General features: G+C 48.0%; 3 protein-coding genes, 5 long non-coding RNA genes and 1 other non-coding gene across 30 annotated transcripts; 3 read left to right on the top strand and 6 right to left on the bottom strand.

Moving 5' to 3' along the window:
- Positions 1-152157: 152157 nt before the first annotated feature.
- On the bottom strand, positions 152158-170656 carry GALR1 (galanin receptor 1). Of its 3 annotated transcripts, XM_037007414.2 has the most exons (5): positions 169140-170656; positions 165664-165729; positions 156725-160196; positions 154115-156257; positions 152158-153487 (listed from the first exon to the last, which is right to left on the bottom strand). In XM_037007414.2, the coding sequence occupies exons 1-3, from the start codon at positions 169800-169802 to the stop codon at positions 159879-159881; spliced, it is 1047 nt and encodes a 348-aa protein (XP_036863309.2). In that variant the 5' UTR covers positions 169803-170656; the 3' UTR covers positions 152158-153487; positions 154115-156257; positions 156725-159878. The 3 variants fall into 3 exon arrangements, with proteins under 3 accessions (XP_036863309.2, XP_036863308.2, XP_073069351.1); XM_037007413.2 differs by having other exon boundaries at positions 154115-160196; XM_073213250.1 differs by lacking the exons at positions 152158-153487; positions 154115-156257; positions 156725-160196 and adding an exon at positions 165408-165574.
- A 39788-nt stretch (positions 170657-210444) lies between these two features.
- Positions 210445-302998, top strand: MBP (myelin basic protein). Of its 7 annotated transcripts, none has more exons than XM_037007409.2 (10): positions 210445-210583; positions 228778-228853; positions 243635-243722; positions 273074-273510; positions 279892-279969; positions 294056-294160; positions 295246-295281; positions 295760-295792; positions 299200-299322; positions 301900-302998. In XM_037007409.2, the coding sequence occupies exons 2-10, from the start codon at positions 228803-228805 to the stop codon at positions 301942-301944; spliced, it is 996 nt and encodes a 331-aa protein (XP_036863304.1). In that variant the 5' UTR covers positions 210445-210583; positions 228778-228802; the 3' UTR covers positions 301945-302998. The 7 variants fall into 7 exon arrangements, with proteins under 7 accessions (XP_036863304.1, XP_036863301.2, XP_036863306.1 ...); XM_037007406.2 differs by lacking the exon at positions 301900-302998 and adding an exon at positions 299617-301889; XM_037007411.2 differs by lacking the exon at positions 279892-279969.
- A 228-nt stretch (positions 302999-303226) lies between these two features.
- On the bottom strand, positions 303227-420695 carry ZNF236 (zinc finger protein 236). 11 transcript variants are annotated; one of them, XR_012121284.1, is made up of 32 exons: positions 418797-419750; positions 392379-392521; positions 391015-391179; positions 380941-381119; positions 378234-378358; positions 377766-377938; positions 375673-375816; positions 372849-373052; positions 371670-371895; positions 362951-363223; positions 361515-361718; positions 351712-351853; positions 350802-351062; positions 347992-348245; positions 347073-347174; positions 346482-346633; positions 344888-344991; positions 342538-342689; positions 340832-341044; positions 339649-339931; positions 337374-337477; positions 335279-335644; positions 334386-334531; positions 334054-334294; positions 333469-333648; positions 323862-324049; positions 318346-318474; positions 315003-315200; positions 312811-312940; positions 310984-311160; positions 309693-310032; positions 303227-308630 (listed from the first exon to the last, which is right to left on the bottom strand). XR_012121284.1 is itself a non-coding variant. In XM_073213246.1 (31 exons), exons 2-31 carry the CDS (start codon positions 392403-392405, stop codon positions 309908-309910), a joined length of 5367 nt encoding a protein of 1788 aa, XP_073069347.1. In that variant the 5' UTR covers positions 392406-392521; positions 420555-420695; the 3' UTR covers positions 308669-309907. The 11 variants fall into 11 exon arrangements, 10 of the variants coding, with proteins under 10 accessions (XP_073069347.1, XP_036863294.2, XP_036863295.2 ...); XM_073213246.1 differs by lacking the exons at positions 303227-308630; positions 418797-419750 and adding an exon at positions 420555-420695 and having other exon boundaries at positions 308669-310032; XM_037007399.2 differs by lacking the exons at positions 303227-308630; positions 418797-419750 and adding an exon at positions 419890-420544 and having other exon boundaries at positions 308669-310032.
- Positions 311167-323867, top strand: LOC118970411 (uncharacterized). 3 transcript variants are annotated; one of them, XR_005058329.2, is made up of 8 exons: positions 311167-311377; positions 314116-314311; positions 314902-315008; positions 318353-318448; positions 322270-322414; positions 322590-322756; positions 322876-323170; positions 323733-323867. It is a non-coding gene; the product is annotated as an uncharacterized lncRNA (long non-coding RNA). The 3 variants fall into 3 exon arrangements; XR_005058326.2 differs by having other exon boundaries at positions 322239-322414; XR_005058327.2 differs by lacking the exon at positions 311167-311377 and adding an exon at positions 312951-313705 and having other exon boundaries at positions 322239-322414.
- On the top strand, positions 324995-337365 carry LOC118970412 (uncharacterized). The gene is made up of 3 exons (XR_005058330.2): positions 324995-325103; positions 330055-330237; positions 336375-337365. It is a non-coding gene; the product is annotated as an uncharacterized lncRNA (long non-coding RNA).
- Positions 420696-426470: 5775 nt separating the features above from the next.
- LOC118970501 (U6 spliceosomal RNA) lies at positions 426471-426576 on the bottom strand. The gene has a single exon (XR_005058550.2). It is a non-coding gene; the product is annotated as a U6 spliceosomal RNA (small nuclear RNA).
- Positions 426577-427806: 1230 nt separating this feature from the next.
- On the bottom strand, positions 427807-430638 carry LOC108404736 (uncharacterized). Its single transcript, XR_001854996.3, has 2 exons — positions 430442-430638; positions 427807-429517 (listed from the first exon to the last, which is right to left on the bottom strand). It is a non-coding gene; the product is annotated as an uncharacterized lncRNA (long non-coding RNA).
- A 7832-nt stretch (positions 430639-438470) lies between these two features.
- Positions 438471-465998, bottom strand: LOC108404739 (uncharacterized). 2 transcript variants are annotated; one of them, XR_001854997.3, is made up of 3 exons: positions 465864-465998; positions 448652-448809; positions 438471-441069 (listed from the first exon to the last, which is right to left on the bottom strand). It is a non-coding gene; the product is annotated as an uncharacterized lncRNA (long non-coding RNA). The 2 variants fall into 2 exon arrangements; XR_012121415.1 differs by lacking the exon at positions 465864-465998 and adding an exon at positions 463834-465102.
- Positions 465999-472720: 6722 nt separating this feature from the next.
- LOC140843561 (uncharacterized) lies at positions 472721-509172 on the bottom strand. Its single transcript, XR_012121414.1, has 3 exons — positions 509108-509172; positions 474092-474520; positions 472721-473318 (listed from the first exon to the last, which is right to left on the bottom strand). It is a non-coding gene; the product is annotated as an uncharacterized lncRNA (long non-coding RNA).
- Positions 509173-576716: the final 67544 nt, after the last annotated feature.

The following is a 576716-nucleotide window of genomic DNA, read 5'->3' as shown; positions in this document are numbered from 1 at the left end:
AGGCTGACAGACACGGCCGGGACACATTCTGAGGCAAGCTGGGAGCCCGGCGCGCATGGGGCGCGTCACGCCTGTGATGGCGGCTGACACTCTTCAGAGGACTTGGTCAGGAGAGACAGACTCATCATGACATGTTAACTGATTTCACTTAGGTTTTTCAATATATGTGTGCCTAAGCATAATGTATTACATTAAAAATCTGTCCAAATAGGTGGAAGTGAGCTCTTCTGAGAAATAAGCAAACTAACAATTTATGATTTCAATCAACAAAAACTCCAGTATTTTCTAATTGTATTTTACTTCAGTTTCCAGCATCTCACTCCTTTCTCCCCTGTGTTGTGTTTGCCCCTTGAGCCTTGCAAGGGCTGCATCTAATTTTGCTGTGATCATTTACTGCATATTTGTGCTCAAGGGGCTTGTCAAGAGCAGGACCACATACTCCGTAGGTGCTCAGATGTTTGAGTGAGTGATCAGATGAGACGCTGGGGCAAACTGGCAGAGCAGACCATACGGGTCTCAGTACAGCTGCCCCTGGGAGCGTGAAACAGTGCAGCCGCTACAGAGGCGATATGGAGGTTCCTCAAAAAATTTAAAATTGAACTGCATTATGATCCAGCAATTCCACTTCTGGGTATTTATCCAAGGAAATTAATCCCGATCTTGAAGAGATATCTGCACCCCCATGATCATCGCACCATTATTTACTGTAGCCCAGACATGGAAATAACCTGTGTCCATCAGTGGATGAATAGGTAAAGAAAATGCATAGATAGATGATAGATAGATAGATAGATAGATAGATAGATAGATAGATAGATAGATAATAGGTAGATCTAATGGAATACTATTCAGTCATTCAAAAAAAGGAAATTTCTGCCATCTTTGACAATGTGGGTAAAACTTGAGGGTATTATATTAAGTAAAACAAGCCATGTAGAGAAAGACAAATAGTGTGTGATCTCATTTATGTGGAATCTAAAAAAAACTGAATTACAAAATAGAGTTGATCAGTGGTTGAAAAAGGCAGGAAGTGAGTGGTGAGGAAATGGGTGAAGGTGGTCAAAAGGTGTAAACTTGCCGTTAAAAGAGGAATAAGTCCTGGGGACATGGTGTACAGCATGGTGACTATGATTAGTAATTGTTTATTATATATTTATAAGTTGCTTAGAGAGCAAATCTTAAAAGTTCTTATCACAAGAAAAAATATTTTAACTGTGAGTTGATTGATTTTTAAGTAAACTTATTGGGGCAATCATTCCACAGTATATACATACAGCAGATCATGTTACACACAAACTAATACAATGTTGTGTGTCAATTGTATCTCAATAAAACTTGTAACAAATTCAGAAACACTATGCAAGTCCAGTTCAATCAAACAGATGTCCTTTTTATTTACATACTAGTCTATTTTTCACTTAGTTAAGTTTCATCACCAGAAAGAAAAGTCCCTACGTATGTTCTTCAGCACCAGGTTGTAAGAGTTCATTACCGTAAGAGTGGCCGCTATCTCCTTGCTGAAGTCATCACATCTGAAGGCTGAAGCCCTGCGGCTGAGGCTCTTCCCTGAAAGGGTGTGTTCGCCTTCCATCAGAGCAAGGACATTTTCAAAAAGGAGTGTTTAGAATTAAAAAAATAAAAATAAAAAACTTTCTCTTTCAAAACACAATCTCTTCTGAACACCTTTGAATCACATCTTCCTGAATAAAGAACTCAAGAGTTTGATATCAGACTTCAGGAGGAAAAAACATTTTTAACCTAATAGTTGTAATAAACAAGGACAGTGAAAGTTTTACCAGGAAAAAGGGAATGCAAGTGACGAAATGCAGGAATGAAATCCACACCAAGCACAGATAACAGGCTTGAAAGTGGCCATCCTTTAAAGGCCTATTTATAAATAATTCATGACGAACTAATTAATAGTGAATTCTGTGTCTCTTATAATTACTAACATTGGTTAAACTGAACCCTAATAAATATCACATTAGATATTGAAAAGTTCATTTTAGTCAGTATCACTAATCCTGCCCTCAAACATCCCTGGATAAATTATTTTTCTGAAGCTGAGAGATTCTTGCTCTTTTCTCCTTTAAAAAGAGTTGGCGGGGGGTGGAGATCGATTGGCTCTTAGAGTCAAATAGTTTCTACATGTTTTAATAAATAACACACAATAATTTTCAATATTTAAAGTCAAATAGTTTAGTTATAATCATATGAATCAAAATTATACTAAGCAAATTTTTTAAATGACACATCAAATTCAGAAGAAAATTTGTACTGTATCGCAATATCATCTTATAAAAATAATAAATAGGAAACATCTTTCCTTTGAGCTGAAGTTTAAATTAACTTGGAGGTAACATTATAATATCAATCATTTACTTGCTGCCTATTTTTTTTAGGAGATTTTGTATTTATATCACAAACCGGTATTTCTAGGTTCTGATAAATTTTACCTAGGAAACTAATTCCAATAGTGCACAGTTAAGAATTTCACATATATGTGGCATTTCTGCCTATTCAAAACCCTCATTAAGATCTACAGATTCAATGCTTTTATAAGACGAAGTAGAATAACATTGCATGTGCTTAAAATAGATCTAAAACCAAATCATTGTTCAGAAAGTAATGCTAGGACTCTATAAAATAATAAAAACTTATCTTTACTGTTTTGTCTTTGATGATTTGTGATCAGATCACTTCTTTTGAGTAGTTCAGAACCGTAATAGGGATAATCTGGTTAATACTGTCTGATGGTGGTAACCGTGGTTTTGCCCTTATAATATTTTGAAAAAAAAATGTGTTTTATAAATGAGCTCACAAAAGGAATATTGATTCACAATATTGATGAAATATTCTGAAGACTTTTCAGATGCTACCAAAGTTGTTTGGGGCTATTTTTTCATCCATTATGCAACTATTTCAACTTATTAATAATTAAAATGGCAACACATTAATAATTAGGATCTCCATTTCAAATCTGACCTTTAATCGAATTCTATAGGAAGAGACTAAAAAATGAGCCTCTTGATTTATGCCAAGAATAAAGGTTAAACACCATTTTCCGCATCAGTCTAATTTTTCTTATTCTTGCTAAACCGAAACATTGAAGGAAGATGTTTCTCCAGGCATGTTTTCTGCCCATTATGCTCCATTTTTACTAATGAGCTAAGCAACAGTTCAGAATCTAGAAGCATATTCAGGGCATGTTCTACCCTCCCACTTTTCCAGAACATTCTGGGAAGCCAAACCTTTCCAAAGGTTTAAAAAACAAAACGATACCGGTTGTGCCTGCACAGAGCTCTCAGTGAGGCATTTAAATGAGTTCAGTCAATTCACACACAGGCCTGGGGAATCCAATCAATCAGTTTGACTGCGTTTTTTTCTCATTTAATTAGTCACTGAAGCACAGTAACTGACCTTCCCCTTGTAGAGACACGGCTCTTACTGCGTCCAAAATCACACACGGGCAGACCCCACGGAAGGGCCACTGTCCAGTTAGCTGGGCTGCCTACTGTGCAGGTGGCACTGGGGCCTTCTGTCGACAAGGACCCCGGGGCCATGTACTGAAGGACACGGGTCCTGGATGCGGAGCATTCCGGGGCACCGCTGACCGTCGCCTTGCCTGCCCTTCTGCACAGGCGGTCACCACAAACAGGCTTTCTGCTGACAGTCACGTTTGGAGGCTTGGATGAGGACTTCCCAGAAGTGGGAAAACAGTGATGTCCTTATCAATCACGCGAACAGAAGTGCGTTTGCTCGAGAAGCAGCGCCTGCAGAGGAGGCGGAGGGGTCCTGCAGACCGGACTGAGGGTGCCCAGGATCACGCCTCCTGGCCTCTCAGATGGACACCATGCTCCAGGGAGTGGGCACCCAGCCCGGTGAGGCGGTTCCGGCAGATTCTCCACGACGGGGCCACTGGGCAAGTCCCTTGGTGCAGCTCTGCGTTCACGTGCAGGTTTCCGTGGGACAGAGACCCCAGCTCTGTGACCGAAAGCCCACAGGGCCGAGGGCGCGTGCGCTCGCTGCCTCCACGCTGGGAAGGAGGAAGGAAAAGGTTTGAACCTGTCAGCTCACAAATGGGCTTTCTTTGGCCTGAATAGGAACATGTATTTTTTTTTTAATTAATCACCAATGTTTAGGTATCAAGATGACATGATCAGGGTCACTTTAAAATATTTTTGGGGTTTTTTTTTTTTACTTTTAATCTAAAGTTGACAGTGAATTAATTACACAGCACACTACAGTATTCGAGAATATGGCTTTGACTATATATTTACCATTTCCAGTGAGTGTCACACATTCCTGTGTTTTTCTGATGTTAATTATCATACTTATGTTTCTTCTTTAAGAATCCTTTTAATCCAGCAACTTCCCCTCTGGGTGTTTGTCCAAAGGCAGTGAGATCAGGATGTCAGAGAGATATTGGTACCCGGTGTTCACTGAGGCATTATTCACACTGGAAAGATGTGGAAACAACCTAAGTGTCCATGATGCATGAATGAATAGAGAAAATGTGCTATTTATGTACATTATATAAGTATGGAATATTGTCCAGGCATAAAAAAAAATTACCATTTATGACAATGTGAATAAAACTTGAGGGTGTGATGATAAGTAATCTTACCGTATGATCTCATGTACAGGTGGAATCTAAAAAGGCTGAACTCCTCGGAACAGATGGACCGGTAGTTGCCACAGGTGGGAAATGGGATAAGGTGAGGGGGTCAACAAGTATAAACTTCCATTCACAAGAAAAGTAAGTTCTGGGGATGTGGTGTACAGCATGGTGACTATAGTGGATAGCTTTGTATTGACTATTTGAAAGTTGCTAAGAGTAGATTTTAAACAGTCTCACCACACACATAAAAAATTGTAAGTATGTGAAGTGACAAGGGTGTTAACTCACTTTACGTGGTGATCCTTTGCAACGCATACATGTATAAAGCCACGTCTGCACCTTAAATTATGTAATGTTGTGTGCCGATTCTATGTCAATAAAGCTAGAAAAGAATCTAGAGAGAGATTTACACAGTATGATTTAGATTTCTGCATTCTCTGAAAAGAATCAGGTGATACAGCGACGTTCAACCCTTGTCTCAGCATGTGGGAACTGACTGAAGTGGAGCTGCGGCAGGTCCCAAAGAAGACGCCCAACATGCCTGCGTCTCGTTTTGTCTGTCTGCCTTCCTTAGGCACTCGGCTGTGAGTGTACAGTGCCTTCTCCGGGCTCTCCAGTCCACGGGCAGTCAGGCCCACCCTGACGCGGCCACCACAGCTTTTGAGACCTGCTCTTCATCAGCTCGGGGCCAGCCGCGCTCTGTGTCCTTCCCCAAATCATGTGGTGGCCTCGGAGAGCTAATCGGACACGATTGGCATCACTTCCTTGAAAGTACTACACTAGATTGAATTCTAGGAAGTGCAACGAACTAGGAATTTTCCATGTCCTTGGATGCAAAGCTAGAAAGATGACTAAAGAAAACAGTGCCTACTAATGCCAGCTCTGACCTCGCTCAAGGACATAGTACCGGCATCCGCTTAACACGTTGCTTGTTGACATATTGTGAAGGCGATAAGGAGAGTATAAGGCTCGGCTGTCACTTCCTTTCTTGTTCCTTCTCCATACAATTCCCATTAGCATTGGGCTTAGTCTCAAAGAATTCTCCATTCTTGTCAGAGATAATTTAAAAATGGATGTTTCCTAGCTTTGCACACATTCTATGAATACTTCCTTATTATAAAGCTATTAATATTAATGTGATACTTATTGCACACAATCAGCTTTGGACAAGGCCACTTTATCCATCATCCCAGAAAGAATAATAGTTTGTGTTGAACAAGCAGATAAGACTGGTCATTTAGTTAAATAAAGGGTTCTCACCGGTGTTACTCCCCAAGGAGAGACCAGATCACAGCAACACCTGAGTTGCATCCTCTGGCATGTTTTACCCACCTTTTTCTACCAAAGTGGGGCGGCGACCAACTGGATCACACAGCATGGGCGACAGAGTGGATGACTTGCAGGCAGTTCGTCCCTGTTTTTGAGTTCTCTGCAAGGCCCCCCTTTATTCCTGTGCCACTCACCTGCTGCACTGACCACCTCTGCTGTGGGCGCGGGGTCCTGTACAGTCAGAAGGAACCGGGTGCCAGGCAGCAGCCGGCACTGGGGTGCGTGGGGCATGTGGTGCAGGGGCCTGGACCTCTGTGAGAGCCGCCTCACCTTCCTCCCTAGGTGATATGTGAAATGGCACGATTTGTGCCCCAGACCTGAATGACAGGAGGTGACGTCTGTGGAAATGCTGTGGGCTCTGCAGATTGGGTCTTTACAGCAGTTGCCAGGATAAAACCTGGGTCTGTGTGCCCAGCCATGCGCTGTGCCTCCTGCCAGGCCGGGCCCCTCCTCCTCCTCTGCCCAGAGGGGCGACCTGGCAGATGCCGTCCTCGGCCGGGGGCCCTGGCTGCCCGCAGGGAGATACCCGGCGTGCCCTTCTGTGGGCAGCTGGCCTCCGCTGGCCGTGGCAGCACCGGCCTGGTCCACCCAGCCTGGAGGGCAAGCGGCGGGGCCGGGCTGCCTGGCACTGTCTCAGGGTCTCTTGCACAACCTCCCATGCCCAGATACCAACTCTGGCATCACACTCCCTCTTGGGAGGAGTCATGCTTCTTTTACTGATGGACCGAGGGACACTGCTGTGGGCTTGCAGATGACCGCGGACTCCTGGCCCTGCCACCTCAGGGAAGGTTCCGGCACTGGGGTTCTAGTCTTTCTCCCACAGGCACCCATTACAACCACGGACCTGGGACCAGAGAAGGCTGGCTGGTGGCAGGTGCCCCGGCCCCACCTGGTCCCACAGCACCACCTCCCCTCAAGCTGTAACTTCCAAATTCTGGAGGGTCGGTGACTTCTCAGACCCGCGGAAAGGTCTCCCAAGTACATCACCAACCACACATTCCACTGGATGGGGGGCAGGCCGCGTCACGAAGCTGGACCTCTGCAGGGTCAGAGTTCGCGGCCACCCAGGGTCGTCATTTAGGACAGGCCTGTGAAAGCCCCGTCCCCCACTTTATTTTCTGCAGGTTGAAGTCCCATAAAAAAAGAAGGTAATAGTTCGTGTTCTGGTGAAACTGAGGGGTGGCTTGAAGCCGCCACACGCGGGGTCTGTCGGGCTTTCCAGGATGAGGACAGGAGCATCCCTGAAACCAGCCAGGACCCCGGCAAAGAGCACGCGGGAAGGGGCGACGGCGTCCGACCTGCAGGCATCGGAGCCGGTCCGTCCTGGGCTCTGCCAGCCCCAGAGAGCCCAGCTTCCCACCGTGAGGAGCACGGGGCCCGGGGCTGCCCGCGGGCACCGCGAGGGGGGCCGCGCTGCCCCACCCAGGCCCCTGTCCAGGCCGCCCCCGCCGGGCCGCTCTCCAGGCTCGTGGGCAGAGGGCACCTCCCACCTTCCGGACTCCCAAGGCTGCTGCCACCAGGGACTTCAGGCTTCAGGTCTGCTGAGGGTCCAGGCCCCAGACAGGGCTCGGGCTCTCGGACCTGCCGGGGTCCCATCAGGACGCGCACACCCTCCCGTGCTTCATGCCAGACCATCGCTGAAGCGCCTCAAAAGGAAAGACACATTGTAAACCAAAACATTATGCAATGATCTACAAAATACTTTTAAACCATGTGAAGGATTTTTTTATCATATATGGAATTTGCCTTTTATCCAATTTGAACTACCTTTTGTTTAAATTTATAATAAAAAATGCAAGAGTTATAATTTAAACAGAGAAGTCATGTAATCGTATAAAAGATTTAGTATTTGAACTTTATTATCAAAGATACTGAAAATAATTTGGAGTCATTTTTCCCCAAACTCCCTAATATCTGGGAAGCTGAAGTTTGTTTATGTAACTAAAAATAATACCTAGATTTAAGAAATTGATTATAATACTCTAGAATATCCAATCTAAGAAAAAACTCAAACTTTGATATCTAATGCAAATACAGAAAAGAAAATGTAGTAATGTCACGAAAAATTATTCCTGCTGACAATGTTTAAATATCAAGTTACAAAAATATCAATCAGTATTTATCTCCTAAATGCAACTCCTTTTCCTTTCAATGCTTAAGAAAATTATTACTTACTATTTCCATAAAAAAGAAAAGTTGTTATGGTTACTACACAATAAAAATTAGTGTTATTGTTGAAGTGTACAAGCTAAGGTGGTTTCCTCTAGGGTTTTGGTTATACTTTGAAAATATCTGACACCAATTAAAGCCATTGTGTTTGAAAAGTTACTAACCCACCATGTCAATAAACACTTTAAATTGCACACTCTATTTTTTTCCAAACGATTATCTTAGTGGGCTAATTATATCTTTTTACCTATAAAATTATTGTGAGTTTCTATATCAATGGATTATTCCAGATTCCAATTTCAGATGTATTTCTTTTGTGGAATGATACAAGTTAGTATTTTGATGAAGCTTTATTTCTCAACTCAGTGATGAGTGTCTAGTCTGAATATCACAGAAAGTGGGTGCATTGCTAGGTGAGCAGGCACCAGACAGCTCGAGAGAACATTTGCCTGTCGAGAAAACAGCCATCCGAGAACAGTCAGGTGGATGAGCTGCCATACAAAATTTATGAGAAAACACATGGACAGTGTTCTCAACATGGCCCCTCAGTGTTCTGATTTTAGTTTTCATAAAGGGTCACAAGAACCAGAATGTAAAGAGGAAACCAAAACTGGAAAGAGAAAACCAGTTGAATTCCCGGAGTCCAGGGAGGGCAATTAATCTTCAAAAGGAATCTAGGAGGCTCCCTTGACATCCTGGTAGCCGATCTACCAGGGAATTCAAGGGGCAAGCGCTCAAACATAAACAGATTTTGGATTTCAGCCTCTGCTTTCCATGGGTTCGAGGACTTGGTCACAGCTATTTCTCAGCAGGAGGGGCCCCAGTGCTCAGGCAGCCCTGCTCTGGTGGGGAACCTGGCTTCCCTCGCCGAGCTCTAGGAAGCACGCCGCGGTTCCCTGGAAGCGTCAGACTCAGCGTCCGCTGTCTGCTGAAGATGCTCTGGAGGATCTCCCTGGAGGGCTGAGCACAGCCTTAGCAGGAGCGCAGAGGAAGGAAGACCCTTGTGCTCCCCAGAATGCAAAAAATAACAAGCAGGTGTGAGAACATGATTTTGGATCCTTTTAAAATGCGAGCAGTGTGTGTGTGTGTGTGTGTGTGTGTGTGTGTGTGTGTGTGTGTGTGTGTGTGTCTGTGTGTGTGTGTGTCTGTGTGTGTGTGTCTGTGTGTGTGTGTGTCTGTGTATGTGTGTCTGTGTGTGTGTCTGTGTGTGTGTGTGTGTTTGTCTGTGTGCGTGTGTGTGTGGAGCTGTTCAACAGTCTATGGACAGCTGACCCGGTGATGAAAGCCCCAAGGTTTTGTGATCTTAGCAAGTGACTTCAGCCCTGTCCCAGTCCCTCCAAAACAGGGTGTCAGCAGTGTCACTCAGGCCAGGGGAGAGCTGCCCATGGGACAGCCCTGGTACGTGGTGGACACCCAAGGTCAGTGAGTTTTTGCTTAGATTAAATGTTGAGAGAGACTTGAACATGTGTTTCTTAAGATCAAACCAACTACATGGTTCAACTGGACTTGTACAGGAAATGCGTATGAGCACACGCACGCGTGCACACACACACACACACACAGGCCAGTAGACCAGAACCATTATTATCCCAATTTTAAACAAAACATCACCCACAGTTAGTAAGTGGCAGAGGGGATATGAACCCATACAGTGTAAAGTCTGCACTGAAATTCTTTAATGTCATCTCTAAATAAGATATCTTCTATAAATAAGAAAACACCAATGATTACTAATACCAGCACTTATTTTTTTTAAATAATTTAAATTTGTAAGAGAGACAATGCTTTTCATTTTCTTTAGCATGCCTTCAAAATCGTTATCTTACTTGAGATGGCTGACAAAATAATATAGATGTTTTGAAATAATTTGAGATTCAGATGGTGTAACTAACTACAAATAAAGTCACAGGGTCCAAAAGTAAGTTCTCTGAATTATGCTTAGTGGCTTCTGCTCTTTCTTTCACTGTTTACCCTTGAGCCAATTCATTTGGCAGAGGAAAGATAAAGAAAGAAGTGTAGGGAAAACTTCAGATTTTATATGGCAGAGTTAGTCATTCATCCTTTAAGCAAACTCGGTCTCTTCCTCTGTGGTCGTTCTTTGCATACCCACTGTGTTCAGGACACATCACTGAATGTCTGCATTTCCAAGCGAAGAAGGTCTTCCAGTTCTGATGTTTCTCCTTATGACAGTCACCATATTTCTTTATAAGAGTTATTTTTTATTTATTTTATTTTATTTTATTTTTTTAAGTATTGATCACTTTCTTTGCACGTCTTCTGAGCACTTGAGGAAACGTTTTTGGAAACAATGTAATTGGCTTCTTACAAGAGGACTCCTGATATACTAACAGATGGGCTCTGGGAATAGCAGCCGCCTGCAGGCAGACCGTGGCTTCTTGCTCCCGGGATTCTTGGACCCCCCAGAGAGTGGCCAGTGGTCATGGGGCCTCGGGACACATTTGGGCTCAGCACGTGTGGTCTGCGGCGGGTGAGCTCCTTGCTGCCCTTGCTCTCTGGCTCGGCATTTGCCTGCCCATGCCCCCAGCCTGCACTGACTCCCCTCCGCAGGCCCAGGGTGACGGTCTGTCCCCTCCAGGGGCACCGCTCACTCTGAACACCATGTCGTACCCACCATGTGCGAAGACAGATCTCTCCTTCTCTGTTGTTTGCTAATTCGGGTTCATTTTTTTTATTAAGGTATGATTGATATACACTCTTATGAAGGTTTCACATGAGAAAACACTGTGGTTACTGCATTTACCCACATTATCAAGTCCCCCCCCCATACCCCAATGCAGACACTGTCCATCAGTGCAGCAAGATGTCACAGATTCACTGTTTGCCTTCTGTGTGCTACACTGTTCTCCCCGTGACCCCCCACACCATGTGTACTAAACATAATGCCCCTCAGTCCCCTTCTCCCTCCCTCCCCACCCGCCCTCCCACACCCCTCCCCTTTGGTAACCACTAGTTCATTCTTGGAGTCTCCAAGTCCGCTGCTATTTTGTTCCTTCAGTTTTGCTTCATTGTTAACTCCACAAATGAGGGAAATCATTTGGCATTTGTCTCTCTCCACCTGGCTTGTTTCACTGAGCATAATGTCCTCCAGCTCCATCCATGTTGCTGCAAATGGTAGGATTTGTTTTCTTCTTATGGCTGAAAGTATTCCATTGTGTATATGTACCACATCCTCTTCATCCATTCATCTACTGATGGACACTTAGGTTGCTTCCATTTCTTGGCTATTGTAAATAGTGCTGCGATAAACATAGGGGTGCATCTGTCTTTTTGAATCTGAGAACTTGTATTCTTTGGTTAAATTCCAAGGAGTGGGATTCCCAGGTCAAATGGTATTTCTATTTGTAGTTTTTTGAGGAACCTCCATACTGCTTTCCACAATGGTTGAACTAGCTTACATCCCCACCAGCAGTGTAGGAGGGGTTCCCCTTTCTCCGCATCAGCATTTGCTGTTGTTGGTCTTTTCGATGCTGGCATCCTTACTGGTGTGAGGTGATATCTCACAGTGGTTTTAATTTGCATTTCCCTGATGACTAGTGATGTGGAGCATCTTCTCATGTGCCTGTTGGCCGTCTGAATTTCTTCTTTGGAGAACTGTCTCTTCATATCCTCTGCCCATTTGTTAATTGGGTTATTAATTTGGGTTCATTTTTATCTCCTGTGGGCAACTGTCCCTTATAGACTGTGCTTTGGTGTTTTGATAATTTTCTAGTCTCAATAAAAGATAAGATTTTATTTTCCTAATAAAGTTAGAGTAGTTAATGTGAATTGTGGCTAGGGAGAATGAAAAACCATTCTCTTTAAGCAAAATGTACATACCACACGACTTTTAATATTAGTGAAAAAAATCATAAGTTGTTATAATTTTTAAAAATGTAATGTGAAATGTTGAAGTATTTTAAACAGTGCTAAGATAAGATGGGAAACTGTTCCATATTCTGTATTTTGATAGATGTAGGTATTGAGAAATGGGAGCAGATGTCAAGGGAATGTCAGGACGCCATGGTTAATTTTTTTCTCTCTCAACATTTAATCTAAGCAACATTTAATCAGATATCAAAGGATGTCAGGACACATTTAGTCTCAAGTCCCAATCTCCTGAGATTAATGAAGATTACAGCCTGTTCTAAATAGGTGTTTAGTGCCAACAGAAAAGTGTGTGCACATATATTAATATCTCATGTATCCCCCAAACCCAAAATATAATCAAATTTTTAATCTCAGTGGTAACTGAAGTCATAAATGACATCTGAAGAGGTGTTGTTTCTTTTAATCCCTTCTCACCACAGTTATGAAAGCTGTTTTATGTGTTGTCTGTTTGAGAAATAAAATTGCAAGCCATCTGACTGGGATCTGGCATCGGGAGAGCGGCAAATGTCTGTTCCTTTTCTTTACAAAGTTGATTTTGTTTTTTCAAAAAGTAGGGGAATACTGAATACTTTCTAGGGAATATATTACATTTAAGTAGACACCAGAGTTCAATAACTTTGAATAATAGTATTTGTCATGGAAAAGTATTACATGTGCCAAGAGAGGACCCTATGATCCTACGGTGGTTAGGCCAAATCAGGCATCGCAGCACCAGCACGCTAGTCCGAGGAAGGCGGACTGGGAGGGCGGACGAGAATGACACGCACGTGCAGGTTGATGACACGCTCACAACCGCAAATGCTGCAAAGGTCCTGAGTCGGCGGGTGTGTCAGAGGAAGAGCTGCCACTGGGAGAGTGATAGATGTTTCCTATACGGAACTGAGTAAATGTTAAATCTTTGATTTAGTTCTTTTATATATTCTTATTCCTCCATTTTTAATCCTAAATACAGATGGCTATAGCTATAGACACAGATCATTCGAGAAATAGATAAGAATTTCAATAGCCTTTTTCAAAACATTGTAACACTTTTTCTACCTTCTCTAGGGAGATTTTTATCAAAAAAACACTTCAGTGATACGTAGTGTTGCTATTTATTATCAATGAAAATAATAGGGACTGAGCCAAAGGGCTTCTTTATGACGTAGTGGGGGATGGGCAGTGGGAAGTTTGCTACCCCTAATAAATGAGATCAAACAGAACTAGATTCTCTTCTATTTTAATATTAAAATTATAAGCATTATTTGAAGAAGTATTTCTTTAGAGGCATAATTCCTATACAAAATGTGAAACCCTACACTTCTGCTAGCGATATGAGCAGTGTACAGTGTGTGTTAAGTTATAACTTGGAAAAAGCAAATTTGGTCATTTTTCTACTTTGATCTATCAATTTCACTAAGCTCTGTAGCAGAGAGAATGCAAAATAATATTTTAAGGAAATTTGATTCTTGAAGCTGTTGTGTTTCCTGATACATAAATTACCTTTAAACCACTGTGGTTATTGAAATAAAAAAATCCATTTCTCTCCCGCTGACAGTGCCTTTGGGGGCGGGGGAGTTCCCTTCACCACGTAGAGAAGCGAGATTGGCTGCGACACCAATGTGATTATTACAGTTGTGCTTTTTATTTTTAATATTTTCCTCTTGACAGATTTATTTCTTTTCAAATCAAGAATATTTCTTCTTAGGAAAAAATATATAGCTCCCTTATATTTTCTGATACTGAAAATTACCAGATGCCAAGCTGTGAACATAAGGAAATTGAAAACCTTGAGGGTGACCTTGAGAACCACAGAGGTGGAGAATCGTGATATAGCGGTTTAGGCAATTTCAATGTAGCCGCTTGGTTCGTGAAAAATGAGAAATAGGTTTTCTATTACTAAATATAATGAATTTCCTTTCTATCCTGTCACAAATTGTCAAACTTCATTAAATGGAAGAAAAATCTGGGCCAAACATTTATAGAGGGTGGTACCATACCCTTGCTGTACAGTGGATAAAAGCTATGGAATTTTAGATCTACTACATTTTGGCCTGAAATTTTAAACCAATGCAGCTCATGAAAGAGACCATACTGGACAAGCTTTGACCTATACATAGAATATTTTTAATTGTCATGTGTTAAAGTTGTATGCAGATATTATGTCGCATGTATTAAATACCACATCCAAGTGATATCACACCCCAGGAAGAGGTTAATCATTTTCTAAGCAACCAAAGGGGTTTCGTTGGGTAGCTGTCGTGAAACAACACCAATCTCATGGGTAACTGCATGCTGTCCAGTGACCTGTGACACGGCAAGGAAGGCAGAAGTGACACTAGGTACCTGGTCACTGGATGACACAGGCCGTGTCACTTAAAGGTCAATAATGTCCAGTGAGTGGAAATATTTGTATAATCTTTGTGTTGCATATTCTCTAAAGAATTGTATTTGGCCTCAGTAAAAATATGCCTTTATATTTACTTGGTCCTTCCCTACGTCAGAAATGTTGCATTTTCCTGTGAAGTTACCCCCTCCTACCTGACGGCTCCAGGCGAGCTGCCGAGATTCTCGGAGCCCAGTCTCCTCCTCTAAAATAGACGAAATGACAGTAACTTCTTCACCCTTCAGTGAAAGATGAAATACTGGTAAAAAGTGTCCACAAAATTTCTAGCACAGGAGAAACATTCAGATATTTGCTGGACATATACTGAAATCTGAAGGGTTGGAAGAATAATACACAAAACAGTAAGAAAAACTGCTTTAATGAAACAGTTATAATCAGTAATTCTCAGAAAACAGTAACACAGGAGGCAATTATTCCTCTTGAACAAACAACAAAAAGTGTTTGGTTATGTGATAAAAGAGGCTTGGAAGAAACTGACTGTCCCCCAGTCATTGGCTGCAACGAATATAGCCTGTAATACGGGGGGAGGATATATGTGAATATTCAACTCCCCTAAAGCCAGGTGGTTAAAAAGTCCAGAGAAAATATTGGGTTGGTTCCATGTCCAGAGGCTCTGCAAGAGAGGACGGCCTGCGAAAGAGAGAGAGACTAGGACAGGAAGGAGAGAGAGAGAAAGGTCACAAAAATCGGTGTTAGGACACAAACACGAAAGAACGCAAAGGGAGAGCCCCGGGTCCAGAGAAATCAGCACGCCATCGAGGGACACTGCTGTCCGCTTCATACACACACCTAGACTCATATTTCATGAACATTTTCCGTCTCCCCCACAAGTGAGTGACGGCTATTTTCAGCCAAGGCCACAGAGATTCAGAGACTGAAGTCACCCGAAGGCGCACGGAGACGGGACCGGAGCGCGCCCGGCTGATGCCGGACCCCGCAGCCGACAGCGTGTTCTCTCCAAATTTGAAAAAGAAGGCATAAAAATGGTCACAAAATTTAAAATACTTTCTGAATTTTGACAGTAACATATACACCAGTCGCACCATCCATATAGTTAAACATCCAGTAAATTCTAGAAACTGTAACTGTCAGTTTAGGAGCGATTCCAGGACCAGAACCGTATTTGGATCCCAGTGTTTAAGGACCTTCATGAATATTCCAGTCCCTGGAATAGAGGCAATTCCTTAGATTTTTTAAAGCTTATTTATTTTTCTCTAATTTTATGTTACCTCCTTCTCCTAGTGGACACTGGAACATTCTCCTCGAATCACAGGCTCAGGCCCGGGCCCTGTGGCCCCGAACCCCGTTCCTGCCTCTTCTCCCTCATTCTACCAATTGTCCATTTTCAAAGCTCCTAATGTCTTTCTCTGCTCAGCTTTGGTGGCTGACTTGGTAAAATGAGTTTGGAAGAGTTCCTCTTTTTTGATTTTTTGGGAGAATTTGAAAAGGATTGTCATTATTTCTTCATTAAATGTTTGGTAGAATTCCTGTAATGCCCCCTGATCTTGGGCTTTGCTTATTTGGGAGGTTTTTGAATACTGATCCCATCTCCTTGTTACTGATATGGTCATATTTTCTATTTCTTCATGATTGAGTCTCAGTAGGTTGTGCATTTGTAGGAGTGTATCCATTTCTTCTAGGTTGTTGAGGTTGTTAGCATATAATTGTTCATGGTAGTCTCTTATGATCCTGTATATTTTTATGGTATCAGTTGTAATGTTTCTTTCATTTATAATTTTATTTATTTAAGTTCTCTCTTTTTTTCCTGGTAAGCCAAGCTAAAGGTTTGTCAGTTTTGTTTATCTTTTCAAAAAATCAACTCTGTTTCATTAGTCCTTTCTATGGTTTTCCTATCTTCTATTTCATTTATTTCTGCTCAATTTTTGTTATTTCCTTTCTTCTGCTAATTTTGGCTTTCTTTTTTCCTCTTTTTCTAGTTCCTTGAGATTTAAAGTTAGGTTATTTATTGAGATTTTCCTTTTTTCTTAATATAGGTGTGGATGGCCGCGATCTTCCCTCTTAGAGCTCATTTGCTGCATCCCCTGGGCTTTGGTGTACTTTGTCTGCATTATCACATATTTCAAGGTATTTTCTGATTTCCCTTTTGATTTCATCTTGTCACTCTGGTTATTCAGGAGTGTGTTGCTTAATTTCCATGTATTTGTGAATTTTACAGTTTTCTTCCTGTTATTGATTTCTAGTTTCATACCACTGCAAGTCAGAGAAAGTAACTGATACAATTTTGTCTTCTTAAATTTATTAAGATTTGTTTTGTGATCTATGTTCTCTCCTGGAGAATGTTCCGTGTGCACATGAGAAGAATATGTATTTGCTGCTATGAGATGTCGATTCTGTATATGTCCGTTAAGTGCATCTGGTGTATAGTTCAAGTCTAAAATTTCCATATTGATTTTCTCTCTGAATGGCCTATCTGTTGTTGGAAGTGGGGAATTGAAGTCACCAGCTCTTAATGTATTGTCTATTTCTCCCTTTAGATCTGTTAGTATTTGCTTAATATATTTAAGCATTCTGATGTTGGGTGCATATATATTCACAATCATTATAGCCTCTGATGCACTGACCTCTTCATTATTATATAATAATCTTTATTGTCTCTGGTTACAGTTTTTTTTACTTAAAGTCTATTTTCTCTGGTATAAATATAGCCACCCCTGCTCTCTTTTGGTGCCTCACAAGTTATGTATTTTTATATTGTGTCTCGCTTAACAAAATCATTGTGGCTATAGTTATTTTTAATACTGCTGCCCTTTAACTTTTATACTAGGATAAATGATTAACAGAGTATTGGAGTATCCTGTCTTTGGTGGTGGACTTGTTTTTACCTGTGTGTTTTATATTTAACGTGTTTTCATGTTACCAGTGTCCTTTCATTTCAGTTTGAAGAATTCCTTTCCGCACTCCTTGTGAGGCAGGTCAAGTGGTGATGAACTCCCTCAGCTTTTGTTTCTCTGGGAAACCCTGCATCTCCCCTTAATTTCTGAAGTATAACTTTGCCAGATAAGTATGAGTGTTTTTTTTTCTTTTAGCACATTGAATACATCATCCCTTTCTCTCCTGCCATGCAACTTTTCTGCTAAGAAACACACTCATAGTCACATGGGGGTTCCCTTGTACATGAGAAATTTATTTTTCTCTTGCTTCTTTTAAGATTATTTCTTTGCCTTTGATTTTATATGGCTTTATTATAGTGTTTTAGAGAAGATCTTTTTGGTTTGAAACTTTCTGAGATCCTATAAGCTTCATGAACTTGGATGTCCAAGTCTCTCCCCATATTTAGGGCATGCTCAGCCATTATTTCTTTACATAAGCTTTCTGCCCCCTTCATCCCCTCTTCTCCTTCTGGAATTCCAAAAATAAGTAGATTGTTTCTTTCAAAAATGACATCCTATCATACATGTTGGGTTTCTTCTCTCCTTTTCATTTTGTCCTTGTTTGTTCCTCTGCCTGGATAATTTCAAACGAGCTGTCTTTGATTTCACGGTTTCTCTCTTTCGGTTGGTCAAGCCCAAAGTTCTCTGTTAAACCCTTCAGCTCAGTCACTGTAGTCTTCAGCTCAGGATTTCTGACTGGTTCCTCTTCCAGCATTTTCCAGAAGTTGTGAGGGGCTGCTGACCTGATTCCCTGCCTTTCAGGCCATAAGATGTTCTCTGCAGCTTCCCGGCCTCTGCAGCCAGGCTTCCTGGAAGGGTGGGGATGGAAGCTAAGCTGAGCAGTCGGACAGGACCAGTGACTTGCTTCCCTGTCTGAATTCCACAGCCTGGATGGACCACTGCCTAGAGATGCAAATTAGGCAGAACTGCCTCCTGAGATCGCTGGCCAGATGGGGCCACTGGCTCTGCTCCACCCATGAGCACAGCGTCTGGTTAGGGTTTCTGTGTGGGAGGCACTGCCAGCAGGAACAGGGATTCCAAGGTCCAGGCACGCATCACCGTGAGCCCCACACTCCCTCCAGCTGACGGCCCCAGGGACCTGCTGAGGCAGCGCCTCCTGGATAACCAGCTGGGCATCTCCTTTTCTGGCTGGAGAATCTCTAGGTGTCGGCCGCCCTCGGGTGGCCTGGAGCCAGCCTAGGGGGAGCGTGGTGTGGTCAGCGGGAAACTGCTCCTTTTACCCATCTGAAATCTAGTTTTTTTCTGTTTTTCATGGCCAAAGAGGGTATTTCAGCCTCAGTCCTCAGTTCAGGATCTTGGCAAAGACTTCTTATCCTTGGACAGTTTCTGGCTTCTCTTCCTAGGAAGGGGCCGAGGTCAGGGACCCCCGTTCTGCCGCCCCCCCATCTGTTATTTCCTTACTTCTAGTGATTCCGGTATGAAGTCATCTCCTGATCCAGCCGGGCTCCCTGTGGGTGACGAGTCATTTTTCTTTTGCTTCTTTCTAGCTTTTCTCTTGGTGTTTGACATTCATGGTTTTACTGATGTGTCTGTGTGCAGTGCATTTGGAGTCCTGAAATATGCAGGGGAATACTCTTCATGAGGTTTGGGAAGTTCTTGGCCGTCGTCTGGACATTTTCCTGGTCTCCCTCCTGCCCTCCCTGCCCTCCTCCTACATCCACGTGGCAAACGGTGCCCCACATTCTCTGAGGCTCTGTTCATTCAGCCTCTCTCTCCTTTGGATTATGTGATAACTATTGATCCATCTTTAAGTTTTCTGATTCCTTCTTTTTCTAACTCAAATCTACCACTGAACCGCTAGTGAACTTTTTAGTTCAGGCACTGTTCTTCTGAAATCCGGCTTTTCCACTTGTCTTTATATAATTCTGATCTCTTTATGGTGATATTCCCCGTTAGATTGTCGTCATACTCTTTTTTTACTTCTTTAAGCACAGATTCCTTTAGTTTTTGAACATTTACAAGTTCTGCTTTGATGTCTTTGTCTCTTAAATCTGCAATCAGGTCCCTCTCATAGGCAGTCTATCTTTTTTCTTGTGTCTAGTTTACATTTCCCTGGGTTTATTTTTTCTTTTGCTATTTTTGTATGTTTCATACTTCAGTTATTGAAAACTTGATGATTTTTATAATATATTGACCCTGGATCCTGATTCACCCTTCCCCTTCTACAAAGCTGGTAACAACTATACCTGAAAGTTAAAATTCTTGATGGTTTCAAATGCAGGGATGGATATAAGGGTGTGCTGACATTCACGTGAAAGATCATTACCTTGATGGCGAATCGCACTCCACCTCTGCCAGAGGAGAGGTCAGTACTGGATTCTGTCTTAGTGAGTACGGATCCCAGCTAAGAATTCATGTCCTTTTTTATTACAATAATGCTGGTAATGTTTTTCAAAGTAACCTTGGGTTAATATTAAGTTATGAGAGTTGAATTTTGAATTATCAACAAGACCACTGGCACATCATGCAATTTCATGTCCAGAAATAATTAGTGCTGATTATAACTTATAATTAAGGAAAAAACAGATACTACTATACTATAAACATTTGTCAGAGCAACTATTGACAATGAATCAATCAAAAAAAGAATGTCTGAAAATATTGATATTACACTGCATCTTAGCTCCATAAAAATAAGAAGTTACCTGTGTGTATCAAACCAAAGTTACCAAGAATTACAGTTAGTAAAATGTCATTTGAAATCACTTCAAAAGCCACTTCAAGAATTTTCTCTTACCCACAGGGCCCTCTAGTGGAAGAAAGGTCATCAAAACCAAGTCTGCAGAAAAAATAAACATGCTTCGGAAGACCCCGTTTCGATTCCCAGAAATATAAAATCAGGGCTTGAGAGGAGAAGTGACCAGCTTCTGGTTTCAGCACTTTCACTTTCAACAGTGTATTTGCTTAGCCAAAAAACAAAAAACAAGAAGCCAATTTGAGTAAAAGATATGGAAATAGATTTGTTTTTTAAAGATACTGTAGATATAACACATGAACATATAAACATGTAGTGACAATGAACTTTTTCAAAAGCTATTTTACATCCTCAGTTTTCCTATAAATCTTCAAGTTGTAAGTAGTCTTTTGACGAGTTTTTGTTTGTTTTATTTTTAAAGGATATTAGTGGCATGGAGCACATGCGAACTATGCTTCTACATCACTAGCTGATAAATATGTTGACCCTTTAAAAATTATTTAATATTTGAATTTCCTGCTAAAGGTGTCCCCCTAATTTTCTTCATGTACTGATTTTATCTACTAAAGTGGAAAACTTCCAACATCTACAAAGTCAACCTGAATTCCATGTGCGTATGACCCAGCCTCAAGAATGCCGCGCTCACAGGTGAGCCCGCTCCGTCTCTGCTTCCGTCCTCGCCGCCGCCCCACTGATCTGGAGTCCTTCTGGAGCTCCTCGTCACCTAGCAAGTGAGAAAGACCACCTCTCCCGATACCCCGTCCTCTGCTGCCTACAAGGCAGACTGCCCTGATGTCAGACCCCCGCCTCCCCAAGAGCCTCGGGGGCCCAGCTGTCACTCACTGCGTGCATCCCCGGACTGCAGCCAGCATCCCACCTTTACTGGGACCGTTTCTGTAAATGTTCTTCCAGTTGACACGCTGAATGACAGAGGTGGTGGGTGCCCTATGATGCCCTCCTCGCCCCCTGCCTACTGATGTCCAGAGATATGGGGTGTACGACAAACTACAGGAGCAAACTGACCTCTTTGCTTCCAGGATCCCTTAAAAGGTGTTTCTCAGCCAGCTTTAGAGCATCTATGTATCAGCTCAAAACAAAGCTCTTTTCTCTCTTGAATTCATTTAGGGAGCAACACTTGAAGGCAAGCAGGGTCTCACATGCTCCTTTTCTCACTACAGCAATGAGCTCACTGAATGCAGCACAGGGGTGCACACCTGTCAGTGAGAACACAGGTACCGGCCCACAGGCAGTGAGCTACAGGGTACCACAACTTTGCCGTCTGCTTATGGCACATTAGAAGCAATGTTCTGGGGGGAAAACATGCATAAGCAAAGAATGCACAATTGCCCTGAGGCAAACTGCCCTTAAGTGACAGCAAGTCTCCTTGCACAGGCGGGGTGGGGGTGGGAGTAAGTGCGCGGTGGCTCTGGACTGTTCTCGAGGCCACCCCCACTCACCGCCAGCTCTCCACTGAGAAGGCACCGCACACCTACCTCCGGCCGCTACTTGCACCTCCCAGGCTCATGCTGACCCTAGAATTACAATGACAGCTCTCAGCTCAGGTAAATGTGAGACACACAGGGTCCTCACTTCAGAATTCTCATTAAAGGGGCTCATTTCTCTATCAACCAAGGACTACCACCACCTGGCACATAGGTGTGTATGTACGTAGCTTGCTCAAACAGTTCATGTGTGCAGAAAGAGCTGGCTATCCAACAAAATGCTTATTGTGATGTGGATGGCAGGCATCTTGGCCTCTGGAAGGGCAACGGGCACCCACCAGATGGGTTTCTCACCCGGGGCATGTAAGTGGGTAGATGGGAGGCGCCTTCTGGCTGCCTGCTATGCATCTTCCGGTTCCCTCCTTCCTTCCAGCGTGGGGACCAGATGCTGGGGTAAACTAGCTGAACTACACCCACAGTGATCATGGCCAAGGGCCGGGCTCCCAGGCTCCAGTGCACCGCAGGTCACCTGGGGTGCCCACCACAAACACCGAGTGCCATGTCATCTGTGCAGCAGGCCTGGAGCTGGGGACAGCTAACCTCTCCAGCTAGTTCCCAGCGCTGCCCCCCCTTTAAGACTCGCTGGCCTAGTCCCAGTGGGAGATCGTTAGAAACACAGATTCCCCCATGTGATGAATCTGCCTCTGCATTTTAAGGGGAAGGTCACGTGCTTTTTAAGGATGTGTATGCACATGGAGACACTGCCAGAATCATGTTCCTACTGTGACTGGGGCACCTCCCTGGTTATGGCTAATGCCCCTCCCTCCACAGCCCTCGTTATAAGTTACAGACATCCCGGCATTAAATATGAGGCACTTCATGAGTGGTTCCTGCCAATTCTCCAAATGTAGTTAGTATTTCCCTAAAGAAATACAAACCGCAGCACAGATCATTTGTAGTTTGAAGCCTTGTTGCAGAGGGTACTGGGGTGACACCTTGGGAGGCACCTGCATTCCGGAATAGCCACAGGACCAGCACTGCCCTGGCATTGATTGGCATCCTGGCAGTGGGTGGCTGCGCCAGGGGACCCCTTGTGCATTAGCCTCTCTGTCCTCGGGGCCCTCCCCAGGCTTCGCCAGCCTAGCTTTCCCCTAACCACTGCAACAGGGTCCAAGATCCAGTAGTACTACCACTGGTATAAATAAAATTCAGGTACCGGATTTTAGAAATATTTTGCCATGAGTTTCTAGAACTAAATTATTTTTTCAACTCTCACATGAAGCAATAGAGAGAAGGAATATTGACCACTGAGTGTCCAGTAACTAGCGGCCATGGCTGATGGCCCAGTCAGTGGGGAGAGAAGGCAGAGTGAAGCTGGTTTTGCAAGATCCACCCAGGAGGTCTCACCAGCTCACCATGTTCTCCCCAAACACGCTTCTCTTCTGTATTCCATTTCCACTCAGCTGCATTATCAAATATGAGTCAGTAAAGGGGGTGACTGGCCATTACGTGGACCTCTCTACCTCCCTCACTTTCTACCAGCAGTCACCAAATCCTGTTTCATTTCCCCAAATCCTTTCCAAACCAAACCCACTGGCACTGTCTTGGCTGAAGCCTTGGTGACGCGTGTGTGGCCTCTCAGCTCTGCTGTACTTACCCCGTGCCCGCGCTGGGATTATTCTCTGGCCAGAAGCTGCCATCCCCCAGTCAAAACGCTGCAAGGCTCCTTCTGCCCTCACGGGGCTTCCCTCTCCCTCTGCGGCCTCGCTGCGCGGCTCTGAGCCTGTGAGGCTTCCTGTCGTCCGGCCACCCCTTCAAATCCCGTTCAGGCCCCACAGCCAGTCGGGCGTCCCTGCCAAGTGCTGCTTTGTGTTTCTGATAGCATCATAGGTGCCCCTCCATACCCTGAAGGCTTTGTACAAGTTATTCCAACTGTCCAAATAAGCCCTGACCTTGCCTTGGAAGTTTCTGGAAGCCTGAACTCTGGGGGTGGTTTCCAGGCTCCTCTTCATATTTGCAACTCGCCTTTGCAACTCACCTACGGTTGGTCGCCAACAGCGTCCCGGCCTGCGCCCAGGCTTTGAGCAACCTGAGGCCCCTCTGCCACCTGCCCTCCAGTCTGCCTCTGCTTTCTCCCGGGGGGACCCCGGTGCCCTGCCTCCATGCCCATCTCTGACACCACGGTCTCAGGAGCCCTTTTGGGCACCATCGGGATGCACCTTCCTTCCCTGACAACGAGGAATGGGCTGCATCTGAGTCCTTCTACGTTTCACAACAGTTACCATGACATTTAAAACATATTAAATGCTCAATAAGCACAATACTTTATATTAAAGAATCTCAATACATTGCATCAAATGTCACTTTCTTATAAGAGGTTCCACTCTGTCTAATGATAACAGTTCCACAATGACGCCCTTGAATCTGCTGAAAGATAATGAAGTACCTTCTCAATCATCAGTAAATTGCAGTTTAGTAAATATACATGTTTTCCAGTATGTTTTCTGATACAATATATGTTTATATTCATAAAAAAATTAAGGTCCCACATTTGGAACTGTAATTAGATTTTTCTGGAAGCTAAATAAAACCTCAAAGTGCGTTTCAAAGTTGCCCTGAGCCAGCAGATGGCAGCAGGTTCATATGATTTGGAAGCAAAGGCCGCCGTTAATGCTCGTGGTCAGAGCTGAGCTGAAGCTGCCTTTTACCAGAAAGCTTCCATGTTACTTTACTGCAATTAATTTTCCTAATGTGATTGTTAGCAATAAATTATAGACAAGCAGCAGCCACATGACATGGTGGTTTGTTACTTAGTCAATTTCCATTATCTGGGAACAAAATTAAATGATTAAAACCCACTTAGCTCCAGACTTTGCAATATTCACCATTAGTATCTGCATAAAATCATAGTATCTATATCAAAATAAGCAATGGGCCTGTACAGTGTGTACCAGAGTTGTTTCCAAATTCATCATTCTGCTAAGACAGCTAGTGATTCAGTTGAATGTTATGTAAAATTTGGGGAGATACTCATTAAAAAAAAAATATGTCCTGAGCATTTCAAGAGATCTAAATAGCCTTTGGTCCTGGTAATGACATCTTACTCCCCGAGTTATCTTGACCAAACGTAAGATGTACTGTCATGGAGAAGTTACTATATATTCTAAAACCGTGTAGTAATAACAGCAATGCTGCTTTCTTAAAGAAGTTGCCTTATTATAGTCAAGGAATCACAAAATCAGAGTGCTGCCTAGTCCTTTATGACAGACACTGTATTTTCCCTAAATGGTGCTATTTCTGCCCAGGTCGTCACTCTTCCTCAGCCGCCTAGAAGACCACCACTTACTTCCTAAGCACCGACACTTATAAACCTTTCATTCTAAGCATTATTTTCTTCTCATCTATGTGCCGTTCTGGGTAGATTTTATTTACTCCTCTATCTTGGTCACCAGCTTAACTTGAAATTTTTTTTATATTTTCTTATATCATTTCCAGCAAATGGAGGCATTTTTATGCTGATTGTCTTAAGTTTACATTTCTTTATCCATATAGGACGGTAACCTCTTCCCTGTGCTACTGAGCACAGACTGTTCAGTGCACGAACATGTGAATGTATCTTTGTCACGTTGACATTAAAACATAATCAATGGATGGTGAAGCCGAACAGATAGGAAGTGAATTAGAAGACAAATCTGAGTACATTTCAAAGACTACAAAACAAAAGAAAATAAATGTGGGGGAGGAATATAAAATTGAAGCCCAAGGATACAGAGGGTAGAGTAGAAGGTCCAGCACGTATCTATTCAAAGTTACCATGGGAGCTAGAGGGGAAAATGGCAGAGAGGTAACATGTGAACACAGGATGTTGAGACTATTCCAGATTTCATAAAAATATCAATTTTCAGATTTACCCAAGATACCACCTATCCTGACAAAGGGAAAGGAATCTACCACTGAGACACCGGATGAAATTTCGGAGATCACCAAACACAACGTACAGATGCTTGAAAGAAAAGACAATTTTTCCTAAAACAGAAGGTGTGACAGCTGACTCCTCCATACCAGTTAGGGAAGTGAGGTCACAGTGCCATTGTGTCTATAAACCACTGAGTTACAATAACCATCAGCCTATAATTCTAAACTCAGAGAGAAAGGATCCCAGGGCAAGCCTGAAATAAACATGTTCTTAGGTGACAAAGGTGGACGAAGTGTGCCGCCATACAACACTGGAGATTTTAAGTGTTGTCCTCTGGGAAAAGGAAAAACATGAGCCCAGACAGAAGTTCTGAGACAGAAGCAAAGGTAAGCAGACGTGGAACAGCTGGACAAGAAAGAGCAGCTGCAGATGTGTGACGACACTTGTAATCCATCACACTGACTACAAAGCCCTATTGACAGTTAAGTGCCCTGTGTTTGAAACGTTAATGTCTGCAAGGAAAGAGAGAATTCTAGACAGTGAGTTGTCTGGCTCCCTACCGCAAATAATGCCACCACTAAAGTCACTCATCCCAGCAAACCGGCCTGAACAAAACAGACACCATGACAGTTAATTAGTGAGATAAGGGCAAAGCCAGCATGAGACTGAAAAGCGTGTCTATCGGGGAGCTGACTTATTTGAAGCTCTTCAGGGTCTCTGTTTGGGAGAGAGAAAAGGTACTCTACCACGGCGGACAAGTCCTACACTGGGTTTGCTGCATCCCGTCCCCTACCAGGTTCTAAGCTCGGTCCTGCCAAAGAGACGCAGCCCCATGAGCCTGGGAACTAGTGTGAGTGAGATGCTTTTTCTTTAATTACTATGCCATTCATTTTTATTTCAGCAAATCCGTGTCCTTATGTCTTCGCTATGTATTACCTCAACAATAGGAAAGGTGTTTTCTAGATGAGTGTGTGTGGTTTAATTAAATTGTACAAAGTGGTTTGGTGATCCTTTCTAATTCATCTTTTCGCTGAATGTGGACTTGTTTCTAGGTTAGTATGTCAAGCTTTAGATTCGTCCCATTTTGCTTCCTTTATGCTCATTGTTTGCCTTTTTGAGTTGATTAGTTATCTTATTCCTCTTTCTATCCTTCAGGCTGGAAAGTTACATACTACATTTGTTTTATTTGACAGATAGACTATGCCATTCACCATGTATGATATTCTATAATCAGTCATCATTCACTTCCTGAACACAAAGCAAGCCTCCTCCTAACTCACTCATTGTCATCCGTACTTCAGTCTCTCCTCTTAAAAAATAACATTACAGAGCATCGTTATTTAACACAGGGAACGGTGGTTTACTATCCATTTACTAATTTCCTGCATGTCTTCTTGTTTTTCAGGTCATTTTAGAACCACCAGCTTCTTTCTTTTTTAAGTATTTTCTTTAGAAACTGCTTTAGAAAAGATTTCTTTTCATAAGCTTAGTTTTTGTTCAGCTCAAACTGCTTTTTATGAACTATTCAGCCTCTGGCTTCCACTTATGTCTGTCACCAAGTTGGCCATCGATTTAACTGTCACGCTTTCGTAGGTGTCCTGTTTCATCTCTAGTTGGTGCCGTGTTATGGTTTCATTTTTGGTAACATGAAACTTCCTAAAATATGTAAAGATTTGGATCGATTGTATCTTTACCTGGTATCAACTGTGCTCTCCGTGCTTGAGCAGCTCTGACACATCTCAGGCACCGTCCCTGCACATACTGTCACCGCCCCCCCAGCTCTTTAACACTGACTAGGTTTTTGCTGGGTCTTTCCACTCACCTCCCTGTCACATGACCTCGCATGCCTTTCCCAGCGGGTTACATGTCTGTGCTACACGTTAACGTTGGGTGGGCTGCTTAGACCTTTCCTCGTCCTCCACCCGTTTCTCTCTTTTCTAGAAACGTTGCTGAAAGTGTTTTCACTGTGTTTTTAATTTCAGTCAGTGTATAATGTAAAAACAGTGTCCATCGATTTTAAAATCTTGCTTCATTTTTTTTCTGATCTAAGTTCTCTTTTTGTCACTCATGTCATAGATTCCATCTTTTATTTCTTTGGGTATTCTATATCACCTACATCCTCTAACTGAAGTTTTTGGAGGATAAATTTGACATTTGCTGTTTCTTCTTTAATTCTGACGGCACTGTTCTATTGCTGTTTGATGATCTCTTATTCATGTTTGCCATGGAGCCCCTTTGGGATGCTCCCCTCCAGCGTGGGTTGGGGGTGCTTCTACTGGACGCACAGGCAGTAGTGACCCCACGGGTGCTCTGGTCCCAAGGGTCCGGTTAGCGGGGTTTCCATCCCAGCGCCTCCAGGGTCGGCCTCACACAAGCCCCTGTGCTGCGCTGCGGGCAGCTGTGGGAGGGGCTCCTGTTCCTTCTGTAGGCCCAGCATTGCACCCAATGTGTTCATTTCTGACACCCGTTGTCCTTCCTGTGAAATAAAGTGAGGCTCTGGCTGCCCGTGTCCCCAGCTCTTCCACGTCAGCTTTAAAACATGCTTGTGGGTTCGGTTTTCTTCTTTCTGAAGTTTATCCTTTAATAATTCCTCACTAAGCATCTCTGTATGATAAAATGCTTCAATATATATCTGGAAAGGCCTTGTTTTACCCTCAAAATAAGAAAAAAATACTTTGAATAAACTTTTTTCTAGAATACGAGTTGCTTTTTTACAAGCATCAGAACATAATTGTCCCATTTTCTTGTGGCTTCATTGTTGCACTGAAGCCCTGTCGCTCTGTCATTCGCTTGTGATTATGTGTCCTTTCTCACTGTGTGTCACCTGAGTGGTGGTTTATTTTTGTTCCTATCCCTTGGTTTTCATTAAGCTTTCTGGGTTGTGCATATCACATCTTCCATCAATTCTAGGGAATCCTCAGGACCATCTGCCACATTCCACCTCTACTTCCTTCTGGTTCTCACCTTACATTGGTCGGGACCTGTCCTGCGTGGCCACGATTGCCCCTAAACTCTCTTGCATACGTGTTTATAGTCACATGCTGCCCTCTGGCTTGTCTCGGTCAGCTCAGGCTGCTGTAACAAAATACCACAGACTGAGAGGTTTAGACCTCAGACATTCATTCCTCACGGTCCTGGGGGCCGGGCGTCCAAGGTCAAGGGTGGGCCAGTCGGTTTCTGGTGAGGGCTCTCTGCCTGGCGAGAGTGGCCATCCTCAGGAGAGTGTCTTCACGTGCCCGTCGGAGGTGTGGGCGCGTGGAGACGTCTCCTGTCTCTCCTGCAAGGGCACTAACCCCATGGAGATGGCCGCGGCCTCATCCAAACCTAATTACTTCCCCAGGCCCGATCTCCTAGCAACACCACACTGGGGGCCGGGCTTCCGCCTGTGAGCCCGGGGGCCCGACTCCGTCCACAGCACGGGCATTTGCTCGCTGTTCCCTTCTAACTGTTGTTAACCTGCCCATTAGCTTTCCATCCAGTGACTGTACCTCTTTCTATTTCTAGGTTTTCTTTTAGGAGCGTGTGTGTGTGTGTGTGTGTGTGTGATGCACAAGAGACAGTTTTCCTCACACAAGGTCTAGTTTTATTCTTCCTGTCGACGGGCAGTGTTTTCTTTCTATTCTACACTTGAACCCCAAGTTTACAGGCAGGGGTGCAGAACTTCTGGTTCCAACTCAGTTCTCGTTTCTGCAGCCGCACAGGCTCCAGTCCTGAGCTGTCAGGATGGGAGGGTCTACACAACGTGGGCCGTGAGCTGACCACGTCTGAAATGGCTGCCCCTGCTGACTTGCGTGCCACCGCCATGCCTGTGGCCTCGCGGGACAGTCCACACAGAGCCGCTCTGTGGCTTCCAGGGCCCGTTTACTTACCTGTGTGCTAAGATATGTGCTTAAAGTCACATTAATATCTATAACAGAAAGTGACAAATGACACTGGATTTGATGCTTTGACCTTGCTCTATAATAAGAAACACATACAGGACATGGGTGCGCGCGCACACACACACACACACACACACACACACACACACACAGTGTGGTGCGTTGTGACATTTTATAGTTTCTTCTCTTTCATTTCTAATAACATGGTTGCTGCCAATCAAGCTGGTTTTATGACCCATTAGTTGTTCTTGATCCACAGACTGAAAAGCACTGAGCTCCTATTCTGTTTTGCTGGTGTTGTTCTTTGTACTCAGAGTCTGTTTCCCGCAGAACAGCTGCCGTCCCAGGCACCGTGGGAGATGGCAGTGAGGAAGCACCGATCGGCATGGGGACAGACAGACAGAAGAGTGGACGGAAATCCTGGCTCTGAAGACCCTGCTGCCGTTGGCCAGGCTGGGAGGCAAAGGGAGTCCAGCTCTCGGGTGTCAGGCCAGCGAGGCCTCAGGCCCTGGGGCTCCGATCCTCGCACTTCATGCCTCCGGTGGTCAGACTTTGGTCTTGACTCGGATTTAGGAAATAAAGTGTGAAGAAACATGCAATTCTGACCAGATCTTCCTGTTTAACAGGGAGGACATAACACAGACTCTTAGTTGACTCAGACACACTGTTATCTTGGCAGGTGATAACACGCATGTGTCCACCAGGGCCACAGGATGTCCATTCAGTAAGTGGTGAACATCTGAAACAAGCCATGTTATCTTAGAAACTATCAGGAAAAAATAAGCAAGCAGTTAGAGAGAGCAAGTCAGCCTGTGGTGGCAGTAGAATAGCTCTATGTAAAATGTCACTGTGGAACCAGTAGGAGACCCCAGAATTGCACCATGACTTCTGGGCATGGGGTCAGGTCTCCTGCAAAATGCAAGGGCAGGACCCAGCCATGGTGTTCCAATCCATCATGAGCTGAGAAAACATCCAAGGCCATTTACATGGATGAAAAGGATGGAGCACATGCCCAGAAATAAGGCTGGGCTCCTGGGTACTTGGCGTCAGCTGCCGTAGCATCTCCTAAGGCTCCTGGGCGAATCTGTGGTCACCAGTCCCTCTGCATCTCTGGGACGACAGGGGCAGAAGAAACAGTGGCTCGTGGCATAGCACCCCTTCAGCTATGGTGGCCATCGCCAGCCACATCTTCTCCACAGTTTTGTAATCACCTACAGTAATGGAGGTGAGCTGATTGGTTGCCTTTATAAAGAACCATGTTCTACAGCTTTGCAAGGACTTTCACAAGGATAGTGGGGCTTGTTGACTCAAGTGAGGGGCAAGGGGCCCTGGGTGTGTGGGGCTCAGAGCAGCTCTGCAAAGGGCAGGTGAGCCTGGCATCCGCCAGGTGAGTGTGTCCACCCATCACACCTAAAAGGCAGAAGGGAAGCAATGCTATATTTACATATTCCATTTTCCACAACCTTTGCCAGCTTGATAATTCAGGGTGGAAGCAACGAAGTCAGCAATCCTAACAAGGCATAGCTGCAATGAGAGTTCAAAGTTTTGTTATTTTGTTTAGAATGGTTGTCCGTTTCCCTTCAGTGCTTCAGGCTGCTTCATACAGTGGTGCCTTCCAGTCACTTGTGCCTGAATGTGAGGGACTATGGCATTCCCATTTTACGGATGAAAAATTCATGATAAAAAAAAACATAACTTGCCTGAGGTCACAAACAGAGCCAGAACTGGAGCCCAAAGGTGCTCATCCGCACTCCGTGTCCTTGTGGAGAACATGCATCAGAGCTCCTTGAACTGACTCCAGAACATGCCCAGATTCCCACGCACTGTCGAATCCGGGGCCTGGGGGAGGGGTGGGGGGGGCGCCGGCCTGCAGGGCTCTGTCAGGGGGCTCTGAGTCTGGGCCTCGTTTCCTCCCAATATTGTTCTTCTACAAGTTGACTGGCTACTCGTTTTTGTGCTTTAGTTTAATCATCTCACAATGTTCTTCATTCAGGAAAGAATTTAAAGTTTTGAGGAGAAAAATTATTACAACGACTAATGCTTTGGAAACCTTCAGTCTCCCTTTCAAAATGCAGCAAAACTGCAGTGCTGATACCATGGAACTAGAGACAGGTTGAGACTCTGTTATCACAACAGTCCTCGTTCAGTGATCCGTCCCTGCTGGAGAGATCACTCTCCGTGCATTAAAATGACCATGTATTTGGAGCCCAAGTGTGTCCTCCTCCAGAGCTCTAAGGCCATCCTAGCTGACCCCTGACGTCCCAGTCAGCTCGTGCTGTGTATACATCAGTGCTACATGGCCAGTGTGCCCAAATCAAGTTCCAATTTCTTTGTGTTTGCACCTGACACCAGCAGAGAGTGTGATAGTCAAGAGCCAAGGAGGATGTTGTGAGCAGGATGAAGTCATGAGCAACTGGCCACCAGAATTTTGAGTTTTGTGTGTGTGTTTGGCATGTTCTAAGCACAGGAAACCTTTTTTTTATATTTGGGCAACAACTTCAAAACTTCTGTTATCTTGTACATTTAGGCTTAATAAGCTTAAAATAATTTCCAAACACTTTTAGTAAAATAAAAAGTGTGTATCACATCCTTATATTCTCCATTACAAACCAAAGAGTGGGTAAAGTCTCAGTATTCTCAGAATGTCTCCCCTGGCCTTAGTGCATCTCCATATTGATAGGTGATGACAGGGAGTGGGAAGGGGGCGCATATCTGGACTGGAGAGGGTGGGGGGGTCCCTGGGGGAGTCCCTGAGTGGGGGTGGAATCCCTGGGGGTGGGTCCCTTTGGCAGCTGGGTCATGAGAGACACGGATGAGCAGAAGTAGACAACTGCTTGTCAGCAATAAACGGGTTTCTCCCCTTTATTTCTCCCTTTGACTGATTTCAGCTTCAAAGGTTATTTGCCCTGGGCTGGGAACTTATTTTCCTCCTAGAGTTGCACAAAGCTAATAAAATGAATAATAGCCTGTTTACCTGAGTGTTTGTGAGCATTTATTCAAGTGTCCCCAAGATCTTAAAGGCTTTGAGAGATGTGTTTGTTACAAAAAACAAACAGAATGTAAATACAGGTTAGAAATTACTCTTTTCCCATTTGTTCTAGTCTAAGACAATGTCGGCTTTTTGACAGAAATAGTATATCCTCACTCCTCTGAAACCCTTGGAGAACCATATATTCATTCACTTTGAATCTCAAAATCTGAAGAAGTAAATGCTTGAATTCATGAGGAAGTGTTTGAACACTGATTATCCACAGATATCATTCTCACTTATCTGTCCCAGAGTCTAATCTCTGTACAGTTCTGGGATGTTTGTCCCACATTTTATATCCAGTCAGGAAATCTCGCCACTCTGCCTTCAAAGAGTACGAGGCCTGTCACCACCGCGTCACCACGGCTGCAGGTCACCCTGGTTCTGCAAAGCCCCCGTGAGTCCCCTGCTTCCATGCGGCTCTCCTAATGTCTCTTCTCAAAAGAGCAGCCAGAAAGACCGCTGTAAAATGAAAACAGAGCGATGGCAGCCCTGTTCTCCACCTCAGAAGAAAAGCACATGCACATTCACACGGTCCGGTGACTTCTGCCCCCTGAACTTTCACCTCTTCTCCTGCCTCCTCTCCCCCCACCTTCTCCACGAAAACACTGCTCTTCCATTTCTCAGACGCCACCTCTGGTCCCACTTCACATGCTCCCTCTGAGGACTTCCTTCTGCTGAGACACTCGTTGCTCAAATATTTGTTTGGGTAACGCCTACTCTTAAGCTTTTGCTTACATGTCATGTTCCGGGCCAAGAACCTGTCCTGCTTAACTCACTGGTGTATTATAAGGCCGTAGAACAATGTAAGTACCCAAGAAATATGTAAGAGGGGAATGGAATACACGTTAGAGGAGTTAGTTAAAAAACGTCAATAGCTTTGGTAAAAGCAAACCAGATTTTAAGACATAAGCTTCTACATATTTGCTAAAGCTTAGAGCATTTATTTCTAAAGAGCATTTTGAGGTAGAACCCCAACAGAAAAGACTGAGAGATGTAGTGAGATAAGGCATTACCCCTCCCCACCAGACAAATGTGGAAATGCCTTTCCTGGTTTCTCTGGAATGCTCTCAAATGAAAGCTTAGTCCAAAACAGCAAAAAAACAAAAAAAAATGTTAACCTATAACTGACTTACGCAAAAGCCTATTTACTTTTTTTTACTGTTGCAAAGGATTAGAAACAATCCAGATGTCCATCAATGGGGGACAATAAAACACAAACAGCTATTTATATCTATGTCACATTTATCACCCAAAATAATTACCTAATAAATAGGGAGATCAAGAGAGAACTCTGTTTATCTACAATAGTTATATATTTGTTTGCGTTTGACTAAAATAAGCTTTAGGAAGAGAAACCAAAACTCTACAAAAGTTTGCCAAGAGCAGAAATAGTGGACAAGAATAGAAACCTGTATGTAGATTTTGATATTAGAACCACATGCATGATTTACATATTAAAACTATCATTAAACCCAAATGAATATGAACAGATCCCCAAATCTGAAAGTAAACCTCCACAAAACCAGCCCATCAACAGCAACAGTAGAGGAGCATTTCCAGTGACTTTAGGACATGGTGTTCTGAGTGTCCCCCCAGAAGAATATGCTCCAAAGTCAGATGGAGTCACAAATAAGCTTAAGCTTCACTTAGTAGTTCTTATCATTTGTAGTAATGTGGTATTATATTTCAGAACTGTTGTACACATTTTGAGCAAGAAAACTAATATGAAATTACTGCAATACATTGTGTTAGGAACCAAGACATTTTTCGTAAAGTACAGATTTCAACTGCAAAATGGAAGAGCTGCCATTAAAACTTGCGTCTTGACATTGACCCTGTCGACAACTCTTGCGACTTCGTGAAACCCTTGACTCTCCTTGCCCTTCACAAGCATGCACCTGTATAGCTTACCTGTCTCTCCCAAGCCACGATTTGGGCTTTTTTATTTTGTCAAAGAATTTTTTTCCATTCTTCTGCAGTACTCCCATCAGTACTTTGAAAGACTAGAAATTTAGGTAATTATGTATGTTGGGTTTTCTGCCTTATTCATGACAGAGCCTCCATCACACTGAAAGGCAGTCAGCACATCAAAATGGTCCCGGGCCTTCTGCAGCCTCTCCTGCTCATTAGCAAGCCCTCCTCTCCGCTCCAGGGAGAAACTCCAGGATTTCCACAGGCACATTACTTTTCTCCCTGTTGGCCTTACTTTCAAATTTTATATGCTTAAATGGCTCTCCTCCTAACCAGACAGGTTCAAACGCACTTACAGTTTACAAAGCTACACAAGTTATATAATACAGGTTCCCTAACATGCAGTGTGGAGCCATTGCATCCGTTAGTCAGTCTGAGCTAAGGAAGCCAGTATCTCTAAGAGACACTGGGTCACAGTCAGCGGTTATTATGGAAGCTGACTGTGAATTACAGCTGAAGCCTGCCTGAAACCCTTGGCAAGTTCTTAGGAACGTAAGGAATGTTTGCTCGATTAAATTAATATCATGTATCATAAGGAAATTAAATTCTAAAATTATGAATTATCTTCAAGGCCTTGAGACCTGAATAAAAACCACTTAAGATATAATGAGCATTTTAAGAAATCATCATATTACAAAACGCTTTGTTAAAATATCTGAAAGACATCCCAGATCATTTTTTTTGTAGTTTTTCAGTCCTGCTACATTTTATGACAATTTGTAAGCACATCTGTGAATATGCCCCTCTTTTCAGGAGGAGCTAAAAATTTATTTTTGCCATTTCCTAAACAAAATTGAATTGGAAGAAGTGTTCTCAGGAGAACTGAAGTGACGCTGTGTCAGAATTAAATACACATTTTCAGTGGTGCTAGGAAAATTACCAAGCTGGAAGCAAAGTCAGGTGTCGACATTCTCCAACTAAACAAATTCAGCTACAAATCTAAATTGACCGGAGCTGTGCGTGAAGCTCTCTAGAATCACCCACTTGGACACATTACTCCTGGCAGAGGTGGCAGCTCCCAAGGGCAGCCTTACACGAAGCACCTTCACCCTGAGCTGTGGTGGGACGGGACATGCAGCCCCAGCAAACATCTCAATTTCCTCCAGCAAAGTAAAGTTCAGGAGTGAGTGTTAAATTGGTACAGAAAGATGCCCTCCAGGCCTAGCTCACCTTTATTACTCTTTACAGAAATCTGCTCCATGGAAAGCTGGGTTAATCATCCTCTCTCTTCTAAGCAGGCCCAGAGCAGCTGTGAACCTGTCCTTATTTTCTTTTCATTTACCTTCTAAGTGACATTGGGCCTTTTGCTTTTGTAGACATGTCACCAAGCAAAGACTAGATTAACCTTGTCTGATGTGGGTAAAAGTCTTGCATTCTTGACATGCTAACATCAAGTACAGAACCTTCCGGCAAATGCATCCATAAAACTCTTTAAAAATGTAGCACAATTGAAGTATCTGAAGGACACATACAAATTCAGGGTGTTGAGGAATATTCATGTTGGTATTTCACTGAATAGCTTTAAAATGTATCTGTGCCAAGAACAATGTTCTGTTGTTGAAGGCATATTTGAAGTTATACAAAAATCCTTTTTATGAATAATATTTTCTGTTAAAATAAGTATATGCTTACTTCAGAAGATTTAGAAAAATTAGAAAAGCATAAAGAAAAATACATGGCCAAAAATTTACTACCAATTAGTAACCATTATTAACATTTTTATTTTCTTCCAGTCTCCTTTTTTGTGTGCTAGTAAGTACCTATTTTAATGTTATTTTGATTTTAAGATACAATAGTGAATCATGTTTTTCACTTGGTATATCATGAATGTTTTATATGGTTACTAGAAAGCATTTTTAAATGACTGTTCAATTTCTTAGTGTAAGATAAAAGAGTTGCTTATTTCATTTTGTTAGGTTCAAAGATGGTGTGGTAAATCAACTTTAAAAGTTCTTATTTATTAGAGGTGCATATGGAGAAATACTTAGGGGTGAAATGACCTGAGGGTTTTGCTTGAAAACCCATAGTAAACAGGCGGGAGGCTAGATGGACAAGCCGGCCAGAATGTCCGTGGTTGTTGGCGACCCCTTCTGTGCTGGTCTCTGATTTTCACAGCATGCATGTGAAATGGGGATCCAACTGCATCCTAAAACATCACCATTACACTCATGCTTTTAAAAACAAAATTTAATTTTCCCACGTCTCTGTCTCTCTAATCATGCACTAAATCCTTGTTATGTATTCCAAAGAAAATTCCTGACGCTCTGGCTCCACTGAACTGCTTATGTTTGCATGAGTACTGTGCTCCTTAATGTCAGAATTAAATAAGGTTAATCTGAGGACAGTAAGCCCCTTTGTCAACCTCACTTTCTCCGCAAAACACCTGGTCTCCCCTCCCAGCCTGCCGGGGTGCCATACTAACTCTGGTGGGCACTCCACCCATGTGACCCGTCTCCGGCCCCAGGTTTCCTTCTGAGCCTGTAGGATGCATTGCTTTCTCTTTTCAGCTGTGATACTGGTTAAATGTCACTGGTTTTCAGCTTGCTTGTAACTGAGCAAAGAGGGCTGTCCTCATGCCCAGGGTGGGGTGCTCCGATACCGAGGTATGGAGCCACCTGTTTGTGCCTTTCATTGGCAGGCCACTGGCTTGAGATGCTCCCCAACTAAACCTACAATGACAGCCTTTTATAGCGACTCTTCTGGACAGAGAAGAGACAGTCCCTCGTTCCCACTCCTGGGTCATCATCACTCCAGAGTCTGGGATGTCTGGGAAATAGCGAATCCCCTGAGCCCAGTACTCTGGCCCTCTGCAGCCTGGCCCTGTTTGAGGTGGTGATTTTCCACAGGTAAAAAACATCTGGGCCACTGCCCTCACCCCCTCTTACCTCCTGGGCATTGCAGCCTTCAGTGGGGTTGTATTCATTTCCTGTGCTGTGTGACGTTATCTCCTTGGGCAGTCCGCAGCAGCACCCATCAGAGAGCTCACAGTCCGTGGGGTGTGCATCGCGCTGCCATGTCCAGCCAGTGTCTCCAAACTGGCTGCAGGTCTCCAAACTCATTCTTGTTGAAGAATTCATTTTTTGCGGTTGTGGGACTAACGCCTTATGTCCTTGCTGGCTGTCTGCCACATGGCCCCTCTGTCTTCAAGCCAGGCACTTGGATCGTCCCCACTCATGGCATCTCTGTAACCAGCCAGAGAAAACTCTTCTCCTCCCGGCCTCCTGCGCAAAGGGCAAGCCACCCAGACAATCCCATTTTACTGTCAATTATGCCTTCCAGTAGAACCTGACCACGGTGTGACATCCATGCACACCCCGGCCCCAGCAGCTCTGTGCAGAATGTGTGTCCCACGGGCCAGAAAACCTTGGGAAATGTCTTAGAACTTGCCTGTAACAGGGATGTAGAAAAAAAGGTTGTGACAGGGTGCTGCCGAGTCAATGGCTATTATTACGGATTCTATTTTTCTAACATCTTCACAAAGAGAGAGGAGCTAGAGAGTAGGTACAAATGTAAGCTATGCAAGGAATTTTTTAAAACTCTTCTTATTTTGACATTACTGCAGATTCACATGCAGTTATAAGAAGTAATTCAGGGAGGCAGGCCCACCCCCCAACACACCTACACCAAGGTATTGTCTTACAAATCTAATCAATAACACCCCAAGATACTGACGTTCCTACAGCTAACAGCCAGGACATCTGCATCCCCAAAAGCATGTCCTTTCATAGCCCACCTGCTTTTCTTCCACCCTACACCCCCAGAGCGGCCGACAACTGCCCATCTGTCTCTGTGTCTATGACTTGGTCATTTCAAGACATGCAAATGCAATTGCACAGTGTGTCGGCTTGGCGCTTGGTTTTTCTCATTCAGCATATTTCTCTGGAGATTCATCCAGGTTACTGAGTAGAGCAATCATTTGCTCCTGTTTTATTGCTGAGCAGTATGCAATAAATATTTATTTTTCTAAGTCACAATATTTTTCACTCAAATGCCAGCGTCCACCACACTGGCCATAAAGCCCACACTGTGCGCTCACAGTCCCAGAGACGCCTGCATCTCCTGCTCACTTCTGACCAAGGAATCTGTTTATGAACTTGAGTCGCCTTCATCTTGGGCCAGCCCTGTGGAGGACAAATGACAAATCCTTGCTATTTCTGTCTTGAAACCCACCATGCACTTACCTGGGCAAGGAACGCAAAGCCCAAGTAAACAGAATGGGCACAAGGTGGGGAGAAAAGGCGAAAATCAGGAGAGAAATGTATCCAAAACAAGACCTTGCCCCTGTTGTATCCGGGTGGCTTGTTAAGGGTCAGCTGAACCCCTAAACGTCAGGCACATGTCAGGCTGCAGGGTGACATGGGAACCGGTGGTGTTCACGCTGCTCGTGAGCCGCCCCGGATCCCATTGGCGCCGGCTGCTCAGAGAAGGGGTTGGGATCGCTGCTTTAGGAGGATGTGTTTCTACATCATCACACTAAGGCTCGGCCACACAGCATCTTATTTGAAACTCCCAATCATCCTTTGCGAGAGAGCATGAGGTCATTTTTCTCATTTTAAAGATGATAAAAATTTGATTCAGTGATTTCCCTTGTAAGTTTGTGTGAGACAAGACATAGAATAATATAGAAAAATAGATAAATTTTCTGCTGTTTAGCTCAGTATTTATTTTTCCATTGCAACTAATCTACCAAAACATGTTATTGTCCTCTAATAGTCTGAGAGCAAGTAAATGTCTTTTCTGGAGAAAATCAAAGGAAAATGACTAGATGTGGCATTTTGAATGGAAAAGAAACAGTTCTTTGGGATTAAAAAAAAAAGAAAAGAAAAAGGACTCACTCAATATAAACACTCCAGTTCACCCCATGAGGGTAGGGACCTCTGTCTTTTTCCCACTGCAATATCCCCAGGACGCTGGACAGTGTATGGCCAGGCATATGGATGGGTGCATGTCCATACATGGACATGGTGTGAGTGTGAAAGAAATAAAAAGTTTGGGAATAAATTATTACAGCTACGTATTCAAGATGTAATTAAAATGCCAGGTGAGTGCATAGAATTTTCTCATTAAGACATATGAGTGCTTAACAATACTTTCCCACAGTTCTCATGCAGAATTTCAGTGTTTTTATTAAGTGAATAAAATCCAATGTAAAAAGTGCATAAAGGATCTTGTCATTTTCAAATCTTACATATTAAGGAAAGAGCTTATTCTTTTATAATTTTTGTTGGTCCTTGAGACCCAAAGTTCAATAAATATTTAATCATTAATTATTTTAACATGTGGACTTAGAGCCATAAAACTAGGCCCTCCTGCTTGAACTGTGTCTCCCCCTGAATGTGTATTGACTGGCCTCCCCAGTCTGGTCATGTCAGACTGCTTCACAACGGGTATTGATCACCACTGGCTCAGCTAGCGGGAAGAGCTGGACTCTTAGGGGCCACTCATTTGGGGCTTATAGAAATGACCTTCAAACAAAGCAGGAAAATGACAAGTGACCACTTAGAATTACCATTCTTCAGAAGAATTCAAGGATGCACCTCCGTCAGTTCCCATGGAAACAGCCATGTAGTTTTTCTTTCAGAATAACTTGCTGTCCACTTCCTTTCCATCACACACACTACAGGTAAAAGCTCAATACAGTTTATTGTTTTCATAACTGTAGAACACACACCGTTGTAAATATATATAAGCATTTCCTTCTGACATTCAGTAAATGCATCTATCTCTTTACCTTTACCTAACTCATGTTTTACTAGTGCTTAGACATTTGTAAATGCCTGGCAAATGGCATATTTAAGAGAGGCAAAATGACAGAGAAAATACTGACAGCAAAGCAATTAAAACACAGATTACTTGGGATTGATTTTCTTCTCAAGAATCCTGCCAATGACAGAAAGTATCTGTGCTTCCATCAAAGGCTGCGAAGCAGTAATCTGTTTTCAGTGGTCACAACCACAGCCCATGCAAAATAAATGCAGAGTAAAAAGTGTCCCATGACTCATCATGCAATCTTACTTAACTGATATAATATTTCTCAGCTCAGTCATAACGAATTCTTGAAGATATCTGAGCTTGTCCAAAGAAAGCAATGCCCTGGGCTAAGCAGGTGGAGTATTTATTTACTTACCCTGATTTGTTAGACTGTGTTATGTACTCACTGCACGGCTGTGGCTGAGACAGACCCTGACCTGAGAGGCAGAGACCTTGGGAAGGAACGGGGTGAGTGACAAGGGACACCCACAATAAGCCAGTCAGCAAAGGGACGCATCCTGCGGAGCGTGTCAGGGGCTGTGAGAGGACCGCGGGGGTGGCGGGCGTGTCATTTTACACTGTGTGGCCGACGCCTTCCCTTCTGGGGAGAAAAGGCTGAGCGAAAGCTCAGGGTGGCAGCAGGAAGGGTGACCCCCAGCGGAGCCGCGGGCAGAGGAGGGGACCCACCGCTGCCGGCAGGTGGAGCCCGGGGCGCCCAGGGCGGTGACGGCCGGGCAGTGGTCAGTGGGGCAGGTTCGGGCTTGGAGCCGGGGGCAGGGGCCACCTCTCTGGGCCGGAGGTGTGAATAGCCTGGGCTTTAACTCTAACCGTGGTGGGTCCTGCAGGGACTCCGGGGGCTTCTAAGAGGACCGACGGCAGGGCTCTGCTGCCCAAGGCCCCTGCTCGGGGGGCAGGTGGCCCCACGGGTGGAGGAGGCCACGGTGGCACATCCTGGCTTTGATCCCTCTGGGGCACAGAGCTTGGGAGAAATGGCTGGTGGTGGCACGCGTGGGGTGACGGAAGGGGAGGCTCCGACTGCTCGCGTCCCCGTGACGACAGGAGAGGGTGACGGCGCCATGGGGAGCCCCGAAAGCCAGGCAGGCTGCCTGACCGCAGGGCCGCCCTGGTGTCCCCCTGCAGGGGAGGAGCTGACCGGCCAGCCATGCTCTGGGTGAGCCCTGGGCCGTCCCCGCCGGTTTCCAGCCAAGGCGCGGGTTCCACCCCACCCGTGAGAGCCCAGCTCCCTGTGGGTGGCGGGCGCACCTGGGGCCAGGTGACAGTAGCCACCATTAAAGCCCCCGAGCTGCTGGGGGAAGTAACTGAACCCGCCCTTCCTGCCGAGCAGAGAGCCCAGCCGGGTGGATGGGAGGCCGGGCTGATGGGGACTTGGTTTTCCTACGTGGGCACCTTCCCCAGAGCACTCCCAGGTCACTTGGAAGCCTGACCCACACCTTTCTGCCAATGACAGAAGCAGACATGTTAATAAACAGGGCAAACACTATTTTTTCCCCATGTATGGCCTCCAGAAAATACTTTCAGATTTAAGGGACTTGAGTATCAGTAACTTTCAAAAGTTAAAATTACATCTCCCAACTGGCAGAGGCGTTTCAGATGAGACCCTAATAAGGACCCCAGGGCCCACATGACAGCGCGAGCTCATGCCCGGCCCCACAGGGCCTCCACCTGCCTGGCAGCCACGCAGGGGGCCCAGCAGGCGCATTCGGCTGCCCCTGCCCTGCCGGGAGGAGCCGGGCCCCACCCAGGGCACCGCAGCCCTCGACTCTGGCATTCCCCCAGCTCAGCGGTCTTAGAACAAACTTCACAGCACCTCTCTCGTTCTCTGCATCACTTCTAGTCCCTTGGAGGGACAGAGGGACATTTTAAGGAGAAAGTGATAATCAAGGAGCTTCTAACGCATATGCCTTTACGGCTCGATGGCCATTCTGGAGAAACTATTAACTCTCACTAGAGCCATTTTCCTTTTTCCTCTCATAAGATTTGGGGAGGACATGGAAAACTCTCCCGGGTCCACAGATGGCCAGCACCTCACAGGTATGGGGAAAACTCAGAGTTGCAAACAATCTTTCTGTCCCCAAGGAAGGGGTCCATGTCAACCACACTCCCCAGGGAGGGGAGAGGGCAGACATGTCCTGCAAATCCCGCTGACATGGCAGCACCTGAGGGACAGGAGGGTCAAGGCCCATGCAGGGGCCTGAGGCTCTGGGCCCGGGTGCCCGCAGGCCTCATGGAAGTGCGTCTGTGGCGACATAGCTCCAGTCCCGTCCTGTGGACCTGCATCGAGCATCCCGACCCTCCTTTCTCTGCGATTCCTGGCTGCACCTGCCTCTGATGGCTCACGTTTGTCAAACTGAAATTCTAACCCAGGGTGGACGGTCTTCCCCGATCTGTTACCTTAAGGGTCGGAAATGCCTTCGCTGCTCATACGAGATTCCTGTGGCCACCATCCCCAGTCACCGTGAGCCGGGTAGCTGGACACAGCAGTCGTGGAGGCCCGAGTCTTGCTGGGAAGCAGCCCTGGGGCGGGTCACTCCTGCCTCTCCCAGCTCCCGGCAGCTGCCGGCATGCCTCGGAGGCCCTTGGCTTGCAGACCCATCTCCAGTCTGCACCGTGGCCACGTGGGCTTCTCTTCGTGTCCATGTCTCCATCCCAAGACTTTGGGGTACAGCAGCTCTTGCCTCAGTGCCCACCCTATTCCAGCTGATTGCTTCTGCAGAGGCCCCCCTCCCCGTAAGCTCACACTCACAGGCCCAGGGGCTAGAGGCAGATGTATTCTTCTTACCTATTCATCTCCATCTACAGTCAAAGCTTTGCTGGGCAGCTCAACATAGTGCAAAGTTGTGGGTTTTGAAGTCACTAAACCAGCCAATACTTCTATGAAACCGGAAGAGCTTACCTCATAGCATCCAAGCTTTTGAAAGAGAAAAAGGTACCCCTAAAAGTTCCAAAGAGAGAAGATGCAAGCCACGACTGCCCCAGGCAAACAGGACACATAGTCATTGTAGCCAAGAAAACAGTGTTGGTTCTTCCCAGGAAGGTCTTCTTATATAGCTAAAATGTTTTATTAGTTTGTGAGAAAGTTTCCCCCAGCCATGCTCAGTCACTCACATGCTGAGAAAAACTGCACAAGGCTGTCCTGGGGTTTGGTTGCTGTGTAACAAACATCTCCACACTTAGTGACGTACAGCGCCGTCCTCTCATGGTTCCAGGGCGGGTCTGGGCTCAGCACGCGGCCTCCCTCAGGGGTCTCACATGCTCTGACATGGCTGAGCAGGGGTCACCTCCACGGCTGCCACGCTCACCCATTCAGAGCCGGCCAGGGAGGCCCAAAGAGCCAGGGCTGCAGAGCAGGGTCCTGGGCATTGCTCCACCTCTGACTCTGTCTCTCTGTCTCTGTTTCTCTCTCCCTCCCCTTCCTCCTCATTCTTCTCCCAAACAATTCATGAAAGAAGTAATAAACAAAAGATAGTAAGTAATACACACATGGAATGAAGCCCACATAGCCCCTAACTAGACTGCCCATTGGCAGTGAGGTCGCGGGGTTCACAGTGATGTTTACTGGCCTGCAGCGTTCATGCGGGTGTGAGGCAGTCATCCATGCCAGCCTCTTGGCAGAACGTATGTATCATGATGAACGTGTGTGGGGGCGGCACAGAGTTTAGTCAGGGCAGGTTCTGTGTCATGAACATGCTTCGCCAGATCTCAGAGGCTAACTAAACCCAGTTAGGACTCCCAGCTCACATCCAGTCTGGTTGAGGGGGTGGCAGGGGGCACAGGAGGACCACTGTCCCGCGGCCTCTGGGCTCCACCACGGGGTACCTGCCACCCCCTGGGATTCTTTGCACCCAGCCAGTAAGGAGGGGAGAAGCACCAAGGACCCAGAGGGAGGTTCCAGCAGCCTGGGGCCAAGCTGGGGCAGGGTGCGTTCAGCATCCAGAACCCGGCCCGGCCCTGTCCCCGTGGGGCCGTGGGGCTCCTGCTCCGTGACCCAGTTAACCGGGAGGGAGGCTCGGAAAGCACAGTGTGATCTCAGCCACATCGTGAAGGTTCATTAGTGCACCGCCCTTTCCGGGGCCTTGATTTGACGCCTAATGTGTGCAGAGCGCTGTCCTGACAGGCAAGGTGCCTCTCTCAACTGCGACTCATCATGCCGTCAAAAGAACAGCCCTTCCCACTCATGGCCGTCCACGCATGAGGGCCCTGCCTCATTCTTCAAGGCCGCCTCCTGCCACCCTTCCCCCTTCACTGCCTTCCAGCCTCCCCTTCATCCTCTGAGCACCGCAGGTGGGCCTGTCTAGGATCTCGTCCAGCAGCTGCCCATGGCATGTCCCTCAGGGCCAGTGTGTCTGTCCACAGAACCGATCTCCCCAGTCATGCTATTAGAGTGGCCTCTGCCTTCAGCTGGCGCACAGAACCACTCACTAGCCAGGTCTTTCATCTAATTATTTAAATACACTACCATGACGAGCATTTCTCATCATTCATCACTTTGTCCACACACCTGGGCTGCAAGGCTTACTGCTCATAGGACTCCCTCCAAATAACACGTCTTACCTGGGAAGTTTTCTTGATACACACAGCTCTTTCCTTCACACTACTTCCATTTTAGGGAATAAAAGAGTTTCTCACTTTGATCATTCATTCCTTTGACCCACCTACCTGGTTTCTTCTCTTTCTGTTCCATATGATGAACATTATAGGGACACAAGTGAAGGACACTTTTTGATTAATGATTTATTGAAGAAATATGAGACAGAAGATTAAATTTATGAGTCAAGAGACCAAATGTCAATTCATTCTATAGAGTAAGTCTTTAAAAGTGAAGAATTTTTGTTGGCTAGTTTATTAAATTGTCTTAAAAATAAGAATTTTAGGAAAAAGTGATAAAAAAAAAACACTTAAAAATGACATTTAAAAATCACCTGAGAAAATATACATATTAACCAGAGAGTATTATGTACATGGTCCATGTCTCTTCTCTTAAAGATGAACTAATCTCTGTGGTTATAAATATCGTTAAGTCACTTCTAGTGCCGCTGATTAGAGGAGATTATTTATAATGCAGCTATTTAAGGGTGGTAATTGAAAAGCTGATTGGATTTATCACTGTCCTCCAGGTAATAGCTTGTCTGAGAGTTTAGGGAATGCTGAAATAGGGGCATCCTTCCTCTTTTTCTCGGGTATTAATGGAGTTGCGGCTGTGTACGGAAGGGTTTCTCCTGAAACTTTGTACGGATGGGGAGTAGACAGGAAGATAGAGTTTAAAGAATGTGACCCTGAATGCTCAATTATTGTGCCTGATAAAACAGATGGATAATCATGGGGCACATCATTCTGACGTACACAGGAGGCCGTTACAAGTTTCTTCGGAGCACAGTGTGTGGTCATACCGACCGGTCATGAAGAAAAACAGAACATGAACTGACACGACTTTCTGTTTACTTTCAGAAGTGATGTGCTGCATCCTCTCTTAGTTTATCTATAGCATGTCACCCTCTTTGTAATTAGAAAGTGCCCCGGGCTTAGTCTTCTAGAGTGGCCCCCAGAGTGCCGCGAGGTGGCAAGGGAGGCCCCTATTCCGTCCATCCACGAGGCGGCGAGGAAGGCCCCCAGTTGAGCACATGCAGGGTGTTTACTCAGGGTGTTTGATTTTCACTGTGCAGTCTTCATGCACTAACTTTTGTCTATTATCTAGGATTTAGCAGTAATTTGTGGCCGGGAGAATTGTTCAGTGCTGGTATGAGCCAGATACTTTCAGGTGCCTTCCATGCTGCCTAAAAAATGTCAACATTTTAGTTATTATTATCACCATTGACAAAGGACAAAAACTAGGATTAGAGGGATGAGGTAATTCAATCTGTCGTTCGGCCAGCGAGCTCCCTGGGCAAGCGTACTCTGCATGCAGCTGCCTCTGTCCTTTGCCGACAGTCACATGGCCACAATCAGGCCCAGGACCAGCAGGAAAGCAAGGGGACACATGTCCTGTTCCTTTAGTGGCGGGACGGAGGCTGCACAGTGGTTTTGCTTGTTCCCAGTTGGGAGCAATCTAGTCCCAGGACCACTCTGGGCAGTAATCCTGGGCTGACAGATCACTAGCCTGGGGTGAATGCTGTTTACATGAAGAATAAGAGAATGGACATTAAAATGCATTCATTTCTGCAACACACAGGGATATGCCAGTAAAGCTGATACTGCCTCTGGAAACCCTCTATCTTGTGGGACCTCAGTGGGTGAGTTCAGTCCATGCCAGCAGGCCATACAGTCTCTGTCCCGACTCCTCAGCTCTGCCCATCATGAAAGCGCCATTGACAACATGTAAACAAACAATGGTGGCTGTGCTCCAATAAAACTTTATGCACAAAGGCCAGCGGTGGCAGAATGTAGCTCCAGGCTGCAGTGAGCTGATTTACCTCTAGTGTGGAAGTCCAGTTTCATGAGATTCTGGGACATATTTGACCCCATATATGTATGCAGTGCGGAAGCATCACCCATCTAGGTAATTAGCACCCCATCACCTCACATACTTACCTTTCTTGGGGGTGAGATGATTTAAGATCTGTATTAGCACATTTCAGTTCTACAAGACAGCACCGTCATCTGCAGTTACCATGTTTGCATCAGTAACACCTCAGAAAGGTTTGAAAAAGGGAAAGAACATGACCACTGTGAAGAGAGAGAGAGAGATGGAGAGACGGGACCTCGTCAATAGCTGAGAATGATGATCAAGCCTCAGACAGCCTCACAGGTTCCGTGAGCTCCTGGGAAGAAAGACCTGAGTCCCCCAGCCTGTCTGCCTAGAATTATGTCTTGTACCCAAATTCACATTGTGGGAATCTATGGGTGAGGGATGATACACTATCTGGACCATAGTGGACAAGAAGCTTGGAATTTCCTCAAAGGAAACAGTTGGATACTGAGAATGCATCAATTGTTCCTCAAATAGAATTTGTGGGGCATCACTACTAGTTCGTCCAACACTGAAGGGTCCTGAGAATGTTCATTCTATATGAGGAAGCATTGAAAATAGGCTTCATAAAAAATATTGGAATGAAATTATTATTAATATCTTCATGACTAAATTCACTTCTGCCTTATTTCCCTTCATCATTTTATTTTACATTGTTAGAATCTTATTACATATATCTAATTCTGTGCTTCTGTTTCACTAAAAATATACCAATGGCACTTACCATGTGGTAAAATAATCCCAACAAACATCGGTTTAATGGCTTCATAATGTTCTCCTGTGCTCTACTGAATGGAGTTAAATATTATTATGTCCAATTTACTAAGGAGGAATCTCAAGAGGTCACTCTGCTGGTCAAAGGTCACTCGCCAGACCGTGACTGGTCGGGATCCTCCTGTCCCAGAGCTGGGCTCTTTGCCCTGTTCTAGTGCCCCCGACTTCTGTGGACTGGGGTGATCACGCACAGCCTTTCTCAAGGCCTCTCTCAGTAGCATCTTGTGTGAGACGCTTTAAGGGTCAATCAGTCTGGACATGGCATCTCCCACCCATGCTCCTGCTGGTACCTACTCAGAGGAAAACATTCACCAGCTACTCTTAGAAAGCTGATTTCTGTCCTTATTCTGAGACCCATCCATAACCCGGAGGTCATGCTTAGGCAGCAAGTAGGTTTATTAATTGTATAAATAATAGGGATGTGCTGATTTTCGGGCAGCTGCCCGCCTCACAGCGTGCCGCGTGTTCGGGTCCCGCGGTGCATCAGGGCATGAGGTGCTCTGACACCTCCTCCAGCCAGGCCGCTCTTGGCCTCTGCAGACAGAAGCTGAGACACGCATCGACTTCAGTTATTGTTACTTTTTTACCTTATTCTGCATTTCCCAGACCACAGTGTCCCACGAAACCTGGCGAAAAGGTGCTGTCTGTGTCCCTAGTTGCAGCACTGAGGCCCCCAGCCCCCGATGCAGCTGCCCTGGGGACAGACGGAGCAGAGCCGGGAAGGTGGCCTCCGCAGGCTGGGGAGCGCACAGTGCACACCCTGGCCTGGCCAGGAGACGCTGCGTGAACTCTCCGCTGAGCACGCTGATAAGGGGTCGTAGCTACCCCATCCTGGTCGCGGGTCATGTCCAGGCCGTTCGCCTGCCTGATCTCATTTGACCCCCACACCATCCCTCCCAGGGAGGCGTCCCTGCTATTGTCTCTGTTTCACAGAAGGGGAAACAAATGTCTTCTCTGAAGGGGACAGCGGCGGCGAGACCGGGCAGGGGCGCCGGGTGCCAAGCCCTGCTCCCAACCAAGGCATCATATAGTGCTTCTTGCAACTAATTCCTACATAAATTTTTTTTTAACTGAAAAGGAAAGAAAAATGAAACACAAGTCGAAGTCATTTTAAATATTCCTTAATAAAAAGCAAAAAAATGTCTCAAATCCCCACTCTTGTCTACAATTTTCACGATAAATCACCAAGAAAGATCCGAGGTTCCAGTTCCTCCGGCAGCGTGAGCACCAGCCTGGACCCAGGGGAGCTTCCCGGAAGTCAGCAGCAGAGGGCAGAGCTGACCCGGGGACCAGACGCCAGCCCGGCACCTCTGGGGCTTCCTCGGGCGCTGAGCCGGCCCCCCTGCCTGTCTGATGCGGCCGGTGGTGATCTTACCGCCAATGACTGGAAACCAGAGCGTGCCGGCTCATTGGCCAAAACAGTTTCTGTGCACGTGAACAGAGAGAGACTGAAGATGCACATCTCCAGGTACATATGCTGCATGTGTACCCATGTGCATGTCTTTCTATGCATACAGGTAAGGATAAATGTACATAGATCCATAATAGAATTGTCACTAAATTGAGGGGGGGTGTTTAAGACTACTCTTAGATATGGTCATTTAAATCAACGTTTTAGATCAATAAAGGAACTTTTGAGTTGTGTCTCACGCTAATTTTCATCAATGCATCTTTTCCTTCCTTCTCAATGAAACTCTCATGAAAACACAGGAAGGAATGTAAAAACACAATCCTGGAAATCAGCAACATCAGTTAGCAATTGTCCAGGCCCATGGGGCAGCTGCACCCACCAGAGCTATGGTAACACGGGGGACAGAAATCAGGGCAGAGAGAGAAACCCTGCGACTGCCCCCACCTGCCCCCTGCTTGAGGAGCTATGGTGTGCTCAGCGCTGCCGGGACAGGGGACAGAGGTCATGAAAAGCCAAGCCCAATGCCCACGGACCTGACATTAGACAGGGCACTGCCTGTCTCTCTCTCCCTATCTTACCCATCTGTGCTATCCATCTCTCTATCTGTGTGTCTCTCTCTCTGGTCTGGCTACAGGAAGCCTCGTAGCAGCCAGCCGTTCACACTGGGAGGCACGGGCCTGTACTTCAGAGGCGCCCAGAGTAACAGCAATAGGGGAACAGGCAGGACCTGTGCGAGTCTGTCTGTCGCACTGTGTGAGCCCCCAGGGGCCTGTCCCGAGGCCGCCCTTGTCAGGGGGAGTGTCCCTGAACTTGGGACGTGTCTCAGAAGCCCACAGTTGAGCTGTGGCTGCTGGGTCTGGAGAGAAGGAGACTTGGCCCCAGAGAGCCGCCTACATTGTCCTGCGCCACCCGTCAGAGAGGAGATTAGTACCCCTAGCCACTCAAAACTGGCTCTGATGCCCCCAGGATGGGGCTGTGGCGGTCCCCTGGCTCAGCGCACGGGGCAGGCCTGGGGCAGCTCACATCAGGTGTGTGAGACTGCAGCATCCCAGGGAGCAGCAGGCCTCCTGGGGGCTGCGCCGGTGCAGCGGGCTGGGGGAGGCATGGGGTCCAAAAGCCCAAAGCCCACGCCACAGATGGATCCATCTCTTTAACAGATGCAGGGAGAAGTTACTCCTTTCCAGGGGATAAAAAGGTGTGCATTGTTTCATCAAAGAGCCCACCCAACAAATTGCTCAAAGCCAACCTTAAGGCTAAAAAATAAGTTTAAAATAGATCAAGTCTAGTGTACCAGGAGTATTTGTGGCCTCAGAATTAACTAAACAGAGCAAACAATGGAAATAAACATTGTAACTGATTATAAGACAAATAAATGTGTTCACCAAAAGGAGAAATTCAGCACAGACATAGTAATTCAATCATTACACTCGGCTCTCAAATCCAAGATTTATACCAACAAATAGAATTGTGTAGAGAAGGAAGAACATGTTAATTTTTCATCAAGTGTAGAGGGAGGGAATAGCCTCACCTTGATTCTAGAGCTGATCATTAGAAACACATACCTGAAGTATGTGAGCTGCTCCTAAAAACGGTGGGGGGAGCGTTCTGGTCTCCAGCTTCTATTCCCCCAGCCAGGCGGGAATGTTTCCAGACAGCAGGCCAGTGTCCTGGGGGTTAGAGCAGAGACGCCCCCACTCCGTGGGATTTTTTTCCTGCCTCAAAGTGTTTAGAGGACTTTGTGGTAATAATACAAATGTAAATTTGGTGAAGGACAGTGTTATGGAAAAAAACAATATTCTTGCTAAACTGTCAACCTAGAGATCAGAATTCACTTGAAATGGCTGTGGGACAGACCATTCAAAAATGTGACGAGGCCAGGGGCAGGTGTCAGAACTCACGCACAAGGGGCCAAGCGTGCAGCCACGGCTCCCAGGATTGCTACGGCGAGGGGGACACTGACCCTAAAGGGACACTTCAGCCTGCACTGCACTTCTTCCCTTTGCTGAGTATCTTTCCAGACGAATTTTAGAAATGTGTGAGCTTCTGAAGAATCTACTTTGCCAGTCAGTCCAAGGAGCCTGCAGTGATTTTATAAATGAGTCCCTGAAGTGTCGCTGTCATTTTGTTCAAACTGGCTGGAAACCTCCAGCCATGGTTTCCAGAAATGACATACGCCAAAAGGTGTCTCCGGAACTGGGAATGAATGAGGCGTGTCCCTGCAGCAACCGCGGAGAATCCAAACACGGACCGCCCGGCTCTGGGCGGGCTCCAGGGTGGGGCTCCGTGGCTGTGTCTGGTGCAAGACCAACGTGGAAATACTCTTTCTTTAGGGTACCTGCTTTTAATTGGAAAAGTTAAATGTAGCAGGTGACTATTCTGTACTAAATGGAATAAAACTGAAAAGGCCTATGATTTTGCAACACCTAAATTTAATGCGACATTGAAAAGATGACAACAAGGGACAAGTTATTTGATGTATTTTGCCTTGTAGAAATCAGTACCAGAAAAGGTACTTTTAACGGGGCAAAGTATACGGCCACCGGATATTCAGGCTGACCTGTGTACACACATCAAAATGAAACGATGCCGAATTGAAGTCCTGCGAAGGTACGTGCTGGCTCTAAGCAGGTGTGGCATGGCAGCACCCACGGTACGAAAAATCTTTTTTTAAATTACAGCCTGTTTCAAGTATGAAAATGCCAGAATGTGTAACCATAATATATAACTTGGAAAAGGAATCTGGTATTTTATGAACAAAAAAATTATAAGATAAAATTATAAAAAGCATGATTTTTTAGCAAATGTGAATAACAACACTAGTATGGATACAGTCAAGAACTTTTAAAATTAAGTGAATATGTAACAAGAATATTAATTCTGCTTAGGTGTTTTTAATATTTGATAATAAGGTAAAGAATACTTTGTTATGTTACATGAATACATAATATTTTTGTTTCTTGAACAAATACTTCAAGTTCTATAACTTAATAATTTAAGCACTTTCTTTTATTCTTGGTCTGCTTGGTTAATAAATTACAGTTACCTTGGTTACAGACGTCAGTCCAGCAACAAATGAAGTGGTGGAGGGCTTTGGTTTTCGGATTTCCACCCTCAGGTTGAGGCAGGTCCTGGGCTGAGGCCCCACAGACACCCCTGGTGCTTCAGCCACAGTTTTCTGAGCAACCCCAATTCTTAATGGATAGAAGTGCAATATTAAAAAGAAAACATAGAAAGAAATGAGGGGGATTTCCCTCCTGGGAAGATGGCATAGACGAGCTGTTCCCTCTTCCTCCCACTCAGCACCTCTAACAACCTTGAGTGTAAGTGACGCAAGTGGAAGAAGGCCTGGAAGAGGGGAGGCCAGCTGGGGGCCTCTGCACCCACGGACGGCACCCGGGTGCTCCATGCTGTCTGGGCTGGGGGCACAAAGATGCAAAGATGGGTGACCCAGGAGGGCCAAGGAGGCGTCAACAGCAGCCACCCACCCCCATCAAAGGGCCAGGGGAGGGTCATCCGCCAAGACAGAGCCCTGTAGATGGTAAGCGCTTGCCCGGCCGCAGCGCACAGGAGGCTTGTGCCCCTCCTAGCAGTTCCAAGGCAGCAGCCCCTTCCACTGCCAACTGGTATCAGAGAAGCCAGTTGAAACACGTTAAATAAGATCAATAAGACTCAGAATCTTGTAACAATGCCAAAATCTCCAGCTTGTCACCAATAGTCACTTACCAAAGCTAGCGGCAAAAAGACCTCAAAGTGAATGAAAAGAGACTCCAGCAGATGCCGACACCAAGAAAGGAGGTGCTAGAATCACCTGGTCATGAAGCAGCCAGAAACACGACTGAGACGATGGAAAACACAGAAAACCTCAGCAAATACATGAAAGTCCTCAGGGAAGAAAGAGAAGGTATAAGGAGCCATATGGAAACTTTGTAAGGAAAAAATGGAAAAGAAGGCAAGTTCGGTCTTTGCGTGGGCAATGCCATGAGCCGAGGCGTCTGGCTGACCAGTTCTGTGCTACCAGGGTCCAAAAGAAGAAACCAATAAATAGGCCACTCACTTTTGAATTCCATAAAAATAAAAGTATTTTTAAATCTCCACACTGGGGAACACTTTTTAAGATTCTCCTCCCTATGAGAAGTGTGTTTTTTGGTAGAATTGGACCAGGCCTGCTGGTGCCTGCTGAGGTTACATTCCGTGTTGTGCACATGGCAGAATGCATATACACATAATCAGAAGTCTCCCAAACTGTTTTCACACTTACCTAATGCTAATATTTCACCCACATAACTTCATTTCCACACCTTTGATTCTCGCAATAACACATTTGGTGCTTGTGAGCGTACGTTGTCAGGGAGAAAAAGATCTTTGCATCCCTCCGAGAGTTACTGGATAATAGCTTCCTGACCCCATCTGCCTTTCCAAAGAAATCCACTCCTACATGCCCAGCACCGATGTGGACATGAAATTCCTGTTAAATATCACTGATGTCTCAGTCTCCATATGATAAATGCTTTACATGCTTTAGCAGTTTTTGATTTTTAAATCATTTTTCATGGATCTTGACTCATTTCGGAGTGGCATATGCTGACAGGATGGGTAAGTCCATAGGTATTTTCAGATTCACACTGTCGGGTGAAGATCCTGAGACTAAAACTATGTATGCACCCCTGCTTCACCACGTGCCTAATCAATGTCAGATCCAGTCCAGACAGTCATTCTCTTTCTAAATTTCCACACTTTCTTCCAGTTCCCTAGACAAGCAAAGCAGCTAGCCTATGTCTGCACCTCCCTTCATCTGCTGGCCTTATGCCTGATCCCAAAGGGGTTTACCTTCTGCCCTACAGATTCTCCCTCGTCTTTCTCTTCTCTACCAATGTACATGGGCCGGGTCCTTTCCTGGAATGCTTTGCTGCCTTCTATCTCCTTAAACTCTTGTCTCCCCAAAATCTAGTTGGAACCCCACTTCCTTCATAAAGCCTTCCAGAGCCCCCATATGAACAGCTGGAGTGAATAATGTCACAGGAATTAACTTGGCAGTGAATTTTAAAAAGGGCATTGAGGTTTTTTGTTATTTCATTCATCATGTATTTATATCTTGTTTCTTTGACTCAATTCGAAGCTTTTTCTCAGAAAGTATGTTCTTGAATTTTCTTTGAATTTTCATAAGGACTGCAATATATAATAAATTCAGTGAAGGTGTTCAATAAATCTCTGTTGACTTTATTTGACATGAGAATGAGATTTTCTCACTGGAAATACAATTTCTTAATAAAATGTTATATGCTTTGATTTAAAAAAATATGTCTCTTCTAAAACTTTCTGAGGATAGATGACAAATTGATGCAATTTTTTAGAAGAGTAAAAAATTTCCTTTCCAAAGCATAATAATTTAAAATGTAGTTATCAGTTAATCTGTGCACCCAAAATGCCACTATTAGAAATTGAGCCATAGATAATCTTACACACAGTTGTTGTGCATTGGAAGTTTCCAGTAAATGGTTCTTAGCAAATGGAGAAATAAGGCAAAATGTTATCTTTATGATTTTATTACAGATAGAGGATACCAGGGGGAGGGGGTGCTTAAGCAGAGGGCGGTGGGAGTCGCTGAACCTGTCAGAATCCTCCAGCAGCTGCAGGCACTCCCGTGCGCTTCTTTACAGTGGTCCCACAAACTGAGCAAATAACACATATTATAGTCATTGTTTCAGGGAAGGAGAGAAAACAGCATGAGCAGAACATCCGTGTCGGCCTCCCTCACATCTTCCGTTTCTGTCGACATCACCTCTGCACAGGAAAATCACTTCTGGGAGTCTGAAGCATTGGCCAACACTGCTCGGGCCGCCAACAGGCAATCCGCAGGCCTGCAGTGACCAGGGAGCCAGAAGCCTTGGCAGGAGTTAGACGGGGCTCCTGCTGGTCTGCGAGAGGTCTGGGGACGGGCTTAGTGGAGACCTGCGTGTCAATCAGCGTTAGATAGACGATTTCTGTTCAGAAAGAGAATTCCTCTGGAAGCCACACTCAGTGGGGACTTTCTCTTTTAGATATAGTTGATATTTAATTCCTTTTAATAAAAAGGAAAAATTCTTCATAAATATATGTCCCACCGTGCGACCCACATAGGACTGAAAACCATTCATGCAAGTCCCACCAACTCCACCCACCAGCTGGGCAGCCACATCAAGCTGTCTGGACTGACAGCCAGAGTTTGCAGGGACCGGCCTGCGTGGGGAAGTGGGCCTCATGCCATTCTACCCATGAACATTTTCTGGGGTCCAGTAAGCGCCTCACAGGTGAGGAAGGGCATCGTTGTGTTAGAGCGACAGGCAGGGGCGGTGGCAGCCGCTCTCAGGAGCGGGCACCGGGGAAAGCCTGGCCGCCTGCGTCCTTCGCGTCTTGTGCAGAACCCTCCGCCCTGAAGCCGTCTCGGGCTGTCCTCTGCGTCTTCTCTCAGCTGTGCCGATGCACTTACAGGATGCGTGTGGTTCTTGTACATGCATGTGCAATGAAATGCACTTGAGCAAACGTGTCAAGTTTAACATAAAGAGAATCGGAATTGAGGACACAATATAAGAAATCATGAGAGGTTGTCTTGGGCATTTGAGGTGAACATCCCCAGATTAAAAATGAGAAAGAAAACAAAACAAAATCTTATCACAGGTAGGGACAATGTGTGTGCTCCGTCCGTGAAGGGAAACCAAAGCCACGATGCCTGTTTTGGTCCCGCACCCCATTCCCACGCCGCGCTCATGGCAGAAGCCCAGAGGAGGAAGGAAGGGCTCGCTGCAGAATTCCTGAGTGTACCCCCCGCTTACGGGGGTCTCTGGAGGTAATGCAGATAAGAGGAGGTACGGATGTAAAATGGGAACCCACTACTGGAGCTACTCTACGCGATCAGCGCCGTTAGCTCTGCCCGTTACTGCCAGGGTCAGGCATCGCGCATCCTTCATACTCCGAGGCATTTCACCGGGTGAGTCGGCGTCGGCGAGGTCCGGAGATACCAGCCGGGCTCGGGGTGAAGGCCGATGTGTTTCGGGTTCCAGCCCAGCCACGTACCAGCTGTGAACATGGTGGCTGCGCAGGTCAGAGCAGCGGCTGCCCGCGTGACCCGAGCACCGCCGGGGACACGCCCGCAACTACTGTGCCCCGAGCTCAGGAGCCCGACACCCGACGGGCGCCCACGCGCAGTGCCAGCTCTTCTGGGCGGGGATTCAAGCAGCGCCTCGGCCTCTCCCCTCCCCCTTCAGGAAGCTGCCCGGTTCTCTCCTGCGGGCAAAGGCGAGCGGCACCGTGAAACCCGGTGCAGGGCCCCCTCGACGCCCCTTCCCAGCGAGAGAGGGAACCGCGCGCCCTCAGTGGGACCAGCCGCGAGCAGCACGTGTGTGGGGGCCTGGCTCGGGGGCGGGGACCCCCGGGGGCACTGCTGGGTGGGCCGGCCCAGAGCAGGCACAAGGCGGGAAGGGTCCCCCGGGCTCACTTCACTTTCCTGGCGCCCAGGCGCGGGCGGTATTCCTGCATCTCCCGTTTTTCCAGGGGAAGCGCTTCCCAGACGGGCGGGCCTGCGTCTGGGTGCGGGTCCGCCTGGGGGCAGCTCCACCCTCCTCTCCCGGTGTGCATGCCGGCCACGGGCACCCAGGAACTGCAGGCCGCCCTGGGCGCAGACCGACTGTGGCGAGGTGGCCACCAGCCCCCCGCTGGCCCTCGGTGGACCCCTGCGCAGCGCCTCCCCGGGCTGCACCCTCCTGCTGAGCGCCCAGGGGCACCGCGGCACGGGGCTTCAGGTCCTGCCCAGCCCGTGAGGATGAGCGTTAGGGGACCGCTCTGCCCCCGCCCCTTGCGCTGCTCGCCTAGTGTGGTTCCAGACCTGCAGAACCTTAAACCCGATCCACGGAGACACGTGACAACCGCAGTCGCCATGGGCACACCGACACCAGAGGCTGGTGCCCACGGCCCCCCAGCCTGCCCAGCAGGGGCCCACTTCTCACCGGCTGAGGCTGCACCGAGGCCCCAGTGACTGCCTGGCCGGTGCCCTCCTGAACTGCGTGCAGCACCGGGTGCTTTACTCCAACATATTCTCAGCCTGATTCACGCCTCTCTCACTATCCGGGACCTCCAGCCCCAGCTGATCCCTCATCTGCAAATGACCCTTGAACTTCCCAAGTAATGGCTCTTGAATGCGGAAGAGCAGGCCTACAAATCCCGTCTTCTCTTGTTGCTGATACGGATTGCCAAAAAACGTGGTTATTTTCTCTTCATGGAGCTACCACGCCTTCACTAGTGTGAGACGCTCCCTCATCTGGAACCAGGAGGCTGCCTCCAATCACTGCTGATGCCGAGGTGCGTGGCACTGGTGTTGGTAAGGGCTGGGGTGCTGACGGGACCCCCAAGCTGCCTGCAAACAGGTGACAGAGCTGAACTCGGAGTGCTGGGAGCATAGCAGAGCCCCGAGCCTCTTCACACCATGGAGCCCTTGAAGGTCTGGAGAAACCTCTGCACTTCCTAGCAATAATGTTTTTAAATATATAAAATAAAATCCACAGGGTTGTACAAGAAGCTGACCACATGGAAATCCTGCTGTCTAAACATAAAGAAAAACACAGTAATAGAGGTGCTTCATGATTAGCACTTAATAATAATGTTAATATTACCTGAGAAGATCTAGCAGTAAGTCTTAATCTATCTACCATGACTTTGGAGCAGCCATGAGCACAAACTTTATTTTAATATATCTACAGCAATTGCAGTGGGACAGAAAGGCATCTGATTTCCATCAGGAACAAAGGAATAGATGCTGCTTAAATACTGGGGTTTGTTTCTTATGGTCACAATAGCAATGCTAAATTTCAGGTTGGAATTTGTAAAAATAAGGATATAATTTTTTCCCCTCCAGGTTTACAGTGTGATGGGCATTTTGAGCAGAAACCTTTCCTCCCAGAGTCCTGGCTTTCCCCAGGGTATGCGTGCCAAGCATTTCTCCTGTGATGCCTGGAGCCATGCTTCTGGGCCCAGCCATGTGCCTGCCCAGCACTGGGCATGAACCTCTGGGGAGCTGCCTCAATACAAATGTGTGATGCGTGCCTTGCTTGGTCCTCCAGATATGCCCAGATATCTTATTCCCATGGAGAGTGAGTCCAAGCTGGAAGAAGGGCTATAAACATCGAAGTCACAACAGAAAATGGATGGAAACTTTGTGAGAAAGGGAAGGCAGGGTGTTGGCTCAGGATTAGTTCCCTGGTGGTGTGCGGGAGGGGACTGGGAGCGCAGCTGTCCATGAGCGGGAGACGTTTCAGCCTTGACTATGTGCCACCTCAACCAGACAGCACACACCGCAGCGGGAATCCGGCCCATGGGGTGTCCCATTCTAACACATGAGCCCCACCTCCCCGAAACGTGTAGACTCAGAAGGCGTGGATTTTAGTACCTTTACTGAAATATACACCTATGTCTAAAGTCATTGTAAAGTCAAATGCTAATGCTAAGCAAAGGTACAATACAAACTCAGCAATCACTCCACTCTACCTGTAAAGCAATCCCAGTCAACACAGAGGCTTCGTGCTCTTACTTCACATTAAACCCGTCAACTGAAAAATCCCGGTGCCTTGTGTGATTAAAAGAAACAGTCAGGTAGAATTTTTACAGAAAAAAACCAATATGTGTCATTATAAATGGTTTTTCAGTTACAGGAGATGGTCTAAGGTGTTTATTCATAATGCATTTTATGAAATAATGTTCGATAACATGGCATTGTGTTTTCTAATCAATCACCCTAACTGAGTGCCCTGGATTAATATTTCACGCTGTCAGACATGTCTTCCCAACTGTCCTGCTCAATTTGCTTTATAGCGTCACATTAGATGCAGCACCGCGATGAACTGGACTCCAAAGACCCTTGGTTTATGAAACCCAGTAATTAAGGAGAGAGGACGGCATATTCTGAAGTAGTTTGTCATTGAAAACAGCTTGGTATTGACTAGTTCATCTACTTGGATGCCAAGCATCATGCCATGCTGATGTATCATGCCAGCAAGTTATTTTCTTGAGCAATAGACTAGGAGATAGTAATTTTTCACTGTTAAACTAGCACAACATATATGAAAGGTGTTGGTATAACCAGAAGACAAAAATCTTACTGATATAAAGAATAATTTTTAGGATATTTTAAATCAAAACTAAACTTCTGTGGCAATAATATGAGTAACTACATACTCAGTCATATAAATGATGCTCTTTATGAGAAAATAAGCAAAACTGTGTTACTAGGAGGAGGTCTGGAAGGAGCAACATACACTCAGACTGTGCCTCTATCTGTTTCGAATTTAAGCAAGGGTTGTTCAGATCTCAGGGAAATGCATTTATGCAGTTCCTCCCCTTGGCCGGGCCAGGGTCCAGTGTCTAAATGAGTGAATTGAAAGTGGCTGTGAGAAGCACACAAAAAAATACATGTACAAACAATTAGGAAAACAGACAAAAATTTGGCAGGTGCATTTTACATTACTTCCCCATACTTTGCAGAGAACGATGCCTTTCGTGTTCTTTAGTAAGCTGAAATTCTTCATGAAAATTAAATGATCTTTCTCAAATCAAAATGAGGAATGATGTTAAGATTTCTCTACTGGATTAATTTTATACTAATTTATGACTGATATATTTTTCCTAGAGAAAAGTCTTTTAAATCCATTGAGCAAAAATTTGGTGTTCTATCTCTATCCATAGCCCACACGCCTAGGAGCTTGAGCAAAGCTCTGTGATACCAGCCCAGACTTCCTCTCCTCTGTGTCTCCTGGGCCGCTGCCCTGGCACCTGCCGCTGCTCTGACCCCACACACCTGCGGGCAGAACGGCCAGCACCAACCCCTCTGTCCTCCTCTGCCTCCTAACCAGCCAGAATGATCTCTTGCAGGACACGATGAATGTGATCTTGGATCTTTCACACACATTCTGGTTCAGTTCAGACCGTGGCCTTGCGGCCCTCTCCTCTCAGCACACAGGACCTGCTCAGTGGGTCCACCTGGCATGTTCCTCTCCCTGCCACGTGTCATAGAGTCTTTCCTCCGCCTGGAAGCCTCTGCTCCCCTTTGTGTCCAGGTAACTCATCATCCTTTGGAGCCCAGTTCCCACTTTCTGCTTGGCAGGCCTCCCCAGTCCGTCCACTGTCCTCAGGAATCCAACATCCTCCCAAGTGCTCTGTGCTTCTGCACGTGGAGATTTCTACACTTATAACGGCATACATTTTTTTTTAACATTTAATTAAAATATTTGCATGACTAGCAATCTGGATGGATTGCAAGGTTGCTCCTGGGTCCATCTCAACTCACAGACTCACCCTGCAGAGCTAGCCCCCTGCAGACACTCAGCAAACATAGGCATGAGTTTTCTGACTGTGGAAAGTTAAAAACTAAAGCAAACTAAACTTCTAGTGAAGTGTAAAATGCATGTTTTCAGATGAAAGAGATAATTAATTATAAGCAAAATTTGGTTTTCTAAGGATCAGTGAGGCAAAAGTAAAAACAAATAAAAACCAGAAAGTGTATTGTCCCCCCATATCCATGGCCCGGCCCTGTCATCTGCACACTGTGTTCCTTCCCGCCTCCTCGGGCCTGTGTGCTGCATGTCCGGCAGCACCAAGGGCCCCTCACACTGGGTGACCATCACTTAACGTGGCCTGCACAGCTCTGCCTACAGTCTGCAGGTCCCCCACCTCCTGTCTGTCTCAGGACTCATGCAGTCCCTGTAGAAGCCACATCTGAAGGACACCTGCCCCGGCTCATCCCACAGGGGGCGAAGCACCGTACCCAGGCTAGGGCACAGGACCAACAAAAGGCAGAGAGGAGACATTGTGGACCCCCACCCAGGCACAAGGAAGTCCAGCAGACCAGCTTCAGCCGCCAGGGCAGCATGTGTAGACTGGCCCAGGCTCTGACTTAGCTTCCTTCAACGACATGGTTAAAGCGCAGATAGATGCCAAAGAGGCAGCTCTTCCAATAGCATTAAACTGTTTTTAAGGGAAGAAAACCTCATGCATCTACCTATTAAAAGTATTTCCCTCTTGAGTTCATTTTAAATTACAAAATAACAGAGTCAAAGAATCTGTAAGAAAATTGAAATGTATTTACACCAATGGCTGCAGGTTCCAGAGAGCATCTTATGCCAGGTACATTCTGTGCAAAGAACTGGTCTCAACCGTTTCCTGCCCCCAGTGGAATGCTCGTCTCCTCCAGTATCTTTGACTCTCTGGCAAGGACCCTTGAGGTCAGGACAGGGCTTGTGGTCTGGTGGGGTGGAGACAGCCTGCTGAGGATGCACTAGAACTTCCCAGTGCTGGAATTCCTCTTGTCTTTAAGCAGCAGATGCTGACAACACAAAGTAAAGCCACATTGCTTTTACTCGGTGTAGAGTCAGAAATCTAGACAAATACCAAAGCCGGCAATTAAACTGTTTTTTAAAGCCGGCAATGCTCGGTTGTCATTTTTTTCTCTATATTGTTGTTTGTGAAATAAATCATTCTATGGAATTTTTATTGGTCAAAAGGCATGGAAGAAAGATGACCATCACCCCCAACCCTGCCCAGTTCAAGAACAGGTTAAATGCTCGAGGACCCTGATGACATCAGTTTAATCCTTATTTAAATCCTGATTTGCAAAACAGAAACAGGAAGTCACCTAAATTAGTTTACAAAGAGCTCTGGTTCTCAGCCTCTGAAGTACAATACAACTTATCAGAGATGCTGCCAGGAAAGAGCTGGAGGTTAAGTCCGAACCCAGGGATGAGGCTTAAAACAAGTCATAAGTAGGGACTCGCTGCTGGTGTCACAGACCAAACTTTGCAGGCAGCAGAATTTGCAGGGAAAGCTCCGTGGGAGTCTTTCTCACAAATGAATGGTGTCCCACGATGAGTAGACCTTCTACAACCAATCTTTCCACCAGAGTTTGTATAAAAATCTTCAATTCGAGAGACACCGCACTGCAGACCTTCTGGGCAAGGCGTTTATCCCACAGTACGTATTATGTACTCATGGATGTATGAATGATGAACGGCAACTCTCATGGAGCTGCCAGGTGCATGTATGTGAACATCTGGTCTTTCCCCTGCACTTGCCTTGGAGAAGGGCTCCGGGACGCCTCTTCCTTCTCAAAAAGAAAATCCACTCTACAAGGCTTTACTGGAAATGATTATTTTACTATAATTCTTTAGGGGAGATCAAAACAGAGCAGATTTTACTGTGGAGCACACAGCAGTCCCTAGTTCTGTCTGACGCACGTCTTCTCCCCAGCTCTCCCCGTGGAAGCTCCCTGTGGCCCATGGGGCTCTGCTTGAGCCGGTGGGGGGGCCCCATCAGGAGGGAGCCGGGATCATGAGAAGCCACTCTCCCCAGACGGCAGGAGGGAAAACGCAGAGGCCTTATCAAGGTGAATCCCTTTTTTTGTTCCACAATTAATGGTACAAATCAAAATGTATGTGGGAACAAATCTATGTTTATAAAGCTAAGCTAAGTCATGTGTTCCTTCAGAATAGGCCAGCATCTTTTTCATTTTTACCATCCTAGCACAGTGTTCCACACACACTCGGGCCTCAAGTAATGTTGGATTTAACTCCATTGAGAAAAGTGTTTCTTCTCTTTGGGCAGATGCACAAATATATGCTGGGAGCCTCACGTGTGTGCCCAGAAACTGGAAGTCTGTCCCCAGCATCAGTACAGTGCCAGTTTTCACAGTCAGCAAAATTGCAACGTTCATGCTTAGAACCATGAAACCGGGATGCCTCCCACCAACAATCCCGGGGGTCGGCTGCCTGGCCCTCCACTCGGGTACGTGTCCCGTCTGAACTCTGCCGTGACCCTCTGGTCTCCCGTTTGCCAGGAATCCCTGCTCCTTCTCTGGAAGTGCCTCTGGGCTTCCTCCAGCCCCTCATCCGGTGCAACAGGAGCCCCGAGCAGACGGCCCTGAGGCTGTGAGAGCAGCTTGCCGACATGCACCCACCTCTCCCGCCAGCCCCCGGCCGTGCTCTTTCGGCCTCCGCATCATGGGCAGCACATCATCGCTGAGAAAGGGAAGCAGGACTGGAAGTATTCTTACCACCATGGCATACGGTTCTGGACTTACGGCTTTATTTATTCTATGATTACCTATGGAATATGCCTTATGTTTCTTCTTAAGAAAAGCATAAATATAACTTTCCAGGCCCATAATAAAAAATACAAAGACATAAGCCCAGAAGAGGTATAAAAACAATGTTTCAGGCATCCAGAGACATTACCGAGTTAGACTCCCCACAGGACAGACTGGGCCACCTTTATCTTGTATCAGTACCCAGGTGGTTGCTATCTCTGGAAGTCTGGGAAACATTGAACTAGACAGTATTTTCCAGTTTGCCAAGTCCCAAGAGGAAAATGCATTAAATCAGCAAATACTCCTCATTTCATTTGCACTGGTTTTTATAAATAATCTAATAGTTGATTTTTTAAATGTCTTCTCAGCAGTAAAGTTTCCCCAAATTCAGTGCATTCAACAACAAAAGAATCTTTAAGGATGAGTCTACAAATTGCTTTGGCAAGTGTCGGCCAGACACAGGCGAGCAGCCAGCTCTGCCACCATGGCATCTCACTACTTCACAACCTGCCTTCCCCACCCCCACCCCCTTGGCATTTCAGCCCACAGGAGCCCTGCCAGAGAAACATCAAGGGCAGAAGCAGTGTCACACGACAACCACAGTCACGAGGGGCCCACAGTGCGCACGCCCCTCTGCGCCTGTGGAAGGCCCGTCCCTGACCCGCGTCCTGGGGGGACTCCGCCAGGTGCCTGAGTGTGCTGACGGGCAGTGGGCACCGGAGAGGGAGAGGGGCCAGTAAGGGCCGCACCAGGCAAGCACAGCTACTCTCACACCTGGAAGGAGTGGATTCAAGCCCAGCTTCCTACTTGTTCCTAAGGATTTGATCCATCAGGTGTGTGTGTGTGTGTGTGTGAAAGTGCCACGTGGATGCTACAGGACTTCTAGAGCACGAACCCTCAATGGCTGAGAAATAATGCCGGTCTGTATGGGGACAATCATGGCTGGCTCAGGGCAGGCAATGAGAAATAAATATTTTTGAATGAGTGACTGTTTTGGCTGATTCTCTGTCCCTTCCGTTAGAACAGGAGCTCCTTAAGGTCAAGCCCCATGTCTTCTTCATTTCTAGGTCCGAGCAGCATGGATTCTGAGGGCAGGCCAGGAGCCCAAGTCTAAGACACCCCTGGTGGTGCTGGTGCCCCCTAAGCTCAGTGCCCTGCTGGTCCTGCCCTCTTACAGCAGTGGGAACTGCCCTACCATCTGTGTGCACTCCCTCCCCTCAACCCTGCCAGTGCAGCCCCGTGGGCCGCTGCAGCCGAGTCACTGCTGCGGCCGAGTCACTGCTGCGGCCGAGTCACTGCTGCGGCCGAGTCACTGCTGCGGCTCTGAGTCACCACTGCAGAGTCTCCTGACGTGAAGGGGGGGTCAGCTAAGCCTCAGCCGCCAGACTGGCGGAAACTGATCCCCAACAGCTGTACTTCAACATGAGAAATGAATGCTCCTAGCTGTGAAACTGACTCACTTCTTACTATTTCATCTAAAAAAAGTATTTTCTGTTTCCTGTAATAGTGGGAAATCAGGTTTTCACTTTTTTTATGTGATAAAAATTGCCAACATGTCTTATGAAACATCATGTAAGGTCTGTCCAATGCACCAAAGTGAATTTTAATTAAATTTAATTGGAGTTAGGACCCGTGGAAGCACTGGGAAATCTGGGGAAATCTTGGAGCTCTGCTTTCATCAGATCCACTGTATAATGTGGTGGTCCTCACCAAGGAATCATCTGTGCCATATAAAAAGGAGCAAAATCCTCATCTCTGCCTCCCAAAGACACAGAGTGAGGCCCTGTGAGTGCAGCACCGATTCTGATGAAATCCTGCCCCTTGTGGGGGACACTTGGCCCCAGAATTAATTGCAAATTTGAAGTCATCACTACTATAAGCTTAAAATGGTATTTGTCTTCTCAGCTGGCTTAAAGTATTCAAAGGTGGACATGGAGTTGAGTTTGTTACCCAACGCTGTGGAAGTCTGAGGGGAAAACACAAGTCCCTATGGCCAGGATCCTCCCCACCTGATGATGTAAGCAGCCTACTGCCAGGCTAATGCTCCCACACCCAAAGGCGATGAGCTATTATGACTGAGTCAGTGTTCTGGGAGGAGGCAGAGACAGAGGCGGATGACGGACCTGCAGGCTGCTGGGTGCAGATGTGAGCCTAGGGCTCAACCTGCCTCTGGAAGAGAAAAGCCGGGTGTAAACCCTTTCACCCCAAGAACATTCCATCGTCATTCCTCGGTCTCACTTAATCCATAGTGAACCTGCCCAGGGCTGAAGCCGTCAGGCAAGACAAATCCCAGTGAGTTAAGGATTCTCTAGGAAAACATTAAAGTCAGTAATCTTGATAGCAACATTATAATGCTGAAATTTAAAACATGCCATGAAGTACATGCAGTTTACAAAATGAGAGTATATTGCGTGTCATAGAATTTTCCAAACATGAAAGTCGGCTGCTGCTTATTTTTAAAGGAATGGACCAATATGAAAATGCCATGCAGTCCCCCATCTCCATCATGATTTAATGTGTCACTTAACTACTATTCTCCAAAACGCTCAAACACATAAGGTACGCCTCTTCTGAGAGACTGATACATGAAGGTCGTTGCAACAGAAATAAACATTAAATAACATTGTTGCATTTTTGGAATAAATTGCCATCAGACCATATATGATTTTTGGTATATTTCAAAAGTAATTATTAAATGAATTTTTCAAAGCCAAAATCAAAGTGAGAAAGAAGACTCAGTGTTAGAAGTTTGAAAGAACTTCTAAGTAGTCACCTAAAATATTTCCAGTTTCTCTGATCAACTTTTTTGATAGTAGCAACCTTAATCAGGATAGTCTTTGGAGACAAAAAAGCTATTGAACAAATCAGCCAGGAAAGTTTTGGATGAGATTTTTCCATTCTGCAGTAAGAAAATCACCTGTCAACAGTTCTACGTCAAATTATTTCCCACCAAATCTCACCTGAATTTGGGCACATTGCTCCAAATGCTGCTCCTGGGCCAGGAGTCCGGGTGTGTGGTAGCTGGGCCCTGCGCAGGGTCTGACCAGGCTGGACTCAGGGGATTGGCCAGGAAGCCAGTCCCATCTGACCCAGAAGTGGGCAGAGCTCCCGTGTGTGCGGCTATAGGATGGAGCTTCCAGTTTCCTTGCTGGCTGCTGGCTAGGTCACCCTCAGGGTCTGGAGGAGGACCTCAGGCACGCACCACGCAGCTGTCCACAGCAGGAGACCCGTGGTTGTTTCTCAAGACCTCCAGGGAAATCTCCCTGCAGCCTTCCCCACAGTAGCTTGGTCTCAGGGGGACAAACCCATCAAGGTCAGGGGATCTGCCTGTGCTCAGGGCATGGGACCCCGCCAGGCACTTCCACTAGAGCTCAGATGTCTGGGTGCCACCTCGGGACCCTGCCCACCACATCTCTGTTCTTGAGTGTCACCTGCATCTCAGGCTCCAAGGAGGGAGATATGGGGGAGCTGCAGCCCCAAGAGGATCCCCTTGACTCTCTAGTTCAGGGCCCAGGAATCTTTCACCTTAAGCAATATTTTATTCTAACAATTCAAGTGATGCTGATATTAAGCTTGAAAGTAATTTTATTTGTGGGTTTTTACGACATATTACACCAATTTTCATTGAATTGGTGGTGGCCTCCAAAAGGAGAAGGGTCATATTCATGAACTTAAATACAAGCAGAGCTACCTATTTTAAATAACACACTTGCAAAATTACACACACGCCACAGGGGAAGCAGTTCAACCTTAATCGCTTGTATTTAATCCAGAGCAGAAATGTGACTCTTCCCACCTAGTTTCGGAAGTGTGTACAGCCCCTCAGAGAATCGCTATGCTAAGAAAGGAGGCCATTAAGCAGGCCCTAGCCAGGGAGCCGTACGTGCGCCAGCTGAGAGTTAGAAATCGCGGGAGGAAGTGTGTGAAGTCACTCGGCCGCCTGACTCACGCGGCCCAGTTGCACGAGTCGCCTCTTTAAGAAGAACCATTACATCTGGTATTATTTTGCATCCTGCTGAAATCCCAGTGACAGTATCAATTCCACTGAGATGCTCATAAAAAGAGAGAAATTGAAAGTTGCAAACGTAATATTTTCAGTAGAGCCTGGTAATGGATCCAGATTCATTTGATGCCAGAGATTATTGTGCCCACAAAACATAAGATAATAATTGATCCATTAAATTTAACCCTGTAAATAGCCACCAATTTCATTTGTGCTACAACATAAAAGGTGTTTGTTTTGTTCCCGCCTCCCACATTTACATCTATCAGCCTCCAGATCACACGCGGATCAGGCATCGCCCTCCGACCCCATCCTGTGCTTGCGTGCTCCCCTCTCACCTCCTTGGGGTGTGTGTTATGTGTGTATTCCTCTCCCCTGTTAGACCGTGAATTTATAAAGGAAATTAGCTGTCTTGTCTATGTTCAATACTGTAAAAAGTGAGGTACACTTCACGTAATAGGCATTTAACAAATGCTTGTAAATGAAGGAACAAGCTCATAAGTGAGTAAATAAATATCAATATCGGTAAATAACAAATATTTGTAATGTAAAGACAAATATCCCTTGGCAGGAAATGTTAACACTCACTTAAGTGTGCATTGATCCAGCTAAGGGGAAGTGACTCTGTCACTCGGTCAGCACCATGGCCCGTTATTGCAATGGCACAGTTCCTGTGATAAAGCAGCGGGTCCTGCGTCTGGACTCCTCTCTCAGACCAGCGCGAACCGCTCCGACATGAGCCTGCTCCTCTCCGTATCCCCCGTGTTCTCAGCTTCCGTGGGTTCTAAGTTTCTTTAGGCTTTTATTACTGAATTCATATTCCTGGTTCCTGGGTAAAGTGTTTTTGTGATCATTTATGGATTTCATTAAGAGGGACTTCCCGCCCCTCAGGTTTAAAGAGTCTGAGCTGAGACCTTCATGAACAAGTCCCCTACTTTGTCCTGAATTTCTGTATAATCACTGTTCTGTATATTGTGTCTCCTTCCTGCCTCTTTCATGTAAGTGAATAGACCCCATGTCCCCTTCTCATACACGCAAACAGATCTTGCCAAAATCATGACCTTGTGAACATGATATTTTTTGATGTTTGTTATTATGTTGACAATTTCTGAAAGTTTACAGAAATTTCAAGTTCAGGGCATTGGGTCATGACTGAAAAAAAAATAAAGCTAAATGTCCACTTGGCAAGAAAATAAGTTACTCACCCCAAACATTTGGTTCAATTGAGAGGAAACCAGGGACTCTGGCCCCAGGATCCGTGGGGACAGCAGGCTGTGGGGCTGGATGCTGGCCAGCAGGAGGTGTCGCTTCTCTGGGTCACAGCTTCAGTCAGTTTCATGCTTGGCTTCCCGTTTCGTCTTTCCTGTTACCCTGAAACCAGCCGACCAAGGCCTGCCCTGATTGTCCCACCTTCTGTAGGATGTCACATCTGCTGTTGACTGAATTGTCCCCAAATCCATATGTTTAAGCTCTAACCCCTAAGTGACTGTACAGCTGACCCTTGAACAACAGTTTGAAAAACTTTTCAGATGACCTTTGTAGCCTAGAAGTTTCAAAAAACATAGGAAAAATGTAGGTCATGATTGTATAAGATATATGTAGATACTAAGCTATTTTATCAATTACTACCATAAAATCAACAGTTGACTATTAGTAGTTTAAGTTTCTAGAGAGTTAAAACTTGTAAACCTTGTTTTTTCAACATATTTACCTCCAACTTGTCATAAAATATTAAAGTTAAGTAATAAAATAAGACATAGATCAGGCCATTCATTCCTTAATGGCAGGAACCAAGTCCTATTATTGAGCGCAATTCACCATGTGTAGCCAACACTCAAAACCCTTCACTGAGCAAAACGCTGAAAGCTACAGGTGAGCAAATCATTCACAGTTTCTAACGAGAGATGGGAACTCAGCAAACACCCCTTAAACTCATGACCGAATGGCCGCCAGGGAGCATTTGGGGAGGCACAGAAAGCTCACAGGGCATTTGAAAGCGGTGAATCTATTTGGCTGTCTTAGAATGTATTGAGCTGCTCCACTGCAAAACTTTTCATAAAATTCTATTTGTGTTTATACAGACTTCAAAATTTGGATGAAAAAGGCGAGCAAGATAGCCTGTTTATGGAAGTTTGCCCAGCACGTTACTATCCCTGCTTCTTTTCCTCTTAGAGAGTTCAGGCAGAGGCATGTTAATGTTTATCTTCAACATTCGTCCATTACCCCTCCTGTCTGGCTTGTTTTGGCTCCAAGGGCATCACAGATCAAGAACAACTGTACTTATCAATATGACTCAGTCCAAAGAATTTCAGATTTATTCAATTTTTCTCCCTAAATAAGTTAGAGTCGTTCATTCAGGCGTAATTAGAGTCTCACATTTTTTACTGGCTCTTAGGAGCACATAAAATCATAAGAAATAAGCAATTTCCTTTGGGTATGGCCTTCTTAGGGCGAGGGGAGCTGTGCCATGCAGGGGAAGGGGCCTGCAGTGTGGTGGTCCCGGTGGCAGAATGGGGCCGCCCCGTGCACCTCCCTGACCGACAAGGATAAGCCGGACAAGAGGGGTGGTGGATCTAAGTTGTTCCTATTGCATCTCTCTTTCCCCGGCCTGGGGGAGGGTGGCGACAGGCTGTTTCCACTGAGGCCACCTCCCTGCTGGGACGCCCAGCTGCCCCTGTGACCTGCCGCTGTCCACACCCGACTCTCTCTGCCCTGCTCTCTCCTGCTCGGCCGTGGACACCGGGGCTCTGCACGCTGGCTCTTCGTCCTGGGCTTGCACACTCTGCTCAGCAAGGCCCTTTATCTTCCAACGCAGATCCACTGATGTCATTTCTCTGCTTCACGTGTCCCTGGGTGCAGGCTTCCTGTGGATGGAAGGCCCAGACCTCAGCAGGCTTTCCGGCTTGTCCGGGTAGGCTCCCTGCCACCTCTCCAGCTGCTGCCCAGGGCGGCCCTCCCTCCAGGCGCCCTCTGTGGCCTTCCCTGCCTCCCCGCAGGACTGGCAGCACCCTGGTCTCCTCGAACCCCTCCCTGGGTTCCCATTCATGCCCTGCTGCTCACATCACCCTCGGCGGGAGAAGGCCCAGTGCCCTGAGTCACCCCAGCACCACATCATCTTCCTGCAGGCGCGGTTCTGTTTTTCATGTGCTCGTCGGTCTAACACCTCTCACCCCCATATTACAGGGGAGACGTTCCCGGCCCACCCGTGGGGCTGACCATGTCTCAGCCACCCGCAGGGGGCTGGGCCCCTTGATGGCAGTCGGACATTTGTTGAATGAGTGAAAAAAAGAAAGAAGTGTTTTTCACAGGTTTAAGTGTGTGGGTCAGAGTGGGTTTTCCATCAGATGCTGTGGGCACAGAAGGGCGGGTCTGAGCTGCTCTAGCGAATCACGCTGATTACTGAAGGTCACCAGCAACCGCGCCTCAGAGCAGGAAACATCAGGACAGGACTGGGACCCAGCTCACGGACCCCCGTGTTCTCCTGATGCAAAAGGCAATGTGTTTCTTCCAACTTGAAGGGCAAATGATGCAAAATTCCAAGAACTTTCCATTTTAAATTTGATGAAGTCTTTTACTAGTTAAGTACTAAAAAATTAGGGTTTACAGTATTTGCTGTTTATATTTAAAATGACCACTTTGCTAGAATTTACAGACATCTTACTAAGTACTTTCCTAAGAAATGGAGGCTCCGAGGCCCCCTGAATGCCATCAGCCTCCCCCAGAGTGTCGGCATCATGCAGGTGTCCCCCTGTTCTCCCACAGGATGTGTTACAGAAGTCATTTCCTTATCAGCATCATCTTAGCTGGTCAAGGAATTTCCAGTTTTTCACATGGAATGATCGCTTCTTTTACCTCATCGTCATCAAGTCAGTCTGTTGAGTGGTGTTTACTGAACTGGGGAGGGCATCTAGCTGGGTATTATATCCATAGTACCTTGATTCCTAACTGAGTATTTTGACTCATAAAATTATTACACATATAGCTGTGCTTACATGCAATCATCCATTCTCCAAAGGCTAAAACTCATGCAGGCCTCACCAAGCCCCACTTTCTTCTTACTTCTAAAGTGAGAATTGATTATCACTGACTTACTTTCCAGTTTAGAATGGAACTGGGATGCGGAAGCCATGGGCTTTTCTACCTTGCTTTTAATGTTCATTATCTAAGGAAATAAGTAACGTTTGCAAACCGCAGCCCCCCTCACCTAGCATTACTGCTTTCAGGATCAGTTAGCATGATGCTCGCTGTCATTACTAAACCAGAATCATGGATAAAAATGTCAAGTATGAATAATCTCTTCACAATTCAACAAGGGTGTTGGTACGCATGTTGCGTTCCGCTACATAAAAAGATGGCTAGGGTGAAGTTATGCTATTTGTAAAGAGACAAAATAGGATGCGAGAAAGTAAAAAACTGAAATGCTATGAAGGTGATGCATCATAAATACCAGAGAATATTTGCTCTCCTGGTGTGTTGGTGGTGGTGGTGGTTGGTCCTTGTGAGGTTTAGAGTTGGCTGAGGAGCAGCGTTTCACAGCAGAGTGTAGATAGGCGTCCGCATTGGATTGGGAGGCATTACATTTGCTGAAGCCAGCTGCAGGCAAAACTCTAGAACAATTCTTCAAAGTAACACCAACAAAGCAGAAACCACAACTGTAACTGGGGACTTTTCAAAAGCAAATTGATAAGCAACTCAAGGCTGTATGTGATGAGAGAAGATGTAAGTGTGCATTTCAAAATTCAAGCACTGCAAGTATCCGCTGGGAGGTCACAAAGCAAACGTAAATCACGGACCTAAAAATCATCCCCTAGTGTCAGTACAGCTACAATTACTCTGAAAAGACCACAGGAAAAGAACAATGTCAGGAAGCCAAGTTAATCGCTCCTTGTCTACCTGTCCACCTTGGCTCCTGTACAAATAAGCCACAAATGGAAATTAATCAGAATAATCAGATGAGAGCGATTGCTATATAAATGAATATAAACAGTGGGTGTTAATTTGAAAATGTTTATGCTGATATGTCTGTCACCTTTCTTTCATTTCCAAGTGATTTCTTGTATGAAATATCAAACTATTGCGTTAATGCGCACAACTGTTCTCAGAGACCCAAAGAAATCTACTTGAAACCAACCCAACAACAGAGACGTGGAGCGTATGAAGCAAGTGGAATCCACAGGGTCATTTGAACTGCGGGCAACAGTAAATGCACCAGATTCCTCCTCAACGGCAAAGCAGGGCTGGCTGCTGGGACACGCAGGGACATCCAGGGCAGCACACTGAAGCCCCAAGCAGAGACAAGGAAGCTGCAGCTGGGAAGGAGAGGCCAGGGCCACCGTCCTTTCCAAGCCAGGCAGGGCCATGGGCGGTCAGCAGACACTATTATTTCATTCTGGCATGAACAACATTCAGCCCGATGGCTTAATCCTTTGTGTTCCTGGAGCCCCAGCCGCTGCTGTGTCCACGGTCAGGACCACAGCCCTGTGGCCCACAGGTGGCCCTGCCAGCCACAGCTCAGTGCAGGGTCATGCCCTGTGCAGGGCAGGAACACAGGACAGACCCGCACCCCGCCAGCATCTGAGGGCAGGTGGGCCGCATCCTTGAGGAGGAGCCCACCCTGCCACCCCCTTCACTGATGCCCATTCTGAGCCCAAGGTCCCATCCTTGTCACCGCCTGTCTCTCTGTCCCTGTCACCTGCTGTCACCTGCTGGGCATCTGCTGGGCATCACCACCGTCACTGCACTCCCGCACCACATCTTAATTGTTCCTTTTCTTTCTTGTTTTTCCAAGACTCCTCTCTACCCCAGCCCCAGCACGAGCCTTCTGAAATGCAGCTCTGCCCTCACCCCTCCCCTGAGTAATGTCAGAACATCCCGGTGCCCCTGGGTTGAGACCCAAACCCCTCAGCACGATGTACTCATCCTGTTATGATTCAGTCTGCACCTGTGTATTTATCTCCACAACCAGTATGAAAATATAATGAAATAAAATTTTAGAAATTTAGAAAATAAAATTACACCAACCCACTAACCACAGACAGTCAGCTAATATTTTCACATTCATCCTACTGTCTTTTCCTGGGCAATGAATTTACTGTTTGTTAACTTGAATCACACATGTATGTATTGCTTTGTAAATAGTTTCATCACTAGACTATATTGTATCAGTGTCTCCTTCAAATACACTTGCTTTGAATAATGAGTAAACAAATTTTGCCCAAGTTGACATCATTCTGTTAACCCTGAATTATCTAGCAATACACACATGTGTATATACTTAAGTAGCATACATATACTTAGATACGTGTATATTTATATAAATATACATATATGTATATATTTGTGTATGCACACTCACCCGATTTTAGTGCTAAGAATTATTTTTAAACATCTTCGTGATTATCAAGCCTGCACACAGAGCACAAGAGGAGGCCCAGGTCAGATGTCAGCTTCAGTTTCAAACCCTGACGCCCAGTTCATAAAGCGCCTGATGGGCCAGTAAGTTGAGACAAGGTGTCGGGGCGCAGAAAGCGACTTTATTCGTAAAGCCAGCAGGCCCAGAGGTGGACGGAGGACCTCAAGCACCATCTTGACTCTGAGCTGATTTCAAGCCTCTTTCTTGCTGGGGAAGGGGGCCCAGGCGGGAGGCAGGCCAGGGCTGAGCTCAGGCGGTGAGGGCAGCTGCAGGCGTCTGGGCTCCGGCGAGGGTCCCGCAAGAGCTGAGCAACTGTGTCCCTGGCTGCCAGTTACTGCTAGCCAGCAGGTTCCCTGGAAAAAATCTGAGGCACTTATAAAGATAAAAGGTGGCTAAGTTAGTTTACTAATCTTTAGGAAAACTTCATAATTAATTGCTTGATACGTGAAGATACACAGGTGTTTGAATATAAGCGTTGGTTCATCCAGATGACACATCCTTGGTCACATGCATAGGGAAAGAGATTTCAGTCTTTACAGAAGATTCTCAGCAATCTCCCCTGGGTGACCTCACAGCACCCGTCTCCTCATGGCGGCCTCTGGGGCCCACTCGGCGCTGTGGATGGCCTGCACCTGGTCAGGGGGCTGCAGAAGGAAACTTGGCAGCGTGACCATCTCTCGCCGCTCAGCTGTGGCCTTTCCACCTTTCATTTCTGCAGATCACCTGCAATCTTCATTTATCAAGGACAGTCATGTTTCAAGCAATGAGGGCTTTTTGAAATTTAAAAACATTCACGTATTGTAGAAGAGAGAAAAAATGAAGTGTGAAATATTTCCCTCTAAAATGTCCTTATAAAAAGTTGCTAATGGGAACTCATGACTTTTCAGAGTTTGGGGCGGTCGGAACAATTTTCTTTTTAGCACCAGAAAACTAGAATCTCTACATCTGAAAGGAGTTTCAAATAAACCATGACATACATTAATCTGTTAAAAATGAAGATTCTGAAAACGTGTAGCACCAAATGACGAGAACAGTAAGTCAGTTTGAGCAGCTCACTACTGGAGAAGAAAGCGTGTCGGGGAGGCCCTTGGAAGACGTGTGTTTCATTAGGTGATAACAGGAAAAGCCACTGCATTGTGTCACAAAATACTCCTTATAAACAGATAATTTAATGTGAAAAATATTTTAGAAACTCTTGGAAAGCTACAAAAAAATCTGACTTACTACCTAGTAAAATTTTTAAATAGCCAATTTCAGGTTGGATTTTACAATATCACTGAGACTATATGAGAACATCATATTTAAAGAATATTAAGTTAGCATTTCTATTTTATCACAATCAATTTTCTTAAACTCCTACTAAGAAATGCCCTTGCATACAGCAGCCTTATCTTTATAATGCAAAAAGGCAAAATTTGAACATATACCTTTTTAGAGCAGCATAATTGAGATAGAATTTATGGACCACAAAGTTCATTCATTTAAAGTGTCCAGTTCTACGGGTGTTAGTATATTTAAAAGAAATTACATTTATAGAATATCACCATAATCTAATTTCAGGAACTTCCATCATATCATCCCCAAAGTAGACAAAGTTGATGTTAAGTGAAGGAAGTGTATTGATAGAAACGTTTACGAGTTTGTCTTCATTAAAGTACTTCACTGATAACGGACTTCCTGTCTTGTCTCCCATTAATTGCAGCTCTAATGAGCCGTCATGGAGTCATGATCTTGAGTTTACGAGGCCCAGGTGGGCTCACGGAGGGACTTGGAAGGCCCTTGGGAATGAAAGATGTCGTTTTAATTGAGCATTTGTATGATTTCATCTGATATCTTTCCTCCTTGCCCTAAGAACCCGGCAACACTCTGAAGTACTAATTGTTTTAGCTAATGTATGCATATATTTCTTTCTAGGATCTCTACTTGTTTCTTTACTCTAGTGTTTATGTCTTGATGACCTGTTCTTATTTTGTGGAATCTTTCCTTTATCTGAAACTCCTCAAACATTTCAAGCATGTCATCTCGGAGGCATCGTCCCGACTGCCGGTGTATCATCTCTGCCGTCCTCTGGCTTTGACCTTTCTCATGTGCCTTTCAGTTCTTTCGTCTGTGAGCTCACCTTGGGGGATTTCCATGAGCGTAGGGACCGGTTTTTCCCTTTGCAGGGGTTTTCCAGAATTTGCCGTTCTAAGTAAGTAAGTGTTAATGCTGCTCTACTGGCTGTGGGCTTGTCAGTACACCTGCCAAGCAGGAAATACTGAAAGTTCTTTAGAGAGAAGGGAAATACTATAGTCAGAAGTTCAGGTCTACAGAAGGAAGACCATTGAAAAAGGAATAAGTCAAGGTAAAACAAACACATATTTTTCTCATTTGTAACTGATTTAACACAAAAATTTACTCAAAATAATATCAATAATGTACTCAATCATGTGTTTATATATATATGTATATGTATTATATGTATATGTAATGTGTGTGCTTATATATAAGCCATGTGAATGACAGAAATGATACAAGGGATGGAGGGAGGATTAGGATTATTTGGTTTTTTAAATGTATTCACACTACCCGTGAAGTGGTGGAGTGTTATTTGAAGGTGAGCTTGGCTAAATTGCAAATGTATACCGCGAACTCTAGGGCAAGCACGAAAAAAAACTTAAGTATAACCAGATGCTGAGAAGAGAGAAAATGGAGTCCTAGAAAATGCTCAGTTAAAACTACAAAAGGCAAAAAAAAAGAAAGGAAGACAAAAATAACAAGGGAAAAACAAGCAATAGTGAGAAATATGGTTGATTTTAATTCAACTGTGTTAATATCACTTTGAATGTCAATAGTCTAAATGCACCAAATAAAATACAGAGATGGTCAGAGTGGATTAAAAAAAGGGCCTACTTATATGCTGTCTACAAGAAATCCACTTCACATTTTAAGACACACGGATTAAAAGGAAGTAGATGGAGAAAAATATATTGCGCTGACACTCATCAACCGAAAGCAAAACAAAGGCTCTATTAATTTCAGACTGAGGCCACTTCAAGGAAAACCATCGGGATAAGGAAGGGACGCTACGAATGCTGAAGGGGGTCGGCTCTCTAAGACACAACGATCCCTGCCGTGCACGCGCCTGACAACAGAGCATGAAACGCCAGAGGCAAAAAATGGCAGAAAGGCAAGGAAAAATAGATAAATCCACTATCTTAGCTGGAGATTTCCATGCTCTTCTATCAGAAATGGACAAACCTGGCAGACAGAAAATCAGAAAGGACTCGACCTCCACACCACCAAATCAACTGGGTGTAATTGACATCTGCAGCCTCCTTTCCCAGCCACAGCAGAATACATGTTCTTCTCAAGCTCACATGGAACGTTCACCAAGACAGACCACACTCAGAGCCATAAAAATTTTCACATATTTAAAACAATGCAAATCATACAGCATCTGCTTTTAAACCACAATGGAATTAAACTAAAAATAATTAACAGAAAAGTAACCAGAAAAACCCAAAATACATGGAACGTTAACAACACACTTCTAAATAACACGAGTCAAAGAAAAAAATCTCAAGAAAAATTAAATATATTTTGAGGTACATGAAAATGAAAAACTATGAAAATTTATGGACTGTAGTGAAAGCAGTGCTCAGAGGAGAATATATAGCATTGAATGCACATGTTAGAAAAGAAGAAAGACCTAAAATCAGTCATTTGAGTTTCTACCTTGAGAAACTAGAAAAAGAACAGCAAATTAAATCCAATGGAAGTAGAAGAAAAATAATAGTAAGAGTAGAGCAAAAATCAATGGATGAGAACAGGAAATTAATAGAGAAAAATCAACGAAACCAAAAGCTGGTTCTTCAAAAAAAATCAATAGTATCAATAAGCCTCTAGTCAGGCTAAGAAAGAGAAAAAGGGGACATAAACTGGCTGTGGACATTCAGCTAGTACTTGAGGATCTCAAGTCTACCCTCTAACTGCCATGCATTCAGCAAAAGCACAATGCAAAATATTATAGCAGGTTTAATTTCTGCTTACAGAAAGCTTAAATCTCAGCTCTCCTCAGCATTCTGAATAGAATTCTAATTTCACTCTTGAGATTTGGGGATTGATACACCAAGCTAATGAGGGAATTGATTGAGTTCATTTGCAATATTTGTAGAGAACAGAATACATACACATGAACTGATTCATTTATAGATCTGAGTTTCAGTTTTCAGTCTTTGTCTCTTTCATTTCTGCTTTGCCATCAGAACCATTTATTGAGCACTTTACATGGAAAATACAGAGCTGATTGTCATGCGGGAAATTCCAATCATTATGATCTCAAAATCCTAGAAACTTGTAATCTTCTCCAGAAGGAAAGAGTATTATAACTTGTGAAAACTAAGCTAATGTGATCATCTGTTTGGATTTTTGGTGTATTCTATACAGAGATGTTTGAAAGTACAAAAAATCAGGCCAGGTTATTAAAAAAAGGGACTGTTATAACCTTACTAGTAGCTATGCTCTATAAATATATGACGCACATACGCAATGTGGAGAACACCGTTCTAGGAGCTGGGCATTAAAGGAAGGACACAGAACATTCCAGGCATATCTGTGTGTTGCGTGAGTTGAATTATTGGCTTTGACTCAAATATCATCTTCAAGAGTTCAGAGGAGAATGTGATCATCATGGATATTTTTCTATGAAAAAAATATATAATAAAAGTAAGACAAAATCAATTTTCTCTTTAGAAAAATAGCAGTAACTTAATCATGAGGCAGCCAATGCAGCCATTAGACCGAATAGTTCCACCAGTAAAGAAGGCAAAGATCTCTGAAATTCTACTCTTTCTTGTTTTAATCTCAACTTGCATCCAAATAAAAACAAAAAGATAAATAGCATCTACCTTTCAACCTAAAAAAGAAATGTTTCTACAGCAGCTTTCGTCAGCTGTGAAATGAGAAAAGTGAAATAGAAGTGATTTTAAGTTTTCTACGAGCATTCAAATGACTAAATACTAAATCACTGTGAAAAGTGTCTGAACCCAGGGCTCGTATGTCACTAATGTTTATTTACTCGTATTGCAGATGGGCTTCAGAAAAAGCTTCCTGCGGGCTGCAGTGACCCGTCAGCAGCAGGAAGGCGGCAGCCGCCAACACTACTGTAACCTCGTCAGCCTTCTCCCTTCCGAGGCGTGAGAGGCCAGAACTGGCCTGAGTGAATTGTGTAAGGGGGTGTCAGGCTGCCTGCTGAGCCTGAATTCTGTTCTCACACCCCCTGGTGGTCCTGGACCCAGGGTGGCTTAGTGCTTTGCTCCAGCCGCACAGGAGTCTCAGAGTTGGGGTCGGCACCCCACACCTCTTCTGCTCCTGGGTCGTCTTAGGTTATGATAGAGACAACTGAGAAATAGTGTGTTTCCCTGGCACTTTCCCTTCTTGTTGTGTCCTCACCTGGTGGAAGGGGCAGCAGCTCCCTGGGGTGTCTTGTAAGGACACTAATCCCCACCCATCGTGGGGCCTCCACACCCACGACCTCCTCACCTCTCAAAGGGCCCACCTGCCTGTCTCCTGACATCACCATGCAGGGGTTGGGCCTTCAACACGGGAGTCTGGGGGACACCAACAGGCAGTCTGCAATGACTCAGTGAGTGGCGTGATTCTGACCTGGACCCTTAGCTGCCAAGGACAGTGCTGAGACAGTAGGAAAGGCCTGAGAGCGGTTTGAGGTGGATAGTGGTCTGGGGCGGGAGGGGGTCTGAGGCGGGAGGTGATCTGAGGTAGGAGGTGGTCTGGGGCGGAGGGTAGTCTGCAGTGAGAGGTGGTCTGGGGTAGGACATGGTCTGGGGCAGGAGGTGGTCTGGGGAGGGAGGTGGTCTGGGTTAGAAGGTGTTCTGGGGCAGGAGGTGTTCTGGGGTGGGAGGTGTTCTGGGGTGGGAGGTGGGCTGGGATGGGAGGTGTTCTGGGGTGGGAGGTGGTCTGGGGTGGGAGGTGGTCTCGGGTGGGAGGTGGTCTCGGGTGGGAGGTGGTCTGGGGCGGGAGGTGTTCTGGGGCGGGAGGTGGTCTGGGGCAGATGGTGATGAGCATTCACGCTCATTTCCTGATTTCAGTAGCTATGTCCTGGTTGTGCAGAAGACAGCCTTACCTTTAGGATCCCACACAGATATACTGGGGGGATAAGGTGTCAATCTGTTTACTTATTCTCAAATGATTTGGGAAAAACACTGGGCTGTAGGCATAACTTTTCTATAAGTTTCAAACTGTTTTAAAATGTAAAAACAATTTATATCACTGAAAACATAATGAGAACAAAGAGATATTTCTTAAGAACTAAACTCTGAGAGCTTATCAAAAGACCCTTACAAAAGGAACCTCTGAAAGATGTACTTCAGGGAATAGGACACTCTGAGTTGGCAGAAGTAATCGTAAGGAAGGAAGTCGGTGAGCACGTGAATGAAGCTGTGCTCACCCCCCTGCATACAACAGTATAAAATATACTTAATTTGGAGGTAAGAAAACAAGTTAGAGTTAAAATTTCAGACAGATTAACGTATAGAGTAGAAAGAGTGTGGCTGGGTTAAAACGGTCTTAAGTTCTTTTAATACTCAAGAGGAGATTTGAGATATTAAAGTTAAACTGTGTTACATATGGTGTTAAATTTTGAGAGTAACTGACAAAAGTAGAAAATCACCAATGGATTAAACTTCCATTAAACTGGGGTTTATTAAACTGACACATGGTTGTGTTCCAGGATTTCCATGAGTACCTTAGTAATATTGGTGAAATGTATATATTGTTGCATTTACATTTTGGGGAAAATAATGTTCATTCATTAAGATTCCATGGAGTCAGGGACCACTCACTAGACTAAGTTCTATAAGAGAAGGTCATGACCAATTTTATTCTCCCTCTTGTATTATCATCTGTTTTTGAATGCCTTAATAAGTAAATTTATCTGGGATATTGTTCATCTATAATAATATTTATGTACTTCTATCAGGTAGAGTTGTTAGCCCATCTCTGGTAGTGAGGAAGTGACACAAGAGAGTCTCACCACAGAGAGAATAGAGACTGACCCGTCCCACTGTCCCACACAAGCCTAGGAGTAAGGTCAGTTCATGGAAGCAATGCATTTGCCTCCCGGAAGCCCCGACTCACAGCTCTCACCCCACAGTGACCAGGACCCTGGCCTTGGGCTCTTTCCCTCAAGCTGTTTCCATGGACATCCTACCCGGACACCTGCTGGCCGGCTTCACTTACTGTTTGCTCCTTCATCCATTCTTTTTTCCTGCTCAGTTTTCCAGCAGCCCTACTATGTCTTCACGACTCTGCCACCTGGTTCCATTCCCAGCTTCCAAGGGTCCAAGCCACAGGCACTTTCCACTGAAATCCCCACTCCAGCCTGCCCAGACATGGCTATTTGCTTGCTAAAACACCTATTTTGTCCAAGATTATCTCTATTTGTCCACTCTTTCAAGATGTGAGGCAAAAATTAAATTTGTTTTGTAACTAATAAAGCTCATATGAAGTTCCCCTCTAATGACACTCAGGATAAAGCACATGAAAAACATGTTTTGCCCTAGAGCATTATGTATTTCCTAATTTACATTCAAAAGGTGAATCCGTAGGCTAGAAGAATCCTAGGGCTGAAGTGCTGGTAACTTCGGGAAATTAAGACCTGCATCTATTAATCACTCCTTACTCCTTCAATATAAAAAATAAAATCATCATGAACATTTCTCTGCCCCTTTTCTTTCTTTAATGTATAAATTCTGAAGGCTAGATTGTGGATCCTTCCTTTGAAGTGGTCCTTGTATCTCTCTTAAAGTTCAATAGACTAGAAACAATGAATGTAAACAGTATCGGCTCACCTACAATGGATGCTTAAGTCATCATCGTTGTTTCATTCGGCACTATTGTTGCTGGTGCTGTGAATCCTTCACGCTCCTTCTTCATCTCCTAGTTATTTGCTATCTGTCCTCTTTTCTTTAGTTATCCTCTCAAAAATTACAGACAACAATAATAGCAAAGCTCATCAGTTCAAATTATTCATACTCATATTAAGATTTCATGTCCACTTGCTAGCTGAAACAGTTTCTGATAAAAAAAAAAAACATGTTTTTATATGCCTGCAGTTCATATAATTGATATGCCACATTTTTCTATTGTCCCCAACTCCCAGGCTCGTCCTCACAGTTCTCCGCACAGAAGGGCCGCTGTCATGGATTTGTATAACCTGCTGTCCTTACTACCCTCATATTATGCACAAATAACTGAAGAGTTGTATGTTTATGCACATATGCATATGAAAATAAAATTAACAGGAAAGCACTCCAGAACATCATGGTGGTCTTTGCATCAGTGCGGTAGCAATGCATCTTGAGGCGGTTTATAAAGCAGTGGGAAATGCACAGGGAAATCAGCACCTTATCTGCAGTCGAATTTCTTGCCGATGTGTGGTAGTGCTGCCTGGCAGCTGCAGCTGGGGAGGTTTCTCCCTGCTCACCAGGTAAAACTTCAGCCTGGATCAGGGAGGATGCCTGACTCTGAATGAGAAAGACATTCTTGAGCAGGTGGGACAAGTGTAGGTAAGGAAGGAGTTCATTAAAGCGAGAGCAGCAGGGAATGGCAGCGGCCCTGCAGGCAGCAGGGAGCGAGGAAGGGCAGAGGGAGGGGAGGGCAGCTCCTGAACTCCCGCTCGGCACAGGGCAGAACTCCTGAAGCCAGCACCACCTGGCGTCCAGCGTCCGCTTGGATCTGCACGGCGTGGGAACTGAGCCCCCACCACCCCAGGATCTGGGGGAGCCACAGAGCACTGCATGGAGCGAGATGATGTTCTGGGAACTTCCAGGCAAAGAAAGGACATGTTCAGGCAGGCTACCGAAGAGCATGATCGCGTAGCTGCAGTCCTGGAGGGTCACCCAGGCAACGGGAACTTGCAAGCTCAAATCGGAGCTCTCTGTACTCCCCCCCTGCTTAGCTGAAGTAGGCAGAGATAGAGTGAAGGCTTGAGCTTATGTCTGGGGGACAGAATGAAATAGCAAAGTAACAAAGACACTTACCCTGGAAGAGCGCAGAGACAAAACCTTCTACGTTGAGTGGTGAGAAGGCTTTATTTTAAAAAGCACACACTTCAAGAAAGAGGAGTGCGGGCACTCTCAGAGAGGAGGCGCGCTTAAGGGTTTGGGGTGTGGAGCTTTATAGGACCTTTTGGGTAGGGGTCAGCATGAGGCATCATGTATACAGGTGACTCATATTCTTCTCAAGTTTTGTCTCAGGAATAGGGTTATTTAGGTGACCATATTGGTGTGTCATCAGTTAGAGATCTCAGATGAGATCACCCTAGATTCAGGGTGGTCCTGAGCCCAGTGGTGGCATGCTTACCAGAGGTGGAGAGGAGACAGAGGGACGGATGCAAGGAGGAGATGGCCAAGTGCAGGCAGAGGTGAGCTGCGGTCACAGCCACGGAGCCAGAGGCACGAAGCTGGGAGAAGCAGGAAGGATCCCCTCCCCCAGCACCTTCAGAAGGAGCAGGGCATGACCTACCCGGTGATTTTGGATGTCTGGCCTCCAGATGGGGAGCGAGCACACTCCTGCTTCTCCAGCCACCAGGTTTGTGGTGACTGGCCTTGGCAACCCTGGGACGCTAATGCAGTTAAGAAGCGACTCCATGAAATTTCAAAAGCAAGGCTGAGGAGGCCAGCGGAAGGTCTCTCTGCCTGGAAGCCTCTGCCTCCGGGAGCTGAGCTCATGGAGACACAAGTGGAAACAGGGAGGTCTGAAAAATGCCATCAAAACAGGAGCCGGGGAGGTGGAAACAAAATAAAGACCCAAGAGGGTGACGCTGGGAGGATCGTCCGGCAGGAAGCATGGCCCGTGAGGCAAGAGCAGGAAAACGTGGGGAAATGGAGATTCCGGGCAGGAATGGACGGATGGCAGAGGGAGGGTGGGAGGGTGGGAGCCCCAGGAGGGTGGGAGCCCCTGTCCTACTTTCTCTTGGGGAAGGTGGCAAAGAAGAGGATGTGGGTTAGTTGCCAGTCCGGCTAAAAACACACTGCTGATGCAATTGTTAGTGTTGGTGGAATTGGGCTCTCACTTGGAGGTGACTTTGTGATTCCAAACACATGTCTGTAGTGAATACACCCGAGAGCATCTGGCCTCCTGCCTGCTCAGGTGGCCCCTGGCTGTTCCCTCCCCTCATCCGGGGATCTTCTGCACAGCACGTGGAGCGGCTCCTGGCTTAACGTGTCACTCGGGCTGCGGAGCATGATTTGGGGAACAGTCAGTCTCCTGGCAGCCAGCAGGTCTTGTTTCCACACCCAGTAATCGCCCTGCCCACTGTGACCTTCAGAAAGCCAATCCTGTCTCAGACTTAGGCTTGTTGTCAACTGTAATATGAAAGCTTTACAGAAGGCGAGCTCCCCTCTGGGCTTCTTTCAAGTTTAAAAATGTAAACTTTGTGCACCGCGGATTTCAGGAGTCTCTGTCTCTCACGTAGGAAACATGGCTTCCTGCACTTTCATAACCTTCACATTTTCTTGGTGGCATGGAATTATCATGAGAGCCATCAGACCCTTCGCTGTCTTGTAATAAAATGTACGTGATTCGTTCACGGTGCCCAAAGCCACCGACAGCCTGCTCAGTGGTAAACGTGGAAATGCGGGGCAGGCTCTGATCCAAGTGCCGACTTCTGGGGCAATTCTGGGTAAAGCCACTTTGCCTGTCAGTTTGTTTCTGGGTCCGTGATGATCAGACGAGCTCTTGGAGGTGTCCGGTGAGTTGAAAGGTATCACTGGGAAAGGAACTGGTACAGTGCATTCTAGGAGGGTCCCAAATCTGCTGTGATATTTCATGCATACATGATAGGTGTCAGATGCGACATCTGCAGAAATTGTCTGGGACTCGCAGCAAGGAGGTTTACACCCAGGATGCACGTAAGCAAAAGATAAGGTTGACGTTGCATTATTAAATACGATTAAAATTTGTGACAAGAATTAAAGCCGAATAGTTTTTAGTTTCTTATGTGCATGCTGTGTATACTTTTCTCTGAATAGCACAGGCAGAATAAATACTTTATTGATGGGCAGACAGAAAGAGGAAAGGTTGAGGGTCACCTGACTTTTCCTCTTTCATTCAAAGCCAGTTTTATAGAAGCTGCCAAGCACAGTTCCATCAGGTCTAAATGGATCCATGGAATCCAACCGCAGCACTCCAAAGTTGACAGAGACGATCAGCTGGAGTCATCCAAGTGGTCATCAGGGAGGAAGCTGCCATCAGCCAGGGGTCACCTCTGTTGCGTTTCTTAAAAACCGAGCCAGCACCACAAAACCCCGCCAGAGACAGGAGTCCACTGCAAACCGGAGCTGGGTGATTCGCATCAACTCTGTCTGCGAGCATCATTTCCTCCACACCCTACCCAGCTCCCAAAGCTTTGTCTCCTCTGGATTTTCTCTGGCTGATAAAAGAGATTTACAGCCAGTGACCCCTGCTTCATTCTCAACGTATCCGAGCATTCTCTGAAACACTAGTAAAAGAAAAAAAATCATTCTACATATGATCTGAAATGATGCTACTTTCTAGAAAACGATTAGTAAGAAGACGGGCCAGCTTTGCCAGACATTAAACTGCAGTTTAAAGCTACAGTCTTTGCAGCTTTGGGAAGTTCTAGTTTAAGCACAGACGGGTGGATTCACGGAATACAACAGGAAGCTAAGAAACAGAACATATATTTTAAAACATTTATAACTCTCCTGGATATGGTAAAGGCAGCATTTCAAATCAGTGGGAAAGGATGCATGATTGGTAAGTTGAGAATTATCTAAAATGTAATACGACACCAAAACACATGTCTGACTTCTTACCAACAGTTAAGTGTGAATTAAGGAGAAAAGAGATTTTTCCACACCCTCCTTATGTCACCTTGTGGGAAGTTCAAGATTTGGGCTTTTACCACGATATTAAGAGCAACACAGCCTGTTTGTTGGTGTGCTGGGAATGAGGAGGGGTCCGCAGGAGGCAGCGGAGCCAGTCATTGTCCCCCAAGCCACCCGGCCAGCCTCCCCGGGCACCTGCTCAGCAGGGGAAGGGAGGCTGTGCCGGGGGCCTCCGCGTGCAGCAGGACGGCTGGGCCCGGCCACCGCTCTCACAGGCCGGCTGGCGTCGGACCGAGGTCGGGGGCTCCGGCCATTGTCCCAGGCTCACGTGACCGGGAGGACATGCTCCCCCACCCCCCGTTTCCTCCTCCTGACCAGCACCTGGTCCGCTCTGACCCTCCTGGGAGAACAGCCCCTCGGGGGCCAGCGTCACCAGGTGGTTTTATTACAAGTTTAAAATCCTCATGTGTTTTGGTCCCCAGACTCACTTGGCGTTTTCACCATGGCTGAGCATAGTGGTTTTCTGCACCTGTTGCATCTTGTTTAGGAAAACCCAGTTTAGCACTCAAAGAATGCTAACATGGTCGCTAGCTAGCTAATTTTTTTTCATAATATTTGAAATTTAAAAAGGTGGCCCACATGTCTACACCTCTCCTAAGGGACTGCAAAGAGTAGCTTTTCCTCGTCTCACACACCCAAAGCCTCAGACTCAAGTAAGAGTAAAGAAACACGGGAAATAGGATTATCACATTATCAGTGAAACACTGGAATCCAGAGAAGTGAAGGGATTAACCAAAGTTCTGAAGCTGTGCTGGAGAGAAACCAGAATTAGGACAATTATGCCCGATGCCCAATGCATGGTCTCCACCCGACAGTATGTGTGGCAAAGGGAAATAAATACCATTTATGATTTAGAAAAATAATTCCCTGTTCTTTTTTGCTTCAAGTGTTTTTACATAGATCAATAAACATTCACGCATTAATAAATCAGAAAATGATAAGATTTTTGAAGCTCAACTGTTTAGAAAATGTAATATAAAAATCAGGATGTAGGAGACAAGGAAATAGCTTGACAGTTTGGTCAAACGATCGCCATTTTTAATAAACCAGGAGTCCCAAATGGAAGGAGGGAGGAGAAAGTGCATTCCACGCCTGTCCGAACTCTTCATCAGAAGCGGGGCTGTTTCAGCTGATGTCGGCCACGGCCATGCGGTGTTAATTGGAGATGCAAGTAACTTAATAACTAGGGCGGCCTCTCAACGTGGATCCCATAGCAACCAAGTCATGCCTAGCAACCCGGCTTCACTTCCTTGGTGATAAATGCATCAAAATATGTTTTATTTTTATGGCATGGCTGGTTCAGTGGGGAAGTCACATTGCTTTGTGAAGGAAAGGGAACCCCAAGGGAAGGGGGAGCTCTGATGCGCTGTCGGCCTCCATGGTGACACCTCGGAAGTGCCTGTGCTCGTCTCTGGAGTCAGCAGACAGGAGGGCTTCTCTGGGGACCGCCGCTCCCCGCTCCCAGGATGCCCCACCTGCCCCGTCTCCATCACCGCCCTCTGTGGGAAGGTCGGTGGGTCCCACCTCCTCATTTCTCATCCCTGAAGCATAATTTAAATGCCCACTTAAGTGTTAAAGTGTCCAAACACTTTAGTAAAGAAAGAAAAAGAAAAAGAAGTTAGAGGCAGATTGTTTTGAGGGAAAACATTTCTTTTTCTCCAAGGTTATCTTAGATGTGGCTCCGTTTCCTTCCACTTAATATAAGCTTCTGTATTTTTTTTTCAATCAGAAGCAAAGAAATATCTTATTTTACCTCTTTTCCTGTAGGTATTCTATTCGCCTAGAGGGCCTCGGTCACTTTTGCGAGACCCCACATAAACAAAATAAGTTCGGGATCCTCAGTCATGTTTAAGGGCGACAGGGGTCCTGAACCCAAAGGTTGAAAGCCAGCACTCTAGATTATCACCAGTTACCAGAGCAGGCGTCTCCTGACTCAGGCAGTCAGACACACATGGACGCTCAGCTCAGATCCCTCCCTGGAGCGTTTTCTGGAGTCACTGCAGCCCAGGGAGTCACTCCCTCAGGGTCTGCATAGGGTATCGCCATGGCCATGGCGGGGCGCCCCTCGGAACTCTCTTAATCTTGCTGCAAATTTAATGAGAGCCTTTCCCCACGTTCACTTTTTCCAGGGTCAGATTCCAGCAACTAGTTAGCTAGAGCGCTGCCTTTGAGCTAACCCAGTCTGCCAGAATATTCCCTTGACGGCCAATGTCTTCTTATGCGTAAGTTCCTTCTATTTTACGTAAGAGAATGAGGACCAGAGGCGCCCGCTGTGCGCGCAGTGCCAGTGCATGCACACGGAGGCGACTGGTGAACGCTTTCCACTAAGCTGGCGAATCATCCCCCACCCCCACCTACAAGGTCGGCGTTCGAGGAGCTCGCCTCTTAACATAACTACCCTTCCTCTTTCCCTCTCTTGTGTGGGAACCTAACTGGGGTCTGAATGTCAGGCAACCAACTCAACCTCCTAGAAACTTCAAAAGGGCACGTCTTCATGGGTTGCTAAGACAGCCTGGTTAACACAACCTAGAGCGCTTTCAGCCAAACGGCTCCCTTAAAAGGATGTGGGCTGTCTCCACGGCTGCCCGTGCTTGCCTTCTTCACAAAGAGGAAGAAAGCCGTCCTTCCCAGTTCACCGAGATTTTCTCCTACTCATTTCATTTTTTGGCCGCTCTTTGATTAAAAGAGCATAATGACGCCACACTGAATTCACTGTGAGCGTGGTCACCGCGTGGCTTCTTTTCAGAGTTCCTCTGAAGCAGAAACTTGGCCGGCTTTTCTCTCACAGCAAAGCAGGAGCGAACAATTGCTCGTGGCTGAAATAGAATTAATGAATTAATGGTCACAGCATCTGTCCTTCACAAGGAGCCCCTTCCTTTTGGTGACACGGACTGCATCACATGTAGGTCACTCAAAAGGGTACAGATGCCTGTTGCCAGGGAAACCTAGTGCGGCCAAGCATGCATCACAGACCTCTGCTGCGTGCTAGTTAGCACCTGATTTTATGGATGGAGTTTCTTGACTCATAAGACAAATGAAAGACCTCCAGAGGGTTCAAACATGAGATACAGGGAAAGTGCCTTCACTGGGGGACTTCTGGGAATCTGCTATCTTGAAATTAAATTTTAAACAACTGTGAAGAGTTTGACACCTTTGAAAAACAAGTGGCAAAGAGACCTCCACTGGTTTTATGGCCAAACTGTAAAAGTTCAGTTTTTCCTGCCCAGTAGAGGTTCACATCACCTAGAAGGGACAGAAATAAATAACAGTAAAACCTGGAAAATGCTATTATGAAGTTTCCTGCATGCATTTACTAAAATCTTTGTGTTCTCTGTGCAGAGACACGTGATGGCTTATTGGAGCACCTCCGAGGTGCTGGCCTAACTCCCAGCAGCGCTCTTACACTCATTTAATTCACTCTCTGCACTTGAACTTTCTGGACGTCTCCGTGACATGCACACAGATGGGATGTGGACTCAGGCGACAACAGTGTGTGAAGTGATGGGGGATCTGCCACGCATTTTAAAATCTGGGTGCTGGCTGTCCCTCTTCTTGGGGACAGCATTCCTACAGTTGCTGCTGGTATGGTTTTCCTGGCGGGATGGCGAGCGGACTGGGAGGAGAGGTCCTCTGGTGCAGGGCCCGGAGCTGGCAGACTCCCCCCCGGTCTGCCTCCACAGCAAACAAAACCCTTGCCCCTGAAGGAGTCATTTCCATGGGCGTCTGCACCTTATTCTGCACATGGTCCTATAAGAGAACAGGAAGCCGATGTCCAGGAGGTGAGGGAAGGGCAGTTTTTATGAGTAGCTAACCCGCCAGGGGCTGGCCATACCGCTGGGCTATTGGCGCCCCGCAGCTGCAGGGGATCCGGTCCCCAGGTGATCCCGAGGAAAGGACCCGGGAATGCTGGAAAGGAATCCGAGCTGCGCAGGCGCTGAGAGGCTGCCGCTCTGTGGTGTGCGGCTTTCTTTTACAGTAGGTTCTTGCAGTTAATTTTCCCATGGAGAAAAGCATGTCAAAATTTACACTAATGTTGGAAATAAGGAGAGTGAACTTAGAAGCAGCAGCCAGAACAGATGGGGAACGTCTATGCCAGGCCCTCTGCAGGCCAAGCTGGGGACCGGGCACCATGGAGGCGAGAGGTGCCCGGCCCCGGGAGCCCCACTCAGATGCAGGTGCGAGCGTATCCCTGGACAGCCACCTCAACCCCATCCAGGGCCACAAGGCCACGCCGGTCACCAGCTTATCAAGGCGCTCTTCCATGGACACACGTCAACTACACACATTTTATTCCAAACAGTAACAACCTATTTATGAAAAGGAACCTTACTTTTTGTGCCTGAGAGAGAGGAGAGTGGGGAGCAAGCCCCTTACTAAATTATAATTGTCTACAGAGTCCCAAGTGCACAAAATGCACAGATTGAGCAAGAAAAACCAAAAGACAAATGAACACACCCTTTGGATTAAAGATGAGTAATTATTCCAAACTGTATCATTCAAACAATAAAATCATATTTTTCTCAATTATACAGAAAGGTAATTAGAAAATGATGGGAACATGCTAATAATTTTTATAAGAAAATTATGGTCCATTATAAACAAAACAATTTGCAATGTTATAATTTTGAACAACTGATGGATGGTTAGGCAGAAAAGGAGAGAAGGAGAGGGAGGGGGAAATAGAGAATCCATTTGGCCTGAACACTGGAACCCTCTGGAATGACTCTAGTCTGTTGAGGTTTAATTGCAGTTTTCTTCAAGGCTCCAGTGACATTAAGTTACTATCAGTCAAGAGTAAAACACTTTTACATGTTCCTAACAGTGTTTTTGCCATTTTCGATTTTCTATTTTATAAGTAATTTGTATCCAAGCACAAAATTACTAGAAAAATTTAAATTTTAAGATACAGATAACTTTTTAAAAAGGACACAAATAATAGATGTTATATAAGGACAAGGGAGACTAGGTAAAGAATAAAGTAAGGGGCACTAATTTTTTTATTTAGTGAATATTGAATGTTACTGATACTTTCAGTAAAGTCAGAAATACTGATAAGTATATCACATCATAAATGGACGCTGACATTGGTGAACCACATTCGTCATCTTTTATAGTAAATCATCACATAAGACCTGAAGGCAAGAAACAAAGTCCGTAAGTCTGGCAGTCACACCAGCAGTGGAACCTCACAGAGAACCTAAAGAGAAGGATTAAAGGTAGATTCATTGGAGAAATAGATTAGGTATGAAGACCAGAATATTTTATATTCTATATAATACCTTTCTGTAATTCTCTAGCTATTCAAGCCATACGTATGTATTACAGTTACTACATTACTTGGGGATCATATGTTTCAGAATCAAGAGTTTATTTCATATCATAAAACATCCCAGCAGGGTCTGAATAGTGCCTCAGAACCAAACGCCCTGCAGGTGGGGTACAGGCACGGCTAGCCCCCCAGTGGCTCAGGACAGGCTTGGCTGTAAGAGGCTCATAGAAACTTCACTGCTCGGAGCCTTGGGGACAACGGAGCTCAGGCAGGGCCCTGCAGACCTACCTCTGGCCAGGAGAGCAAACACACACTCGGGTTCTCAGGCAGCATCCAAGCGAGACTCACCGTCCGCCAACCTTTCCAGCTTCTGTGTCCCTTCTCATTTGGAGCCAGCGCTGCAATGAAGTGCAAGAAAGATGCTGGCCAAGGGCATGTCCTCTGGAAATAACAGAGCACACGTATTCACAGGGCAACGAGGACAGGCTGAAACGCTAGAGCAGTTCTTGAGGAACGTGCGGTGGAGGGCATGAGCGAGGCTCCGCTTGGACCCTTAGTCTGGCCGAGAGCGCAGAGGAGCAGCCCGACTGAGACGTGCAGCCCAAGCAACGAGGACCCGAGGCCTCCGCAACGCACAGACCTTTCCCCGCTGCCCTGTCGCTCAGAGTTAATTTATTCTTACTTTTCCACTAAGGATTATGATTTTTATGTCCAGGAAGGAAAAGAAAAGCTACCACGCAGATGGACAACACAGAGAGGGGTAGCAGATGGTGCAATTCGGTGAAACCGCAGGGGACTCGGTGTGCAGGTGTACACTGCCAGTGAGAGTGGAGAACAGGATGCCCACCAGAGACGAGGGTGACAGAGCCGTCGAGCCAAGAGCTCCGGGAGGCACGTCCATGACGGTGACAGCGTCCATGAGTGCAGAGCCGTCGCGTCAGCAAGTATCACCGGTGTGCTTTGTGGGAGCTCGGCAGGACCCCGACGCCACAGGGGAGGCAGCACGGGCCTCCGGGGCCCACAGCTTGGCCAAGGGAGTGGCGACCGAGCAGCAGAACCGATGGTCTGAGCACCGAAACTCAGAGCCTGGCACGGTGAGCACCAGTGGGAGACTCCAAGGGTGGCTGTGAGCAGGATTGATAAGAGTTAGAGCATATTTACATGTCAGGACTTGATCTGAATCTTAAAAATGGGCACGGTGGAGGTTGTTGGTTTGAGGAAGTCCCATCCGCCCTCACAGCCCCGCCACAGGGCAGACCCGGAGTTGGTCTGGTCACTGTGATATCCAAGCCTCAGAGCCTCCGTAACGTTTCATTTGACCCTGAAGGTCATCCTTGAGGACGGAGGGTCCAGGGTCTGTGCTGAGGAGCCGTCGGCTCTGCAGCCCTGCTGCTCCCAGCTCTGCGGGCATCCTGGCTGTGAGGATGGCCGTGGGGGCCAGAGGGCGAAGGAAGTGCAGCGGACACATGCAGGGGCAGCCGCCGTGCACTAGTCCGCGGCCGCGTGGTTTGGAAGGGCGCTGAGGTCACGCGGTCTCCCTTCTGAAAAGAGGAGAGAAAGGTACCATGTGGACTGGATTGTGACCAGACTGGGGGCACCATGCAGGGGTGGGTGAGGAGTTTGGAAATTACTCTGTAAGGGACAACGATTGGTCAGTGGTACCAGCAATAGATTGGAGATTCACAGGAAGCAGATTTCAGGAAAAAGGATTCGTTGACAGTGTGCAAATTGGATGAGCAGAATAAAAACATTGTGCACATAAATCACGGTTTAACCATCAAAAGGGGAAGGGCTGGTCAGCCTAAAATGGCATGTTGGGTACGTCCGTCTCAGTGACAGTAAACAAGCTTTCCTGGAACTGGGACGCCGTGACCAGGGTACGGCTGGCTGGGGTTGAGGCGGGAGCCCCACGCAGGGCTTGAGAGGTTAGGTTTGGGGGCAGGGCCTCGACAGACAACGGGTTGGACGAGGACACCTTCTTTTGGATTTTAAGTATGAGGCTACATGCGCCAAGTGTTCAAAGGAACGCCTAACAGGCGTGAGAGGCCAGGGCGTGCATCACGAGGACCAGGCACAGACGGGGGAAGCCGGGAACGGGAAAAACCGCCGAGGAGGATGGCAAAGAAGCCCCGCACTGAGTGTGTGGCGCGTGCAGGGTGTGGAAGAGGGAAAGGAATCAGCATAGAAGGGAGATTTTCCGCACACAAGGTGTTATCCCTGCCTCTGATTCCTTCCTTTTCTAGAAAATTCTTCCATTTTGTATTGATTTCAACCCAATAGGAAAGAGCAAAGAATGAATCTCTCATGCGTAAGTAGTGTTTGCATCACCCAGAGGTCACGGAAGCTGAGAGGAAGCAAGCAGAGGCAAGGACAGCTGACGTCGTTTTCATTGACCTTTTGCCAGACTTCTTGTTTTAGCAACGATCTGTGAGGAAAACACCTATGTTCTCATTTGCTACATTGTTTAAAGCATTGCTCCTAAAAGTGTCATGGTGCCACATGACTTCATATCCACCCACGATGCAGTACAAAATCCTATTATATTAGTTTATATCCTACGTCCCTGAAGCCCACCTTTATTCTTCCAGAATATTTTGTACCCACCTGTGTTATTTCACTCGTGAGATTCCACTGCAGCTCCTGTTTGCAGGGATGCAAAACCCCTGATGAGCAGTCTTAGCACAGCCGGGCAAGTTCCAAGGGCAAAGTCACTGTCGGGGGTTCAGAGCCCCAGGTGTTAGCAAAACAAAAACACAACTTCTAGGGCAAAACTCTGCAATTACAGTAAAACCACAGCAAAGCAGATCAGAGACAATACAGAAAGGTCTAGATAAAAGGAAGGAAGAGAAAGCTCAGAAATTATGAGTCCATACCTTATACCGTGCCTTGAAACCCACATAAAAAGGCAAAGAAAAACAAAGGCTCCTATAGCTGTGAACTAGAAACATATCCTGGTTCAATTATCCCTCAAAAAAAAAGAAACCCATTTCACTTAGAAGTAATCAAAAGAAAAACTCTCAGTTGATTCCCCTAAAAATCATTGTAAGAAAAATAATTAAGAACAAATAATGTCTCTACAGACAATAAAAGCATTACAGAAGGCTTTTTTACAAAACAGTTGTACCAAAAACAAAAAGAGAGACCAGTCCGTCTAAGAAATAAAATATTAACAGTCACAGAGTCACAACACATTAAAATGAAGCTCCCCGTGAGCAGGGAAGGTTATTCTAGGCACGCAAGGGTGGTGCAGGCACAGAGAGTCCATTAACAAGACTCATCAGAGTAATGGAGGTAAAGAAAAATCATCTAGTTTTCCTAGATGTATAAAAGATTTTTGACAAATTCATCACTCATTCATCTTAAAAATATTTAACAAACAGAAATTAATGACTTTTTTAATATGCTAAATGCATGTATACATGTATATGTGCACTTATCCAAAGTATCCAAAGATGGCATCTTCTTAATAGGACAACTCCTGAGGCTTCCACAGAAGTTAGAGACATGGCAATTGGAAAAGAAAAAGCAATCCGAGACATAGCAAATAAGCTAATGTGAATTTCTGACAGAAACACCATAACAAAGCATAAGAGTATTTAGTAAAATAGCAGACTTTAAAGTTAATATAGAGAAATAAATAGCCTTCATATATACAAACAAAAATAAAAGGTTATAAAGAGATGAATGCATTAATAACAGCAAAAAATAAAAGAAAATGCCTATGTGTATTTAACAACAAAACTATTCAAATATTCATCTAATAAAAATTATAACTTGAGATTTTAAAACATTCCATTTATAGCAGCACCAAAAAATGGAGCACTAAGGCATAAAGATCACAAAATATGTGTAGGCTCTATAGGTGGAAAAACCACAAACCTCTGATGAAAGAAAGAAACGTCTAAATGAATAGACAGCTAGTCCGTGCTCACAGACCAGAAGACTTGATATTAAGATGTCAAGTGTTCCATATAGAGGAATTTCCAACAAATTATGTAGACATTTCTCCCTCAAGGAGGTGGAACATGATTATCCATTTCTGCAATGTGACAATTTCCTCCCAAAGAATACAAAACAGAATTGGGAGGAAAAAGGGTAAACCTGCTGGGAAAGTACCAGAAACGCTGACCCTGTGATGTAGCCAGGCAGCCCCATCAGTGAAAGTCATACTTGATCTGCTATGTTGTGATAACTGATGGAAAAGACAGAGCGGTTTCCATGGCAGACCCTGAAATCTGCTGTGATGTGGAAGCAGGAAATAATGAAGCAATATAAATAGATAGCGTGTGCCATGTCCAGTATGAGCTCCAAGTGCACATATACGTGTATACATGCATAAAAAAGGTTTGCAGTGATTATTCTCTAAAATTCAACAAATCAGAGTCTTGTTCTTATAAATTAAAACTAAGAAAAGATAATTTAAAGTTTCTGTATGACCAGTGACAGCTTAAAATGAAGAATAAGCAACAGGCTTTTAATAGATGTTTATAGTTCAATAAATAGACCCTATAATGAAAGCTGTACAAATTAGACTTAAAGACAATTAATATATTTTTAGGTTCAACACCCCAAATGATCAGAGAAAATGAAATTCAGTTTGAAGTCATTGGCAGTATCGACTGCTGCATACCGTGGGTGTGGGGAAACAGCAGTTCTCAAATTCTCACCCCCCTAGTGCCAGTTCAAGCTTTGGGAGCAGTTTGCAGAGCGCCTCTCCGGTGCTTCTCTGCCGTCCTCACTCCACGAGGAAAAGGATCCCAGGCTGTGAAGAGGGTCAGAGGTACATGGAGAACAGCGGCCAAGGCCGCCCCTTCCTGAGTTTTGACAGGACACCAGCGCCTACAGGCTGCCCAAGACAACAAAAATGCCGACAGCACCTTCTGGGGATGGCCTCGCCTGCATTCCACTTTGATCGGTACTTATCATAAGAATTTATAGAGCAACAGAAATAAATGCTCGCTTGCTCTTTCTTCTCTCTACTCCAGTGCTCACAAAGACTAAAGAACCTCTCCTCCTGGGTGGCAGTCGGGGCTGGAGAACAGGCGGAACTCTGGGGAAGGGCCGGCCCAGATCTCACTCAGGGCGCACGCAAGCCCTTCACTCACACCCAGCAGTTACTCAGGGCCACTTCCTCCCTACATCTTCCGTAAGCCTTTCTAAAGTCAGAATCAGAATCCCCAGCCAAGCCCCCAGTACACGCTGAAACCACCACTGAGTGGCTTGAACTAGGTCTCCAAAAAGATATGTTCGAGTGTACCCCTGGCACCTGCAGATGTGCCCTTCTTCGGGAAAGGGTCTTTGCAGCAGCAATCAAGTTAAAATGAGGACCTACCAGATATAGCTGGGCCACAGGTCCAATGACTGGTGTCCTTATGAGGACAGGAGGATTGGAGACACACAGACACACAGGTGGGAACAAGGCCATGTGACAGTGAGGCGGATCTCACACGCACAAGCTGTGGATTCCCAGGATCCCCCGATGCTGGAAGAGGTGGGAAGGATTCTTCCCGAGAGCCATCGGAGGGGGTGTGGCCCTGAGGAACCCTGACCGGGCTTGTGGCCCGGGGCTTCTGGTCCCTGGGGCAGGGTGATTTCTTAGAGCAGCCACGGTGTTACACAACCACTAATGGCACTTTTATCCCAAACCACAGTAGCCAGTGTTTCTCTACAGAGCTTTAATCTCTTTCTCACAAGTTCTGTAAGATGCCTGTTCTGAAAACCCTTGTCCTCTCGTGCACTTGCTAAGGCCTGAAGCGCAGGTGGGTGAGCCTGGCTCGGGGCTTTCATTCCATAACTGGAGAGGGCTGACGTCATGGCAGTGTAAGAAATAACACGTCATTGAAATCAATGCCATGAAAAGCCAAGAAATCCTTCCCAGGAAGCAAACCCCAGTAGGAACCTAGTGCAGGAGATGGCACGGGCGCTCCCTGCGGCCACCTGGAAGGGACGCACATGGAAATTAAAGATGGAAGACGCTGACAGTAACGTCCCCAACTTCCTCTGTGGGCTATTGTTCACTTTAAATTTTGCCATGTTCAGACTCACTACTCCCTAATCAAACCTACCTTTACCAGGTATTTTAGCAATAGATAGAAACTACAAAAGTATAAAATCCATTTAGCTAAAAACCCTCGAGCAATTTTCTTTTGAATGTTCTCAGTTGTGTTTTTATGTCTCAGATAGATGAATGATGCAGTGAACATTCCTCACAGTAGTATGGGAGCCCACACCCGTGTTTGAGTGACTGTTTTTCTTTCCTAGGATTCTTTTTGGCTTTCAAAAAACTACCGTTCCTATGGAAACAATAATAATACCACTTTGCCCTGAGAGCAGTGGGAAAAAAAATCACAAGAAAAAAAATGATTGTATATAAAAAGTGCCATTTGGTTTTGTGCTCTTCTATCCCCAAAATATCTAAAAATATGTATCTATTATTCTCCCCAATCTCAAAAATTGGGGGGAGGGGGTAATCCCAAGTAAAACTATTCCTTAAAGTGGACTCAAATATTTTTCAAAAAATTTTTTCTTAGTGAAATAGAAATATTGATCTTTATTTCATTTGTTTGCTCATTCAACCATTCAACAAATATTTACTAAATGCCTACTCTTTGGCAAAGATACAGGAAGACTTTACCACAGTGCACTTATCTTTCATTAGATACGATGACACTTTGACAAGAAACATTATTTGCCTCATAATTCTTTTGTCCTTTAAGGAATTAGAATGACAAAAGCACCTTTTTACATTTTCAGAAAGATTATTTAAAAAGCTTATTGCAAAAAAAAGAAATTATTATTAAAGTAAAATTCAGTTGCTTAGTTTTGTCAGTTGCTGTAGTGTCTCATTACATTCTTGTTAGTTAATAATTTTTAGTCTCCAGAGCTGAAATTCAAACAACCCTAAAAGAGCCAACAAAAAAAGGCATTAATTCTGAGGTGCTCAGAGCAGACTGATTGCTGATAATGTATTAAGAATGTTACAGATAGTTTAGGAGGAATAAAGCAATATATATGTTTCATTCTCCAGATAATGTAAATCCTAAGTCAGTTTGATTTATTTGGAATTTACAAAAATGTTTCAGGTAAAAAAATGACTTAACTTCACAGGGTTAGCTTCTTTGTTTTTCACATTCAAATAATTTGCATTTATCTTAATAAAAAGCTGTAATTCAGAGCAAAGGAAAGGCACTCATTAAATGCTGACCTTCTTCCAGTCGGATGCCTATCCATTCTAATTGGATGCCAAAGAATGTGCTCCTTAACATGGCATAACCATTCCTTAAGCAGAGACCTACAATTTAATTTGCAGAGGAAATAGGGAAGAAACCAGGAAAGTGGCTTGAGGAGAAGTTTTAATATCAATCTTTAGTTTGAATAAAGTGCACATTAAACATAACAGTTGATCATCATGTGGTAAAATTGTGCTGCGCTGATGAGCTGGTGAATCTGACAACTAGTTCAGGAGTCCCTCCCCTACCTGAAGGGGACCACGTCCCGCTTTAGGCCCCCACTGCCTGTTGGCATCGCTAGTACAGCATCCTAAGCATCTCATCTTACGTGCTCAGTTCCGGGGAGGACAGAGTGGCCTGCAGGGACCCTGAGCTCCGGGAGGGCTGAGGGCACGTCCTGCTCCCTCCAACCAGGGACAGAATCAGCCCCTGCTGACTCTCAGCTCTGATGGGTGGGGAGCAGGGGCGACTGGAGTTCCGTGTCCCGAGAACAGATGATGTAAAAACGTATGGATGGAGCCCACCCTGACTCCCTTCTTCTCTTCTGGCGCCTTCAGGCTGGGAAAGAAGGGCCATCAGGGAAAGGCAAGCAGAGCCTTTCCTCAAGAAAATTAAGGACATCAGGGAAAAATCTAACTTGATTTCTCAAAAACCAGTTTTTGCTTTCCTATTCAAAATGTAATAAAAGAACTTTTAAATAAATAGCTAAAACCCAATGCAGTTAATGCAAGTGGAAAATACAGAGGAGAGGCTGCGTGGTGACAGTGTGGCCGTGCATGCACTGACACCGGCCGGTTTCGGGGCGCCTGCTGCCGGCACACAAGCAGGAGGGACCCACTCACCAACCCTCGCTCCACGCCAAGGGAAGGCCCTCCGTGGCGGGTCTAGTTCTGGCCTCTCTGCTTGGCCCGCAGGAGTGACTGTCCGGCCTCCGCCCCCCACCGCCCGTGGTGCTGAGTCGGTAGGAACATGGGAGGTTCTGCCCCACACTGACGTGTGGGTGACTTCTGCACCTTTCTTTTCTTCAAGAACGCTTCAAAAACGAGTTTAAAACTCCTGGAGGATAACAGAGGGGAACACCTAGGTCTCCTCGGATTTGTGATGACGTTTTAGACACCACACCAAAGGCAAATGAAATGACTGGTGTGCTGGACTTCACCAAAGTTAAAGATCCTGCTCCTTGAACGACAGCGTCCTCCACAGTCAGCGACGCGGGCCAAGAGCCTCTCTGCGGCGTGAGCATAGGCGACCCGTTTATCTGGTCCTCTACGACTTATTGGCCACCATAGGAAGGAAATGCCCGGCCAAAAATCATGACCTAGGAAGGTTGAATCTTCCTACAAATGGCCCCAAAGCAATTGGACAGGACAGCCAAAAAGAAAAAATAAGAACCTCAACTTAATCCTCACACTTTACACCAATTAACTCTAAACCAATCATAGATTTACATACAAAATATAAATTATAAGGCTATTAGAAAAAATAGGATAAACTCTTTGGGATATAAGACTGCCTGCCCTTTGGGATATAAGACTGGGCACCAAGTTCTCAGACTTGACACCAAAAACACAGCCCATCAAGGAAAAAGTGAAAAATGAGACCTCATGAAAAACTTTCAAATTTTGTATTTTTAAGACTATGTGAAGAGAATGGAAAGCCAAGGTAAAGACAGGGATACGATATACGTAAGGCACACACCACATCCAATAAAGGACTGGTACCTAGAATATACAAGGGACTCTCCAAACTCAGTAAAAAGAGCAAACAATTCAATTAGAAAGAAATAGGGGCAAAGACGTGAACAGACAGTTCATTAGAAATAATGTGAATAGGGCAAATAATTACATGAAAAGGCCTTTAACTTCATCAGCCTTCAGGGAAATGCAGATAGAAACCCCCATGAGACATCACTACATATCTTCATCTCAGTGTAACCCTAAGAATCCCCAGGCAGGACGCTTTGGCAACTGTTAGCTGTTCAATTAATATGCTTTGAATAAATAAATCAATTTGCACTGTTTTGATGCTAAAATCTTTAAACCATTTCGAAATTCTCTGGCTGCAAGAAAGAGCCTTACATTTCTAGGAGTGACATAAAATTGCAGATTATGTCTGTAGCCAGATTTTAGAAAGGAAAACAGATTCTCAATAAAACTCTGAGTTTCTTTATTGAAATGTGAGTGGAAAACAATGCTGGAAATCTGTTAATAAAAACAAACAGATTAAATGAAAACAATCAGCATAAAGAAAAGTTGATTTTTCATATTGAAGCATTTGGAATTGCAGGACAAATCCATGCACAATAAACACAAATACCATCATTTTCTAGAAGAATTGTTTAATGCCTGAGTTTGAACATGTCTGCACAAGATAATTTTCTTATACTGCAGATTTTTAAAGTGATAAGTAAAAGAATAAACTTAAAAATAAAGACATCAAGCTAGCTCATAATTAACTATCATCATCCCATTCCCACATGAAACCCATTACTTTGTTCCTATTTTATCTCATGAAAGATAGAAGGTCTGACCACATTGCATGCAATAATTTCTTGTTCACTTCTTCTGAAAATGGAAGAACTAGAGCAAACAGGCTTTCAGACTTAGATGAACTTGTTTTTGATGCTGAATAAGCCCAAGGAGTCATTTAGTTCTTACGGATCTAATCTCATCCCACACAGTCCTTATGTGCCGTGACTGAAAAGCCCTCCCAGGTCCGTAACAGATGCTTAATAATCCCATCTTTCCCCACCCACCGTCCCTACACACACAATTGTTGCTAAGCAATATTTTTCAGATTATATCGTCATGTACAATATCATTGTCTCTGTTCAGTCTACTGTGCATCCAGTCGGTATGCTATTTACTCTCTGTTACTCGTTTGCACTCTTACACCACCAATCTTACCCCCCACCCTTCATCCTTCGGTCACCACCATTTTACTCTCTTTTTCTTTTCAGATTTTCCTTTTTTAGATTCTACAAGGGAGTGAGATCATACAGGACCTGTCTCTGACTGATGAACCCTGCCTGGCCTCACGTGCTCAAGGCCCGTCCCTGTCCCTGCAGATGGCAGGACGTCCTCCTTTCTCGGGGCCGAGTAACACTATGCTGTGCTTGTGCAGCTCCTCGGCTCCATCCATTCAGCCACTGACGGGCACTGGAGCTGCTTCCGAACCTTGGCTATTGTGAATGTTGCTGCGATAAACACGGGAGGGAAGATCTCTCACGGAAATCCTGTTTTTAGGAACTCCACTTTTACTGTCCAGGTTCATGTCCGTGGAGACACACCAAGAACTGAGACACCTCACTCAGCTGTTCCCAGTGACTGCTAGCCATGCACACCTTCCCTCCCTCACTCTTTCCCTGAGCCTGGAGGAAACTCTTTCTGAGGGAAAGACGCCCCTTTTCATGAGGCTCTGACACTCCCCGCCATGCCTGGGAGACTCTCCTTCTAAGGAGTGTTATGTTTTGTACAAGCCACGCACAGAGCTCCACTGAAGCCATGACGATGAGAGCAGGGATGATCGGCAGGCCAGCCAGACCAGCGGCGATGGTCAGCTGCCACCAGCTGAAAGACACTTCCAAATGTTAAGAATCTTAAAATGTGAAAAAAGGGAACATAGTAAAATAGATGAAATATGGTAATGATTAACCCCGAGCACTTACTACACGCCAGGCACTTTTGCACATCTGTTATGTATATTAACTTATTTAATCATAATAACATATAAACATGCATCAGAGATGGTATAATTATCTCTATTTTATAAACAAGGAACAGAACTATTCAAATAACACAAGGCATTTTATGTGCAGTGGTCAGTCGGACATTTTCCCAGCACTGCCCAGCCCTCGCCGAACTCAGCGTGATACTAGTGATACTACTGAGAAAAGAATAAGCCTCCGAATAGTCCAAAAGTAAAAATGATAATAATAACAATAGTCTTTCAATACAACTTTCCACTATGGTTGCCAGGTAAGATACAAATAACCCAATAAAATTTGAATCTCAGAAATGCAGTGAATAATTTTTCATATAAGCACATCCCAAATAGAACATGGGACATACATGTACTTACACAAACTCATTATTTTCTGCAATTGAAATGTAACTGGTCATCCTGCGTTTTCACTTCTCCATCTGTCAAGCCTGCCTCCCGTGCACGAGCCACACGATTCTTTCCACATCCTTTACAAAACCTCGATTCCCTTCCAGAACAGAGGGAGAAGCCCCAACATTTTGAGGCTGTGTGGCACATTGCACATTTTCACAAGAGTGTATACAGCCTAGCCATGTGCCAGATGCCTCATGTTTGTTGGTGAGGGTCCTCAAAACAGCCTGCCAAGGACGGTATTTGCCAGCCACATGTTACACTGACGAGAAAGGAGGCTGAATGGTATCTTAAAGGCTTCACAGAAAATAGGTGGTGAATCGACAGCACAGACTTCTGTCTGGCTGCAGAGACCATGCCTTCTGCTGTGGAAACCACGGCTTTGCACTGTGTTTTCCATTTTGACTTTTGAACCATTTTTTCCAAGTGGGCATTAATGTTCCTGCTCCAGTTCATCAAAAGCAGTGGGGGATTTTTACCAAACTGGGGGAGCAACTGTGTGTGCTTCTCTGCTCCTGCACTTCTCTGCTCTGCAGTGACCTGGGACCACACACCCCGCCCCCCCGGGCCTGATCCATGCCTCCCTCAAACATCAACCAACTGTAAACAAGAAATCCATGCTCGTTTCATGTTCTAATGGAAAGCCAGGTGCTCCAGTCAGTAGGGCGTGTGTCCTCCACATTGACTAGGGATAAATCTATCAAGCAGAAACATTCACTTTCAGATGACAGAAAAGGAATAGAAAGATTTTTTGCCCCAAGTCGTCGACCTACAGCCAGATGTGATGAACAGTGACCCAAGCGTGATAGCTCAGGCTACATGCGTACGATCTTGGAGAGAATTTGGCATTTCAAAATTATTTTGTTTGCTTCAATATTTATTGTTTTGAGGGTTAAAATTAAAATGAATTATTTTTATTATACTTTATTTTAGCTGAGAGTTTTCATGAAGCAATTGGGCCATGTTTTTTCAACAATGTTTTAAAATCAACATTAAAGGAAAAATGTTCTTTCTGGGGAAAAACTGTATTTTTAATTCTGATATTTGGCATTGGGCTTTATTTAATTTGATCCTGTGATCACTTGTTTTGCCATAAAGTTACTATTTTGTCCTTGATAACTACCAAATGGGAGGAAGATGCTTTTAGACTATGTAGATAGGTTTTCTTCCCTGTGCTTGTGCAATGATTTTGACAACCCTTGAAGATTCTTCCTAGAGCATTTTCACTATGATAGCTGTCAACATTTCACTTCCATCACCTCCTCTGCCTTTATTACATTCCCTCTGTAAGGTGGGCTCCCCGCCTCTCCTCCTTATTCTTCATTTATCTGTTTGTGAGCTACATCTCTGCACGACACCTTGTCTATTTTTCAAGTGAATGAACTTCTCCCCATTTCCTTGTCCTGGTAACATTTCTTTTTCCTCTATTCCCTCAGCATTTATTGCAGACTAAATGGTGGTCTAATGATCTGTCAACCTATTAAAACTCCCCATATTCACACGGAAGTCCTCTGTTCACATCTGTATGCATCAGTGCAGTCTTGTTTTAATATCTCTCAAATGCACTCGCCCCAAAGGGGCATCTTTGCCACCACCTAACAGGCATATCCATCTTTGCCACCACTACAGGGAGAATCTGTCATCCAAATCTGATTAGGTTATTCTGAGTTAAAACACATCTGAGATAGAAGTCGAATGACTTAGCGGGACAGAGAAGTACTTTCATCCCAGAGCCCTGACCTCCCCTCCCAGTCCTAGGATTCCTATGGATCCTGATTCCAGCCTCACAGCTGGGCTGACCCCCCCTTCATGTAGTGCTCCTTCCTCTGCTCAGGGTGCCCCTCCCTTCCTGGACAAACGCCAACCAGCTCACCCCTGGGTTGGTCAGATCAAGTAAACTCATGGGTGGGAGGCTTGTCCTTGTCCTTGAACGCTCAGCATGAAGCTGCCTGTCCTAAAATCTACCTCAACCTGTCCTCAAATAAGCGTGTACCCTCATTATGATGTCTGCTGGGCTACAGTGGGTTCACTTTCCTCTCTCTCTCCCCCCACTATGTGCCTTCCCTGCAGGCCAGGGAAACAGCATTAATTATGTTTATATTTCCAGTGTGGGCACATAGCAAATACATGAGAAAATTACTCAATTAACAACCCAAGGGTAAGATTAGTGTATTTTTCAGAACTGAATTGCACTGAAATGAAATGAGGAGGATGCTTTTCCCGGAAGTCATGCTTCTCTCCTCTGCATCATTTATCAAAATGACCCTGGAGTTTTCCTGCAGTTTATTCAGTTTTCCAATTTAAAATTCAGGACCACATATTTTAAAATTTAAAAGTTTATCAGAAAAAGATACTTAGAATAACAAACTAAGATCTGGCATAGACTGAAAAATCTCCGTTAAATTTAGTTTTGGATGATTTTAGGGGTCATTTCATCAAATCAGAATATTGTGTGATTTTTTTTTGTAAGGTTATTATCAATAAATTCAGGTTTAAAGATTAACTTCAAGAGCAACATTGGATTTATGTTTTGGAGAATCGGAAACATTTCCCATTCCGTTTATGAGGCTATTATCATCCCAAAAGCAAATTAAACACGACTTAAAGAATTCCGAAGCTCCAACGTTCACTCCCATCCTTACAGCAAGACACCCTGGGCTCACCGACAAGCACCGCTCGCCTTGGGCGCAGAAGAGGCGAGGCCCAGGTGAACCCCAGCAGGTGTGCAGAGGGCCGGGGCATCCAGAGTCGCAGCGGATGCGCCGGCCTGGAGCCCAGGCCGCTGAGCCTCAACCGCAGGTGCCCAAAGGTGTCCCTCTGGTGAGTTACTGGCGGGAGAGTGTGCCCGGGGCAAGAATAAGAAACCCTGGGGTCTGCACACTAGGGGCCCCCCTACTTCTGCGCTTGTGTTTCCAGAACCCACAGTGTTTCCCCTCTGGAGCAGGAGGGTAAGAGCAGGCCTGCCGAGGCCCAGGACCTTCCGCACAGGAGCCCGCCCCAGGGTCCCGTGAGAGAGAAGATGTCCCCAGGTGGTCAACACCGGAGACAGGAGGAAGGGGCCTGCAGCCCAGGACTCGGGGCCGGGGGAGAGGGAGCACCACCAGGCCGCAGCCCGCAGGCAGGACTGCGGTGGGGGGCACGCTGCCCTCCTGCAGCCCGCGGGGTGGAGGCAGGCTCGGTCCGCCCCGCACTGCAGACGGACAGACGGGCACATGCTGATCTCCTTGTCACATCAGCATGAACCCCACACCGAGGCCTGCTTCCCTCACTGGATACGCACAGGGTCCCAGTGGAAGGGTGGATGTGAGTAGAGAATCGTTGTAAAGTGTCCAGACATTTCCCCTGCTGAGCAGACAACCCTACAGGTGCGCAGACGGCCGGGGGGCCCCGACCCTGCGCTGTTCCAGCTCCACCTTCAGCGTGCGGAGCCCTAGGTCTTATGCCTGAGCACACGGGCAGGGAACACTCCTCCTGCCAGGACCGGGGGACAGCGGCAGAGCATCTGTGCCTCTGTCTGAGTTAGAATCTCAGGCTCTTCATGCAGCACCTCGTCATTACATATTCCAAATGGGGCTGTGCATTGCACCGCGTCACAAGTCTGTGCCCTATTTCCCCAAGACCCTCCTTCTGTTTTGCATGTGCCTGCGATGCAGGGCCTTAAACGCAGGTCCAAGCACGGGATACAAACCACAGCAGATACTCAAGTAGCTGGTTTCAGCTTCACTGTAGAGGTCAGCCCGTTGAGGAAAGCTGAGAATTGAAAGGATCTCTATCCACGTGACCCCAGAATGTCTGCACAAACTGTCTAAACCTGGTTGGCTGAGTCTCTGTGATGAAGACCTCATATTCAGAGACACTTAGGGCCTCTACTGAGCCTGAAGATTATTTTCTAATGTCAGTCGGGAGGTGGGGTCACCACAGCTGATAAACACATGGTTTAAGTGAGCACGCCTTGCTACTTTTTACATACTGATTGAAATGCTACAAGTGAGCAGTTATTCAAATGCATGAAGACGAGTGGCCCCTGGGGATGCTGGCAATTAGTGAGAAGGTGACATGCTCCAGTCAAACAATCCAGGCTCGCAGGAGCTGGGCCCACCCCTGCTCTTCTGGTCTGGGAGTTCCCTGCAAGGACATGCCAGCATCTCAGGTCTAAAAAAATGTGTACCCGTGTGGAAAGCAATTAAATACAGAAACAAACATCAATTTCCTGCTGTCCCCATGACAGAAGTCAAAGTAGTGATAATATGAAAATTTAGTCATGCTTATTCTCATGCACTGACATGCCTAGTGGGAGAGGCTTAGTTACAGCAAGTCCGCTGACAGCCACGCTCCTGTCACTCATCTAAACCAGCACAGGACGAGCTCAGCGTCCCTCAAGTCCTCTCACCCGCAAGGCGGCTGGGCACCCATGTTCTGCTGTGTGGGCACCTCTGTGGGCTTCTGGGGCAAAGCTCCCCATTGTCCCAGATGCACATTCTTGGGCTGGAATGACACAGCCCGTTTTCCTGTCAACAGGGAGTGAAGCCTCGAAGTAAGGCTTCCGCAGGGGATGCAGTCCTTGGCCACGGGAGAGGCAAACATGGGGAAAGGAAGAGCAGCGGGAAAGGAGGGACCGAAACACTGTCATCACACTGCGCCCTCAGCAGACGCGGCACAAGGACCCCTTGTTTATGACGTCACTGTCAGCAACATAAACACATTAGCTTTCTGTGACCCTCCTAAGTGAATGTAGATGCTACAAATTTTTTTCATTTCCTTCAAACCTGAATTAACTCTAGTCTTCTTAGATCCTGAAAACAGATTTTTAAAAAATCTGATTAAAATGTTTAAATAAGAATACTGTCCTCAAAGAAGACACTATTATACCAAATGCATATGCCAGTTAGTTTGTGAATCTAAGTCACAGGCAAGCTTCTCTCTCAGTAAAACATGAGGTAGCCACGCACACAGACACGCAGGTGCCCAAGTACGTAGGAACCTGTAAGTTTCTCCAGGAGACGCAAAATGCCTTAGTCAGCTCATGTTGTTGCTGAGATTTGCATCTTAAAGCTGGCATTACTGTAGCACATGTAAAAGCCACCTCTTTAATCACTGAGAACCGCTATTAGAAAATGTAGATTATTTAAACATTTTTAGTGAGTTTAACTGTTCATATTTGAAAAATTTGGGTTACTTGAAGTCATTAAAATTTTTAATTGACCACAATCCTGAGTCAACAATTACCTATTTTTCTAAAAAATTTAATTATAGAATCATCCAATTGAATGTTTTTTTTTCCCATTAACAATCACACTGGAGATTGTGAAAGCTATTTGCTATCAAAAGCTATCACAGATATTATTAATACCTGTGGCTAAGGTGAGTAGCTAAGTTAAGTAAGTAAATTTTAGAAAAGAAAAGTATCTTGATCCTGTTAAAAATATTGGAATTTAACAAACACGCACTTTGTAGACTTACTTGTCTCGTTAACAGGGGTACCATGTTCAAAGCTGGGCAAGAGACAGTGAATGAGAATTTTACTTCAAGTTTTATATAATTATCTCTTCGTGCTACAAAAAGGAAAAGGAACCAAAAGAAAGAAAAATAAATACCATCTTCTTTTCTTCATCCCTGTCCTCCTAAACTCTATTCAAAACACAGTTTGAATCTTGATGAATTTAATACAAAATCCCTACAAATAAACCATGCAGAAAACACAAAGAAGGAGACGTCCCCCTTGTCTAATGAGGCAGGTTGCAAGGAGGTACTCCGAACCCTCAGCAGGGACATGCTGGTAATGACAGGCCAGCTTGTACACGTCTGCCCACATGCACAGGTAGGAATCAAACAAGAGGGGGCACTCAGCCCTGGCAGGGATGACCCGGGGCAGCCTTCTGAGCCTACCCTGCACATTGTGGCCAGTGTGAATGGCGTTGCTGCTCAAGCCCCAGGCATGTGTCAGGAATACAACTTACATGTTCTCACAGCCAAGGGAAAATCCAGTCCTCTTCCAAATTATACCAAAACAGATTTTTGAGTCACGAATAGAAGAAGAGATATTGTTTTTTAAAAAAGCCATAGTAGCAGAATTGGCAGGTTTCATGAGGGGCATGAGTTGGGGACAGGAGTGCAGAGAGGTGTCCGGAGGTGGACACGAAGCAGGTCTGGCTGAGCAATGTGGACACCGGGGAAGAGGACGCGTGTTACGTGTTTTGATTCAGAAGGAGCTGAGCACGTAAGTGTGCGGCTTTGTCTGGTCAGAGAAGGAGCCCCCACCGGCCCCCACCACAGGGCCGGGCCCACAGGCCCCACGGTCCCCCCAGCCCCCTCACTGGTGTGAAGGAGGAAGGCCTGGAGTGCCTGGGTGCCTGGAGGAGGGCACCCCACACAGGCCCAGCCACCCAGGGGCCTCACCCAGAAGATCCTCACATCCCTAACCCTCAGGGCAGCAAGGGGACGGGACAGGAGACCCACCGACCCAGTGTTTGTGAAAGTGAGAGAAAAAGATCCTAAATCCCAGTGAAGTGCCACCAGGGCAGAGCCCACGCTCAGCTGGTAGACTCCCAGGGGAGGCCCAGCTCCCGAACGGGACCAGGGGTCTCAGATACGGCTAAGCCCAGATGCGCCCAGGGGAGACAGGACCCCTTCACAGGGGAAGGTGGAGCCAGGCCTGGGGACCTGGCATATATCAGGAAGCAGCCATAAAAATGCACCTTCTGAAGATCTGGGACTCTGCAGGGAGGGCAGGAGCCTCCCAAGCCCCACTGGAACCTGAGGGCGGAGGAGGCCGACGGCCGCCCCTCACTGGTGAGGCACAGACGGGCGCCCTGGGCCAGCCCTGCAACGCTGCTGTGCACATGCCCGCGCCCACAGGAGCCCTGCAGGGTGGGCAAACCTCATGCCCAGGAAAGAAGATGTCACCCCTAGGGAGCCTGCACTCTAGGGTGCCTGCAGCATCTCCGTTTAGCTCTAAGAACAAAGAGCCATACGACCATCTCTGTAGAGGCTGAAAAGCCCTTGACCAAACCCAGTCATTCTCGATTCAAAAGAATTAAATATAAAGACACTATTGGATTCCACTTCTGCATTTACAACAACCTAAAAGCCAAACACTTACTGTAAAATCAAAGGAAATATTTCCACTCAGCTCAGGAAAAAGGACCAGGTAGCCACTATCACTGTTAATACTTAACGCAGGTATTTATCAGCAACTGGGCAAAGAAGGAGCATGTAACACAGAGGGACAACATCAGAAAACAAGACGTGAACCTCTTTGCAGATGATAATTCTCCATATGTGACTCAAAAGAATCCATTGAAAAACAACTACAAAGAAAAAGAACCATAGCAGTGGCAGGACGAAGAATAAATGCAGAATCGGTGGTAGCTTCCACTTACCAAGCAGCTCGTGACCAATTAGAAGAGCGTTCAAGGCACAAGGCGAGAAAAGAGGCTCCCACGAAAGAGCAGGAAAGAAGATGAAGAAGAGATGATGGACTCAAAATAATCCCAAAAAAAACTGTGGGGGAAAAGCACACATAAATAAAACTTTCAAAAAACCAGAAAGACAGCAAAGTAGATTTGAACACAAAGAACAACTCTGTCCTCAAATGTGAAGACTCGACGTGAATAAACATTCATTCCTCCTGTATAGATGGATGGACACACCTGACATCCTAATACATGTACCTGTGGGTTTTTCTTTTCAATTTCTGATCCCAGGGTTTATGTAGAGAAATAAAGCAAACATAGGGGAACTCAGGCGCTAAGGCGGGGGCAATTTCTAAATGTTGCCATGGAGTATGAAGGCTTCATTGAAGGAAACTCTGGTACAATACAAACAGGTGCCCGAAGGAGCTGAGGAGAAAACCGTCAAAGGTCATGTATTTGGAAATACATCAAGGAACTTAGTGTATGATGAAGAGTGCATCTGAGATAAAATACAAGACATCAAGTTAAATTTAGTGGGGGGGTGCCACGATTTCCACATCACCCAGGGTGGTGCTGTCTTCTAAGGATGTGACGGCAGCCATACATGCTTGATTCTAATGGGCAGTAGAATTGTCTTTGGCAACTATCTCTTTTTATTGCCAGAAAATTCCTCCAGCTCAGTGCAATAGACCAGCTCCAGCCACCCACTAGCCCAGGACCTGACACTATGGAGTGGCGGCCACACTGAATTCTTCCAGTTCAGTCTTAACCCAAATTAGACCTTGACCCAGAAGATGCTCATTGAATGCCCCCTCTGTGGGCAGCCGGGCAAATGCTGTGCCCTTGAGAGCTCAGAGTCCATTAGAGACAGACACATACACCAGTCATTTCTGAGGGATTTAGTGAGGTAGGAGGTGTGCGTGAAGGTGGTGGGGAACCACAGGGAAGGGGCCCAAACACCAGCACAGAAGGGCCAAAAGATCACAGAAAGTCAAAAGCTCTCGAAGAATGAGATGGTGAACTAAGACACAGTTAGGAGAGGGGACGGTGGGGGAAGGGCATCTACAGGTGCCAGGGCCCTTGGGGAGAAGGCTTTTACTTCTTAGGGACAGAGAGGCCCTGGAGACATTCGAGCGAGTGGAGGCAGGGGCCAGTCAGCTGTTCCGTGGATGGCTCTGGCACCCCAGAGGACAGTCACGCTGCGGAGTGCTCAGGAGGGACTCCAAATGAGAGGCTGTTTACCTACTCATTAGACAGTGATTGATTGCCTGCTTCGTGATGGGATGGATAGAGTTTTTGTTGGTACATAAGAGCAGGAAGCAGGACAGACACATTCCCCAGGCCTCGTTTCCATGGATGGTCATAAATTCTACAAAGGAGAAGCACCCGTTGTTCCAAGACCATAAACAGAGGGACGCTGCTCAGGAAACATCCCCTGAAGAAATCATATTTAACCTGATTCCTGCAGCTGTGAGGTCAGCCCATGGCTGGGGGTGGCAAGGGGCTGGTCGCTAGAGGAGGGGAGGGGTCCCAGATTCCTTGCAGAATGAACAGCACATGCACACACACGGGGGCACCTGCTGGCGCCGTACCTAAGGGGCAGCTGGAGAAATGCAGCAAAGGACGGAGGACTGCCCAGGGCATGTAATTGAGCTGATAACTCTGCAAGGAACAAAGGTACTTCAGTCAGGGGCCTCTGCCCAGCCAGGAGCCAGCACCTCAGCCTGAGCCCCGAGGCCACTCTCTGCAGCTGTCTGTGTCCACTGGTTCAGAGCTGCCCCCAGGAATTGTTCCTAGCACTACAGGCTTACAATCCACCAGCAGGGCTGTGAGGGCTCCTGGGGCATGGCCAGCGCCACACAGCCCTGGGTGCCCAGGGGCCTGGAGGGTGCAGTGGGGTGAGGGCTCAGCTATTCCCCTGAGCATGCCATGGGGGACGCTGCCCGTGGGTCATCTGACTTGACAGCTGAGCAGGTGTGCACCGCGTGCTGATATGTGATGGGGGCCACTTGTTGGGCAGCACGACTCCCCAGTTTATTTTTCCTCAGTTATTCTGCCTTTTCACCTCGCTCCTGTCTACAGAGTGGCAACGTTCCTCAGAAACAGGCAGAGCGTGGGCTCCAGGAAATCAGAGCTAAAGTGTTTTCATTTTCCAGGCTTGGACTGACATTTTCATAGCGTCAACTTTAACAACATAAACAATTAAATGCTCAACCTGAGTCCCCTTGGTTACCTGGAACTCTCCAGTAATGCTTTTTATGTTCAAACAGATGGAATGTTTACTAGGAGAAGTAGAGCACAATTATTTTATTGTTACAATTCAGAATCTGGAGGGCTTACACATAACTGACCCCACTCATTAAAGGCGCAAAACAGAACACTTTTGAACCATTATGTTGACAACACAGAAAGTCATGCTTCCAGGATGTCTATCAATGCTCAACACTACAGACCTATAGAAGATACTACACATTGGTTAACTCTTCTAGTCTTTAAGTTTTTAATTTTTTTGGTAAAGAATATGATATGAGAAACCTTGATGATTAAAAGATAAAGAATACCTTCAATTTCACGGACTAAGGTAGATTTTATGTTAAATTATAACTTCCACAAACACTTGATGTACTATTATTCATCACGTCATCAAACATTGATGATGATCTTTATTTCAAAAGTAGCAAGGTTTTGTTATATTTTAAAATGAACATAATTTTTAAAGAGTTCAGTTTTCAATGAGTTACACTGTCACATTTAATACTTTGCTTTCTGTACTCATTTTTGAGCACCTGAAAGGATTTCTGTGGACAGTGTAACAACTTGTGAATCCAGAAGAGTAACAGGAAAGCCTCGCTATTCACTGAAAGAAGCTCCTTGCACTTCATGGGCTGGTCTCCTTGCTGCCAGGTTTGAGCATGAGGAAAATGCTATGCTGTGGATTTTCAGAGGATCTGGGGTTAGCTCATTTTGTCAGTTCGTTTTTAAACATACACAGTTAAACTTAGTTTAACTCACTATTATATTCAAGACTTTTAGTACCATTATTTATTCATAATACACAAAAGAATATATGTAATGGCCTGAAAAGTCTCCATCATCAACAACTATTTTAGAATTGGTCTTAAACTGAAAACATTGAAGTCCAGCTACAAGATCAGTGATTTATTTATATGTTATGTTATGTTGTTATTTTATGGAACACACAATAAATACCTCTTCTGGGCAATACATTTCCATAGATTCTGTTTTATATTCTTCTCGTGGGTTATTCTACTTAATACAGCTTTTGCGATACTTGTTAAGAGATAAGGCAAGTAATTCACACAAACAGAGCCTTCCTGGTATCTGCTCGTTGTTGCCATGCATTTAATGGGCTCTGTCCAAGTAGCTGTTCCCTGTTCACCCCTCTGTACATTAATTACTTGGGTCTGATTTATCTGTTATTTTTTTCTTTGTAAGCACAGAAAAAAACAAATGTAAATAAAAATTATGTTGTTGCTTGTTTGCTGGCAAATTATTGCCTTGGTTATGTCACTACAAAAATTGAAAACAAAACTTCCCTGTATCCCACACAAAATTTCCTTGTATCCCATATATTCTGAGTTTTCCTTAGAAGAGATGGAGCATTAAAGATTCAGAAACAACATTCAATGATTTTTCCATTTAGATTGCTGAAATAACTTTAAATTGTGAAACTATTTTTTAATTTTTTAATATTTTTAATATAAAAGTTTCACGATTCTGGTTCCCCCAAGGCAGAGAACACCCAGCACAGACGATCGCTACCACAAATCACAGCTAAAACTACGCACAAAACGCAAACGCTGCCGCTGGCGCACGCGCAGACAGCGGCAGGTGCGGGACACAGGTGACAGTGGAGCAGTGGGGGGCAGGCCCGCCGGGGAGCAAGTGGCCGCGGAGTGAGGAGCCCCACAGGCGACGCCCATTTTCTCTCTTTCCCTCCATTGCCCCACCTGAAGGCAGCCCCGGCGCCCAGGTGGTGAGACTGCTTCCCGCTGCAGGACCAGGAAGGGGGTCCCTGCAGGTCAGGAAGAATGGGGAGACCTCACGACGGGAAGGGCAGACAGGGGACCCCTGCCTCCCCGCAGGGAATGACTGAGTCCCCAGCCGCTGAGCTGCCCGCGGTCGCAGTGGCCCCGGAGGAGGGCGGAGGCTCCAGCCACTGAACGGGGGGCCTGGGGGTGCTGAGCCCACGTGGCCGCTGAATGGGGGGCCTGGGGGGCCGCTGAGCCCACGTGGCCGCTGAATGGGGGGCCTGGGTGGCCGCTGAGCCCACGTGGCCACTGAATGGGGGCCTCGGGGGGCCGCTGAGCCCACGTGGCCGCTGAATAGGGGCCTCGGGGGGCCGCTGAGCCCACGTGGCCGCTGAATGGGGGCCTCGGGGGGCCGCTGAGCCCACGTGGCCGCTGAATGGGGGCCTCGGGGGGCCGCTGAGCCCACGTGGCCGCTGAATAGGGGCCTCGGGGGGCCGCTGAGCCCACGTGGCTGTGGCGGGAGCCCGAGCAGCACATCTAGGGCCCCAAACAGAGCCGGCGCTGGAAACCACCCACAAAGCCCAATTTTAACCTGCCTGGGTTGATGACCGATCAAAATAGACAAGCCAACACTCCCCAGACTCCAAAGGCCTCGAAAGCCTCACGGTTACGTTAAACGTCCAAGTTAACGATCCAAAGAACCGGGAGGCCGGAGGCGGTGAGGTTCTGAACGGTTCCTGCAGGAAAACGGGAAAACGCAGCGGCGAGATGGCCCGGGCGCGGGGACGGTCACGGTCACAGGCCCAAAGCAGCGGCTGGAGCCGCGGCCGCGAGGAGGAGACAAACAGCCTTGCAGTGACTAGAAATACAGAAATGCTCAACCGAGAAATCGAAATTCAGGAAGAAAAAAACGTAAATTTTAAAACTGAAAAGCCATAGGAACCGAAAAATGAATCATTCAATGGACGGGTTCAGCAGGACGGTGTGGAGGCCGCGGGGCATGAAGGCAGCATCGAGTCTGAGCAACAGAGAAGAAAACGGCTGAGAACAAAATGAGCAGCGCCTCCGGTCACTGCAGGGCGCTGGCAAAGGTTCTGGCACTCATGTCACCGGCCCCCTGAGAGGGGAGAAAGGGCCGGGACAGAAAAACATGTGTGGAGAAGGAGCGGCTGATAACTTTGTGAAAAATATAAGATTTTCGGATTCAAGATAAGCAAAGCACAGGCAACATAAACCCAGAGAGAAACATGCACAGACGTGTCAGAAATGAAATCATGAAACTAAAGATAGACAAGGAATCTAGAATTAGCCAGGGGGGGAGCAGCATGTCACCCAGGAGGGGACGATTCCCAGGACCTCCGACAACGCAAGGAAGAGGTGCCCACCTGGGATCCCCAGCAAGAAACGCGTCCTCCTGCTCTGACCCGGTGCCAGGGGGATTCTTCAGTCAGCTGTGAAATGATCCCAGGGGGAAAGCCAGACCTTGGGAATAAAGGAGTAACAATAGAAATGGCAAATGTCCAGATAGTTCTTCTTACAAGTAGTAGATATTTCTTCCTAAGAGTTCTTTAAAATATTTAAGAGCTAGAACAAAACAATATAACATTGGATGAAGTGGGAGTTTCAATGGGAGTATGCAATACCTGTGACAGCTGCACAGGGTACCAGTGACATCCTTATTATTAGGAGCTGTAAGCCTTCTGTGTTCCATATGAAATGGTAAAATATTGAGACTAAGTACACTGTGAAAATTTAGATATATACAGTAAATTCCTCAGAGCAACCCCAAAATATGCAAAGAGATATAATAAAAAAATCCAATAGAGAAATAAAAATGAAAAATTTTAAATATTCAAATAATAAAGAATAAAACAAGAAAGTAAATCATATAAATTATCTCCATAACACCTCGAGCAAAAACTGACATAGAAAAGACCCTATAAATAAAAAGTTACACATAGTAAAATTCTTTGGAAAACAAGGTCAAATAAATGTACTGTCAAAAGATTTTTTTAATCAAAATTAGTTAAGTGAGTGATGTTTAAAAGGATACTTTATAGAGAATTCAGTTTTCTGTGTACGTGTGTGTATGGAAGAGAAAGATGCTTCAAAGTCTACAATTAGCTTATATTTGGCTGATTTTTTTAATATTTGGCTAAGTTTTTTTAAACTTATTCACAAGTTTTCTTATGTAAGAAAACTCAGCACTAACAAGCTTCAAAATGCTCAAGGATTTGAATAAGTAGTTGTAAAGATGTATAATGTTAAATATACATGCAGCTATTTGAACATTGGAGAAATTTAACAGGGATACTGTGGGTAAAATTGCAGTATTTCCAGAATCTCTTGCCAGGTCTCAGTCCATCTCCATATCAATAGGTGTTTACAAGGGGGATGGAAGAGAGAGTGGGCGCGTGGACCAGAGGAATATTTTTTGGGTTTTCTTCCAACAGCCAGGATGTAGTAGATGACTTCTTGTAAGCAATAAACAGGTTTCTTTTATTTTATTTTTCCCTTTGACTGATTTCAGCTTCAAAGGTTTATTTGCCCCGGGCTGGGAACATATTGTCCCCCTGGAATTATAGATACAAATTGCTTGTCTAAATATCAAATACTTCCAAAGGTGCAAAATAAGGGAGAGAGTATGTGCACATTTATTAAGGACGAGTAAATACCAGGTGAGCATCCTTGGCTGGATGTGTCCCCCAGGACGGGCCTGGCCACATCATTCAGCACCTGTTCACTTAATAAAGACTGAGTGTCTGTCTAAGCTTGGAGGGGACATTTGGACTGTCCATGATCTAAAATATCATGGAACAGCAAACAGAATAAGGCACAAAAAACTGCAACCTGACATCTTGTCCTGAATCTACTGCTGGAAACCAGAGCAGTTACATTCCTAGAGTCAGAACCAAAGGTATTTTTATGTAACCAGACAAGAAATAAGAGCTCCAGTAGGGACACCAAGGGTGACCCTCAGAGACAGCACCACATCCCTTCTGGCCTTGCATCTCGCCTGAGTCATGGTCAGCTTCTGGACCATGTGACATGGTATCAAAAATTAATAAAAAAGAATTGAATCATTAAGAATCATAAAACATAAAATCAAAGGAATCTAATCACTTCAAATTATAAAATATAAAAGGTAAATCAATTGAAAACAGAGGACTAACATAAGAAATTGAGAAAGTTATGGAAGTTTACCAAAGCATTAGGAGACTGGGCCCAATATTGATGAATTCAACTCAAGAAAAAATAATTCTGATGTTACCTAGTGTTCACCATCAAAAAAAATCAGTCACATAGCATATTTTATGAGTTAAATATTGGCCATTATCAAAAACCCAATGAGAAGTCAAGTAAATGGAAAACATAAGCCATTACAAATTATTATAATAGAAAATATGTATCATCTAGATAATTTCAAACTTAATTCAAAACAGTGCTAGGATTTCAGTTCTCAGTTAATTTGTTTCAGTACTATTATTATAGCCATTATTTGAAGACTAAGTGTCACAAATTCAAGTAGTTACTTTTTCAGTATTTTGAAAGAAATTTTTCAGAATGAATACCATGTACCTAATGTTCTAGACTCTCTGCATGAATGTGAATCTAAAATTACGTTTTTAATGATGGTGAAATCACTTTCATGTTGTAACCTAAGATAATAGAGAAACCCTGAGAAATCAGGACTGGAGGCTCTTGAGAGAGTTTCGGCATCTTGTACTCAGCACTCGCTTTATCTCACAGTCACCATGACTTCCTTCAAATCCTACTGAATGCCTGCTCCTAAACCCTTCGATGCTGATCTTACAGCTAACATCCTGCTCTGCTCCGGGCACATAGAACGGGCAACATAAATTCTGATTCAAACTCTGATTCCAAGCGATTTCAGTGTTCAGCCTCTGCAGAAGAATGCAACAGCCCGTGGACTCTCAGCAAGCCTGGTTGCGTAACAGTGAGAAGCTGAAATGGCTTCTATGTTTAGAAGCAGCTTTCCATTGAGAGTGAGGCTATTGAAACCCTTGTTGATCATGTGAGCCCATTGCAAACAAATATGGTGACATTTTGGTTTTATATAACAATCCCATAAGCTTGATTAAATTATGCCTGCCACCAAAAAATGGGAGTGCTCTTGCGTGTTAACCAAGCAGAGCCCAGCTCAGGGTGAATTGAGGATGCTGAACGCCTCCCCAGGAGCCCTTTCGGAGGCCAGTCTAAAAGCTCTTCCCCGAGATGTGGTCACCCGCATCTCCCAGCTCCCGGGTCACCTGCATTATGACTCTGTTTACACAGATTCAGGGTGTGTTCTGAGGAGGCCGCTTAGTGCTTCCCACGAATGTTTTCCTTCCTGCTCACATTAAGCTCTGGTGCCAGGGTGTGTACCCTGGTGTTCAGTGGCCCAGAAGGAACAGCTTGATCACATTCACTTTTATGCAGGAAAAACAAGACCCTTTGCAAATTACAGTCATTGGTGATTTTTAAAATAGCAGTAATTGTATATTAGCAAGAGCGCTGTAGTGAGTTGGTTCCCTTTACTCACCAAAGAGGAACTATAGAAAATGTAAGATCTCTGCCTCAGTCATCTTTATGTGAGTCACCAAAGTCACGACAGTCACACTGCTGACGTAACAGAGGACAGCCCTTCGCTGCCTGCTCGGTGGGAGACAGTGTCATGGAAGGGCAGGGTCCCAGGTCTTCAGCCTCCTGGCAAGACAGCGTTAGCAAGGTGCTCTCCAGTGACTGGGCCCTGCACACACCATTAGGTGTGAATGAGCTTTCATCACTCAAGGTCGCTGTGAGGCCTGAGGTAGCACTGGATCTCCTTGACCCTAAGGACGTATTCAGCTTTACTGATGGAATTTTCCCTTTCCTCTTTCCCTCTCCCATGCAGGACTCAGTTTTATCTGAGTCTCCATGTGAAACAGCCTCTGCTTTCTAGCACCTGTAGAAAAGTCCATTTCCCCCAGATTCTACTGAGAATTAGCAGAAGCCTGTGCAGGTGGGCCCTGTTGGAAGCTGACCTCGAGGTGAAGGGCAGCATGCAGGGCAGCTCAGGGGGCCTGGCAGGCAGGGCTGGCGCAGAGCGGCATCGGCAGCTGGGTTGAGAGATGTGCTCAGAGCACCGGAGTCAGGAGGAGGGACCCGGATGTGATTCACCCCAGCCCTAGTGGAGACGCCCTGGGAAGGCACTGACCCTGGAGGGCATGGGGAAGAGGGCTGTCCGGAGGATCGTGAGGAATGAGTCTGTTTGTTATTATTTTTTATGCATTCAGCAAATAGTTCTTCCACACCTATAATATGCCAGACTTTCTTGTAAGAGTGTAACCACAGAACCTGTGACTGGCTCATTTCACTTGAAATAACATCTCCAAGTTCATCCAAATAGGCATGGTTCACTACATGTGAGGCACCTGGAGTAGCCAAGTCCACGGGAGCAGCCAGTACAGTGGTGGCCGCAGGGGCTGGGGGAGGCAGAGCGGCAGAAGACCCAGAGCAGCCCACACAACCACTGAAGAAGGACAAAGAGGGGGACCGGCCCACCCAACTTTAAGATTCACTGTAAGCCTACAGTAATCAAGGCAAGTGGTGGGAGCAAAGAAGGGACAGATAGGTCAGGGAACAGAGTAGACAGCCCAGAAGCAGACCCCAAAAGTAGAGTGAACCGGTCATTGACAAATGGTGAAAGGGTAGTCGTTTCAACTAGTAGGTCTGGAATGACGTGACATCCACATTTAAAAAAAATGAACATGGAAACAGACTATATATCCTTCACAAAGTTAACTCAAATTGGATCATAGACTTAAATGTAAAACACAAAACTATAAAACTCCTAGATGATAACAGACAGGAAACTCAGGCATCCTTGGAGTCGGCCATGACGTTTTAGACATAAAGCCAATATAATATAAACCAATATAATAATAGGGCAAACTATGGGGGGAGGGACTCTATGGGGACGCTGAACTTATTGCACAATTTTTCTGTAAACCTGAAACTGCTCTAAAAAATAAAGTCCATGATTTTTTTGAAATTTAAATATAAGGTTAAAGAGAGAAAAAAAAAGACAAAAATTTTGAGGCTGCATTTCAGGTTCTGGCAAAAGTTTTGACTTGCATTTTGATGGCTCTATGGAAATCAGGACACAGCAGAGTAAAGAGGAGGAGAGAAAACACATTTATTTTGTTTTGGAAGCATTAAGGCTGGTCTCTATCAGACCAGGCAAAGCCGGCTACAGTCATGGTTTAACTACCATTACGTTTCACACGTCCAGCCATTCTCTCTCATCAAGGCCCCAGTGTGACTCAGCAGAATGGTACCGCAGGAGCCCCACCCTATTTCATTGAAGGAGCCAATAAGGGCTAAGCAAAGGGAATCCGTTTATCACAAAAATTATAAATTATATATGAACCAGATTTTATGGCATCTATAACTGAGCTAGATGGCTCACAAAAGTCCCTGGATATTTTAAAAATAAGATCTACTGGGCTGGCATTTAAAATTGTCCCACAGTCACTGAATTATTATGCAGACATCATCTTTGCCTCGCCAATCTGGGGAGCCAGATTTATGGGTGAAGCCTTGCAGAGTTTTGAATTTTCACCAAATAATTGAATGAAGCTGAGCCAAGGCCAATATTGAAAGCTTATTTAAGGAGATTTTTAAGCATAGCATGCCTATAAGAGGGGAAAGGAACTCTTTCTTTTTTTGTTGTTTCGTTTTTTTAAAGAGATACACTGTTCTGGATAAATGGCACCGTTAACTCCAGCAGAAAGGAAAAGCATTATGCTCCTGTCTGCATTGCATCCATGCACAGAAATGCACTTTCTAGCTAATGCAGGTGCAGATTAAAAGACTTAACGGCTGTTCGGCTCATAAGCGTTGCTTAGGTGATTTATGATGTCTCTGGGTATCACAGAACCCCACAAAGACTCAGGCGCCCTAAATCATCAAGCCACCTTTCCGCCTCTGCCACAACTCCGTGTTCATTTTGGCTACTTTACCAGGAGACAGCTTGTGGTCTGTAAAGGCGATTACTTCTCAGATTAATCATTTTTTCAGTGAAGAGCTAAATCTAATTAACTAGAACATTTTATGAAGTAAGACCTTGCTCGGTTATGAGTGATTAAAATCTTATTAACTACGACTTGTAACTTCTCTTGTGCCTCTTGCCTCTTGGCGGTGGCCTGACGCGGAATCTGGCGTTTTCAAAGACAGGGGTGATATGAGAGGCTGGTCATTGAAATGATGAGCACACTGCTGTTAAACAAAGCCAGCAGGCGTGGCTCCCTGGGCCGGGTTGACAGTCTCGTGGCCCAGGCCCAGAGGGTCTGCAAGCGCAGACTGAGCACTTGGGACCACGGGGCCCCTGGGAGGCGGTGGCCACGGCTGTGGCTGACTGCAGCAGTGCCACTCTGCCTGCGGCATGGGAGCAGGTAGAAACCAAGAACCACTTACCGAGCTAGGCTCCACGTAGAGGGGAATCTCATATTATGTACAATATTATGTATGTTGTTATTTAGTTAGGAATATCTTATTCCTATGTCAAGGTTGTGGTTCTTAGCCAGGATTACAGAGGAAGATAGGAACTGAAGCCCTAAGGTATTTGTACACATCAAGATGTAAGTAAAGTGCTGCAACAGATTTGATTTGATGCTGACATTTCTTTTAACTACAGTATTGCACTCTGCCCCCTGCCCCTCCCCAAAAGAGTTATTATATAAAGAATGTGTGCTTGGAGCATAAGGTAGTTTCTCACCCTCAGCACGTCAGACATTTTGAGCTGGATGGGCGTATGCCTCGGGACTGGTCCCATCATTGTAGTGTTGAGCCCCAGCCCGGGAAACAAATTTCCCTTATGATATCTACATATTATGGGCATGTGGCTATTAGTAAGAGGATGTTTCCATGGTTATATGTTGCAGGACAAGGGTAAAGACTGAAATTTTTAGGTTAATACTTGTTATTTTATTTAGATTATATGTTTTTATTATATAGCAAACTCTAAGGGGATTAGTTGAATAAAACAGCTGAGTATCATTTGAAATGGAAAATATAACAGTGATTCACTTCTTAGCTTGGACTATAATAATTTTGAGAACATACAAAATTGGGGTGATGTCCTAGGAAGGAGAGTCTTTGAAACAAAATCAAATATATATTTATGTTCTGTGTCCTATAATGTTCTTCTGGAACTACCCGCTTACTGACAACAATTAGAAGCTCTGGGAAGCATTTTTAAAGTGCAATTGCATGTAGATCCTAGAGGGTTACAAAATATAGGGACATAATAAAATGGGGGGGACCAGACTGGGCACAACTCACATGCATGCCCACAGGCTCTGCAGAATGGCACATGAGATCAGAAATGTGAGACAGAACTACTAGAAATGGACCAAGAAAAGGTTCCAGGATGGTAGAGATATATGCTGATTGGGGTGTTGTGTACAAAGACCCGTAAATTTGTTGAACTTTTAAAAATATACACATAACATCATGATTTTTATTGTCTTTAAATTTTGCTCCAATAAGCAGATAAAATCCCATCCGTGCTTTGCAAGAGAAAGCAGTTCCTTTAGATAAGGCAAGTCATAAGCACCTGGGAAGCTGAACAGCCAATGGCTGACGTGCTGCCCTAGAAGGATGCGGGGCAAGGCTTGGAAAAACCACCACACAAAGGTTCAAGCTGAACTGGGGTTTTTAAAATAGCTTTATTGAGACACAACTCCATTGCAACAATTCTCCCGCTTAAAGTGTACACTTCAGTGGTTTTTAGCATATTCACAGATATGTGCAACCATCCCCACAATCAACTTCAGAACATTTCATCGCCTCACAAAGAGACCGCCACCCAGACTTTTCCATCATGCAGAACCCCCACCCCAGAGGATGGCAGAAATGCCCCAACCTCACCCTCACACCCCTCACGGAGCAAACCACCCTGGGTGTCCCTCAAGAAGGGGGCCTTCCCAGGCTCTGCCATCCTGCTACCCTCCTCCGGATGCTTTCTGTGCCCTGCCTGAGCCAGATGTCGACCTTCATCTCGTCCATATCATCGTTGCTCTTTCCTTCCTATTTTTTTTCTCCTATACCCACCGTAGAGTTTATCCTCCCTAATGCACTTGCAATCTCTGGTCATTCAAACCAAATCTCTGATCAAAGTATATATTTGATCTTTAATTTATGCCATGCTGTAGAATAGTCATTGCATTTGAATTTTAAAAATTACTGGGTCTCGTTTCTTAAAACAGTAAGGGCAGCCAGCAGCTGGTGGCTATGGTGACCCAGGGGATGTGGCAAAGCCTCCACCCCTCCCCGGCCCGGCCTGGTGCTGTGTTCCCTTTCCCACTGCATGGTCCCCGATGTATCCTAAGGACAGTCATAGGTGCACCAGCGAGTGACTGAGCGCCCCCAGCTCGGGCGGGGGTGGGGACATCTGCCTGGAAGGGCTGCAGCAGCCTTGCAGAGGGGAGGGGAATGTCTCTTGCTGAGATGCACTAGTCTCACTGCTTCAGCCCTTAGGAGGAAATAGTCCACCTGCCCATTGATCCAAAGGCGTTTCCACAAAAAAAGAATTAAAGTTAAATCATTCTATTTAACTCCACTAAATAAAGTGAATGCTCTCTAGTAATGTGCTGTGTTTACCCTGTGGCATTGTGCCAACTTCCTCCAGGAGGGCCCGTTCCCCCATTTGAGAAGCAGTTGTCTTCTAGGGGTGGGTATGGCAGGGGGCAAAACACCCACAGGTAAGACCTTTGGCGCTGAAGGAATGTTTAATGTGAACTCTGCCATCCAGCCGGCATGCCAGTCCTGGGAACTGAACCCAGCCAAGGGTCAGAAGAGCAGCCAGAGAGAAAATAATAGTGTTTTCCTCTAGGTCTGTCTCTGTGTGTGGATCTCATTCAAGAATCAGGGGTGTGACAACAGCAAAGACAGCAAACAACTCATTGAGAATTTAAGGTAAGTGTTCCGACCACCTCTCCAGGAGTCTCTACTCCAGGGTGACTCACAAGTATCGATATGATTAACAAATACCCAAACACATTTTTAACACCAGCCTCATATTATACAAATGATTTGGTTCTGAATCCAGTTTAATGACCGTGCCATACTTCAGGTACATCAGGGTAAAAGGGATATTGTTGGCAAGCCCAGAGATGAACCAGTATCATTTTCCATTGAGAAAACACGACCACACAACTTTTAGAACCCATCTCATTTGAAAATCATGAGCTGCCAGTAATTACCTGGAAATTGTAAGCTAAAAAGTGCTTCAAATTTAGCAAAAATTATGTGCAGATGTTTGTTGTAATTAGGAAGGTAACAGCTTAGAAAATCTGCATGTAAAATGCAGTAAAATAATTTAGGTTTGAGTGACAAGGGAATAAACATAGTTCAAATATAATGCTCATTTTAAAAAGTCCTTGGAAAAATGGGGTGGGGAGCCTCATTGATTAAACTATCTGCTTTACTGTAATAGTAAGACAATATATATATATATGCATCTGTACCATGCTAAGGTAAAATTGTCTTCCTGGAAAGGAAAGTTGAGATAAAAGTAAGTCATTTTACCCATTTATGTCAAATTTATTGAACCTACAAGGCTATTTTACCCTTAAGCTAATATATCACACCATTATGAAGAACTACTCCATCATTTACTTACTGAATAACCACAAAATGAATTGACATTTTCATTAAGGAAATAAATGTAGATTATTATATACCCGTGACATTCATCTGATAAATATATTTTAATGACCTTTTGTATGTGAAAGTCCATGATATTTTACACTTTTTGCTTATCTAGAAATCTCAGAAATGGAAAGCTAATAAAAATGGATCTTAAGACCCAAAATTTGAAACACTTACTGAGAAGTCTGTGTGTCAAAGACCTATGAAATGAAGAACTTGAGTACTTTGAGATACTGATGTATATGCATGAATTTCAAAATCTTAAAATATGGTTCTTTAACACTTCTAATGTGGGGCCACTGATTCGTTAGAGAGAAGTGATATGCCGTAAGACTTTCGCTTCTGCTTGAGACGTGAAAGAGGTGGCTGAGGCTGCCTGGTGCTTAGAGGGGGTCAGAGCCCTGGAGAGTTTCACAGGGTCCCCTCCACCTGCAGTGTCAGCAGACCCTGGGCTCTAACACAGGTGGGGTCTTTCCTCAGACCCTTGGTCCTCAGCAAAGGCCACTGTCATTCATCACCAGCACTAAGACCGCAGGGAGAGCAGAAGCAGGGTGGTCCCACTGCTCCTCCAGGCAGGTCAGTGACAGGCGACCCTGGCCCCCAGCCCAGAGGGCTGGGCCTCCTCAGCGCTCCTGCTGTTTCCCTGAAGCAGACAAACTGTCTTAGATTTCCGGTGAGTGGAAACAGAAAAGGGTTTCCTGCTTCCCTCCCAAGTGGAGACAACTGAGGAAAGAATCAGTGACTTGAAGCTAGGTTAATAAAAGTTACATAGACTAAAATACAAAGAGAAACAAGAGTGAGAGAAGAAAAAGAGGAATCCAAATCCAGAAGGATACCACAAATGATCTAACATGTGTATAATTGGAACCCCAGTAGGAAAAGTGAGAAAGGACAGAACAGGAGATTAATATAATGCAAGGGGAAATAATTGTCAGAAAGAATTCGAAACTCAGAGAACACTTCTTGCAAAGAAAAGGTGAGATAAACTATCAGAGCAGAGGCTGTTGTCCATGGCGTGAGGGGTGTACCCCGTGCTGGTGTAAGAGAGGGGAGTAAGCTCACTATGCATGATGGACAATTCGACTGGTGCAGAAGCAGGGCCATGTGCTACTTATTGCAAATATAGACTCATTTTTTTCTCAATAAATACGTTTTCAGTGATAAAAGTTCTACATTTAATTAACACACCTGAGTTGCGTGTTACCTCACTGATGGTTCTCCTGGGAGATGATGTATTTCTGTGCATCCTCCAAGCCAATCACAAATCATAAACTCACCCAACCCTGGAAGATGGTTCTGATGGTGAAAATGCAATCATTCCCATGCCAGGGGGAGTTTGTAAAGTCGAATCCACAGCTATACCTTAATGACCCCCTTATCACATATGTGATCAGCTATCTTTGAAATCTAACCATGAAGCAGTCAACCCATTTGGCGCATTCTTTTATAAGGGAAAAAAAATATTTCAACTAGGTATACCCTGTACTGGAAATATTAAATTAATCTCTTGAGGAATATACGTAAACATAGCCTAAGTCTGAACCAGTACGTTTTACAGAATTAAAAAAGTCTAATCTTTCACCTCCACTAATGATTAGATTATGGTATATCAATGCTATTGCCAATTCAATTCCAAGAACTTTGTTAAACTTTGTTTCATGCAATTTAATGTACATATTCTGAAATGCACTAGTAGGAAAGAAACTTTTTAAGGGAAAAATTTACCAAGAATTTAGTAAAGGGATGTTTTTCCTGGTCTTTTGTTTTCCTTTTTCAAATATATTTAAAATATTTTTATAAAAATATTCTAGGAATTTAATATTGTGTACTTACAGTTTAGACAGTCTCTGAGATCTGCTATTATAGGATTTCTAAATATAATAAAATCATAGGACTTTTGAAAGAACTCCAAATTAGTCAATCTGAATGTCTCCCAGCAGACATTATTCAGAGAAGTGAATGTCTGATTTCTTTAGAAAATGAGACTCTTCTTTAATCCAATCAGAGTGATCACAAACTATAGGAAATGCATAGGGCCAGTCTGTGATATAAAACAGCACTATACAACCATCAAGTAGGAGAGAATTGCGTAAACTGGGACGTGTGAGGAGAGAGTCGTTGTGAACGCCAATAGCCTTCAATAGAAACAAAAGAAAGGGTAGGACTATTTTACGGGTTTGGGGATAGGCCAGCAGCTGCCATGTCTTCTTTACTCTTTTGCCCCAGCATTCGAGAATCCACCGTTAGGTAGTAATGTTTTTGATTAGGGCATTACTTTCTCCTGGATTGTTATTCAAAATGCAATAGTCACTAACTATTATGACATTAACACATTGGGTGAATTATGCAATTTGATCAATTCTTTCCAGGAATGAATGGGGGCTATTTAAGGAATTCCTTGGAATTATCAGCCTTCAAGGACACTGGAAGTTGGGTCAAAATATGTGGGTGCCAGGGGAGTGGGAACGGGCATCCACCAGGCACTTACAGTGCAGAGAATAAAATACAGTCCTTGGCCTTAGAGGCCTAGGCTAAGGAGAACACAGGCTATGCACGTATCTTATCAAAAAAAATTCTTATCGTGCTCTGTGTCCATGACTGACACAAATGCTCCTCAGAGAAGAGAAAAGTAAAATAATGATGTTGAGAGCTCCAAGGACAAGTGGTGATTGGGAAGAGCCAGGGGAGGCGAGGCCAGGGAGTAATCAGGTTCTCAGAGCTTAAAAATAACTTTAACAGAGACTGACCACAGCTGCCTGTGCCCTAAGGCACTGTCCCTACCTGGGGTTACCTGTGTGCTTGAGCATCTCTGCTCAAGAAACTTACTTCTTCAAACAGCTCATTCCAACTCGGGTTAGAAAGGTCTTCCTACCTTGATTCCAAACGTACCTCCTTCTGCATTTCACCCAGGGATCGCAGTTACCTTTGGGAGCCACAAATATGTGAGAGTCTTGCTCCCACCTGACACCTTTCCACTTGTTAAAGAAGCTGGCAATGTCCTCAGAATCTTCTCCTTCTAGGCTAAACACACCGAACATCTACCATTTTTCCCTTGAGATGATTCTGGATTTATCACCATCGCAAAGGTGCTCCAAAACATGGAACAAAAAATGTGTGACCTTGTCTTCTTCTGTTTAGAGACTATGATTCATGCCGAGCAGAGCTCGGAAAAAGTTTGCAAAGGTTGGTAAGAGCCAGATCGTGGAGGCTCCCGAATGGTTTAGCTAAGAAGTTTGTACTTTGCCGTAGGCAGGGGAAGGCACTAACTCCTCACAGGTGGAAAGTGACTTTCATAATGTGACCCAGAGGTCACCTACGCACCCTCCTGTTTGAGTTTGGCTCCAGAGCTATTCCTCACGTGAAGACTCACCTCCCGGAACTGAGAAGGAGGGATTGCCCAGCGTTTCCTCCTCATACCTGAGCTGACATAATAGATGCAAACCACTGTTCAACACATTCTTTCCTTGTTGTGCCTCTTGTCATCTCAGGTGTCACAAGGGTCCCTTGCCACATCTTCCCCACAGAGCCTCTGTCATGCAGGCACTTGAGAGTGTGGCCGACTTTCCGAGTGTGATGTCCCGGGCTCTCCTCCACTCTGTGGCCCCGGCCACTTGTCTCCCCCGTCAGCTGCAGCTCCTGCAGGCTCCCCCAGTCAGCCCATTACCCTCAGCCGAGGAGCCCGCTTCAGGTTCCCACAGAGCTCCGGACTCTCCTCTGCACGTCCAGCCTCTGGTCATGGCCTCACTCCAGACTGTGCCTGTTTGCAGGACCAAATGCTGTCAGGCACTTCAACCGTCCCAATGTCCCTTCTCCCTCCCATTTAGCTGGGTGAGAGAAAATAGCATGACCACTTGCCTGCTGGTATGATTTCTTCCTCTCAAAATGAACAGCTGCATGTAGCTGTGGTTTACACATGATGTTCTTCTTCATCTCTTCTGCAGAAAGACCAACCCCATAGTGTTTTTATAGATGATGTGGGAAAAAAAGAAACTGGAAAACATCAGAGCACTTAGCAGGGTATTAAAATAGCCCAGATGTAAATGACATCAAATTATACGTGGAAAATTCCAATAGATGTGAGTGATTCGAGAGAATTTAGAGAAGGAAAATCAGATGAATACATCTTAATGAAAATAAAACATGAGTCAGCTGACCTTGGGTTTTCCACTAGGGCAGCTGAGAGCATTCGTTCTGTCACTTGATAGACACTCAACTGAGTGCTGGACAGGGGTGAGGCATGGCTCTGGGTGCAGGGACACAGGATGCATAGAAGGCAAGCCCCCACTTACCTTCTAATGGGAGAAATAGAGCACAAATAAATGACAGAACAGCTTCAGACAGTAGCAAGTTCTGTGAGGCTGTGGCTGGGGCAGGGGAGGCATGAACTGCTGGAGGTCAGGACATGAAGCCAGGTTCCCCCGTGGAGCTGGTAACGAGACAGAAATCCAGACAGCGGCAGATGCTGACGGCAGAATATTGCAGGGGACGGACCAGCAAGCGAGACCGGCTTGAGAACCAGGTCAGCATAACAGGGAAAGGTCAGTGGGGTGAAGCCCTGTGTGAGGAGGAGTGGAGTGGGCGTGGGGAGGGCGGCCATGGGGAGGCAGGCAGGGGTGAGGAATGCCGGCCCCTCCATGTGCCCTTAGGCAACGTGCATCACAGAATAGTTTCTTGTCACTGAAGTTAAATATATTCACAATGAAATCGCATTTTCAAGGGTGTCTTCCACTTGATCTACAAACATCCATTTGAATAACACACAGGGAAAAAATGGATTTTTGTTTCTTTGTTTATAAAAGAAAACTAAAAACAAAAAAAATTGCCTAGCTGTCTGGATTTCTTGGAATGATTTTAAAGTCTTCATAAGGAAAAATAGAAATCCTTATTGGAACTATGACAGGCAGGATTTGGACCCGGTTATCTATCTATTGATCATGTGAAAAAGTGCAGCGAAGGTCGAAACCCAGGCCTCTGGAATGAACAGGTCGTTGTGCTTGCAGTTTGGGCCACAGCAGATCCAGCGCCCTGGTCCGCCGGTTCATCGGCGAGTAGGAGAGGGGGCCGCCTCCACCGCGCCCCTGGAGAGTGAGCCACAGCACCGGCTCCGCCAGTAGGGTTTCACGGTGGCTGGTCAAGGGCACTCAGCAAGCTGAAAGCTGCAACAGGGCAAGAACATACCTAAAGCTCCAATTTCTTATGGTCCCTCCTGACATGTCTTCTATGATGAAAACATCTCACTACTAATTTCAAGGCTTTCAAATGCAAATGGCCTTTCCTCTCATTGTCTAGATTTAACAGTAATAGTCATGGTAATAGTTCACAGATAGGACAGAAAGTCTATCTTCAAATATCTCTTCTAGGCTATTTTTATAACGTTAAAAGCTTGGATGATTACAACAGAAACAATGGCTAAATCGGGGCTCACTGGTACAGATTTCAGTCTTTTCCTGTAGTGCAGCAAGGGTACTTCTCCCTTGCATTTTCTCATTTTTCAAGAGCCAGCAGGAAGAGATGCAGAATGTATGAAATTATGACCAGAAATGGAAGGCTCCATCTTGCAGTGGACAGTCCATGGCTGCCTCCCCCCGTCAGTCTCCCTCTGCAGGGGCAGCAGAGCGCAGAGTGGGTGCAGCCAGCCCGGCCCGCCTTCTGCAGTGCAGCATGACTGATAATAAAATTGAGTCAATCAGATTTTCTTTCCCAGTAACTTAAAATTTAGAATAAAGAGACTCAGAGACAGAGAGTCACAGGGGGCTCATTACATTAGTGGCTTCGTCTTGGAGATCAATTAAAATGGATTGAAGAACTCAATGTACAAGATGCAAAACAAACTGCAGAAGTGCTGGGGCGAACAGCACAGAAAAGATGGGCAGATTCAACCATATAAAAATGTAAAGCTTCCCTACTACAAAAGCTGGCTCCAAAATTACAACGTGAGGGATAGAATGGGTAGAAACATTTAATATCCAAGAACAGGTCCATGTAAAAACATGGAAAGACAACCTATAAATCCATATAGATTCACACTGAAGATGGTCAACGGGGGGAGCTGGCCGCTCCCGGGACACGGATCATGAACAGCGAGAACAGACGGCGCAGCAGCAGACATGTGGTTGCCGAGGTCCAGGTGTCGCGGCTGGGAGCGGGCGGAGGGCAGGGAGGGAGAGCGGTGGGCGGGCCGGGGCGACACTTCAGAGAGGAGCCGATGGGAGCTGGGGGGTGGCACCTACAGGGAAAGGGTCCCGGCTGGGATGACGGGCAGGTCAGCCTGAGAAGCTGGCAGCAGGGGCAGCGTGTCCCGGGAACACCGGCAGGGAGGCACCGTGAGCCTGGCCGGGTCGCTGCGGTTTATCCTCGGATACTTAAGCAGAGAGACGGAGTGATGACTGTGTGCCAGGCTCAGTGTTGGTCTGCACGCCCTGGAAGTGCCAGCCTATGTTCGAGTCACTGGAGCCGGGAATGCACCCTCAGGAGGGTGGCGGAGCTCCTACAGACCCCAAAACGGCTTTCCCAGCACCAGGGGCTGTCAATCACCATAATACACGTGAGAAGTGACTTTTCCCGGGCGAGGTCAGAGGGCTTCGTTTTGGAGGCCTGGAGAGACGCGCCAGGCCGCCCAGCCCTGGCAGCTGTGCCCCGCATGGCTCCCTGGCCCACAGGGGTCCTTGCAGGCCCATCCAGGCCCCTCATAGAAAACTCACTCGTGTGGCTGCGACCAGGAGGCTCGCGCCATTCTGCCCGCCGCGTGGCTGCATCTGTGCAGCACGCCTGCCCCTAAGGCCCTCGCCGGCGAGGCCAGGGAATGGCGGAGAGCAGGGGGCCCCCACGCGCAGGCTGGCTGAGCCCTGCGACCCGCCACCTCTGTGATCAGAGGGCAGTGAGAGCGCGCCCAGGGCCCCTGGGACCCGCGGCTCCACGTGGCAGGCCCACTCCGGCGACTGGGGGCGGGGACACAGCCCGGCCCCGGGGCGCCACCCAGGGGACGAGGGCGCGGGAGGAAAGGCTGAGGACTCGGGTCCTGAGATGCTCGGACCTACAGGAGGGAGCCGGGGGCGGCTATGGAAGCGCCGCCGTTGGGCCGCGCCGGGGGCCGCGGAAGGCTGCGGAGCCAGCGGAAGAGACGCATTCGTTTGTCAGCCGGCTGGATGAATGAATCGTGCCAAAGTGTTTACGATTAAAGACCAACTTCTCATGTCAAAAAAGGAAAGATGAAATGAATTGCATTGCATGCCATGGCAAAAAAATATCTTCAGGATATTTGGAAACACATGATGTAAGGGATGGCCTGATATCAACCACATGAAAAAATAACTGACCAAACTGATGTTTGCAGGCCTGTTTCAGGTTTTAATGTGCCAACTGCATAGAGAAGTGAACCGGCGGGAGTGCACACGCCAGACTGCAGAGGTAATGACTTCCGGGCAGAGGGTGGGCCTTGGAGGCTGTGTGATTTAAAAGCACATGTAATTTTTTAAAATAAGCCTTATGTATATTCCCTGAAGAAAATGATTAAATAACCATAAATAAGAGATTAAAGTCATCCATAATCCCATAGCCTAGAGATAATGGTGGCTAACATTTCTTATGTTTTACATAGCTTTTTAAAAATGCTTCTTTTTTCATAGATAATTGAATCATACTGTTTGTGCAACTTTTTTTCCTTTTCGAACTCAATTTTTTCATAAGCATTTTCTTCTTTTAAATAATTTCTTTCATTGGTTATGAATATTCCTTTGTGAGGATATCCACAAATGTATTAACTAGTCTCTACATTACCTATATCACCTACAATTTTTCAATATACTTAATATCACCGGAATAAAAATGTTCATCCATAAGTTATTGTCTGCATCTCAAAAATTTCCTTAGGATATGTTTTTGGAGGTGCCGTTATTGAATCATAGGATATGACTATCTCTGTGTGTCTTGGCAATATTGTAAAACCACTTTAGGAAAGAGTCACAGCATTTATTCTTCCTCCAGCAATGTAAGGAATGGCTGTATCGCTGCACCCTGATTGGGGCTATTAGCCTAGCTTTTCCTCTCTGTCAGTTTACAGTGGACCAGTATTGCTTTTGGTATCATTAAAGAAAGTCTTACTGGTCACTTATTACACATTTCCACTTCCTGTGAATCACTGATGTAGAACCTTTCCTGAAAAGTTACATACACCTGTTGTTTAAGGTTGTGAACCCAGTGTCCGTTACATTTCTGGAAATTTTCTCTAGCTTGTTTGGTGTTTTGTTTTGTTTGTAAAATTTTTGACAAAATCTTTTTTATGTTGTCAAATAAGCAAAAAAAGCAATAGAAAAACCACTGCCCATGCAGGTGTAACACAACCATGAATTGCCCCTGGCCTGGGTTCACTCAAAATTGACTGAGGGGAGGCCGTCCTCTGGGAAAGGGGAGGCAGTCTTCGACAGAGACACAAGGGCAGCCCAGGCAAGGAGATAGCTTCTTGAGATACTAATTTTCTTGTTCCTCCTATTTTCCCTCTTTCTCAATCCAAATAATTTGTAGGTTCTGTGCTTCCTTGCCTGGGAGAAGTTATAGTCTGAAACTGTCCAGCGTTCAGGAAGAATGAATTACTTCTGGAAAAAATACCAGAGAAACTAGTCAAGAGATTTCTGGATACAGTGTAGGAATTGTCTGTTGGCCCCCTGGGCACTGGGAGTTGAATCCACTTCTTGGAAGGTCCTGTGTAGATGACAGACATGTCTCAGGAAAGTTGACTCCAGACTCTAGATCCCAGTGTCAATTAATCAACTCATACCTCACATGAGAGGGTCACATGGGCTGGGGGCACTGGCACCTGCTCATCACATGGGCTGGGGACACTGGTACCTGCTTAGTGGACATCAGTGTGGCCAGATGACCAATGACAAGTTACATTGCATGACACTCAGCCCCTCAACTTCTTTCTGGCAGAGCCCCAAGAATGGGCCAGGAGTGACTCCTGCCTGCTGAGTAGGGTTGGACCAGAGCTGGGAGGGGGCCAGCACCAATTAAGTTGACATGAAAAAGCCGATCTTACATATCATGTGCACTTAGGTTTATAGGCCAGAGCTTACCACAAGGAGCCATCGAAAGCCATATTAAGGAATCGGGACTTTGAGTCCAGAACCATCAACCAGCGACAACCTCTTAGAAGCTCAAACTGGGGCAGGGTGGTGTGACAGGAGTGAGGCTGCCTTCACGGAGTTTGAGTCAGAACCATCTGAGAAACAACATCCAGGGGGAAAAGCGGGTTGGGATCAGTCAGTTCACGCAACTAATAATGAATCATAAGGCCTGAGCAGCATTAATCTTCCAGCACGATTCAACAATCCAGAGATTACAACCAGAAGCTTTGAAATTGAGGGGGACACAGGCTTGAAGAGCGTTGCCAGAGGAGCAAAGCAGACACTGGTGCGTGAGGACCACCCGCACACACAGATGCCTGTGCACAAGGCAGCGAATGGCAGTGTACTGCTTCCTAGTCCAGTGCGGGAGGCGGGTCCCCGTGACCGCACAGAGCTCTGACCTGTGAGGGCTGGGGGTGCTCCAGGGAATCTGCACTTTCTTCGTTATTCACTCCAAGTCTGGGTGAGACACTGGAGCACAGCCTGGAGGAAGACGGACTAGAAATGGTAAGAAACAGGCTGGGAAGGGATCGACCGTGCACAGAAACAGAGAAAGGATTAAGAGCATCATTTTTATTAAAGAAAGCAGAGTGTGCACCAAGGTGAGACAGCAGCGGCGGCTTGGACGTCCCCCTCTGCAGCCCGGCCCAGGGGAGTGCCCTGCACCGCCAGCTGGGGCCTGGAGTCCTGGGCCAACGCCCTGAATGTCTGCGGCTGCCCGGATGTCCTCGTCCACCGAACCTGGCCTCCCAGCTGCAGGCCTAGAGCATGACTGACATGATTGACAGGGACATGTCAGAGCCAAAGAGACACCAGCCCTCAGCCATATGCCCCACAAATGCCGAGTGTGGCAGGGAACGTGTGAAAGCCATCCCCGGGCGGCAGGGTCCTGCTGGCACAGAGCACGGGGCAGACAGCCACGGGGAGCCGCTCCCTGGTGACGCTCTGCAGCCCGTCTCTGCTCTCTGCAGCCTCTCCATAGGCGGGCACACGCAGGCGCATGCTTGCTGCTTCCCGGGGGGCAGAGCTGAGGCCGGGGTGCAGGACAGACCCAGAGGGGCCTGGCCCAAGGACCGCAGCAGCCTGCGGGGGAGGCGCGCTGGGCTGGGAGCAGGAAGGCACAGGGGCTTGCAGGCATTTCCTTTCTGCTTCGCTCTGTTTTCATGGTTGAGTCACTTGATGTCTCTGAATCTCAGCCTCCTTATCTAAAGAGAAAGATAATATCCTGTCTTCTTCGTCCACAGGGTATGGAGAAGTTCACATTCCACGCAAACACGCCGAGCAGACAGGGCCACGCACTCAGGAGGTCCTGAAGGAGGGCGGGAAGGCCCGCTGCTGTGCCTCCTGGGCACTGTGCCCTGTGGACCTCTGTCCGGGAGAGCCGCCAGGCCCAGACCCCTTGCTGGGCTGGACCTCCGGGGCCTGGACGCCTTGGGAACTGGTGCCTCGGCAGTCCTCCCAGCACCAGAATTCAGTTCTGGTCAGTGATGCGTGGGGCGGGCAGTAGGTGACTTCACCGTTGTTACTGCTGTATGGTGGCAGGCAGTCTGGACTTCTGGGGTGGAGCAGACACCCCCACCAGGCCCTGCCACGCCCTGTGTGGGGCTGGGGTCCTGCACTGTCAGCACCTCAGTGGGAAGCCTGTGAAGTCCAGACACCTCAGGATGCAGGGGGCTGTGGGGGGCAGGGTCACCCAGCAGGATCGCCCCCACCTGCCCCCAGTCAGTGCTGTCACGGCGGCCACAGTCACGGCAGGCCAGAGCAGGGTCTGCGCTTTCCCATGGGCACAGCGGTGGCCTCTGCCCTGGAGCTGCTGACTGCTCCCTGCTGGAGATGACAGTTCCCTGGCAGCCACGTGCCTGCACCCTGGTGCCCCCCACTGCTCTCAGCCCTTCCACCCTGGAGACCCACTTTGCACAGTCTCCTCCAACCCCAGACCCCCTCCAGGCCAGAGCCCCATCCAGACCCGGGCCAGGCAGAGGAAACGCTGGGGTGCGGGGTCGGGGCTCCCAGCGGGACACGATCCTCCTGGGCTTCATGAAGAGCTCACACCCTGGGCGCAGGCCCATCCTGCTCCCACCCTGCAGCAGCCCTTCCTGCAATCAGACACAGAGTTCCTGCAGGTTCCCAGTTCTGAGGCCTGGTTCTGAGCTCCTTGCACACCTGCTCTGCTCTTTCTAGAAGGTCCCCAAAGGACCCCTCGCCCAGGACAGCCGTGCGTGGCCCCCAGTGACTTAGCAGGTCCTGCCACACCATCTCCTCACTGAGCAATGGGGAAGCGTGCCCTCCCGTGTGCATATGCTGCAGTGCGAGACCCCCTAGGCAGACCTGTGTGGTGCAGGACCGAAGGTTCCTCCCATGCCTCTGCTGCAAGCTCCACATCAGATGCGGAGCCCCCAAGGCTGGCCCAGAAGCAACTCCTGCCCATCCCCCACAAGCCTCTGCCCTCCCACCACATCCCCTGCCCCTCGGCGCCCCAAGGGTCCAGCTTCCCCTCAGACATCCTTTCCTGTCCCTGCCCATCCCTGCAGGAGCTGCACCTCGGAGGAAGACCCCTCCCTTCCCAGACCAGAAGGTGCATCTCGCTTCTGAGGGCGGTTCACCCGGCCAGGCGGGTCTCCTTTTGGAAGGAAGCAAAGTGCAGAGGCTCTGTGCTCCCTGTCAGGTACTGATCTTTTACACATGTCCTTGGCAGTATTTAAAAGCTAAACAGCACCTTGCGTTTCATTTTCTAAGCATTTCACGCACTTTCCGCAGTTTGGTGCTTGTTATTTCCTTTTGTTCTTTTATGGAAATAAAATTCCTGTCCCAGACTTTCATGGCAATTTTTTTTTGTGTATATTTGGATACACTTGCAGTTTGCCTCGTGTCTGTGGTCAAGCCACAGCATTTACCAAAGAGTTTATTTAATCACATTTGTCTGCAAAGGATAGACATTCCCACTGAGTAGATAAAAAGGGTTTATCACCACTTGTCAAACAATCAGACTTTCCCCTAATAAAACACTGCGCACTGATCTATGATGTCTCTCCATCGTCAAGGACAATGGGTAACGGACTGCATATTGTTTTAAGTCATGGAAATATCTGCACCTTCCCTCATTAGAAATCAGCATGTAATCAAAGGAGGCGGCTGGCATTCTGCCAGGCATAGTGGTTTAATAAATACGTATTGGTTGAGATTCAAGCAAAATACATTGAGGACTGTTTTAAGCACCCTGCTCGCCTTCCAGTGGGCATGTCGTGAGTAACGGTTGTGGTTTTTCTTCAGAGGTTTTATCTGAGCCCAGCAGAAAGACTTCATGTGAAGCATGCACCCTTCTGGAAACACAAAAAACTTCAAATGTCAGCTCTTATGGTGAAGTGCAAGCCAGATTTTCTGTGAACTTGAACATTGAGCTGTCGGTATCTCACTGACAAGGTCCCTCTGCTCTGTGATGAACAATCTTCCAAACCAATAAAGGGAAGAAGAAAGAAGAGACAAGAGCTCAGGTCGAGCACATGAGCCACCTGCTCCCTGCACTGTTGGGGTGAGACCAGGAAGGGTCCACCACCTGCAGCCTGTCCCAGTGAAGCTGGCCCCAGAACACAGAGATACTTGCTGTGGGCACAGTGCAGAAGTGTCCCTGCCTGGTTGATGTCTCCTGTTTCACCTACAAGAAATGATGCAAATCTTCTCTCCACAGTGCGGGAGTGTTGTAACGGTGGTCAGGCTCAGCCCCACCCCTGCCTCCAGAAAACCTTGGAACAAAGCCGTCAGATAGCTGACCCACAAGGCCACTCACGAAACGGTAACATTGATGGCATGTCGGACTAACACCTAATTAGTGAACAGGGTGGTGTCCTTGATGTTGTTTACAAGCACCAAGAAATGCTTCACTACGGGATAGGGTCATTAGGATGTCAGTGGCCTGGAGCTTGGGGACAGAGTCATTCATGGCTGCGGTGACGGTCTCCCCAAACACAACAGCTTAAGCAGCACAGGTCTGTTCTCTTACAGCGGGGGAGGCCCAAAGTCCTAGATCAGATGCACTGCACTGAAGCCACATGCCAGCTGCCCTGCTCCCCAGCTTCCCGGGGCTGCAGTGGACTGTCACCTGGCACGGTGCTCAGAGGCTGCCTGCATCAGGTTCAGGGATCCCAGTGTCAGGGCCAAACTCATAACTGCAGCTCTGACTCCAGATGCAAAATTCTTTCCATTGTGCCCCCAGTGAGAAAGGAAAGGGACCTGGCACACGGGTATGTAGTGAAATTCATCAAATTGAGTTGCTATGGTACATGGGTGTATGTAAGCTTAGACACAAAATGATTATTGCTAAGAATCCATGAGTGTCATGACTGAGACATTGTTAGAGCTTCTTTATTTAGAAATGAGCAATATCCTCCTTCGCCTATTCTCAAAACCATTAGGATTTCACTAGAATTCTCAGAACTCACAATGGTCAGTTGAGACTCTTACTTTTTAAAGGTTAATGTCACATTCTAGAGTCACATGTCAGTAGAAAAGGAGAGATGTGAGAATCAAGAAAGAAATATAAAACAAAATACATTAATATTAAATATACATAAATGTGAGCCCATTGCTTCTTTATTTTCCCTAAGGTGAAAAGCAAGCATTTGATCAAAGATTTAGTTGGAGCTCATGTCACTGTAGTTTTGTTTACAAAAAAAATCTAGATAGGAAGGAATTGACTGCGTTAACTATGGTAAACCAGTCTGAAGGGACACCACAGTATGCATGCACTAAAGACATAGCAATATGATAAAAAAAAAATTCTGCTAACTAGAAAAGCAGACCAAAAAGCACTGATAATATAACTAAGGACAGTTTTCAATTTTCCTATTTAATTGTCCCTACCTATAATTGTCTTACTTCAATGATTACATGACAGCCATTCATACGTTTAATGAAGTCACCAGAAATAATCGCAGGAGAAAATAACATGATCTAATATCAGCGCATAGAACAGAAATGCACTGTCTTTGAACAGCATGTTTTCTTACTTGTACAACTACGGAATCTTTGAGAGTGAAAACCATTTACTTTGAGTGCTGTTTCAACATAATATGACTTAGGTTCCAAATACGGTCTTGATGCTAAAAATGTTCCCAGCCGCAAAGAAAGCAATGTTGCATCTAATATGATGTGGCACTTTCTCGGGACACCGAAGATGGTTTACTCTGAGGAGTAAGTTGAGGTCAGTCCGAAGCACCAGTGCCTGGGGCCTCGCTGGGGCTGGCTGCCCGGAGCCGTCGGACCCCTCCGTGCAGCGTTCTGTGGGCAGACGGCTGGGACACGCCAGCCTATCCTGGTGTCTTCACTGCAGCGTCTCAGAATCCCAACAGACCAAGCACCTACCCTGTGCACCTTTGAGACGCTTCAGGTTTCAGGTGTACCTTTCAGGTTGTGCTTCGTTTTGGTTGTGCTTCATTTCCTATGAACCAACTAGCAGTTCATGTTCCGGCAAACCTGCTCGGGCAAACTCACCACTAAACAAACCACGCCGGCTTTGACAAACGCAAAAGGGTTTCTGGCAAGCCGGCCACGGGGAGTCCCTGGGTTTTAGAAGCCCCACGCGCCCCTTCCAATCGTGACGGGACAGGCCTGTCGTGACGGAGGGAACAGCACCCGGCGTGCACAGCTGGGAGAAGTCCCTCGGGGGCCGCGGAGGACGTCAGGACCCTGAATCCTTCGCTTTCCTCCTTTCCCTTCTCCGCAGGGCCTCAGACCCGCTCTGCTGGAGCTCCTGGGGGCCCAGCCAGGGCCACAGCAGCGCCCTCAGTATGGGCCAACCCTGAGCTTCCCAGGGGACAGTGAACCGTGGAGCCAGAGGACTCAGCAGTGACACAGACAGCAAAGAAAAAATAACTCTCTAAAAATGAAGGAAAACACTCTAAAAATCTGCTGGGGACAAATTGATACTTTATTCACAATCGCTTTTGTAATTGATTGTCACCCTGGTTATTGTATTATTGTACACAAAATAGAGCTAATATGTTGCAATATGCAAAACCTTGAGGAATACGGAATACAGAAATTGAATATTCACCCAAAGCAACTGTAGAAACTTAAAATGTAAAAAATAATTGGTAAAATATGTTAGAATTTCATAATTATGCAAACTAATGTATCCGAGGGGGTCTAGCTACAGTTTATTTACATCTTAACTTAGTTTTTATTCATAAAGTAATCATGTGGGCATATGCCTTATGGCAAGAAAGAAGCTCTTAGATGAATAAGGGTATAATAAAAAATAGAGATACTCAACAGGGGCTGCTACCAGATCTTTTGAAATCTAATAATATTGGTCTTTCTGAGTCCTGGACCATCAAATCATGATTCATGTTATTAGAGCAAAATTAAATGCTCAAGTGTATTTGTCAAAAAGTGAGTAACAAAATAAAGCCATATTCAGGGCACCTCTCTTCTGAGAATTTTATTCATATTCCAGTAAATAAATCATAAAGTCCTACAATTTTCAAGCTGGGGAGAATTTGGGGATTGCATCCTTACTCCTCAAGTGTGTGAAGCCCTGAGATGCCAAGTGACTGGCCTGTATCCCACGGGGAGTTGGCGTCAGGGACCGGCCTGCCCCCCTAGGTCCCCCAGAGAGTCCCAAGAGGAGCTGGTGGCTTGCTCATGTCCTGGCCCTCTGGAGGGGAGCCTCTGGACTCAGTGGGGTCGACTCTCCCCAGGAATCTGTTACCTGTCAGCTTTGTCATTGCCCGTCACAGGCTTCAGATTCAAGAAGTTCTTATGGAACTGTCCATCCTTCCACGTCACAGCAAGGCACATTGCTAAAAGAATAGAATCTTATTACATTCAACTTAGAAAATGAACTTGTGGTAGAAGCTGCTTTGTTAAATTAACGGAGTTAAAAGTATATTTTAAAGGGTGGCCCTACAATAATACCAGGCTTCTCAGCACTCTGTGCCCCGACTCTCCACGAGGCAGGCTTGAGTGTGGAATCCAAGTGATACTAGATGCACCTTGTGTCTGAGGTAAGCTGGGAAACTGAGTCAGGCTCGAGGTCCAGGGCCCAACAGATGCTTCATTCTTTGTTCTTTGGAACTTAATATAAATTTCCATTATTTTTTAAATCAAAAAAATTTGCTATTTTTGTAGGTGTCAGTTTCTTTTTATTGATATTTCCTGGAATACAGAAAACCCATTTAATTCTAAGGTTTCCTCTAGATCAAAAATTTGTCTTCCATTAATTCTTGGATAATTGTTTCTGTTCTTTTTGTCATCGTTTCTCCTAGGGGAAGACCCTTAGATTTCTACACTTGGATCTCCACTCTTAGCATTTGGCTCTCACAGTTTTTAACTCTTTATTATTTTATGAGAGTTTCTCAAATTTCTTTCCACATCCAATTTCCAGAGCATTACATGTACCCAATAGTATTTTAATTCTTGTGACAGCATTTTAGTTTTCTTCTATTCCTTTGTCACTTCCATCTCCCTCTGTAGCTTATAGTATTGTCTTTTTAATTTAGTCACCTATTTCTAATGCTTTTCTCCTATAGAAAAGGTCTTCTGACATTCTATTAAGGCTTCTAGTTTCTCAGAATTTTTGAGAAAAGGACTTGTGATTTTCTCCTTTTGTCCCATCCGGTTGTTTTCTTGGATTTATTATCTCTGAAAGGGTATAGAGGGTTGTATAACCTCCGTCGGCGACAGAAGAACATCCTGCTAAGAATGCCCGTCCTCCAGCCCACGAAAGCCCTGGGGGTCAGGGGAGGCCGCGCCTCACCCCAGTCATCAGACAGGGCCTGCTTCACACGGTGAAACCGAACAATGCAATGAATGAAGGCCTCCTTGCATTTCTATCAAGCTAGTCGTTTGTAGCAAATAAAGGTTCCTCCTGGACCTGGACACCAGGATGTCTATTAGCTTTTAGTAGCATTTCAAATGTCCAGCTTTTTCTGTGAAATAATAGTTATTTTACAGAGAAATGAGAGAACTCACAATCAGAATTGAATCAAGCCAGTAATTCTACTTCATAAATTGTCCAATTTACATGATTTGGTGCAATATATTGTACCGCAGATAATTTTAAATATTTGAAGACGTCATCTAAAAACCAAGAACGCTCAGTTGAAGAAGGACTTAATAACATTCCAACTCTACTAATGGTTTTGGAAAGGCCAGTGTTGTAATAATGAACAAATAAATTGAGGGTGAACATGATAGCAGTGAGGAAAGCGGTTTTCCCTTCCATCGGTAGGCTTTGGCGAGCTTTCACCCAAAACACTCCATGGAGAGACAGCGCAGGAGGGGAGTCCTGGCCGCGCCTATGAGCCGCACGCCTACGTGGCCCTGGGCGACTTCCTTGACCTCCGAAAGCCCTATTTCCTTCATCTTAAAACTTGAAAATCTTTAACTCTATGGCCTCTAAAGTCTTATTTGGCTAACCTTCCATGATTTTTCCCCACACTTCTCTCATTATTTTATTTCTTCAAATGAATCAGATACCAGGAATGAGCAGCCTCTGCTGCAAAAGTAGGAACAGTCTCACTTCTATTCTGTTTTAATGTGAAGCTACGCAAGAGAATGTTTTTATTTTTCAGGAAAACAGCCTTTGATTGAAAGGCTTTGATGGTCGCTTCCAGTTTCATCAAAAGCAGTGCTGTTTGGATGTAGCTGGGGCAACTTCAAAGAAAACTAGTTCCTGCTGACAGCTGTTCCTCACCTGCCTTCACCGGGTGGGGACCTGGCGAGCTTGTGCTTGGGGTCCCGGGAGGGTGTCGGGGTCCTGGGAGGGTGTCGGGGTCCCGGAAGGGTGTTGGGGTCCCACACAGCACTTCACCGAGCCTGGACCAGGGGGACCTATCTGCCCGAGGAGATGCTTAAGGAGGGTGGTGGTAATTTTTCCTTAATATTTTAAAATATGTCTAACACCCAACCTTCCTCACGTTGAGTGTTCATGGGGCCATGTTACTGGTGCTGTACGCGCGCTGAGTGAGCCCCGCAGTACTTGGAAGGTTTCAAACCTTGTTTTCCAGTTAACTCTGGAAGAGAGAAATTCACACAAGGGAAGTAGCAAAGTTTTACTAAAGTAATAAAGAAAATGTTTCCAGACATTCCAGTTGGAATTATAAAATTCTACCAACACCTTGTGAAAAATCACCCTTGAGAACCGAAGTGGAGTGCTCAAGAAGAGGATGACCTCATTCCCACCAATTCTTAAAAATGACGGTGGTGAGACTGCTCCGACCCTTCAGCTCCAGTAACACCGGTCATGTGTGCACTGTCTGTGTACATGTCTGTTCATCACAAAGACACAAACCTGGGCCCCACCTGTCCTCGTCCCTCTGGTGACTGTCTCCACTTCTAGAAATTAGTAAGTGTCCAGCAAGTTACTGACTGGATAAATGAATGCAAAGTATCAGGAAAAGCTCCCCAGGAAATAACCTGGAGTTTTGCCTAGATGATCTTTCATGTTTGCAAAAGAACAGGGTTACAGCTGCAATGTTTTCTTGAGTGTACACTTACCCCAGAGGAGCTCTGTGGACATGACAGCGAGCAAAGGTAGCAGCCAACTGCAGAGGCAGGGGTTGGACTGGAATATTCCAGTCATGTCAAAGTTACGGCCAATTGACAAAGTTCAAGTGATCACGGTCATAGTCATACTCATTTCTGTCTGTTCTTGCTAATTCCTTCTATAAAACTCCTTAACTACAGGGAGGCTGACAAGCAAAAACAACACAAATGATTATATATTTGGAGAGCTGGTGAAGTAGAACAAATACATCTGAAAAGTTAATTGGAAAAATCCAAAATGACTTATAAATGCCCAACCTGGGACCCAGACCATGAAAGGAGTCCTGGCAAGCGAGACACAGGTCGGGCTGAAACTGCAGGCAGATGCTGATCGCAGAAGGGATGGAGCCTACGCCTGTCCCACACCCTGACGAGTCAGAACTATGCGATACTTTTCTCTTCATTTAAAGCGCTCATCCAAACCTCCAGTCTCGAAATATGTGATCTGATTATAAAGGGAAGATTATGACTGTTGTGTACGTGAGCATCTTCAATGTCAAAGAACCAGGAAATTTAAAGAAGTGGATGTTTCATTACAAATCACTAGTGGTAGAATGTTCAATAAATAATGTTAAGATAATAATTTTTTTTTAATTACTAAGTTACATTACTACATCTCGTTATTAAACAAAATGTGGTGTGTAAAATTCTGGAGAATAACTGAGCAATATATCCTTATTGAAGATCTTTGAGTTTTGTCTACCAATGATCAGTGATTTCACTTCTAGAAAGTCATCCCAAAAGCTTGGAGTATATGCTCAGTGCATTTCTGCTGTGTTAATGAAAACTTGGAACCAACATAAATGTGTACCAAAAGGAATTAAGGAATTTAAATGTACTGTAGCCTAGAAAATCATGGGAACCTAGGTAACCTTTAAAATGAGGTTACAGAATTAAAATCTTTCAAAGAACTTTCCAAAATTATTCTGGTTCCAGATGAATTCAAGGGCCCAGGCAGTAGCTTTGTCGGCCTTATCATCTGCCAGCATTATTTTTAGCACAGAGCCTGAAACATAACAGGTGCTCAGCAAACCTGTCTCAGCCCCGTGAACCGATGACCCACTCAGCAGGTCAACGTTCCCAGCCTGAGGGGGGGATGTTTGTACAGGTGAGTTGGGAAGGAAAGACCTGGCCCTGGTCTGTGATGCATCCTTCCTTCTCTATCCACACCTGCAGAGAAACAACCTGCCCACATGTCCTCGTAAACATGCCAACTGGACTTCCTGGTTGTATTTACTCACGGAGAGACTCCCTACCTGTGGGACACTCTCAGCAGGATGCGCCTCCTGGTACAGACAGAATCGTGCCCCATCCAGTCCATTTGTTGAGACCCTAACTCCCAAGGTGACTGTGTTTGGGGATAAGTCCTTAAGTGGGAGATTCAGATTAAATAGGGTCATAGTGCGGGGTCCTGACCCCATAGACTGGTGTCCTTATAACAAAACGAAGAGACCGCACAGCTCTCTCTCCCACGCACTCAGAGGAAAGGTCATGTGAGGACAGTGAGTAGGCGGCGGTCTGCAGGCCGGGGAGAGAGGCCTCAGTGGAAACCCACCCTGCCGACCCCTTGATACAGAATATACAGAATGGGATTGTTTTGTTTTGCTGTTTTAAAGAAATGGGAGCCATCTACATATGGTTTGAATAAAAACTCAAATCTACAAGAATCTTCCTCAATATCCTAGAAATCTGAAAATATATTCTATTGCCATTTTAAAATTCCAACAGTTTCAAGACTTATTTTAAAATATAGTTTGTTTCCCTTCAGACCAGTGAAAATCATCTCCAAAGAATGGAAATTTCTACAACTCATTATAACGTGAGAATGAAGAGGGGAATCTGATTAAATATCCACATGAATCCAATCTCTAACTTATTTTCTCCTGCCTGTTATAAATTCCTTCTTAGAAATACTTTTCATGAAAGTAAATATGAAGACAAAGGAGTATTCATTCTTGACCTTCTCACAGGGAACACTGTAATTGTGAAAATAATCATCTGTCCTCCCATGTACTTTGAGCAGCTAAAGATGAAAACAGCAGGAGAGTGTTACAAGCTGTCATCATAAATACGGTGCTCGATGTCCGTCACAGTCGATGGGTGAGCAAGCACTGATATATTCGTGCCACATCATTTGGTACAAGGAAGAAAGCAATTCCTGGTGCACAATTTACCAGCTTCCATGAGAAATCTAGTTGCCATGGACCATGTTGTAATTCTCGAAGTTTCAGTGAATACTTTGCTTCGTGGTGAAAATATATTTCTCAGTAAGCTCCACATCACTGGAACTGTCCCAGTTACATATATCATGTCCCCAGGCTCTGCTGCCGGCTCCCCACCGGTGCCGTCCCATCTCGTCCTCCAGAGCGGGACCCAGTCTGGCCCTGCCTCCATCTCATGTCTCTGTTAAGCAGTGTCTTCCTTCCTGGGCATGAAACCTGGGCGCCACCCAAACATTTCTTCCATGCTGCAGGCGACTTAGGAAATGTTCCCGGTAAAGCATGTTTCCCTCCAGCTAAGCCACTGCGCACTGGAAAAATGGTTACTGAAGCGGCAGCGAATGCCCCCAGTGTCTGGTGGCAGCCCAACAAGGCATTATCCTCACTCTTGCTCCAGACCCCCCTTTCCGGCAATGCAGCAAATCTGGGTCATTTCCTGCTTGAAGAAATCAGGGCCTCGAGTGTCATTTCGGTTTGGGATAGGCAGGTTCCCGTCCTGGCGAGCATGCCTTAGGCAGCGCAGCCCCAACACCCCTTGTGGCTGTGCCCCAGAGACCCCTGCCCTGTCCTCAGGGCCACTGCTTCGGCCGCTTTGCTTCCAGCCCTTACATCCGTCCCTTTCCCCTTCCTGTCTGACTCACAGGAGACAGACCATGCTGCCTGGCTTCTGCAGGAAGCCTTAGTCTGGCATCTGTCATGGACCCTGAGCCCTGAGCTGCTCTGGTGAACAGGGCTTGCTGGTCTCATCTTTGCCCAGGAACAATTTGATCAGTTGGAAGATTCGACTGGCTGCCTGTGCTGCAAAGCCTGTCTCAGTCTAATATATCATTCGGGAGCCAGAGCAGTTGGTTCTTCCAAACTTGAAGGCGCAGAATGAAGGGCATCTCTCTCTGTCCTTTAATTCTGTTTGCAAACTGAAAACGCCATGTCTTCCATGTAACATCTTCACAAACAGGCACAACAAACAATTCTCTCCCGGGAGCCATGTGTTTATCTGATGCACAAGCTGCCTCCCAAGGGCTCCTCAGCCGGGGCTCCCAGAACCTCTTGCCAGCCACCAACGAGTTTCCTGCACCCCCCACCAGCCCCCAGACCAGTGCCAGATGTGTGGGGGCCATGTGAGTGGCACAGGTACAGTATGTGGTGTCTGTGAGTATGTCTGTAGACATGGTAAATGATGTGTGTGTTTGCACTTGGTTGTGCGTGTGGGGCGGTGGGGGGGGTGTCAGGCTGCCTGACTCACACTCCTGGATCTGCAGGGCAGGAAGGGTATGAAAAGCCACACAAGCAGCTTTCATTTTGTTTTAAATTATATATTAACGTTAATTGTTCGCAGACATGGATTTTTTTCCTTTGAAATTAAGTGTTTTTCTTTGAGATTTAATGACATGCCAGCCGCCGAAGCCCATCCGATGTGGAGACAGATGTCAGTCCAACTGGAGGAGGGCGGCATGACCTGAGTCCCTGTAGCAGGTGGGTGTCAGGCAGTGAGTCGGACGGAGGTCTGGACGCAAAGTCTGATTCAGTGACTTAGGAGAGGATCTGCCATTTCCCGAACAACAGGCCTGTGCGGTGCCACTGCTGAAAAAGCGTGCGCCTCCAGACCTCCCACACCTATACTTCTCTGACGTCCTCCTTCTGGAAGCTGTCATAGGAGACAGTCATTGTAACGACCAGAATCACTCCAGTGAACTCACGAACGTACACAGCATATGTCCACATGCACGTATATTCACAAGCTTGCTGATAATAAAGATGCTCCATGCTCAGGTGTAGAGACAGACATCATGGACGACAGCAGCCAGCGGGCGTCCTCCAGGCTGTGCTGACGTCACAGCCGCTGCCACTTGGCCACAGACGCTGTCATTAGCCCCGCTGGAAGATGAGAAGTGAAGGCCGCAGAGGCCCAGGGGCCAGCTAAGGTCACATGGCTGAACGCACACTGCGGGGCAAGTCACACCTCACAGGTCAGATGCTAACTACGACCCCATTCATGCCAGAATAAAGCACACGGCAGAAACAGACACGGCGATGTGTGCTTAGAAAATCGAGATTTTGTGTGAGGAGCCAGGTGTGCAAGGCTTCTGACTTGTTTTGAAATCATTGTTTTCGAAAACAGCTAAAAATATCTGATGGTGCTCAGAGAGGAGCAAAACTGAACAAATGAAAACAAATTTCTCTGGTCTTTCCTGGCAGGTTTCTTTTTCACGTGAAATCGTGTTTCGAGATGCTCAAGACCTCTGCAGAAGGCACCCTCACAGGCACAGGGCTTCGGCGGGGTGAGAACCAGCACCCTGCTCACCGGGGGACGGGGGGACGGCGAGGTGTGTGCAGGCTGTGCGCGGCCGTCTAGCAGAGGGCACCCCACCGCGGAGGCCCTGCCTCCCTCTCTGAATCACCATCCTGGCCGGCGCTCCGGGCTAACGAGGAAGCTGGAGAAGAGAGTCTCCTGACCCACCGGGGCAGGAGTCTGAGCACCCGGGCACGTGCACCGCGGGTTCGCTCCAGGGGGGCCCCTGCTCGCCCCACACCAACCTGTCCATCGCGGTCTGTTCTCCGACATACCTTCCGGTGGGCAGGGGCTGCCATCCCCCCCCAGGCCTCCCCAGCCCTCTCCCAGTCACACTGCCAGCCTGACTCCCTGCACTTCTGTCTTCAGCCAGCCGCTCTCATGTTCAAGAGACCTTGGTGGCTTTTGTTGACTGCAAATTAAATACACATGAGGCGCTCTGCTCTGCCCCGGCACCGCCAGATGCCACGGACATGCAAACACAGGCCAGCCCGGGCCAGCCGGGGGACCCGGTGACAGGGAGCAGCACGCTGCCCCCAGGCGTCAGGAGGCATTGCTGCATCGTACAGACTGATTCCGACCTGCTCCTGTCCCTCATTTCTGCGCCACAGGCATGTCACCGTATCTCTGTGAACCTCCGTTTCCTCCACTGCAAAATGGAGCAATGGTCCTTATTCCACGGTCTCTTAGGCTGGAAACGATTCATGTAAAGAATCCTGCACAATGACTGCCTTGGGTATTTGCAGTGGTTAACTTCATGTGTGGGCGTGACCTGGCCACGGGACGCCCAGGCACTTGACTAAGCATTTTCCTGGGTGTGTCTGGGTCAGACTGACATTGAATCAGTGGGCTGAGTAAATCAGACTGCCACCCGGGTGCTGCCTTATCCAGTCACCGAGGGGCTGAGGAGAGCAAGAAGGCGGGTCAGAGAGAGTGCCCCCCTCTCCCCGACGCCTTTGGGCTGGCACAGAGGGCTCTGCCTGGGACTCACGCCGTCTGCACTTCTGGGGCTCAGGCCCGGGACTCAGGCTGGAGCCCTGCCCCCGGCTCCCCCGGGGTCAGGGCTTCTCAGCCTCCGTGACCTCGCCAGCTGAGCACTCATAGTAATCCCTTCATGCGCGTGCACAGCTCCGTTTCTGGGGGAGCCCTGGTGCCCGCAGCACTGTTAGGCATGCACACAGCATGGTTGGGACAGTGTTCAGTAAGTGGCAGTTCCATGGGCCACAAAGGAAAGTGGGCCGCCGTGTGGCACAGGCCGAGGCTGCAGAATATGACTTCCTGGAGTGGGGGAAATGCTGCGGCTCAAGGGACTTTAAAACCAGAGCCCCCATATCATACCGCAGAGCATCCCCACTGGCACATGCCCTATGTTTCCCTGAAAATGCTCGTAGGCACCCCTGAAACTTCCTAGGCCCCCAGATCCCTCCCACACCACCAGCCTCGTGACCCCGGGATGAGGGCTCAGTGCCCTTCCCTTTCACCCGAGGGACCCTCCTGTCCCGAAGGGCAGTTCCTGGCAGCTAGCCGCCAGTTTTTCTTTATCTGGAAATGCCTTAATTTCTCCTTCATTTTTAAAGTGCAGCCTTGCCAGATAGAGAACTGTTGGTTGACAGGGTTATTCTGAAATGTCAGCACTTTGAATATAGTGCCCCACTGCCTTCTGACTTTAATGGTTTTGTTGAGAAACCAGCTATTAATCATACTGAAGATGAGCTGTGTGTGACAAGTCACATCTCTCCTGCTGCTTAAAAGAGCCCCTCTTTGTTTTGGCTTTCCCACAGTTTGATTCTGAAAAAGCTTGATTCTGACAATTTGTGTCAGTTTTTCATTGTTTAATGGAGGGGTGAATTTTTGGATGCCCCTGCTCTGCCATTTTCACCGATGTCATGGGTGATGTCTACATAAGAGACTATAACACACATCCTATGATTAAGTTAGACCTCAGAGGCTGGGGTGGCATTGAGGTGCATTAATACTGTTCCTTCAAGTGCCCCCAAGCACTTTCTCTTCTTGAAGTTAATCCCATAAAGTCAAACATGATCAAATCACATTTTGCATATTAGCATAAAAGAACATGAGCCATGTAAGTGCACTCATGTAAGGTTTTAAAATGAGAATTTTAAACTTAGTAATAGTCCTCAGGAGCGTTCTAAGCGTAGGAAAAGGTAACCTCCTAAACTTATCTTATGAGCACGTTGTCTCTGCCCTGGCCTTCAAAAACGAGAATCCCAGCATCTCTGAACTGGAACTTTATTTATCAGGCACACGCTGTCTCTCTGTGAGGAGAACGCACCAGGACGCCAGCACTCCCACGGCAGGTGGCTCAGCACCTCCAGAAACACCCTGGGTCTACTCCTCGTCGGGGCTGCGTCCACCCCTCGTCAGCCAGTTCTATAAAAAGGCTGTGGGCATGAAAGGTAGAGAGGGAGGCAGAGTTCCCCTCTTTCCCACCCCATCCACACACCCACGAGGGGCTTAGGGGTGGTTCTGAATTTACCCAGACGTGGTGCCAGACCTCAGGCCTGAGGATGCAGGATGGAGGTGCTGGCAAATTTCACCTGCAGCAAATGCAGGGGTCTGAGCACAAAGCCATGGCGGGGCAGGGGGGCTCTCACTGCCAAGGAGGCGCCCTGGTCTGGACGTCAATGTCCCCCCAAAACTAACATGCTGAGACCTAATCCCCAAGATGACGGTCTTGGAGGTGGGGCCTTGGGGAAGCCTGAGGTCAGGAGGGCAGAGCCCCCATCAGTGGAATTAGCATCCTTACCCAGGAAGTCCCAGAGAGCCCCTTACCGCTCTGCCCTGGGGACCCTGCAAGAAGGCAGCTCTTTGTGAGCAGGAAGCGGACCCAGACACCGGATCGTCCCTGCCTGGACCTCGCAAGTCCAGCCTCCAGACCGGCGAGACATGAATGTCTGTTGCCGACAAGCCCCGTGTGCGGTGTTGTATCACAGCAGCTGAGCAGAATAGGGCAGAGAACTGATCAGAGGAACCGAGTGAAGTCCTGGGAGACATGGCTGACCCAGCCATGCAAGGAACGTGTTGGGGGCAGGAAGACGGGGCAGAGCGGCCATCGGGCAGCAACCCTTCTCTGCACGGACGCCTGCGTGCACTATTTCACCTGTTCATGTCCCATGTTTAGGGAGTCTCAGGGTACCTCTAGCACGGGAGTTTTTCATTTGTAAATGTTATTTTACTATGTCATAAAATAGCAACTATACTGAAAGGAAATATTTGTCCTGAATATCATGAAGTTTCTCTGTAATCACAACTTAATTTTGAAGACTACTCAGGCATTAGGGAGGAAAATACCTATCCTGGTGAAAATACCAGGCATCAATAATTATAAAAATCAAGTGGGCATCCATCTGAGGAAGGAAATGGTAGTTATCTAAAATCAGGTTTCCTTCAGACTTCTGCTCAGGAACACTCAGAATTCTGAGCAGGATCTGAAGATACATGATGAAAATAGAGTGCAATGAAATAATTTCACATTTAATACTTGTTTCAAATATAAAGGGAGCAAATGAATCTTCTTGAACTCCTGCACCTCAGGAATACAGTACCTTTGAGAACTTTTGGGGAGCAGAGAAATTACTTGGTGAGAATCTCAATAAAGGGCTTGTGAAAGGAGGTGAATGTTTTTCAAAAAACAGTAGCAAACAATGTACCAACTGAAATATATATAAGATTTTTAAAGGATAATTTTCTGTGAGAAAGAAAAACAGATACAGCCTAAAGCTACACCGTATTAGAGCTATAGACATACGGAGTCCAATCACCTTCACCCTGTCCTCATCGTTGTTTTTAAGCTATGCTGATCAGCTATTTAAAATTTAGCAATCCCTATTTCACTTCATTTTGGCCAATTAAATTCAAGTCGTTTTAAAGTTACTAATTTTCCTAGGATCTGAACAGATATTCTACCAAAGCAGCCCTACAGATGGCCAGCAGGCCCACGAGAAGATGCTCCACGCCACACATCATCAGAGAACTGTAAACCGAAACAATAGTGAGACGCCACCGCGCACCGGTCAGAGTGGCCGATAGCAACGAGACAAGGGATAGCAGGTGTCAGTGAGGATGTGGCAAACCGGGGCCCTGGAGCACTGCTGGCAGGAATGTGAAATGGTGCAGACGCTGTGGAAAGCAAGAGGGAGGCTTCTCACAAAATTAAAAATGGAAATACCATATGACCAGTCATTTCACTTCTGTTATTTACCCCAAGAAAACAAAACACGAATTTGAAAAGATATGTACGCCCTATGTGTATTGCAGCATTATTTACAATAGCCAAGATAATGAAACAGCATAGATGTGGTTCATATGTGCCGTGGGATATCACTCAGCCATAAAAAAGAATGAAATCTTGCCATTTGCAACATGGATGACAAAAAAAATACTATAATATTTCATTTTTATGTAGAATCTAAAAAACAAAACAAATGAACAAATAAAAAAAACAGAAAGAGACTCATAAACACAAAGAATAGGCTGGTAGTTACCCTAGGGGATGGGGTTGGAGGATGGGTGAAAAAGGTGGAGGAGATAAGGAGATACAAACTTCCAATTATAAAATAAATCACAGCGATGAAAACCACAGCACAGGGAACACAGTCAGTGGCATCGGATGGCAGCACACCTATCATGGTGGCGTGTATTACTGTCAGATCCCTGTGTTGTACACCTGAAACTATATAACATTGTATGTCAACTATACTTCAATAAAAAAAATAATAATATGCAGAGTGTGATCCAATTTTTCTAAAACTCCTTCTTCCCTCCAGACCTTGTTTCCATCCTGTTTATATTTATATCCGGTGGAAGATGTCTAGAATGGTATTTAGAATGGCTATTTTTTATTAATGAAATTCTTGATGAATCTTTTCCTCTTTATGACTTCTTGTAGTAATTTTCTGTCACTTCTACCAAAAAAGAGGAATTTATTCTTTTCAAAAATAGAGAAAAAGAAAGAAGCGTAAGAGTGAGTAGAGGAGGTGAGAGTCAGGACCCAGGCGTCAGTTCCCCCCACAACTCACCCATGTTGCCGTGACAGCTCCCATAAAAATGAAACTCACTTAATTTGATGACTCTGCATGTGTCCCCACACTTCAGAAAATGCCTTACAACACGGCGTGATTACACTCTGAAAACAGTTACTCATACATAAGAACACTTTGAGGAACATATTTAATTTCCATTTCAAGAAAACTGGTCCAAATCACAAAATGCAGCTACATTTCATGCAGAACACAGAGGTAGGATGATTTAAAATAACTACATTTGGTACTGAGTGGATTAATATAGGCTCTTAATTTTTGGTTTTTGGTCTTATAAATTTACTGGTACTCATGTTAAGTGTGTACATGATATTCATGCTGAGTTTATACAAGATGAGATAAACTGTAGAGAAACGAAGTTTACAGAACAGTTATAACAGCATCTGGTATACTGAGATCCATGCTCGGCATTATTTATACCGCAGTATCTAGATAATGATATTAGTAAAATAAAACTACAATGTACGTAAGTTGTCTTATCCATACTATTGTATCATCAGGAGATATTGAATTGGAAGGTTTAAGCACAGAGTACATTGCATTCATCTCTTGGAGATAATAATGTAGTTAAAAATCCAGTCACACAAATAAACAGGCACATGCTTAAACGTTGAGCTAAAAAATTCCTATGTGATGATTCTGAATATTTATTTACTCCTCTATATTTTGAGTGAACAAGATGAATGTGCAGGTGCTCTTTGCCACCAAGTTATTTTGTTTTATTCTTTTGAAGGAAAAATTATGATCATCTCTGAAATCCTTACATGTAAGTTATCAAACCCCTTCACAGTCTTTAAAACTTACACATTTCTGCAGCTAACAGCTAAACAGATATTTATGAATCCGCTTAATGTAAACAATGAAAATATAAATGATTTAAATCCCATATAAGCAAAAAAATTTTTCCAGAGCCACAGGCGTCTAGACTTGTTAAGGGCCGTCGACTCAACCTGAGTGTTCTCATCTCTGGCAGTGTGCTGGGAGTCCGTAAGAAAATCCAAACCAGTTAAATCGGGTAGAAGGTGTGAAAACGTGGCCCAAGGATCAACAGCATCGATATTGCCAAACAGCTTGTGAGAAGCGCAGATCTGGGGACTCCACCCAAATTGTGCCAAGTCAGAAATTCTGGAGGTGAGTCAAGCAATCTGTGTCCTAACAGGCCCATCAGGAGAGTCCCAGGCACAGCAGAGTCTGTGAACTGGGCTCCAAGTTCAGGCCGGAGCATCAGAACCTTCTGGAGAATTCCCAGCTTGCTCCGACAGGTAGGCGACAGCACCAAAGGCAGCATTTCCACCAGCCACTTAACCGCCAGAACCGGACCAGACCGCAGAGCCCATCCTGCCGTGCGCAGCTCTCCTCCTCACTGAGGTGGACACAACGCAGGAAGTTCAAGGATCGGGCCAACAATTCTCAAGAAAACTTTGGATTTCTATCCCTCAAGATCAAAACTTCAACCTCTGTGAAATAAAAGGTAGAAGACGTGATTCTTAGAAAACCCCTCTATGGAAAATAATATTTGTGTATCCATTTCTGGCTTGTAAGTACCCCTAAATTATAATCTGATTTAATTTCAAGACAATTATTAAGTTAATTCTTATCCATGCTGACCCTATTTTGAGACTATCTCAAAATGCAGGAGCCGCTCATTAACTCAGTGCCCCCTTTGTGTGGCCAGTGGGCCGATACAGGTAAATAAAGCACAAATAGCTGAAGAAACAACTGAATCACCTTATGGTAGTGCCCTGAGCTGCCTGACTGGAATGTATTTCTTCAGCTACAGTCACATACCGGCCAACAGTCTCTTTAGGAAAAAAATGACATGCTTTCCATTTTAAACAAAATTTTCTCATAGAGTTAGGTGGCCCTGACAAAATGTGCCAAAAAAACAGCATGTTTACTGGATTTCTTTTTTCTAACAGGATGAGAGGATTTCCACCCACTTCAGCTTCCCTGTATGGCTGCTGTTTCTGGATGGAGACGGTTTGCCCCCCGTTACCTACAATAGCACATTAAGTGCAAGGTACCTATTGATAATTGTGCTTCTGATTCTTTTGCAGGGTTGTTCTGTGCCCCAAAGCCCTCACCTGAATCTCTTCTTCTCTCCTGACTGACCAGGAAGCCTGGCGCAGGCATCAGGAGGCGCCCGTGCACCTGTCCAACCTCCCTGGAGAAGTGGGCGCCGTTGGTGGCTGGGGGCCTGGCAAGACGTGTCCTTCGCAGCCTGGAGCACGTCCACGAGGGCCGTCGCAGCCGCCATCAGGTCCAGCCTCATGATCCTCCGTCCCCCTAGGTGTGACCTTGCAGAAGGCACGAGGCGTGCCGGCCACTGCTGAAAAACTAGCTGGGGCACGCACGGCACCACCAGGGCCGGCACCCCATAGAGGCCCTCAGGATGCAGCATGCCGTGGGCCCCTCTACCCTGCAGATCTCTGAGGGCCTGGGTCCCTTGTGAAAGCAATCTGCTCTAAAGCTGCATTTCTGACACCTCTCTGTCCAAAGGAGAGGTATTTATAGGATGACAAGGAAAAAGTCTTTGGTCTGACCAGAAAATGAAGATGTGGGAGATGTGGAGATCAAGGATCAAGCCATTCGCAAGCAGTCAACAGTGACAAAATCTGGAAGATCTCAAGTATAGTCATGGGATGGGCCTTAAGGAAGGGGCAGGGAACAGTAAAGGACAAGCATTTGGGTACTAGAAATGGTGAATGAAGAGTGGACAGAAAATCCGACACAAACAATGGATATGTTCCACAGATCCATTTTTTTGAACTACCTTCAGTGAAATATTACATGGAAATGCAAAGGCCAACTGAAGCCGAACCCTCTGGCTGAACAGAAGGGGAGGGGCCTGGAGCTGCTCCCCAGGCTGGGCCCCGGCCTCCGTCACCGATCTGTGTCTCCGCAAGCTGGGGAACTCCGAGCAACAGGCTCTAGGCACCCAGCCAGATCATGCTCTGTGATTTTCCCATCAACTCAGTGGTGCTGTGGACGTGACAGCCCACGGCACCCGGAAGCCTTCCGGGTCCCTGCTGGCATCCACTCCAGAAGCTGAGATATCACGTATTTACTGCAAGCAGTTCTTTCTGACCTTGATGAAGCCTCACTTCACTTTCCCCACCTGCAGCACAGGCTGTGGTGCCCCGTGCCGTGTGCCCCCTGCCACACAGACACAAACGCAGCCTTCCCCACCTCCCTGGGCTTGGGCGCCCACCCTGCACTCACTCTACTGCCTGCCATGCTGTGAAGTGCAGTGGACGTGTCCACTTGGGCACAGTACATTCTTCACCAGTCCTACCAGACAACTGCCCTTTACCCGCTCTATGCCGCGTTTGTGTGACTGCCCAAAATAAGTTCACCGAACGGGGGAAGAAGAGCTTCATACATGCACACAGGCCTTCAGAACATAAATAGTTCCAGTTTTAATCATCAACAGCCAATCTTGAATTAAGGTGCTGCAGTGCATGGGGGTCACAGAAAACACATAGAACATGAAATGCAGTCCAGCTCAAAGGGCACCTTGTGCATCACCACCACTAAGAGGCTGAAGAGATGGAAAGGCGGACGCTGGACCCCATCTGCCCCAGTGCCCTTGACTTCTCTAACTGCTGAAACGGTGGAGTTATATATATCTCAAGATATCCAGAAACAATGAGGCTTCCACCCCAAAAGTAGCATCAAAACCTTTGCTAGAGGATCAGCCCTTCCTCCCATGGTCTAAAGGGCAAACTCAGCCAATATGAAAAGAGAGAGACAAAGTCCCAATGTGTCCATGTGTCCCAAAGCTCAGAGCTTACTCAGCACCTTCCCTTCCCAGCCGCCACGCACCAGGATGGCCCCTCCTGCAGACGCTGCCCCCAGGACAGAACCCGTGTCCTCAGAAGCAGGTGACCAAGGGCCAGTGGGAGTCATGGGGAGCGTGTCCTGGGGCCAGCGGAGGGCAAAGGCCCAGGGCCTGCCACCACTTCCAAAGGTCTCGCCAAATCGAAAAGATGCGCCCACCTCAGAATCCCAGGACAGCAGTCACAGTTGGCAGTGGACCTGCCGTGCTAGGGAGAGAGGCGGCCATTCAGAATCTGTGGCGTTTCACAGGTAAACAAACAGAACATCCTGCCGAATGCGTCATGACACACAGCACACGCTCCGTACAGAGCTCACCCCCAGGGGTGCAGCCCACACGCAAGGGCTGCAGGCATTTTAAGTTGTTCTTCGGGCTCAACTCTTCCACTTCTAAAAGACAAAATACCAAAATACAGTGTAAATTAAAATCAGATATAATTACCATTTTGTAATCTTTTCTTTCCAAGACAACCAGTAACTCAGCATTTTAGGCCACCTACACTTACTAATTTTCTTTTTTTTTAAATAAACATGTCATTAATATCTACTTGAAAAATAACCTAATATGCATCATTTTTTAATGGCCAAGAAGAATATGATTACCTTCAATAGAAAGTTACTTACAAATTTAAAACCTGAGGGATATTTGCAACCAGTGTAGATCAAAATTTACAAATTTTAGATGATTAAGTTTCCAAAGGAAATAGCCACCCTGATATATTTACCCACTTTACATGACTACATCGTTCATGGACATGTATTTAACAGACCCTTTTAAGCAAGAACATGGTGAAGCTGGAGAGCACATTATTTTACTCAGCAGGTAATGTTGCCTCAGCAACCATTTCGGGACTTACAGGATTCTAGGGCCTCTGTGGGAAGGAATTGGAGGCTCGGATAAATTAGCCTCTGCTGCTCAGAAGCAGGCCATCCTCGGGTTTCAGTTAACGTATTGAGATTATTGCTGCTCTGTGTCAATGTGTCTGAGACACTGAGCAAATGCAATCAGCTATAATGTCACAATTTAAAGTTGAGTCACAAGAAGCTTTTAGCCTGGCACGACTCAGGCACTTGAGCAGCCATCACCCCTCTCCACTCCACCTCATAATGCCTGAGCTGAAGGAGGACTTGCAGTGTGTAAATAGCAGAGAGAGGAACTCGGGTAAAAGCAAGTTATGATAGAGGCACAAGAGGTTGGGGGTCAGGGAGAGAAGGAAGTGATGGTTCTTCTCCCAATGTGTGCAGTAGAACAATCTCATTAAATGCAAAAACCTCATCTAAAATATTCAGAATATGGTCCCATTGCTGAGCACACCCCTAGTCACAGGAGCAGAAGGAACCGATTCAAGATCTCTCCCAGGGGACACAGACAAGGGAGACTTTCCAACCACATCACTGTATCCATCCGCACCCAGGGGGCAACTTGTCGCTTATCCGTATGAAAGAGCAAGCACTTCAGCTCCTCAAATATTCCAGAGCCTGTCTGCCTGCATGAAAGCAAAAAGCCCAGAAAAATAGCAGCTGCCTTGGGGTGCGGAGGCAGCCAAGCCTAAGGGAGAAGTCTCTTTGAAGTTAACTGAAATACATGGTGTTCAAACAGCCTGACTCCAAAAGCAAACAGTGTTTCTCCTTCATTCCGGCTGCTGGAAGAAAAAGCACGTGTCTGGGAGGCCCTCTTTGTTTGATGAAGAAGAGAAGGCACCTCTGAGTTGGCTGCGTTATTCATCTGTTAGGGAATCAGCCTCCCAGAAGACAGCTGCGTGGCCAAGCAAGGCACTCCTCAGACTTGCAGGGTGGCTGAAGCCCACTACAAGTCCTTGGGGAGCTCTTCTGCCAGGGAACTTCTTGCAGACCTTTGCGGGACATAGACGAGCATCAGTATCGGACCGGCTATAAAAGGAGACCATTGGACGGGAGCTCTGAATAAGAGGAACTGAATAAAATGACGACGGGCAGGAAGAATAGCCTCTCCAACCATCAGCCAAAGTGGTTCACATCCACGCTCAGCAAGTTTGGAGTTCCAGAGTTCTGTATGTTTTGGGGGCTATGTCTATAGCTTCCGTCAGGCCACAGCCACCGGGAGGGACCACAGGAACCCTGAGGAAGCACATCTCTACATGATTCTTAGCAAATAGCAGTATTAGCTGCTGTAGTTTGTAATACTCTCACACATGTGTGCAGGAATCAGAAAAGGAAAGCAAGGACATTAGCTGGTGCAGGACATTACTGTCACCGGTGCAGTCCCAGGCAGCCAGGAGGCACCTGCTCACACAGCCACGTAGTTCGTGCACAGCGAAGTGCTGGTGTTGGCAGTGGTAACCCCATGTCCCACAGAGCACATGAAGTGTTGTTCTCAGGATAAAATGTTTCTGCTGCTATATCCAAATAAAGTGCATAAACGTTTCCATGCAAGGGATGTGTGCTTGTCTTTAAAATACTCACATACACCTACACATACACACACCTTCTTCCCCTGCCACCAAACAGAAAAGCTCATGCCTTCCCAAACTGTCTAACAACTTTCTCCTGCTTGGTCCAGAAAGTCATTTGAACTGTTGCAAATGTAAACACTGCTTGCCAGAGGAATATGATTACTGAAAATAAATTGATGCACTGCAGAAGTTAGCATGCAAATCCTTAAATCGAGTTTGTTTTTTGAGCTAAAATTTGATAGTTCATATAGCATCTTGATGTGACCCTGGTCTACATTACATGAAATCCTTTTTCAAAAAAATTTTGCTTTTGTATCTCCCTAAAATGTATGGAAGTCTTGCAGTCTGAAATCTACTTTTCTAATATAGGATAATTTAATCTTCTCATCCCATTTTCTCATTGTAAACATGAATAAATATGAAATTGCCATGAAAACTACATTTGAAATTCAAGTCATGATGATTTTAACCTCGAATTAACATTCCCAGAGGGAGTAATATTTGGGATAAATGTGCATCTAACATGATTACAAATGTAAGGAGAAAAGCATTTGTGCAACATCTGCATGAATATCCATTTGCAAGGTGTGTCTTCTTCAAACATTATCCGAGCCAAATGCTCGATACACTTTCCCCGTGTGGCCTGACCATTACCTCATGTGACTTAACTGGGTTCTGGTGAGCCTTTGGCACCATAGAAATCACTTTCTACTCGTCATCCTCAGTGACATACAGCTAATACTTTGGCCAAGTATGTATATGACATTCTAACAGCCAGTTCATCCTCAAAACCTTGTTCTCAGCTTCCGCTACTGGGATAGTCACACTTGGAACTTTGCCCTGATTTTTTTAGTTAACAAAGCCTAAGTTCACAGAATAGATTTTAACCGGCAGTGCTAAGGGCGGCAGCCTGGAGGGACTGACACAGCACCTGTTGGCCTCCTGAGATAAACCTCATGGACCTCAGGACCACAGACAGATGCAGCACATCATCAGAAACCCTGAAATACGACCTGTGCAAATAAAATTATTTGAGAAAAGTACTATTCCCATCTGAAAGATGCGTCTCTGTATAAATGGCCACACAAAAACCAAATTCAAGTAAAATTTTCATTGTGTGCCCATTATCACACTTCAAAACATGTAGCTTTAATATTACCTCTTCTCTTAAAATCGAAGAATCAAAGCATGAATGTTTTTTCTAAATAAATTTGCTTCAAAATGTAGATCACAAATATTCCTGGCTGTATTTTGAGGATGTTCCTTATTCCTTATTCTCTGAAGAATTGAACATATCCATGGAATTCTATTACACCTTTCTTTAGAGTTATAAAACTACAAAGCATTTTCTTTTGTTTTCATAGAATTTATAAATAAAATTTAGGGATAATCTTCACCAGACATAGAGATTTCCTAAATGGATCAAAGTTCTTTTTAACACAGATGAAACTGAACCAAGATAATATGAACTGTTGCTAGGATGGCAGGTGGCAGCCTTGCTCACTATCTCATTTCCCTTTCTCGTGTCTCTGGCCCCACGTTCAGAGGCTCTGCCATCGAGCTCTCTGCTCCACCCTTTTCACACATGAGTACAGTTGGTTGATGACGGGGCATCTATTCGGCTTTTATTTCCTTTAACCTCACTAAGAGGTGATTCCCTGTGAAGGTCACACTTGAACACTTGCTTATAGGCCTTCCTGAAGTTCTCTGAGAGAAATGCGTAAATGATGGGGTTCACGGAGGAATTGCTGTATGCCAGGCAGTGCGCAGTGACTCTGAAGAGGAAGGTGGCGGGGGTCAGCGGGAAGACCCCAAACTCAGCCCAGAGGTGGATGACGTGGTGCGGCAGCCAGGAGACACCAAAGACCACGACCACCACCAGCACGGTCTGCGCCGTCTGCAGGGAGAAAGACGCCCATCAGCGACAATAGGACAACATGCAGCATCCCAGGCACGCCCGAAGCTAATATCAGCATATTCTCATGGGGTCAAAGAGACAGCACATCTGCTTCAAGCATCACCTTTACTTGGTATAATAGCTCTGTTCAAAACATCAGGACCTGCCATGACCTACTATAGGACGGATTTGATCATCACGTGAAGCGCGTGGGGATTATGGCAGGTGAATTCTGCGCTGTGGAAATAGAAATGCATAGAGATGAACGCTCTGCCCTTCACGCCTGCAGTGTGCCTGAACATGCCCTGCTTGCCCCTTGCCTGCAGGCTCAGAATCAAATAGCCTCTCTTTTTGACTCGCTCAGGTTGCAACGTTTTAAAGAGTGTGTTTGAACTGCTAGAGGGAGACGTGAAGCTGAAACCACTGGCCATTACCGCACGTCTCAGACAAGGAAAGCAAAAAGTACACATGTCCCCTTATCCGACGTGGCAATGCAGCAGGAGGTTAAGCTGCTGGCCCATCTCCCTTCCCTTCTATACAGAAATAGTCCTGGTAAAATAATGATCAGGGGAGGAACCGGGAGGAGAGAAGAGCAGAGAAGATGAGAGTGAGACAACCCCCGAGGCTCACACATCTCATGTCCACGATGCAGAGATCCGTTTACATGCAAAGCCTTCTGTGTGCAAAGCGGGGCCATCACAGAGGGCAGCCATGCCTCCACACTGCTACAGGGCCATTCCCACACCCCCAAATGACCTTTCTGTTCCTTCCCATGAATCAGATTGACTCCTAGTATTAGAGAAAACAATGTCCAGAACGCCAGCTCTTCAGGACTGATGTTAGGTAACACACCACAGCATAAGAAGACCATCAAAGAGACAGGATGGAAGGCAGGAAGCTTCTCACCAGCTGGAAGCAGAGAGGGTTGGGGTGAGGTGGGGACTGTTCAGGAGGGCCAGGACCTGAGGGTGCAGCTAGCCAACAAAAGGCACCAGGGCCAGTGCAAAAGCCCAAAACTGACAGTAACCACGGACAGGTTGTACAACCTTTGAAAAACAACACAAAGGCCCTCAACCCTGACTTCCTGGTCTGCAGAGAGGATGACCCCAAGATATGGTTCCCTGATTGCCTTGTCCATCCAAGCATGTAAAGCAAGTCAGGCATCGCCGTGGCGACAGGCTGTCATAAGGCGGTGGGGTAACATGGAGCTGCTCTGCCCACCCAAAAGCAAACAAACCACCCACTCATGTACGAGGGAAGCACCTGCCATCAACCCCTTTCTCTGCTAGCCTGTGAGATCCCATTCCCAGGTGATATATCAAAACAATCAGGACACGATTACACCTACAAATAAAACAGAAAACATCATCTTTTCTTCGAAGACAATAAGAACATCTACTTTGCAAAATGAATACCCCTGGATATTCCGTTTCATAGCGTCTGTTAGGAAAATGTTACCGAATACCAAATTTAGGGCAGAAATAGACCACAGCAGCTTACTGCCAAGCCCACAAGACCCACAGCAGTATGGGATGTTTCCTAGGTAGTATTTGCTACTATGAGTGTTTGTAGTTCATTCAAAATTTACCTTTCTATTTTTAGTGACTCTACCTGTCTCACAGCCATGAACAAGCCTCTTTTACTTGGGCTACCTGGAGCTTTGAAATGTGAATGGGTTAACAGACAGTAAAAATATCGGGAAAGAATACTTACCAGGGACTCACATGAACTACAACATTTACCTAAGGCTCTCCCCTAAGTTCCGTAGAGCACTTGTCAGCCCTGACTGTGCTGCCAGCTAAGCACCTCCCAGGATTTAGTACTTTCTCCCTGTTCATGGAGCGCACGGGCCCCCCGGTGCTGACCTTCTCTTGGTGGTTCTGCAAGTCGACGCCCTGCACACAGGCTCCGGCTTCCACTGAGTCCTGCACTGTGGGCTGACCTGGGTCAACGCGTCATGCGGGTGGCTGAAGACAGAAGCTGGCTTTTTCCTTCTGTCTCCCTTGCGCGGATGCTCCCAGGCCTCCAGGGCTGGGGAGTCAAGATGACGGGAGTTGACAGAGGAAAGAAGCCCATCCCTGGCTCAGCAGAGGCCTTGCTCACTCAAGCCTGCCTCCCACCAACACAGAGAACTGTGTACCTAGAATAAGCTGGCTCCAAGTTAAAAGATCTGGTCGAAATAATATGTTGTACAAATCCCCAACCTGGGACTGAGGCAGACCAGCACCCAGGACAGCGCTTGGCCAAACTTCATCCAGACTTCAACCCCATGGCCCCTTGCAGTTGGCCATAGTTATTAGGGGCTGATCCAGGAATCTGCCTTTCTAAAGAGCTTAACTGGTGTTGAAGAACCACTGATGAATCACCTAAAAGCCACAACAGAAGCAAATTATCTTACCCACCCCAAAATGAAGGCTAAGTGTTCTCTCAATACTGACGGTGCTCACGGCTGCACCAGGCTCTTCCCACAGACTTGGAGGAGATGTTGCCCTTTCCCGCTCCGATGCCAGAATCCCCCTTGAGATGCCCCCAAGAGAGCCCTCTGCGGAGAATGTGGCGGATTCGTTTTTCATTTCCTCTACTATTATTTGCCTCGATCGGAGATGGAGTCACCCTCAGCATCTCTACACACCCAGTGTCCCTTTGTCCACAGAATCAAATGCTATCTTTGATAGAGAAAACGTCACTGGGTAAAGTCATGCACCAGATCTCTAATTTTATAATACTTGACATTGGGTCCTTGATCAGTCTGGTTTCTTTTCATTCCTCGTGCTGAAAGCATCTGAAAAATATTCACCTCTTTCTTCCTATGAAATGCTCTTTTTCAGGTCATCTGAGATGTCTGTTCTTTCTTCAAAGAATTTTACTCACAATGTGTCTAATGGAACTTGGCTGGAAAGAAAAAGTGACTAAAGGATGAGAATAATAAGAAACATTTGTAATTTGTGTAGATGACGGCCAAAAAGCTCTGACCTGCTCTGAGCCAGAGGGGGGTGCCAAGAAGCCGCCCTGAAAGGACCCAGGGGTTGACAGGGCATCACGAGGGCCTCTCACGTGGCTTCCTCTTAGCAGTAACCCTCCAGTGTAGATGCCTATCCCACTCTGTGAAGTCTTCCAGAGTTATTTCAGCATATTGGTTTAGTATTCCACTGGCCTTGTGCCAGCATTTCTTCATGTCTAGCACAGCCTGAGTAAGGCACTCAGCCGACCGCAGGGTCTGTGCCGGTACAACTGCTTCTGCGGCGGAGATCCGGGCCTGCCGTGTTTGCCTCCAGACACACAGGCTGACCGCCCGGCACTCTCTGCACGAAGGCCTGCCTCTCTACCCATGACCGCGGTGGGCCTGACCAGGGAGTGCCCGCGTGGAGCACACAGCTCACGGAAAGAGAAAGGTTCCTGGCCAATGGGAAGAGGAGCTGGAAACAAATGAAGTTTTAATGAGCAAACTGTCAAAATCCACATCACGTCTGTCCACCACCTACCAGACTGAATACCTGTACGGGCACCACTCCTCTGTGCCAAGACCTGGGAGTGCCCGCAGTGGGCTGATCCGGGCTCTGCCCTCAGGCGTGTGCAGCCACCCTCGCTCCATCCTAGCCCCACCCCGCCCCCTGCCTCCCCAGGGCCTCCTCCCCTCCCCCGCTCCTCTCTTTAGCTGTTTCTTAGGCACAGGTGCACACACACGCCCCACCCCCAGCATCACACTTGATTTGTTCTCTGCAAACAAGGAGGCAATTAAATATATCAAAAGAGCTGTGACATCTGTTCAGTGGCCATTATGGTCAGAAGCTGTGCAAATGGAGGAAATCTTCCCTCCCCAAAATGCTAAAACCGTGTCCTATGTTAGGAAAGACTGCATGCACACAGCATGTACAACGTAACTGCCCACATATGTAATATCCATGCATATACAGATCTACATACATGTCCATACACACAGACATCTCTAAAACCAAAATTGATTAAACACTTATCTTTAGATCTTTTTACTGTAAAACAGAAGTTTTTCTAGTCATTTGCTGTAAGACCTATTTTCATTCTTTTAATTACTTTGTTATTCTCTGGGACTTTCATAAATTGTATCCAATACTTTGCAGATACAGAGATCAAACTAGCTGTTGCACACAAGTACAGCCCAGCCAGTTGAGATGTTCTATTTCATTCTTTCTTATAAACATAGACTCTTTTGCAACAATAATAAGCAGGTAACATGTGCCAGTGGCACCACCTTATGACAGTTCAGCAAGCCCCCTCCCTCCCAGGGACATTAACCTCTTCCTGCCCTGACTCCAGACGCTGGGCTCGGGGAAGAATACTTGTCTCCCCCGCCTCGCGGCAGTGCTGGCTTTCAGACGGAGCCGGGTCCTCTTAGAATCCCGTGGGTCCGCTCCGTCCTATCCCAGGGTAGGCATAAATAACTGTCCTAGGGGAAATTATAGACAACCCTTAATGGAGTTAAATGAATCATTTTCTTGGAGATGAGAAATGTGCTGTTTAACCAACTGTCTACAATTCCTTTTCACCAACTTTGGGAACAGATGTGTTTTTAGCCACTTTATTATTTATAAACAAGAGAAGTCGAGAAGAGCTGAGGTTTATTTAAGTAGAATTTTTTAAAATAAATATTAAATTATAATTTCTCCAAATAATGTGCCATTGATCATAATACCTATTTAGAAGAGAAAACAAGGTATTTTGAGATGTTGTGACTAATATCTGTGGGTAAAACATCTGGTTATAATCACCTCCTCCTTAATTCATATTATTTAATAATCTCATCTTACTTTCTAAGATCAGAAATTATATAGATATTATCTGAAAAAAGAGTTAAATAATTAATCCTGATTTGTAAAACACTTTTTCCTCAAAATGCGGAAAGGAGGAGAGATAATGCTTTTCCTCTACTCAGGAGAAGCTTGTTTAAATCAGGATTTCCCTCTGGCCAGAGACATGATTGAAATGGGGGAGAATCTCCTCCCATCTTTGATTCTGTCCCCTGGGGCCAGTGTCAGCCTAGTCCCAGAGGAAGATGGAAGGGTAGCATCTGCTCCCGGGGCTTAAGAGAGAGATAATAACAATGTTCTCCTGGAAGACAAGGAAGCCGCGGCCTTCAGGAATCATTCCAGAAGGTAAATGTAGAATAAAACGACTGCTGCTCCATGCAAACTGTGGGTGTCACAGCCCCTCACTCTCTCCCTCTCAACCTAGAGCATGCCTCCTCAAAAGGCTCAGAATCCAAAGAGTGTGTGTTTCCTCACCTCCCCAGACCTCTGTCTAGGTCTTAATGCAACTCGTGGTTACCTGAGATGCCCCCCATGAGCTGGCTCCATTTCCACCTGCTTCTACGAAGTTCATTTCAAAACTTTGCACCACCGGACCTAAAGTTTACATGCACTGGGTGAATGGGAGGACAATTAGGAATAAAAATAAGCTTGACAAATATAATATGTATATATGTGAACTTTACCTTTTTCTTGGATGCTTCTGACTTCTTTGACATGTTCTTCAACTTTTTATGCAAATGATGAAGGACCTGCAAAACACAGACTAATAAGCCAGGTGGCGAGGCCCCCGCATGCATGGTCTATATGCATTGACAATTCTGGACATTCTGAAATGGTCACAGCATTATTTCCGAACCACCCAAGTGGAAACACACATAAGCTGGTAAGGTGCCACTGACTGTGAACGGCCAGCTGAACCCAGTCTCCCCACACTGAGGGAAGCGCAGGTGTGGGGCGTGGTCACAGCACCTGTGTGCCCAGGGCTCTGGGGTTTCGTACAGAAAGCCACCCCGCTACCCTGTATGCAGCCTTGCCACTGCCCGACACCTTGGTTTCCCCCACGATTCTACTTTTTAACATTTTCCAGGTCCCCACTCTACGTCAGACAGGGTGTGAGATCCTAGAACCTTGGGGAGACTAGTGCCCCCCTCCATGCAACAGCAGGGAGAGAGCAGCTGGTGAAGACCGGAAATCCGCCTGGCCCCCTGCGGCCACCGCGCTTCCCCTTGTGCCTTCTGCTGGGCATGCAGGCTGTCTGCCCACCAGCCTCCTCCCTCTGGCCCTGCCCACTGGGCTGTGCTCTCAGACCACCAGCATCTGGGGGATTCAGCCTCACCAAGGACTGGGAGACCTTGTAGCAAGGTTTTATAACGAAGGCCCCTATCAGGAAGTCTCCTCCCAGAGACCCAGGCTCCGCTCACTAGAGAAGCAGTGTTTGTCTTTTCTCACAGTGCGACACTCAGGAGAAAGGACATGAAGCGCGCGGGTCATTTATAGGAATTTGCAGCCTAAGCTTGACTCATACAACAGAGCCAGCCCTGCACACGGGGGCTGGAGTGCCTTCTCACATCCCGTCTGAGTGAAGGTCTAAGGGCGGACTAGGCTCCAGGGGACGAGGCCTTTGGTTAAGCACAGCTTGCCCAGTGAGGCTGTCCAAGAACCGGAGGCCGCCTTCTGGACTCCTGCCTCTGTCCATCACGCAGAATGGAAGCAATGTAACCACGCTGGACTCACTGCAATGGCCTGCACTGTTCAGCTGGACACAGCTCTTCTGGAGTGACCAGTTATTCACCAAGAAGGCAGGGATGTCTTGACCAGCCCCACCAGCCGTCTGCAGGTCAGCAGCCATCACAGGAGTGTGAGCTCCTGGCTCCGAATTCCCAGCCCCCCCTGAACTACTCCCCACTCCCTGCAGTGGCTTGGCAGCCCCTTCAGGGCCAGGCCTGCACCTGTCACAGTGACACCTGGGACCCTCCCGGTACACTGTCAGTGGGTCAGTTCACTGCTCTGCCTCCAGAAGTTGAGGCACAAACACTGCATGTGAAGCAAAGAGAGGAGCTTCTGCAGAGGTAAATGAGGAAGCCTTTCAAGGCGGAAGGAAAGGGCTGGGAACAGGACCCTGCCAGGAGAAGACAGGCCTTGGCCGGGGTCCTTGGGGGCAGCCCTTCCCCAGCCACTGAGCACAAGGGACAGAAGAGCAAGGCAGAGACAGCAAACAAGAATCAGAAAGAGACACCTCACCTAGGGAGGAAGCCCACCCAGAAAAGGCGAACAGTGCCTGCCTCGTGATGCTGACCAGGAGTCTCTATGCCCTCTGCCAACAGACCCAGGGCCACATCTGAATGGCCCCAAGGGCCCAAGGAAGGTTGTTGAGTGGTCAACAGAGGAAATGCCCGCGTATATTCTTCTGAGTCAAGTTTCCCTTCTGTAGACAGTACTATGAGCACATATAGATGCACTATGATGCATATAGTGATTACAGTTAATGAGGTCTTGCCGTCCAAGGAGAAAGAACGTAAGTATCATGACAGGTTGCATTTCTTTGCAAGATGACAATGGCCTGGAGGCACTTCTCCATCCTTCTGTACACTTAGGAGTGTGTGTAGTAAAACGTAACCCTGAGCCAAACTTCTGTGAGGATGTGGAGGAATTTGTGTGTGTAGGAGGCTCATGTCAAGAGTGCATCCTCATGGCAGAGAGGGTCCAGGACAACAAGGCCCTGTCAGGGAAGAGTGTGAGGGGCCAGCCCTGCACACGAACAGCCCCACAGAGGCACAGAGGGCTCTGGGGCCGTTCTCCCTGCTTCCCCAGGGAATGTCAGATACAAATAACTGTTCCCCTAAAAACTCATAAGATTTTGGAAAGCAGAAGGTGACTCTGGAATAAAATTTCCTTGTTGAGTTTAAAAAGAAAGAACAAAATGCCAATCCATAGGTGCTGTGCAGATTAAATTAGAGAGTGCACGCATCAGCCCCCCGGGGACGTACAGCCAGCTGTGTGGTACATTTTCAGAAGAATAAATGAATAAACCAGCCACTTTCCAAAGACCTAAGCTGGTCATTGCCCAAATTCCCTATCTCTATTCTATTTCTTTACATATAATTCTTTGATTCTGGCCATGCGCTCAGATAGTATCCAACACTACTACCAACCATTCAAAGAGATATAACTGCATCGATGATATGGGAGGAGGCTTGTCTTAAACATTTTTTGCTGGGAAAAATACTGTGTGAATTGAATATAAGAAATTATTGTATTTCACCTGGTTACTCACCACCCTGTAGCCACAGCCTTATCAGAAAGAATACGAGAAACAGAGAGAGATGAAGAATAAATGGTGAAAATTTCAGAATTTGGTTACAAACATGTTTTTCTAACATGACGGAACCTGGATAAAGCATGTCATGACAATGGACTTTCCCCCACGAGTCACCATCCCATGATTATTAAGCATATACTTTTAAACATAAATCAGTTGTGTTAAAAGGTTTAGGACTTTTTGACCAGTGTAGAATCTTCAAGCCCACGTGTTGCTAGTAAAGAGAACGTGAGATGGCTGCGCTCTGTCGGGCTCTGCAGGGGAAGAAGGTGGAGGCGCAGGGCGCCGCCGGCAGGGGTGTCTGCAGAGCTGGGGGCTTAGACGTGACCCGGAATCCTTTCATACTCTTTACACAGCCTTCCTGAGAAGGACTGAAACCCATTCATCCTAAACTCTCTGCAGACTCCGGAAGGGACTGTGAAGAAATACTGCTCTACTATAAAGCTAAACTTCTGGTAAGAGCCAGGTCCCCGCAGAGCGGAAAGGCTGGCCGCGCACGGCCCCCTCCATGCCGGCCGAGCGCTGGGAGGGGCCGAGCTACCCTGAGGCCCTGGGGGCGCGCAGGGCAGAGCGCTTGGCGCGGAGGACCGGCGTGAGCCGCACTCGGGGCCGTGGGCGCAAGGGCTGCGGTGGCCAGAAGGGGACGCGGCGGACTCGCCGGGCATCTCCCCGACCCCCAGCAACTTCCTCGCGGAGCCTCACACGCGCAGGCCCAAGCGGTGGAGACGAACCGCAACACGACCCGCCCAGGACGCCGCCGGGCGCGGGCGCGGGGCCGGGCTGCTGCGGGGACCCGGGAGACGGACGCCACCGGGCCCCGCCGCCCGCGCCCGCGCCCACCTTGGCGTAGCAGAAGCAGATGAGCAGGAGCGGCAGCAGGTAGCCGAAGACGAAGGTGCACACGACGTAGGCCTTCTTGTGGCGCTCGTTGGACCACTCCTCCCAGCAGAAGGTCTCGTTGCCAACCCCCCGGTGGACGAGGCGCTGGTGGTAGGCCACGGGCGAGGCCAGGGCGATGGACAGCGCCCAGATGAAGCCCATGCCCAGCAGCGCGTTGCGGGACACCCGCAGCGAGGAGCGCCGGGAGTGCACGATGGCCACGTAGCGGTCCACCGACATCGCGGCCAGAGTGAAGATGCTGACCAGCATGGAGACCGTGAAGAAGTAGTGGATGAACTTGCAGATGAAGGCGCCCAGCACCCAGGTGGGCAGCGCGTACACCGTGGCCTGGAAGGGGATGCAGAAGAGCAGGTAGGCCAGGTCGGCGACGCTCAGGTTCAGGATGAACAGGTTGGTGGTGCTGCGCGTCTTGCCCGGCTTGCTGCGCGCCAGCACGGTGATCACCAGGCTGTTGCCCAGCACGCCGAGCGCGAAGATGAGGCCGAACACCACCAGCGTGACCAAGTTCTCGACGCCGATGCCGAGGGGCGGCCGGGGCTCCGGGGCGGGGGGCTCGGGCCCGCTCGCGTTCCCCTCGCTGAGGTTCCCGGCCGCCGGCTCCATGGCCCGCGGGGGAGCCCGGGTCGCGCTGGGAAGGGGACCTGCGGGGAAGGAGGCTGCGGGGTCGCCGGGGGTCCCCAGAGCGAGCAGCCAGAGCGCAGGCTGAAAGCCTGGGCGTCCGGGATAGGCGCGCGGGCGGGGGGCCGCGCCCCCTGGCACCGACCTGCGCGGGCTCGCCCCGAGGTGGACCTTCCCGAGCGAGGCGGCGGCCCCGAGAGCGCGGGGTCCCGCTGCGCAGCCCCCGAGCCGGGAGGAGAGACCGCCCGCCCGTGCGCCGTGCAGGCGGGGGCGCCCGCGTGCGGCTGCGGGCCCGGCCCCTGCCGGCCGGCTCGCTCGCTCGGGCTCCGACTGGCACCTGTTGCTCCGGCCGCTCCTTCCCGCCGCGCTCCCGGGCCTCCGCGGGCTTCCCAGCGGCAGCAGGGCGCGCGCTCTCCCGGCGGCGGGCGGACCGGTGCTCCGCGGCTTCTCTGTGGCAACTGAGACGTCGGGAGCGCTCCGCCCGGCTGCAATCCGCGCCCCCTGGGGGCTCCCGTCCCCCGGAAGTCCCGGCGCGCGCGCGGACTGGCCGAGCCCTAATGGGCCTGGTCGCCGCCCACCTCTTCGCGGGCAGCGAGCGCGGCGGAGCTGCCTGGGTCCCGCGAGGCGGCGGCCGCCGGACGCAGCCCGGCCCCGCGGGCGAGCCGAGCACAGCGCCGCGGAGCGCGCCCCAGAGCGCGGGGCGGGAGGCGGGCGCGCAGGCCTCCTGCCCCGGCAGCGCCGTTCGGGCTTCCCTCTGGGTGGCTGCCCGTGGGAGTGCCCCCCGCCCCGGGAATAAACCCCGGGAGCTCCTGATTGGCGCCGCTGCCTGGGGCTCTGTAAAAGCCCCCATCCCGCCCCCGCCGTGCCCGCCGCCAGGGAAGAAGTGAGCAGGGAAGGAAAACGAACGGCCTGCCCGGGGTTTGTTTGCTCAACATGAAAGGGAAGGTGTCATGTGGACATCGCCCGGGCGCAGATCAGTTTCGCCTTATCCTACTCATCCGAGTGACATCAGCCCGCGCACTGACACGAAATACTTGAAAATAAAAAGAGCACGGTTAATATGGTATCCCTGTTACAAGAATACCCCACAGGAAACTGAACGTAGTATAGTGGTGTCACTCAACATTTAGTCTAAAATTTGCCAGTTCCCACTACAGAGCTGAAGCTGAAGTTGTCATTCATTTGCATCGTTTACATGATTTATCTCTATTCATTTTCAAAAAGGGGTACATTCCCAGCATTCTCCAAATAATGAGTGAGTCCATTATGCCAGATACAGAGCTCCTGGGAAGGGTAATGCAAACGGTGCGCTGTCCCTGCGGTGCGGTGTCCCTGAGCATGGAGACAGCGCTGCCTGGAGACAGCGCAAGTGGGCAGAAGCAGGCACAAGGGGGAGCAAGGCGGGCCCGCCTGGGGGCGTGGGGGGATTGCAGCATCTCATTTCTTTTTCATTCCATCCCCTCTTTCCCTTCTGTCTCGTTTCCAGAAAGATTTTGATGCAATTCAAGGAACGCTGACTATGCAGCAAGTACTTTCCCTACACTGTTTCTTTTAACACTCACAATTCCTTGCAAGGAAATTGTTGTAGCCACACACATTTCCCAGAGGATGAAACTGAGTTTATTTGCCTGAGTATCTCACCAAATCAAGAATGCTCTTATGCTCCCTGCAAAGATACCACCAAACTTTCTTAAATATTTTGCCTCTCACGAGTGCCTTTCTTTCCAGAGGGTTCTGTGACCAGCCAGTTCATGGTATCCTGTGCTGGGCAGCTCTATTGTATTTGAAAGTTATTTGTAATAAGATTTTAGAGACAGTTTGTTTCTGTTTTTTGTTTTTTTTTTAATTTTTTATTAAGGTATGATTGATAGATCCACTATGTCCCTTCTCTGTAATACACTGTTCTCCCCGTGATCCCCCACACCATGTGGACTAAACATACTACCCCTCAGTCCCCTTCTCCCTCCCTCCCCACCCACCCTCCCACACCCCTCCCCTTTGGTAACCTCTAGTTCTTTCTTGGAGTCTCTGAGTCTACTGCCATTTTGTTCCTTCAGTTTTGCCTCATTGTTACACTCCACAAATGAGGGAAATCATTTGGCATTTGTCTTTCTCCACCTGCCTTATTTCACTGAGCATAATGTCCTCCAGCTCCATCCATGTTGTGGCAAATGGTAGGATTTGTTTCTTTCTTATGGCTGAATAGTATTCCATTGTGTATATGTACCACATCTTCCTTATCCATTCATCTACTGATGGACACTTAGGTTGCTTCCATTTCTTGGCTATTGTAAAAAGTGCTACATAAACATAGGGCTGCATATGTCTTTTTGAATCTGTGAAGTTGTATTCTTTGAGACAGTTTGTTTTTATTATAAACTATTTTTAACATGGAACAGATATGATGAGATGATGAAATTCTATTAAATGCCCATGTACCCACCACCCCACTTAGAATAATACAAAAATAATCAATAGAGTTGAAACCATCTTTATATGCTCTTCAGAGCCTCACACCCACCTGGCTCCAGGCAACCTGAATGTATTGTCTACCAGTCATTTCTTTAGACATAGCATTTGGGCATATGCACATATTCTTAAATAATATATTGTGGGTTTTTTGCTTTATTTTAATGTTACATTGTTGGTATTGGAATTACTTTTCCCTTACGGTGTGATTTGTCTGGTGTTCCTATAGATAAACCAGGGTCCATTGCCTTATATTGGCCTGCTCTATCTTTTGCAATCTTTTTATGTCCTGTGATTTAGGGGTATTTCTTAGACAAGCACATAACTGGATCATTTCAAAATCTAATTTGACAGTCTCTAGTTTCTTAATTGGTGAGCTTAGTCTGTTTACATTTATTGTTATTACTGATCTATGTGGACTTATTTTTAACATTTTATTTTAAACTTTCAATTCATCTTCTATTTCCATGTTTCCTTTAGCTTCACCTGTTTTGACATCTTTGGAGCTGCATTTTAACATGGTTTTCTTCCTAACCTAAAATGAGAGGAAGGAGTATGGTCTGTGTTTATTCTTTCACTGGTTCCCTTGAGTGACTGCGACTTGCCAAGAACTAGTTTATGTTCTGGAAATGGAAAAATGAACTAAATAAAGTCCCTTCTTTCATGCATGGTATGTTTTGTTATGGAGACAAGACATTAGAAAGGACATAAAACTGTAATATATCCTGCCCTGTGGTAACTGTTATGAAGGAGAAGAAAACAGACCAAGAGATAGAGGGTCACCGGGCGTGCAGTCCCTGGAGTGTAGGGCTGTTCTGTGTACTTGGCACCTGGGACTGATGGGCAGAGAGGCTGGAAGAGAAGGCAGCTAATCCCAGGTACCAGTCGATGCCCACCACTGACCACACTACCCTGGACCGGGCACCTACGTGCTGAGCCTTGACTTCCTCTCCTGACCAGCAGGAAGGCCGAAGCTAGGGTTGAGTTTCCCTGCGGCGGTCTGTCCTCCTGTTCCCTGACCAGCCTGAATGTTGAATGCGTATTTACAGTGATGTAAATCCTAGATGCAAGGGCTCTGTGACAGTTACATATTTCAAACTTGTTTTCCATGAGGACAAACAAATATTTTTATAGAAAGTAACATGGAATATGGAAGGAATGGCAAACTGAAACAAATAGCAAAACTACTTTTGGATTTTTAGAACATCACGGAACAGCCGAGCTGGGAGAGGTCAGCTGCTTCTCCCCTCGCCCCCCCACATGTGCCTGCGGGTGGGGGCAAGTGGTCCGGGAGAGGCAGCTACCTGTTCACGTCTAAATGCACAAGGGACACCCCTCATACTGGGTCCATGTCAAAGCAAAAAGCTCTGCCGTTGCCCCACATTGTATTTCCTGTTCTGTAGTTTGAAGTAAGAACTGCTGCCCATCAAGGTGGCTTCTGAGTGGGCTTCAAAGGTCAGGGTGCTTTTGCATCCCATAGTCAGCAAGTGGGAGAAACACTTCCAGACGGAAAGTCTCAAAAAACCTTTTAGAAGAATTTAAGCCCTAAAGTAAGTCAACTTATCTTTGTAACAATAAAAAATAAAATAATTATTTGCTTTTAAAAACACTGAAACTTGTGGGTAATAATATAAAGCCTGACTTGTCCCCAAAGTAAAGCCATGAATGTTGGGGCCTCTCCCTATTTGGCAACTATGAAGGAACACCCCAGGGTGACTACAGTCGGGGCTGATGGTGACAGAGTTTTCCCTTTCACTTTGCCCTAAACTGGGGAAGAACAGCCAGTATCCCAGTCTGGCCTGTGCATCCTTTAGGCACCTCTGGTGACAAAGGTCAAAATGTCAAGGTTCCTGAGACCCGAGGGCCTATTCCTCTGGGTCAGTAACTGCAGGCACCTCCCACTTTCCTGCAGAAAAGGCTCTGGTCTGGAGCACCTCTCTGCTCTCAGACCTCCCGCCCAGGTTAGGGACTGAAAAGCAGTTCCTTCTCTACCCCCAGCAAAAGGTTACACGCCCCTGCCCCAAACCCAGCACTCCCACAGGTGGGTTACACTTGAAACCCACCCTGGCTTACCACCTGCTCTTTTCAGCCTCAGACTGACTAGGACTTACTGCAGCAAGGCTCAGGAAGAGGGGACAGGCTCCAGGGCCCCCCAAGGCCATGGGCTCCCTGCCACCTTCCTTGCTCACGCATGCTTACGCTGAGCCCAGTTGCCCCCCAGTCATGGGTGATTTTCCAGCTGTCCTCACCAGGTAGGCTGGTATCTTTACGTGCAGTATTTTCTCAACACCATTAACCTTGACTGTAGCCAGCTTTTTGCCACATTAATCCCACACAACACAAAACATTAAAACTCAGTCTTCCTGCAGGAAGCATGCATCCCTCACCAGCTGGCCTGCTGCTCTGGGCTGGCCCTCCAGGCCCTCAGCGTAGGACCCTGCTGAGAACAACCAGGGCCTGGCCTTGCCGGGCAGAGGAGAGAAGAAGCCAGCCCTGGAAGCACAGTGAATCTGTGCGGTGTGACGTGGGTCTCGCCCGCTCGCAGCACCTGGCCGAAGTGCCACATGAACAGGCCACAGGATGGGAGCTCTGCCCAGAAGACGCCCCTCCCACAGGGGTGCAATCCCCCACAGCCCATACAGAATCTGGAAGTGACGGATGACAAAATAAGGACATCTGACTGAGAATTACTGTTTTCTTGAATCTATTGTCCATGAATGAGAAGCCCCAGGAGACAGAATTCTGAATCTCTTACTTGACACCATGACTTACTGCCTAAGGATTGATTCATTCTGGCCCTGTTTCGGGGTATCATTAAGTTCCCACAGTACGCATGGCAGCCTCGGGTGGGAGATGCAAGATAAAAAGATCAAAGCCACATGCATACCACCCTTGTGGGGCATCATGGAATCTGACCAGGAACGTGCAACCCTCTACATGCTTGCTTACAATGGTGACATGTATGGACATAGAACAACAGTGGTTGTGGACATGTAAACAGCATAACGAATCCTCCTTAGGATAAATGCCCAGAAATATGGTAATTTTATTCAGGGTGCTTAGAGCCAGTGGCAGTTATGCCCTCAAAAATTAAACTAGTTCTATTATTTTCTGCTTATTTAATATATCAAGTTATTTTATTTATTAAGGTAGTTTAACAATTTTATCAAAAGCTGTGAAGTAAATCTCTCATGGTTTATGACCTAATGCTTTAATCAGCCTGTTACAGAAAGTTCCACTTAATTAGTCATTGCATATTAATGCAGGAATGACCCCTTTCCATGATACGGTCAGTAAATTGCCTGATAAAGTACAGTATCATTGGGAATTATACAGAAAAGAGGGTTCTGAAAGAAATAGCACATCGCTTCATTTTCTGACCCAGGTATAGTCAGTGACTTTGTTCGCCGTGAGATTATGTAAAAGCACATTTGTTGCGATGATTTTAAAACATGAAAGTGTAAAGGGAATAAAAATGGCCCATGATCCCTTTGCCCTGATAAGCATCTTGACATTTTTATGACAGATGAAAGTAATACAGGCTCATGGTCAGAAAATCCACATGGTAAAGACAGGCGCAAAGCGGGCTGTGCAGGCACACTCCCCGAGATGGGACGTAGACCAGGCAGTGGGGTGGGGGGCTTCTGGACAGGGCCAGACACCCAGCTGGTGATGCCAAGAAGGCTCTGCAGATGGATGGTCATCACGGCTGCTCGGCATGGCCCATGGCTGAGTGCCACTAAACTGCACTTGAACGTGGTTCGGACAGTAACATTTATGCTACGTAACTTTAACCAAAATAAAATAAACTCAAAACATTGGCAACAAGAGGAAAAAATGGATATAGAAACCGTTTCCTCTGTCTTTGCCTTGCCCCCAAAACACCACTAAAAAGGTTTAACAAGTAACCTTTGAGGAAAAAATTACAGGCACATAGTCCTTCACATAGAGATATGCAGTATGAGCATTTTTATTTGCATGAGTAGGAATATCGCATAATACAAAGATCTGGATTTTACTTGTTTTCCACTTCATATTTCTTGAAAATCTCTCACCATGAGCAAATGAAAAGCTCTTATACTTCTTATATCCTCTGTGTTATTGCTTATTACACGAATAGTCACAGTTTTTTAACAAGGCTTCTCCAGTCCGCTGATGATGGTCTGTGAGTCAGTTCTTCCTCCAGACAGCGACAGGATTGGGACAAATGATAGATGTTTTCAAGCTGCTCTTGTGAGGGGTTTTAAATATGATGATGCCAACATTGTAATAATGCTGACATTCAATTGATGCTGTTTATGACAGCAAGAATGTCATCTCCGAAAGTGGCTATTTAGTCTTTCATGCAACGTGGTGCCGAGAAGCAGCTGATCACATTCAAGGCTTCCTCTGTTTCTGTCTCAGTCAATAGAATAAGAAGTATTGATTGTGTGCCCACAGTGTGTCTGTCTGGGTCCTAATGATCAGAACTATAGTATTTAAAAGGATGCAGTCTGGCCAGAAGGGGTTTCTATTCCAAGCGCAGGAGACAGACAGAGTATGAACAGTGACCCCAAGGGTGGATTGTGAGGATTCTGTCTCAGGTGGGAAACCGGAGAGCCTTCCTGAGGAGGTGGCGGGTGCGCTGCGACATCTCAGGGAGGAAACAGCAGTGGTACAAAGAACATTCTGGAAAGACGTGCTGCAAAAGAGAGTGAGGGCCAAGGCCCTGAGCCTCAGCTGACATACCCAAGACCCAGAATGTCTCTCCTGGAAGCGGCGTGGGAACAGGTGAAAGGAGAGAGCCGAGCAGTGAGCCCAGGTGTCTCCTGGGCTCTGAGGCGCTGGACAGGCTCCTGGTCCCCCTCTAGCTGCACAGGGATGCCTCTGTGAAGGTTGACGCTGGGGAGTAACAGAAAGAGTTTATACTTTCAAATGTATTCTTGTGATTCTGTGGACAGTGGGCTGCAGGGCAAGAATGGCTGGGCCCTGGCTCCAGGAGACACAGAACACTGGCTGGACATCAGATGAATGATATCAAGATTAACAGTGAAGAAGCTAAAATGGTGAGATTTGAGTATGTTGGAAAGAAGAGCAGGACAGTCCCTAATATTTTAGTTTATAGGATTTGGATGGTGGTGTCAGTTCCTAAAATGGAGCTGATACGGGATGAAGATTCGAAGGGGAAAGTCACTTGCTCCTACTCGGACATGGTCGGTGTCTGATGCCACTGGACATCCAGTGACGATCTCAGGCAGGTTCTCGAATCCAGTCAGAAGTCACCGCAGAGACATGGGAGGCGTTCGCCGTGGGGAGGCGCAGGGAGAGACGGGGCTGGCCGGGCCAGTCAGCAGGGGAAGAGAGGTTTGCGGGATGGGAGCAGAATTCACGGCTTCTGGACAAGAAGGTGCCTCAGGCAGGCAGACAGCCCGCCTCCAGGTCGTTTGGATTCTCCTGATCTTTGCTCCCCTGATGACTACGGACTCTCAATTAATTTAGACCAACCTCCTCTAATTTAACTTGCATTCTGCCTAATGCATCACCGCCAAGTTATACAAGATGATTGGCGGATGGGATACTGCCGATGAGATGCCTGGCAGGTGTCCTAGGAGGCTGGTCCTGTCTTGGCTCTGCACGGGCCCAGGTGTGGGGGTACCAGGTGTCCCTGCCCACGGACCCGGCGTCCCAGTGACAGGGACCAGGAGGGCAGAGCAGACGGCTGCCAGTGGGTCTCAGTGCAGACTGAAAAAGGCGGGCAGAGCACTCAGCGCCCACTCCGGGTGAGATGGGGGCTGTCGAGGATCTTCAGCAGCAGCGAAGCATGACACGGCATAGGTTTTCAGGAACAGGCCCTCTGTCGTTTTATGAAAGCACTGCGGGGGCCAAAGACAGAAGCAGCATTGTAAGAAGATGTCACCATAATCCAGGCAAAGGGTGGGTAGCTGGGACCCCAGAGGTGTTAGTCAGTGTCTGGACTAGCTTGAAGGGCAGAGCCAGGTGGATCTACTGACGGGTGAGCCATGGGGGGCCTGAAGCTCAGGGCCTCTGGACGTGCTGAGATTCTTGGCCTGAGTAACTCAGAGGACAGAGCTGCCACTTACTGAAACGGAGGAGACCCAGGGAAGAGCTGCCTCGGAGCTAACTATACAGTCAAACTATACAGTCAAAGCCAAACCCCCATAAGCAGCAGGGGTCTTCAGCCCCAAAGATAATGATCCCGTGTTACGTGAGTTCCTTGCCCCTCAGCCAGGCTGCATGTGCCCCTGTAATTCCCCCTTCACAGATTTAACAAGCCATAGCAGAGAGCAGCTAGAGTGCAGCATCTTTATTTCAGAACAAGTTCTGGTTAATAACTTAGATGAATAAACAACATGATTAATCTTGACATTCAAGATTTGTGCTCTTAGCAAAAAGCTGTTATCTTCTCAAGTATCACAGAACACGCATCTCATTGGCAGACTCGAATAAAGTCTCTCCCAAATTGCTCCGGAATGTCAAACTTTTAATATCACCAAAAATGAAGACTGGCAGCCAGAAAATATAAAAATCTTGCGGGACATGAAAATAAACATAAATCTCAACGTTTTGTGAAAACACCCTCAAAAACTTCATACTACCTGAAAGATTAAGTGGAGCTGACAGTCTTCCTAAATCCCAAGACACTGCTCCTGACATAAAGCAGTTGCAGGGGACACAAACCAGAAATCTGGGCAGGTGTCCCTCCCCTCACCTGCTGAGCAGTACTGTGCCCAAAACACCCTTCTGGCTGCTACTTCCACGCATCAGACTCCATCTCAGTGTGTTCAGACAGACCACATGTCAGACTAAAAATCCAGAGCAGAAATGGGATGGCAAGTGAGGAGAAGGCAAACGGGTGTGGTGTGTTCCAGATGGGCAGGAGGAGCCTCCAGAGGGGAGTCGGCAGGCGGGGACCAGGCTCTGAAACAACGTGTGGACAAGCAGCCTGGGATTTTTAATTGTCAAAATCTTCATACACTTAGAGTGGGAAAGACACAGACCTTAGAGTTTGGAAACGGTGCATCGCAGTAAACCACAGAGGGAAAAGCTAAGATAAATTCAGAACCGGACTGGCAGCTGTGGGGATAGAAACGTGCCCAGACCCGGTGGTGGTCAGCAAGGACCCAGGGCGCTCACACACCGGCTGAGCACGTCTCCTCTTGTTCGCGGTTGAGTAAAGAGAAAAATTGCATCACAAGATTGAGACACTGGCAATATCACAGTAAACACCCTCTACAATATCAGAGGAAAAACTATCGAGAGCAATCTATGCAGTATAAATGGGTCGTCAAAGATCATCGGACATGTAGAGAAAAGGAGGACCCTGGAAGAGAAAGATAGATAAATACTGATACAGGGAACAAAGAAATGACACAGGGATTGGTGGGAAATGAACCTTAATTAATATTTGAGGAGATTGAAGAAGATAGCATATTCACAAAATTAGTTCACTTTGAGATGAAAGGATCAGAGAATAAAAAGGCTTTTAGACATTAAAATATGACTCCAACCTTAAAAAAAATATAGCAGTATTGCAAAATAGAGTCAGGGAGGTATTCCAGAATGAAACAAAAAACAAAAGAATGGGAAGCAGGAGGGAATGTAGAGCCGAGACAAACTGTGTGTCGTCCAGCCTGAGCCCCGCAGACCTCAGCGAGCAGACAGGGAGCAGCAGCTGCAAAGGGGTGTGGGAGAGACCGGCCGGCACGCTGGAGGGGCACACGTTTCCAGGTAGAAAGGATCCCTTCAAAGACAAGTAAGATGAGTTTTTAAAGAATCATCTTTGGAAATATTCTTGACAATTCTGAGATCAGCAAGAGAAAACAGCAACCCCCAGAGAGAAAATAATGCCGAGTGTCTGTGACCAAGAAGGGGACTGGCCATGGCGGTTCCTTCGTAGCTCCCGGTCCCGTCTGAGACTCCCTACACCAGCTGCATTACCAGCCGCAGGGACAGCTAAGGCAGACACCCGTGCACGTGGAATAACTCGGAAACTGTAGCTTTTTTTTAATAAAAATGCTTGGAGATGTCATAAAGGGATCTTCCTCAGGAATCCAAGACGCAGTGCCATACATGGTATAAATGAGACACTGGGTGCATTTGAGGATATGTTAGAGGCACATGTTTCTCTTGTCAATGAGAAATAAAAAATAACTAGAAATGCACAGGAAAGAAGAAAGGCTCTATCATGACATAATTTTAAGCACCTGATGCAAAAACTTTCTCAAGGGAAAGAATTCATGACATGTTGACACTTTGAACATTATCTTCTTAGCGACACAGCTCTCCTGACATCAGCCTGCAGAGACAAGGCACGTCATGAGCACAGAGTACTTGGCCTGCTGTGATATGCTGAGAATAAAGCACGGAATCTGGGGTCCAAGCGTTTAGATTTGGCTTTTACTATTTACAGCTCTGCCCTTTACTGTTTCAAAGACCTTGAGACACTTACTTAAACTCTTATGTTGTTTTACATTCAAAAATAACATTTTATTTCAAATAAATAGACAGTTTTAATATTTTTAAAGCTACTCTTTTTATTCTTGTGAATAAGTCTTGTTGTTCCTAAGATGGATTTGCCCACATTGTTTTTTAATTCCTTACTGTAATTTTTAAAAATTAAAGGCTCTGATTTTCTCTCTCCCTCTCTTTATCATCTTGTCTTTTATAGCTTTTAGGCCTTTGCCCATTTTTCTCCACTGGATTATATAAGACTGAAATAATTTAAGAACTGTTGTACTTACTGATACTTAAGTATTAATTTTGAAAGGATATTGAGTAGAAATCCATATGTTATTCTGTTAATTTAATAGATTAAATAAATTGGTGCAAGCCAATAATGAGGAGGAGAAAATGAAATACTCATTTTATGCTCAAAAGCCTAAGGCATTCAATCTACCAAGATCCAAAGGACCTTACCTCTTTGTTCTTTTTCTTTTAACTCTTTCAGAACAAAGGGAAAAACAAAACTTTCTGGACTATTTCCACTGGACTAAGGTAGGCAATAATGGCATCTGGACACAAAAGGAAACTATAAAATGATTTTGTTGCCATTCATGTTAAATATCACTAATGGAATATGGCAAGAAAATAAATAAAATACTAAAAAACATACTGAAAAGGAGAACAAAGCTGTCATTTTTTTCTGCATATGAGTGATTATTTAAACATCTAGAGGAAACAACTAGAAATTTATTAAAACCAATTAAATAACACAGATCAACATAAGGTTAACGTGGAAAAGCAGTAAGGTCCCTATGAACTAATCAAAGAATTAGATACATTTCTCTGTGTACACAAAGTGCGTAGACACACTGTGTAAAAAGTCAATGATGAAGAACCATCAATGTCCTACCTACTCCATAGTAAATCCCCCCCAATTTAATCCATAAACTCAATGCACTTTCAGTCCAAATTGCATTACAATTGGAGAAGGGAGGGGGAGGGGGGAATTTGACAAATGCAGTTCTAAAACTCATCTGGAAGAGTAAATTATAAGAAAGGCCATGACATTTTCTGAAATAACCTCAGGGACTTAACGTGGGCTGCTTGCCTTTCAGGAACCATTCCGTAGAAATAAATGTATTTCAACAGATTCATAGAAAAAGATGCTCCTGCTGTATTTTTTAACAGCAAGAGAATTATTGATTATTTAAATGCCTGTCTACACTGTGCTGGGTGAACTAATCATGAAAACCTGTTCTACGGTCTTCCATCCATCCACCGGGGAGCGTCCTGCCTGTGAGGTGCTCTGACCGTCCTGAGCCAACATGCCTCCAAGCCTGTGCTCCCGGGGAAGGGCGGGCGGGAAGAGACGTGCTGAGGAGTGAAAAAGCACAGAACACTGGGTGTGGCCTGATCATACCTTTTAGAATCATTTTCTGCATGAACATAAATATTTCTGCACATGGACTCAGACTTGTATGTGGGTGGCAAAATATAGCAGGACCCACGCCAAACTCTGGAAAGTGAACGTGAGTGAAAATTTGAAGGGAAATCTCTCACTTTCCACTAAATACATTTTGCGTAGGTCGATTGCATTCATTGGGTGAATGTTTTGTAGATTTTTAATGATAAAATGGGAATGTTCAAGTATTCAATAATTGTAAAACATTTTCCTGTATTCAGATACAGTCACTTGCCATTTGTGGCTGTTTTGTGACTTGGTGATTCTGCCGGGTCTGACTAACAGCTGAGGCACCTCACAGCTAAAAGCCCCTGCGTCTGTGGTAGACAATGAAGCCAGCAGAGGGTAATCCTCATTTTCCAGAATACACCTGTGAGATGCCCAAACACACCAAGACCATCCTCGTGTTTTTAGATCATGGCTCTATAGCTCCCCCTTGAGTTTTTCTGAAGAAATGTCTAGAGAATGCAAGAACCCTGAAACACTTACTGAGGGCCTTGGGTGTGTCTCAAGAACTCAGACAACTGTATCCGTCAAAAATATTTATCTGAGTCATCAGGAACGGTTATTTAAATACTATTAAATTTCTTAATTGAGAAGTTTATTTTGGGGAAGAAATTGTACTTACTTATCTGTCCATCTGCCAAGAGGTTTTATGGTACCTGAGCTGTTAGGATTATAGGGAGACTTCTTGGAGATTTGGTTCAGTGCCTCTGAAGAGAGAGGACCCCCACCACTCTCCTGAGATAAAAATGTTGAGAATGAGTAAATAAAAGTATTTCCATTTTGCTCGTTTATGCCATCCTTGGTTTTTAACTTTTAAAAATGCTTTTGCTTTGCTGAAGGAACAAAATAGCAGCAGACTCACAGACTCCAAGAAGGGACTAGTGGTTACCAAAGGTGGGGGAGGGAGAAGGGGACTGAGGGGCATCATGATTGGTGCACATGGTGTGTGTGGGGTCACGGGGAAGACAGTGTAGCTCAGAGAAGGCACATAGGGACTCCGTGGCATCTTACTACAGTGTTGGGCAGTGACTGTAATGGGGTGTGGGGAGGGACTCAATAATAAGGGTGAATGTAATAACCACATTGTTTTACTTGTGAAATCTTCATAAGAGTGTATATCAGTGATACCTTAATAAAAAAAATCCTTTTGTTTCTGGGAACTGAAGAAATACGGCAAATCCTGAATAAATGTAAGCTGAACAGTACTTGGTCATACTAAAATATCTCATTAAGATCATAACCACTTTGAAAATAGGTGTCCTATGAGTGTCGTTCCGTCAGCCACCCCAGCAGTGTCACAGGAAGTCAGCTGTCTTCCGGTCAGATCGGTGCCCATTTCCTGGGGCATGGCCTTTCCTGATGCGACTGTGCTGTGGCCGGGTTTCCTCGTGCTTTTTCTTAAGAAAATGCCCTGCCGTGCGGACAGGAGTCGCCTTTGCACCCACACGCCTAGGGTGTTTCCACCTGTACGAGGCAGGGGCACCCTGGTAAGTCTCCCTTGCATCTGTGACCTGGGAATCCAGTGACCTACCAGCCATTACAGAGCTGGTACCTCAGAACACTCTGAACACCACCCTTTCACTGTGACTGTGTGGGGCACTGGCAGCCCTACCACCCTGAGATTCCCCAGCATGGTCCCCATTGCCAAACCCTCCCAAAGTTCAAACAAACATGCCCGTCATGTAGTCCATGGAGGTGAGTCTGGCCGGCCAGGCCCCAGCAGAGGTGCGAAGGATGCGGAGGGGGCCTGGTGGGGCCCTTGGAAATGCCCAGCATGACTCCCACCGGAGGGCTGCACATGAGTCTTGTGCGCTGTGATCCGTGGCTGGTAAGTGCCAGAACTAGAATGGATTACCGTGGAGTAGACTGAGTCAGGCGAGGTGATTCACTGGAGGGCGTAGCACGGTCATGAAATCGTTCCGTTTCGTTGCAGCACTGTGTACACGGGTGTGTGTGTGTATGTGTTGCGACGTAAAAATTTACTTCTTAGTGTGGGTCATGGTGACACAAATCTTGGGACCACCGCTCTGTACACTTTTTAAGACATTTATTTATTTATTTATTTATTTATTTATTTATTTATTTATTTATTTATTTATATACATACCAAGCTTTGTAAGCACTAAAATGAAAAATCTAATGAATCAGTGAATATCCACAGAAAATTATTAAGATTTCGATCAAAACATCATTTTTATTCATTCCAACCACAAATAGGCTGGAATAAGTTGAAATATAGCATACAATTGCTTTATAAAGTTTTCAAATATGCGCTGAATGACAGTTCTAATGGAAATTACAGCGCACCAAATATTCTTTTTTTTATTGATCGAGCTAGGCTTCCCTGAGCACCTTCGGCCTGCTGGCATCAGATCACTACTTTGAGGGATTCATTCTCCAGCAAAATAAAGCGGAAGCAGTGAGCTCAGGTGAATACAGGGTCAACAATTGTCTTGCGTGTATTAATAAATTAATAAATATCGGATTTTCTATAATTTTACTTGTTAAAGATCTCAGCCACTCTCTGCCATTCGAATTTAACTCCGTGCAGCATCTGCTCTAAGTTGCTCACAGTCCTCTGTTAACAGTCAACAAGCACCTTGGTGAAAATATCTTTTGGCAGTTGAAAGATAAGGTTCACCAAAGAAAGTGAAATCACAAAACACAGCAGGGCATGTCCAACTTGGGGTGCATCAAGATGCCCTGGGGGCCACTGAGGCTCCCCCCACTCTCCCCAGGGTCTGACCCAGCAGCGTGGACTTGGGCTGAGGTCTGCGTTTCTACCCGGCCCCGGCCGGCCACACCACTGCTGCTGGCCCACAGCTCATCCTCAGGGTCCCGCTGACCTGGGGGGCCATCCCATCTCATTACTTTTTTAAGGGAGTTAATCCCTTTCCAACCCTTCTACTTTATTGTCTGGCCACAGCTTACACAACTGAATCGGTGCATTAAATCTGCCTGCCACAGAAATTCTTAAGGAGTGCTGACCTATTCATTATTAATTCTAAGTTATGACTTAAGATTTCCCCACATGTACTATATTAAGACAAAATTTCCCATTTTCCATGTTCCGCTGGGGGAGGTGAAAATGCATACTATACTTATTTTTTAATTGTGAGTACTTTCTAATTGGTATTTCGTATCAAACAGTTGACCCCTTACCATCTCCACCGGTGCCCCAGTGCCACCAGCTCCCTCCGGTTAACTGCTCTTGGCTGAACCCAGACCCTGCCGCCCATGCGCTTGCAACATGCCTTCTAATTGGAGAACTAAAACTTTTGCAAGAGCTTCAACAAAAACTGCCCTGGACCAGAGCTTTCCTCGAAGGTGAGCATATAAGCAGTCTGAATAGTTCCACCTCTGGCAAGGATTCGTTTCTTCAGATTTCTTCCACAATTAATGTTTGTATAAAGTTAGTAAATTGGTATCAGCCTTATCTGTAAATAACTGCAAGGCAATGCAGAGCTCCCGGCCCAGAAGTAGCCCTCACACTGACCATCGCAGAACCGGTAACACAGCTTTGCAACCAGATCCAGTCTAATCTTCCCGCATGGCTTTGCCAGTGACATAGACTGAAATTTCACCTAAGACTGTGTTATAGATGGTTCTCTGTAAATTTTCACGATGATGCCTTCAGTTTGAATTACAGAAAGACACAATGTGAAAATCATTTTCAAACAAATTCAGTTTCATTACTGCCGAATATGCCTCTAAACTGTCTTCTCTTGCTTCCAGTTTTAGCCCTTTTCTGACCTAATTGCTCCCTTGAGGAAAGAGTGATTTTCCTAAAAGAAAATGTTTATGAAAGAAAATATTAAACATCATTTTGCACTTACCCCTCCTGTTCTCGGGATGAAGCTGAAACTCCCTGAGAAGTTGTAGCTCGCAGACCCACAGCGTCCTCGTCTCACCTCCGGGGGCTCACCTCCACCCGCCCAGCACGGGGGCGGCCCCCTCACTGTCGTTCACCCACCCCTTCCGACCCGTCCCTGCTGCGGGGCTCATGCGGCTGGTTCTGTGCCATGCCCGTTACTAGTGAGCATCAGGCCCCAGTTGGTCAAGTCCAGCTCCAGGACGCACTCAGCCCTGGTGGCCACGTTCTTCGGAGCCACTGGAGGAGGACTTCGTGGGGGGAATGGGGGTTGTGGGGTGGGGGAGTGCACAGGAGGAGGGAGGCCCTCTTAGGGTCCCAGGCTGGGTCTGAAATTAAACCGACAAAGACAGATTAACAGGAGAAAAGACAACAGGTATATTTAACATAAGTTTGACACAACACAGGAAGTTTCAAAAAGATCTGAGGCCCGGAAGAGACATACCTGAGCATTTGTGTTCCCCCGTCATGCACACTGGAAAAGCTGGAGCTGGTGGGGACCAGCGGACAGTGATTGCACTACACTTCCCAACCCCACCCCAGGGGTCCTTGTCCCACATCCAGACAGAGACCCTCGTCTTTGCCCTCATCAAAAGCCCCCAAGTACATCTGCATCCTAAACCCCCAAGCCTGTGATCGTGTCACCTTGCGGCAAAAGGGACATGGCAGATGGGACAAAGTTAAGGATCTTGAGGTGGTGTATGACCCTGGACATCAGGCCCCCCTTTGCTCCTGGGCGGTGGCAGCGGAGTCAGAAGCGTGCGTGCTTTTCCCCAGACCCCCAGTCAGCTCCTGACATATGCCCGAGGCATCCGTTAGATGCTCTACAGTGAAATGTGCACAAGTCTTGCCCTCAAGAAACTTAGAATCTAGTAAGAATAGTACCTACCTCTGTGCACCCTGAATTGTACTAAGCCCTTTTTCATATTTTCTCATATTTGTTTCTGAGACTGGCCCTGGGAGCCAGGAGGCAACCGGGATTCTTAGATGTGAAGTTTGCCTCTGGTAGTAAAGCTGAGCGTTGAACCAGCCACCCATCCTGATTCCAGGTCCCACTCATTTGCCATTAGCACGCTGCCTGAATACCCCTAAGGGTCGGGGAGTCGGGGTGTTTGCTGCAAGCGGCTAGTCATGGTGACAATGATGTTGCCTTAGGATACGACGTCCAATGACCTAGTCCTGAGAATAGGGTTTCTTACAGACTTTGCTCCCTTTGAGCTCCGGGCAGGTGGGGGCCCAGCAAGAGAGGGGAGGACAGGGGGTTGGGACCTAAGAGGTTCTCAGCCTGCAAGTCAGGAAACTGAAGGATCCTGTGATGCTCTGGAGAATACAGGACAGAACCCCTGGAGGCTAACAGCACCCCCAGCAGAGCAAGGCCCCTCAGCAAGGACACACAGTTGCATCACTGTGGCCGTGACATTCTCTGGGAATGCTACACCCCTTGAAGGAGTGAAGAAGACAGGGGGGCTCGCCTAGGGGTCAGGACTGGAGGGAGGTCAAGGAGAAGGGGCTCTGGGGAAGAGGCGAGCAGAGGTCCTAGGAATACTTCGCTGAGGTCCAAACTGGAGAGGAGAACACGCAAAGCCCCAGGAAGGCATAGAAAGAAACGGGGACAGTGAGGGTTGGGGCGGTGGCTGGACCGGAGCAGCATAGGAAGCATTGAAAAGAGAGACCCAAAGCCCCCTTGGTCCCAGAGAGAGCTTCCGGCTCAAGGTCCCAGAGACTACTGCTATGTTCTCCTGGTGGGAAGAATGTAATGTGAGCTCTACCCTCGTTACAAACACTCACGGGTGCCGTGTATCATCACCAACCATAGGTACGGTGTGGCACCGCCAGTCTCTGGACTTATTCAGCATGCTTAGCAGAACATGTGCCCTGTGCTGAGTGACTCCCCCTTCCCGCTCCCCAGCCTGGGCAGCCATCATTCCACTTCTTGTTTCTATGAATTTGACAACTTAAAGTACTTAAGTGGAATCATGCAGAGCTGGTCTTCCTGTGACTGGGATATTTCATTCAGCATAATGTCCTCCACATTCACCGATGTTACTGCATGTTATAGGATTTCTTTCCTTTTTAATGCTAATATTCCATCACACATGTAGACCACACCTTTATCCATCCATACGTCAGTCAGCACACATTCAGGCTGCTTCCACCCCTAAGCTAGTGTGGAAGGTGCTACGTGAACGTGGGAACGCTGACAGCTCTTCAATGTCCTGTTTGCAGTTCTTTGGATAAATACCGCAGCTGTTTAGCTAGCTAACTGGGAGGTGTGGGATGTCTATTCAGCTTTCCTGAGGAACCGCCACACTGTTTCTATAGAGACCGTACACAAGCGTTGCAGTTTCTGCACAGCCTCGATGTGCCCCTAGGTGGGGCTCCCGGGATGATGAGGTCTCAGGAATGAGTAAATGGGGAGAGTCACCACGCCAGGCCAGCCAGCACCGAGGAGGCAGGCACACCCGCAAAGCAGCAGCGGGGCTGTTTACGGGGGCAGATGCCCGGCAGGTGGGGAAGCTCTCTGCACCTTCTCCCTCGTGTGTAAAGAACATCAAGCTCATAAAGCTGTCCTGAGAAACTAACTGAGTGATGTGTCCAGGGTGCAGGATGAATTTTGCCACCGACTGAGGTTTGCAAAAATGAAAATATTTACTCCAAAAATTGTTCAAAGGTCTCAGGGCCTTTGGAGCGGCACTGGATGCTTGCCCACCAAGGGACCTTGTTCGCTCTTCAGATTAAAACCCTCCCTGGGCACTTGGTCAGCTGAGGTTCTCCCCCATCATCCTGTCCCCCTGTTTGGGGTACAACGCTCCTGGGAGAGGACCGTGTCTAGTCCACGGCTGCAGGCTGGGTCCCTGTCGGCTCTGCTAACGGGGCTCCAGGACACAGGCCTGACGAGCCCACCACGCGGAACCCCCCAGGGTTTGAGGGCTCTCGTTGCCTCTCTCCCTGCTCTGTGGCACAGAGGAGCACGGGGGTCCCCTGAGGTCCCTTGTCAAGACACCCCGACACGCAGGGCCATTTCCACTCTGACCTCAGGCACCACCTGCACGCAGGCCACTCCTCCAGGTCGCATAGGCTCCTAGGACGTTCCTCGGCAAGCCCGCCTCCGCCCTGGGTTGCCCCTCTTGAGGAACGGTTTTCAGTGAGGGTCCGAGAGGCAGACGCGTGCTTGCCTGCTGTGTGCCTGGGGCCAGTGCGCCGCCCGCCGTGACCTCCTCTCCTCTCCGGCGGCAGGACTCCTGCTCTGGTCACCCCACCGTGGCCCCGTCGTTGTTTATGGCAGGAATCTGTGTTCTGAATCCTCAGGACTCTCAGCCTTTTATGGCTCAAAAAAAATCCGTCTTCTCTCTCAAAAGGCCTGTGGCGGCTCATCAAAGCCTTTTAGTTCTCAAACCATCATCTCTACTATCAATTTCAAGAGTCTGTTTTTGAACCAAATGCACGTTTGACTCTGTTCCAAGCTGCATGGACCCCCTGCAAGAGGGAGCCAGCACACGGAGCAAAAGGCCACCTGGCCTGAGTGTCGGAGCCAGGAGAGGACAAGGCCCTGCCTCCCGGTCATGCGAGAGGACCCCCACCCCTGGGCAAGGGGCTGAGGGAGCAGCGCTGGCCCCCAGCCCGTCCTGCGGCAGAGGCCGGCTGGTGTGGACACCGGGTGTGCAGGGACCTGAAGCTCGGTCATGGTCCACGGTAATGGGCAGAGCACAGCACGCCGTAGACCAGGCGCAGGGCCAGGGGGAGCCCCAGATGGCCCCAGGTGCTTTCCATCAGTCCCTCTCTGTGACCGTGGGGCAGAGTCACGTGCTCCTCAGTGTCACCCACGCAGTGGCGATGGTGACGTCTTCCCAGGCGTCGTAAGTGTTGAATCTGGCAGTGAGCTGCGCTCGACAGAGAGAATGGTCGCAAACGCCAAGGGGCATACGGTGGTTTCCCCGATTCAACGTGCCCAGGTGGGAGAAGCTGAAATGGGCGCTGGGTGAGTGCTGGAGGAAACAGACCAGCCAATAGCAGAGAAAGGGGTCTGCGAGCCCAGAGTGGAGGGGCCAGGGGCAGGGAGGGCCCTCCGGTGCGGCCTCCCCCCGGGTCAGACGGCAGGCGCAACCACGGCGGGCAGGAGGCTGGGACGGGACAGGACGGTCTCCTCCCCCACCCGAGGCCCCGGCTGCCAAGATTTCACCAGCCACAGTGCAAGCAGCTGTCCAGTGCCTCAGATCCCGCTAATTCGCAGGCCCACAGGGTGCACCCAAGCTGGATGGCCTCTTTGAGAAGCTAGGAGTACACAGCGGATCTAGAACAAACCGAGGGAAAGGAAATCGGGGCTAACATGTCACGTGGCAGAGGCTGCTCACAGGTTGGGAAGGTGCACTGAAGACGGAAACCCTTACTGTCCTGTGGGGAGAGGATGGTACCTCTGAACAGATGTGGTGGGGACAAGTAAAGGCAGCACAGCGCCTCACCCCGGGACCCAGTGCCTCCCCCCCCAGAACCCAGTGCCTCCCCCCCAGAACCCAGTGCCTCCCCCCGGGACCCAGTGCCTCCCCCCCCAGAACCCAGTGCCTCCCCCACAGTACCCAGTGCCTCCCCCACAGTACCCAGTGCCTCCCCTCCAGTACCCAGTGCCTCCCCTCCGGGACCCAGTGCCTCCCCCCTGGGACCCAGTGCCTCCCCCCACAGTACCCAGTGCCTCCCCTGCAGGACCCAGTGCCTCCCCTGCAGGACCCAGTACCTCCCCCCGGGACCCAGTGCCTCCGCCCGAGGGCCCAGGTGCCATGAACGCAGGAGAGTCTCCGCCAGCCCTGACAGTGTCCTGTGAACCCTCAGAGAGCTTCCCCCTTTGGGAGCTGAGGGACACGTGGAGGAGCTCAGGAAGGGCCCAAACCGGCTCTTCGCCGTCTTTAAGGCACATCTGTGGAGCCGAGGGAGAGAGGCCCCGAGATCCTCACAGAAGTGTCATGGAGGTTACGGTAGTTGGGGATATACATCAGAAAGAGGTAAATGCATAAAAAAAGGCATAATTTCCCATTAAAACTAAAATCTGAGCAATAAAATTATGACATATAAAATTAAAATTTCCTATTATCATTCCCTTAGCAATATAAAAAGTCAACAATTTTAATATGTTTTTTCAAATTACTTTCACATTTAAACCTTGTATTCACATTCACATTCCTATAAACGCTGAGGTAATAGTTCAGGAGGGACCCAAATTTTAAATTTTAATTTTAGTTTTATAGGGACTATTCCTATAAACTCCTGGTGATAACATCATAAAGACCTTATGTTTCTGCAGTGTTTTCATTTATTTCTTACTATGGATCAAAGTAGAGATAGACACTAATTTCAATATTCTATTGATGGGGCTCAGCTAAGCAAAGATATTGAATGTAGCTACATGTTTTTGAGAAAATTCTTCTTGTTAAAGGTATCGCTTGTTGAAATCCTTGAATAGCGCAAAAAGATGCATCACAGTCTGTATTACTATGCGCAGAGTAATTGAAATGGATACTTGTACACAAATGCCCACTTGTGCCTCTGATTCTTCATGTGATGATGTCAACAGAAAATTGCATGGAAGCAATTAAGTCACAATATTTTAAAAGCATTTCTCCTAGACATTTACAGGGAGCATCTACATCCTGTCTGAGAAAAATTATTATACAACTAAAGCAATTAGCTCACAGATAAATCAGTTTCTTGGAAAAGTATTAAATTGTATTCATTTGCTTTAGAAAAATAAACATTTTTCACAAATACCAAAACCAAGTTTTGACAGTCCTAGACCTTGCACAAAAGACCCCAGGAGCCAGATCTACTCATATTCTCTAAACCAGCACACAGCCCTGGGAAGGCGACGCCACAGTTTGTTAAATGCTTTATCCTTACCTATTTACATATGTCCTCTTGCAAGAAAAAGATTTTGGGACAAGTATATAATAAGATAACAAATCAAAAATTTTAAAGCAGAAACAATGATGGATTAAAGTTGCCCCATTTTCCCTCTTCTCTCTGAATTTATTCCAATTCTTTACAGATCCTGGGGAGACGGGCAAGGCTACTGGGAGAGAGGTGGCCGTCAAGTTTTAGCTCAAAGTGACTTCAAATCAGGGGAAGTGAGTACAATGAAGGAGTTGGAAAGTGGTAGCCAGATATTGAAGAAAACTGGGAAAACCTTAAATTTGGTAAGAGCTGACAGTTTGGGTAAGGCAGCAGGAGCCGGTCCAGTTTGCAGAGGATATTAAAGCTGCTTTTCTGCAAAGAGAAAAGCCAATGAAATCCCCACCACACAGAAGAGAGTTTGCATATCCATCAGCTAACCATGATCCATGAAAAAGTAAAATGGTTCAAAGACAATGAACGAGGCCAGAATCGGGCAGGTCAGAAGGGTGTGCTGTCTACAGATGATGTACAATTTCCCACTGAAACGCACAATCTCTCTCTGCTGCCTTTGATCAAAAGTAATCTTGAAAGATTACTCTTGTGCACAGAATAAGGCTGTTCTCATTAGACTTGGCTTATTTGTTTATATAGGTGCTACCAGAATCATAATTTACCACATAGGCCTTCTTAAAATGGCTTTGCTGGAAGTTTTCATTAGGAATCTCAGACTGGATCATAAAATCCTCTTGAGGCTTGAAAAGCCAGGCCAAGAATTCACCATCAGATGTTCCCTGCAGTTCCTATTGATCTGGGTGAATTCCTCTCTTCCTGAGATCTCCAAAATGTCTTAAGTTTCGTGATTTTGCCAGGAAGTGACCGTTTTGGCCCACTTATAAGGCCAGGAGCCCTGTAAGCCAAGTACCAGACGGGTTTCCCCAAGAGGACTTTGTGAGGTCCCCAAAGCCAGCCTCGGCTCCTTGCAAGTACCTGGTCCTATGCGAGTCAATGAGGAGAGCACCGGTCCCAAACAGGACATTCCAGTCACAGTCTTGGCTGCATAACCAGAATTTCCAGGCATGTCCTCTAACCAAGGACAGACCCTTCTGGAACCTAGGAAGGTAACTGGCTGTGCGTGATCGCAAGTCCATTGGGAAGGCACAGAACAGACTAAAGGAAAGACCGAGGGGCAGGAAGGAGACCTGAGGGTCTCCTGGGGCTTCTGTGTGGGGTGTCGAGGAGTGCTGGCTGGACGAGGCTGCGCACAGCTGCCCGGGACTGGGAGCGAACCGCTCGCATGGGGTGAGGGCCAGAGGAGGCATGCATGCCAAAGCGCTGCGTGATTCACAGCTATGCTATGTGCTTTGCAAGGAGGAAAGGCTCTTGTATGGGCAGCGCCCCAAGGAAAGAAGCTTTGGCCAGAGGAGCCTGCATTCCAGCAAGATGTTTCCACCGATAAGGTGGGCCTAGGTTTGGCCGGCCCCGGGTTACCAACATACTGTAGACTCAGCGCACCGCCCGATGGAGGGGGCCATGGGGACACACGGTTCTTCTGGGACCAAAGGTTACAAGGGGCAGTGCTTGTCCCCGCAGGCCATGAACACAGGAAGATTCAGTAAAACTTTCAGAATTCTAGAGGCACCAGGTGGGGAGAATAAGGTGTCATTTTTAAATGTTCATTTCTGTTTACAGAGGCAGTCTACTAAATTGTTTTGAATACTGGATGACTTAGAGTAAAGAGAAAAGACTTCCTTGTAGATCCAGAAAATAGAACAGGGAAGCATCCATAACGCCCACAATCGTCCCTTATCAGTTGGTTCAGTTCTATGGAATTAACCCATGTTCAACTTGATCTTGAGTTAACAGGCTCAGGAACCCATCTGTTTTTTAGCTAGAGTTTTGGAAATCCGACCTCAGCCACTGGTAGGGCCCCAAGTTACTGAAATGACACAGTCGGAAGCCGGTGCCCCAAAGTTGCTGTTTGATGCTATTTCTGTGACTGTAGGACGTCCTCCTTCGGGAAGATGGAGCACTTGCTGGTAGTCAATTGCAAGCGTTTTCAGGAAAGCATCAGAGCGAAACAAAAATGCTTACAGATGACAGAAGACTTAAAATGGCGTGGTTCACCTATCACTGATAATTTGGCAAGTGAAGATCTGGTGAGTTCCTGTGTGAACGTCACCACTGCCAGGAGCTTAGTGGGTTTCATGGTTTCAACACAAGATGAAAAGTCAATTCAAATGAATTTTACACAAAATATCTATAAAAATAATGATGAGCCCCATTTTCAAAGAAGACTGAGTAAAATATACCTAATGTGTAAAACTGTATGAGCACAAAACTGACAAGAGAAAAGAGCAACAGGCCAGAGTCCCCTATTTCACTTAAAAGACGAGCTCTCCAAATGCCACTAACCATGCAGAGACCTCGAAGTGGCCTGGTAATGAGACAGGGACCCTGGGCTTGGACAGAGCAGGGTGAGGACCTCTGGAATGAACAAAGCAAGATAATCCATGTGGGATTTGCTTTGGCCTGCTGGGCCCCCCACCCCCCAGCTTTTTTTCTGACTACCCAGCCAGATGCTGCTTTTCTTCCTCCAGCCCTAAACAAATGATTTGCAACCTGGGCAAGGGAGCAGGCAAAGCCCAAAACAACATAGTAAAAACAAGAAGGATTTTATCTTGAAAATAAGATTGCATTTTAAAACCCAATTAGTTAAAAAGTTTCTTAACATACTCTTTAACAAACAGACAATAACTTAGCCCACCTTGGGAGCAAAGCAAACAGCCTTGAGTGATATGCTCCCAGACCAGGAAGCTGCTATCCTGGGAGGAAATCAGAGCAGTAAAATTCTTGTAAATAACCAGAAAGACTACCAAGAAACTTCATGTCTCTTCAAAGGTAAACATTTTGGGACCACTTAACAGGTGTTCATTCCTAGCACTTTGTCTCTCAACCACCTATAAAACCCCTGGACAATGCACCACCAGGGACTGTCTTGTCCCCTCCTGGCCAGAGCCAGGAGCTCTGTCCTCACTTTATCTCTAAATAAAAGCCTCTCACTTGCTCTCCTACCTTGAGCATTTGCGAAGTTCATTCTTCAACTCTGTGAACAAGAACCCCGGCATCAGTAACAAAAGCAGAACCATCCGGCACCCCTCCGGCACCCATAATCACGAGAATCAAGCGCAGAGCCACACCAGGCTACCAGGGGAAGGGGTAGGAGCACAGGGCCAGAAGGAAAACTCATCCCCAGCCAAGGCAGAGCACAGAGGCAGGCAGAGAAACCAGGATGCAGGACAAGTCCGACCCTCCCAGATCAGAGCACCTCGTGTGGAAATGAAAATGCACCAATGCTTAACAAGTTGCTTTTGTTTAGGCACAGAGGTGTTTCCACGAGGAAGGTTCCACACAGGGGTAGGAAACGCTGGGGTTTGTGAAACCAGAGAATTTTTGAAGAAGGCGGAGGTCGGTCTGATCCCAGAACATGTCCCACCTGCAGGGGGCTGAGGGGCTTTCGGAACCATTACTGTCACCTGGCGGAACAGGGCTGGGGAAGCTCAACATTGTCAAGGGGACTTAAGCAACGCACTGGGTGCAGCAGTTAAGTCTGTCCCCTGGTAGTGAAGGTCCAGGAGAGAGGAAGACCGAGACTGGGACTCCGGACTCAGAACCCCGGAAGTCTGCTGATTTCAGCGGGACCTGTTCTGGTGCCGAGGCCCGAGGAGAGTCTCCTGTGATTATCAACTGTGCGTAATTATTCATGAATCAACTTTTCCCTCGGCCTTTCACAGTCTAGAAACTGAGATTCTATACTGTCATGTATTTCCAATGTTTATAATGCAAAGGAATTTAATAAGTTTTTAAACAATAACCAGTATTTGTGAATAAAATTCAAGTTTTGTCTAGTCTTGTGTAAATACAAAATGAACTTGTGTCTTGAGTTTCACAGTTTTTCAAGTTGTATACTATTTACATTCCTCAATTTGTAATTACTTATTCTGGCCAAAATGCTGAGGGACCTTCAACAATTCAGCCAGCACATTATTTGAAGGCATTGTCTTGTGTCGTGCTTGTGTGGGACTTGCGTTCCATTATTTGTCTACTATTTCTAAGTGCATCCAATGCTCAAAGTGCACCCAGATCCATAACATGATTCATATTCTGCTAGTTCCTGACTTCATAAGGAGTCATAAGATTAAAGAAAAGTAACTTGGGACACTTAAATCTGCCTTTTAAAAAGGCCTGCCTGAAAAAAGGAAGCATTTTTCTTACACGGCCATAATTACACAATAAAACAGAAAGTGGTGATCACAGTGCCTTACGGTTAAACATTTCCTTGTTCAGAGTTGTAAAGTCATGTGAATTCAGAGCTGCAAAGAACCTTGCAGAGAAAATCAGGTTCAAACCTATCATTTAAATGATAGGAACTGAGGCGTAGAAAAAAAATTCAGTGACTTTTACGGCTCAAGATCACCGGATGATACTGTGAATTCCTAAAATAAATGAGCTTCTAAAAGCCTTGCATGAGCAGTCACATGACTGCGTTGTGAATACTATCCGTTTAGTTCTGGGTGTTGGGGGACTTAAGTCAGAAGTAAGTGGATGAAATTGTATCCAAGTAACATAGTAGCACAATCAGAGCTCAAGGCTCCCGCCTCCGTCCTGCCTGGGGGCTGAGTTGCGTCAGTCGGCCCCATTCAAATTCCCCACTACGTTTCCAACTCCCACTCACAAAGCCATTCTTCTAGGCACCTCAGGATGTGAAAATGTGAGAACAGATAGCTTGTAGGTGTTTGTTAGTCACAGTTTCGGGAGCACGTACAGAAGACAGAATAAAAGAACCCACAGATGGCGCAGTGTCACGTTAGGCTTCCTTAAAAAATCCGGAGATCGTCACTGGAGGACATGAGTAAACCCAGCTGCCAGCCGCCAGCAAGGCTTATACGCACGAGTATGCAGGGGCGCCATCTGTCAGTCTTCGTGCCCAAACTCTGCCTTCCTATTTGTTTTTGAGAGCCCCAGGGGTTAGAAGATAACTGATCGATGGGTCTGGGGAGGCAGCCACAGTGTCAGTGATACCTGAGGTCGGAGAGGGGACGGTGTGGAGGTCACCTCTGGAGCACGTGGCATTCAGGAAGCCGACTCACACGGGACTCAGAAGGCTGGGCGCCTGATTTTACAGGAACCCCGCTGAGCCTCAAATGCCACTAAATGTGAAAAGGAGGTGGGAAAATAAGGACAACTTGAAAAACAGATGTTAAAAAATTCAAGTGAACTTGAAGATCTAATTGGCTTTATTCAGGATTCAGGAAAGACTCAGGAATTGTACAGATGGAAGGCTTTATAAGAAGGAGGGAAGGACAAGGAAATTCTTAGCAAAAGAAAAGAGGATTGATTCAGGCCAGGTCACCCCCCCAGAGGGGAAGACCAGGGGTCTTACCGGCAGACGACCCCATCTAACGGGGTGGGCTGTGACGGATGACCTCACCTGCGCTGCCCCAGAACATGCCTGACTGCCCCTTACAGGGTCACATCCCCGTGCTGGGGAGGAAGAATCTTCCTCTGCCCTTCAAGGCTCCCAAAGCTGGTCTAAGAATCAAATTGACTGAGACAGAATAACAGGGTTAAAAAATCAAAGTTTCATTATGTACAGAGACCCAGTAATGACAGTGAGACAGAAGAAAGGACTGAGGCAGGCAGTTTTTATACATTTCAGACAACAGGACAATAAATCTGTGAGGAGTTGACAGAACAAGGCCAACTTTGGTTTAGGAGCTTCAGTTAGTAAGGAATTCTAAACAGCACATGGGTGGGCTAGACGGTGGGGGAGCCGCCAGGGGATGGGGGATGTGCACTCCCCTCCGATCCCAAGTTCTCAGCCAAAGTCATCAAGCCCAGGTACCTGCGGCAGCGAGTGCCCTGGGCGGTGACGCAGATGAGCCGAGAACCAGGACAGCATGCAGACCGACAGCCACACCTACAGAATCCAAGGACCCAAAGGATCAGTCTGGAAGGTGGTGTTTGCTTCAATCATTTATGTAAATATTTAAGAGGTTTTACTTATATCCCTGCAAATATAATCTCATATTATCCCACCCTGACTCCTTAACGTTTAGCAGTTCTCTTCAGTGTAAACCTCAGAGTCTCAACAGTGATCTGGCCTCTCCTTGTGGACCCCGTCTTATTTCAGGACACCCCTTGCCTTCTCTACAAGCTCCCCCACTTCTAGACCCTTCTACATCCTGTAGTTATTTTTTTATTCATTAGCACTTAATGGCATATAAATTACACTGAAATGCTTATTTTTGTATGTTTTTAAAAACATTTGCCATCAGGTACATTCTAGACAAAATTGGGAGGTAGGAGGTAGGCAAAAGATGGCATGCAGCCCATTTAAGCTTACAGGAAGGCTGCCTCCCCACTGACACCGGTGATCTTTGCTCCAGCCTCTAGAAATTGGATCAGGGAAAACCCAAAACGGATTCATCCAAAATGGAAATAACTGATAATCGCCATTTCATTTACCTCTCTCAGTGGCCTTTGCATTTCATCATGATTCAAAGCTTTAAAATATACCGATGTAATGTTAGAGTTTCCATCTTCAACCAGTACAAAATTGGTATTATTGAGAAGGCAGGAGAGGATGTCTCCTTTCAAATGCCTCCTAGTTCAAACTACATTCTCCCCTCCTGTAAGGCTGCACTCTTGGCGTCCTGCAAGTATATATCGCATAGATGGATAAATTGAATTTTTCATAAAACTGGCTATTATTGCAACTGCCAAAGTGGGGTTGCAGAGCCCCACAGCAACATGCGTCTCATGTAAATTTCCACAATGGTCCCGAGATGATAAAATAACTTTTGTAGAACAGCATTTGAAATTTTGCTTTTATCTGTATTTTTATAATAGTCGGGAGAGAACTGATTGCATCACTCCAAGAAAAGGATAATTTGACATTTTAAAGAAGTTCAGAGGCGCACATTAGCACAAAAAGGCCATCACGCCCCAGAGTGTCAGGCACGCATATCTTAGAGGCCTTTTCAAGCACTTTATCTTTCAGCTCTTCCAAATGCTATTTTTTAAAAGCATCCAGATGTCTATCCCAAAGGCAATTATTTCCTTAAAGCTCATAAAGAGTCAAGACAAAAGAAAAACACATTTTAACATGTGTATGTTTGTCCCCTGGCCATAGAAGTTAAGCATTAAATTGCACTGCAACTCTAAAACTTGTATGGAAAAGGGACTATGTATCATTTTAGTCAATAACAGGAAATCTATATTAGCCAAGGAAGTCTGCACAAATTTCCAGATTTTTCAGATGAAACAGTCAATGCCTCAGTGATAGGAAAATTTTATATGTCTATTTAGCTAGGCTGTACTATCCAGTTGTTCAGTCAAATGCTAATCTCGATGTTGCTGTAAAGTATTTTGTAGACATGATTAATCTCTTCAATCAGTTGACTTTAAAGAGATTACCCTTTATAATATGCTTGGAACCCATCCAATCAGTTGGAAGCCTTGAGAGCAAAATCTGAGGTTTCCTGGAGGAAACAGGAAACCTCAAGACTGCAGGACCAGCTCCCACCTGAGTCTTGCTGGCCTGCGCTGGAGATTTTAGACTTACCAGCCCCGCCATCATGAGACCCATTCCTTAAAATAAAACTCATCGTAGGTGACAGATGGATTGATAGATAGATACCTCCACCTAATGCTGTTCAGGGAAAACCCTGACTTATGTACCTTCCCATATGATAGTAATGATTAATTTACATACCATATCTGTTAATTTTTTCAAGGATAAAAGCCCTGTGAATATATTTAGATATATCGTCTTAGTGAATAGATTCTTTGTGTCAAGAATCAGTTTTTCAAACCAAAACCCTAGGGCCCTAAACAAATTGCCTGAGTGACTCCAGTGTCCTGAAGGACGGCTTCCAGAGGGTCCTCTTTTATTTCCAGGATAACTCTAAAGATCCAGTTCATTGTTACTGGTACTGCGTACAGTTCATTGTTTCTGGTACTGCGTACTTTCTCTGCAGAAGTCAGAGCCGTGCACGTGGAATCTACACTCTATAAACACAACACAAAGGCACCCAGTCAGCCTTAGGGTGCTCCAAGGTGTGGTGGGTTAGCACCTAATTCTTAGTCAGCTTGATGAGTACACGTCTCATTTCCCAGGGCGGGTCATCACAAAGTCAAGTGCACCAATGGAGGAGCCACTTCGACTCTTCAGAAGGGTTCTGCCCAAAACTTTCTCCCTCGAGCTCATGCCTGTGAACATGCCAAATGAAAAGTGGGAGCTGTGGATCGTCCCCAGGGGCATTACCCTCCATTTCCTAGAAGGTGGAGGCACCAAATACTCTCCTGTAAAGACAAACGGACCCCTGAGCCCACACCAGCCCTGTCCCCTTCATCACGTATGTGTGCGTATGCACGCTAAAAAACACTGTGATTTCTGGGTCCAAATCCATGGTACCTATGATTTTATGAAGGCAGTTTGGAATCATAAGTGGAATTATAAATAATTCATTTAAATGAATGAGGGGAACTTTCATTTCAAAAGAATCTTATGTTTTCTTTAATTCTCTGTTATTCTAGATTTTCGTTGGCTTTGCTCAAAGCAGGGAGCATGTCCATTCTAACCGAACCAGTACGTAAGCCTATTCCAGGAGCCCAGTGATTTCTAACTCAATTTACAAGAATATTCTAGCAATACTCATTCCATAATCATTGCCAAAATTACCATCAGTGCATTTACTTAGTTTTACAGTTGGTGTATCAGCTGGGACTCTTATGTAGATTAAGTAAAACAGCGCTAGACTTTTTGTCATTATTACGTAACAACAAGCATGCCATAATTCTACTGGTTCTTCAAATTGTCACTGTGTTTTCATGCACATTTTCTCATTTAATACTCCCGTCATGCCATAGGCTTACTTCACAGGTGAGGAAGTTGTGCCTTAAAGGGAACACGTGACGCGTCCTGCGGGTCCTCCCCTTTCACGCCATCTCAGGTCTCACAGCCCTGATGCCTCCCACGCTCTTCCCGCCGCTCACCTGCCGGCTCCCCGCCCGAGGCTTCTGTGTCATCTGTGCCGTGTCAGGAGAGCAGTATCTTTCTTGCCCAGGGACAGAGGAGAATGCAAACATACGACCTTATTCTGTTTGGTTCAAGGTGTTGCTCTAGTGACCAGTTTCCTCCGGGCATGTGGCGACACTGATTCAGTCTTTACCGTGTACAAGGTCCTGCTCGAGCGTCTCACACATACTGTCTCTGGGAACACCTTGAAAATCAGTCAGAATGAAGAGAGGCTGATGATGTGAAGAGCGGGGGCCTTTTCACACACATGCAAGAACGTGACCCTGCAGCAAGGCCGCCACCTGCCCGCGAGTGAGGCAGCGAACGGAAGGTGGGGACACCTGCCCCCTGGCATGGCAGGATGAGCTCATGACGCTCTACTAAGTGGAGAAAGCAGATCACAAAGTAGTAATTTCAGCTTATAAATACAGGCAGTGAGAATGTCTGAAAGTGAGCATGCCCACTTGTCCAGGCAACTGTTTATCAGCAGTGTAACCTGGAGCTTTTTATTTTAAAAGCTTTTTCTGCTTTTTCTAACTTTTTTCTGCATTTTCTAACTTTCACCAGTAAGTAGGGAGAGTTTGAGTAATGCAGTGTGCGAGAGGCAGTGCTCAGCTAGCCACTTACGGGGCAGCTCCACCCTCCCCCGGGCCTCCTGCCCCTCTCCAGCCCCGGGCACCAGCCTCCTGCCCCCTCTCCAGCCCCGGGCACCAGCCTCCTGCCCCCTCTCCAGCCCCGGGCACCAGCCTGCTGCCCCCTCTCCAGCCCCGGGCACCAGCCTCCTGCCCCTCTCCAGCCCCAGGCACCAGCCTCCTGCCCCTCTCCAGCACCGGGCTCAGGAGGGAGCAGGATGCCGTGTGACCGGGATGCTCCTTTGGGTACCATCAGGCTTCTTCCCCACTTACAAAGCTGCTCCTGGTCTGCAAGATGACTTTCTCACGAACACCTCCTAAGCTGAGAGACCACATGTTACTCAGGCTCAGCAGCCTCCAGTGGCATTACCACTGCCAAGAACTGGCCCTCAGTCCCCATCCCACAGCACAGGCCTTCAGCCCCATGTGTGAGGTAGCCTTATGAATCCACATCGGGCTATGTAGATCTATACATAGAAAAAGACAGGGTTGAGCCAGTAAACTCCCCACTGTGTGTTAAAAAATGCAGCCTCTTTTTAACCAGGGAGTGGCTTTGTCTGATCGGCCTTTTATTTGCACAAGCTCAGAGCAAGTGTGTAGGAAGAAGGACAAAGAGCTGTGAGCTCTTCCTCGAATCCCAGCCAGCAGTTTGCATCGACCCCCGGCCCGCGCCAGCTGAGGCCTGCCGCCAGCCCGGCGGGGCACGGCTCAGCTGAGGGACATCTGGGCCCCTCGTGGGGCTCTGGCCGAGAGCCAGCTCCCAGCTCTCGGGGGACAGAGGACGCTTCTCACTCACTTGAAAAGCATGTAGTTTCATGACAAGCCCCTCCGTGTCCACCAGTGCTGCCCGGGGACAGAGCCCTTGGGTGGGACGTGGGGCAGAGGGGGTAGAGCAGCCTCCCCACATTCTGGGCTCAGACCCTGCAGCTGTGTAAGATGGTTGGCTGGGTCACTAGCCCTGGGTAAGGCAGGAGCCCGGCTTGTCAGGATGCAGGGCTGCCAACGAGGCTTTGAAATGGACAGGGGTGCCGCTCAGCCCAGGCGAACACCTGGGCCCCCACCCCTCGTGGGAGAGCAGCCTCTCATGGTGGCACCAGAAGGGCCCAGGCCTGAGGGATGCCCCCCAGACAGACAGCTGGTCCGGGGGCTGGGCTGCTCTGCCGTCAGAGGTCAGGGCTAGGGGCACAGAGCCTCGTACGGCAGTGCCTGGACCCTCTTTCCACAGGGGTCTTCGGGACAGGCAATCCTTCCCTCTACCAGGCAATGGGCAGCTCAGGTCCCCAAGGCCCAGGGCAGCACCCAGGCAGGCAGAGAAGACTTCACTGCAGTGCCGCCCTGAGCAAAGGCAGCGGCCTGCCTGGGGAGAATGGGGCCACCCCGCTGTGGGAAGGGCATGGGTCCTGTGTGAGGAAGGCCCGGGGTACCTGCCCTCCCACCACTGGGGCCCGCGAGCGCCCCTTGTGCAGAGTCGTGCTTGGTCTCTTCAGCGACAGTGCCTGGTGCCCCAGGGACACTGGCCCAGGGCCTGGGCTTGGGTGGAAGCTCAAGCGAATCCAGAATCCCACCTCCCTGGCCTCAGCCAGCAGGTCAGGGTGGGCCCCAGACTGCAAAGGGTCCCAGCGACAGAGGCCCTAGATCAGCAGAGCAAAGCTGGGTGCCCAGGAGCTGTTGCAGCCCCGTGGGACGGTGCGGGGAACCCACTCTGAGGAGCTGAGTGGGATGGAGGGAGGGAGAGAGCCGCAGGGTCCTGGTCACGGGTCGGGAGCTGCAGGGACAAGCCACCCCAGATGCCCGCTGGGCACCCACACTTCCACCCATGTGGGGCTGTGCGTTCTCATTCTCCTTGAAAACTGGGCTCAGATCCCGCCTCTGCGCTCACTAGCCAAGCCACCTGGGATAGTGACTGAGCCTCTTTCCTTTTTTTAAAAAAAACTTAAAACCAAAATGTGTTCTCCCAGGGTCCGGGAGTCCAGGAGCTCACAGTCACGCCGTCAGCAGCTTGCTGCCCCTGAAGGTGCAGGGAGGCACCCCCTGGCCTCGTGCGGCTTCTGGTGGGCCCAGGGGTCCTTGGTGCCCCTCTGCTTGGGACGCACCCTCCAGTCGTCACGTGCCATGTTCCCTCTGTCTCTGTCCTCACACGGCCGTCTTCTTACAAGGACACCAGTCATTACATTGGGACCCTCTCCACTCCAGTGCCACTCATCTTAACCGACATGACTGAATTGGCCCGGGCCCGTACGTTCTGAGGTTCTAGGTGCATGCAGATTTTGTGGGGGAGGACACTGCTCAACCCTGGGCAGCACGGACGGACACTCGGGTCATTTGCATGTCTTGGCCATTGTGAGTGCTTTTGATGTGGGAAAACAGCTGTCTCTTCAAGTTCCTGATGTCATTTCCTCTGGATAAATGCCCACACATGGAATCGCTGGCTCACAGGGTAGTTCCGTGAACGTTCTGAGAACCCTCCACACTGTTTCCCAGGGGCTGCACCAGTTTACATCCCACCAGCGGGGCACAGGGGCTCCCTGTTCTCCACACCCTTGCCAACACTAGGCTTTTTGCGATTGCCTTGCTATGCCTTTATGAGCTTTGGTTGCCCGTCCACAGAGCAGGTGATAAGCAGGGTATAAAATAAAATAATAATAAAATAAAATAAATAAAATAAAATAAAATATTAAATTAAATTAAATTAAATTAAACAATAAAATAAAATGACTTATTAAATCTCAAAGAAGAGAGTGTAGGGGAGGAGCAGCCATCCACGCTACAGTGTGGGGAGAGCAGCAGCCCTGTAAAGAGAGCAGTTCAATTTCTGGGGTCCCTGGGATGGCCCCCTCCCTATGCAGAGCTCCGAAGGAAAGCAAGGTGCATGGGAATTGCCTGCAATTACTTTGAGCTGATATGGTGCTCATTCGAGTGCAACCCTGAGCCAGACTGGACCACGTGGGGCCTGGCTGTAATTCAAGGTGCCCAGCAAGGACCACCAGGTGTGTGCCCAGGGCCCACCGTGCACCAGGCACTGCTCAGGGGAGCCGGAGGGACTCAGCCCCTGCCTGTGTGGCGCACACATGCTAACGTGGGTGGGTCAGGATGGCCGGAAGTGACCAGTGAATGAGCCAGAAAATGTCACATCGTGTCATGTGTGCTTCGCAGAGTTAGAACAGTGTGATGCGCAACAGCCACTAGATGGTTGCTCCACAGAAAGGCCACCCTGCAGAGAGCCTGGCTAATGGAAACGGGGGGTAGAGGTGTGGGCCTGAGGAGCAGGGGGGAGGGCAGGGGTGCAGCACCCAACCAGGGAAGGGCACGGGGTGTGGATTTGACTCCAAAGCGTACAGGCACCACGGGAGATGTTAAGCAACGGTGTGGACCCCCCAGGAGGCCACAGCTGTGGTGGCCAGTTTCAGGGAGCTGGGCCCAGACTGAGGCCTGGAGAGGCAGGGAAGCTGAAGGTCTTGGGGGACAGTGACGGGAGCTGCTGTCCCACGAGTCAGATACTCAGGGACGTGAAGAATCCTGGGTGCTACTCATGCAGGCGCGGGCCCAAGAGCCAGTGAAGCCGTTCCCGAGATGGCCAGCAGCCGCCTGGGCAGTGGGGCTGCGGGGCCCCAGCCTCTGCTCCTGAGCTAATTAGTGATGCCAGGCCTGAGGGCACAGGTCTTAGGGAAATTAAACCTTTTTTAAAGCCTGGAGTAGAATAGACTGCTTTTCCTTTTTCTTTTTTTCTTTTTTTTTTTATTAAAGTATTATTGATACACACTCTGATGAATGTTTTGCATGAAAAACAATGTGGTTACTACATTTACCCATATTTTTGAGTCCCCACCCATACCCCGTTGCAGAGACTGCTTTTCTTGATGTAAACCTGACTGTATGTTATGTCTCCACAGAGATAAAGTCACCGATGATACCACAGAACCCAGGCTCATTGACGTGTATGTTAACAGCCTGGCTACATATCCATCTGCAAAAACAGAAGCAAATTCTATTTTCCTAACCAAAAGGAGACTCTGAAATTGAAGTTTTCGGTTTTGCCGTAAGAACAGTTATAAGACAGCCTGGCTTCCTTCGCTTTCCCCACCAAGTGGCATCAGACACCGAGAAGTCACAGGGTTCACACTTCGGGTCGCACTTGGGCTCCGCTGGTCTTGCGCAACTTGGCCAGAAGCTTCACATGCCAGACCAGTGTCCTGGTGTCACGTGGTCATTGCATCGAAGCCACTCGTGGAAGTGGTGGTGCCCCCTGAGGGCTGGTGGGATTTGCAAAGTCTTAATCACTTGGCCCACGTCACGTGCACCGGGATGAAATGAAGTCACAGAAATGCCGAACTCTTGGTCCAAGAAGGAACATCAATATTCAGCCGATGAGACACGAACAGGAGGGGCCTGGACGGGCTTGTCCATAGTGCTGTTACCCCCGGGGACTCCGGGGCGAAGCAGAAGGCTTCCGGAACCCACGGAGGTCCCGCCCGTTCTGGTGCTGCCCTGCACGCTCAGAGGCTGTGTTCTGCCTCTTAAAAAGGGCTCCCAAATGTTATGAGCTTGGGCCCCACAAAACCTGTGCCCACAAGCACAACAAGGTTAAGGGGAAGTTAATTTTAGACATTTACAGCCTTGAAGACACACTTGCAAACATGAACATAGGGGAACTCGGGACCCTTCTCTCTGGAAGATTCCCACCAGGGTTCGAATGGGCCCCCTTTCTCTCGCCCTAAAACTTGACCAGTCCTTGACCCCCTCTAGGTGCCCCATTTCCTCAAGCCCCTTGGCAGCAAGCTCCTAGAAGGAGGGTGCGCAGGCCCTGTGTCTTCCACTCCCGAGACTATTGCGGCCACCAGTCAGGCTGCCCCCAGTCCCGGTGAAGGCAACCCAGGTCCTCCCGGCTGCTTTGCCCCAAGTGCACTGCCACTTGGTGCCCACACCTCTGCTTGGGGCTCCCCATGGGACCCCGGGTGATGGCCGGCTTCTCCCTCAGGCTCCCCGTAATGCCGGGCTGGGTCCCTATAGCGCTTCTGCTCTCCAGCTGCTGCCACCCCTAAGGAGTGTCCTCCAGTCCCAAGATCCAGAATGCCACCTGTACGGCAGAAAACTTCCCCCTCTGTCTCCCACCCAGCCTAGCCCTCCAAACTAAAGCATGGCCCCAGTCTCCTCCTGGACACCTGACGGGCGAGCCCGAGCTCTTCCTTGTCGGGCAAGGCCCCCCTTCTGGTTGCTCGAGTCACCTGGCCTTTCTGCTTCCCCAGCTACCTGTGTGCTGCCAGCCCTCCCTGCCCCGCAGGTGCCAGCACCCAGCGCCAGGCACCACTTAGCACTTGCTGTGCCCCCCACACTGCCCTGGATGAGTGCAGCTGCTTCCTAACAGTCTCCATTCCTGCTTCCCCATTGCGGAACCAAAGCGGTCGTCCAGTGGGTGTATCCCCAGCCCCGAATCTCTGGTCTCCCCCTAGAGTGCCCCCTCCAGTCCTCTCTCCACCAGGCACAGTGGGCTCCCACGACGTTTTGGAAGCCCAGGCACGCACTCACCATTCACCTATCCTGCAGTGCAGCCCCCATGCACAGGGCCTGCACCTCCTTCCCATGCATGTCGGAGCACCAGCCTCCCCCCAGCATCGGCCTGCCCCCTCCTCAGTACTCCTTGGGGAGCAGCTCCCATATGCAGGCAGCCTGCGGAAGTGCCCTCCGGCTACCAGTGACCTGGCTGCTGGTGTGCCCCTTTCGTGTGCACAGCAGTCCCCTCACTGGGACGTGGGGACACCCACCTGGCCGTCAGGGACCGTTCACTGGGGAAGGAGTCCTGGGTGCTCAGCATGGGCTTTGGGCGACGAGAGGGTGTGAGAAGGCCGAGGCCACCCCAGCTGAGGTGCCCTAGCAACATGGCTATGACCCCAGTGGGCTGTCTGAGCTTCCCATGCCTGCATCCAGCCTGCCTGTGAGGAGTCCTTGTCACCCCCTCTCTCCACCAGAGCCAACCACCCTGACGTTCTCTAATTTGGCCAAATTTCACCACCACCCTGGTGGAAGCCTGAGTCTCTCAGGGAGGGTCCTTCCTGTCTCTTGTAGCTCCTGGCAGCCCGGGCGCCCCCTGACTCCGGGCTGCAGGGCTCTGATCCTGGCCTCCGCCTTCACACGGCCTCCGGTGCCTTCTCTCCCTTTCCTGTGAGAGCAGCAGTGACGTTGGGTCAGGGCCACCCTAAAGCCCCTCTTGACTTGATCACGTCACTCTGTTGGTGGAAGTAGTCACCAGAGCCCCCCAGACTCCAGGGGGCAGGACACAGACCCCCTTCTCCACAGCATCAGTGGAGGTGAAGGCAGGGCAGGGGGCCAGCTGTGGGAAATGAGACCACCACACAAACGTGATCTCACAGTATCTGCTTGGCAGCGCGGATGAGCCCAAGGAATGTAACAGGTGTACTGAAAAGTAAGCCACCCCAACGAGTTAGGGAATCTTGTTGGAAAACACAGAAATTCGGAACAGAAGTGGAATGGTATGTATCTACCACAGTATGAAACCTATTGAATTATACACGTTTTCTTCTCAAATACTGTGAACTGTTAGTTTATTTCTTTAGTTCATTATGGTAGACATTTACTTTTATTTTTAATATTTAATTTAGTATTTAATAAAATTACAGAGCTAGCATTAAGAAAAATATTATGCATATTTTATGTATATATACACATTTTGTAAAACAATTTAAAATACAATATTAACAAACTGATGACAGAAAAATATGTGTGAAAGGTATTTTGTTTTATCCCACCTAACCAGTCCTAAAGTTTTCTTTTTTTTTTCCCCTGGTGTTTCAGCAGAAGTGAGTGTGTGAGGTTGCATGTGTAGCTGTGTGTATGTATGAACATGCAGAGGTGTGTGTGGTCATGGGGGCGGGGGAGCTGTGCCCTAGAGCCCTGAAGCGTGTTCTGTGTTCACCTGTTGTGCTTCATGTTGCATGTTCGGGAGCTCAGCACCTACTTTTCTTGTATTTGTGACCTCAGCAGAGTCTGTCCCCCTGCTAACTGAAATAGTCAACCATCAACCTTGTACCGGTAGATTGTCTGCCTTGTGAATATAATATGCCAGCAAATTAATTACAGACTGGGATGAAAACAAAGTTCAGTCCTTGTCTAAGCAAGAATATAATTACAAAGGTAAGTCTCTTGATGACGAAAATAAGGATAACTCAAAATGCATGCAGTCTTGTCTACTGGAAGTTATTTAAATGAATTTCCTTCCTTTCGCTTGTGTAATTTAGAATTTAAATCTACAGACAAAAAGTTACTGAGCATGTGTCACGCACAGGACATTGTGCTATTTGCTGCAATATGACATGCTGAAGGTTCCTGCCCCCACTGTCTGAAGTGTGCGAGAGATGGAGGGAATTGCAGAGTGATTTTCTTAGAAATACTCAAGAGGCAACTAAGCTTAGATCAGTCACCCTTTTCTTGTCAAAAGACCCCTTTCAATTTGATTTAGCAAAATGAATTTCTGTTTTGAGAAAGGGTGCATGGCCGGCCACCTTGGGTGAAGTGTGACTCTCCACTAGGAGGGTCTGGCCTCCGCCGTCTGTGCCTGGGGTCTCCCTAGGTGAGAGGGACAAGGAGGGACAGGAGGTGGTGAAGACAGGACCTTCCACAGGCCCCCACTGCGTTGTTAAATACCCCCTCAGGTTCGTTTTCCTTGAGGTACCTGTGAATTTGGGAGCATTATATGCCCAAAAATACACATGGTGTGATTTCATAAATACTTTTAAAAGTTTTAACTGGCAAGCCTGAAGTCTGCAGAGAAGGCTTGTGGGCACATGTGAAGTTTCCCAAAACCACTGAAAAATCAGCAGACCTGGCGTGAGGTGGGTAGCACACTGTTGTTTCAGGGCGGCTGTGACCCCCAGTGCCAGCCTGCCTGCCATCTGCTGGGCAGGGACCCAGTCTCCTCAGCCTCCCAGTGCTGCCAGAAGGAAGCAAGGAGACATTTGTGGGGAGGCCGCGGTGTTTGTGATGCCAAAACAGGCATCCAAATGGGACCCAGTTCTGGGGGCCCCCTGGCCTGAGCTTTAATAAGTTTGGGGGGATTAAGGCCAGGGATCTGGGAGCTTTCTGGTTCCAGCCACTGCCCTGCACATCTTCAGGGTTTGTGTGGCTCCCCACCACCACCACATTTACCCACTACTGGACGTGGGTGCGAAGGCACGCGGCAGAGCAACGGCTCAGCCAGCACCCCTCTCCACGGCCCTTCCTAACTTTCCCCCTCAAACTCTGGGATCCCCATGTTCTCTCCTCCCACCCGTCTTTTCCTGCTTTTCCATCAGAAGGAGGCTGAGAACCAGGACAAAGGTCCATCTGAGGCCACCAAATATGTGTGTCCAAGTGACCGATGTCCACATGGACTTCCTTAGACCCAGAAGATGGCAGCGACCACGGCCAACAGGTGCTTCGCGGCCGCACGGACCACTTGGGCATTTTCTGGTCTGGGTTTTCTGGGCGCAGAGGACCACCTGTCGCAGGTGCTGCCGTGCACGCAAAGCCCACCACCGGCGTTCCCAAAGGCCGCAGCCGGGGGCGCGGACGCGTCCCTGGGCGAGCGCTCCTGCCGGGCCGCCGCGGGGGACGGGGACGGGGACGGGGACGGGGCGGGAGGAGATGCTGCCAGGCCCGGCCCCGCGCGGCCGAGGCGTCCGGAGGCGGCGCCCCGGGCGGCGGCAGGAGGGCGGGCTCGGCGGGCGCGCTCACCTGGCCCGCAGGAAGCCGGGCGGGGCGGGGCGCGCGCAGGGCCGGAGGAGCCGGCGCCGCCGCCAGTCCCCGCGCCGCGCGCCAGCGAGGACGAGCCTCTGGCCCCGGCGGCCCGCGTCTGCCCCCCGGACGGCGGCGCGCCGCGGGCCCGGGCGGTGGAGGGAGCCTGGACCCCGGGGCGGCCTCGGAGCAGCGAGCGCGGTGGGTGAGCCTCGCCGCGGCGGGTGGCCGGCGCTTTGTCTCCGCGCCCTCGGGGCCGGGACCGGGTGATCGGGCACCGGGGGGGCCGGGCAGGGCCGGGGCGGGCGCCGGGCGGCGGCTCAGGTGGCGGGCAGGTGGCGGCCTCCTTGCGAGGGTGGGCGCTGGGCCCCCACAGCTACCCCTGGGGCCGGGGTCTCGGCCTGAGCGCACGGCCCGGGCTTGGGCTGGGGGGGGAGGGAGTGGAGTAAAGGGGTGGGAGGTGACAGAGGTCAAAGAGGCCGCCCCGGGCGGTAGGCGATGGCTGCCTGCGGCGACCTGAAGGGCAGGCTGGGGTCCCTACCAGCTTAAAGTGCTTCCTCAATTCACACCGAGCCCAGGGACGACCCCCGCCCCAGAACAAGTGGACAAGTGGTTTCCCTTTGAGCACCGAGGGCAGTGACACGAGACTCGCCCAGCTTCCGCTTTCGCAGGGCCTGTCTGGGCTTGGCTCGCGCCTCCTGCAGCCCCCTTCGCCCCCCTGTAGGCCTCCTGCAGCTACCTGCACCCCTGTGAACCCTTCCTGGGCTCACCTGCAGCCACCTGTGCCCCCTGTAACCTGCCTGCAGCCACCTGTTCCCCTATAACCTGCCTGCAGCCACCTGTGTCCCCTGTGACCTGCCTGCAGTCACCTGCCCCTCCCTGTAACCACCTGGGCCCCAGTGCAGCCACCTGAGTGCCTGGCCCCGTGGGCCAGTCGGGCTTGGTGGACCAGAGGGTGCCGTGTTTCACTCCCTGAGCCCAGGTGGCTGGAGCTCTGGGGGAATGCTGGTGGGGCAGCAGTATCTCTTTTAGTTTAGGGTCTATTTTCACCCCCATTTTGGAAGGTGCTGTAGGGCTTGGGAAAACAGTTCTAAGTTTCTTCGGTGGTTTGGGTAAGACGGCAGGAAATCAGCGCGTTCTGGCTCCTGGCTCTGTTTTCCAGTTGTGACAAAGTGGGAATCAACACCGTGTTCTTTTTGTCTCTGAATTTTGGTGGAAGGGCTGTGAGGCAGCCGGAATGGGTTGTGAAGAGTGTAAATGTGGTTCTGGTGTGGGGCGCCCCTGGCTGTTCTGGCAACACCTGGTAAGCAGGAGAGGTTTTTGGAGGAAGGAAGCTTTAGTATGCATCCTATTTAAGACTTGCGGGTTTGGGAGATTTTAGCCTAACAAGTTCAGGGAGACATTTTACCCGCTGTGTCCCACAAGTCAGGCACCATCCTGAATGGGGCTCAGTCCTGCACCACCAGCCACCTGTCCGTGTGGTGGGGCCTCCGTAGACATCGAGGCCTCCAGTGGAGGTGGGCTGAGTGGTCGGCAAGGAGGCCAGCAGCCTCAAAGCACAGGTTTCCAACAGCCAAAAGAAAGCACCCATCGGAAGTTTTTTTTTTAAGTGGGATAAATAAAAACCAGAAGTGAAAGAGTCCAGTTAAAAACTATTGTGAAATACTGGTTAACTGTCACTCCCAAGGATTTAACTGTTCTGAGGATCCCTACTTCTATTAACTCATTGTTAAACAAAAGCTATTTGCACAAATCTACTTTGAAAATCTTTCTCAAGTATCCTCTTTCTGCCCAAAGCTAAGAAAGGTTAAGAGAAGTCCCCCGTCCTCTGATTTGGCACCGGCCGGCCGCATCGGGCTCTGGCTGGCGGCCCCGCCGTCCTCTGAGTGGGGGCGGCGCCTAGGTTCCTGGTGAAAGCGTCCCCTGAAAGTGGAACAAGAGCAGAGACCCACCTGTTTTGCGTTTTTCCTATTGCTGCCTGAAATTAAAAATGCTAATTGAAGGCTCTTCTGTTAGGTTTATATTTTCTCTCTAGATTCTTTAACCATTTGACACTCTTAGGATTAGCAACTGCCTTTTCTACCCAGATAGCATTTGTTGACCGTGTACATATTGCATTGCTAGGCTCTGTTCTAAAAGATTTATATGGAGACGAAACCACGGAACAGAGACTTCCTGGGACGCACAGGATTCTGTCCCAGGGGTCCGCCACCAGCCCTTAGCTGCTCCCCTGCACGCTTTGTGACTGGGACACTCTGCCGACCTGGCAGAGCCACCTTCCGTTTTCTCTTTTTTCTTTGAAAAATTCTAGCACCGACCAGTGACCACGCCCAGAGAACATGCTTCCTCCTCAGAATGACCTGACAGTGGGGCACCGCCGTCATGTGTCTGCCATACTCTCCTTGACTTCCTTAGTTCTCAATAAGGAGAAAAAATATTCTGATCACTTAGTATAATTTTTAATACATAGTCATTAAGCACTGAGACACTTCTTTTGGTCCATTAGAGCCACTGAAGGAAGCTGAAATTGGCCTGCATGTGGGGGCCCCAGGAGTTGGGTTAACAGAATAGGAGACATACAGGGAGACCATGATGTGCCCGCTAAGCATGGGTGCTGGACCAGCGGCTGGTCCAGGTTGCTGAGCCACTTCAAATGACCACCCAAATGTGTGGCAGCCAGGCATTAACCAGAGAAACAGAAACGGAAGGAGATACCCGTAAGTGACTTACTGCGGGAATTGGGGCTGACCAGGCAAGTCTCTCATCGGGAGGGCAGGCCTGTGGGCGGGTGGGGCGCTGGGACGCTGCGCATGAGCTGATGTCACCTTGCTGAGGATTTTGCTTCTAAGTTCATGAGCGATAACTGGTCAGTGGTTCCCATTCTTTAAGTGGTAGCCTGGGTGATATGGGCTGCATACAATGAGTTAGGAAGTTTTCTCTCCTGTACTGATTGCTGAAATAGACTAGAATTGGCATTAATTCTTCTTCATATGATTGATAGAGTTTTCTAGTGAAATCATCTGAGCCTGGAAATTTTCGGGTTGGGGGTATTTTTATCGCAAATTCAATTTCATTAGTAGTTATGAGATTATTCAGCTTATTTATTCCGTCTTCGTTGAATTTTGGTAGTTTGTGTGTTTTGAGGAACTGGCTTATTTGTTGTAGAATTCATGAGTGTAACACTGTTCATAGAGCCCCTCATTATCCTTTTAGTAGCCACAGAGTCTGTAGTGATTCCCCTAGGTTCCTTCCTGAGAGCGGTCTTCTCTTTTTTATGTGTCAGTCTTGCTAGACAACTGCCGATTTTATTTATTTTCTTCAAAGAACTAGCATTTTATTTCACTGATTTTTCGCTACTGTTTTCCTGTTTTCTTTTTTCACTGGTTTCTGCTGTTTTCTGTTTCCCTCCTTCCACTGTCTTTGGATGTATTTAGGCTTTTTCTATTTCTCAGAGTTGGAACTTAGATTGTTGACTTGAGACCTTTCCTTTGTTCTGATGTAAGAATTTAGTGCTACATATTCCCCTCTCAGCACGACTGGCACTATGCAAGTATTTTAATGAGTAAGTAAAGCTTTAGAAACCGAGAGAGAGAAACAGGCTAATTGCCCACATGCAGGGTTATGGATATATACTATGACAAAGCCACAGAAGTTAGTGAATTACCCAAAACTTCACGTAACATAGGTAAAATTCAAAGGAACTGTGTCGAGTGGAAAAGAGCAAGTTGCAAATGAATGAATCATTCTATTTACTGGAAGATTTTAGAAGAACAAAAGAACACAGTCGTGATCCCGTGCGTATATAGTGAATACAGAAATCCAGCAAAGGGGGGCTGCCTGCCGGCCCAGGGGGGCTGCATGCCGCTCTCTCGTCTGTACAGGAGGCAGAGGATTTGCTACAGCTTTGTTGCTCTATTTTTTAAAAATATTTTTGAAATTTTAGACAAGAGAATGTGTTCGTTTTTTTCAGGGAAGAGGTAAACAAATTGTGTATTACTTTCTGTACTTTTATTGCTCTAGTAATAGTTTATATTAACACTAAACAGACCAATGTAAAGTTTGGGGAGTGAGGTGACGGGAAAAGCTGGGCAGGTCAATGGCCACAAAGGAGAACCTGCAAGTAGGTGTTGGGTTTCAGTTACTAAAATTAGGTAAGAGCGAGGCAGGAAGTCCTCACTGGCTTCGCACCGGGTGTCCAGGGCCCAGCATGTCCCAGGCTGCGACTTGTCTGTCTGCAGGGGTGGCTGGCCAAGGGCAGGGACATTGAAGTAACCAGAAAAAGGGTCCTTAATTGATTTCCTTTTAAATTAATCCCCTTTCTCTGAGAGGGAGGGGGTTAACGTTCACCTCACCCATTTTCCAAGACAAAGGGAAAAATGAGGCTTTATTCACAATAAGCAATCAACCAAATTACGTATTTGGTTTTATAGTGAAGACTAATATGTAAACTATATCACAAGGCAGATGACAAAGGAGAGAGGGCATGGGAAGATGGGGCAGGTGGCAGGGGTGGGGGAGGGGCAGAAGGGGAGGCAGGCCTTCCCAGTGGCTAAGGGCCTGGGCGTTGGTCACTCCCCACACACACCCCTGACACGTGCACATCCCTGACACACCCTGACACTCACCCTGACATTCACGCATTCTGACACACGCCTCTGACACACACACCCCGCCCCTCCCCTTAAAATGTTATTTTAAGTAAGGCTTAATCCTCTGAACTTCTCACCACAGGGGTTTATTTTTATGTGACATCTTGGTTCACATATATATATTTTTTATGACATATACGATGTCATACATGAAAGACCGAACGTCCCTACTCCCTACAAACATTTATTTTCTAGAAGGACACAGGGAAGTACAGTGATGGTGTCCACACTGGACCCCAGTGAGAGCGGCCTGCTGCTTGGCCAGGGTCCAGCCACCTTCATCTCTCTGGGCCCCTCAGCGGCCGGTTCCCCAGTGGGGAAACCTGAGTCCCCAGGCCTGCAGGCCTGGGTGAGGGTGTCAGATCCTGTGCCTTCTCCACCTGGACCCTTGAGGCATGACAGCCGGCCACGCCTGCCCTGCCCTCGGGCATCCCTCCAGCCATCCTGGCCTTTACCTCCTGAGTCAGAGGCCCCTCTGGCCCCCACCAGCCCCACACAAGCATCTGGGGACCACTCAAAACCCCGGGCCTCTGCACACAGCTCGATTTGGAGAAAAGTAGATAGGAAAATGCTCACATCTTTAAAATACAGGGACATAATGGCATTCCTCTTAATGGCAGTGGAACACGGCACATCAGGACATGGTGCTTTTGAAAAGTGGTTTGTGGCTGATGGATGGAGACGGAGGGGCGCCACCTTCCAGGGAGCCAGGGGGCTCGTACAGGAACCGAGCTGCTCCTCAGAGGCCCCAGCTGTTTTTCCTGAGGGTGTAACACTTCTCCTTGGTATGGATTGTAACTGTGAAAATGCAAAAATAGAAATAGTTGCAAGAGCCATTCAGTGCGGTCCATGAACATAGGGGCGCCCACGCGTGTTGGTCAAGGGAGGAGGCGCACTGGCCTGAGATACTGTCTCCAAGCGTCAGGCAGGTTGACTCTGAGTGCCGACCACAGATCCAGGTGACACCTGATGCAGAGACATGGCTGAGTCAGCACCGCTTCCTGAAGAAACCAGCACGAGTCACGGTTCTCTAGCTGGTTTTAATGCTGGGGAGATGCCAGCCCAGTGCACGCCTTCGTGACGCAGGGCCACGGTCCTGGGGATGTGCCCGGGAATGTGCATCTTCACGGGCTCCTGAGTAAGCCCTGGGGACCCCTTGCTCTCAGGGAGGGAAGGAGAGGGAAAGCAGGCGCCGGATGTATGTCAGGGCCGGCACGTGCTTGTCTGAACACCTGGGCACACGGGCACGCACTTGAGTGAGACCCGGAAATTCTGTGCGCTTCACCGATGAACCGACCTTACCTTAGTAACAGTGACTCATGGAAAGTAAAATTCCATCCAGACAATATATTTTTATTTGCATTCCTTGTTTTTGGCACTTTCTCCTCAATTGAGAATAACAGTCCATTTCCTGCCTGCGAGTGCTGGCATCTCTGGCGAGGAATATTTATGGGTACTCATTTTCTTCTTCCGGTTTCTTGTATAGTTGGCAACTAACATTTTTGCCAAGCTTGCGATGAAAGCAAAAAAAGCCTCAGCGCTGTGTCGCAGGTCCCCACATAGAGCAGATGCATGATCAGTTTCACAGACTCGTCAGCTATGACGCACTGACTGCTCGGCGCCCGCAGGTTTACCGAGAAGGGCAGATGCGGTCCCTGTGCTCGAAGCGCCTTGTAGTGCTAAAAAGCAACTGAAGGCCCGCAAGTTTCCCAGGGTCAAACATTGGCTGCCAGCCGCAGCGTGCCCGGAGGACCACTGCCAATCTCCCGCTAGGGGCTGGGCTGGTGTAAGGGGGGCTCAGCAGCTGTGTCTAAGGGACACTGGGCTGACAGGCTGTTCCACCTTAAAGCCAGTCTCTTCCAGCCCCCTGCCTCTCCGGCTGGGCATTCTAGGGGCTCCTCCTGGGATCCCTGGCCCCTTCTCCGCTCACGCCCTCCTGGGGCTGCTCCCTCACCTTGTGTCCAGGACATCTGCCTCCTGTGCGGAGGGGTCAGCGAGAGTGGCCCCTTCTCTGGGTTTGGCAGGATCCTGCTAATAAAGGGCTTGGTGTCACACCATGCTTACATTCTGGGAAGCTCACAGTAGGTATTACTCATGCTCACGTCAGCCTCATGTGTGTGCCGTATCCACAGTGTGGAGGGTTCCTGGGGGTGGGGGGAGTCCCCTGGTCCTGGCCATCATCATGCAGTGGTCGCATGGCAGAGCCTGAACTTCCTGGAGGTAACACACCTGCATCTGTTCTTCACCAGTCGCAGCCTGTGGGACATGGTGTATTCAGCTTCCCCTGCTGCCTTCTAAGGACAAATTAAAGCAGAAGTTTAATAAAACAAAAATGATTTGTAGTCTCGGAGCTCCGGGTCTCTTAGTTTGTGGGGTGGGGGGGGTGCTTTATTTGTTTTCTGCTGGTTCTTTTGGACGTCTCCATGTGATGGCCCTGGAATGGCTGAGACCTGGGATTCAGGAAGGGTAAGCTCAGCCCCTGCTGTCTTTCCAGAAACACGAAGCGGACAGGTGGTACCTCAGCGTCAGGCCACGCATCGTTTATATCGCTGCCCACAAGGTGGTGTGGCTCTGAAAGGGGGATGGCGGCTCTTCATGCTGTCACTGTTCTCATATGTCAAGACCTATTTTTGAGGAGAGAAGGATTTCAACCAGATATTAAAAGCTAACTTATTCATTACAGACTGGCAGTTGAAAATTGTTATGTGAAGGGGAGGTAGGATCTAGAAGTGTGCAGACCTAGAAGACGACCTTTCTGAAAATGTGTGAAAGGTCATTTTTAAAGCCACGTTAGGTAATAGTCCAAACACTAAATGTATATGTTTGCACAGGATTGGTAACAGCGAACACGTGTATGCTACAGGAACTTGAAGTAAATTTTAATGTGAGAGTAGGTTCAACCCTGGACAAAATTTCACAGTTTAAAAAAAAAAAACATTTGTTCATGAAGGTAGAAGAGGCCTTAGGTGGTATTTTTATGTGGGGTAATGTGATAGTCATATCACTGAATCGTAAATCTCCTGACACTTAACTTTGTTTGCTTTCATGACACGTGTCAAAGAGGAAGTTCAGGAATGTGCCCCGGACTCTACCACAGAGACTGCCCCTGGCCTCTTCCAGAGCTTGCCACGACTCGGAGACCAGGCAGGGGCTTTTTGTCCAAACCCCAGTGTCTTCCCCATCCTTTTCTTAGATTAGTCTTCCTAGCACTTGCACAGAGCTGATGTCAGGGATTTTGTGTCTAACTGCCCACTTTGGTAGTTCTTACGGGGACCCCGGAGAGGAGGGTGTGAAAATATGCAGAGGACAGAGGTGGTATCCATACATTCCTCAAAGCAGGTGGGTACCTGACCCAAACTACCATCTGTGGGCTTCGTGACACACAGAAGGGGAAACCACGCCAAGGGCTTTGCAAGGTGCCAGCTGTGGGCTTGGCTTTCTCGGAGACGGTCCCTACTGAGACCCTATGGTAGGTAGCCTGCCTGCGCAGGTAACCAGCCTGGTAACTAGGTAACCAGGCTGACCCCCACCTGGAAGCCAGTTGCAGCCTGGTTGACCTGGTTTCCGATGTTTCCATTTTAACAGCACTTGGAGGATGCTTGTGTTAGAGCGTAATCTCTAAATCAGCACTTTGCAAAGGGTGCTTAGTTCATGTGAGGACCCTCCCCAAACCTGTTAGTGAATCATTTCTACATATTATAACCCAGACTTGTCATCACTGATCATTCGTGTGCTGAGCAGACACCTGCTATGTGACCCCAAGACCCCTGCCTCTGATGCAGCCCCTGTGTCCGTGCTGCACCCCTTGCCAGCCCGAAGAGGATCTGTGTTTGCCCTTGACCATGGCACTGGGCCCCGGCTGTGGGGTCCTAGGTTTAATGCCCAGGCGTTCAAGCCCCTCCTGGTCCCCAGGCCTTGGTGGTGTCAGCCAGAGTCAAGGAAGGCTGGTCTGTCTGCAGGCCAGGGACCGCGACACTGCCTGCAGCCCCCAGAGCTCAGTGCCCTGCTTCCAGGGGGAGTGGCCCTGCCAGCTGTGCACCCGCGGTTGGGGGAGGGGGCCGCACCAGTGCTGCATCCTGAGTTCTCCCTTCACTGAGCACTTACTGAGCACCCTCTGTTCTGTCACTGTTCCAGGTACCTGAGGGCAGCCCTTGGGAATTCTACTTCCCTGTGTATCGTCTGCCTCACTCTAGAAAGGGTTTGAGGGCAGACATGAGGATTCTCCCCCTAAGGGACATGTTGGAGAATGTGTGTTTACTTGCCCTCCTAGTGCCCTGAGAACACAGAAGGGGAACCCAGCATGTGTGCCCGTGTGTGCCCATGTGTGCATGTGTAACCTTCCCCGTGCTTACCTGTACATGTGTGCTTCTGTGTGCATGCCCGGTGGCACCCAGCCCCTGTTCTGCCCCCTCCCTTCTCTATCTGGCACCAGCACCCACTAGATGCTCCGGTAATGGGCACTATCGCGCCTCGTCTGGGATTGGCCTTTAGCGTCAGGACTCCATCTGTCAGCTGGCTGACAATTTGGGCAGCTTTGCTCAAGCCTTGCCTGGAAGCACCGGGTGTGTGAAGGTCCTGGGTGTTGCGGAGTGGGCGAGCCGAGTCTGTGCACCGCCGGGTGCTGGTGCTGACTGGTGGCCCTGAGCCGCCTGGTCCAGGCCTCTTTCCCCAGAAAGGCAGCACATGGGGCTGGCAAGGCCAACTGACGCTTCCACGGCCACCGGCCTCTTGTGGGAGATGGGACCAGAATCCGGCTTCCCGCCGAGACCCACTGCCGCCCACTCCTCATGAGCTTCCTCCTTTAAGGTGGTTCTGTGCCATGTTTAGGTGTTACCACCCTTCATCTGAGTTCTGTGATTGGGGTCAGATAAGAAATGTAATTTGGGAACATTATATATGATTAAGAGACTTCAGTATATATGTATGTTATTGCATTTAGTATATGAGATTTAAGACACTTCGGCGTGGTCGCGGTGTATCAGAGAAGCACAACATTGTGAATGTTATCAGTGGAGATTTTTTGCACTTTTCACATCACACCCTTTTGTCCTGTAAAAAGCCTTCTTGGATAATCTTGATTTTGATGGAGCCATAAAATTATATCGTCTTAACCTAGTGGTGATAAATTATTGCATTCTGAGAGGATATTGATTTTTTTTAGACCTTGAAGGTATATCTAGAAAGTAAATGGCTTGCAGAAAAAAAAAAAACACTTGAAAAGTTCAACTTCAAAATGTGAGTTGGCAGTCTTATGCTCTTAATATGTTATGCACTCTCTGTTCTTTAAATACCATTTTTTCAGTAACAGTTCTAAAAGAGACTTCATTTCATGACGTATTCCTATAACACTTCATTATTTACTGTTGCTCTGAGGTGGTTTTCATGTAAAAGGAACTGACTTGTGAAGATTTTGTGGAAGTTGTTCACATATTTTGAGTCGTCAGAAGCTGTGTTGAAGATGGAAACCTTTCAATGCAGCTCTTCTCCTTAGTAAACCCAAGGCTCAATGCATCCGAGAAGCTTCCCTTTGAAGAAAGTAAGTGCCTTGCCTCCAGCCCGTGCAGTCCACTCGTGGCCGAGCTCAAGCCCAGGCTCTGGAGGGGGGGAACCGTGCGGCCGCTACCCCACAAGGACGCGCTGCCCCCACCCTGCCAGCCACGGGTGTGTGAACTTGTGTTACCCTGTCTTTGTGAATCTCGGAGTTCCATCCTCTGTAAAATGAGGGGCACAGTAGTAGCCCCCACCACAGCCTAGGGAGGAGAGGACAAGGAAGATGGCTTCTGGCCCGCCGAACCGTGTGGGTGGCCCAGACGTGTAGTGACCCTGTCCTGCTGGCTGTCGTCAGAGGTTTCCTGAGCCGAATCCACAGCCCTTCTCATTCCCCTGGGCTCTCTTGGAATATGTCTCCCTCCCTTTCCTTCAAGTCTAATTGTCACTTGCTAGCATCCTTTAATCTTTCTGTTGTGTCTCAAGAAGTAAGGACTCACCCAGGAAATACTGCGCGCCCGTGTGAAGACATGGGGCCGAGCTATGTCTCCTGTGGACCGTGGTTGGGTTGATGACCATGCGTGGCGTTCTTTTCCCTGATTAGAATCTGGAAAGTTCTGGAAGGTTCTGGAAGGAAGCCATGCAGTAAGATAGCTCATGGCTGTGTGAAGATGAGGCGTCAATGAGGAGAGCTCTCTCCTATGGGGCTCCTCTGGGGCTGGTGATTTAAATCTGGAGATTTTAGATCAACATTTCTAGAATTCAGATGTCCTCTATGTCTTTGGAAAGATTACATTTATTTTAGTCAAGACTTAGAATATAGCCCTTTTGGTTCCAGGCCGCATGCAAACCTATGGCCTGAGTCAACACATTTCTTCCCTGCGTGTAGCTGTCGGAGCTGTCATGCCTGATGCCTAGGAATGTATGAGCTGTTCGGGAGGCGGATCAAAATACACTGAGTCAACCAAACATTGCTCTGCTCTTTGATCCCTGGCCCTGGCCACAAGCAACGCCCACGGTGGACATGCTTCTTCCCCTTGCCAAGGTCAGTGTCCCGGGTTGTGCAGCACACACCTGGCTCTCTGCTGTGGCTGAGGAGGGAGATGCCATGGAAGACAAGGCACCTGGGCCGGTCAGAAGACAAAGCCCCTCTGAGCTTTACGGCTCATCTTATGAATGGTTTGTGTCCTCAGGTGCCTGTGAAATACTGTTTTCCCACAACACCTCCGGAAGTGACACCGTCAGGGTTTACAGGTGAGGAGGAGCATGGCCCAGGGCACTCAGAGACGCAGGAGAGCGCCTCCGAGAAGGGGCATGCCCAGGCCCTGCTCCTCAGGCTCCAGGGACGTTCTCTCTGAAACCTGGCCACCTCGTGCCAGCGGCTGGGCTCCAGGCACAGCACGCTTGTTAGGGAGCCTCTCAGAAGCAGGTGGGGCCCCACACCCATTTGCCATGACTGCATTAGGCCACCTGGACTTGGAAGTCTGCAGCCCCTGCGCCCCTCAGGAGGGGTGCCCTGTGCCTGAGTGTGCTCCCTCCCTGCACCAGGAAGGCCAGTCTTCACGCTTCTGCAGGCCTGGCCTGCAGTCATTACAGAGCACGCCAGCTGCCTGTGACCTGCTGCTGTGCACCCCAAGCGGCTCCCCTAATCATACACTCATGATTGTGTTCACGAGACATTTGAGAGTCCTGCACCTGAAGTGTTAATAAGCTACTGTTTGCTTCTTTTATTTCCTTCAAGAAAATGCTTGTTGCAGTGGAGTGGCAAGACATTCCGGCCTGGCCACAGCAGGGACTCCAGAAGGTGGTCTGTGGCCCCTTCTCGTGGTGGCCTTACCTGCAGTCAGCCCATGCTGTCAGCGGTCAGCTCGAGGGACCCGTCAGGTTTCCACAAACTCCACTTTTCTGCAATTCCCTGATTTTCTTTTAAATTGATTTTGATAACTTGAAGGCACTGTTCTGTGCTGTGAATCTTACTGAAATCTGATAAGCCCAGAGAAGGCAGAGCCGGAGATAACTAGCTCCTGGGTGTCGTCTGCACGTCACAGCCCCTGTCCTGTGGGGCAGGCCTGTGCAGTCGCCCTGCTCTGCGGACGGGAGCCGAGGCTGCACCCATGTACCCCGCGCTCTCGGATAGGCAGGCAGGCCACTGAGTCTGGAGCCCACGCCGTTCCCACCTGGAGAATCAGCTTCCAACGTGAGGAAGCCACCCTCCCTTCCCGCCTCTATTTTTGTTAAGTAGCCCAAAATCCTTCCAATACTCGGGCTTGCTGGGCTACAAAGACTTCATCTTTTGGTTTGAAACAATCAGACTGGTCCTCGTGTGCTCTTGGTGAACTTAGTGAGGGGGTGTGGGGGTCACCGGAGATGAGAGGACAGCAGGCCCCTTTCTCCACCCGCTGACCTGTGCCGAGGGGTGACTCCGGCTCTCAGGGACCCTCCCCATGCTGGCCATGCAGGGCCCAGCTGGGGCCCACAGGCAGGGCTCGGAGGTCGGCTGGCCCACGTGACTGTCACTGCGGTGGTTCCCCGAGCCCCCCGCCCTTGCCCAGGTCGGGCAGGGGCCTGCCCGTGGGTCCCGTGGGTGCGTGCAGGCACACGTCCTGTTCCTGTTGTCCTGCCGGGACGCTGGAGGCTGCTCACTGTGTTCCGAACTCGGGGCCCTGCAAGAATGCTGATGACCTGAGACACAAGGACAGTGCCTCCAGAGAGCAGGCGTGCAGTGTGGGTGCCAGCGGAGGAGGCAGACCGGGGGCAGGAGCAAGGGTGAGAGAAGCCAGCACAGGTGCCCAGGGAGCACAGCCTTGCTATTTCGTCTCAGTTTTTCCTCCGGACGTCTCGTGGGTGTTTTATACTGATTTCCCTGCTCTGTTCAACTGGCTGTCTGGGTTTCCTATTAAAGGTCACAGAAGCAGAGTCATGTATGTCTGTCCTTCTGACTTCACGCTGTCACTGCGCACCTTTTGGGTGTGGGTGCCTGTTGTATCTGCAGGGACTGGGGTCCCGGCCCCTCAGAAGACCCCACCAGGAAGGGTGAGGCTGGGGTGAGTGCGGGCAGTGCACAGGGTCCGGGCCCTGGAGAATCTGGCCCTTGGCCTGCAGGGCAGGCAGAGGCCTAGGATGGTGGGTGATGGTGCTGTCCGTGGGGGGTCTGGCTGCATCTCTCCAGGAGGTTTTTCTGCCCTCATTTAGCATTGCCAAAAAGGAAAGGATGTCCCTTCAAGTTTCCGTGTTTCCTGTTTAATTACCTATATTCAGGTTATGCCTGTGCTAGGACCGCTGCCTACACTGTCAGTCTGAATTCACAGATTTCTTCTCAATATTCAACACACAATCCAGAGGTCAAAGGAGCCTTTTCTGTCACATGCAAATCCACACTAATCTTTCCCATACTTCTCATTCTTCTCGAATGTATAGTGAGGCCACCTCCAAAGTACAAGAACCCACCGGAGAGGTTGCCAGTTTTTCAGCCAATACTGAGGAGGGAGGTGATATATTTCCCCCAAGGTCCAGTCGTCCATCCTTTGAGCGTGTGCCCACCAGCATCTCCCCGGTGCCAGCACCACTGGGCTCCAGGATCTAGATGCTGAGAGCCATTGGATGCAGGATCGGTTAAGTGGGAATTGTAGTCGGGATAACAGTAAAGTGCATTTACCTTTAAAGTTTAATAAAAAGCAAAGATTCCATTAATGTAACGGCAAAGTGCATGGGATTGTGAAACCATTGCTTTAGTGATTTTAAAAGACAGAGGATGCAAAGTTACCCTCCGGTGGGATTTTAATTTCTGCTCCATGATAACCTGTTAGTCCTCCGCTTTGCTGGGAATGGCGGTGAGTGAATTCTAGTGAGTAGATCCCGGCGTTCACTGTGTGCTCAGCATGTCTGTGGCTTCTCGCCTGCTGCACCTCCGTGACCCAGCGGGGACCTCAGTCCCTGCGTCCTTCTCCCCCTGCAAGTTGCCTCCCACCATCCACACTCACGTGTGCACAAGTGGCTGCAGGACAAAGAGAAAGTCACTCTGAAATACTGCACATAAATAATTGCACCAGAGAGTGATAAAAAAGACCACCCTCTGGCTCTCTGCTGATCTTGAAGCAATGTATTTACAGAAAAAGATTTATTACAAGAATGTTGAACTTTTACAGTTGAGATACATGGAGGATCAGCCTGGGGGGGTCATAATCAATTCCTTGTTCATCTCCTCTGCCTTCTGAGCCTTACTTGAGGTGCCTGCCCTTCTCTGATGAAGGAGAGAAGGCAGCGTTACCGGTATGGTGTCAGGGCTGTGGCTTCTGAGTCTGTTATTTTAGTTAATCCCCTACAAGGCTTGAACACCACACTGCAGGCTTTATGATCTCCATTTTCACAGATGAAAACCCAAAGGCAAGAGAGGTTAGATTTGCTGAGCTCTATAGTAATTAACGATCGGCAGGTGCCGGATTAAAAATCCAGGTAATTCCCTATATGCGCTTTTCATCGGATGTCGTTGTAAGGTATTAGGTCGGGAGTTAATTAGGTAGGAAATTTGCTGTTTTCATTATAGAACCTGTGTATCTATGTACAGGTTTGCAAGGAGCAGGTGTTTGTCATTCATGTATTTCCTCAAGGTCCCTTGGTCCCGTAAGGTCTTATTTCTCTCTGCTGAGTTAATAATGTAGAGATGCTGGTGTCTCAGACCTAGTGGAATGCTTTTCACCCCATGAGACATGCCCGTCATGTAAGTGATGTCCAGTAATCCCTATTTTTAACTAAAATACATTCCTAGAGGCATTGGTATACTTGTAGCTAGACCCAGGCCTCTAAACTTTACTTTCTCAACTGTAAAATGGGGATAAAGCTACATTGTTATTCCTGTAATTACATGACATAAAAGGCTTATAGAAGTGTGAGGGGTAAAGCAAAAAAATACTGTAAAATTAATCCTGTATCTCCATGGAAACATTAATTTTAGGATTGCTTTCTTGAACAGGGACTCAAAAAATTTGGTACAGTCAACATCTTTTGAAACCAAAGTGAAAAGAACTGTAAGTCTGTAAAAATAGTACAACAGAGATCTGTTTCCTGTGACATGGACATAAAAACAACCAGCCAGGCTGATTGTAGGTCAGTCCTGCAGGGTCACACATGGGTCTTGCATCACCACAGCTGACATGTCAGCGCTCAGAGCGGACGCAGGCTTCCCCCCTTGTGGAGGGCATGGGGAATGGCTGTCTGCAGAGTCTCCTGCTCACCATGTCCCCCTCCCTCACCCCCTGCCCCAGCACAGCCTTAAGTGAGAAGCTGGGGTATCTCCGTGCTTCGTGCTGGGTTTGAGCAGGGACTATCCTTGAGGGCTTGTTGTGGGACGGCCCTTCTGGGCTCTCCGGGGGCCGCTGGTGTTTCTATCTGTTTGCCTCTCCTTGACCTTGTCCACTTAAGAGTGGATGTGCACACAGGTGGTGGCCCACGTGAGGGTCCCTGCAGTGTGCATGCAGTGGCAGGTAGCCAGAGGGTGTTTCCTCAGCCGCTCACCACCCCCCACCCCCTACTCCCACCCTGTAACGTGCACCAGGGCAGAGAAAGAGACCAGCCAGCCCCAGAGCTCCCTGACCCCTGGGGTATTGCATTCCTCCAACAGACGGGGCGAGCCTTTGTTGCTTCCATGTTACAGGCCCTGTGGCTCAGAGAGGTGGAGGAGCTGGCCCAGGCCGCCCGCAGGAGCGTGGCTGCCCCTTAGCAGGGCAGAGCTACGGGCAGGACGAGATGGACCTGCAGAAAGCTCTCGGTGAATCACACACTGGGCGGCGCTGCCCCTCACGCCCCACGCGCTCGGCCTCACGCTCTGGAGCAGCAGCCCACCCGTGGCGGGTTTTATCTGGGCCGGTTCCTTCAGGGTCTCCGCTGACCTTGTGTCGGCTGCAGTAGGAATATGTTATTAAAAATGAAATCCACTCGGTTAAGACTGGATGGCTTCCAGTAAATCTGGCTCACTCACTTGTACTCCATATGCTTAACTGTGGCCTCTAGCTAACACAAAGTGTGGATAATGGTGTAAACATTATGGAAATTTCCAATAATCCCTGTGGCTGTTTAGGAATATCTGGAATTGAATTTCAGTCTGAGGAGGATGTGAGCATCCAGCGTGGCCAAAAGGCCTTTCTTTCTCCCTGCCCGGGCCCTCCACCATCCTTTTTTTTTTTTGATTTCACAGGAAGCTTATTAAATTACCCAGAGATGCTTGAGAACCGCCTGACTTCCGTGCAGCATTCCACACAGTTACCACATTTTTCTCTTGCTCTCCCGATTTGATTAATTGCAAAAATGAAATGAAAGGAAGATGACCTCCAAACGCCCAGTGCTTTCGTCTGCAGATGTTCCCTCCGGCATATTAGGGAGACCGGGGGTGGGAGCTGGGCTCCGTCAGGGTCACGGCAGGAGACCCGTCCTCTGGGCCTCCAGCTCCTGCTGTGGTGGCGGAGGGGCAGTGAGGCTGGAAGAAACCAGCGCCAGCCGTCCGCCCCGCTCCCTGGCCCTCGCCGTACTACAAGCACACTGCAGACACCTGTGCCCAGGCCCGTGCAGAAGGGCCCCTGTGAGAAGGCCATCATATGTCAGCTGTCACTTCCTGTCTGTCTTTACCTGCTGGTATGTCTGCTGTACATTTAAGGTCAGAGCCTACCTCCTTGAAATGACACATATAATAAAATTAATTCTCTGTTAACCTGAGTGGCTGGTAAAATATAACTAATTTTGTATGCATTCAGACCTGGCGTTTCTTACAGCAGCTTATTTGGGGGTCCAGTAGTCTTGAGTTTTCTAAATACTGATTGAAATACTTCATGAACAGTTTTTCCAAGCACAGCCTAGGAGTGCCTTTGAAGTGTGGTGATGCTCGCCGGGATGAGCCGCCTGGGAAGAGGCCCTGGTGTCTCCAGGAGGGGGTGGGGCATCCGTGACTCGATTTCAGCTGTGCTTCGAAAAACCTGAGTCCAGAAACAGCTCCCCTTTTGTCCATAGCAGCCCCCAAATATTCCTACTTCCCACGCTGATACAGGTGGACACCTGGGGGGTTTGTTTTCTGGAAGGAGGGATGCTACCTGGGGTTTGCCTGGCACCAGCCAGGCGAGCAGCAGCTGGACACAGCAGGAAGTTGGGCTGGGGTCAGAGGGCCGCCAGGTGAGCTCAGAGACGGTAGCAGGGGGCTCTTCATGCCTGGGTGGGAAAACCCCGCAAGCCCACGTTGTCAGCTCCAAAGAAGAGAACTGTGGTCGGCTGTGCTTAGATTTGAATAGACCAGGGATTCTTGAATAGGGAGGGCAACCCACAGCTGTTTGATGCATTGAGTCTGTGTATTGTATACATATGGCAAGTTCCCAATATTTAGTAAAATCCTGCATGGAACCAGAGAGGTCAAACCAGAAACACAGCTACTCCACACGCAGCCATTAGGCTAGTGTCTGCAAGGCCCCCCATTCCTGACGTCTGACTCCACCTCAGACCCTAAGAGGACAAGAGCCAATCCTCTCGTTTCTTTTTGTACCATTCCTACAAAGAAGAGTACCATATGTGCCCAACCTCCATTTTCCCAGTGAGATTCCCCCATAAAGGCTTTTTTTTTGGTGCCCAATTTGAACAAATTGGGAAGGTGGATGATCTAGTGACGGTGGACACTCAAATCATCTGCAAGCTGGGCTTGCAGCGTTAAAAGCGCCCTTTACACATACTGGTTTGTGCTGTGGTCCTCAGAATGTGCATGGAATGGTTTGGCTGAATTCTTCAGTTTTGTCTTTTGGGGGGAACAATCATGAATTTGCTGATAAAGTTTGGGTTAGAAAATATAAAAATGAGGAGCACAGGCTTTTTATGCAACTTTATCTTTCTGTTTCTTTGTGCACACGACCCCTCAGCAGTGATGGGAACTTACGACCCTGCTGTTTTCAGGGGGCCTTACACCTGCATCTACCTGGGGCTGCGCGTGTCTGTATCTGTGCACAAACCACCCGAGGTCTGCTGAGATGGGCAGCCTTGCCGAGGGGGAAGCGCCTGATGCATCCGTTCAGGAATGGAATTGGGGTGGGGCAGCTGTCCTGTTTCCGTGTTTTTCTCATGAGGTTGGAAGGCAGGGGCATCACTGGCAAGGCTGTGGCGCATCTCTTGAGTTTTGGGGGCATTAATTTTCTCGCAGTGGGCAAAGCATCTCACGGGATTGTTGTTGTGATTGAAAGCAGTGCAGAAAACTCTCAGTACAAGTTGTAAGCTGGCCTTCTCTTCTTCTTTTAGCTTCTGAGCAGCTCGTCGGCCCAGGATGGGGAACCACGCGGGGAAGCGAGAGTTGGGTGTAGAAAAAGGCGGTAAGGTAAGAAGCCAGCTGCTCACAGTCCACAAAGCGTCTCTTCTGCCTCTGTGCTTAAATGCAAAACCTCTGGGTACATGCTGTGGCCACCAGGGTGTCCTGCTACACCAGTGGACTGTGACCCACTTCCCCTAGAACTTGTAGGGCGGTCCTTAGCACGCAGACGGGAACCCAGCTCCTCAGCCTGCACCCCGACCCGGGACCACCGTACTGTGACTTTGCAGCTGTGCCTGCCTTGCATCTGTCTACGCCTGACCATAGAGAACTGGAGAAACACAGATGAGCAAATGGGGAGACTGCAAATGAGAACCATCTGGATGCGTCCAGCTAGTCAGAATTAATCTTGGCGTCTCTAACACGGCACTGGTCATTCTCTACCCTATTTTACAGGCCTGGGCTTCCTGTGGTTCTGCCTCCGTTACCCTTAGTGCCCTTGGGGTGCCTCGAGATAGTGGTTCTTAGCAGTTTTCCTACTGAGCCATTCACAGTGGATGATGCTCACAAGGCCACCCAATACCAGGGGTCCTGATGGCCTCAAACGCCCACTGCTTCCTCTTTCGCTCAAGAGTCATTACAGATTATGAGGAAACAGGCCTGACATTGTGCCGAAACTTTGAAATCACCCTAAACCCTAGGTGGAAAAGAGAAATTATTCCATTTTTTTGGTAGTGCGATTCAACATTTATGTGTTATAACTCAAGGCAAATGACAGTTCACTCAAATGTCACGAGGCTAAGGATGGGATCCCGCACCTCCCCCCACACCAGCTTACACAGGGAAGTGCTTTTAAAATGCCCGCTGGATTCAACTGCATTGAATTCCAGCCTCAAGACCCCTTGACCAGGGTCTCTGCAGGAGTAGGTCCTTCTCTGATCTGTACTTGGACTCAATTTCAGTGTCAGCTAAGTGGGTGCATTTCCATAACTTGCTTTTGAATCATCCATGCATGGTAAGTGAGTGACGGCATCCTGTTCTTGCTCATATTTTATTGTAATTAAGGTTCCAGTGTTACCTAGTGCCCACCTTAGTGATTTCAGGTGAGCTAGAGGGGGTTTATGTTTTTATAATGTTACTACTGGCTTGGAGTCTTCCCCTCGCCCATGAAAGGAAAGCCCGTTTTATAAACACGTGAATGGTTCTAATAGTGTTGAAGGGGGCCTGGCTTCCCTGAAGCTCATACTTGACCTGCGTTACCCATCATTCTGTGCTCACAGCTCACAGTGATCTGCGAGCGGGTGCTACTCAGTCACCATGAAGACCAGGGATTCGGGCAGCGTCCAAACTGGACAGGTTCAGCCCTGACCAGAAATGAAAGTGGATGACACCCCCTCAAACGGCTCCGGCTTGTTAGCTCTGTGGTGTTTCAGGTCTTGTAATGACTAATTTGCGACTCCTGCTTTACAAACCTGTCTGTGGCTTGCAGTTTATTTCCTGTTGTTCGACGTTGTGAAGCACCCAAACATATTTTTGATTTGTTTAATTATACCAAAGCATGATTGTTAGGCAGCAGTAAAGCCTGCGGTTTTGTTTCTTGAAGTCTAATTTTTAACATTCTGGTGAGCTAAAGACAAATAAAAATTTGGTAATTTGAAAACAGTGGTCCCTATAGGTAGGTAGTTGTTACATGTAAGAGCTCTTTTCATTTTATTTGTTGTAATGAGAGAAAATACCTGACGCTTGGGTGCCTGGGTCTGTGCTGTGGCACAGCATTTAAACTTCAACCAAAACAGACAAAAATTCCAGAGCTCCAGGCCTCCTGTTCATCATTCTGTATGTTTCTGAGTGCAATTCTGGGAGGACTATTTTTTCCTAGGAGAGACTCTAAGGAGAGCTTTGTCTGTTCCGGGGTGCTGCCTGTGGACCTGTTAATGGGGGTTCCACAGGAGGGCAGGTCAAGCTGCCCGGGCCAGCTGGCCAACCCCACGGAGCGCCGTCTCGGGCCGGGAGAAGAGGCTCCTCAGGAAGCAGGAAGAAGGACCATGAGCTTAGGATTAGGGCACTGGGCAAAACGTTTAGGTGCTGTAAAAAGATTTGACTTTGGGCACCCAGTGTCTTGGCCCTTTCTGCCAGTCCCTGCCCCTTTTTAAGTCCTGGAGCCTCGCTGAGGGCTGCAGGCTCTGGGTGTCCCAGTGACTGGACCTCCCTGGCCCAGATCACCCCACAGACCCCCCGTGTGCACAGCGGCCGCCATGCCTGTCAGTCGAATCATACCTCTCAGGGTGGTGGCTGGGAACCGGGGTCTTCGTGATGAGTGCCCTTGCTGAGGGGGTGGCTGCAGCTCCATTGGCGTGTCCGCTGTTAACAGTGTGCGAGGGGAGTTGCCCTTCACTGACCCAGGCGTATTCCAGGCTCTGCACAGAGGTGACACTCAGCCCCGCAGGGGGGCCTGGGCCACGGGTCTCTCTCATCTGGTGGGCAGCGCAGGCTCCTTCCCTCTTGAACCTGAGGATGCCCTAAATGCCATTATTTCAGAGCAGCAATGTCCTGCAGAAAGGACTTCAGGGTGAGTTTTTGCTTTGCAGAGGAAGATCCCTCCATGGAGACTATTGCAGAGAGGCAGGAAAATCAGGCAGGCCTCGGAGGGAGGTGGTGGTCCAGGCAGGAACTGCTAGCCGCTGCGCCCACCGAACCAGCCTGTGTGCGTCTCACTGGAATAGCCCAGAGGGGGCCAATGGAAGGTTCTGGACCAGGCCTGGTTGCTGGGGAACTGCCTCCTCCCGCCTCCCAGTTCCCTGCCTATCGCGAGGGGGTGTGATTCTCGGTGCCATAACCTGTTTCCTAACACCTGAATTCATTTGCTTTGTTTTTTTTTTTGAAAACAGACTCTGTTGACAGAGGAATGAAGAAAGGTACCTTAGAATCTCATGATTTCTTTTTCTCCATGAAACTAGTGAGCTTTGCTAGTTTGCAACATTATAACTAGGAAACGTGAAAAATAAAGACAATGAGTAGGTTAGTTTTTCCCAGGAAATCCAGCCATGAGCTACGAAGGTGTGGAATCCGACAAGTAATAATAATTTTGAACACCTGCTTCCAGGTGTGGGTGGCCAGGACGAGGCCACCTCTGTGCCTTCCCTGCGTGTGTGTCTGGCTCACGGAGGTTCTAGTCTAGTAATATTTCTGAGTTTTCCTACTTAATCCACTTTATGGAAAAGATCTCCAAGAGCTTGCAAAATTTAGATTCACATCTAAATTTTGCAGTGGGGAGTAACTTAGTCTGGTTTTTCAAATTAAGCTGGTTAGCTCTTCAAAGCCACGTGCATGCCACACGGGACAGCAGGCATATGCTTGCCACCTCTCTGGGGAGCATCATGCCCCTGGAGAAGCCATTTGCATATTTAATCATCATCTAAACCCTGCTCTCTTATGAGACTCTCCAGATAATATTAGAATGGCACTCTGAGATATGGGAGATTTGGTCTGCAAGTGTACACAGAGGTGCTGACCGGTTAGCGGGTGACGGTCTTTCACATTGATGGGGAAGCAGATATCCTTTAAAGCTGCTGGCCTCCCAGCTGTGGGATGGGCTGACTTTTCCACCTGTGGGTTCATTCCTGAAGGCCATTCCTCTTGGGAATTGGGTCCTGAACATCTCAGCCCATGGGAGGACGCTGTCAGCCTACTGCCCTTGGTCAGTGAGCTCTGTTCTCGCTCGACAGTCCTCAGGAATGAGACATGTTCTGTGCAAACCATCACCTGCTGCTGCTCCATGCAGCCACCACTCTGCATGGAGATTCAGTTCAGTGAGGGCCTGACCTGTGTCCCTCTGTTGATGGGCTACTGACCTCAGCCTGTTGCCTAGTGTCCCATGTCCACTCCCTGCTGACTGCCAGCAGGCTTCACCTGAGGATGCCAGCCAGCAAGCCCAGGGCGGGGTGCTGTCCTCTGAGCCGCAAGCAGACCCGGCTGAGCTCCCGCCGGAGCATCGTGGTTTTCTCTGTGTCACGCTTCCTCCCACAGTTCCTTGTAAAACCAACCGCTGTCGCCATCGCTGTTTCACAGAGTGGGGAGCAGAATCACTAAGTCACTTCCTGCCGCTCCCCCAGCCCCTGCCTGGAGCATCGAGCCATAGGGCTGAGTGCCTTTGAGCACCCAGTTCACCCGGAAATCTCACCTTTGTGATTTGACCGCAGGGCGTTGGCTGTTGTTAAACCCATAAACATATAATTTCTATCTTATCAGGAAAGTCACAGAAGCAAAATTTTTTGAGAACTCAAATAATTCTAAAGTTAATCACACAATGTGTGTTCGAACATTGAGAGGGCTGAAAAAGAAAAGTAGAAGGCATTTCCCCACAGAGCCATGCCTGTCGAGGGTCACACTCAGGCACAGGGCAGCAGCCAGACGGCGGTTCGTGAGCATCTCAGGCAGAGGGCAGGCTGGCTTCACTGCCCTGTCTGTTCAGCAGCTTAGAGCCCATTGTCTTTATTTCTGTCTCCCACACTTGCACACACACACCCTGAAGAGTTCCTCTTGGCCTCAGTTGTGGGACACTGGACTACCTTTCACAGGTAGCGGTGCATTAGGAAGGCAGCGCAGGGGGCCAACAGATGCCCTATGATGATTACTCGCCATGTGGTTACCCTGCTGCAGTGCCAACCAGAAGCTTTTCCTGCAATAATGGAAATGTTCTGCTTATCTGTGCCCCCCAGTAGGGTAGGCATAGGACACATGTGGCTAAGAGGCATGTGAAATGGGGGTGTACAACTGAAGAACCAAATTTTGATGTTATGCATTGTAAAATTTAGATTTAAACAGCCACGTTTCCTGTAGCAGTGTGGTCTTACTGGGTGCTTGCTGTATGTCACCCTCGTTCTTAGGGCACCCAGAACCCTCCCAGATATCCATCAGCTCCTTGTATGTCCAGTCATTCTCAAAGTCACACAATTTCTTGGAAAAGTTAATATCTAGTTTAAAAGATTAAGTTCTCTGAGAAACACGTATAAGTACCAGACCTTCAAAGAATGGTGCTGGTGTGCTGGGAAGTGCACATGCGAAAATGTGAGCTCCTGCTCGCTCCCCTCGGCCTTGAAGGTCCTACAGCCACTGCTTGGCCAGTGCGTCCTCTAAAGTGTGCTGTCTACTGCAGAAGTCTGAACCATGCATTCAGAGGATGCACGTTTATATGGATGGCCTCTGGGCTCAGTGCGTACTCAGAGACCACCCTCCTGACTGTTCAGTGCTTCTGGAAGAACTTCTATGTGCTTCAAGAGAGAAATAAAATAATCTGGACGCATGACCTTTTAAAGAGGCTTTCCAAAATCTGTGAATAAGCAAAAACCTGATTAGAGTTTGGAAAAACTCAGAATACATCTGTATCTCACTTGGGAAGGAACCAAAAGAATGTAATGGGGAACATCCTGCTCTAGTTGGGTTCTGTAGCGCCGTGTCTGTGAGCCAGAGCCATCCCTGAGGAGCTGGCGTGCCGGGCAGGCTGCTGTGCCCACCAGAAACCGCCGCGGTCCCCCGGCCAGTGTTGGCAAGATGCAGCCACGCCACCTGCGGGGAGAAGGGGCTCCCTCAGCGTCTTAGAGCAGAGCTTTGCCTGTGTCAGCAGGCCTGGCCTCTGCTTTGCAAGAGGCCCAGGGAGTCTCTTCACAGCTTTGCATGGAATGTCAGTAATGCAAGTGGGTATTGTGTTTCCCTCATAAACTGGGAACACTCATACCTTTGTAAGTCAGGGACAGCAAGTCTCACAACCACAGGTGTAATTGCTAAAGGCCTAAGGTGTAATTAGCTAAAGCCACTGCTCGACAACCCTTAATAAAAATAATGGCAGGCAATCATGAAGTGGTGCCCCATGTGACCTAAAGCCAACACAGTCAACACGCCAGCACATGATTGATGGACTCGGCCGGCTGCCCCGGTGGGCCCACCTCCAGGCACCCCAACCCCCTCCCTCCGTCCTGGCCTGAGCTGGGCCACCTCTGCCCACCCCCGCCTGCCTAGCCCACTCCCCATCTTAGAGCTCGCCGCTTGTGACCCCAACATGGAGCGTTTGCTGCCTCACTCCTGCTCAGTGACATTCAGGGGGCACCCGGGGAGGCCTCAGGACCTTGAGGTTGTTGGGGTTGGGCTGAGGCTGAGAGGGGCCCACAGCCCCCGGGCTCAGGACCTCCATGGCTGTGGCCAAGGGTCCAGGGCTTGCAGGCTCAGGGCCCCGGCTGTGAGAGGCTCCTATTCTGTGCTCTTTCACTATCATGGGGTTCATTACGTTTGGGATTTAGTTGGCAAAGCTAGTTTGTATCTGAAACCACGACCCAATTTGCAAGCACCTGACTTTGGACCACAAAAGCCAATAAATACAAGTGATACATTTAACACTGGGTGTTAAGTGTAAATGACACAACAGTATAATTGTTCTCTGTGTAACTGTAGAGAAACAGGAGAGCATGCCTGCAGGGATTCTGTGTCTTCCTCACCCCACAGGCTGCACCCACACCTCCTCTCCCGCCCCGCTGCGTGTGCCCTTGGGCCTGGAGGTGGCTGATCTGTGAGACAGGCCTGTTTGTCACCTTGTTTTGCTGGGTGCACAAAGCCTCCCTCCTCGTTTCTTACTTCACTGCGTAATGTCCCTGGGACAATCACTCCGACCCTGTGTCTGTAATTGTAAATCACGTTATGCTGCTGACAGGCAGGGAGGGAAAGAGAGAGCTGGGCCCGCTGCTTACTGCTTTAAGGGGGTTTTTAAGTTGGGGAAGTAGTTGGGCTCCTGATGGACACACTGAGGTGGAAGTCTTCCAGCCCAGCTGCGGATCTGTGTTTGGCCAAGAGCAGTGCAGCTTCTTACTCAGAGCTCTTGGCCTCAATGGCGGCTGGGTTAGGTCCATGGGAGGGGAACGGGCACAAGTGCCTTCCTGCCATGGTGCCTGCCTGGGGCGGGAAGGGGTTTGGCTGGTGAGTTGTGTTCCTCCCCAAACAGTTTGCAGTCGCTGCTGCTCCGTGCATCTGCCCAGGGTCACCGGCCAGCGTTTCTCATCCATGCCAGGTGATTCCAGAAACGCCACCGTGTAATTTTATCTTTGAAGACAAGTTTATTTCAGACTCTGACAGTGTAAAAAGCATGTCCTTCTGTGTGAAAACCCTGTGCTTGTTGTACTCTTAAGAAAGAACATTTTATGTTTAACAAAACCCTCTTACAATGTTTTAAATGCAGTGAAACCTAAAAAATCCACTTTTAAAAATGGTATTTATTGGAAGCATGAGATTCATATCCTGGAATATACTTGTGAAAAATGATCTTTGTGTGTGTGTGTGAGTGTACATGTTTGTGTATGTGTGTGTATGTGTGAGCATGTTTGTGTGTATGTGTGAGCATGTTTGTGAGCATGTGTATCTGTGTATGTGTATCTGTGAACATGTATGTGAGCATGTGTATGTGTAAACAGGTGTGTCTGTGAACATGTATGTGTGTGATATTTCTTGCCTTCCACACACAAGCGTGTAGATGCTGACCAGCAGCCCACGGACACCTTATCTCAGCTCCAGCTCCACCCTTGATGACTCTAAACACATCATTCTCCCAATTGGGACTTGGTGCCTATATTAATTTAGTCATCATATAGTTAAAAGCCTGGATAAAATTCATTATTATGTTTCTGTAGCTCTTGGTACTTGCAAAACAGGCTCTGTTATTTAATGCATCCCAAATGATGCTTCAACCCAAGTCACATGTAACCAAACACAAGATGCAAGTAAATGTAGAAGGCAAGTTGGTAATCACATAAATTACACATGGTGACTTGGGATCTCTGCAACACAGATCACTCACCGACGTATGTGTGCTCACACTCTGCCATCTCGTGGGGGCATTAGGGCACTTAACAAACTACCAGCATCCTGAGATGTAAGAGGGGAAGGCTGGCGTGCATGCTGTTTGGAATGTGAGTGAGGATCCCACGTGGCCCCTGCACCCGCCCCCCACTGCCCATCCCTCCTTGGGGCCCTCGCCCCCTTGCGCCTGTCCGGGCTTCTCTGTCCCCAGTGCTCGAGCATCCCCACCTGAAGGGCCGGGCTCGCTGTGTCTCTCCGCTTGCCGGTCAGTTGGTCCCAGAAGCGGACATTGGGTCCTGCTGGGCCTGCTTGTTTCTGCTGGAAGCAGCTGTTGGGAGAGAGAATACTTCTTCAGATACATTTAAAGAAACTGTCCTCTTTTGATCAAGGGAAAATAAAAGCCAAGGGAGCCAGCTGGGCCGTGTGGAGCCTCGCCTCCCGCGCCGCCCTTCAGAGCCGGGGGCCGGGGGCCTGTCCTCGGCACAGCAGTGGAGGCGGGGCCTGCCTCGGCCAGCGATCCCTGGCCCCGCACGGGCGCACTCAGGGAGCAGCGGGCCCTGACATGGACTCAGGTGCTCACGCAGTCACACGTGTGCACCAGGGCCAGGGTGCGTGGCCGTGCAAAGGCCCTTCCCCAGCCCACCTGCGTGTGGTTGTGGAGACAGACGATCAAATTGGCATGCAAGCAACATGCTTCAGATGTGGCTGGGGTCCAGGAGGAAGGGTGGGGCTGCCAGGGAAACCACAGCCAGGAAAGCGGAGACAGGACCACGTGCTCCCTGGGGTCAGGGTGCTCCAAGCCGAGGACACAGCAAGGGCAAAAACCTGAGGCAGCCACTCCCTCTGCTGCAGAAGGCGGCCGGGAGGCCAGTGTGGGGGGCTGCAGGGGCGGAAGGCCGGGCTCCCCGGAGCCTGACAGGCTATCGTGGGGACCCGGGCCTTCTCTCTGAGGCCAGCAGGGACGCTGGAGGCTGGCTCCACACTGAGCATAGCTGTGGGGTGCGGTGGCCCCAGCCTGAGCTCAGCACGGGGAAGGAAAGAAGGAAGAAGATAGGGAGGAGCATATGCAAATGTGTGGTTTTCTTTGACAGCAAGGTGTCCATGAACCAGAGCCCATGCGCGCCCAGCGAGTTCCCGGGCTGCCTCGGCATGCGTCACTCCACATGCATCGTCCTGCCGCCTCATCTCATGAGGGACCCAGAGCACGAGGGTCCGACCTGGGTCAGGCCTGCGGGTAATGGGTGACACATGACATGTTCCTGCTTCCATTTGCAATGCAGGGTTCTGGGTATGCTTTGCACTGAAAGTCACATGGCTCAGATTTCTATTTTTGTTAAACTAATGACTGATGACACTTTTCGAATGAAATGGAAATGTGAAATCCTGTTTTGCTGATCTTTTCTACTTTGTCACCATTTTAGTTTTTTAAAAGTGATTTATTGCAATGCATTTGGGAGTAAAACAGAACATAGTATTTATAGAATATTCCAGGTGCATATAATATATTATTTGCTTTTGATGAGACATTCTCAGTACATAGACCCATCCTTTTTGTTGTTGGGATACAAACATTCAGTCACTCTGTTCAGGAACATGGCGTCTCAGGCTTATCTTGCAACTCTGATTTAAGAGAATCAGTCTTTGGTTGTATGTTTTTTTCTTGGTCACATGATCATGCTGTAAAAACTAGGAGCTGAGTGAGTTTTTTTGAAGTCACGATTCCTCTAGTACTTAGAGTATTGTTTCGTGAGTAACAGAGAAACCCATAAGATGTGCATCTTTCCCGGTGGCCGAGTTGCCACGTGACCGATGAGAATGCGCTGTCTCCTCTATAGAGGTTTTTAAAAGTGTTTTTTCTCACTTGTATATTCTCTTAACTGTGCTCTGTCTTGGTTTATTGTCAGTCATGAAACAAAAGGCCTGGCCTAAAAACTGAAATGTCTCCTGAATATATGCATTTGCAGAGACCATCGTGTTCAGACTCTTGAGGTGAGGAATTTTTCTTACTGATCTTGAGGATCGTCATCTGTCAGCAGTCGTAACTCTGAGAGTCTTGAAACGTCTTTAGTTTCTTAATAAAGTTCAGGTGACGGGTCATTTGTGCCTCATTTGTGTCCCTGGCGCTGAGGGTGAGATGGAGCAAGTTTGCTCTTCTGGGGGTTCACCCCTCCGGTCACAGGAGCACAGAACCCAGCCTGAAGAGAAGCATCTGGGGGCAGGTGCTGCCCGTTGTGCAGTCCTGCTGACTCCATTGGCCAGGGAGCCAGAGTGCGGGCGCAGGTGGAGTTCTCCCAGAAACTTCTCTTTCCCCTTACTTCTTAGTCTTATTGCACTAATATGCACTTCAAAACCTGTTTTTTAGTTAAGATTTTTACCTCCATCTTTTCTGAAGTATGGGAAACAGATGAATCATAGTAAAACAATGATGGATGTCATGGCCTCAACTCCGCTAGCCGGGGGCCAGAGCAGACCAAGCCTGTGTACCTGTGGGCTCAGCTCCTGTTCACCACCCTGCGTGGTGGGTGGCAGCGGTGCGTCCGCCTTACGTGGAAGGGGCTCATGAGAGGTCAAGGGGGTCCCAGAGCTGAGGGATATATTCAGGTGTATGCTCTGGTGTAGCAACATGTTTGTCTCTCGAGCAAAGATTCATCTTTTTCCAAATATTAGGCCTGATTGCCTTTGCCCCATATGTGCAATGTAGGAAGCAATTAAATAAACATGTACAGGCACAGGGCCATATGTTCAGGGAAATTAAGTAGGATAGGTTACTATGACATAAAATGAAGGAATGTATTCACTCTCAAATTAAGAAGATAGAATTTTCCATTGCTTTATTCTGCTTTATGCCCTTCTGAACGGGCGCCCGCACGTGAGTTACCTGGGAGGGGCTCTCATCAGACTTGCAGTTCGCTCGACTCTCAAACTCGAGGTGAAAGAGCTGCCCTGAGCAGAATCCACCTGTCTTGCCCAGCGCCTCTCTCTGTCTCTCTCTGCCTCCCCCACGCTCGCCCCACATCCTGCCCTGTGTGACTGTCCCTCTTCCTTCACTTAATAAGCAGATAGAGCAGAGGCTTCCAGGAATAAATGGCAAAGATAGAATTTTCCATTGCTTTATTCTGTGTTCCTGTGTTAAGATGTTTGTGTTCCTGAAATAGAAGCTAGTACGTCCAGCTAAATAACAGGCCTTGATAAGCAGTTTTACTCGGACACCAGCTAACACACTTTTCTTGGACTCCTAAAAGTCAGTGCTTAAATAAAATCCTGAGCTCATTTCTTTGCATTCATTATTTGAAGAACTCTGTGATCTTAATCACACTACAGAACAGTCGGGGTGAAGACTGGCTTTAAAACTATGTGCTTAGGAGGGCCATTTCATGACCTAAGATACTGGCTCCATCAGCCACCTCAAACATAAAGTTCCAAACTCCCTTTCAGTAATGCTGTGACATTTGATTTTCGTGCATGTAAATGCTGCAAACTGAGCATTTATGTCTTTAAAAAACACCTTTATTGAGATATACAGTACAATGCACCTGTTGGAGGTACACAAGGCAGTGGCTTTTAGCTTATTTATAGATATGGGGCCATCACCAGTCAATTTTAGAGCATTTTCATCGCGTTGGAAAGAAACCAGAGTTCTCAACCCAGCCTGCATGCCCCCGGCCCTAAGGAACCACTAGTGCACTTGGTCCCCAGGTCTCCCTCCTGCGGGCGTTGCACACAGGCACTCACACGCCGTGCGGCCCCTTCTGGCCCGTAGCAGATGTTTCTGGTGCTCACCAGCTATGCATGTGTCAGCGCTTCACTCTCTTCTGTGGCAAATAATATTCCATCTATGGATGGGCCGCGTTTCATGTATCCATTCACCACTTAGTCAACATTTGGATTGTTTCTACCTTTGGGCTCTTATAGATAGATAATGCTGCTGTACACAAACACTTGTGGGCAAGTTTTTGTGTGGACGTATTTTCATTTCCCTTAGCTTCTTTTCTTAGGAAAAAAACCCCTGGATTTCCATAAACTTGTGTTATCAAAAATGCTTCCTCTGTTCTCCTCTGGTACCATTAAAACAGGTCTAGAAAAGGAGTCCTGGCACTGAGATTTCACCCCACTGAAATTTCTAATGTCCTTGTACTTTCCTTCTGGGATCTGCGGTGTTAAGTAGAAAGCATTGTCTGTGCCTTTATTCATAAATCCATTTAAGTTAATCACTCTAGCCAGATGCAGAATTCACCAGCCTTGTAATTAGAGAGAAGAGTCAGTCTTCCAAAATTTTAATCCTCTGCATTTCAAATGCTGTCTGGGGTCTTGGCGCTGCCTGCCTGCAGTCCCGCTGTGACCAGCCAGCCGCTGTGAAGAGTGACCCCTCCCCCTCCACTGCCCCTCCCCCAGGCTGTGCGCCCAGCCAAGGTTCACTGGCCCCTGGCTATTGGGTACATACATGTTTGTTTGTTTTTTTCTCTTAATAGCTTTATTGATTCACATGCTATTAAATTCACTCATTTAAAAAGTATAATTCAGTATTTTTAGCATATTCACAGCATTTGCAACCATCCCCTCAAACTGGTCTTATTATGTTTTCATCACCCCTAAGAGAAGCCCCATACCCACTGTCAGCCCCGTGTCCCACCCCACTCCTCCCCGGTCCTTAGCAGCTGCTGGTGTGCTTTCAGTCCCTGTGGACTCACTTCTTGTGACTTTGTGTGGTGTGCGGTCACACCACGGGGTTTTCGGTGACTGGCTCTTGTCAAGGGTCATCCCACTGCAGCAGGTCTCAGCACTTCCTTCCTTTATATTAACGAACAACATTCCATGGTTGGAAAATGGCACATTTTATTTATCCCATCCTTAGTTGGTGGGCTTTTGGGTCATTTCCACCTTTTGGCATTCCTAATAGCGCTACTACCAACATCATGTGTGAGTTTTTGTGTGGACGTAGGTTTTCATTTCCCTTGAGTGGAATTTGTGTCATATGGTGACTCTGTGATACGGTTGAGCGAATCAAACAGTTTTCCTCAGCAGCTGCAGCATTTTACTATCAACGTGTGGGGCTTGTCAGTTCTCCACATCCTCGTCAGCGATTACGGGGCATCTGGGAGACAGAGCCCTCCCCATTCCAGGGGTAGCCCCTGAGGTTTGGGGACCACTGTGTGTGACAAAGCATCCTTCGTCCGGGACCCAGAGCCTCGTGTCCCCTGTCAGCATCCTTGAAACGGTGGCAGGCCAGCTTGTCAGTCTGCACCGAGGCAGGGCTCGGATTCCTCACTGTTCTTAGCACCCGGCAGCTGTGGTCCTCTTTATAGAAATAGATAATGTTGAAATTGCTCTTAATGAACAGATCCTCTGTACTTACCTTGTCAAACATCGTAGGCATTATAAAGATGTGAATGAATCACTGTGTAATTTTGCCTCCATAAATTTACACATTTCCTGTCATCTCAGTGATGCTAAGAGATGAGGATCATTATCCTAACTGGGGACAGTGGCAGAAAGAGGTCACCTGAAGACCCCACCTTGAATACAAGTATGGGGGCCAAACAATGGTCTGGCCCACAACGACCTGATCTTTCTGCACCAGGAGATCTTTGACCAAAGGGCCCCTTAGAGTTGGTTCCATGGTTCTAAGAAAAAATAAGGGCTTATTCGGATAGCAGAGAAAACCTGATGAGCTAGTAATCTGTGTTTTCAGTAGTTTTGTGTATTTTTGCAAAAAGTAGGCTACATTTATTGAATGCTCCCCCTCCAAGCCACGTGAGATGTGTCACGATGCTCATGTTACGGTTCAGCAAACAGGATAGAGAGCTTAAACCGTTTCCCCGCAGTGCCCATGGGTCAAGCAGGGCAGCCAGGTTCAGCCCAGGCAGTGGGCTTCAGAGCCAGAATTCTCAGCTATTGTGCAAATAACAATTTAATAGAACATTCAACTATGTCACTGATCTCAGGCCCCCAAACAATTTTCAGTGAACCTCTGGGTGGATTAAATCTACCCACTCCAGTGAATATGGCAGGACATGAAGACCATAAACAAATATTTGTCTTTTAGTAACATCCCCTCCAAAATGACCTAAGCCTCCAGGACATGTGGTACTCTGAGAAACAGCAGGCGGCAACCGGACCCACACGCGACCCTTAGATGAGGGTTATTGGGCCTGCTGGGAAACTGTGAGGCCTCTGAGCCTGTGTTCTGGAAGGCCAAGAGTCTAAAATGTGGACGAGGAATGATGTGCCTGGGAGAGGTCATAATGAAATTTCTGCTAGGTGCCTTTCTTTTAAGGTACCGTCAGTGACATGTAAGATTCCGAAGGAGCTCCCTGCTGTGAGGATGCAGGGTTCACGTCACCACTTACCTTGCTAAGCCCTGTGGGGTTGGAACAATCCCTGTGTGGTTTTCCCTCCAGGGTATCCTGCAAAAAGTACCATGTCATGTGTCCTGCACTGTTCACACGCCGCAACGTGACTGGCTCAGCCCATCTTTGTTTAGCTGATGCAGAAAGCAGGCCACGGGAGGTGCTGGGGGAGCAGGCTGTCTTCACTGTGACCCTCAGGGTGCATTTTGGATTGGATGCCAGTGCACCCCTTGGACGTCAGCATCAGTTTGCCCCAGAAAGGGCCAGTTCTCCTGCGGGCTGTGCAGCTTGGCATCTAGGTGGCCAAAGGGGGATTGAAGGAAGTTGTTCAGTGTCAGCTCCATCCCAAGCTTTCACCTGCACCCCAGCAGGGCGACTAAGGGGGCCCGCTCCTGGGACGTGCGGGATGATGTCAGCTAATGCTCTTCTCCTGGGATCACGGCTTCCTTTGCGTAACTGTGTATTCACTTCTTGCGTGCTCCGGCAGGGAAACAAGCCAGAATTCACTCAGAGTCCTCTGCCGCCCACCCCCCTGAGCCAAGGCCCAGCACCATGAGACTGTGGTTATCTGCTGCAAAATTAATAAAGAGGAAAATGCATTACAGTTATTTTGTAGATAAAACACTGTATCTTAAGAAAGGGTTTTGTTCTGTTTCATTTCCAGGAAGGTGAAACCAACAGAGGAGAATCTGAGAAAAAGAGAAAACTTCTCACCCTTTCCCAGGGGACCTCGGAAGACAACGACGTGTTTGGTATGTAACGTACAAATTAGGAGATGTGATTTCAGATCATCATTGTGTGAAAATACATTCTCCTTTGGGGAAGGTTTTTGTTTTTTAATTACCTGAATCATCTATGAATCTGTTCTCATTTTTAAAAATGTGGACTTTATAGTAACAGGGAGGCTAAGTCCCCTTAGCATCTTACAGTCTGTTCTCCCACCACCATGTGGCCACCCTGGTGACCCGGTCTGTTTGGCCCCATCTTGTTCTTGTTTTTCTTTTTATTTTGCTTGACTTTTGGGCACGCAGGCCCCAGAGCGTTCCCAGCTTTTCTTTGCCGTGAGGTGTTGTTCTTATTCCCTGTCTGATCATTCGTGTGCGGGTAATAGCCTATCAGAGCCCATAAACAGTGACTCAGGAGGAAGTGAGATTGTCCCAACGCCTAGATATGTGTGACCTGTGAAGAGTGACTCAGGAGGCGGAGTGCGATGGCCGCTCTCTGTCTGTGGAGGCCCCCCTCTTCTCAGTGCCCTGCTGGCGTGAGTTGCCATCACATGGTGCTGTTCACCCTCATTTCCGCTCCCCCGGGGAGTGAGTGGACAGCTCCCATCTGAGTCTTATGTCCTGAAATCACACGTGACGGTGGCGCTCAGCGACCTGCCCCAGGCCCCGCGGCGCAGCAGCCCGGCCTGTCCAGGGCCTTGCTCTCCCCTCCCGTCCACGCCTTCCCACGGCGGGGAGAGCCGCAGGGCTGCGCCCCGAGGCGCGGTCGTGCTGCAGTGCCAGCAAACGCAGGGATGCGAGGGCTGCCATCCTGAGCCCCCCTCAGACACAGGCAGCCCCGCTTGCTGCGTCCGACGTCCGCGCCGTGTTCCCTGGCTGGGCTCTGCCTGTGCGTGGAAAGGGTTTCTCTATGCTGCGCTCGTCAGCCAGGAACATCTACCCCGATTTTGTCCCGATTTACTTGCAGTTTTTCAAAGTCCCTTCTGTCTCTCTCATTCCAGCCTCCTTGAGCAGCACACAGAACTAAAAGTACTGCTGCCCACGTTTTCAGTGTCGTAAACTTCCCATGAAAATCAGCATGACTGACGTAAGGGCCCAAGACAGGAGGCCCTGGGGATCAGTCTGATGGAAACCGGGCGCTCAGGAGCCCCCCAGCTTCCACATGCTTCATACTGATTTTCCCGGGGATTTGCTGGGGGGCATGCCTGAGTGTCGACCGCTGCCCTCAGGAGGGGCTTCCGTTCCTCAGGGGCAGAGCAGAGGAGAGACGGACAGGACGGCAGGTCGGTGGCCTGGTGCGCGGGGTGTTTTCTTCAGAGCGCGGAGGGAAAGTTAGGGGGGAATGTCTGCGTCCGTGATTTCAGGAATAAATCCATCCGTGAACTTCTAACACAAAGGTTTCTTTAGACCATCTTTTTACTCCTTTATTCTAACTATGTATGTATAGAAACAGACGAAAGAAAATGACAGAATACCAGAGTTAAGTTTTAGGTCTTATCTATGAATAAGAGTAAGTTTTAGAATTATTTTGGCTAAGCTTACGTATTTTTAAAGCAAACGTTGTCTTTACCGTTATTCCCTTGGTCATTTGCTTTCAGGATTGTGGGTCACCAGGTCAGCCCTTGTGTGACTGTCAGATAACGTACGCTACACACACATATACGGACACACAGAACATGTGCCAGGTCTGACGTGAGAGGGGCTCCCTAACAGCTTTTCCTTCCGTTGTGCATGGGGAGTGATGCCTGACGCTCTTCCAAAGGAGCTGCTGCAGCCTGTCAAATAGTGGCACTGTTTGGAGACATTATCCAGGGATGGAGTGTGAAAACCAGTGGAAATGCACACCTTTCAGTCATACCACACGCTCAGATCTGTCTTTGCACGGGGAGAACAGCACCACACACAGGATGCTTCCGGCTTTGTTCTCCGTGACAACCCAGTCCTGGCGCGCCAGGAGGTGGCCCGGCACACGGTTGAGTGTGGCTCTCCCCCGCCACGCCCTCGGCCCATCCCAGTGACCAGGAAGCGGCTCCCTAACTGCCTGGGGCACAGCACTTGCGGCTGGCACTGGACGCAGGCTCAGTCACAGCAGAGGGGATGCTCGCCGCCTGAGGACGTGAGTGAGGGGGTCCCGGAGGCCTCCTGGGTTCCGCCCACGCTGTGCTCAGCCATCCTGAGTAACGAACACCTGGAGGGCCCTGCAGGCTGTGGGGAGTCGGCTTCTGAATGCCGTAGACCCCCACTCCTACTGCTGCCCCGTCTCAAGGTACAGAATAGGAGGGGAAAGAGGCTAAGATAATCTTGGCTGCCGGTCTTGACTGTAACCTTGCAGAGTAGGTCTGAGAACCCTTTTTAAATCCTGACGTGACGTGTGTCCGGGTGTCACTGCAGGCGAGGCAGCAGCCCCCTCCCACTCTACGGAAAGGTCTTTTCTTGACTGGACAGAAAACCCTGGGCCTGATAAGGACGCACACTTCGTGGCGTTCTGTGAGCCGCGTGTCATCGGCACTATCTGGTGATGATCTCTGAGCTCCTGGTGATCATGTTGTCCATGTGTCAGGACGGCCAGGGAGCGTGCGGGTCTGGGGAAGGCCCTTGTCCTTTACGAGACACGCTTCTGAGGGACACGTGGGCCACGGCCTCTGAACGAAGGAGAGAGAGTGTGGGCCTCAGCAGAGGAGTCCCGGGTGAGGACGGGATCAGTCCAGGACACGTGTGCGGCCAGGGGCTGAGGACGGCGCAGGCCCCACAGGCTGCTGGCTGGCACGTGGCACGCCCCCCGGGCGCACAACTAGAACCAGGCTGGCATCCTCCGTGTCTTTGTGAGGCGAGCGCTGGGCATCAACTCCGCAGTGCACCTGGGACTCTATCTGCATTGTCATTAGGGGGGAAAATCCCACCGAAGGGCTCTCTCGGATCCAGATGAGTGAGTCAGCACAGTGCCCTGGTACATCTCTTTCTGACAGCGTGTGGTCACACTTCAGGCTGCTCTGTCTGGTTACCCAAACGGGAAGAGAACATTTTTAGGCCTGGCAGTGCAGAGAGCCACATGCTGTCTGAGCTTTGGGGAAGCAGGTCATTCTGCCGGAGGCCAGTTTCTGAGTTTCCATGGAACCACCCGCCCACACACACATTGGCACACACTGTTGTTGTCATTTGAAAACCAGGCACACACGGAGACAGGACATTGTCCCCTCCACCCCGGGCCCCGCAGTGTTCACAGGTCATGGGGCTTAAACAAAGGCAGGCAAGTGGAAGCCCTGGGTCTCCCTTGTTCCGCTGAGGAAGGAGAGTGTCCATGAGAGGGCACCCCTGCTCCTCCCCAGGCACCCAGGTGGGCCCTCGGGTCGAAGGGGCAACAGGATGAGTTCCTTCACGTCGCTGGCCCTAGCTGACCCCTCCAGGGCCCTAGCTACCCCTCCCGCTGACCCCGCCCCACTGCTCGTGCACAGCACGGTACGTGGCTAAACCGTGTGCACACTGTACGTAGGGGCAAAATGCTATGAAAAGTCACTAGGAAAATGTTCACTAGCTCATTACTTAAATTATGGAGATAGAATTATCTTTTGAATGCTTAGGGAAAGCGTGTTCACATTAGAAACACTCAAGTATATATATTGTAAGCTTGATTTATATATATAGTATATATGCAGTTACACATACAGTTGTTATTATATATATATTAAGCTTGAATTGGTTACAGTAAGAAAACATGCAAGGAAACAATCAAATAGAAAAATACTCAAAGAAAAAAACATAAGAAAGGACCAAGTTGAGATGAAGGGCAGAGCGCACACGTCAGCCATTCAGCAGTGGCTGTAGGTGAACTGCGCCTGTCACCTGGAGCTCCCCAGCTCCTAAAGGGAAAGAGCCCTCGTCGGATTAAGGTTTCCCGTTTACATAGGACATAATAGAGCGCCTGCTGTGTAGCCGTGTGATTTGGGGCAATGCCACATGCCAGCTGTGATAAGCTTCCTCCAGCTCAGAGTAGCATGCCAGCCTATGACCCGGCCTTGGAGGTGCCAAACCCAGCATGCACACCCCAAGGAACTCCTGGGATGGGACGGGGGGCTCCCCTCTCGGTGGGGAGGACCTGTAAGATCGTATGCGCCTAAGATAATGCTCTATCACGTTTGGGAGACACTGTCTGCTACAGACAAATGTTTTCCCTGAGAATTTTCATGTAGCATTAAGCAAATCATTGCATTTTTTATTTCTAAGAATCCCCCATGAGGAAATCTTTCTGAGATGCCATTTCAAGTGGTATTTGTGTCGAGTATATCATGATACTAGATTAAGCTACAAAACTCGTAAGCAGCCATCACTGCTGACATAAAATGCTCTCTCAGCTCAGTGAGACAGGAAAGCCCGGGGTCCCCTCCGGACTTTCCTGTGGGCCCCCTTTACGGTCTTCGCAAGTACAGTTAGTGTCCTTCAGAAATGATTGTTGCACAATCTGTTCTGGAGAATATTTGATGCTTTGATTTATTACTCTGATTCAATTGCTGCCTGGGCCTCTGTTCATACCTGGACAAGCAGTAGAATCAGTGTTGTGTGTCTGTGCCCTTGGGGTGGGCAGAAATCACAGAATCCAAATCTCAAGTTGAGAACTTGAAGGAATGTTTAGAAGTCACCTTGTCCGACCCCTCATGGTACAGGTGAGGGTCTGGCAGCCAGACAGCTAAGACAGAAGCCCGATGTCCACAGAGGCAAGCTCGCAGCCCGGTTCTCCCGGACCTGCTCCAAACCCCAGGAAACAATGGCTTGTCCCCAGGGGCCCTCAGGGAGCAGAGGCTCCTCTCATTTCTGTGTTCGACAGATAATGTTGAACGTGAAACACCTTTTTACATGTATTTCTCTGTGCATCTGAGTGAATATCAATGGCACTTTATATCTTTACAACCTAAATACTCATTTGGTCATTCACGCTGCCCCTTACAGCACCAGGCGGCACTCGGGCACACCCCTGTCCAGCCTCCAGCAGGTGGTCTTCCCTCTGGCGCAGCCCTCCCCTCTCGGGGGGCAGCCTGGCCCCTGCCCTCACACCCACTGTGGTCTGTTGTCGGCACTGCTGTCGAGGCACCCCTGAGTTCATGCCCTCCCTGCTCAGAGCCTCTCTGGGGTACCTCCCACCCTTTCCTGCCTCCCTCACTGCACTCCCAGTGCACAGGGCCTTTGCATGGCTGTGCTGTGCAGACGTCTGCGAGGCAAGTCCAGAGCTCCCCTTCAGGTCCACTCCCAAATGTCAACTTGCAGCAAGGTCCCCCCGGCCAGCCTGCTCAGAAGGAAGCTGCCTTAGGACAGGAGGACCACGCCGACCTACCAAAGGAACTCCAAGAGCCCCAACCGGATGGCTCGACCTTCACCCACGTCTCAGCCCAGCGAGGTCAGGCTGCTGTCCTCCCAGCAGTGCTCCCCTGCATTGCGGGTTGGGGGGGCCAGAGGGTGGCACACCCTGCCAGGGAGCGGTGGTCGGCACTTCCACTGAGGCCCTGTGGGGTCCAGAAGCACTCACACGGCCCGGCACATGACCCGGTCTGGCTGCGAGGGGCCAGAGGAGGGGAGCACGGGCAGGGCGAGTGGCTGCTTGTTGTCAGCTCTCTCCGCCTACCATTGATCTGGGGGCCGTCTGCCTCTCCCACCGCCGCTGAGGGCAGGCGAGCTCTGTGAGGCAGGCGTCTAGGCACTCCCCCTCTCCCCCGAGGGCCTGGCCCCCCAGCATCTGCCTGTGACGGAGTGACCAGGGACAGCACCTCGCCCTGCAGTCCTGTCCCCTCCTTCCATGAAGACCACCTTTGCAAAATGCTGTATTCCCCAAAAATGTACATCCCGAGGCGCCAGCTCTAAACCCTGAGAAATTCTGCCTCTGAGCTCCTGCTGAGCAAGCCTTATGTAGACCCGCACGGAGCTGTGCACCAGAGCGTGTGTGTGCACGTGTGTGGGGGTGTACGCTCATTTTCACGTATTCCAAATTATAGAATATCTCTGAAATTCTGAGAGGTGCTTTTGTTCTTTGAAACTGGGAGTTGCCCAACCACTTTGATTCCAGTATTTTCATGAAAACGGTTGTTTATAGGTGGGGTTTGGAGTCAGTCTCACTGGTCTGACCCGCAGTGAGTGGGTTCAGGTGGTGGTGATGCCCAGGACTGTGCCAGCCCCTGCGGGAGCCCTGCCGGCCGACGCAGGCCTCTCGGCAGCTGCTCCGGACTGAGGAGCTGGTCCGCCTGTCCTCGCACATCCCGTGTCTGCCACGCTCTTCCGGGGCCCCTGCCGGACACCCGGGGACTGTGAGGATGGGCGGGAACGGGAGGAGTCCCTGCAGGCCAGGTCTGCAGCCCCCAGCCAGCTGGCTGCTGTCCTGTCACTCCTGAGGCCACACTGACCTGTGGCAGTGGCAGCCGGTGCTGACCACTTCCTTCAGGTCTTCTAAATTTAAGGGGCTTCTCCAGGGGGCTGGGCTCACATGTCCCAGCCCCTCCTCCATGCGTCTCCAGGTGACATCAGGTGGGGGACATGCAGTGGTCGGGGGCAGCCATGGGCACTAGGGCTGGCAGAGCCCATCCCTTGGGAGCCACAGGCCAGCCCAGGGGACTGAACCGCCACCGGCTCCCAGGCCCCGGGAGCGCTTGGGCTGTCCGGTCAGGGCCAGTGCAGGGCTTCAGATCCCAGAGGCTTGGGGTTGGCTGCCCTAGGTTTACCCCTTGGTCCTGCCCTCAATATAAAATGTGCTGCTGGGAGTCACTTGAGGCCACTGGAGCCACAATAGGGCAGCTGAGAGATTTCCAGAACAAAGAGGGAATACAGCCCCACAGTGGCACAGCAGCTGTGAAGGGCTTCGGCGGGTGGGCAGCAGCGACCAGCTCGCCCTCTCCATGCACCCACCGCCTTGTTTGCTGCGTGCGAGCCTGCAGGTCGTGGGCCCCCGTTTGAAAGCACGTGTGTGGCTCCCTTTGCACAGGGCACCTTTCCCCTCCCTGTACGCCCAGCCCAAACTTGTAATGTGCATGTGGGAGCTGTCCAGCCCAGCTTGGCGCCCCCTTCCAGCTGCCCGGATGGCCACCACCGTGCTTTTCTCTTGCCCCACTGAGGGACGCTGCCCCGTGTCTCTGCCATGAGCCCAGGGGTGCACTGCCCGCTCTCACTCCCCCAGGACATCACTAGCAACATCTTTAAACTGAAGAAATGAAGTCATTAAAAAGGGAAATAAACGCCTGGCCGTGCTCTGGTTCTAGCAGCGCTGTGGGCCACATGCACCCCCATCCCTAACCCCCAGCCGAAACCGACCCCCGTCCTCTGCACACTGCGGCCGCAACCGAGTTCCGCTTTCCAGGTCATTCTGAGTAACCAGTTTTCTCCTTGGAGGCAATAAACGTGCCATGCCCGGGGCTGGTCACTGTTTCTCATGTCTGCCCCATGTGCCGGCAGCCCCTGCCCGAGTCCCACCCTGGCTCCCTGCACACCTGTCGCCATACCCCTCGCTCCACGCTGCTGGGCCCTGAGCCTCTCCCCGTGCGGGCCAGGCAGGGACCTGGCGGCCCTGGCAGTGCAGGCTGGGCCTCACAATCCCAGGGCCGGTGGCAGTGGCAGGTGGCTCTTAACCTCGACCATGGGTGTGTTGGCAGCTCTGAGCAATCACTGGGCCGTTAGAGATGTTCATGTCGCTCAGCAGCAGGTGAAACCCGGGTGACGTGGTGCAATGTGGGCGCGTGGAATGTGAAATGCTCCATTCTGTTGACTGTCTCATCCAGGCTGTGGTCGTGTCAGGGCCCTGAGACACTCATTCTTTGAATCATGTGAATGCGCACAGGAAGGTCCCCTCTGCCTTGGCCCCCATCGCTCTGACACCGAGGGCCTTGTGGGTAACCAGCTTAGGTTGCCAGAAAGCTCACCTTTAGTTTGAACTTTTTAATTGAAATTGCTTGAAAAACTCATGTCTTAATGTTCCATTTCGTGTTCCTGGAACAACCAGTGGCCCTGTAACTGCTGTGTGACTCTTTGTCAGAATAGGACTTGCCACAGTGGGTGGGACAGGGACAGTAACGCAGCTGCCCCAGCTGCCTCGGAATGTTCCGTGAGCTCTGGGCAACCTCAGGGTTTAGTCCGCTCCAACCACAGTGAGACGCCTGCTCACATGGACGCACGAGGGCTGTCACGCTCACATGGACACATGCGGGCTGTCCGCTCACGTGGGCACATGCAGGCTGTCACGCTCACATGGAGACATGGGCTGTCACGCTCACACGTTCACACACGGGCTGTCCACTCACGTTCACATGCAGGCTGTCACACTCACACGGACACATGCGGCTGTCCACTCACACATTCACATGTAGGCTATCACGCTCACATGTTCACGCATGGGCCGTCCACTCACATGTTCACATGCAAGCTATCACGCTCACATGGACACACGGGCTGTCACGCTCACACATTCACACACAGGCTGTCATGCTCACGTTCACGCACGGGCTGTTCACTCACACGTTCACATGCAGGCTGTCACGCTCACACGTTCACACACGGGCCGTCCACTCACACGTTCACACACAGGCTGTTACGCTCACACAGACACATGCAGCTGTCCGCTCACACGGACACTACACAGACACAAGCTCTGGCCCACATGCACACATGCACACCCACAGAGGATGGGTGGCTCGCAGTGCCCTGGGTGGGCGTCGGGTGGAGGAATTGCGCAGGCTGGCGGGCGCAGCAGGGACCTCCTGCTGTTAAGGGGGCAGTGGGTGCGGTTCTGTGCCCCGTGTGATGGGCAGTTATCCAGGTGTTTCCCTGCAGGCAGTTGTTTGCCTGTAACTGAAAGTGAAAGGCTGGGGAAGTTTCACTAACAGCAAAGGCAGCTGCCTGCTGGGTGTGTGGCTGGCCCTTCAGGACAGTGCCTGGGAGGGACTCACATAGCAGGACCTGGGCTCACTCACGGTCCCCATGGGCAGCAGGTTCTGCTTCTGGCTTCTCTGCCTCATTGCTCCAGGGGAATGCTGTCTCCTCCAAGTCACTCCTGCTCATTCTCATTAAAATTGACTCAAAGAAATAAATTCCTGTACTGGGTGGGGAGCCAGGCAGGGGAGCGGGGAACAGAAAGTACAGAGGCGTCAGCCAGCGGTCACCCAGTGCCCGTGGGGAGGGAGCAGAGCCTGCCTCCTGGGGACTCAGCCCTCGGTGAGCCTGACCTCAGCTGGAGGGAAGGGTGACAGCGTGGTAGGGCCCTTTGCCACGTCTTGTTCTTAGGTCTCAATAAAGGTTCAGACAACTGGACGGTCAACTGTACTTTGACCCACTCATAAAGAGTTGTGACTTTGAAATACTGCACAAAACTGGAACAAGTTCTTCAGCAGTTGGAATCCACAAGCCATTTCACGCAGAACCTTGAATTCAGGAGCCCCTGTGAGCTCCGTAGGCAGCGGGGTTCCCGTCCTCAGGGAAGCCCTACCTTTGTGAGCAGAGAGCTGGTACCGCAGCAAGATAGACACAAAGCCTCTCTAGGGGGAAGAGTATGTAATTTGACATCTGAAATGTTAAAGGAAAGCTTATATTTTTGTTTCAGAACTCAGTTTTCAAAAATCATAAAAAATTACAGTTTTCAAATCTTTTACGACTTTTGCAATTGCTTCTCTCTTTGGCAAGACAGCTGAGCCAGGAGGGATTCCTTTGCCCTGGGTGTCTCAGTGACTCAGCAGTTCACCAGTTTGGAAACTGGTGTTTCTGCAGACCAGTAGTGACTTCTAGATATGTCACCTCATGAAGTCAGGAGGGGCCTGGGGCTGCAGAAATAGGAGTGACGGCTCTGTACTTAGCAAAAATTGAATCAGAAGTAGCTACAGAGGTGGGCTTGCCTTTGGGGAGTTTAAGGGGTCAGTGGTTACCCCAGTGATGAATACTTACTGTGTGTCTGCGGAGGACAGACCCCACAGCCTGGGAAGTGTGTAGTAACAACCAGCCCTTTCCTGCTAGTGAGCAAATCTGAGTATTGACAACCTGATGTGGGTAAAATGCTCCTTTCAAACCAAGTGAGCACAACCGCCGGGTCCGCTTTGAGCCTCCCTGATGGTTTTGCCAACCTGCAGGAACTTCAGAAGAGACAAAATAAAACTGGCCTCCGTGCTTGCAGGGTTCGAACCGAAACTGGTCTCCCGCTCACCCCGGAGATCCTACAGTCGTGACGCGTCTCACAGAGGTGCCTCTGTTGTTTTGAAATAAGCATGACTCATTCCACAAATGTTCGTCGAGCCGTTTCCACGCACCAGGCTCCATCTGGGTGCAGCGGCCCAGCCCGAAAAGGCAGGTGAAAAACGCTGCCCTCGGGGAGATTGCTTTTGACCTGGGTTCTTACCCTGCCTCTGTAGCTTCACTGGTGTGTTTCCATTTTGACCTCTTTGACCTTGCTGCTGCCGTCTATGAAATGGAGATTTGAACGCCTCCGACGCAGTGATTCGGGGCATGGGGTCAGATACCAGCAAAAGGCTTCCATTTTAATTTTAATGTCATATTAAGTTTTTCCTCCGTTCGTTCTTCCCATCAGCCCGGCACCTCTTTGTTCCACCCCCGCCTCCTCAATCACTGATCAGGAACAGCTTTCTGTGGGATGTTCCTGTCTCTTCTGTGCCCCCCGCGATCCCCAGAACCCCACCAGAGAAGGAAGCCCAGGGCAGTCCTGGGGAACAGCGTCACAAAACAGAGCCCGCGGTGCAACTTCTCACCAGATTCCCGTGCTGAGTCCCTGGGAGGGCATTTTGTGTGGAAGGGGCATGCTTCCCAGTGGAGAGTCAGGCACCTATCACACTTAAATCTTTAATTCTAAAATTGATGGTTGACATATTTCTCACCGGCATTGTTTACAGTCACATTTTAGAGAATTAATTGTTAGATTTCTAGCTTTTTAGTAGTCTTCAGTAGTACTTCAATTTTAATTTTTGCACAGACTTTTCCTCTGAAGAGTAACAGCTCTGGTTCCTTTATTGCATAAAACATACACATCCATTGAGATGTCCCTGCCATCTTAAGAAGCTGCCTGTCCCTGTGCTGAAGGACAGGCAGGCAGAGAGGGTGGAGTTCAGGAGGGGCCCCAAGACGAGGTGGCCGTGGGCAGTTGCAGGCGCGTCCCCCAGCCTTCCCCGGGGTGCGCTGAGGGCCGTTCTCCAGCACGCTAATGGAACTGGGTACCTTCCCTGGGCAGAAGTAAGTCTGCTGCTCTGAATATTCTGAAAGTGCCCCAAAGACAGCCTCACTAGAAAACATCTCTGACAGTCTAGGAGGTGAAGGGACCGCAGATGCGTGGATGCAAAATATTAGTATCTAGAGTTAACTTGCAACTTGGCCCAGCAATTTGAGTGTGTGAGATTACTAAATATTTTGTACATTCGGTTAATGACTTACATTAAGGAAATGTTTTCCCTCCTGGTGTTTCCAAAACACACACGTCACATCCGGGCACAAAGGCCCACTGGGCTGTGCTTCAGCTTTGCAGCTGGGCTTTCCAGACAGCGCGTTGGTGCCTGCAGGACGCTTACAGCCTGTGCTCAGAGGTGCTTCGCAGTTCTGAGCCATGTGCCAGGGCTCTGTCCCTTTCCCTTTGTGCTGACCATGTGATATCATGTGAGCAACTTCACTTTAATTAGCACTTTTTAATAGGAAGAAAAAGATTAATTCATCATAGCAATTTTTTTTGAGTAAAAACTTTTTTTTTCAGATGTATATTTATTATGGTATATTGATATACACTCTTATGAATGTTTCACGGTGAAGACAATGTGGTTATTACATTCACCCTTATTATGAGACCCCTGCATACCCCATTGCGGTCACTGTCCATCAGTGTAGTAAGATGCCACAGAGTCCCTGTTTGTCTTCTCTGAGCTACACTGTCTTCTCCGTGACCCCCACACACACCATGTGCACCAATCATGATACCTCACAATCCCCTTCTCCCTCTCTCCCCACCTGCCCTTCCCCACTCCTCCCCTTTGGTAACCACTAGTCCCTTCTTGAAGTCTGTGAGTCTGCTGCTATTTTGTTCCTTCAGTTTTGCTTCGTTGTCACACTCCACAAATGAGGGAAATCATTTCGTATTTGTCTTTCTCTGCCTGACTTATTTCACTGAGCACAATACCCTCTAGCTCCATCCATATTGCTGCAAATGGTAGGATTTGTTTCTTTCTTATGGCTGAATAGTATTCCATTGTGTGTATGTACAACATCTTCTTTATCCGTTCATCTACTGATGGACACTTAGGTTGCTTCCATATCTTGGCTATTGTAAATAGTGCTGCGATAAACATAGGCGTGCATATGTCTTTTTGAATCTGAGAAGTTGTTTTCTTAGGGTAAATTCCTAGGAGTGGAGTTTCCAGGTCAAATGCTATTTCTATTTTTAGTTTTTTGAGGAACCTCCATACTGGTTTCCACAATGATTGAACTAGCTTACAGTCCCACCAGCAGTGTAGGAGGGTTCCCCTTTCTCCACATCCTCACCAGCATTTGTTGTTCCTAGTCTTTTCTATGTTGGCCATCCTAACTGGTGTGAGGTGATATCTCATTGTGGTTTTAATTTGCATTTCCCTGATAATTAGCGATGTGGAGCATCTTTTCATGTGCCTATTGACCATCTGAATTTCTTCTTTGGATTAGTTTCTGTTCATATCCTCCGCCCATTTTTTTCATGATGGCAATTTTCTAACTTTGACAATGACTTTGCTACCGAAGATGGAAATTGCTGAAGCCCATGGGCCTGTGTGATGGTCCGTGGATTTCAATGGTCCCAGCCCTGCAGGCTGGCGTTCTAACCTTGAGCAGTTTTCAGAATGTACTTCAGCGGTCGGGGCGGTGGTGCAGGCCTTCGTTAGGAAATCGGTCATTTAAAGGTCTCTGGTGTAGCTGTCAGCGTTGGTCAGGTAGCACTGGGGCTGACTGTGAATCAGTCATCAGTTCTGCACCATCAGGTGGTCGGTGGCATCTGCGTGGAGCTCAGAGGATGGGCACTGCCCTCCGTCTGTTTGCTGTTCTCGCAGGCTGCCTAGTTTCCCACTTGTCATCAATTTTCTCCAGCAAATTTTCTAATGGGAAAGATTAAGCAGATTAACTCAGGGCACGTGAGCTGATTACTGAGAAAAGCAAGCCTTGGCCATAATGTATCAAGATCATAGTCATCCGTTTATCCATGTATGTGGTGTACCTTGTCAGGAAGGGCAGCCTGTAGGCACATGCACGTGACGCACACTCACACACACAGCAGAACGCAAGGAAAACCTGCAACCCTCCTAACAGCTGTTGTTATGAGAACAAACATTTCCATTTCCTAGAAGGAAATTTATTTAAAAAGAAAAGCATTACACCTCTTTTTAAGCAAGTGTTCTTCTCGGATAAGCTGAGTCATTTCGCATGGGATCTGATTGTTCACACAGCAGGTCAGATGTTTACACAGCAGGTGGCTGGGCCAGCAGGGTTGGGGCCGGGCTAATTGCCGCAGATCTGTTGAAGGGCAGGGCAGGCCTGACGCCTGGAGGGCAGCTGCGATGGGCCAGCACCCCGGGGACCTGCCCAGACTGACTGCGCCTGTATCGGCAGATCTGAGAGGACAGACCCTGGGGGCCCAGGACAAGGCTGCCGAGCTGGCAGCCAGGTGGCCGTGGGTGTGGAGAGGGTCACAGTGCAGGAGCTGGGACAGCAGGGCCAGTCCTCGGCCCCAAACAGTCCCCAGGTCATGGCCAAGCCTGTGATGCCCTCAGGCCACAGAGAACCACCCTCCCGGGATGCCCCATCCCTCACAGGTCACCGGCTGACCCTCCTGTCAGTCTGCGAGGACAGCGCCGTGGCCAGCATGGGGCTGTGTCCTGTGGTGGGCACAGGGCACACGGGGTCACCTCCTGAGTGAGTGCAGTGGGCACGTCAAGGCCAGCCCAGGCCGGCATCCCGGGAGTGGGCCATGTGCTGCAGGGGCAGGATTCGTGCGGCCACTGGGCGGAGGTGAGGAGCGGCCCAGCCAGAGATTCGGAAGGAGGGATGCGTGTGCCGTGAGCTGGGTCAGGGTCAGCAAAGACCCAGCTGGGCTGCAGGGACAGACCCCAGAGCCTGGAGAGGGGGGCGGGCTGCTGTGGTTGAGCCTCGCCGACGCTAGGGCAGGGTGGCAGTGTGGGGACAGGCTGGCGGGGTCAGCCCCCTGGGGTCTCCCCCTTCTCCCTTGGCACTGGGCACACGCAGGAAGCACGTGAGACACCGTGCCACTCAGATCACAGCCCCGAGCGGTCACTGGGGCTCTCACAGGGCAGTAGGCATGGGGATTTAAAGTTTTGACCCTGATGAGCACTTCCTGACACCAACACTGCATTTGGACGGTTGTAGAGATTCAGCCCGAAGGGAACTCGGCAGCCCACTCCCGCCCACTGTGTGGTGTGACACTGGGGGAGCCGCCGGGCCTCACAGTGACACCAACTCCTGCTCAGTGGCCTCTGCAGCCACCTGATCGCGCACGTCGTGCTATCACTTCCTTTAGATACTTGGTAACCAGGACCCCTTGGTAACTACCCAAGACTTGTAGGCAAAGATGTCCAATTGTATCTGTGATTAAAATCTTAAACGTTGCAGTGAGATTCATGATCAACCTCTCCTTGATTGTGGAGAACTCTATAATACACAATTCTTGTGAGTGTATGTATGACCTTATTTTCGTGACATGGAAATAGTGACTTTCTACTTATGATAATTCCTTATGAAATTATCAATTTATTCAAGGTTTATGCAATGAAACAAAAATATATTATTGTAAGTACCCATTGTGGTTGAGTTAGAATTTTCATATATCAGTCTTTAAAAGTATCTACCTCCACTAGATGAATAGATAGGGAATATTTTCAGTCTCCTTAACCAGATACCCTATAAAAAGCAAATAGTATCTGATTTTATGATCATAATAAATTGTCTCAAAATGATTCCCTAAAAAGAAAATACACAAATAAATAAAAACCTTATAAGCTAATGTGTGCACTTTGCGACAATATATATTTTCACTGGTACGTTAAAGAGACTTTACCAGAAACCATTTTTATAAATGACATTGAAGACTGTCTTCTTTATTCCTATTTATCTGATTGTTACATCACCTTTTCTTACTCTGAAAATTCAAGTTTTACTTCCCGAGTTTTACAAAGTTTTTCAGTGAATGTTTCCTAACAACCTGAAAGTGTCCAAGTTATTTTTATCCTTAAAAACAGCAGCAGCTAACACGAGCTGGTACCAGGCTGGCACCGCATCGGCACTTCCTGGAGCTGGAACGCCCTCTGTGAAAAGCAGACATTGTGTGAAGGGCCCCCATCTCTGCTGTGCCAGACATTTGACACCATTGTTCCTGTGGCTTCCAGGGACAGAAAGTGCTGCAGAAACAGCTCTGCAACTGTCCCCAAGAAAAGATCTAAAAATAGCTCTCATTTACTAAAACACCCAAGAGTTTTAAATATCTCGATTATTTTTCACATTGTAAGCCATGGATATCCCTGTCCTGCTAAACAGTAAATACAAAAGGTTTCCACTTCTGACAATTAACAAATAATAAAAGTATTCTGTGAATACTTACAAAATCCCTTAAACACTTTAACAGGTGTGATACTTAAACCTCAGGTTGTGTTTTTGCCGAGAGAGGGGATGCCAAACAGAACTAGTTTAGTCTCATACTCCGGCTGCCTGTTCACTTGGTGACAGCAGAGGCCAGAGCCAGGGGCCGGTGCCAGGTGTTCGAGGGAGACCGTTTCTAGAATGTGTGCCTTTGCTGAAAGGATAAGAAAGCATGCTATTTTCTGCCCGCTGCCTTCCCGTCTCTTCTTTAATTTGGAATAATTGCAGGTAAATGTTGGATATTCATGCATTCAACAAGCAAAAATTCCAGAAGGCCATAGAAGGTGATAGTCATTTCCATTTTATTGTGAAGTAGTAGTTTTTCTTTATCTCAATGCTGGGTGGCTTCAGGTTTGACTTTGACTTTTTTTTACAGTGCTGTGTTTACTAGAAATGTCACATCTTTTTGTTGGTTACGAATAGCTAACATAGGTTCCGTTGCATTAGTCTCTTGAGTTTTGTGGAGGCCTTTTATTGACAATACTTCCAAAATAGACAATCTTATGTCATCTGACCAGTTTTCAAACAAACTTTGGAATTGAAAGGGAAGAAAGAGGAAAGATAATGTAAGCATATTGTTGACATTCAGTTCTGAAGATGTGTAGGACCTATGTGTGTGGTGGGGTAGGTGCATGTTCATGTATATAACTAGTGTTTTATCATTTATATGTGGTTCTATATAAATAAATAAATTCCTCAATGATCAGAGCAATTTAACTATCCTGAGAATAGGGAGAGTAACATGTAGAGAAGTCTGTAGACTTGCAGGCAGGTGAGGCAAGCATTCCAGGCATTCTCTCAACTTGGAAGTGCTCTTTGTGAACTGTCACCTGTCAGACATTTATCCTGGTGCAGATTCCCCTCCGAGTTTCCCCGACCCTTCCCTTCCTCCGACTCCCAGGGGTAAATGATCTCTAGCCCGCTCTTCCTCCCCAGGAAGCACAGCTCCTGCCCGATCCGTGCATTTCTTCATCCAAGGAACGGCTTTCACCCGACACCCAGTCCAGTTAGATTAAGTCACACCATTGCCTTTATTCACGTTGACCCTCAGGTTTGGTCTGTGGGTCTCCAGCCTTGGGTCCCTGCAGAGTCCTTGTGAGGCCCTGGGGTGTGAAGGCGATAGAACCGTCCCAGAGGGCTGACTTTTGGCAAGCAAACACATCCGTCTTCTCATTTCAGAGTAATTGTCATTAATTTTACTCATGAACTTAAAACCAGGTATATTTTTCAAAAGCACCTTAACTGTCAAGTTTCCTTTTACCCTGGGTATTAAAAATGTATTTTTGAGTTAAATAAATTCCTGCCATCTGGGCTCACAAAAATCTCATTTCTGGAGTTATGCTGCGTTGCCTGTCTGTCGTATATCCCACTGAGGCCGCACTGACTGTTTACTCCTGTTCTCAGAGCTAACAATTGGAATATAGATCTAGATACAGAGATCAACAAACCTGTTGATAGTAAAGGGGCATATAGTGCATATTTTAGGCTCTGAGAGCCAGGAGCCTCTGTCGCTCCCGGTGCCTTGGGAGGGGAGGAAGCAGACATACATGACCTGCCAGCGAGTGAGTGTGGCTCTGTTCCAGTAACACTGTATTTATGGACATTGAAACATGAATTTCATAGACTATCCATGTGTAATGCCATACTGTTTTTTTTGCTTTTTTAACTATTTAAGAAGATAAAAAAAACATCCTTAGCTTCCAGGCTGTACAAAACAGGAGGTGGACCAGGTTTGGCCATAGGCATAGTTCACCAACAGCTTTGCATCACTGATGATGTCAGGGTCCTAACAGGTGAAACCACGTTAGTTTCTGCTTAGTACAAAATGCAAAGGAAAACTTTGCCTGCCAGTCAAAAAATTTCTTGTGCTTTCAAAATATTACATGAAAGCTAAAAGTCCCACCCATCGTATGAAAAAAGTGATGAATAACCATTTCATTAAGCAAGTGATACACATGTACATATGCATATGTGTGTGTCCCAACACACATAAACAAACATGCCCACTTTGCACACCCATGCGTGCATCCATGCATAGCAGCTACTTCATGGCAAGTCCTGGGGTGCTGGGAATATAGGAGAGACTGTCACAGATCCGGGGGCTTAGGTTTGTCTGAATCCCAGGACCAGTGACGGAGGGCCAGGAAAAAGTACACAGTGTGGCGGCGGGAAACGTGTGGGTTTGAGTTTCTGCTCCGTGTGCGACCTCTCAGTCTGATTCCCTCACACGTAAAATTAGGGCTGTGAGATCCACTCGCAGTGGGACAAAATTTGAAGATGCCTTGAGAATTCCACCATAAACTTGAGGTCCCAGGGGTGCCAGTTGTGGAGGGACCAGCCTCCCTGTGCTTCTGAGTCATTATTTCCGAATCCACCCACATTCTCTTATTTGCCAGCCCATTTCTTTTCCTTTAAACTGAGCTGGTGTCCCCATTTCCCTTAATCTAAGACTTCTGGCACGAACTCTTAATCTCCAGGAGATACTGTGCAGATTTTATTAAACCTTCAATATTGGTCCCTTGGGTGATTCATTGAACAGTCTTCTAACACGTAGTAACTGGATTAAATTATGGGCGCTGGTGGAGATGAAGCCATATTTACAAGAACGGCTTTTAACTTTGCGAGCCGTCGCAGTGTGGGGGCGGGCGGGGGGCTCCCACCGGTCAGCTTACTCTCCCTACCAAGGCTTTGTAATGGGAATAACCTGCAGGTACGGGGTATGATTTACTGCAAAACTGCGCATTTCTGTGTAACTGTCAAGACGCCCTGACGCAGGAGGCCAGCTTGGAGGCCTGTCACCCGCCTGCGTGTGGCCAGTTCCCAGCTCTCGCCAGTGCCTGGTGTCTCACCGCTGTCCCTGAGCAGCAGGGTGTCCGGGCGCCTCCTGGGCATGGAGCAGCCTCCCCAGGGCCCGCGCGCTGCCTCCCTCGCAGAGCACAGGCAGCCCTCCAGGAAGACGAGGTGTGCCCACTCTCTCGGCCCCAAACCAGTCAGCGGCACACTCGGACACCCACTGGGGGTCTGTTCTCGGCTAAGCGCTGTGTCTCCCCTGCAGAGCCCACCCCCGACCACTCCCTGGTCCTGCTCGGCGACCCTCAGCCAGGAGAGCCAGAGAACCTCACACGAACAGCCCCTGCAGCGGACTCTGGGCCTCTGGCCAGTCCCTCTCCGGGAACCTGGGTGCACTCCTGACGAGGAGCAGAGCGCCCTGCCTTTCTCTTGTCCTGGAGTATGTCCCCAGAGCTGATGTCCCTGTTGGCTTTACCAGATAGATGACAGTCGGGCAGACAGGAGGACAGAGGGTGCAGGGTGCTGGGGGCCGAGCTGTGGGGGGAGGGGATCCGCTGGCCTGGACGGCTGCCCTACCTGAATGCACGCACCCCACACCCCGAGGAACAGGAGCGGGCATCGGGGAGGAAGCTGGGGCGGGAAGCCTCCTGCTGCGCCTGTCCGGCCCCCAGGTCAGGAGGCCCAGAGGACAGGCAGCTTCCCCTGAGGGGGGCCCTGCCGAGGGGGTGGGCTCCCAGGGCTGATGCCCCAGGGCTCGGGGCACGGAGGTGAGTCTGGGGCGGCCTGAGCCGCGAGGGACAGGGGCTGGGAGCACATGGGAGACCAGAGTGGGTCAGCAGGGCTCGTCTGTCCCCCAGATCTGTCCTCTGCCGTCTCCTAACTAATAAAGGAAAACAAGCTCTGGTCAAATGACAGCATGAACTTTCCAATAGGGCACAAGTCCTTCAACAGGCTGGAAGGAGAAACAGGACCTGGCACACCCACTCTGCCTCCTGCCCCCCACACGTGCACACACACACCACACACGCATGCACACGTGTGCACAGAGTACACGGGCACATGCACACGGGAGGAACAGCAGCAGGAGAACTGGCTGACACCGACCTCTACGCCGCCTTCACGATATGCTTCTGTCTCCACCACAGCCTCCTGGCAGGTGGTTGTCTTTCCCAAATCCATGCGGCCAGGATATCTGAGGGGCGGTGGGGGGGTGAGGGGGGGCTAATGGACAATGCACAGGATCTTACCCCGTGCACAGGTATTCCCAGACCAGTTTTATAAACACCGTAATGAGAACACCAGTGATGAGAGTCCTCATGGAGCGCTCACTGCACGCCGGCACTAAAGGGACTGCCTGCCTCAAGTCCTGGTCACAGTACCATGGGGAGTGCCACCTATTCCCCTGGCATTGCAGGTGAGGGACCCAAGGCTTAAGAGCCTGAACCCCATGTCCACGACTGCACGGCAGGCAGCAGAGCCGGGGTCCCCGTCAGCAGGGTTTGCCCGCGGCAGAGCTTCAGTGCACAGTCAGCGGTGGACATAAACTTGTCGGCCTGTTTATTCCCCCCTGAAGAGGATCCCCAGTGGCCTCTGTGGGCACTTTTGTGCAGAAGTCTTGCAGCCTCTGGGGCTGCTAGGCAGTGGCAAGGAGTTACTGTGAGACTCACCGGGGCCTGCACGTGGAACGGAACCTACGTGAACAGTACGCTTTGTTTCAGTCTCGGATCTTGACGCCAGCTGCATTTGGGAAGCCAGATGCATGGACTCTCACCCCCACTTATGGGGACTCTCAGGCCCGTGAGGTGCAGACTCCCAGGGGAGCTCTGGCCCCCAGCCACCCCGGCTTCTTGCTCTGCACATGAGGCTGCCTTGCCTGTGACCCCATCCCTGCTGTGGGAGGGCCGAGGGGTGAGCTATTTAGGGAAAATAAAAACTACATGTTCTGGGTACACAAAGAAGGCATTAGTGCGAGATGGGTGGGTTGATAAGATTCGTTTATGGAGAAGTTTTAAAGTGGTCTCTGCAGGCGGCCGCATGCCTCTCATAGATGCAGATTTTCTGCCACAGCACATGCACCCGGCCGCAACCATGGGCCTTTTTGTTTCCTTTGCCCTCCCCAGTGACCCCGAGCGCTTTGTGCCAGTGCAGAAGTATTCCGCAAACAATGGGTGTCCTCCTCAGCCCTGGCCCACACTGGCAAATTCCACGCTCTGCCCGCCCAGGGCGCCTCCGGCTCATTGGCAAAGAGCGGCCAGGCCTGGCCATAAGGGGCATGCATGGGCCCCCCAGCGCCCCATCTCTGCTCGGGGTGGTCAGCCAGAGCAGTCACATGCTTTTAGCGTGCGGCTCCCCCACGACCTTTACTCCACTGGACAACACAGTCCACAGCGCCTGTTGCCACCCTTTAAGCTTGAGGCTCTGTCCAGCTACTGAGCTTTGTATGTGGTTTGGACCCGTCAATTTAAGGCAGCGCGTTGCAGGACGGGGCGCCCACCTGTCTTTATTCGCTGCTCAGGAGCCCAGTGCTCGGGCGGGAGCCCTGTCCCCAGTCGGGAGCCTCAGGCCTGCTTCCTGCAGGCACCGCCTGGCTTTCCCAGGGAGGCCCAGGCAGGCAGGAGCTCCACCTGTGTGCAGTCCGGTCCCAGCAGGGCCACACAGCTGGCAGCCAGCACAGAGCCTCCAGCCCCCACCAGGACGGACCAGGGCTTCTGGCCACGGACAGAACTGGCAGCTGCTTCCTTCTGACGCTTCTAATGTCAAATGGGACAAATCAGCCTTCTATCAGACGGCAGGCCCAGCACACAGTGCTAAGATCCTCACTTACAGAGAAGTAGGCTGGAACTTCATCCAGTTTACGGGCATCTGGCTGGGCCTCAGGTCTAAACAAATGTGACAACCTCTGCCTCCTTTTTCTTAGCTTCCTGGAATCTGGGGAAAACTGGAGCATGTTTCTGCAGAAGGAAGCTCATGTTCTGCACTCTTACTGATGGTTTATTGATGGCTTTCTGCTGTCAGGCTTGGAGGGAACCACCCAAGGCCGTGGAGGTGCTGGGGGGTCAGGAGGGGATGATGGGCAGGCAGGCGGGCATGTGCGAAGGCTCTGGGGAGCTACTTGCTTATACGCAAAGCTGCCATAGCTGCGAATCCTGTAACAGCAGACCCCCACCACCCCTACGAACTAAGAATCAGAATTCAGACAGACCTCAGGAGAGTTACAGTATCTTACTTCAGTGTAGAACTCGGAGCCTTTATATAGTTTTTTCTGGGCCGTAGGAAACGGTCTCACCTTCTCCCCATGCTTGGAAGTAGGACCTCCTATGCAATGGGCTGAATGATGGGGTCGCCTTTCTTTGGCCCTCTGCAGCCATCTCTGTGTCTCTTCACACTTTGTTGACTGTGGAGAAAGGTGTGTGACCTGAGACCCCCGCCTCCTGGCACCAGCTCACTTCCTGAGGAGGCAGGAACTTGCCCAGTCATTTTGTCCCAGGAAGAGAGGGTCAGTGGAGGTCGTCCCGATTGTATGACGGCTTTGACAGTCTTAGTAATCTTTACAATAAACCACTTGATGCAGCAGTACAGAAAAGAAGTTCAAGTTTACAGAGCGTGAGTTTAGAAACACCAAATTGGAGACCAAATTATTAAAGATTTCTTCCGTTTTGTGGACTCCACAATGTTTCTGTATCTGTTCCATGCTGCTGCTTTGAGTTAGAAACTAAGAATTAATCTGAACTATTAGAAAAAATAGGACAGCTGGTGCATCTGGATCTATGGCTGTACTTTAGGGTAATACATGCTAAAGGGACCGCAAGCCAGGAGAGCAGACCGCGAGTCACTGCAGGAGAAAACGTGCAGGGTACCAGGACAGCAGGGCACCCAGCGCCTCCGAGTCCTGCCAGTGTGTGTGTAGGTGAGCGTCACCAAGCGCCCCAGCACCTGCCTCCCCATGGCTGGGCGAATGCTCTCTCCAGCCCAGGAAGGTCACCGCTGCATTTAGGACTTTTTGCTGCAGGGTCCCTGCGTTCATCTTCTGCCTCAGGTCCCACATGACATGACAGCAGGGCTGCCAAGTGTGGAAAATAAAGGCTGGGAAGGCAGGACATCCGCGAACCACTCACAAGCCTGCTGACTGTCACCTCAGCTTTGGGAGCTCTGGTTTCTGGCTGCTTGTATTTTAACGTGAGGAATCCTTGCATGTCCTTAGACAACCATAGGTAACTAAGCAACCAGGCCACAGTTTGGGGTGGGGTCGTGTGGCGCCCCCAGACTGTGTGGGAGACCCACCAGAGGGAAGTGGACTGGAAGCTGGGAACCCCTGGTGCTGGGCCAGAAAAAGCCCTCGTTCTGGGCGAGAGTCTGGGTGATGCGGGTGACCCCTCACATCAGTTCAGCTGTGACTTTGGTTTGGGCAGTGATTTTTTTGGTAGTTTTATGGGAACTGAAAACACTCAAAACAAGCTAAAATTGTACTCTGGGTAGTCAACCTGACTGGATATGTGTTCTCAAAACAATTGTTTTTAAAACGGAGGTTAAAATACAAGTGAAACCAGTGGGTCTGATCCTTCAAAATGAGTAAGAATATTCTATTTTCTGTCAAAATATCCACTGGATGTCATGGGGAGAAATCCACTTGTGGGAGTGGTTGCGTGGAGCCCCCATGGGGGCGGCAGAAGGGGCCGTGGGCTCTTCGGAGGGGCTGGAGCCTAGGAGGAGGGCGGGGGTCCCCTCTGACCCTCAGGCCCACTGGTGGCCCGGGGCCCCCTGAGGCTTCACAGCCCCCCGCTGGCCAGGAGTCCCCCACAGGGCCGCACACGCCAATCTCCATGTAGAGCGGGCCTGGGGAGGCCCCGGACGGTCAGAAGCGGCTCCTGGCCGCAGGACCAGAGGCCACCCAGTGCGGCTGGCAGCCCTTTGCTCCGGCCCACACCTCTCCTCTTCCTTTGATAACAAAACTCCTTCCTTAGTGAGACTGTGGTCTGGTCGTGGTGGCTACTCGTTTTCTCTCAGCTGGCAAAACAGAGGCCTCTTCACGCCCTGAGGCTGCTCGTGGAGACCCACCGCCGTCCCGATCGTCACTGTTGGACTGGCCCGCGAAGCCCATCAGACGGGAGGGCGTGGGAATACGACACCCACGGTGCTGAGCCGGGGGCCGCGCCCCTGCTGCTGGTCAGACCTCCAGGGAGCCGAGCAGTGATCATTTCTCGTTTTTTCCAGTCTCATTGAACACCAGCCCTGAATATGACGTCTTATTAAACTTCCCAGTGCCTGTAGTTCCATGAGCCTTGGGTCTCTAATCATAGGAGAAACATTAAATTAATAGTAGGGAGGGACATTATCACTTACATCTTATTCATGAAAGTGTTTTGTTTTCTAGTTCAAGTTGTAGAGTGTCTTGCCTTTGTCAAGAACATTTTCCCTATTACGTTTTATTCCAGCTTGGTGAGCAACATCCATGCTCTGTGCAACTAAATAAAAGCTTTCTATTTGCGTCGACCCACGAGCCTCTGGCCAAGCTCAGAAGGAAGGGCCACAGCCGTGCTCACACCACCTCCAGCCCTGCAGCCTCAGGACACCCCATCGTGGCGAGCTGCCCTCCGGGTCCACCGGAAGGTGGGGATGGCGCGGGAGTTCGAGCCCTGCCAGCGGCAGCAGGCGCCGTCTCCGGACGGGGACACAGGCAGCCAGGGCGGTGTTGTCCAGGGTTGGGGGTGAGAAGCGCCGGACGCTGGGCAGTGAGCAGCCCCACGCACCACGACAGGCTCAAGGTCACTAGCACCTCTGAGACTGAACTTCCTCATAGCGATCGTGGGCATAGGTGGTGGGAGGGGTCTGAATGCGGGGCGCCGCAGGGCAGAGAGTGGACCCGGTTACCCGGGGAATGAAGGCCCAGCCCCTCCACCCCGGCCTGTCAAAACAGCCGAATCAGGCACCATCCCATGCATTCTGATTTACTAGGTCCAGGACGTACCTAGGGAGGACCTGCCTTTTTTTCTCATGCATACATACACACACACACACACACACACACACCGTTTTGGGGGTGAAAATTATTCATGGACTATGGTTTCCATGGGTGCAACAGAATGAAGAATAAAATTTACACTGTAGATTTAAAAAAAAGTAATATTTAAATATAGGAAAATATTCCCTTTGTCATCACATTTTATTTGAGATGATCTTGTATGAATATTTGATGGGTGGCATCTTCCAATTATAGTAAGGTGACGGGTAAGTGGCAGTTTTCTAAACAGGCGCAGAGTCACTGCGTCTTAGCTTCTGGATGTCCCTGGGCGGCACAGCTGCCTGAGCAATAGTATAGTTTTCAGGATTCCTGAGCTCAGCCTCTTTCAGTGTTTGACAGTCATTACAGGTTCGGCCAAGGCCAGCCGGTGTACCCTGTGAGTAGTGCCTGTTGGTTTGGGGGGCTGGGGCAGGGGGCAGCCCCTCCCACACCTGCAGGTCACCCGGTGCCTGAAGACCTGGTGCCACTGGGGGTCCCAGGTCTCCGCTGCCCCCGGCCGGGGCCCTGGCTGAGCCCTTAGCTCAGGGTGGGCAGCTTCCTACAGAGCCCCCCGGCTCCCCTGGCCAGTCCTCTTCGTTAAGCAGCTGTGATCCAGAAATGTTTTAGCCATCAATTTTCTGCAGTTAAATGTTGCCCTAAGAGGTAAAACCTAGTTGCAGTTCTGGTCAGTTGGGCTAGAAAGGCTGTGAGATGCGCAGACAGGGAGGCTGCCTCCAGTTTGCAGAATGTGGAGAGGCAGTGTGGACTCGGAGTCAGTATCAGTTCCTAGGAACGCCTGCCTCAGTTTCCTCACGTGGGATGTTGGTAATGTTGACCGTGCATGTGAGACGCCTAGGCGGCAGGCCAGCAGCAATGAACAGACTCCTTTCACCATGGCAGCTGCCCTTCTCGGGAAGGCGGCGTGGCTGACCGCTGAGCACCCGCATCAGAGCGGCACGGCAGGAACGGGCCTGCCCTCCGGCTTCATGGCCCCGGACCCAGCGGCAGCTCACTTGGGGCTGCTCCAGGCTGTCGGTGGCCGGTGGGGGCTTCGGTCAGCCTGTGGGGGGTCCTTCTCCGCCTGCAGGCCCGGGGCCGGGACCCAGCGATGTGCAGCTCTGCACAGCGGTGCTTTCTGCTGTGCGTGGCCCGGTTTGCTCCACGCAAACCGCAGTGCACAGGCAGACGCGGTGGCCTGGCCAGTCAGTCCGACTCAACCAGCCCAGATGCGTGAGTTCGGGCTCAGGGACCGTGAAAGAACAGAGTAGGAAGCCTAAGTCCTTTCTCCTGGCACCCCAGGGCCACGCTGACTCCCTGCACAGCCAGAAAGAATCAGATTGTAAAACTGAGACTCATTTCTAAGCCAGAATGATTTAGAGCCAGGTCAGAACCTTCCAAGATTGAAGGGAAATTCTCACTTAAAAATAAGTATATAAAAAACAAGTTAACAGCTATAATGCCAATAGCCAAGTTCTTCTAGCAAAGAGGAGCACGAGATCTGGTTTCTGTTCTTCCCTCTGTTGCGAGGGCCCAGTGAACATCACACTGCTGCGGCCAGATGGTGAGTCTTGAGTGCCTAGTGTAGACCTGGCAGTGTGCAGGACGAAGCACGGCACCAGCTCCACAGGGCCCCTGCCTCTGAGACGTCATTGCCCCCCCTGGAGGGGACAGATGGTGAAAGGGAAACTGAGGCATCACTGTGGAGCTGAGCACAGTAGAACCTGCGTACACAGAAGCGGGGTCCAGCTGCCAAGGGCAGGCCTGGTAGGGGGTGGCTAGGATACAGACAGGGGGGCAGGCCACGGTGGCCTCATCGAGATGACGGAGGCACAGGCGCAAGGGGTGGGGCACCCGTGAGGGGACGGAGAGCGGCAGGAAGCAGGCAGACGAGAATGAGGAGTGGGGACCACGGGGGCCTTGTGTGGGCATCTCAGCAGCCATGTGTCCAGGGCGTCCAGGAGGGAAGCCGAAGTGCCTGGGCTTAGCCACGAGGGCGGAGCAGGAAGACGGCGGCTGCAGTCAGTCTGGTAAGAAACCATCGTCAGGGAGGGTCCACGGGACTGCTGGGGTTGGAGCAGGTGGGGGCAGCAGATGACCTGCAGGGACGGGGCCACTGTGACCTTCAGAGCGGCCTTCCTCGGTCATGACATCTGTGAGTTGCTGTCAGTAGTGAAATGCACCCCAGACCCCCACCCTGTTTGGTGGGTGTCTCTGCAGTGCGTGGCATCTCCTCTGATGTTCTGGGAACATCCATTCCCAGGGATGTACCGGGAAGCTGACCCATGATTTCCCCACCTCCACCTCAGAGCAGCACATTCCCACCTAAGGTTTCTGGGGGTCATTCTAGCAATTAGATTGAGGCCAGGTTTCTTAAGTTTCCTTGCAAATGCCTGTGGAATTGGAGCAGTGACAGAGAGTCTGGTTAGGGCCTGCTCACACAGCATCGGGTCCTTGCCCCTCAAACTGAGGGCCAAGCGTTCTGCTCACAGTTGTAGATTAAATGAATCTCAGCCCTGGGCTTTAATCTGAGTAAAGCTGATAGCAATTGACAAATGAAAACTGCACTTGCCCTCACAAAGGTGCTCCACACCCAGAAACCAGCTTCTCCCGAAGTCCTCGTGTGCAGGGGAAGCTACTCACAGGACACAGAAGCCTTCTCGGGGCCTCACAAACAACTACATTCAGGCACACAAGGCCCAACTGTTGTAAAAATATTAGTATTCACATGCGCCTGTGTTTTCTTAATGCATTTAATTACGCACAATATAGCCCTTGTTTGCCTTTCACATTTGCATTAATTTATATTAGCTGCAGAATACAAACCCCAACTTGAAAATCAGGCCTGTAAATCGGCATTGCATCCCTGCAAAGAGCCACGGCTCTCCTGGCTTCAGCATTCTTCAGGTTGCTGTGATGCCACAAGGCATTTCACAGAGATATTACACCTATTAGTGATGGCATGAAATTGAATCTAATCTGTGAAATTCTCTGCCACAGCCCATGTGAGAGCATGTAGCATGGCTGCATCAGGCACCCAGACAAGCACACGCACTCCTAGGAGCCTGGATGTGGTCACGGTGGCCTGGGTGCCTTGGACTCTGTCACCGGCACTCATCATCTACGTTGGGAATGAGTTACCCTGCTTTCGAAACATGGGTCAGATCTGCACTGCCTGATGGGGGTCACCCGTGGGACTGTCTCTTGATCCCTGTGATTTTGTGGGGGAGTCTGTGTGAAATCATTTACCTTCTGTTACTTACATACTGTTGGACATACTTACATACTGTGCTGTAGACATGAAAACGTCCACAAGTACATATAACAGAAGGAAAATGTCCTCTGCCTCCCGTCGTCCCCTGCCAGCCACCCTGGGCCGAGGGAGCACCCCTCCCGTCCACCTTCCTCTCTGCAGAAGCACACCCACCCCGCCCCAGCCTCGCTTTATCCCGATGTCCCGCAGGGGGCCTTCCCAAGCCCCTTTTCCTGCTCTGATTCTTTCATTTCATTATCTGATATGAAATTATACATTGTGTCCCATTTCCTAGGGCTGCCCCAACAAATTACCACATTACCACACACCGTGTGATTTAGTACAACAGGAATCTCTTCTTTCCCTTCTGGAGGCCAGGGGTTTGGACTCAAGGTAGGAGCTGGGCCACACCCTGGGCCCCGGGGGAGGGCCTCTTCCGTGTCTCTTAACTTCTGTGGCCCGGCAGCCGTGGGTCCCTGACCCCACATCCCCATGGTCCCACCATCACATGGCCTCCTCCCTGTGTCTGTGGGTCTGGACCCAAATCCGCCTCTTTTCAGGACATTGGATTAGGCCCACTCTACCTTGAGTAGGACCTCATCATACCTTGATTATACCTACAAATGACCCTATTTCCAAATAAGGTCACATTCATAGGTAGTGGGGGGTTAGTAAGCAGGGATGCTATTGACCCTGAACACTCATTATCATCTTTGTTCATGAGACGAGGCCGTGCTGACGTTCACTGCAACCCGAACTGCCAGCTCAGGTCCATATTCCTCAGGTACCCAGTCGGTGGCGGGTGGCGGGTGGTGGGTGGGTGGGTGGGTGAGCGGGCCGGGGACTGGCTGGCTGGCGCTGTTCGGTAAATGTCAGTGAACAGGTGGTTGAGTGGTTGAGTGGGTGGCATTACAGGAAAGTGGTGAGTAAACCCACATTTCTTGTAGGTAGGTAAGTTTGGAAAGGAGACACACTCACTGCCATCCACTTTAACCTAACTTGTAAGTTGAGAGCAAAGGGGATGTATCACTTTTCTGGAGAGAAATGCTGTCTTTTAAAAAAAAAAAAAAGCTGAGAGATTATTACACAAGATGAAATGCTGTGTTCCCACCTCCAGCAGTCTAACCGTTGCTGCTTACAGAGGAGAAGCCGAATCAGAATGTCCTGAGTAAGCAGCTCTCTAATGCCGGAGGCCTCTTGTGGAATCTGGGAACTAAAGAATTCGAAATGCCCCACTTATTTAAGGCATGAATTACAAAAAGATGTGGGAAGTGCCATTTTTACCAAGAGCACTAAAAATACCTTTTGTCAAATGCTCCCAACACGATTAGCTTATGCACCCGTGGATAACAGATGTCCCGTAAAGGTTCGTACGGTCCTGATTCTCTGCATGCAGTAGTGGCAGCCCCCAGGGGAGATCTGGGCGCCATGGCTGCTTGCTCAGGCCTCCTGAGCAGAAGCCCCGATGCCCTGCATGTAGGGCACCAAATCTTGAGCAATGAGGGCAACTCCAGGGCCCCGGAGACATGGAACGCCAACCAGGATGCTCGGTCCAGGCTGGTCTCCGCCAAAGGCGCTCTGGGGCTGCCATGTAGTTTGACGGCACCGCCCACGTTCCGGGGGTTTCGCAGGAGGCGGCCAGTCCGCGGGCCCGGAAGAAAGCGGCATTGTGCGGGGCTCTGCTTTGCACAGCCCGCATTCACGTCTCACTGTTGTTTGCAGGAGAAGCAGATGTGAGCCCGAACAATGGGAGCCGCTCTCAGGGCACAGCGGTGACAGACTCCAAGTGCACAGTGGGCCCAAAGAACGCCTGGCCGGACGCCAACCCAGCTGACCCCGGGGGCCGCCCCCACTTGGTCCGCCTCTTCTCCCGAGATGCCCCGGGCAGGGAGGACAACACCTTCAAAGACAGGCCCTCGGAGTCAGACGAACTCCAGACCATCCAAGAAGACAGTGCAGCCCCTGCCGAGGGCCTGGATGCAATGGCGTCACAGAAGAGACCCTCCCAGAGGCACGGGTCAAAGTACCTGGCCTCCGCCAGCGCCGTGGATCACGCCAGGCATGGCTTCCTGCCCAGGCACAGAGACACGGGCATCCTGGACTCCCTCGGGCGCTTCTTTGGCGGCGACAGGGGTTCGCCCAAGCGGGGCTCAGGCAAGGTGAGCTCTGAGGAGTAGCGGCCGCACGGCTCGTGTGCCCGCTCCGGGTGCAGCAAAGGGGAAGGACAGTCGGCAGGTGAGCCAAGCCCGTGGCGGCGGCCCCGCTGCGGCCTCTTAGCTTGTAGCTGCTGCCCCGGCTGCCGGCTGGCAACGTGCGGGGCCCGGGGGCTGCTTACCTCCTTGCCACCCCCTCCTCCGGCTCTCAAGGGACTGCCACGTGGAGGTGCTCAGGCTGGCAGGGCGCCAGGCGCTGCTGCTCTGGGTGGCATGGGGACGGGGCTGCCGGGAGGGTGCCACCTTCCCAGGGCGTCTGCCTCCCGTGCTGGGGGCCTCCTGGCTGATCCGGCTTCTGCAGCCCCCGCCTCTGGGTTCAACTGTGGGTCATGCTGATTTTTTCTTGGCGTCCATGCTGTGGCTTCTGTTACTTTGCAACAATTACACGATTGAAGATTTTTTGAAGAAATCTGAAATTTTAATTCGCCTGAGCAAACTTTCTCTTTTGTCTGAGTCGCTTGAGGAAGGGGTGGAGTGTGTCTTGAATCAAACAGTATTGCTTTGTTAGTCCATTAATTTGAATGTAGAATCTGTGAGGTTTCATTATTTGAATGTTCTGTAGCTCAAAATTGTATCACAAGAAAAAACGTTCCTGTTTGGGTCCAGTTTCCGACAGTGTCGATGGGGAATAGGTCACCTGTGGCTGATGAAGAGTCAGTCCCGAGTGGCATCTGATGGCAAATACATGGCATGCATGGCCCGTGTCTTTTTAGGCTGGTGGATAGCTGGTAATTTTGGAAGGAGAGAGGTTTTCCAAAGAAGGCCCTGCTCTTGGGCCTCCTCACCAAGACCTAGGATGGGCTCTTCTGGCTGCGTTTTGTGCTTATTCTGAAAGGCCACTGCGGATGTGAGAGGTTTTGAGCAAAGGCCGAAGCCAAGGGCCGTTGCCATGGTAATAGAGGAGCGTAAAAACCCCGGGGAGACTTAGGAGGTCAGGAGTTTCTAGAAGTTGCTTTAGTCCCTGACCATGTTCCTGGAATCCCTGACAATCACGAAATGGTTGCAGACCAACATGAGTGTCAGCGTGGCCTCTTGTGAGGGTTTCAGAGAGCCTGGTTGCAGGCCCTGGGCTGCTCCAGCCGCGGTCTCTTACGTGACACTATTCAGGACTTTTTGTGACTAACACCTGCTCTAAAGAGCCAAGGGAATGCATTTGCTGGTTCGTCCCTTCTGTGTGCATTTGTAGGCTTCCGCATTTCCTGCCGGGCAGTCCTCCCTCGGCCTGGACGTGGGGACCTTGAACCTGTTTCTCAGGCTAATTTCAGTCTGAGGCGCTCTGCAAGCTCAGCCCTCAGAGCACAGGAGGCTCTAGGCCACCCCAGGGGTCTTGCTCTCGGGCTGAGCGCCCTGTGCATGTGGCATCGCCAGCTTTGAGAACTTGGGCTCTTCTACTTAACTCAAGTAACAGGAAAAATGTATTTAAACTGTGCAAAAAAGATTAAATAGCTGGATAGGACGTTATAAAACAAGCTTCATTTCAGTGGTAATGGTTTAAGTTAAAATGGTGAAAGCATTTAATCATTATGACTTTCTCAAAATAGAGACCTACATACATGTTTTTCTTCCTTCATGTAGAATTACCACCTGCTTTAAGTCTCCTGTACTCTTCAATAGATTCAAAGAAAAGAGCCTCCTAAGTATGCATCCTCTTTGCAAAATAGTGTTGCTGGATTATCAAAGATTTAGAGAAATCAAAATATTTTCCTAGCATGTTTAAAAATAAAAACAATGTTGAAATAATTGTTTTAGCATTTTTGAAGTATCAGCTCTGTTCAGTACTGAATGCCAAATAAAGATGTAAAATGAGCAGCCTCGCCCTTTGATGCCAAAGCTCTCGCTGAGTTTGCGTGTCTGTACACAGCTGCTTAGTGCCAGCAGGCCCCCGGTACATCCCTGCGGGGCCTTTGCTGATTCAGTGTTTGTTCAGTTCTCCTGGTGAAGGTGGTGTCCTTGTTTTCTTCTAAGCACTGCAGACGGGAGCTTGGTGCTCCAGGGGTACCCTGTGGTCCTGGAAGCCTGGGGCATCTGCCAGTGTGTCTGCTGAGGGCCCATTCTGGTCTGGGTTTGGGTTTTCTGTGTAAAGTACACAAGACAGTGCCACGCACACAGGCCTGAGTAGCAGCCTCTCTGCCTGGCATGCTTTTTGGGGAAAGCAGTTTCGCTGCCTATCTGTCCAGAGGAGGTTTCTCACAGTAGGATTATGCAGGACTGCATGGCTGGCCCCGGGAAGGGGACCGTTTGTCCTGGGCCCCGCCCCTGAGGTCCTGGGGGTCCCCGAGGGCCATGGGCGTTGCTGCCACCCCCAGTCCCAGGAATGCACTACCACCACCCACACTTGTGTGGCTGGGGAGCTGACATTCAAGGAAAGTGCATTAGAAATTCCTTGAGGAGGCATATTCTTTTGAGAGCCATAAATGAAAAGCGCATTCATGGACAACATGCTCCTTTGTCACAGGAGGAAAGAAAGAGGGGCTCTGTTACTGCCTTTCAGGAACGGGTTTCCAGTTCCCTGGAATGCGGGCCTTGTGAGGAATGGGCATTTAGGAGGGAGAGGAGAGGGCACTTGGTCTGCTTCCGAAGGGTGGCTCTGAGCCGCCGCTCCCCGTCTGTCCCCGGGCTGCTCCCACACCCGTGTCCGCGGCTGCTGCGGCCTAACCAGCCAGGCCGGGAGCCGGGGGAACCATTCTCATTCCTTCTTATGGAAGAAGTGATAAGGTTTTAGGAAATAACTAAGCTTGGCGCAGTGACAGAACACGGGGCAGTTCTCAGGTAATTCTCCGGGTCAGTGTAGAGTTTTTCCAAGCTGGTTTCTAGAGTGATGATTTTAACTGTTCTTCTCAATTTTCAATCAAAGCCCCATTTCTAGCCAGCTATTCTCAGCATTCTGTTATTTCTTGTTCAGTATTCCTTCCAATTTTGACTGTATGGGATAAGAACCATTTCTGTCATTCAGCGCCGTGGGGTGTAATCAATCTTACAAATGAATCACAATGTTCTGTTTCCTGATTCTTTTTTATTGCATTTCAATTTCATGTAACATTTTAGCGCTATGGTAACTCAATCCTTCATTGTTAACATGCAGTCCCAGCTTTGTAGCTGTATTCTGTCATCTGTGGGGAGTGGGAGTGCAGCGCTTGAAGCAGCTTGCAGGACGCAGCGGGCAGCTTGGAGGGGGGCATCTACCCCGCGGGGCTGTGTGGCCCGAGTCAGTGGCTGGAGGAGGCACAGAGCCCCACTTCATGCAGCAGAGGGTGCCTTTGCCCACAGTACGAGCTGTGCCCACAGGACCAAATTGAAACCCCCTGAAGTCTACACTGGCAACCATCCAGCCATTGTGCATCTGTTGGCCAAGAGTTTTGGCCAGAGATCTTTCCAGAGAAAACCCAAGTATGGTAGGTGTGCTTATTTCTGACCCAAACAAATCCTTTTTTGAGATTTCCTATAGGAATTTCTGAAGCATCCTTGCCTTTATCAGCCGCTGACAGCGCTCTCCATGGCTCAGTCCCAGCTGTTTGCTGCGTCCTCCTGCCGCCCCCAGACGCTGGGTTGTCACTGTCGTAGACAGGCAATAGTTCACTTAGGCGGCTGTGACCCTGTGTCGAGGGCCCCTTTGCTGCGTCCTCTGTACGGGGGCACGTTGTAAATCACATGATGTATTTAGTGGTGACTGTGCTCCAATCTGATTTTGTGACAAACGTTGGCTTTATATGTAGCCCCTCCTTCCCAAGTGTCGATTAAACATTCCGACAGACCGAGGCTGGTGTGCTGATTGCACGTGGATTTTCTAAGGTGCCTTTTCTGGTGTCCCTCCCTTACCTGGTGGTTTGTTAGTGGCATTTCCTGGGGCTCCTGATGCGGCAACCCAGCTGAGCCCAGGGTGCATGCCTGCCACTCCCACATGCAGGGCACATTCCTCCCTGGCCCGCTTGCACACAGAAGACATGCCACACAGGTCTCCCTGACTGGGGGTGCCCCAGGCTCTCTGCCTCGACTCTGATGGCTGCGGTGTTTCCTTCAAAGCTGTGGCCACAAATGCCGGGAGTCTGGGAGGGGTGCCTGGGACCACGGGTGCCCTCGAGACCCCTAGGGCACAGGCAGCCACCACTTCCTGAGGCTGAGGGGAGGGGCCCCGGGAAGGGCCAGCGTGGGCCCCTGACTGGCAGGGAAAGCCGACCAGGGAGTCTCAGGCCGCCTCAGCCCCCCACAGCCGGCCACCAGCAGCCCTCTGTGCTAACTCAGCCCGCGCCAGGTTTCCATCATCTCCCACCACCTTTCGGTAAAAGGTGATGCATTCTGAGGGGCTGACGGGGGCCCGGCGACCTCTGAGGGGGGTCCTCCTCCACGGGACCTGAGCCTCAGGGTTCAGCACGCCCACAGCCAGGAAGCTGCAGACCCTGCGGCCACACACCCCTGGCGTGCCCGTGGGTCTGTGCGCAGCAGGTGCCCTGAAATCAACCGCTCTGCACACGGTGGTGAGTGGGGGGACTCTAAAAAAGTGAGCCCTTCGAGGGCCCGTAACCATGAGCCTGGCCATTGCAGTTTTGGAGAGGCCCCTCCTGCAGACCCCAGCCCTTGTAGGGTAACCCTCCTGACTGAGAACACCCAGACTGTTGGGGTGACCCTCCCAACTGTAGACACCAGTCCCTATTGGGTGACCCTGCCCACTGCATGGTGCCCTCCCCACTCCTCTGCAGAGTCCCTGCCCTCTGGGGAAGGGCCAGCGTGGGGCCAGTGTGGGGAAGGGACAGGCGGCCAGCTGGTCCTCCTTGGGCTGCCTGAGGCCAGGCTGGGGCTGGGGCCTGCCAGCCGAGTGGCTCCCTGGCCGTGAGCTCAGCGCCACTCCGCCCACCCAGCCTCTGTGTACCCACACTGCACGGCCAGCACGGGGCTGTGGTGCCGAGCCCAGAGCCCTGGAGATCTCAGGTGGCCCTCTTCCATAAGAGGGGACATTGTCTTGAACAGAGGAAAAGAAATTAGAAAATTCTACTTCACCTTCTGACCAAGGGTGCAAAGGGACTCGCCAATATGCCACCATTTGAGGGGTGTGACTCCCTGTGGGGACAGCGGCCTATCGAGGCAGAGACCCCCAGAGGCCCGACCACTGAGATACTCAAAATGAATGCACGACTGTCTTGGTCTTCAAGTGCCCAACACTGTGATCACCGCCACTGGGGCTCGTTGCCGGGACAGAAATAGCCTCTAGGGTGGCCAGGATGGAGCACAGGGTGCACAGGTGGGCACCCCACAGATCTGCCTGTGGGATCCTGGTGTGTCCACTTCCAGTAATGTTTCTAGGCCACAGTGAAAACACCTCCTCCTGTGTCACAGCTACTGGTTTTGCCATGCGTGACCACTGTTCACTGTTTTTAAAAAATCTACTTCATCTGTAGGCAACGTAAGACATCCCTTGAAGTCTGTTCTATTGACTGTATCTCTTGGCCTCTGTAAGGGGCTCCCTCTCTGCCTCCCTCCTTCTCGCTCTCTCTCTCGCCATTTCCCTGTGCACAGTATAAAGGCAGGAACTTCCTGCAGGCCATTTACTTCGTCCTGTGATGATAATCTCTCACCCACATAATTGATATGGCAGGTGCCATCTTACAGTTAATAGAATAGAGAAAACACACTAAATTACGAGCAAATATTCTTCGGGAAGATTTACAACAAGGGCGCGTAGCTCAGGTCAAGGAATAATAAGTTCCTATTAAATCAAGTCCCGTGGGTCATCAAGAGCGACGAAGCACATCTGTGAGAAAGTGACTCCAGACAGTTGGCTGGAGGGATTTTGAACTCTGCCAACCATAAAATTATTTGGTTCCGTAGAAACTGAAGAGGCCCCACATGACAGCCACAGTGAACTGCCGAGCAGGAATGATGTCTACCCATAAATCCGAAACAGAAGCTAACACTTTCTATAAAAGAGAAAAACCACAAATAAAACTGAGTGTAAAATGTCTTTACCCCATTAAAGACTCGAGGAAGCCCACTTCTCCTTGGAGGAAAGATGCTCTTTCCTTTCTCTCTTAGAAATCTTACACATCTGGTGACTGATACGGTTCTAAGAAAACTTGGTCACCTAATTAGATGCAGGGCCCCGGAAGGCTCTAAAGGAAAGAATCCGTCCCTGACCTTTCTCTCTCCTTTTCGTGATGCGCGTCCACCTGCAGTCCTGGGGGCACCTGCCCACTGCCTCCTTTCCTGGGGCCCCTTGACCCCGTGGCCTCTCCCTGGCCCCTCCCCCCTCCATCCTCACGCCCGGGCTCTCACCAAGCCCTGCCAGGAGGGCATCTGCCAGGGGACTCAAACGGCCACTCTGTGTCCCTCTGGCAGGTACCCTGGCTCACGCAGAGCAGGAGCCCTCTGCCCTCTCATGCCCGCAGCAAGCCCGGGCTGTGCAACATGTACAAGGTAAGATGTGCCCCCCCCCACCCAGGTCCCTCCTGAGGCCCCGCTGTGAGCCCGAGGTCACACGGGCCACAGCCGGCCCGACGGCGTGGGGCACGGTGCAGGGCAGCTCCTGCAGGGAGGCCAGCAAGGAAAATGAGGACCAGCAAGTCCTCCAGAAGGCCACGGGCAAGCGCTTTCCGTGTGGGCTCCCACGTGGACAGCGGGCAGGCCTGGCCACGGGTCAGGGCATGGACAGTCCCCGAGTCAGCCGGCCGCGGGTGCCACGGGCACCACAGCGCAGAGAGCTGGCAGCCCTGAGGCGCTGACGGCCTGTTGCTCTCGTCTGTGATGGTCAGAGCATAGCAGATACTGAGCGCTCACCGAATCCCACCCGACTTAAACTGCACAACGCGTGCCCTTCAGAAGCCCTTGGTGGTGCCCTTGCCCTACCCCCAGCCTTGCTGAGCCTCCCTGGATGCCGTGTGAGCACTGCCACCTGTCCTGTGTTCCCCTGTGGCGGCTGTGCTCCCGGGGCAGCGGGACAGGGAGGCCGGTCCACTGGGCCACTAGGGGCAGCACGCCGCACCCCGAGTTTCTGTAGCCCCGAGCCTGTTTCTGTTGGTGCTGCATGCTATGCAAAGCCTCGTTTAGTGGCTTCTTGGCCAGAGCAAACAGCCGTCCCCGGGTGTCCTCAAGGCCCGTGCCTGCCCCAGGAGGCACAGATTCGGGGACACTCAGGAGTGGAGACACGGGCTGGGCAAAGTCACACTTCGATCCTGCAGCAAGGGATGTGTGGCGTGGTGGTGAGCAGGGCGGGCAGGGCGCCTGGTCATGGACACCTGGACTTGCTCCCGTCACCCTGAAAGCACACGGTCACCACCCTGCCCCTCCTCTGTTCCTCTGCGGACACGTTGCCATCAGAAGCAGACCCACTCTGCAGAGACCGTGCCAGAATCCTGGGATGCCAAGTAGCCTGCAGTAACTGGATGTCAGAAAGCTTTCAACAAAGCATTTGCCTTTTCTCTTTTAAAACATCGTTGGCTGAGGAAAAGCGCGGCCCTTTTCTCCACATCTTTATCCAGACTGCCCTGTGTGCTTGTGAAATCCGGGCCGAAACGGACAAGCACTCTGCATGCCACCTGTGTGCGGCTGCTGGCATTTCACCCCCAGTGGCCACATCATAGTGCACAGGACCCACAGCTGCTGCCAGTAGAGGGTTCTCTGCATTTATGATTTGTTCATTATGGAAACTCCTTCCAGTCCAGCTAGGACTGGATCGGCTTGCAGAAAACAACACTAGATAATGACAAAACCTGTGAAGAAATGCGAGGTGGGCCTGCAGAGGAGACAGAGGCCCCCGGACAGGCAGGAGCCTGAACCCGCTCACAGAGACACAGCCTGCACCGTCCGGTGCACAGCTCAGGCCCAGGACAGACTCCCTCCCCCTCAGCTCAGAAACTTCAAAGGTGTGGCTGCCTGATGCCCAGCCGACCTGCACCCTGACCTTCTGGGGCATGTGCTTCTCTGTCTCTCTCTGCAAATACCCCAGGAAGGTAAGAGACCCCCCAGCTGTGACATGAGAGGTGACACTCAAGGAGCAGAGTGGTTCCAGGGCTGCCGCTGGTCCTCAGGAACGAGACCCCCAGCCCGGAGCCGCCTGGCTCAGGAGACCGAGCATGTCCCTTAGAGCTGTCCTTCAAAGGGCGTGACCTGGCGATGGACGGTGGGAGAGGAAGGTGCTGGGACGAGAACAACATTCAACTTGGGACCCAGGGACACAGTGGAGAAGCCAGACGGCAGGGGAGGACCTGAGAAACACGCACATGGGAAGAGCACCCCGTCTTCTTGCAGTCGCAGCCACAGCCACCATGGCGCCAGCATCCCCAAGCCCACAGGGTGGGGGCAGCACAAGCACCGGTCCTGCCTGCACCGTGTCCAGGTCTCGCCCAGGCCCCAGGTCAGGCAGCAAGGGAAGTGCCCGCTCTCACCGCCCTCCCTGGTTCCTCTGCAGGGGGGTCACAGGGGCCTGGCTGCTGGAGAGCTTGGGATGCCACATGTGCCCAAACACTCCAGCTCTGACCACACCAGCCGCCCGTCCCACGGTGGGTGCACTGCAGCCCATGGAGCCCAGTCCTGCCCATTGCAGGAAGGCACAGCCAGAACCAGAGACACCCGTCCTGGGTCCAGCGCCAGCACCTCGCCCGCCGCCCTTGCCCTGCCTGTGCCCTCCCCACCTGTGGAGCAGCAGCACAGCCACCCGACCTTCCATCCTGCCGACATCGGGGCTCCCGTGCCAACCGACAGAAACACAGAGGCCCGTGTGAATCAGCCGTCGGCCCTGCCCCTCCACCCCATTCTGGGGTGACACGCGGTGCCCCGTGCAGCCCTGGAAGGCCCGGGTCTCCCATCTGCGACTCAGCAGCCCTGGCTGCAGCCACTGGCTTCTGCTCCCAGGCCTGTTTCCTCAACTGTCAAGCAAAGCATCAGGGTCAGTGGTCCCGAATGTTCCATTGAAGGTCATGACCCCTCTGCTTTCCTCTCTGCAACGACGGCGTGAATGCCCTGCACCTCCTCTGTGGGGACGGCTCTGCTTTCATGCCAAAGCCAAGCAGTGGCTGGGATCAGGCCCCTTGGCAATGACAGAATGATGCTCCGTGAATCACGGGCACAAGGCCGGTGTGTCCTTGTGGAACGGCCTGTGGTCACACAGCTCTCACCAGCCCAGGGTGGTCAGCAGAGTATCTGGGCAACTCCTTGTGCATCAGGCTGATAAGATGTTCTGCTCCCGAGAAGCCCAGCCTCAAGTGTCCAGGGCGCCGCCCACACATGAAGGCTGTCCAGAGATGGCCCTGGTCCTGCAGCTCCAGATGTTCTGAGTCATATTTCTTCATAATTTGCCAAATAAAAGGCCCTGACCAGCGTTGAGTAGTTTTGAAGGCTGCGCATTTTGGTGGGCCCTGTAGACCCAGCCGTGGGCACCCAGCGCAGACGGCGCCCCATCAGGACTGAGCTGGCTTGTGTGGGAGGCCGTCTGGCTGCCCCCGGGCCTCGCTTTCCCGGAATGGGCAGGTCTGTCCCCTGGGGCTGCTCCCTGGGCAGCTGCGCCCTGGCTCATGGCCTCCCCCTGCTGGAAAGCTTGCTGTTATTCGGCTTTTCCCTGCAAAGAAAAACTTTCCAGACCCTCCCCACCCCCACCCCTGTCCCTAAAACTGCTTGCCCACAATTTGTGCAAGGAGGCAATTCAGTTCCAAGCCAAGAAAAGGCCTCCTGGGTTTTGTGTGTGCCCTTGCCTCTATTAGGGAGTTTGCTTGGTGTCCATGCTGCAGGGCCCTACACACTTTGCACACACTGAGGCCTTTAAAAGTGGCAAAGTGAAAAAATCAGAGCGGTTAAAGTCGGCGCTCAACCCTGAGCCCCATGGTCTGGAAGGAGAGCAAGGAGCTGGGCCCCCACCAGCTCAGCAGCCCTGAGCTTGGGAAGGTGGGGGCGGCCTTCCCTGCAGGGCAGCGGTCAGGCCCCCGAGCCCTGAGCCCTCATTCCCTGAGACGAGGAGCCGATCGGCTGCTTATCTGAGAAGCAGTGGAGACACTCTGGCCACCGCAGACACACCCGCTCCTGACGCGGCCCGCAAGGCAGGCTGCACACCAGGCGCCAACCTAGGACCAGACTGAGACCTGCAGGTGGAAAGAGCATGTCTGTGAGCCTCACCCATCAGCTCTGACAGGGCCACGGGGCCCCCGCACTGCCTTCTCCTGGTCGCCTCCTCCTGCTGGGACAGAGATTTGGAAACCAGGCAGCCACAGTGCCCCTGTGAGATTAAACCCCAGGTCAGAGAAGCAGTCATCGCGGGCATCGCCGCCTGGCAGGCTCTGGGCTGGGGCCCTGCACTCCTTCTGTGCCCAAGGTGACAGTCTTGTGCCCGTGATTCACGGAGCATCATTCTGTCATTGCCAAGGGGCCTGATCCCAGCCGCTGCTTGGCCTTGGCATGAAAGCAGAGCCGTCCCCACAGAGGAGGTGCAGGGCATTCACACCGTCGTTGCAGAGAGGAAAGCAGAGGACAAGGTCCCCGCGGAGTCTTGGACAGCAGCGTCCGCCTCTCTGGCTGCAGATCCGCAGTCTGCCCACAGCAGGAACCCTCGAGCTTGGAAACCGGTCCCTCTAGTCACAGGGCAAAGTGACAGCCCCACCCGAGCAGAACCAGGGACAACGTGAAGGGCGCACAGCGCTGTGGCCTGCAGTCTCCGCACCCGCCCGTGTCCTTATCCCCCAGGATCTGAGGAGAGGCCGTTGCCGGAACAGCCACCGGGTGGCCCGGGCCTCCATCTAGATCACAAGCTGGCCTGTGACTTAATCTTTCCAGGGAAGAGCCTGCCGTTGGTGACCCACAGGTGGCTCCAGGGAAAGAAAGGCCATGTCTGTCATCATACCCACTCCGGTCGGGGACTCAGGAGCACACATACTGTCCAGCTTACAGAGGGTGAAAACACAGGGCAAACGGCACGTTCGCTCAGACAGAAAGAACCGGCCCCAGCCTGACGCCCGAGGCACATCAGAAGCTGTCTGAGCAGAAATGGCGTAAGTGCTTCCTCCGAAAAAAATTAACAAAACTAGGAGCAAGGCCGAGTGGCCGGGAGGGTGACAACGAGGGATCCCCTGGTCGAGAGGGTTCTGGGAATGGCCAGAGCATCGTCGGGGTGGGGGTGTGGGGACTGAGGATGCCACCTTGGACTCATGCCAAGCGTGCCTGGATCTGCCCTGAGAGGAACTTCAGAGCTCAGACAGCTCGCAGCAGGATGTGCCTGTTCACACCCGCGCTGCCAACCTGGGGCGCACACGCTGTGCTCGGGAATACTAATTTTACTGGCGCCTCATTCAGCGCCTGGGCCGGCCGCGCAGAGGACAGCACGGCCCTGTCCCCTGACCTTCTGGGTTTACAGGAGGGAGGGGGCCACTCATGCAGCCACCTCTCTCAGGAAGTCCTTGAGGATGAGTCCCGAAGCGAGATTTCCGAGGCATGTCAGGGATTTCCGTAAGCCACAGAAGAAGTGTGGGGCGAGAGGAAAAGGGCAGAAAGAACCTCAGTTTCCCAGTGAACCATGTTTCATGGACCTAAAGTATCAAGAACAGCATACAGAAGAAGCCTATTTGGTCTTAGTGTCACTTCCACAAGAAAGAATCACTTTATGGGTCCCAAGCCTCACTCTGTCACTCTGCCCTACGGTCGGCAGGTCAGAGAAACGACGCCTACATTCTGGGTCCAAAGAGGGTACAGAGATTAACCGCTTCGCTCTCTGAATCTGAGTTTCCTGAAAGAGCCACAAAAGCAAAGATTTCTCTGGGGAAGAAAAGTAAATTCCTTTACTCTCCCCCTCCCAGCACCTCTGGTGAAGCCACTTATATGAATAACAAAGGTCTTTATTGCCACTTGGTGGATACATGCAGAATTCTGGGGTGTTCAACCCGTAAATGAAAGGGGTACAAATCAGGTGCCTGTTGGATGGCTGGCTGATTGGTCAGTGCCAATCACATGAACAAAGCAGAGAGACGCAGGCAACCTGGTCCCCCTGTGTCGTGGGGTAACATTTCCACGGGACGTGGGGCCAGCAGCCCTCACTTTAATTACGGAGCATGCATCCTCTAAAATGATAATGAACTAGACTTGCATTTGTTGAATCTTACTATCTGTATTCACCAAAATGAGTAGGAATCGGTTTTCTAGTGAAGAACAGCCGTGCACCTCCCAAATTCTCTGGACCTTAACTGTCATTTTTGACTCCAACAATGGATGTTAATTTCTTTTTCTTATATATGAGCACATTTTTATTTCTAGTCCCTCATACCCTTGCAACTTAACATAAAAGAAGGGTACTGTCTTTGAAAAAAATAAAATAAACCCACAATCTTAAAAAGTCATTCTTCCCCCCAATACCTCCTCCTTTGTTTACACGGCCGGGCTGTGAATTTCTCCGTCAGCTGCCGAGTCTCAGGGTCGGACACCAGCCTCTGGTGCCACTGCGACTCCGCGAGAGTCTCACCTGGCTGGTGAAGCAGGCTGAAGCAGACATCGAGTCCTAAAAGTCAGGAGACCTGGCAAGCACGTCACGTGGCCCCCCGAGAAGCGGTTTCCATGTCTATAAAACAACGTGGTTGCTTCAGAGCTGTGCTGAGCCACGTCGTCAGTGCACCTGTGTCTTAAACGTGAGTAGAGCCACTTTCTTTGCTCCCTCCATGCGACCCTTTGGGGGCATGGGGACAATGTGCATTCTTACCGTGTGGATGATTCGCTTGATCTGCGGAGAAGAAAACCATCACTGGTTTCAGCCACTGCTGTTACTTTCCGGACGTATTTGAGGCAAACCAAGAGGCAGCCCTGTAACATGACGCTCTGTAGAGGCATCACGGACCCTGGTACAGAGGGCGGCAGCGGCAGGTGGCCTCCGGCGGGGTCAGGGTCCCCTCCCCGGGATGCTTGCTGCCGTCGGCGACCTGGGTGACCACCAGCTGGGAGTGCCGTGGAGGACTCTGCAGTGACCCACCTGTCTTGCCAAAGAGTTTCAGCCCCGGGCAAGTTCACTACGGATTCAAGGAGACTGAGGAAATGACAGTAGAATGTTCTTGGGGTGAAAGGGTTATACCCAACTTTATTCCCACGGTGGCAGGTCAATCACTAGAATCCCGTCCACTTAGAGCGAGTCTGCAGGCAGCAAGCTGGTCTCTGCGTCTGGGCCTCTCTGCCTGCACAACCATCTCAGTCTCTGTCCTCGGCGCTGCCAGCACTCCAGCCTCCACGCTCTGCTCTCCGGCAGCCCTGCAGCTGTGCCACCAGAGCACTGGGCGGGTCTCTTGATGTAGAGTCAACGACGTATTGCCCACACGTGTGTAGTGGGCTCACCAGCCAGGGCCAGGTGAGAATCCTGGCGGCAGGAACCTTCACTTTATCTACACCACCCCAGGCCACCTGGTGGGAGGAACGCCTGCCTTGGTGGCCTCTAGCACAGTGCTTGATTCCAAGTCTATAACAGGGCAGAGGTTTCCAAATAGCAGCTCCACACAGAGCTCATGTCTTCTCCATCAGGTAGAAAAGAAGGAGCAGATATTGCCCACACTCCTTATCAGAAACGCATTGGGTCGGAAGGACCAATTTCCCCTCAGCTAGCGCGCAGCAGAGCAGAAGCGGAGGGGCATGTGTGCTCTCTATTAACGCAGGCGATCTGAAGGGGGCCAGGGCGTGCGTGGCTGCCTGAAGATGTCCTAGCGTGCAGGGCACCCCACGACACCACATCACAAACAGTCCTTATCACTGGAGAGAGGTACAGGGGTGCAGGCTTTAGGAATTTGAGTTTAAAATACCAGAAAGACAGTTGGTCTTCTGCCAGGCTCGTGGTTGACGTCATAACTACTGTAAACAGTCTGCACTTGGGCAGCCTCCTGGGTGCATTTATTTATGCTGATGTAGCTCGTGATTCATTACATTCTCCCGGCTCCACCTTGGCACCTGTCCCATATCATTGATCTGGAAGAGAAAAAACAGGCAAACTGACATCTGGGCAGTGCCTGGTCCAACGGGGAGGGGGCGCAGCCCCGTGAGTGGGGGGCACACAGAGGCCTGGACACCCCAGAACCACAGAGTCACCAATTCATTCACTGGCATTCTGGTAGCTGATTTAGGAAAGAGTTTAACTTCCTCTGTGAGACAAGAAATAAAGGGCTGGGACTCCTTCCCCACCGCCCCCCAGCCACAAAACACCGGGCACAGCGAATATTAATTTTTTCCAGATATAGCATTTTCTTCTGAGCAGGAACAAGCTGTCCACATGTCTCCAATCATATCCAAAAGCAGGCAGTGGCACAAATGCCCCATCCTTATTTACACAGAACAGCCACTATAGACAAAGGAATGGATCTTTACCCGACCTGGTGACCTTTGATCTTCAGATGTGTCAGGTGAAAACTAATCTCCTGGTATTATAGGAAAGCTTAAGAACTTCCAACTATTTAGCCAACTGGGAAACAATTAAAATCCTCTCCTGGCATTGGCGAGGGGAAGTGAAGCTGCCCAGAAGGCAAGAGCACGAGCTCCCCCTTCTGGTGAAGGACATTATTGCGAGTGGAGGGAAAAAAAACAACTTCTACAAAAACAGGCCAATGAAACGGAGATGCAAAGAGCAACTTACCTAAAAATTAATGAACTGGTTGTCCCACAGCCCTCCTATCATGGTCTTTGAAACTTTTTCAGCATACTGTTATTTGCCATCAAGAAGGTGGTGTTTTGTTAATCAGGACGCAAAAATAGGAGTAACACAACAACAGTTGTGATGCTGCGCAAGCTGCAGCCAGGCTTCCAGGTGCCTGCCCCTCTGTGGTTCTGCAACAGCCAGGTCTGAGCATAGTTTCACCCAAAGGGAACCAAGGTCACCCCTAAGTGGGACCTTTTCTTCTGCAAACTATTTATTTAACATCTTTATATAGTTAGTATGATTTTTCACCAGTCAAAAAGCTTTCATTAAAAAAAAATTAGACTACTTTTTCACATTGACTTGTCCCAAATTTTGGGCGCCACAGACTGTGCAGGTGCTGTGAAGAGGCGCCAGCCTCGCTACAGACGAGGGCGGTGGGGTGGGCTCCCGCGTCCCGCCGCCTCCTGGGCCACTCACGGCCAGCCAGCAGGTGCTGCCTGCCATGCACCCGGTTGTTTGCCACCAGGAAGGTGTTGTTTTATCAATCAGGATGCAAGGAAAGGCACCTGACCTCAGAATTCCTCATTTGCCTTGAATCTCCTGCAGGGTTAATGAGCACGTAGCACGTGAACGTGGACAAGGAGCCGCAAGCCGTGGACAAATGTGAGCCATTTGAGCTCTTTTTTTTTTAACATTAGTGAACACAAGAGGTGCTTCATCAGAGAATTATTAAACGTGTGTCTTAAAGACTAACTGAGCAACACAAATCCTTCCTGCATTAGGCAGCCAGGTTTGGGGGCCTCGGTGAAGGCGACCTCTTCATCTAAGGCAGCAGCCGGGGGAGCGGCCCAGGCCCCCCAGGGATTCGTAGCCCCAGCTGGGCAGTGAGGCCAATAGGGCCACCTTCCTGCCCTGGGAGCCTCACCCCGTGGACAGCGAGGTGTGAGAAAATATCAAGTAATGTGCCACATGAGATGTAAAGAATCACAGGCGAGCCCAAAGCCCTCTCTCTGTCTGTGAGGCACCCTGCTGGCCTGCCAGGGGCTCCTGCTGGGCTGAAGGTGGCCCCGCGCTGACCACATGCGCAGCAGCCCTGGACGCGCTGCGGGTGTGGAGCCCACCACTTGCAAGAGGGGGAGATGCGGGCCCGCCATCTGACAGCAACAGGTGTGGGCACGCCTGGCAGAGCAGCTAGTGTAGGGCACCGGGTGTGCACCATTCCATCAAGCACTCACTGCTAGCCAGCCTGCTTCAGTCACTCAGGCTGGGGGGTGGGATTGGGGGCCTCCCTTCTGCCAGTTGTCAGGGGCCAGGGAAATGTCGTGGCCAGACCAAACCAGGCGACGCAGCACAGCCACCAGACGGTAGAAACACCCCAAATGCCCAGCAACGGACAAACCGATAAACAAGGTGTGCCATGTCCACGTGGTGGAATATTATCCAGCCTTAGAAAGGAAATACATCTGCCACTGGCCACTGCATGGGGGGCCCAGAGAACTACATGCCGAGTGAGAGAAGCCGGATGCTGCAGGCCGAGGCCTGTGATTCCATGATAGGCGGTCCTAGGCTGGACGGCCAGAGGCAGGAGGGACGGTGGTGCTTCTGGGACTGGGGCACCCTGTGGGGAGCTGTTTCATGGGGTGGTTTGGGGGCAGAAAGTTCTGCAGGTGATGGTGAGGAAGGCTGCCCGACAGCATGAATGTACCCATGGAGCTGAACTGCACGCTTTCAAATGCTTAAAGCGGCACAGTTCACGTCATGTGCGTCTTACCACAAAAGCAATCGTCCAAGGGTGACTCAGATAGGGCGCTGCCCCCATGGCATGCGGGCACCATCGTATGACAGCCGAGGTGCCGTTCCGCCTCCTTCCTGTGCTCGCAGGAGCTCCTGGGTGGCTCATGGAGGAGCAGGTGCCGCCTCAGGAAGCGCCCAGCCATGGGCCACTGAGACGCGCTGTCTGCCTCGGCTGCTGTTCGGTGGCGTCTCAGCGAAGCCCAGAGCTGGAAACTCCCCAAGTCCCGGTTGCAGCCTGACCGTTTTGCGCCGGAGGAAGCGGCGCCAAGCACGGGCACTGGCCCAGGCCTGCGGGTTTGGGGTCAGGACCAGGGCCGACCAGCTCGCAGCGGCGTGCTCTTCCCCGAGGCCACGGCCGTGAGCGGCCTCTTTCTCATTCCTTTGCCCATTTCACAGGGGCTGCTCCGCTACGTGAGGCGAACCGTCAGGAGTTCCGGGAGTCACACAGACTCTTGTCCTTCAAAATCTTCTCCTCAGAAGATTAAAATTTAGCTGAGAGGCAAGCTGCCCGTCAAGTGAGGGGTAACGGCCTAAAGGTGCCGCGTGGGTCAGAAAACAGATTTGGAAGGCGGAGACCTGCTGGCAGAGGGGGCACCCGCTCATTAGGAAGATGGGGCTTACCTGAGTAAGAGGTGGGGTGCCCGCTGACTGGCCATATCACAAGGCCTGATTTTCGTGTGTATGTTGACATGCAGTACAATTGACTGGTCTGGGTGTACCGGTGTGTGAATTTTAGCACATGTACACTTCTGTGTGGCCACCGCAGTAGAGATACTTCACCCCAAACCCACTGTCCTGCATTCGATCAGCCACACCCCACCCTTCCCCTGACAACTGCTGTCTGGCCACCCTCCCTGGGGTTTACCTTCTGATGAACATCACCTAAATGAGATCACATTACACAGAACAAAATCTTTTCAGAATAATGCACTTGGCGCACCACGCTGGGGACACCTGTGAACCGTTGCATGTGCAGAACTTCTGTCCCCTCTGCCGACTAGGCCCCTATGGTGTCCGCACACAGTCCATCCTTCTCTCACTGATGGATACTTGGTCGTTTGCGGATCAACGATTATGAAGTGAGCTGCTATAAACATACGTGTACAGCTATTTTTCATGTATGGCAGTTTTCATTTAAGATTTAAATTATTTTTCCCTCAAAAATTTGGTGACTAATCTATGCATTAGAAAAATCAGTTCCAAAAAGTATGTAAGTTCTCTTCTGTCATTCAAAGCAGGAGGTGGGATTGCTGGGTCACATGGGAAGCCTATGGTTAACTTTTAAGAGACCGCCACGGTGTTCTACAGAGTGGCCGTCCCATTCTCCATCCCTGCCAGCAATGCACACAAGCTCCAGTTGCTCCCCATCCCTGTCAACACTTCATGCTGTCAGTATTTTTTATTTTAGCCATTCTTATGGGGGTGTAGTGGTATCTCCTGATTTTGGTTTGCATCTTTCTAAAGGCTGACGATGTCTTTCCATGAACTCATTTGCCTTCTATCTGTCTTCTTGGATGACGTGTTCACTCCATGTTTTGTCCATATTTACTGGGTTGTCATTTAATCATTGAGTTTTGAGAGTGAGTTTTGAAATCATTTGGCTTCAAGTGCTTTGTCATGTATGCGATTTGCAAATACTGCCTTTCAATCTGTAGCTTGTCTTTTTATTCTCTAGACTGCATCTTTTGTAAAACAAAAGTTTAAAATTTTAGTCAAGTCCAATTTATCAATTTTTTCTTTTATGGTTCATGCTTTCCGTGTCAGAATTTATCGTTTGCTCCCAGGTCATGAAGATTTTCTTCTATGTTTCCTTCTAAAATTTTAGTTTTATATTGTAGGTAGAGATCTATGATCCATTTTGGGTTAATTTTTGTATAAGGTGTGACTGGGTTGAGTTTCATCTTTTCGGATGTGGATGTGAAATTGTTCCAACCCCTTTGCTGAAAAGCTTATCCCTTCTCCACTGAATTATCTTTGCACCTTTGTCAAAAATCCCCTGATCACACTTTTGTGGGTCTATTTCTGGGCGCACAGTGTCCCGCTGATCTTTGGGTCTGTCCCCTCCTCCGTGCCGCATCTGTCCCCCCAACCATGCCGCATGGCCTTAGTCACCGCAGCTACAGAGCGGCCTGAAAATCAAGTGATCTGATTCCTCTGACTTCTTTTTTCTGTTTCACAATTGTTTGGCTGTTTTGGTTCCTTTCCATTTCCATATAGCTTTAGAAATTAAAGGTGCATGATGTTTCTGTGACTCAATATCCCGTACACGTCATATGCAGACAAATGGTAGATAAACACCAAGGGGAAAGTAAGTTGTACTAAATTTGAGCTGCTTTAACTCTATCAGGCCACTAGGATGGTGTCTAATAAATAACTTCCCCTGGCAGACATTAGACAAATGAAGATACTTGTAAAGTAAGTACAGTTGACCCTGAACAATGTTAGCAGGGGTTGGGGCCCTGACACCCAGGGCAGTTGAAAACCAGTGTATAACTTTTGACTTAACTAAAAATACCAAAATACTTAACTATGGATTCCTACTGTTGGCTGGAAGCCTTACCAATAACATTTTCCAGTATATTCATTGGTAAAACCCCACGTACAAGTGGACCCACACAGTTCACACCCATGTTGTCCTGGCTCACCTGTTTTGCATTTTGATTCTTACTCGTACACGCACTTTCGCTGGAGACGAACATATGAGGTTGGCTGGCAGTGAATGGGTCCGACTGGTCAGTAAATTCAGAAAGGCACTGGGTGAGAGAGAGGAGGAAAAGCAGCTTATTTAGGTTCCTACAATATCAGCAGGGAGAACAAGTTAGAATAAGGACCAGGGGTCTCAACAGTCCCTGAAAGGCGCCAGCTCTCTGCCCACAGCAGCTTCTGCCTGTCTGCCATGTGCACAGCAAGACCTAGTTCCTTATGCTGCTTCTGTGTGGGCAGTTCCAATCCCACGCGCCCCCCAGGCCTGTGAGGACAGGGGGACAGCACACGGGCAGGCTGTCGGCGCCCCTCCCTGAGGGGCTTTAGAACGCAGAGCACAGAACCGGGGCTGCCCAGAGGAGCTGGAAAAGCCGGCACAGGACACACAGGCCTGAAGAGGGGCACACGGGGGAGGGGCGCCGCAGCCAGCAGGAGGCCCCAGTGCAAACGCGGGCGACAACCGGTGGTCCCCTCGATGCCCAGCGGAGCGGGCGGCAGGGGCGCGGAGGGGCTGCCAACAGCTCCTACAGCCGGTAGGACAGCGTGCGGCACTTGCTCAGGAATGCCCTCATCAGTGGGCACAGGTGGCCCCCGGCCATTTGTGGAGGGCAGGGACGGGGGCCCTCACCTGTGCTCCAGAACCTTCTGAGGAGCGCGGAGCGGCTGGGAGCGAGGCCTCGTCTCCGCCAGCACGGCGAGGAGGAGGGACTTGGACCCGGGGGCTGAGCAGGGCGCCGGGAGCCCCGGGGAGCAGGGGCCGGCCCCTGGCATGAGGCTGGGAGGGTCCCGGCAGGCGCCTTGTTCGAGGGACGGTGAGGCGGCGCCCGCCCCGGGCTGAGACAAGGGCCCAGAACGCGGGGAAAATCGGGGCAGGCAGCGTGGCGCCCCGGGCGCCCCGGCCGGAGGAGAGATGCCATCGTGCTGGGGCAGGAGCAGGGGCAGCACGCACGGGGGGGACAGCGGCGGCGGGGGCTCTGGGCCGGGGGAGGCTGGGACCCCGGGGAGGAGCGCGGCTGGGGTGTGGCTGGGGCGGCAGCCGCAGCGCCGGAGCAGAGGACGGGCAGGGGCCCCCGCCACCGCGCTGCCCACTGCCCTGGGGCCACGCCAGCAGCCTGGGGGGCACGGCCTGCCGCCCACACCTCCTTCCCGGCTCTTCGCAGACCGAGTCGCCGCCAGATGCACATCCTACCGCCAGCGTCCCACCCTGGGCCCCTGCGGCCGTGCTCCTGCCCTGTGTCCCCTGCCCTCTGCACCCCCTGCCCGCCGCGCCCCCTGCCCTCTGTGTCCCCAGCCCTCCACAGGCCTGGCAGTGCTGCATCAGTGGCTTCCTAGCACGAGGTCCAGGTCCAGGGGAGCCCAGACCCACAGAGCACCCGGGCAGCTCCCTGGGGCCACAAGCCCGTCCTGAGGAGGCTGTGCCCTGTCTTTCAGGATGGGCACCACGCGGCAAGAACCACCCACTACGGCTCCCTGCCCCAGAAGTCGCACGGCCGGCCACAAGAGGAGCACCCGGTAGTCCACTTCTTCAAGAACATCGTGAGTGCGCTGGCCGGGGGCCCGGCCGCAGGGAGGAGGGACTGGGGTTCCGAGTCCCTGGGGAGCAGGGACGCCCCTGGGTGTCAGCTGCCCCTCCCCGGGGGCAGTCGTCTCAGGGAGTTCTGTGCCCTTCCAAGGAACCTGCCCCTTTGGCTAAACTGCTATGAGATGCTCAGTTTAAAACAGGCTCCGTAAAACTACAGGTCAGTGGTCGGTCAGTGACAAGGGGCTGGGGAGGAGGATGAACAGGCAGAGCCCAGAGCATTTTCAGGGCAGGGCAGCCACTCGGCAGGTCACTGCGATGGTGGCCACACCTCACACAATGTCCAAACCCATGGGATGCGCCACACAGAGAGGGAACCCTAACGGGGCCTAAGGACATCGGTCAGTAGTGACGTATCAGTAGGTCACCAGTCCTAACAACCAAGCCACACTGATGCACAGGGAGACGGCAGGACCCGAGAGGGCGCCCTGGGAGTCCTCGGTGACTTCTCTGTGCATTTTTTCTAGAAACCTAAAACTGCTCTAAAAAATAAAGTCCAGAGACACAGAAGCAAAACCACAATCTTCTAATTAAAAACTTTCTGTGCAGCAGACACTTAAAGATGGTAGTTTCCATGTTCGTATGTGGGTTTTACAAACCACAGACCTGAGGGCATTCCTTCTGAATATCGGGGGACACTTTTCCTCCGACCTTAAAGAAGGGTGGTGGTGAGTGAAGTTCGCCGTCACCCTCGGTATCTAATGGACGAGTCAGAGGACGCACGCTGCGACGCGCAGTTCCTAGCTGTAGAGGCTTTGCTGTGCTGCCCGTCCCCGTAAGTACGGCCCGGTGCCCCGGGAGAGCTGCCGAGCACCGGACGGTTTCAGGTTCTCACCTTCTGTGTTTCCATTCAACTAGGACAGAAGTGGGGAAGCCAGGCAGTGTGCATGGCTTCCCATCTCTAATAGACAAAGACTCTGTCTGCAAACGGGGGCTAGTCAGGAACAAGGAAGGAACAAATGCGACTCAGACAAAGAGGGTCAGGGCTACTGTGGAGGGGGGGCCCGTCCCGTCCCCTCACCTTTCCCTGTGTGTCTTGTAGGTGACACCTCGCACACCTCCTCCATCGCAAGGAAAGGTAAGAGCTCTGAATCTCTTGATGAATTATCACTTTATGTCTAGATCTTCCCCGAAATCTCTAAATGTACCAAAGAGAGGGCCGGACCCATAGCTACCTGACTTCATCCCAGAATGATGAAGATAATAGTTTGCATGTTTGTACGTGGGTTTTAGAAGCCACAGACCTGAGGGCATTCCTTCTGAATATCGGGGGACACACATCCGTGTGGATCTCAGTAGAACAGGCTGAGAAGTGCATGGCGGTTGCCCCTCCTACAACCGTGCAGACAGTGCCAGTGGATCCCACACTCCTTCCCTCGAAGCCCTCCTCAGAAACATTCCCTGAGAAGCTCCGGGTGGCCGCGGCCAACCCCTGGGATATGCAGTGTGAAAATACCTGCCTGCCGTCTCAGTGCTCCATTGATTTGTTCCTTGTTTATTGTAAGAATGTTCTTTGCCTGCACTGACCTCAGTGTCATTCTCTCTTCCTCACACAGGGTCGGGGACTGTCCCTGGGCAGACTTAGCTGGGTAGGTGACAAACGCGTGCCGTGCAGCGTCCTCTCCCTTCCTGTCCTCACGGCCCCTCACCTTTACGTTCTGCTCTGTTTCCATCGCTCTGTGGCCCCACCTTTCTCTCCTGCCAAGCCAGGCTTGCCCGCAGCTCTGGGGGCTGCGTTCTCTCCCTGAGGGAGATGGGCGCTTCCCCACAGCTGGCTTCCAGCAGGGCCCAGGTCTCCAGGCCAAGCCCAGCACCCCCAAGGGCTCCCAGAGGACTGGGCCGGGCGCCTGCCTGGGGTAAGAGCAGCGCCCTGTTTCGGGAACCCCCGGCTTCCTCCCAGGGCTACGAGAGCCCAGTCCCAGCAGCCTGAGGGTGCGCCTGTCTCAACGAGCAGCCCTCCCTCCGGCGCTGGAGTTTTGTTGAGGAACAATGACACTGCTAAGGAGAGAGAAAGATGCTGAATCCAGTCATCCAGTTTATAATAACCTCATCAATCCCAAAGATGCTGGTCTTGTCTGTGTTTCAGTAATTAGTGAAGCTTAGACAGCAAGCCGCCAGGGAGACCCTTTTTGGAATATTAGGCTTTGTAATACTGAGAACAAGTGGTCAATGAAGATTTTAAATGGCCAATTTGCTCACATTCTAGATACTAGTGATTTTTGGTGTCTGAGCCAACTTAAAATGCCTCTCAGTGTATTCTAACCAAACTTATACACAGTAGCTACTAGTAAGTACTACACATGGTTCTTATATTATAAAAGTCAACATTTTTGGAAGAAAAACCACTAACCTATGGCCAGGGATTGTCTGTCTTCAGAAGCCCATCACTGTTCTCTAGGGCAACGCCTCCACGTGCACGGCTGGATTAATAAGCATCATGTGGATGGATGGATGGATGGATGGATGGATGGATGGATGGATGGATGGATGGATGGATGGATGGATGGATGGGTGGATGGAAAGAAAGAACAAGGAAGGACAAAAAAAGCAGAAAGGGAGGGAAAGGGGTCAAGAGTGCCCTCAGAGACAAGGAGACGATTCCGTAAAGGTCTTGAATTGCTCCAAAACATTATTACATGGACTTATAAACTGAGTTTTTGCTGGAACATTTTCCATACAGACATGTGAGCCCTTTTCTGACCTAACGCTTTCACAAAAGGATGATAATAACAGAAAGCTTGCATGGGAGAGTGCTCACAGCCAGTTCTTGACTTTCTGTGCTGGCAGGAGACAAAGATGATATTAAAGAATGAAATCCAGTTTTGACCCAGAAATCTTATTTTAATAACCACTTGATCTGCCTCTTAACTTCCTAGGCACCGACCCTGAGCACTGTGCAGCCCCCCAGGAGGCGCAGTGAGGGCAGGGAAAACTGCCCTCCCGCCGTCCCTGCAGGCCTCTGCGCCTGGCCGCTGACCAGGAGGACCGCTGAATGCCTTTCCACCCCTCCGTTTTGGGCCTACTAATGTTTCTTAAATTTCTCTTTCTTCAAAGCAAAGTTCTCTGTACTTCGTTCACTTGTGTGTCTGTTCTCTAGAGCTGCAGGACGGTCTTGCTGTTTGCTGTTTCTGAAAAAGTCCCCACATCCTTTTTGTAAACTATATTGTATGTTTCTGGTAAATTCTAGGTTGTCCAAAGAAACAAAGGACCAAGAATTTGAAGGAGGAAGAGTCGGGCAGACTGTCAATCTGAAAAGCAATCATTCAGTCATTTCTCAGAAGCGTTTAACTTTTGCAGGGAAGGAATAGAACATTTGGTGCTGGCACGTGGGTGTGATTTTCTACCATTGCATGTCTGCCCACACTGGGCACCGCAGCTGTTAGCTGTCCCCCCTCCCTCTGTGCCATCATAGAGCAGGTGCCTGCAAATCTCTGGACTCAGGGCAGCGCCGACCTTCCTCCGTCTCTGGTCTTAAACCTTCTCTGCCACACTCTCTGTCCCTCGCAACACTTGATGACCCTCGAAACCAAATCTTCCATGGAGGCATCCGCTCAGTCCTGACTGGCCAGTGTCTGTGTCCAAGTCCAGGCTGCATGAGAAGGAAACCGTGGAAGTAGCTTGGGGAGGGGAACCTGGTCAGATGGCCCAGCTCCTGTCCTGCCAAAACTGAGTGGCGGACTGGATGACTCTTGAAACTTCTAGACCCCATCTCCAAGGAAAGGGGTGCATTAGAAGGTTCCCAAGTTCCCTCCTGCCTGAAAACATGTTTATGAAACTTAAAAGGATTGCAGGCTTATGCAGGGGGTTCTGGGGTCTCCATCAGGGCACGGTTTGGGTTTGTTTACTAGAATTCTCAGGATAGGACCCTATGGAGAGTCTCCATTTCTTGTTGCAAAGCTAAGTGAGATCTCAGACCCTGACGTGAGGAGGGCCCGAGCCGAAAGTGCACAGCAGCTTGCCCACCTGTGGGCACCACACAATCGGCTGGGGCACCCTGCCCCCAGGTGTGGGCAGGTCCAGCACCCCGAGGCCTGTTTGCCTGCTTATAGTCAATGCTCTCATTTGAAAACCAGAACACGCTGAAAAATAAAATGGTCCTAGGGACACAAATATATTTCAGCAGGCATTTGTCACTGCTATGTGCCACAGAGCAAACTTTCTTAGCTTCCCTGCAGTGAGAAGGCTGGTTGGAGGCAGGAGCTGGCCGCAGTGCAACACCTTGCTGCCACAGTGATGGCAGGCGGGCCAGTCCCAGATGCGGGCTGCGTCCTCAGGGCACACGTCCATTGACTCACAGCGTCCACACAGCAGCTCTGTAGGGAAGAGACCATTACTGCCCCCATTCTATGGAAGAGGAAACCAAAGTCAGAGAGGTTCCAACACTTGCCCCAGGTCACATGCCAGTGGGCAGGCTGAGACGGCCCAGGTGGCTGGTGCCTGGGGTGGGCTCTGCTGTGCAGCACGGGAGCTTGGCTGGCCAGCCCTGACCTGCGCCCTTGCATCTGACCAGCTGGAGAGCCTCAGGCCCTCCCTAGGGAGCGCAGGCCCCAGGCCCACAGGGCCATGCTCCAGGTGCCCCAGCCATGGCCGGGGCTGCTGGTCATCCATGGAGAGACTCCTTGAGACCAGAGAATCAAGAATTTTGTCCTTAGGCCTTACGAAGGTCCGAGCTGGGAAATGTCACTGAGCCCCCCCTGGTGCTGCAGATGCTCAGTGGGGCCAAGCAGGCATGGACAGTCTGTGCGGACCAGGGGCGTGCGGTGCCTCCTGAGAGAGGGTGTGCCCGTTTCGGGACCCCGGGTGCTCCCCTCCTGCAGCCCACGTGGGTAAACAGTCTTCTCTTCAACCACACGGCGTGAAGGGAAGTGGCTGCTGCAGGCAGAGGTCTGGTTTAACGTGAAAGCAGCGGGCACGCATCTGGGAACACACCGGCAGCTGGGCTGGCAGCACCGGGCAGAGCTCTCCGCTCAGCCCAGCCGCCTCTGCTGTCTTACAGGGGGCCGAAGGGCAGAGGCCGGGATTCGGCTACGGAGGCCGGGCTTCCGACTACAAATCTGCTCACAAGGGGCTCAAGGGGGCCCATGACGCCCAAGGCACGCTTTCCAAGATCTTCAAACTGGTAACGTAACCCTTCTGGATATCGGGGCGCGCTGAGGCCGGGGTTGCCGGGGGCGCTGGGGCAGCCTCCTGGCCTCTCCCCGCTGCTTTCCCACAAGGCAGTGCGGCCCGCTTGCCCATGCAGCAAGAATTTCTCCAGGGCTTCCTGGGAAAGCCCTGTGCTCCATGCAGCACCCGGGGGAGCTTGCGGTGGGTGGCACCAGGCTCTGGCCGGGCCCTTTGGGAAGTGGGGGCAGCAGGGGGTACTGACCTCTTCTGGAAGGTCAGGCCAATGCAGCAGCATCTCTGCCCCCAGGGAGGGCGCAGGAGCCAGGCCGACAAAGGGCTGCCCCTGGGCAGACGCGAGGCCCCCAAGAGGGCCATCTCATCGACTAACACAGGCGTCGTCGTCACATGGACACAAGCCCACTATCTGTTAGCGCTGTGGCCTTGACCTGTGACCTGAGACGGGGTTTCCTCCTCTAAAAATAGGGTAACGTAGGACGAAAACTGTTGTGAGGGGGACGGTGGTGAGCGTGTGCACTGTGCTCAGCGAGGTGTCCTGCACAGGGACGCATAGAAATGAGCTGCACTACCACTAGTAACAGTGACGACGGCCTTGATGGTGGCTGTCCCCATGGGCAGGCCTCAGGACCAACACAGCCACAGGCTTGCCCCTGTGGGTGAGGGGCAGACTGGCCGAGTGCCCCCGGCACAGGGGCTGAGTCCAGGCTGTCTGTGTGAGGGCACCAGGGGCCAGAGGCTGCCCAGCGCGGGCAGGGCACCTGTGGGCTCTCTTTGGGTGCTGGGAGCACCTCACCCAGCCCACAGCCTTCCAAGGGGCATGTGTCCCAGTGCTGGGGTGAGGTGGTCGGGGAGGATGCAGGGCGGGAGACAGGCAGGCAGCTGCAACCCAGGGAGGGTGGCTGGGCAAGGCCTCCCTGAGCCGGTGGCATTTGGCAAAGACGTGAAGGAGAGGGGGCGCTGGCCACACTCGGGGTGGGGCGGCGTTCCGGATGAGGGATGCCAAAGGCCGGCCCCATCCAAGAGAGGGAGGTGGTGAGCAGCAGGAGGGAAGGGGCTCCCGGGGCCCTGCGACCCGCCTGAGGGCGCTGACCGTGACTGGAAGAGGGCGTCCCCGGGTGCCAGCGCTCTGGGGGTCTTGGCCATCTACGACTGTCTCCTGTTCTCAGGACACCCGCTGGGGCTGCAGCAGGAGACGCTAACATTAAAGGCTCTGCTGCGCGCGGCTTTGCTGCGTCCCCGCGTGAGGTCTGACAGCTGCATGGCGGGGCCGGGCTTCCTGCGGGCTCAGGTCACCGCGGTCAGGGCTCAGTGTCTGCCCGCAGGACGGAAGGCTCCCCAACCCCGGACACCACTGATAGGAGAGCTCGGCCCTGTGCAACTACCCTCTCACTGGCCTATTGGTCCATCACGGGTTTACAGCTCACAGTGGAACAGTTTGGTCTGTAACCCGAGTACATACGGATTCGGTCACCTAATCTTGAAGTCAGCATCAGGTCCGGGTGTGGGTGTGTCCCGTGTCTGGGCTGCACGGCGTGGACTGGGGTCCCGCCCACGGGTCTGCCTACTACACGTCGGGTAAAAGGCAGGCAGGGCCCACTCCTCACAGAAAATTCTGAGGCAAATCTGAGTGAGGAAATAAGTTCTACCCCAAACACTCAAGAGACCATCACGTTATACTTGCTTGTGCTGAGCCGTGGAGCATGATGGTAAGACAGTGAGGGTGGGGATCCCGTGGGATCCCAAGGCCCAAACCAGACCCTGCTCAGAACAGCAGTGCTTCCACCAGGGACCCGGGACCTGGGACCTGGCGCCTAGAGGTCTCCCGTGAAGCCCAGACCACTCTGTGCTCCCCGGGGCTCCCTGCACCCGCGTGTGCCAGGGCAGAGCCGGATGCCTGCAGATGTAGGTTTCCCCCTGGTCTGAGGCGTACAGACGTGCCCTACTGGGTGACTACTATGCTCCCAGCTGACGTGGTAGGGAGGCCCTGCTGACCTGGGGTCTCCCTTTAGGGAATGTGGTTTCCGGAATTTCCAAAATCCAGTAGCCATGTCAATTCATGGCTTAAGACCCCGTAAAGTCCAAGTCTGCGGACGGCCCCACTGTGGCGCTGCGCCTTGTGGGGCAGAAGCGGGGCCGAGGAAGAGGGGGGGCCCAGGGATGAGGCGCGGCTGGTTCTTTGCTGGGGGGACTGCGGTAACTGGGGGCTCATCAGCACCGAGGCCTCCCGCAGGCGCGGTTGTCACCGTCACTGTCCCGGACAGCTTCCCCAGCCGCCCTGGAGTCTGGAATCTCCAGCAGCAGAAGTAAAGCCCCCGTGCCGCATAGTAACACGGCGGTGGAGCTTCCACGCGCGGCGCGCCGTGTTCCTGCAGTGGGCATCAGCTCCCGGGGGCCCGGGGACCGAACGGAAGGGAAGGGGTCCCGTGGTCCTTGAGAACTCCGCACCTGCCGAAGGACGCTGTGGGCCTGGGCACGGCAGGGTCCGCCCCACGGGGCACGTGCCCGTCGCCGGGCGCGGAGGGCCGCCCGCGGGGCAGGGCCACGCTCACCCGCCTCTGCTTCCTTTTCTCAGGGAGGAAGAGACGGCCGCTCCGGGTCGCCCATGGCTAGACGCTGAGGCCCCGCCTCGCCACCGAGCCCCGTCCTGCGCTTCCTAACCCACCGCGCCCGATCCTAACGCGCTCGCCCCCTTCCCAGTCGCAGCAGCGACCTCGCCTAACGCCCGCGGCGCCGGCACGCGCCCCCTGCAGGCCGCTCCTGGCCCGGCGGCGGCTCGGCGCGGGCGCGGACGGAACCGGCCCCGGACCCCCGCCGCCGGGCCCGCGGGGCGTGCGGGCACCGCCGTGGAGACGCTGCCGCGGGGACGGGAGCGCGGGGGGCTGCGTCCCTCCGGCGGGCCGGTCCTGCGTGCGCGCCCCGGGAGCACGGCCCGGGGACGCGCAGGCCGGGAGGCTCGCACCGAGGCGGCTTCGGTACGTGGCGGCGGCGCGCAGCTGAGACGAGCTGGGCGCGGGGCGCGGCGGAGGCGGCGGAGGCCGGGCGGCGGCCTCGAGCGGGACACGGATCTTGGGGACGTCGGGGGCCCGGGCACCGGCGCGGCCTCGGCGACGGGCTGTGTCCCGCCGGAGCCCGGCCGACGGTGCGGGGAGACGCGGCGTCTCGGAGCGGCACGAGGAGTTTTCTGGTGGCCTCGCAGTGCACACTGGTTTTGTGGACGGCGGACAGTGGCCCGCGGCGCGTCACCACGGCGGTGCCCGTGACCTACTAACCCCCTGCCCGCCCGCTAACCATGCCCCCACGCCGCCCCCCGGTAACGTGCTGACCCCCGAGCTGCGCAGCGCGCACGGGCCGCGCGAAGAGCCCGGGCCGCCGCCCGCCTCCCGGAGCGAAGACGCGGAGCAGCCGCGCGACGCCGGAAGGCCGCTAACCCGCCTCTAACCCGACCGAGCGGCGTGCATTTAACACGGTTAACACACAACCCCAGTCCTGACGGTAAGAGGGAGAAGCAAGGAGCACATGCTTGGAAACAAAACCTCCAGGTCGCCCGGCACGCGCTCCACCACTTGGAGCCGAGCGACCGTCCGTGGCCCCGCGGGAGGGCGCGCGCTGTGGCGACGGGCCCCGGGGAGCGCACCGTCCCCGAGTGTCACAATAAAGCAAACGTTCAACGACGTCTGCGTGGCTGTCTCGTTCCCTCCTCCCGGCCGGCAGGGCGCGAGCCCGCGGGAGAGGGAGGCCACGGCCCCGGGCGAGCGGGAGTCGCCCGCAGGGCTGCCTGCGGGAAGGGGCGGCGCGCGGCTCGGGCGCTGGCGAGACAAGGGGGGCGGCGGTCCTGAGCCGTGAGCCCCCTGACTCACAAGGAAAAGGTTCGTCCGTGTGTCTTCAGGCCATGTTTCAAAGTGGATTTGCATTTTATTACCTTACCATCATGTCAACGCATCAGTTAATAGGAACTGCTGAATCTCTGAAAATTTACTTTTTGCCACCCAGAAACATCGACAGTTAGTGATTTGGGAAATTTCGGGTATAGCTGCTTTTGATTATGATTATTCTCTTTCAAGAAGATAAACCTTTTTTTGTTTTGTTTTGCTTTTAACGAAGGTTCCCTCTGCCTCAGTAGCAGCTGTCGGAAGCTGTCCGCACTTGCGGGCCCAGCCGGGGGAGCCCCGGGTGGGGGCGGGGGCGGAATGACCCAGCCTGCTCTGGGCCCCTCAGACTCCACGCCCAGGCCACTCCCTGCGTCTGCCCTTCTCCGCCCAAAGCCTTCTGAACTGAAGCAGTTGGAAAATCAAAGTTAACCACATTTTAAAAATTGCATTCTCTTGGTTGGCAAGCCTATTTTAATGTTACACATAGAGAAAATGCAGTTAGTGGTAAACCGAGGGTATATCCCGGAGTGACAGTTTGCCATGCTGATACATCATTCAGATAAACATTTTTAAGTATAACAGTGCAAAATCAGAGCTGAAGCATGGAATGCGTGCTTTCACTGAACACTTCCCTAAAGAGGTCTGCATACGTCCCCGAAGCTTGAGTGCAACATGATCTGTCAGGCTAAGCCCCGGGGCCCCACCTCGCCCTCACCTGGGGGGCTTCCCTCAGGGACCCGTTGGTAGCAGAGCTGGAGGCGCCCAGAGGGCCAATGGACCGAATGTCTCCCCATCGGAGCACAAACCACGACGGTCATGCCTCCAGGGTATCCTGTCGGTGTGCCTGGGCTCCCATGTGCCACTCAATCCCGCTGGGACTGTGAAGGTCCCCCTGGTCGCCGGGGCAGGCTGGTCCCTGGAGGGGGTGGAGGGGCTGCAAGTGGGAGGCGCCGGGCACCCAGGGAGCCGACTCTGGACAGAGGGCTGAAGTGAGGACGCAGTCTGGTGGTCAGGTGGGTGCAGTGGATGATAGTTCATAGACACTGGAGCAGCTTGCTTTGGCAGCATCTGCCTAGCAAGTGCAATCAATTCTGCACTTTCAAGAAGCACGTTGCTTTCAGCAGGCACCCTCACTGGCCCCCCGAAGGTGCAGGCGTCTGGGGTCCCACCACAGCCACCTCCGCTCGCTTGCCCCCGTGACAGGCCATCACAGGGTGGCCGGGCCGAGTTGCCCCAGGAAGGCATTTTTAGGTCAAGACCGCAAGCATTTGTACAAGAACTACCCCTGCCCCCTGTATCAGCACCGGCCAGGGCCCTCAGCTCTAAGGTCGTTTCGTTTCTGACTTCAAGCCATGAAAGCTGACTGAGAAGGGAGGGCCAGCAGGCGGAGCGCGAGGCCCCGGGGCGCTCACGGCCCCCTTGGGAAGCCGTGCTGCAGAGGCCCGGCCAGCAGGACCTCTCGTGCTCGGCAAGGGCCCCAGCACTGCTCAGCAGGCCAGCAGGCCTCTCTGCTGGGGGACGACACAGTTTCCCGGGGGCGTTCCTACCAAACAGCCGGGAAAGGCAGCGGGCAAAGGTAGTGCTTGGCTGGCAGGACTAGCAGAAGCGAGAGGCCTACGGGGAACCGTCTCCCAGCACAGCACAGCACGGCCACTGAGCACAGAACCAGGCTGCAGAGTGGGAAGGGATAAAACTCACCAGCTGACTTCAGACACAGGGCACAGGCCTAGGGAGGCAGAGTGGCCCGAGGAAGCCACTCAGCACCAGCACCGTCTGGGCCTGGGCTCCAGGGGCCCTGTCAGTAGCTGGGCCAGGGCATGAGGCAGTTTGTAAACTCACGCCTTTGGGTGTGTCTAAATGTGAACACTCTTACACCACAAGACAGTCACGTGTTCTGGAAAACTCTGGAGAAGCACTGTAAGACGTTGAGGCGATCCACTGAAGAGGGGACAAATCTTCCATCATCTACTAATTCAAAAAACCCAACCACCTCCTTCTCCACCCATCATATCTTACAAACCATTAGAGCAACATTCTTCCTACAAATAAGCAAGAATGGCAAAATAGTTTCTTACCATCCCCTCTGAGCAGAGTCTGGGGAAAAATCAAAATCATTTTAGCTATTCCAACCCCAAAATGAATGAAGTCCCCAGCTCTGAGATGGGAACAAAGTGGACTAAGAAAAAAACACCCTTAATTTCTTATTTCAAGTTGATAGTAACTCTTATCTATGAGCTTCTAAAAGTTTGAAAATGCTTTTAAAAAGGATTAGGTGCTATAATGTAAACTAACTCCACTGGTATTAGGGGGAAGTTCAATTTCCCATAAATCTTATGAACAGATAAGTGGACATTATGATTCATTTTCAAGTCACTCTCAGAGAGAAACAAGAGCGCATTAGATGCCCTCAGACACAAAGATGCCCTTACGCTGTGCAAAGGCGGGCATCTGTTTCTTGCTGTGTGAACCCACACTGAAAACGTTACCTGGTGAAAAATGTCCATCTTTTAATAGGTGTAACTCACCCCAAACTGGAATAAGTAAATATACAGGAGTTTTAAGATAATACAAAAACTATTTTTATTATTCTTAAAGCCAGTACAGTGGCTTTTGGCATTAACTCCCCATTTTGAATACAAAATTGGATTAAATAAATATCATCCAATGTATAAATAGACCATGAAACAATTTTAAAGATTAAAAAGAGTTCTTCGGTAAATTAAAAAAAAAATTAAAATTTTCTCTAGTGGTGAATCTTGAATGAATCACTTGTCATTTTAGAATTTGTCAACTAGATTACAAATCTTGATTTTAATACACAATTCTTCATGCTGTAAAGCTTTACACATAAAAAAGATTAAATAGCACAATCTTTAAGGATTACTGTCTATCGCTCCTGCCTCTTACATTGCCACTTGATCTTTATTGTTTAGTACTTTAAATATATTACTGGTCATCCGAATACACCACCAGCACCTCCATGTGAAGGAGTGTGTGTGGGCCTCTGTGGTGGTGCCACTGGGCAGGGAGGGGGTCACTTCAGAGCAACAGGGACAATGAGGCCCTCGGTTTAGGAACCTTACCAGGCAGAGAAAACGTCTTCACCAGGGATATGTTGGGCTTCTCACCCTATAAAAAGTATGCCTGTCCTCGCATTTTAAACAAAGAAGGTGTAACTAGATTGTAAAAAGCTAGTTTTCTTCAGAATAAAGTAAAGAGACCCTAAATGTGTGTGTAGTCAGGCACTTTAGAAATTCTGTTCTGAGAACTCCAATGCACATTACATGAATAGAGATTAAGTGGCAAAAAGAAGAAATCTCAATTCAGAAGGTATTAATTACATGATTTCACCTCTGCCTCACTTTATACAATAGATTTTAGAAAAGGGATAAAATAGTAATGATCAAAACTTCAGTTAACTTTTGATGAAGGGAAAATAGTCTTCCGCAAAGAGGAAAATCCATGGAAGAGAAATCTAATTCTGCTTTTTGACTCTCGCACCTGTACGACTGTGCGCATCTCTTGCACGGAATGGTAGGAGCGCGGCCGAAGTCAGGGACCCCGGGTGGGACTGTAAAGCTCAGGTCCACGTGTCCGTAACAAGCAACAGCGGGCCGGAGGGCACACGACATGGTACTAAAGGAACCTTCCCTGGTCAAATGCTGGAAACGGCTGAAAGGAAGCTGGATGCAATGATGGGATCACCTCCACACCCACCTTGCCACCGGCCAGAGGATGGGCCTACCTGGAGCTGGAGGCCGGCAGGTTGGCCTCACTCCGTGCACGATTTTCTTGCTTCCAGTCCAAGCACCCAAGTGTTAATCGGGGGAAAAGGAGGGCTTGGGGGTAGGAGCATTTGAGTTTACATTTTGAACAGATGTTATTTTAATCTATAGCTATGAAAATATGCCCACTAGTGCATCCCTAATGGCTGGATCCTGTGCGTACTGGCTGCCGCCCTATCACAGGAGTGCCCAGTTCTAAGTGCAGTATCTGTGGAAAGGGAACCCATCCTTTCCACTATTTAAGTGCTTCACAGTTTATTCTACCACAAAAGTGGGCTAACAACAGTCGTGAACATTCAGAGGGAGTTAAATTTTCAGGGTATTGTTCAGCATGGCCAATAATGAGAATGACAGTAATGACATATGTAGCTAAAAGAGATGATATGCCTGTCATTGGCCCCATCCTGATTTTTAAGGTATGAAGCTCTTCAAACAGACCCTGCAAGGGTTAAGCTTCATCATCTGGACTTCACAGAGGTCCAGAAAATATCATTTGAAGTTCTTTTCTGTTAAAAATTGTCTTGAAAATTAATTCATGTGCCAAACTAGTCTATATTAAATATTTTTAAAAATCACATTTCCTCGCTTCACTTTTTATTATTATTACAAAGCAGATACGCTATGATGAGGTATTTCTAAAAATAGTTATCTAATCCTCAGCACTCTGCTTATGCAGGAGGCCAGAAATCTCATCAGACTTTTTAATCAATGAGTGAAATACAAAGAACAATCTGTACTCCACCAAAGGTTCAAGCGAAATCATGTCTTTACAAAACCTTACACCCTCAAGAAATGTTTTGCAAAGCAGCAACTTTTATGATTAGGAAGTAAATTGAAATAATACATTAATGTCTCACGTTTGCTAATAAAGGAAGAAAACTCACAAAATGGATCACTGATTTTTTTTTCCTTTTCTTTAAACCAAAATAAAAGTTGGCTTTAGATTCACTTGGTAAGGCCTTAAACAGGCAGTCACCAATAGAGTTCACTAAACTATGCTTTCTGTACAATTAGGAATTAAATCCCTTTTAGAGACTCTCCTGAGATGATACTTAATGCTACAACCAAAATAAATAACCTAGCAAGGACAAATAATTTTTTTTTAATTCTAGTAATTTCAACTTTGGGGATATTTGTTCACCAAAATTCATCAATATTTCTAAAATTCTTTAATACAAAATTATAAAAGAAAAGTGCATTAGAAGCAGAACTTTTAAAACTCTGGCACAATTACAGTTATTCTGAACATACTGACTACAGCCAGGTATACACACTGACATTCAGAGAAAACTTCAGGATATAAAATAAATCCAGTATCACAAGAATAAGTCAAATAAGGCTTTGTTCCTTAAAAAAATATACAATACACAAAGCAGTTTGAAAAAAGAAATATTATTTAACAGTTCTCTGACTTAAATATTTTTACATAACAAGTTTTTATATCACAAATATTATTTATATACATATGCCAAAGTGAACAACAAAAATTTTGAATCCAAAGATGCCCTCTCAAAAAATAAGAGTGAAATGTCTCTTTCTTCAGGAATCCCGATGAGCTCCTCCCTTAATACACACAGTCCACATGCCGGTCACAGCACCGCCCTCTCCTGAGACCAAGGAGGCAGCCGGAGAAAATAAAGGCGATTGTTCTTCAGGAAAACAAAAAGAGAACAAAAAACAACCCAGCTTCATGTTACAATGAAAAAGATATCCATTTATTAAGAAAATGAATACAATACTGATCTGAAGCGCTCAGAGGGAGGGAGACACCGGTGCTGGCTCTGTAGCCGGGCTAGTGCTTATATTCACAAAATATACTGTTCGGCCACACAGAGGCCCATATATCTGAATATGTACACATGTATTTATATATAGAACATATAAATAATTTCAAAGGAGAAATTCACATGAAATAAAGGACTTTCCATCTTTGGAATGCTGTAGGAACACGCACACCCCGACCCAGCATGGGGTGGGGTCTGGTCTGGGACAAGTTTACTGTGGCACCACTGATGGTATCAAAGAATTCCCTGAAATAAAAAATACACCTGCTTACGCATGAAGAGAAAATCATGGGGCTTGTATGGGTTTCTCATCCTTCAACCGCGTATATAATTCCTAATCACTGGGCGGGCAGGGCCGTAGTCACTTTGTTCCTAGGAGGCAATTCTGTTCTTCCTAGTCGTAATGTATGGCTTGTGCTTTCTGAAAAAATCTAACCCAAGTACCTGAACACTGATTTCCTAAATGACGGTGGCATCGTCCAGTGCAGACAGCTGGGTCCGCACCTGTATGTCAGGGTCACAACTGCCCTTGGTTATGCCCCAGACGCTGCATTCTTGTAACTAAAGACTAGGTGATCTGCAGTGGAGAGAGAATTGGTCCAGCCATCTCTCAAGATAATTAGTTATATTAACTTATGGTAGACTAAAAAGAGTCAAGTTCTAATTTCAAAATGCACAGAGAAAAAAATGGAAAGACTTCTCTGTGTTCTAGTATTTTTTCTGAACTTCACGCACCTATCTTATGTTTGTTTTATAAGCTATGCTTCTTATAACAGAAAGCATGAAGGAAAATCTATCTTAACTTTTCCATGTTATTTTTGTCTTTGCTAATACAAAGAAATCACACTACAGTGGCCGAAGGATCCAGTCAACCTCTCTTACACCAGACACATGGCCGCAGGGCAGGAGGCCCGCCCACTGCAGTACCTGAGCTCGGATTTGCAGAGGAGACGCCGCACTGACGTCTTCCCCAGTTTTTCCTGTAGGTCTCTAAAAGACGATGATTCTTTAGATAATTTTATAGCTAAAAACTATTGTGATAACATTTTTAACACTTGAAGCTTCAAAACAGAAATTCCAAGTGCTTTGTTCTTCACAACATGTACTGCAGACACGGGGTCCCCAGGTGCCGTCAGGCAGCGTCAGAACACATTGGCCAGGGCCTGCCACTCGCCTGCCGACTCCGGCACCACCTCCTCCAGCTGAAGGGTCCGGCTCAGCTCCTCCCGTCCCTGCTCCTGGTGGCCGGCGGAGTCTTGCAAAGCTCCTGTGGTGCAGACAAGGAAATGACAGGCTGAGTCTGAGACAATCAGTGTCACAAAATTAATCACACTTAGATAAAGGCACTCTAAAGAGAGAGGGCACATTTCCCAACTGATTTGCTCACCATCCCAGTGGAAAGAGAATACTTTGAGTTGCAGGTTAAATCACTCTGTTGGTAATGACAATTACTGGTCATCTGAATTCTGAATGTGAAGGCACTTGTTGCAAAAGCTCACTCCCACGAAGGCTATGCTAACAGGTCAGCGACGAGCAATTGACAGTTAATTATATTAATAATGATACGCATGGTTTTTCTAACACATGTAAGGCAGGGAGCACTGAGGCATCTGAGTCGGACTCTGTTTTTCTTCGGCAAACCCCCAGAGCATGCAGTCTTGTGCCCCTGGACACTGACCTCACCTGCTAAGGTTCACTTGACTTCACCCTTGGCCCACAGCACTGCGACAGCACAGTGACCCTGACATGCCACCCACACACTTGGGATTCCTGTGGGGAAGCACCAAAGGCCCAGCCACTTCCACCCTTCCCAGCTCATCCCCCTTGGGTGGCTACCACCGGGGCCTAGGCCTGCCTGCATGAGGCCAGTGTGTTCCCAGGTGCTGTATGGAGGCAGTCGCAGACTGGCAGTGGCACCCTGCAGAGTCACCTGCTCTGTGGCATCCACGCCAGCAAGTCAGTATGGAGAGACTTGGCCTGTGTTGTCCAGACTTGCCCCCGCGCCTGCTCTCGGGGGTGCAGGATGCAGGCAGCTCCCCCCACCCATCCCCTAGTAGGTTGGCCTGACTCTGACCCCAGCCCCAGGCCGCAGACCGCAGGGGAGGGGCTCCCGGCAGCCAGGGAGGGGACGGGCGCTGCCTGCTCCTAGAGAGGACCGTCTAGTGAGCACGTCCCCGGGCCCCGTGGAACCGGCTCCCCGGCTGGGAGCACGTCTCACCTGCGTGGCGGTGGGCCCGCTTCACGTGGAGCCTCATGTTGCTCTTCTGCGTGAAGCCCATGGCGCAGTGGTCGCACTTGTAGGGCCGCTCCCCGGTGTGTTTCTTCATGTGCACCTGCAGGGCGCTCTTCTGGTTGAAGGCCTTCTCGCACAGGGTGCAGGGGAACGGCCGCTCACCTGGGGGAGCAGTCACGTCAGGTCCCTCCTGAGGCCGCCCTCCGGCACTTCCAGGACAGATAATCCCGGAGAACGCGTGCAAGCTCAGAAGACCACCATGGCCTTGCTGCTGCCCTCGGACGCTGACTCCCAGGAATCCTGCAAATCCCCTCCGAGGGGAGCCGCCGGAGCCCCAGGAGTCCCAGTGCCCGTGCTTTCTAGAAGCATTGGAAATAAGGTAGAGCCCATACGGTTTAAACAAAATGTTCCCAATACATTTTGGACATTGAAGCAAAAAGCCGTTAAGGACATGAGGATATCAAACCCACTTAATTACAAGTATGATTTACACAGTATTTTAAAACTATGCTATTTAACTGCTTTCAAGTTACTGTAGAAACTGAAAATGGAAGGCACGGTGCTGGGAACCTGCCTCGGTGGGCCCCACCCTGGGATCGGCCCCCAGTGCCCAGCTCCCCTCCCAGTGGGCCTCCCGGGGCCCGAGCTGTCCCACCTGCTCTCAAGGCCCTGGAGCCAAGCCACCTCCTGTCCCAGGGCTTGGCACAAGCCTCTCCTCCTGCCCTGGAGGGTTCTTCCCCACCCGCTCTGCGTAGCTGCCTCCTGGTCCCATGTCTGGTCCCTCCCCTGGGTCCCATGCCAGCACGCGGCCCCGCGATGGCTCCCGGAGCACCTGCCCTGGCCCGCGCCCAGGCAGGGCTTGATGGTGTGTGTCCACTGGCACCATGAGGCCCCCTGTGCTGGCCGGGGCCTCTGGGGGTGGCAGTGGGGGGTCCAAGGTGAGCAGTGAAATTCCTCGGAGCCAGGGCGGACAGGACACAGGTACGGGTCAGGAAGGCTTGGCGGGCCGCTGGCAGACACCTGGCTCCCTGGAGGTGCTCACATGGGAAGATGGTTCTATCTGCCTCCTGGGCTTCAGTCTGGCCGCTGTGTAAACACAGGGCTGTGGGAGCAGCAAGGGGGCCAGCACAGACTGAAGGCTGGCCCCGTGGGTCTGGGGAGACTGTGGCGCCCACAGCAGGGCAGGGCCGGGGCAGAGGAACAGAGGCAGGCTCAGAGGTAGGGGCAGCCCTCAGAATCCAGGTCTGGGGCCGGGCTGAATGCTGGGCTGACGCCTGGCCTCAGGAAGCCGGTGGCAAGGGTGTGTCTGTGGACTCAGGTGGGTCACCACAGGGATGGGCCAAGGGGCAGAGAAAGACGGGAGTCTGTTTGTTTTCTCTAAGACGAAAGACTTGAGCAGACTTAGGGGGTAACAAAGCCAATAAAGAAGAGTTTAAAGGTATAAGGGAGAGATCAGATGTGAAGTCGTCTAAGACAGGAGGAGGAGGCGCCTGGAGACGGGACCTGGGAGGGGGGCCTGGGAGATGGGGCTTCGGGGGGCGGCTGGTAGACAGGACCCAGGAGGGGGGCCTGGGAGATGCTATCAGTGTTTCCGGCCAGTGAGGCAGTCCTTAACTGGAAGGCTTCTATTTTGCATGGTCATAAGGTAAAGAGCAAAATATTGTCTTGGCAAAGTTAGCATGACATACTGATGAAAAATTAGGGAAAAAGAGGAGTACGTGGACCGTGCTTTATACGGGCGCATTGCATCATAAAGGGGCGTTCCCTGTCGCGCCCTGCCTTCTTGGCCCCGCAGTGCCCTGCCCACCGCACCTGTGTGGATGCGGCTGTGCCGCTCCAGCTGGCTCGGCTTGGCGAACGCTTTCTCACAAGTGTCACACTTGAACACCCTGGGCTTCTGAGAGCTTAAGGAAGGACCGGCTTGATGGGTCTGCATGTGCTCCTATTGAAGACAACACAGAAATGAAGACATAGTTGAGATCATAAGGGGACTTTATGGACTGTAAACAGTAAAGCAGAATCAGCTTAGAACCTCAAGTCAGCAAGGACAAAAGTCTCCCCGTTTAGTGTCCTCAGGGGTCCGTACCAGGGGTGGTGCAGCCCAGTGGCCTGGCCAGCCTGGGCTCGGCAGGGGAGCCACGCGCCCTGTGTTCTCTCAGAGCTTCCTTGTCATGGATGACCCACCTGGTTTTGGAGGACCTCCCTCAAGTGCAATTTGCCTGAAATTTTTCTTAGGATTAGCCCGAGGCCATGGGCCTGGGGAGGGGACATCATGACCCTACCCGGCACCTCAAGGATATTCACACCATGCTCCATGACTACTGGCGTGGCCCTGGGCCACCTGGCTGCTGTGATGCCTGTCAGCTTCCTCCAGTGTCCAGTTCGTCTGCCTTCTACCCTCTGCCAACATGTGCCCTCTGGCAGGGAGGGGAAGGGACTGCCTGCAGCTCACACGTCGGGGTGGGGAGGTCGCCCTCTTGGGGCACGTCTACGTAGTTTACCTGGAATCCTTCTGCCTGGGAGATCTGTCTCCTCTCTCCTCGATTTATTCAATCAACCATGCTTATGTCAGCAAGGATCTATGGATACTTATTCTGTACTGTGGGCTACAATCCCAGAGTCTTTGTTTTCTTGCTCCAAGTGTTCCAGCTGTGGCCACTGGGGGCTCTTCCACTTGGCTGCTCTGTGCCTTCGACATGTTCCCCAGGTGTGTGTGTGTGTGTGCGTGCATGTGTGTGATAAGCATTTCCTTATTTTCTGGCATAACGTGATTTTTTTAAATCCCACATTTCTTAAGGTCATCAAGAGAAGGTAGCTTAAAAGTATAAGAATCTCAGATAGTCTTTCAAACTGTGTAATACCATTTCAGAATGTTTATGGAAAAGTTACACCTTATATATAGTTATATATATTATTTAAAACATCTTAAGATATTTTATTCAACCATTTTTATTCTACTGCTTCTTTACAAGGGCTGATTCTCTATTGGACAGCCTTTTGGGTAATCTGAGTAATTTCTATCCTCCCTATTAGGAGCTAAGCACTATGAGAGCACTTTCTATTCCTCAAAATAAGCAGAAATGTAAGTACTAATAGCCTTATACCACTGTAAATTAGGAAACGGAAGCTGTCGACGTCACATGACCTGACCAGCAATGTCACAGAGATTCTCAGTGGTACAGTCGATTCAAATGGGGCCCGGCTCAGCAGCAGCATGCAGCACCCTCACAGGGGCAGCCTCTGCAAGGACAGCGTGACCCGTGTTCGGTGTCTAAAGATGAACATGGAGCCCTCTTTTCAAAGTATATAAATGGTGGGTTCCTCAGCTCAGGAAATCGGCAGACGACAGGTGAGAAGCGCCAGACCAAAGGGGGCGCTGGGATCCACAGTGCATCAGCCAGAGGGTGCTGCTGCAGTACCCAGGAAGCAGGGCACACTGGTCTGAAGGTCACGCCGCAGTGTGCACACCGCCCCCGCCCCGAGATGCCCAGTTTATTCAGCTACTGTGCACCTGTGGCATTCGGTGGTTTCCAACCCTTGGCAGTTAAAAACAATGCAGCACTGAGCAGCCGAGGTGGCTGATAACCTTGGGGGCACCACCTGAGTCCCCCCAGGAAGCTGTGCCAAGTTCCCCAGCAGTACAGGAGCCCCTACTCCCCACACCAATAGGTGCTGACAGGTTTTCTATAGCTGCCACTCCCAAAGGTGATAAATGGTATCTAAATGTTACTTTAATTTGCATTAGACACTGATCTGAACCACACACGAATATGCAATCTATTCCTCTGTCCACCCAACAGACCTATTAAAAGTAAAACACCCTCGTTAATGCATTTACCTCCATCGACATTTTCCTCAAAGAAATTGAAAAATTTGTTAACTCGGATCTTTTCTTTCCACTAGGAAGATCTGTGACCTTTACCGAATTGGAGAACCTGCTGAGTGTGTCTGACCTTGGGGAAAAAGCTGCAGCCCTGGGGGTGACGCAGCCCATGCGGGTGTACCTTGAGGTGAGTGGCGCGCTTGAAGGCCTTCCGGCACATGGGGCAGACGTGGATGCGCTCCCGGCCATGCACCTCCCTGCTGTGGTGCAAGAGCACAGCGGCCGACGAGCAGGTGCGGCCACACTCCAAGCACTGGTGCAGCCGGCCCTCCTTCTCAGGCTGGCCAGTCGGGCCCAGGCTGGTAGGGACGTCAGCTACCTGGGGAGGGTCAGAAATCCCATGTCTTTACTCAGCTGGTGCAGTTTGTGAATCGCAGATGACAAAACGATGCTAGATCCACCCAGCCCCAGTGACGTCTGCCATCCTGGGTCAGCCAGGGACCTCAGTATCGTGTTAGATGGCATGCGCCCATCACTCAGGATGCTGGAAGGGCCCTGGGCCCAGGGGTCAGAGCGCAGTACAGCCCCACAAGCGTGTGACACACGGGCGCAAGCCCAGCCCCAACACTATCGTGGCCTCTGTGCTGTGCCCTGAAGTGCTGTGTGGTGAGTGCCTCCCAATGTGGGGCTGGTGGCCGCTGATGAGCTGACAGGTGGGTGCCTGGCACACAGCAGATGCTCAGTGCTACTGAGGGTGGCATGAGGGACACTGCTGAGGACACTCTGGCTTCACCCGAGGGTCTTTCTCAGCCAATTGCACGAGAAACAATGCTTAGTAGGAAAGGTGTTTTTAGCTTTTGACTGAATTAAACCATTTTCCCCAAATTTTGGATCACAATCAATTAGTAGGTTTTCAAAATATTTTAACGGGATTCCATCAACACCCTAAAAGTAAATAAATAAAGCAGGAGGGATTTACTACTCAGCTTTCATGAACTACAGAGTTCAGTTTGCAGATGAAAATTTCTGTCATGATTTAGTGAAAGATAATCACAGACAATTAGAAAGAAAATTGATGGGATTAGTCAATATTTCTGTTATTTTCCATTTATCAAATACTCTTTTTCATAATACCAGAATATACAGAAAAAGATAAAATTTAAAGAAAAGTAACAAAAGATTTCTACAAGGTTTTTAATATTATTAATCTGTGCTATAATAAAAAGGAATGGAATGAAGAAAAGGAATAGAAAGGATCAGAAGAGCAAAGATAATGCCAATATGTCCCTTGCCAAAAGGTGGGCACTATTTTGAAACACCTGTGTCAGGTGTGTGTGTAGTTACAAGTGTCTGTGTATGAAGAAAAGGAACACAAACGTGTGTGTTCAGGCTGTTGCATGAAGTAAATTTTCTTCTGAGTCAAAAGGAGTTTGGAATCCACTAGAGTAAATGACACTCACGGGCTGCTCTGTGGCTGTGGATACAACCGCACGGTTAGGGCAGGTGGTGCCTAACCAGGTACAGTGACCAGCCCCAGTCAGCAGGCTGCCGGACATTGTCCTGTCACGCTTCCAGTACCTACCCATACACACACAGACACCGCTTCTGGGTCAAGCCCTTCATTCACGAGAAGGGAGCATCCAGCTGTGCCCCTGCCCTGTGACCATGAGCACCAGAGGCTTCTGAGAGTCCTGCGAGTCCTTCCAACACATCACTGAACTTGAGTGGGGTCCTGGCAGCCCCCAAGACAATGTGCTCAAGGTACAGGAGGTGAAAATTCAGCTAGGTGGGCTCTGGCTACTGGGGTCACTGGGGAGACTCCTAGGGACGCCGAGGTCTGATTTATGAAAGATCAATGAATAACTATCTTGAAACTCATTTGCTAAAACTACTTAAGTATAAGATTTCATGCTTCATGAAGTCAGAGATTATGATGTATACTTTACTTCTAACCCTGAAAAGTTTTAAGGGAAGAGTTTTTAGATACTTCTGTATTTCGAACTATCATTTGCTGAATGTTTTTGGAAAAAAGGGTTAGTCAAATGACAAGTCACGCACACACACACAATGTGTATATGAAAAACTATACACATAACACGACATGCACATAACAAGATATGAGAGAGTCAGCAGAGGTATCACAAGAAAACCTTCAAGAACTAAACACAAGCAAGTGGCCAGCTGACATGTGATCAGGAGGCAGATATAAAGACATATTAGTAAATATAAAACCAGACTTATACACTACTAGTCACTAGGGCTCACCTATGGTAATACAACCCTATCCCAAGGAAAAACAACCACGCAATGAGATCCCATTATTAGCCGCTCAGCACATGCTGCCCAAGACCTCCCAGGGCTCCGCGCCCGCTCCTCACTCCCCAGAACCCTCTACCCTCTACCCCAGACCTTCCGAATCCATGTTTTTTTAAAATCTAAGAACAAAGGGGTTAACATCCAAAGTATATAAAGTACTCATATGCCTCAATACCCAAGTAACAAATAACCTGATTTAAAAAATGGGCAGGGGACCTAAATATACATTTCTCCAAAGAAGAAATATGGGTGGACAACAGGCACTTGAAAAGATGCTCCACATCGCTGATTGGCAGGGAAATGCAAAGCAAAAACACAATGAGACATCACCTCACACCAGTCAGGATGGCCAACAAACAAAAGATAAGAAATAAGAAGTGTTGGTGAGGATGTGGAGAAATGGGAACACCTCCTACACTGTTGGCAGGGATGTCAACTGGACAGCTGCTGTAGAAAGCAGTATGGAGGTTCTTCAAAAAGCTAAAAATAGAAATACTACAGGACCCAGTAATTCCACTTTTAGGAATTTACTTAAAGAAAACAAATCTCTGATTCAAAAAGATATATGCACCCCTATTCCTATTGCTGCATTATTTATAATAGCCAAGATATGGAAGCAACCAGGGTGTCCATCAATAGATGAGAGAATAAAGAAGAGATGGTACACATACACAATGGAATACTATTCAGCCATAAAAAAGAAATCCCACCATTTGCAACAACATGGATGGACCTAGAGGGCACTATACTCAATGAAATAAGCCATGCAGAGAAAGACAAATACCATATGATTTTACTTATTTGTGGAATCTAAAATCAAAACAAAATAAAATAAACAAAATAGGAGTAGACTCTCACAGACATTGAGAAGTGACTGGAGTTACCATGGGAGAGGGTTTGGGGTGAGTGAGTGGGGAGGGAGATAATAGGGCACAAAAATTCTCAATCATAATCTAAGTTGGACACAGGGACGGAAGTGCAGCATGGAGATAGAGACAGTGATTCTGAGACATCTTCCAGTGCTGACAGGTAGTAACTACGCCAGGGGGGTTGAGGATTTTATAATGTGCGTAAGTGTTGAATCACTGTGATGTATACTTGAAACCAATATAAGACAGCATATTAATTATACTTCAATTAAAACAAACTTAATTCTTAAAAAAATAAAAAACTACAAATGATCGTGAATAAAAACATATCTTCTGTACCTGGTAGGTGATTTCTTCACAAGCAGATGATGGCTGTGGGGTGTGGCTCAAGAAGATGACTTGGGGTGAACCTGTACCCCCTTGGCCGGAGAGAGAGGAGTCTGTGAGTAAGGCTGGGAATTGCTGGCCCTGGGAAAGAGTGGTTAGTTTAGAGGCTGTGACATTACAGAACCCAGTAATAATTTAAAGATCGTTTATGGTACAGTTGCTCTGGAAACCAAGCTGGCAAGTCCTCAGAAAGTCAAGCACAGCAACACCAGCAAGTCCGAGAGAAATGAAAACCCACGTCCACTCGGCGATGGTATTTTCGGCATCCCCATACACCTATCAGTCAGTATTTTTTTGCACACATGTGGAATATACTGCAAAGTTCCTACATGTACAATAAAGCTTCGCGTTCATTATGTCCCTTCCACAGGGAAGCTAGCTGAATATGGCTGCTTTCCAACAGCTGTCACTTCTGAGCTCTTTGTTATGTGTCTGCTGCTGTCTTCTGTCACCACTCATATCAGACCACCCGATCTGGAAAAATGGTGCCAATCAAAATTAGTAAATTCACATCTCATTTTATTTAATCCAAGACAAATATAATTGCTGGCCAGAAATTCTGACACATGTAAGAACTAGTGTTGGCGCAAAAAAATCTATATTATCTTAGCCAAAAGCTAAGATATTTAAGACTCTTATGCAGGTTTATCAGGAGGATAACAATTCCTTTTCATTCTGAGATGAAAAAAATCATTGACATGAAGAACAGATTTGCACCACCAGGGACAGGGGGGTAGGTGTGGCTGCCCTAGAGTAGCCTGAGGGGCCTGCTGGGAGGGACACAGTTTGTGTGGTGGTGGTGAAAGGGACAGCACGTGGTAGTGATGCCCTACAGTTTCGCAAGATGCTACCACAGGGGGAGACTGGATAAAGAGCACACGGGGCCTGTGTTATTTCTCACAATTGCCTCAAAATAAAAAGGTTAATTTAAAGAACACCCTGAATACAATATAATTTATCAGCTTCTCATTGATGTTTCAAGGACTAATATTAAGTACCCTAAATGCAGACACCCCCATTCAAAAGCAAGCATCTGATGAAATACACCCTTGACCTGCATCTGCTAACACCGTGTCACCTGAGAGCCACTTTCTCTGGCTTTATTGTCATCACTGGCTGTGTTTCTTTCCTCGTCACATTCGGTTACACACACTGAGGTGGAAGTTACAGTAGCTCTCCTTCCCCAAGTGCCCATGAATCTGTCAAGCAAGTGAGCACGGCCAAGGAGTGGGGGCCTGGCAGCCGCGCCAGGATCCCATGGGCGGGAGGGAAGCGGGTAACACAGATTCCAGCCCCACCACAACTGCTGAGGCAACTCTGGACAGTGAGACCCAAATTCTGATGTGCGATCTGGGAAAGACTGTTTAAAAACGACCAAGGGTTGGCCACACTGACGGCGTGCTGACATATTTGACTTGCTACTGAACACCTATAAATAAACCTGATTTACTATTTGCATGTACTCTATATATTTTTTCTTAGGAATTCATACTTTCATTGACCTATACAACTCTTAATAGACTTAAAATAAACCCTGTGCCTTGATGAAAATGTCCAGATATTTAGAACCAATAAGGATCAGCAAGAGAAGCCGTAGGAAGATGAAAGCCGGTGGGGCATGAGTTAGGACGGCCTCACCCAACTGGGCGAAAACAGGTCCGCTTAAACTAAAATCCAAGGCGGCTGCTTAGCATTGGCTTTTCTGCACATTAAGAGTCTTTAATGAGACTTGTCAATTTCTGGCTCAGCCTGAAGTCAAATTTTAACTATTAAAACCTCCACAATTACATTTACATGTCTAAATATATCAAGTTTTAAATGTTCTGCACCAGGCCAATTGCATTAATAGAGTTAAAAAAAATTCTACAAGAATTTACATAAACAGAATTCCCTTCAAGAATAAATCAATTAGTTTGTTTTGTTTACAGAACAAGAACTGAAAAATCACTTTGCTTTCTTCAATATTTTTAAAGTGTCTGTTTGCATTATTTCCATATAAAGTTGCCAGAGTCAGTGGCCCAGCAGTGACCCCAACTGTGAGCAGCCTGGCTCCCACCACCGCTGGCGTTCAAAGTTTGGAAAGAAAAACCCATCTCAGCTTTGCAACTGAAAAAGAAATCTTTATAACTCATTAACTAGTTTTTTATAACTTCCCTACAAAGGTACTTTTTAATGCAGGTCTATTTCCCATCATTGCACTTTAACTTCCACTTCAACAAATGATATTTTTAAATAAACTAGTTTTGCTCCACATCAGAAGGACCACTTATCTTGCATAATATTCTTCTATAGTTGGGCTACTTTCAAATTTTAAATTGTAATTAATTATGGACTTACAAGAATGTATTCTTTCTAAACATTCTCCTGTTATGGACTCAACTTTGACCCTTGGACATAAAATATTCAATATTATTTAAGTAAATTATTTAAGACTGCCTTGCTTTGTTTTTAGAACAACTATCTTTTGTGGACTTCATAAAGAAAGAAAAAATTTTTAAATGATACTCAATAAATAAATATTATTTTTGTAACTTTTTAAAAATTTGTAATTTATATGCTTATACTCCTGTTTCCTCTCAGTACCTTTAAGGAAACCCTGATTTTTTCATGTGCTCTGGAGAACAATGTGGAGTCATTTGATTTCTTGACATTTTACTCCATTTCAGAGTCCTTATTTTCTCATTAAATTCAAGTAGCACATGTTGTGAGTAATTTTAAGGGAAATTAAACCATTTGATATTACATCTTAGTGAATAACTCTTACCTCTATCAAACATTTATCATTAGAAACTGGTTAATTTCTCATAATCATCTTTTGATTTTCAGGTCAGATTTTTATGATGGTAAACAACCCTAAAAATTCACGAATTTACAGATATTTTCACATATGTTCACTAACTTCAACAATAAAATGATTTTACTTGTGCAATAAAAAGATGTTATTATATTTTTAAAAATGCCACTCATAAAGCTAAGAAAGGTTTGATCTGTTTTCTCATTTTCAAGAGTATTGAATCAGTGTAAGTATAATGAAGTTTAGTAGCTACAGAAAAGCTGTAAAATTTCTGTTGAAGATTTTTAATATTATATTTCGTACCACTTGATGGCCTTCGGATCACTAGAGCGCAGACATGGCCACGTTTAACATTTCATTCTGAAGCCCTTTTTGGAGAACCTTTCCTGGTAGCAGGACAGTCCCCAGCCCCAAGCTCGAAGCCCTGCCGGCAAGGCCCCTGTTGGCTGGCGCACGGAGGGGCAGGGCCTAGCCAGACACTCCCGGCCTTTAAAAATGGAACCTAGCAAATGTTCAGAACTACTCCCTGCACTTTCACTTTAACAGTAATGAATAATTAATTCTCAAAGTGATATAATTTAACAGAGAGAATAAATTTGTAATCATACAAACAAATGGTTTTCTGGCTTTTTCAGATCAACCCCCCCCCCAAGTTATTCAAAGGCATTAAATTTCATTAAAGTTTATATTTTAAATCATTGTTACCACACGACTACTTGTTTAACTACTAGAGTTAAAAGCGTACAATGAGAAAAATACCAATGACCCTGGAGGCTAACATATGTCATAGGACCGTAGTCCCTTCCCAAACATAACCACACTCTGGCCGGTAACGGTTAGTGGTAAGGTGGCATGGCACCTATTTAAGGCTTTAAGACTTTCAAATGGCGAGTGGAATATAAGGTTGCATTTATAGTTATTAGCATGTGAATGTAAAAAAAGTATTTTAGCAGCGAAGCTGAATTAACCAAGTTAAGTTTATGGAGTCATGCACCTGGACTGGAAATACGTTCTTTGTATGGCAAGTAAGTATGAGTATTCTTTTGTCCAGCCTCCCCTTGTCCTCCACCCACCTGCCCCAGATCACAGATGACCCGAATCTGGCCCTGTGATGGAGTGACTAAAACCATGGATAGGAAATAGGAAAACACAGTGATTCACCACGAAAGAATCAAGCTGCCTACATTCTGCATCTAAGAAAAATACACCAGTGACTTCTATCTTAAGGTGGCTTCTTTTGTTCCGACAGTAATTCTAAAACGCTGACTGTTAATATTTAGAAGGGTAATAATAATGCCATGACATATAGGTGTTGAGTAATATATATATGAACAAATAAATGTTAAAATATTTAAACAGTTGTTCACTATAGAAAACTCAGGAAGACCCTTCTTTCCTCCAGTGGCAGAAATGCTGCTAAGCCTCGAGAAAGGAAGGCAGCTGAGAATGAGACGCGGCCTGTGGGGGCTGCCCCTGCGGGGTCCCGGAGGCAGCAAGGGGGCCACCCCACCCTGGCTGTTGGGCTCCTTGGCACAGAGCCTGGACGGCAAGGTGGAAGCCCATCTCCAGGTGAGTGACCGGGCCCCCTGCAGGGCAGCCTGTGTCCCCTCAGGGCGGGCGGGGGGTCACCTCCGTGAGGGGCCCTGAGAGGGCCGTCTGCCCACAGCGATCTGTGCTGTGCTGATCAGAACCCCAGGAGGGAAGCGGAGGACGTGCCACTGCTGTACAGAGCGAAGGACGAGACCCAGATGTGGGCGGTCACTGTTCCAGAGCCGGAGCAGCCAGCACGTGGCTGTGACAGGACAGAACCAACCCTGCTCCAGGTCCAGGTGCCTCCCCTGGACACCTTCCTTGCACAGCGAGCCTGAGACGCGGAGGCCAGGACAGGGCAAGGACGGAGGGCAGACGAGCTTTCTCATGCTGTTCGTGTTTGCTGTTCCGACAGCCGGGGACAGGCATATAGGAATGGGAACTCCTTGACAGGTCAGCTACCAAAACTCTGACATAGCTTCATTATAGTAAATCTTCATTATGATCAGTCATAATTTACGACAATGATTTTTCTAATTCAAGCCTGAAAGGTCTTCAGCATCTTAGTTCAGAACCTTATATAGAATGTACACCTTTCAATCCAGTTTATCTCCCACCAGGAGTCACCTACAGATATAAGTGATTAAGGGCACAAGAATTTGTATAAACAACTATTTACTGGAACCTTGAATGCAATATAACACCCCTCAGTATACTCACGTAAACAACTAAATGCTGTATAGCCATTCAAAATGTTTGTGCTGCTAAAATCACTGATAGGGAAGATATTCACAACACAGAAAGAGGGGGAACATTTACACTACATGATGTATACATGAACTCGTTTATGTAAAAATTCTAAAACATCCTTAAAGGTTCAGAAGGACATATACACTAAAATGTTAATCATAGTTATGTTTGGGTAGAGGGTTTTTAAAAAAATACTTTTCTGTAGTGTTTGAATTTTCTTGTTTTCCCCTTTTTGCATTTAACATAAGACTTTTTTATTAATCAGAAAAGAAAACACTTGAAAACTGAAAGAAAATGTTCAGAATATATATTCAGGAAAGCAGAGATCGATGAGGCTTCTCAAGACCGCTCTGAAAGGCGCCCAACCCAGCACGCGGGCGGGGCAGCGCTTTACCTGAGGGGCGATGTTGAGCGTGACGGTGTCCAGTCCCCCGGAGAGCAGGCCCTGAGTGTCGGCCAGGGTCAGCGTGACGCTGGCATCTGCCCCCACTGCTGACGGAGACACGAGCAGGTTCTGCGCAGACAGGGCAGACGGAGACAGCGGGGTGCTGGAAGGGAGGCTCCCCGCCGTAGTGTTAAGCTCTACAAAAGAGGCAAAACGAGATCAAAGGAAGAGCCAGGCGCCTCCCAGGAAGCGGCATGGGGACGGCTCTCATCAGGGGGGGATGGCTCCCATGGGGGGGGCGGCTCCCATGGGGGGGGACGGCTCTCATCGGGGGGGGACGGCTCTCATCGGGGGGGGACGGCTCCCATCGGGGGGGGACGGCTCCCATCGGGGGGGGGACGGCTCTCATGGGGGAGGGACGGCTCTCATCAGGGGGGGTACGGCTCTCATGGGGGGGGACGGCTCTCATGGGGGGGACGGCTCTCATGGGGGGGACGGCTCTCATCGGGGGGGTGACGGCTCTCATCAGGGGGGTGACGGCTCCCATGGGGGGGGACGGCTCCCATGGGGGGGGATGGCTCTCATCGGGGGGGGGGACGGCTCTCATCGGGGGGGGGACGGCTCTCATCAGGGGGGGACGGCTCCCATGGGGGGGGGACGGCTCCCATCGGGGGGGGACGGCTCTCATCGGGGGGGGACGGCTCTCATCGGGGGGGGACGGCTCCCATCAGGGGGGGGATGGCTCTCATGGGGGGGACGGCTCTCATCGGGGGGGGACGGCTCTCATCAGGGGGGGGACGGCTCTCATCAGGGGGGGACGGCTCTCATCGGTGGGGGGGACGGCTCTCATCAGGGGGCCGATCTGTCCCGAGCAGCATTTCAGCTGCCTGCACCTTTGAAACTGCATCAAGGAAATCATAGAATCTTTGACCCCAATTCTATGACACGGCTTTTGTAGTCTCAAATCTCTTTACACGTAAGTATACTCTGCTCCTTAGGTATAATAAAGACCAAAAAAACAGTAAAAGAAGAGTAGAAATGTGGCCGTCCAGCCCCAGTCACTGCTGACAATGCAGAAGGAGACCAAGACAAGACTCCCCAGGACAGGTTCCCATCCAGGCCCCGAGCACAGCCCGAGGAGAGGCGTCAGACGTGCTGCAGCGAGCAGAGGCCAGTCCCTGGTGCCGAAGCCGCCGCCCCTGCCCGTGGCCGCACCCCCTCCCGCGCACCTACTTGTCCCGAGGCAGGCAGGTAGCCTCTTGCTGTCCTGTAATACTGACTATCCCGCATGACAGCTGAATTTTCTTTGGAAAGACAACAAAACGTTTTCATAATTTCCCCCTTGTAGCCAATGATAAGAGAAAGGAAGGTATCTGGAACATAACTGGGAAAGAAAGGACTTTTCTTGTACAAAACAGAAACTCATGCACCCTACCAGCAAATGAGTTGGGCTAGAATGGGATTATCCAAGCTCAACCAAGCCATTTGTTAAAGTTTTCATTTGTAAGCCTAACACACATGCACATGCGTGCATACATACACACTAACACACACACAGTCTCATAGTCTATCCTCCCATTCATCTGAGAAACACAGTTTATCATCCACTTATGTCAGCCCCTGGGCGAGGTGCTAGAGGTACCAAGATGATAACTAAAGAAACTCAAAATACCATTTCCTAACTAGGTTTAAAAATAAAACAGAACAAGACCCCTGGAAATACTACACTGCGACCTGGGCCGCATCCACCAGAGCCCGTGCTCGGAGCCGGGCCAGTGGGGAGCCAGGTTACTTACTTGTAACTGGAGTCCTCCAGATACAATGCCTCCACAGATCCACACTCCCGGAGTCCCACACTGTGCTGCACAGACCTGGAACCTTCAAAAGCAGTAGAACCATTAGGGGCGAGGAGTCTGCTCTGCAGCGGCCACCGGGGCTACATGCCCACCTCGTCAGCCCTCCCGCCTCGCCCCGCTCTGCAGAGGGGACTCCCAGGACCCTAGGTCGGGAGGAGGAGTGTGGATCTGTGGAGGCCATATGCTCTGAGCACCCCAGTTACCAGCACATGGGGTGGCCCTGCACCCCTCTGACGTCGCCTCCACACACCCTTAATCTGCAAATGTGCAGGTGTGACTGTAGTGTGAGTGGATGGAGATTAAAAAGAGGAATCCTGAGGAACATGGTGATGAGCAGCTAGAAGGGCTGCTGTGCGGTCAAGGTCACTAAGGGGCAGACTGGCTGGATGGCTGGACGGGCAGTGCGCCCACTGGCCTGGGAGAAGCACGCTGTACGAGGCTCACCAGGACTCTGTTTATGAAGAGCAAAGCGAAAGCTTAAGGGGCACAGTGCCAACCTGGAAGGCCGACTCTAAACCTCACCCAACTCCCAGAATAAGGCAACCAGAGATCTCCCCTCCCCCATGAAGGCATTTCTGGCTCCCTGATGACTAACATAGAAGAAGGGCCAGGACAGTGTTGCACAAATTTAAAGAGAAAACAGAAGCCTGTGTGCTTATTTACCTAAAATGAATCCTGACACAAAGCTCAGTGGGGAGACTAAACTCAGATCACACTTCAAATTAGTGTGGCGAACGATCCCTTAGCAATGCTTTCAATTCCAGAGATTTTCCCAAACAGGATGATACCAGGTCAAGTAGAACTCGGTGGAAAAGAGCATGTGATAAAACAGAAAACTGGAAATGTTCTTAAGCATAAAATGAAGTAACTAATTCAAATTATCATTACCTTGGTTCAATATAAAAGATTTGTTCAAAGCTCTAGAAGCCACAATTTTAAATTCAATTTAAATACTCTTAACATGAAAATGAAGGTTCAGTACTTAAGTAAACATCATAGACTCACTTTGAGTTCCACTGATTTTCTCTGAAACCACTATTCCTCTAGGATAGGTCACACAGTCTAAGTCCTAGATTCTGACTCAAAAATGGTAGCCTTCAAAAGAGTCATCAATTCTGTAAGTTCAACAAACGTAGCTGTTTTAAATCTTTTTTGGGATAAGTTTTCACCACTTTTAAGGAAACGTACCTATAATTTTGGAAGGTTTCATAATAGTTTAAAAGATATGAGATAATTTTTCTTAAGATTAACAAAAATGTGGCAGGAAAGGTGGGGGAGGTGGTGGTATGAAGAGGAGAGAAGCCTTAGTCTGACCATTCATTCTGGATGAAAAGTGGGGAGAATGTCCTCAATTTTAAAAGGCACCCAGAAATGGGAAATGGGAAAATTTCTGAGCTGTTGGCAAATAAGCAACTGATCACACTTAAATCTAGAAGAAACGAAGGCTAAAATAAACTTACAAGGAACTAGTAAAGAATTGGTCTTTCTTTCACTAAAGCAGAACTCAGGTTATTCATCAAAATTATTTTAAAAGTGGCATCAGAGAAGAACAAAAAAATAATACCAATTTGAGATGAATTACTTAAAAAGCTGTGCTCAATTTCAAGCCTCCATTAATTAAATTTTCTGCCTCTGAAACGGAAGTCACATCATATTCGACCATTTTCTGGGAAAACTACTTGTGTCAGAAATTGTCTTGCATGTTGTCTGGAACGCCCTTTGGCCCACACCCCACATCTGACTGGAAGCATGTGCTCTTGCCCTGCATGTGAACCCTCTGCTGCCGGCCACGCTTCCCCTATTTGCAAACCCCTAACAGGTTTCAGTGCCTTTGGTTAAGGTACAAACAGCCAGAGATGCCCCCAGATTGCTAAGACTTACCAAGCCTTGTTCACACAGAGAATTAAAAATAATAGCCACAGGCACACTCATGATGCTCTGAAATCAACGACTGGCCACGCAAGTGTTACCTGGCAAGGCTGAGTTTTTATTTTAGTGTTTATCTTAGAAGAGGCGAATTTAATCTCAAACAAAGCCAGCTTAATATCAATTCCTACTGGTGTGCTCTTAAGCTGGGTCTGGGGCTGACTTTGGATCTAAGATAAATACTGCCCATTAAGATGCCATCTCTTTTTGGAAGGGACCAGCTACTTTATCACGGCCAGTGCTAACAGAGTGTGCAAACCTCTGTAAAGGTATCTGCTTGATATCAAGGACTGAGTGGTTCAACATATGAAGAATCTCTTTCTATATCCAGGAATATTCACAGATGCCAAATAATACAACTAACCTGATCATATAAAATTAATCCTGCTATTGATACTTGTAATAGCTGATATTACATTATTAAACTAATGTTTTTAAATTATGAGCTCCTCTTTTATGGTATCACCAAATCCCTCAAAAAATTTAAAAAACAAGCAAACAAACAAAAAATAAGGCACCAAATTAAGCTGAGGTGGCTTCAAAGAGTGAAATGTTCTCAGCTGGTTCTAAAACAGCAAGTCTAAAGGAAAGAAGAAAATTAAACCAAGAAAAAGTGGTATGCTTGCTGTTTTTAAACAAACATCAGTGCACAATACCAGTAGCCTTGTACACAACCTGTCGCTGTCAACACTACTGCCCTGAGCACCTCCTCCCGCGTGCAAGACCCTCCCTGGGAATCTGGGGGCACAGCTTCATGAGGTGAAATACTTTATGTCTAACTGAGCAGAGACAGTGGTTTAAAGAAATGCTGGCAGCAAACAGAGTCCTCGCCGTCCATGTGCTCTCACTGCACCCACTTTCTCCGTGGTGATGAGAACACCCCCAATTTTAAATTAAGTCATCTGCTGTGGTAGCAAACATCCAGGATCAGACAGTGGTACAAAAAAACCACTCCATTTAAATGAAAACACCTAAAACTGTACTTGTCTTTCTACTGATTTGCAAAAGCCTCATGGAAGATGTCAATGAGAGCTTCCGGGGACACGAGGACGCCAGCACTGACGGCCAGTATGCCCCGCAGTGCAGGCAGCGCGAGGGAGCACAGACCCCAACCTGCCAGAACAGGCTCGCACCAGAGCAAGAGAGCCACGTACTCCGACCCACGCACAAGAAATACATTTCCACGTTCAACATGCACCATGCAGAGTGGGAAAGGTGATAAACTCACAGCCTATAAGTAGAATTTTAGAGATGATAGGCAAGAATACAAAGTCTAGTCCTTTAAAAAAAAGATATAATATACCATGACTTTCATAGAAAGTTTGCCATGTAACTTTAATAGTATGTGAGGGCACTTCAGATGTCCTTGTCCTGCCTATCACAGACCAAACGATAACCTGAAAGTCCTAGCTTGGAGTCATAGTCAATTAGAATGTAAAGCAAAATTCTCCTTAACTGAAAAGCAGAACAAACAAGAAGTCTCTCTTATTTCAAATTAATAGAAAAGACTTAGGTTCTATAACCCAAATTCAGCAAGCAAATGGGCAAGCAAGGAACAGAGGCAGATCAAAGGTGACAAGGTGACACCCAGAGGGCAGAGTCTCAGTGCCAGCGACACTGGCCTTGCATCCTGAGTTGGATCTGCCGAGCTCTGTCAACACGTGCGCTGGACACAAGTCTTCACCACTCAGGCCTCAGTTCACCTTTTTGCAAACGAGGACTGGACCCAGAGCTCCTCCCAGGCTCTCAGATGCCCGCGGCCTCCCTGGATTTCCAGCTAAATCTTGCAGCACACCACCTGCCTCATGGGTCTCCCCAAGTCCAGCAAGCCGCCCCGGGCCGCAGAGCCCCACACCCCTCCCTGGGAAACACTCCCCACATTCGCAGGCCTCTCTCCTCTCAGCCCGGACATCTACAGAGACATGGACCCAGACTGGGCCAAATTCTCCATTACCTGTTCTTGGCACCATTCTCTCTCCCTTATATATGCTTCTGCTATAATTTTACATTGCTTTATGGCTACTTCAATAGAATTCCTAATTATTTCAGGGATCCAAAATGCATGGACACTATGTCTGCCCTGCTCAGTATTATGTTCCCAGATTTAGTATAATTCTTACCACATAGTACACATTACAATATTTTACTGAATAAGTGGATTACTGAATAAGAAAGCATTTCAATTAAGCATGAAAAAAATCTAGCTTACAAGTGTATCTAAAGATTAAATTTTTTCTCCAAAAGTATATATGGAGTTGGAAAATAAGAAGGCTAAGAAATTAATGAAATCTCTACAAGGTAAAGAAAACCAGATTAGTGTGTCAACTTAAACTGTTAATGTCTACTTATGAAGCTGCAATTTAATTTACTGGAGCTCATTTTATTTTAACTGGGCTCACTTATTTTTATTTTTTTTAAAGGTCTATACTTCAACCCTTAGGAAGATGTCCTTTTAATTTCGTTCTCCTACTGCCAGCTGGTGTCGGGAAAGTGCCACTGCAGAGCAGAAGCGACGAGCTGACAGGTTCCAGCCCAGACGAGAAGGGGCAGTTTCAGGACGGAGTCACCAACACACAGCTTTGCATAAATGTATAATGCCTTGTGTATGTGGATAAGATTATTTACTTTTCATTCCTTAAAAGGTAGAATTATTAATTGGTTGGCAACTCTAGAGAGAATTCTATACCCTTGAGTTACAGAGAAGCCACTCATCTTGTGGAACTCTATTAAATATGAGGGGACATGTGGCCAACACATCTTCATGCTAAAAGATGGTTGATTCTTTCCACTGATGTGCCACACAGCCCTTTAACTAGGGTATCTTCTAGGGTCTTCCATGGCCAAATCATTAGCTGCATGCCTGAGTTCACTGTTCCCCTCTGTGAGAGAAGCTGATCACTGCTTATCGTTAAGGTGGCACCTGTAGATTGGTTATTGATTGCAGGTGCTGACAACCTTACGCTTCTGTTTAGATCACTACTTCCATTAGAATTGTGTTGCATAAGATCTGGACCTAAATGGAGATTAATATTGTGATATCTGAAAGTAATATGTTAATCTACATATTGGCAAGTGTGGTAAACACATAATAACATCTTGTTGAAAATGAAAGCTATTTCATTTTTAATAATATTATAGAAAAAAAAACCCCATGAAATACATTCCCTTAAATCAAAGTATTTGCTTATACTTCTTAAGCTGCCAAGTATTTTCAAGTGCCTTCTCAGAGTTCTGCTCTAACTACCTGGTGGACCGCTAGCCATCACAAAGACGCGTTTAAATGGCTCAAAGGGACGCTGTGAAATGGTACTAGGCCTCGCTTAGCTGGCCTCCACCCAGGTGGCTTCTGGAAGCAGCAGACGCTGTGGCTTCCCCATGAGGTTTCCTGCCAGCACGTCACCCTGGATGCCCCAAAGTACACACTCAAACACAAGTGTGCCTGTGGTGTACTCCTACCAAGAGCCATCGGCTTTTGGCTCTGAACCCGCGCATGCCAGCTTCCTCAGCTATCTTAACTGTGCAACAAGACCAACTACAATGGAAACAAATGAACATGAGAATTAAAAAAACCTGTTGTCGATGTTTCAGTGAAAACCAAACTGAATACCTCAGGAAGACCTGACAAAGACAAGCTGCTTCTTAAAAATCTGCTGTCAAGTTAGGTATAAGCAAGAAAAGTTACAAAACTGGAGGGGAAAAAACATTGAAAAACAAAACGATATCTCTCTCTGCTTTACACGGACCACCAGTCCCATGCCCTCCCAAAGGGAGAGAGGGAAGAAATGAAGCTGTGCACTATGAGTGGGAATATGGGCAAAATAAAAGGTGGTAGAATTCCTATCAGCAGAGCAGACCCATTCGAAATACCTGCAGATGAATGTGCAAAGGACGCAGGTATCACTTCTTTGTTTGACACAGCTTTTATTAGTAACTGGGCTAAAATCATCAGGTAGGGGGATTTTTACTGTATGTGTACTCGATAATTTGCAGGGACTGAGGACCATCCTTGCCTTTTACGCCATGCTTAATTTTTGTCTCAAGTGATTTATGAATTACTACAAGTCTGAAATACTTAATTGAAGTAACAGGGGCATTCTACCATCCTTAGGCATTTATAATTTTATGCATTCACAGACAAAAGAACATCCTACAAAATGACTGAAAACTTCTACAGCACATCGAGATGCTTTCAACAGAGGGCCACAAAGTAGAAGCTTCACACCTTTTCAGAACAGGATAAGGAAATGTTGACTTAGAGTCACTGTAGCCAATTCTCATTATGCATAATAATGAGAATTGAGAAAATAAGAAATCTTAAGGTCCAAGTTGGGGCAAACCTCATTTCATCAACTGATTAAAAAATTTGTCACAGGGTAATTTTTTTAAGCCAAATTTTAAAAATAATTAGATTTACCTACCCTTTTGAATACACTGTTAAACAACAAAATAACTAAAGGATCATTAATAGGAAAACACAAGAGAAACAGAAGCTCAATCCACAAACCAAAGAGATGACACTTTCTGAACCAGAAGCGAGAATCCTGCACTGTGATTTTTCGCACAGCCCCGGCGCCCTGCCTCACACCCCGAGAACACTCAGATGATGCCAACTGCTGAACAAAGCAGTCTTCTCAAAATGACTTACCTACACTTCTGGCGCTACAACTCAGATGCATACATAATGAAAAGAGGAAGGTCACTGAACTATACAAAATTCAAAGTTAATTTCTGTTGCCCAATAGCATCTAAAAATCACTGCATATCATTCAAAAGCAAAGCTGCATCCAAGAACAGTTCCTCAAATTTCTTATATACTAAAAGAAATAAAGTAACCTCAAAAAATAAAGTTTCTGGTTTCCTTCTAAGTAACTTCCCTCGTAGTCCAATAATTTTTACAGAAATCTCACCGAAACAAACATAATCCCATTCTGGATCACTCTGATGGCTGGGTGGGCCCACTATTCTGTCCACCATTATTTTGGGTATTTTTCAGGGAAAACGTGGCTGCTCCCTCCATGGTCACACCACATCTTCAGGGAGGTTATTCCAACTCCTAGAGAGTTTTTCTTATTTCTAACAATAACCTGCTAGAGGTTAAGACTGTTATGAGGCTTTAATGAATTGATACTAATGAGCTAATATTTGTAAAAGTTACTAGAATAGTGCTCGGCACATAGAAAGCATCATAAAAATTGTTGCTAAATTTAAAATGACTCTTGGTTGACATAAACAGTTTGTAGCTAAGAAGCACATGGGCAAAAGTATGCCTGTAAAATACGCTCCAGACTAACGCAGGCGGGGCAAGCGTGAGAGTCGGTGATACAACAGAGAAAAATCTGACTGCACGTTATAGCCTGAAACAGGGCCTGTGTTAGCTTGGTAATGGACACACAGGGTTTGTCTGCCAATTTCAAGTGACCCACACTGCCAAAGGGTATTTACCTATTTACCTACTTTTCAGCACTCTATCATATTTAACAGTCTCCTATGTCATCTAAGTGGGACTCAAGGAAGACAAAAGATCAGGTGTCTAATGTCCAGGTGCACACACAGTTTACACAAATTACATTCTTTCAGTTGAACGGAGCATGAGCAAGAATTATGAAGCTTTATTGAACAGAACTCAAACTGGAAGTGGCATGTGGAGCTACCACTTTTCATTTCTGTGTTGGGCTTGAATGCTATGTTATTTTCACTAAACTTGAATTTCTCACAAAAAGTAGACACTTATCGACCTCTGGTTTATGCACAGCTCAATGTTGCAGAACAAGAAACATCAGGAAGGTGCACTCACACTGCAGATGGAAGGGCGCGTGAGACCCGCAGCGACCTACCAGAGATGGTCAGGGTGATTTCCTGGGGAGGCCCGGAGGACGCCGCAGCCGTGGGTCCCGCGGCCTGAGCCAAGACCTGGCTCAGGCTGGAGTTGTTAATGGTCAGAGTGATCTCGTGGGGGCCACTGGAGGTAGACACCAGGCCTTGGGAGGTCATCGCTTGAGAGATGTCTTGGGTCCCTGGTCATCGTTATGAAACAAAACAAAGCTGGGCTTAAAAAAGAATAATTTTCTCCTTTTAAATTTAAGAAACATTTTAGTAAACTGTCATTTCAAAAAGAGAAAGATTCAAAATACAGCACTAGTCATCTCTACCTCCTTCATCGAAACAAACAAGAAAGCCTTACGCGGACCAGGAAGTCCACAGACCAAACTGCTGCCGTGAGGCAGCACTCCACGCGCACACACCCGGTTAACACCATTTACCCCGAGAAAAGCTTACTTTATCCTTCAGGCACCTGATTCATTTGTTGAGCTTTACAAAGAGGAGAAAATGGCGGCAGAGTGCCCTCAAATCCAATATGTGACTCTAAGCAAGAAGCTGAAACTCTGGTGGACAAAATCAACACTGTGAATGGCTCCTACCATTGCTGCTGGAGCTCAGCGCGGAGTCCTGCTCAGACAGAGGGCCTACGGTCAGGTTGGCAGATGTCCCCGTGGGCTGTAAGGACAGGCCTGAGACGGGCTGGATGACGACGCTGGCTGGGACCGTACCGTCTGCTGCCTGAGCAGCGCCGTTCTGCGGGGCCGGGCCGGGCTCCCCTGTCAGCTGCTGAGCAAGCAAGTTGCTCTGCTGGAATGTTTGCTGCAAGACGCTTGGATCGATCTGAAAAGCAACAGACACTTACAATGAAAACGGCACGCTGACTACCAGAGAGCCTACAGGGAGGCACGGAGAACCAGGGCAGGTGCCATGCCTGTAACGTGATGTTATTGATGCTGGAGGCATCGATTCCGGAAATTTGAACATTTGGTCCAAGCAAGTTGGCAGCTAACTGTAACTGTATGCCTTCCAGAGTGGTCACGCTTCCGTCCGTCAAGGACACCGTCCAGTCGCCACCAGCTGCAGAGACAGAACACGAATGGCTATCAGAAAACTTCTTAAATAGAAAAATTTCATGTGTATAAGGTATTTTAAATACATAAGTTTTATATGTATATCAGTATGATGTAGGTAATGAATAATACTGTTATTTACTTTATACCATACATGTATTATCTAATTTAATCATCACAAAACGAACTCTGTGAAATAGGTAATAACATTATCCATTTTAAACATATCAGGAAACCAGGCTCAAAGAGATTACATTGATTAGCCCAAGACTTAAAACTAATAATAATATCGTGTTATTAGGCTTTAATCAAGCCACAGATCACATAAACTGAAAGCAAGCCACATGAGACATCTAAGAGCTATTAACATTTGCTGCTATTTGAAGTACACAAAAAAAACCTATTGGCTAAAATTTAATGCTGTTCAAGCACTGTGTGGCCCAGCAGCAATTAGAAAACTCTAGCATTTTAGACAATGTTCATGAGCAGCATGAATTGCACACCTCACTGTTAAATCTGTGAGAATGTCGAGAAGGAAACAAGTGGAGGGCCAGCGGCAGCAGGCGCGGAGCACTGAGCTAACACCAAGTAGCGCTGCGGGGGGCAGGAGCGGGAGGCGGGCGGGGCCCAGGCCCGGGCGAGAGCCCCTCCCCCTGCCTCCTGGGGCAGCTGCTCGGAGGCACATGTGTGCGGCGGCCAGTCGCGGCCCCGCCCCGGCCCAGGCCCAGCCCCCGGCCCCCAGCCCGGTGCTCACCTGCCACGGGCGCGGGGAGCAGAGCCTGGCTCACCAGCCCCTGTTGAAGCAGACCCTGGTCCAGCTGCCCCGTCAGCACAGAGCTGTTCATGATGAACACGTTAGGGTCCGCGGAGGACGAGCTGAGGAGGCTGGCAGGCTGGAGACCCTCTGGTGAGCTTCGGGCCACCGGTTTCCTGGCTTTCTTCGGGTCTGGTTTGTAATGAAATTGCATGTGAGTCTTCCTCCGTCCAGACGTACGGAAGCGTAACTCGCAGTGGGGACACTTGAAAGGCTTTGCTCCCGTGTGCAGACGCATGTGCACTTTCAGGCTTCCCTTCGTGGAGAAGGCATTGCTGCACACGTGGCAGCTGAAGAGTTTCTGACCTGCGAAAAGGTCGGCCAAGAATCAGCCAGGGGCGCAGGACAGGGCCGCGCGCACTCAGAGGCCCCACACATTTCAAGGAGAGTCTCTCCTACAGGACGTTAGGGATGGGATAACGCTGCTGTAGAAACTTAGAAGTAAGAAAAGTACATAGTTGACCGTCTGGATTGAATCCCATCACAGCACATGGGCATTCATGGTGTCTTGCGCCCCAAGGGGCCCTGCGGCAGGTGACTGAATGGCCCAGCCCTGCACGGCTGCCATCCCTCTCTGGCCACGAAGCGCACACTCCCAGCTGAGCATCCTCTATTTTCCTTTCCGTGAAGGGGCGCCCCAGACACCAGCACATAGAGACACCGCCTGGGAGAAAGTGCCCTGAGCTCGCAGAGCCGTGCACCCGGCAGTGCATACCCAGTTCCTGGGACACTAGTCCTTTTGATGCGCACAGTGTGTGTCAAAGGCCATGTATGCAGACCTGAGGCCCTGCCCTGAGCGCAGACCGGCCCTGGAGTGCCTCCAGGTGGAGGCAAGTGTCCTGGCTCTGTGTTCCTCTACTGCTCCCGGGACGCAATACTGATGTGCATCAGAGATGGGCACACCAGGGCTCACCCTAGGACCTGGGAGGCCCGGTACCCTAATACTGCTCAGGGCCTCTGAAGTCACCCCAGAAACTCAGAGTGGAGAATGAAGCTCTGAAAAATACTGCTAAAGACTTTTCTTTCTATTCCTTAGCCTGGGAGACAACACTGAATCCCAACATTGCCGGCACCTGCCCAGGGCGAGTCTGCACACTGGACCCGGCACCGCGAGGGTAGGCGGGCTGGTCCTCCTGACCCCCCCAGCACACACGGAGCCTGGTGAAACAGCAGGAGAGCTGCCCGCAGAAGAGGCCTGCTGCGTGAGGCCATGTGTCTGGCCATTTAATCTTAAGTATTAACCCGTCAGGAAAGAATCATAGCGCTTTACATAAATGTGTGAAATTCCACTTGTATTCTTTTGGTCAATTCTGCTTATAGGCAAACATTAAGAATATAAATTAGTTAAGAGTTACAACCTGATGAATCACAATAACTACTCTTCCATTTACTGAGAGTTTTTTTCCATGTGGCATTTTTCTAAGCAGTTTAAACTCCCAATAGGGGGGCACTACTCTTAGCCCCACTTCCCACAGGAGGAACCGGAGGCTCAGAGAGGGGCTGGCGGTGGGGCAGGGAATTCCAACACGGCAGGAGTGCGGAGCCGGCCTAGCCACCAGGGCACAGGAGGTGAAGTCAGGAAGGGAAGGCTGAATGTAGTTTAATTAGGACAATTAACCCTCAGGTCCTCAAATAACATGAAGAAAATGGCCATGAAAACTGCACATTAATTATTTTCCCTTTTGATTTCCTCCCACATAAAATAATTGCTACCAGATAACAATAATCCCCTGTTTTTATGACTCCTCCACAAACCAAATCTCTTCAGCTGAGGTGAGACCGAGGTGGTCACGTCAGCAGAGGCCCCAAAGCCCGACTAAGAACACAGGGAAACTACGGCTCAGCGCGCAAGGCCTGGCTCCTATTCCTCGGGGTCACGCAGGCCATTTTCCCCATGTCCACAAATCTTTTATATCCATTTCTTTGTGATTCCTGATTTTTAAGCTTTCTGTAATTCTGGAAGTTATTTGTGTATACAAAATACACAACAGACATAAAATGTGACAGGCATCCACGAATACCGCGGGGTGCTTACCTGTGTGCGTCTTCACATGGCAATCCAGTGTGGATTTGACAGTGAAGCTCTTCCCACATTCATCGCACTTATATGGCTTTTCTCCAGTGTGGATTCGAACATGCCTGACCAGAAAGTATTTGCAATTGAGAGTTTTTCTTTTTAATGTTACACACATTTACAAACTTCATGATTTCAAACTTACAACTATCCGTAAGTAAAAATTGTGTGCTGCTCTGTACTGAATAAATTGGGCCAAATAAAACAAGCTTCTCTCTCTATAAAAACCACCAAAAACAAATCCAAAAGAGGGCAAAAAAATCCATCAGACCTATTTTTGGGTCTTTCCTCAAATTCAAAGAGCTTTTACAGATCAGCAAGGAGACAAGGAATACCGCAGTATAAAATGGGCAGGGCTCAGGCAGCTCAGAGAAGAAACACGCACGGCCAAAAGCCGCGCGGAAAGGCGTCCGCCCACACTCGGCGCAAACGTTAGAGGAGCCGATTAAATGAGACGCCATTTGCCCCGACAGCCTGATGACCCGCTGCAAGCTGGCTGGTCTGGCGACAGGGTCGGGGGGGGGGGGGGGGGGGGGCACGCGGAGCCCCTCGGCTGTGACGCTCCTGCGGCCTCCCCAGCCCGGAGGCCAGGTGCTCACCGTGGGGCTGGGCGCGCCCGCGCGGCAGAACCCGCCGCTGCCATTCGGAAGGGTGAAGCCGCCGCGGGTGCCGCCCACGGACTTGTCGGAGCCTCGGCGACGCACGACGTCAGACGGGACCGCGCGAGCCGACGCCCGCGGCGTGGGGCGGTTCCGAAGCGCGCACGAGGCCGCGGGAGCGGCGCCTCTGGGGGGTGGGCTGCTGGCTGCACAGCCGAGGGCGTGGCGGGGCTCCGCTGCCCCATGACCTTTGCTCGGCACGGAACAGGGAGCCTGGCCTCCGACGCTTTCAGAAAGAAGGGCAGCCTGGGCGCAAGCTGTCGGCTGTCAGGCTGGGCCGCACTTCCTGCTCCCCGATGCCGGCAGGCGGCTCCTGGGCCCTGGGGACGTGCCCGCTTCCGTGTTTGTCCAGCCACTGCCTTCCTGCCCCTCTGGGCATAACGGCCTCATTAGCACAAAGTGGACCCGCCGTCTCTTGCTTCCTTGACCTCCTGTCCTGCCTGCTCATCAGCACCACCCACAGGCCAAAGCCCTGCGGGGCCTGCGGCGGCACGGGGACCCGAGCGCTGCCCAGCCGGTCCCACGGCACCCGTGCCCAGCACAGGCCCCCATCAGGATCCCACACTGGCCCCCTGCTGCTGGCTCACCAGGTCCTCTGCGCCGGGCACGTGCCGGGCTGGCCTCCAGACTCATCACTGCGCCCCGAGCCTCACCCCAGGTGGCCGTCCTCGTGTCCTATCCCCCGCCCCCCACCCAGATCACAGCGGCCACCTCCTAGCTTCCTCCCGGCGCACCGTGCGCGCCCTGGGGACCTGGGGCTGCGGCTGCCTCCCACGCCCACCGGATGAGCCCCGAGCCCTGGAGCCCTGAGAGCCGAGGAGGAGCAGGTGGTCTGCTGCCGCCTTCGCATCCTAACAGTGCTTCCTGCTGTTACTCGCCTTACACCGCCCCCCACGACTTCTCTCTCCCACGGCAAGTGCGCGCGCCCCTTCCCGCACAGGGCAGCCCTGCCGCTACGAGGTAACGCCCACCTGGCTTCCTCCTGCTGCCCGACACGCCCAGGGCCCTTTCCGCTGCTCCCCACACCCCGGTGCCCAGCCCTGCACTCTGCTGGGCATGACCGTGCGCCCGCCACTACCTGACCGACCCGGCCGACCCTCGGCCTTGCGGGCGGCGCCTCCTCTGCCCTGAACCTGCTGGGCGCTGTGCCCTTGCTCTCCCCGCAGGCTGCCGTCCTGTGGGTGGGAGGATGGCTGCTGCTCTGCGGGCCACAGGCTTAGCACCGGGCTTCCCCAGTCAGGGATTTTCTGTTTTTTGTTACTGCAGCAGCTCCCCTTTATCTGCACGGTACACGTGCCAAGACCCTCAGTGGATGGTTGAAACCATGGACAGTACTGAACCTACATTCACTGTTTTTTCCTATTTATACACACCTATGATAAAACTTAATTTATACATCAGGCACAGTAGGAGATTAACAGCTAATAATGAAACAGAAAAATTGTAACAATATACTGTAACAGGAGTTATGTGAATGTGGTCTCTCTCTCAAAGTATCTGCGCTGGACTAAGTCCCTTTCTGCAGTGAAGATGATGGAAAGCCCACGTGAGCCACATCCGCCCAGCCCCTGGCTCACCTCACTAAGTCGCTGGGCTTCTTGAAGCTCTTGGGGCAGTAGGAGCAGCAGTTGGCGTACTTGGGCTCGGCCTCCAGCTCCGCGTGCCGGTCCTTCATCTCGCTGATGCGGTCCTTCTCGGCGGCCGACTGCACGAGGACCCGCTCGGACACGGTAGCACTCTCCTGTGGCCGGATTTTGGCCAACTGCGCGGTCTCCTCCTCTGTGAAGGTGATGACCTCGGCACGGGCCTTTCTAGATGCGCTTCTTTCGGAATTTTCTTCCTCTTCCTCCACACACACATCTAAACAAAACACAGGAAAAGGACCAAATCCTGATAAAAAATTAAGTTTCTAACAAAACAAGTATGGAATGTTAAAATTAGTAACTCAATTAAGTTCTCTTTGAGATGGTAAAGACTTTTTGCCACCACTAGTCTACTGAGAAAGCCAACAGGCCCGCACCCCAGTTAGCACAGGGCACCCTGCACACAGACGGACGGCAGTCGTACACTCACACGGTGTGTGCGTCCCGTGCCCAGGCGCACAGCATGTGCACTCCCACGCTGGGACCCACCTGGGGACTTGCCAGAAAGAAACCACCTGAGGAGGGAGAGTGTGAGCACAAAACAGCCCCCTGGCCCGGGGTGGGAAGCGGGCACATCGGCTTGTGCAGCGACTGACTACAGCGTTCTGTGTCAAGTCAATGAGAAAGGGAAGGTGGAGGCACAACTGTGCCCAGGGCTGCCGCACACCACAATGCTGGTGTCACTTGCCGCAGAGCAAGGCTAGAGAAAGCTACAGACCCGGCAATGGGAAACTAAGAGAGAGCAGACGATGGGATGCATGGAGCCACTGGAAGTGCGGCACATCTGTGTCTGCGGCCACCCAGCATGGCGGTGACATCAGGGGAAGGAAGACTGTGTGGGTAACACCACCACAGACAGCGCTGCTGGGCTAGGACCGCTCCCTGCATGTGGTGTCTGTGTGGAGGGGATACTGGCGAGCAGTGGTGTTACTGGCCTGGCGAGTGGTGACTGGCCAGATGACGTTTCCTCTTTGGGCCTCTATGAATCTGTTTTCAAAGAGCAGGTATTGCTTTCATAATCAGAAAAAAATTAACTGACTTTACAAGCAATCTGTACACTAGCTCATCACCAGGCTCGTCTGTGGCTGACGAGCCGTGGATCACAGGCGGACAGTACCTCCTCCTTCCGCCTCTCCGCTGGCCAGCCCGGTGGAGGGCCCTGGCTCATGCCTCTTCATGTGCTTCTTACAGTGGACTGTGGTGCGGAAGCCCTGCGCACAGAACGGGCATTTGTAGGGCTTCATGCTCATGTGCGTCGCCATGTGCCTGGTGAGGCTGCCGTTGGTCGTGAACGACGCGTGGCAGACGCTGCAGCTGAATGCCTTCACTCCTGTGACAACAGAAACAGGGCCACGCCAGACGTCAGTGCCTGGGCACCCAGAGCAGCGAAGGCAAAGATGTTTGGGGAGCTATGGAATTAAAGACTATCTGTTTGAAAAGTCTACTATTTTTAGGAACTTATTTATTTTAAGAACATGGAAACAGACAGAATGTGTCTTACTACATTCACTAGTGAAACTAAAGCCTCTGAGAGCATTTCTCTGAACAGATGTCCATTCTCTTCATCCCTCAGTTTGTCACATTTCAACGGGTAGCATGTTTGTGGACTCTGCCTTAGAGTACAGAAGACTCTCTCCTCTGAATGGATGACACGGAAGCAAGCTAAAAAGGGTATTTTCTTCTCATGTCTGTTACTTGTTCAGTGGCCCTGACTTTCTGAACCAGAGCGGCTCTGACATTGCTCCTTAGAAGTTGTGCGTGGCTTCTCTCCGTGGGTGATGCTGGCCCCTTAGCAGGGCCTTCAAAGCCCCACATACTCGGACCTCGGTCTGTCTGCCCAGGAGCCATTAAAAACACTCCCCAGGCACCAACTTACGGACTAGTCCGTAAGATCTTCCTGTTTTTAAGCAGTACACCTTTATTTTCAAACAAAGTCTAATATAGAATATACACTGATATTAAACAGATATATTATTTATGTATTAAATGTATTAAACAGATAAAAGTGATATATTTAGTGACAAATCAAATATGTAATAAAGAATGTATTTTTAACACTTTTGTTCAATAATAAGAATCTAAATAGTCTAATTTAAAAATGGCATAACACTAGAATGGGCATCTCTCAATAAGCACATGAGAGATGCTCAACAGCATGAGACACTAGAGAAATGCAACTCAAGCCACAATCAAACACCACTTCACTCTTAGGAGGACGGTCATAGTAGGAGAGAGTGCGACAAGAAAGGGGAGTTGCTCCTCACACACTGCTGGTGGACCAGGAGATGGTGCAGCCACTTTGGAAATCAGTTAGGTAAACGCAAAAGCCTAAACAGTTACAGGACAAGCAGTCCCACTCCTAACAAGAAATGTAATGTACGTCCACATAAAAACATATACAGAAATGTTTAGCCAGATTAACCTTAGTATCCAAAAAATGGGAATAACTCAAATGTCTAACTGATGAATGCAGGTAAAATGTGGCCATCACACAGTGGAATGTCATCTGGCGGTAACAGTGAAGTACAGATACATGCTACAACGCGGATGAGCCTGAACACATGCCGAGGGAAGGAAGCCAGTGACGAGAGGCCGCGCGTCATGCATTGCTTTTATGTGGAATACCCAGAGCAGGAGGCAAATGTGCAGACAGAAAGACCAGGGTGGCTCAGGCTGGGGACACGGTGGGGTGGGGGGTGGCTGCTGACGGCACAGGGTTTCTTTGGGGTGATAAAAACATCCCAGAGGTAGGTAGTGGTGAGCTGAACGACTCTGTGAACACAGGGAAAAGTGTACTATCTCCAGGGCACAGCAGACAATGACCTGTGTGTGTCTTCTCGTGGGACTTGAGGACCCCGGAGGAGACAAAGCCACGGCCACAGAGCTTGCACTTGTAGGGCTTCTCCCCGGTGTGTGAGCGCACGTGCTGCTTCAGGTGGCTGGACTTCTTGAAGCCTTTGTGGCAATAGTCACATCTACAAACAACACGAAGGGTACAGATCACGTTAGTTCACAGCACGACTACAACTGTGACATCTGAGAACAGGAGAAAAGCCAGCAATCCTCACCAACAATCATTACAAGATCAGGCATAACTGTCACAGAAACTAGGTACACTCCCCAGTATTTAAGAAATTATGGAATATTAGCAATAACAATTTGTTAGAGCAAATTCTGCTCAGAGTATCTGTAGTCTTACACATATTTTAATATTTCAAAAGTAGTAAATCCTATTGCAATTCCCCAGCAGGCCAAATATCTGATTAATTAGAAACTATTCTTTTAAAGATAACAGGAAGAACATTGACTACGTGCTATTTTCTTTGCTAAGATGTAAGCCGCTGTGACACCACAGCTTAAGGGTCAGAGTCACTCCCAAGTCTAGACACGTGGAAATGCCAACTTCTATCCTCATATGGTTTATAAAATACTATACAAAACAGGTTTACCAGGATATCTGGAACAGTATCAAGCACGCAGTACAGCTTTCCCTCAGTTGTTGGACTATATGAAAATTACTTTAAGGATGAAATCATTGTAGATTTCAAAATTCCTATTCACATTATTATATTCAATTATATTTCCCTACTTTTTCCATTTCCAAGTCTTAGTCTTGACACCAAAACTTGCTCTCCCAGGGTCTCCCCCTTTCCAGGGATAGTAATTTCATCTTTTTAGTTACTCAGGTCCAAATCCTAGTCGTCATCCTTAACCCTTCTTCTCTCACAGCTCTACCAGTAAATTCTGAGGTTCTACCTTCTAAACGTAGCCGGCGCTCACCCCCACTGCCTTGCGATGGTGATGCCGCCTCCTGAGCTCATCTGCTGTACAGCTCACTTGCTATTTCTTCCCACTAGGATACAAACTTTGGACGACAGGGTGTGTTTTCCTATTTTGCCCACTAATACAATCCTAGGGCTTAGTACCTAATAGTCCTTAATACATGCTGAACAACTGCATGCATGGATGACGCCAAGCTATACACCCAGCAATGCCCAAGCAGAGCCACAAAGGAATCATGAGAAAACACTAATCTCACTTAAAAATATCAGTGCAAAGTCCCCAATTAAATACTGGCAAACAAATACTTGTTGAGTATATAAAAGTTTGCATAAAATATCAGGAGAGGCATAGAAACCCTATAGCCCATCAATGCATATTCCCCTCAGAATCCATGAATCCCAAAATCAGAACACTGATCTAATAAAAGTTTTGAATTTACAAATTCATAGAGATTTCAGGTAATATACTTCTCAAATTAAAGAAGCTAATGTATAAGAATACTAGTTCAAGGTACTTTAGATCTTGTATGAAAAACAAATGCTTTGAAAGTGAAACAAAGAAGATACCTGACTGTCAAAAACTACATGCTTAACGTTATTAGCAAAGCTTAACCAATTTCAAAATTCTTAAGACCACTCATTTGAGATAAGGTAGCTCAACACTTTTAAAGAGTAACTATGAAGGAATGAGACATAGGATTTAGTTAAATGGCTCTGGAAAAAAATATTAGAATTTAAGAAGTCCTTTAAGCAAAAATAAAAATATTATAAAGCCAAGACCATCTCTATAAAGATATACCCATTTTGCTTTTTATATTACATATATACTGATATTTAACTTCACAAAAATGTATTTATTTTATTCACTATCAGTGTGCATGTCCCACAGTGAGCTGGGGCAGGAGTCTCTCTTTCTCCCCAGGGTATCCTGAGCATCTGGAATGTACGTGGCACTCTGATGGCACTGAGTACCTCCTGCTGAATGAATGGGTGCACGAAGATTGACGGGTGAACTGATTTAAAATCTGTCCTTAGTCACACTGAGCCGGGGCACACAGGTCGTTATATATAAAGCACACTAAGAACCTTGACAGAAAGTCTCAATATAAGTTAAAGTTATTTCTGAAAACATAATAACAGGCTTAAAAGGTGGTGACAGAAGCCATAGCAGAGCAGCCTCACTGGTCAGGCTGCTGCAACCTCAACTTATTAGGCCCCGTCACTTTTTAGCTGCAGAAAATTTAACAAGTTCATCTTTTCTGGGTCAGATGCTCTATTTATGAGCTAGGGAAGATAACGGACCCTGTTTCAGAAGCTGTAAGAGTCAACCGCAGAGCCCTTGGCAGGGGAAGCCACCTCGGCACGCGGTCACAGGGCCAGTGGCCGTCTACCTGTAGGAGCGCCGGCTCTGGTCTTCCCCGTCCTCCAGGAACTGGGGCCGTTGAGTCTGCAGGTCCAGTTCCTCTTGGGATGACTCTTGAATCAAGCGAGTTGTCTAAAATTTAGCACAAGTATAAAAGAGACTACTTGAATATCTATGAATAAATACCAAACAACAATTAGGGCTAAGAACATTCATCAGTGTGGATTTAAAAGGAGGAACCTCAAGTCATTCATGGCAATTGTTTGGCTAGATGAATAACAGAAAACATTTACACGAATTTTATTTAAAAAGTACTTATTTTCTTTTAATGAGCATGATCTTTCCACACTTTTCACGTTTAATATATCTTAATAAGAGATTACTCTTTCATCTGCTCTATTCTTACTGAGAGTGAATAGAAGTCCTGCTTTTGAAGATACTGAGGCTCCTCGCCTGTCCCAAAACCACGGGGAAACAGAGCGCCTCCAGCACCCAGGGCAGCAGCAGCCTGGGAGCGCCCGGTAACCACCTCCTGACACGGGCTGCACCCCAGGCCAGGACAGCAAGAGCCAGGCAAAGGCCTGGCGGATGATTCCTGACCCGCCAGGGAACATCCATGCTCACTGGGCAGAGGCGGATGGAACAGGCCCAAGACAGACATCAAGAGTGGGGAGCCCACGCATGCGCAGCAGCTTGGTCCCGACTTCCATGGCCACTTCAGATAACCCCTGTTCTGCCCCCGCTGAACTGGGGGTGCAGCTTCACCCAGAAGCCTCTGCGGTGGAGGGAGCTACCCTGGCACAGACTCCACTACCCAGATTCAGCATCTGCCGCCCATCATGTTAGTCTGAGCTAAGAAAACATGCTGTGAAATTTTCACTGGTGGGTTTGGGGCTACCACGTGTCAAAGCTACCACCAGTAGCTTATAAAAAGAGAAAGTAACTGAATGGGCAATTGTTTTTATCACTATTGAAAATTTTCCAAAAATGGACAAATCAAACCCCCCAAAAAACTTAAATGTCTCCAACCTAAGAAAAAAATTTAAATGATGCATTTAAGTATTTATTTTTAGTATGTTGGCATTGGTTGTATTTTCATTCTAACACATTTCTTTTAAGATTCCACAAAGAGCAGTATTTAGGTTTTATCACTAAAGCAACATTACATCCTTCAGCTGCTACTCACACAGCACTCTGACGACTTTCCTGACTTATCACTAAAAAGGTACAGGCACATCATGGCAATGAAATCTTAAGTTAAACTTAAATGTTTTAAGGGAAAAGAAAGCCCTATATGTTAAACATTCAGGTTTTCAAGGGTAACACAATAATCTTTTTTTTTTATTAAGGTATGATTGATATACACTCTTATGAAGGTTTCACATGAAAACATAATGTGGTTACTACATTTACCCATATTATCAAGTCCCCACCCATATCCCAATGCAGTCACTGTCCATCAGTGCAGCAAGTTGCCAGAGATCCACTATGTGCCTTCTCTGTAACACAATAATCTTAAAAGAAGTTAGCATGCCCTCTCCAGTAAGCAAATTCTAAATAACGACAGTGAAGAATAAAACAGAATCTGCTAATCATGGGCAATATCCCCTCTGAATACTCACTACATTAACCGTGTCAGAGCAGGGCACCTGGAGCAAGTTCTGCTGGTGGAAGCTCGTGGAGAGGGCCTGGGATTCTAGCGTACTGGAATCTTGTAACTGCTGGACAGGTGGAAACTGAGTCTGTTGGTTGTATGTATCAGTCACTGTAAAACCTGAAATAAATTAGAAAATTAGAAAATGTGAATGCTATGAAAAATATTAAAGTTACATTAAAAAAGCCAAGAAAACATGGGTTTCATGACTAAGGACGATAAGAGGGACACCTCCACTTTCTGGAGTGGCATCAGGACTAGTTCCGTCATCGGCAGGCTGATACCTCAGCACCCACGTCCCTGGGGTGCAGGCTTACAGACCGACCGCAAGTACTCAGACCCCAAGTCCCAGTTTCCACTCGGCTAGAAACTCTGTGTAGAATGATTTTCCAGGTAATCTGAGCGGACCGCAAAACAGCGTGTGCACACACACAAGCACACACATTCCATGCAAAGCATTATTTAGTTTGAACCCATAAAGAAAGACTGAAGGTCACTGTACAATCAAAGCCACTGAGTATAGCTCACTGAAAAGTCCCCTGGAAGACCCCCCACTGACCCTGCGGTAAGCCGGCCGGTTCGAAGGGCTGCGGGGGAGGGGCCTGCTCCTCAAAGTGGTCCATGTGCCCTTGCAGCGCATGCTGTGGAGCCACAAACCTCTCTGCAGATGAAAATGCAAAAGAGGGGGGAGTCATGATTTGCAAGTTATTTCAGATCTATCAGTCTATCCAAAAGGACACTTTAGAGAGTTTTTAAAAATCAGCCTCCTTATTGTGTGAAAACACAGCAGAAAGGCAATGTATGTGTGTAGCGGGTATGGGCATTATCTTTGTACTTTCAGAATATCACTTTAATAGCCTACAACTTAGACAATTTTCTATAAAGTTTCTAAATGCAATTACATTCAAAAACTATTTAAAAGCTTTTTGGATGAGTGTGTTCCAGGCAACACAGAGGATAAAATCCTGCTCGCGGTAGACTGGCCAGCAAGCTGTTTGTTAGCAGGGATGAGACAAGAAGTCTGTGCTAGATGCAAATCAGCTACATCACGAAGTTCACTGCCTACAGCTGGGCTGACATCCTCCCTGGGAAGGTGTTGGGGCGGGAGCCCGATGTCACTGCAGGCCAGTAACAAACAGTTCGCAGACCTGCACCCGTCTGTGAATCAGGCTTCAAGCGCCCTGTGCTGGGATACTAACGATCGCACAGATGTATACTTACTGAAAATGAAGGCTATGCTCTACACACTGAGGGATAAAAGCAGGTTATACAAAGAAGTGTGTGCTGAAAGGTCCTCTTCCTATGATTCCATACACATGTCAAACCCTCTCCCTCTCTCTCATGCACACACACATACTCAATCACAAATCTGGCTTGAAAAGTCAGAGAGGAGAGATACTGATACAGACTGAAGTGCATGTAAAGGGCTGCAGAACTGCATGGATGATTCCACCAGCTAGAACTCCTTAAGTGTTCACCTTCATCTGCTTCCAAGGGCTGCTCTGTCAACTGCGGGCCAAGTCCCGACTCTCCGGTGCCCACGCCATGCTGCGGCTCCAGGCCCAGCATGGCCACGGGGTTCGCAGCGACCGCCTCGGCAGTCTGCTGCAGCTCGTTGCTCTCGATCTCCACCTGCATCTGCGCGGAAACGTGCATGCTCTGCTGGTCCACGGCGCTGCTGTCCACGGAGACGGCTTGCTGGTGCTGCTGGAGCTGCTGGGCAAGCTCGTATCTTCAAAAAATCAGTGAAAACCCAGGAAGTTAGGCAGCCAAAAATGACTTGCACGGACTACTACTTTGCGAGTTGTCGTTCATTGAGTAACACTTTGCATTTTAAATATTTCATTTAGAAGTTGTGAGGCAATCTAGTTGAAAAATAAATACTATTAACAATTCTGAAGAAAATCATGTTCCCTCATCTTTCAATGCTTTCACAGATTATAGGGACATGAAGGCAGCAAAAGGGGATGAAGGGCACACATACCTGAAGTTTCAAATTTTTGTTTAAATAGAAAAGATGCCAACTCAAATTCTTCAGAATTAAAATATTCGAAAAGAATTGTACAAAATGAGACAGCACCTCTCAGATTTTAATATTATATATTTTAATATTATAAACACATGTGGTGCATATGTGGGGCAAAGGTCTATATCCTGCTGTCTCCTGTCTGGGGCCACAGAACACAGACCACGAGGCATCTGGTCGCCCTGATTTTCTGCGAGTCCATTATTCATGTTAATATTGCTTTTCTGTATACAAAATATGTCCAGTATGTTTTCATCAAGGTTAGTAACATCTCTTTCAAGGAGAAAAATGAACAGTGAATTCAGCGACCAAATTAAAGAACTTAAAATAATTCAAATAATTATCTAACAGGCTGTAAAATACCTAAGACGTTAATGGTCTATTCCCCTAAGATTTCAGACCCATACAGGCTCCACCATATGCTTGATTCCACAATCTATAAATCTGCCTACTCAGAATTCCATTCTAAGTTCCAAACAAAATCTCTCCTCTCCATTTTCTGATGTCAAAAATAGTCACTTCTCAACTACTTTTACTGAGGAAAGGGGAACAAAAATATAATAGAAACAGTGGAGAGTTAGAGCACACACAGTCTTTACTATAGTGGCCACCGCTCGGGCAGACCGTGACCTTCACACGTTTCCCCCCACTCACCTGGCCAGAGGAAACGTGTGTTCGGAAGCCGGTGGAAGCCGGCTTTCTGTGGTTTGCTTGGTTTGTGGGGTTTTTATGACGCTTACTACAGTAACGTGTCATGCCTACTTCCCACATAGCCAAATGTGATATTTAGGAATCCCCAACACTCCAAGCACAGGGATGAAATGCTGGGGCAACTGTCTGCCTGCAGGCAAGTTGCAGGCGCACGCTCTGTGAGAGACCCCGTCTGCACCTGACAGGCCTGCCAGTCCTCAGGTCGTCACCTCCACGTCATGCATTTACCTCCTAACGTGGCCGTGGTACGTGTCCCTCCGCACAGCCCATGACAAGCAGTGGCCACTGCAACACTCCCCATAATAGAGGTGACCCAGCTAAACAGCTGACTTCCTTCCCAGGTACCATACCACTGGCCACTGAGTCCACAAACAGAGCCTTGAACACATACTCCCAACACTACCACAGGAAGAATGTTGTAAAGGCCTGGCTTCTCGACAAAGAAAAACATTCTTACATGCCACCAGGCAAGGTCACACCCAAGCTCAGCCCCGTGAGCCTGGCATCCTAAGCATCAGTGCAACCACAAATGCCCAGCCCCGAATGCACGTGGGGCATGTCACTTCCTCCACAAAATGTAGTCAAGTATAACTGGATATTTAATTGGCAGAGGTCCCCTGTACCAACACCACTGACACCGTATTTCTTAGATGGTCTCAAGGAGCAGGTAACCTTCTCGGCTAACTACCCAACAGTGCCAAATCAAGGAAGCCCATGCTGCCAAATGCCCTCAGCACCCAGGTGGTTAGTCTCAAAACAACTTTGTCGCGCTAACTTACTCTAATGTTTTGGGGGGTTTGCTTTATGTGTAAGATCTGCAAGAGAAAACTAGGTCAAAACACGGCCCAGAAGGAAACGTTCCAGGACAGACAGTCTGACATCCTTTCACGGCAGGGCAGGCAGCTCTGTTGGCAGCGCCTCCTAGGATGTGGTCACCTTCCCTGGGCTTTCCTCTGCAGTACAAAATAATGTGGCCCCACAGAAACCCAGTGGGCAAGTGGCAGACACAGTCACAAATGCACTTCTGTGATGGCTTTGTGGATGCCCTCTATTTAGAGATGAGATAGCCCTCTAATTAAGTACAAATGTAAGTTGGCATTGATGATGTATTTATGTGATAGCTAAAACGTATGAAAACATATGTTCTTTTTAGTCAACAACATAGAGTAATTATGATTCAGACACACTAATGATATGCCTAGAAATCACAGGGCTGACTAAGGTTTCCTGTTTTGAATTCTTCACTACCTAATTACACTAGACAGTCTTGGTATTTAGCATTTCATCTATTACTGGCTATTAGCACTTTTCTTTAAGTTTGCAAAGCATTTAGTCCAGTATGGACTACTTCAATATTAAAAATAAAAATGTTAATGCTCTAGTCTATGGTTCTCAATAAAAACTTGACATACATATAGAAGTTTCTTTAGCCCATACATCTTAGCTAGAAGTAATAATATAGGAATCAAAGATAATTATTTCTTAAAAGCCTTATCCACCACCATCTGGGAATCACAAAGATTAAAAAGCAACCATCATGATTATACCTACCTATGGGTTTTCATGTGCTTTTTGCAATTTAGTGAGGTCTTAAATGTTTTCTGGCAATAGGGACACATATAGGGACGAAGGTCATTATGGATACCCATATGCCGCCGTAAGCTCCCACCAGTAGTGAAAGCTCCATTACATATCGGACACTTGAAAGACTTTAGTCCAGAGTGTGTTCGGATGTGGGCTTTGAGCACTCCTGCAGAAACAAAGCCTCTTCCACACTGAGAACATTTAAAAGGCTTTTCACCTGTATGTGATCTAAAAGAACAAAAGTTTTAATGAATAAGCTTCTCACACTTTTATATGCTTTGTATTCTAGAATGCACTCTCATTACTGTTTCACTTGATCATCACCTTTTTAAGCTAAGCAGCAAAGGTACAGCCCTCCACATTCTGCCAACAAGATCACCTGAGTCCTGGAGGGCTCCAGGGACTCCCCGGTAAAGCCACAGGCCTGGATACAGCTGAGCAAGAACCGGACCCCAAGTCTTGTTCTACATTCTAAACTCTTCTCATGACACTGCACTGGGTCTCATGATCAACTTCTACTGTCTTTTCACCATTGCTGACACAAAGAACTGATCTAAACTCTGATGAATACACCTGAAAAACTGTTAAAGAACATGATTCTAATGGAGTAAATCAAATACTTCTTTGACAGACATGTCCTACAAATCACAAATAATGCAATATATTAGGAGTGTAAAAAATTAAATGGCAATTTCTGGGTAAAATATTTTAGTCAGGACACTAAAGGATAAAAATATCAATCACCAATAAACATTTTGAGGTCAAATGTGACATTTTAAGTTATCAAAAGCTAACACTACTAGCCTTAGTATTTCTGTAAGTCACCAGATCACTAAATCACTGTAATTACACTAAATTTCCATCTATGTAACCTTACCTGATGTGTTGTTTAAGGTGGCAAGATTTTTTATATGCACGATGACAGTAAAAACACTTGTATGGTCTATCTGCTTCATTTACAAAATTATTATTAAAATAGCTTTGAAAAAACTGGTTTCTTGGAATGGGCTGGATAAGACCTACAAACCAAAAGAAAATCAGGAATAATTTATTGCCAATGCTACTAAAAAAGTTACATGTCAAGGCACCTGCTTTGCCCAAAAGATGAAAATTTGGAGGAGTTCAAGTATAGATTCCAGTGTTGGAACTAAATGATATTTTAACTGTTAGGAAGGAACTGGCTATTTAAAGAACACCTACTGGGAAATGTTTATGAAGTTAATATAAGATAGAGATTTTTCACATAAAGAATAGCTACATCGTCGTAGTTACTTCCCCTGGTTCTAATACCAATTTTTAATGGTTTCTTCCTGTACCTTCTATATGGGCATTTGCAGTCATGGATTTTCCATAACCATATCTCAAATTCAGGTTAGTCAGGATTTCAAATCCCTGTTTTTTCAGTTTGTTCAAATCCCTTCTCATATCACTGACAGAAAATTATCTTTACTAAAGGAAGCCATGATCCCAACTGCAATTTGCTCAAATGCCAATAACAGCTCATTATCAAGCACCTTGTTACCAGAGCTGCTCGCATGGTATTCCGGCGCTGGCCTGCGCCCTCTGTAGCCATAACTCTCCACCCACCCGCACCCACCAACCTCCACATGCAGCTTCATCCGGCGCCTCTCCTTCACGAGGCTCTGCTGTTTTCCTGAACAAATCCACACTTTCCCGTTTCTGCACCCCACCTACTTCTCTGTCAGAGCTTGTTCCCTCATCTGCTCTCACACTGCTTGTCTCATGTCTCTTTCCCACTCTGCCTTGGCCTGGGACCTACCCCACAGTCACGGGCGGACGGAGCCCTGAGGCCACATCGGATCCACCAACTAGTGCACATGAATACACAGTCAAACAAATTGGGGATCCTGTTCCCAGGGTCTGGAAAATTAGGGCTTGAAGGAAAGAAGCACGCACAGATTCAAACCAAGATCATTTATTTATGTCTTTGGGTCAACCTTTATTAGACATCTACTGTGTTCAGGGAATCATGTTGGAGTCTATGAAGAGAACAGAAAACTAATGTGAATATTCTCCCAAATGGCAACTAAAAAGAGTGGTACCTCGGGTCACCACTAAGCTGATGAACGTGTAAACTTCAAATGCTCACAGCAGAAGGTCTCACGGGATATAATGCACAGCAGCATTATTTGGAATTTTGTGTAAATAGGTTCCATAATTATTGGCATAAAAGTACCACTTAATTAAGATCATAAATGGTAAACAATGTCTGATAAGCTATTTTCTTGCTTCTTGTTGGACATAACGGAATGAATGGTTCCTAAGATAAGCTCCAATAAAAAATGTTAAAACTCTCCTTCCACAACTAAAATGCACTGTACAAATATGTAAATGTGAAAAATTAATTTTACATGCTTTATTAGACAATAATATATACATTAAAAAATGAGAAAAAAACAGGAAAGTGAGATAATCTTGTTTTTAAGTTACATAAATTGGTTATATAAATTACATACATTCATGGAAGTAGGTAAAATAAATTAAATTCACAAGGTAATTTTGTTGTCCTACATATGTTTCATAGGGGAAAAATAAGATACTTCACAAGTCAGAAAACAAATTATTGATTTGCCATTTCCCACACCAAGAAAGAATGTGCTTTACAAGAGGTGGGGGTGGGGGTAGGGGAGCTGTTCAAAAGCTTACCGACTAGTCAGACCTGAGGTCAGTTAGTAAAATAAGGATCTCAGGTGAGTTTCTCCCTGGAGCTCTGATATACAGCCACTGAGCCCATGTGATGGCAGGGCTGTGGTCTCACAGCAGCAACCAGGCCCTGGGCTGCCCTGATTCAGTCCCGGTGCACAGACCACTGGCCACCTGCTGCCAGCCCTGGGGCCCGACTCCAGAACCTCACCCAGAGGCTGAAGCCTGGCTATCTGCACCAGGCCCTCCTAAGGCCCAGGACCATCCCTCCTCCCCGTGTCACCCCTGCCCTGATGTGGGGAGCATGCACCTCTGCAGCAAACAGCCCATCTACCCCCCACTCTCCTTCCGGCAGCTTCCATGGTAAATTCTCTATCACCTAGAATGACCTCACAGAATGTTTAGTTCATCATTCCTTTTCCATGACAGTCAGTCTCTAGTCAAACTGCCCCCCCAAGCCCTCACCCTCATTCCTAATAACCTGTTCTTCCAGTCTGATGAGGCCTCTCCTCAGTCTGGGCCTGTCTTCTATTTCCCAGTCTGTCTTCCCTTCCTTCACAGTCCTGCCTGCAACTCCATGAGGCGAATCCCTCTGTCCAGCCCCTTGCCAATCCACCCTTACATGACCTGCAAGTCCTTTCGCCCCTTCTTAAATAATCCGGGTCATAAAAAGAGCAGTAGAAGAGCCCGCCCAGTAACAGCACAGGGAAGACCGCGAGCACGCGCTGCAGGCACTGGCACCGGAGTGTGCTGCACACACAGGACTGAGACGGACTGTGCACACCGCTCTGTCATCACCTGCCATACTTCACATACACATTGACATTCTTCTGCATCATTACCTCTGCGGTCATCCCCGTCACCCTTTGGGTGTCTACAAGGAATTCACTGCACGAATGCACCCGGTTCACTGAGCACACCTTTGATGGGTATTCTGATTGCTTCTATAGGTGCACTGTCACAATCTAGCATACACAACTGCTACCTTAGTGTAGTGTTTCCCCCTACGCCGACCTGGAGTTACAGTCTCTGCAGTGGCGCTCAGGCATATGGATTCTGAAACACCCACAAGATGATTCTGAGCCTGCTTGGCGGGGAGTAGATGGTTTTCTACTTTGGGCTATTAAGGAAGCAAAATAATAGGCCTCATTTTTCAGATACTTTAGTTTTTACCTCTAATAATTTTATACACACACAGTTCTGTTAAAAAAAAATTAGGCTAATTATAAAGCCTCAATCTCTGGAGAAAAAAAAATATGGGTGAATTAAACATACATCAAAGTCCTAAGGTCTCAGCTGTGTCATTTCTACTAGACGGTCAATTCTTTAGCCCTTATTACGTAGATAGTTTGCAGATACTCTTTCCCGTGTGTAGGGGTTGTCTTTTCACTTTGTTGATGGTTTCCTTTGCTGTGCAGATTCTTTTTAGTCTGATGTTGTTCCACTTGTTTATTTTTTATTCTGTTATTTGTTATTCTGTTTTATTCTGTTTTTATTCTGCTTTAAGTAGGTGTGAAATCCAAAAAATCATTACCAAAGCCCATGTTAAGGACCTTATCTTCTATGTTTTCTTTCAATACTCTTCAATCCATTTTGAGTTAATTTCTGAGTGATATAAGATATGGTTCCAGTTTCTTTTTTCTACATGTGAATATCCAGCACCATTTATTGAAGAGATGTCTTTTTTCCACTGAGTATTCCTGGGTCCCCTCAAGTATTTAGTTGACTATGTATGCCTGGGCTTATTTCTGCCTCTATATTCTATCCTACTGGTCTACCTGTCTGTGGTCACACCAGCACCAACTGCCTTGGTAATTACAGCTTTGTAGTGTATCCCACTGGTCTACCTGCAGTGTAGCACTGCGGTCGCACCTATAGACGTCTTGAAGACTATAGCTTTACAGTGTATCCCCCGGCCTCCCTGTCTGGTCGCAGCTGCACTGACTGTCGGGATGACTACCACCTTACAGTGTAGTTCGCAAGCAGGAAGTGTGAGGGCTTCTACTTGGCTCTTTTCAGGATGGCTTTGGCTATGCAGGGTCTTCTGTGGTTCCCCAAAAGTTTAGGAGTGTTTCTAATACTTCTGTAAAAAATTCCATTGGAATCTTGATAGAGATTGCACGGAACCAACAGATGACTTTTAGAGCATCAACATTTTAACAATATTAATTCTTCCAATCCATAAACCCAGGTACCTTTCGATCTGTTTGTGTCTTCTTTGATTTCCTTAATCAATGGCTTGTAGTTTTCAGAGTAATGATCTTTCACCAACTTGGTTCAATTTATTCCTAAGTATTTTATTGTTCTTGATGCTATTGTAAAGGGGTATCAACTTTTTCAGAAAATTTATTGTTATGGTATAGAAAAGCAACTAATTTTGGTGTGTTAACTTTGTCTCCTGCAACATTACTGAGTTCATTGATTAGACCTAATATTTTGGATTGAGTCTTTAGGATTTTCTATATGCAAAATCTTGTCATCTACAATAGAGACTTTTTAACTCTTTCTCTCCAACTCTGGACACCTGTTGTTTCTTTTTCTCGCCTGGCAGCTCTGGCAAGGGCTCCTAGTGCTATGCCAAGTAAGAGTGGTAAGAACAGGCACCCCTGTCCTGTTCCTGATCTTAGAGGAAAAGCTTTCAACCTTTCACCGCTGAGTACATTCCCGATTGTGGGCTTGTCACGTATGGCTGTTATCATGTTGAGATACGTTCCTTCTAGGCCTGATTTGTCAAGAGTTTTTATCATGACTGGTTGAATTTGTCAAATGCTTTTTCTGCATCTACTGAGATGATCATAGGATTTTTTTCTTTCCGTCATATACGGCCACACTGATTGAATAGTACATGTTGAATCATCCTTGCATTCCCCAGGATGTATCTCGCTTGATCATGGTGAATGACTCTTTTAATGTGCTGCTGAATTCAGTTTGCTAGTATTTTATTGAGAATTTCTGCACCTGTAGTCTTCAGAGACATTGGCCTATAGCTTCCTCTTCTGGGAGTGCCTTTTTCTGGTTTTGGTATCAGGATGATGTTGACCTTGTAAAATGAGTTTGGGAATGTTCCCTCCCCTTGATTTTTTGGAAGAGCTTGAGGAGGACTGGTGTTGATTCCTCTTTAAATGTTGGGTAAGATTCACCTGTGAAGCTGTCTGGTCCTCGGTTTTTCTTCACTGGGAGATTTTTTGATGACTGACTCTTGTAATTGGTCTATTTAGATTTCCTATTTCTTCCCGATTCAGTCTTGGTAGGTGGTATGTTATTAACAATTTTTCCGTTTTCTCCAGGTTGTCCAGTTTGTTGACGTGTAGTTGTTCGCAGTAGCCTCATATAACGCTTTGTATTTCTGTGGTATCAGTTGTAATACCTTCTTCATGCATAATTTTGCCCATTTGGGTCCTCTCCCTGTTTTCCTTGGCTAGCCTAGCTAAAGATTTGTCAATTTGGTTTATCTTCTTAAAGAACTGACTCGTAGTTCGGTTAATCTTCCCTGCTATTTTCTGTTCTCTATTTCATTTATTTCTGCTCTAATCCTTATTATTTTCTCCCTTCTGGAGACTTTGGGATCAGTTTGTTGTTCTTTTTCTAATTCCTTAAGGGGTAGAGTTAGGTTGTTTATTAGCGATCTTTCTTGATTCTTAATGTTGGCATTTATCGCCAGGAATGCCCCCTTCAGAACTACTTTCACTGCATCGCACAAGTTCTGAGACATTGTGTTTCCATCTTTGTTTCCCCTTTAATTTCTTCTTTGATCCATGGGTTGTTCAGGAGTGTGTGGTTTAATTTCTATGTGTTCGTGCATTTTCCAGTTTTCCTCTTGTTGATTTCTAGTTTCCTGTCACTGTGGTTTTGTGGCCTAACATATGCTCAATCCTAGAAAACGTTCCACATGCACCCAAGAAGAAAGTGTATTCTGCTGTTTTCAGACAGAATGGTCTGTTAGACCCACTTGGTCCACAGTGCTGTTCAAATCTTCTGTTTCCTTACTGATCGCGTCTGAATGATCTATTCACTGTTGCAAGTGGGGCACCGAAGTTCCCAGCAATAACTGCGTCACTGTCTGTTTCTCCTTTTCTCTCTGTTAGCTTCTGCTTTATATATTTAGGTGCTCCCATGTCGGGTGCATACATGTTCATACCTGTTATTCCTTACTGATGTACTGACCCCTTTATCATTACAGAATGACCTCACCTCCTCCTTTGTCTCTTTTCACCATTTTTAGTTTGAAGTCCATTCTGTTTGCTGTAACTACCCACTTTTTTTTGATTATCATTTTCTTGAAATGTGTTCTTTCATCCATTCACTCTCATTCCATGTGTGATTTTAAGGCTAGAGTGAGTGTCCTATAGGCAGCATACCATTGGATGTTGTTTTTTAATCCATTTGGCCATGTCTATGTCTTTTCAATAGAGATTTAATACATTTACATTTAAAATAATTTTTGATAGGTAAGGACTTACTACTGCCATTGTGTTCATTATTTTCTGGCTGTTTTGTAGACCAGCTGTTCCTTGTTTTTTATCCTGCTGCCTTTTTCTGTGTTTTGATTTCTTTTGGAATCAGTATGCTTTGACTTCTTTATCATGTCTTTAGTGCTATTACTAAAGGGTTATCCCTTGTGGTTACCATGAGGACTACACAAACTATTTTATAATCATAACATCCTCTTTTAGACTGATAACAAATCCAATCAAATTCATAAACTTTAACTTTTACTTTTCCTCTCCCTCACATTTTAAGTTACTGCTGTCAACATTTATATGGTTTTTTTAATATTATGTAACTAATAACAGATGTTTGTAGTTGTGATATTTTCACTATGTTCTTTCCTTTTTAACTTTTAAAACTAGAGTTGTAAGTAAAGTATGCACCACAGGACCATACTGCAGAATCTAACCCTGACTGTGTATTACCATGGCCAGTAAGATTTACACCACCTTGTTATGTATTTATGATGTTAATTACTGTTTGTTTACTTCCACTCAAAGTAGTCCCTTTAGCATTTCTTGTAAGGCAGGCCTGGTGGTGATGAATCCCTTAACTTTTTATGATGGTGGTAGTGAATTTCCTCAGAATATTATTACCAACTTGACTCTAAAACTTCCCCAGTCTGCACATTATTTTATTTAAAATTTAGTTCTTGAATTAGAAGAAAAAATAGTTAAGGTATAATAGACAGCACACATCTAGTGAAATATAATCCCCAAAATGCAATCAACTACATAATATTCAAGTTTAGTAAAGACTGCTGGTGCTTGGCTCTAAGATATGATGATTATTTGAAAATCAAGGTGTGCTCATCTCTACTTCATGCCCAGAATGCAATGGTAATGAGTGTAGGAAGGAGATGAGCTTTACTGAGCATGCCCTGGTCTGAAAGTCAGAAGATCCAGATTCCAGTTTTACCATGAGCTCTAACTAGTTATATAACCTAAAAGCAATGTTAGAACTCTCTCTCGAGCCCATTTTTACATCTGTGAAAATAAGGAATGAGGAATGTAGGAAACTTTTTTTGTGTAAAGATTATTAAGTTCTCATGCAGCTCTAGAAGTTTTTAAAAATGTATGACCATATGGTACAATACCACCCAACAGTGCTCCCTTAATATGCAGAGATTAAATTAGTTGGTATAGCACTTTTTAATGCATTCTAATACTTTCCTTAGTGACAGTCTTACTGTAAAACACACTGTGTTTTAGCTAACTACCCTGAACTGGAACATCTCATTTCTTAATTAAGCAAATAATTTTAACTCATCTATGCTAAAACCTTCTCTGTCATGTTTTTATCAAAATCTGTCTCGCAAAGATTATCACAGTCACATATTTTCTTTAGAGCTCCCAAGGAGCTCAACAGACAGACACAAGTATAAATAACAATGAAGTTAGGCATAAAAATAAGCATTTATAGTATTTTACATATGACAACATGGAGTTGCCTCTGTGAACCAGGGCCCTGTCTTACTCAGCCTGGACCGAAGGAGAACTCCACCTGCACTGGTCTGGCCTGAGATGCGAGGGTCTTTGAAGCCAAAGAACAGATATACCCCATTTTGACCCTGGGAAAAGTTCTGGACAATCAGGACTCCAGTTTAACTCAACTAAGGATTTATTAGCTTAAAGTCAAGAAAAACTATGGGTGTTTAACTTGATTCATGGCAACCTGAAAAAACTGGTAATTTGAGGGTAATCCTCAAGTATCAAGTATAATCCTAGGGCTATTTAGAAAATGTTTAATCTGCCCTGACTTTCAGAGATTTTTCTGCATTTTGGGACTAACACAAACACTGGGAACCTGTAGACTATGGTGAAGATTAAATACACATTAAGTGACAGTGGTCTGTTGTTTTATTTCGGGAGTCACCAAAGCAGAGAAGGGCATCATAGGGTCTGACTTCCCATGGGAGTTTCTATGCCCACAGCAGTTAAATACTCTAAGAATTACAGTTCCTAGGAAGTTTAAAAGAACCATACATAAAATCATCAGAGACTGGTATTTTGGGGAAGACGATCTTCAATATTGTGTTTTGGGGTTTTCCATTTCTACTGGAGTCTATTCTGGTAAGTACATTATTCTAAAAATGATCCATCTCATCTAAATTTTCAAATGTATTAGCAAAAATTGTACAGTATTTGCAAACAATTTTTATCTCATGTGCTTCTGTGTTAATAGCCTCTCACTCATAATATAATGTTTTCTCAGTCTCTGATTTACTACTGGCATGTTACCCATTTTGCTATTCATTTAAAAAATTTTTTTAATTACTTAGGTTCACTAGAATTTTGTCCTCTATATTAATTTTTTTTACTTAATTCCTTTTTGCTATTTTCTTTTAATTTTTCTAGCTTAAATTATATGTATATTTTTCATTCTTTCTTATTTTTTAGTAAATACCTTTTAAAAGTCTTCATTTTTCTGATGACAGTTTTGGTCCATCCAATCTATGTATATAATGCTTTCATTTATATTATATAATTGTAGTTTTTAGTTTTTCTTTTCCATATAATTAAATTTTAAATAACTGTTTTCTATTAGTTTATATTTTCATTGAACTGTAATCAAAGATTGTGTCCTATACAATATCAACTTTTGAAAATCTGAAAGTTCCATATCTTAGAATGTGATCAATTTCTAATCCATGCATACTTAAAAATGTGTATTTTAGACTAAAAGATTCTAAAAAGCTACATGTTTCAAATCCTCGAGTTTCACTGTTTTGTTAAGCTGATCTGAGGATCTCTTTTATACTCCAGAATTTGAATATTTTTCCTTTCTTCTAATTGTTTTTGGTTTATAGTTTGATATTATGCTTCTAGACAACTGCTAATCATCTCATTAGTGGACTATAAATTATATTAATCTAATATTTCTATACCATCTGACCTTCATAATAAATTATATTTTATTTGGCATTAATGTTATTCATAGACTGGATTATCTTGTCTAAGACAATGATAAAATACAGAACTGCATAAAAATGTATGTCATCACAAAAAATTAATGAGGTTTACTTAATTTGTTCTAGCACAAAAATCATTTTTCTGAAGATTCTCATAAGCAGAATTTTACTATTAGTTAATAAACAAAATCATAGTGACACTGAGTCTAAAAAACCCTTAAAAGCCAGCAGTACTTCTGAATCCAAAGATTAAAGCACCCCAGTAATCTACTACATACCATGTAAGGATTTTAAGGTGAAAATAAGGGAACGCACTATGTGCTTTGCATAAAGAGCACTTGTCCATCTTTGATGGTTTCAACGTGGCAGATACGTTTCTTCAATGAGGATTTATACAGTAATAGCTTCACTTAACGTACTACATCTCTCTTAGGAACATAATTTAAGGAATAGTTTAGACAGGGCTAGGATTTTAATTAATCATGGAACACACTGGCTCCTAAAGCAAAACAATGCTTAACAAAAAATACATTAACACCATGCCTAAAACTATTTAACCGTGTAGATCATAATATTTATATGCCCTTTGCAAGATACCAAAGGGGAGAGAATCTTACCTACGTCAGTTATAAGAATTGGCTCTTGCAAAGGAATGTCAGGGACTGGAACATGTGCCTTGCCGACACGGACCTTGGCAGGTTTACGCTGATGCCGCATCTTTCTTAACTCCGTGTGTTTAAAGTGGGAAGCAATGTGAGTCTTCCTATGGCCTGAAGTTCGAAATTTTTTGTCACAGTGAGGACAAGCAAAAGGCCTGACTCCTACGAGAAATGAAAGTAAACCATGGAATTATTTATTTCAAGGAAACACATCTCAACACTTAATGTCAACATAAAATTCTAGGATTTTAATATTGAGTTGAACATTCAATTTGTCAGATGATGCTAATTATTTTATGGATATTCTAGAATAGAGTTATTTTCCCTTGTCTGCATACAGTGCATATTATAGATGATAAGGCATATAATAAGAGCATTCTAAGTAAAAAAGAGTATTTACTGCTATCAGGCGAAAACCTTACCTAGTACAATGTGGATATTCAAACAACTAGCAGCCCTTGGGGATACCGAAGTGCACGAGACTGCCCTCTCTCTCCAATCCCCTGCGTGCTGGAGGAATGCCACCGCCAGGCGTGCTGCCAGGCCGTGCACACCAATGTCTGAAATGGTGCTGAGCGGTGCCAAGCACTCAGTCAGCGGCAGCAAACGGCAGTTGTTAGGACTGTAAACAATGCTGCTGCTTGTGCGATGACAGTGAGAACATCGTCTGAACAACCTCTGCTATCACTTCCCTTCCCGGAAGAAAACTCCCTTCACTGACATGTCCACCAATAAATGAAAGTGCAGATTCTAAGGGACATACAGCGCCACCGACCCGCTCCAGCTCCTGCAGGGACTCTTCCACACGGTCAGTTTGGCCCAGAAACGCCGAGGGAACAGGGGAAGTCACTACCAATGGGTGTGGGGTTTCTTTTGGGGATGAAGAAAATGTTTCAAATTTAGGTAGCAGTGCAGGTCGCAGTACTGGACTGTATACTTTAAAAGGGTGAATGTCATGATCTAGGAATTTTACCTCAATAAAGCTGACATAAACAAAATGGGAGCCTGAACATAAAAGCTTTCACGCCTTAATGCTGATCACAACACACCTGAGAGGCAGAGCGGTGTTAAGGCCCGCCTCCCTGCCCGCGGGGTGTCGCGGTCCCCCACCCTGTGGATGATGGGTCCTCCTGGGAAAGGCCCCCCTCACCTGGCTCTACCTCCAGGCGCCCCCACGCAGTCTCTCTCTCCTGTCTCTGCACTGAGTGTTCATTCCTCCCAAGTGGTCCTGCTACCACCTCCCTCATGAAGCCATACCTCATGCCTCGTCTGCAGAAGATAATCATAAATACTTAAACACAGAAAAAGGAGTCCTCGGAGTGTCAGCTATCACCCACAGACTCCGGGTGACCCAGTCTGCGGCCCGAGGGCCGTCCCCAGGATCCCCGGCGCACCTGTGTGGAGGCGAATGTGCACTTTCAGGCTCCCCGAGGTGGAAAAACTCTTCATGCAGTACTGGCACTTGAAGGCCTTGATGCCCGTGTGCGTTTTGATGTGGGCGGTCAGAGTGCTCTTTACCGCAAAGGCCCGGAAACACTGTGGGCACTTGAAGGGCTTCTCATGGGTGTGAATGCGGATGTGACGAACCAGGTCACTGGGCTTCCGGAACCCCTTGGTGCAGTAGGGGCACACGTGCCATCGGACGCCATTCTCCTCGCGGATTGAGCCTGGAACAAAATTAAACAAAAGCCGTCCAGCTTGGCCTAGAAACCATGGTACACCAAATATTAAGGCCCTTTAATGTCCTGCTAGGGTGGGATTAAAACAGCACCCCATGCCTGTACAACACTGTATGCCTCTTGCCACAGTGGGTACATGATCCATTATGTAAAAAGCTGAGATTTCCATAATCACTGAAATTAGAGAGGATTATCATTCCATCTTCAGGGAATCCTACCCATCCTGTGGAAAAACAATCCCAGCCTGGGAGAGGTAAGCGCACTACCTGGGCAGGCGACGTAAACCAGGGCTAGCGGCAGAGACTCACCATAAATGTGCATGGGGGTAGATGTGATCAAATGACTCTGAAGTTAACTCAGAGAACATGAAGAGAAGGGGTGAACTGGAAATAAGTACTGTTTGAGCCTATCTAATATCACTAATAAAAAAATAAAACTGTAAATATTTAGGAAATGGTAAATTCTTAGGCTATACATGGGAACCTACAAATAGTTAAGACAAAGAAACAGTATATATGACATGAACTAGTTTGTGACCAAATATGAAAATTCTCTCATTTGTAACTCTAGGTATTATTATTCAACTTTGAATTAGGCTTAAAACTATTCCAATCAGAAGAAAAATCACAAGTAGAGTTTATGGAAATATAGTAAGTAAAATGATTTCTAAAATATAAAAACTTTCAAAAACAAAATTCAACAGAATCATTTTTATTTACTTTTTATTAGATTTAGTCCCGTGAAATCAAATAGACACTTATAGGGTAAAGAATCCACTTAAATTAAAAGGATTTTGGCTATATTATGAAATCCTGCAGAAGATTTTAACTCTATTTAACTGTGTCTGTACAGACATGGTTTTATTATGGAAAAAGAAAATCTCTTATTTCCTTCTCTTTCTTATCAGTAAATACAAGGAATTCTTATGAACAAGTGAATCTGTAAAGAGAAAAAAAATCTATTTTTCTTAAATATAATGCTCTTTGCAAAATTAACACAGGAGGGATAGTAGGTAAAAGCGTTAAAAATAAACAGTGACACAAAGACAAGGACAAAGGGTAACATACACAAACCGCAAGGGAAAAAAGAGGAGGAAGGAAGGGAAATGATTTTAAAAGTGAGAGAAAGACATCTTTTTTATGGTGCTATTATTTATATTAAGGAAGTCCAAAGCTTAAGATGCTTAAAAAAGTATGTAAAAATTAATTCAGAAAAGTACAATAATTACCTAAAAGCCTTGTGAAAAATCCACAAAGCATGGCATAAAAAGGTGAGCGAGAACTGTAATAGCCACTACGTAAAATTAGGAAAGCATCCACCAAAGGAAGATTTTTTCCAAACAAAAATGAAAACCTATCTTTAATGACATAAGATGACATAAAACTGTCACCAGGTTCTAATTATCTCTGGGAACAGACAGGAACAGAGATTACAAGCTGGCGGCTCTGATGCTATCTTCACGCCTGGCGAGCGCATGTCTGGTCTGGCCCCAGATGGCCGAGCCCCAGAGGACCCGGAAGACCAGCTCTGCATCTCCCCACAGCAACTTCCCTGAGGCTGGGCAACAGCTTTTCTCATCAAACACAGTAATACACTTAAAAAGAAAAAACATGTTATGATCATCTTCAAGATGAAAAAGCAATTGCTGAAATTCAACACTTTGTCTTAACATTTATAAAATAGTCCAAAAACAGCAAGAGGTGAATAAAACATCTCCATACATTTGACTTAATAGGAAAATACTAAAAGGATCTGAAGTCAGGAAAAAGTTCACTATCACTGACATTGATTTATCATGTTCTAAAGATAACAGCCAAAGAAATTAGATAAGATAAAGAAATATGAAGTATCAACTCTAAGGGAAAAGGTAAAATCATTATTTATAAATGATACTACATATCAAAAAAACACTAAAACTCAAAAGGAGGCCCATGTTTTAATACATGAAAATCAACATTCTTTATATGTACAAAATCAAGAATAAAATATTAAAATACTACTTAAACATGAAAGAAAAATCTGAATAAATTGAACTGTATACTCTATTCTTTGGCACAAAGACAATAATTCTCCCTGGTTAAGTCACTTACATGTAAATAACAATAAGACTTTTAGAACTAGAGTTTTGGAACTTTAGCAGATGATTCTAAAGTATACGTGACAAGATAAATATGTGAAAATAGTCAAAATTACACTTTAAAAAAAGTATAACAAGAGAAGACTAGGCCTCCTGGGTATGAAAGCCCACTATAAAACTAAAACCATTTGGTACCAGAGCACATGAATGAAAAAACAGGTTAGTAGAACAGAATAAAGCCCAGAAAAGACCTATGTAGTTTTGAGAGTGTAATGTATGATAAAGGTGGTACTGCATTTTGATGGGGTAAATATGACCTATTTAATAAATGGTGTTTGGACAGCTGGGTGCCCATCTGGAAACAAAAAATAAAACTGAGTCAAAGATTTAGTTTAAAATATGAAAATATAAAAGCATTAGATAAAACAGGTTATTTTTCAATAATGTCAATGCTGAAGTATAAGTATTACACAAGTCCAAAAGTCATACAACTTTGGCAAATTTGACTATATAGAAAGAAAACACTTCTCCCCATTTGACTTATAAAGACAAAATATGTTCCTCTTTAACACAAAAGGACAAATTAGAAAAGAAAATATGCCACAAATACAGATCACAAAATACTATCATCCTTAATGCATCATAACAAGTAAAAGGCAAGAGTCAGTCCAACACTGGAAAGGTGTCCTTCAACACGAAAAGCTCCTCAACCTTACTCTTGTAAGATAAATGAAAACTACAAAAAGAAAGCATTTTTTACTCTAGTAAATGAGTGAAAAGGATCCCAAAAGTTTGATAACAACCCCCCAAAAAATGTGAGGGAACAGCATCCAGTATGTTGTTGGGACTATAAATTGATATAACCCCTTGGAGTTTGGGAACCAGCAATATTTACCAAACTTCAAGTCTATGAATTTTTTTCTTTTGTCATCAAGCACATGAATGACACAAAGAAATCTGAATAAGATCTGTAGGCTGGATCCATTTTCACACTGTTAATGAATATACTATTGTTATGTAAAACTGCCCTTGGTCTTAGGAAATACACACTGAAGAACTTCAGAATTAAAGGGGTACTGTATCTGCAAGTCATTCTCAGAAAACTCAGGAAATACAGGTAAAGAAAAGCAAATGAAGGAAAATGGTAGGATTTGGAGAGAATCTAGACGAAAGGCATATGGGAATTCTTTCATTGTTTCTGCGAAATTTTTTTAAGCCTGAAATCATTTCAAAATTAAAACCCTAAAACAATCTTTACAGAACTTATTCTTTCAAATCTCTGACATTTCCAGAAATGTACCCAACAGATACATTTACATTTATTCTGCTTTTATTAGAAAAAAATTGCAGATAACCTAAATATTGTTTATCCATAAAATGGAATTCCCTTAAAAGAAGGTATCAGGTTGAAAAAAGGAAACTGCAAAATAATACATGCGGTATGATGCTTGTTCTGCTAAAAAAACGACGTGATATATAAAAACATGCCTATGCTTACTTAACATCAAAGAAGACCCCAGTGATGGTGGCTGCCCTGGGAGGGTGTGTAGAGGGCAAGGATGAGCAGGGGGCTTTTCACCACTGTACACCACTTTGTATCATTTGAATTGTGTGGCATGAGCAAGTTTCATCTATTTAAAAATTTCAAAAATATATGTATTTTTTAAGCACTTGTGTGAGGCACTATTCTGCACACCTTACATGGACTTTCTCATTCCGTTCTCTTCCGTTTATTCTATCATTGCCCCATTTTACAGATGAGAATGACATTTTGGAGGTTAACTTAACCAAGTTCAGACACCAATAAATGGAAAATGTCAGGGTGCACGCTGAGGTCTGTGTAATTCTACAGCCTGAGTGAAAGTTTTCAGAAAGGCCTGTCCTCCCAGCTACTTCAAGGAGAGCACCAGCTGCATGTTCAGTAAGAGCCGCGTGCCGCTCCAGGAGGCCCTTGCCCTTGTGGCCGCGCAAGTGTGGTGGAGCACCCGGTGCGCTACGGCAGGAATCTGCACTGGCGTACGTGGGTACACAGGCAGCACAGCCTTGCTCATGATCCACCTCCCTCAAAAACGTCTGCATGCACGACATGACCCTGTAGCTGAGCTGTGAAAGGCAAGTGTTTGATTGCCAAGAAGGACCTGGTGTGAGGCGCATCTCCATGCAAAAGAAGTGAAAGCCACGTACGAGGTTCCAAAAGCCAGGTACTGAATCCAACATGGCTGGAGCACGGGATGTCCAGTGGGAATCGGCAAGCAGGCTTAGAGCTTGAGAGGCCGGTCGGGAGACGACGGAAAGCCTGTGTGACACGGGAGGCCTTCCCACAGGAGACCGGGATCCTGGATGTGGCCTCCTCACTCCTCAATCAGTTCCCACGCAAGAGAAGGCGCCAGGGGACACAGCCCACTCCCTCTCTGGCGCCAGTGCGGCCGAGTGCAGCACGAGGGTGCCAAGACGGGAAGGTCCTGGTGCTGCAGGCGGGGGTGGAGCTGAGAGGGAAGATGCACGCGGGCTCCTCTGTGGGGTCAGAGGGCACACCTACTGTATCCGCAACACTGCGCCCAGAGCAGCAGGGGAGGACAGACGGACTCTTCCAGTGCCAACCCAAATGCTGACTCAGACTTTGGAAAGGGCCCTGGCTTATTTCAGGCAGTCAGACCCCCCAGATGCCTGGCAGATGTGCACAGAGGTTCCAGCCCAGAAGACATACCGTGATAGTCCCAGAAGGTTGTTCTTCTTCCAAGTACTACATCAAGTTAAGTACAAATAGTCCAAGCTAACATCTATTGACCCAGAGAAGACCTTTATTCATATAAGAAAATAAAGCCTACATCTTTGCCTTTTTGTTACATGGTATCTTACTAAATGACCCTATTTGGTGGTGGTGGTGGTTGACATTTTCTCAGCAGTGGACCTAAACCCTAGAGAGCGGTTCTGTATCACAGAATCCTTACGGCTACTGACCCAGTTGGTGGGTCATCACGTGCTGCATACACCAGAGGAGGCTGCAGGAACACTAATAAAGATGCCACCTGGGAACAGTGCATTCCAAACCAGGTGGAATCATGGTACCAAACCTTACAAAATTATCAGGACTCTAATTCAGAAGTGACACGTCAATGACTTAAAGTGGGTGGCCTCTTAGGGACTTATCCTATATCCAGTGATAGGTCTGTAAGTGTGCAGCTAGGTCACATGCCAGTGTAACTTCTATAAGAGGAAGAATGTGACCATTTATTTGAAACTGTACAGAAAGGAAGACTTGATGAAATGAAACTAGGACAATTTTTGTGTCAAGTCTCACAGTCTACTAGGTTTTTTAGCATTGACCAGGAAGATGATGTGGACTTCCTGGCCAGATTTTTTAAGCTGGAAATGGAATGGAACTTAAGTGGACTCAAATATTTAAGAGTGGAGACATTCAGACTGCTCAAGAGGCAGCCCTGGTGTGGCTACCGAAGCGGTGCTGGTATCGTAGCTGCTGAGTCCTGAGGATGGGGGCATCCCGCACCATCACTGGGTGCTGTGATGACCATCTTCAGGTCTGGACCCTGTTCATGGGGCTCTCCAATCAGCCAAAGCTGATGTAGAGGCAACCACACTGGCCATTACGGAAAACGTGACTTATGATGAAGAACGTAAGTTTGAAATGAGGTGAAGGTGAAGCCATGCTTGTAGTAAATAGAAAACAGCTCAAGTTATTGTTGGGCACGTCACTCAGTTGTCACCAGTTATTGCTAGACTGTTGGCACAGTCTTTCTTCTACCCTGAGAATGGGTGGACCACACGGTCAATGGAAGCAGGAAGAGCAATAGCATTGCTGTGTGAGTTAGCAGAAGCTCTCCTGCCACCGCACGGGGCTCACTTTCCAGGTGATGTTTCCAAAGCTAGTGCCCCGCGGGGGATGCAGACTCTGCTGACATCAGGAGTTAGTTCCCAGTAGCATGTACCTGTGACACTGGGATTCTTCCCAACTATGGTTCAATATGAGTTCTCACAGGTGAACCACAGCAGTCCTTGGGTCATAGGAGTCCTGGCATTCAGTCCAAACGCACAGAACTGCTGACTGCTGTCTAGACTTGCTCATTCTTGCAACAAAAAAGCAATCCTTTAATTGAGGATCTTCTAAATAAATACAAGACTGACTAGAGCTTTCTCCACCTGAGAAGAGTTACCAATCCTTAATTAGCCACCATAATTAACTACTTATTTGTAAGATAGCTGGAAAGCTGGTGGCTACAGGGAATACCCAGCAAGGAGGAAAGCATTATGAGGGATCTGTTGACTTCTACTAATAAAGAAATTTTAAATTGTTAGAAAAATGGATGCTGACACAAGAAGAAGAGAGGCAGGCATCTCTAGCTTAAGAGTCTCAACCACACTGCTCAATGTGCATGCGGAACCAGCAAAGCTTTCTGCAGTGAGCAGACTGTGAGATGATACTTTTCCAAAGTTTATTTGTACTGCTTGCAGGCATTCTTACCAGCCCCCAGAAGTCTTTTACAAAACAATATTCTCAGAAGTATAGTTCATTGAATGATTATTTCCCTACAGGGAGAAATTCTCCCCATCCACCTCAGAATTAATGCTCAAAGACTGAAGCAGAAGACCACCAGGAGTTCATTCCCCTATCAACCAGATTAAGGCCAACTTTTAAGACACAGGAATCATCATTTTACAATGCATATTCACGCCCACGCTTCACGCAGTTTTTGAAGTAGTGCCCCCATGAGCAGGGAGCACCAGTCTGCAGCCTGAGAGGGGCGCTCTGCTTCTCTGCACACGGCCACAGGCAGTGGGATGAGCAAAGTCGGAGCAGAGCAAGGTGCAGAGGTCACTCGGCAAGGAGCAGTGGAATCTCCAGACCCCATCACACAGAGGACATGCTTTCTCAGCCTCTCAAAGCTAGCAGAAGTCCAGGAAGCTGAAACTGGCCTGTGGGGAGTGGCCGATTCTGCTTGTGAGCACAGAGCATTTCCCAGCGCCTCCACAGCAAATCCCTGGCCGGGCAGCTGCACAGACTCTGCCTGCACCTGGAGGGGCTCTGGGAACAGCCTACCCTGACCGGGGCCCAGAATGTGTTCCCGTCTTCAACCAGAGGACATGCCCCCCTGGCAAGCAGCTCCACAAACGACTCAGGAGTTTGGGCAAGCTCTCTAGCAGCCTGATGCAAACGTTCTTAAGAATGACTTAAACATGTTCTTCCAGAGAGAAAAGCCCTAAGGACTAAATCTCCCTGGGCTGCCTCCATCATCAGGAACTCCAGTTAGTGACACATAAAGAAGCCATTTTTCTGTGCCATCCATACTAGTCTTTTCAACACGGCTTCAGCTTTATTGCAATATATGTACTGAGATTTTCCTATAAAACTCGTGTAATTTTCCCTAAATACAGGTATGTGACAATGAGAGAAGATACCTGCATGTCAACTCAAGTGGTTCTATATAAAAATGCTGTTTAAACTTACAGCAAAGTTATCCTACCTTTATGTCTTTTAAATTTGAGACTTCAAGTCTTCCAAAAGGACCACAGCTGTGGAAAATATGTTTGAAAATTTTAATTTTCTTTTGTGTTGGCACACACAAAGTATAGGGGAATATACTAATTAAAACTTTTTATAGATACCAATTACTTCAAATTGTTTCAACACCAATGTGTACTCTATGAAAGAGGTGTTTCCATAAATGAACAGGTTTATTAGTAAGTGCTGGTGTTACATTTTTTTTTCTAAAACAGTATATTTTACATTGTGAAATTGAAAAAAAAAATGGCCAAATTTAAAAATGTGTCACAAAGAAAAAAGAAGGTGAAAAAAGAGAAAGAGAGAGAAATGGAAAGTAATGTAGCCTAGACTGAATATGTGGTTTGTTTCACCTTATTTACTGTGATTTTACCACATCACAGATTAAAGTAGGAAAACAACATGGTCATAACAATAAGAAAAAAAAGCATTTAATAATACTCAACATAAAGGAGAAAACAAAAAACCTTAATAAGCTAACAACCGAAGGGAATGCCCCCTAATCTGAAAGATCTCTATACAAACCTACCATAAAAATCCACACTGAATTTTGAAACATTAAAATCATCCTCTTTAAAAATCCGGAGGGAGGGGAGTCTAAGACAGCTGGGCTGGAAGGCCCAGTGCCCGGGAGTAGACTCTCACGGGGGGGAGAAAGCAGCCCACATTTTACCACTGTTGCGGTTTTTAATTTTAAATATCACACGAATGCTGTTAGGAAGATACTATCAGAGGATTCAACAAACTATCATCTTCGGAAGAAACAAAGGAGGGTGTATTTCTTAAAAACCACGCTAGGCCATCCCATGCCCCTAAACCTTAAAGCATTTTTAAATTACCAGGTAGAAATGGTGATTTCTTCTTTATGATCTTTTTTTCCTTCTTTTCCGGCTTCTCTTGGCCTTCCTGTTCTTTTTCTGGCTCCGCACCTGGCTCGGTCTGCTCACTTGGAACGCTGGGCACGTCTGGGTGCTGAGCCTGCACCACAGAAGGCTTGGCGCGGCCGGAGTCGCGCGGGTGAGCTGCAGCTGGAATTGAAGACAGCCCACTGTTTTCTAAGGCTTGCTGAGACAGAACAAAACTAACAGGTTAGGACATCTGATGGCCAAGGTGCCCACCAACATCAATTACACAGATGTGATCAAGCTTCCCCTGTAGAATTTTAATTCCGCCCTCCTAGGAACAAAAATCTGCATTTCCAAGTAGTTTTGTAAAAGCAAGACTTCCAACTTTGGGGGCTCAAATGTCTCTTTTTCCTACCTGACATCTCATTTCTACCCAAAATGCAACAGGGCAGGCATTTGCATTTCTCAACCAAAGGCAATGAAAATGAATGACTGACTTTTGGACAGTCTGCCTCGGACCCCCGTGGCTGTCTCTGACTAAACTGAGGCTCATGTTCTAGGTCACACGGGGTTACCCTGAAGACATCAGCTGTCACGATATCCTGAGACTCTTTACACATTGCCAACTTGTCATCACGGGGGTACAGATAGGAGAAAGGTTACTTTTTACAATAAGTAAACAGAAAAAGGAAGACAATCCCTGTTCAGAAATGAAGAATCTGCACATAGGGCTGGACTGGGGCAGGACAATCAGAAAGGCCTCTGTTCCCGTCTCCCTCTGCTCCCACCCCTACAGGCACCAGACGCGCACACACTGGTGAGGGGGCAGGACTGACTCTCAGAACGCTTACACCCGAACCTGAAGAAAGAATAAAATAGTTCTTATGCTTGTCAACAGAGAGTTATAAGAATGATCTGAAAAGCCTACATTTTTCAAGTAAATTCACTTACAGAGAAAAAATTAGTTTAAAATCAATTTTAACAGTGTAAAAATTAATAAATTAAGAAGAATTCTGCATTGTCCATAATTAATTAAATTAGCATATTTTGCTTCAATTTAGGACACATTTTTAATGCAGATTCTTCTACTTTGACAAGCTCTGCATATTTATTTTTCAACAGCGATGCCCAGTTTCTGACACACACAGACGAGAGCAGGTAAGCAGGCCTCACCTGCAGAATGTCCTGGCTGACCCCCACGGCGATGCTCAGCTGCTGGCCCGGCTGGGGGGCCTGGCTGGGCTCCCCGGGCCCCGGCTCCGAGAGCCCCAGGAGCTGCTGGATGACGTCGGTCACTGCCTGTGAGTTCTGCTCACTCGAGGCTGACGTGACTTGGGCTTCCGTCTGTTGAAGAGGTAAAGTCTGAAACAGCGTGGCCTGAAACACAGCAACATTTTCATTAAAAATGTAAAGTTACACTAATTTGTACTTCAATTAAAAAAAATAAAACAAACAGGCATATCTTGCCCATGAACATTAGAAACTAACAATATCCCAAATACAAATTTCAAAAAAAAATCCTGTCATTTTTATGTTAGGCACAATAATGGCTCTTAAAAGAACATGTTCAATGAATTTTTCTACTATAATTTTTCATAAGTTTTTTAAGTGGTAGTACAGACTATAATTCAAGATGGTAGATTGAACACACAAACCTCATCATCCTGTTAGTCCACTACAATGAAGGAATAGAAAAATGTTAAAAAATAAAGAAAATAAGAAAGAAGCCACTGGGGTCAGAAAGATTGAACAAATTTCCAGAAAACAGGGGTATTGGAGGAATAACTGCTCTGTAAAACTATGACCAAGAAGATCTATGGGGAGAGAGAGTCTGATCCCCAGAAAGTCAGAAATCTGAAATGCCATGTCAAAAAGACAGCAGAGGGCACAGCAACTATTCCGCATGATACTGAATGGTAGACACAGGACACTGTACATCTGTCAAACCTGTGGAATGTACAACACAAAGAGTGAACCCTGTTAACTACATGCACCTGCTTATCAAAAAACTGTTCTTTAAAAAAAAAAAGAGTGAACCCTAACACAAACTATGGACCTCAGTTAATAATAATGTATCAGTAATCATTCATCACTTTAGCAAACGCAGCACAGCAATGCAAGGTGTTTAATAAAGGTGACTTGGTGGGGGAGGTATATGGGAATTCTCTATGCTCAGTTTTTCTGTAAACCTAAAACTACTCTAAAGGACAAAGTCTACTAATTACAGAAAAGAAATATGGTGGAAAAGGTACTTAAGACTGACAATGAACCCCCGTCTTCCTCCACAGAACAGATGGCAGCTAGGTACTGACCTTCAGGCAAAAATGGGGACTGCCTCTAAAAGATGAAAATGAATAAATTATCTGGGAAGAACTAGGGCACATTCTGTGGCACTGAGTTCCCCAGACTAATCAAAAAGTCTCTTAGGTTCTGTCACCAGGGACTGCAAGCTTAAAAGCTAGTTCCCGGGCCAGTCACATGCGAATGTGTGTGATCACCTGGAGGCCCACCGACAGTCACACATGAGTTTGTCTGCCGTCGCCTTATTCCGGAATACAAGCAGGCGACCAGGAATGACAAGCCATCTGACAGATGGAGCAGGGAGGTGACCCAGGGCATGTGACTCGATAGGCAGAGGAGAACATTAAAGAAGAAAATACTAATTAGATTTCTTAGGAACGTATATCAAACGTGGAAAAAATGTCTTAAAAAAGAAACACAAAGGAGAGCCCTCAGAAATAAAAAGCTAACTAGCAACACAGAAGAAAACATCCAGTAAGAGAGTCATAAGATAAAGCTGAAGAAAATCCTCAAAAGTAGAGTAGAAAGGGCAGGAGCTGGCGTGAGAGGCAGGTGAAGAGGCGACCCTGCAGGCTGCAAGCGAGCCCAGGCCGGCCAGTAGGGCTGCACGACTCTGATGCCCTTCCACGTGCAGGTTAGAGAACAAGGCGGGTGGGGGTCCAGGTCCCCAAGCCCCTATACTACACTTTCAGCTTTTTATTGAGAATGTAAATTTTAAAAGTAGTCTGATTAACACAGGTTATTTATTCACTGTGTCTACCTACTTGACTTGCAGATTACCAAAGGAAATGGTGAAAATGCTAATACTTGGTTGATTTACACAACAAAAATTTTATTTTAAAAAGTCTAGAATAAAATTCTAAAGACTTACTTATGAAACTAATTATTCTCCAGTTTTAGAACTTATTTACAACATTCTCCTTAATGGACAATAAGGTGAGGAATCACCCCAAGCTGCAAATATTGTGAGAAGAGAAAAGAGAAGCAAGCCCTAATCATGAGCCTTAAGCTTCGGAACTACATGCTGAGGACGTCTATTTTCTATGCTGGTAGAGGCCAGTCCTTGACTTAACATAAGCCAACCGCACTAATAAGCTCAAACACCACTGAGACTTGGTATTCAACGTCCACTGCTGCTAAGATTCCATGTGGTTTTGCCACTTACTAGCAGTTGACAGGGTAGTGTGTAACAGGCCCAGGTCCTCTGAACACAGAATCAAAGCACCTGTGTTCTGAGTCATACCATTCTAGATACATGCACTGGAAAACAGTTTAGTTTCCCAAAAGTCCAGTCTGAGGAAAAATTATCACTGTCACATTAGATGTGGAGAAATACTATTTAAAAAGGATAACTGATTCTTAAGTTATAACATAAAGAATATTCAATAATAATCATCAATAATATAGACTGAAGGAATTATAATTTCTTAACTTCATGATTATAATTTATCATATTTCTACTGGTTCAATGACAGTCCATAAATCAGGATCATCTAATAATATTCTAAAGTTGAAGACTGATTTTCTTTCACTAATTAAATAACAGAAAGTAGCACCTTGCCTCCATATACAAAACATTCATAGCACCTTTATGGTGCTAAATAATATTCTAAAAATAATGTTCAATTTTAAAGGCCTTCACTGATTACAGACGTGGTAAAGAATAACCTTCCATCTACAAACTTACTAAACTTACCGTTAAAATGTGAGCAGTCTCTGTAGAGCTTGCTGAACTCTGTGGCCCACCCATATGCATCTTGCTGATATGAGTGTTTAAGCTACCTAAACTTTTAAATACACAGCTACATTCTGTACAATTATATGTAGGGCCGTTCTTGACCTTAAAGAATAAAGAAGAAAAAAATGACTTTTTACAATTAATTATTGCATAAAAATATTTAAATTATGGCAAGTCATAATTGATCATTCCATTAAAAATAACAGAACTAATCTCTTTAACATTTTTTTATTTTAAATTAGATAGCTCTATAATCAATGACCCAACTCTAATCAATATTGCCAGCAGATTACCTGACATGTCACTGTCTTTTCTATAAAATAGAACTGGTTTAGCAGTTAAAAACAAGAAACAAACAAACATAGCTCTCAGTTATTGTAACTTAGTAAAAATAAAACATCTGAATTTTTCATGTTCTCAGTTTTTTAAACGGTGAAACACAATGTTTAATAATGAAGGCAGACAGATACAACTATCACTCTGACTAAACCTTCCATGGGCTGAAACATGTAAGTTAGAAGGAGGGTCATACAACGTGTACATTTCCCATCACTAACCCCAATATTCCATATCGGCGGCTGCTGATACCGCAAATTTTCCAAGCATTCCAAGAAATGACTACTTTTTAAAACTATGATAAAAGGCAAAAGTGGACTACAGAAAAGGAAAATAAAGGGAACATCCAAGCACCGAGAGAGCCCCTGATTTCATCACTCAAGCCCATGATTCTTATAATCAGGAAGGCTGTCTTGAACACTGATCGGCCCTCTCTGGACGTGGGTAAGACTCCCATTCCATTTCCAGCACCTTGTTAAGAACCAGATGTAAGGCACTGGACTCATCACAGGACGAGCCAAAGTTTGCAAACTACTACAGCCTCCTAACCTTTGAAGGTTGTTTCTGGAGCATTCCAAGCCTGGGGGTTTCAGGGCTGGGTGACAGGCAACCGCACCCTGCCTAAAGGGATTTTCTAAATTCAGGAGCACTAATAAGATCCCACAGGGCTACTCTAAGGGTCCAGTGAGCTTTCTGTGGGTGCTACACAATATGCCATTACTCCTGAGCCTCATCTTTACAGAGAGGCAGCTGAATGAGCTGAGTTATACCCAAAACGATTCCTCTGAGCCAAAGGAAACTGCTCTCCACACAGTCATTGCCTCTCTGATAGTCACATGCCCCTCCTCGTATCTTTGGGTCTTAGATAATACAACTTCATTTTTAAAAGTAACTCACTCATATGGAATTCTGAATCTGTTTATCAATTGTTAGGTAGGTTCTTTTTCATTTCAGTGTAACTTAAGGCATTATTCCAAAGAAAAAATTAAAAGCTACCATTTGCTTTTAAAAATATGTTTTCATTCTGCAAAGTAGTTACGTAAAAATAAACTGAGCCCTGAAGAAAGTACTGGTGTTGATTAAAATGTCTTTGTATTCTACCATTAGACTGTAAATAAGACATCAAGTCATGACAATTAATAAAAGCAAAGGTCAACCTGCTTAAGAGAAACACTCCTGAGGCTTTACGGATCGTGTGATCTGTAGACAACGAAAAAATTGCAACCACCCGTTTTGCTGAAACAGGTGACAGGCAGCACGGAGGCAAACAGACCAGGCTCCGTCTGACAAAAAAGGGGCAGGGGGCCAAACACAGGTTCAGCGATACCAGCAAGAGGAACCATACATTTTTCCTCGATTTCATTTCGTCTTTCAATTTTATACACTTGATAGTGTTTCAAGTTTGAGGGATGAAGTAAATTAACATTCAGATTGATGGATCATAACTAGCAAAGGTACTATGATTATTTTCAAACACTCACCAAAGTTTACTGCCTGTAGAAGATACGAGCTCATGTTTTATATTTCTTCCTTATACACTGAGCCAAATTCCTCTCACACACACACACACAAACACATTGAAGAGGGTCTGCTCTAAACAATCTCTTAATCTGCATTTACGAAGTAAAAAGGAATTTCTCAGTTTCACTCATTAACTCAAGCACCACATGCTGCACCCCGTGAATGCCGCACACACGCGGGGTAGGGGGGTTTACCTCCGAGTGAACCCTCTGCACATGTGACTGGAGGTTCCCTTTCTGAGAAAAGGCAGCAGGACAGAAGGCACAGGCGTGGGGCTTTTCACCCGTGTGCTTAACCATGTGCGTCTGCAAGGCCCCCTTCTGGTTAAAAGCTTTTCCACATTCACTGCATTTAAATGGCCTTTCACCTGGAGGGAGAACAAGGGTCAAAATGTAATTCCACACTGTGTAAGCGTCACCTGGATTAAAGGGAATACCTGTTACGCAGATTCAACACCCAAACCTATCCCCCCAGCCAAAACATCTCCCAGTAACTACAGGCTCGTATGTCCTACCGCCTATTCAAAATCTTAAAAGTTAACACCAAATTATACAGCAACCTATGGAAAAGCCAAGACTATAATCCAGATCCAGCTGGCTCTAGGCACATTTCCTTTCTTTAACCTATATCACAGATCACCCAAAAGTAGATGTATTTCATACCTGTATGTATCCTAATATGCCGAGTTAACTGACTCGGCTTTTGAAACGTCTTTCCACAGTGTGGGCATGAGTATGTGAATCCACTCCTGTCGATGTTCCGATTGTATGACCTTGTACTTGACACCCTAGAGTGACATGGGGGGAATACTCATTAGGTCATCTCCCTTGTACTAGAATTTCAAAATTAGAATCCTACCAGGGAGTTTGGCTGGCTGGTCATCAGATGGACATGCCCTAATAAGAACTCAATCACAGAAAGAGTGTGTTTGTGTGCATGCACACACATGCAGGTCCGACACACATTTTGTGTATTCAATATCAGAAAACTTATTTTCTGCATACCTAATAAAAACCGAAATTTAGGTTTTTGGGGAGTGGGAATTGGACTGTGCCTCTGACAAACCTTTACCTGTGGTGGTTAAACGTGGAGACCGCAGGTGTTAACTTCTGCATCGACATGGTAACTGCCACCTCCTTGCCTTCACTACCATCCAACTGCTGACAGTCTCCGAAGCCCTACCTCCCACCACCCGACGCTCCTCCGAGCACCAGCCTAGAACCTAACCCTCCGCCGGGCCTCCCCTTGAGGATAGCTGACTGGCAGCTCAGACCTAGCAGGTCCCAGACACAGCTCTGCACTTAGCCCCACACTGCCCTTTCCAGGACGGGAAACGGCAACTCCCGGCTGTGCAAATTTAAACCTTAGGAGTCACACCGGACTCTCCCTCTGCCGACTTCAAGCCCATCTCCAAAAGCCGCTGGTTCACCCATGAACACCTCCAGATGCTCGCATCTCTCACTCCCCGGCCACCACTGCGCTGGTCGCCAGTTTCCTGCTTCAGCCCCACCCACGCAGCAGCCACAGCCACACCCAAGGACAGGCAAGCCATCCCCGTGTAACACCCTCCAGGCCTTCCCACTGCCTTTGGATCAAATCATCATCCCCAGGAAGCCAAAGGCCCTACACCCCTGCCCTCTGCAGACTCAGCCCCGGCCCAGGCCTCTCTGCAGTGAGTTCCCAGCGTCCAGGCCCCCTTTCCATTTTCAAATGCAGAAGGCTCACTGCAGCTAAGACTGTGTCAGCTTCTTTGCCTGGAATTCCCTTCCCTAAGTCTGCAGGGCCCCTTGAGGCATCTCCTTTGAAATGCGCCTCCTCGGAAAGGCCTGCGTAAAACAGCCACCTCACCAATCTGCCCCGTCCTCCCGGCACAGCCCAAGAGCAACCCATTGTATCTCAGCAGGAGCTCTGGGGGCCGCCGTCCCCTGCTGGTCCGCTCAGCTGGTCACTGCCCTCGATCCCGGAAGACCCAGAAGTCAGTGCAGTCAACTGTGTGCTGACCACATAGATATTATCAACCATGTCTCCAAAACCCTCAGACACAGCAAGACTACCTATTGCCTATGTTTAAACTTCATCAGATAAAAATCTAGGGGACAGAGTGCACGCATTACATCTTGGGGTTTAAAGATCACTGGCGCGTTAGGTGGGTACCACACGAGTCAGCAGTGGCACAGCGGAGGAAGAGGGAAACAGAAGAGAAAGCTGACCACATGGAGATGTTCAGTCCACACAGGAGTCTGAAATGCAGAGACTAAGGATAAATCATACCCCGACGTCTGGGCACTTCATAAACTTGCTAATCGGTGTGGGATGCGCCGTCGTGGAGGCTGTGGTGTGGGTGGCTGCTAAAGGTGTAGCTGTTCCCTAAGGCTGCGGCTTGGAGTGGGGACAAGCTCAACTGATCATGTGGCAGGTGAAGAGGCCGCTGGGGTGGGCTTTGACCACCTGTCGGAGAAACGGGCTCAGTGGGCGCGACAGCTGGTCACCGCCATCAGCTGGCCTGAGCACCAAGGGCCGGGAAGAGGTTCGCCTTTGGTCTTATTCAGGAAAGGAAGCGTCAGTGACGATATCAGGAACAGTCAGATACGAAACTTGGAAGACACGCTAAGTTTTACTAGGTTGTGTACATGTATTTGATCACAGGCACAGTTGCCAATATCACAAACTCTGAAACCAGACTATTATGGTCTAAATCCCAGTGCCTGGAACTTACAGGCTGTAAAACCTTGAGAAAGTGACTTGGTCTCTCTGATCTAGGCTTTCTTATCCGTAAAATGGGTTCAAAAAGTATCCTGGCCTGATGGGCTGTCTGTAATGACCAAATGAAGATTTACATCTAAATATTTATATATATACTAATTATTTTTTCAGTACAGTGCTGGGTACCTATTAAGTTCTAAACAGTCAGTATAAATACATGAATTCATGAAACAGTCAGTATAAATACACGAATTCATAAATACACTGACTTGGACCCGTGAATCCATGTTACACACTCTGTAACCTGTCTATAAAAATGTATCGCCAGTACCATGTGCCGCAGGTTTTAACACTATAATACTAACTAAAAGTTTCTACGCAGCCAGGCTGACTCCTGTCTTAATTTTCAAGCTTATCTTTCATGAACTACATCCTATAAAAGACATCCTCCCATCACACCAAATTAGCTGCTGTGTTCCTATTTCTAAAGCAGCCAATATTTTTAACCAATTACAGCAAAGTATGTCAATTTTTATTTTATATACATATATATAGTATCTGTATATGTATTACTATTACATCATATACCTACATATCATAGTACATATCATATATAAAACGCACTGCACCGACCGCTCTTTAACGGCGCCCAAGGGAGGCTCGCACCTAGTCTTGCAATGAGTCTTCACGTGCTCCTTCAGCTGCGACGGTGTCTCGAACTCGCCGCCGCAGGCCCTGCAGGCCCGGGCCCGCCGCCCCGCCAGCTCCTGCCGGTGCTCCTCCATGTGCACAGCCAGCTGGCTCTGCAGCGTGAACTCATCCCCACACTCAGAGCAGATGAGGTTCTGCCAGAGAAAGAGGGCGAGCAGAGCAAACATTTCAGAGCAAGGACATCTTAGAAACCTAGGAGTGTAAAGGGCTGATACACAAATTATACTTTCTTCTGGAACAAACACTTTTTTCCTTCTTATATCACACTCGAGGTGTGAATGGCGTTCACAGGGTGCAGAAGTAGCTCTTGAGTCACTGAGTCAACCTGAGAACGTATTTTCTACATTGTAATTGCAGGTGGCGAGTCTGTTCCTTGCCTACAGGACTTTGCTTCTGTTGACCTCAAATGGTGCTCAATGCCCGGGGTAACCCTACAGCCCACCCCATATAACGCACCCCTTCTCCCGGCCCCTGCGGCCCCAGGTCCCTGTCAAGAGGCCCTGTGAGCTTGGACGGCCGCCTCCTGCGGGCGAGTGTGCTCGTGAGCTTGTGCCCATGTGCCATTTCCCCGAACACCCTGTAACACCCCTTGACGCAGGAAAAGATGCAAACTTCAATGATTACGTGAATTTTAAGAAAATATTCCCAAGTAATTTTTTAAAATACAGTCTTTTTCTGGTTTACTTTTCTGGTTTTGAGGTTTATTTTGACAGAGTAGTGACCATGACAGATTTTAGACTATTAATCCCAATAGAGTAGTAAGGAAAGATTAGCTTACAGTGTTCTAGAAGTAAAACCCTGGAAATAGAACACCTTACATTAAGAAGCTAATTGTAGTTTGCAAGTACATATGAGAAAATATGTTTAGAGTTATTTTTAAATCGATTTTACTGAAGTATACTTTACATGCACCCATTTAAGTGTAACGTTTTACCTCTCCAGTCCATCACGTGATGATTTCAGTGTGACCCCAGAAGGCAACCTCAGTCCTTCTTCCAAGGTCTCAGGGGCATTGTGCTGCTATGCTGCAGACCCAGCTCACTGCTAAGCATTCTGCCTGCCTTTATCTTGTCGTGTCTAATCCCCAGCCTCCCATGAATCCTCACTTTTCCTCAACTCGAAGCTCTGCATGTTCTACCAGCCACGCTGCGTTTGCTCAGCCTCGGAAGGAAGGCAGGCGCTCCCGCAGGTTCTCTGACAAAACAGTAAATGGTGAAATACTTTAAAAAGCAGTACTTTCCCCAGCTGCCACTCATTGAGTTCTGCTGTACATCCAGACCACGTCATGTCAGAGTTTCTCGGAGACAGCATGTGATTGGAGACAAGCATCGTCCTCAGTCTTCCAGTGATGGTGCTTAGACCACAATGTAAAGCCATTTAAAGGCCAAGTTTGCCCTCTTACTCTTGGCTGGGTGCTTCTGCCTTTTGTTCCTCTGTGTCTCTTTCCTTGCCTTCCTTGACTGCTTTTAGAATTTTTGAGAATTCATTTCGATTCATTTATGGTCTTTTTCAGTACAGCCCTTTGTAGGTTCTCTAGGTTCTCGTAATCGGCATGACCTACTGGCATCACCATCTCACCTCTTTCAGGGAAGTGCAGAAACCTCATTTCCATTCGGGCCCCTTTAACCCTCTCCCGCTTTTAAATAGAATTGTCCTAGGTATTCCCCCTATGTACACTGAGCGTAGTTTATGGTAATTTTTGCTTCAATCAAGTATGAAGTAAGAATTCGTGAGGAAGAACATGTATTATATTCACCCCAGTTTTTATTTATACTCACTCCAGAGGTTTGTATTAGGGTTCCCCAGAGAAACAGAACCGACAGGATGTGTACATACAGAGAAAGAGATTTATTGCAAGGAACGAGCTCATGGGGCTGGAGGCCAGCAGGCCCCCCACCTGCAGGGTGGGCTGGCAGTCTGGAGGCCCCAGAGGGCCGTGGTACGGAGGAAGTCCAAAGGCGTCTGCTGGAGAATTCTCTCTTGCTGGAGGGCCAGGCATTTTGTTCTACTCAGGCCCCCAACCGAATGGGTGAGGTCCACTCACATTACAGAGGAAAATCTGTTTACTTAAAAGTCACTGATCGAAAAGTTAATCTCACCCAAAACACCCAAGCTGCCCACAGAATTAAATTCCCTCTGCTCTTGGCATTCTGACTTCCCAAGCCTCCTCCTGACATCACTTCCTTTCTGTCTGGGTAACTTCCTTTAGCCATTTCTTAAACGGTAGGTCGGCTAGCAACGAATTCTGTTAATTTTCATTCACCTGAAAATGTCTTTATTTCCCCTTTATTCCTGAAGGACATCTTCACCATATATAAAATTCACAATGGACAGTTCTTTTTTTCAATCCCTGGAGAGCATCCCACTTCCTTCAGGCTTCGGATGAGCCGACTGCCATGTGAACTCGTGTGCCCCTACAGGCAGCGGGTCATTTCTCTCTAGCCTCTTCTGAGGTATTTTCTTGTCTTCAGTTTTCAAATGTTTGATTATGATGTATCTTGGTGTAGATCTATCTGTGAGTCCATTCAGCTTCTCAAATATGTGAACTTATGCCTTATAACAAATCTGGGTTAATTTCCTTCAAGTATATTTTCGACCTCACACTCTTCTCTATCCTTCTACAATTTCCATGATACAAATGTTGGCTCTTTTATCATTGTCCCAAGTTCCCTGAGAATCAGTTAGTTTTTTCACTCTATTTTCCTCAGTTATTTGGTGTAAGTAATTTCTATTGATCTGTCTTCAAGTTCAGATTCCTCTGTGTTTCCCATTCCACTGCTGAGTGCTCCAGTTGACTTCATTTCAATCACTGGATTTTCCAGTTTTGTAATTTCCCTTTAGTTCTTCTATCTTTTATTTTTTTCATTTGTTTCAAGACAATTCATTACACATTTTTTATGGTGTCTGCTTTAAAATGCTTGCTAAGCAATTCCAACATGGGGGTCATCTCAGTGTTGGTATTTGTTGTCTTTTCCCCTTGGAGCTGGGGCGGTCCTGGTTCCTGGTCTAAAGGGTGATTTTCAGTTGTGTCTTGGACATGTGCGGTACCACACTGAGATTCTAGATCTTAGGTCATCTTACAGCAGGCAGTCAGCACTTAGCCTGTTCAGATGTGGCCCAGCAGCAGGGGGGAGGTGAAGGCTCACGTCACAAGGCCCCACTGGCGCCACCAGTGATCCCAGGGGAGGAAAGCTTGGTGCAGACCAGTCCATCCTGCATCACCTGACTGGGTCTCAGGCTCAGCTCCCCCAAGCCTCTGACACTGCCTGCTTCTGATGAATGGTCAGCTTCCAGCCGGGCTCTGCTAATACCGTCAGCCGGGGGAACCCAGCTCCTCCTCCTTCTGCCAGGAGACGGATGAGAGACTAGCCCCCTGCTCAGTCCCAGAGAGCCGGGCAGCGGGCCATCAGCTTCCGAGGCACAGGAGCGGGAGGGGCTATAAGTCACTCTCCACTTGGCTTCCCTGAGCAGTTTTCCAGTTGGTGACTGACTGGAGTGGAGTGGGCATCGTCAAAAAGATTTTGCTATTAGACCACTCTTTTCCTGGTTTTGGCTAAGGGGAACCAGCTTTTCTTGGAGAGATTTTCATCCATGCCTGTTGGCAGAAGGCTTCTCCAGCACCCTGGCCTGGTCAACTCACTGCCACGTTGCTCCTCAAGTCCTGAAGCCTCACAGACGCCTGCCCTCTTCTTTCCACCTTCTGGAGTCTTTCTACATCTATTGGCTGTGTCGTCACTAAGTAGGGTCAGTTGTAAAAGGGCCAACCTGGGATAAAAGAGCTGTTCCATCTTAGCTGGATTCTTAAACATGGCTAAAAGCCAGGAGTTAATCCTGTAGCTATTACTCATACACCACACTCAAGTCAATTAACTGAGGTGTAAAAACATATCAAATAGACAAAGGTAGCCAAAAATCTATTATTTTAACATACACAAAGAATGGTCATTGTGCTCAGAGATACCTATTTTTCTTTTCCATATTATAGTAATAGTTTCTTGGCTGAGCATATGGCTATCCAATCAAAACCCCATTTCCCAGGCTTCCTAAGCACTAAGCAGCCTGTGTGGTGACCATTCTGCTCAGTGGTGTGTCGCACAACTGACAGGAGCTTGCGGACCAGGCCTCAGAGGGGCAGAAGGGTTCCTCTTCCTCCCCTTTTCACTGTGAATCATGCGACAGAAGTAACATTTAAAGCCCTAGACTGCTGGGTGAGAGAACAAAACAGTGAACCTCTACCCTGATACAGTCATTAAAAAAAAAGAGCACCCTATATTTTACATGATGCTGAACACTTCTCACATTTGAAATAAACTCAGCCAAGCCCTTTTTTTCTTCTGTTCATGTAAAACCCCTAGTCTTAAATTCCTGTTCCACATGTTTTTGACAGGACCTTCGTGCACTGACTTAGGAAGGTCAGGTCACTGAGCATCACGGCCCCGCTTCCGGATGCTGGAGGCGGAGCCCAGGAAGGTGAGGACCTCGCAGCGCCCGGCAGCAGCCTCAGCCCACAGCCCTGCAAAGCCTCTCTCCTGACTACCCCAGCCTTTTCTTCTCCTGGGACTATTTACTGACCTGAGGGAGAACCTGTTATATTCAAAAAGAGGAAACAGAGGATGGGTAGTAGTCACAGAAACATAGAGGCGAGTGATTGTAGGAAACACAGAGTCCTCAAAGGAAGTGAGAAACTATGGAATATGTACATTCTTTCAACCACAACAGTCAAAGACAAAGGCAACTGGAGTTTTACCAAAGAAAGAAAGGGCTCCGATGAGCTGAGCTGCCTGCAGTGTCAGGCCTCCCGCCTTACGAGACAATGGCATGACATTGCTGAGCAGCGTAAAAAACCCAACACAGCACATGAGGTGAACAGGGGACAGGAATCAGAGGGGAAGGAGGGGAAGGCCATTCTGGGGAACAATCTGGAAAAGAACTTGGACAAAGTGTGTGGGAGAGAAAATAGAATGAAGGGAAGATTTTGAAAATAATGTATAAAAACCCAAGAACTTCTGGAAATGATGAATTACTGTTATTTCTCTTTGTAGTAATGGAGGAAGTCAGAGCAAATTTTAAAAGGTTTCTCTAAAGAATGGAAGGCAGTAAATCTCACTGCCCTGGTGACTGTGGGTGGGTGGACATTGGAGGGGCTGGAGAGAGGCCGGCAGCCTCGTCCTAGGACACCGGCCCGCCTGTAGAATTGCTTCCCCATCTTCACCCGTCCCTGTGATGGTAACAGGATTCACACACACACATACACACACATACACACACACACACACACACACACACACACACACACACACACACACACACACACACACACACACACACACACACACACACCAGGTTTCACTTCTTTGCTTATCCAGCCTACACCACGTTATTTTATTTCAACTCTCTTGCCAACATCCCCAGTGTCTGGACTCCTTTGTTATTCCATAAACCACGCTTCATAAACCCTAGTCTTGATGCCTACAGCTATCTCCTCTCCTACCCAGCCTGAGGGGCACTGTAAGTAACCTGTACACTCCCGTTCCCACCCAACAAACACAGATCAGCTCCCAGCAATGGATTGTAATCCATGGAATACAATCCACACATCTGTCCCAAGCCAGATTCTGCTCCACTTCCCAAAATAGGCTTTCCATACCTATCTCCAAACACCTCATTTTTCTGTGAAGACAGAGCAATGTCTCCATTTCACAGAAAAAAATGAGGCTGTCAAGCCACAGTCCCAACCAGGAGCGAGGTGCCAGTGCACCATGACAAAGTCCAAGGGAGGCTGGCACTCTCAAAGGAAATGCGATGCCCGACTGTCCCATGCCATGCTAACAATCAGCTGGACGTGGCTCAGGTTCATGCCACGTCTCTGAGCTGGGTTTCAGTAGCTGCTGTGGAGACAGTAGCAGGAGACAGAATCCATGCAGAAGAGGAAATGCCAGGGTCTAAAAAGCTGTGCGGCACCCAATTTACAGATGGTTAGTTCTTCACATGACTACTAAGCTATTAAGACAAATACTTATTAGACTGTTTGGATGTAACTACTTACTGAAAAGAACTCATACGTTTTGGCTTCAGTTTTACTTGCAGAGAGACATGAGGCTAAGGAGGCTATGACTGCAGGACACTGAGAACCTGCCCTGATGGAGCAGGAACTGCCCAATCTCGCTGCTAATCTGCATTCCCGCTCTGTGGGAGCCCACCTCATGCTCATCCCCCAGGGCCCAGAGGAGCGGAGCCTCTGCCATCCGAAACTTACGCCCCCCCCCATGTCAGTCACCCCAGATGGGGCCCTGTGACGGCAGATCATCATAAAGTGCTCGATTCTTGAGTGACGATTGCTCTACGAGGAGGAATTAAAGTGTCTTGTTTTTAGGGAAATAATACTGACATATTTAGAGGTGAAATAGTGACATGATGTCAGCAACTTAGTTCAAAATTGTTCAAAAGGGGAAGAGTGGAGAGCTGGCAAATTTTAACAATTAGTGAATCAGGTAAACTTCACTGCAGTTGAGTATCCATTGTACCATTCTTTCAAGAGTGAAATTTTTCAAGGGATAGGCTCTTGCTATAAATTGTGATGAATAATACTGATCAAAAGATACTTTCATTTTAAACCCCCATGTGCTTGTTGAAAACAAAACAAAAAACCTTGTCACCCAATCATTATTTATAGAATGAAGTTGTATACCTGAAACCCCAAAACCAATCTGATAGGATGGCAGGCTGCAAGACTAACATTCAAAACTGCACTGCTTTCCCACAGACAAATCACAAACAGTACATTACTGAAAGACCCCTCAAATGATACTGAGTAAAATCTTAAAACATGTAAGAATAAATTTAAGTAATGTACTGAACCCATATGAACAAAACACTGCTGAGCGATGTTTTGACAACAAAGATTCAGTATTGGAAACATGTTCAATTCTACCCTGTAATAATCTAAAAACTTAATGCAATCAAAATAAAACTATCAACTGATTTTTAACAAGGCAAAATTCTAAAGTTCACATCAATAAACCAGAAAAGGAAAATAAGAAACACACAAACATTTGTTTATCACTACAAAGAGAAACACAGCAAAGAGAAATGAGAGAAACCACAGGTGGGCCAGGGAGCAGCTGAGGGGCAGGGCGGGACCAGCATGAGACTGGCTGGGCTCAGAGCACAACTTCTGTGTCGTTCCGGCTTCTACTAGTAAGCTGGCATCCAAATATCAGAAGAGATCCCTAGCCCTCAATTCCTGCTGCCTTGGGCTCTCTTGGTGGTCACACTGACCTAACCCCAACTGAGGGCAGTTAGTCGAGGACTGCGGAGCTTAAGGATGGGAAAGGGGTGGGCCTAAACTAGAAAGCCCGCTGGTTGAACGACCCTGTACTTACTCCGAATCCAAGATGCTTCTTAGCAGGCTTACTTTCAGCGGTGTGGACCAAGCGACTGGACCACCGCTTCCGTGTGACACACGATGACACGATGAGTGCGTGCATATGCTCCCGCCCTGAAGAGCCAGGCTCCTCGCTGTGGAAGAAGGGACATCGGGGGCAGGGGGGCACGCAGGAGCCCTGTAACAGGGACTGGCATTGGAGATACCAGTATGAATTCACAATTTCTAAGCTATGTGTGTGGACCAGCACTGGAGGACACGGTAGGATTTTACAAAATAATAATTTTAGACTTGGCAAGTATTTCAAAGTAAGTTATTTCACAAGAATGAGAACATATTGCTTGTTGTAGCTTTGTATGGACGAACTGCTGAAAACAACCTGTATGTCTAACAACAGTGATTATAATACCATGTGGCTGTTAAAAAGGAGGCAGGTCTGTGAGGAACAGGTGGGAAACAATACCTAAGGTAAGTTAACCCAAAAAAAAAGGCCCAAAGCAGTGTGGGCCAGGTCACTGGGGGCATAGAGATGTCCCATAAGGACACACCGGGACTGCTGACAGAGGCCACTTCCAGGGGAGCTGCGGCCAGGGGCAGCAGGGACTCGGCTTCTCTCCACATCCTTCTCTGCTGTGTGGTTGCTCACTATGCACATGCGGAACTTAGTTCAAAATTTTAATATACTATTATTTAACACAAACATCTCTGCTTTTAAAAAATTAAACAATGGTCATTGCTGAAGTGCTGCAGCTGAGTGAGACAGGCATGCCTACAGTCTGCAGAAGGCATAGGGCAGCACACATTTTCTGGAACACAATGTGGCATTCTATAAAGAACTTGGAAAGCCTCATTAATGCAGTAAAGCCAACTGTAGGGACCTATCTGTGGATAAAATGAGAGTTCCTGTGGCCGGGATTCTCCCCTGGCCCTGGTTGACTAGCTCACTGCACACCTGTGGGCAATACATGGCTGTTGACTCTATGTACAAAGCTCCGCCCAGTGCTCTGGGTGCAACACGGTGGCAGGGCTGCAAGGCTGCAGGAGAGCAGAGCAGAGGCTGGCGTGGTGGCAGCACCGAGGACAGACGCCCAGAAGACAGCTGTGTGGGACGACTGAGCAAAGAAGCCCAGAGGACAGCTGTGTGGACAGAGGGGCCCAGAGGCAGAGACTGGCTTGCTGCATGCAGACTCGCTCTGAGTTAACAGGATTCTACTGACTAACCTGCCACCTGGAAATAAAGTTGGGTATAACCCTTTCACCCCAAAGAGCGTTCTGCTGTCAATTTTCTTTGGTCACATTGAACCCATAGTGAATTTGCCCAAGGCTGAAACCCATTGGCAAGACACTATCCTAACGAAATAATTAAAGATACATATGAAGATGCATTATTTATAACACTGAAAAAGTATAAACAACTTAAATGTTAAATAAAAAGAGAATAATTAAACATCATTATGCTATGTCCAGACACTAAAGACTTTAATAAACTAATTTAAAATACCGACAGAGAGAAAATACTCATTATACAGTGAGCAAGAAGGGAGAAAGATATATTCACAAAATATTAAGGTAAAAGGGCAGGTCACAAATAGTAGCACAACTATTTTTGTATTAAAAAACTATTCTTAAGTAAATCAACTATTATGGAAAGCCTGTATAGTAAATACAAGTCTGCAAGACTGTTCATACATTCTCTCCAACTGGTGTGCTTACTGGTTCTCTTAACACTGTTACTTTAGTTCATCTTTAGTTTCTAGCTTTTTCCATGTATTACTTACATAATAAGATTTAAAAATATAAAAGTAAATTATTTTATATCAAAAATTAAAGGCATATATAAAAAGAGGACACAAACCTATGTTGAAAGTATGAATTCAATTTTTAGCATGCACATTTTATACATGCAATGTAAATACTGTATTTGTTTTTCTGTCTCAGGAGGAAAATACACCAAATAGTTGTCTGTAATTATCCCTGGATGGTAGAATTAGAGATGATTTTTATTGTCTCCCTTTTACTTTTTGCATTTCCCTAATATTCTACAATAATAAGGGGGGAGTAATATTTTTAAAGCAACAGCCACTTATACTTCAAATCCGGCCCACCCACCCCAGCAACAGGGTGTCTCTTTTCTGACATCAGCAGTACAGCCCCGTCGCCTTAAAGCCGTCCCAAGGCTGGCCTGGGACCTTCGGGGTTGTTCACTTTGAAGTGTAAACTGCTTTGGGTCATCATGAATTTCTTCTCTTTGGCCAAATTCCCACATGTTGGGGGATGAACCAAGTAAGGAAATTCTACCATTTTCAGAGGCAGAAATCTTCCTTTTGGCTATTGTAGAATCCTACGAAAGTTAATTTGTTAAAAAAAAAAAAAAGTGAGGGTGAGGGAGAGACCTCTGCCAGCCCATGTGGACAGCATTTTGATCCTCCAGATATACTAGACATTAATATGTCTCTGCCCTAAGGTACTGATACAGCCAGAAAACAAACTGTTTTATCAATGAACCGGAGATTGGCCAAGGCAAATCTAATGATAATTAATTCCTTGAAATCTATACAAAAGGCTTTTTAAACTAGTTTAAAATCCTCCTAAGGATTAGATGCACTTTAAAAATCAGTCAATAAAGTAAAGGCCCAAATAATTACCTCTTCCTTCTCGTGCAGCATGATGTGCGCTTTGAGGCTCGCCACTCTGGAGAATTTCTTGTTACACACAGGACAGGTGGGGTCCTCCCCATTGTGGGTGCACTTATGAAGGGTCAGGTTGAATTCAACATTAAATGTTTGGGGGCACTGGTCACATCGATGTGGCTATTTGGAGAGAAAAGTCAATAAGCCACTGAAATACAATTTGTCCACAGTAAGTCATTCAGATATTAACAAGCACCACAACCTGCAGACGTTTTCCTAAGGAACCCCTGAAGCCTCTTTCTGACCTAAAGTCAGTAAATCTAACAGACAGAGTAGAGCTCCTTACAGAACTTCTCAAGGGCTCTAAGGACAACACAGCTGCGTAGAAGAAATGCTGCCCACAAGGGTCTGTGAACACAGACATGAGAAGCCTCAACTCTGTCGGGCCTTTTCCCTTCTTTCCTGACCAACTCCACGGCTGGAAACAAAGTAAGAAATCATAGAAAGTGTTCATTAGGTTTTACCAGCCTAAGATTTCCCCAAATGGAAGGCATGCTCCCAATTACTAATCAAAAGAGAAAGCCATCCCTAGTATTTCTGTCTGAAGGATCAAGACCCTAAGGAGTCAGGACCTCAGGCCATCAACTTGCAAGGAAAATGCCTGCAGGTACACAGCGGTCAGTGCGGATCATGAGAGTCACAGTGCTGTCACCCGTGCAGGAGGTCAGGCCAGGGCCGGACACATCCCGCTCTCGGGGGGGGGGATCCCTGGCCCTCTTCTGCTCTCCAGCAGCCTCTAGCTTGCATGCATCCTCCTGACCTGGGAGCAAGTCGGCAGGCACTTGTGTGACTGAAACTGTAAATGGCGCTTTCTATCAGGCAGGTCTTTCATTAACATGCTGAAATTCTCGACATCCCACAAGGAGCACTGAAAAAAAGGGCCCAAGTCGCCTTAAGATAGTGCTGCTCCCTGCTGAAATTCCACCTAAAATATCTCGAGTACCATTTTAAAATCAAGACCACGTAAGGGTAACATTTCCTGCTAGAGAAACACAAATCCACATCAAGGTATGTGCATTCAGTATGTATGAAACCAAAACTACAGAAGAAGTCGTATTTGAAGATTATTTCTTTGTCCACCCAAATAGCCTCAATACATAGATTCACTGGACAAGCTCTCAGTTTTTCTCATTATCTAATAATGCCAGGACTATAACTAGAACCAAAAACAAAATATCAAAATATTTATTTATATCATATAAAATGCCCACAATTCAGGAATCTAAATTATGAGAAAAATTTTCATTTTGCATGTTGACTGGTACAGTATATCCAAGTTTCAGCGTTTACATTCCTGACATCCCTTTAGAAAATCCTACCTTGTCATTTCGCTCGTGGTCCTTCATGTGGCGTTGAAACTGGGACTCTTTTGGAAAAGACAGCAGACAGATTTCACACTTATGGAAGCTTGGAACTTGATAGGCATAATTAGTGTTCTCCGCATTCAATGTTAAAATTCCATCTATAAAATTGTGTAAGCACAGAGGACAAATACCATTCGTTACCCTCACAGCATAAACAAAACCAGATTATGTCAGATTTATGAGAGATTTTAAATGAAATTAATGATATCTTAAATTTTTTAACTGACATGTTTTTCAGTTAGGAATGAGGAGTGTGGAGATGACTGGGGCACAGGACAAAAGAATTCTACATACACATTCACAGGGTTTTCAGAAACCCAACACTAAACTCCTGGAGCATGATACCACACAGACACACAAAAGCCATGTTTCTAACTGTTGCCTACTTGCTTAATTTTATTTCACAGTCTCTACAAATGGTGGAGGCAGTTCACCTCTAAATCACTGAGAACTCGTCAAAAATCAATGCTGTTTCTTAAATCACTCAGTAAGCAAATCTCTGTCAGAAATACACAAGCTAATTCACGAATTCAATCTACCTGAAAACCACTAGAGCAAGACCGAGTCAGAGAGACGCGCTTGTGTCTGAAGAGGCGAGCAGCCGGCGCCCTCTGCACCGGCCACCGCATTCACAGGGTGCTCCTCAACCCACTTAGGTTAACAGCTACAGCACAAAATAGTTTTCAGATAAGAACAAATATGTGATGACCATAAAAATTTGTCAAGACTGTCATAAATGAAGATATCCTATACCTCTACAATTCTTTAAAATAAGTAAGTACACTACAAGTCTTATAATTTGGGCACAAATACATAATACATACTGACTATATAATGACTAGAAATAGGTCACATATGACTCTTTGTATCAAATTTGACCCCAAAATATTAGAATTTAGAAGTCTGGAAGTAGGGTAGGGGTTAATTTTAAGTCTTCTCTTTCTTAAACGCCCATGTGGTAATAAACACAGGCTCTCCAAATTTGCTATAGACCCTTAAATCCCTCTTGAGAAAACAGCCTACAATTCCAACCCTGGCCAACAGTAGAATCTCGCTGACCTCCCGGCCTACAGTAGAATCTGTGCTAAAGCAAGAGTCATGAAACCCCAAGGACCGCAGGCGGGGCGGAGACAGGCGGAGGAAACTGGCAGAGCCCCGAGTAAAGCAAATGCCAGTTTCAAGAAATACAAATGTAATTCGAAAGTCTCTAAATCTATTCACAAACAAAAGGAGTCTACTTAAGGAAAAGATACAAATAATTTTTATTATTTATTCTTAATATTATTTACATTTTACTTAAAGGCCGTACACTCAAAATTTCTACTAAACTGGTAACAAAATGCTTTCTGACTCCCCAGGCCTAAATAAACTGACTGTTGGGGCCACATCAATTGATATATTAATTTCCGCTGGTAAAGTTTGTACTATGAGAAGAAAGAGTTTAAAGGTTAGAAAGGTACAAGTATCTGTTGAAAATTTGGTAGCAAGTGTTTTAACCTAGAGGCTGAATACCATGATGAAAGAGCTCCTCAACCTAATTACTAAAATGCAAAATTAAAAGGCTATTTTGGGATATAGAATTAAACAATTTTCATAGCCTCTATTTTGAAACTATTTAATATGTTCCCCCAAGGTGAGAAGGGATTTAATTGTAATTGCAATTGATAGATGAAACCCTGAGACAAGAAACCACACATGTAAAACTGAAAAAGGATGTCATTTTTGCTTCTGAATTAACACTTTTCCAGAAAAGATTTTTATCTTGAGAAGCAAGACTGCCCTCTCTAACAAAGCACAAACCAATATAAAACTTTTTCAGTAAGTCCCTTACCCCAGGGATAATAAAATATTAATTTGGTTCAAAGACAAACTTTAAACAATAAGTCAAATTAAAGTATAACTGGAGGGAACAAAAAAGAAAACATGTTTTAGTTTCCACATTGAGCATTATGCTAAATTCCACAGCATCTCTAGACTTCCACTTAGCATTAGGGGAACGAACATGCTTTGTAAATGTGGCCACATCCCTTCACACTGAGAGGTCTGAAGCTTTTCTCCCACTACCAGGTGGGCCTCTGTCATCCACACTTGGCTTCCTTTCTGCCCAGTGTTGGTCCTTCCTGGGAAGGGTGCTGGTCCTCAAAATCACCCCTTTTGTCCATCACCTCTTCAAGTTCACTCAAATTTCTGGTCCCCAGAGTAGTAGTTGTTCAGAAAGAGGTCTATGAAATTAATGGATCCTTAGGATGGGCTTCAGAAGGTCCCTGAACCCTGAAAAAACTATACACAAATACTGTACATCCACATATATGTCTACTGTTTTTTGGGGGGTGGGTGTACCTGCAACCACAAGGACCATCAGATTTTTTAATGGGCTAGGGATCCAGGTAGAGGTATAATCAAATGAACGGCAGCCCCTTACTGGTCAGCTCCCCTGAGGACAGGCAGCAAAGGAGCTTCACAGGGGGTTCTCGGCAGTCCCTACGCCTAGGGTCTCCCAGTCGGAACAGGTACTCTCTGCAGTTCCTCCCTCTACACACACAAAAAGCACAAAGCTACCTGCATTTAGTTGTGCTCAAATCTGAGTTCATCTACAACAGTGTTTTTCAACTGTACGCTTCTGCCCCCAGGGGACAGGGCACGGATCACTGTAAGATTTTTGCTGGTGCCGAAGACTCAGGATGCAGGGTGCCAGGTGGTGAGCCCCATGACTTCACACAAACACGGCCGCTATTCTCTGCAACCGCTCACCCTTCCTGCTCAAAGAGCTCAAGTTCACTGTGACAATTAAACAAAAACTGATTGAATGAAAAATCAGAAACTGGGCTTTGTTTTCCTTGAGAAAAATTTGAAGTCTCGTTTCAAAATCAAAATAGAGATTTTCAGTAGTTTATAATAGTTGTCCATCTACCACCCCCAAAATAAGAAAGCCTCTCTCAAAGTTGTGTCTGCTCCTTGATGCCCCAGGGACAAGAGCCTGCCGATAATCTGGGCACACATCCTTCTCTTTACTGCACATCCTTGCCACTTGCTACCCGGCCCACCGCTCCACAGCTACACGGTTCCAGCACTACAGGCAGGCCTGATCTGTGATGACCTGGGACGGTATGAACCCATCTTATGGATGCTCTTCTGCCCAGACCAGGCCCAGCAAACAAGGCTGGCCAGCTGAATCAACACGGCAAAGGCCTGTCCTTATCCCCAGTCTAAATAGCCGAGGCTTATCTCCTGTACAAAATGTCTGTCTGCAGTACATTCAAAATTGCAGTAAAACCTACCACACTTACAGCATTCGTGGACTTAACTCAAATTTGCATTCCCTGATGACTCTTCAGTACTGTGCACTTAAGAGCTCAGCTATCCATAGAGCCTGAGGCATTTTGAATATTAAAATGAGACATACACCAGTTTCAGTTTCTAAAGTAACTTAGCTTACCCCCAAACTTTTATCTGCTTTTATGTTCTGAATAAAAATCTTACCAAAATACAGTTTATCTCCCTCCCTATCTTCTGTTCTCCACAGACACCCCCTCCCCCATTACCCCCTCCTTTCCTCCCAGCACCTTAGGTTTTGCTCCTGCTTTTTCACTCTGACATATAATGCACCCTGAAGTCCCCAGAGACGTCTTCAAGAAGTCTGACAGCATCACCCCTACTTTAAGCTGCACCACTTTGACCAACCTCTGCCAGTCTATCTCCTTTTTTTTTAATTACCTTCCACTTTCTTTTCTCCCTTTTTTCCATCACTCCTCCTACATCTGCCAGCATTCAGGCATCAGCAGAGCTCAGGTAAAACTCTGAAGTGTTTGGGCCCATAGACCCTTTCTGCCCTACCGCTGGGTCTCCAAAGCCTCGCCCAAGGCCTGGCACAAAACGTGTGCCTAACAAATCGCTGCCAAGTATTTGGAGATAAGATAAAAGTTAATGGCTTTTATGGTCTCTTCCTAGTTGTCTGAAGCTCCCAAAACCAGTGTATCTAATTTATACTTGTAGCCACATTGACTCAAGCCCTTCACCTCAAAATCACCTGTTAGAGTCACTGTTTCCAGCTTGTCCGGTGCCTGCCAACCATTCTTACTTTGCACACACCTTGGCCACTGGTTGTTCCTAGGAGCTCACTGAAATGCAGCTACATTATTTTCTTGGGAGACTCTCTCTCACAAAACCCAATCCTCTAACCTAGAAGCCATACGGTACCAGCCACAGCCTCCTGTTTCCCTCCAGGACGGAGAAAACATCCGTCAACTCAAACAGTGCCAGCACGGACAGGCGGGTAGCATCGGGGAGGCTGCTGCACTGACAAATTTTACCTGTTACCTGCTCAAATGTATCTACTGTTAAGCAGGTACTCACTTGGAAATGAAATGTACTCACATGGGAAATAATCCTCAAAATGTAATCAATGAGAAAAGCCATATAGTCTAGATATCATTTCTTTAAAAAAGAACTGAGGAGCAGAGGCAGAGACAGGATGGTGGCGTGAGGAGAGCAGCGGAAATCTCCTCCCAAAACCACATATATCTATGAAAATATAACAAAGACAACCCTTCCTAAAATAGAGACCAGAGGACACAGGACAACATCCAGACCACATCCACACCTGTGAGAACCCAGCGCCTCGGGAAGGGGGTGAGATATAAGCCCCGGCCCAGCGGGACACGAGCGCCCCTCCCCTCAGCTGAGGAGGGGGGAGTCAGCAGGGAGGGGGAGGGAGCCCAGGACTGCTGAGCACCCAGCCCCAGGATTCCGGACCAGAGCACAGACACAGTGCATGCGTGGGGTCCTGGATACTAGGGAAACAGGGCGGCATGACCGGTAAGCGGGTGCCTGAGACCGGCGCCTGAGGACAAAGAAAATCGCACGTTTTACCCTTTTTTTTTTCTAAATTATTTAATTTTTTTTTTCTTTCGTTGCTGCTGTTGTTTTGGTTTGGAGAGTACTTTTTGGAAGTCTTAAAGGGGCAGGACAGGACACGTAGCCCAGAGGCAGGGAATCTGGGGATCTTTGGGCACTCTAACCCCCTGGGCAACAGGGAGCACAGAGGCCCCTAACGGAGATAAATAGCCTCCCGGCCACTCCCCCTCCAACGGGGCTCCACCACTTTGGAGCAGCCCCAGTCAGGCCACGCTCACAGCAACAGCGGAGATAAACTCCATAGCAAACAGGCAGGTAGCAGAAGCCCTGTCTGTGCACAGCTGCCCAGCACAAGCCACTAGAGGTCGCTATTCTCCCAGGAGAGGAAGGCCACAAACCAACAAGAAGGGAAGCTCTCCCAGCTGTCACTCGTACCAGCTCTGCACACTATCTCTATCACCATGAAGACAAAACTACAGGCTGACAAAGATCACAGAGACAACACCTGAGAGGGAGACAGACCTAACCAGTCCTCCTGAAAAAGAATTCAAAATAAAAATCATGAACATGCTGACAGAGATGCAGAGAAAAATGCAAGAGCAATGGGATGAGATGCAGAGAAAAATGCAAGAGCAATGGGATGAAGTCCGGAGGGAGATCACAGATGTCAGGAAGGAGATCATAGAAGTGAAACAAACCCTGGAAGGATTTATAAGCAGAATGGATAAGATGCAAGAGGCCATTGAAGGAACAGAAACCAGGGAACAGGAACGTATGGAAGCTGACAGAGAGAGAGATAAAAGGATCTCCAGGAATGAAACAATACTAAGAGAACTGTGTGACCAATCCAAAAGGAATAATATCCATATTATGGGGGTACCAGAAGAAGAAGAGAGTCTCTGAAGAAATAATTGCTGAAAACTTCCCGAAACTGGGGGAGGAAATAATCGAACAGACCACGGAAATACACAGAACCCACAACAGAAAGGATACAAGGAGGACAACACCAAGACACATAATAATTAAAATGGCAAGGATCAAGGACAAGGAAAGAGTTTTAAAGGCAGCTAGAGAGAAAAAGGTCACCTATAAAGGAAAACCCATCAGGGTAACATCAGACTTCTCGACAGAAACCCTACAGGCCAGAAGAGAATGGCATGATATACTTAATGCAATGAAACAGAAGGATCTTGAACCAAGGATACTGTATCCAGCACGACTATCATTTAAATATAATGGCGGGATTAAACAATTCCCAGACAAGCGAAAGCTGAGGGAATTTGCTTCCCACAAACCACCTCTACAGGGCATCTTACAGGGCCTGCTCTAGATGGGAGCACTCCTAAAAAGAGCACAGAACAAAACACACAACATATGAAGAATGGAGGAGGAGGAATAAGAAGGGAGAGAAGAAAAGAATCTCCAGACAGTGTATATAACAGCTCAATAAGCGAGCTAAGTCAGGCAGTAAGATACTAAAGAAGCTAACCTTGAACCTTTGGTAACCACGAATCTAAAGCCTGCAATGGCAATAAGTACATATCTCTCAATAGTCACCCTAAATGTAAATGGATTTAATGCACCAATCAAAAGACACAGAGTAATAGAATGGATAAAAAAGCAAGACCCATCTATATGCTGCTTACAAGAAACTCACCTCAAACCCAAAGACATGCACAGACTAAAAGTCAAGGGATGGAAAAACATATTTCAGGCAAACAACAGTGAGAAGAAAGCAGGGGTTGCAGTACTAATATCAGACAAAATAGACTTCAAAACAAAGAAAGTAACAAGAGATAAAGAAGGACACTAGATAATGATAAAGGGCTCAGTCCAACAAGAGGATATAACCATTCTAAATATATATGCACCCAACACAGGAGCACCAGCATATGTGAAGCAAATACTAACAGAACTAAAGAGGGAAATAGACTGCAATGCATTCATTTTAGGAGACTTCAACACACCACTCACCCCAAAGGATAGATCCACTGGGTAGAAAATAAGTAAGGACACAGAGGCACTGAACAACACACTAGAACAGATGGACCTAATAGACATCTACAGAACTCTACACCCAAAAGCAACAGGATATACATTCTTCTTAAGTGCACATGGAACATTCTCCAGAATAGACCACATACTAGATCACAAAAGGAGCCTCAGTAAATTTCAAAATATTCAAATTCTACCAACCAATTTTTCAGACCACAAAGGTATAAAACTAGAAATAAATTCTACAAAGAAAACAAAAAGGCTCACAAACACATGGAGGCTTAACAACATGCTACTAAATAATCAATGGATCAATGAACAAATCAAAATAGAGATCAAGGAATATATAGAAACAAATGACAACAACAACACAAAGCCCAAACTTCTGTGGGATGCAGCGAAAGCAGTCCTAAGAGGAAAGTATATAGCGATCCAGGCACACATGAAGAAGGAAGAATAATCCCAAATGAATACTCTAACATCACAATTATCGAAAGTGGGAAAAGAAGAACAAATGAGGCCTAAAGTCAGCAGAAGGAGGGAAATAATAAAGATCAGAGAAGAAATAAACAAAATTGAGAAGAATAAAACAATAGCAAAAATCAACGAAACCAAGAGCTGGTTCTTTGAGAAAATTAACAAAATAGATAAGCCTCTAGCCAAACTTATTAAGAGAAAAAGAGAATCAACACAAATCAACATAATCAGAAATGAGAATGGAAAAATCACGACAGACTCCACAAAAATACAAAGAATTATTAAAGACTACTATGAAAACCTATATGCCAACAAGCTGGAAAACCTAGAAGAAATGGACAACTTCCTAGAAAAATACAACCTCCCAAGACTGACCAAGGAAGAAACACAAAAGTTAAACAAACCAATTACGAGCAAAGAAATTGAAGCGGTAATCAAAAAACTACCCAAGAACAAAACCCTGGGGCCAGAAGGATTTACCTCGGAATTTTATCAGACACACAGAGAAGATATAATACCCATTCTCCTTAAAGTGTTCCAAAAAATAGATGAGTAGGGAATACTCCCAAACTCATTCTATGAAGCCAACATCACCCTAATACCAAAACCAGGCAAAGACCCCACCAAAAAAGAAAATTACAGACTAATATCCCTGATGAATGTAGATGCAAAAATACCCAATAAAATATTAGCAAACAGAATTCAACAGTATATCAAAAGGATCATACACCATGACCAAGTGGGGTTCATCCCAGGGATGCAAGGATGGTACAACATTCGAAAATCCATCAACATCATCCACCACATCAACAAAAAGAAAGACAAAAACCACATGATCATCTCCATAGATGCTGAAAAAGCATTTGACAAAATTCAACATCCATTCATGATAAAAACTTTCAGCAACATGGGAATAGAGGGCAAGTACCTCAACATAATAAAGGCCATATATGATAAACCCACAGCCAACATCATACTGAACAGCGAGAAGCTAAAAGCATTTCCTCTGAGAACGGGAACTAGACAGGGATGCCCACTCTCCCCACTGTTATTTAACATTGTACTGGAGGTCCTAGCCACAGCAATCAGACAAAACAAAGAAATACAAGGAATCCAGATTGGTAAAGAAGAAGTAAAACTGTCACTATTTGCAGATGACATGATATTGTACATAAAAAACCCTAAAGACTCCACTCCAAAACTACTAGAACTGATATCGGAATACAGCAAAGTTGCAGGATACAAAATTAACACACAGAAATCTGTTGCTTTCCTATACACTAACAATGAACCAATAGAAAGAGAAATCAGGAAAACAATTCCATTCACAATTGCATCAAAAAGAATAAAATACCTAGGAATAAACCTAACCAAAGAAGTGAAAGACCTATACTCTGAAAACTACAAGTCACTCTTAAGAGAAATTAAAGGGGACACTAACAAATGGAAACTCAACCCATGCTCATGGCTAGGAAGAATTAATATTGTCAAAATGGCAATCCTGCCCAAAGCAATGTACATATTTGATGCAATCCCTCTCAAATTACCAGCAACATTCTTCAATGAACTGGAGCAAATAATTCAAAAATTCATATGGAAACACCAAAGACCCCGAATAGCCAAAACAATCCTGAAAAAGAAGAATAAAGTAGGGGGGGATCTCACTCCCCAACTTCAAGCTCTACTACAAAGCCATAGTAATCAAGACAATTTGGTACTGGCACAAGAACAGAGCCACAGACCAGTGGAACAGATTAGAGACTCCAGACATTAACCCAAACATATATGGTCAATTAATATTTGAGAAAGGAGCCATGGACACACAATGGCAAAATGACAGTCTCTTCAACAGATGGTGCTGGCCAAACTGGACAGCTACATGTAGGAGAATGAAACTCGACCATTGTCTAACCCCATATACAAAGGTAAACTCAAAATGGATCAAAGACCTGAATGTAAGTCATGAAACCATTAAACTCTTGGAAAAAAACATAGGCAAAAACCTCTTAGACATAAACATGAGTGACCTCTTCTTGAACATATCTCCCCGGGCAAGGAAAACAACAGCAAAAATGAGCAAGTGGGACTACATTAAGCTGAAAAGCTTCTGTACAGCGAAAGACACCATCAATAGAACAAAAAGGAACCCTACAGTATGGGAGAATATATTTGAAAATGACAGATCTGATAAAGGCTTGATGTCCAGAATATATAAAGAGCTCACACACCTCAACAAACAAAAAACAAATAACCCAATTAAAAAATGGGCAGAGGAACTGAACAGACAGTTCTCTAAAAAAGAAATACAGATGGCCAACAGACACATGAAAAGATGCTCCACATCGCTAATTATCAGAGAAATGCAAATTAAAACTACAATGAGGTATCACCTCACACCAGTAAGGATAGCTGCCATTCAAAAGACAAACAACAAATGTTGGCGAGGCTGTGGAGAAAGGGGAACCCTCCTACACTGCCGGTGGGAATGTAAATTAGTTCAACCATTGTGGAAAGCAGTATGGAGGTTCATCAAAATGCTCAAAACAGACCTACCATTTGACCCAGGAATTCCACTCCTAGGAATTTACCCTAAGAACGCAGCAATCAAGTTTGAGAAAGACAGATGCACCCCTATGTTTATTGCAGCACTTTTTACAATAGCCAAGAATTGGAAGCAACCTAAATGTCCATCGGTAGATGAATGGATAAAGAAGATGTGGTACATATACACAATGGAATACTACTCAGCCATAAGAAGAGGGCAAATCCTACCATTTGCAGCAACATGGATGGAACTGGAGACTATTATGCTCAGCGAAATAAGCCAAGCGGAGAAAGAGAAATACCAAATGATTTCACTCATCTGAGGAGTATAAGAACAAAGGAAAAACTGAAGGAACAAAACAGCAGCAGAATTACAGAACCCAAAAATGGACTAACAGGTACCAAAGGGAAAGGAACTGGGGAGGATGGGTGGGCAGGGAGGGATAAGGGGGGGGAGAAGAAAGAGTGTATTAAGATTAGCATGCATGGGGGGGGAGGGAGAAAGGGGAGGGCTGGCTGTACAACACAGAGAGGACAAGTAGTGATTCTACAACATTTTGCTATGCTGATGGACAGTGACTGTAATGTGGTTTTCAGGGGGGACCTGGTATAGGGGAGAGCATAGTAAACATAGTATTCTTCATGTAAATGTAAAGATTAAAAAAAAAGAGAGAAAGAAAGAAAAGGGGGATTACTCCTCGATAGGATAAAACTATTGGTAAATCAGAGATTAACGCATGCTTTAAATATCCTTAATTTTGATCACTTAAAGGGTGTCAGATGATCGGCTATGAAGATACTCTTTTCTGATAATATTGCTTTCTCTTAATAAAAAAAAAAAAAAAAGCAGTTCCTGTGTGGTGACCTCCAATGAGTTCTGCACAGTGGTATAGAGGGCATGTCAAAGTGTGGGCAAAGGGTCTGTTTGTTTCTATGCAGAAGATCAAGGCCTAGCTTGGATACCCAGAAAATGAACTAAGATACAATATGAGGAGGAGCCTCTGGCATCAGCACTCTCTGGAGGACTCGTGCCGGGGGATGATCATCAAAAAGCCTCCACAGGGATCCAGGTGATGCTGCGGTTGTGGCTGCGTCCACCCCACCGTTTCCTGGACTTGCCATAGGAATGAGGAGGGAGATGTCTAGGCTGGCATGTGCATACAGTGAGACAACGAATTTGACCGGATCTGTACTGTTGGAACTCAACCAGGAGTTGGGAGGGGTGCAAGTTGTAGCACTCCAAAATCTTACAACTACAGACTATCTACGGTTAAAAGAACATATGGGATGTGAACAGATCCCAGAAATGGGTTGCTTTAATTTGTCTGATTTCTCTCAGACTGTTCAAGTACAGTAGGACAATATCCATCATAACATAGACAAATTTTCACAAATGCCTAGGGTGCCTAACTGGTTTTCTTGGCTTCACTGGAGATGGCGGGTAATTATAGATTTGCTTTGTTTATGTCACCGTATTCCTATTATGTTAATATGGGTGCACAATTTAGTTAGTAGTTTAAAACCTATACAAACTTAAGGTACTCTACAAGAAGATATGTCAAAGAAATAATCAATCCTCCCATGTTTTATTCCATATGCTACCTCTATAGCTTTTCTTCTTCCTTCCTAATTACAACCCTTAAATAGAATTCATGCCTCATATCGAATTCACCGAGTATCATAATTCCTCCAGGTGGTAAAGATACCTCGAGACAAGTGCTGAGCATAGAAGCCACAGGGCATAAATTTGCAAAGAAGTAAAAAGCTAACCTTTTCAAACAATATGGCTTCTCTCTCACTTACCAACTTTACATTTCCCTGTATGGCCCCGGAAGAGGACTGGTTAGCCAGAGACGGGTAAGATTCCTCAAGGGAGGAACAACCTAAGACAGGCACAGTCGCAGGGGGGCCATCAGGTGAGAAATTGGGGATCAACAGTGGTGAAGCTTAGAACCTCACCCACCCCCCTGTTTTGAGAGAAAGCTTCTGCATCCGTGGATGTTTTATTGCCCTTGTCTAGCTCGGATTAGCACATAGTCTACAGGCACACACCTGATCATCTACAATTGCTCTCTTACAACACTAAACTATGTTTTCTACCTTTATCTTGCATCTACCTACCACTTCAGCATTTTATTAAAAATAAAAATAATAATAATAATAAAGGGAGAAATGTGGGATCCACATATAAATCAAGTATAAAAATCAAACGAATATTCATATTTGACCTGATTGTTTATAGTTCATAATGGGTGATCAAAACCGAAAGTTTCTGTGATGACTGCCCTTGTACTGTTCATCATGTAAGAATTTATTCACTATGTAAGAATTTGTTCACCATGTAAGAACTTGTTCGTTATGCTTCAGAAGATTGGAGACTGATGAGAATTAGGCTTGAGATGGATTAATGATTGTGCATTGAGCATTGACTCCCCTAAACAGAGTTTTGTTAACAACCATTTGATCAATAAATATGAGAGATGCCTTCTCAAAAAAAAAAAAAAAAATTTTACAGTTAAAAAAAAAAAAAGGAACCAAGGAGCAACGATACACCATGCTTTTGCTTGGATGTGTATAAAATATCCCTGTACTACAGAAAAAAAATAGCATTGGTTGCCTGTAAAAAAGGTAACTATCTGACGGGGAAAGAGGACTTACATATTTAAAATTTTTGAACCATTTTAATGTATTACCTGTTTAAAAGGAATTAAATTACAAAGTAAGAAATACACTTTACTTGGGAGGAAAGGTGAGTCACACAGTCCATATCTTTTGTTGAATAGCTAAGGAAACTAAGACCCTAGAGAAATTAAGATACTTGGTCAAAACCACACACAATTAGCCAGTACAGAAGTAGGAGTCATTTTCAACTCATAATTCAGGATCTCTCTTCATAAATCAGGTTTCCACACCTCTGAAGGTCATGGTTTCTGAGATAAGAACCCTGTTTCTACCATGTAAAAACAGCAGATGAACTTGGACTTTATCAACAGTATTTTATACCAATTGTAAGCCCAAGACTATGTTCTCCATATAAAGCATATACCACTAAGAGGCAAGCCTAACTACCTTCATTGCTGAAAGCATAGTCTTAATAATAATAGTCCAGAACCCTGGTACTGGTATTAGGATAAATGATATGAAATTTACTTGTGACACAGAGTTAAAGATAAAGACCTGGGAGCCTCTACTGTCCCCTCCTGGCCTGAGCCAGGAGCTCTGGCCTCACTTTATCTCTAAATAAAAGCCTCTCACTTGCTCTCCTACCTTGAGTGTTTGCGAAGTTCATTCTTCAACTCCGTGAACAAGAACCCTGGCATCATCTTTGGGAGCTCGCCTGGAATAACTCTGGAGGCGAGCATCGGCATCCGAGCCTGCCTGATTCTCACCGTCCTTAAAGAAGGAAGCCGTCTGTGGCACCAGCACCAGGTGCTCGTCAGCCACTTGCATGGGATGAGCCCGGCTGCCAACCTCAAAGTCTCTAGCAACAGGTTCCCCTGCGTTTCCCTCAGTGGACCCCACGTCTCCCCTGGGAGCCGCCGGGCATGTCCCCTGAGTGGAGGCCAGGATTCCCCTTCAGAGGCATCTCCTCGGATGCGAGGAACTGAGGAAGGCCGGGGGCACCCGTGAGAGTCTAGGCTGAGGCTGCACTTCGGCGGCTCCTCAAAGGCCCACGTGTCTGGAATCAGACCCCGACAGCCCGGCTGGGTGTCCATGAGGAGCGTCTCTCTGTCTCTGGCCTCCAGCCCGCCTCTTCAGGCCACCCTGACCTCGGAGTGAGGCGGGCTGCTCTACTTTTTCCCATACTCTATGTGTGCCTCTAACTTCATCAGTTTCATGGAATTCCATGTCCACAACCACAAGGTAGGAGATTTACACTTTGCTTATTCCTGACTACATGCTGTACTTTTCATCTCATGAAATGTGTCTGGGCACCCGTTAGCCACTTAAAAGGCGATTAGCCTCAGCTACCAGTCTGAAGTCTCGGGTGAACGGTTTCCCAGTGTCTGCCCCTCCTTGATCCCCTGCCTCCGGACGGGAATGTCGGGGAGTGGCTGAGCCGATTTCCTACTTTCCCATCCTAACCCGTGGACTCTGAGGGCGGACCAGACTAGCAGACAGTGGTCCCTGGATCTTGGCTCCGACCCATTGATCCAATGGCGCTGAGTGAACCTCGGGCTAGGCTGCTGCCTATGTGAGAGTCGCAGACAACCCCTGACCTCTTTGTCTCACAGGTCAGATTTCTTAGAGTGGGTGACTAGCAGGATGATTCCCAGGCAGTGGCAGAAACTGGTGTTTAAGTGTATAGACCCACCCCCTTCATAACTGTCCATGGCAGCCTCTGTCTGAATTTTATCTCTGACCTTAGAAAAAGTCCCCCTGCTCCCCATTCGAAGCAGTCCTCTTGGGACTGTGCTGCTTTCTCCTGTGTAGCATAAATGAGGTTTGTGAAGCAGTCAAGCTGAAGACTGAGCCCAGCATGTAAATGGCTCTATTCTATTGACCTCTCTTCCTTACAGGCAGTCATCCTGGACTAGGCATTTCCTTTTCTGCAGCCCCAGGCAAGGGGAACAGGCTTGTGACTCTGAGTGACCACTGCTCTGGCAGCGAGAGGTCACACAGTCACTGCGCTTATCGGACAGGCAGGGGCCTCTCAAGGAACAATCCCGAGTGTACTATGCTAAAGCCCATGCAGAAGAAACTAGGGTCTGGATTAGAACTCCCCAAAGGCATAAAGTAGGAGCACACCAGTGAGGTCCCACTAAATCCAGAGCTCCGAGGCGACTCTTGCTGAGTGGGAAGGCAAGAGGGGAATCAAGGCAAGGTGCAGGCCACGCTGGGAAGGAGTGGTTAAGTCCAGTAGGCCCGGCAGAGGAGGTGACTGACCACTGTCACCCAGGCTCCAAGGTGAGGGGACGCCCGCACAGAAAAGGCCGACCAGGTGTCGACACCTGTCCTTCTCTCTTCTAGGAGGGGGCATCCTCTTATAGGTTAAGGCCAGACACGCCTCTGGCATGCATTCTGAAGAATTGGGAGCAATTTGATCCCAGACCCTGAAAAAGAAGTGTCTTATCTTTTTCTGCACACAATCCCGGCCTTAATACAAACTCTCTGATGGAGAGGCGAGGCCCTCCAAGGAACGTATACAATACAATAAGGTTATGCAGCTAAAGTTATTTTGCCACAAGGAAGGAAAATGGTCAAAAGTCCTGTGATCTACTACAATATAAAACTGGTTTTCTAAATCCTTTTATTGGAAATCTATTATACTTATTGGGCTCATCATTATCCTCAAAAATTGGGAGGTTTTTAAACTAGACTCCCTGAGACAGAAATTCATTTCCTACAATACAGCCCAGCTTAAATCTTTCAAAAGAAAAGAATGCTTAATGAGAGGCTTTACTTTGTCACGTTTAGTGAAGGTTTTGTAAGTAATCTAGCATGGTTGTTAAGAACAAGCAAATTAAAGTGTAGCAACTGAACTTCTCCCTGGTTGCAAGGATGGTGGGTGAAGAACACCCCACTGTAAGGTTGGAGGCACCAAAGGAAGGGGTGAGCACATCCGACCCTGATGCCGTGCCAAAGTCCCCGGCTGCTGCCCCCTCCCAACCTGAAAAATGTGCCTTAGGCTGGCCAATCCTCGCACTGCTGTAAATCTAAGCTGTGCCTCTTTAAAACTCCTTCTTCTTAAAAAATTCCCCACCTGTCTAGTTGGCAGGACTTCTCCAGCCTGTGTTTACGCAGACTGGTGAACCTCACCCGGGATTGCACTCAAATAAACTGCCTGGCTCTCTGTTGTCTCTTGTCACCTGCTTATTTTGCCTAGAATTTATCTTACATTTGATGCCGAAACCCGGGAAGGAGCATGAGCGCGGGGCACCGACCAGCCATCGGCGGCCCTGCCCCCTCCTTCCCCGACCCGGGACCTCAGCCTGCTCTCCGCTGCATAGATTATTTTCCGGTGAGTCCCTCAGTTTCCCCCGGTCTGTTTCCCTTCCTAACTCCGTTTCACCTGGTCCGTCTGAAATCGTAGCTACGTCCAGGTGGGGCATCCAGCCCATCCGCTCCGGGCATCCAGGATACCCGCCCCTGGCCCTGCGGTGGGGGAGACGTCCCTCGCCCAGGCTCCCAGGCCGTCTCCCCTGACCTGGGGCGCTCCTCTCAGCGGGATCAGTTGGGGAGTGGCGCAGACATGGGGAGCCAGCCCGTGAAAGCAGAGGCTCAGACCCCGCTGCGGGGTCCCATTTCTAATCTGGCTGCTCTGTTTGTCCCGGGAAGTCCGCAAACGGAAGCTGGTCTTCCTTTGCTCTCAGGCCGGGCCTCAGTATCCCTTGGACGACCAATCTCACTGGCCCCCTGAGGGAACTTTCGATTTTGGCCTCCTCACCGACTTGACTAACTATTGCCACCAGAGCAGAGCGTGGGGTGAAATCCCGCGTGTGCAGGCTTCTTGGACTTTGCGCTCCCGCCCAGACCTTCACGCTAAGTGTTCAGCGACTCAGGTTCCCCCGGCCCGATCTCCAGTCAAGGACTGTCAGCCTCCTACTCTGCCCGGCCCTTCCTCCTTCTCAGATCCGCCGGAGGCCCTCGGTCTCCCGCCTCCCTCAGCCCGCTCCCCCCACCCCTCCGCCACCATCTGTAAGTTCTTTGCCCTCCCCCGTGTGGCGGCCATCCTAGAGTCCTGCACTCCCCGCCACGCCGCCGTCCTGCTCCTCTCCTCTCCCGGTGGCTGCACCCCGTCCCCCCATCCTTCCGCCTTCCCCCCCTTCCCCGACCGGAACCGCCCCTCCCGCCCTCCGGCTCCGGAAGCCACGGCCAGGGCCCCTCCCAGCACGGACCTGCCTCCTTGCCCTCCCGACCCTGCCCCCCTCCCCACACCCGCCGTTTTGTAAGGGGTCTGGCGTGGTTGTTGGGAGTGGGTGAGCTGGGCGTAGCAAGTGAACACCTTAGTGGTTGTGTGTTGCAGTGTGTGTGCCTGCCTGCAGCCTGAAAATTTTTGTAGTGACCTAGAATCTTAAACTTTTGCTAAGTTAAGTAGACATATTTTGTGCTTCGACATTATGCTGTAAAGCACATGGTGTCAGGAATTATAAAGTGTGTTCATGAATTTGTTAATCTAAAGAATACTAGTGCAATAGTTTACAATAGCCCACTTCTCAGTGTTCACTGAAAAATAAGGTTCCTAATGGTTTTGAGGTCTAATTAAAGCTATTTAAAGAAGAAACATCTCTACTTGCTAAAAAGATGTGTGTTTTAATAAGAGAAAGTATAAAGAATGGAAATTCGTTTTGTTGAGAGTAAAAGAAGGTAATTGTTCTAAAGTACAGCTATTTATTTAAGAAGAGAACACTGAATGTAAAAGGAAACTTGTAGAAAGCTTGTGGAAGAATTTATCTTACACCCACACCCTGCAAACTTCCCAGCCTCCAACATCAATGGACTAGGAGTGTTTTTCATTGGTATGATCACCTAGCCTCCATTTTTTTTTACCATCTCTTGTTTAGAAGATGTAATTTGGCATATCAAATCCTTAGCCAGTTTTACTCAAAAGGCCTTGAGTAACACTATTTAAGGAATAGCTCTCCTAAATACTAAAGTTAAACTAATGAGCCAAGCAGTTATACAAAATAGAATGGCACTAGACATCTTAACAGCAGCACAGGTGGGAACTGTGCTATAATTAAAGTTGGGTGTTGCATGTACATTACAAATTATTCATAAAATGTCTCTAATTCACTCCAGGACCTCCTAAAGCTAGTCCAAGCTATGTCAGGCCCAGAAGTCCCATGGACTACTACAATATGGAGCTGGTTTCCCAAATCCTAAATCCTTTTGAAGCCATAAAACTGCAAATGGTGATGGAAATAGAACCCAGGATAGAAGCGCCAACCTTCCAAGGTCCTCTCGACTGACCAGTGATGGAGACCTAGCTGCACCCTTTACTGTGCCCCCTTCTCAGCATGAAGCAGCCAGAGCGGTCATCACCCCCTTTCCCTAGCAGCAGCTAGTGTCTCCATCTGTAGAGGGGAGAATGAGACGGGGACTGTGGGTTTAGACAGAGTAGGGTGAGGGCTTCCAAAAAAAACAAAGCAAGATAATCCATTGTGAGATTTGCTTTGGCCTGCTGGGGGGCCCAGCTTGTTTTTCTGACTTTACCCAGGTGCTGCTTTTCTTCCTTCAGCCCTAAACAAATGATTTGCAACCTGGGCAAGGTAGCACGCTAGCCCAAAACAACGTAGTAAAAACAGGAAGGATTCCATCTTGAAAATTAAGATTGCATTTTAAAACACAATTAGTTAAAAAATAAGTTTCTTAACATGCTCTTTAACAAACAGATAACAACTCAGCCCACCTTGGTAGCACAGCAGGCAGTCTTAAGTGGTATGCTCTCAGACCAGGAAGCTGCCATCCTGGGAGGAAATCAAACAGTAAAAAATAACCAGGAAGACTAATAAGAAAGTTAATGTCTCTTCAAAGATAAACATTTTGGCACTAATTAGCAGGTGTACATCCCAAGCCCTTTGTCTCTCAACCGCCTATAAAACCCCTAGACAATGCACCACACTGGGGCTCTCTTGTCCCCTCCTGGCCTGAGCCAGGTGCTCTGTCCTCTCGCTTTATCTCTAAATAAAAGCCGCTCAATTGCTCTCCTAAAAAAAAAAAAAAAAAAGGTAAATACCTAGTCACAAACTCATTAAATGATCCCCAATAGGGTCAGGTTTAGCAAGGTGAGGCTACAGATACCTGACGTTTTATTCTGTTACAATTTTAATATACTGTACTTTGCTTAATGTGGATAATGTGTATGTAGTACCTAAATATTTACCTGAGCTTAAATTCTTTGTTTAAAAATAAAAATCTACAGGTAGTAAAAGCAAATACTTGAATGAGGATTGATATTCCTTTTAAAAACATAGTAATGTGAGGCATGAACAGAAGACCATGCAAATGCAAACATGACAAAATGAGCATTGGAAGCACACCTGGGTGATACTCTCCACAAACATGCGATTTAGGCTAACACCGCAACAGCAACCAATTAGAGCTAAAGAACGCTACGGAGAATTTGTGGATAGCCCATTCCAAGATTTAGTCCAGATTTCCAATAAAACATGTATTGTATGCTCAGGACATTCTATTTTTAACACACATCTCTGAAAAATGGCTATCTATAGATTAAAATATGGGTTACAGGTCACAGACTAGGGGGACAATGATGAATGCAAAACGGGGTCAAGAGCCTCAGCTCTGAAAACCAGACTGCCTATCACTCAGCTCAAGTCTTCATGGAAAGATGACGTTGATTAATCATGCCTGCTCCCATACAATAAATGTGAAACCAAAATATACTTTAAAAAATAAAAAACGAACACACCAGAATGACTGACATGAAAGCCAAGAATTGAGGAGGAGGGTATGGAGCCACTGGAAACTTCATATCCTGCTAGAAAGGCGAAAATCCCGCCAGTCACTCAAGACTCGTCAGGCAGCACCACCCCAAGCCGAGTATGCGCAAACCGTGTACCTCCCAGGCGCTCCTCGCGGAAGGTACGCACGTGTGCACCGAAAGGCACGCTTAAAAGCGCTCATAGAAGCACTATTTACAACAGCCAACAACTAAAAACAACACAAGTACCTGTCAACTGCAGCAGGGGTAAAAAAATTGAAGCCGTTCACAGAATGGAATACTAGTAAAACAATGAGGGTGACCAACCTACTGCTATAAACAGCAACACCTGAAGCTCACGTTTTGGCCAAAAGAGCTCAGACATAAGAAAACATTCCGTATGACTCCATCTTATAAATTTAAGAAATGGGCAGAACTAATCTGGTTAGACATCAGGAGAGTGTTTAGTGTTGTGAGGGTACCAACTGGATAAAGCATAATGGGGACTTGCAGGGTGCTGTCACTGTCCCACTTGGTAATGTAAGAAATCATATATGTAATTTTATGGATTATTATTACAGCCCATATATCTGGGTGCTAATTATATGAGAAAGATGTTGTGAAAATTCACTGAGCTGAACACAATTTCTGTTCTTCTCTGTATGTTATATACATATATAAAGTTACTTAAAAGTTTAGTGCTATAATATATATCTTTCTTTTGTATTCTTGTCTTTTCCTCTAGACTGGGGTCAACTAACTATGGCCTAGTCTTTCTGATTTTCGTGGAAAACAGCCCCATGCGTCGGTTTATGTATTACCTACGGCAGCTTTCAGGCTACAAAACAGATCTAAGCAGTTAAACAGAGAGACCTTAGGACCTAGAAAGCCTAAAACACTTACCCTCTGGCCGTTCACAGAAAAAGCCTGCCAACTCCTGCCTTAGAGAGTAGAGCATGGTCCCAAACCAGACAGCCAAGACTATTTTAATCCCTGGAATTTCTACTACCTTCCATGTTCCTCAGCACCACAGTGAAGCCCTGGAGTGATAACGGCATTAAGTGTTTATATATACTATGAGTTATGTTCTACCATAAATAGCCTTAAAACTTAAGCACAATCTCTTTAAAGCTAAGTCATGGGGTAGGAAGCCTGGATGCTCTCCTAAATAACAATCTTCAGAAAATTAATACAATGAAGGCAATGTGCCTGTATTTCACCACCCTGGGAAATACCAATATACGTGACCCCATCTCTATTTACCCCACCTGCTAATGTCTCTGCTAAGCACTTGCAAGCTGATAAATGCACCCGTGAGCATTAAGGCCCTCACGTGCTGCTCAACAATGAGCAATCACACACTTCCTGAACCTGTGCAGAGTGCTTTCTAAGTGTGACAAGTGTAGCAACAGCAGTTTGCAAAATGATTTTAGGCAACAGGGGAGGGAATTTTAAGGCTCTTATTTATTTTAAAGTGTCTTAGTGTAAAGGATATTTGACACTTAGTATAAAATATAACATCAAAACAGTAAAGTGCTGGCACATGGATAGACATGCAGACCAATGGGGTAAATGCAGAGTCCAGAAATAAACCCACACATCCACTGTCAACTGATTTTCAACAAAGGTGCCAAGACCATTCACTGGAGACAGAACAATCTCTTCAACAAAGGGTTGTGGGACAAGTGGACATCCACATAAAAGAAAGAATTTGGATCCTCACTTCATACCATATACAAAAAAAAAAAAGGATCAAAACCTCAATTTAAGAATTAAAACTATTAAACCATTAGAAGAAAACATAATGACTATGTTTAAATGACTATGGAATTGGCAGTGGATTCTTAATATGACACCAAAAGCAGAAGCAATCAAAGAAAAAATAGAAAAACTGGCCTTCATCAAAATATAAAACTTTTTTGCATCAAAAGATGCTATCAAGAAAGTGAAAAGACAAGCTACAGAATGGAAAAATATCTGCAAATCACGTATCTGATTAGGGTCTAGTATCCAGCATATGTGAAGAATTTTCACAACAACAACAAAAAACAACCCCATTAAAAAACAAGTAAAGGATCTGAACAGACATTTCTCCAAAGATACACAAATGGCCAACAAGCACATGCAAAGATGCTCAACGCCACTAATCATTAGGGAACTGCAAACCAAACCCGCATGAGGTGCCACTTCATGGCCACTAAGACGACTGAAGTAAAAAGAGTAGCATAAATAACGAGTGTTGGTGAGGCTGCAAGAAAACTGTAACCCCAACCCATTGCTGGTGGGCATGAAAAATGGCACAGCTGCTGTGGAAAGGCTGCTGGCTCCTCAATAATGCAATTTCCATGAGACCCAGAAACTCCGCTCCTAGATATACCCCTAAAAGAACAGAAAACAGGTGTTCAAACAAAAGCACGCACACAAACATTTATAGCAGCTCTATTTACAATAGCCATAAAGTTGTAACAACATAAATGTCCATCAACAAATGAATTAAATGTGATATAGCCACACAATGGAGTATTATCCAGCCATAAAAAGGACTGTCATACTAATACATACCACAACATATATGAACCCTCAAAGCAGTATGCTAATTCAAAGAAGCCAGGTACAAAAGGCCACAAATTGCCTGATTCCATTTTATTAAGTATCCACAATAGGCAAATCCTGAGACAGAAAACATTAGTGATTAACAGGGGTGGGGTAGGGTGGGGTGGGGGAAGGGGACAGGAAGTGCCTGCTTAATGGCTAGGGAGTGTCCACTTGGAGTGATGAGAAAGTTTTAGAAATGGATAGCTGTGGGCTGCGGAACAGTTTAGCAGAACACTATGAAAGTACCTCATACCCATAAACCGTATACTTTTCAGTAGTTACAATGGCAAATTTTATATCTATTTTATCACAATAATAAAAAACAAATGTCTCTTTTTTTATTATTGAGCTCTAAGAACTATATATAGTTTAAATGCATGCAACAAGAGTACAAAAGGCAGGGGATCTTGACAGAATTCCACAATCTACTATCTACAGTAGAAAGGATGAATTAAATGACAGTACGTTCATAGAATACTATACAACTACGAAAATGAACACATTTCTGCTATACAATAACACAGAGAATCTCACAAATATAAAATTAATAAAGCCAGAAACAAAAGGGTATAAACTAGGGACTCAATTTAGTTCAAAACCAGGTAAAACTAACCTATGGAAGTGGGTAACAAAAGTCATAACCCTTGGTGGGGAGGGTCAGCAGTAACTTGGGGAGAACAGCAAGAGTTTTTAAGATACTTCTAATGTCTTCACTGAAAATCTGTGCACTTTTCTATCATATTCCATTCATTAATTATTCAAATGCAATAATAAAGGTTTCAAAACACACACAAGTTTCTGGCGTCTCTTAAAATACCATAAGCTATGGCAATAATTAAGTGGAGCGGAGTCAGCAGCCTGCCCCAGTGGACAAAGCTCTGCAATCCCCCACAATCTCTAGAGCTATTAACCGCTATTCCCTGCTACCTTCAGTGGCTCCCCGACTTTGCATTAGCTGTCTGACCCACCAACGGAGTCACTTCATATTAGGAGCACACGGCCTGTTCATGCAGCTGATTACCTAAATTCTTAATCCACTAAATAGTTTTTGTATATTGAAAGACAGTTTAAGGGAAGGCACTCAGAGCTGTAGGCTATTTCTGAATTCTTCAGCCTCCCTCTCTTCAACCAGAACAACTTTACCATCAGCCAGTGGTTCTCAACACGGACTACACGGCTGACTCACCTGGGGGCTTTACAAGCAGTGATGCCTGGTCCCACCTCACAGGCTCGGATCCAACTGGACTTGGATCAGGCCTGGTCCTGGAGACCTCTGAAGTCCCCCAGGTGACGCCGTGACGCACTGCCCTGCGTAAGAACCACCACGGAGGCCTCACCGCAGCTTCACGTCAAGTTCTGTGGCTGAAAGCAGCTCAGCAAGCACTGCTGATCCCACGAGCCCACTGACATTTTGTATACAAAGACCCTGACACGTAATAGGCATAAAAACTGCTGAATTGACTTTAACGAAGAATTATGGTTTAGTATGGCTTTCGCAGGCTAGTTTTGGGTCAAAGACCAAGATTTTGAAGCCACGTTAACTCACTACTTGATTCCAGGATCATAAAATATTTAGATTTTATGTTATCTAACCACACCTTCCTCAAAATACTAAATACTCCAAGTTTCTGCCTAACTCAACAGCTCAGCTATGGAGAGTGAAGGGTGCTCCTTTATGAAGAATCTTTTCAGCCTTGGATACCTGATAGTGTGAGGAAGTTATTATTTTAAGCAGAATCTGTCTCCCCTGGTTACCTACCTCTATCTAGTACCTGACTTTGCCCACTGAGGCAGACGAGTCACCTTAAACCTAGGGCACTACGTCTGCTGCTGCCTTGTGAGAATTTAGTTCTCCTCTTCGTAGCTTATCCCAGTAGTCTACTGCTCTCAGAGGGAAGTGCACAAAGTTCCCGGATTCATCCAAGAAAATCTAAAATGGCCTAACTTGTAATCTGAGCAAGAAAGGACTTGTTTATTCATCTGGCTCAAGGTCCCTCCATCTCAGCTCTCTGGAAAAGAAGTATTACAAATATCCTTCCAACAGAAAACAGAAACTGTCCAACTTAAGGTCCAAGCTAGGGAAAACGTTTTGCACCATTCCATTGGAAAAAACAAACAGAAGTCATACAAGATCCCCAAATTAGTTTCCGCCAAGGTCACATTAATGCTTACTAAGCATAAACTAAAATAACTGTGAAAAATCCTATCTCACTCATGTGGAAAGGCACAAAGCAAGTACCCCCGCCAAATGAGAGATGATGCTTACTCCATGACAGTGCTCCCACGGATCTGCAGGCGGTGCCTTCCAGGACCCCCAGTGGAGGCCCAAAACTGAAGAGCACAGAACCCTATATATACTGTCTTTTCCTGTACATACACACCTACGATAAAGTTTACTTTGTAAGTTTGGACAGCAAGAGATTAACGATTAATAATGAAAGAGAAAATTGCAACAATGTACTGTAATAAAAGTTATGTGAATGTGGTCTCTCCCTCAGAATATCTTATTTATAGAACTGACCCTTCTTCTGATGAGAGATGATGAAATGCCTACATGAAAAGACGGAGGCAGATGATGCAGGCGATGGAGATTGCAACCTAGTGTTAGGCTGCTGTTGACCTTCTGACCACTGGGTCATCTGCTTATGATAACCTCGGTGGACAAGGGGGGTCTGAAACCAAGGGTGAGCAGGGACTCCTGTACTTAAGTCCTAGATATTCTTGAGTAGGCCTTCTAATTATTTCTTGAGATTTCATTCTTGACATAATTTCTCTGAGAGACCTACCTTTGACCCTTCCCTGCTGCCATAAAGTGTTCCTGACGCCCTAGGACATGCTGCCCTGAAGAGCCGAGGCAGAGATCATGTCTCCCTTGAACTCTGCATTCCCAGCCTCTGCCAGTGCCCATCTATCACAGAGCTTTAAAATATCTGTTCAGTAAATGAATTAACCTATATGTAGGGCTTTATATTTATCAAGGCAGAACAATAAAATCACACTTTGAACTCAAAGGTAGGTTTAGATCCCAAGTCTGCCACTTTCTTGCTGGGTGGACCTTCCAAATCCCTTAACCTCTGAGCCTCATTTCCCCTATCTGTAAAAATCCCCCTCTACCTTCCAGGTTTCTCTTAGAAATAAGATTCACAATGGGGGATACACAAAACAAAACAATTTCAAATTAGGAGAAACATTATTGAGAGAATAAACTGATAAGAGTAATCGTCTTCAAACATTTGGTCTCAGGACCCCTTCACAAATTCTTAGGTATTATTGAGGTCACCAAAGACCTTAGGTTTATACATGTTGTATCTATTGATATTTGTCTTATTAGAAATTAAAACTGAACAATTGTTAAGATATTTATTTAAAAATGTATCTGTCACGTTAACATAAATTTTGTGAAAAATATATTCTCCAAAAAAAGTTAAGAGTTTTCACTTCTACAAATCTTTGAAATCTCTGACTTAATATGTAAGGCCGGTGGATCCTCAAATCTGCTTCTGGATTCTGATTCTCTCTGTTGTAATGCGCTGTTTATGAACGAAACATGGAGACAATGCAGCTTCACGCAGCTTGGTCCCATCACACCTGGGTTCATGCTAAGGCGTCAGCAGTTTCGCCCCTAACTGCTCCTGCACCATCCCAGCGACAGTGAAGCACTGGGGGAGCCAAGCTGTCTTCCTGTCACTGTGAGCACACCCTGCAGACCCCTGCGAGTGTGTCCAGGCCCTCCCGGCGGTGCCGAGCACACCCTGCAGACCCCTGCGAGTGTGTCCAGGCCCTCCCGGCGGTGCCGAGCACACCCTGCAGACCCCTGCGAGTGTGTCCAGGCCCTCCCGGCGGTGCCGAGCACACCCTGCAGACCCCTGCGAGTGTGTCCAGGCCCTCCCGGCGGTGCCGAGCACACCCTGCAGACCCCTGCGAGTGTGTCCAGGCCCTCCCGGCGGTGCCGAGCACACCCTGCAGACCCCTGCGAGTGTGTCCAGGCCCTCCCGGCGGTGCCGAGCACACCCTGCAGACCCCTGCGAGTGTGTCCAGGCCCTCCCGGCGGTGCCGAGCACACCCTGCAGACCCCTGCGAGTGTGTCCAGGCCCTCCCGGCGGTGCCGAGCACACCCTGCAGACCCCTGCGAGTGTGTCCAGGCCCTCCCGGCGGTGCTGAGCACACCCTGCAGACCCCTGCGAGTGTGTCCAGGCCCTCCCGGCGGTGCTCCAACCACACTGAGACCCAGTGGTTGAGAATGGCTGGCAGGTTTCAGGAAGGCCTCTTAGGGCGCAGAGGCGCTGAGACCTACCGGATGAGCAAGAAAAGGCGGATGCTCAGAACGGAATCGGGCAAAGGCCCTGGCACCGACTCCCCTGTGGCACCAGTGAGAACACAGAGGACAGAAGGGTAGGCAGGGGCCAGGGAAGGGGCCCCAGCAAGGGCGAGATCGGGGCCCCACAGGAGTGTGGGCTCCACGTTAAAGGGACGAGCAATTCACCGAAGAGTTTGAATCAGGGTGTGGCCGCCTGACCTACCTTTCAAGGTGATCCTGAGGGCGGACAGGACATGGGCTTGGAGGGGGCCTGCAAGCGACGAGCGCAGCCCGGCCCAGCCCAAGGCTCCTGCAGGGGCCCGCCTGAGAGACGACGGGGTTGGGGCTCTGCACGGGGAGCACGGGGCCCACAGGAAATACATTTTTGGGGCAGAAGCTGCAAGATTTAATTATGAAGTGTCTTCAGGAGCAAGAGCATGAGATTCATTCTTCAGTTGGGGTTTGAAAAAACCAGGTCAACGGCGACGCCATGCGGCAAACCCGTTGAGGCCGGAGGAAGAGCACGTTCCCAGCCCCACGTCAGCGGCAGCTCCGCGCTCCCCTCCGCCTTCCGGGGCGCCCGACGCGCCGCACCTCGCACCGGTTTTGGCAGCGGGCGTATTAACAGAAACGTAAACACTGAACAAAGTAAGGCCAGGCGGAAGCGGGGGCCGAGGCCTTCGGGCCTTGCGGACCGCGGGCCCCCTCGGCTCCGAGCAGGTGCCCACCGCGCGCCCCCCGCCGCTCCTTCCTCCCGGCGCCGGGGGGCCCCGCCGCCAGCGCGCGGCTTTGTCCGGGCGCCGCCCCTCGGCGGGGCTCGGCCCATCCACCTCGCGCGAAGGCGTCGCTGAGTCACCCGCCGGGCGGCCGGCTGCGGGAGCGAGGCTGCGGGACGCAGAGCCCGCCGCAGGCCCGCGCGCCTCCCCGCCGGCCACCCCGGCGCGCGTCCCGCCCGGCGAGCCGCCCCCGTGGGCAGGGCCGTCTCCGCGCGCGGCCTCCACCGGGAGGGGGCGCGGCGCGCTCCTCGCCCCCGGCCCGCCGCGCCCGCCCGGCCCGGAAAGTAGGCCCAGCCGGCGGAGGGGCCGGCGCGCCGCGCCGTATCATTCCGCCCGCGCCCTGCGGCCGCAGTCGGGCGGCGGCGGCGGCTGTGGCGGCGGCGGCGCGGCGCCCCTCCCGGCCGCAGCCCCCCGCCGGCCCCCGGCCCACCCCGGCCCCGCTCCGCCGCCCCCAGCCGGCCCGGCCCGCTCCCGGCGCCGCATCCGGGGACTATATTCGCGCGGAGCGGCACAGCGCGGCCGGCCGGCCGGGCCGCTTACCGGTGTCGCCGCGCGCCTGGCTCTCCCTGGGCTTCGGGGGGCGGCCCCGCGGCATCGTCGGCGGCGGCGGCGGCCCAGCCCTCGGCCGCGCACACACTCGCGCACATGCACCCGCCGGAGCGCGCACGCGCGGGGAACGGCCGCGGGGGCGCGGCGCGCGCCCGGCCGAGCGGTGAAGACGGGCGGGCGCCGAGCCCGGGCCGAGCGCCCGCGGGCCTCACGGGGGGAAGGCGCCCGAGCGAGCGAACGGGAGGACCAGAACCGCGCCGGCCTCGGCGGGTGCCATGGCCCGGCGGGCCGCGTTGGGGGCGGCGGGCGCGGGCGCGCGCGCAGTGGGGGCTGGGAGCGGGGCCGTGCGCATGCGCGCTCCGCGGTTCGGGCCCGAGGCGCGCGGGGCGCGGGCGGCCCCGGCGTGCGACCCCTGAATTCACGCGGGCGGGACAGGAAGCGGGAGAGGCACCCCTTTAACCGTCAGAGATGGTTAGGAAGCTCCCCAGGAAGAGGCGGCAGGGTGAAGGAAGGGGACAAGCGGGGTCCTTCCCGCCGCGGGCTCAGCTCGCGCTCCCGCAGCTCCGGGCGCGGGGGCCCCGGACGCGCCGCCGCAGGAGGCCGTGGGCGCCTCCCTCCGCAGGCCGGCGGCCGCGCGCCCGGGGCCCTGGACGTACCTGCAGGTCACCGATGTGCCTGGTGTCTGATGAAATACATTAAAAGTTATAATTTCACATGTGGTGAACTTTTATTTTTGTGGCGGTTGCCCACACTGACTCCCGCACAATCCTAACAGCTTGACAGCGCCAGTGAGGGCAGGAGAGGCGGCCTCCCCGGAGGAGGCGTGACGGCTGCTCAAGCCTAAGGAGGTCTGTCATCATCCAGTGTCCTCAGAGCAACTCATTCACAGCAATAAATAATGATTCCCAAATACATGCAAGGTATTATACGGGAATACAAAAGTAAAACATTGTAACCCCAAGCAAACTTGGAGCTACGAGGCAAGAAAGAGGAAACGTCAATATATAATAAGAGGTTTATAAAAAAACGTGCAGAGAACGTCGGCAAGGACAAGATTAATTAGAATTTTAAAAAATAAGTAGGAGAGACCCTCTTTTAACTGAGTTTTAGCGAACGGTTTCATTCCAACAGGGCTTTCCAGGTGGAGACAATAGGGTAAAAAAGGGATAAAACGAAAATTAGGAGCCTCTGTCAGGTGCTTTATGTATATGCACTGATGTTTGTCTATGTTCAGTTTCTGAAAAAATAGGTAGATAACCACTTTTTTTTTTTGAGAGGGCATCTCTCATATTGATCAAATGGTTGTTAACAACAATGAAATTCAGTATAGGGGGGTCAATGCTCAATGCACAATCATTAATCCATCTCAAGCCTAATTCTCATCAGTCTCCAATCTTCTGAAGCATAACGAACAAGTTCTTACATGGTGAACGAATTCTTACATAGTGAATAAGTTACCTGGTGAACAGCACAAGGGCAGTCATCAAAAAAACTTCCAGTTTTGATCACGCATTATGAACTATAAACAATCAGGTCAAATATGAATATTCGTTTGATTTTTATACTTGATTTATATGTGGATCCCACATTTCTCCCTTTATTATTATTATTTTTATTTTGAATAAAATGCCGAAGTGCTAGGTAGATGCAAGATAAAGGTAGAAAACATAGTTTAGTGCTGTAAGAGGGCAAATGTAGATGATCAGGTGTGTGCCTGTAGACTGTGTGTTAATCCAAGCTAGACAAGGGCAACAAAACATCCACGGATGCAGAAGATTTCTCTCAAAACAGGGGGGGTGAGGTTCTAAGCCTCACCACTGTTGATCCCCAATTTCTCACCTGATGGCCCCCCTGCGGCTGTGCCTGTCTTAGGTTGTTCCTCCCTTGAGGAATCTTACCCGTCTCTGGCTAACCAGTCATGTTCCGGGGCCATACGGGGAGATGTAAAGTTAGATAACCACATTTTTTAAGAAACACGTTCAGAGAGGTTAAAATCGCACATCAGCCAGCCAGTGAATGGCTAAAGGGATTTAACAATTATTAACGTCTGCTGTTTCTCTTACAATTTAGTTGTTTATTAAAGATACTTTTTAAATCCTTAGCAGTCCTGCAAGGAACCATTCATTTTACGAATGACACTGAGGTCCAGAGGAGTTTGTAGTTTGCCTAAGTCTGCATAGCCTGTAAGCCAATCCAAGACTCACCAAGTCCTTTTACCTGTTAATCCATCACATCTGGATGCAGTAAAGCAGGAGTCCCTGCAAATTTAGACAAAATGTGACAGCAATTCCATATACGTATTGGAGGTGATGTAGGCTATGAGGCTGAGAAAATAGACTGGAGGCAGATCAGAAGAATCCAGGGCCATTTGTAAATCACCTTGAATAGTGTGTAGAAATGTATATACCCTGTTTCGCTTTGAAAAAGATTTGAAGTTATTTACATATATTGCCGAAAAGTTTATAGATAAAATCAGGATAAATGAAAAAATAATCAAAGAGAGTACCTAAACTGATAAAGCTCCTACATAACTACAAACAGCAAAAAGAAGATTGAAGTCTAGGTTTCTTAACCCTAATGAAGTAGATGTGATTAGTTACAGGATTCTCACTGTGAAAGACAGCTCTATCCCTATGTAGTTTTGTACGATTGTTTCCTTTTTACCATGTATATACTTAATGCACACATAACATATATAAGATCATATTGTATGCAGAGACCATTTTACCTCTTCCTTTCTGATCTGGACGCCTTTCCTTTCTTCTTGCCTAGTCGTTCTGGCTGGGACTTCCAGGGCCATGTTGAAGAGGAGCCGTGAGAGTGGGCACCCTCGTCTTGTTCCTGATCTGAAAAGCTTTGAATATTTCACCAATGAGTATGATGTTAACTGTGGGCTTGTCATATATGGTGTTTCTTGTGTTGAAGTACATTCTTTCTACACCCAATTTATTGAGCGTATCATGAAAGGATATTGAATTCTGTCAAGTACTTTTTCCACATCTATTGAGATGAGCATATGGTTGCTACCTTTCATTCTATGAATGTGGTATACCACATTGACTGATTTGCATTGCTTTCCAGGATAAATTCCACTTGATCATGGTGTATGATCCTTTTAAGGTGCTGTTGAATTTAGTTTGCTAATAGTTTGTCAAAAATTTTTGCATATATATATTCATCAGCAATATTGGCCTATAATTTTCTTATAGTGTCAAATGGCTTCAGTATCAGGGTAATAATGGCCTTGTAAAATGAGTTTGGGAGTGTTCCCTCCTCTGTAATTTTTTGGAAGAGTTTGAGAAGGATTGATGTTAAGTCTTCTTTAAATGTTTAGTAGAATTCAATGGTGAAACTATCTGATCCTGGAATTATTTTGGGGGGAGATTTTTAATTATTGTTTCAATCTCCTTACTTGGTCTGCTCAAATTTTCTGTTTTTCATGATTCAGTCTTGGTAGGTGGTATTTAGGTTGGTTTTCTAGACTCTTCCTCCTGGATGTCTCAGAGGGTTCCAAGGAGGTCTGCTTTTTTCTTCCATTTCACCTTTAAATTAGTAACTATATCAGATATTTAAAAGGGGTCATAAAACATAAGCTCCCTGGAACCACCAGACAGATGGTCGTCTTCTAGAGAAAAGCCAACACCCTGGAAGCCCCATATGTGCCCCTCCCTTAGGGCACCCTCCCCCTAGGAGTACCTGCCTTTATGGTTGTACAGTCTATTTAGATGGTCCACCTTTTGAACTTTTCTTAAAGTTCTTTCAAATTCTTTTATGTCTTGCTTCTCTGCTCAATACTCTACTTGTGAGATTCACTGAAGCTGATGCATGTGGCTGAAGTTCATTTATTTTCAGTTACACAGTATTTCACTGTAAGACTATGACATAGTTTATTGATTCAATCCATTGTTGATGGACTTTTAAATTGTTTAGTGGTTTGCTTTTTTAATGAACATGCTGCTATAAGTATTCTTGTACTTACCTTCTGGTGTTAATTATTTTTAATATAGTATGACAATTATTTATATTTATTATATTTTGCTTTCACTTTGTCCCAAGTCATCTGAGTTTACTTTTCTCTACAGTCTTGCCTTTTTTGGATCATCTTTTTTTTAATGCTTTTTCTCCCCCTTTACTAGTTTGAAAGTTATATACTCTGTTAATGATATCCTAGAAAATTCAAGTTGATACTTATGAAAGTAGAATGTTAATATCTTCACCCTTCTTCTTATCTTTATACTATTGTTGTTTTGCTTTAATTCTACTTTTAAAGTACAGAGTATTATTATTTTATTTACTCTAATATGTCTAGAAAACCTACATATATTACAAATTTGGGGGCCTACATTCCTCCTTGACTCTCTGACCTTATCTGCTGTTTCTTTCTGTCTCATACACACTTTACAATTTCACTTAGTGCGCATGACTAGTAGCGAACATTCTCATAATGTCTATTTTGCTCTCATCTAAAAATGTCTTTATTTTGCCTTCATCCTTAAAAGGTACTTTTTCTTTTCAATCCACTGAAAATACTCCATTTCTAGCTTGGCTTCTATCATGGGTGATGAAGAGTCAGTTATCAATTTTGTCCTTTTCAAAGTCACCATTTTTTTAAAAATATTTTTTATTTTGTTTACTAGGCTCCCCCCCTTCACCAAGTCCCCCCCACAAACCCCATTACAGTCACTGTCCATCAGCATAGTAAGATGCTGTAGAATCCCTACTCATCTTCTCTGTGTTGCACAGCCCTCCCCATGCCCCCCCCACATTATACATGCCAATCATAATGCCCCTTTTCTTTTTCCCCACCCTTATCCCTCCCTTCCCACCCATCCTCCCCAGTCCCTTTCCCTTTGGTAACTGTTAGTGCATTCTTGGGTTCTGTGATTCTGCTGCTGTTTTGATCTTTCAGTTTTTCTTTGTTCTTATACTCCACATATGAGTGAAATCATTTGGTACTTGTCTTTCTCCACCTGGCTTATTTCACTGAGCATAATACCCTCCAGCTCCATCCATGTTGTTGCAAATGGAAGAATTTGTTTTCTTCTTAAGGCTGAATAATATTCCATTGTGTATATGTACCACATCTTCTTTATCCATTCATCTACCGATGGACACTTAGGTTGCTTCCATTTCTTGGCTATTGTAAATAGTGGAAGTAACCATTTTTTTTACTAGGAGCTTTTAAGACCTCACAGCTATTGCTGTCTTACAGATTCACAAGAGTGTTCCTAAAATCAGATTCTTTCATTTATACTTGCAGGGAGTCATTGGGCTTTCTCAGGTATTATTTCTACAAATATGGCCTTAGCCTCATTCTTTCTCTTTCTCCTAGAATTCCAATCAAATTTATCTTCTCATTTTATTCTCCATGTTTCTTAATTTTTCTTTAATAATGTCTGCCTCTATTGCATTCTGGATAATTTTTTAGGATTTACTTTGCAATTTACCAATTTTATCTCCTGCTATGTCTTCAAGTAAGCCCATCCGTTGAGTTGGATAATTCCATTATTTCTTGTTTATATTTTGTAATTTAGTTCTTTATCAAATTTGCTTGACAAAATTTTCCAACTTTCTAATGATATAATTATCAAGCATACCCAAAAAGCTGTAAGAATTGTATAATGAACTCCTGTACACTGAACACCTAGATTCAAGTCTTAATGTTTTTGCAATATTTGCTTTATCTATGTGTTTTTCTTATCAAACTATTTGAAACAAGCTATATACATCACATTTTACCCCTAAATACTTAAGCATGAATCTCCTAAGAATTCTGCCATTTTCTTACATTATTCATAATACATTATACCTAAAAGTATCAATGATCTCTTTTTATATTTAGTATTTAGTCCACATTCAAATAATCTCTGTTGTCTCTAAATTTTCTTAATTTCTCAATCAGGATCCATTAAGGCTTCATGTCTTAAATTTTTATTGTGTCTCATTTTATTTTTAACAGCATTTTTGAGATATAATTGACACCATGAACAGCATATTACTAAAGGGTGAAGTCTGATAAATTTTGACACATGTATACAGATGTGAAACCGTCAATACAATCAGGGTGTGAACATGTCCTATCAACCCAAACACCTCCTTGCTCCCTTTGTACTCTCTTCGCCCTCTACTCCCTCCTCCCTAATTCCCCGAAAACTACCGAGCTTTCTGTCACTAAAGATTAGACTGCATTTTCTAGAATGTTATATAAATGGAAACATACCATATGCATCCTGTTTAATGTCTTTCATTCAGAATAATTACTTTGAGATTGTTCATGTTGTATGAATTAATGCTTCGATCCTTTTCATTGCTGAATAGTATTTCTTTTCTTAAACTGAGATATAATTGATATATAACATTACTTTAGTTTCAGGTATACAATAATGATTTGATAATTATATATCACAAAATGACCAACACTGTAAGTCTAGTTAACATCTGTGACCACACAGTGTTAGTGTTTTTTCCTGTGAGAACTTTCAAGATCTATTCTCCTAGCAACTTTCAAATGCACAATACAGTATTACTCATCCCTTGGGGTACTTTATATGCCCACAACTTATTTATTTTATAAAACTATGGAATGCCTCACAGATTTGCATGTCATCCTTGTTCAGGAGCCTTTTTCATCTTCTCTGAATCATTCCAATTTTACCATATGTGCCTCAAAGTGAGCACTGGATAGTATTCCATTGTGTATGTGTACCTGTTTCTCTATCCATCCACCTGTTGATGAACATTTCGGTCGTTTTCAGGTTTTGACTACTCTCAACAGGACCCAGGCTAGGGTGAGAGAAACTTGTGCACAAAACTTAAGAAGGCACTCACTCCAAGGTTTGTGCAAATGTTCCACTTACCTCACCCCTATGCTGGCCTGATTACAGATACAACTGCTGTGAACATTTATGTTAAGACTTGGCATGCACATATGCTTTCATTTCTCTTGCATAAATATGAAGGAATGAAATGGCAGTTACATAGTTGTTGTATGTCTAACTTTTTTCAGAAGCTATTAAACTGTTTTCCAAAGAAGCTGCACCATCTTATTTCTACCAGCAACGTGTATCAAGCTGCTCCACTTCCTCACCAACACTGTTTTTCAACCGTTTGATTTTTAGTCTTTCTAGGTGTGTAATGGTATCTCATTGTGGTTTTAATTTCTCTTTCTCTAATAACGTATGATGCTGAGCATCTTTTCTTCTGTTTATTTGCAGTCCATGTATCATGATTGATGTGATGTTTTTCAAATCTCTTACCCATTTTGTAACTGGATTGTCATTATTGAGTTTTAGAGTTATTTGATTATCACAAATATCATTTCTTTGTTAAATATATGTTTTGCGATATTTTCTCCTAGTGTGTAGCTTGCCTTTCCATTTCCATAAGTGTCTTTTGAATGGCATATATTTTTATTTTTTGAAGTCCAAATGTCAATTGTTCCCTTGTTTTTGTGTCAAATTTGTCAAATTTTGTCAAACTCCATATCATGAAGATTTTTTTTCCCTGGAAGTCGTTTTTATGCTTATGTTTTAGTTTTAAGTTTTTTCTCCATTTTGAGTTAATTTTTGTATATGCTATAAGGTAAAGGTTGAGTTTCACTTTTATCAGTATACTGTATCCAACTATTCCACCACCATTTGTTTGAAAGATTATCATTTTTCCATTGAAATGCTTTGTCATCATTGTTTAAAATTAATTGATCATATGTGTACAGGTCTGTTTTGGACACAGTTCTATTCTATTTATCTGTATTTTCTCCAGTGCCATACTGTATTACTGTAGCTTTATAATAAGTCTTCAAACCAAGTAGTGTAAGTTATCCAACTTTGTTCTTTTTCAAGGTTATTTTGGTATTCCAAGTCCTTTTGATACTTCCTAATTGTAAACTCAGCTTGTCAATTTCTTAAAAAAAAAAAAAAAGCCAGCTGAGATTTTTGAATAAATTTGCTTTGAATCCATAATCTGATTTGGTGAAAATTCATACCTTAACAATATTGAGTTATCAACTCTGTGGCCACAGTAACTCCCCATTACTCAAGTCTTCTTTAACTTCTCTCTGCTATGTTTTGTAGTTTTCAGTGGTCAAGTCTTGCCAAATAAATCCTTCCTTAGGACTTTGTGTCTCTGATGTTATGTTAAATATATTGTTTATCTAGCTTCAAACTGATAGTTCAATTGGTTTTTCAGTATTGGCTCTTAATCCTAAAACCTTGCTAAATTTATTTATAAGTTACAGTAGCTTTTTCTGTGGATTCCATATGGGTTTCTTAAAATAAATCATTATGATTTCTCCAAATAAGGTGTTTTACTTCTTTTCCAATATCAATCCTTTTCTTTCTTTTTCTGGCTTTACTGCACCAGCTAGAACCTCTACTATTGGTTCTAATGTGTACATGTTGTAAGGGAAAGAAGCCAGTTTTTCACCATCTTGTGATATTAGCTATAGATTTTTATAGTTGCTCTTTATCACATTGAAGACATTTCCCTTCTTTTCCTAGATTGTCATCATCCTTTAGAACAGGAAAAACATCAAAATTCTGTATATAAATATCATATATTCCTAACAAAATAATAGGGACAAAGAGGCATTTAAATTAAATTTTGGGGCATTCTGAAATTTCACACTTTCAAAATAATACTTATTTATCCCTCTTGAATAAGATGCTTCATTTATGCTATCACTTGATCCTTATAATACCATTTGAGGTAGACAGGAAGTGTTAGTCCACTTCACATGAAGACATTATGAGGCCAAAGGAGGTGAAATAATTTTCTTGCTCAAGGTTCACAGAAATAAACAACAAAGCTGTTCTTGATACCTCCAGATCTGCAACCCAGAGCTTTTCTCATGTGATCTGTACCCACACCAGCTCTGTCTCCACGGTCCGTGTTTATGCCCAGATCCCAGACCAGCACCTTCCAGCCCTCTGGCTCTTTGACTGTATTTTTCCCTTTATTCACTTGCTCTCAGGACTGAGGCAGAAATCCCTATTTCAACTATGACTCCATTTCCTATGAGAATGCAGCAGAAGATGTAACATGCACACTCCTCATATAAAGCACACTCATCAAGGACCCATGTTCCAGCGATTTTTGTTTTCATTTTATTGCTGAAGGCTTCATGTCGGTAGGAAACTATATGAGGTCTTACAGGAACGGCCCAGCATGTGTGTCCTGTGGCCACACTGACTCCTGGGGAAGATAATAACCTTTCTTGGAAGGGACAGTGAAATACATCCCTTCTGACACAACTACATATTACTCTTTTCCAAACTCTGTGGCCATGCCTTCCCATTTAGTGAAATAAAATGCAGATTTATGTTGTTTAAATGAACTCTATAAACCTTCTGAATTTCTCTTTCCAGAAAACATCCAAGAGCAATTGTGCAGTATGAATTTAAGTACATAGGCAATCATTTCCAAAGTGTAATCTCTGTGTGTTCTTCCACTTAGATAAAGGGACACCATGTGTGTTCGTATTCCTTGGGGATGCTGACTCTAACGATTCTCCAGGCCTACGAGCCCGCAGCCTTAGCTCATAGCTTTGGTTCATTCTTCCAGAACATTAGATAAGCTGTTTTCATTCTTTGGTGCGAGCAAGAGTCTGGTCATTCTTCTCCTGAGTAGATAAAACACAGAAATGTTCTTAATTATATCTCATCTTTGGAGGCAGGGAACCCTCAACTGTCCAATTCTTTCCTAAAAATAAGAGGTTTTGTATAAAACTAAGCCTTTCTGCTTATTATTATTATTGTTATTACTGACCTCAAATAAACCCCAGCTGCACCTGCTCAGGTGGGATGGAGGCACCACAAACCACATCCTTCTGACACACTCTCAGTTCACAGGAATGTCCTACAGGCAACATCTCGGAGTGTGACAGTCGCTCCGTGACACAAACTTCCAACATGCTTCCTCCATAGCTTCCTCATAGTCACTGACAGTGAACTTTCATGTCACAGAAAATACGGATGTCAGACAGTGTGACCCCAGAAAGATCACTTTGCTTTTCCAGGCCTCAAACTATAAAGTTGAATGAGTGGCTGTGTGAGGTCCCGTGCAGTTTTAGTATTCTAGGACTGCCCTATGCTTCAGCCATATAACATCAAACACTATGATGCCATGCGTTTGACGTCGATGGCTTTTGGGCACATACACTCCCAAGCTTTGGGGTGTTCCTTTTATCCATCCATCACAGGAGTTTGTTACACTGGCTATAATAACAGTGAAAATGTACTAATAATGATTCACTAGCAAACTCAGACACCAGCTTCGTTCGTGCAGCTCACTGATGCCAGCTGCCCCTCTCTGGGGAGGTCAGAGGCACAGACGCAGCCCACCAGAGAGGACAGTGTCCCACCCCACTGCCTCGGATCTAGACTCAGCCAGCCGGGTGCCCGCGCCTGTCACCGTGTTGCTGAGTGACAGAGGAAAGGGGCACGTCCCCCTCTTCTGCAGCCCCTCTCCTGGCCTCCTTGGGCCCTCCCTCCCCACCTGCTGCTCACACCCGCTGGGGGTCGCTTTCCCCCGTTGCAGGACTCACCTGAAGTCTTGCACCTGAAAACCTCTCGCTACCCAGAGCTCTGCGGAACACGCAGACTGGGTCCAGAGCTCCTCTCCCTCCACCGGCCGGCCTTGCTGAAGGCTGTCTGTGGCCCCCACCGCAGGCCGCAGGGTCTCCGTGAGCTCGGCTGCTCCGCGGACCCTCAGCGGGCCCCTCCGTGCGAGTGGAGCCCCGCCCCCAAGTGGTCCGCCCTGGCCCCGCCCCCGTCCCACTGGCTTCCGGGAGCGCGCCCTTCTCCCCGCCCACGGCTCCGGAGCCACGCCTCCCAGCAGGGGCGGGCCTCCCCACGCCCGAGGCCGAGCACCGCAGCAAAGCACGTCTTCTGCGCCCCTGAACCTTCCGCCGCATCCCACCCGCCCCTGCGCGGCGGCTCTGGGTCCCTAGCGCAGCGTTTGCTGGCACAGCTGCACAGGCCCTGCTCCCTCTGGCCTCCTGGGCTTGCGTGCAGCTCATCACCGATCCGCTTCTGTCTCCGGCGCCTCCCCTCGGGCCCTGCTGCCAGAGCCTAGGCTTCACCTGCATCCTCTGGTCTTGGGGCTGGCGTCTCCTAGCTGACCTCCGTTTCCAAACGCCCCCTCGCTGTTCCATCTCCCGCTCTGCCAACAGCGTTATCTGTCCTTCCTGAACTAAAATATTTGGATAGTCTAATTCCTACAGTGTGGATTTTAAAATAAGTTTAAAATGCATTATTATGTCACACCAAACTGCATAAAAGGGTATGAAATTGCTGCTAATTCCTACATACTTGTCACCGACTTACCACGATGCCAGGGGTTGGAGGCCTGGGTCCTCACAAGTACTATTTTGCACAACTTCAGGGGCCATGCCGTGCCCCCTCACAGCTGTGAGCAGCTCTGTGTGTGCCGCCTTCCCCCCCACTGCTCCTCCCTCCAAGAATAACCCACAGAGACAGACCTGGGGTTTACCACTGGCAGGCAGGACAATCTTTATCCATTCACTGCGTCTGTATCTCTCAGCTAAGTGTGGTATTGTTTTGCCTACTTTATGTTAAGTGATATCATGCTATGTATTTTTTTATGCATCTGTTTTCTCTTTCAATATTGTGATGACATACGTATTTGTTCATTTTCACCGTTATAAACAGTTCCATTGTACAACCATACTTTTTTTTCTCCTCTGGAGGAAATTTGGGCTGTTTCTAATTTCTTTTTAGCTATTACAAATAATATTGCTCTGAAACTCTTATACATGTTTTCCTGTGGATATAAATATTGTGGGCTCTAGGAGTGAAGTTGCTGGAGTTTAAAATGATTTTCCAACATTGTTGCAATAATTTACATTCCTACCAACAGTGTCTGAAAATTCCTGGTGGTCTGTATCCTCATCACCATCTGGTACTATCAGATTTATTTTTTGCTAACCTGTGGGGTTTTGTTTAAGTTTTCCTAATTTCTAGTGAGGTTGAAATTGTATTCATTTGTTTTTCTTCAGTGATTTGCCTGTCCTTATTTTTGCCTATTTTGAAAATTACAGTTATATATATTTTTATTGGTTTATTTGTGATTCTTTATACATTATGAATACTAATATTTTATCAGATAAATGTGTTATGTATCTTCTCCATTCTGGGACCTGTTTTTGTTACTTGAGAAATTCAAGTTTGGATTTTAATGCAACTTCATGTATTAGCCTTTTTCCATATTCCAAGGAGATTTCAGGTTTTCCGTTATCAGATTCATGATCCTCTTTAATCCTCCCTCCTGACGCACATCTCCTTCCACCTGTGTCCACAGTATTACCTGTACTCGAGACTGTGTGGCGTCATGAGCCAAGTTACCCCGCAGCGATCACGTTGATCGGACCTGCACTGCTGTCTGCGTCTGTTTACCCTCCTAAATCCGGATGTTTTAATCCCTTTCTTCAACAGGGGGGAGTTCGTAGGAGGTGGGGGGAAGTGGTCTGGGTGTGAACTCGCCCCAGTCAGAGCTGGGGAGCCAAAAGCGAAGCCAGGTCTCAGGGAGCACATCTCAGAAAATACCGGACACCCGGAGGACTGAGTGTGGGCACGGGGGGCCCAGCAGGAGCCCAGAGCACAGGGAAGACCATGAGGATGGAACGGCTGCACGGGGCACAGGTGCAGGGGCCCAGAGAGGGCAGGTTGGATAGGGGCTCGGAGGTCGGCTGCGCTGCCTGCCCTGGGCAGCCGTGGGGGCCCTGAGGCTTGTGCGGGCACCGTTCTCACCGGCGCCAAGTCAGGAGCAGCTGTCTCACCGGCTCTGGGCTCATCCTACTCCGGGCCCCTAGGCTTTCTGCATCCCCGGCCGTGTAAAGGACCAGGGCCAGGTTCCATCCCATGTTACCAGATCCAGACATGATGGTTTATACCCAGAAAGGGAAAAGGGGAAAGGTAGGAACAGAACTGAGAATATGAAGAAGGGTGAGAGGGGCAGAGGGAGGGGGAGGAGCGCCACCTGCTGGCAAACCGGCTCCAGCACGCCCCCAGGAGCAAGGCACACGCCCGGCGTGCGCCGTGCAGGAGGCCTGGCCTCCGGCGCCCTCGGGCTGGCCCGGCTGCCGCTTACAGTAACAGGAAACACCTGCTTATTGAGCAACAGCTCTGATGTTTTCTTAATTATTAGATTTTCTTTACAGTTTTAGATTTACAGGAAAATTAAGCCACTGGTGCAGAGTTGCCGTTACCCTCCGTGCCAATATATACACTGTTTCTGCTATTAATAAAATTTTGCATTAGTTGGTACATTTATTACAGTTAATGTATTATAGTACGAATAATTAGTATTAACTAAATTCCAGACGACACTCAGGTTCACTCTTGGTGTTGTGCAGTTCTAGGGCTTTAACAAATGCACGGCACGTAGCCACCATTACGGGATCGCAGAGAATAAGTGTCACCTCGAATTCCCGTGCCCCTCCTGGCCACTCCTCCTCCACACCCCAACTCCTCAATCCCCGGCAGCCCCTCGTCCTTTTACGGTCTCCATTGTTTTGCCTTTTCCAGAATGTTGCGTAGTTGGAACAGACTGGCTTCCTCCATTCAATGATGTGCATTTGACATTCCTCCATGACCTTTCTGTGTCTTGATAGCTCATATCTTTTTAGTGCTGAAAAGCACTTCATCGTCTGATGTACCACAGTTGATTGCTCACCTACCGAAGGACACCTTAGTTCCTTTGGGATTTTGGCAGTTATAAATAAAGCCGCTATAAGGATCCATGTGCAGGTTTCTGTGTGGACATAAGTCATCAACTCCTTTGGGTAAACACCACGGAGCATGATTGCTGGATCCCATGGTAAGAGTGTTTAGTTTTGTTAGAAACGGCCCAACTGTCCCCCGAGGGGCTGCACCATCTCGTGGCCCCAGCAGAGGAGGCACTCCTGCACCCCACACCCTCACCAGCATCTGCGTTGACAGGGTTCCTTCTGGATTTTGGCCATTCTAGCAGGTGTGTGGTGGGATCTCACTGCAGTTTTAACGTGCATGGCCCTGGTAGCATTGGGTGGAGCATCATTTCATATGTTCATTTGCCAGCTGTGTATCTTCTTAGTTGAGATGTCTGTTCTTTACACATTTTTTAAAAATTGGGTTGTTCCTTTTCTTGTTGTTGAATTTTAACTGTGTATATTTTGGGCATCAGTTGTTTGTCGAATATGTATTTTAACAATATATTTTAATATATAGGAAAAAAATACCCATGTTTAAATAAAACATATCTGTTGGAATGTCACCTAAAATAATTTCGTATGCCATTTGTGGTATGCATAAAACATTTTGGGAAATGTAATTTAAATCCCCCAATTAAAACGAAATAGTAGCAATAACTCAGATTCATTCTAGTGCATCAGTAAGTAAAGCAAAACCCACTTCTCCCAGACCGCACCCGTGGTCAGTCGTCTCTCTTTTAAAACAGATGGGCTATTATGACCCATGGTGCATTTTGGTGGGGGAACACAAACATTTAGTCCATAAAGATACCTTAATATAATTATTGCTCTCAGAGGTAGGTATTGGTAACAGCAAAGTTTTGGACACTAACAAACAAACATGAGTTTTAATTTCAAGCGATGTATAGCAAAGGCATATAACTTCCTATGGCATAGCAGTTCTTTCCGAGAGCTATTCTGACAGTGACATCACAGAAAGAAACTGGATAGGAGACAGGAGGTTAGTGTTCTTAGGGTGATTTGTTATTTTCTCATTGTGTAAGTCACTTTTTCTTGGGGGATCAGTTTATTAATCTAAAAGAAGTGACTGTTAATGTTCTCTAGTTCTGACACTTCCACTACTCAATGACTTTTGAAGCTTACCTTTAAGACGCAGGAAATTGCTACATAAAAACTTTGCCAAAGTAGCAGGATAGGTCTGACATTTAGCCAACAAGAGGAAGGAAACTGAACCTTGCACTTTATCCTGAGCTGAGATCTGAAGAAAACAACTTGCAGGTAGAAAATCACCAGCCCAGCTGAGGTTATTGTGACCACCGTGTGACGAACATACTGCATGTCCATGTGTCAGGCTAAACACACTTAGCAACAGAAATGAATATGAACAAAACACTATGAAAAATCTCCGATGGAAACTTCAGTCCAAGGCTAACCTGACAGCCCAGTCTCGGGAGCCAGGCCCGCTGGTCTGGGTGCTGGGAAAGCCAGCAGACCAAGGGGTCATCATGCCTTGTTCAGGCCTGCATGACCAGGGGCCCCTAGTGCCTCCCGCAGAGGTTGTCATGAAGTGCAAGCGGTGTATGTGAAACACAATAGCGCAGAGCACGCAGACGCCTGCAGCAAAGGGCAGCCGTCGTTCTGCCCAAGGTCACATTTCTCAGCCTCAGACTTAGACGGTGCCATGCTGGCTCGGGCCCGGCTCACCCCCAGCTCCCAGAACGCCTCCCTGCGCTGCCTGCCAGCCTTCCTCCCTCCTCATCGCCGTCTTCCTCAGAGGCTCGTGCTCTTCGACTCTCCGAAGGACCCCATCCACTCGGTGAGTGACGATTTCTTTAGAGGCGAAAGCAGTGTCAAGAAGTCAGACAAGGCATGTGTTCACAAGACCCGGGAAGGACACTAGAGGATTCGTTCTCCTCAGTCAGGAGGGCACGGGACACCCCCTTCCATCACTGCCTTGTTTTCCACCCGACAAGGATCTTGGTGTTTCATCCTGTTCAGCCAAAAGCCAAGCCTGTGGCCGACACTAGTGAGCAGGTGATGACTGGGAACGTGACCCTAGTGCAGAGAAGCAGGGACGCAGGCCAGCGTGAGGCTGTGCCCTCTGCCTGGGGCCTCCGTGGACCTCCGTGGGGAACCTCTGAGGAGCCTCATGAAGTGCAGGCAGAGCCATCTGCTGGGTGAGGGTCAGAAAGCCCAGGGGCATGACTTGATGCGCACACAATGGGCTCCGCAGAAGCCCCTCTGCAGCACTGCCTGGAAGAGTGTTCTGCTCCAGGAAGGGCAAATCACTGTCCCCACCAGGGAAGAAGCCATCTGGTTCACCCAAGCTGCCACCAAGCAGCTCCCAGGCTCCTTCGGCCTCCCGTGGTGGGCTCAGCGCGCACTCAGCAGGGGCAGGAGCCGGCCCACCCTTGGTGAGCAGCGGCCCACATCTGTCCCTGTCACCGTGGCTGCTCTGCACAGGTGTGTGGTGGCTGGGAGGAGGGGCCGGGTCACAGCCTGGCCACCATGTCCCTTTGGCACAGCTCACGGTTGTCATCACCATCATGCACGCGTCTGGCTCCTTGCAGGAGCTGACGAGTGGCCCGGCGGGACGTGACGGGGTCCGCCTCGCCTGCACCGTCTTCAGCAGCGGCCCTGAAGCTGCACAGTTTTCGAGACTGTGGTATTGCTCCAGAGCTACCTGGTGGGGCTGCAAGGGAAGAGGTCCGCTTTAGGGACTTCTGCTTGGCCCTTCCCACCATAAATGCCTCTCACCCTTTAGGAAGAGTCAATGTGAGGGTTTGCCAGTCGCTTACAGCACGTATCATAATCATGCCATTGAGAGCGAGGGGCAAAGTCCCCTGGATGGCCTTGCCCAAGGGCCGCGTCGTCTGGCCTCCTGAGCGCGGACTGCTGGGTCGTGAATGCGGGAGGGTGTGCGGCCTGCCCCGAGGCAGGGTGCTGTCTGAGGGCAGCTTGGCAGGGCCCAGTCAAGCAGGCCTGCGCCCCGGCGGCTGCAAAGCGACTGGCGTGGGGAGCGGGCCCAGAGAGTGCTGCAGCTGGGGGCAAGAGGGGCCCGGGTTGGGGCCTCCAGGTGGGGCGTGCATGGACACATGGGGTGGGGGGACCAGGTAACAGACTCGTGGGGAGAGTCAGAGGGTGGAGGCAGGGCTGCTAGCTCGACTCAGGCGCCAGGTGAGAGGCTGTCAGTCAGAGTGAGCATCCAGACAGAGGGGCTGGCGCTCAGTGCCCAGGAGACCCGGACATGGGGACAGCCAGGCCTGAGGGCCAGAGGCCTACTGGCCCAGGAAGCCTAGACCCGGAAGGGCAGGTGCAGACAGCACAGGGGGAGCCCCGCACCTAGGGTGGGGGACGCTGGTTCTGCACTTGAGAGCCCTCTTAGCCAGAAGTCTCGCATATGCCTTGTGGTGTAGAAAAAGTAAACGTGGGACTTGGTTGGCCTGGGGACATGACAGAGGTCAACTGTGCTGGAAGGTGAAAAATGAGCGTGAATCCTGTCCACAAGTGGCCTCTGGACAGTTACTAGTATTTTCTTTTAACCTAGTACAGCTTGGCATAAACTGCACGCACAGACAGAGCATGACTCCATTTCTGTTGACCATGGTCATCTGCAATAGGACCTCAAACTCAGAAATAAAAACAAAAAAACCCCAGTAATAGCCAAAGAAGGGCCTCTGGGCATCCAGCAGTTATCTCCCTAATGGTCAGGCTTTTTACTCTACAAGAGGGACAGACCTTTCCCTTCATCAATCGCACTGAAGGCAAGAAGTTTCAGGACAGACAGGCAAACGGCAAAGACTGCAGAGAGGGGACAGGCGGCCGGAAAGGCCGCCAGGGCGCAGGGGGAGCGTGGTGACTGGGCTGCGCGGGGGCGGCACTGGGCTTCGAAGGCGGCCGTGGGAGGAGGGTGCCTGCGGCGATTCCCCGGGACGCGTCTGACATGGTGACCTGGGGGACCCTCCAAGGCAGACAGTGTGCTCTGCTGTATGAGTAGCTGCATCTTCCAGGCACACGTCCCCGGCTGCACCACCCCGGAAGCCCGCACGTCCCCGTGTCGCCACTGCGCTGGCCCCTCCACAGGGTCCCCCCTGTTCTCTCCAGCTCAGGCTGTGTCCTGCTGCACTGTTGCTGGGCACTGTAAGAGGCATTGCAGATTTCTAAGTTGTACTCTGCAGGCACAGAGAGAGTTTAGGATTGGGAGTGGGGGTACAGATAAACGCCCTGGGAGAATCTGGGTCTGAACCACGGAAGCCAGCGCAGAGCGAGCCGTAGGCTTCTTCACGCCCAGCGGTCCCGCCTCCTAGACGCTGCTGTTACCCACAGGACACAGGAGAGAATGAAGCCACAGTTGCTTACACAAACCTGAAGGAAGGATTTCTGTGGCTAGAATGGAGCATATAGCCGTTACTTACTGTGCTGGAAAAAGCCGCCGGATGGCTTGCCCCCAGATTGGGCGGGCATACCCGACTCTGCGTTATCTAATCGACCTGTGGGCATCCCGGAGGGGGGGTGGAGTCCTCATCTGAGCAGGCAGTTATCCTCCTGAGCTGCTGAACCTGAGGGCCAGTGCCGTGTGTCACTGCCAATCTAAAGAGAAATGCCACCGTACTGAGCTGCTGTGGGTAGAAAAACACACGCCGGGCTCCTGAGCATGAGGCCCTGATTAAACGTCCCAAGAGAGGGCGCTCCACATGCCGAGAACCCATCTTTCATTCCAGCTGCTTGTTGATGAGCTAGTCCATGCAGCATTCCCAGGAGGGGGAGCAACAGGATTCGCTCATGTATTTATTTGCTTACTGACATACACTAATGGCAAGCAGTTCTTTCAAAAAGATATAAACAAATACAGGGTAAACAAATCGCCTTTTTAATCCTGAATGCAAATGCCATTTTGCAAAATGACAGAACAATATCACAACCGGAATATGTCACACACAGATCTTTTCAGAGTCCCCCGTTTCACGTGCATTCACCTGTGGGTATTAAGTTCTGCACAATCTTATGACTTTATAGTTTGTGTATCCGCGAACCACAGTCAAGGTGCTGAGTAGCTCTGATAGCACAAGGAACCCTTTGGTAGCCCACCTACCCTCCCACCCCCATCTCGGGGGTTCCTGATAACCACTGATCTAGTCTCTGTTTCCAAAATTCTGTCAACTCAGAAATGTTGTATAAATGGAATCAAAGATCACCACCAGAAACTGGGAGAGACGAGAAAGGATCCTTCCCCCAGGGGCAGGCCCTGCTGGCGCTTTGATTTCAGACGCCGGCCTCCTGAGACAATAAATTTCAGTTGTTTTATACCATCCAGTTCGCAGTACTTTGTTATGACAGCCCCAGGAAGCTAATGCAATGAAGAAAAGCTGCAGATGTGTGCCAGCCGGTGTGGGTGGGAATGGGTTGGCATCCATTCTGCAGCAGCAGCCCTTCTCAGGAGCAGAAGCCTGGAAACCTTTCCCATGTTCACCAACAGGAACGTGGATCAATAAACCATGATGTCATCAGAAAGCAGCAGCAGAGTGAAGAAATCACAGCAGCTCACGATGACACGCACGAGTCTCAGCAGCAGACACTCAATGAGTGAAACAAGTTTCAAAGATGACATACAGTGTGACAGATTTTTTTGCAAAATTAAAAATTAATTAGAAATTTGCGTTCTGGAATATATACACACACATATGATGTGAGGCCATGTGACGTGAAAAGGAGTCCAAGGGGCTGCCCGGAGGAGGGCGCGGAGGCCCGAGGGGCGGAGCGCGTAGGGGCACGCAGGGACTGCCAAGGCTTTAGCTTTCACGCTGAGCCCACAGGGCCTTATTACATTACAGGGGCACAAACCTGTGAGAAGCACCACGCAGGAGCTAACCCTGATGATGTTCGTGAATCCAGGGTAAAGATAATTCGATTTGGTGCACACGAATCCAGTAAGAAAAAAAAAAAAGGATATAAACCTAACCAAGTCCTCCTGCTGCAGAGGGAATGGAGAAAAAGAGAGACAACCCTGAGCGGGCTCTGCCGTGCCCCCGTGAGCTGACATCGGGTGGTTCTAAGTTCTCATCCTGTGGAAGGGCTGGGGCTGGAGCTACGCCGTGTACTGCCCACGAGCCCCTGCAGGTACACGGCTCACATGCAGCCACCCCCCCACATCCACCCGTGAGCGTGAGTCACTCTGGAGCACTGTCGCTTGTGCTCCCAGCAGCAGTGGGGTGCCGCCTCCTGCATCTTTGCCAACACCCAGCATCAGTGTTTAGACAAAAAGAAACCCTTGCCATCCTGCAGAGCGCAAAAAGGTATGCGGCCTCTTATGTATATTTTTTCCACTTCAGCAACTTGTGAGGTTGGACATTTTCCACTTGCTCACTGGTCTTTTCAGCCTTTTCTCACGTGGATACTGGTTCAGCTCTTTGACTGTTTCTGCGGGAGTGGAGTCGCTGCCCTTTCCTGCCTGGTCCGTATTTTATGTATTGACCACGGGGAGCATTGCCGCAGTGGTTAATCAGTGACTCGTGTGAATCACTTCATCGTCTCTGGTTGTAAACTTGGGAGCACGTCCAACCCGAGGCTGCTGGGCCCCACCCCCTCATCCCGAGTCTGGAAGCGTGCCCTTTTGGTGCTCTTGGGGCTGGGGGGCACACGTGGGAGGCAGGAGGGGCTCTGCACAAGTGTCCCCTTCTCACCACCCCTGGCTCCAACTCTATCTCCACTGTACAAAGAACATGAAGAATTCTGTGGGGATTGACAAGCCACATATTATGCCTTGAGAATTATTTGACATTTCAACCGCCCTGAAGTGTGAAAGGCCCCATTGTGCACAGATTCAAATTCATCCCGAGCTCTCATGATGTCCTGGGCAGAAGCCTGCTTTTCATTTCCATCTATATAATCCATGCAATTTCCTCTGGGAGTTTGAAGACAATGTTTCAGTTATTGATCCACAAAAGAATGATTTGTGTGGGTGACCCAATCAGTGACTGCTCCGAAACTCCTACTTAGGGCCCATGTAAGGATCCCTCCAAGTCTCTTTTCCCACGCGTGGTTTAGCTGGAGTCTCCGTTTGTCAATAAGCAAAAGGAGGCCCCGTGCCCGGAGGACAGACAGGCAGACGGAGAGGACGGCCGGGGGCACAGGCGCAAGGGTCTTGCCCTCCTGGGGGGCCAATGTATGACCCCTTCTAAAAGAGAAAGACATGGATTTTCACTTCCACCTAACTTGCTTTATAACATCCTACTAAAGAGATCCTTGGTTAAAACAGTTGTTATTTTTCAAGTAAAACCAAGGCCTGTTCATAAGCAGGAGAATCCCAAGCTGCTGACACAGAAGCGAGGCTCGCTCCTCTGAGCCGTTGCCTGGAGACCTGGGGGCAGGTGGCAAACGAGGCGACAGGTCCACTGCAGGCGTGCCCTCTCACCCCGTCGGAGCCAGTCTCCAGTTTGCCCTCCCTTCTGGGCTGGACGAGCTCACTGAATGGAAGAGTAAAGAACATGGCATTCTCCAAGGACGCTGACCCAGCCTGAGGGAACCACCCGCCCCGGGGAGGGCACCTGAGGGCCGGCAGGACCCGGCGGGGGGCAGCGGGAGGGACTCTGCCAGGCTGGGCAGGACGCAGCCAGGGCGCCAGCAGTAGAAATGTTGGCAGCTCCCCAGCCGCCCCCGAGTGCCCCTGGCTTCAGTGTGAATGCAGTCCAGCCAGGGCACACCACAGGGCATATGCACTGGCACATGGCCGAAAGGATGGGGCTCCCAAAGGAGCCCAAGATTCAAACATCACCCCCTCCAACAGTGTAGTCACGACTTCCAGGCTGGTGGTAAGGACCTCTGGGAACCCCACTAAAAGCACATGTGGCTGCCACCGAGCACCTGCCTCTCCCTGCTTCACGTGTATTTGCGCATCTCACCTCACCTCCTAAGCAAGGCTACACAAGAGCAGAGCGTGTCAGAAATCAGGCACCACCGCCCCCCTCCTGACTCCTGCATCGTTCCCAGTGGGACCCGGGCACTTGCCCATCTCTTCCTTCTTTTATAAGCTCCCTGGGTTTAGGATGAGCTCCTCTCTGGGGGTTCACCTCTCTGCCCTGCGGTCTCCCAGCATTGGGGCTCGCCTTTGCTGCCAACACACAAGCTGCGGGGACATTCTGTCTGTCAGCCCTTGTGGGTCTAGGCCCACATGCCCGGGAGCTTCAGTCTCAGCCGTGCCCTGCACACTCGGGCCGTGATCAGCCCTTGGGTGGCTTGTTCCACTGTCGCCCACACCCTGCATGCCGTGCCTCCTACTTGACCAGGGGCTGAGCTGGTGGAGAGTCAGCGAGTGAAAGGACAAAGACTATGGCAAGTGGGTGTCTGGTGCACAAGAACAAGAGCAGGAAACGGGTGCCCCTGCCCAGGGGCCACTTCATCATGTGGGGTGCAAGAGATACTGTGGCCTCCAGATTCAAATGGCTCATCTTCCTGTAGGGATTATGGACAGATGAAGGGGAAAACACACTTTTTATTTCATTTGGCTTTTAGTTGCATCAATAGGTTGATGAAAAATACACAATTTAGGGCAAAATGGGCAGAAATGTAAGTGTAGTAATGATGAGGTGTCTTTAGTGAATTCTTAACTATGAAAATCATTTCAATGTACTTTCTTATGGCTACTGCTTGAAGGTGAACCTACATTTAACAAGCTCAGAGCCCTAAGAGTTTTAAGGCTCGTCTGTGAGCACCTGTATGCCGGGAACACGAACCCTGTGCCGTCAGCCCAGTCAGCAGGGAGAACCGCCCCAGCTCTGCCCCCTGGCTGACCCGCCCTGTTCCCCAAGCTGGTTCTCGTTTGTTCACTCACTCATCATCACCCATATTTATTAAGCACCTACTAGGTGCCAGCACGGTTCCAGATGCTGGGATAACGTAGTGAGCAAACAGGCGTGGCAACTGCCAGGAAGCTTTCATCTGAGTGGATGAAGACTGAGCAGAAGCAGCCAAGCAGGCAGGTAAGCTAAGCCCTGTGTGGTGGTACGTGCGCACGAGGCGAGGAATCACAGCAGACAGCTTCTTCTGAGCTGAGAGCTAAGCGCACATCTGGGCAAATGGAAGGCTTGATGCGTCATGACCGTGCATGACGGCACCGTCGCCAGAGTGAGCACAGACTCAGCGCCATCCTGTCTGAATCCCAGTGGACTCAGATGGGGGGCCGAAAGCGTGCACAGGAAAAAGAAAAACAGATGCATTAGACTTGGTCAAAATTAAACCCTTTCTTCATTAAAGGACTGTCCCAAGTAAATGGAAAAACAACCCATGGATGGGAGAAGTATTGGCAAGTCATATGCCCGTAAGGATCTAACTAGTACATATAAAGAATGCATACAATGTAAAACTGAAATGACAAACAACCTAACTGAAAAATGGGTAAAGGACTCGGACATTTCTCCAAATAGATATAGGAATGGCCAGTAAGCACATGAAATATTGTTAATTGTTAGTCGATATGGAAATATAAATCAAGCCACAATGAGACACCACTTCACACCCTCTCAAATACTAGTCAAAATATGGAAAATGACAAATGTTGCCAAGGATGTGGAGACACTGGAACCCTTGGCACTTTTCATGGGGGGTAAACTGGTGTAGCTACCATGGAAAACAGCTTGGTGGTACCTGAGAAAGTCCTAACACACAGCAACTCCATTTCTAGGTATATACCCCAAGGAATTGAAAACAGGGACTTAAACAAAACTTGAACACAAATGTTATGTTCAGAGCAGCACTGTTTAAAGTAGCTGAAAGGTGGAAACAACTGAAATGGCCACCAACTGTTGAGTAGATATATGAATTGTGGTCTAGCCAGAGAGCGGGCTACTGTTCAGCCATAAAAAGCACTGTAGTCCTGACCCACGCCACACCACGGACAAACCTGAAAACCATTAGGCTGCGTGAAAGAAGCTGGAAGCCAAAGGCCACGTCACATAAGTTACTTACAGGAAATGTCCAGAATGGGTAAATGGGTAGAGACAGAAAGTAGGTCAGGGGTTGAGAACGGAGTGACTGCTTACTGGGGTGGTGTTTCCATTTGGGAAGATGAAAAGGTTCTGGACTAGACATGAATGCCACATTTTACAGTTTGAGATGGTTAATTTTATGTGAATTTTACCTTAATAAAAAGCAATCAGGGAGGCTCAAAGGGTAGGAAAAATTGGACTTTGTTTGAGAAGCGGGAACATCTGTGCAGCTGAAGGGCAGCCCAGGAAGCCAGGGAAGGGCCAGCGTGGCTCGGCGCTGCAGCAGCGTGGTGTGGCGGCGGCGTGAGTGTGAGCAGGTCACGACTGGTTGACGTTTTAAGCCGTCACCTGGCTGCCCTGGCTGTGCGGTCGAGGGAGGCAGGCGTGGACCCAAAGGTGGCTGGGCCCATGGTGGAGGAGGTGAGAAGGGGAGATGCAGGCTGACCCTGGGCATTTGGGCGTGAGGGTGGTAAAGTCTGTGGGACATGGTGCTGAACTGGACCCAGGGCTGAAGGAAGGAGAAGGCCAGTTTGATGAGCAATTTGATATGCGCATGTAAGATTAAGTGTCTTACTGAAAGCCACGTGGAAACCTCCTGTAACTTAGATAACTTGGCCTCTCACAGGATTTTCTTGCTTAAAAAGAGTTTGTGTTCTTTTTCACAGAAAACACGTTGAACAACAACAGATCACAACTAAGTCCACAGACAATGACGTCGGAATCACAGGATCTGGGGGCCTATCTGGCTGGTCCCCCTCAGGTCGCGGAGGAGGCAGCGCATCCGCCAGGTCAGGTGGCCTCCCTCAGGTAAAGGCACTCAGGCCAAGAGCCCGCCATCCAGCAGGGCTCTTCCCGCACACAAGTCCTCGGAGGCATCGGCCCCCAGCCCCTCAGCCTGCCTCCTCGGCTCAGCCCCGGGGCACCCTGGGGCTGAGGTCCCTGTGAGGCCTGCACCCACGGTCCTCCCGTCCTGGCTCCATCACTTCCTAGGGTGACCTTGAGCAAGCCGCCACTCTTCTGTGCAGACAGAGAGCTCATCAGATAGGCAGGGAGCAGGTCCGGGCCCTTCACCCCATCCTTCTGACAACAGCCAGAAAAACCAAAGGTCAAGCTGAACTCCACCTACAGCCAAGAAACTGGGACGACACAGCAAAGGGGGAGAGCACGTGGGAGTCTCTCCAGCCTCCGGGCACCTCGCACTGGGAAGTTCCGGGGCCCTGAGCACCTGGCCCCAGGGTTCCTCAAAGTCAGTGTTCAGATATACTAAAATTTTAAGTTAGTTCACCTTAAATAACAGAACTTTGTGCCAGGGGAAAGCGGCACATTTGGGGTGTGCGTGTACACTAGACGTGTGCGCATGGCTGTGTGTGACGGACGGAAGGAAGGGGCGGTGGGTGGCGGGATGTTACCCTTTTGTTTTTAGAGCATTGTTATTTTCTCTTCTTTCTCTAAAGAGCAAAGCTTTACAAATCAATTATTTAATTCTGAAAGCATCCCATGGCATTTTAACTGTATAAAATCAGTCATGATGACATTAAGTTCTGATTTGGGAACCTTTCAGAGAGAACCACTGTGCTGCTTCTGAATGGGTGGAATAACGATACCACCTTGGCAGACAACTGCAGTGATTAACACTCGTGTCATCCCACAGCAGTGATTGCTGTACATCTGATCTCAGTGTGATTCCTGCCTTAAAATTTTCCAGGAAGAAAAAAAGACTGCAATACTGTCAGAAATAATACTATTGTCACAAGTAATGGTCTCTGAAAGTTATATTTCATGTTTAGTACATTTTTTTTTGGCTTTCTCTGAGTGCAAACATAGAGAAAGTGAATTAGAGAAACCTTTCTATATTTCAGCTCCAGTCTCTAAGGCAAACTGTCTCTCTCAGTGCTACTTACTATTTTATTTCTTACTTTTTTTTTAATTGTTGAGAGAATGAAGGCCATAGTAAAAGATGCTTTAATGTTTCATTGCTCTGTGCTTAGGGGAAAAACCCCAAAACATAAATGTTTTCTTTCTGGCCTCCATTCTCTCTTCTTTCACATTTTGTTTCCTTTTTAAAATTTTCCCTTCCCATGACATCATTCTCCCCAAGACCTTGGTCAGCATGCTAAACATCCCAGGAGGATTTTGGTTAAATATGGCAGATTGAATGCACATGATACTTTGGTGTCCTCCTGAAATCATACCAAAATGACTGCAAGGAGAAAAAAGTTTCAGACTCCTAAGAAAAAGAAAGTAGACATGATAAATTGGTAATACAGTTTGGAGACATGGAAAGTAGATGGGTGAGTGGAACCTGACTTAGTGATTAGAAAAAGATGGAGCTAAGTTTGCTTAGTGGGAAGTCAGTAGTAGCCAATCCTTCGGGTCTGGAGGCGCCGTCTACCTCTGGAAGAAGGGGTAAAGGAGAGACCTAAAAGCAGGCTTGGTGTTTCCAGGAACTTGTATTGCCGTAATTTGTGTGTACTGGCAGCTGCTCACCCAAACATACCCACCCATACAGAAGACTGGAGAGCTATTCTCTGGAGAAACTGGTTCAGGGAGGTGCTGGTCTCAAGGTATAGCTGAGGGCATGGGTGAGGCTCTGCACCAAGAGCTGGCAAATCCACCCAATGCCTGATTTTTGCAAATAAAGTTTTATTGGAATACAGCGATATTCATTCGTTTTCATGCTGTCTATGGCTTTTTTCTTTTTCTTTTTTTGCATTACAACACACTACAACAGCATAACGGGGATGAAGTAGTTGCAACAGAGACTCTATGACCCACAAAGCCCAGAATATGTACTATCTGGTCCTTTACAGAACAAGTTTGCTGACTCCGGCCCCAGAGCAAGAACGAGCAATCAACCACAGAGTTTCAAATCAGCTTGAATTCTCAGTCTTCTGATCATGACCTATTCTTATTAACAAGAACAACTAAAGATTGCCAGGTAACTTGAGGAAATATGCCATCATGGGACACACGGACAAAACAGAGCAAAGGAACTCAGAGCAAACAGTGCAGGGAGCAGAAGAAAATTCCAGAAAACATTCTATAATTAATGTCCTTGCAGAAGTAGGAGAATGTATTTTATCCACGCAACATGAACAAGGTTCTATACAAAAGGAATACAGGAGAATTAAAAGAGTTTTTGGAAATTAAAATATAAAATCAGAAACAAAATAATTCCAAAGAAATACTGGAAGACATAATTGACAAAATCTCTCAGAAAGTAGAGTAAGAAAACACATAAAAATAGGAGACAAAAATAGATAAATTCAGGATGTCCAACTGCTGATAAATAGAGGTTCCAGAAAGAAAAAAAAATGGAGGAGAAAATCACAAAAGAAAGAATACCAGAACTGTCCCCCAAACTGAAGGACAGAAAGTTCCAGATTAAAAGGATGCACCAAGTATCCACCCAGTGAATGGACTGACATCAAGAACATCGCTGTGCAATGTAAGAACAGTGGTGACAAAGACAGAATCCCAGGATTTTCCTGGGAGGGAAGGGGAAAAACACAAAAAAGGTCACTTTTAAAAAGTTCAGAAAACAGAATAGCATTGGACTTCTCAAACACAGAATTAGATTCTAGAGGATAATGGACCAACGACCTCAAAATTCTAAAGAGGAACGACTGCAACCGTGCAATGCAGTTCCAAGTGAACTGCCGACCGGACACCAAAGAATAAAGATGCATGTGAGCGTGCCAGGCTCCTGGGCCTGCGAGTCTTTATAGGAACACAGTCAAGAGGAAAAACAGCTGTGGAAGGGATGATGCTAAGAAAACCATGTCCTTATCTTCTGTTTAAAAATAGTGGGATAAATGCCAAAAGAAATGGTTTATTGCCACACTCATCTCACACACTCTCCTCCACACAATCTCATGCCCACACACAATCCCTCACCCACAGTCTCTCACACACACACCCAATCTCAACCACTCTCCAAATACACACTTGCCAACACTCATATTTTCTCACACACATCTTTGCACACTCACAAGGTCACACATCCTCTCTCGTATTCTCTCGCACATGTTTTCTTATGTACCTCACACTCACTCTTACATAGACTCACATCCTCTCTCACACGAGACTACAACATGTGCACCCCACACGCTGCCAGGGCCTGGAAGTCGCCCAACAATGGACACGGAGGCAGCCTTCGGTTCTGCATGTCTTCTGGGTCCCTGATGGGTCATAAGCCCCACACTACCCCTTGCCCCCCACCGGCATGCAGGCTGCACCCTGCGGTCTCCTCCTCCATGGGGACACCTCCGGCTGTAGGTGAGAAGACGGTCCCTACACAGGGGACCCCCGGGGATGGCAAACGGCAAGTTCCGGAAGAGCTGGGCACCAGGCCGTGTCTCATCAGTTCTGCACCACTGACCCTCCTTCCCCAGTCTCATCTGACCAACAGATACAATGCAGTTCCTTTGATAATGAAACTAAAGATATTTGCTCCCCTTCTGCCGCTGAGTGCACCCCAAAAGAATGTTGTAGGCTGGTTTTGCATATTGTTTAGTAAGGTAGATAGCACTGCCTCATAGTAAGGCACTCTGAAGTTAACACTTGGCAGCTATCACTAAGGGGGATGCTTGGAGATTAAAGACATTCCTTTTCACAGGAATGTCTAAAATCTAGTTCAAGTGCAAGAAATGAAAAGAAAGAAAAGAGAGGATCACCCCAGAACTTCAGTATTTATAGCAGAGCTTTTTGGAGTCACTTGAGAGCTGGCATCATACTAAGACGGAGAGCTTCGTTTTGAGAGATGAGCAGCAAGAAGCTAGGTGGGAAGCTAAAGCAAGCGTCCGACTCACGTCCCTCCCGGAGCGGGATGGGCAGTCACACCAGGCAAGCAGCACTGGCAGGAGTGCCATGGGGAAATACATAAAGCTGCCTCGGCACTTTCCTCGATCCGTCCACCATTGAAATGGGATGCTTGTGAAAATTTAGCACAGGGTATCCATAGGACTGTCTAGGAAATGAAATCATTTTGATTTTGTATCTTTAGAAAGTAAACAGAACATTTTGATCATTTCCACTGTGTCTGTACTCTTACACAGCCACCTACCTTAAAGATGCACATTTATAGGCCATCTCTTGAAGTTCGGAATGTGTTGGGATGTCGGAAGAACACGGCAGTGATCACAGTCAGCAGTGCATCGAAGGGATCCCCAGGCTGGCGGGCTGGATGGTCCTGCCTGGGAATGAGCAGGGATGCAGCCTTCGCTGGAAGGAAGAGAAAACACACCTCTGTCCACGGATGCTGAGGGGCACAGAAGGGGGTGCCTTGGGCACACAGCCCCAGAGCAAGCGGGAAGCCAGGGTGTGAAGCCAGCCGTGGCTCTCAGGGGACAGAAGGGATGCCCGGACCCTTCTGCTTGCCCGTTCTGCTGCTCTGACATCTCCCTCCTGTACTGCTTGTCTCTGGTGGGTGCCCACCCTTCACGTGTTTTTTGTTTGCCTTTATGCTTCTCCGCACTTCCTAATTGACTTGAAATTAGAAGCATCTGATCTTTAATCAGGAAGACGATCAGTGAGGCGCGCAAGCCAACTAGGTGACCTGGAAGAGATCAGCGAGCTGCCACCAGCCAGGGGGGCACTCTCCTTTCACAGCTGTCACACTTCCTTGTTTATAAAGTACCAGCTGGGTGGGGTGATCGCTGGGTCCCTTTGTCCCAACCATCTGTGACTCTGGGACCTGTGCTTGAAGTGCAGAGCAGAAGCGCCTTCACCCAGGTCCCCAGAGCTCCCTCCCGGCTCCTGGGAAATGCCGCCCCCTCCCCTTCTCCTGAGGCCAGGATTCCTTGGCATTTTACACCCAACAGAATTGACAAGCCCACCTCCCACGCAGACCCCAGAGAACTGACACAACAGGAAGCCTCTGCTAACGACGCCATCCAAGCGGCACGATGCTGACGATGAATCCACCTGCCCTGTGAAGGACCCTTGCATTTTCAGGGATGTCTGGGGACACGCCCCCAAAGAAGGGACCACCAGGGGCAGCTGTGCCTCATGAAGGAGGTGTTCATGGTAACGGGCACCAGCTGTTCCTGAGTCGCCCGAACGTCATCGCGCAGGAAGACCAGCTGCTTACAAACTCCTGCTAAGCAGGCCTTCTAGAACGATTTTCAATCCTAACTTCAAATTAGGAAAGGGGAATGAAGTTATTTTATTACTTACAAGGCTGTCATTTACATTCATACCAACCTGGAAAAAACACCTAATTTATTCAAGAGATTATAATCACTTCTAAGGCTGTTGGAATCTTAGCCCCCCTTAATTTTGCCCGACCCTCCTATTAACCCTGGAGGCTCCTCACGAGGAGTGTATACATCAAGTAGGGAAGTCGTCCCTGGTGCTGCATTCTTGCTACCATTTGTCACCACTTTCTCCAAATACAAAAGATAAATGCCTGTTTAAAGAATTTTTAAAATTCGTGACAAAGTACATAACGATATCCTACAGTAAACCAGGTCAGCAAACATTTCTAGTGTTTGTATTGTCCACACACTTTCAAAGAGAAGAAATAGTACCCTGACACCCTAATTGGGAGTAAACTTCAGAGAGCATGATTGCACTGGTGGCCCTGGGAGAAGGTGATGCATCTGTCGCTGGGTTCAAACGCCCCCAGCCATCAGCACCCATAGCCCACATTGCTCATGTCACCTCCACCTGCACGGGTGCTGGGATCTCAGTGGAGAAAACTTGTTACAAGACTAATGTCACATGTTCCCTTTCAGGACTGCTGCTGCCTCTCAAGAGCTAAAAACGTCCAGTGAAATGTCTGACGAGCTGAGTCCAACAAACACCGAGTGGGTGGATGGCTTTGCTGAGGTTCTCGCATCCCACGGCCAGGCAGGCAGGGGGCTTTGCGGAAGTGATGACCTAGACCGTCGGCTGGAGAGAGACGGGGACTGGGTCAGAGGGGACTGCAGCAGGCCCCCAGTGCAATGCCAGTAAGAGCAGCATGCTCTGAGAACATGCCAGGCCCACCACACTCCACACACATGCGATGTGTTTGATAAAGAGGCAGGAGGGCTAGGGGACCCAGGGGTCACACGGGTGAGAAGCAGGGCAAAGAACTGCAAAGGGACTATGTCCCTCCATTCAGGAACTGCCAGGCCCGGCCAGCCTGGACATCATGCAGAAAGGCCGGAGGTTCAGGGCAGGGCCTGCCCAGGCACCAGAGCACCTGATGTATGGCTCTGCTGTCAGACTCCGAACACCACCCTCAAACATTCATGGCGAAAAGATGAAACTGCTTATAGTGATATTAGAAGCTCGCCTTGAGTCGACAGCACAGTGAGCGCCAGCTGTGTCTCTCTGTCCCTCGTGCTGCGGGCCCAGCCGCTGCACCGCTGGACGCCGACACGGACATTGCCAGAATCAGGGTTCCACTCCACACGACCAATGACAGGCCCTCCCCCTGGACGCAGGAGTGGTTGTTGACGTGCTTATGCACGGTATTTTCCATCAGTTATTCTAATTCTGAGCATGTTGAAATATAAAGGCTTCAAGCATATGTAAACAACTTGACCTTATTTTATCTTTTAGAAGATAGCAAATTTTTCCTTATTACAAATTAATACATATCATTGAAGAAAATTCACATGAATAAAAAGAAGGAATGGATAACTTCCATGATCTCACCACCCGTGATGATGTCTATGACTTGTACGTGCATAGCTGGGCACACAGTCAGTCGTTTAAAATTCAAGTGTATGCAGTTACCAGGTACTTTTCCCTTACTACCCGATTATGAATATTTTGCCAGGCTTTCCCAACCTTTCTAAACTATCAGAAATTTAAAACTAAACTAAAGTAAATGAATCATCATCACCATTGGCTACTTGAAAAATGTTCCAAATCTAAGTGCCAGGAGCTCTGACCTTTCTTATAGCTTCCTTGTCTGTAAGTGGGTGCCAGATACCACAGAACCAGGCAGGAAGGGAAGTCAGCCAGTTAGTCCCCTCTGGTCCATGTGCCTTGTCATGCTGGGTGGGGGGCAGCGGGGACATGTTTGAAGGCTTCGTACAATGGCCCGCACCACACTCCTCTACCCCTCCCAGATGGCCACGTCCAGGAGGTACTTCACTGCACCATGCGTGCATTTTGCTCGTTTGGGTATCTCATCAGGCAGGCCCACTGCATCTTAGGTGTATCTGCTGTTCCTCCTCATTTTGAAGTCTTTTCCTCAAAAACTCAATGAGATGCACTCAGTGAATGCCACACCCACATACTGCTTTCTACCTGCTTCTCGTGACAAGCATGGGTGGGTCAAGCACAGCAGCTGGCCACGCGGATGCTTGGCCGACTCTGCCCTTGTGGGCAGGGCAACTTGGGTGCCCAGATAATGTGGCTCCTCCGTGTCACCTTTGACACGAGGATCCCATCAGCAGCCTGGGGATGGAGCGCGGCCCCACATGGGCACATCCGGTGCTCAGCCCTATGCCCAGGCCCCGGGCATCTGCCATGGGAATGACTAAGCTACAGGAAGGAAAAGGAGACTGGATGGGTGATACCGGCTGGTTGGTGCTAAGAAGTCCTAACACAAAACACATATTAGTTAATGTATTGTTTTTCTAAAAATCATGTGGCCTTTTAACACCTTTCCCTTTAACCCAATAATTTAAATTCCTATTTTCAATTTGGGTTGAGGAAATGGAACTACATTTGAGACTGATCAAGATGATGTGATCAGTCAGGTTCTCCGGGGACACAGTGCCAGCAGGGTGTGTGTGGAGAGATGGATTTAAAGAGCTTGCATGATCGTGGGGCCCTAAGTACAAAATCTGCAGGCTGAGTCTGGGGGCCACCTGCTGGCAGATGTTCTTCTCAGAAGCTCAGGCTTTTCTAGAAGGCGTTCAACTGATTGTGAGGCCCCCACACACAATGCAAGATAACCTGCTTTCCTCAGAGTCCTTTATTAAATGACTTAAATGTTAATCTTACTCAAAAAATGCCTTCACGGAATATGCAGAATGTCTGACCAAATCTCTGGGAAGCATGACCCGCCAAGCCGGCGCGCCGAGTTCGCCACAGTGTGTGGAGATGACCTTCAGTCATCTGTGTGACTTTCAAAAGAGTGACTTCAAAACACAGAGCACCAGGGACACTGGGCTAAGTCCTGCCATGGCTGGGGGCACTCCGCAGCAAGGCCCGGGGGGCCTGGGACAGAAGGCCTCTGGGACCTCCGAGGCCTGAATTTCTCTCCCTGCTGCACCTGTCCGGAGACTTCCCCACAATCGTGCCCCTGCTCCTGGCCCTCCTGCCCGTGCCTTGTGCTCATGCGTCCCTGTATCTTCTCTGCTTGTCTTCCCCATGCCTCAGAGGATGCCTGTCAGATTGCACCTCAAGGCCCCACCCCCATTTCCCGGGAACCCCGGGGACCCAGTCTCTGGACCACCCGCTTGCCCCACCCTTTGGCTCTGGTCTCAGAAAGACCAACACATTTTTTTACTATTTACTTTAATGTCTATGAACTCAAATAATGGGCTACCATGTTCTACCAATTCCCTCTTAAAACCTCTCAAAAGACAGCCCTCTTTCTATTCCTACTGCTACTGCCCACGTCTGGGCGCTCAGCATCCCGGGTCTACGCTGTCGGGTGTGCTCTGCTGGCTTCTGCCTGCTCGTCTCGCCTGCCCAGGACAGGGCTAGTCTCCCCAGCACAGACCCAGTCATGACATTCTTCTGCTTAGAAGTTGTCAGTGGTCTCTGGAGAGTTCACTGTAGATTCAAGGCTGAGGCATCATATATGAAATGGGTCCAGGCTCATCCTGCACATTCCCAGCTTCCTAATATTCTTGTAATGGGTTGAACTGTGTCCCCTCCATCCCGAGAAAAAGAGAAGGTGGAGTCCTAACTCCCAGGCCCTCAGGATGTTTCCTTATTTGGAGATGGGGTCTAGACAGAAGCAATCAAATTTAAATGAGGTCATTAGGGTGGCCGGTGTCCTTACAAAAAGGGGCCATTTGGACTAAAGACAGACATGCACATGGGGAAGACGATGGAAGGAGGGTACAGCTACAGGCCCTGGGTCTGCAGGGCTGGCAGGAAGCCACTGGAGGCCGAGAGAGCCCCGAAGCACATTCTCCCTCGCAGCTCTCAGAGGGACCAGCCCGGCTGAGACCTGACCTTGGATTTCCAGCCTCAAGAGTGAGAAAATAGTTGCTAGTCTGTGGCTCTTTGTTTGGCAGCCCTAGCCAACTAAAATGACCCCCGTACTCTGGCCCTTCATCTATCAAAGGCCCACACGTCATGGCTCCGTGCTGGCACTCAGGTCGCTTGCGGGGCTTGGATGCCCTCTCCTTGACCTCTAGCAGGCTCCTGCTCTTCCAGCCCCAATTTCCTACACTGCCCTCTGTAGGGGAGAGAACTCTGAGCTCTCAGCAGCCAGCAATTTAAGGCCCAGCCCTGCCCACCCTGGAGGGCGGCTTGCTCGCCAGTGGGCCAGAACCCGCAGCGCTGCATTTGCTGGAAGCAGCCACAGGCGCTGAGCGGCACAGCCACACTCTCCTTTCTCCAAGAGGAAGGGTGGGCAGGCCTGGAGCCCCCTGCTAGCTTCCTGTCTCCACTTGTGCCCAAAGCTGCTGGCCAATGCCTGCAGGCTGGTGCCATGTGGTTAACACGACCCTGGCAAGACGTCAAGATAGGGATTTAGACATTTGGGCAAGGCTGACTCCCTGGCCTCATCAGAGCACCACCTGGTGCTACTGTGTGCAGCTAAGACCCCAGGTCATCTGTGACGCCCCCCGGAAGACCACATGGAGGCAGGGTGGGTGGAACAGCCAGACTCGGGCCCTCCTGGGTTTTTATCCAGACGGCTTCCCTCAGCTCCTGCCATGCCTGTTCTCAGCAGGATGTCTCACCGCTTGTACTTGTGCTTATATTACTGTACATACGTATCTCCTGTAAAACAGATCCTATCATACTAGTTGGTTTATTTACTTGACTCCTTACTTTGTGTCTCTGGCACCCCCACAGAACTGGCTCCCCAGGGCTAAGCTCCAGGCCCGGCAAAGAGAGCCCGTTCCACGCTCATACCGCTCTCTCCGATGCAAAGCTCCACGCCCGGCTCCCACGCGTCCCGACGAGAAGCTCCGGCGCTGTCTGTGCGGTTCAGAGGCAGGGCTGAGCAGCCCACATTCACAGGCACAGAGCACTCAGTGTATTGGGGGGACGGGGTGGGCACATTATCTCGGAAGTGAGGCCAGACTAGCCCTGGACCAGGCCCTGGTTTGGTCCCATTCAACAAAGCTTAAAAGCAAACCTTTCCAAGTAATTTAACTTTGCTCCAGAATAAAGTTCAAAACTATTGAAAGGAAGACAAAACCCCCAGACTCACAAGAGCATCTCCTGTGCCTCACGTTCTCACTACGTGAACACCCCTTTCACCACACCTGTCATTGAAGACACGTGCTTTCGGTGGGTGGACAGCACCAGGAATGCGACATCAGGGCATCACGGATGTGCCCTCATCTGCCCGCGCTCCTCAGCAGCCTTCTGGGCAGAAGGCTCCACGTGCCTCTTTGCCGGGGGCACATGTCCTGCGATGAGATGACCAACAGCGAATGGACTCGGGGCCTGATGCAGCCGGACACGACCTCTGCGGTCAGGACTGCCCCAGGGAATCTGGGACACGCACTCACTGTGCCTGCGAGAAACTGAGTCTGGGATGTGGGTCCCCGAACACCCGGTCCTAGGCACTCAGAAGGGGCTGTTGCTGACTCCTCTTTGCTGGCCTTGTTTCTCCCTCGGCCGTCAGGAAGCACCCGGAGTTACTACTGTCGGAATGGTAGGCGGAGGAGCAGCTTAACAATTAGTGTTGTTTGCACTTATAACCATTTGTCAACTGCATCAACCATAATATGGTAACACGTGATGTTAATGTGAGAAAACCCCTAAAGAAATACAAAGGACAATGTCATGGTATTGAGAGGAAAGGGACCTGTTATCCAAACAGGTAATTTTAAGTTTCCAATGTTGAAGGGTCGCTCTGCCACTCCAACTTGAAATGTCATAGGCTGAAAATCCTGCCAGCAGCTTGGATCTGATCCCTTAGAGGAGCTGCCCTCTGAGGACACAATTTAAGCAGCAAGAAGAACATTTAGGGGTGAGCCAGCGATGACTCACGTTGGGGCTTTGGTGTTCGTGCGGGCAGTCCATCACACGCCCCTCCTGGGCGACGGTGGACTGGCCATTTCAGTCTCTCCTTTTTTCTCCCTGAGTGACTTTAGCATGAATCATGGCGGGTGGCCCACATTCACAGAGAGAAACTCTTCATCATAATGAACAAAATGTCTCCTTCTCAGAAGACCCTTTACAGGACATGGCAAGGACCTGATCCGGTTTGTTGGTCCAGAAGTGACACTCTCCTCTGAGATGTTTGCCACCCAGAAGGAGTCAGGGGTTGGCTGAAATAGCAGCAAAGCATGCAGGTGGGGTGCTGCTGGCACACAGGGGTGCAGAGAACACTGGGTTCCCATCTACACATCTCTGAAGGCTTACCTCGCACCTGCCCATTTACCCTGCAGCCAGTCACCTGCTGGATCTTTAACCCGGAGAGAAGCAAGCCCATCAGCCGGGATGCTCCCTTGCCAGCCTCACCCAGGACTTCGCTGTCACCCCCTGCAAATACTGTGTCGCCCCTGCCCACTCACCCTGCCCAGCCTCCTCTTTGGTGCCTTCTCCCCAGGGAAGGGAAATGAAAAGCACTTGACCTCCACAAGGGAGTTGGGCTCTCCCTAGGAATCTCTAGCTCTGCTCTCAGGTGGCCCACATACTGGGGGCTTGTCAAGAATGCAGGTTCTCAGGCTCACCCCAGACCTACTGAGGCAAGACCTTCATCTCCAGAAAACATGCAGGTCATTTGTGGGCATGCTGTGGCTCGAGGAGGGTGTGGCTGGGAACGTGAGTGGCAGCCGCAGAAGGCTATGGGCAGATCTAAGTGTAACTGGGAAAAGAGGCACACGAACAAAATTCAATTAAGAATTAAGAGAAAAGGAAGAATGATGGGAAGGGAGACAGAAAAGAGGAGAGAGGAAATGTATATGAATATGATGTGTATGAATGTGATTCATTCACAGGAATATGTTTCTGAACAGCCAAGGGCTGTGAGCAAGGAGAAGCCTTCGTGCCTAATCAACGGAACAGCACTAACTTGCTTCCAGTCATTCACCCCAATAAAGAGCTGCAAAGAGTAGCCACTGGGGGAGACTGTACGGCACGTTGCCTTCCTGCCTCTTTGCATGAATCCGGGATATCACCAGAACACCGGGCCGCCACCCCAGGATTCCTGCTGCTGTTTTCAGAAGTTATCTTTTCCTGACATAACTTCAGGTTTGTAACTTCATCTTTCCTTTTTGTTTAAATGCAAGACAGGGACATGACATCTCAAAATACTGGACTATATTTAGAAACACGGCTTCCCCCTCATCTCACTCCAGTATCTGGGGACAAGAGAACCAATCAGCAGTTTACGGTGCTTCAGGCTTCCATTCTCAGAACTACTTCAGTGGACCCTGTATCTGCAAAGGAACAGATTTTACATTTCCAAAGATAAGAATCGATACATTTTATAAATCATTAATTTGGAGCATGTTTTTGTGACCATTTGTGACCAACCCACCCACATCAATAATTGGGAGAGCTGCCCATGGCCCTCGCCACTGCTAGTTTAACTCTTACTAGTCAGATGAAGTCTATTAGGGGAGATGGTGAAATCCACTGAGGCCGACCGTCTTTGATGCGCTGTGGGACCCTCCACGTAGCCTAGCAAAATGGCAGGCACACTGTAAGCTCTTGATAAATACTTACAGAATGGACCTGTATGATATTTAGCATCAAAAATTGTTTTGTGCCTCAGCCAAGGGAGGCAGACAGAGTCCTTTCTACCACGGCACTTTGCTGCACTGGGGGTACGTACAGCCGGGGGGCTGAGCCTGCCGGGGAGCACTGTGTGCTGGGTGGGATAGTGTCCCTCCAAATTCACACCACCCAGAACCTCAGAATGTGACGTTATTAGGAAATAAGGTCTCTGTAAATATAACCAACTTATGACAAGGTCCCACTGGATCATGGTGGGCCCTATATCCATTGACTGGTGTCCTTACAAGAACATGGAAATTTGTACACAGAGACACAGAGGCGGCCCAGTGAAGATGCGCACTGCACAGAGAAGCCCACATGGAGGGGAGGCCAAGATGGCAGTGATGCGGCCCCAAGCCTAGGCACACGGCGCAGCGCTGGTAGCAACCACGAGCTGGAAGAGGCCTGGGGTCCCTCCCAGGAGCCTCTGAGGGAGCGCTGCCCTGCCGACACCCTGCCTGGGGCTTCGGGCCTCCAGGACTGTGATACACCTGATGTCTCCCCCCCACTCAGCCAGGGTAACTTGGTTCAGCAGCCATAGGAGATGAATCCACATTGCACGGTTTGTTCTGGAGGTCTCAGGGCTACGAGGGCTTGACATAAAAGGTCTGCCCAGAGTGCCCTTGATGGGGGGGCTGCCCTCACTGCAGCACTTGGAGCCGCTGCCGCCCCGGCAGCAGGCGGACCCGCGGCCATGGATGGCAGCCACATGCTCTGTGCTCGCGGGGCAATGGTGGATAAGACAGTCTAGTGGGGCCTTAATTCAGTGAGTTCAAAGACATCAGACAAGGCTGTTGGCGTCCTTTTTAAAGGTTGGTATCTTTCTCCCTTGAGGGGCAGGGAGGAAACAAACTGTCCAATAGTCTCGACTGCCAGAGGGTAAGTGGGCTCAGGGCATTAGAAGCACTGAAGTCTGGAGCGCCACCAGCCACCCTGAGAGAGCCGGCCCCAGGGCCGCGGGCATGGTGGTTGGGGAGCTCAGGTCACTCGCGACCGGACATGCCCTCGCTGCGTTCCCCAGTAAATGAATCTCATCCTCAGGTCTAGGGCGGAGGACTGGCTGATCCTGGCCGGCATTTCAACATTTTAGAAGAAGTGTTTCCTTTTTCTTCAGTGTGGCAGGACTCCTGTACTCACTGTGGAAGAGGAACCCCACTGGTCGATTGCACCCTGGGGGCCCCGGAGAAAAGTCAGCTCTGGGCGGATGTCAAGGGGCAGTGGCACAAAGATGACTTTCAAATGCAGGTAAACAAACATATTTTAGAGAAAACCTTCCAAACTGACCTCAGACCCACATGCGCCTCTTGGACATTTTCAACAAGGTCTACATGGAATGGGGCCCTAGCCCCTGGATTAGTGAAGATCCCCACATGGCCCCGATCTTGCAGGCATTTGGGTTTATGTAAGCACATCACCACTTCTTGCAGCTTTGGCGAGAGTCTGTGCAAGGGGCACAGGACAGCAGGGCGCCACATCCTTCCCACGGCCTGGGGGAAGCCCTCTGACCCCCTCTGCAGCGGGAACACGGAGGAGGAGGTGGGGCTCCTTGTTGACCCTCCCCCTACACCGACCCACCACCCTCTTCCTCGTAGGGTGGAGCTGCACCCGTGTGCTGAGGATGTGCGTCTGCCATGGAAAATGCCCCATCACCCTCTGCAGGCACCGTTGTCAGCGGTGCCACCGTGGCGATTCCCCGCGAGCCACACTTCATTTCATCTCTGAAATGAGGGGGAGTGAAAGGCTTTCCTGTTCTACACTGTTGGGTGTCACTGCCTGAAGACGATTTTGCAGGGCTGACTAGTAAGGATGGAGACTTCTGCGGGCCGAGCCAAATGTGAGCACCGCTCCTCTGACGCACACGGGCGCCGGTGCGCAGCTCGTCGCCCGCCCGGGCCGGGCTGTGGGGAGGCTCTTCCAGTGAAGATGCCTGCAGGTTTTCATCCCAGTAATGAATGAGGGTCTAACTCCAGTTGTTAGGTATTTTCAGCATGAGCAGAAACCTCATTACTTTACCTATAAATACAGTCCCAACGCACAAAGCTCGTAATCCTTGGTCAGCAGCCGTTTCTGCTGAGGTTCTCCCATGCATCCAATGCTTGCTCCACAAGTGTCTCAGCTGCCACGCTGCTCTGTAGATAAACCCTCTGAAATGCTGTATTTTGAATTTGTTTTTCTTTTTTGCAATAATGCCAGATGCTTCCATTTGGGATCACCTTCTCAAGGCTGCAGCCATTCCCTTTCAAGAGCTTGCCACTGAAATAAAATGCTGCAACTAGTGACTTTCTACCCTGAATCCTGGGAAAGCTCATTCCTGACCCGTCTCCTGTAGGCTCTGTTCACGCCGGACACTGCATGGGATCCTGAGTTCTTGTCGGCACTGCTGGCGCATACTGAGGAATTCACCTTCTATATGGCAGGCTCCACACGTAACACATTATCTTACTTCATCCTCACAACACTTCATGAGGTAAGCCCTTTTTCAGCCCCTGCCCTCCACACACATCTCCTGAAGAAAGTGAGGTTCAGAGAGTTAATAACATACCCAATAGCATACAGCTATTAAGTAGATTTAAATCTGACCTCCTAAGATTTAAATCTGGTTGGGCATTCCAGTGATTATTTTTTATGCTATTATAAATGGAATTGTTTTCTTAATTTCCTTTTTGAATTGTTCCTTGGTGGTGTATAGAAATACAAGTGTTTTGTGTGTGTGATTTTATACCTTGCAACTTTGCTAAATTTATTAGCTGTAGTAGGGTTTTTCATGTATGTTGTGTATGAATTCTTTAGGGCTTTGTATGTAGGATCATGTATTTTTCAGTAGAAATAGTTTTACTTCTTTTTTATTTTTTCCAATTTGGATGTCTTTTCTTTCTTTTTCTTACCTAATTTTTCTGGCTAAAATTCCCCATGCGATGTTAAATAGGAGAGGTGAAAGCAGAGGTGAAAACCTTGTCTTGTTCCTTTTCTTAGAGGCAAAGCTTTCACTCTTGTAAGCTTTTTTTTTTTTTAATCTTATTCTTTTTCCTAACTACATACAACCTTCACAAGATCTTTGAAACCAGTTCCACAGTTTTAATCATCCCTGTAACAGCTTTTTTGCTCAGGAAGGACAGATTTTAATCTAAAACTAGCATTGTTCTCTTATGGTAGTTCATACTTACACAGTGCTCTGAATCGTCCTTCCCGTTTCCTGAGGCACTATTTGGGGTAGCATGTCTCATACGCTCCTGCTCATTAGGTAATATGGATGTGTCCTGAGAGAGACCCAAGCTGTAACTTGGCCCCAGATCAGAATCTAAATAACTAAGTACTGATTAGTGTCAGAGCTGTGAGTTCCGCCCATCTGAATACTATCTAATATTTTTTTCCATCCAAATTCTCATTTCTCTGATCAATGACATCTTCCAAACCCAGATATTTTAGTGAAGGGTTGAGCCATAAATTTAGTCAGTTGTTTCAGTTATCTGTGCCTTCCAAATTTTTTGACACAAATTGCCAAAATTGCAGTATTTAGACCACTCTGAGATCTTTTATTGCCTGGCTCTTATCACAGAAGTCTGCCCAAAAACATGCTTACGAGGGCATTCCCAAAGAACAAATGAAGGCTGCTCTAGTCCCCCCTAGATTTGGGACATCTGTTTTGGATTCCATGATAATTTTAAAATTTTAGGGTAGGCAATGTTCTGGTGCCACGAAATTGCCAGGGGACTCCACACAGTTTTGAATGCTGCCAGACAGTTTGAAATAACATGTCAGTGAGTTTGGAAAGACCTACTTTTAGAATACAAATGGAGTGAAATACACTTCATCAGTCTGAGTCAGGCCCAACAAATGAGGTAAAAGACGAGCATCTGAGACTGAGAGGGCCATCGGGCCCTCGGGCACTGCAGGCAGCCTCCCCAAGAGCCGCAGTGTTTTGTGGGAAGCCCTGCACTTACTGAAAATCCACTCTGCGCTCAGCACACATTATCACAACTCCAAGCAGTACATACGGTTAACCCCTTTTTACTAATGAGGAAATGAACTCAGAGACAAACAGTTCACTAACGTCAGAGATCTAGTGCATGGGGAACAGGGATTAGGTTCTGGGTCTCATGGGAACATCTCTGTTCCCTCCCCTATTTCAGGGGTCAGCAAGCTAAATCTGAGGGCCAAATCCACCCACCACCTCTTCCTGTAAATAAAGTTGTCCTGGAACACAGCCAGGCCCACTCATTCAGGCATCATGTGGCAGCTTCTGTGCCCTGGGGGAATGAGTAGCTGAAACAGGCTGTGTAGCCCACAAAAATGAAAATAGTTACTATCCGGTCCTTCTCAGAAAAAAAAATTAAGCCCACACCCTATAGTAAGACTTTTTCTTATTTCTGAGGTTGTCCTGCATTTACCTTGTCCCTATCCAATAGAAATCCTAGAAAAGTCTGAGCTATGTCCTAAGATGGGGGCTCCTGCACACTTCCAGAGCTGACAGACTGGGGAGGGCCGGTTCTTCACGCGGCCTCATCGCCAACGAGCAAAGGACCCAGCCCGCAGCCACTCTTCAGCTTCCCACAGGGCTGCTGCCCAGCAAGCCCACCCTTGGGTGACCTGCTGTCAGGGGCATCGACAACACAGAGGCGCTGGGTCCAAGGGCAGGTCCACAGCATAGGTGGTGCTGTCCCATTAGGCCTCCTTTTTTCGCCAGGTATCCATGGCCAGAAAGAGGGGCCTTATTTATGGGCCACTTGCTCCCCAGCTTTGTTTTGGTGGCGACTCACGGCTGGTGTGCGGGACCATTTAGATGTGAGTCTGACTACTGGCAGCCTAGAGATTTATGGCACTTAGTCGTTGGACGAGGAAGCTGTAACGTGCCTGACAGGGCAGCCCTAAAAATGAAGACTTTTGCTTCCTGAATCCACAGGCTGAAAATCCCCAAATCCTGTGGCCTGGCTTGGCTTTCCTCCCGCACAGAGCTGATTCGTGCCCACTACTGCAAAGACAGGGTGAACTTAATGCTATCTTGTCTGAGAACCTGCCTCAATCTGTGTTCCAGAGATGAAGTAGAAGATTCCAGTTTCCTAGAAGGTTAATCAAGGAGCCATTGAGAAGGAGCAGTATTGCCAGGAAGGCAGTCGGGCATCCTGACAGCAGCCCAGAGTCTCAACGGGCTGTGGACATGCTGGGTAAGAGTCTGTTCTTTGCATCCAGAGAGCTCTAGGGTCACACTCTGTCCTTGCCATATACTTGCTGTCCAACTTGAGCCACGTATAAACTCTGTCTTGTTTTTCACTTCGCAGCATATAATGAAGGAACTTTGTAATTGTGGAGCCCTGGGACAAACCTATGATACACTCAATTCCCTTTCTTTACCTTTGCCCTCCTCCCCTAAACTGGGTTACCAAAAGGTAGGGTCAAAGGCCTCAAGAAATCTGAATAAAGTACAAACTGGGGGTGGTGCAGGGCTCTGAAGAACAAAAGGACATTTACTTAGAGCTTCATTAATCATTGTAGAACCTGATTTTCTGAGGCACAGATAACACAGACATAGAGAGCTGTTATTTTCCGGAGTGGGAGGAAGTATTACATTTTTGCTGAGTTATTTCTGCCCAAGGTCGAGCTCCTTCCAGACTTGTCCAGGGCAAGGGCTACAGTTCAACAGTGGAAGTGCGGAATTAGGTTGGTGTTCGCTATATTTCAGTTTAGATGTAATTATTGGGTGCACTGAAACCAGCTTGATATCCAAATGGAAAGAGTAAAACAGAAAATCAACCCCAAATGATAAGTAATACAAATCAATGACATCTTGTCTTTGGCATACATCCTGGTTCTTTCATTTGGGCACATCTGATATTGTGGGAACTCAACACATTTCCAAGGAGCTGTGGCTCTAGGAAGCCCTGGAAATGGTCCAGCTTCCCCATCCTGACCTGACACTCACTGCTTCCTTTCCCCTGCCATGTGTTTTGACATTTTATGGCTGAACGCTCCATCTTCAACTCTTAGGACTTCCTTCATCCTTCAAAAAAATAGAACCATGAAAGCAAACCCTGCAGCACAGTCCGGGCATGCGGCCACCAGGTGGCAGCGGCGCCCAAATCACGGGCCCCTGGTCCCGCGGGAAGTCCCGCTGAGGGTGGGTCCGCCGGCAGCTCACACCGCAGAGGGCAGAGCGCCGGCCCGCTTCCCGAAGTGCCCTGGGTCGCCAGCAGCCCCGGGGCCGCTGGGCCAGCAGGTGGGCCGGGCGCCGGGCAGGGGCCGCCGCCGTCATGCCAGGGCCACGGGGACGTTTCTCCGCACGGGCTCCGGGCTCGTTTCACACACACACACACCCCTCCGGGCACGCGAGGCTCCGAGGCGGTGGGGGGCTCGCAGCGGATCTGTCGCCCACGCCGCGGGGCCTACCTGTCCGGGAGGGGCACGAGCCTTCCCTGCTGGCCACTCGGGGTGGCGCCGGCTGCCTCCGCTCCACAGCCATGTGGGCGCAGGGTGACCTCGGCACCTCCCGCCTTCACTCCTCCCTCCTGCGGCCGCCATTGGAGGGCATGGGAGGCCACGTGGTGCGACTCAGCCAGTCACGCGGCCGCGCAGGGCACTCTGGGTAAACAGGCTGCGGCGGCCCCTGCTCTCGAGAGCAGAGGAGCATCTGCTGCAGGAGCGGGTGGCAGGGGTGCGCCGGGAGGAAGGGCCGCCATGGGTGCGGCGGGCGCAGCGGGGAGTCGAGGGAAGGAGCACATTTTTACCTTTTTAAAAGTAAAATCTGCTTTGGGCCTTCCTACTGCCACCGACTTAGGCGCACCCGTAACCCTTTATTGACCCTTGTTTCGGGTGCCGCCCCCGGACTCCGGGCATCCCCCTGTCCTCAGGGCCGTAAACGCCCCGTTACGGGCCTCTCTGGGCTTCCCTTCGCCATCTTCCCCTGAGAACAATGCCTTAAAAGGAGGTTTCTGCAAGACCAGTTCCACCTCGGGAGGAACGGGGAAAGCGGGCCCCTCTCCCGCGCAGGAGCCGACGGTGCCCGACCTCACCGAGGCCAGCCTGCCCCTCCCCAGAGCCGCGCGTCCTCCCCCTCCAGTCGGCTCCGCTCTGAGCCCGCAGCGCAGTGGCAGGAGGGGAGGAAGCGGGCCGCGGGGCCCCCTGCGACGTCATCTGAACATCTGAGCCCCGGGCCTTGTCAGCCGCAGACCTCCGAGCTCAGAGTGCTGCCGGGATTGTGTTTCAGACAGTTTAGCGAGAAGGCAGGGTTTTCCCAGAGGGAAGGCCCCTTGAAGACCACCGGGGCGGAAAAGGACATTCAAATTCCAGTGCGCTAAGCAACCTTTTGCAAAGGAGAAATTAACTCTTTCCCAAGCCGGCGTGTTCTCCGGAGCAGCCTCGTCAAGCCCGCGGGAGCCCTGTCTTCCCCCTCCCTGCTCCAGGCGCTGGGGGCCCCGCAGGGACCCCGTCCATCACCCTAGGACCGTCCTCGCCATGTGCTCCTAAGATAACAAGAGTTCATAACAGTTGCAAGAGTATTTTGGTGTCTATTCTTTTTCTTAAAAGAGTTTCTTCTCCTCGGAAAACTTGACAGTCCTGCGTTCCACAAAACGTGGATCTGGGCCTGCTCTCATTTTAAATAAGGCACACGGAGCAGTGATCGCACCCCACGGTCATCAGCTGGGGTGCTGAAGAAACCATCACAAGGCCTTTAGCTCTTTCTTTGTTTTAATCAAATAAAATCAAGCTTTACTAACCCTATACGCAGAGAGCCCTTCTCGGCCTGCCTCCTCCCTGTGCTGCCTGCTGGGCGCAGACACCCCGAAGGGTGGGGACGGGAGGTGCTCTCTGGTGGGTCCCCTCTTCGGCATCTAGCACATGTATGCAGTGGGCATTCTGACTACATATTTATACTTACTACATATCCAAAACAAGTTGGAGTGAGAGCAAAATATGTATTTTACGTTAAGAGAGTGTAAAAATAGTGTTCATTTTACCACACCTTTTAAAATGTTTGTTTACAGTAAAGAAAGCATGTTGACGCATCCATTGTAAGTACATATGTGACTCCAATAAATTATCAGGGTAAGTGCTCATTTTTTGACCTGATAGAGGCGCACCCTCAAGAGTTTGGGAATTCGAGGTTTGAAATACGATATTAACAATACTATCTCCATGCAGAAGGAGGGACCAGGGCGAAGTGTGCCCCTCACTTGCCCTCAGGCATGCCTGAAGCCTGTAATTCCTTAAATGAATGCAACCTAAGTGTATTGAAGTACCGTTGGCATACGATGCTATGGCCCTTTCAGGTGCACGACAGAATGGTTTGCCAATTACATGCATCACAAAGTGCTCACCACACTAAGGGCCTCTATATAAAGTCATTACATTATTATTTACATTCCCTATGCTGTACTTTTCATCCCTGTGAAGAAAACCCTTTCACAGTGCAAGGTTACCTGGGAGAAGGATCACAAGCTGGATCAGCAATGAACCATTCACAGCTTAGTATGAATTATTCCAGTCACCTCAGGGTCTATCAGCAGTCAGACAACACTGCAAAATAATAGACGGGAACAGTGAAAGGAAAGGAATCAGAGTTACTGATTTTGGATGGTGGGAATTTGGAAGTGCAGGTTCCATAGGACATCATACTAGGGGAGGGGGCTCCGGGGAGATGGGTATGGCACCGAATGAGGACGGAACTGTAGAATCAGAAGGGACAGGAGTGAGAGGCCTAGAGACCAAGTCTCCTCTTGACTTCCCTTGTTTTCCACACTGTCCTCACCCATCTACCTGCACCCCAGACAATCTGGGGAGTCCCATTATGCAATGTTCTCTCTCAGTCACCTCCATGAACAAATGAAATACACTGGAGATGTCAACACTTGGCTTTGCGTTCCAGATGGGTGGCTGCTTCTGGAAGTGGCGCAGAGATCCGACAACAGACTGCCCACCCCAACTCTGAGTCTGCAAATACGATGGCCCTGCTCGTGGGATTCGGGGAGCTTCTGATGCGTACGCATCTTGAATCAGAGAGTTCCAGAATATTAGAGCCACAAAGGCGCTTCGAGAATGCCTGACTCTATTTCACAGACCCAGAGAGTGGGGCCCGAGGACGGCCGGGGTGACAATGAGCCTGGAGAGGGCCTCTGATGGGGTTCCCGTGTCATCCTGCACAGCTCGCCAGGGCCTCGGGTAAGAGCCTTGTCTTCCTACGCCTCTGCTTCCCCGCAGAATCCTGTTTCACAGTTACGTGTGTTACTGGAGACAACCCAAGTGCAAACACGTGCCCCATGGGCCCCGTATAATCATATTGGCACTGAGTAAATGCTGCCTCTCCTCCTCTTTGGTCCGGATTGCCAACTGAGTATAGTTCTGGCCCTAGAGAGAAGCTTGGGGTGCACAGGCCTGTCCACATCGAATATCAGAGTCTCTCACTATAATGAACTAGTCTCCCGCTCTTTCCCTAGAAGAGGGCATGGATAACCTTTAGCTTCCTCTCTTAAAGTTGCAATTATTTAAAGGCTTTGGGATAAGAGGCAAATCTCGCCAGTTGGCCCGGTATGCCTGGTCTCTTTTATAAACTGCTCCACTTACAGTGTAATGGAGCTTCTTACTTTGCTTGTGGAAAATCTCAGCTGTGCCAGGGATGTGGGGAAGCCAGCAGCGCCCCGTGCAGTGTCACTGCACTTCTGTCTCTGCCTCTGGCTCGGCTCACGGGGCCCCTGCAGGCCAGGCAAGGCTGCTGGAGTCCCTCCAGGGCAGAAGGAACTCCTATTTGAAAAGACAGCCACCGATTTAAAATGTGGCCCAAGTCCTAGGCTGTTGTTGCAACAGTGTGACATTTAAAAAAAAATTTTGTAATCTAACTTTTAACTTAAACAGCACAGATCCATGTTATCCATGTTTGGTTGTGCATTCTGCAGGATACGATTTTAAGACATACTTTTCGACACACTTTCCTTCTCCTTATCTGAGACCACCGAGATGTGTGTGTTTGTGTTCACTAGAACGTGCATGCCTTCGAAGAGACACGGTTCCTTCCCCGGAGACGGGCACGGGAAGCAGATCTGGGCGCCGCGTGGGCCCGCTCGTGTATCCCTCTCATCATTAGTTTAATATGTGTTTCCTTGATCAGATCATTGAAATTGCTTGTACATTTATTGGCTTTATTCTTCTTCCTCATATGTTGTTATGTTGTTTGGCTGTTTTTCTATTAGGATGTTTATTATTAATTTGTAAGGAATCCTTAAAATTTACTATTAACATTGACATCATTTTAGTACATAGCTATCCCATTTGGTCATTGGCTTTGAAATTTACGTGTTTTTCTGGCATATAGAAGCTTAAATGTTTTTAGAACTCAAATATCTTTACCTTTTACTGTACAGTTTCCTTTACCACTACACCAAGCACAGATATTTATGTATGTATATAGGTGGGTATGTATGAAGGTATGTGTGTATGCATGTACGTATGTGTGTATGCATGTATGCATGCAGGTAGGAATGTATGTAATATGTAGACATGCATGTATGAATGTAGGTAGGCATGTAGATATGTATGTGTGTATGTATGCATGCATGTATGTGTGTCTATATAGGTGGGTATGTATGAAGGTATGTGTGTATGCATGTATCTAGGTAGGTAGGTATGTGTGTATGTATGCATGCAGGTAGGAATGTATGTAATATGTAGACATGCATGTATGAATGCAGGTAGGCATGTAGGCATGTAGATATGTATTTATGTGTGTATGTAGGTATGTATGTGTGTGTATGTATGTAGGTAGGCATGTGTGCATGTAGGTATGTAGATATGTATGCATATTTGTATGTAGGTAGGCATGTATGTATGTATGTGTAGGTAGGCATGTAGGCAGGTATGTATGTGTTTATGCATGTAGGTATGTGTGTATGTATATATATATATGCATGTAGGTATGTAGGTATATTTTTTTGTCTTGTGGGTATTCCTTTGTTTTTCATTCCTTCTTTCAATTATTTTATATTTGTTTTGTGAAGCAGTGGTCTAAATTTATTTTACTTGCAAAGTATTAACAATTGTGTCACTGATTTAAAGTTTTATTTTTTCTTTAATTGTTTTAAAAACTCTGGGCTGTCTTCTGTCCCACTAATATGTCTGCCTGTTCCCATGCAGCTCAGAACAGCACAACATTCTCTTTTTATGTTTTAAAGTATATATTTTTAATTGTACTAATTAGCACAGGGTTAGCTAAAGGTTTGGGGCTTCTCTATGAGAAACAGCAGCTGCTATTTCACTCCTACACCCCAGAGCCCCCAATCCCATTCTTATCCATCAAGAGAAACATTTCTAATTACTTGAGTGGATTTATTTACTGCCAATGTTTTTGGCTGTTCTTGAACATTACTTCTTCCAATTAACTTTAGAATTATTTTGTTTAAAATATCCTTTTTCAAATTTTATTGAATTTGTTAGATTTTAAAAATACTTTTGAGATAATTAATTTATTTATAATATTGACCCTTTCTTTCCCAAAGTGTCTTCCCATTCACTAAAATCTCTCATGTCCTTCTGTGAAATCATGCTGTCCCCCACCCTAGCCAGGTCCTCTTGCGTAATTCTCCTTTAGTACACCCCTAAGTAGTGTGTGTGTGTGTTTGTGTGTGATTCAGATGGCAAAGATACACACCTCCCCACATGCCTCAGCTATTTCAGTAATATCTGTCTCAATGTGTTTTTCGTAACTGAGAGCAAACTTGTGTCATAGCCACTCACCTTAGCTACTGCAGTGTGAAAAATAGCTTACTGGTGCACCGTGGAGGCTGACTTTGTGTCCAGGCCACCACCTTTTACTTAGACCACTGGTGATACAGACATGTGATTCCTTTAAACCCATGGCCCTGTAATTCAACATTTAGGATGCCTTCTTTACGAGATAACCAGAAACGTGGGCCAAGACTTAGGCAAACAGGTTTTCATAAAGGGGTGATGGTCTGTTCACTCTCCTGTCCGCCTCCCAGTGTGTTCTCACTGCCAGTGGACAGACCCAGCACCCAGATGAACCCACCTAAAGGCTGCAAGCACACATACACGTACACGCACACACGTACATGCACACACGTACACGCACACACACCACCGTTTATCTCTGAATCTCGCTGGACTCTCTCTTCAACTGGTGGAAGTCTTCCCTGTTCCTTGAGGCTGTTTTCTACCTTGCTGTTACTGAAGCTTATTCTTAGGTATCTTCAGCTTATGCTTTATGGTGCGATAATGATCACATAATCCCCTGTATAGTTTTTTTACATTTAGTGTTCTGTGAAGACACAATCTTAATCTCTTTCACTGTTGTCTTTTCTACATCATTCATGACATGGAGCAGGTGCTCACTAAACATTTGTTAAATGAAAATAGAGTGACTATCGAAACTGCTAAATGCTTAGCAATTGGAACATGTGCGGAAATGCTTTTTAATCATTAACATGTCAATTTTCAAAGATTTTTTAATGGCAAGGGAAACTGCTTTTTTCGACAGCGTTTGGTTTGTGCAAACCAAAAGTAGTAGATCGGTGCGGGGAAATTGCTGGAAAGAAATACAACAAATGTATTCCAGTGGTATTTGCTGGAGTGGAGAACTATACTTTTGTGTTTAGTTTAAAATGGTTATGAATCACTTGTATAGTCAGAAAAAAATCATTTGTGTTTTGTTTTTAAGTTGACTTTGAATATTTAAGGCTAAATTACCAGAAAAGGTAACTCTGAGGAGTAGGGAGATTGGAAGCAAAACCAGGTTTTGAAACACAGATTTCAACAGAGGAATACTTGAAATGCTCTCTTTAAAGAGAATCCTGACCAGAGAATGGGTAGTAAATAAACTGTGATGCATTTACCCGATGCACTGCTATCCAATAGGGAAATGAGTGAAGTGCAGTGACACAGGCCCCTGTGCGTAAAACCTACAGGAAAATGTGTGATACGGCCCGTCAGTGAGATCGGTGTGTCGTATCGGTTCTATGGGCTTTCAAAACACATAAAAATGGTGTTTATCATTTAGGATGCGTGAATGTACTGTAAAGGTGTGATGAACTACATGGAACAACGGGCCCTACATTCATGACAGTGACCATTCTTTTGTGGGGGGAGGGCATTGTGACTGAGGAAGACAAATAGGGGGTTTGATGTGTTTAAGCCGAGCGCTGGATATATGGTGTTGTTAGGATTCTTTGTGCCTTGTGTGTGTCTGTAATATTTCATAATTCCATAATTACATACCAAATTTGGAAATAAAAGCAAAAATGAATTGATGAATTAATGAGTTTCATAAATACATTAATTTAAAGTGTTATTAAGTCTTTCATAAACAAAGATTCTTTTGTAAATAGGAATAGTATACCTCCACCGTTTATAAATTCAGATTCTCCAACACAGCCCCCCTCCCTCGGGCCCTCCTCCCTCCCTCCCTCTCTCTCTCTCTCTCTCTCTCTCTCTCCTCTATCTCAGTTTTCTTTTAAGGTAGTTTACTTTTTTTTTTTTTTACAGGGACACTTTTATTAAGAAACTCAGAAATACCATGAAAACCAGCACGTAGTTATTATTTTGTACTTGGCGTTTTAGTTCTGTCTTGAATGAGCACAGGAATTTTTAGGATTTGTCTGGTGCTTTTAGTAGTCGGTTATAAGTCATTTACATAGGTTTCCAACTTGGCAGATACCCCTAAAAAGCAAACAAGTAAAAGAAATGTCCTTTTCTGGCTTTACTGGGTGATGATTGATTTCTGTTCTCGGAATCAGCAATTTGAGGAAACAGGTGAACTGCCCAGGCTCACACTTTTTGAATAACTTGAACTGTGTCTGCTAGATTCCCAACCATACGGAAGGGGGAGGAGGCCATCCTCAGAGACGGACAGGGTGGAAACCCCAAAGAGAGAGAAGCCCGGAGCTTTCTCCGCGGAGCCATAAGGCAGGGAGGCGGGGCGGGGCTCAGGTGACTCACAGTTTCCATTCTCGAAGGCAGGTGAGCAGCTTTGCTGTGCTAGGCCAAAGTTCATGCTTTGCAAAGTGCTGTCCGTTACAGCCCTCTCCTGTCACACTAGCACTGGGATTAACGTGTGCCTGTCATGTTAGGAGAGAATAATAATTGCTTAGATATAAAAAAAATACATTTATGCTACAGAAATAAGAAACAGAATCCTTGACCTAGTGCAGAAACAAAACCAGCCGCTTAAGCTCCTTACTTTTACGCTGATCCACTGGTAATCTTCTCACCTAATTTTAGCCAAAAGGTACAACATCTGCTCTCACTGCCATCTTCCTCAGGAAATCATTTATTTCTTTTCCTTCCACCGAAGTGTCTGTGCGAACAGGAAGTAGAAACAAAATTACCGCAGGGCAGGTGAAGGAGAGGAAGAGGTCCTGGGTCACCTTGCTGGCTGGGCGGCCGGGACCCAGATAACTAAAGGTCGGCTGCAGCTGAAGAGCTCAGCCGCGCAGCGGATACCGGGCTTCCCCTCGTCCCTGCCTCCTGGAGAGCACGTGGGCACACACTCACATTCGCACACACATGCACATTCATGCACACATGCTCACACACTCACATGTAAGCACTCCCTCCTACGCTGCCCAACCGCCCACACACAGCCTTGCATTTACTCAGCTACTCGAGTCTGGAACAAATAGTAAGACTTGATCTCCACATCCCACAGTTGAGAATTGACCCACTTAAGCTGTGTTTACAAAGGTAAAGAGCCGAGCCAAGGAAATGGCCCAGACACAGAAAGCCTGCTGCGTGGAACAAGATCCCCCTGACCCAGACCCTCGACTGCCCGCCTCCATGGATGAGGTGGGCAGAGCGGCTGTTTATTTCTCCATTTCCGCTCACCTGGGAGGTTGGGCCCACCTGCACCCACTGAAACGGCCTGGCCGACTAGGGCATTTCAGCTGCCTTGAAAATTGATACCGATCTCCTCAGAAGATGACACCAGGCAGCAGTTCATCTTGATGGCTAACATGGCCATAATTTCTGGACCCCCATGTATACAGTTGCATTCCATACTCCGTACTTGATCTTGCCCTTGGTTTTTAAGGTCCGATCAAAACCTTTTGTAAATAGGAATAGGACAGCTCTAATGCCCAAGTTCATAACTCAGACTAGCATGTGGCTGCAGAGGTCACCAGTGGCAAATCGAAATCCTGAAGTTTGGGGTAAAGCAAAAACAAATATGACCTTAGTAACTATCATTAAATTGCAGAAGCCTACAGCACCATTCCTATATGGAAAACACATGTTCTATGTAAACCCACAAACTGGAATGGCATGGATCTGGGTTATTTTAACTTTATTATTTTAAAAAGTCTCATTTGCAAGTGGAAAAGATAATGATTGTGAATGGTAACGTGCTCTTCTTGTTTATATTCAAGAACCAACTTAGATGAAAGTGATCTTTCAAGGGGCTTGAATAGGAGAGTAAATCAGTATTGGTGTCAGTTGGTCTTATTTCAATAATGGTCACTATGGAAACAAATCACTGACCTATTTCTTTTCATACCTCCAAGTAAACAATAGGGTTTCCACTTTTCCGTGTATCCTGTTTCCTCTGGTACAGAATGTGTCTAAATGGCTTTTTATTGAAGCCTAGGTTCTGCGCGGCACGCTGGTTCGGGTGTCCTAAACACCCTCAGCCTCGCTGCAGATTTCTATGCGGAAGGGCTCACAGATGCTCAGCCCGCCCTTCAGAATCCGGGGTGCTTCTGGCTGGCACCCACTCGCTGTGCCAGGAGGCTAAGCTCCCAGTTGCTGGGCATGCATTGCCCGCGCACATGCAGACACATCACAGAGCAGCCGACTGTCACCAAAGCTCCTCTTCTTTCCAGGCCGGTCTGTACTCAGACGAACAGGAACGTCAGGGCAGGTCATCTCGCATGGAGCTGCTGATGCAGGGAAGAACAAATGAAATATTAACATGTGTGTGCCCCCTTCCTCATCCCCAGCCCACATCCTAAGTCCATTTCAATACTGATACTAATGATACTAATGCCCACGAAACTGTATTAAAGGAAAATAAACTGTATTAAAGGAAAATAAAAATACATGATCCCATGAATTTAGAAAATTTTCAGAATACATACCAAATTTCCAATGTAATTTTTAATGATTATGGGCTTATGATTGGCTTAGCCTCTTTTTATGTATCTATGTTTTCTAATCATACCAAATCAACATGTATAAAAGGGGGAAGATGGGGCAGAGACAGAAATGTTTAATGATTCGAAGGCATTAAGTAAAAGAGGCAGAAAGATCGGATCCTTCATAAACTCAGTCACACCTCTGAATAACAGGGAACTGAAAGTATTTTGATTTAGAAATCGGGGCCTGTGAAAGGCGGCTTGAGATCTGGCCTAGTGAGTTGGGGACCAGCCTTCTATAATGCCTTTGGTTCATACAGTGTGATGAGAATCAGTGAGATAATTAATACTTATAAAGTGCTTTAATATCTTGCAGAAAAGCTGTTGTATAAGATACTTTTCTAGATCAGACCCTCCATCTTTCTTTAAATGGGCCCCCAGAACCTCTTTTCGATTTCTCCTTCTAAGATCACCAGCTTGCCTCCTAGTGAGGACACAGGAAAACCTTCTTTGGAGAAAGACATGGGTAAAGTCACTTCACTGAAAATTTTATAAATCAAAACAAGAAACTGTTTTACCTTCTGAGACTGCATTTGTACTTGAACAGATGACCTTCAACTCTTTCTCAGCCAAGTATAAAAGGCCCTGGACACGTAGGAATTTAGAATTAAGATTATGGATTTAACATAGATGGAGGCTGAAAGTGACTTAGATCGGGCATAAATGGCAAGGAGAGAAAGGTCAGAAGGCCGCCTCTGCCATGTGTCCTCTGTTCTCCCACATCTACATGGCAGCCCCACGAGCCTAGAACCTCAGGAGCAGCTCTCTAGACAGGAGACTCGCTGATGCTCTGGAGAAGTCAGCCATGGACACGTCATCATGCAAAGGGCCGTTTCTGGAGGGCCCGGCCCTAGGGTGAAATACGCAGTGCCTCTCCGCTGGGCGACCATCGCTGGCAGACTCCACGTGGTTCGTCCTGCAGTGCTTTATTCTTTCTTCTACTCTGGCTGGGAGAAGAAAAAAACCAAACCATTATTTCTTCCATTTAGACAAAGCTCAGCACATTGAAAACATTCTGGCTACAAAAGTTGTCCTTGGGATGTAAAAGCCATTGGATCAAAGCCTGGAGATGTCTCCCTCCTCGCCATTCTGGACACTCCGATAGTATCCGCTTCCGTAAGCTTCTCCCTGGGTCCCCCAGAGTCCCCCACGAGCCTTTATCAAGAGTCATCTGTGTGTGATTGCCATGCAATAAAAGCCTGGCATATAAGCTTGTTTCCCTTCTCCTGAGGCTGAAACCTGCTTCTCACTCACATCGCTGTTCTCATCCCACCATCTGTCCTGCTTAGTACTTTATAAAAATACATCTTTTATCAGTGTGAATGGTAGGGCACCAGGACTGTTTGCACCATAGGAAAGAATGCCTGTCATGAGGATAAAGCCTCAAAATTACTCCTTAGAACCACAAAGAGTTGTTGTTTGGGGGATGGTCTGTGGCCAGGAATAAAAATGTTTTCTTCAGAAATTACATTCCCAAAACAATGAAAACACTCCCAGAGCTGAGAAGTGTTCCCTTCACTTGACTTCAGATGCTCACAATTCTCTGTGACTGTTCCCCTTTCTGCATGTAAAATAACTGGGTCACTGGAAAAGGGAAAGACATTTGTTATTAGAAGGAGCTTCTTTCCCAGTAGGCAAGCTTGAGAACCGGCGGGTCTGGAAGCTGTGAGTGCTAAGAGTCTGTATAACACAGTTACTGAATTAAAAAACAACCCTTATGAAATATGCCATGTGCTGTCAACTCTGCTTGAATGAGAAATTGACCATCCACATCATTCACCGAAACCTCTGTGCCCTGCGGCTGGGATGCTGACTGAGCATGGCTGCCCACGTGATGGGGGCTGACCTACTGCACGTCAGATGCACGGCACCCAGAGTCTCACACTGATGGATGCTATTTGCCCAACCTCTCTTCTTGGATGTAACATCAACCCATTTGATGGTTGTCATCAAACAGTTTCCCAGCGAGCACCACCCGTGGCCCGGAGCACTTTCCCAGGCATAGTTTGAGTGTGGACAGCCAATGAATGATTTTAGTTAGAAATGAGAGGACAGAAACCCGCTTGCATTGCTCGTGCATGAACAGGCCTTGCTGACAGCGCTGCTGGTGCTGAGAAGACCTGGCCTCCAGGTTGGCTTTGACTTGCTCTGCAGACAGACCGGTCATGCCTCACGGGCCAGCCGGCATGGAGGGTCACATCGGAGCCAGCCTTGCTCGACCATAGATGCTCATGACACTTCTAAAGGAGCTTATGCTGTTGTTTAAGGAATTTGGTTCACTCTTCCTCCACAGCGGTTTTATTTTATATTTTCTCTAACCTGTGTTTCCACCAGGCTCCTAATTAACAGGTATATTCCAGGTCGTGGCAGCAGGTGGCGGTGTAGGCAGGTGAGTGGTTTATCCAGTGCTGGCATCTCATGTAGGGCAGCTGACCCATCGCGTCTACAAGGTCCATCAGCTTCGCCTCAGTGTGGAGTTTGGGTAACTCCAGCTTCTGCTGTGAAAACTGCTCCTCAGCCAGCGTTTGAAAAAGGTCTGCAAGTAATTTTAACACACCTGTTCAAAATATCCCACTTCAGAACTGGGATCTGTTTTGCACTAAAAATGAATCGGCGCTTGGCATCATTATAGAGTAAAGTATAACCTGTATGAGAAAGACAGACGTCTGACACTTGGGTTTCACTTTTCGAGAACGTGAAGACCGTGTTCTTCGCATATTGTGTGTTGTCTCCACTGCCTTTTGCCTGTGTCCACAGGTGCCCGTGTTTGATCCAGATTCTTCTAGAGCAGGGGCCAGGGGGCATTGCGGGAAGCCCTCCAGTGATCAACACATACCAGTGAAATAACAAAGCCGTTCCTGGAGGAAACTCAGTTTTTACCCTTGAACTGTGCAGGCTGTGTTCTTGGTGGGAAGTGTTTGGAAGCCAGTTCATCTCATTGGTATGAGGCTCAGCAGGGGACGTTTCCTTATGGTCTCTGGACAGCGTGAGGAAAAGCACAGGGGCCTCCCAAGGGGGGAGCTGAGCCCCAGGAGGGCCCCTGGGGGGGGCCTGGGGATGGGCTTCCTGATGGGCATGGGAGGCGGAGCCTGTGCCCTGGTGGGGCTCATCTCCGTCCTGGAAAACCACTGAGGCAGGAGGCTGGGGGCCTGAAGGGCTAAGAACTGCTTGTTACACACACACACACACACACACACACACACACACACACACACACACACACACACACACTCAGACAGGCACCCAGGGAGGGAGCTCAGGGCCTCAGCGCTGGGGTGGGCTGGACTCGCGGGCTGGGGGCCCAGCCGCCTGGCTCACACCTGCTCAGGGTTGCTGCAGGAAGACGGGAGGCAGAGGGGGAAGCCTCAGGGATCTGTGTGACCTCTGACGGTTCCCACCTCTCCTTCAGCAGCGATTCAACAGCCCGCCACCTCCAGACTTTTCCTGGCAATTCCCTCCTCCCAGACATGGACGCCACCCTTTCTGGGAACCTGTCCCCTGAAGGTGCTGGTGCCAAGTGCTGACGCTGTGTGAAACGGGGGTTTGCCTGGTACTCGTTCTGCTGGCCACCCTCCTTGCACGCTCTCCCTTACACGCCCAGCCCCACACTCCCAGCTGAGTGGTACCAAGAGCATGAGCCGGGACCTCCGCACCTCCGGTGCCTCGCGGCTCCACCCGCTGGTAATGCGCAAATGGAAGTGGACACCCTGTGGGTGTGGGGCGTCTCGGTCCGGGTAGAGGAAGACGGTGGGGCAGACAGGCCTCCTCCATGTCCTATTGTGGAAGCCTCACACGCTTTCTGCAGCATCCATATCAGACCACTAGGAATTCCGGATGGTGAAGTCGGCCTCAGTAACACCAATACAGCAACGACTTCACTAGGTCATCTTCCTGGCCCATGATGCGCCTGCTCTTCAAATGACAGAAATACCAGCTCTCTGCCTGTGCCAAGAGCCCTTTACCTGAGGAATACACTGAAGAATCCGGGTGCCGTGGAGCCACGCCTGCTTTCCACCAGCCCCTTCCTGCTCCATTCAAGCTGCCGACTCCGATTTGGGGCAGTGGCCATTGAGCGACCTCTTGCTGGGGGCTGGATGTTTCCCTGAGTAACCTTTTTAGGATGTTTGCCTCTATCAAAATGTCAGAAACTAAAAAGTCCCTGGACCTCAGTTCCTCAGATAAGGGTACACTATGCCCTTGGAAATGGCAGGTGCAGATCGCAAAGGCTGTGATCCCGGCCCTACCCCACGTCTCCCTGCCGGGCCACTGTGATGCCACCTGCCCTGTTTCTCTTGTGCTCGTGGGTCATGCCTGTGTGTGCAGAACACCCGTCCTGTTTTCTAGTATCTCTGAGCAGACATGGTGTCAGAGGCCAGGACATAGGCCTCTCGGAGAGACGTGTGGAGAGCCAGGCGGTATCGGGTGGAAGCTAACTGAGGGGCTCATCAGCCATCACGCTCACACCCCGCATCTCAGGGCTTCACAGAGATGCCGGGATCTCGGTCCTCCAGTGAGCCAGCATTGGCCTCACTGAAACTCACCGACAGGTCCTTGGCCCCAGCCCCCACTCAGCCCTTTCTGGGCACCTGTTAAAAGCCTTACATTGAAGTCACTTTGTTTCCTTTGAGTGTAAGGTGTTTAGAAAGGTAATGGGTCATACAATGTCATTTCAAGGACTTATTCTCAGGAAGAATGACTCATTTACGAAAGGAGAAGTGAGTCACTCCTATGCAGTTGCTCTCCCTGCTGCCGCACATGTGTTTGTATTTGGAGCAGAGAAGCTGGAGAGCTCAGGGTCAGGGGTCCTGGGAGCGCCCCCAGCCCAGCACCAGAGCCTGTGCTGAAAGCTGGGTTTTAAGGGACTTGACCTAAATCAAGTTTGTAAAAGTATCTTTTGCTGGACCTCTGGGTGTTTCCCAGCTTTGTGAGGAAAATGCCTACACGACCCCCAAGTTTGGGCTTAAAAGACACAATCTGGGTGAAATTCTCACCCCTGTAATACAATACCTTACCCTGGCAAAGACTTGTGACCTCAATTCCTTTTATAACTCTTTTATTTATTAGCACAAGGAGGGACATACCTCTGTGCTATTGTTCGGTAAGGACAGGCTCTGGGTCGGTCTGCCCTACAAACTGCCTGCTGGAGAAACAAAACACAGGGTTCCCGAGGCTCAGCCTGACTCACGGCCCTGCAGTCACACGGGCTCCCAGGAGGTGGCAGACGCGTTTGGAACATGATCTGCACCCACCCCCATGCTCCTCTCCTGGGCACACAGGGCCAACAGCTGGCAAACCCTGTGGGGCCTGTTTGGAAAAGGAAGTAGGCACTGCTTTGGCTAAGCTGGTCTTGTCTGAAAGTAGTGTTGCTGGGTGCCCTGGGGGGGCAATGAGGGCAGTGGGCGGCCAAACAGAGACCATGATGTGTTGGCAGGGCCCTCGTCACAGGCGGCCGCCCAGTGCGGGGTCTGGCTGAGGAGTGGTGAGCGCTTGAAAAAATCTGTCTTAACGTGCATAGGCATCACTATTCTTTTTAGAGATTAAACCATGTTGGGGGTCACCTGGAGTCTGAACACAATATCAAACCTTGCTGGCCACCTCAGGAACAAAACAAACCAGTGACCTTAAGGGTCAGAGCACAAAGATAAAAACAAAGGAAGAGGCTGCCTGGGTTCGGACCGCTGACGTGCGCGAAGCCCCGACCCACCGACGGCCTGGGAGGGAGTGAGAGGCCAGGTTCAGGCGCGGGTGGGGGCCCACGGGCCTGCCGCTCGCCTGCAGTCAGGTGCGGATCGGGAAGGGGCCGTGTCATCCCAGCCCGCAGTGCAGAAACCAAGTCTCGGCAGCCTGCCACGGGCGTCCCACGGGGATGGGCCTCCTGGGGCAGCTGGAGAGCACGTGCAGCTGCACACGAGGGCTCCTCATGGATCACAGCAGTTCAGAGCAAGAATATCTTCAGAGCCATCATTCTCTCCCTGGCCGGTCACGAGAGACCCTGTCCTGACACCCCTGTCCTCCTCCTAGACCCGAGGCCCTCCTGAGTCAGCGGTCACCACCGTTGGGCACAGAATTTCCTCCGAGGCTTACCTAGTCTTCCCTGCTTCTTAGAAGCAGCCAGGATGGCATGAAGAGAAGTGGCAAAATAGGTTAAACAGGGATAAAGGGCTACCAGTGCTGAGATAAACACTTACTTAGACATCTTTCTGCTTATCTGGGTCCTGATAATTTATATCAACAAAATACTCAGTCAATCAACTGTAATCCTAGAGCTGTGCTCAATTTCTGTTTGGGACTTAAAAATAAGAATGACACTATTTGTCTAGAAATAACACTGGTGAGCCACTTTAAGGTTGGATAAAACACAGCCGAGGCTATGATGCAGTGGTCCCTGGGCTCAGCTGTCCAGGGGCACCTGCCCAGATGTGTGGCCTGGCTGCTGCAATGAAGGCCCTCCCAGGTGGCTCCCGTGTGTAGCCCAGGCTGGGGACCCTATGAGATGAAAAAATAAAGCCTGCTTAGTGTATATTTGCATTTCTTACATTTTTGATATATTATATTTGTAATTATAGAGATAGTTATCTGCTGCATGGAAAGTAAATGGAAGAATAAAGAAATAGAAAAAAAGTAACACACAATCTCATTACCCAAATATACCTGCTATTAATATTTCATCCTGGGTCTTTAATACTATTTTTAAAGCATAATTGAAATCTTATAGTATATGTACTTTGGAAACTTAAAAAAATTTAATGTAGTATAAAAATTTCCCCATGCATTAAATGATTTTATAAATACAAAATAATAATCACAGTATCTTAACTGCAGCACAAAACTGAAATACATGGATGGACCACACTTTAAATGTTTTCCCTTAATTTAGGATTTTAACAATATTAATAACTGGCTCCTACTTAGTGAGCCCCTACCACTTCTAGGCACTGTGTTTGGTGCCATATATAGATCATCTGGTTTCAACTGTCACGTCAGTTCTAGGGGGTAAATGCTATCTATCATTTCACCAATATTAGAGAAAAGGAAATCAGGGCTCAGTAGGGGCTGATTGTCCTGATAAAGGTGCCGGGGCAGGTGGGCCAGCTGGTCAGGGTTCCTGCCTCCATCGGGGTGACCCTGGAGCCTGTCCCAGGCACAGACTCCCTGGACCCCTCCCTGGTGGCAGCTATGTGAGCACCAGGGGCTCCAAGTCACAGGAAGGACAGATCTGTGCCCTGGGCTCACCGTCCGGCAGGACCCTCAGACACACATGGACCACCCATTTCACTCTGTGACACTGGTACAGATGCTTCCGGTGTGTCTCCTTTCTTGTCAAATGGAGACGCTAAGGCCTGTCATCACCATCACGGAGCCAGTGAGAACTGAAAGCCAGCAGAGTCCTCCCCACACCGAGCTGGTTGCTGGGAGGAGTGGGGACGAGGAGGGAACAGGGCAGCCACGGACGCCACATCCCACCCGGCATCTCAGAGACAACGGTAGCAGCGCTCACGCTTCCGCCAGCAGGTGCAGACTTTGGTGACCCCAAATCGCCCAAACAATGGAATATTATCCAGCCTTAAAGAGGAAGGACATTCTGACACGGGCTACAACATGGCGCTTTGGACATTATGCTGAGAGAAGTAAGCCAGACACAAATACCCTGTAGGATTTTGCTCCTAGGAGGTGCCTCGAGGCATCAGAGTCATAGGGACAAAAGCAGCCTGGGGTCGGGGGGTGGCAGTTAGTGTTTCATGGGGACAGAGTTTCAGTTTCACATGATGGACAAGACCTGGAGACGGATGGTGGTGACAGCTGCACAAAAATGTGGATGCACTTCATGCCATTGTACACTTAAAATGGTTAAATGGTGAATCTTATCTTATGAGTGTCTTACCACAATAAAAAACAGGCATCTGTGGAATCGGGAGGCCAGGGACTGCTCTCTCAGCCCTAGAGAGGGCTGATGCTCTCCTAATGGGGTAACTTGCCGGGCAACCGCATTCGGCAGGACCAGGAGCTGGAATCGGGGAGCAGGTTTCAGAGGCCTCTGAGCAGTTGAATGAAATATCACAAAGTTCATGCACTCCCTCTCTCGCTTTTTGCTGACAATGCAGCCCTTGGGCTGCCACTTAAAACCTAGTCATTGTTTCAGACAGTTCACTCCAGCCCTATTACTTGATTTTTCAGCTCGTGGTGTATTAGAGGGGAAATTCAGAGGAGGAATTGAGGGGGGCTGCCCGAGATGGGACGGACAGCACTGATGCCCTGACAGGAGGGCCCAGGACCTGAGTGAAAAACCGAAGGGCCCAGGGGGTCCCCACTGCTTACTACAGGCCCACAGCACTGCGGGCCTGCGTCAGAGGACCCATGAGGCATCCGAGATGGAGCGGGGCCCCGGAGAGAATGAGTTTTCTTCCTCGCTGGAACTACTGTGAAGATTAAAGATGAGTAGCCCAGCTGGGTCTGTTCCTGGAGGCCAGGCCGAGGGGCAGACAGGCCCCGGCGGGTGAGCCTCAGCTTCCAGCCGCAGCCTGGCCACATGTGTGGGGGTGGAAACTGCCGCTGCCCGTCTGCATGTCCGAGGGGCTGCCACCACGAGGGCCACCAGCTGGATGGGAAGGGCAGGAATCCTTCCTTCTGAGTCCTGGGACTCAAAGTCCAAAAGTGAGGTGCTGGCAGAGGCACGCTCCCTCCAGAAGCCCTGGGGAGGGCCCTTCCCTGCCTCCTCCGGCGCCTGGTGGTTCCTGGTGCCCTTGGCGTTCCTTGGCTCATAGACGCCTCACTCCAGCCTCTGCTTCCTCTGCACACGGAGCCCCCTCTGTGTCCAGATTCGCCTCTACTTGCAGCACACGAAACATGGACTGAGGCCCACGGTACCCACCCTACCCAGGGTGGCCTCATCATCACTAATTACATATGCAAACATCCTATTTCCAAATCAGGTCCCATTCTGAGGTCCTGGCTGGATGTGGACTTGGGGTACACCATGTGATCCAGCACACCTTCCTTACCCAGCCCCTCGGTTCTCCTTCCTACCAGCTCCCAGCTTTTCCTCTGTAAAACCACCAAGTCTCCTGCTTCTGAGATGAGTTCAGCCAGTGCCCGGTCACCACCCTGGGAGAGGGCGAGGACATGCCAGGTGGAGGTCAGCCCAGGGACCAGGAGGCATTGCTGTGGGGAGCCATGAGGCTCCCAGAAGCTGCCTCAATGCAGCCCCCCAAAGGCACCCAGCTCCGGGCTACTGCTGCCCTGGGAGTCCATCTGCCCCCTTCCCCATCTGCCCACTCCACTCGGATTCCTTGCACAGCCCACAGTGTTTAAGACACGCCTCCCTGGGCCTGCTGAGGATAAGTTGGCCCCTCTGTCTTCCAAATGAGCCCCCCCCACAAGGAAAAAACTGTTTCTGCTTTTGGAAAAAGTGATTTAAAAGGCACTCAGTGTGTCACCAAAGCATCTGTCATCTGCTCAGCACCCAGGGGTACAGGTCAGTTCACTGAGGAGCCCAGGACCTTGTGAGCAACTGAAGATGCTACCTCTGAGCAGAAGGCATTTCACTGAGAATCAGGATGTGTGGAGTCCTCGATAGGCCCCGGGCCTAGGGACTCTTGAAAGGGCCACCGAGTGCAGGTCCTGAAGTGCATCTCAGAAGTTCCCGAGATATGAGCGTGTGGAAATAAAATGACAAATAGATACAGTGATCATAAAAATAAATCACTAGAAATCTTTAAGGCAGTGTGCCTCTATACGTATATATCTATTCTTTTCATGAAAAAATGATAAAAATGTAAAAGGCGAGTACTTCAGTTATCTGAGAAACTTATTTTGAGAACATTCTTGACAAGGCCAGATAAATTTCAAATTGCTTAATAGCTCTTCGGTAAGTGTATGCCTTTGTTTGAGAGCAAAGAAGAACCCATTTGTGTGCGGTTTCAAACAAAGGAGAATATATGCTAACTGAGTTCCTTATTCAATACTGAAATGGTTATTTTTTTCTCCTTGCACCTATAAAGAAACGAGAATTATATGAAGAACAAAATGTTGCTTATGGTTTGCACAAGTTCACGTGAGTGCTCAGATGACGTCTTTCTCACTAACTGTAATTCTTTACTCCTGTAGAATATTCAAGAGAAATGAAAACATACATCCCCACAAAAACATATACAGGAAGGCTCATGGCAGCAGCATCATACTAGCAGAAGTAGTAGACGCGGCCCAAATGTCTGTTGATGGACGAATGGATAAACAAGCGGCGGTGTATCTGTACAACTGAGTATTATCTGGCTGTGAAAAGTATGACACATACTCCAACATGGATGAGCCTTGAAAACATGAGAGAAGCAGGGCACAAAAGACCACATGCTGAAGGCCTCCCTTTACACACAAGTCCAGGTCAGGCAAACCCACAGAGAAAGTAGATGAAGGAGATCTGGTAGGGGGGGATCTGGTGAGGGGACGGCGCGCGCTGTAAGGGGCAGCGCTTCTCTTAGGAGGGACCAAAATGGCCTACAATCATATAGTGGTGAGGGCTGCACAATCCTGCAAATATATTTAAAAATGCTGAATTATGCACTCCAACTGAGTGAATTCAATGGTATGTAAACTGTATCTCCCTGAAGCTGTGAAGCGCACACACTTCCTACCCACAGAATGCTCAGAATCACTGCATTCAAGCATTTCTTCCTTTAAGATATTTCCATGTTATTTTTCTGATGATTATCAAAATAATTGGGCCTGAGACTCTGGCAAATGAGTCGTTTTCTTTTTACAAATTCAGATAACAAATTCAGCTCTTGTTAAAACACAAAGATATTTCAAGTTTGTATAATGGCTCTGCTTAAAGTCATCCTGAGATGTAAAGTCGTCCTGAGACATGAACCTCAGTGACAATTTCCTTTATTTCCTCACTTCTGCCCCCTTATTTCTTATCCCTACCCAGTTAGAAGGGTTGTGCTACTAGAATAACAACTCTTTTTAAAATTCTCCTCAATCAGGAAGCATTATGTGTGGCTCTGTGGGAGTGTGGCATGTATACTGCTACGTGGATGTTGATGGGTAGGTGGATACAGTGACTGTGAACATTTTACATGGCAGGTAGCAGAGATCCCCGGCTTTCAAGCTAAGTGCCTTAACTTTGAGCAATCAGCACACTAATTGTAAAAAATGAGGGAAGAAAAGATCAATGTTGCGGTGAAAGTCACACTGCCACATCACAATTGCTTCCTTCAACTATTTATGATAAAAAGAACATTTTGTTGCGTACAACTCAGAGATGAGCTGGCCGAGACAAACTATAGGACTGCCAGTTCCAGCCTCAAAAGTGCAGGACATGGGAATATGTCTGTTTCAAAGCAATGGTCTCTACCTGGTCACCATCCCTGGAAGGACATCTTTGTGGGGCTGGTTTCAGAATTAAATGAGCTAGTGTACAGAAGGTGCTGGGGACAGTGTCAGGGATGCTTGTTAGCTGTTATTTCTGTCATTGTATTTCCTGCTCACCATTACCTCTTGCAAGAGTCCTGCACCTGAGCCTCTTGTCACTGGTTGGTGTGAGTTCCCTGGCCAGGGAGGGAATTGTCCCAGTTGCCAGCTGGGGTCCCAGGTCTTCCTGGGAGCCTGGGAACATTCTTTCCCCCAGAACAAGGTGAGCATGGTCCCCCACGTGGAGTCAGGGGCAGTCATCAGTAGTAGGCAAGCCATGTTGGGGGCCCCAAACAATAAGCGTCCACTGCACTTTCCATTCAAAGAATGCCTCCAGCAGGGCCAGTCATCCAGGGTGTGGAGGGAGGTGAATGGCAGGGGCACATTTTACCCCATGGGACCAGGCTTGGCACAGTGGGTGCTGGCGGCTGTAATTTACATCAAAACGGTAATAATGGAACTGCCCAAAAGCTGATGTAGGTAAGCCAGCCAGCTCCTCTCTGAGGCTGTCAGCTTCCAGCCCTGGATTCTGCCAGCATTCTCAGCCCTGGCAGGGCTGACACGAGTCCTATCCCAGGACCCCCACTTCCTGTCCAGGGCCAGCACCTGCAGCGACCTGGGCTGGGGTCTGGGTTACCTCCTTGCACTCTCTCAGGTGCCTCCCTCACTCTCTACCTCCTGAGGAAATGCGAACCCAACCCCAACCCATCTTGTACATACAGTCTCAGGCCGGCCACTGGGAAGGACTGGGGCCCCAGCCTCTCACACGCTGGGGAGGGCAGGGCTGTCATAAAGAGGAGAGTTCAGGAAGTCCTCAGGGAAAACATGCTGCAGCTCTACCGCCCAATCCTATTTCGGTAGATTAAATTTTGTCTGGTGTTCGTATTGCCTCCCCATGCCCTCTGGCCCTTGGCAGAGAGGCTGTGCCCTGTCTGTTGTGTTACTCAGCGAACAAGGGCCCAGATGCACAGCTGTGCTCTCTCGGTGGGGCGGGTGGCTGCCATGAGCAAAATGTGATGATGCCTGGGGCTTTGGGCACCTCTGTCTGGGCCTGGGGAGGCCCCTGCTTAGTGAGGGGTGATGGGTGGTGGTCAGCTCTGATCTCTGGGGGTCCTCTTTTCTCTAGGGTGGTCAGGTGATCCTTCAGAGCTCCCCCATTTGTTTCTAATAAATACTGTCAGCCCATCACGTCCGTAAGAAGGAGCTCAAAGGACATTATGGGGTGAATTGTGTCCCCCCAAAAGCTGTGCCCAAGTCCTATCACCCAGGACGTGTGATTGTGACTTCTTTGGGAATGGGGTCTCTGCAGATGCAATCAAGCTAAGCAGAGGTGGTACTGGAGCAGGGGGGCTAATCTGATGACTGTTGTCCTTACAAGGAGAGGGAAATTTGACCACAGACACACAGAGAAAACGCTGTGTGGTGACAGAGGCAGAGACTGGAGTCATGCACATACAGGAAACAAACACTGGGGACTGTCCACCCCCAGACGCTGGAAGAGGCCAGGACCAGACCCTTCCTCAGAGTCCCCAGCTATTCCTGCTGACACCTTCAACTCAAACACCCAGACTCCAGAACTAGCAAGAGGCTAGGTTGCCACTGTTTTAAGACCCCCAGTTTGTGACACTTTATCGTGACAGCCTTTGGAGACATACCCAAATGGCTTTGTCAGGCGCTGCTCCAATTTATGGTGAGGATACAAAATGGGCATCTGCAAAAGCACTGAGAGAAAATACAGAACAGTAAGCAAGTCTCCGTATTCTTAGGATCATGAATGCTTTTTAACTTTGTTTAAAAAAGTAAATATTTATGCTTCACCACAAATGATAAGAAGAGCAGTTGCCACCCAGAAAGTGCGGGCATGGGTGTGCTGACTGCCCACACGTGGGAGAGCAGAAGGCAGGACTATGATGCGGGGGGTAAAGAGCAGGGCCGCTTCGTGGGCTATCATTTCCTGGAGGAGTATGCTGCACCCCCCTGGTAAAAGGGGCAGGACTTGACGGCAAGCCAGGCAGAATCTGAGGTAGTAACTTGTTGCAGAGCAAGAAGGGAAGCCCTGCGTGAGCATCTGACGCACGGAGGGACAGCGCGGGGCCCGGGTCGGCTGCCGTCCCCGTCTCTGTGGGGGCGCTGCTCAGAGTAGCTTCGCTGCCCCCAGGATCGTTATGATGAGGAAAGGAAATGGGATGTAGAGGCCCTTCTCGGACGTCTTCTAGAAAACCCCAAAGTCACAGGTCACTGAAGGAATAATCCCCACAGAGGGAGCCCAGAACACAGGAGCCTTATTCACCTTAAAATAGTAAAACCAAGGAGGGTGCTTTTTAGAGTTAATTTTCCCTCAGCAAGCAAATAAATGCATCTTCCCCAGTTGAACTGATTCTTAGTGGGTCAGCTATGTGTAAAACCTACAGACTCTCGAGACACGGGGTGTCCGTCACACAGGGACAGCATTAGATGGTAGATCTAATCAGACGGGAGAACCTGAAGATGGAGGTTCTTCTTGGACCTCCCCCATAGTAGGTGGTTTAATTTTAGCCATTGACATGACGACAGCTCCTCTTTCAGCTTGGATTGTTCGGATATTTCTTCAAGAATTTAAGTAGCCTGTTTTCAAAGAAATATGAAAAGATTGCCCATTTCAGTTGAGAGCTTAGCCGTATACACAGGCAACTCCGAACTCTGAAGCTCAGTGAGATGTCCCACCCCCATCCAGGGGACACACTGGGGAGACAGCTGTGGAAACCAACCCCATTTCCAGTCCTGAACCACTCCAAGCAATGGGGAGAAGGCCTGGCAGCTGATGGAATTTTGGCAAAACTTGTGGGGCACGTTCCTCTGCATGCACGTCTCTGGAGGGGGTGGCCCCCATCCCCACCCGACCCTGCTTTAGCTTGGGCCTTTTTGTAACTGGAAACTCTGATGATGGACAAAATATATGCTGACATCCAAAGGCGAGAGGAGTGGAAAATCCGGACAGAGCCTTTAGCAGGTAAGTCACGATGGCTTCCTGAATCCCCTGCCCATGCTTCCTACAGCTGAGAGCGGGGCAGCCGAGCGAACATCAAAGGACTGTTCTGTGCAGAGGAGACCCTAGGACATGTGGAGTGACTAGGGCAGAAGCTGCGGGTCCTTCCTCATCTGCCCCATGGCCAGGCAGGACAGCACGACACAGGGGATCACAGGCCCCGGGCTCCCATCGGGGCCGGCCTGGAGGTGGCCCAGGAGGGCAGGGCTGTGACCACACCTCCTTCCCAGGGGCAGGCTTGGACACCGCTCTCCTCCAGGCCCTTCTGGTTCCGTGACACTGTCCACTCACGCCAGCCACTTGGTCTGTGGGACAGGCAAGGCAAAGCGCCCAATTAGCCTCAAGCCAAGGCCACGCTGGCTGAACTCAGGGGCTGTGCACCCGAGCATTTCAGGAGATGCCTGGATCTCTATCTGTTTTTCCTTCATGTAATAGACTCTCCATGTGCTAATGGGACAGGTGCTGTTCTTGGTTTTTCATAGATAGGGACTTTCTGCCCCTCTGATAAAGGTGAGCTCTGTTGCTAACCCGGCTCTGCAGGTGAAGACAGGGGCACAGACAGGACAGATGGTCACCCAGAAGCCCCCAGCTCATGGCCACCCACCCACCCACCGTGGCTTTGGCGCGTGGAGTCTTGCAGGTCCCATGGCCCATGTGCAGTGTCCTGTGCGCTGACCGCACAGATGGCCTCCTGAGCTGAAATCAGTCTCTGCACGATATGTGGCCCCGCCATGATATTTGCATTGATAAACTCATGTTTCTCTGACGGGCAGCAGCTTTTGCTCCTCTAGGAGCTGCGGCCTGTTGCCTTTTCCCCTTCCCGCTGTCCTGACCACAGAGCTCCCGGCCCAGAGCTAAGCTGACAGCACCGTTTTCCCCGGTTGCTGTGAAAACTGAGCTGTGCAGGAAGTTAGCCGAAAGCCTGAAGGGAACATCTTATTCTGATGAGAGAGCTGACTTTAGTTGAGTCACATCTGTGCATCTCCCAGCAAGGAGATGAAGAAACGAAGGCCCATTTGCAGCTGGGAAATGCAGCCCATGACTGAACAGGACGTGGACCATTTTCTAACCTCTGTCAGCCTTGCAAACTTCTTTCCTCAGTAATGTCTGATCCCAAGGCCCCCAGGGAATGGTTTTAGTCATACAACCATTGTTGCTTGTTACGTAATGAAGAAATGTTGAGTTTAAAAATTGGTTTCTAACCAGTATGTCCTTAAATATTGCATTATAACATTCCTTTCAACACAAGTGATCATTCTTATAATGTATAAAATGTCAACTGTCCCCATTGAAACAGTGGTGTTCTCCATTCATTTTAAAATTATTCTAAAAATATAAAGTGATAAAATATTTTTAAAATATTTATGGTGATAAGAGCATGACCTGTTGGCAAACACATTGTAAATGACATGCCATCAACTCATGATTTTGACTCAGCCACACACGCTAAGCTGTATATGGGCATTTCCTTCCCGCTATAATATCAGAAGCAGACAAAAAACACAGTCATGGTCTATTTGGAATTCTTGCATTTTGTTCTTTAAAAGCCAATTTCTGATTTGTTTTTATAATACTTATATGCTAATATGGTCACTACGTGTCTCTGAATGTTTAGTGAATATGCTTTTAGATATAGGCAACAGAAAATCATTCTATAGCAAATGGGAACAATTCACATCATTATTTCCTCCTTAGAAATCAAACTGGCTCCAGCCACAGGGGCTCTCCCTGGAAAGAACAGGGCAGCTGGGAGCTGGAAGCCCCCAGAGGGGTGGCTTATCTGCCAGGGTCTTAGCTCAGAAACGTCAGTGCGTGCATGCACGGGGTGACCTGCAGAGGGCCATCCCACCGCTCCAGGCCAGACCTTCCCCGCAGCGTCCGGGTCGGCCCATGAAGCGGCCGCACCAGCCCGTAATTCCTTCACCACAAGACATGATGGTTTGCAGAAACCAGTTAGTCTCTGTCCCCAAGTGCAGATCTTTAAGATCACAGAGCCTTGCTCTGTGGCAATCTGTCCTGCTGAAATTGGAACCGGGTGGCTGTCCCATGTGTAGAAAAAAACCGAAGATAACAGTTTGACTGTCTGTAATTTTTGTGTCTTTCTCCTGTGAAAATGCTTTTTAATTTTCTCGATACCTGCTGCTTTTTTATACTAGGAGCCAGTAGAAGCAAATGTACTATTTGACCCACCACAAGATGTAGCACTGAAGCCTGTTTAGTTGGCCGTGTTAACAGTTCCAGTGAGCAAGCCTGAGAAACATCAGAACAGCAAGTCCCCCTGTGCTCTGGAGTGCTAGCTGGGCGGTACTCCTAGGGCTACTCGTCAGCTGTCAGATCTTCCACAAAGTGCTTTACTTCTCAGGGCCTCAGTTTCCCCATTTATAAATTGGAGACAGTAAGAGTCCCATTTTCAGAGGGTCGTAGTCTGGATGGTATGTGCTGAAAGGTCACAGTGCTTAGGACATTCCTCGGCAGGCAGTCTCACTTGGCATGAGCCACTTTTCTTTACTGTGATTAAACCATAATAAAAGTGTCACAGGGCAATTCTTCTCCAACATCCCTCCCAACCTGCCTTCCCCCCTAACTGCTGGGGTTGGATCTGGCTCTGCAGCGCACCCCCAGATGTGGGCAGAACACCAATAGCCTCATCTCTGGAAACTGCCCCCCGGTGGCCCCTGCCTGTGGCAGGCACACGGGGACGGTCTTACTGGGGCATTGCTCTTTAAACCTCACATCCTTCCATAGATGCATGTCATTTATCCTTCACATTTGCAAAGATTTGCTGAAATTAGCATTGTGTCTAAACCCAGTGCTTATACTAACGAAAGGCCGTATCACACAACAGTTTACGGTCACTCTTTTGTGTTAGCAGAGCCCCAGTGACCACAGAGCATGACCCCAGGCCCTTCTCCTGGGGTGCTTTGTGGGGCAGAGTCGGAGTGCAGCCTAGAGTCACCCCACTGCATTGCATCTGCCTTTTCAAAAATGTTTGCTGGTTTCTGCATCTTCCGTCATCCTATTGATGGCCAACTGATTACTCAATGATTGTTCCAGGCTCTTCCCAGGTATCGATTCCAAGATGAACAGGCTGGAATTAGGTGGTAAACCATCTCTTTTAAAAGCTGGCCTCACTGTTTCCTTTGAAGATCCTCAAGAACCTTCTCTGTCCTGTGATATCTGTCGTGTGCTGGCTGGGGTCCCATAGTGACGCCTGCCAGTGCCTAACGTGGCTGGAGCATGACCACCAGACCACCCGAAAGAGAAGGACCCTTCGAGAGGTGATACTCAGTTATTATTGTTCTTCCCCAGTTTGCCTTTTTATCCGTGTATCTCACACGGGGACTGTGCAGACTTGGTGTGCGTGCAAGTATTCTTCGGCAAAGTAATGAACTCAAACCGTAAAAAAATATACTCCTGTGTTTCAGCTTCTTTAAGGGATGATATTTCCCTGTATTTTTCCTTTCATTTAATATATTTGAAAAATACTTCTACTCCTCACTTCTCCTGTGCTGCGGAGTCTTCTTGAGCGTGCCGCTGCGCAGCGGTGCTGCTCACTAGGCCCTGCCTTTATGATCTCGTTTGGCTGTGGCTTTATGAGCACTTTGAATACGCAGATGGGTGTCGCTGCTTCCGTTAACACGGGGTATACACCGATACAGCCGCCGAAGCTGGCCCTTCACCGTTACCCCCGGGGTTTGTCTGTCTTCGGAACTGACCGCTGACTCCACGTTTGTTGATAAAAAGTGCATCTTCTTGGCTCACCAGCTTTCTCTTACTGTTGTCTCTGTTGGTGGGCTTGTTTTCAGGTAAATTCCAACACTGCTAATTTTGAGAATTCTAAAATATACCAAAAGGAGAGAGAACGATCACGGACCCTCATGTACACTGAGCACCCAGCTGTGACGACAACAGCGCCACGGACCATCGGGGCTTCACTCAGGATTCTGAGGGCAACTACCTTCTACCTTCCTGCCACGGAGAAACCCCGTCCATCCCAACCCTCCTGCACGTGTGGACCGTGTGGTTTGTTGTCCCATGGCCCTTGAGATCTGCTTAGTGGCGGTGCCCTGAACCGTCCTGAGGATATACCTTAATGAGGTCGTGCCTCCCATTCTGCCTGCACCCAGTAGGTCTTCTAAATTTGGTCATCTTCTAGTTGTGAGAAGTTTTCCTTGACTTTATCCTTCAAACTGTTCATAGAATTTTTTTTTTATTTCTGTTACCATACCTACAAATTCCAAGACCTTTTCTTTATCCTTTTCTATGTATGTATATATTCATTCTGTTCTTGTTTACCACTCTAAGGATATTAATATTGATTTTTTATGAGTTGCTTTCTTCTTCCTTCATTTTCATTGAGTATCTCTTCTGAGATAATTTTTTCTTTAATGTTTTTTTTTAAATTAAATTTCTTGTGATGCTTGACAATCCTCTCCTATCGATGACTGAGGTCCTAACACCCAGATGGCTGAGCCCACGATGGGGCTTGTGGAGCCCATGGTAAGCATCGTTGTTTGGCCCTGCTGGGGGGACAGTTGCCCCGGAAACACCTGGCTGCTGACTTCCTGGGAGCAGGTGAGGGAGGGGTTTCCATAGCAAAGGGACTCTGTGCGGGTTCAGTGTCGCTTGCCTGGAGCCCACTCCCCGTGCCTGCCTCTGGTGGGGACTGGGCCCCTGTTCAGAGCGTCCACTGCTCACTGTCTGCATTGAGTAAACTTCAGTCTCCTGCAGATGGGGAGGCCAGGGCAGTGGCACTCACCCGCTGCTCAGGAGGCCAGAGGGGACTCATCTCAGAGGGCCCTTGGGGTGAGTCACCTCTACAGACACAGCCTCTGCTCTGCACAGCCCCCACCTGTTCTCTGTCTGCCCCCTGCCTCCATGCACGTTGAAACCTCTAATCCTTTGGTGTCTTTTCTCCCATTCTCTTTGCTATTATGAATAAAACCTTAAAAATTCTTTTGCAGAGGGTTGGGTCAAAAAAAAGATAAATGCATCTGGTCAATCCACACGTTAAAAAGAACAAGTTTGTTTTCCTAAAGTTCTTTCCCTTTATTTCTCTGATTTCACTCTTTTCTTCACTTCAAATGTCCCATCTGGTTATTTTGTGATGGATTCGTCTAAACCGTCTACCCCCAAGCTGTTGATCTCTATGCCCCCCCCGCTCTCTCTTCCTGCCGGGGGTCGCGTTAGTTACAGCCCACTCCCAGTTCGATCTCTCCACCATCGGGAAAGAGGAATTCCCTCTAGTGTCGCCCAAAAAGCTGTCTGGTTGGCTGCGGTCAGCTGAAGTGTTTTTCCAGAATGTAACAATGAAACGTCCCGTTGGTGGATAACTGGACGCAACTTTGGCAAGTTGCCCGAAAAAGGTTCCCTTGACCCTCCTTGACCCTCCTTCTCGTGGGTGCCCATAGACAGACCCCACCGAGGTGCTGCCCCCAGTCTTGCTCCGCTTTGCCCCAGCTGTCTGCCCGACGGCTGCAGGTTCCCACAGCCCATCACGGGGCTCATCCACGTGGACGGACAGCCTTCCCGCAGGGGGCGCGTAGTGTGGGAATGGGACCATCTCCCCCCGGCAGGGAAGGAACCGAGTTTCTCATTAACTTGAAGAAACTCTTAAGATCACCAAATTGCTCGGGTCCGGTGTTTTCAGGAGGCTTCCAGAGGGAGGGGAAGCGGGGAGAGGGGAGACGGTGCCTTCTCTGTAATGAGCGGTGCTGTTAAGCGACTGTTTCCAGGGAGCGAGCGCGGTCGTCGGTGAACCCCAAGGCCTCTGCGCCCCGCCGTCCCGCCGTCCGCCCCCTCCGCGCTCCGAGGGGCTGATGCCCTGCTGCGCCGTGATGCAGGGGGTCTGGGCGCCTCAACGCCCCGAAGCCCTCGCCGAGGTGGGCACCGTCTCCCGCCTGGGCCGGGCCCTCCTCCTCCCCGGCAGCCCCACTCCGCCGGTTCTGCCGGTTCCGCCTGTTCCCCCGGTTCCGTGACCCTGAGCCTCGGCCTCTGCGCAGCGCGGCGGACGCGCAGACAAGGCGCGGGCAGAACGGGGCGCTCCCGCCTGATGCCCACGACAGCAAGCGGCAGCAACAGTCAGACAAAAGAAAAAAGAATCCTGGAGATGATGAAAGAAAAGTTCGGTAAGAGAGAGCAAGACTTTTAGTCTTTTGGAATCAAAAATTAAATATTACCTCTACTACTTAAATTTGGAGCATCTTTGACACATGCAAATTCGTCGGTCTGTATTCTGTTGTATTCGTTTCCCGCTCTCTTCGGTCACAGCAGTGCTGGAATATCATTTGCTTGATCCGAGAAGTGAGAGCTGATTTTCAAATGAAAAGCAGGGCAGAAGGGGAAAGATTCGTGAAGGGCGGAAGGCCTGCGCGTGCTGGTCTCCCCACGGTCAGGGCGTCTTGGACAGTCTGGGCTCCCCCTGACGTGTGAGGGACAGCAGCTGACCCGCAGAGGCAGCGTATCTGGGCTCCTTCACATTTCCTGAGTGCCTCACCCTACAAAAAATAAAATCGAAGTCCACCGTGTTCACAAAATAGCAGTCCGAAGAGTAATTCAATGGCTGACACATCTCCCCATGGTGAAATGTTTCAGTGTTCGTACACTTTCACACTCTTAGTATTTCACTTTCTTGCCCAATGTATGATCGGTGTCTCTTCTAAAAATAGAGTATAATCTAGCAGGTAAAGGAGAAACGGCTTATTTTATCCAAAGGAATGTAAAAGGACCAGCAGCATGTAGGAGACATTTGGCATAACAAGGGGTGCCTTTCTTGGAGTCGTAGATGTTGCTGTTATAATCTGGGATTTTTTTTCAGGACATCTGGATGTAGATCACTATTTAAATAAAAACAATACCTTTCCAATATCCAATTTTTTTTTTCTTTTTTAAAACATGTGCACTTATGTGCTGTTGATGTGGGGATACTGACCAGTAAACTTTCTCCAATTTTTACTCAAGATGGTTCCACTCGTCTCATATTGAGACTTTTCCATGCCAGTGTGGGACTGACCCCAGGGCCGTCCTTAGAACGTGGGGCAGAATGGCACAGGGACAAGCAGTTCAGGCCTCCCCACCCCGGGTGGGCACCTTGAGGCACGGGGTGCAGGCTCTCTCTCAAGTTTAGCATGAAACCGATAAGCATTGCTCCTCGCCTTTGGGTTGTTGTGAAGATTAAGTGAGTGGATATGTGTAAATCACTTTGAACAGTAGCTGGTTGCTCTTCGCCCCCCAGGGGAAACGTTGACTTGCCCAGATAATAACCAGGGATGAGATTTTCCTCGTGCACATGGTCAGACAGCGAAGACTCCTTTCTGCTGCAGAAAGTAAAGACATTTATTCCATGATTTGGGATGTGGGCAAGGACAGTAGTGCCTGGAATTCTGCCTCACCATCTGATATGAATAATGGCACTTGTCCTCCAGAGATTTTGCACAGGTATTACGGGCAGGGGTCTTAGGAAAACTGATTTATGGACAGGGAGTGAGTGTACCTCCCTGTGGGTCCTCGATACTTACTGACGCTACCAGTCAGGGCCAAAACTCTTTTCCTTTTAAAGAAGTTTGAGATGCCAGATGAAAGACCTTAAAAAGTTGTAAAGTGGATTTAAGGTTGAGTAGATTCCAACATTCTTCATTAACTGGGTAGTTTCAAGTAGCCAAGACCCACATCCTGCAGACCAACTGTGAGGGGAAGGAGGGGAAGAAATGGGTTCTGGAAGGAAGAGGGCCAGGGAGACACAGCCATCCGTGGGAAGGGCCTGGGGGTGTCCAGCCAGACCCCAGAGCTCCACTTCAGTCCTGTCAGCTTCACCCCATCCACCCGTAGCCGGGCTCTTCCGGAAGCTATGGCCCCACGTTGCCTGATTCACAGGAGGCCAGGAGGACCCCGGGGAAAGATGGACTTCTCGGGGACGCCTGCAGGCCATGTGGAAGCAGCAGCGGTCCCTGAGTAGTGCTGCCACCCTGCATGGTCAGAGCCGTCATTTCACAGCACGGAGCAGGAGCGCGAGGGGGTGAGCACCCGACCACCGTCACTCAGCAGGTGCGCCCCATGGGCCCCACCGTCCTGGCCCCCCAGCCCTGCATTTCCACCCTTCCAGTCTCACTGCACCCCTTCCCTTCCATCTGGAGGTTCCCATGCACCACCCCTGAATCTGCAAAGGGGGAACCTGAGCTTTATGGACAAGGCCCCCACCTTTGGGACAGTTAGATTCCAGACAGGCAAAGCTGATATGAGCAGAATTGGTGAGAACCCCCATATATAAGAGCACAAATCAAAGAAACACCAAGTTTTTTCACCACAAAATGGAACCCCTGAGGGCATTCTACCCAGTCACTCATTCACCCATAAAAAAGCATGTCTTGAGTACCTTTTACGAGGCAGCCCAGGGACACCACCCCCAACTCAAGGAGCCCACATCACTTTACCCTACAGGGTAACAGATGGTTACAGCGAGCGAGGGACAGTGCTGGCCACCCACTGGCTCACTCAACAACTACTTGTTATGCTCCTATTACATGTCAGTATAAGCAAAGCTGGGGAAATCAGGGTGGGGATGAACTGCATTTATACCCATACCCTGGTTGTGATGTACTGTAATTGTGTAAGATGCTCCCACTGGGAGAAGCTAGGTGAAGGGCACCTAGGATTTTTCTGTATCATTTTCATTAATGCACAAAACTCTACAATTAGCCCATAATAAAAAGTTGAATTACAAAGGGGGCTTCCCAGGGCAGTCATACCCATTCTTACCATGGGATGTCCTGTGGGGTGATGTGACACTGGAGCTGTTTATGGCCAAAGGGAAGCCAAGAGGCCTGTGGAAAGGGTGACCCAGAACATGACATACCAAGCAGGGGCTCAACCCACCACAGACCCGTCCTCTTCTCCAGCTCTTAGTCCGTGGGTAGTAATGACGGCTCCTTGCTCACGCACCTCTATGTGGGTACTCTGCTGCTTGCAACCTGAATGCCCTAATTGCACAGGCTTTACCATCCAAACCATCTGCGATACAAGAATTGCTGAAACAGGGTTGCCAGATGTGACCCAGGATAAACATTGCAGAGGACATACTTACACTGACAACTATGTGCTGCCTATTTGAAATCCAAATGTAATGGGGTGTCCTGTATTTTTTATATGCTAAATCTGGCATCCCTACTTTTGAATGGGAATGGACATATATGGCAACTGAAAATTCATATTTGTATGAGGCTCCTGGGGAAGGGGGTGCAGTTCAGGATTTATCATTTAGAAAAATATATTTTAATAGTAACAATGCCATATTTGCTGCATGCATAATGATTTTAAAAAAGGGATTTTTCTTACCCTAGTTTCAGCCGAGCCCTCAGCTGCTCCCACATCCCACAAAGGGTGCAAGACAGATGGGGACTTTCAGAGGAGGTGCTAGAAGTCAATTTCATGATTCTTGTCCCTCATCAACCTACTTAGCAAAAGCTACACATTCATTCTTCAGTCAGCATTCACTGAGGGAAGAGACAATGCCATTTTAAATGAAGCTTTGTACTTTATCATCTGGAATGGGCACTTTAATCTCTAAAATAAGGCTCTTTTACTTGGAGAAGTGACCAGAAGACTTTGTATAATTCAATAGGGATTGGGAAAGTTCTGAGATTTCACCCAAGGTGCAGGCAAGAAATAGCTCGCCAAGCAGATAAAGAGGCATGTGAGGGGCGAGAAGAACACGGCTGTGTTCTGCTGAGCTGTGGGCGTCTGACTCTTCTGAAGGCTGCTCTGTGTTCTCTGGACCCCAGGCACTGGTCTAGACCCTGGACAAATGCTGGCGTGTCCAAGACATGTGCGTCCTCGTCCCCACTGCACTGAGAGGGAGGCCTGGACACAGAAGGGCTGAGTAAGTCACCCCAGGTTGCACATCTCCTATGAGGCAACGCCAAGATCTCAACTCGGACGTTCTGGCTGCAGGACCCCCACCCGTTTCCTCTCTCATCAAGCAGAGCAAATGCAACCAAAAGCCAAGAAGGCTCTGTCTTCTAAGGCCTCCGGGATTCTGTCCTCATCACCCCCCCACACCCCGCAATGCCCTGCAGACCCATGTTCTCTGCACTGTTTTGTGTCGCAGGACTGCCAAGAATAGCGATGATCATTTATCGAGTGCATAGTATGGACTGTCCTAAATCCTTTACTAATCTCATTTAATCCTCTCAACTAGCGCCTGAGACTTCCTTCTTCACAGAAGGGAAAACTGCTGTGAGGAGAGAACAAATTACCCATGGCTGGTAAGAAAAAGATTTAAGTCAATCATTCAGGTTGCGCCTGGCCTTGGTCATCCCAGCATATGGCCTCCAAGGACAGAGCTGGGCTAATGGACTTCACTTGGGCAACAGAAACCCCAGGGCACTGTGGCAGTTGCTGACACTGTCCTGCATACCAACTTTTCCCTTGGTATTTCCATGTACTGGAGGATGATGCTTCAATATTTAGTTTAACAGTGCAAATACCCTTTCCCCTGCTCCCTGCAAAATACTTAAATCAAAATTAGGATTGCCAGCTAGCACGCACAACGGGAGAGGGCACCCCCCGCTCCCGCCTCTCTAAGCTTTGGATAGTGCTAAGGAGGCCTGCAGATTTTGAAAGTGATAGAGCCATTACCAGGCAGCCAGCGTGCCCGTCCGGATGCACTGTGGGCCAGGGAGAGCGCGGTGTTTTGTAACCATGGAAACAAACTGAGTTTGAGGAGCCTGAGAGCGAACCTCCGGCATCCAGATCACCCTTCACAGACGGCGGCGGGAGAGCTCTCCAATCACTCAGTGCAGAGGAATTCGCTCTAAACTCTCTAGACCTTAATGAAACCAATCACTCTGCTCACTTGGGAGACAAGGGGAACGTGATCCTGCTCTGGTGTCTGAAAAAGCCACCCGCCAGACCCCAGGGAGGCCGAGCAACAAGGAAGGGTCCCCCACTCCCACCCCACTGCGCCTGCTCTCACTCTTGTCTGTCCAGGGCACGACCCGATGACTCTGGAAAAGATGCACTGCTCTTGCAGCTGCACCCCTGCAGCCCCCGTCCCGCCACCGAGAAGATGTCCACCTCCCCCCCCTGCACCTGCATAGCTCAAGCCAGCCAACCTGCTATCAAGATGGGTCAGGCCAAGGGCTTTCCCTAGAAGACAGAGTCTTCCCCTCTCCTGTCGGCCTCTTCCTGGGCATTCCTGGGATTGTTTTTGAGCGTTAATGCTTCCAGTCAAGGTCAAAACCGATGGATCCTGTGAATCCTTTCTGGCCTCTATGCCACAGGGAAGCAGGACTAGGGCCACATCTACCTGGTGTCCCTTTCCAAAATAAGTCAGGACATGGCACCTTCCCTATGAGCTTCACAGGCTCGCCGGGGGAGCCACAGCCCCCCTCACCTTATCATGGTCTTGGAGAGAGATGCGCTGCCGTCACGACCCCCAGCCTCATCTGCGGCTCTGGTCTTGGCTGTACGTCCATCACAGTAAGAACATAGGGGCCACAGGTAGTTTCTTCAGAGTAAAATCCTACCGGGGACCTGGGTGAACCGGCTTGGGCAGCGGGGAGCCAGAACCGCAACATCCCCGTTGGAGCTGATGTTTCCGCAAACACGTGTGTGGCAGCAGGGCACAGGGACCAGAGCGCACACCCACGCTTCCTCCAGGTCGGCAGCCAGGTCCCACCTGGTGGTGGCAGCGGCCAGACCTGCCCTGCCTCCCCGCGTGGACCGACAAGAGCTCTGACTGCAGGACTGAGGCTGAGCAAACGTGCACCCATCACCGGTCACTTGTTGCTCTGGTATTTCTGTGGCCCGTTGGGATCCATGAATGTCTTTGATCATCTGCAGTACCCATTTATAGAACACAGTCATCACCACGCGCTTGGGAGCCATGTTCGTAGGTTGGGGCCCTCGCCAGACCCACGTTAGTAGTGGCGCTACCGATTTACAAACAAGCACGTGAAGTGGGGCGGTGATTTAATAACTAGAACCCGGGAGGTGGAAGGAAAGACATGTGATCAACGACATTATCATTCTAATAAAGGAAACTCAGCGAGCATCAAATGACATTTGACATAAATTGATGTTTTGGTGTCACAGGGCATCATTTGATATCGCTGAGGCTTTGACATGTGCTTGGGAGGAAATATTATCTGAAGAACAGGGTTACTGTGTTTTAAGGGAGGCTTGATGAGGCTGAAGGAGGTGACGACTTGGCCTCAAATCCTTGGTTTCCAAAGAAACTATGGAACATCAGCCAATTCACTGTTCAGTCTTTTACGTATTGGAGCCTATATTGAGGGGATGTTTACAGCTCATGAACAGTACTGTATAATAACTGTTATGTATATATAAATCATATTAATACAATAGTGTAAGCAATTTTAAGAGAAAAAAATAAATCATGGTGTATATTCAAGAAATGGAATTGTATCACAGTGAAAATGGATGACTTAGAACTACATACATCTACGTACATGGGTGGCACCCCAAACATAAACTTGAACAAAAAAGTAGACTGCTTACAATATTATACCACTTATGGAGACTTCAAAAATATGCAAGACTAAGAAATATATGGTTGAAGGACACATAGCTATGTGAGGAAATTATAATGGAAATTAATAGACTAATGAACACAAAAATTAGGATATGGTGACCCCAGGGAGCAGGGGGGATGACATCAGGAGAGAATATACAAGGGCCTTCTGCAGCGCTGGTCTAGTTCTAACACTCAGGCTGACTGGTTGGTCTGGGAGTGGTTGCAATATTATTCCTTGTACTTCATGTATATTTATAAATATCTTCTTTCGTGTGTATGAGTCACAGGTATGGTCACTGGCTTGTTTTTCTTCCTTCTACTTGCAAATGTTGAATTTTCCCATTGTCCGGGGAGGGCTGACTAGAGCAGGGTGTGACTGGGCACTGCCCAGGCCCCCATCTTCACAGAAAACAACTTGCCTGGGTCAGAGGGCATGCTCTCTACTGGTCTGTATAACAGGATTATAAATCGTTTCAAACCCAGTGATCATGATTGGTAATGAGTATAAGACCAGTGACTGAATTATTAAATATATGAGACTCTATCTAAAAAATAAAAGCGATTGTGAACCAGGATGATGATGATAATTTAAAAAAATTTTCAGCAGAATGTGTTGGCAAAACTACACAAAACAAAACAGATATCAATTTTTACTTTCTTCCTTCACATGATTTCCCTGGAACACAAGATCATACTAGAAGGAGAGTGCCCTGCAATCTCTGTCCCCTCTCTGGTTGGCAGAGGTCGTGGGGCAGAGCAAGACAGTTAAAGTCACAAACGCCCCAGGGCCTCCGTGTGAGCCCCCGACTCACAGCCAGCCAGCCCCCGCCACCTGCCGTGCCTTCTACTCCGCTGGTACCAGCGAGAGGACCAGAGGGTTAGAGTCAGGCCATCAGCTCCAACAAGGTGGGCACCAGTTGGGGAGGCTAGAGATCTGTGTTTTTGTTCTAAATCTATAATCAGTAATCTATGCCTTCTACTATATGAGGACCTTCTCTGTTTGTGGGATGGTGTGCTTTAACATCCTGGGCAGCAGGCAAAATTCCTAACTAGATTCAGTAACAAATACAGAGGTTTCTGTGCAAAACAGAATTCAATTTAAAAGTAGCACAATATGCAATGGCAAGAGCTCATGTATTTTTTTCTGCCAACGGTGCTCTTTTTATTACCACACTCTTTGGAGGCTCCCAGGGTATCTGATGAAGTTCAAATCCTTCTATTAACACCTTCCAGCTTTTGGCTGCCCAGGTGACAAGACCTGGAATGGGTATTGGGGGCAGCAGTGCCCCAGGACAAGCTCTTCGTGTGAGGAAGAAATCAAGAAGGTATCTTAAGCGTAACCCAAATCCTCAAAAGCAGGGCTAGGGAGACATATTAATGCCTCCTGTAAAATGAGCCGACACTGAGCGTCTTTCGGTTGAGTGGTTCAGCCAGGCCGTTTCCAGGAGGCGTGCACACCTTGTAGGGCAGTCTTCCCCCCAGTCCACCCGCCCGGCTCTGCGGCTTTGGTGCTTCCTGGTGTGGGGCCCCCACAGCCTCTAGTGCAAAACCATGATGCTGGCCCGTATTTTGGTGGCTGCCAGAACTCCCTCTGGCTTCCCAAGTGCAAGAAGTCCATTGGCATGATATTGAATGAGGGAGGACCACAGAACTGAGTGGGGGCCCGGCGGCCATCAGATGCCCCGGAATCCTGGGGGGCCACAGAGCAGGAAGCACCGTGGCTGTCTCTTTGAGTGAGAAGGCTGGCCAGGATTCTAGCGCTGGACAATATGCAGGGACTGTGAACGGACCATAAGCATCTCTTCCTGTCCATGAGTCAAGGATCCCCGTGGGAACATCCCGCAGGTCCCTCAGAGGTCTGACGCCCAAGTTCAGACCACCTGGGTGGAGAGAGGGAGAGTTACAGCACACTGCACCCCACGATGCAGCACGCCTTGGGGACGCTGCCCAGTCAGACGGGAGCGGGAAGGGACCAGTAAACGGACACCTCCAGCTCTGCTACGTTCACACACACTTCTTCCCTGAGATTCTTTCCCAATAGCTAGCTCTCTTTAACAAACTAGTTCTCTTTAACACAGTGTCCCTTCCAAACAGAAAATGCACTCACCCCCTCACCAAAGGGCCACGGCCCAGAGCCTCAGGGGTTACCGACTGCACCTGCGCTCAGCGCCAGGGTGTCCCTCCATCTCCAAGACCCACTCGTGTGTAGTCCGGCTCTTCTGAACCCGTGAGCTAAATGGTGGTCCACTACTGGCGGACTGTATGTGCAACAGTGAGGGAGAGGAGAGAGAAGAATGAAAAGGGAATCAAGTAACTCATAAATACAGGTGACACAGTACGGAAGGGAATACTGCTAGCGGCTGAAGACATAATTTCTGTGGCTGCTCATGAGGCCAGAGCTGCTATTTATGACAGCTTCCTACCATCATTTTTGTGTTGACTTCAGCCAGAATCTTAAACAGTTCGAGGTCCTTATACAAGAGGGCTTCCCGAATATTTATCCTTGAGGAATCTGAGATCTTGCTGGTCTGGTCTGTAGAGGATTGTATTAGTCAGGGTTCTCCAGAGAAACAGAAACAACAGGATGTGTGTGTGTGTGTGTGTGTGTGTGTGTGTGTGTGTGTGTGTAATGTGTATGTGTGTATATATATATATATAATATATATATATATTATATATATATATATAAATGTTTATATATATATTAAGAGTTTAGGTTAAGGAATTGGCTCACACAATAGTGGAGGTCAGCAAGCCCAAAATCTGCAGTAGACCTCAGACTAGAGACCCAGGGAGGAAAGGGCCAAGGTTTGGGTTCAAGTTCAAAAGCCGTTCTGTGGAATTCACTCTTTGGAGGAGGAAGTCAAGCTTCGCGTTCAGGCCATCAGCTGCTTGGATGAGGCCCACCCCGCTGTGGAAGTCCCAGGCCACACCCCGGTGACTGCATCTGACCTGGGTGCCGCAGCAAGGGGGTTCTGTGCGTGTGGGGAGGCCACCGGTCAGCTGACTTGCAGTGAGGACGATCACCCTGCAGGAACTGGGCGGCCTGAGAAAGGCCTTCAAAGAGCTAAGGTGTCCCTGTGGGGAAGCAGAAATTCTGCGTGTGGACAGTAGTTTCCACCCACGATGTGGAGCTCTGTCCCGCTGCCATCCTCCTTTCACTTAGTATTTTCCAGGGATGGAGCAGTACTCCATTCCTTTTATGGCTGAATAATGTTCTGGGGTATGGATCTACTACATTTTATTGATCTGTTCATCAACTGATGGACGTTTTGGCTGTTTCCACTTTTTGGCTCTCACAAATAATGCTGTACGAGTTTTCCTGTGGACGTGCCCTCAGTTCTCTTAGGTATGGAGCCAGGAGTTGAAGTGCTGAGCCCTCGGTTTAACTTTTTGAAGCACTGCCAGACTGATTTCCATAGTCTCTGCACATGTTACATACCCACCAGCAATGTCGGAGGGCTCCTGTTTCTCCACATCCTTGCCAACACACGTTATTATCTGTCTTTTTTCTCTAGCCATCCTTGTGGGTGTGAAGGTATCTCATCATGTTTTTGAATTCAGTTCTAGTTACAAATGCTACGAGCATCTTCTCAGGTATTCTTGTCATCTGTTTATCTTCTTTGAAAACACATCTATCAGATCCTTCGCCTATATTTTAACTGGGTTCTTTGTCTTTTTGTTGTTGAATTCTAAGAGTTCATTATATGTTCTGGGTGCTAGAAGCTTATCAGATATATCATTTGCAAATATTTTCTCCCATTCTGCAGTTTTTCTTTTCAGTTTCTGGAGAGTGTCCTTAGAGGTACAAAAGTTCTTAATTTCCATGATGGCCACTCCACCTATTTTTTTTCTTTGGTTCTTGCGCTTCACATATGGCATCTCAGAAACCATTGCCTAATCCAAGGTTATGAGGATTGACGCCCATGTTTCCTTTTAACAGTTTTACAAGTTTGGTTTACATATTTTAGACCTGTGATTCAGGTTGAGCTAGTTTTATACATGGTATGAGGCAGGGCCCGACCCCCCTCTTTTGCAGGTGCCCAGCACCGTTTGGGAAGGAGACTGTTCTTTCCTCATTGAACTGTCTTGGTGCCCTTGTGGAAAACTCAATTGACCCTAGATACATGGGGTCATTTCTGGGCTCCCGAGTCTATTCTGTTGACTCTTGTCTTGGTCATGGTAGCTCTGTGGTAAGTTTTGAAATCAGGATGCTAAGTCCCTCTGACTTTCTTTTTCTTTGTAAAGATTGGTTGGCTGTTTTGGGTCCCTTGCAGCCCCATATAAATTTTAAGATAAGTTTGAGCTTCTTGGATAAGTTTGAAGGTGTCAAAATGACATCAGGGGCTCACAGGAGGCTGAAGAATAAGACTCATAAGATGCCTAGGAACCAAAGCTGGTCTAGAAAGTCAGAGGAAAGGGGCAGGGGCTCTCCTGGGCATGGAAGCGGCCGCTCTCACTGGGCTCCTTGGGTGAATTCTACGTGTTCCTGTGTTGTTGTTTCACATTCCCCAGTTCTGAGGTCCTGGAGGGGGTCCCACACCCAGGGTGTCATCTTCTGAGAGCAAGGAGAGGAGCTTGCTTCCCTTTGACTTTGGTGTTAGATGGCGGAACGCTGCGGCAGGTGACAGAACTTCACTATGTTTTAAAATAATATTCACCTCACCAAAATGGGGGCAATTGTTTGCTATGGCCTTTCCCTAGACTGTAAATTCCTTAAAAGAAAGGATTTTATCTGCAGTTCCCTGTAAGAAGTATTTTCCCTTAAGTGAAAGGACTGTGTCTTTCATTTCTCTATTCCCAGCACCTAGAAAACTTTCACATAAAATATGTATTGAACCAAAAAAGAGAATAATCACAAACCTACAGTCTACAAAATAGATGTGATCATTACCGTTCCTGTGGTACAGGTGAGCAAAGTGAATCTTCAAGAGTAAGGGATTACTACAGTTCACATAAAACATAAATGACGAGGCAGGGGCTTAAATCCAGGTCCCTGCACTGCAGTGAGCAGCGGGCCTGGGGTGTGGCCCTCAGATTCTGAATCAGTTCCCTGTGGCTGCCATGGCAGAGGGCCACAGACTGGGGGGCTGCGTCCCATTCACGGCAGAAATGTTCTCTTGCACAGAATAAATCCCAGAGGCCTGAAGTCCAACATCAGGGTGTTGGCAGGCTGGCCCCTTCCGAGACCCCTGCTCCTTGCTTCCACCTGGCTTCTGCTGGTCACGGCCTTTGCTGTGTCCCTCAGCTCACGGACGCCCGTCCCCATCTGCTCCATCACTGCAGCCCCCCTGGCCCACTCCCTTCCTCTCCTCCCGTGCGGACCCTGGTCATCAGCTGCAGGGCCGCCTGATCCAGTTAGCTCCACGTTGACTAATTACTTCTTCAGAGACCCTATTTCCCAAAATAGATCACATTTTGAAGTTCTGGGTGGATATGAATTTGGGGGGAAACTATTCAATCCCAGTACAGATCGCAGAGCTGAACTGGAGTCTCGGCGCTTTATAACAGTGCAACAGTCCACCCGTTGCCCTGACAATTTGGATAGTGCCCCCATTTACTTTCAAAAGTGTTTCAGTTTGAACAACACACAGTCATCCATGTGTGACGTGTGTGTATCTTGCCTAACACGCAGGAGGAGCTTCTACAACTAACAGGGGCACTCGCAGCCATGGGGCTGTGTTTTGGGTGAAGTTTTTCTGCAACCTGGGGGGCGAAGGTTGAGCCCACAAACAGTTCATAGCTGTGGCCACTAATGAGAAGGGTCCTCCATGCATGCAGGGTGTGGAAAGAAGACAAGTCATGACTCACTGGCATTCACAGCACCCACCCTATGAGAGGAGGCCCCTTGGCAGCATGGGCATTAGCTATAGAGCAACATGCAGCCTATCACAGGGTTCATTCCAAAGCAGGGGTGAACCACATTCAACAGCTACTGCCCTAGCTTACTTAGCACAGGCGGGCAAATAGAGAAACAGCTACTTTGCTGAAGTCAGGAAACACTTAAAAAATATTTCCCAAATCAACTTTCCTAATATTCAGGCATGGTAATTCCAGCTTTTTATGATGGACAAACACTCTAAATCACTTTCATTTCTTATTGCAAATAATCAGCAGCCTCTTTGCCAAAATGCAGTTTCCAGGCCCCAGCCCAGACCTCTCAAGTACGGACAGAGTGCCCAGGAATCCAATCCCTTGAGATTCCTAAGCACATTCCTCAGGAGAGAGCTGGACAAGACGCCAGAGGAACTGTGTGTGTCGCCTAAGACAGGAGGAAGTCAGGAGGGGAGTCAGTGGCCCCACACACTGCTTTTATCTATTTATCGCCAAACGGAGATTTAAAAATAATCTCAGTACTCTTGAATACCTTTTTCTTATCTCCTTACATATGTAATTGATGAGGCCTTCACATGTCCAAACCCACTAAGGGGAAAGCTTACATTTCTCTGTGGCTCTAGGACGGTGCTATCAACACGATAGCCGCTGGCCATGCATAGCCAAAGACTGCAATTAATTAAAATTAATAAAGTGTAATGTTCTGCTTCTCAGTTGCACTGGCCCCACTTCAAGTGCTCAGTAGCCCCACGACTGGCCCCCATATTGGATGGTGCACAGATGCTTTTCATCATCACGGGAAGTTCTGGGCAGCACAACTTTAGACCATCAGTCCACCTTGGCTGCCAGCGAAGAGCTGCCTGGGGAGCTTTCAAAATCCATGCCCAGCCGGGCTGCACCCTAGTGGAATTTAACCACAATCTCCATGGATGGGACTAGCACTTTCCCCAGGTAGCATGCACCAGGGTCTCCTGGATGGATCCTTACAGCAGAGATGGCTGGGCTCCAACCCAGAATTTCAGAGTCATTAAAGCCAGGGTGAGATGCCAGAATGTGCATTTCTAGCAAGTTCCAGGGAGCGCACTTTGCCTTAGGGTTAAGCAATCAATGCCTTAGAAGGAAGGTAAGCCAGGAGAATGCCTGCATGCCACAGAGAGCCACACCATCAACTCCGGCACAGCGCCCACCGCCCTGCACTGCAAGTAACAGTGGGATGCCGAACCTTGCTCCCAACAGCAAGCTGACCCTGGGAGGCAGGCTGGGAGACCCACGAGAACCTTCCTCAGCCACGACCCATGGCCAGCGGCCAGTTTCCCTGTTCCTCCACCTCCTCCCGTCATTTTGTCCTTCGCCATAATTTCCCAGCCCCTGATACTGCGCCCACAGCTCCTCTCTAGCCCAGCTTGGCCCTCATGGTGCATGGCCTGCCCCGTCCAAATGCCCCACTGCTGCTGGGAGGGGACCTCCATGACAGTCCCCAAGACCTGTGACACTTCCGGTGGTCTTGGTCTGCCTGCTGGTCCCCAACAAAACCAAATTAAGGGGTTCTACTGGGGAAGAGGGTGGCCCCAGCCTTGTGCAGCCTGAAACTTCTGGAAGCCAGATCCCCTTATGTTTAATATTTTAGCATCACACTTTGCAACCTAGAAATGACACTGGCTCCAAAGGGACACACTCACACAGCCTGCAGTGGAGTCTGTCACCAGCCCAAGGTTCTCCTCAAATCACTGAAGAGCTCCATTCACAGGACAACCCACAGCATTAGTTTCTACGACACACGGATCGCCTTCATTCATGTTCTGTTTTTCATCACATCGCATTTTTAATGTGGGGATTCTCTTCGTTCTATACAAATAAAACCGTTTAAAGGGATGACAGCCCATTCCTCATCAGAAAATATTTTCCATTAAAAAAAAGCAGTTGCTCTAACCTAGTCCTAAGTTCTGTGCCTAAAACAAATAAACAATGATTGCTTATCTAGCTGAGTGGCTTAATTTCACTAGCGTCCAAATCTCAATGCCATTTTGAGACAAAAAATAAATAAATACTTCACTATTTACTTACATCTACTTTTTCTACTGGTATATTAGAACACAAAATGAGTAAATCAAATTCTACCACAAACCAGAAGAAAAGTTGCATCAGATTGTCAGGAATGGGGTAAAATAGGGTGCTGACTACCTGAGGGCAGCTCATGTATCTTGTTCCAATGACTTCCAGAATAATAATTGTTAAAAACATAAGGAACAAAATATATAAAAATGCAACAATAGTCTTTCAGGTTTACCAACAGAGAGGCACATTTGAATATTCTTGAAAGTTAGCCCCAAATCAAACTTATTTCATAGAAAAATATAAAATGTTTACAAAGTTTTCCTACATCTCCCAGGGATTTAAGTTTCAAATCCGATGGTGCTGCGTTGGGACCTGGAGCTCAGGTGGGAAGGGATCCCTTTCACTCCAGAAAGGAACTGGGAGATTCTGGGTATATTTTAGCTCATCTTCCATCTCCAGGCTCTCATTGTACATCTGTAAATGTACAGATCTACTGTGAGGAAGACCCCCAGACCCCGAGACCGGGCTTGCCATAAGCAGAACAAAGCCGGCAGGTCTCTGCCCAAACTAGGGCGGTTCTGACTCCCCAGCATCAGCGTTTCAGTTAGGAAGTGAAAAAGAAGAAAAGAGAAATAATTAAAACTCAATCACAAGAGTGTCTAGGTATCATTAAAGACAAACCTTTGTTCTGTTTGCCGTCCAAACTCTGAGCGTGAACTGCTCTCGAGGCCACGGTTGTACGTCGCAAAAGAGAAAAAGCAATGAGCGCCTTCACCTGAGGCTTTCACCTGATGCTCATTTTCTACTTGGTCATAAGGGCTTTTGTTTGTTTGAACAAAGAGGAGTAGGAGCTCTTAGTGGCTGTTTACGGTAGGGGCATGAGCACGGGGAGGGGGAGCATCTCCACCCATCGTCAGGGTGCCCACCCACCATCAGGGTGTCCACCCACCACTGCGGAGCAACGGCCCCAAACGAACGAAGGAGCACAGCAGACTTTTTACATTCTCTGCATGCACCCAACCCACTGCATTCGTCTGTTAATGTCCATAACACACTGTAGATAACTCTAGGTTTATAGTTAAAATTTTGCTTAAAAGAGCACTTGGAGTCTGATTTTTGAAAACACAACAAACAATCCTGCAAGCCACCATCACCTCTTAGCGACCAAGGGGTGGGTGCTGCACACGGGCCGCTGAACATATTTGCCCCATGCGGGCCTCAACCCACCCACAGAATCTTGGCCTTCTGGGAGGCGGCAGCCTCTTGCACAAAACAGACTTGCAATAGGTACAGAGCCAAATAAGTGAATGAATTTCACTCAAATTAAGTATGACTCGTTTGTACCTAGCATAACTGATTCGAGGTCTTGCTGAAAGTGTTCTTCTGAAACCCTGGAGCCAAAAAGCTTCCTGGGCTTCGTGACTCCCCGGAGAGCCTTGTGATCTGAGCAGGCAGCAGTTAGAAGGTTTTTATTAAAGAAAAACAAGCCGTCTGTATGAATAGAAAACAATGATATCATGTGACAAGCTTTCTCCTGCCTCCCACTAATGTGACATTAGACCCGATCATGTGTTTGTTTCAAATGCAGAGTACAGTGACACAAAACAGAATTTTTTTTTTTTAATCTTTGGGGAACGAACTCAAACATAGAAGAGAGAGAAGAGTAATGGTTGCGGATTAAACATGAGTCAGGGTCCATGCTTTTAATAAGATCATTTTTAATGTAACAGATAATCAGAGCATTAAAGGAAGGCATGATCCCTCAGCCAGAGAGGTTTCTTTATTGTTCCCTGAGCCAGCAAGGGGGGTTGTTGGACTAACTCAATTCGCGTGGGAATGGGTGTTTACTATCTGAGTCTTCACGGAAAGGCACACAATTTTCAAACTGGAAAAAAAAAAATCAAGACTAATGCGCGCTGCCACTAAAGCCACAGTACTTTGCTGTATTTCTCCCCTGAACAGAACGGGCTACATTTCAAAGGACCATTTTCTTCCACGTGGAAATATTTATTTCTTACTGAAGAGCTGCCAGGAAGGACTAAAGCATTTCATGTTTGGAGTTTCAGAAGCAAATTGCTTCTTCACACGTTGTCTTGAGTTGGTGAATTCTGCTGCGTTCTCAGCCTCTCCATCATGACTTCATTAATCTTTTTTTTTTTTTTTTTTTAATATATGAGACTTTCATTTATTGCTTCTAGAAAGCCAGGTGCTCTGCAGTGCATCTTGTTGGCAGGATTGTTGCTTCCTGTGAATATATAGTTTCATTACTGAGCACCAATAAGGGGCTGTGAGCCTCCAAGGGTCTGGGCGCCTTCGAGGGGCTGCAGGGAGGCGGGGTCCCCCTGCCACGGGCCCAGGAGTCGTGAGTCCCAGGCCCACCTCTTTGGGGCCACCTTGAGCTGGGAGGGTGTCGGCTTTTCCATGACACACACTGACTTAAATCCTCTCGGTGAAGGTGAGCCCAACCTTCCACATTGCCAGCCAGAAAAAGAAAGTTCCCAGGATTTTTGTTGCTGAGGTTCAGGATAAACAGCATTTGCACAAAGGTGGGGGAGGACAGGGAGGGGTTGCGGGGAGGTTAGTGCCCCCACGAATGCCTGCTTTGCATCGGTTTACAAATGTGCCTCAGTTGCGTTTAGATACTGTGCTTTTCAAAGTGAAGTTCTGGCATTTTTCATTTAATCCCGACTAAAGCTTTTGGGCATATCGACTTAAAAGGTCTCCAATTTGCCAGGACTTCGCAGCTTGGACAACATCTTTGGAAAGCTGAAATGAGTCCATTTTCCAAAGCTTTGGAGGGTACCGGCGCACGGTTGCCGGCCCTGCCGGAGAAGCAGCGGTCACGGAGGTCCGCGAGCGAGCCCGGCCTTCCGCGGCCCGTGCCTGCGCAGGCACACGCGCGGCGCCCCCCTCGGTCTGGGCAGGGGGCCCCGCCTCTGCCGGGACGGCCGCGGCCTCCCCAGAAACGCGGGCGGATCCGGAAAAGGACAGGCCTGGAGGCCCGCCAGCAGGGGGCGCCCCCGTCCCCAGCAGAGACAAAGGCTGCAGCCCTGGCGGAGCGGAGCCCGGGGCCGGGGGCCGGGGCGCCTCCCGCACTCCAGGCCGAGGCCAGCGCGGTCGCCGGGGCCGCTTTCCCGGTGCTCCTCGGCCCGAGCAAGGGCGAGCCTGGCACCTTGCTGAAATGGTTCCCTTTTTCTGCATACGACAGGGTCTGTCCCCGTGCCCTCCCTCCGACCTCCTCCCGCACCTGGGGCCCAGCCCCCGGCTCCCCAGGCCGGTCCCGAGCCTGCATCTTCCGCTACGCCCTGCAGGAGCGCAGCCCAGAGCCCCGGCCCGGGCGCCCAGAGCCCCAGGCCCGCCCTTCCCGCGGCACCCCACCGCGCCCCCCGGGGAAACTAGCCGCAGGCCCCGGAAGACAGGCCTTCCGGCTGCGCCAGGAATGTGCAGGCAGCGCGCAGGGCGGCTTGTTTTGTTTGTAAGAGAAACCATGTATTTGTCCAGCACAGGCCAGGCCGCAGCACACTGAGCCGTGTAGTTCACACCTCTCCGGGGCCTCCGTCACTTTAACGCCGAGGCGGTCCACCTACTTAGCGCCGGGTGGGAGCAAGCCGCCCACGGGGTGTGCAGAGCCCCCTCCCCGACGCCCCCCGTCTGCGCAGGCGGCGGTTCTGGCTGCTGTGGGGCCCCGGGCTCTCCTGCTCGCACCGGCCCCCGAGGGAGCCGAGGCCGCGCCGGGGGGGTGCTGGGCCTGCAGGGCGGCGGCGAACCAACGGCCCGAGGTGCAGGCGCCCCTCCCCGGGCGCGCAGGGAGAGCCGGCTTCTCTCCAGCGAGCCCCACTCGTCCACACCGGGGCCGCAGCGACGGCCGCTCACATCCCGGTGCCTTCTCCGGTCTCCTCGGACACTTGGGAATTTAATCCAAATTTTACTTTCCTGGGCCGCATGGTCGTGTCTTTCCTAACATGTAAAGGCCTAGATAGGAAAAACAATCAAAGCCAGTTCTGGAATTAAACTCGCGTATCTTAAATACACTGCAACAGAAATCCAGACGGGACGAGAATTAGCACGTCCCCTGTACCCCCAGGGCCCCGGGGCTGGTTAGCCCGCGCCTCCTGCCCCTCCCCGGCGGAGCAAGCAAAGATCTGAGCTCTTTGTGGGGACATACTGCACTGGATACATGTTCTGTTTTTTAAGATAGAAGTTTTATTTCATAGAGAAGCACAAAGCCCCACTGTCATGAACAAGCGGGGGCCCCTCCGGGCTCAGGGGCCTTCTGAGGGAGGCAAATGGACCAGGCTGTGCGTTAGGCAGAGTGGGCAGTGCCCAACGGGTGGCATTCGCTCCCCATGCCGCCCCCCAGCCCTGGGCGCTGGGCCACCACAGAGACTCCCCCCTCCTGGGCGACCTGCTCCCTACAGCAGAACCACCCTCAGCTCCAGTGCACGGCTGTGTGGGGACTGGGCTCCAGCTCCGATGAGCCCTCTGTGCCCCCCGTGGGGCTGATGGTTTGTCACGGACTCCCCAGTTTCTGCAGGTGGCGGGCTCTGCAGTCCTGGGCCAGTGGGGTAGTTCTCTGCCGGCCTGTGCAGGGAGCAGCCAGGCAACTCCAGCGTCCTTCTCCGGCTTCACCTGGCCCCCTGGAGATGGCATTTTAAATTTCATCCCATGCACCCATTTCTCTCCTTCCTGCAAAATAAGCTCCTCTCTCCGTGTCTTAATAGCAAACACATTAACAAAGAACCTTCTTTCCTGTCACCCTTGCCATCTTGAAAGGAATCGTCCACTCTTGTTCACCTCCCCTGACCCTTAGATCCATGGGTTCTGGCTTCTAACCTAAGCCTTTGATCCCTGTGGGGAACTGCTCCGTCAGAGGTCACAGCGACTAGCTAATGTTTAGTTTCATCTAGGTGTAGTGTCCAGCCACTGACTTTTGGGGTCGTTCCTTAACACTCCAAATGCTTCCAGGACATCGGTCTGAAGTGCACCCCTGTGGAAGGGCTGGTGTCCTAAGTTAATAGGAAACACCAGGGCCTCCAATGGGACAGAATCAGAGGCGGTGCTTAAATCCAGAGATAAACCTGGACATTTAGACTGGGACACCAAACGCACAATTCCAGGTATATTATTTATCTCATGCTGCATAAAATATTACCCCCAAGTTCAGACACCCGAAACACTGGTATTCTCACACAGCCTCTGTAGACGAGGCACTCTGGAGGGGCCCGGCTCCGCTCTCCGCTGAGAATACAGCCAAGGTGCTGGGGGCTGTGGCCACTGCAGGCCTCCTGGGCCCGGGGGCTCGTACGGTGGGCAGGCTGCTCCATCGTGGCAAGGAGTCTCTGTGGGCGCTCCTGGCCCCGGATGGCTGCCTCCCTCCGGAATGATCCATCAGAAAGCATAAGGCAGAAAGGGGCTGTGCCGGTAGTGGCAGACTGTGTCATTTCTGTGTTACCCTGCTGGCTGTGTAGGTCATTTGGAGACAGGTGGGACAGACCTGCACTGGGGTGTGGACGCCTGGGGCCAGCTTGGGCCAACTCGGGGCCACACAGGACAAAATGGGACTGGAAGCAGGAGGAACAGGTAGTCTAATGGTGTTCGAGTTTTCAAATTTTTTTCTTTGCTTGAAAAAGACCTAGAACCCTTTTACCAAAAACCCTTACATCAGAATCACAGTTTATATACAAGTAAAAATAGAGCCATCCCATAGAAGCCACAGGGCATAAATCTGCAAAGAAGTAAAAAGCTAACCTTTGCAAACAATATGGCTTCTCTCTCACTTACCAACTTTACATTTCCCTGTATGGCCCCGGAAGATGACTGGTTAGCCAGAGACGGGTAAGATTCCTCAAGGGAGGAACAACCTAAGACAGGCACAGTCGCAGGGGGGCCATCAGGTGAGAATTTGGGGATCAACAGAGGTGAGGCTCAGAACCTCACCCCCCCTGCTTTGAGAGAAATCTTCTGCATCCGTGGATGTTTTGCTGCCCTTGTCTAGCCTGGATTAATACTTAGTCCATAGGCACACACCTGATCATCTGATCATCTACATTTGCCTTCTTACAGCACTAAACTATGTTTTCTACCTTTATCTTGCATCTACCTACCACTTCAGCATTTTATTAAAAATAAAAATAATAATAATAATAGGAGAAATGTGGGATCAACATATAAATCAAGTACAAAAATCAAATGAATATTCATATTTGACCTGATGGTTTATAGGTCATATTGCATGATCAAAACCGAAAGTTTCTGTGATGAATGCCCTTGTACTGTTCACCATGTAAGAATTTATTCACTCTGTAAGAATTCGTTCACCATGTAAGAACTTGTTCGTTATGCTTCAGAAGATTGGAGATTGACGAGAATTAGGCTTGAGATGGATTAATGATTGTACATTGAGCATTGACCCCCCTATACTGAATTTTATTGTTGTTAACAACCATTTGATCAATAAATATGAGAGATGCCCTCTCAAAAAAAAAAAAAAAAAAAAAAAGATCCTTTGTAGAAAAGAGATATTCTGCTGGAAGGATTAAAAATCGGTAGAGCCTTCCTGGAAGTTGATTCCACAGGGCTTGATAAAAGTGTAAATATTGTTTAAGCAGCAAGTTGTTTTTTAGGAATTTATTCTAAGTAAATAACTATTAAATTGTGCCAAGACTTAAAAAAAAAAAAAAAAAAAAAAATAGAGCCATCCTAGTTCAAGCCATGCTGGACAGTTGGTTCACCTCCCCACATGCCCCCAACTCAACTTCCACCCCCACTGCGGGGTCCTTACAACTTCTCTGAAGGACAAAGACTTGAGCCCCGAATGAGAGGGTGTTACGCTGCTGAAGGCACTGTTAGAAAGAGGTTTTGGAAAGCGGTTTGGCGATACCTATCAAAATTTAAACGTGTTCTTTGTCCTGTCAATTTTGCTTTGGGATCCATCCCACATAAGTACTTGCATAAGTGCTCAGAGATGTAGGTTCAAGCATATTCATTAAAGAGTCTAATGGCAAAATTTTAGAAACATTTAAATGTCCATTGGTAGAGGGCTGTTTAAGTAATGGGTACTGCCATCCAACAGGGTATTAAGCATCCACTAAAAATTAGGTATTTTTATATGTATTGACATGGAAAGGGTTACTGTTACATCAAAAGCAAGCTGCAGAATACTACTTATAGTTTGATCATTTTAGTAAAAATAAGATCTGCCAATACATACTTTTATAGTCACAGGGAATCTCTGGAAGATATTGACATGGTTTCCTTTTGGGAAGTAGGAATGAGGACTATGTAGGTCAGGGAAGGGATCAAGGAATTATGATTAAAAATTTACACCATTTAATATTTTAAAATTGCTTTCAACCAATGTCTGTTGAATCCCTTTTTTAAATTGAGATACAATTTGTATGTATGACCCTGCTCAGCCCCCCAGAAGTGCTCACACTGCACTGACTTGGATTTCTCGCCACCACCCTTTCGTCATGGATGGTCACAGTCAGGGACTGGGACCAGCCCCCACTGGTGACCACCCCAGACGTGTGTGTCCTGGACATTTCTGATCTTCCTGGCAAGTGTGATGCCCCATCAGGTTCCTTCAAGCACTGAGTGCAGTGAAGGGGCAGCACTGCATGGTCCCCTCCCCAGGTGCAGGAGGATCACCCCCAAGCACGGCTGGGCACCATCCCCGCTATCGTGGCCACAGAGGATGGCGGCAGTTCCTTCTCTCACACTGCCCCCTTCCTTACGCCCGTTGGGGCTTCATGGCTGTGCAGACTCCCTCATGAGTTCAGCCCTGCTCACACTGCACCCACCTTTGCCAATGTGTTTGCTATTAAGACACGGAGAGGGGAGCTTATTTTGCAGGAAGGAGAGGAATGGGTGCCTGGGATGAAATTTAAAATGCCATCTCCAGGGGGCCAGGTGAAGCCCCCGCTCCTCGCTCAGAAACAGGCATAACTGAGTCTCCTGACTTGGAGCAGTGCGGCCGAGGCCTTTTCTGTAGCAGAGGCTATACTCGCCGTCTGGGTCTTCTGGGGACAGGGTTCCTGCTGCAAACCCCCAGCCCTGTGCCTGCGCCCTGGAGAGCAGTCGCCCTGACCCTTCCAGACCGGTTTTCCCGGAGTCCACTGCGTGGACATCTCCGGGTCCCTTCGCTGGCCCGGCTCCCTCCTGCAACTGGCGCCAAGCCTCTGGACCTGTGGCAGACTTTCCTCTCATTACATTTGTCACCCCTACACTGAGCCCCCAGTCAGGGAGCAATGTGGGGGTTAAGCCCCTCCCTGGCATAACCAAACCCCTATCTTCCTTCTAGCTTCCTACACCAAGTACACAAGCACGCGCGGGTTCATCCTGGAGCAGCCGGAGCCAGCCTGCTGTGTCACCAGCCAAACCCGGAGCAGTGACCACCGCCTGGGGAGCATCTGACCGGACAGGTTGCGCTCCGTTTCTAAGTCCCGTGAAACACGCAACTGAATCGCCAGACCTGTGTGGCCCAATGCACTTACATGTGTTCTGACCTCCTGACACCCAACGCAGAACCTCAGCCGAGGACGCAGATTCCTGCTGGTCATCAACTCTCCTCTCCTGGGCTCCCGGCCGGTGGAAGGACGAAGCGTTCAGCCAGGGCTTGTCAGTAAATCACCTCCTCAAGTCTTGGTTTCTTCTGCAGCAGAGGAGGTGGGCCAAGGCTGCCTTGATGTCAGCACACGATTCTTGGCGCCTTGAAGGTGCTCAGTGACCGCCAGCTCTTGCGACCACGGACTCTGACAACCAGCCTATTCAGGTGTGCTCATCTTGATGGCCACTCCCGAGTCACTTTTTCCAGAAGGACTTGAAATGTTTCTCAGGTTCTAGGTGGGAACTTGGGCACGGGAGGATGGTGCTGTATCATAGAAGGAAGGAGAACCCAGCTGCCCTGTGCCCTGGTCAGTAAATGCCGCCCTCACAGCCTGGATCCTCACTGCCCTCCTGTCTGTGCGTAGGAGCCGCCACGCCTTCCGACTTTCCCCGGATCAGTGCTCCGCAGCCCCGTCCCACCGGGACCCTGGCTTCCCGTCTCCCGTGCCGAAGTTGCCAGGGCTCTGTGGGGGGCTCCTGGGAACAGGGAAGGGATGCACAGGGGCTGCGCCCGTCAGGAGTGTCTGGGCAGGGCTGATGGCATGAGTTTCCGGTCCTGTGAGTCAGCAGGCACATTTCAGCCTGGGCCCCAAGTCCCCATTTCTTTATTGCATATGCATCCCAGATGAAAGGGTATGTTTGTGTTTAGACCCTGTGTCATTCAAAAAAGGGTTTGATCTCCTTTGACCCCTCATCCTAAGAGCTGTTTGGCCATTCCAGGGCAGGGGGGAGGACGGGCTGGGTGTGGGCACCAGGGGGGCAGTGGGGATCTCTGCAGGGTCACAGAACAAGCCCACATTTCTTTGTGTTTATCTTCCTGCCTCACACCCCAAACACAGGTCCATGACTATGCGCTCTGGTCCAAATAGACCAATATCAAAATTCCCCTCATCCTATATTGAGGAAAAGATTCCAGCTTGGATGTCTGCCCTTGTCTGGGGGAATCAGCATGGCCAGAGGCTGGCCAAGACGCAGGAACCCCGCTGCCACGGGACACCTTCTACCACCTTGTGCACAGACTGGAGCCCCCTGGGCTGCACCTCCTTCCGCTTGAGGCTGGGGCGTGTCGGCATCAAGCAGGAGGCCCTTCAGAGGAGCCATACAACTCGCTGCAAGAGTCAGAGCACTCAGCCGGAGCCCCGCTGGAGTCCCCCGACACACACACACACACACACACCACTTCTCTTGCACACTCACTCTCTCCTCTGCCTCAGAGCATTTTTCCCATGTGTGTGACTGAACCCAGGCACCTCCCATGATATACCCTTGGAGGATACTAAAGAGGCTGTCTGAGTGTTCACGTGGTAAAAATACGTATTCATTGAAAAATAATGTTTAAAGCCTGAAATAACTTACACACTGACAGTTTACAAGGGGAGATGTGAACACCTATTTTTTTTTTCCAGTTATTCACAGAAGTCTTACTGTTACTGTTGATACAGATGCTGACGGCAGCAGAGTCCTCTCCCAGAGCGGCCGCGTGTCCCCCAGGATGGCGCTGGCAGTGGGAGGGCCTGTGGGAGGGGAAATCCAGGAGCCACAGTCAGCCAGTCCCTCCAGGTCCCGTGGTTCCAGCGGGTGGCGGCTGCATGTCAGGGGCCTTGCAAGTGTGGGTCCCACCAGGTCTGCCAACTGCCATACAGGCTTGAGGGCTTGGCCCAAATGGGAAACTCCAACCTGCCTGGCCGGCTGCCCCTGCTGACGGGGAGCAGGCTCTGCCTCTGCTGGGAGGCCACCACCAAGTCCTCACCTGTTGGTCAAGAGAAATGTGCTCCCAGTCCTGAGAGGAAACGATTGGGGTTTTTAAGATTTGAAATAATGCACCGTGGTTGCTGTAACATTGAACTGACTTGTTCTTTGTTCGATGTAGCGTTTTCTCTGGGAAAAAAGGAATTTCAGAAGAAAACAAAAAGTTGTGGGCAAGTTAAGACGTGCTGGAATTAAATACAAGGGGAATTACACATACGTAATACACATGCACTTGCACAATTCCAGATAGGCCTCCAGACAGGACCCAGTGGAGAGTAAGGGACGAATTCGGAAGCCAGTGGGGTTGAACATAGATGAGAGAACTTGAACTCTAACCCTGGGTTTTGCTTTGAGCTGTGTGGACGTCATCACTTAGTTAAAAAACCCAAGAGTTTCACACACAACAAATGTACCACCTTGATCACTCATTACAGCTTGCTGCTTTTTCTTTTATCTGCTTAATTAAGTCTAGGAGTATTTATGAGCCTTCAGTTCAGCCTTTGAAGTGATGCAAAAGTTTAGGAAATGGATAGTGGTGATTTCACAACACTGAGAATGCAATTTATGTCACTCAACTGTGCACTTAAAACTGGGTAAATGGCATATTTTATGTTTATTTGTTTTAACCACAATTAAAACATTGTTCACTTTTAAACTGAAAAAATACATTTTCTTAGATTTATTTTATTTAACAAAAAACAGAAACAGGAAAGGAAACCAAAATTAGTTTAACTAAAAATAGAAACAGGAAAGGAGACCACAATTGTATTGTTAGTTATTATATATTGTTAAATGTGTATGACGGAGATCACTTGTTCATCTAGAACAATTCAAAAATAAGATGAATTTGCTTACTTAAAAAACACACCAACAACCCAGTACCCTTTGAGGCCACAGCTGGGAGCAAACAAGAAATGGCAGCCTGGCCAGTGGGGGGCACCCCACCTCTGCTGTGGCCTGAGGTTGGGGAGGCCATCCCAAGCGGTCCTGGGGTGCTGATGCATAAGGCCCCAGGCATTTGGTCCTAGAGCCTGGGTGACACGTCACCTGCCCCATCACCTGGGCAGCTAATGAAGCTTTCTGAAGGACGGCGCCGACTTACCCACAGCTGCCCTGAGGAAAGCCAGGTGTATCTGGACCTGGTCCATGTTGCTTAGAAGGGCCCTGAAAGGGTGGGGAGGGCGGTCGGGGGGTGGGGGAGCCTGTCACAGAGACGGAGGGTCGAGGGAAATCTGATACACAATTTGTTCACCCTAGACCAGCGTCCCTCTGAGATCTGGGTAGAATTTCAGAGATCTGCTTTCACACTTTCCACCATCTCTTTCCCCGAGAAGGAAAAAAGAGAGTTGCTCAGTGTGGTGCAGAGTTTGAACTTAAACACAATGCAAATATTCGAGCGGCTGTCACAATATTCGACATGCCCAGTGGCGAGGTCTCTGCTGCAAGCGCAGAAAGTCAAGACGAGCATCTGAATAGAGGCGAGATTGTACTGGTTATAAGGCCTTCCTCTCATCCCTGAGGGCGTTCACAGAGATTCTGTGTGTTTATACTAAAGATGCCCCTTATGAGTGTGATTCTGTCTGGGTCTGTGGATATTACTGAAAAGACCAAAATGAGACCAGTCATTCTTTCCAGTGAGTGTGTGCACAAGGGCTTTTAAAACACCCAGAATCCATGTGGAGAACAAAATCCCCCGCGTCAGGCCTTGCTGTGCTCTGTAAGGTGGCAGTGCCTGCTGGTTAAAAAGGGCATCGGCCTTTGGCTTTCAAACGGCGCATCAGCACCAACATTAACCAAGACCAGGGAAGGGAGTTCCGTGGTTAATGACCAGCTTTCTCGGTTATGAATTGCTAAAATGTTTAAAATATAGGTGGATGGGTGAAGACAAGGACAGATGGACAGATGGATGGATAGCTGCTCAGAGACATCTTAGTATAGATGTTGAGCTTTTTAAGGGACATAATCAGTATTATTTGTAGTTTTCAAAACAGGCCATCTTTTTATCCTTTCAAAAATTAACAGAAATTTGATCAGTACTAGATGCCTTGGTAACAATGGGGAGAAAGCACTTACATTAATACACACCACTGCAGAGCCAGAGGAGGCATCACACGGCACATTTCCTGACGCGTGTGTGCCTTGGGAGACCCGGCTAAAAGCAAAGTTTAAGAGGGTAGAAGTCTCTTCCAAAATTACCATTAGAATCTTCTTTTGTGGTCAACCTCATTCAAACTCCTGATTTAAGGGAGAAAGCATAGATTTCAGACCTCCTTAAAAATTACACATACAACTGAATATTTCTGCACTTTTCAGACGTGCTTATAGCTATTTAATATATGAAAAATTACTTTGACAAGAAAAGATTTTATGCAAGTGACTTGCATAAAATTCTACCAGACACAAACGAATTCTCATGTAATGCAGCTTCTCAAAGTACCCACGGATCCAGGCTCATTACTTTTGTAAAAAGAACAGGGTTTTAGACTTTTCTTTCCTAAGTTAAAGATGTATTCTTGCATTATATACATACAGAGGGGGAAAAATGCATAAACCCAACTTCAGCATTAAAACTGGTGGTACTGTAGGTGATCTGCTGTGCACAGATTCCTTGCCAAACGAATCTATCCCATGAGGAGAAAACAAAGCAGTGACTGGGAAAGAGATAGTGTGTATGTTGGAACAAACACTTTGTAACGTATGTAACTGCCAAATTGCTGTGTTGTACACCTGAAAATATAATATTGGATATCAACTATATTTCAATTTAAAAAAAAACACAACAAGTAGTGGACTTGCTAGGAGCCTTTCACAAGATTCATGACCTTCCCAGTCTGTGAAAGGAAGGATTGGACTCATAAAATCCCTAGAAACACTGATAACTTGATTCTAAGTGGATCGAATGCAGAGAGCTGCGAATTTCACTAGAGCCAGTATGTGCATAGTTATACCAGTGTGTGTGCATGTGTGTGTGTGTGTGTGTGTGTGTGTGTGTGTGTGTGAGAGAGAGAGAGAGAGAGAGAGAGAGAGAGAGAGAGAGAGAGACGGCAGCCTTGCCTACTTTTGTAAATATATTAGATTCATCACAGTTCAACACAACTTCTCAATTCTAATCATTAATAACACCATGGGTGAAAATAATAGTAAATAATTCAAATAAAGTTGAAAGCAGTTTTGTTTCACTTTTTTGTTGTTATTTGTCTAAATCAGAGAATGGTTTAGAGTTTCAGTAATAGACAAAGGGGGAAAACAAGACAGGTAATTATGGATTCTTCTTATGTCTTTGAGCCCCTTCAGGACAAGGGTTGTGCTTTTCTTTTACCCCCAAATTCCAAGATACTGTAAACCTCTCAAAAATAACTAGAATATGGATGGATGCACAGGGACAGACTGCAAGAGGAGTAAACCCTGTAAGACTCCATGGACTCACAGGCATCTAAAAAATGGAAATTTACATTGACTATAGAGTTGTGTTAAGAATATTAATGCATTTAGCAGTATTTTTCAAAGCATGACCTACACACTACAGATGCCAAAAAAAATTGAGGCGCTTGTCAAAATGCAGGCTACTGGGCTTCTTTAGACTTTTTAAGTTAAAACAGCGAAGGCTCCATCCAGGAATATGCATTGCCACAAGTTTTCTGAGCATAGCCAGTTGAAAATCACTTATAAGTAGTGTTCAGAATTGAGGAAGTAAGGTGTCTCCTTTTCTTTTAATTATAGATTTCCATATCTATGCCTTTGGGATAACCAAGAGAAGAAAAAGAAAGAGAAGTCTCTCATGAGGGATGACACCACAGAAGCATGGAGTCAAAACAAGCCAAACTCAGACGGTTACCCAAAGTACACGGCCCCCAGACCGCACCGCCGCCCAGAGCTGCCACGTGGGAGATGTGTCTATCAGCCGTGTCTGGCATCTCCATACGAGGGAATGGTGAGTAATTTTATAAAATGATACTTTTCTTGACAGAAAATGCATCTTGAACATCTTAATACAATAGGAGTGGAAATTATACAGAAATATCACAACCCATTGTCATCCGTAATATGGAGAGTAGTTTATTCTATGTAGTAGGGCACACATGTCATGAGATCAGAAATGTATTTCAATACAAATGACTAGGGGCTTGGAACATTATGCCTTAAAAAAAGGCGTAGGTATGTGTTCAATATGAATCACTAGAATTAAAGTGTAGCGTATGGATTCTGTGCATTTCAGAAATAGATTCCCTGAAGATAATGGCTTTAACACCGCATGCATGATTCAAGCTACAGTTTAAGTATTTGTCCTCCAAACGTGCATAGATGCGCAGTACATTTTCAGCATGTACTCTGGATCATTCTCGTGAGACGAGCAGTGTCAGAACCCACTTACTACACCCTGCCCCACCCGCCTCCTCTCCGTTTCCTCTCACTCAGCCTAGATGGCAGCCAGGCCCAACTCTGCTGAAATGCCATGTCAGTGGTGGCACCCCGAGGGTCAGACACTGTTACATGGCACACTCCCGCCGTAGCTCCCAAGGCTCCTGCACACTTGGAACACGTACCGCTGCTCCTCGCTGCCCATCAAGAGGCAGCCCTCACACTGCCGCTTCTCGGAGACCAAGTGCACTGAAGTGGAGAGCGTTGCGGCTGTTCTCCAGCCAGATCTCCATCTCCCAAACACTCAAGCTGGCCTCATGTTTCAAATACAGGAAAATGTGTTTGGTGCAATTAACTCGATTAATATTTGCCTGCATGCCTGCTGCCACGTACGTATCTACTGTCTGCTGTGTGTGTGGCTCATTGACACCCATATGGGTTGTTGGATAAGTCATCACCAGGCCTTTCTCACATGACTGTTTGAATCAAGTGAAATCATTATAACCGTTATTTATTGAATGAGATGTTGTTCAATGAATTGGAGGAATTACGAATCAAGCCCTTACGTAGTGTTATTTCATCCAACTGATTCAGCATCAGTGATGAGGACATGGGAGCCTGGTGCCCTCACCGGGAGCACTGTGTGGATTTGGGCCCCATCCGCCACTTGTCGCTCACACTCTGGTGCTGTGCCCTGAAGCCCACCAGCTTTGGGGTCCCCCACGATTTCATGGGAGGAGACCCAAGTTACTTCCTTCTTTGAACATCAGGTCAGCCTTCACATCTAGACTTTCTCTGACTTCAAATAGAGCAAGAAGCCTTTACAACCTACCTCACGTCCCTGCTATTGTGAAAAAGCCTATTTTCGCCTTTAAAATGAGTAGAGTATCACACGGTCACTAACAACAGGCAAAACTCTAGAAAGCACCTGTAGAAGTAGCTCTCACGTGGCCTGAGACATGACCGCTGGCAAACTGGACTCTTTCCCAAAGGGAGACACGGAGGAGGAGGGTCTGCAAATGACGCGCAGCTCGCAGTCGGGGGGCCGCCCCGGGCCAGCCTTGGGGGGAAAGCGTGGGAGCATTGCGAGGGCCGAGGCGAGTCCGCCCCACCGCAGGCGGGGGGAGTCTGGCTTATTTCATAAGCTTTGGGGGTGGGGGCGAGGGAACCAGGATTGGGATATGAAAGGAAGTCGCGGTGAGGTAGATTTGGGATTAACGTAAATGCAGATTTTAGAAAAGAAAGACTTATGAGCTGCAGCCTGTTCTTTGTGGCCTGGAGAGATCTGTGCTGCACCGGATGGAGTCCGGCCTGGGGGGCACTCAGTGAGTGCTGAGGGCACTGCCCGACTCTGAGCTGGGTTTGGGGCACAGGGACACCCAATCTTGAAATCGAAGGAATCTAAGTGGTGAGCAAAGAAAGATACTAATCTTTTCGATTTGACATCTTATACTTAAGACCCGCATCCATTAAAAAGGGTACATTAACGCATTGAGTTATGGATGGAAAGATTTTGTTTGGAAAGATTGTTAGCCTTCAGGCACTTGGCCATGGGGAGAAGAGCAGCTATGGTTCACCCAGCAGACAGTCACCAAGCGCCCGCCAGGTGCCTGTATTGTTCGGGTCACTTGGATTATATCCACGCACAAAACAGACAAACGCCCCTGCTCCTGCGGGACTTACCTCCGAGCGGGAGGACACGGACAGCAGCCGTCAAGAACCTGGAGTTAGCAGGATGAGACCGGGGAAGGAGGAACTGGCATGGGGCGCAGACCTGGAGGGCACCGTCTGTGGGTGGGCGGGCACGCTGGGGGCCGGGAAACCATGGGGCTCTCGGGGCTCAGCGGGAGCTGACACCCACGGCACGTTCACGCTTCCCTGGCTTACTCGGGTCACGCACTCCAATGGTCCCTGTCACTGGACTTTCCACTGGTGGCCGCACTAGAGAACAAAACTGCTGGACTGGGATTTCACGTCTATGGCTGCTGGGTTTTCTTCCCGGGCATTTGCCGTGGGTCAGATACCAACACAAGTTTCAGCAGACAGCGGGCAAAGGGGGAGAAGGACTCCGGAGAAATCGCAGACTGAGAGACCCTCTCTGGAGCCCACCGACGGCCTGCCGTCTGATGCTCTCAGAGCTCCAGCTGGGCGGTCGGTTCTCATGAGATGGTGACGAGACACGGAAAACGGGGCACTCTGGCTGAGCACACCGGGCAGACACCTGTGGAGGCAATCTGGCTCTTTATACCCAGCACTTTCAGACCCTTTGGCCTTTTAACCTTAACTTTTAAATATCTGCACTGTTTTAAGGAATATATACTTATAAATAAGTCAAACAATACAAAGGTAAAAAGGGTAGAAAATAAGAGTAAAAATGTTCTTACTTCCCCGAGACTCATGGTTACAAGTTTTTTGTATGTGCCCCTGACTCTTTACCATCCAGCCAGGAACAGGGTATGTGTGTGTAAGTGTGTCAAATAGTATACAGGGTGAATGTCCAAGTACTACTTCATATTACGTAGAATTACATTTGATACCTAGACATAAAGGATCTTATTTAAACAGAAAAGTGTGCATACATATTCTGTTCTGTGACTTAAAATTATGTTGGACCTGTGGGCATGTCAGTGCGGGAGAGAACCATCTCATTTCATTTTCATTTCCAGTGTGACAATAGTATAACTTATTTATCTAACCTCTTTCTGATGAATACTTGGATATTTTTAATTTTTTTCTGTTGAAAAATTCTGCAAGAGATATTATTAGACACATATGTAATGAAAATAAGCCTCTGGGCAGGTGCTGAGCTGTCCTCAAAGATAAATTCCTGTAAGTGGAATTGCCAAGCCAAAGTGTGTGTGTATTTAACATTTTGATAGATACTGTTAGTTTTTCTCCAAAAAATGTGGTGTCACATAACAGGATGTGCCTATTATTCACATGTTCACCAAAAAAGTAGCATGGATAGTTTAGTCTTTGCCAATCTGGTAAGTGAACATAAATATCCAGTTCTCCGGGGTTTCTTTGTTGCTGAAGCTCGGCACCTGTCCTGCACCTACTGTACGGTTCCTATTTCTAAGGACTGGTTGTCCATGTGTTTTCATATTCTCTAGTTGTCTTTTCCTTCTTTACCTTTTGACCTTTATATATTAAAGAGACTAATACTTCATCTATTGGATAAATTACACATATTTTTCCCATTTGTCATTTGTTTTTTATGATATCTTTGGCCAAATCAATTATTATTTATTTATATTTTGGTCTTGGTCTCCTCTGCTAGAACAACAATAAAGCCTTCTATACCCCAACGTTAAGATAGTCTCCTCTAGTTTATATCTTTATTTTCTAATAACTGTATATGTATAAATCCATCAACAGCTTACTTTACAAGTGTTGTGAAGGAGGCAGCTGACCTCCTTTTCCCCTAAAGATGATCTCTTACTATTTATTGTATAATCTAGTGTTACTCCTTCGATTTTAAACAACCTTTATCATATAATTATAAAATTTCCAAATAGACATGAATCTATCTCTGAACTCTTAATTTTGTTCCCAAACTCAGCTGTCTCACTGTCTTTTAGAACTATTCTATCACAGCTGACCAGCTTGGGCAGGTCTACACAAGGCCCTTCTTCTTTTACAAACTTAGCTACCCCAGGACATTTTCTCTTTCAAATTAACTGCATATTTTCCAATAATGGATTAATCTTGCAGTTAGAGGTTAATTTGGGGAGAATGGACTTCTCTAAAATACCGAATTTCCTCTATAAGCACATGCTGTGGTCTCCATTTTTTTCAGGCTTTCATTTTCATTTCCAATATAATATTTGGTTTAATGCATACACATTTCATATTATGTTAAATGTTAGGTGTGATGTAGCCCTTATTGCTATTGTGAATCATTATATGTAGAAAATACAAAAGAATGTTATGTGTCTATATGCAAGTAAAAAGATGATATTTTATTTTAGCCAATTTTCTGAACACATAATATTATATTTTGGCTAAATGTTTAGACTTATTCTAAGTCTATACTAACCATATAGTATAGTTATAAAGATTAGCTTTTAACTTCCAATATTTTCACATTATTGTTTTCTTTAATAATAACTAAACTTCTAAAATAGGTAATAGTAGCAGGTCATGTATGTTTCTCTCTTGAATCTTCAATCATTTTCTAGAAATTTCCTTTTAATTTTATTTAATAAAGGTCCTCACCACGAACAGCAGTGAAATTTTTTATTGTGTATGTTAATGTCTATCTAAACAATCATAACATTTATCTCCTTCAATCTGTGTATATATTGGGTGGGTATTGTGCTTTTGTTTAATACACCCTAAATTTCTTTGCCTCATATTTTTAATTTAAATTTTTGTATTAATTTTCACAAGTGATATTGGTCTAAATGTTTTTGTTCATTTTAATCTTTTTTTAAATGTCTTCATACATACTTCATATTATATGTATATTATATAGTACTATATATTTATACAGCTTGGAAAATGAATTGTCATGCTCTGAGATTATTTAAATAACCTAGAAATGACCTGTTCCTTGGGTTTATAGAATTTTCCTTTAAAACTACTTACTAGCTCTTTGATACCTTTTTAATTTTATTATATCTATGGTAATTTGTTCCATTTATCTAAAGAAATGTGGTAAAATACAAATTCAAAGATGTCCCCTGAAGCATTATTTCTATTAGAGAAAAATGTAAAGCAACTTGAATGTCCAAAAACCACAGAGTAGCAGGCAAGCGACAAGTCGTACTGGGCAATTGTGCAGACATTAAAACTAACAAGCATGAAAATTATAGTAAAACAAAGAATTCAGGATATAAAGTGAATGTGTTTTATCATTTTAATCTTGTAAAACAATGCATGTGTGACAAAAAAGGGCATGCATGGTGTGGGCTTTTGGGGTCATAGATTGTTTTCTTTTTTTTATTTCCCAAGCTCTCTACAGCCTGGTGTAGGGACTAACAGCAAGGGCTTGTGCAATACAGTGAGTCATAAGAAATACATCATTCTGATAACCAAATATGTACTTCCCAGGTACATTTGGTCTTCATCCACAGTTCCTGAAAATACTAAGTGTTCTCCTGAGTTCTGTGAGCCGCTCTAGGGAATTACTCAAACGTAAGGGGGAATTCATGGCAGTCTCCAGTCGTAGCCAGTAGGTCAGAAGCACAGGGAACTGCCTGGGGCTTGAGACCAGCGTCTGGAGTCGGGGGTGGAGGGCAGTCTCGTAGGACGGAGCCCTTAACCTGGGGGATCCGGTTCTGTCTCCAGGCAGACAGCTTCAACATGAAGCTGGGTTCCCTGACATCCTGCTGGTGTTGGAGAATTGCTCGGTGTTGTGTGTGTGGGAGACTGCCTAGCTCCCCACACACTGGTATTGGGTCTGGGAACCCAAAGGAAGTACTACTGTTAGACTCTGCATGACATTAAGGTTATATAGGAAGGAAAAACACCATTACAGCTTGAGAGCTGTCTGCCTGCTTCTTATTCCGGCTCCACCATCTACAGGCTTTACAACCCCAAGCAGATCCCATAACCTCCCATGCCTCAAGTTTATCAGCTACAAGAATCAAACATCCTAATACATTTACATAAACACACAAATGTTTTTGGCTTACAGCAAATTCTGTGTTAAGTCTTTAAAAGCATCATTGAAAATGTTAAAAGAAAGAACAGTGTTAATTATTTTCTTCCTGAAATGCAGCCCGAAAAACACCTGCTTTTCAATAGATAAGATCAAGCTGGGAAATACCAGAAGATAAGATTTCCTCTGAAAAGCAGGACAGCCCTTTTTTGAAAGAAATTGTCTTGGTTTGGAAAGGAGAAGGGGACAGAAGAGAGAAGGGGGTGGCAGAGAGAGTAAGTCTGTTTCCTTTAAAAGACAAGTCAAGGTAATGAACAAGTGGGTCCTTTGGTCCATTACTACTTGGTATCCACAGAGCTAAGTCCACACCATTCCTATATTCTGTTCCCAAATGGGCTGCATCTTTCCTTCCTGTTTATTTCACCATCTTGATGGAAAAAAAAATAGTTCATGTGTGGAGCAGGGATCAAATATTTTGACAATGAGCGCAAAGAGTTTTATTGCAACTTTGACCATTAAATCAGGGACAGAACTCCCAAACATTTCAATTTGGCAACTGTCTGGAATGTTCTGGAGGCTGTTGAATGAGATCAGCACAGTCTTCTGCTCTTGTGTTAATTATTTCTGTTTGGACAGCCTGATTTCAAAGCATATTAATCCTGCCTGTGCATCTCAGATCCGAAGCTTTTCATGAACAGCAGAGGTTCTCTGCAATTGTGACTTTTCCAGTGGACTGCGTTGCAGGCCAGAAAGCTCTGTTCTCTTTGATGCGAAATCTCCTGCCCTGGAGTCTGAAGATCCAAGCTGGTCCGGTGTTATCCTCAGCTGGGATTCAACACCAATCAGGGCCCGGACTGCCACCCTCTAAGCCCCAGGGCTGCCTCTGTGAGAGGCCCAGGATGGCTTTGCCATGCAGTACACCTCTGCAGGAAATTAAGACCGTCTTCCGTTTGCTGTCCACGTACTTCGCAGCCTTCATTAGGTTAATTCTCAAGAAAGCTAAGAGAGCAAAGAGACCACTTCATATGATAGACAAAAATGTTAATATATATGAAGAGCGAGGTGAAGTTGTATTGTCAGGAGATGCATTCATTGAAGCACCTGCCTTCCTAGCAAGATTTAAAACAGGATCTTCAACTTCCACAAATTTTCAATCCAAGATGCTTGGCAGCACAATGCAGGTGAATCAAAGTAAGGAATAATTTCAAGACCTCCCGTGGAATTTGGGGTAGGGAAAGATTCACTACAGTGGCTGCAGTGGGTCATCTGAGGGGAGATGAGCCCCTCAGGAGGGCGTGCTCTGCAAGGTGCACGGCACAGGCCGGGAATGGGCGAGAGAAGGTTTGTTTGCTTGTACCTGTTAGCCTGGCAGAGAGTGGGCGCCGGCGTCTTCCCAAAATAAGATGCTCATGTGGCTCCTCTCCCTGCACCGGGGTTGAGACTTGGAGAGGAGGTGGATGATGGGAAATCATGGGTCTGTAGGAAAGTGTCTCTGGGCAGTGGCAGCCGGAGCCCCGGAGACCATCTGTGATGGGGAACTAACTGCAAGTGGGGGTTCCAGGAAGCCATTCAGTCAGGGGAAGAAGCGGGTCCCCTGGGGGGCCACCAGACACCCTGGGAGTCCCCCAGCCCCAGGGCTGCCTATGAGGCAGAGCGGCAGCAGTGAGCAGAACTGGGCATCTGGGGTCCCCAACATTCCTCTGGGACACAATGCCCACCTTGGTGAGATGAGGGGCCTGAACCCCATTCTCCATAAATCCCTCACAGTTCTGAATTCGGAGTCACTCAGGAAGAGCAAATCCTGATAATGCTCGGCACCAGGTTCTCAGGGGGCTGGGTCCTGCGTGGGGCTCTGGGGTTCCTTGCAAAGCAACCATGACCCACCAAGCAGGCAATGCAAACCCCGACATGAGGCTCGGCAGGCTCCTCCTGCGGCAGTGCAGGAGCCAAGACAGGGCTGGGCCCCCGACTAGCCAGTGGGGGTGGTGGGAGAAAACGAGGCACAGAGTGGGGGAGGCCTGGAGAGAGAGTGCTGGAGGCAAGGGAGGTGGACAGCCAGCTGGCCTTGTCCCAAAGGGAGGCAGGGTCCACATGCCTCTCGGCCCTGTCTGGATGACCAGATGACCCGAGGGGAGATGCTGGCTGCAGCCGAGTGTTGGCCGGGAAGGTTTAGAGTAGGCTTGCCGGCAGCTGCCCTCGGACTGGCTGAGAATCTGCATGGAGACACGGGAGCTTAGAGCCACAGGGCCTTCCGACCTGTTTCCTTACTCATGATTTCAGCATTTTTAACTGACTGAGTCACTTGAGACTAGTCCTTGTTTAACCAATGGATGCTCTGTGAAGCCCCGTACAGGATCCTTAGCTCTCCTGACAATGGTGGGGAGGAATCGAGGTCTAAGTATCATAAAGCTTTCCAGAAGCACAGCTGTTTTTAAGACTGCTGTGAGTCTTCATAAGAAGCTCAACAGATCTCTTTTAATAACGTTAGAAAGGAATTGATGTGCTTGAAAAGCAAAGGAAAGAAATTCAGGATGGGGCACAAATAGTGGTCAAGGGTCTTGCAGGCCCAGTTTCCCTGCTGCAGTGCACATGCCCACGGACTGTTGGGAGGAAGTTCTCACTTGACCGGGGCGTAAGCTTCCTCCGAGGCAGGCCTGCAGTGGCTGTGTGTGGCTGTCCTCCTGCCCCTCCCTAGGAAAGGCCCTTCTCATGCTGGACCCGTAAGTGCACGTCTCTTACCCACTCATTCTTTGCCTTTAAAAATGGCTCTTTGAGGCCACAACGCCATCACCTCAGATGGCTGCAGGCCACACTGAGCTCCTCTCTCCGCTGAACAATCTGCGCCGCATTACGTTCTCTTACTTTGTGCCCCGATCGGTTTGTGTGTGAGCCTGTGTGTGGCTTCCCCCCACTACCCCCATCTGAACTCTAACCCTACACACGCTAAGAGGAAAGCTGTAGTTTGCACGTCCTCATATGCTCCCATTCCCCACATGCAACACGTGGCGCCGGCCTTAGGTTAAGAAATAAATTTTGATTATTGAGTAGTTGGAAACAAATTTGGTTTCCAGATTTGAAAAAAACGTGTGGTGAAATTCAGGGACAAATTACAGAGGATTCTTTGTTTTCCGTGTTGAGTGGAGACCTGGAGAGATGCAGAAATCAAGAAACAGCATGTCTGACAAAGCCTGTGATTTTGGACAGATGCCCACCTACACTCTGAGGGTCTCAAGCAATTGTTCCGACGTTCTCAGGGTTCCCACCAACAATCAGTCACAGGCCTTTGGGTCATTTTGGAGATTTAATGGCATAAAAACTGGGAGATGGGACCACTTTTAAAGAATAAGGAAAGCGTTTTAAATTCTGTCCTGGGCTGTGTGCTCATTCCCTCAACAGCTTGTCTCCTCTCTTGGGAGCAGCCGGCAGCCCCGGCTGGGCTCGCGCTGGCAGGTTGGCCTCACGATGACCCGAGGTGGGACCCGGGCCCAGAGCGCACAGATACCAGGTCCCATGTTCGCGGAGCCCCACTGTTCTTCTCCCAGGCCGCCCTGGTTTAAACCCCTGACCGCACGACCCCCGGCAGAGGGGCCTTGGGCCTGTGTTGCCTCTCCTGTTTCTGCACAAATTGTTTTCAAGCCTAGGATTCTTCGTGTGGAGTCACGTCTCCCCAGTTTCCAGGGGCAGCTCCTTATCTCAATGGGGAAGGATCTGTGTGTGGAAACATGTCTGAGGAAAGGGGGCTCTCCGAGCAAAGCCGGTGCTCCCAGCCTGGGTCTACGGGAGCCTTATCTGTGCAGCCCTATCTTCATGGGCCGGGGCTGATTGGCGAAGGTTCCATCAGACCCTGCAGACCAGCCAGGCATAAACCCTTCACAAGACCAGCATGCACTCCCTAAACTTTAACAGGTCTCCCAGAGCCGGTTTGAAAGCCTTGCTGGTTTTTGGAATTGGCTAGTTTTATATTTTGGCATAATTTTTTAGATAACATGTTTGGGTTAGATGGGGAAGGATTTTTGATTTGGGGATTCAGAGACTGGTTTTTTGTTTTTTTGATAATTCCCTAAAAGCAACCTGACCTTTTGGAGGCAATGCACTAGTTCTGGGTTTCCTGAGAACTTCCTGGACAGAGAAATGTGTTAGTCATGGTACATTCATTATTTATGAAGTTTCCATGTGCCCAAGATGCTTGTGCTGTGCAGTTAAAGTAACAAAACAAAACATTAAAGCATTTATTTCAGGTTCTAAAATGGCCATCGCCTCTTCATGGAGTGACCCCAGTATGTGGCTTCAGGGTGTACCCCCAGTGAGATGATGATGAGCCAGTTTAGGCTGTTGGCACACAGAATCACAGTGTGGCTGTTTCTTCCCTGGGGACAAACACAGGGTGGTTGCCTTGTAACGAAGATGCCTTTGCGACCTATCATCACTGAGATTCCAGTTACATGACCCAGTTTTGAAAAACTGTTTTAGGATTTATAACTGTTAATTTTGTGCATCTAACTGGCTAAGCTATTGGACCTGGGTTGTCTGGCCAAATACCAGTCTAGGTGTCAATGTGGACGTGTTCTCAGGATGGGATCAGCACCTAAACCAGTAGACTTCAAGGAAAGTACTGACCCCCCGTAGTGTAGGTGGGCCTCCTCTAATCAGCTGAGGGCCTTAAACTCAAAGACAGAAGTTTCCCAAAGAAGGAGTCCTCAAGATTGCAATGTAAAAACCCTGCCTGAGTGTCCAGCCGGCTGCCAGGGGAGCTCAGCCTCAGGACTGCGACCCGCACCGGCCTCCAGCCTGCGGACTCCCGACACTTCAGCCTCCCCATCTCGTGAGCAAATTCCTTAAACCTCTCGATCTTTCTCTTCCTCTCCCTCCCCTGGACTCCGCTTTCTGTTCCACTTCTCTGGAGACCCCTGACCAAAGCAAATATCACACGGACAGAGACTCTTAAACAACCAGCAAAGAAGAGTCTCCTTGGGTATCTTGATGTCTAAAGACAGGCTCTTGTTGCTCAATACTTACAAAATTCATACATGTACAATTTTTCCCATGTATCATCTTTAAGAAAAACAGTTTGTGCAATAAAATATTAGAGAAAGAAAAGATAAATATTATTTTAAACAGAAATAAAAAAATCCACTCAAACCTATGTGCAGATACAATGTAAGAGGTCAAATACAGTGAACTCGCATGAACAGATAACTCCACCCCAAAAAACTATATAGTTCAGCAAACAGAAAAAATATTGTATTTTTTTGCTAAAAGTAAACAGAAAGCTTACAGCTTCATTGGAAAAACTTGTGTTTTGTGAACAAGTGGCATTTTTTGAGAAGCCCCAGTCCCACCATGACCCAGTTTTGTGGCAGTCTGGCCTGCAGAGAAGGCTGGCCTCAGCTCCTAAGCAGGTGCATCTCGTACTCAACCCAGAAGGATGAACCAGAGCCTGTCATCTAATGGCACCACGAGACCAAAATAAGTATAATTGGCACTAATACTTCAGGCCTATTATAGCCTTTTCCAGGATGGCTTCTATGTGCAGGACAAGAAAAACATTTTCCCCAGATTATCTGCAATGCATAAGCCAGCTAGGTAAACGTACTTCCCAGGAGAAGCGACATCATGGGGCCTCCTATTATAAAACTAAAGCAATTCCCTGTGATCTCATAAATCATCATTTTCTACATGAACAAAATTAAATCACTTTCTGAGATGTCTCAGATTGGAATTTAGAAGTAGAAATTTCTGTACAAGCTGATGGGGGGTAAATGCGATAACACTTTATTTATATGGTTAGTAAATTTTACAAAGCACTTTCCCCCTCACTTTTATTTTGACCCTTACAATAATCTCCAGTGGTAGGAAAATTGGGCATTTCTACTGCCTTGAGGAGCAGAGAAGCAAGAGTCAGAGAACTTACCAGCCCTGGGTAGGGGTGCAGCCCTTCTTGGCAGAGCTGGGGGGGTGGGCAGGTGCCCTGATTCGAAATCCGAAGCTCTTTTTCATAATATCTATGATTATGTTACACGGTGATTCCACCATGTTTCTCTGACCAGAAGGTGACCTTTGAAGTCAGATCTATGCGTGGAAGGATGGCCAGTCTTCATAGGCTGAAGGGCAGTAGCCACATAAAGTAAACGCTACTTCAGAGAAGGATCGTAAAACATTTCTGTGACAAAACAAAGGCTGTGTTTTGGGAAAGCTGACTGCGGCCATATGCAAGCAGAAAACGTGACCCACGTACCCACAATCCCTGGACGAGGGCCCTGCTCCCTCTGCTGCCCCCAGGGCACTGGGGCTGCACTGTGAGCGAGTCATGCACCGAATCGGGGCTGGAGGAGCTGCACTGGCTCAGATTTTCCACCCCAGTGGATGAGGGCAGAAACGTGCCTTCCCACCCCACGGCTGGCGGGTGTCCACTGGGCCTTGTTCTCTCAGGCCCCTGGGAATTATCACTGCCAAAAAACAGCCCTGATGGGAGGTGACTGATTAGCAATAGGTGTTACAAGTAAGAACCATGAAAAAATCACTAGCTTAACTGGAAACTCTTCAAATAGGACTGAAATGTAGATTAGCACAATAAAGCCTGAAGCGTGGAAGAGGGAGGGGGAGGTTGATTAAAATTTCTTAAAGAAACACAGCACAGCCGTGGGAATAGAAGTCTGTGCCTTGTCATCCAAAGGGTCACGAGATCTGTGATCTGCAGTGGGATGCTCTGGAGCTTACGTTTTTGCTTTCCTTAAAAGACCATCATTAACTAGTAAGCAGATTTTGCAAAGAGATTTGTTAACCTGAGAAGATACAGAAAGTCTGTGAAGAACAACACACAGCTGTAGATTAGTGTCGTATCAGCAAAAAAGAAAACAAAAAGCCTTGCATTGTTATAAAGTGGCTTTTAGAACAGACATATATGAAGACACTTCTTAACACAACTATTCTGGTCTCCCCTGTGCAATCAAACCCACCTCTAAGTCACACCCAGTATGTATTCTGGAAGTTCCACTTTCTCCTTTTCCAGATCCCATGTTTTCAACTTGTATTTCAACAAATACATAACTAACGGTTAGATGTAGCTGCAAAGATATCCTCTAATCTTGGCATCAAAGGGCATGTCTGTCCTCTCTGAATTTTGCCCGTTGACTTCAGAAACAGCACCTATGCTTTCTGCCTCCTTCCCTTTACTTTGGTCATAGTTGAGCCTGAAAGGAGACAAAAGTCGAGATGTGGGAGCCTAGCTGTGCCATGGGACAGGACACAGGCCCTCCCAGTGGTGCACAGACATCCCGGCTTGAATGGATGAGACGATTTCTGCAAAGTGAGTTGGACCCTAAATCCTCGAAGCCATGGTGCTTGGAGGCTTCCAGCAAATTAGAGATGTTCTTGGTGCTCTCCACTACTCTGGAGATGAAGCGATGTCACCCCAATGCAGAAAAGCACCCCAGGACCCCTTGGGGGGCACTTTGGATGTCTTAGAATGCACCTGGCTGCCTGCACAGTGAAGCCTAGAGCTGTCAGGCCCCTGTGAGCCTACTGGCTTCCTGGAGATAATCCCTCACCATCTATGACATCCTGTGGGCCTCAAACACCATCCCGGGAGAACCAGTAAGAGCCAGTATCTGTAATCCATCATACAACTTCAGGATTTTTGATGCTGATACATCAATCTAACTTCGACACTGACTGCCCACCCACCACACACTATATGGCTACCGTCTGCGATGGCGCTTCCCGACCATTGTGACATTTTCCACCCCGATGAAGCAGGGTGCCTGTGGGCAGAGGGGCACCTGAGCTTCCTGGGGAATTCAGTCATTTGCCTCTGGCTTCCAGTAAGAGACACAGAGAGCCGGCCTCACACGCAGGCTCCTCCGCCTTTTCCCTGAACACCTGCTGAGAACCTGTGCAGTTCTGGGCTCCTCTCAGTCCGCCAGAGCATTTACTCCTATTCCCGCCTTGGAAAATGAGGAACTTGAAACCTCCCCAACCAACCCAACTAGGTACCGGCAGACACAGGATTAGGTCTGGGAAACTAATTCTAGGTCATTTCTCTGTTTCCTTAAGGAGCGATGTGGCGGGAAATCAGCGTGACTTAAACTGCCTTCAGCCCTAGGCTGAGACGCCTCCTCGGACTCAAAGAGGCGCAAGTGCGCCCGCCCTGGCCTCCCGCTTCCTAGGAGGGGTGAGCCCCGGGCTGTCAGACAGGCACCTGGCCCGCTGGGTGTCCCTCCCGGGAAGCTCCTAAGGGAGGGGCCCTGCGTGCAGGGCCAGCGCGAGGGGACCACCTCAGCCCGGCTTTGCAATCCCAGGCCCAGGTCTTGTCCCTCCTGCTTCTTTTGGAAGGAAAGCCATAAGCGATGATCGATAAAAGCCATTGCTTGTTATTGGCCTGTTGACAGAAGTAAATTAAGAATCAGCTGAGTCATTAATTAGGAGGTCTGTGGACCGAAGCCGTTGCAGCCAGCACAGCCCCCGATCCTCCAGCTAGGGAGCCTGGAGAGAGGGCGTTCCACTGGCCTCATTCTTGCCAAAAAAATTCTCCAACCTTGTGCCATCGTTCAGACGTGCATATTTATTCTGTCATGTGATCGCTTAAATCCTTCCTCCTGGGGCATTGCCAACAGAGGTGAGGAGCAGAGAGGAAAGTGGGGTCGGCGGGGAGGAGGGGCACTACCCGGGGCAGGGAGAGCAGGCTCAGTAGGAAAGCAGGCCGTGCAGAGCCCGGAGACCCCAGCGCACACCCACGGGGCAGTTCCCGAAGCATTGCAGTCACCGGGAAGTTTCTGGAAGGAAATCGGAATCTAAAGTGATAGCTTTCAAGCCACATCCCCTGCCCACCTCTTAAAAAACCCCCGGTGCTAATACAAGCAGAAATCAACTCATTCTGGTTGTTTATGCTCTTTAAACCGATGAAACAGAATATATGAATATTTTGAGCCACTGTTGGGTGCACATATGTGTAAAGCAAACGTAAACAATTCTGAGCCACTGAGATTCATTTAGCCACGTCACCAGCACGAACCCAAATGGGCAGCCATGGCCCGATGAAAGCCTTCTGCAGAACCCAGAGCTTTCTGGCTGGCAAGAGGGGAACAAGCGTGAAAATGCTACCTTCAAAATAAAGATACAGAGAGAGAAAGGGCAAGATTTCCCAGGTCATTCTCTTGAACACCATCCCCTGATTTTAGGGCAAGGAAATTATGCAGCATTCCTGGTTTCCAGCAACAGGAACAGAGCAAGGCTTTACCACCTCATTGCTGAGTGTGAGAAGCTGGGCACCCAGGGGCCTCCACCCTCGGGACTGTGGATGACGTCTGCATGGCTACAAATCCCTCGCCTATCAAGCCTCCTGTGCCACCTCCCTGGGCCTGAGTCCTTCCTGCCACTGAGCCAGATGTAAAGATGTCGGAGCTCCACCATTTTTCATTTTCCCCTTTTTCTTGTTTGCTGCTCTTACTTATGAAGAATACATATTACATCTGCTTTATCACGAAATACTGATAGTTGGTACTACAGAGCAGGTGCTGTTTGCTTTTTGGGGCTTTTTGCAAGCAATAGTTCACTTATTTGTACATTCCTAATTACTGGCAAATTACAGGAGTTTATAAATTCATTGTCTATTTTTAAAAGTGGAATATTACAGAGAAAGGTCCTCTGACTGCTGTCCAACTTTGGCCCTTCCTTCCATTTCCCAAAGGTAAACTGTGTTGCTAGCGTTACAGACGTCTTACTCTTTCTATGCCCACTTTGGCGCGCCTTGTCACTCACAGGTGTGTGTGCATTACCCCACTGCGATGTGACTCTGCAACACGATTTTGGTTTTTTTACTTCATTACTTTTTTAAATTAAGGAACTTCAATTTTAGAGCATCTTTAGGTTCACAGTAAAACTGAGTACAAGATAGATTTCCCACCAGCCCCCTGCACCCCCCCCCAGCCTCCCTCACTACCAACATCACCACCAGATGTGACATTTGTCACAACTGATGGACTTGCATCCACACATCCCTGTCACCCAGAATCCACAGGTTGTCTCAGGGTCAATCTTGGTGAGGTGCATTCAAAGGCTTTGGGCACATGTATGACGACATGTATCCCTTATGGTACCATACAGAATGGTTTCTTTGTCCTAAAAAAATTCCCTGTGCTCCACCCATTCACCCCTCCAACCCCACTACTGACAACCACTGATCTTTTTATTGCCTGCAGAGTTCTGTCTTTTCCAGAATGTCCTGTGGTTTGAATCATATAGTAAGTAGCCTTCTCAAATTGGCTACTTTCGCTTAGCAATATGCATTTAAGTTTCCTCTCCCTGTCTTTTCATGTCCTGATAGCTCACTTCTTTTTAGTGTTGAATAATATTCCATTGCCCACTGTAAATAACATTCCATGGAATAAATTTCAGCTGCTTCCAAGTTATGGAGATTATGAATTAAGCTGCTCTAAGAATTCATGAACAGCATTAATTGATTTTTGAATCTTGAAACTTTTACACTGGGATGAATTCCATTTGGTTGCGGTGTATAATTCTTTGTATGCATTGCTAGATTTGATTTGCTAATACTCTCTGAGAATTTTTGCATCTGTGCTCATTGAGATATTGTTCTGTAGTTTTTTATAATATCTTTGTCTGGTTTTAGTGTTTATCTCTTCATGTTTTATGACATAGCAGCCTTCTCAAAACCAGCCCAACTAAAAAGAGGGTATCATTCCTATTTTTCAGTTTATTTTTTAGGAGCACTGAAAAGTGATCAACTACTTAAAAAAACAAAATAAAACTTAAAAATCCCCTTTAACTTGTCACCTAGCACTAGTTGCTTTAAATACTTATTCACATTCACAAAAAGAACAAAGGAAACCAAGTGTGAATACGACATCTTCCCGCTGAGAAGTGTTTCATAGTATCCCACATCTAGGGTCTCATCACTGTGAGGGGCGCGCTGCGTCACTATGATCCTCTCTGCTGACTGCACGCTGCCGAATGCCTCGCGCTGGAGTGAAGGTGAGTGTCCTGACTGCTGGTCCAGGTCTCCTCACCAGGAACACAGGCTTTCCTCTAAGGCCTTCTGCCTCCCTTGACCCCGCCAGTTCACAGCTTAGTCACCCAGGCCTCTGTCGGAAGGCCCGATGCAGCCCAACAGAGGCGAGAGGTGTGGGCAGCAACTCTCGTCGCTGTCCCACCTGTGTGGCCAGCCCACATCCTGGCTGGGACTCAGCCCTATTCCCAGACCCTGGCCGGGTGGCTGGGGCAAGCCATGAGGTGTGCCTGTTGTCCCTCTATCCCGTCCACCTCATTCCAGCACAGTGGTGTCACTGGCCTGCATGACAAGGGTGCCACTGATTCCTGCGCCTGACCACGTTGTAAGACCTAAAGTCTGTAAGCCTCGACATCTGGCAAAACCTAACAGGTCTCAAATGGCCTGATTGTCAGCACCCTTCCTGTGCTGATCCATGAACAAGGTCCCTCCTGAACAGCCCTCCTCAGCCCTCGGACAGGCAGGGAGCCCGCTTGCCCCTGAGGAGGGCTCCCTGCCTGGGTGGCTCAGAGGTCCTTAAGCAAGCCCCCAGCCTCCCACGGGGCCGGGGCAGCCACCACCCAGCACGGAGCCCCTGCTCCAGCCCCGCTGCTCACTGCCCTCCTCCTGTGCTGGCAGGCCCCGTGACCAGTACAGCACCGTCTACTGCATCTGGTGCAGCAGCAGCCACGTGCTGGGCCGAGCCCACTGCCCATTCCCTGGGAGGCACCTCCCTCACCTGCGGGAGGAGGAGGAGGTGTGTGCCCAGGTCCCGGGCTTCCTTCCTGGCCATGGCTCAGCTCTACGGTTTACTGTGTCTTGTCAAATGCACGTTGACATCTTCCCTTTAGGAACAGCCGTTCAGCAGGGCCCTGTGATCCCCCAGCCCTGGGGAATGCCGCCTGCCGCAGCCCTGGCTGGCAGTTCACACCGAGACGTCTGGAATAACCATGTCAGACCCCAGCCTCAACGCTCCGCCATCCTGAGCTGGCCCAGTCGCGCCCTGGCCACCTGGTCAGCCACACGGACATGGGCTGTCCCAGCGCTTCCCCCAGCCCTCTGGCCGGCGCTCAGCCCTGTCTGCCTCCAGCTGGGCAGCCAGCTTCTCTGCGTTTCCCCTTCAGCTCAGCCTCTGTTTCAACTTCAAGGGTCCCTTTCTGTCCTCATGGGTCATTTATCTGTGACATTCTGGTAATAGATCCCCTAGTTAACCTTGGCCACTTAAATGTTTGAACTTGTTTCTCAGAAATATAACTTTTAGGTGACTTTGAATTCACCCTGCCTCTGACCTGTAAACAGTTCTGCAGTTTCACATCACTCCTGCTAAGACATGCCCTCTGTACTTCCTGACATTGCCGAGGGGTTTGCCTTGCGTCCCAAGAGGAACCCCACAATTCACCCACTGTTCACCCCTTCCAGCCCCTCCACCCCATAGTGAACCCACAGGCCAGCTTGTATGCGGCAGAACATGGCGCCAGACGGGAACACCTGTGTGAACCTGGGGCATAGGCACCACTGGGCCACTGCAGTGTCCTGCACCTGGGCTGTCACCTCCCACAATCTATCTCAATGCCTACGTTTTTATTTTGGAATCTTAGTGTTTGTAGAAACCACTTTGTAGTTCTTTCACCTTATGCATTATTGGTGACGGGACAGTTTTGTATTGGTATTTCCCCCCTTTCTTTGATAGAACAAATGAGGAAATGTCAAAATCTAAGCTGGGATTAAAATTCTAAAACTTCAGATATCAAGACCCTGCTGTCATTTCTCTTTCCTGTGCTGAGGTCTCCTGACAGGAAGGCAGCCGTCTGTGATCTTCAGGTGGAGGAATCCACCCATAAGCCACCCTCAGGAAATGTTAACCCGACCCAGACACCAACCATTTCCCCAGGACGCCACAGTCAGAACTCCCGCGGTGCACCCCACATTCTTACCTGGACTGTACAATCAGGGGCCTCGGGTTTAACCACAGCGAAGGCAGCAGAGGCTGAATGAATATCAGTGTCATCTGGGGTCACCTGTTTTCAGGAAAATCCACCTTAAAAAAAAAGAATGAAATTTCATAGTAAATAGTGGAAAAAAGAGTTCACTCGATTTTTTTTTTTATCTTGAAGACAAATACATTTGTTTTAATATATTTTAAACAAACTTTAAGTCATAATTACAAGTATGCAATAATCTTTAGACCCAACAACAGATGCTTCTGGAATTATTGTTTTTCTGGCACAGTCTTTCCAACACATGTATGGCAGCGGGATCGGACACCTTTCAGCTTGCAGCGCTATCCCCCAGAGGTCATTTTTGCAAGACCCCTGGCAGGCTGCCTCGCTTCTCGCAGAGGCCTCTTGCATTGCTGGGTGTGCAAACACACATCTTTTGATGCTCTCCTGCCTTGTTCCTGAATTGCCAGTTAGAGGTGCGTCTGTGACCCTGAGGGTGTCTGGGGCAGTTCTCTGACATCACTTCCGTTGACTTAGGAAATCCTAAACTGAGATTCATGGTTTTGACAATCTACATGCAGGTATGCAGCCTCACTCCTCACGCAGAAGAGGCTGCCTTTTCTCACCTGGACCACCATCCACACTGCAGATCCCACCCCCGCCTTCATCAGGGCCTCTCGGGGGGCCGTCCCAGCTGCACATTACCCACGGACACAGCAGAGGCCTGGGCTGCGACTGCGTTTCCACCCAGCTTCCCCCTGGTGCTGCGTCTTTTCACTTCATTCGGGGGCCTCATCAAGAGCGCGGCCGGTGTCTCCTCAGCACACAGAGCTCCGTCTCACACGGCTTTGTTTCTCGGGGGGAGGCCTATGACATGTCGGGGAAGTGCATTTATCTCAAATGATGCTGATATTTCTACCCATTTCCTCACATCTGACCTCATGGCCATTCTGTGTCCCAGGCATAGGGGTCATTCCTTCAATCTGAGGCCAAGGACATGAGCCAAAGAGGAAATAACGCATGTGAGGGCTTGTGAGCATGCTGGCACGTCAGAAGCTCCTCACACCAGGTCTCACAACTTTTGCTATGAATGGAGTCATGTCTCCAAATCTGCATGTTGAAAGCCTGCACCCCAATGTGGTAGAACCTGGATGCAGGGCCTCTGGGATGTGATGAGATCATGAGGGTGGGGCCCCTGATGGGATCAGTGTCCTTATGGAAGAAGAGGAGACCTGAGCTCTGTCCCTTCACCAGGTGAGGACTCAGCAAAGAGACAGCCGTCTGTGGACCAGGTGGGGGGCTCTCACCAGACGCCAGCTCTGCCAGTGCCTCGATCTGGGGCTTCCAGCCTCTAGAAGTGAATGCGTTCAAGCAGCCCAGTTTGTGGCACTCTGTTACGCAGCCTGAGGTGGCCAAGACACCTTACATTCAAGCACACAAAGCCAGAGATGAGGGCCAGGGCAGGAGATGACAACCCCAACACAGACCCACGCACCCACAGGCATGGGGACTGTCCTTCCAGCATCGCCAAGCCCTTTATTAAAATGGCATCAGGGTTCACTTGCCTTGCCTCCCTCTTCACAAACCAAGACGTCATGAGACAGGGAAGCCACCCTGGGCTGACAGACTACATGTGACTTACGCTAATTCTGGTTAGAAGCCACTGCATGGCCCCTGCCACGCTTCCTGACCTGGCTCAGCCTCGTAAGGCTGCGGGGTAGATGCAGGGGCCTGTGCCCCACAAGACATGGGACCCGGGAACCAGTCAGCAGCCAGGAGGAAGCCCAGAACTCAAAGTCTCTCTCCTTTTTCATGATCCCTGGCAGACCACATGTGTATTGTAAAATGTTAATAGTCCATTTCCCCAGTAAGGTCTTAAGCCAAAAACCAAGAACCCTCTCTGTGCTGTGTAGACCTTGAATCTCTCTTTGATGTCCCTGTTCACTAACTTGCCACAAATGTTAAATGCTGTGGTTTCTGACGAACGCTGGAAGAGCGCTGCCTTCCCACCAGATGAGCTGTGCCAGGCCCGTGGTAAAAGGGCGCTGCCAAGCCTTCATAGGAAAGGCCACCTCCACGGCTGGCCATGGAGACAGCCACGGCGAGGGAGAGCCCTGCTCTCTGCAGCCCAGAGGGCGCTACCTCTCCTGGAGAGAACATTCTGGAAAGTACTTTATTAGGAATCAGACTCTACTTTCCATGCCTCCCACCCCCTCCCCCAGTTGAAAAAGTTGGCAAATATTACTGAACTCTCTAGTGTTGGCTGACCCAGAAGGAAGAATGAATGCCCCCATGCCATGTCAACTCTGTACTTTATACTATGCTTATAGTAAACTATACAATTGTAGACTTTTTATACCAGATTCTCCACTGTTGATATCTCAAACCCAAGGCAGTGTGTGGAGCTCACGTGTTCCCTGGAGCTGTATCGGTCGCCGAGACCCTGGTCTCAGGTGCTCTCATTTCTGCCATGTGGCTCTTACCCTGCTCAGTCCACAAGCCCTCCAAGAGCTGCCCTTGGTGGAACTAGTGGGGATCTTGGAAGTCTTTGCCCCTTTTAAAGCCCCCAGCCACCCCTCTTCCATGAGACCCGCTCAGCATTCTGGTCAGGCATTGGGCTCTTATTTCACTTACATGCATCCCATCTGCTCAGACGGATGGACCCTCACGGAGAGGCTGCTCAGACAGCACAGCTCCCATGTGCATGCTTGGGTCTTTTGGGGGCTTGGGTACTACACTCCCCACTGAACAGCATCAAGGCACCTTCCAGTTCTGAGGGTAAACTGAGGCACACTAGAGTGCACTATACACCTTCATGCACGGCTGCCCCATTCCAAGGACTGCCACTCAAACTGGGGTGAATTTGCGTGGTGCATTCCCGCTCTGCTCACGCCCCCGGTGGCGGATGACCCGGGCTGCAGAACCCTTCTGGGTGCACCAGGCTCTGAGCAGTCACCCCGACAGCTTCTCTGAGTTGGACCTGCAAAAGATGTTGAGGTCCTTGCCCCCAGTACTGTTGAATAGACAGCTGGTGGAAATAGGGTCTTTGCATGTGACTATATTAAGATGAGGTCATTAGGGTGGGCCCAACCCCACAACTGGGTCCCGCACACGGGGGAAATTGGACAGAGGTACATGTGCACAGGGAGGACTGCAGAGGACTCGGCGGATCAGTGGGGCATCTATGAGCCAAGGAGCATCGCAGATGTTGTGAGCCCCCGCAGCTGGAGGGGCCTGGGGGAGACTCCCTCACAGGCTCAGAAGGACTGGCCCTGAACTGGGCTTCAGCCTCCAGAGCTGGGGTGGGACAGGTTTTTGTTGCTTTACCCCCAGGTTGAGGTGCTTTGTTACCTCACCCCGGGAATCTCACCCAGAAATGCAGGCCAATGTTTCTGCTCTTCATGCACAGGTATCCTGGGAGCAAACACCCCCACACGGGACACAGTTTCCCTGACCTTCTCCACTGGCGGTGCCCAGGGACCCACACAGCCGGGAGCCACACCAGCAAGGAGAGGAGGGCCGGGCCAGAGAACAGAGAGAGGAGGCCTGGGGCCAACAGGAAGCCAACGGAAGGCAGAGAAATCTCCCGGGACCCATGGACAAGGACGCAAGTCACTCTCAGCCAGGAGACATCAGTCTGAGACATGCCCTCTGTCTTGTCAACCGGTTTAAGCCCCGGGCAAGTTCACTGTGGATTCAGTGAGACGTAGGAATGACAATGGAACGTTCTTGGGGTAAAAGGGCTTATTACCCAGCTTTGCTGTCAGAGGCGGGTCCAGCCCTTGGATCACGTCTGCAGGGGGAAGTCCTCCTTCATCTCGGCCCCCACAGCCGTCTGTCTCCATCCCAGGCACTGCCACCCCTCCAGCCAACGCTCTCCTGCAGCCATACAGCCTCGAGCGCCGGGCAGAGCTCTTTATATAGAGTCAGTAACAAGGGACTGCCCACACGTGTGTAGTGAGCCAGCCAACCTGGGTCAGCTGAGAATCCCAGCCACAGTAACTTCCATTTTCCCCACGCCCTCCCTCTCCGAGGCCTGTCTGCAGCTGGGCTTGGCCTCACTGTGGCCCCTCTGTAGGACCGCAGAGGTGGGGTGCCCTGTGGCACCAGACTGGGCCCTCTGACTGACCACGGGCGGCTACGCTTACACTTCCCGAGCTGCTCCTGCAGCCGGGGGAGGACCATTCTGCCGCCTTCCTCTTTGGAGGTAAGTGGAAACCACCGATGTCACCCACCACCCTCCCTGCCCTCCTGCGGGCACACAGATGCTGGTTCACAAATCTGTTTACACCTGTTGGGGGGTAATCTTTCTTCCTGGCATTTTCACCCAGACACACATTCCTCACCGTCACAGAGAAAGGAGTCCGGCCACCCCTCCGGACGGCTTCCACCCACCTACACGGCTGGGTCTGGCCCACACTGGAATTCTATTTGAGTGTTTTCTTGTACTTTAATTTCCCCCACACAGCTTCTTTTATACAAATATCAACATAACATTCAAGAAGTCCCCGTCTTGCTATTATTCCTGGTGAGAAGCACCCCCTGTGGTGTCCGAGTCTGGGCCCACGTCTGTCTAATGTTCCCGTGTTCCTGTAGCAATGATCATACAAGCCCCTCACGTGGCAGTTTTTTTTTCAGGGCTCTGGAACGAGGTCTTACACAGGATCACTTTTAAGCCATAAACCTGGTCGCTCGGTGTGAGCTGACGTCTGGGGCAGAAGCTGATCAGGCAGCATTGGGAAATACACAATATGAACATTATTAACTTTTTCCTGTGTTAAAAATGTTTTTAAATAATGGAAGCATCTGACAGCACATCAAGTAGAGCTTTACTGCTCAGAAAAGCTTAGACAGTAAAGAGGAGTTCCATCGGATTAGGGTGCGTTTCATCTATTTTTGCCTGAGTTGCACTTTTTCCAATTTTACAACATCATTACCTTTGCAAAAATAAATTTCCCTTTAAAAGCAGTCTCACACGTTTGCCTTTGTACTGGGTACTTATGTCACATGGAGCCAAAGAAAAACAACAAGCCGTAAATCAATGTGTTAATGAGCAGTGATTCACCTGGGCCAGGATTCATTGCTGTTTCCCGTCTTCCTCAGGTGCAGCCACAGGACAGTGCGGTTTTCGTCCTCTGACAGCCCTACCCGTGTGCACATGAGAAATAGCTGTCATCAAGAATGCTCTAGTAGCTCAGGAGTAAAAGGAAATCTTAACCAAAGCGGTGACAACCCCAAAGGGTATTATTTCACCACTGAGAAGGCAGGAGCTGGAAAGGGGGCTGCAAGATGCAAATGAGCTGAGCGGATATGCCTTCTGATTGGCCGCAGCCACCGCTCCTCCCACCCTCCGAAACCTGAGTCCCAGCAGTAAATATCCCGGTCAGTCTGGAGTTGTAAAACATTCAGAAATGTTACCTGCACACGAGCAATTTCCCCCAAGAAAAGGACTTTCTAGAAAGTATGGGAAGACAAAGGGACAACGCAGAACACACACAAATAGACTGTGACCATACTTTCTTTAATCAAATGGTAAAATAGCAAAGAAATCTTCTTTAGCACAAGCATACTGAAAGTCTGTCTCTTCGGCTAACACAATGAATCATCAGTCTTTTCTAGCCTTCAAGGTTAGTGAAATTGACCAACCATTCTAGCTAACACATCTTTGGCTTCCTAATGATGCAAAACCTTTAGAAAAATTAGGAGGCATTACGCCAGCCCTTAGAAGGCCCTTGCCTTCCTGACACCTGACATCCAGAGAATCCACACAGGTGTGCAGCTCTGAGGACTGAGAGGCACGGAGATGACAGCTGGGCACTGGCTAGGAGCCAGACACCTGCAGACCCTGTTAGGAGGTTGCACGTAAATGATCCTATCCATTCCCTACCAAGCACCTTGCAAATTGATACGATGCTGTCCATTTTACAGATGCAGAAAGGGAGGCTTGGAGAGGCTACATAACTTGCCCAAGATAACAGAGCAAGGAAGAGGCACAAAAGGAATTCTAACCTTTAACCTTAGCTACTACCAAGTCTTCTTTAAAATGCCGAGTAACTCCAATTAATTACAAATCGCTCTTTCATTATTCGTGGAATAAACTGCCATATTATTTCAACATCTAAGAAAGAATTCAGGACAATAGACACAAATACTACTCACTTACCCTCCTCCCCCAACATAGAGTGGGGCGGAGCGGGCTGGACCCCCTGGGCCGAGGGGTGTGAGTGTTGTCTGGGCAGAGCTTGCCCACAGGAAGCAGGGTGCAGGGCTCTCTGCGGTCCCCTGTGGCATCCCCTGTCGCGATGGGCCTTTCCAGGTGCATGGAGCAGGTATGAGTCATTTTCTCATCTGTGCAGCACAGACCTGGAGCAGTGGAGGCACTGACCCTACAGGGTGCAGCTGGCTGGAGCTAGAGCTGGTCCTTGCCCCAGGATGGGGACCGAGCCTGCCAGGGGTCTGCTGTCCCTGGGCACCCACTGTTTTGGAAGACCTGGCTGGCAGGCCTGAGATAATTATTCACGAAGTAGCTAGGTAAGGGGATTCTAATGCATTCTTTCTCAATCTTCAAAGCCTTAAATTGTACCCTTGGAGAGAAGAGGTCTAGAATTTTTACATGTCTCTTATTTTCTATACAGGCTGGACTGCTAAGAAAAATTGTAAGAAATTGAATATTGGAGGCAATGATAATGCCTTGTAAAAAGACATGTTTAAAAAATAACACTTCTGGAGGGGGAAACACGGATGCTGCTGTGAGTCCATCCCCTGCCCTCACAAACAAACCATCTCTGTGGCCCCGGAAAAGCTGGAACAAGCGGGCGCTGGGTGGGGAGGCTGAAGGCGCTGTCTCCACACAGTCTCCGCAGGCCAGTGAGGGCACAGCAGTGACAAGCATCCAAGTGTGCAGAGCTGTGAAAACACCGTCTGCTAGACACGGACAAAGTGTGACTCCACGTGACGCAGGTTACTTTTCCATTCAGCGAAGCCACTAATTCTGACCGTGGGGCTCCACCGTCTGTGCTCCAAGGCCTGGCACTGTCCCCCCGCCCCCGGGTGACAGCCTCTCTCCGTCCTGCCCCGGTGCTGGCTGTGGCCCCCACGGTGGGGCATTGAGTGCAGACGCACAGGGAGACACACACACAGTGGACTCATCATATGTGGCTGAGAACTTTGCTGGTGAAAATAAATCTGTGTCTCTCTATTCCCCAACTAATTTAAACGAAACGATTGTTAGAAGCTATGAGAATTTTTTTTTAATCATCTTTTTTTCAACTTCATCTCTGACCCTGTAATTCCTTTTTAATTTACTTTGAGACAGGCACTTTACCAGCTTGTCTAATGCTTTGCAGAGATAACCACTGCTGAGGATGCTTCTAGAAATTTCTACACATGCACACGTGTTCCCTCACAGATCATATTGTCAGATTGGCTGCTAATTGTATTTGTGCAGATTAAACAAATTAATGAAAGTCAAGAGTTCAGGGCTGTACCGAGAAAGTAAGCTCTTGATAAATGTTAGCTTTTATTATTGTTTTTGTTATAGCATCATTTTTATTGCTCGTTTTTAGTCTGGTGTCCATTGCTTAATTATGCAATGATTAAATAATAGGGAGACCTCACTCGCTCCATTTGGATCTCGCTGACCCACGGAGCAATTCATTTTCTGGACGTGGTTCTCGTGATTTTCCTTCATTACCGTATTTGCGGAACGCCGGTAATAGCTCCAGCAAGAGCGGCGCCCTGTATTCCTGTGTTTACTCACTTCCTAATTTACGTAGTCAGTGAGTGTACTCAGCTTGACCCCTCCTGCACGCGGGGGCTTCCAGCGCGGGGCTGGAGGAGGGGTGGCATCCGAGGGGACAGCCTGTGCCAAGGTGCAGAGGCTGAGGGGGTAATTGCCGCAGAGGAAACTGGTTCAGTAAGTAGGGAAGATGAGGCTGAGAGTCTAGTGGGAGGTGGGATGGGAGAAAGTGCATAGTTTGGGGGTCAGCTTGGGGTTCACTCAATGGGAGAACCTTGGAAGACACTTTCCCAGGGGAGAAATGACCACCTGGTCTTGATGCACCGCTGACCTGCATGATGAGGGTTTGCACGGACTCAGGGGGAGGAGAACGGATTCGGCATCGGGCTGCCGTGGTCACGGGATGTCTAGTGGTCACTCCCTCACCTTTGGTGAGAAGACTGGGCCCACTTAAGGTCCCTCCCCAGTCAGGAGGTGGGCCAGCACCCCAGACTGTAGGAAGTTGTCGGGGAACAAGGAAAAGGAGAATGGGTGTATCTCTTGGCAGCATGAGAATCTCAGAAACAAGGCTATTATTCCTTGTCATTGGGAAATGAGCTGAGCAGCCAGTCCTCTAAAAGTTAGGCTTTTGTGGAAGGATTTTTGTGGAAAATAAAACTATTGGGGGTGGGAGGGAAATGGAAGTGACTGTGAGGACACGGGCTTCTCTTAGGAACAATGGAAATGTTCTCAAAGTGATGGTGGCCGCAGTTGCAAATCTCTGTATGGCACATTGTTGATTGTACATTTATGTGGGTGAGTGGCTGGGCATGTGAATTGTACCATCCTTATGTGTACACCCATCATGATTGGTCCAAGAGCACATGATGGGCCAAGGAGGAGTAATGGGTCCTTTGTGGGAGTAATGGAATCTCGAGGAGAGGATGGTCTCTTCCCAGAGGTATCAGCTGGCAGCCCAGAGACCCCACCTGCCTTTCCAGGCACGTGTGTGTGTGCCAACCCTGCCTGGCCTCATCACACAAATCAGCCAATGCTCCCCACTTTTTAAAAAATCTAATTAAGTTTGAACTGAGTTTCTGTCACTTGCAATCAAAAGTTCTAAGCCAAGCAGTGTTAGGATGCTATAAAACTTGTTCCAAAGCCTGTACTGCAGATTTCATGGAGTGTCATTTGCATGCAGTCTTAATTTCTGACTTCAAAGCTTTTAATATATCAAATTTCCATTTGACTAGGTAACTACTTTCAACATTTATTATGTTCATACATTTTATAATATAGTTGTAATTGATAGCTCTTGATAAGAATTTGAAAAATACAAAGAATAAAAACAGGAGGGCATAATAAATAGGATAAAGAATAAGATGGAATAGCAGAAGAGTGAATTAATAAGTAGAAATACCAGATTGAGGAGTTTCCCCAGAAGGCAAAGGAAAGAATGGAGAGAGAGAAAATATCAAAGAAAGGTAAAGGGAAGTGACAATAGGAATGCCAATATCTGGGTAACAGGAATCCCAGGAGGAGAGATCAGTACAGTCAGAAAGGAGCGACTGTTTGAGGAAATAGTGGAGATACATTTCCCAGAGAAAAATAAAAGTCTCATGGATTCAAAAACAAAGGGGGGAACTAGGGAAAAACCCACATCTAGACATTCTTCAGTGAAAGTTAAGACCACCAAACACAAAGAGAATATTCTAAGAGCTCCCATAAGTAATGAGCAGCTCACCTACAGAGGGACAAGCCTCTGATCGTCACTGGATTTCTGAGCAGCAGCATCGAACGAAGAGAACAATGGAGGAAGATTTTTAATTGAAGGAAAATAGATTTGAACCTAGAATATTATTTCTAGAAAAACTACCATTCAAACTGGAAGGCATAAAAAAAGCGATCCCCCATGTAGGTTTCAGAAAGGTCGCTATCCAAAGGCCCACTTTTTATAAGAGAACACTTTTGTGGAAAATACTACGGATGGGAGAAACAGACCCTAGAGAATGCTGTAAGAGAAGGGGCGTGGTGGGCGTTTGCACAGATGAGCAGATGTTTACCTGTGAGCTGTGAAGGGTGCCAAGGAGACTTACTGTGGTGGTCATTTTGCAATATGTACGAGTACTGAATCATGTATACTTGAAATGAATACATTATATGCCAATTATATCTTAATACAGAAAGAGTAATGAATTGTTACCCATACAACATTAATATCTGTGAGTGCAGGCTGATAGAGAAAACAGTTGGTTAAATAAATCAATGGAGGAGAATGTGCAGCCTGTCCTTAGACTAGAATCACCAGAATAAATATAGTAGGAATGGTGGACATAAAAAACCCCATTTTGTAAACACCTCAGTAAGAATTGTTGGCAGCAAAACAACCACCACCATGGGTGCTCAAATTAGTCAATGAAAGTGTGATAAGAACTAGGAGATCTGCACAGACTCAAAGCATCTCTCCACAACATACTCATTGATTAAAAAGAGAAAAATAATAACTTTGCAGGGGGGAAACCTGGCATACAGCACCTTAAACATGTAACCAAAGCTAATGTGAGCTATGGAAATTACGTGCCCCCTGTAATTCTCAGTCACAGTACAGGTAGGTCCCGCGGAGGCAGGCAGCACAGAGAAGACAAGCGGTGACTCTGTAGCATCTACTACACTGATGGACGGTGACTGTAACGGGGTGTGGGGGGGGACTTGATAACAGGGGTGAATGTGGTAACCACAACGTTGCTCATGCGAAACCTTCATAAGATTGTGTATCAATGATACTTTAATTTTAAAAAAAGAAAGAAAATATGTGCCCCTAGGTTTGACGCCCTGAAGGGAACAGAATCTCCTATGCATAGGCTTCACAGGTTGGGCAAATAAAATACAGAATGCCCAGTTAAGTTTGTATTTCAGATAAACAGAGAAACATTTTTAGTTCAGCTATGTCCTATGCAACATTTTGGTGTTCTGTATTTTATCTGTCAACCATAGTTGTGTGGTGTTCTTGCATTTAACCATCAGGAAATCTGAATTTAATCACGAGGAAACATCAGACAAGCCCCCATGGAGAGACTTTCTACAAAATAACTGTCCAGTTGCTCCTTAAATTTACAAAAGGCACAGAAATACCAAGTCAGTGTCCCAGGTTGGAGGAGACCATGGAGGCATGGCCGTTACACGCAAAGTGCAGCCCCAGCCTGGATCTTGGGCCAGAAAAGGACAGAAGTGGGACGACTGGGGAAATTCAAATCAAATCCATAGATCCGTGAATAGTATTATTTTAATGCCAGTTTCCTGATTTTGTTCATGTGTGAGTCTGTGTAAGTTTACATCTGGGGAAGCTGGATGAAGGATATACAGAGAACTTTTTCCTACCCTTTCTGTAACTTTTTGTAAATTGGAAATTATTTCAAAGTGAAAAATTTTAAATAAGAATAAAGATATAAATGGCTTAAATAAATCCCATCCTGTGTAGGGTAACTTTTATTTCCAATGCTTTAAATTATGCTCAAATTATTTTGTAAACTCAAAGTAATAGCAATCGAAATTTGAGCTGGACACTTTTAAGGAGCTCACAATTTTACATGAAAGAATAAAGTTCCACAAAATAGTAAATCAACCTGAAAGAAGAAGAAAAAGGGGCATTTTACCTGCCTGATATTAAGACACTATCCCAAATCCAACTGGAATTTGTTATTGATATTGGCACAAAAACAGAAAAGTCAAATGAAATGGAACTGAGGGCTCAGACAGTTGGTGCTTTGCCCGTGCCCAGTGAAGCCACTTTCACCCAGCGCTCCTGTCTGTACTGAGGTCTGCTTCTGGGAGTGTGAATGGTGGCAGAGTGGGCTTGGACTCCTGGGTCATGCTAAACACATGCATACCTCATGATCCCAAAAATTTGTGTCCAAAAATTGCTCCCCCATTTCCACAGGGAGGCACTCACAAGGGTGTTTACTGTGTACGAGGATATTTACCTGAGTGTTGTTTTGGTAGCATAAGGTGGGGAGCAATCTGGGTGTGTGCGTTGGAAGAACAGAGAGGTAATTCTGGAAAGAATTCGTAGCATGGAGCAGGCCCAGCTGCCAGAAGCCGCAGGTGATATGTGTTCATTATCAGAACCAGTGAGCACCGGAGTGTAATCCTGAGAGAACAAAATGATAAGCAGAATAAAACATGCACTACAATGCCATTTATGTTTATTCAATACACTCTTCAAGAAAACATATGGGCAAAAAGGCCCACATTAAACCATTCACATGGCTGCCAACAGTAGGGTGGGGTTGGGTGAGATGAGGATAAATAGGAATTGTAAGCAAGGCCATTAATTAATAATTAATTAATTAAACCAGAAGGAGACCATGGACAGCCCAGCGGTGACATTGTGCCAACTGAAAAGGAAAATCAACTCAGCCCTCTGTGTCTGAACTCGAATACTCTCTCCTCAAATGTGTCTTATGGGGGGCGTAAAGGGTCTAGGTACAAAATGATGCCATAGGTTTTATGACTTCAGACCATGCATCTTTCTAAGGAGCTTTAACACCTTATGCACAGGATTCTGTTTGCGCTCACGCACAGTTGTCTCAAATGTGAGGATTAGTTGCCCATCAAAGCAAAAGCTTAAGACACTGTGCTATCTAACGTCGAAGAAACTCTCGCGCTGGGTTCTGCACGTCCCTGACGAGACCCCAGGGATTTACCCTCTTGTCCCCACATCACCACCCCGTCCTGAGAGGTTTGGTGGCAGCCGAGCTTCACAGCTGAAACCTGGGAGCACAGATTAGTATTTTTACCCTTTGTGCACACATGCTGGGTAATTCCTTCCATATAGGTAGCTTTATATAAATTTACAGTTTATATGATGCTGTCTTGCTCTGCCTGATTTCAGCATATTAGTAATATTTTTCTTGACTAGAGATTCTTGAAATCTCTAGTGTGAAATTAATAGGGCTTGTAAAGGTTTAAATCAATCTCTATCAGTATCTACTAGAGGGTGCAATGTATCAGACATTGTATTGCAGATTTCCCAGGCAAATGAGGGGGACCCTGTCCTTCTGGAGAGAAGCCGGGGCAGCCGGGAGTGAGCAGCGTATGAGGTTTTTAGGTGGCTGCAAGGAGGCATTTCCTAGCATACAGGATGTGAAGTCTGAGAGAATTACTGGGGGGGACTGTGGGACCCATCCTTGGAAGGGCCTTGGAGATGGGATAGTTTGGGGGGGAATGAAACAAGCCCCATGCAGATGCTGTTCTCAGACACTCTTTTCCCTCTTGGAACAGGCTGGGTAATGAGGCTGAATAAAGCATATTGGATGGATGAATGCAGTAAAAATACCTTACATTATTCTTAATAATTTAAATTCTCTTCCTGTGCCATGTATTTTATGATAACATCATATAGAATTTTGCTGAGATGTGTTTTCCAAAGGTTTAGAATTCTGGCCAACCTGCATGTGTGGAGATTAATTGCATAGTTACACGAGGTGTGCTGGAGACTCCAGTCCCGAGAAGCAGAAACACACCAACTCTTACTAACCAATCTCCTGGTTTCTGCCGCAGCCTCGTGTTTATTTCCAGTAAACCTTCTCTTCCCAGCCTTCCTCCCTGTCTATTGTTAGGAGAGGACAAGGTGCTAATAACGACAGTGTGGAAACCCTCATAAAACAAGGCTCCCAAAAAGGGGGGAAAGGGAAGAACCAGATTCACAACTGAAGCCTTACAACAATAAACAAAGCAAAACAAACCCGCGCCTGCCTCTTCACCTGAGGTAGCTGGGTCTTTGAACCTTCCTGTTGCTGTCCAATTAATCATGACCATTAGCAGAACAAATGTAGGGGTACAGAGGTGCCTCCCACTTGCTCCTGTGTTTTCTGCAGGGGGTGGGGGGTGCACGTTGGAGGAGCCCTGGAGGAGCGGGGGCACAGGTTGCTACCTCTGCAGGGCCCTGGGGAGCAGGTCCCCGCCTCTGGTTTTTGACACATCTTAAAGCCAAAGAAAACACATCTGTTGTGCTTATGCACGTCTGTCCTTTGGGGAGTCTTTAAGTGTGAGACCATGACCGTAAGGGAGTCCCTTGTGGAATTTACTCTCTTTTACCAACAGTTTTTTTAAGCGAGATCCCAGCTCCCCTGCCGTCTCCTTTAAGGGTATATGACCGGGCCTAATGGGAGTTTGGGGGGGTCTTTCCTGCTCTAAAGCGACGACATACTGTGATGTGGGGCAGCAGGCAGGCCCCCTGACCCCAGCATGTGGACGGTGCTGTACCTGTGCGAGGCCCTCAGCGTCACAGAGTGAACGAGCAGGGCTCTGTCCACGTCCTTGGAGGTGCGCAAGGCACACAAAGCGGAACCCGGTCGGATTTCCTCACCAGGCTGTGGGAAATGCTGCACGATTGCAGCTTGGCCTGGGTCTCTTCATCAAGCGCTGCAACAGATGCCATTTGTTAGACATAGCAGAGCTAGAGCTGCCTACCAATGCCAGCTTGTAAAGTCACAGCTGAGCATCTGAGCTGTGCATCTTCTGCCCAGACTGCAGACAATTGTACTTGTGTTGGTGAGGCCTTTCATGGTGGTGCATCCAGGGCAACCCCCTGTCATGGATCGTCAGGGTCCAAACTCACTGGGAGACACAAGATGTCCCAGGGATGCTGGGCACGGGACTCACAGGAGACGTGTTAAGATGCGGGATAGCACCTTGGCCCCTGTGTGGTTTCAAATGGCGCAGGTGTTCAGACGGGGCTGGGAACACAGAGGCACACAGGGCCTGCCCTGCCGGGGTCTCCAGAGTATGTCAGGACTGCAGCCCCTGAGTCTAATGGTTATACAACTGCCCCTGGAGGAATAAGGCTGCAATGCCCCTTCGCTTCCCAGTGCGGGCCTCTCTAGCTCACGGGCTGTCACCATACTTCTTTCTTGCGATGTTCTTCGCGAGTCACATTGAACTATTCAGAAACATTGCCCTGACAGCGATCATTTCCCTAAATACTCACAGCACCCATTTCGCAGTGACTCCCCCTAAACACACCCACACAACCCCCCTGAGTCTCCAGTACCGGGAAGCTGTTTGAGTGGTTTAAACTTGGAGTAGCTTCAGAAGGTGCCTGGTGGTAGGTGGGACCAGTGAGGTAGATATGACTGTCCCCATCTGACCTGCAAGGAAACGGGAGCCCACGGGAGGAAGCTGAGGCCCAACCTCATACCGTTGGCCAGCCACGGACCCGGGGGTTTGCGAAGCTACGCTTTCACAGTTCGCCGTGTCTCCACATTTGCTGAATGCTCTGGACAGCAGGCCCCGAGGCAGCTTCCGGTGAGCCCCTTGGCTTTCGGGGTCGCAGCAGCAGTTCTGCTGGCGGCCTGGGAGGCTCCCCAGGGAAGCCGGGAAGGTTTCTTGGATGTCGTCTCCCCTCAACACTCTGTGCCTCCTCTGGGGACGTCCTTCAGCACTAACACCCTTCCTGTCTCCTGCCCCCCCAGCCGGGACCCACACAGCCTGCCCGGCTGCTCCCCACGGCCTGAGCCACCCAGGGAGGGAGGAGGCTGGCAAAGCAGTTCGCACTCAGCTGCTAATGGGCGGCGATGACTTCAGAGGCCGGCCCGCTCTGCCCCTGCAGGGCGCTACATTTCAAAAGTGCGTATTAGGGAAGAATAACCCTTTCATCCAACTAACTGAATGTTTAATAATGTAATCTCACAAATTGGTGGCAGATGACGCCATTGGATCCATGTTACATATGGCTCTCTGCCCATTCATAAAATGTAGTCCCGCGGAACACACCCGTACTCATTTACAGCAAGCATTTAACGAGTGCTGCGGGGTGCTAAGCACAGGGGTTGCAGAGAACAGAGACACACTGCGCCTGCCCAGACACGCCTCCCGGCCAAAAGGGTGTTGAAGCAACAGAAAGAAAACACAGCAAATTCTCTGATAAGGAAGACGCAGGGCAGGGCGCCGTGAGGCCCTGGCGAGTCGCTCCGGGTTCCTGCCGGGTTTGGGCACCGGCCACACCTGCCTCGCCGGAGGTCCTGTGCCCAGGGAAGTCAAGCCTTCTGCGCCTGATGCCCCGTTCCCTCTTCTGGGACTTCAGCCTCAGGTGACAGCTGATGTCCCCAGCCTGTGAGTCGCCTCGAAGGATTTCTCCAGCTCTGGGCGACTAGTCATTCACCCAGCAGCAGGCCGCGTCGTCGTACAAGGGGCCGGACGGTTCTGCAGGAGTCCAGCTTGCTGAGCCCAGAGGCTCTCGGTGCCCCTGGCAGCGGGGCGCTGTCCGCCGTCAGCCAACAGGTCAGCCCAGCAGGCTGGTCTTCGTCTGGGAAAGTGGGGCGCCTACACCTCGGGATGTCCCCCCACAGGTTCAGGAACCAGGTCGTCATGTTCAGACTGCAATTCAACAAATACAACATTTCCTACGCAGAGAAGGCCCCCGCTCCCCACAGTCCTGTGCCTGTTGGAGGTCAGAGCCAGCACGCTCTTTTCTAGGGACAGAAAGCGGATGCCCGCAAACAGCCCTGACGGCTCCCTCTGCTCATTTATTTGGTGGTGGGGTGGGCGGGGCCAGGTTGCTTCAGGGCCGAGGAAGACGGCCTCCCTGGGGAAGGGCAGGCAGCCCACCCCTTGGAGGCCACACGGAGGGTCTGTCCCCATCATATGCCAAATAGCTAAGTCCTAAAGTGGAAAGAGGCAGCAGATGTATCAGCACATGTTCGATATTTGTTAACGGCTAATATCTTCATTTAGGTTGTATTTATGCTAAAGGAGAACTGTGACTTCTTATCTCTTCATATGCAAATCTGCCGGAGCACTGGGGCTCTTGCTCCTGGGGGGCTGCTCACTGTGCAGACGGGGTAAGGAGGGAGGCCTGCGGACGGTGGACGGCCCTGCAGCACCGAGCTGGAGGTCAGGAAGCAGGAGACCACGTCCTGGGCGTGTGGGATTGACCTCTGGGAGGCTCAGTTTCCGTATCCTAAAAATGATGTTAGACCAATGATCTCTCAGGTACTGTCCAGCTGTGAAGAGCAATGACATGGGGCATCTTCTGACTCTTTAAAGTCAGCGTGGACATCAGTAATTACCTCAGCTTTGTTTTGACGACATCACATTCATTCTGGACTCGTTATTTATTTGATGCCAGTTTTTCTTTTAAAGGAATAAAATCTCCAACTGAGACATTGTTCAGGGAGAAAAATATTCAGCCACACCACATAAAACTGCTGATACTGACCGTTTTTCACTTACGCAGTGGCAGTTTCATGGAGTGCAACCTAATATCATCCCTTTTAAAACAATTGACGTTAAGACATATTTTGCAGATATGACGTGATTTTTAAAAATTTCATGGAGACCTGCAGGGAACACTGAGAAAAGGAATGTATTATAAAACATATTGGCTATGATTCTGCACACTTTTCATTTCATACCTTAAAACACATGAATACAGGGAAGATCCTTCTCTTCTGTATTCTCTGCCTACCAAGGAACAGCCACACGGCGCTGCAGAGCAGCCTTGTCTGCGTGCGCTCACCCTCAGGACGGGGCGACAGCGCCACACCAAAGTGGTGATAGGGAACAGGGGCGCAGGGAGGGTGAGCCGCTGGCCCCGGGCATCCCGGCGGTGCTGGGCCCCCAGCCCAGAACACAGAACTCCAAAGGCCACGCTGTTACCTGCTGCCAGACGCCCCACGAACGCCTATCAACCCCTCAGGAAGAAGTCCCAGGTACCCTTCACCACAAACACACTGGAGGAACGGGGGGTCCTAGTGCACAGCCGGGAAGGGACCCCAAGACCAGAGCCGCCACACGGGGCCAGACCTCCATCCTCTGTGCGGCCTGGGTGTCGTCTGGGAGCCCAGCGCCCGTGGAGGGCCCTCCCCACGGGTTCCCTGCCAGGCGTTCCTGGCGTACCTGGGCTCCACAAGCCTCCAAGGATTCTGCTGCCAGAGACTTGCCCCAGGACGGCGGAGGCAGGCCTCGCCCCCCACCAAAGGGCTTCCTGGGTGTGGGGGCAACCCGGGCTCTGTCAAAGCGGCGGCAAATGTCCTTCAGAAAAAATGTGGTGAATTGACACCGGACCCAGCTGATCGTGTCTACTTACCACAAAAGGGGGCGATGACAAAGCGCGTCTCTGATCTCTGCGGCCGTGAAACAGTGAGGCTGTGGTTCACAGATCGCCCCGAGCAGGTCAGGTCGAGTGACACGGAAGACGCTTCCTGATCCACGGGGCTCCCACCCCGCCTGCCCCCGCCGCGTCCTGTGTGCCCGGGTCGCCCGGGTGGCCGGGCCGCTGCCCCTGAGAGGAGAGCCCAGAGGGCACAGGCGCGGCTGGATGGAGGAGGCCTGCCCGGTGCTGCCCCTTCTCTGAGTTTTCAGAGGAACCAAGTGTGGGATTTATGTGAAATCTCCCATTTTAAAGTGTTGGCAATTAACCAAAATAAGAAAGAAAATGAGAAAGGAGGGAGTGGGGGAGGGACAGGGAAGAAAAGAAGGAAAGAGAAATTTGGAGCGAGCCGACACATGTCCAGCCTGGCTGGGCAGCCCGTGCCTCCCTGTGTCAGGGTCAGACACAGTAGAGGCCCCCTGGGCAGCATGTGCCATGTGGGGGGACATGGCACCTGGGTGCCAGAGCCTGGCATATGCTTAGAGGAGAGAACTCACTCCAAATTGTCCTGATGAGGAGTCCAGAAACAGCAAACTCAAAGATACTCCCAAAACTTTGCTTTAATTTCCATCCTTTCCAAGCCTGGCATAGAAGGAAGCATAGATAAGTGTGTGGGCCAAGTGCAGTGGGCACATCACACCTCCCCTATGTGGTGTGGCTGCCTGGGGGCTGATTTCACACTGGGCCCCATGCATGGGGCGCAACACAGAGAACCTTAGGGATCCCACCTGGGAGTGGCAGGAAGAGAAATGCCTCGGGTTTCCCATCAGACTTCACTCTGGCCTCTAGGTGCCAGAAGGTTTTAGGCAGCCCGCCTTCACCAGCAGAGGTTTCCACTGAAATGAGATGCAGAGTTTCACAGAATACACTCAGAGGATTTTAGAAATGTGCTTTGCTTTTAAAAAATGGGAAGCCTACTATAGAAACTCCTTTTTAATTCAAGAGATGTCAAGGATGATTCTTTCAAACAAAATGAGCCAAATTTAAAACATCACTGTAAAGAGCCACTGACATTAGCCAGGAAGAATTCCTGAGTGTCCATGTGTAAACAGAATCACAGGAAGTAAAAGTTGAAGAGTTTGTGATCAAATGCAAGAAAGAGAATACACACACACCTACACACACTATCCAGTTATAAACATATGAGGGAAATGCATCTCCACATGGGAGTATGTGGGAACAGGAGACCATAGCATGGGACATAGGGCGCAGCGAATACCAAAGAAGTCATTCTCACCCCTGTGATCCTGTCCCCTCCTTGAAGGTGTGTGACAAGGTTGACGTGGCTGAGCAGAAATGGAGGAAGACACAACCAAGCTTTGAAATGCACAATGTAATTATGGGGGGGGAACTGGCCATAATAAGTGGATTAAATGATTGTTTTATTGATGCTAAAAGCGATGTGCCTTGGGAACCTACAGGGTAAAAAATTCAATATGACTTAGATGATCACGGAAACTTCAGAGAGGCGGTGAGAGGGGCTGTGTGATGTGGCGCACGCGGTCAAGTCACCATGTGTTCAGCAAATTTCACTGCTGTGTTTCGGCACTCCTCCCAGTGAGAGATGTGAGGCTGACCTGTACCCGGCTCCTTGGGGTCAAGGACTTGTGGGGAAGTGCAGTGTGATTCTCACACGAGGCAGGACATCTTAAGTGTCTGAAGAGCGGCACATCCCGAGCTCAGTGGACTTCTGTAAGTAGGAAGTGGACCCTGGACACCAGTTTATGAAAAGTCCCCCAAATTAGACTTAAATTATTGTCTTTACATGGAATTGCACGTATATTTTTGTATGCTTTAAAAACATTATTTGTTCTGGGTAATCATTAAAGACTTCACCACATTTTTGTGACTGTTCTGGCATGTATTGGGTATGAATGTATGTGTGGAAATGACCAGCGGAAAGGCCTTTCCTTCAGGAAAGCTTAAAGAGGTAGAGGGCATTAGGACTGGCCCCTGAATGACGAGGCAGACGTGGACGCCATGGGGTGAGGGCAGGGTGGGCGGGCACGCCAGAAAGAACCAGACCGTCTAAGGTAAGGCCGGCTCCTGCCCACCAACACCTGCATCAACTGAGAGCTGCACCCAGACCTGCAGGGGAGACACCTCAAGAGGAAAGAGCTCTTGCTCTGGATGATGAGATGCTGCAAATCCTCCCCCTTCCCGTCTCGGTGCTGGGTGTTGGACAGGGACCATTTCTTCACCTATGGAACAGGGTGAGGCTGTTCCTTACAAGGTGTGGTTTTCAGGAAGACTGATGAGATTGCCGGTCCGAGGATGCAGGACGGTGCCCGCAGCTGAAGAGTGACCCACACGGTGCGCCTCACGGCTGCCTTCACTTTCATCAGCAGCATCTCCTTCTGTGAGGAAAGCCCAGGGAAGCCGCGTGCCACGTGCTGAGCGCTGGCAGGACGTGACGGTGGCAGGGCGGCTGTCCCTGCTGGCACCCATGGACTCCGTAAGATCGGGGGGTGGTGAGGATCAAACACTGCATTACAAAGACAATGGAACTGATTATAACAAACACCAGAGAACCAAGGAAAAGCAAACCTGTAAGAAAACTGGGCTAAGTACGAGGCAGACCCCACCTCGTTAAGGTAGCTACTTGCTCACCCTTATTACCCGATTATCAGGCAAACCGATGATGATCCTAAGCCACGTTCACCTATAATCATCATTTATAATTTTTGAAACACGTAGCCAGATCTGCGGCTTGAAATGGAGGAGAACATTGCCCAGAGCCCAGGAGGTATCATTACCTCCTTAGAGGTAAGAATAGTATTCGAGGTTTCTTAAAAATTATAATGAAAAATACCATTTCCTGAGCAATATATTCTCATTGTAAAGAAATTTAAATACAGAAGAAATTGAGCCAGAAGTCTGGTAGGACATGAAAGCCATTCAATTACAGAAGTTATTAAGTCTTAACGAAGAGCCTCAGCACCAGCTTCCCACGTGCACAACCGGCCCAGGTCCTGGCTCGGCCGTGCTCACTGTGTGCGGACGCAAGTAGCAGCCCTTCCTCCACCCGGTGTCACCAAGCTTAACGCTCTCCAGGTGCGCCTGACCGCCGGTGACGCCAGGTTCCCGCACATGGCCTTCCTGCGGGTCTTGCTTCCTTGCCTGACTCTCTCCAGAGTGTCAAAAACTTGCTCCAAACTCTGAGAAAACAAAGACACTTCATGTGAATGGCGATAATGTAAACCATAGAAGACAACCACATCCTGGGAGAAATCTCGCTCCCTGACATCTGCATCACCTCTTATGGGACCCGATAACTCCCGTGGACAAAGAGCTTTGCAGGAGCTCCCGGGTCCGCATCCTCAGAGGACACCCGCTTCCTATGAGGTCTGCAGGTAAAATGCTGTCCTCTGCCGACACAGAATCTGATCGCTCTTGCAGTGTTTAGAGTTCAAAGATAATCAAATGGTTACAAGTCGAACTAATTTTACAAATTTACTAAAGATGTCTGATCTATTTATTTTTGGAATTTTTTTTTGGAACCATTTTCTTTATTCCCTATTATTTCTTGTCAACCCCGAAATGACATGTTGTTAGTGTTCTAGTTCTGAGAAAATGAGGAAGGAGAAAGGGGGAAACGGTGGCTCGGGTCTGCTCCGGATCTGCCCTCAGAGGACACAATCCTCCTGTGAGACGCTGCTCATACCTGGAATGGTCTCCACTTTCCCAATATTGTTGTGTACATGAGAGTCGATCTTGAAGCTGCATAGGCCGTCACACAGAAGTAGGGCCGAGGTGAATGCAAAGGAATTTCCTTATTGGCAGTGGGGACTGAAAAGGGAGATAAGGAGATGAGGTTTCCGTCTGGGGCTAGTTGACAGAAATTTCAAAACAGCCCCATGTAGCACATCTGAGGATTAAATGAGATGGGCAGTGGTGGCGTGTAAGGAGCTCAGAAGCTCAGCTGGTCATGAGCTCTGTCTGCACACAGCCTGAAGAGCCAGGCCCAGGCAGGGGAGGAGGAGGGCCACCGGGTAGAAGAGGAGAGAGGCCGTGAGGAGCCACCTGTGGGCGCTGCTCCCTGCATGCGCCAGGGGCCCTGCCGGCCATGGACTCTGTTCAGGGGTCCCCTCCCCTGGGCCCTGGGCCCAGCCAGGGACACCAATGCTTCCGGCCTGCCACCTCCCCCAGGCCTGCGCAGGTCTTGATTGGGACACTGACCCACCTGCCCAGGCAGCAACAGTCATCGGTACTGGGAGGGAGGACCCGGCCTGTGGGGTGGGAACGCTGTGTCTCTGGGGAGCCTTCTGGCCTCGTGGAAGGCAAGCCTGCACCTCTGCCTGCCCCTTTCCCGCCACCTCCTTGCACTGCCACCTTCCACTTACCCCCTGGGCCTGATTTCCTCCTGGGTGGCCAGCTCTGTGACAGAGGCACACCCCTTCCACTGACGGTCCCCACCCCCTGGAAGTGTCTGGTGCACATGGTAAATAGTACCTTAGTCAGCAGTGAGTTGTTGAATTTTCACCGGCTTTGGTATTTTTGTTGCATGTTACAGAGTAGCTCCATCCATAATGCCAATTAGTCTGCCACCCTGATGGTCCCACAGCAGCTGCTCTTGGCAGGGGAGCCGGTAATCACACTGAGTGCCCACAGCGGCGTGACGACACGCGGACTGCTCCAAACCTCCATCTGGGGTGCTCTCTAGGAAGTATTAATATTCCTTTAGTGTGGATCTACAAAGGCCACAAATGTTCTGTTTGATTTCCTATTTTCATTGGAGATACTATGAGTCTTCAGTCTCATAAACAAATGCAACCACATAGCATTCCCCAACTTAACACTAGAGCTGCCCTCTTCATGCCTGTGCAGAGCCTCAGGGGTTTGCCACTAGAAGGATGCACATCTGCGGCACCAGGATTTGGAGTGGGAAGAAACAGGCTCTGTGAGCTGCTCAGTGTCCTACAAATACCCTGCTCGCTGAGCAACGAGCACACGGCTACCGCAGCCGCGCTCTCCTAAGCGAGGTCTTGGAGCTGGGGGACGGGCAGGTGCAGGCAGTCCCTTCTCAAGTTGGCTGTGCAGTGATTTCAGGCCATCTTGCATCATCAGAGGCATATGTTTGGGACAAAAAATATCCTCTTTCATTTGCAATATTGCAATGGTTCCCCTGAATATTGTCTTGAATAGAAACAAACAAACAAATATGTTCATGTTTGATCTAGGACCATCATCACACCAGTTTTCTTAAGCTCTTCTCTTCTTATGTGTCTGCTTACCTCCTTGGCTAAATTTTTAAAGAGCAAATGACCTCCTGTGCTCTCTTTCAGCTTCCTAATTCCAGCTGTGGGCTTAGCCTGCCCCTTCCCAATTCTGTAGCGCTAATCCCACCACAGGGGATCGACTCTCATGGCCTCATCACCTCCCAAAGGCTTCATCTCCTGAACCATCACACCAGGGGTTAAAGGTTTCAGCACGTGCATTTGGGGGGACACAGATATGCAGCCCAGAACAGGCCCTGACAAATCACGCTCAGTGAGGGAAGGTAGACACAGAAGGGCAGGCATTGTGTGATTCCCCTCGCAGGGTGTGTGCAGACCAGGCAAGTCCCCAGAGACAGCAGATCAGAGGTCACCAGGCTGGTGCGGGGGAGAGTGGGAAGTGGCTCCTTAGTGGCTACGGGGCATTTTATGGGGTCTTGAAGACGTTTCGAGGCCTGAAAGCTGGTGTGTGTACATCATTGTAAACACACTGACACCGAATTGTACATTTTTAAATGGTTAATTGTGTGTTATGTGAATTTCGCCTGAATAAAGAGTTTTAATTTTTCAAGAAGAAATGCACCAAAAGAAAAATGAAAAACATTTATAATCTTACTTACTATAAGGCAGTGGAACACAGTCACACGAACAGACATGTGTCACGCTCACCCGTTCCGGGCGCTGTCCAGTCCCCAAAGGCAACGAGCACATCGTCTTGCCAGGCAGTCAGTCTAGTGGGGAAGCCTTACAAACCCACGCACAGCCACCGCCTGGACACAGCTCGAGAGGCGGCGTGGGCACGCGGCGAATCTGATGGCGTTATCTAGGGATGCTCTCAGGGGAGGTGAGACGGGACATGTCCTGGACAGTAGGTAGGCACAGGCAGTGGGTGCCCTGGGCTGGCTCCTCAGAACCAAGATGCTGAGCCCCCACCACTGGCCAAGAGCTGGCTGGTGACAGCCCCCAGCTGAGGATGTTTCTGGGAGCTGACTCCCTGCACGGAGCTCACGAGCCCCCAGCACAGCCTGCCTCCCGTGGCGGGCCCGTGGCACGGCCCCCAGCCCCTCTCCTTCTGCTGCCCCATCACCCGCAGCCCTGCAGGGCCTCCCACAAGCCTGGCCCAGGAGCCCACATGCAGGTATGGGGGCTCAGGGGCAGGGCAGCCCCCCTACCGAGCCTGGTGGGTGCCTGAAGCCTCAGCTTCCTCACCTGTGAAACCGGTCGTAACGGGACAGGATGAAATCCTCAGGGCAGTTGGAAGAACTCAGTGAGAAAACGGGTAAAGCCTGGGCTCACGCTCCGCAGGCAGGGGCCACAGTGGCCAGGGCCATGCTGACAGCATTCGTCCGCGGGAGGCGGCACACCCTCGGGGGGCAGCCGCCCAGGACGCAGCCCTGCCTAGGCCTGGGGGGCCTGTGTGCCCGTACGTCCTGCCGGCAACCTTTCCACCAGGACTTGTCTCCTTGCAGTTCCCGCTTCTGCGCCCTCCACATCAGGCCCCTGCTCCGGTAGGCAGTCCCGTGGTTGGGGAAGGTTGGGGGCACCTGCAGCTCAGGCCTTTGGTGTCGGTGTTCCAGCTGGAAGATTCCAGACACTTTTGTTGATCGAGAGAAGACTCAAAGGCCCAGGGGGTGGGAGACGGTGACCAGCAGGCATTGGAGGATAATGGCACCATGAGGGGACTGGCCTTACGGATGGTGCGAGCACATCCTTCCTGAAACAGGAGGAGAGGGGCCCGTTTGCAGGGGGAGATGGGACCTAAGATCAATGTCCCATTAATGACATGGCCAGAATGTCATCTGCAGGGATGTCCAGGAGGAGGGAGGGTGGAGGAAGGACAGAAGGCGGAGAACCAGAAGCCGCTTCCTGCCCCTGGAGTGGCCCTCGGCTCTGCCGCCCGCCTGGCTCCTGGGCGCAGCGCCCGGGTCTTCCTGCACCAGGGGGCTCCGCACCTGCCTCCTCAGTGGCTCCCTGGGAGGGGCTGGCGTCCTGACTCCCACACTGACTGACTGAGCGGGTCCGGGGAGGGTTTTCCTATGTGTGACGAGCCGGAAAGTCTCAAAGCATGAACGAAAGGCGATGCGGAGAAGCTAAGTGTGTTGGTGCAACTGGATTTCGGACCAACATTATTTGTTGAATTTGCAATGAACTCATGAATAGCTAGACAAACAGGGATGAACATAACTGCCTCTTAACACTCTATATATACTAATGTGTGTCCATATTATACATACTCACAGAGGCATATGTGCAACACACATGGATGTGGAACAAATCACACAGCCAGAAGCCATGCCGTTCATGCTGTTCTGTCATGAAGAACACCGGCTGACAGAACTTACTGGAAAAGGCCGAAGTGGCTGCATGGAAGCAAGGGAAGAGCGTGGATCTGGAGTTCTGGAATGTGCCCTGGTGGCCAGCTGGCCTCCCCCATCCTGGCCAGGATGCCAGAAGCAGAGGGAAAGAGAATGGGCCCCAGCGTGGAGGGGTTTCGGGGCGGGAGGAGTTGGTCACGAGGTGAGGATTTGATGGGCAGGGGACACTCAGGCTGGGTGGCAGAATTATATGATGGAGTTCAGTACTCAATCTGGCTGCTGCTATGGAAACCGTTTCCTGTAACTGTTTTCAGAGACGTGGGAAAAAGGCCCAGAATACTGGCCAGGTTTCTTGCTGGGTCAGTCCACGTCTTTTCGAAGCCCTAGGCCTCGCGCAACCCTCATCTGAGGAAGGGGTGACTCTTGGGACCCCACGGGGCATCCTGAACCAAGATGCTTCTCCTCCCTGGGGAGACCCAGGTTCCTACCTCCCCTGTCCCTTTCTCCACCACCATCGTCTTGAATTACCCCTCACTGTTGACACTTCCTGAGAAGTGTCCCTGTGGACACCACCCTCACGGGAGGGTCCTCCCCAGACGCCAGTGCCCAGCGGCCCACAGCTCACACACATGGGGAAGCTCCCCACACTCTGCCAGGAGCCCCCTGCTGCCCAAGCTTCTAGTCATCATCCTCTACTCCACTTCCCACTTCCTCCCGATCAGACAATATCAGGACGGGATCGTAGGTGTAAGAGTGGCATTGTAAACACAGCCACAGGATGGGAACAACTCAGATGTCCATCAATTGACAAGTGGGTCAATCAGAAGCATCTATCCGTGCAATGGAATGTTATTCTGCAATAAAGAGGAATGAAGTATTGCCACAGGCTACCATGGGCGCAAACCTCAAATACATTCCTGGGGGAGGAAGCCAGACACGGAAGACCACATGTAAGATCCATCCATGTGAACACCCGGAACAGGGAAACCACAGATGCAGGAAGTAGACCGGGGACTGTCAGGGGCTGCAGATGGGAGAACGGGGAGTGGCTGCTAGTGGTTCCGAAAGGGGTTTCTTTGGGGGGCAATGAAATGTTTAGAAAGCTGGTAGAGGTGATGCACACGGGACCCTGTGGATGGGCTAAATGCCATGGAATTGGTCACTATAAAATGGCTAATTTTATGTTATGTGAATTTTACTTCAATTTTTTTTTAAACTTAGGTTTAGGGCTCAGAGAGATTTAGGAGTCTGAACATAAGGGCTTTGATAGAGGGATTTCTAAATGTATTTCCAAATTCTAAATGTATTTCCAGTGCCATGAGGCCACCAGACAGCCTCTCGGGGCCGCCTTGGGACCCAGCCACAGTGAGTCACATTGTTCTTTGAGAAGAAGCTTTCTGAGTTTCAGATAGTGGAGTTAGAAACCAACTTCTGGAATATAATCATTTCCTTTGTAATTGTTGAGAACTATCTGTGATTTAGTTACTGGAATATAGTCAGTCCTTGGCTATTCCAAACTCATCAATAAAAAGACATCATAGTGGTAATCTTTGGGGAGGTAAAATTCAATTTAATCCATTTTTTTTCTATTTGTTAGGCCCTCCAGTAATTGGTTTGATGGGAAAAGAGTTTGATGTTATTGGTTAAATACGTTTTTGGATTATCTGTGAATTTCAATTATCCATGCTTCACCTGGCCCCAATTAGCACTAATAATTGAGTTAACTGAATAGAAGTCATTTCCGATCATATCAGTTTTACTATAGGCTTATTTATTGTTCCACTAATGGAGCCCCCCAGACACAAAGCCCCTTTCTCCATCCAGCACTCATGTCCCCATTCCACAATCAGTCAAATTAATGCTGTTTAATAGGCTCAAAGTTAACTGTATAGTTAATAGTATGAAACAAATGGCTCTTAATAACAAAACAAGTATAGCTAAGACATGTAACCAGAAATTTCTAAAAATGCACTTGGTAATCCTAGCATTTGCAGCCAGAATGTATTACAAAGCATTTCTGAAGTATAATTAGAAATCTTAATCAATGCTTTCAAATGATTTGTGTTTTCAATTTCCATTGAGATGGCTCCTGTCTTAAATTATCCTGGTTTCAGTGAAGACAACGCTTTAAAGTGCCAGTGAGTGTCGTCAGTCCCCTGGTTTCAGATGAATGACTTGTGTCTGCCGTCGCCATCCCCGGGCCTTTTAGGTCAGTGTCTCTCCTTGGATGGCTCGTATTCACAGTAAACAGTACATGCGTCCCATTCCAACCCCTCCCTTCCACTCTCTTTGATCCCTGAACCCCCATGTCCCTAACTGGCCACTCAGATGAGCCGCCCCTCCCTGGAGGTGTGGGCAGGGCTGCCAGCACCTGCTTCCCACATGTTTGCATCACCATGGAGATGCCCCAAGCTCTCCCTCACTCCCGCAATCAGATTGCAGGTAAGGGGGGAACACAGAGGTGAGCAGGCACAAAGCTCTCTCTCTTAAAGACCCAGTGGACATGTTGATCTTCAGGGACACACAGCCTGTGGCTGACACCAACCTGACACTCCAGCTGCTGTTCGTGAAAACGTGGAAGCTTTAGCTTCCTTTTGTGACCCCTCATAGCTGTCTTCTCGGTGGGTAAAGGGATGGAGCCAGCAGCCACGGAGCACCCACCCAGGTCAACTCCGGGAGAGCCCAGGCTTTGCTGGGGGAGCATGCTGCATATCGTCCAGGGTAATCAGGCTTTCCCCAGCACTGTCAGCCAGCCACCGGCAGGCCTGCTTTCTTTCAAGATTTAGTAAATCACTTCATATGCCCTTTCTTTATGGCTTCTTAAATAATAAAACTGCCTATGGGACCATTTGAGAGTTGAGCAGGCTTCTGAGTTTTGCTCTTCACAATATCATTTGTTCTTTTATTTTTATTTCTTTCTAATGATGTTTTTGATTTTGGTTGAAAGATCATTGGTCAGTCTCTATCAGTCACAAAAGAAATTGGAAGACATAAATGTTTGATAAAGTAAATGGATATTTTCACTTAAAGATGCCAGTGATTTTGTTTAATGTATTGGCAAATCTACGAAGATTTTCTAGATGCAAACATTATAGCGCACCATCTAAGTATTAACCAATTATTTTATTTCTTTGATACATATAAAGTGATCATAGTCAAACATATGTTGCTAGTTGGAAAATTATATCTATCTTCTTTGCCCAATTTTTGTGACATTTCTGAGTCACATTTTGGCAAACATAACTGAAGGCTGTGTGAATTGTCACTTTCATGTCATATGTGTGCATCAATTTTTTGATTCTATTCAGTTTGAGGTTTGAAAACCCCAAAGGGGTCCAGAACAACTTCACACCAACAAAGCATAGAAGGTCTGGGTGCCTTACATCGGGGGTCTCAATGACATTTAAAAATAGTATTAATTTACTGGTTAATCTTGACAATCACTTAGTACTTTCTGGTTCTTATTTAACTTTTAAGACAATGACTCCTCTCATACATGAAGTTTTTTTTTTTTTATACCCCCACTTTCCATTTTACATTTTATAGAACTTTGGTGATTTTAGCATCTCTTAAAAGTTATTTCCAGGTAAGAGAAATATGTTTTTTAAAATGCTGAAGTCCACTTAATTTTCCTTTTCTGAATTTAACATGGTTCGCTCTTCCAAGTGAGTCTTTCCCTCTCGGAGTAAAGACTTTGGTGTGGGGGTGGAGGGGGTGCTGTCCCGGTTCAGGCGTCACGGCAGGTGTCAAACCTGGTTATTTTCTGAGGGAAATGGACTTCCTTAAATGCTGACTTCCTCCAAATCATTTCAGGGCTTTTGATGGTGCAAAGCCGCCAGGCCTGGAGATGTATTCATGAAAGAAAGGAAACCCCAGTAGAAACCTCTCTGCGTGGCCTCATGACATCATAATATTAGTGCAGGTGGCTATCAGTTGGGGATTTTGGAAAGAAGAGTGCAGAAAGGGTCGTTGAAATCACTGGTATTTGGCAAATATTCCTCTACATAATTGAAACACCTGTTTCCTAGCAACGAGGAAAGCTCCGTCTCTCCTCTTAGTTCCTTACAGAAGATACATTACAGAAAATGAGGATACGAAAAAATGGACGCACCCTATCCTGTGCCGGTTTCTGTCGTTAGGGCCCTAATGAAGCAATTATTTGCGTTACTGTCAATCATGTAATCTCTGAGCGCTCTAAGAGTCACGGGGATTTGTGGGGAGCATTTATTTGAAACATGGCCTCCTGGATTTGGCGCAGCGTATCAGTGATCGCAGACGTGGTGGTCCGGGAATGGCGTCTCTGCTTGCTTTCTAAACTAATGGAGAAGGGAGCGCACAGCCCTCCCAAGAGCGAGAGCCGGCCAGGCGCTCTGCCTGCTGCTGTGGCCGAGCACCATTTCCACTGAGGTCCGAAGCGTCCCGGGAGTGCAAAGGCGTCCCGACTCAGCACGACGGGGCCCAGGCCTCGCCAGCCTACAGGGAAAGAAGGCCTTTAGTCACCAGAGGATTCACCCGAGCCCCCTTTGCGCAAACGCTCTGCTTCCCCACGTGCCCCCAAGCCCCCTGCCCCGTTGCGCAGCACAGCGAACTCGGGCTAGGCATGCGCTGAAAGTAAAGCACAGTCTATGTTCAGAAACTCCCCAAGCTTTTCCTGATTAAAAACAAGGATGGTGTTTGAAGGCTCACATGCATGTCTTATGTTAATAACCCACGTGGCCCTCAGTGAATGCCATATCAATCTAAACACCTGCTTCCGTGAAGCCTCTGCCTCCGGGGGCTGGATATCCAAATGCCCTGAGAAAAGCATCCACCAGGTTAATTTAGCCGTGGCTTACTTTCTCACAGGCTGTTAACAATATATTGCTTCGGATTCTTAGAAATCAGTGGTATCCGTTTAAATGGGCATTGTTATTGAAATAAAAAAAGCAATCCCCTGGAGGCCTTTTAGAAGCAGTTTGTTATGACCAAAGTTTCCAGTGGTTTAATTGCACTTTTCCTGTTAGCCTGTATGCTGTGATATGAAGAATGACCCCAAAACCTGGCTGGCTGCAAATGAGGGCTGTGATCATGAGAGAGCGCGCGGTTCCTGACTGCGGCCCCTGTTGCACGTGGGAGGGGTGTGTGCACACTGCCCTAGAGGTTCCTAAGGACTCCTTGGGGGCTCCTATTCCCGGGCTGGTTGTGCACAGTAACCCAGGTAGTAACCCAGACCAAAGCAATCATTTCAGGCAATACAGCAATTAAAGGAAAGCCTGGCCAATCAACAGTGTGCATGACAACAAATAAATCAACCAGAAGAGGCTAAATTTCGCCAGACCAGTGAGAAGGGCGTTGTTTGAAAATGGCAAATAATTTTTTTATCTTGAAAGGAAGAGATTTGGTTGGCCAGGAGAAATGTCAGCCCATGAAACTTATTGCAATGCAAATACCTTTTGCAAAATAAATGTCCCTCTTGTGGCAGAGACAGTAGGCACACAGTTCCTTTGAGTGTTACAGTTTAAAATGCTTTTTCCAGCTATAAAAGTACATGCTAGTTTTTAACCATATAATTTGCTGTATGTCAGTAGCCTCTTAACAGGTTGCCACGGGTGAAAACTCATATAACTAAGATCCACTGACAAAGAATGTTTTGAGGTGGTTAAAGAAAGCAGGCAGCTAGGCTCAGGTTTTCGGGAAGCAGCATCTTCTCCAGTTTTACCCAGACCAAGGACAAGAGGATCCCTCCTCGCAGGGACACGGAAGCCCCAAAAGCAAAGAGGGATTCAGACTGGTCAGCTTGTGCCCCTTTGGGGCTGAGATTTGCGCCTTGAAGTTCCCAGTTAGCCATTAACTTCTCTGAAGTTTTGATGGCATTTCAGTGGAACTACAAGCCTACCCTTCTCCATGTAGTCTTCCTTCCAATTTCCCCTGTAAGACACACTATTGAAGTGTCATCTTCATGTGACCTGCTGAGGTGGACACCCAACCTGCACTTCACTGCAGCAGAGAATCTGGGCTAAACCAGAGCCAGATACTCACACTGGAACCTGAATCTGCACAGGAAAAACTGATCATTAATCCTATACCTTAACTCTACAAGTACCAGGACCTATTATTTCCCAGGGAGTTGACAGTTCTAGGGATAAACTAGACTGTTGGGTTGCAAAGCCAGTGAATGAGCCTCAGAAGAGTTTCTGTGTCAACCCTCCAGACCATTAAGTAAAACTTGAAGGGCAACTGCATCACATTAGGACCACGGGTAGGGGTCCTAGAACACACTGGAACCAAAGAAGAAGCATAACTGGAAGAGAACATTTTGAAAATCCATTACAAATATAAACATATCTATACATTCCTATGTATACACACATGTCAGAGTGTTGCAATGTGTGTCCCCAGTTCGATGTTATTGGGATGAAGCAGTAAAGATAAGGCTTCAAGTCACCACAAGACCATTGATCTGTTTTGTTTTTTTTTTTCTGTTTGAGAAAACCCAGAAACGGAGATCAAGCTAAGAAGCCTAAAACATAGCTAGCCAAACGATGTCTTCCAGGGCATCTAACATTAATGAGCGGCAACAGTTGATCTAATTCTGAGAAATCAGCAAATCACATACGTAAAAAAGCTGTCTTTGGACCAAATTGTAGTTTCTAACAAGACTGCCTGCTGAGCATTATGTGCCCCTTCATTAAGCGTTTAGAGCTGGGATTCGCTAATGCCACTTGAAAAGAAGTGGACAACTTGCCTTCCAAACACAGGACAATGCTCACTGTAAGCTGGCTGTGTTTAAAATGATTTGTTCCTAAATGTGCACATGCTTTCAAAATAAATCTTGATGCACTATGATGAAAAAGGTGAAGGAGAAATAAAGCTGAACCAGTGACAGGAAAGTACTTTGTTGCTGATTTCATTTTGAAATAGTACATTTGGATCTCTCTCCAATGTTCACTTGGCTTTGACAATAGAGTGGGTCTTGAAGTTTCATAGCAAGATAATCATGAGCTAAATGCAATCGTCTGCCTGACAACATGATAGCAAAATGTAGCCGTGTCCCCCAGACATCTGATTTTATATTCTTTTAAATTTCACTGGAATTTTGTGATCTTTCTAAAAAATACTTTAAAGGAAAATCTGGTAGCTGTTTGTTTAAGCTGAAGTTACATTTGGCAGGGGACACCATTATTTATCACACTGAGTTGGTTGCAGAGATAAGCATAACGTGCAATGAGGCTGTGGACCATTTTAGCAGCAGAAAATGGGCCCTATCTTGCTAGCCTGGTGGAGGAGGGGGCGGGGGCAGCCAGAGCCCATTCCTCCTTCAGTTTAGAGAGGCTCACGGAAACTTTCCAACTCCTCTCCCTTCCCATTCTCGAGTTCAAGATTTCATTTGGCACCATCAGAAGAGCTACTTCCCCTCTTGTTACATTGAGAGGATCACTTTATGCTGTGTGTGTTAACAAAATTCATAACATTTATCATCTCCCCAAACTCCATTTTACTACATTTCCCTTAGTTTATCTTACAAGCACACAAGTTGAGAAGACAAATTCGGTAGATGTGACGAATTTGTTTTGTATTCTAAACCAAAATTCTTTTATACTCCTAACGAAGGAAACTGTAGATTTCTAAAATCTGAAACCCAAGATACAACCAAGTACATTTAACTGGAAAAGCACCCCGACCCCCCACCAAAAGATTCAGATGGGAGTTATTCTGATTTCAAGCTCTTAAGAAAAAGGAGTTTTTCTCGACAATACTCTCTCTGAGTTGAGGGGACTAGAGGAAACGCTCCCACACCAGGGCTGTTTTGGCAGGAAAGCCGGCGGCGTGGGCGGACCGAGTAAGAGGATCTCTCTCCTTGTGAGCCCAGAGATTCAGATCAGCATGAAAATCCAGCAGAGCCGGGGCAGGAACAATGCACAGTGTATTTTGTGCTGCTCAGTTATTCCACCGCTCTCTCTCTCTCTCTCTCTCTCTCTCTCTCTCTCTCCCTCTCACCTTTGGAGGCAAGATTTTGGTGTTTTGAAAGACACAAAGCATGAAGCTAAATAATTAAAGTGTGCAATTACAGGCCTGCACAGCAACTATTAACAGGAGAATATTTACACAGTACTGTCAAAGCCTCCTTTGAAATATTGAAACTGTTTTTCTCAGAGAAAATGTAGTACCTTTGAGCATTGTTGAAAAACTAAATATATATTAACTCCCCAAACCCTAGGCATGTCTGCTTCTCTGAAACTCGGTACTGTTGTTATGAGGTTCTGTGTAACTCACTTCCTGCCTTTATACTTACACAACAGGATATTTAAATAACAAAGACAATGAAAAAGGCAGGCAAAACCTGACATCACAGAGCACATTTCTTCATTTCTTAATCCCATCTCTATGTGTTCTGAGTTGCAGGAATAATTAGCAAACACAAGGGCACCTTCAGAGTAGTGATTGCCTGTAACTGTGCACGGTGACAGGCCACCCAGTGTTCACTGCCCTGGGCCTCTTCGTATCGCAAGGGGGCTGTAGGTCTCCCGGAGGAGAAAACCCATCGTGGCCGCATCCCTCATGGTATTCTGAGGTCCATTATGATCTCTAGATCAGTCCCCCAACCACAACAAGCTGACACACTGAGGCACATGGGGGCTGATGTTTGATGTCCCTCCCCAGTCCACCATGACACCCACAATATTTAGTGATATTCAGATCTTCAACTATATTTTCATTCACTTTTTCAAATACTTGACTTTTGTTTGATGCTTGTAGAGATATAATGCCATTTCAAATGTACATACCAAAAATATTTCAGTTAAGGAAAGTCGTTCCCATTGAATTAAAATGCTCTCTGCCTCGTGTAGATCACCGTTGCCTGGTGTGGAAATCTAAGCTACACGGAGGTCTCCGCTGTTTCATTACTTCCTTCACAGGAACATTACTGAATGTATGTTTTAAATTATTTTACCACAGCTTTCTTCTCATTAGTGCAGACCTATTATAAGCCACTGAGTTTTGCATATAAAACTGTAGGATTCTGTATTTTTCGGACTATTCCCTTTTATTGGGAAAGATGCACAAGTGGCCCCCGCTGTCCCTTCATGTCTGTGAAAATTGATTAGTATATGCACCTACATTATGGGAATCAAAACTGTGTGCCAAGGACTGTATTCAATTTCAAAACCAAGAACACATTTAAACAAAGGGAACTTAATTCTGTATAGAAGAATTCCAACTTTAAAAAGATCAAGAGGTTTCAAATATCTCCACTCATCACTGGAAAATCACAAATGGTTTGCGTCTGTATTTCTAGATCTGACAGGCTTGTATTTCAATTAAGTTATCACATTTTAACACACAGTACAATTTTTAATGGGTTTTCAAGTATAAAATTAAATGCTTGTGCTATGGAAGAATAAGGGTACAAGTAAAACACTAGTCACCTATCATGCAAGACAGCCACAAGTCACATTTTGTCATATATTTTTAAAAATGAATATTACAGGTTTCTTTCCAAAATTATGTATATATTTATATGTGACACATTAAATCTGAATCAGAGAATTCTAATGTGGGAAGATTTATTTAGTTCTGACCTCTGATTTTTTTCAGATGAGCTATCTAAAGCCCAGAGAAGTTAAGAAACTTGCCAAAGGCCACACAGCT

Source organism: Manis javanica, chromosome 9 (assembly GCF_040802235.1).
Source record: "Manis javanica isolate MJ-LG chromosome 9, MJ_LKY, whole genome shotgun sequence".
NCBI classification, from domain to species: Eukaryota; Metazoa; Chordata; class Mammalia; order Pholidota; family Manidae; genus Manis; species Manis javanica.
This window is presented reverse-complemented; position numbering and strand designations above follow the sequence as displayed.

Bases quoted from the DNA above. Each gene is read 5' to 3' on its own strand.
- GALR1 (XM_037007413.2), bottom strand. From the start codon at position 169,802: ATGGAGCCGGCGGCCGGGAACCTCAGCGAGGGGAACGCGAGCGGGCCC. The intron at 165,730-169,139 runs GTGGGCGCGGGC...TGTGTTTTGCAG, and splicing joins TCTGCTTCTGCTACGCCAAG to GTCCTTCATCATTTGCATAA. The intron at 160,197-165,663 runs GTAAAGTTCACA...TTCTCCCTGCAG, and splicing joins CAGAAGCATCCAAGAAAAAG to ACGGCGCAGACCGTGCTGGT.
- MBP (XM_037007406.2), top strand. From the start codon at position 228,803: ATGGGGAACCACGCGGGGAAGCGAGAGTTGGGTGTAGAAAAAGGCGGT. The intron at 228,854-243,634 runs GTAAGAAGCCAG...TTTCATTTCCAG, and splicing joins GTGTAGAAAAAGGCGGTAAG to GAAGGTGAAACCAACAGAGG. The intron at 279,970-294,055 runs GTAAGATGTGCC...CCTGTCTTTCAG, and splicing joins GGCTGTGCAACATGTACAAG to GATGGGCACCACGCGGCAAG.
- ZNF236 (XM_037007397.2), bottom strand. From the start codon at position 418,956: ATGTATTTCCTGTGGGCCCCGTGCTCCCCGTGCAGAGCCCCAACCCCG. The intron at 375,817-377,765 runs GTAAACCCCCCT...TTATTCTTTAAG, and splicing joins TGCAGAGGGTTCACTCGGAG to GTCAAGAACGGCCCTACATA. The intron at 351,854-361,514 runs GTAAGATTCTCT...TTTGGTTTGTAG, and splicing joins AATTCTTATAACTGACGTAG to GTCTTATCCAGCCCATTCCA.